Source organism: Mesoplodon mirus (genome assembly GCF_964341445.2).
Source record: "Mesoplodon mirus genome assembly, chromosome: 10".
Taxonomy (NCBI): Eukaryota; Metazoa; Chordata; class Mammalia; order Artiodactyla; family Ziphiidae; genus Mesoplodon; species Mesoplodon mirus.
Genome location: NC_138986.1, coordinates 50,537,083 through 51,102,829, shown reverse-complemented (window position 1 = coordinate 51,102,829; position 565,747 = coordinate 50,537,083). Strand labels below are relative to the sequence as shown.

At 40.8% G+C, this 565,747-nt stretch overlaps 4 protein-coding genes across 10 annotated transcripts; 3 read left to right on the top strand and 1 right to left on the bottom strand.

The window, feature by feature from the left end:
• Window positions 1–82,160: 82,160 nt before the first annotated feature.
• Window positions 82,161–98,074, top strand: NR2E1 (nuclear receptor subfamily 2 group E member 1; the record flags this gene model as incomplete). The annotated part of the gene is made up of 9 exons (XM_082633782.1): window positions 82,161–82,242; window positions 82,521–82,666; window positions 85,892–85,979; window positions 87,568–87,803; window positions 89,085–89,231; window positions 91,310–91,406; window positions 91,794–91,943; window positions 92,186–92,291; window positions 96,677–98,074. The coding sequence occupies 9 exons, from the start codon at window positions 82,161–82,163 to the stop codon at window positions 96,837–96,839; spliced, it is 1,215 nt and encodes a 404-aa protein (XP_082489908.1). The 3' UTR covers window positions 96,840–98,074.
• Window positions 98,075–114,403: 16,329 nt separating this feature from the next.
• Window positions 114,404–158,746, bottom strand: SNX3 (sorting nexin 3). The gene is made up of 4 exons (XM_082633950.1): window positions 158,460–158,746; window positions 123,142–123,237; window positions 116,536–116,660; window positions 114,404–115,167 (listed from the first exon to the last, which is right to left on the bottom strand). Exons 1-4 carry the CDS (start codon window positions 158,619–158,621, stop codon window positions 115,062–115,064), a joined length of 489 nt encoding a protein of 162 aa, XP_082490076.1. The 5' UTR covers window positions 158,622–158,746; the 3' UTR covers window positions 114,404–115,061.
• A 101-nt stretch (window positions 158,747–158,847) lies between these two features.
• Window positions 158,848–388,502, top strand: AFG1L (AFG1 like ATPase). Of its 4 annotated transcripts, none has more exons than XM_082633942.1 (13): window positions 158,848–159,003; window positions 224,556–224,779; window positions 241,961–242,012; window positions 251,229–251,330; window positions 252,252–252,382; window positions 264,313–264,412; window positions 281,167–281,225; window positions 320,170–320,252; window positions 343,188–343,258; window positions 343,515–343,615; window positions 379,185–379,325; window positions 383,532–383,645; window positions 385,561–388,502. In XM_082633942.1, the coding sequence occupies exons 2-13, from the start codon at window positions 224,582–224,584 to the stop codon at window positions 385,687–385,689; spliced, it is 1,281 nt and encodes a 426-aa protein (XP_082490068.1). In that variant the 5' UTR covers window positions 158,848–159,003; window positions 224,556–224,581; the 3' UTR covers window positions 385,690–388,502. The 4 variants fall into 4 exon arrangements, with proteins under 4 accessions (XP_082490068.1, XP_082490067.1, XP_082490066.1 ...); XM_082633941.1 differs by lacking the exon at window positions 158,848–159,003 and adding an exon at window positions 193,284–193,592; XM_082633940.1 differs by lacking the exon at window positions 158,848–159,003 and adding an exon at window positions 216,562–216,828.
• Window positions 388,503–442,259: 53,757 nt separating this feature from the next.
• FOXO3 (forkhead box O3) lies at window positions 442,260–565,334 on the top strand. Of its 4 annotated transcripts, none has more exons than XM_082633937.1 (4): window positions 442,260–442,437; window positions 445,230–445,982; window positions 544,060–545,495; window positions 560,416–560,503. In XM_082633937.1, the coding sequence occupies exons 2-3, from the start codon at window positions 445,365–445,367 to the stop codon at window positions 545,458–545,460; spliced, it is 2,019 nt and encodes a 672-aa protein (XP_082490063.1). In that variant the 5' UTR covers window positions 442,260–442,437; window positions 445,230–445,364; the 3' UTR covers window positions 545,461–545,495; window positions 560,416–560,503. The 4 variants fall into 4 exon arrangements, with proteins under 4 accessions (XP_082490063.1, XP_082490061.1, XP_082490064.1 ...); XM_082633935.1 differs by lacking the exon at window positions 442,260–442,437 and adding an exon at window positions 443,911–444,141; XM_082633936.1 differs by lacking the exon at window positions 442,260–442,437 and adding an exon at window positions 444,972–445,102.
• Window positions 565,335–565,747: the final 413 nt, after the last annotated feature.

Genomic DNA, 565,747 nt, shown 5'->3' with positions numbered 1-565,747 from the left:
GTGGGATTGCTGGATCATATGGTAGCTCTATTTTTAGTTTTTTAAGGAACCTCCATACTTTTTTCCATAGTGGCTGCACCAATTTACATTCCCACCAACAGTGTAAGAGGGTTCTCTTTTCTCCACACCCTCTCCAGCATTTATCATTTTTAGATTTTTTGATGGTAGCCATTCTGACCAGCGTGAGGTGATATCTCATTGTCCTTTTGATTCAGCAACTTTCAGTTGGTTCTGGAAAGAAATGATTTGTACTGTGCTTCCAACTTTTTTGTAAGCTTGAAATTGTTTCCAAATTTAAAATACATTGTAAAAAATTTAGGGTACAGCAATGCAATAGAATTCTGTGCATTTGACATCTTATGTACCCAATGTGGAACAATTGCCAACATAAATTAAATGGAAAAAAGGAAAGTGTCAAGAAAAAGAATTTTTAATGCTCATGCATACATATGCATAGACTGTCTCCAGAAGGGTACACTAAGTGTGGTCACTTTGATAGAAGAGGAATTGAATTGAGTAGTATGGGAACAGGGCTAGAAGAGAGACTGTTCATTGTAAACTTTATTACTTTTAAATTTTTGTTCCATGTGAATATTATTCTTACTCAAAAATTAATAGAAATGAAAAGATAGTTTCTTAACTTGTCAGCTATCAGTGAGTTCAGGGCATTTGTGAATCCTATGCAACTTTTTCATAGAATTTTGTACGTATGTATATCTTTCTGAGAAGAATGACATAATTTTCATCATAGGTTTTTTTTTTGCGGTACGCGGGCCTCTCACTGTTGTGGCCTCTCCCGTTGCGGAGCACAGGCTCCGGACCCGCAGGCTCAGCGGCCATGGCTCACGGGCCTAGCCGCTCCGTGGCATGTTGGATCCTCCCGGACCGGGGCACGAACCCGTGTCCCCTGCATCGGCAGGCGGACTCTTAAGCACTGCGCCACCAGGGAAGCCCTCATCATAGTTTTTAATAGAGGTCTGTGATCCAAAAGATTAAGAACCATAGATTTAAAGTAAACCCAAATAAAAATTCCTTCCTACAAGTTTAAGAATTACGTTAAATTGCTTTTTATCTCACTTATCTTAGAACATGTGACACAAAAAACAAAGCAAAACAAAGAAACAGTAATTTATTGTGGTATGCACTAGAATAAACAAAGATCACTAGAACACCATTGTGCTCACAAAGAAGAGGACATAAAATCAAATTGTGTACAATAAAGTTAAATATTAAAGGCGGTAATGTGGAGGTGTTTTAGGAGCATTTAATATTGAAATAACTGTGCCTAGGGGTTTGGAGAAGAGTCAGAAACCTTTTCAAAGAGGAGGTGATTTTCGAGTGAGGTTTTTTTTTTTTTTTTCTTTTTTTTGCAGTACACGGGCCTCTCACTGTTGTGGCCTCTCCCGTTGCGGAGCACAGGCTCCGGACGCGCAGGCTCAGCGGCCATGGCTCACGGGCCCAGCTGCTCCACGTCATGTGGGATCTTCCCGGACCGGGGCACGAACCCGTGTCCCCTGCATCGGCAGGCGGACGCTCAAACACTGCGCCACCAGGGAAGCCCTCGAGTGAGGTTTTATAGAATGAATAGGAATTCACCCAGTGGCAGCTCTAGAACATCTCTATCAGAGGAGTGAGGGGCAGCAGTCTAGATAGAAGGAAGGACTGGAGAGCTTGTCTTAAAGCAGAATCTGCATGGCACGCACACTATGTTTACTTAGAGCTTATGTTTATTAGGGTTACTGATGGAGATTATAGGGATGGTGCTAAAAGCAATCTGCCCACTTGGTACTTTCTATGCTAAAAAGCTTAAGTTTTATCCTGTAGGCAATGGGGAACTATTAAAAGATTTAAGCAGGACAATGATATAATCATGCAGGCATTTTAGGAAGAGAACACTCACAGCAGTGGAGATTTTTTTTTTTTTTTTACGGTACTAAGACTAAAGCCTAATTAAAGTAACTACATTAAAAGCCTAAAGGAGGCTGAGGTGGAAGTGGGAGAGAAGAGGGATTAGATTAAAGAGATAGTTATGATAGAGAAGAACGAGAACTGATGGTTATGTAGATATGGGCATGTGAACCAGTGATGACTCGAAGTTTACAAGTTTAGATAACTGGGTAAATGGTGGTGCCATGGACAGGAATAGAGTAGAAATATTGGAAGAGTGGAATACATTTGGACTGGAATAGAAACAATGAATTCAACTGGAATTGTCAGTTCAGGATGCTTCTGATAGAGATACCCAGGGAGCATTTTAAATTACAGATCTGGTATATAGTAGAGTGGCCTAGGTTAGAGATTTAGAATTGGGAATCATTGTGGTGGTTGAATCCCTGGAGGTAAAGTAAGTCAACCAGAGATTGAGACACTGATTAATTAATGATTGTTGAAGAAGATTATTTTCATAGATGATATACATAATAGCCCTGGAATATCAGAATGGGATCAAGAAAAGGTCTCGTTCTGAGTGTAAACCTAATAACCAAAGGAATGCCACTGCCTAAATGCAGGTACTTTGCATCTCTTACATACATTAGTGCAACAGCAAATGACAGAGATTAAAGAAAAAAGGCAAGAAACCCAGAGAAGAAGAGAAATTGACCTTAGTACCATCCCAGATTCCTCTAGTAAGTTAAAAATGTGAATCAAGACTATCTATGAGACTTTTAAAAAATTTGTCTTCATGGAAATTTTTAAAGAAAATTTACCCCAAATTTAGAAGTAAAGCAAAAGAGTCAGTACACTGGGGCAAGCAAGGATTACTTAATTTTCAAGTCTAGGAGAATGAACCTGTGTTTGGCTCTTTACTATTTAATTAGAGCTCAGACACCATGAAGTTACATGTTAATGTGTAGATTTCTCTCTGCTAGGAAAGATAACCCCAAAGATTATGGTTTGATTACCCTAAGGGACATTAGCACATTTTGCATCTAACCTAGCAATATTCTTTCTGTTTTTCAGTGCCTTTATTCAGTTTGAGAAACATTAATGAGCTAATAAATACTTGACACATTTTTATTCTATATTTGTATGAGAGTCATGTTTTTATCTTTTTGAAAATTGTATTTTGACAGTTCTTTCCTTCAAAATATGTAGAATGGAGGAAAACTAAGGATATAAGGCAAGAAGGTAGTCAAAGATGATCAGAAGAGCTCAGAGATCAAGGCCAATAACCAGTCTCCCTGCTAACAGTCTTTCTCCCCTGTGGTCTACTCAACCATTCAGGCAAAGTGATCCTTTCAAAGCCTCAGTTGGGTTATATCATCCCTTATGCTCTGACCACACCAGTGGCTATACATCTCACTCAAAGTTAAAGGCAAAGTCTTTACTATGTCCTAGAAGAATCTACATGATCTGCCACTCCCAACAACATGCTTTTTCCCCCAACTGGCTTTATTCTTCTCCATAGCCCTTAATACTATACAAAGTTCTATATATTTGTTTATTTTCTATCTCCTTCCACTGGATTTTTGTTGTTGTTGTTCCACTGCTCTATCTCTAGTACTTAGAATAGTGCTTGGCACTTAATAGATGCTCAATAAATATTTATTGAAAGATGATTTCATTTGGAGAGGGTGGAGTATAAGAAGCTCAAGGCTTGAAAAGAAGGTGAAATAATTGTTTTAGATAGTGAGAAAGTGAACATATTAGGTAAGTGTGACAAGATTGCCAGCCAATATTGAATGCCTATTTGAAATTTGTGGACACAATTTTAAGGTTTGACCAGTCGGCCTAATTATGTGTTCTCTTCAGCAATGGTCAGCTGTTCAGGTGAAAGCATAGAGCAGCATAAAGGCTGAGCTTAAAATTGTTGGGGCATTGCTTAATCCAGTACGATGAAAAGAGAGAGCACATACCACCTTATACATCTCCTCACCTGACCCAGTTTCCCATGGCTTCCCACCTTCCCAAATCATTCCACTGGGTCATTTGGAAGTCACAGTCTATCGTCCATAATCTCTCTTTCCCTCAATATTTTCTCTTCCTCTTTGCCCTAACAAAACCTGGGTATCCTTTGATGACTTCATTTCTACTATGCTTCATGACCTCTAAAGATTTCATGGAGTTTCCTCAAGAGTAGCCCTAGGTCGAGGGTAGGTGGAGATCAGGCAGTATTCCTATCCCCAAGCAGAGCAGTTTACTTTGATCTACTTTACATGTTGGAATTCCACATAAGATTTTTTTTTTAAAGTTCTACTAGGGGAAAAAATTAGTTTGGAAACCACTGTTTTATTACATTTTTGCAGTGGCCTACTGTCTGCTCTATGTCTCCATTCTTCCTATTTATAAGCTTATACTGATCCTGTTCTACCACCATGTATTGGTATATGAGGCCAGATAAGTTAGCTTTTTAGTTTGTAGGTCTCTGGACCCAGAAGAGCCACATTTGAACCTGCTATAGAGACTACCACATGTCACCCAAAGAAGTGAGTCTAGACTTAAACAAAGAGTCTAGACTTTGAGCTTTATAAAATGACAGCATGGGACTTTGGAGCTGTTTCCCTTGGAGGGGGAATGAGTATATTTTGCTTGCAGGAAGGAGAGTGAACCAGTTATTTAGGTGAGCTGTGGTAGTCATTAATATTTTTTACTAAATATTTCCAGTGTTTCTCCTGTGCCCATAATAGGATTGCATTTTGCTGTGCCTTTGAAGTTTGCCCTGACTTGAAGTTAGGTTAGCCATTTGACTTAATTTGGCCAGTAGAATGTGAACAAGAATGACAGGTGGAAGCTTTAGAGATGAGTGTATGATTCACCAGGGGTCCCACCCACCCGCCATCACAATGACTAACACTTTTCTAAATGATGGAAATTCTGTTGGCCTAAGTGAGAAAGCATGGAACAGAACTCCCAGCTGACTGACTTGTGATGGACGTGCAACTTGAATGAGAAATAAACCTTTGTTTTTATAATCTACTAAGATTTAGGGATTGCTTTTTACCCCAGGAAAACCTAGTCATCTTAATATATATTTATTTGCTGATTTTCTCCCCACTATTTTCTCTTTCTCTCTCTTTGGATCTCCTTTTATTTGGATGTTAGACTTTATCGAGGAAATTGCTCAATGTCCTTCAATATTCATCCTCTTCTTCCTTTTAATAACTCTCTCCTGAGTTTTGACAGCATAGGCAGGACTGATCATCCCCCAGCCTCCCTTGCAGCTAGATGTGAACAGAAGTGATACATGTACCTTATGAGTCATATCTTTAAGTTTTGACTTTTATTGACCTCCTTCCTGCTAGTTAGGGAATGTTAACAACTGAAACAGCAGCCCTGGCTACAGGGATGGATATGGATGTAACATGTTTGGCATGACAGAGCCAGCTGGTCATAAAGCAGAGCCATTTACCTACCCTAGGCTACAGAGAAATAAACTTCTTTGCTATTTAAGCCACTATATATTGGAGTCTCTTTGTTATAACAACTTAAGCTGCTTCCTAATATAGTCCCCCTAGGCTGTTACTTTAATTTTCTCATCTTCTATGTCGTCTCCTATTTTTCCATTTCTGTATCTTTTTACCCTACTTTCTGGAGATTTCATTACCTTTGTTTTCCAGTGCTGCTTCTAAGTTTTCATTTCTGCTGCTACATTTTTAATTTCCAGTAGTTCTTTTTTTGTAGATGCTATATGCTATGCTCTCTTTAAAGTTTTCTTCTTCCTCATAGCCTGGTTCCTCCAAGCTGCTTTTTTCTTCATTTTTCCTTGGATTTCTGGTGAACTTTGGCTCTTTCTGCTTATATTTAAGAGAGAGGCACTACAAAGCTGAATGGAAGCTCTTGGAAAGGGCTTTTTGACTGTAGGGATCACTATAGGCCAGTGGTTATCAACTGGGGACAATTTATCCTCCTCCACTGGGGACATTGGCAGTGTTTAGAGACATTTTTGGTTGTTACAACAGGGAGAGGGGTGTTGCTAGTATCTAGTGTGTAGAGACCAGGACTACTAAACATCTTACAATGCACAGAATGGTCACCCAAAACAAAGAACTGAAAACATAAATATTTTAGATCTTTTCTCTTGTGCAGATCACGCTCTTCAGAAAAGACTTGCCAATATGCTATCTGGCTGCCAGCATTCTGAGATCCTAGCAGTGGAAAAAGACTGTCAGTCTTTGCATTCTGTTAGTAAACCTTTATTTAATTGCCCTATTTTTAGTAAAACACTCCTGCCCTCAAATATGCTTGTGCCTCTTGGTCCAGACTTCCTCTGTTTCACTTTCTCCAGAGATCAGAACTTGAGGGCTATTCTGATGGCATCAGAGTGAGACAGAGTTGTAGGGAGGGTATTGTAAACAAACTTCCAAATAGCATCTTCTTTTTAGCTCCTCCACCTACGTTTTCAGAGATACCTGAGGACCCCCACTGCCTGGGTTATTTGAGAGTTCTATAATGTAATTCACTTGTTTTTTTTTTTCCCTCCCACTGCAGGCTTAGGATTCAATTTTCCTGGTTCTGCTAAGTCAGTTATCATTAGTCCATCTGCTTTCCAGCTTCCAATATTCTTATTTTGTTTTCTTCCCTCCTGTTGTCTATGTCCTTGTGTGTCTTTTAAAAAAAAAATCCTTTTACTGTCATTTTGGTGAGATTTCAGGAAGAAGCAGATCTAATCATGCATTCAACTTGCTATCTTAAATGGCAGTTTCCTCTGTTTTACCTCACTCTTCCTTAAAGTAACTAGAATGTGTCTCTTATTCACCACCCCCCACTCCCATGAGGTGATAACCTCATGGAGAATGTGAACTGTGTCCTGTTTATATTTGTATACTCAGAAGTACCTGGCCTTAATAGGTACTCAGTACATTTGCTACACTGAACTTATGTAATGCAAATACACATCTGCTTTAAATGCTTTTTCCATTAATATATCAGTGGAAACGTATACTTCTATTTTCCTAATTCTTTAATATGCAAAAAGCAATAAGTTAACTCCTAATGTCCGTAAACTTTGCATGCCTGACTAAAATGACCTGAACACATAAATCATGTTGTTCATTCATGACACTTAGCAGAGAGCCTCACGTACTCACTCTGGTGGCCAATCTCATTTCCAAATCTCCTACTCCTAAATAGAGTATTTTATAGCTTCTGCGTTAGAAGATTTTTTTTTTTTTTTTTTTGCGGTACGCGGGCCTCTCACTGTTGTGGCCTCTCCCGTTGGGGAGCACAGGCTCCGGACGCACAGGCTCAGCGGCCATGGCTCATGGGCCCAGCCACTCCGTGGCATGTGGGATCTTTCCGGACCAGGGCACAAACTGGTGTCCCCTGCATCGGCAGGCGGACTCTCAACCACTGTGCCACCAGGGAAGCCCAGAAGATATTTTTAAAACAGTGAAGTTTAATTACATTTACCTGACAGGCTATCTGATTGTAAATGTATATTTCTAACAGATGAATCTTATTAGGACTTCATGTTTGTATCAATATATTTTATTTATTTATTATTATTATTTTTTTTTGCGGTACGCAGGCCTCTCACTGTTGTGGCCTCTCCCGTTGGGGAGCACAGGCTCCGGACGCGCAGGCCCAGCGGCCATGGCTCACGGGCCCAGCCGCTCCGCGGCAATATGGGATCTTCCCAGACCGGGGCATGAATCCGTGTCCCCTGCATCGGCAGGCAGACTCTCAACCACTGCGCCACCAGGGAAGCCCCTCAATATATTTTAAATAAATATCTGCTCAATAAAGAAATGAATAGAGATACACATTAATATGTGTGTTCAGTATTTGTACATTATCAGTGACCAAATTCTGATTGCCGAATCCATGTCCTAATATAACAGGAAAATCTGGTTGTTAATTAGATACCTAATACATGATGCCATTTCTCCCATTGCTAGGATTCACAGGTCCAGGGCTCAAGGGGTAGAAATGGGGAGTGTCACCACTCACTATCACCCCTAGTGACTTAGTAGCAAAATTTTTGCTTCCTGTCCATGTGACCTTATGTTTTGCTAGCTTAGAGGTCTTAGTTCCAAAAGGTGGAATGCTTCCACCAGGAGACACAATGATTCCATTGAACTGGAAGTTAAAACTGCTGCCTGACCACACTGGGCTCCTCATGCTTTTTAATCAGTAAGCAAAGAAGGAAATGTCTGTGTTGGCTGGGGTGACTGATCCTGACTACCAAGGGGGACTTGGACTGCTGCTTCACAATGGAGGTAAGGAAGAGTATGTCTGGAATATAGGAGATCCCTTAGTATCACCATGCCCTGTGATTAAGGCCAATGGAAAATTACAACAGCCCAATCCAGGCAGGACTACTGATGACCCAGACCCTTCAGGAATGAAGATTTGGGTCACTCCACCAGGTAAAGAACCATGATCAGCTGAAGTGCTGAAGACAAAAGGAATACAAAATTGGTAGTGGAAGAAGGTAGTTATAAATACCAGCTATGAACACATAACTAGTTATAGAAATGAGGACGTAATTGTCATGAGTACTCTTCCTTATTTTGTTATGAGTATGTGTGTGCGTATCTCAAATATCTTTGTTTTTGTTTTCTTCCCTCTCTTATTCCTTTATCATATAAAATAAGATATATTGGCTTTATGTCATAGTATTTAAGTATCGTTAATTTTACATCATAGAATTTAAGTTATGGGATATCAAGGAAAAGAGTAAACACCATTCCAGGACATTACCTACTCTTCTGTGGAAGTGGTTAGTGTGTTTCTGGCCATATGCAGGATAGTTGTATCATGGTAGGTAGAATTATGACCTTGTTATTGTCTTTATTTAGAGATTAAGCTTGTTTTAAGGAGATGCACATGGGTGCCAAGTTTACAAGGGGTGGATTTGTGATGGTTAATTTTATGTGTCAATTTGACTGGGCCATGGGGTGTCCAGCATTTAGTCAAACATTATTCAGGTTGTGTCTGTGATGGTGTTTTTGGGTAAGCCAACATTTGAATGAGCACAGTGAGTAAAGCAGACTGCTCTCCCTAATGTGGGTAGCCTTATCCAATCAAGCAGAGACCTAAAGAGAACAAAAGGGTTGAGTATGAGGAAACTCCTCCTGCCTCACTGCTTTGAGCTAGGACCTTGACTTTTTTCCCTGCCTTTGGACTTTAACTGCAACATTAGCTCTTCTTGGGTCTTGAGCCTGCCAGCTTTCAGATTGGAAGTTACACCATCGACTCTCCTGGTTCTCAGGCCTTCAGACACAGACTGTAGCTATACATCAATAACTATACCCACTACAGATCTTAGGACTTCTCAGCCTCCATAATCATGTGAGGCAGTTTCTCATAATAAATATCCCTCCCTCCTCCCCATGTATATCTATATATCTATATCTGTATCTATATTATATCTCCTGTTGGTTCCATTTCTCTGGAGAACCCTGACTAATACAGATACCTAATTATAAATAGAAAGGTGATTGCACTATTTTAAAAATCTTGTTAATTATTCAATTCTTATTAATAACCACATACTATAGATTTTATGTATCTATTGGCAGTTTCAAAGTATGTTTTATTATTTATTGTTTGTTATCCATTATTAAATTTCCTGGGATACATAGATACTAGAGAAATAAATAAGGTGCTATTTCTATACAGTATGCCTTTTTAAATATCAAAATTTAAGTATTCTTTGAAAGTTAAGTCATATTCACTGTGTACATGGCAACAGAAGCAGGAGGAAGCAGATGTTACAAACAAGGTAAAATGTATGAATGTCCATGTCTCAGAGAAATAGATGTTTTTCAGTTTACCTATGACAGTATTTGGAGCAAGTACCACTTGTTGTCATCCCTTACTTGAAGACCCGGCCAATGTTAAATTGTTTGCTTTCCCTCTTTTGTAAACTATTTTATTTTCCTTCCAATTCTAATTCTGCCCAATTGCTCTATTCAAGTAAAGTCACTTAATCTCCCCTGTTCTGATTGACATTTTAATTATTCAGTTATTTCCAGCTGCGTCCACCTCAACTTTGTATGAAGAATGGAAAACTATGCTTTCTGTATTTGAATAATAAAACTGTGGACTGCGTCATTTTTTTTTCTCTCCAAAATTAGAGAAATAAATTACCCACACAAAAACAACTGTTCTGCTTTTCTGAGTACCATGGAGGAGATAGTTGCCTATCTGTTTTCCCTTTTGTTAGTCTGCTAACATTTTAAAGGGTATGGCAACTATTTAAAATAATTACTTGGTTTTACAGCAAATCAATCAATCAATCTTGGACATGTCAGATGTGAACTAAGATATCATTTTGACTCTCCTGGGTACCTGGCTTGTATTCCTAGATCTTCAGAGACAGAAATTCTCTGTGTATTTGAGAATAACTACTGGCTGATCTGATAGAGGCAATAATGTGACTGTGGGACTTGACAGTAGGCTTCCATCAAGACAGTCTGTCTGTTGGATCTCTTTAGATTTCAAGAAACAAAACCCATCTCAAGTTAACTCAAGCAAAAAGCGGAAAATATAAGGATCAAACCAAGGCCATGTCTCAGGATGGGACTGAAACTATGCACCAGACACTCTCTCTGTCCTTGCCCACTTTATGTATCTCTTTACCCAGTCTTCATGGTAGAAAATATGGCTGAACAAACTCCATTTTTTATATCTCATGCATTAAAGATTTCAACCTAGGCAAAGACCAGATCTTTTACTCCCAATTTGAAGTTTTCCAAGGATGAATCTCTGTTCAGCCCAAACTGTAGCCAGGACAAAAATTAGGGTTCATAATTTATACCCATGGCTGCTTGGAGGCTGTCCTGTAGATGAAAGGGAAAGGGAGAAGTTTGCAGAGAAGGGAGGCTGGATGGCACACTTAATAGGTATCTACTGCAAGGCCCTCCTCATGGAAAATTGATCTTAAACAGTAGCCTACTGGAGTCCATGCTGTGGAAAAGGAAGTGGATGGTATTAAGGTATGTTGGGTAAAAGGAGGAATTTTGAGGCAATTGGGCTTTTGGGGGTCACTTCAATATATACCATAAGTATGTTTTTTAAAAATATAGCTCATTATTTGAACGATTCTTACACAAAGAGCTTTAATTGACTGTAACAAATTTATTCCTGGATTTTGAGCCATCTTCAAATTCAAATGTATGTTAATTATCCAGGTCAGTTTTGCAGAGATTCAACTCAATTATCATAGTGTCTGAAATGACCATAATGGAGAAGCAGTGACTCAGTTGTTTTCGTCCTGTAAATCAGTGGGTTCCAGCCTGAGATCCCTAGACATCTAGGAGTCCGTAAGGGAAGAACTGAAGATACATAAGCTATTTGCACTATTTCATAAAGTCGAAAGGAAATCATATACTTACCTGACCCAAAGCTACCTAAAACATCAAATTTCTCTGTTTTAGAATGGAATTATATCAAGTTGGGGCAGCAAGTCTGTTTTTCCATGCTGATCTTAAGCTCTGGTTTAATGCATAGATACAGATATCAATATTGATATATACATATACAGTGATTGGTTAAATAAATTCTGGGTAAATGAATTCCGTCCTGGGAGAAATGTGATTTTAATAAATGTATATATGGCTGCTGTTATTCTGTTTATATTGTAAAGACTGTAGAAAGAGAAATTTAAAGCTCAGGATTACTAAAGTCATCTTTCCTGGAGATCTATAAACATGAGATAATTAGCCAGCTCTCTAAAATAATGATCTCTGGAAAATCCTTCTACTTACCTCTTAAAAGATATTAAAATATCATCTACCCCATTATTAGAAGATATATTGATTAGGATACTACCATGCCTTAATGACAGAGACCTGTGGGTAATAAGTTGTTTCCAGAAATGCTCTCCCTTTAGAACATGAATTCTAGATCATCTTGTGAATATCAAGACCTTGGATGTTTAGGATTTCCTGCAAGTCCTCATCTCCATAATGATCATAAGCACTTGGTTATTTCTCTGCTTCATCCCATGATTAGGTCCTCTGGACCCAGATTTAACAATAACATGGATAGGAAGAATTTCTAAGACACTAATTCTCTACTTGTAGCCCTTTAAGCCCTAGGCAGTTGTACATATAATTGCCCGAAATCCACTTTGGAACAAAGCCATTCCTCTTCCTATAGCCAAAACGTGTCAGTAGGGTATTTTCAGCAGCCTTGAACTCATCTCCCTCACCTCACCAAGACTCAAACCTCTACACTAAGTGGCTATTCCATTCTACCTTTCAGAAAATTAATTAATCCCAATTAAAATGAGAAAACCCATAATTGCAACATCATCTTTAAATGTACCCTCTACTTCAGTCTTAGAAATGATACATCTAAGTTTGAAAAGAAGTTAATGGGATTTAAAGCAGTATTGAAGACACAAATTCTAACAGGAAATATTAGTTTTCTAAACCATTGTTTTAAATATAAAGCTACAAAAAAAAATAAATATAAAGCTACATATTTATTCAAAACTGATTCATATATGATGGACAAATTACTTCCCAAATGTGCTTCTTTGTAAAGCTATGAAAAGCAGGGAGGAGAAGTAGGTAGGACATGCATTAGTGAGTGTAAAGTCTTCTCCTCACCCTTAAATACTTGTACAGGATGTTCTTTTTAAAACAAATGTAGTGAAAATTCCCCTTTTCTTCCTTAAAGCATCTGTGAGTCTTTCTTTAGATAAAATGAGCTTTTTTGGTGAGCATATGACAAGAAAGAGGTTCAGTGTAACAAGCAATCATGTTATTTTAAAAAGCTCCATCTCAAATTAAGTTTACATATGGCAGCTTTTTAGAGAGGCTGGGTTGCAACATGTGAACAATTTAAAAGTGTAACGTTTCATTTACAGGTTCAGAGTAGCTTTCAATTCCTGTACTAGTGTGCTTCTAATTAAATCTTAATTGTACCATTCATTATGAATTGAAAGAAACACTGATATACTAGATTTTCTACAAGAAGAACACAAGATGGCCCTCATAAAATGGCTGGCTAATCCAAAGAAAAGGAATAAAATGTGGAAATGATCCTTAAAAGTAAAGCCTAACATTTGAAGTTGCATGATTATTAAATTATCACAAATAATATCTTTTTTATAGTCCCATATGATTTAAATATATATGATTAGTTATAGTAAATCACCAGAATGCATGAGGAGCAGTGAGTAAGTAGCAAGTGTAATGAAAATGACACATCCATTAATTTAGTTGCCACTTTATCATATACCATTTAATATATCCTTGTGAAATAAACATTTTTAAAGTTGGTTTATCTTAAGGTCAGAAGAAGAAAGGACCAAAAATGTAAGTAGCCCAATGCTGCTTTCTCACGGAACAGGAGTTTTGTCTGAATTGTAGGATAATTACATTTGTCTCATTACACCTCTTTGGCATGTGCTTGGGTAATTTGAATTTTCAATGTAGCATGAAATAATTTTCAAAAATAAATCAATGCCCCTTCCATTTTTAATTCCTCCTGTCTATAGAGTCATCATTCCTGAAATCTGGTGATTTTGAATTTAGAATTTAAATGAGCTCACTCTCTTTTCCATTATCTCCTACAAACAGCCCTATAGAGAATAAATGAAGCAATAACTTTAAAAATACACCAAGAGAGGCTCCAACAACTTTGTGGAACTGAAGTTGAAAACAAAAGGTATATTTCTGATATCCAGAGAGCTGGAAGATAGCATCTCAGCCCTAGGTTTTTGTTTTTTGTTTTTTGTTTTTGTTTTTTTTTTGGCGGTGCAGGGGCCTCTCACTGTTGTGGCCTCTCCCGTTTCAGAGCACAGGCTCTGGACGCGCAGGCTCAGTGGCCATGGCTCACGGGCCCAGCAGCTCCACGGCATGTGGGATCTTCCCAGACCGGGGCACAAACCCGTGTCCCCTGCATCGGCAGGCGGACTCTCAACCACTGCGCCACCAGGGAAGCCCTGCCCTAGGTTTTTTGATAGTCTGGGATTGGCCATTTATTCGTTTTTGAGATATAAAGAAAATACAGAAAAACACAATAATGTACCAAACACCCATGTATCTACTACCCAGATTTTAACAAATAACATTTTGTAGTGTTTGTTTAAAGTCATTTTTGTAAAAGTAATTTTTTAAATTCTCCTTTATTTTTCCTCTAATCCCATTCCCTCCTACTCCTTCCTCCCCAGTCCAGGCTGTAACCCTTATAATTTGGTGTGAGTATTAGTATCTATTACTGCATAACAAATTACTCCAAAAGTTGGTGACTTAAAACAACACCATGTATTATCTCACAGTTTCTGTGTGTCAGGAATCCGTGTGGTTTAGCTGGATCCTCAGGCTCAGGATCTTTCACAAGGCCTCAGTCAAAGTGTCACCTGGAGCTGCAGTCATCTCCAGGTTCAACTGGGGCAGAATCCACCTCCAAATTTACTCAGTGGTTGTTGGCAGGATTCAGTTCCTTGAGGACTGTTGTAGTGAGGGCTTCAATTCCTTCCTGCCTCTTGGCTAGTGGCTGTCCTCAGTTCTTTGCCACAAGAGCAGCAAAGTTTCACAATATGAAACTTGCTTCGTCAAAGCTAGAAGAGCCAGAGCCAACAAAGGAGAAGTCACAGTTTTTTATACCTCATCTTGGAAGCGACCTCCCATCAGTCTTTTCATTACAAGCAAGTCACTAAGCCCAGGCCAAACTCAAGGGGAGGAAATTATAACAGAGCATAAAGTGTAGGAGGCAGGATTCATTGGGGGCCATCTTAGGGGCTAGCTAGTGTGTATCTTTCCAGCTAATTATTATATACTTTTGTATAAATATCTATCAATGAACATTTTATATATATAAATATGTACAATGTTACATATGTTTTCAATTTACAAAAATGGTTTCATAATGTGTGAATTATTATGCATCTTGCTTTTTTCAACTCAATATTTTTGACATCTATTCATATTGATCTATTTAGATCTGTTTAGTTCCTTTTAACCACTATTCAATATTCAACCTATGGATTACCACATTTTACTGAAAATTCTACTCATTCATTTTCCTATTAATGGACATTTGTTTCCTTTTTTTTTTTCTTTTTTGGTGTTACTAATGAAGTGACAATGAGTATCTTTGCATGTGTCTCTTTGAGTACATAAGCAAGAGTTTCTAAAAACCTAGAAGTTATTTAAATATTATTGCCTACTTCCAAATTGTTCTCCTAAAGTCATTATACCTGTTTATACTTATGCCAGTAGTTTAAGAGATTTATCTTTACTCAACTTGCATGCCAATCCTTAGTTGGTAATAATACATGAAATCTCATTATTATTTTACTTGTTTTTTCCTAATAACCGATAAGGTTGAGCATCTTTTCACATGTTAATAAATCATTTGGATTGCCTAGTCTCTTCATTCTCTGTTCATATACTATGGCCATCGTCCTATTGAGTTACTCGTGCTTTTTATTACACTTTGATTATATGTCTTCTGTCATACAAAAAAAAATTTTAATGTACCAAATTTTAGTTCCTTGCCTTTATGATTTATTGTTTTTGTTTTTAGTTTAAGACATTTTCTGTGACCCAAGATTCTAAAGATATTGCCTATATTTTCTTCAAGCAGTTTAAAAGTTTTGGTTTTTTACACTTGGAGCTTTCTTTAATCTATTTGAAATTTGCTTTTGTGTTTTGTGTGAAGTAGGGATCTTAATTTCTGTATGGAAAGTGAGTTGTTCCAATCTTATTTATTAACTCATCCATCCTTTCACCCCTGATTTAAATATCACTTGTTATAGATAAATATCTTTTAAAGGCACGAGTCTATTTCTGGAGTTTCTGTTTCACTCAGCTGATCTCTTTGAACACTCTTGAACCAGTACCAAACTATTTTAATTGCTAAAACTTTATAATTACTAAGTATTTTAAGGAGTAAGTCCCAGGCTTCCCTGGTGGCGCAGTGGTTAAGAATCCACCTGCCTGGGCAGGGGATGCAGTTTCAAGCCCTGGTCTGGGAAGATCCCACATGCTGCAGAGCAGCTAAGCCCGTGCACCACAGCTGCTGAGCCTGCGCTCTAGAGCCCGTGAGCCACAACTACTGAGCCCGCGCGCCTAGAGCCCATGCTCCAAAACAAAGAGAGGCCACCACAATGAGACACCCATGCACTGCAACGAAGAGTAGCCCCCGCTCGCCGCAACTAGAGAAAGCCCGCGCGCAGCAACAAAGACCCAACGCAGCCAAAAAATAAATTAAAAAAAAAAAAGTCCCACCTCCTTGTTCGTTTTTTTCAGAATTTGGGGGGATATTTTTCGATATTTACTCTTCCATTTGCATTTTAATCAATTTCTCAAGTTGCATAAAAATCCAGGTGGGATTTTTATTGGAATTATGTTAAATTTAGACATCAAATTTTTGGAAATTGACATATGCTGAAATTGAGTCTTCCCAAACAAGAACATAGTATGTGTCTCCATTTTTAACAAGCTTTCCTTATATCCTTCATAATATGCTATAGTTTTCTTCTTAAAAAATGTATACATCTTTTGTTAGATTTAGACCCAGGTACCTTATAGTATGTTTACTATAGTGAATAGTATCCGTTTTTCCTATTAGGTTTTTAATTTTTTATTGCTGATTTATAGCAATGCCATTGATTTTTATGTTATAAACTTCGTGAATTTTACAAGATTGCCTATAAAATACCTTAGATTTTCCATGTAGATTATTGTAGCATCTTCAAATAACAACAATTTTTACTTTTTCTTTCTGGGTGGACATTTGTCATTTGTTTTAGCCATCCGGCATCTGAACTCTTTTCTATGTTTAAGGAAATTTCCTGCTTTATGAGTCTGGTTGTAAGACTAAGACTTCTTCCTCTGTAGGAGCTTAAAATATTCCAGACTTCCCTCCCAGCCTTCCTTGCAGCTGAGGAGCAGGCATTTAATGATACTGTAGTGGTGACAGCAGTGAAGTAACAGTAGTGATAGAGCAGAGCTGGCATCACTATTAGCAGGGGTAGCAGTTGCAGTCAAGTTGCAGGAGCAGAAGTGACAGTGATCTAACAGTAACAGGGCTCAATGGTGGCAGCAAAGGATTCCTCGTCAGACTATTTCTACAGTGTGTTATGGGCACTTCTGGAAATTCAGCCTTAAGCCTGGTTTTTCAACTCTCCCAATGATTCTGTGAGCTGCCAAATATTCTTGTAACAAACTCTTTCTGCTTAATCAGCCAGAGTCAGCAGCATCTATTGCTCGTAACTAAGAAATGTAAAGCATATATTTTGGATCTTAAAACTCTTATTCTTTTTTAAAAAATCTCAGTGGATTTGCAAGGATCTCCAGTACAACACTGAATAATAGGAATGATAGTATTGAGTACTATCATGTTCCTAACTTTTTTTTTCAAATATTTATTTATTTATTTATTTATTTGGTTATGTGGGGTCTTAGTTGTGGCAGTCCAGTGCCTTAGTTGTGGCTCACGGGCTCCTTAGTTGCAGCAGGCAGGCTCCTTAGTTGTGGCTCCAGGGCTTCTCAGTTGTGGCTTGCCAGCTCCTTAGTTGCAGCACATGGGCTTCTTAGTTGTGGTATGCGAACTCTTAGTTGTGGTGTGCAAACTCTTAGTTGTGGCATACACGTGAGATCTAGTTCCCCGACCAGGGATCGAACCCGGGCCCCCTGCATTAGGAGCACAGAGTCCTATCCACTGCACCACCAGGGAAGTCCCTCATGTTCCTAACTTTAAAAGGCAATGTTTCTGAAGTTTAACCACTCAGCATACTGTTTGTGTATGTTTTTAGTGGATACCAAATAATCAGGTTAGGGAAATCCTCTTCTATTAATATTTTACTGAGAAGTTTTTTAAAATCATGAATGGGGACTGCATTTTATCAAATGCTTTTAAATGTATCTTTTGAGATAATCATACAGTATTTATACTTAATATGTTAATATGTGAATTAAATTAATAGTTTCCTAAAGTTATCATTTTTGCATTATTATAAATCTTATCTGATCTTTTTAATACAATGCTATATTCAATTTTTATTTAATATTTATTTATTTAATATTTATTTATTTATTTATTTATTTAATATTTATTTATAAGATTTATTTAATATTTTGCATATGTGTTCATGAGATTACTTAAAGTTTTATTTTCTTCTACTCTGCTTTGTGTGTCAAGGTTATTCCAGCTTCATAAAGTGAGTTTGGTAGCTTTCCCTCTTTCCTATTCTCTAGGACAGTTTGCAAAGATAGAATTTTTCTTTCTTCAAGGATTGGTAAAATTCACCTATACCTGTATATTAATCATGTTTTTTATTTTTGGTATTCTATGATGCCTTGACATCTTGGGGCCTTATGTACTTGAGGAGGGACTGCTCCTTCCTGGACTAGCTGTTCCTAGAGATAACAGATAATTTGCCTTTGAACATACCTTTGTTGTGCAAACCAACCAATACTGAGTCTATAACTTCCTCCTTTTATCAGAGTGCTGCAGTCTGGGACTTTTATCCCCCTGTGGTAAATCACCCTAGGGCCAGGTGCTAGACAACTAGGGACTACCCCTTTATAGCACAGAGCCTGCCAAAATTATTCAAACTATCCAATTCTAAATGTGCTCAGTTTGCCTGCCATGCCTCACCCATTGCTTCCCACCAAAAACCACAATAAAGAATCTGGGCATGCTTTCCCCCTTGCTTCTTCTGCCTCTTGATCATCCCTGGTGCTTTCCTCTGTGGCCTCCCTGCTTGGCATGCTGTACCTTCTATTTTTAGGGATCTGAAAGTATAAAAACTTCTTCCTTCATGACAGTAATTTTTGTGTCTTAATGTCTTACTACCTGATTAAGACAAATCCTGGGTACATTTTAAAACAGCCTTGTACCTTTTAGAGGAGTAAGAGTTTTTTTATGCCAATAAAATTTTCTTAACAGTTATTGCTCTATTAAGTTTTTCTGTTTCTTCTTCAATGAGTGTTGGTGATTTTTATTTTTCTAGAAAATTGAGTACTATATCTGTTTTCAGACATACTGGCAAAATTAATAAAATGTTCCTGATTTTAAAAATATTTACAACTTCCGTAGTTATGTTGCCTTTAAAATTTCTAATATTGTTCACTTAATGCCATTCTCTTGTTTTCTTGATTACCTGATGAAAGGTATGCCTATTTTATTGGTCTTTTCAAACAAACTGCTTTTGGTTTTATTAATCGTCTCTTATTTTTCTGTTTTCATTTTAATTTCTGATTTTATCTTTATTTTTTCTTTTATTCTACTTTCTATGGATTTTTTTGTAGCTTCTGGAGTTGAGTGCTTACTCCATTTATTTTTAGTTTTTCTTATTTTCAAATATGTTCTCCACTCCCCAAATTTTTTCCATGTTAAAAGAGCCCAATTAGTGTAATACTCCTGGCCTCTCTCCATCCCTTTACTTACTTCAGTGCAGAGCAAGTAAAGAGACTTATTTGATTGGTAAATTTTAGAAGAATTCTAAATTCTTCTAAGAACTAAGGACATTTGACCTAACTCTTCTTCCCTTCTTCTTGAAAGTTAATGATGAGGAAAGAGCATGAATTCTCCTCTGCTATTCCATGACGTAAGTCCCACCTAGGCAGGATCCAGTGTAGGCAAACCCACCCAGATCCAGTGTCCTTGTATATAAATTCTCAGTTCTGGACCTATGTTCCCATCTTCATGAGTCCTGGTTTGTTACTGTTTCTCCATGAAAGCTACCTATGCCCTTAAGATTACTGTCTTCCTTACTTTCCTATGTGTCTTACTGAATGAAAGCATATTCCTTAGAGTTAGTAAATTGTAGAGGCCATGTCAATGAAGTATATTTAATATTGTTTCAAGTTATAATTACTGTGAAAATCATATAAAGGTATTAAATGAATATTGGAAATGGGGAAAAAGTGGCTAGTAATTATTCAACATCATAGAGCAGCCATTCTCACTGTTCTTTGTATATTCTTTTGTCATGATATATATACATTTTTCATGTTTGTAATCATGCAACATATCTAGCATATATATTTCTTCATGTCTAGATTGTCTTCATACTTATAATTTTCAATGACAGCATATTTCATTGAGTAGACATTTCATAACATAACCATACCATATTACTTTCAGTTTTTATTTGTGAAATTAATACTGTAATAAACATTTTTACATATTTAATATTTTCCTATTTTTAAATTTTTCCTTGGGATTAATATTCATAATTGTTGAGTCAAAGAAAGTGATCATTTTTATGAATCTTAATGTGGGTTCCAGTTATATCCCAAATAACTGTGTTAGTTTATACTGCTTCCTATAATACATGAGTAGCCCAGTTACACCAAAACCTTGCCAAAATTGGATAATTAAAAAAAAATTTTAATATAAGTGTTTTTTTTGTTATTTTTTGTTATTAACTACTACATTTGAACATGTTTTGCTTTCTATAAAACCAGATTTCCTTCTCTTTTTTTTTTCAGGAATATCTGTTCATAATTTTTCCCAATTATTTTTTGAAGTTTTAATGTTTCCTTTCCAATTTGTGTGAGTTATTTATATGAGATATTAGTACTTTGGGGACTTCCCTGGTGGTCCAATGGTAGAGAATCCATCTTTCAATGTGGGGGACACAGTTTCCATCCCTGGTTGGGGGACTAAGATCCCATATGCCACGGGGCAACTAAGCCCACACGCCACAAGTGCTGAGCCTGTGTGCCTCAACGAGAGAGCCCATGTGCTCTGGAGCCCATGCGCCACAACTAGAGAGAGGAAACCCACACACCACAACTAGAGAGAAGCCCGAGCACCACAACTAGAGAAAAGCCTGTGTGCCACAAATAGAGAGAAGCCTGAGTGCCACAACGAAGAGACCGCGCACTGCAATAAAAGGTACCACATGCCTCAACGACCTGACGCAGCCAAAAAATAATATATATATACATATATTGATACTTTTGTAACACTTGCTGTAAATAATTTTCCCTGGTACTTAAGAATATTTGGGATAACACAAAAATATATATACACAAGCCTAAGATTAATACAAGAGTTTTTTAAAAGCTGGAAAAGAAAGGAAGAAGCAAGTATGCTAATCATAGGAGCTAGCAAATGACCTATTGTGAAATTTGGCCCAAAGCATAGTCTATCAACCTCAGTCTATCAACCTGAGGTTACCTATTTAACCTCATGAAGCCACAGTCTTCCCATCTGGTAGAAACCGTACAATTATCCTAAGGAGTAAAAAATATATATGTAGAATTCCTGGCACCTAAGTAGCTTTATTATTGGTAGTTATAAAATTCTCATTATCAGAAAAGGAAAAACATAATTATCCTTTATAGAGGACGAAGCTTTCCTGGTACTAAATTCTTAAAACTACCACCCACCACAAATATAGTTCCCCTCCTTTCTTTTCAAGGCATGGGTGGGCTTAGTAAACGTGTGGTTGGATAGAGCTATGTGACTAGTTCTGGCTAATGAATTTTGAGCAGATCTCTTCTGGGCTAGACCATTTGATTGTTAATACAAGACCTTTCAAAGCCCTCCTTCTATTGGCTGTGGCAACTGGCAGTATTGGAGAAGAAAGCATTAGCCTGAGTCCCAGAGTGGGAAAGCAAGGAACAGAAGCCTCCAGCCTCACTGTAATGGCTATGTAGCATGGGCAATAAATAAACCTTTGTTCTTATAAACCACTAAGATTTGAGGTTGTTACTAAAACATAGCTTAAACTCTCCTAACTGAAACAAGAAAATAACAGTTTCTTTGGTCCTACATGTTACTACTGTAGGGACTGCTATAGATGCATCAGGAAGTTACAGAATTGACTTGTGCTGCACCCCTACTTATTGATGGACCTACCTAGTCTACAGTAGCAACATACTGGTCAGGTCCTGTCTACTTGAGTACCACACTGTCCACAAAACAGCAGCTCCTTCTGGGAAAGGGATCAATACTACTACTCACTACCTTCCATTTATCTTTTATTTTGGTGAATGAAGGAATCCTTTTATGAAACAGTTTATGGACAGTGAGAGAACTGTTAAGTAGGCCAAGTGTGTAAAGGAAGTCCTAAACAGTTTGCTGTTTTCAAATTGTCAACTAGTTATCAGTATTACATTTATTGAGTAAACCTTCCCTCTTAATTTTTTGGTGATACCTCCTTATTCTACATTATTTTATATAATTATCTTTATCCAACCTATTCCAAATTTGTATAGGTTTTTATACCACTATATCAGTGTTTCAACCAATGTTATTAGTATTATTCATAATTGCCAAAATATTTGAAGCAACCAAAAGTGAATGGATAAACAAATTGTGGTATATCTATATGGTGGCATATTATTCAGGGATTTTTTTAAAAGATGAAGAAGAGAGGATGGCAGAGTAGAAAGACCCTGAGCTCACCTCCTCTCACAGGCACACCAAAAATCACAACTATCCACAGAACAACCATGAGTGAAAAACACTGAAACCTACCAAAAAAGATCTTCTACAACTAAAGACATAAAGAAGGAACCACAAAAAGATAGGTAGGAGGGCCGGACTCGCAGTATAGTCAAGTCCAATACTCCTGGGTGGGTGACCGACAAACTGAAGAATAATTACATTGCAAATTCTCCCAAATGAGTGAGAGGTCTGAGCCCCACATTGGGCTCCCAAGCATGGGGGTCTTGCACCAGGAAAACAAGCCCCTAGAGCCTTTGGCTTTGAAGGCCAGTGGGGCTTACTTTCGGAAGTCCCAGAGGGCCGAGGGAAATAGAGACTTCACTCTTAAAGGGCACGCACAAAATCTCACACACTCAGCAACCCAGAGCAGAAGCAATAATTTGAGAGGAGCCTGGGTCAGACCCACCTGCTGATCTTGGAGAGTCTTCTGGAGAGTCAGGAAGCAACTGCAGCTCACCCTGGGAATGTAGACACTGGCAGCGGACATTTTGGGGAGCTCCATCTACCATGTGGACACTGATGCTGGCCAGTGCCATTGTGGAGTCCTCCTTCTAGTTCATTAGAGCCAAGACCTGGCCCCACCCAATAGCCTATAGGCACTAGTGCTGGGACACCTCAAGCCAATCAACTAACTGGGTGGGGACACAGCTCCACTGATCAGCAGACAGGCTAGCTTAGATGCTTCCTGAGTCCTCAACTACTTTTGGTCACCACCCTGCCCACCATAGGGCCCAGGACACAGGCCCACCCAACAATCCCAGAATCCCTTGGCCCCTGGCTCTCCCCTCCAGGGAGCCTGCTCTAGACTTTAGACCAGCCTCATCCACCAGGGGGCAGACACCAGTCTCAAGAAAACCACAATCCCACAGCCTGCCCATCAGTAGGCCACACCTTGCCCTGGGACCAGCTGGTCCCTGTCCCTGCCCACTAGCAGGCCAACACAAGCTTTGGGACACCCCAGACCCTGTACCGAGCCATGTCAGGGGCCACACACCCCTCCCCCTCACCCCTCCAATCAGCAATCTGATGCCAGCTCTGGGACTCCTGGGTCCTGCAGCCAGACTCCAGGACCCAGCTCTGCCTGCCAATAGACCAGCACTAACCCCAGGACCTGGCATCACCCACCAAGGGTGGGTGGTCCAGAGTTTTCTGGACCCTGACTCTGCCCACCAGTGAGCCAGCATAAGCCCTGGAGCCCCTAGGGTTCAGCAGTCAGCTGCTTTGTGAGCCAGCCCCACCTACCAATGGCTGGAAGCCTCTGTAAAAAGGCAGTGTCTGGCAACAACCAGACCAGGGGCCAACCAAGCCTACCAGATGACCAACATAGTCAGCCTGCCACAACAGAAGGCCCATGCAGCCCTCATAGGGTGAACCCTTAGAGTATATAGCTTGGGTGATGAGAGGGGAGTGTGCTGCTGGGACACATAGGATGCCTCCTTCAAAAGGCACTTCTCCAAGGTCAGGAAACATAACTAACTAGATACATAAAAATAAAAACAGCAACCTGGGCAAAATGAGGTGACAGAGGAATGTGTTCCAGACAAAGGAACAAGATAAAACCCCAGAAGAAGAACTAAGTGAAGTAGAGATGGGCAGTCTACCTGAGAAGGAGTTCAGGGTAGTGATCATAAAGACGAACAAAGAACTGGGGAGAAGAATGGATACACACAGCCAGAAGTTAGATGTTTTAAACAAAGAGTTAGAACATATAAAGAAAAACCAAACAAGAAGAATACAATAACTGAATGAAAAATCCACTAGAAGGAATCAACAGTATACTAAATGATAGAGAGGAATGGATCAGCAAGCTGGAAGACAGACTAGTGGAAATCACTGGTCCTGAACAGAAAGAAAAAAAAAAAAGAAAAGAAATGATGGTTTAAGAGACCTCTGGGACAACATCAAGCACACTAATATTCACATTACAGGAGTCCCAGAAGGAGAAGAGAGAAATGGGCTGAGTACATACTCGAAGACATAATAACTGAAAACTTCCCTAACATGGGAAAGAAAACAGACATCCAAGTCCAGGAGGCACAGAGAGTCCCGTACAGGATTAACCCAAAGAGGAACACACCAAGACACATTGTAGTTAAAATGACAAAAATTAAAGATAAAGAGAGAATATTAAAAGCAGCAAGGGAAAAGCAACAAATAACATACAAGGGAACTCCCATAATGCTGTCAGCTGACTTTTCAGCAGAAATTCTACAGGCCAGAAAGGAGTGACACAATATATTTAAAGTGATGAAAGGGAAAACCTACAACCAAGAATACTCTACCCAGCAAGGCTCTTGTTCAGACCTGATGGAGAGATCAAAAGTTTTACAGACAGGCAAAAGCTAAAAGAGTTCAGGAACACCAAACCAGCTTTATAAGAAATGTTAAAGGAAGTTCTCTAAGTGAAAAAGAAAAGGCCACAACTAGCAACATGAAAATTACAAAGTGAAAAATTTCATTGGTAAAGGCAAACATATAGTAAAGGTCAGAATTCATCCACACGCAAAGCTAGTAGGAAGGTTAAAAGACAAAGGTAGTGAGCTTCATTGGTGGCGCAGTGGTTAAGAATCCGCCTGCCAATGCAGGGGACACGGGTTTGAGCCCTGGTCTGGGAAGATCCCACATGCCATGGAGCAACAATGCCCGTGCGCCACAACTACTGAGCCTGCGCTCTAGAGCCTGCGAGCCACAACTACTGAAGCCCACGTGCCTAGAGCCTGTGCTCTGCAGCAAGAGAAGCCACCGCAATGAGAAGCCCGCACACCGCAACGAAGAGTAGCCCCTGCTCGCTGCACCTAGAGAAAGCCCATGTGCAGCAATGAAGACCCAATGCAGCCAAAAATAAATTTAAAAATAAATAAATGTATATATTAAAAATAAAAAGACAAAGGTAGTAAAGTCATCTATATCCACAATAAGCAGTAAGGGATACACAAAACAATTAGATGTAAAATATAATATCAAAAACATTAATCATGAGGGGAGGAGAGCACAAATGAAGGGCTGCTAAAATGCATTTGAAAGTAAGAGATCAGCAACTTAAAACAATCATATATATATATATATATATATATATATAAACTTCATGGTCACCACAAACCACAAACCAAATAATAGATACACACATGAAAAAGAAAAAGGTATCTGAACATAGCACTAAAGACAGTCATCAAATCACAAAAGAAGAGAACAAAAGAAGAAGAAAGGAACAAAAAATACCTACAAAACAACCCCCAAACAATTAACAAAATGGCAATTAGAACATACGTATCAATAATTACTGTAAATGTAAACTGACTAAATGCTCCAATCAAAAGGCTGAATGGATACAAAAACAAGACCCGTATATACGCTGCTTACAAGAGACTCACTTTAGATCTAAAGACACACACAGACTGAAAGTGAGGGGATGGAAAGAGGTATTCCATGCAAATGGAAATCAAAGGAAAATTGGGGTAGCAATACTTATATCAGACAAAATAGACTTCAAAGACTGTTACAAGAGACAAAGGAGAACATTATATAATGATCAAGGGATGATTAATCCAAGAAGATAAACAATTGTAAATATAGATGCACCCAACATAGGAGCACCTAATACATAAAGTACATATTAACAGACATAAAGAGAGAAACTGACAGTAACACAATAGTAGTGGGGGACTTTAACACCCTGCTTATATCAATGGACAGATCATTCAGACAGAAAAATCAGTAAGGAAACAGTGGCCTTAAATGACACACAAGACCAGATGGACTTAATAGATAGATGCAGAACATTCCATCTGAAAGTAGCAGAATACACATTCTTTTCAAGTGCACATGGAACATTTTCCAGGATAGATCACACGCTGGGTCACAAAACAAGCCTTGGTAAATTTAAGAAAAATTGAAACCATATCAAGCATCCTTTGCGACCACAACGCTGTTGTGAGACTAGAAATCAACTATAAAAAAAAAAAAAACCTGCAAAAGACACAAACATGTAGAGGCTAAACAATATGCTACTAAACAAGCAATGGATCACTGAATCTAGTTTAATTTGGAACATGTACCATATATAATGTTCAAAATTATTCTGATCTGTAAAGCAAGTTGTATCAGGGTTCTCTAGAGAAACAGAACCAATAAGATACATATTGTAAATATGAAGTGATTCATTTACGGAATAAATAAAGGAACTGGCTCAAGCAGTTGTGGGGGCTGAGGAGTCTGAAATCTGTAGGTCAGGTAGGCAGGCTGGAAACTCAGGCAGCAGTTTGAGGCAGAATTCCTTGACTAGAAATCTGTTTTTGCTCATAAGGCCTTCATTGACTGGATAAGGCCCACCTACATTATTGAGGGTAATCTCCTTTACTTAAAGTCAACATAATATACTATAAAGTCAAAGCAATTTCAAACTATAATGTTCTATTGGTTCTATAATTTTTAAATGCAGTGATATTTTTTAAACATTATAAATCACTGCTGTTACACACAGCTTTTTTTGGGGGGGGGATTGTTTTTTGTTGTTGTTTCCACTCTGCTTAAGAATTCAGCTTCCATGGAGAGATCATCAAATCATGAAAATTTGGTCTCATCCCTGACCTTGGCCTGGGGGAGAGCAAGATCCTTGAGTTATAGTTCCACTGGATTGCATCCCATGGAAAAGAAACAATCCCTCCAAGACAAAAGTGGTGGTCTTTTTTTTTTTTAATTCAAGTATAGTTGATTTACAATATTGAGTTAGTTTCAGGTGTACAGCAAAGTGATTCGGTTATACATATATATATATATGTATCTGTATTCTATTTTTTCCATTATAGGTTATTATAAGATATTGAATATAGTTTCCTGTGCTATACAGTAAGTCCTTGTTTTTGCCTATTTTGTATATGGTAGTATGCATCTGTTAATCCCATACTCCCAATTTATCCCTTCCCCCTACTTACACACAGTGTTGATTATTTTCATACTATTTCACCTTTTTTCTTTTCTTGTTTTTTTATGTATTTTTACTTGTATGACCCTACATTTTTCATGCTTTGTTTTAACTTTGTCTAGAGACCTACCTGGTAGCAGAAAAATGGAAAAGTAGTAAGGCAGACAAAACATATATAACAGAGGTCCCAACATAAGCCTAACAGAGATGGGCTCTGGGATACACACATCTGAGCATGTTGGAGGCGGAGGAGGGGAGGCAGCCTGCCAGAGTCTGGATCTTGAGAAACCCAAGGGCTTGCTGAGAAATAATGGATTCCCAGGGTCAGGGACTTGACATTTGGTTCAAGGACAAAGGGAGGGGTAGAGGAGAGAAGTGATTTTGAGCATAGTAAGTCTGGCATGGACTCGCTTCCCAAGTCCAGCCCCTTAGAATCCTCTTCTGAGCAAAGGGGCTGAAAGAACTAAACCAGCAAGAACTAAATGACGTAGTTTTGTTTTTAAAATTATGCTGTCTGTGAAAAGCTGAGATCATGAGTCTCCAGAAACATCAATATTAGTGACTCCCCAGAAAGGATCTGGGACTTGTCTATGGCAGGAGAAGAGCCAGGAGTGTGCCCTAATGGTGGCATCCGGGGACTTGCACAGCCAGGCTGGTGCAGTGGTGAGTGGTGCCCCGTATTGGGACTTCAGCGGGATGCAATAGGACACATTGCCAGAGTGCATCAGAGGAAAAGGGGCAGTGTCCCAGGATGGCCACAGGACTAGTTCTAGGGACAACATGTGAGACTCCCAGGGGGTCTCAGAAGCAAAGGGCCTGGAGTTCCCACAAAGAAATACAGATGCACTCCTTACTACCTGTTTGGAAAACATGAGTTATATTTTTTGACCCTATAGTTACCCTTCTGCTCATTTCCACGTTTTGTAGTTTCCCCTCACTTCTCCTTCAAACAGTCCTTCTCCAGTCAGAGGAGCTAATATTGGCCCTTGTATGGACAGTGCCTTTCCACTGAACCCCCCTGCCCCCACCAGCCATGATTCTCTGTTCCTCAGTTGTGTATAAATGTTGGAGCTGTAGGGCTGATGTCTTGTATTCTGATGTGAAGGATATTCTGCTGGGGCTTGCAAGGGTCAGGGTCAGATCTCAATCTTATGAATACACCTCTCACCTGAAGAGGGAGGTCATTTTGGAGGGTCAGTCATGTGAGTGAGTTTGGAAAGTTCAGACAGGAAACTAGAAGTCTGGTCAGAATACAGGGAGGGAGACAGCCTCTCTCAATTTAGATTCCTAAACTAAGTGCATGCTTGGCTGATGGAGGTCAAAATGCCATCTACCAGGTGGAGGGAGGATAACCAAAGGATTTTTTTCCCTGGGTTTTCTGATTAATGGTATGAATCCTTAATCATGGATGCAATCTGTGTCTCAAAAACTGTGTTCATTTCCCTTTTATCATCCCTTTTGCTATTTAGCCTTGAGTAAAATCTTTTTTTAATGTTCTAACCAGATCTCTGCTGTGCTACTGGGAAACAAAAGGACTGATTGCCCACTTTTGGTCCCTAGGGTGAAGAATCTGAACTTTATTTAAATTAAATAAGAATGACATTATTTTACTTGAGGCTCTTTATATTTTTTTAAAATGTAAGTTTTTGAATTTTAACATTATTATAGATTTTTCCCACTGCTAAAGGAGTTTTCAAGCATTCAGAAATCATATGCAGCAGACATTTTTGGACAGAGGTAACTAGAAATCCTTCTACAGTGGAAACCTCCTGGTGTCTAGACTGCTTTCTGACTCATGGTACCCTGGCTTATTTTTTTTAATTGAAGTATAGTTGATTTACAATATTATGTTAGTTTCAGGTGTACAGCATAGTGATTCAGTATTTTTGCAGGTTATACTCCATTATAGGATATTACCTGGTAATGGGTATAATTCCTTATGCTATACCCATAGTATATGGGTATATCCTTGTTCCTTATCTATTTTATATACTTTGTATCTGTTAATCCCATACCCCTAATTTGTCCCTCCTCTCATCCCTCTCCCCTTTGGTAACTACAAGTTTGTTTTCCATATCTGTGAGTCTGATTCTGTTTTGCATATACATTCATTTTATTATTTTTTTTGATTCCACATATAAGTGATATCATACAGTATTTGTCTTTATCTGTCTGACTTATTCCACTAAGCATAATATCCTCTAGGTCCATCCACATTGCTGCAAATGGCAGTATTTCTTTTTTGTTTCTTTGTTTCTCAAGGGGAATTTTATTTTAATATGCTAAGGATTAGTTAAAACAGGCAAAAATTCTATCCTAAAGAAGAGATTTCCAACACAATTCAGTATATGCTTGTTTCTGTCCAATAGATAATATGGCTTACTATTATCAATTATGCCTTTCATGACCAATGGGTTTGGATTAAAACTGTTTCAAATTTAAGAGCAAAAAACAATTTCCATTTCCTTTAGAAAAGTATCTGAACCAGAACTCCCCATCTTTCTCTTTTTTTTTTGAGCCTTTATATATTTTTTAATTTTTTAATTTAATTTTATTTATTTTTTTATACAGCAGGTTCTTATTAGTCATCAGCTTTATACACATCAGTGTACACATGTCAATCCCAATCACCCAATTCATCACACCCCCACCCCCCTGTGGCTTTCCCCCCTTGGTGTCCTTATGTTTGGTCTCTACATCTGTGTCTCAATTTCTGCCCTGCAAACCGGTTCATCTGTACCATTTTTCTAGGTTCCACATATATGCATTAATATACGATATGTGTTTTACTCTTTCTGCCTTACTTCACTCTGTACACTCTCTAGATCCATCCACGTCTCAACAAATGACCCAGTTTCATTCTGTTTTATGGCTGAGTAATATTCCATTGTATCTATGTACCACATCTTCTTTACCCATTCGTCTGTCAATGGGCATTTCGGTTGCTTCCATGACCTGGCTATTGTAAATAGTGCTTCAGTGAACATTGGGGTGCATGTGTCTTTTTTTTTGGCTGTGTTGGGTCTTCAGTGCTGCACATGGGCTTTCTCTAGCTGTGGCAAGCAGGGGCTACTCTTCGTTGCAGTGCGTGGGCTTCTCACTGTGGTGGCTTCTCTTGTTGCGGAGCACGGGCTCTAGGTGTGCAGGCTTCAGTAGTTGTGGCACACAGGCTCAGGAGTTATGGCTCGCGGGCTCTAGAGCTCAGGCTCAGCAGTTGTGGTGCACGGGCTTAGTTGCTCCGCGGCATGTGGGATTTTCCCAGACCAGGGCTCGAACCCGTGTCCCCTGCCTTGGCAGGTGGATTGTTAACCACTGCGCCACCAGGGAAGCCCGCATGTGTCTTTTTGAATTATGGTTTTCTCTGGGTATATGCCCAGTAGTGAGATTGCTGGATCATATGGTAATTCTATTTTTAGTTTATTAAGGAACCTCCATACTGTTCTCCATAGTGGCTGTGTCAATTTACATTCCCACCAACAGTGCAAGAGGGTTCCCTTTTCTCCACACCCTCTCCAGCATTTGTTGTTCGCAAATCAAGTTTCTTGTATCTGGTAATCCAGACCAGAGTGATCCAAACTGATTAATTCTCAATTAAGATTTTTAAGTCAAAACACTGAATCTATGAGTCCAGTTTTTAAATACTCCTTTGATTCCAAATGGCAGGACACCAGGAAGCATTATTGTCTGTCATGTTTCTTGCCATACAAAAGGATTTGGAGTCAGGAATCAGAAGATTTGAATTTTGGTTATGTGTGTGCCCCAAAGTCACTGTGTGGCCCCCAAAGTGACTTCTCTGTTACTCCTCTATACAATAAGGAAAATGATATGTATCACTGGTAAAAAGAAATAATTTACTTGAAAATATGCTTTGAAAAGGATGATGTACTTCCCCTAATGAAATGCCTGATTCAAAGTCAGAGGGTGATGGGAACTTTATAATGAGGGAATGACATCACCTGAACCTGTTGATCAACCTGAGCTTCACTCAAACCAGAACAAGACACTGTGGGCCTCCTGATTCTGTGCAATATGAAATTCACCTCTAATGTATTCTTGCTCCGAAAATGGAAGAAAAAAAAGAACCTGAATTTATTCAAATTTTTAGATCTTATTTCTAGTTTTCAGGAAATGCAGAAGATAGAAAATCAAGTTAAACCTCTGCTTCATTGACATATGAAATTTCTGCTAAATGATACCATGAGGAAGCAAGCAGGCAAGTTCCGAATGTGGAACGTTCCTCAGGACAACTGACCTGGTTTCTTAAAAAAAAGTCAATGTCATGTGAAAAGAAAGCACAGGAGAAAGGAGAGACTATAGTAAAAGATTTCAAAAGACTCAAAAGCCATAACACAAACAAACCAAAAAACATTTTTAAAAGATTTAAGAGCTGTACAATCAAAGACAAGTGTACCTTCTTTGGATCCTGATTCAAATAAACTGACTATAAAAAATTTCTTATAGATGATTAGAGAAATTTTAATATGGACTAGATATTATATGATACTAGAGAATTATTATTTTTCATTAGGTGTGATATAGCCATTGTGACTATGATATGTCATTTTTTAAGTTATATAATGAAATATTTAAGGGTAGAATGACATTTAATATCTGGCATTCACTTCAAACTACCCTAGCCAAACCAAGAGGGAAATAGAAAACAAGAAGACAAGTGTGGAGCTTATTGGAGTTGGGTGATGGATTCATGGGGAATTACTGTACTCTACTTTTGTCTATAGTGGAAAATTTTCACAATAAAAGCTATGAAAAAAAGTGTGACATGCTATATGTGACATTTTATTCAAGTTTGCTATTTTCCACTGAATATTAATTTGTGGGTTTTTTAAATATAGACATAGTATAAGTAGATTTTCAGTTTTCACCAAAGGGATGATGGCGTCCCAACAAACCATTCAAGGTACTAAGTTCTTCTCACATACCCTGAGAATGCCCAAGAAGCTTCTTCTAAAGAGCAAGCTTGTATCTACAGAGAGCAAAGTAAAACAAAATCGTATGATCATCTGGTGACAGAGAGTGGACTACACAATTCAAATAATTCAGTCTTTAAGTGTATATTCTGACCTGAATTGTGCAGTTTGGCTGTCTCAAAACTTAAAGTGCTTTAATAATTGTACATTCTTCTCTTTGCTTCATACTGTTTAGACTCAGTCCAAGTAGGAAAAAAAATAAATCATCTTTGAAGTTAGCCAGAGCAGCCCTGAGACATTCTGGCTGTTTTCAGAACGGTAGCTCCAATACTAGGATGTGCTGAGTGTGTCATAGGCTCTAATGAACAGGATGCATCTGACAAGGATTCATGAAAGCCTTAACGAAGAGATGGGGTGGTCTGAGGAGGGTGCCCTCTTCCAAAGTGAGGTCACCACGACTCTACCTCTTGCTCCAAGGTGGCCACAGGAATTATGATTCATTTGTCAGGGCTCTCTTTGTTGACTTGACATCCCTTATCTCAAGCCTGAGTCATCGTTTGGGTCAGATTTGGGTCAAGGCTCAAGGCAGTGATGGCTCTACCAGGGAGGTAAAGTGGATAAACTGCAAAAGAAGCATATGCTGTCACTGACATGTTCTAATGAGAACATGTACTCACCTCTTATTAATATTTCCCTCAGCCTGTTTCTTTGGCAAATATGTGCTACAACTATTTCATTAATTTTTGTCAAGAGAGGCAATTTGCCCTCTGTCCAGGGGACCAAACTGATCCTCCTGACCTGCTTTTCTCAAAGCAGATTTCAGGACAACTGTGCTCTCTGTGTGTCTGCCTGCCCCCCCATCTCCCTCTCCCCCATGTTTAGCACTTGCATTGGAGAGTCATAGGCATACCATGTAGGTTTTTCTTCCTATTATACACTCAAAACAGCCTTTGACAGCATCTTCATCACACCGCTCAGCAAGGGTTTTTCTCAGTTGCCAAAGAGTGGTTGTGGTTCACGCCAGATTCCAGAAAGGCCAGCCCAGGGGCTTCCCTGGTGACGCAGTGGTTCAGAATCCACCTGCCAATGCAGGGGACACGGGTTCGAGCCCTGGTCTGGGAAGATCCCACATGCCACGGAGCAACTAAGCCCATGAACCACAACTACTGAGCCTGCACTCTAGAGCCTGCGAGCCACGACTACTGAAGCCCGCGTGCCACAACTACTGAAGCCCGCGAGCCTAGAGCCCACGCTCCGCAACAAGAGAAGCCACCGCAGTGAGAAGCCCGCGCACCACAATGAAGAGTGACCCCCGCTCGCCGCAACTAGAGAAAGCCCACGGTCAGCAACGAAGACCCAATGCAGCCAAAAATAAATAAATAAATTAATTAATTAAAAAAAGAAAAAGAAAGGCCAGTCCAGAACCACCCTGCTCCTAGGTCTGGTTTATAAGCCCAAACTCTGAATCTCAGAAGATAGTCAAAAATTCAACAAATATTTCCTGAGAATTCACCCAAAGCAAAGTTCTGGGTAAATGGATGATAGGGAGGCAGGATGGATTTTCGAGAGGAAAATGATTCTGAGATGTCATAGATGAAGGAGTGATAGGGTGTATGAAAGAAATCCCTTATAATATCAGGACACATAGAAGAGCATGGAAAATGAAGTAGAAAGATGAGGAGGAAGCAACACAGAGGCACATCTTGATAGCAGAATCCAGAAAGGCTTTATTTTAAAAGAACTCAAGAACACAGATGCAACCCTTTGCACTTCCTTAATCAACCTGAAGTGTTCACTCCAAGTAAACAATGACTTGCTCCTCGGTGGGATCTTTATCTTTGATGTCACCTTTTCTTTCTTCTAACTGGCCCTGGACATTGCAGAGGCTTTGGTACACTGATTCTCCCTTCACTGATTTGCTCTAGTACCTGAAATACCACCATCCCTTGGGCACAAACCTTGTGCCCTAGATGTTCCTCATTAAAATTCAGTGATAAAGAAATACCAGAGAGGAATGGGGCTTGCATTCTAAGCTATTATCCCCCTTGGATAGGTTGGATTTTTGCCTTAGTTACTATCACTTAGCTAAGACTGAGAGGTTAGGATAGTGGGAGGCAGAACTTTGTTTAGAGTAAAGAGAAGGAAGATTCTGGGACCTGAATGCTCTCTGAGACAGGCAGGCAGTGGCTGCCAGTGTCCAACAGAGACCTCCATCTGCCCTCTGTAACCGTAGAACTTCCAGACCTCCACTGGAGAGAGAGAGAAGAAACCAGTGTTCCTTGCCTGATGGGTGAGACTAGTCAGGCCACAAGCATTGAGGATGCATACTTGACCCAAGGGCACAAAAGGATTTTCTCTCTGGCTCATTCTTCCCAGTTCTCTCCACCTGAATTCCACCTGCTGCCATGTGATCTCTCCTGTTTTCTGCCTCTTCCAATTTTCTTTTTCCTTATTTATCCTTTCCCACTCTCTTTTCCTTCCTTTCCTCCCTCCCTCTCCCATGTACAGATGTTTGGGCAAGAGGCTCTCCCAAGCCTTCCTTATATTCTTAACTTTTATTTTCTTCCACCAGGGGTCGGCTTTGTTTCTTGTTTCTGAGGCTGACGCATCTCCCACAGGGCAGGAGATATTAGTCCAGAAACAGCCCTTTTTTTGGAGATGTTGGAGACTCGGTGGTCAGGCCACAGGCAAGGTATGCCCCTGTGCTGGAGTTACCCAAATAAGGAGGGAGCCTGCCAAGGTGGGAGGCTGGAGTCCAATCTGCCACCAAAATGCCGGTTCTCTGCCCCCTTTGAGGCATTTGAGTTAGATAAAGTCTTCTGGGTTGGGATTACCAGGAAGCCTTGGGGACCAGTGGCGTCAAGACACCAAGACTGCAGTGCAGATACCTGGGCGGTCCAATATCCTAACCGAAAAGGCTCGCAGGTTCTGCCCACTTTCCTTTTGGCCTGAGGAGCAGAGGGATTTAACCCCGTGGGTCTGAGCCCAGGAGGTGGAGCAGGGTGGGGGAGCCGAGGCTGAACACCTCAGCCCTGACAGCCAGGGCCAGGCCCAGGCCCAGGCCCAGGCCCAGGCAGCTGGCGGAAACTAGGCGAGGCCAAAGGCAGGCGCGCTGCTTCCAAGCTCTGTGCCTTCAAAGCTTCCCTCAGCTGGCCTGGGTAGCAAGCACGAGCGGCCAAAGCCCATTTCTCTTCGAACCCACTATGGGACGTTCATCTCCAAAAGCGCTTCTTGTTCTTCCTCCTGTTTCTTCCTTCTCGTTTGTATCCCTCTGGCTGCAAACCAAGAGCGGCGCCCAAATGTACAAGTCAAATCGAATTTTGAAAGCGTATGGCTTGTGCGCTCCAAGTCCCCCTCCCCCTCTTTAAATTGTGTTTCAAAACAACATGGTGACTTTTGGACAAGATTTTTCTGTTTCACGAATACCACAATAGAGATACAATGAATGCGGCTGGTGAAATGTTTGGTTGTGTCAAATTCAGTCCCGCAGGCTGGCTTGGGCCAGCACTGGGGCTCCGCTTTGTGTTATGTTCACGGAGAAGATATTAATTAAAAGAAATACATGATTAAAAAGTAATGAGTTGAATAAAAATTATCTCAGCTCATTTTCTGATTATGTTAATTGTTAAAAACCCTTCAATCACGCCGTTGCAGTCAATGGGCTTTAATGTGAAATTAGTGGGCTCTTGATAACTTACAGTCCAGAATAATCCTGGCGGTTTAGTCATCATCCCTAATAACAAGGATGTTGCTAAGAACAGAAATTTTACATGATTTTGATACATTCAGCCCTCCCCCCTCCCACGTGTCATTAAAAGAAAAAAAAAAAAAAAGGCTTAGCCTGCCGGCGGATTTCCAGCTTCTTGCACAGATCGACCGTGGCCTTGGAGGACCTGAGTTTGTGTTCCAGCCCCTTTCGCTTCCCGCGCGCCGCCCCTCGCTGAGCGTCCGCCGTTGCTGGTTGCTGGTTCCCAGCTCAATGGCCGGATGCGCCTTTGCGAGACTGAGCGCGCAGTTTCCCCTGCTGGCCGGGCCAGGGCGCGGTGCAGCGCAGCGCCTGGGGCTGTGCGGGGAATGGGGTAGGGGAGAGGACAGAATTCGCAGCTACGGGGGCTGGAGGGGCCGCGCAGCTACTTGGGGACCGGTCTCCCTGCGGCGGGCGAGTAGGGCTGTGCGTAAACGCGTCGGGACAGCGGTGCTGCGCCCTGCGGCGTTGCTGGGCAGGGGCAGGCCGAGTCTGTGGTGCGTGTGTGTTAGTGTGTGTGCCTACTGCTCGAGCGTTTTTGGAGCTTTGGATGACACCGATCTTGAGAACCCAACCAAAGCACGGAGGGGGAGGAGGGTCACGCGAGTTAGGCGAAGGTTCCCTGTGCCTCAGAACCTGAATCCCGCTCCTGACAAAGTAACTGGTGCAGAATAGGCTCTTAATGGGTTTGGGGGGATGTAAACGAAAGCTAGTAAATTTGTACATGATCTGATGAGTGATGACGGCTGGTGTTCTTAGCAGCCCCTTGTCCTCCTAGGACATCCCACCCAGGACCAAACTTAGAGCGGAGGTTTGGGAGTGAGGGGAGGGTTAATACGCGGGTCGAGGGTGAAGAGGGATGTTTCTCACATAACATAAACATTTTTTTTCACTCTCAATGAGTAGAAGAGTGCTGTGCAAATTGGGCCTGTGACGGGAGGTGCAACCGGGAGAGTCGTGGGGTCCTGGACCTTAGAGGGGTGTGGGCAATGGGCTGCTTGAGGCAGGAGAGATGCCTCAGCCCACCTGATGCTGGACATCTAGGAACCCAAAAACTTCCTATTCAAGGTGCTTTTGACACCTTGGCCAACCACCACCCGCCATCTAGCTGGAGTTAAAGGTATCGTCTGCAGACAGGAAGAGATGCAAGCCCCATTTTTCTCCCAAGAGAACTAAGTGGGGGAAATTGCATTTCCCCAGTTCTGTCTGAAGTCATACATACTTACATATACATAAGTTTATAGATATTGCTATGCAAAAGTCTGTGGGCGGGGCCAGTAAGTAGGGAGTGGGGGGAGGGAGAGAGAAAGATAACAGATTTGATTCATTCCCAGAGCATGAGGCTCTGTGTCTCAAAGTACCTTTTTCAAAGCTTCTAATTTAAAACTATCTGGATGAAGCGGCAAATCTGGTGTTTCTTAATTTGGTTTTTGTTTGTTTGTTTGTTTCTTTTGCGCCTCCAAAAGAACAATTTTCTTTTAGAGTTTTTTTTTTTTAATATGTTTCCATTTTCTCAAGCCCAAACAGCGATGACTCTTCCTGGGGAATAGGGGGCGAAGGTGTCAGAAACGACTGGGACTCCTCCCAAGGCTAATTCTTGTTCGCCTTTCTATTTGCATCCGCTGTTAGGCTGAGGATCATTTTAATAAATAACAATGAACGGGAATGGCATCTAGAGGGCTTGTCGGCAACATTTAAAAGCCAATAGAGTTTATAATTCTACTCTATCATTTCTTATTGATTAGAGTAATCAAGATAAAAAGCTAGCCTGCTCGGAGAACTTCAGCGGCATATCATTAAAGATAAGAGTCAGTTAATTCTGGAGCTGGGGTAATGTGGCTGAAATGAAGAGTTCATTTGCATGAGATGCTGAGCCCAGTAACAAGGGGACAAAAATCACTAATTAGGATTGTAGAATGTCGCCCTCTCTGCAAGCACCCTTTCCAGATCTCCGCCGAAGCAGGGATCCACGTTTATGTAAATCGGGGGCTGGGCAGAAGGCTCTCTCGCTCTCGCTGGCTTTACAGATGGAGATTATCACTACCTGCCCCCACCTCCTACGCCATCCTCCCCGGGGTGGTGGAGGGATGCCTGACCTGGGTGGGTGCGGGTCAGTCATGTCTGATCCCCTCCTTCCCTGTCCATCCCACTACCCAGCCCCACGGCCGGCCAGGCCACCGGGGGCCAGCTCGGCCACTCCCTTCAGGAGGCTCATGGGCATATGTCTGGTGCTGGAGTGAGTCCCGCTGTCCAGTGTTCGCCGCAGGCTCTGGCCTGATCGATGTGGCTGCCTGGAGAGGCCCCAGTTCCAGTGCAGTGCCTGTGAGGTGAAGGGTGTTAGCGCCTCACAGGCCCCGCGAGAAGCTGGGGGCACCTGCTGGGGTGAGGATCCCCAAAGGAGGCCCGGGTCTCAGGGCCAAAGTCCATGACCCTCCCGGATTGTTCCCTCTAGTCCCGGATGCCTGATCTGGCACTTCTGACGAAGCCAGTACGTGGGTGCCCAAGGGCACGTGCTTTTGGACTTCAAGAGTGGTGCAAGTTTGATGTGTGCCTGGGTATGCAGGAATGTGTGCATGTCTGTGTGATTACATGTATGCGGGTGAGTCCAGGTCTTGTGTAAATGTGATTATGTTTCGTAAGCTTTTTGCTGCCTGAACGTTTTTTTCCCTGCATTTGTGTACATATGTGATAACATAGGCGTAAACGGTATACAGTGTGTCATGTGTACACATGTAGTGTGTGATGTGTATGTGGTGCGGAGCAGGGAGTGACAGCCTGGAGAGGTTCCCCAGAGGCATAAGCGCAACAGGCTTCACAGGTTGGGAGCCCAGGCGCGGGGTGGGGGTGGGGGAGTTGCCAGGAACAGGAGCCGCGCGCGGGCCGTGCCTCTAAGGCTTGAGGGAGAAGGTGGCGAGAAAACACCTACATCCCACACTTGGTCCTTCCTCACCGCCCGCGAGCAACCAGGAGAAGCAGCTTAACCTCTCGGTCACGGGAGGTCCCCTCGACCCACCCGGGGAAAATGAAAGTAGCCAAAAGGCACCTTAGACCGGCTTTGTAACATAAGTGGACGCGGAAAGGCCGCTGGACTGTGCGTTCACACCCCGGCCCGGCCCTCTCTCTGCCCGAGGTATTTGGGATTCAGGTCCTCCAAACCCCGTGCTGGCCGTTGACCCCCGCGTCCGTGAGCAAGGGAGCAGTCCCAGCCCTGGAAGTTCCTTCCCGAAAGGAACAGAGAAAGAGGCGCGCAGCTGCTGGGTTACCCCTCTCGGAGACGCCGTAGCAGCGCCAGGAATCCCACCCCGCGTCCCGCTTTTCTTTGGCCTCTTTAGAACTAACTTTGCCCCTCACTTGGCTGCGGCATAAAGGAATCAAGGCCTATGTCAGATAATTGTAGGTGTCAGCGTGGAAAGTGGCTGTGTTTGCACACTCTCACAGGTCTCTCTGTGTCTGCTCCTGCGGTTCCCGGGCCTCTCACACCCCACCCCCAGCCCACAGCGCTATGGGCCGCAGCTTCCCCTCGGGAGACTGGAGGCTGCCGGAGCCGGTGGCCCACGGACCCCGTGCACGCACGCATCTGCTCTAGGACCCAGCCTCCGAGGCTGCGCACCCGCGGGGCTTCAGGGACCGTGGTCTGAGGGTTGAGGGGGCGCCCCAGGAGGCAGCGGGACCCGGGCAGGAGAGGCCCAGCGGCCCGAACAGGAGGTGCCCGAGAGGGCGCGTTTCTTTAGCATCAGCCCTCTGCCCCCCGCATCCCTCTCTCCACCGACCGTTTTGTATCCATGCACAGCTGGGGGCTCCCTCGCCACCCAGCCCTGGGCCTCCCCATACAGAATAAAGTCAGTCTGTATTTAATGGTTATGGCGGATATGAGAGGGATTTGGCAGAGGCAGAAGAGAGGCCTTTCGCTCTCAAATATCGCTCCTTACGTCGTGTGAGTCTTCCAACCCACCACGACCCCATATTCTTGTGTGGGTGTCTGACTCGAATGACAAGCGAGCTGATTTTTTCAGTACATAGCTGGGAAATGTAGTGTGTGATAATAGAGATTTCTCTTTCATTTTTTACGCTTGACTTGGTTATTGTTGCTTTTCTTTTCCCGTGATTCCTTCTGAGGATTAGCTCTGACTTCCCCACTATTGGCGGTCAAAGTGGCCCCGACTCGGGATGACAATTGACGGGGATCAAGGGATTGCCCATTCTGTGCCTGTAAGAACGGATTCGTGCCAGAGAAACTCATCAAGTGCAGGCGGAGAATAAAGACCGTTCGGGGGTAAATGTATTCATTGAGAAGGGTTCTCCCAAATTGCTTCTAAGTTTTTTTAATGAAAAGTAACGATTGCAGCAATCAGCGGCTTTTTGGCGGATTACAAATCTGGAGGGAGCTGTGGCGCTGCAGTGAAAAGCGCCCCCGCCTTCGCATGGGGCAGTCGGTTCACAGGAGCAGTGCGAAGGGCCGGGGTCCAGTCGCCAGACAAAGGCGGGAAGAGGCGAGCGGAGGAGGGTGCCTCTGCGCACCCAGGAACTGGATGAAGGGTCGTCCACTCCGGCACTTGTGCAGCCGGGAGCTCCCGAGGAAAGCGAGGGGCAGGGTGCAGGGGAGGGTGCCGAGAGAGATCCACCCCATCACCCCCACCGGGTAAATTCCGGGCATCTGGAACGAGGAAGGTGTGCTAGAGGGATGGAGCAGGTGACCGTGGAGGGCAGAGGAACAGAAGGTGCGACTTCATCCCCCACCTCCACCCTGGACCTGTGCACGCTAGTTCTTTTAGGGACGCATTATTTTGCAAACTGGATCCTAAGCGTGGAAATCCACTCGGTCTGGGTAGGATCTTACCCAGATGTTACAGGCAGGAGGAGGGAAAGGTGGGTCCCCTCCCTACCCTGGGCGGGGGCAGGACGCCCGACATCAGTACCCAGCTCAGCTGGACCCGCACCAGTGCGGATCTCTGCTCCCCTTTACATTGATATGGCTCACACCAGTCCCTTCTGCCACCGAGGAACCCGAATGCATGCCCTCACCCTCACAGAATCTTGGTGCGCAGTCTTCAGGCCTGTACGCACCCAGGCCCAGGCCGCAGTGTTCCCTGCCCCAGGATGCGGAGAGTGGCCTTAGAAAATGGGGGGAGGGGGAAACAAGAGGGCAGAGACAAAACACTATTCCCACAGAGGTTGAGATCAGCTGCAGCAGCCTAAGGCTGCCGCATTCATCCTGACTTTTTATACATTTATTTTTTTAATAGCATATCTTAGCAGGGGGGTGGGAGGTATGTTTTTTCACACCGACTTCTTTAGGGTTCTCTTAAGTAAATAAGGGGAGCAGAGAGACAAGGGTAGGGAAGAGAAGGAAAAGAAAGACTCTCCCCTCTCCTGACCCCCCCCCACCTTCTCAAGTTTAAAAAGAATAAATCCAGCAGGCAAGTCCATAGCCCTGAAGGTTTAACTTTTTTTCTTTGCAGCTTGTCAATGCGACCATTGCTTTGATGGGAGGCTCCTCAAGGTGACACATTTCTGAACTTCACCCCCTTTTCAAACTAACTCCCTACCTCCTTGTTAGTGGCCAGCTCTGAACTTCTGCAGAGTGTTTTTGTGTGAGTCAAGGCTCATTCACGGGCGCTTTTGTGGGCCTCTCCTCCTTTCAGGCCTCAGCGTGTTACACCAATTAAAGGGCGACGTGCTGTAAATGTAATGGGCCGCGCAGCGATTGTTTCTGACAAGCAACAAAACACATAGATCCACCCCTTAGATTAGGCCGTTGAAGGGGAGGGTGAGGCCGGTCAGTTTACTGAATAGTTTGTGAACTGTAATTCTGAGGACTCCTGTGAAAAAAAGTCTCTTCCCACCTCCCTGGCCTTGCTCCCCCTCTGCAAAAGTACCAAAAAAGAAAAGAGAGAGAGAGAAACAAGTGACATCTATGGCGTAGAATGGGGGTCACTAGAGAAAAAAACCTGGGTGGGGAGCTTGTCCTTTCATTTGGACTGTCCGAAAAACCCCTTTAGTTCTTTCCCCTCCTTCCTACTCTTTGAACCTGGCCCTCAGTTTTACTGGCCACAGCAGCCTTCTCCCCTGATGGCGAGCTTGGTCCCCCCCACACTGGACATCAGATCAGGGTAAGAGTAAGGAACAGTCAGGTTGCCTTAGAAAATTCCATTGATCTGGTTCTCTTGGGACATCAATGAGTCACAGGCTGCAGCTTCCCCTAGCAGGTCACTCAGCCCTGGCTTCCACTCCAGCCCCTAGTCCTTCACAGCCCTGCATGCTGTAAAGGTCTCTGATGCCAGCACTCTGCCTGGGCTCTCTATATCCTTCTGAGATTTCCTTTGCTTTTCCAGTGTCTTGGATCTTTCCTGGCTTCTGCAACTCTGTCACCACCCTAACGTTAAAGAGCACATTTCACCTGGAAAGAAGATGTTTAGAGATTACCTACTCACTCTATCTTCCTCACAAGTTCTGTGGCCAAGAAAAGAGAAGTGACTTGTCCAAGGTCACAAAGCAAGTAGCTGAGCTGTGACTGGAGTTCAGATCTCCCATCGCATCCCACCAAGCACCTACACTCCCACACCTCACCGCCCCACCTCCCCAGCCTGCCTCTTAGATGGTGCCTCTGCCCCACATCGTGCTCAGGTAATCCCAGCTCTAAGGCTTTGCTTATTTGGTCCTGCTCTCACTCTCCTACTCTCCCATCCTGCCACACTCTGCCCATCCCTAGCCTTCTCAACCCAACTCTGTTCAACAGGTAGTTATTGAATATCAGTTACATACAAAGAACATTTGCCTTTTCTATGAAACTTTCCCCAGCTACTCTTATTCACTAAGTCCCCTCCCCACTCAAATTCCTCTAACTGGAATCCCCCACCACCACCCCCATCACTTTCTGCCTGGAAATCTCCTATCTATTCTTCAGGACCCTGCTCAAAACATACTTCTGTGAAGCCATCCCAGGGTGCAAAGACTCCCAAGGGAAGGAAGGAGGTTTAGCCTGACTGAGGAACTTGATGAAGCCCAGTGTAGCTGGAGCAGAGTGAGGCTGGAGAGAGGAGCAAAGGTCAGATCTCCTAACAGCCTTGTGGGCCACGTCAAGGATTGGGATGTTACCTTGGAAGCAATGGGAAGCCATTGAACAGCTCTGAACAGTGAAAGTCCCTTGTCTAGACTGAACTTCTTGAGAATAGAGACTGGGTCCTTTTCATCTTTGTGTCCCTCTACTACTGTCCCAGTGTCTGGTACATAATGCTCAAAAACCATTTGGTTAGTGCATAAATGAACCAGTAACTCATTAAATGCATACCATCCAGACCTTCCTTATCTCTTAATTCTGGCTAACCAGGTTGTAAGTGCCAGGCTGGCAGGAACCAAGTCACAATGTCTTTAAATTCTTAACCTAATTGACATTAGTTCCGTGCTAGGGATACAGTACACACTTATCTATTGACTAAAGGTGTGTAAGGGAAAGAATTTAGAATCAGGACAAAGAAGGAGACTTCTTGTCTTTGCCAGTACTAACAGCCTTACCTTGGGGAACACATGACTTAAACCACTATGAAGCCTTGGTTTCTTCATTAATAAAATGGGGCCAGTGCCACTTAATTCATGGATTATGAGGACTAAGCACCATTTGTATGAGAATGACTTGATTGCAAAGTAATATGTTAATGAATGAAAATTAGTGCACTCCTCCGGGGCCAAGGTAAGACCAGTGGTGAAGGCACTACTTTAAAATGACAAAAGATGGTCCAGGAGCAATCAGGATCCTGGAAGAACTCCTCTGACTCACAGCAGCCTTCCCTTCTCTTGCTGTTGGCTCAGAGCCCAGCTGGTCCCACATCTTCCCCCAGGGCGTGTCACCGCTGCTGACACCCTTCACACTTGGCTCCCTCTGCTCTTGCTCTAAGAAGCCTGTTTCAAAGAAGCCCACATTCCCTTGTTGCACGTAGAAGGCTGCACTTGGAGACAGGACAACTAGATGCTGGGACATCATGCAGAAATCACACAGACTCTGATTCCTGCTAAACCAGGCTAAAGAACCACTCATGGCAGGAACAGACGGGGCCCACCAGCCCCCTGGCTGCTCACCAAACTCTACTGCCCAGTGACTGTGGTTCTTTTCCTGGAGGCCTGCACGTCCTTGGGGATGAAATGTGAGTAAGAGAGCAGAGACTGCGGTGGCTGGAATGAGCATGCTTGTGTGTGTGTGTGTGTGTGCGCGCGCGCGTGTGTGTTCATGTTCCAAAAGCACCTTAGCCTCTGACAGACATGGAAAAGAATCCTCAAAGAGGAAAGGGAATTTTTTGTTTAAGTTTCTATATCCAAATCAAATTTCTTTTTAAAAACTACTTCTTAACTTCCTTTCAAGAGCAGAGAGGAGAGAGACATGGGCTTTACCTTTCCCTGTTGTGCCTTCATTTGAACATTTTTTTAATGTCAAGGAGCAGGAGTAGAAGCTAATATCGTAAAACTCTGAAGCAAAGTCAGCCAGCCAACCTGCCAGGGAGAACTCCAGGAGCATGAGGGGGCATCCAGGCGGGTGATGGGAATCGTTTGACTAGTCACGTCCTCCCCCTCCCCGTGGAGATGGCTTTCGAGTCTGGGGGCTAAGTAGATGCCAAACCAGAGGCCTGCTGTGGGAACGAGTATGTCTTTAGAGACTTTTCACTCCAACCTGATGTGTGTGCTGCTAAATCCTCTCCCATGGGCCCCAAACAACAACAAAAGCTATCTTTCCTCCTTCTACTGATGCATGCATCCCTCAGCCACAAGGAATGCATGTTGCTTCAGCTTAGAGTCGGCTCTCGCAACCGTAAGTGATTTCAGTCAGATTCTAGACCTTTATTTGTATTTTCCTGCACCAGATTCCTCTCAGAGGATATTTTTCAGATGATCTCCTCCCCAGCTGATGGAGTTGTTCATTTTCATAGGATAACTTTTGGGGCTGGGAAGTGCAAGGCAGTGGAGGGGGCAGGTTACTGAGCATCACCGGGGAGGGGAGTGTATAGAGGAATTTCCCTGGGGTAGGAGAAGATAGGAGCTGTGGGAGAAAGGACTAAGAGCCTCCGGTACCTGGAGAAGAGACGTCCAAACATGGTTTATGACTGCGCCTGTGCCGCATGAGAGCAGAGTAGCGCTGCCCCTTACCCCTGGATGGAAGGTGGGGAGGCAGAAACCGAAATAAGTGAATTCAATTATATCTGAAAAAAGAATAGGCTAAATGAGGATTCAATCCTTGGGCCTGTCCCAGGAAATATTTGTGAGAAGTTGGTTGAAAGAATACCACTATCCAAATCCTAATTTCTCTATTATATAAAAGCCCCAATTTCTTTGCAGTTTCTGATTAGAAAATGTTTCCCTGGTTTTGTCTTTGCTACTGGTATGTGACCTCTTAATTTAATTTTGGTCTTTGCTTATACAAACCAATTGCCGTGGAAACTTTTTCCTGTGGTGCAGCAAAGACGGGGAAAGTAGAACATTAGTAATTATATATTGTGCTCCTAATTCATTTAATTAGTAGTTATCAAGCATCCTTAATGGTTCATAGCCACAAACTAGGTTTATGTCTGAGGGCATCAGCCTGCTTCAGAAATCTCTCATGTGTGTTGCTGTGATACAGAAAGAGGGAGAGTGTTTTTAGTGGACTGAAGTTAGAATCCAGCAGCCCGATGCCCCATCGCTTTTCTGCTGCCTTCTGGCTCTTCCTTGCCCCTAGCTGGGCCACTGAGGTTGCTGCCCAATCAGTGATGCCACTGCCCAATTTACCCAAATAGCCAGTCAGTGAGAGTGAAGATCCAAAACCTGATATCTTAACAAATTAATTTTTGACTTTTTAGTCACTTGCCTGAGCTGCTGAAGAAAATGCTCTGGGTTTCTCCAATTCCTCCTCTCAAGGAGTGCTGTGAACTCTTTGGGAGAACTCTCATGTCTCTGGGAAATATTATGCATTGGGGGAAAAGACTAAATTAGTAAGTACAGATTTAGAATACGTGGTACATTTTTTTGTCATAGGCCATTCCATGGTGGATGGAATTCAGAGATGTTGCATTTGATTGTATAGGTTGCACACTGCACAATGATAGAGGGAAATGTTCCATCAAACTATGAATGGAATTGGGTCTTCTGCTCATGGGGATGGGGGGTGAGAACAGAAGGGTCCCTCCTGTGCTAGTGATCTTTATTTCAGCAACTAAGAAAACTATGACAGACACTGAAAATAATGCATTTCTTTTGGATGAAATGACAAATTTTAAGCTCTGGACCAAGGCAACTTGGGTCTAAACTCTGCTTGTGCCATATACCAGCTGAGTCACCTTGGACAAATTGCTTAATCTCTCTGTGTCTCAATTCCTCATCTATAAAATAATAGATAAATAATGTTAAATAAAAAGAGTAACCGCTTCATAGGTTTATGAGGATTAAATGAATTCATACATATAACTAGATTAGAATAGTATCTGGCACATAGTAATTGCTCAATTAATATTAGCTGTTGTTATCACTATCATTTATTATGTTGAAAGATGTGTATTTTCCCCCCATTGTGGCAAGGGGTAGAAGCACAGGGTTCCCACTGTTCTGTTTAGAAAATAGTGAAGACCCTGCGTGGTTTGGCAGGAAGAGGGTATGTATTCAAGTAGGATAGAACAGGTTTAATTCTGTTGTAACCATCTATTGTGACCTTGGCTGTGTCCTCTACAGCTGCAGTCTCCTCATAAGCAAACTGAGGATGAGGAAAGTATCTATCTTGCAAGGTTGGTGTGAAGATTAAAGACAAAACATGGAAAGTGTCCAGCACAGTGCCTGACCCTGGATAGACTCTCAAAAAGTGTTAGCTATTGTCAGACTGGAATAAAGCCAAGACATGGCATTTGGGTACTGTTACATATACAGTCACTGAGCGTGTTCCAGCCTTGGTGAAAAAAAAACTTCTCCCCCACCTCAGCCAAGGACAATGATATAAAAATTGTTATGTGGGATTTATGTTCAGGCCCCAGCTCTCTTCTGAACTGCTGGACCTTGGGGTTTGTTCTGCTTCCCCTAACTCATTCTAGGCCCTGGTCAAAAGGGACTTTTGCAGAAACTGAGAAAACAGGTCAGGGGAGGTGGAGTATATCATTAGTGCCTTCTTGATGGGTGAGGGTGTTTCAAGTACCAGACTGTCAGCTCCATGAGGACAAGGATCATGTCTGTTTCTGTTCAACAACATGTCCCAGTGCCCTTGGTAAGTATTTGTTGAATAAGCTAAAAAAAAAAATGAATACACTATTAATAACTTTCTTGTACAGTAGCAACTCAGTTAAACCTGTATTCAATGAATGGACCCTCAATTTACATGTTTGTTTTCCTTCATCTCACTTTGTAAAAAAAGAAGCTAACAGAACCAGCTCCTATGAGGAATTTGGTATCCAAAAAAAAAAAAAAAAACCACTAACCTCAATTTTTCAGAATATGATCTAGAATTTGCCCAGATTCAGCCCAATTTCCTATCCTTGTATATGGAGACCGTTTGTACCATAGAAGTCATTCAACAAACATTTATAGAGCAAGTCCTATATACCAGGGACTGAGCTAATAACTTAAGCTTTCAATTTTTAAATTAATTTCACATATAAATTTAAAGTGATTACCACCAAGATAAAAAGAAAAAACAGGTATTACACCTTCATTTCCTCTTTCTCATATGAGGAAAGCAGGGCTCAGATAGGCTCAGTGACATGCTTGAGGTTCCTCTTATGATACAGCTGGGATAAAGGAAGTGTTCCAACTCCCTGAGCCCAGTACTGTTTCCACTTCTCCCTGGGATCTCTTCCATGGGAAATGCTATTAAAACTTAAGATTCACATGTCACCAAGAGAGAGCAATACTGTCACTGTCTTAAAAAGGGAGTAAAGTAAACATTTTAGAAACACTTAAGAGTGGAGTTGTTTTTAATAAAAGCATTTTGGGATTAACACAAAGGTTTTATCAGAAAATGAGTCAGAATACTTCACTCCTCAGTATGCCCATTAGTCCAAATTTAAATCTAATTATTTAGGATTTAAAATAGAAAAAATAAGGTATTTTTGGACATTTCTAACAATCTGAACAGAAATTTTCAGCATGAATTTCCTCAATAGATGCTTGATGACTTGCAACCCCTGCCAGGCCCATCCCACCTTGAGGTGGCTGAGAGAGCTATTGTACAGATAGGCTGGGTAGACCTGCCCAGGTGAACTAACAAAAGAAGCCACAGGGCCCGGTGGGAGGGAGCAGGGGTGGGGGAGGGAGGAGGAAATAGCTGTAGTTTCCCAAGAAGTCCAGCTATACTTCCACTGTATCCATCCACCCTCCCCTAATACATAAATAAGTTTGAATGGGTCTTTAATCCTTTCAATTAAATTTGCTTTGATTAGGACAATTATGACAAAGGCCACCTTCAGGATTAATTGGAGGGGAAGGGTGAAGAATCTGTATGATCAGAAGTCCCAGGGAAAACTGCAGTGCAAAGCACGTTTCTCTTGTGTCCTTCAATCTCCCCACCCTCACCTACTTCTTAGCCACTTCCCCCATAGGTGTCCCACACTCCCATTCTGACCTTTGCTTCTGAAAGATCCTAACTGCTACCCTTTTAAGCCTGTCCTTTTTGGAAAGTGCCTCAAGTTTCAAAATTACTGTTACAACAAGCTTTTCAGGTAGGTATTAAGGTATTAAGTTAAGTCACCCTAACATGAGTTATCCCTAGAGAATTAACAATTCAAAAGAAGATCTTATGAACTTAAATGAAACTCTAATCTGTGGGGTTTACGCCTGAAATGTTTCAGGGGCCCATCTCCTGGGTCAGGTGCTCACCCTGGCCAATAAGCTGAGGACACAGGAGCATGTACCCCAGGGGGCAGGTCAGGGTAGATTATTTTAGAAGGGGATATGGGTGGGGTCAGTGATTGGTATCTCCTTTATATGGTTCTTATATTAGTCTACTCAGGCTGCCATAACAAAATACTATAGATTGTGTAGCTTGAACAACAGAAATTTATTTTCTCATGGTTCTGGAAGCTGGGAAGCCCAAGGTCAAGGTGCTGGTCAATCTGGTTTCTGGTGACAACTCTCTTCCTAGCTTACAGATGGCTACCTTCTCTCTGTCCTCACATGAGGAAGAGAGGGCTCCAGTGTCTCTTCCTCTTCTTATAAGGGTGCCAGCCCTATTGATTAGGGCCCCACCCTTATGGCCTCATTAAACCCTTATCACCCCCCAATAAGCCCTATCTCCAAATATAGTCACATTGGGGGGTTAGGACTTCAACATATAAATTGGAGGGCACATTCAGTCCATAACATTCCACCCCAGGCCCCCCAAAATTCATGTCCTTTTCCCATGCAAATACATGTACTCCATCCCAGCAACCCCCAAAGTTTTAACTTATTCCAGCATCAACTCTAAAGTGTAAAGTCCAGAATCTCATCTAAATAGCATCTAAATCAGATATGGGTGAGATGCATCCTAAGGCAAAATTCCTCTCCAGATGTAAACCTGTGAAACCAGACAAGTTGTATGATTTCAAAGTGAGGCAGGCATAGAACAGACATTCTTATTCCAAAAGGAAGAGACAGGAAAGAAGGAAAGTATGACGGGTCCCAAGCAAGTCTAAAACCTAGCAAGGCAAATTCCATTAGATCTTAAAGGCTTGGGGAATAATCCTCTTTGGTTTGATGCACTGCCCTCCAGGGCCACTGCTAAGGGCCCCCACCATGGCTTTCTTCAAGAGCCTCACCCTCTGAAACCAGGGAGGAAACAGCCTTGCCCCCTGGGCCTGTGTTAGGCAGCCCTCTGAATCACCTTCAGGTCATTCTCTTTCCTTGAAGGATAACCCATGTTAGCATCCTTCCTTCATTCCGTCCCATTTTCTTGAAGCTGGCAGTGTTTCTGGTGCTATAATCTCTATTTCTGGCTTCTGCTGAGATGGCTGATTAGATCCATGGTTCACACTTAATCTCCTTATTAAAGGGTTGTTCAGCCACCCACACCCTTAGTGTTCTCAGAAAATCCTCCTCAGTTTTTGCAGTGTGGATAGGTGAGAATTTTCCAGTCTTTAAGTTCCACTTCGTTTTTGCTTCCTTCTTCAACTCATCTCTCTCCTCTTGTATTTTATTAAAAGCAGTAAGGAAGACTAAAGCCATACCTTCAGTACTTTGCTTAGAAGTCTCCTTTGCTAAGTGCCCAATTTCATTGCTGGCAAGTTTGTTCTATCACAAAATACAGTTCAGCCAAGTTCTTAGCCACTATATAATAAAGATCACCTTTCCTCCAGTTTCCAATAACCTATTCCTCATTTTTACTTGAGATCTCACCAGAATAGTCTTTAACATTCACATTTCTACAAACATTCTGCTAGTGATCATTTCAGTGTTCTCTAAGAAGATGGAGGATTTCTCTCCAGCTCTCCTTTTTTCTTTCTGAGGTCTCACCAGAATCACCTTTAACATCCATATTCCTACCACCAGTCCCTTAATGGCAATATAGACTTTTTCTAGCATGCACCTCAAAATTCCTCCAGCCTCCACCTATTTTCCAGTTCCAAAGCTGCTTCCATGTTTTTAGGTGTTTGTTACAGCAGCACCCCACTTCATGGTATCAAAATCTGTATTTGTCAGGGTTCTCTGGAGAATCAGAACCAATAGGATGTATATCTATATAGAAAGAGATTTGTTATAGGGAATTGGCTCACACAATTATGGAGGTTGACAAGCCCCAAGATCTGCAGTCAGCAAGCTGGACCCAGGAGAGTTAATGGTGTAGTTGCAGTCCCAGTTCAAAGGCCTGAGAACTAGGAGAGCCAGTGATGTACAGTTGACCCTTGAACAACATCAATTTGAACTTTACAGGTCCACTTATATGCAGATTTTTTTCACTAAATACTACACCATCCAAGTTTGGTTGAATTTGCAGATGCAGAACTGCAGATAGAGGGCTGACTGTAAAGTTATGCTTGGGTTTTTTACTGTATTGAGGGTCATTTCCCCAACCCTGGCATTGTTCAAGAGTCAACTGTAGTTCTAGTCCAAAGACTGGTGGGCTCAAGATCCAAGGAGAGGGCTTCCCTGGTGGCGCAGTGGTTAAGAATCTGCCTGCCAATGCAGGGGACACGGGTTTGAGCCCTGGTCCGGGAAGATCCCACATGCTGCGGAGCAACTAAGCCCGTGAGCCACAACTACTGAGCCTGTGCTCAAGAGCCCCCGAGCCACAACTACTGAAGCCCGTGCGCCTAGAGCCCGTGCTCTGCAACAAGAGAAGCCACAGCAATAAGAAGCCCACGCACTGCAACGAAGAGCAGCCCCTGCTCGCTGCAACTAGAGAAAGCCCGCAGGCAGCAACAAGACCCAACGCAGCCAAAAGAAAATAAATAAATAAGTAAATAAATAAATCTATTTTAAAAAAAAAGATCCAAGGAGAACCAATGTTTGATTTCAAGTGCAAAGGCAGGAAAAAACTGATATCCTGGCTCAAAGGCAGTCAAGCAGGAGGAGTTCCCTCTTACTCAGCCTTTTTGTTCTATTCAGGTCTTCAACTGATGGACGAGCCCCACCCACATTAGGGAGGCCAACCTGCTTTACTCAGTCTACTGATTCAAATGTTCACTTCATTCCAAAACACCCTCACAGACACATCCAGAATAATGTTTGACAAAATGTCTGGGCATCCCTTGGCCCATTCAAGTTGATACATAAAATTAACCATCACAGTTCTCAACCCCATAAATCACCTTAGATATATAAGTACACATTGGAATCCCCTGAGGAACTTTAAAAACATACCATTCTGTAGTCCCACCCTCAGAAATCCTTAAGTAATTGGTCTGAGGTGCATCTTAGAAATTTTCAAAACTCCTCTGGTGACTCTAATATGCAGTCAAGCTGGCCAGATGAAGTACCTCAGCAAGGAAACTTGGTGGAGCAGAGAAGTCACATATGGGAGCACTTTATGTGTGTGGCTCAGCCCAGAGCCACCACCAGCTAATCACTAAGAGTCTCTTAATTCAATTAGTTGAGGGTCCTTTATACACTGCTAGCTATAACGGCAAAGAAATATAAAGCAATAACAACACAGATGCTAAAGACACGCAACGATAAAACTGAAATCAAAGGTACAAAGCTTTTGGATAGGGAACGGTGGGGTCTTACTTTAAACTTTTGTGTTGGTGACATCTAGAGCTACGGCTTGTGTTTCATAATTTATGTATTTTTGATTCCATGCCTTTTTAATCATTTAGCTGATTTTTTGATAGTTACTACTTTTTCTTCTGGAAAGCTGGGGGCACTCACCCTCCCTCTTTTTCCCCAAGGCTGTGCCCTCAGCCAGGAAAGGAAGGATGACTAAAGGGGCTGCTGGCAGGGCCTGGCTCGAAGCTGCGGGTTCTAGGCCCTGGTCTGAGCCATGGAGTTTGGCCTCCTGTCGGGTGGGGAGGAGGGAGGAGCTAGGAGGATGACAGAGGAAAGGAACTCCTCTCCACCTTGCTGAGGAAGAGACAAGGGCCTGGGTAACTTTGTATGTATAGAATATAGTTCTGGTTCTTTCCACGGTGATGTTAAGAACTGAGAGTGACACTTCCCTCTTCTCTGAGCAACTCTTACCCTCTCTGCCGTGGGGTCATAAGGCAAACCAAAATGGCAGTGTACTTTCTGGGTAAGGTTTAGTACAGTATTTGCTCAATATCAATCCAGCGAGAGGCAAAGGTACATAGAAATGTTTTGCGTGGTGAACAAGGGCCACATTGTATTGTTCCCGCTTTTGCCATTGAAGGAGAACTATGCAAAAACTACTAACACCTTAAAAGATACTAATTCCTTAAGAGTTTACTGATAGCTTGGAAAACCATGGAACCAACCCTGCAAGGTAGTTTCAAAAATAAGTCTCACAGTGTAGACAGTTTCGGTTTGGGAAGATGGGTAGTGGTGATAGTTGCTCAACAATGTGAATGTACTTAATGCCACTGAACTGTACACTTAAAAATGGTTTAAGTGGTGTAAAAAGTTCCACATTAAAAAATAAAGGCATTTCTTGTTCAGAATTAACACCATTTTAAATACATAATACCAGAACGGAAACCCTGAAGGCTCTACTGTCTAAGTTACAAATTTCAGGTTCAAATAAGTATGAGAGGAGACAAGAAACGGGATGGCAGAGAGGTCGCGACTATGCAACCACCAGGCTTTCTATTCCCCTTGTGGTTCTCAAGATGGCAAAGATCTACTCAGACAAGTTTTTCTTTAGTTGAGCTGGTGTTTTGGTTGCAGAGAACAGGAGGGGAGAGAGACAGGGAGAAATCTTCCTCCTCAACCAAAAAAGTGCGGGCACCCACCAGCCAGGACCGAACAGCCGCGACCAGCCCGAGCCGCCCTCGTCCTCTAGGCGGCTGGAGCCGCAGTGCCGAAGCAGAGCCGGCGCTGCGGGCAGAGCGTCTGGCTGCGCGGCCCACCCCGGGGGAGAGCTCCTAACTCCCAGAGCCTCCTGTGGCTGCGAGGCGGGAGCAGCGGCTTCTCCCGCCTCCCTCGCGCTCCCTCGGCTTCCAGGTTCAATAAGGATTACATCATGGAGCAAGTATGCGGGGCAGCCTGAGAATCAAAGCCGTCACAATCAGCGGCTGGTTAACTGTACTGTTGCTGAAACACATCCTTCCCACCCCCTCCTCTCCCCTCTCCCACCCCAGCCCTCTGCTTTTCGTACTATTAAGGATAGCATTATTGGGGAGAGGAAAATCTGATCAAAACTGTCGACCGCCAACAGCAGATTTTCTATGGATTCTATAAAGGCCACCTTAACGATTTCCCTAATTAATGGATGACATCTTTGGCTGAGGGAGAGGCGATGGATTCGACTCTGTCTTCGCCTTTGTTAACCTTCTAATTAACTTTCGTAGGTCACCCAGGTCTCCCAAACCTAAAAAGTGAAGAGGCCCATTGTGCGAGGAGCAGTAAACTTACTTTTTCTGCTGGGATACTTAAAAGGGAGGACAATTATAGGCTGAGAAAAATAACTCCATTTAAAAGCTTTGTGGCTGCAGAGAATGCATAGGTCCCTCCCTTAGAAAATAATTGAAACACCTTTTATACCAATATTTCTATGCATAATAAAAACAAATTAGCAAAATGCATCTAAATTCAGCAGCACTTTCAAATTACCTTGTTTTTGGAATGTAAGCCTCTACAAGTCAACAGAAGGAGCGGGAGTTTAGAGAGGACATTGCAACTGCAGCAGCTATCAGCCTTTAGGCAGAGTGAGTGCAGCACTGGGCTGAGCTCAGATATCTGAGTCACCTGGAGGAAATGCTTCGAATTTAGTGCCCTTGCCCATGCTGGGTGTGAGATGCCAAGGGGACCCAAAGACTATTAGCAAGTGAGCAGGTCTTTGTCTGGATAGAGTGGCCTTTGGGGGTTCAGAAATATTTTAATGGTCTCAGTGAAAAACAGAAACCACCGTGGTGGAAGAGCTAGAAAGTTAGTGAAACCCCACTTCGATCAGTGAAATTGATAAGACAGAACAATTTTTTAAAATGTAAGACGTATTCCTGTTGGAAGTTTCATTCTGGTAGGTTTGACAGACTATGCAGACGTGTTGTAGTTTCTGCCCCAGCTCCTTGGCATCTGTGGCCAGAGGAGACACTGAGGGAAGAGTAGATGCTCAGCCTAAAATGGAACTGAGATGAAGACTCCTTTAAAGGAGGGCTTTGCTGAAAGGGAATGAGTTTCCTAACCCAAGGACAACAGTACTGTGACTTTAGTATTGTTTCCTGATTACAAACAGACCCAGAGCTAATTGTAGAAAAGTATAAAGACTTTAAATACTGTCAATATTTTAATCATATCTTTCCATTCTTTCTTCTATGTATCCCCAAATTTTTATACTGTTCATATTTGTATTCTTCGCTTTGTTCCTTTAACAAAAGAACATTTGGCATTATTTATAAAAATTACAAAAACATAAACATTCTTTGATGCAGCAATTCCTCTTTAGGAAGTTTCCCTAGAGGTATACTTGCACAAAATGACATATGTATAAAGTTATTCTTTGCAGCACTGTTCATAATAGATTGAAAGCTATCTAAATGTCCATTAATAGGGGACTGGTTATAGAAATACAGTACATCCATTGAGTGGAATATTACACAGCCATAAAAAATAGATGAGGATGCTCATTATATGCCATTTTGGAATGGTCTTCAAAATAGCCCATTAGGTAAAAAACAAACAGCAACAACAAAATGGAGCAGAACAGTGGTGTAAAGTATGCTACCATTTTAGAGAAAGGCATGGCTTGAATATTCATAAACATTTTCTTCTGGTGGCAGTTATCTTGGGAGAAGAGACCTGAGTGGCTGAGGAACAGCTGTGGGAGGGAGACTTCTCTATAACTTTTATATCTTTTGAATTTGTACTGTGTGAATATATTACCTATTCAAAAAATAAATACATAATTTAAAATTTTAAAAAAGAGAAGGGTTGCTATTTTCCAGTCTGCTCTGTGCATAGCTCTGCACAATTCAAGGGTAGCCTAGTCATAAAAGCGTCCTATTCATTTCCATATACTAAATAGCTTATTTTAGACTTTTCAGTCTGCCTAGATTAAAAGAACCCTAAAATGGAAGGTACACAGTCACTCTCTCTTTGAAATATTTAAATGTTTCTTAATGAAAACAGAATAATGGGGACTTCCCTGGTGGCGCAGTGGTTAAGAATCTGCCTGCCAATGCAGGGGACACGGGTTCGATCCCTGGTCTGGGAAGACCCCACATGCTGTGGAGCAACTAAGCCCATGAGCCACAACTACTGAGCCTGTGCTCTAGAGCCCACGAGCCACAACTACTGAGCCCACGTGCTCTAGGGCCTGAGTGCCACAACTACTGAGCCTGTGTGCTGCAACTACTGAACCCTGCATGCCCTAGAGCCAGTGCTGTGCAACAAGAGAAGCCACTGCAATAAGAAGCCTGCGCACCACAACGAAGAGTAGCCCCCACTCGCCGCAACTAAAGAAAGCCTGCGTGCAGCAACGAAGACCCAACACAGCCAAAAATAAATAAAATTTAAAAAAGAAAAGAAAAGAAATGCCTCCTCAACATCTTTCGTCATAAGGGAAATGCAAATTAACACCACAGTGAGATACCGCTTCACACCCACTAGAATGGCTATAATCAAAAAGATGGGCAATAACAAGTGTTAGTGATGATGTGCATTGCTGATGAAAATATAAAATAATGCAGCCACTTTGGAAAACAGTTTGGCAGTTCCCCCCAGAAGTTAAACATAGAGTTACCATATAACCCAGCAATTCTACTCCTAGATATATGTTCAAGAGAACTGAAAACATAACATCCTCACAAAAAGTATACAGGAATGTTCACAGCAGCATTATTCATAATAGCCAAACTGGAGAAACTACACAAATGTCTATCAACTAATGAATGGTTAATAAAATGTGGCATGTTCATACATAGAATATTATTTGGTAATAAAAAGAAATAACGTACTGATGCATGCTACAACAAGATGAATCTTGAAAACATTATGCTAAGTGAAAGAAGCCAGACACAGAAGGCCACGTAGTGTATGATTTCACTTATATGACATGTCCAGAATTGGCAAATCCATAGAAACAGAAAGTTTCAAAAATACATATGACCAATTTGTTAAAAAGAAAGACTATCTAATTAGAGCTGCATTTTTGCAGTCATTTAAGCAAAAATGAGTGAAAATTCTATCCCCCAGAAGACTGTAAACTTCATGAAAGCAGTGTCCCTGCCTGTGTCTTGGTGCCAGCACATCCAGCTGGACTACACACATTACAGACTATGTGAGTGAATGGATCTTGGTGCATTTTCTTCTGAACAATTCGCGGCTTAGTTCCTAAAATAGGCCTCTGTTTACTCATCTGCAAAATGGGGCTAGAGCAGTTAACAACCTTATAGGATGAATGTGAGGATTAAATGAGTTAAGGGAGCTCATTTAAACTTTGCAAAGTTCCTGGGACGTAATAAGAGTCAGCAAGAGGTAGTCATTGCTGTATTGTTTTATTATTGTTTTAAGTATTATTACTATTACTGTATTTGGGGACCTTATGCCCACTCATCACAAGGCGTAGAAATATCTTACCACCTGGCATGAGCAATTCTTGAGTGATTATTGTTTAAATATATATTTGCTCTTATAAAGTTGAAGAAGGGATTAGCAATTTTCAGATTCTGAAGGAAAAATAATTGGAAATTCAGATTCAGGATGCATAGGATTTTATAACAGTCTACAAGTACATGAAAAAAATCTACAAAAATATAATAGATTTGAATTTCTATAAATGATCTAGTCTGAAACATTTTTCTAAACTTCTACTATTTGTTTTGTTTTGTTTTTTTGCGGTATGTGTGTGCCTCTCACTGTTGTGGCCTCTCCCATTGTGGAGCACAGGCTCCGGACGCGCAGGCTCAGCAGCCATGGCTCACGGGCCCAGCTGCTCCGCGGCATGTGGTATCTTCCCGGACCAGGGCACGAACCTGTGTCCCCTGTATCGGCAGGCGGACTCTCAACCACTGTGCCACCAGGGAAGCCCTCTACTATTTTTTCATATACTCCATTAAGCTTAAAATACCAAACTCCTTAAGTTAACTTTAGGTCAGCTTTCAGCCTCTGTTATAAGTTTTTAGATTGTCTCCCTCATCCCCCACCCTCCCCACTTATCAATTTTTAACGTGCACCTTATTTGAGTGAAATATTTTTCACTTTACTTGAAGTTTAACATATACTCATAGGATACAGATTGAGTCAACCATTGTTTGGGGGTAGGTAGGGGTGTGCTGGAGGCGAAACTTTGGTCCTCCCATCTCACACAGGGAAAAGCTTAGGTAAGTGATTTATCTTGCATCACATAACTTGTTAATGGGATTTTGAAAGGAAAGTCCAGGACAAGGTGCTCTTTTTCCTGGTGCTACAACACGCCAGCCCCCTCCATCATACAACACATGGACGAACAATGGACAAGCAGCAAAACATTTCCCTAGCTGGGACATCAAATATTATGAGAAAGGACAAGCATAGGGAAAATGGAAAGTGCATGATTTTTAAGTGCATTCTTCCAGGTTTCAATCCAGATTTTGATCATTTATATGTTCACAAGTTTCCATTAGATAAATAGGCTTCATTAATCTTGTTTGCTCTTGTGAGAAAAATACAATGGCCAGGGAAAAGTGGGGAAGAGATGAGCAAGTAAGTGATTTGCTGGAGAGATTAGAAAATCTCTGTCAGAATCAATTCTATGTGTTCACACCAACCCTTAACTACCCCTCACCTCACCCCACAAAAAAGAGAACAGATAGTAGCAAAGAATAAGAAAGTCTTCTTATGCCAGGCAGTAATAGAGTTAGCTGTCATCAAACTGGGCCAGAAATAATGGATGACAGCCTCACTCTTGCACACCATTCCTAGTATCATTTCCTTTTCCTTTATTCTCATTACTAGCAAGACCCACCCACAAGGGGGAAGATTTCCGCCCAGTGTGAAGAAACTTCCTATCAAGTAAGTTGGAAGTTTTCTCTGCTGAAAGGTTACATCTTGTTTATGGACGGGCTTCTCTGTTTTAAAAGTCCATGGACAGAGGGGCCCTGTGGAGATGGATTATTCCTCATTCCCCCCAATTTAATCCCCTCATTCAATTCCCCCTTTCTGACTCCTCTCTTCCTTTCTCTTCTCTCTTCCTATTTTGCGCCTTCATTTTATTCCTCTCCACTGTCCTTCCCATCTCTTTGAACACATCAATCTTTAGTAGTATATTAATGTTGCTCACCAAAGTAACAAAGCCTTGATTCTGAAATTCTAAAGTCTTGATTCTGAATTTGCTTCTCTAAACAAAAGATAGGTTTAACATTAAGAACTACAGGTGGTCCAGCATCACTTTTTATATCCATCCCCAAACAAGGAGGCCATGTATTTATCTAGAGACATTTTGTATAACTTAATTCAGTATACATGCAATCTATGTATACATATACATTAAAGAATCTTTTGGATCTGTGTAAGGGCCTTTGAAGTCTCTTCTGCATGTTAATTTCTCTCCTAATCCAGATGCCACTGCTCTTTGTGACATTTCAGAGAGGTCACTGAGCACCATCCTTATAACCCTCCAAAGAAGAACAATGGAATGCAGAACTTTTTTTTTTATTACCTAACCTTTTAATATTCTTTTTTCCTTTTCAAGAAAATCCAGTTAAGTACTAGGAGGTCTTACCACTAATAGTAATTTCTCTCTAGCTCAGTCAGTACTTACCCTCTGCAGAGAAAATTATGAATGTATCTGTGTTCACAGATTTACACATTTCCTATTTTATGTGATTACTCCCCAGAAGGAACTACCTTGAGCCTCTGCCTAAACGGATCTTTCTGGCCTCCCCATGATTATGCAGTTCAAAGAATCACAGCTTTTACAAATGAACTTCCCTTCTGATTTGGAATTCTAAGAGCTCTAACTATTATTAACCTGTATATAAACTATAGGGATTTGAAAGAGGTAACAAATGTTAGAGACTGCAGCTTTTCAAGCTGTATATTTCACAAACAAAATGCCAGCTTAAATTAGAAGCTGGAAAAATATTTTAGTTTTAGCAAAGCAGATTTTTTAATCTGCTAATTAAAAATTCATAAATTCTGGAAGAATTAATCTAAAATATTAATACTTTCCATACAAATGTATCAAATGATCTTAATGTGTTACCATTTGGGGAGTTTTAATTCTGCTAGCATGAAAACAAATTTTTTGACACTGTAATATCTTATTTGAATACAGTTTTATACAGTGGAAAAGCTTAGTCTTATATACTGTGCATAAGGAAAACCCATTTGTGTTTAAAATAAAAATTCCTCAAGATATTTTAGGTTCTTGCTCTGTACAATGAATTTAAAGATAAATTATGTTCTGAGTAAAACGTTGTTTGTGTTTATGCAGAAGAATATAAAGAAGAAAATAATCGATAATTCCACCATCCAGACAACTACTATTCATATTTTCTTCCAGTCTTTTGACTAGGCATATATTTTGAAATTCCTTGTTTAGACTTTCACTGTTCTGTTTTAAGCAATAATGCTTCATGCTGAGGCATGGCTTGAGTTTTAGTGACAGGGAGAAAGAAAAAAGAGAGAAAGATCAAGAAAGAGGAACATGGAGGGCACAGGATTCTCTTGCATCCTTTCCTATTGACTGCTGACACTAGTCCCCCATACCTACTTCTGCTAGAGACATTCCCCAAAATCCTCAAATAGAACAACAACAATAAAAAAAACTTTTCCAAACCTGAAAAGCATTGTGAGTGAGCCTACTGATATTCACTGTGAAGAAAATGTCAACATTCTCTTTGTGGATAGCTAGGTAATTTGTGTATTTTTGCATTTCTATGGTCATCTCTTTCTAGGCTTCTAAGAAATCATGAATATCTTTTTTAAAAAAGAAAAAGTATGTTTTTAATCACCTGAAAACACCCTTTAGAGGCTAAAATGGGTATGACCATTATTCTGATCCCCCTGCAATGTAATAGTTACTCTCCTCAGTCTAGCTTGCTTTATATTTTTAGTATAAAATACATATTGAATTTTGGCAAGTTTGAGTAAATATCAATAATATAGCTTTCCAGGATAGCTTGCATCATTATGGCCTAGAACTTAAGGCAATTAAGTGTGTCTTCCTTTTCCTGTAATTTTGTATGCAGAACACATTTCCCACAACATACAGTTCTTATAGTAAGCACTATAGGCCTATAGTAAGCACTAGACTGTGAAAACAGAATAGTCCATCAGCCTCCTAAGAGAATGCTCAGTGTCTCCTTAGACCTATTTTCATTGAAGCCTCCAAGAATGGCATTACTGTATTGTGTGCTCCATGATTGTGGCTATCATTTCATCACCAGAAATTATAGCACTGGCTTCTGTTTCCAGCACTTGGGTGGGTTAGATGCTGCAAAGGTTAGTTTTACGTGTCAACTTGGCTAGGCTATGGTGCCCAGTGTTTGGTCAAACACTAGTCTAGGTATTGCTATGAAGGTATTTCATAGCAGTGTGGTGAAAGTAGATTTTTAAGTAAAGCAGATTACTCTCCGTGATGTAGGTGAGCCTCATCCACTCAGTTGAAGGCCTTAAGAGAAAAGACAGGTGCCCTGAAGATGAAGGAATTCTGCATCCAGACCTGCCTTTGGACTCAAAACTGTAACATCAACTCTTGCTGGAAAATCCAGCCTATCAGTCAGCCCTGTGGATTTTGGATTTGCCAGCCCCCACAATCTCATGGGCCAATACTTAAGAGTCTCTCTATAGATATAGATACATAATTTATATTGTAATATAATATCTCTTTCTTTGGAGCACCCTGATACAGATACCCTGAATGACAATCTCAGCTAAGATAGCTAAAACTCTTCATAAAATATTTTTTAAATGTCTTTTTAAATATATCACTGAGCTTGCACAAAAGGGAGGGATTTTTCAGATCCCCAAAAGTAAGTGAAAGCAGAAACCCTGGTAATTAAGCAAGTTCCAAAGCCAGCTTTCACCCTGAAAGTTTCTGTCAGACTCTGGAGACCCTGAATCTCAACTCTGAGATGAAGCTCAGGGATTGCCCAAGGTGGGGAACCTGCTAGGAGAATCCTTACATAAAGCTGAAAACACAAAGGGCTACATCCTCAGTGTAAAGACAAATTAAAAAAAATAAACCCTGTCCCAAAGAGGGGTGCTATTTCAAGGACGTTTGCCTATCTTAATGTTGATGCTGGGAGGACAGAAAGAAAGAAAAAAACTTCCCTAAGAATTTGGAAGCACAACTAGGTCCATCACAGGAGAGCTTTCTACCTGAATTCATACCACATATGTGGCTCCCCCAAATTTTAAACCATAAAATAGAGTGTTTCAATATAAAAGGATCCCAATGGTAGTACAACCAAGTAACTCAACCAGAAAGAGCAAGTGCAGATCTTCCCTGCACAAATTCATTTCCAACTTTGGCCTTTAAGAGTCCCCAGAGATAAAGTGCCAAGACAAATGAGACGACCACAGAAGAAAAATGTCATAAAACCTAGGAAGAAACATGGTACCATGAAGTGAAGACCAGAAGAAGCAAGCAGCAGACATCAAAAGTGGTCTTGCAAAGACATCAAATATTGACATTAGTGACCAAATACCAATTTTATATGATTAATAAAAGGGGAGCTTGAAAATATTAGCAAGGAACAGGAGACTGTAAGGGATATCCAAGCAGATCTGATAGGGAACCAAACAGTACTTCAGGAAATGAAACATAAAATAATTTTTTAAATGGAGGAGAGGGGCTTAAACAGCTGTTTAGACCCAATAAAAAAGAGAATCAGTGAACTAGAAAGTATATTTAAACATTTTCCAAAATACAATCCAGAAGACAAAGAGACAAAAAGCATAAAAGAGATGTTAAGAGTTTTATAACTCCTAATCAGAGTTCATGAAGGAACTAATAGAGGAGGGAGAAAGCACTTTCCAAAGAGATAAAGTGATAATAATAGAGGAGGATTTTCCAGTATTGTTAAAGACCACAGTGCTCAGATTGAGGAAGCCAAGTGAATCCCAAGCATGATAAATAAAAGAAATCTACATATAGAACTATGATTGTAAAAATGTAGAACTCCTAAAGGGAGGGAAAACTTTAAAAGTAGACAGGAAAGACAGAGCATCTGTAAATGTGCAGCCTTAGACCTAATACTGACTTTTCAACAAAAAACAACAGGAGCTGGGACTTCCCTGGTGGTCCAGTGGTAAAGAATCTGCCTTCTAATGCAGGGGACATGGGTTCGATTGCTGGTCAGGGAACTAAGATCCCACATGCCATGGGGCAACTAACCCCGTGTGCCACAACTACTGAGCTCATGCGCCTCAACTAGACAGCCTGAATGCCACAAACTACAGAGCCACATGCCCTGGAACCCGTGTGCCACAACTACAGAGCCCACACGCCCTGGAGCCTGTGTGCCACAACTAGAGAAGAGAAAAACCCGCATGCCATAACTAGAGAGAAGCCTGCACGCCGCAACAAAAGATCCTGCATGCCTCAACGAAGGTCTCATGTGCCGCAACAAGACCTGATGCAGCCATAAATAAATAAATAAATAAATAAATCTTTTTTTTAAAAAAGCAACAACAGGAGTGCGCACACACACACACAAAGACAGTACAGTCATATCAATGTGCTGAGAGAAAATAACTATGAATCAAGCATTATATCCCCAGTGAAATATCTTCCGAGGATGAGTGTAAAATATACTTTCAGTCAACCAAAAATTGAGAGACTTTAATATTTGGCAGACCCTCACCAAAGAAAAGTATAAAGGATGTACTTCAGAAAGAAGGAAATAATCAGAAAAGATGTAGGTAAATATGTGGGTAGATCTAAATAAATTTGATTGTATTAACAATAATATCTAATCTGTTGGGGGGAAAGGATTAAGCTAGAACTGGATTCCAGAACTAGAAAAGGATATGTTGAAAAGATTTCTAAGGTCCTCATATTGTTTCGGAGGAGGAAAGATGTTGATTAACCTTGTTAAGTGAAAACATTAAAACAGCGAGGCAACCCCTAAAAGAATAGACACACAAAGAATATAACTTCCAAACAAAAAACTCTCAGTGCAAAATAAGCAAAAAAGAAGGAGCAAAAAATAGAAATATAAAGCACCAAAAAGATGGCAGTAATAAATCCAAGTACATATATCAGTATTTATAATAATGTAAATGTACGAATATAAATGTCCAGTTAAATGTTGAGGATTATCAAAATGAATTTTTAAAAGAAAACAATTATAAACCAGTTTACAAGAGATTCTTAAAACATAAAGTTATAGAAAGGTTGAAAGTCAAAGGATGGAAAACCAAATATTAACAGAAGAAAGCTAGTGTGGCAAAATTAATATCAGAGAAAATAGACTATGGCCAAAGCATTACTAGATATGAAAACAGTTCCTACCTAATTCACCAAGAAGATATGTCAAGGGACTTCCCTGGTGGTCCGGTGGTTAAGACTCCATTTCCTGATTGGAGAACTAAGATCTCACTTGCTGTGTGGTAAGGCCAAAAAAAAAGAGAAGAAAATATGTCAAGTCTACACTCATATGCACCCACAATTATATACTTCCTTTTAGCATCAGAGAAAATGCAAAGTTACTGCCATTACCACTGCTATTCAATATTGTATTCAAAGTCCTAACCTGTATAAGTATGACAGAAGTGGAAAATAAGTTAAAGGTTTAGGGATTAAAAAAGAAAGATAAAAAAACTGTCATATTTACACATAATATTATTGGCCACATAGAAAACTCAAAGGAAACTATAGGTAAAAATTATTAGAATTAATAAGAGAGGTTTTGAATCAGTATACACTTTCATACAGCAAAACTATCAATAAGAAAATATAATTGTAAAAGAATGCCATTATATAGCAAAAATATAATAAATCTAGGTATAAATCTAACAAAAATTGTGTACATCATTTACACAGAAAAATTATATCTTATTGAAAAAAACATTAAAGAAGACTTAAATAAATAAATACCAAGTTGTTAGTAGTAAGCTTCAACACATGAAGGTGTCAATTCTCCCCATATTGATTAAATCCAATTCTGATGAAAATCCCAGAAATATTTTTTTGTGGAACTTGACAAACTAATTCTGAAATTAAAATGGAAGAACAGAGAGCCAAATATAGCCAAGTATTCCTAAGAAAAAGTACAAGGTAAGAAGAATTGCCCTCCCAGTTATCAAGACTTAGCATATAAGCCATAGTAAGTAAGACAATGGGATGCTGGCAAAGGGCTAGACAAAGGGGCCAAAGGAATATGATAGGGAACCTGGAAATAAATCAAGGCATATATAGAGACTTGCTTTTATAATATAGTAGGCACTAGAGATAAACAGAGAAAAGGTTCAATCAATGGTACCAAGAAAATTTATTAAACAACTGTGAAAAAAAAAAACTAAACTAAATTGGATCCCTACCTTACCCCATACACAAAAACTCATTCCAGTTGGATTAAAGACTTAGATGTGGAGAGGCGAAACTATAAAAGTTTTGGAAAATGATTTAGGAGAACACCATTACAACCTTGCAATAGGGAAATTCTAGCATATGTGTACAGGAGGCATGCACAAGAGATAGTCTGAGAGACAGAGAGAGAGAAAGGGAAGGGAAGAACCCAAATGTCCACTCCTGGTCGTGAGGAGCAATCACTTGTAGCCTGCTCACACAGTGGATTACTATACAACAATGAGAATGAGGAAACCACATTGTGTGAGTGTACCACAATTAATTTAATACCAACGTTAAACACGGTGGGAGAAAAATCACTGACAACTATGTTATATTATATATTATATAATATATATACGCTATATTATTTAGGGATACATACATAAGTAGTAAAATTATGAAGCAAGCAAATGAGTAAAACACAATTCAGGGTGGTGATTGTTTCTGGTGTGTTGGTAGGGAGGAGAGATGCAATCCAAGAGGGCACAAAGGAGTCTCCTTGCGGACACTACTGAGATTCTATTTTTTTTACTGTAGCTGCTGGGATAGAGCAGTCATTTTATTTTATTCTTTAAATCATACAGATGTATTCATATAGTATTTTAGATGTATGATACAATCACACTCAAGTGTTAGATATGTTATTTCTAAGATCTTGGCTTCATTCTCTTATTGATTTAAATCTAGTCCATCCCTGGATCAAGTGCTCCTTCTTTTTGGCTTATGAATATCGTATTCTAGATCTGGAGCTGTACTTGCACCTGCTCTACCATTATCAGAAGTCAGATTTCTGTACTTTTCTGGCAACCTAAGCCTGGGGGTACCAAGATCACCATCCTCCCTTTCCAGCAGTGTTTGCTCAGCCAGCAAGTGTAAGAGAAAAAAACAGAGTTTAATTATAATCAGGTCTTCAGGAGCTTCTTTCTTCTAATGATATTTGCATCAAGTGAATCCAGAATAATTCAAGAGAATAATTTAAGGCCTTGAAAGCTAACCAGAGTGAGTGATGGAAAGGCCTGATGCCAGTACGTTACCCCTTTCAGGGGTTGACCTTATTAAAATAACCTAGTGTTCCCCTCTCAGAAGACCTTCATCTGTAAAACAGAAATGATAAGCAACCGTGCTGGGTACTCTTAGAAGCTGTGGTCATAAGCTTTCTATTAACAGACAGTAGATCCTGTCATCAATTCTGTCTAAACCTACACATTGCTGTTAAATGATTCCTTCAATGTCGAAGTTTTATCACTCTGACTCATACTTCTATTTTCTTTTTTCTTCCTAATAATGTGACATCTCAGTCTTTACACCCTCACTCACCTTTTGCTGACATGAACACACTCAGCATAGTCATACTTGCCAATAAAGGTCAAATACTATATTTTTTGGTAGGTTTTAAGAACTTTCATAATAATAAGCAAAAGGTCCTGTCATTTATTTGATTTGAATTTGCAAAGGCATCAATAAACTAAAGGAAGACATACTGAGAATTGATGGGGGAAAAAAATGTTGATTCCCAAATTTATCTTCTGGAAATTCAAAATACACAATGGAGTAACAGCTGTTCTAGATTTCCACCAGAGATCAGCAGATAAGTTATTATTGAAATTCAAAGTTGTGACATCTTTATATAAATATTTGCCTTTGACTTTCATTCAAGAGAAATCTAGAAGGAATCACAGTCTGGCCCAGAGAAGATAATTTTAAATCTACAGTTTTAAACTGAGGTTGAAAAGGAGCCCAGGTTGGATTCTGCCAGCAGATCTGTCTGCTGCTATTGTTTTGTGTTGTCAGTGTCTAGGACTTTCTGTCTCCAGCCATGTTTCAGCCTATCCTCAAAGGTTTTCCTTACCCCTCTTATTGAGCCTGCCACAGATTCGGTACGTGCCATCAGAGCTCCTCTCTCACTGTGCCTCCCCTCTCACTGCGCCAATACCCTGACCTGATGCCTTTGGAGGGTCTCTATACTAAAGCCTAGCTATTGAAGACTTCAGTTAGCCAGCCTCAGAGCACACAAGTGCCTACAGGTCCAAGAGCAGAAGCATCCCCCATGAAATAAAAACATTGGGATAGCATCTGTTGGCACATGCCAGCCCTCCACCCAACAAATGGCTTCCCTTACACTAGCACGTAGTCCCTCCTCCCTGTTGATTCACTTGGGAAGCCGGTCCTCTAAGAAGAATGTGGCCTTTGCACTAACCACATGGACTGGGTTGTCTTGTATGCAACCACTGCCAATCCAGCTTACAACAGTGTCAGTTAAAGAGATTTCTGCACTCATTCTCCTATTTTGAAAGGAGAGAAACAAGAGATGAACTCCTGGTCCCTCCATATGTGCTTTTCAGACCAGTGACAATATTAATCCTACAATTTGGTTTATTAAAATTACTGTCATTTCTAACACTACCATGTATCTGCAAAGTAATTAGATATCTTGTCCCATATGTTACATGGGCAAGTCCACCTCATAACTTTACAGAGGGATGGTGACGCCCTCCTTTGGGGCCCCCATCCTGGCACCCCTTCTCCCCCACCTGCTTATTGATTTAGGAGTCAGCCTTCCCAAGTTGTGTGTAAATTGAGGGCAAACTCGTTTTAGTCTCCCTCCTATCAGGACCATAGTAGTTGTTCAGTAAATATCTGATGAACGGTCGCACCTCCCAAGGTCTTAGAATACCAAGGGTACGTCTCTTTCCCTTCCTCCTAAATCACCTGCCAGTACTTCCCCCAACCTGGTGCCCCCAGGCCTCACCACGGTCCTTGCCATCACCCCGTCCACGTTTTTCTGAAGCTGCTAGGCCTCAGGCAGGGATCTAGGGTCCTGCCTGGAAGGTGGGTGCAGCCAGGAGGTGGCAGCGGAGGGGGGGACAGGGATGCGGCAGCCACACCCGCTCCCCTCCCACTCCCGGGCTCCCCCACGCCCCTCTCCTTCCAGTCTCCCCCCACTACAACCCCACCCTCTGCAGCAAGGAGGCAAAGGAGCAAGAGGAGAATCTTGGCCGCAGCCCCCTCCGCCGCCTTATAAAAAAGAAATTGACTTTTGTTTGGAGTTTGTGAAAAGTGGGGCTCGGGACCCAGTCAATGGGGCGCCCCGCGGTGCGGGCTGAGTGGAGCTAGCGCGAATCGCTCAGCCGCGGCCCCAATTAATCCGCCCTTTGTGCGGCCCGCCCGGCCGCCCCCGCCGCAGCAGCACCAGCGGCCCATTGTTCGGCCTCGCCGGGCCGCGGGATTTACCCTTTTCAAACAGCCGGTTTTGTCCACGGCAGTTCGAGCGGAAGTTTCTCACTGACAATTTGCCCCAAATAGATAGATTTGTCAGAAGCGACCTTCGGGAAGGAAGCAAAAAGCCACCGGCCTGAAGGTTGGGGCCGACACTCGGCGTCCCACCCGCGGCCGCGCCGCCCTCCGCGCCCCTAGCCCGGCGGCCCGAAGCCCCTCGGGGATCCCCGATACCCGGCACCTGCTGAGCCAGACACTTCGTAGACCTGATCTCCATTTATCCGTCTGTAAAATGGAACAGTTTGTCGCTTGCAAGCCGTTAAGTCCAGCGCTTTGGGTCAATTAGCGTGGACAACGTTCATTTCCTCTCTCTCCTCCCACCTCCTTTTAAAAAAACTGTAAGGAAAAAAACAAAAACAAAAAAACCCTAGCAAGACCTCAGGGACGACGTGAAACATTCTTGAAGGTGGGTCTTGGTAACAAGTTCCCGATGGTGCACGTGTTTGTTTCTCTTCTGCCCTCCGGCTCCTCCTTAACAAAGATGTCAACCGTGCTAAATCACAGGTGGGGTCTTTGTAAGACCGGCTATTGTCTCCTCATAAGTCAAGATATAAAACGCTTTGTACTGAATGGCCCGTGATCTGTAGCTTTCAATTTGGGAGTCGGGCTGTTAGATTTTTTTTTCCCCACCCACCAGAGCCGCTCTTCCCCCAGATGACCTCACTTAAATAAGCAAAATCTAAATGGGGGGGAAAAATCCCAATATGCTGTTGATGAAAAGAATAGTTACTGATTTCTTCACACTTAATGGCAAGTATGTCTTTTAAAATACAGTCTCATACCAAACAGATCTGTGAATTTTAAGCAGAACTGAATTGTATTAATCAGTTGATGGGTTTGTTCATTTTCTATCACTAGAGGAGAAATACAAAGGTTGGGACTCCACAGCTTCTATTTCTACTGTACTCACTCAGTCTCTTTCTTTAGTCCAGAAAATTTCCTGCTAGTTGCACATGAGAGAAAAGTTAAAACAAAAAAATCTGTTTTTTTGTTTATCCATCAGGTGAATACACACTTCAGCATCATACAGAGGAAACCCTAGGTGGTCTTTAACAAGATTTCGGTGGTTAAGAGCTACAATTTAGAGAAGATGACAATACATACACAGTGTCAATAGTATTTAAACAAACATCCCAGACAACAGAATAATGGTTATTAACTATGATGCTTTGGGCTTCTGACTGATTTCCCATGCCTGTCTGCAGCCAAACAGCTGCAGGATTTCCACACACCCCGCTTTTAAACTGTTTATGTGCATCATTTTAAAAATTGCATTTAACAACCATATCCTTCAGAACAGTCCCTCCGTGTGGAACAGAAGTGAATGGTTTAGTAATAGTGACAAAGCCAGTAGCAAGAATGTATTTCATGACAAAAAGACTCTAGTTAGAAATCAGCGCCTTCAAAAGATTCTACATGTCTCGAAATGTGGACCACTGTCTGATTCTGTAAGTCCTGCAGCATGGGTTTACATGTCTAAATAAGTAGAGCTCTTTAACCCTACTCAACACTTGCAGTGTTTTCAAAAGTGATTAAATTGTATAACTGTCCTAAAGTGCCCACCCTCCTAGGGTTTGAAAATATTAAAGAACTTGAAAGAGAAGTTAAGATTATTTTGTGCAATTCCTTTCTCACTTCCAGACAAATATTAAGTTTTAAAAATTACTTTAGTGATCAGGACATTAAAATGAATACATTCCTTGTACACTCCAAACATGCAACTCCAATCATTATTTAGCTAATGCAACTGGAAAACATATATTTAGGGATCCAAATATGTGCTATTATGAGTGCTTGGGTAATTATACATTATTTTAGCTAATCATAAATGCATGGACTAAAGTTGAGTTACCTCCACTGTTTTCATTGTTGTTCAGCATTTGTTAAGCATCTGCTTTGCACTAAGATGGTCAAAACATCAGCCTTCAAAAAAGGCATCTAAATATTTGTATCTTATCTATAGAGAGATACATATATGTTATATGTGGTACATGTGGGCATTTCAAATATCTATTCAATGTCCTGATCTGAAAGAAACACTGGATTTCAAATGTTTCATCTATTCCAAAATCATGTCAGTTACACCTGAAATTTTAGAGACTTGGAGAAATGTCTACAACCTACCTCCTGAGCTGTGCACTGCTATACCTGAAAGCCTAAATCCTCCTTCTCCCAGCAGGCAATCATCTTATGCCCTGAAGCATGAGATCTGATTACCCCTATCATCATCTTAGCTTGCATAGATACAGATGTTATTAACGGCTGTAGTTTATCCAACCCTTTTTTAAAACGCAGCTGCAGCATTTGACTTGGGGACCTCCTGTGAATCCCACTGGTTGACTCCGTCTTGCACAAAACACGTGGGGTTTGGGGGAGGGAGAAGAGAGGGGGAGGTTTGTTTTGTTTTGGAGGTTTTTTTTTTTTTGAATCAGACTTCCCTAAATAGCCACTTGGCATCTTTGTAAGTGATGTGAATTCTGAAATTACTTACTAGAATAGGCGGACAACAGAGTACTGTGTGAACTAGATCATTTAGAAACAAAGCATACTAGAATGTATGATGCTTTTCACTGCATTGGCAGAGATCGAATATGTGGTCCTGATATACTTATTGACTGAATAAAGAATAGAATTGTAGTTTATTCTCCAATACGTTAGCCACATTTAAACTGGGCTATCCCGTTTTACATAACAATTGTTTCTACTAGTGTTGAAACAGTAATCTGGATAAAGCAGGTTCTAAACCTGCCATGGAGGGAATAGAGAGATGTTTTTAAAATCTGAAAGGCCCAGATTGGCAATCCACACTGATCAAATTCTGTGATTAATTGTTCAATCTAATTATTGACCTTTTTCTCAGCATCTACAATTAGTGTCTCTAAGTGATTCCTCTTGTAGCCTACATCATCCCCTCTACAAAACAGAAAGAGACCTCACACATCTTCTATCCATTTGGACACAGCAAATTTTAAGTACTTGCAGAGGGAGAATGTGAAGAAAAATCTGTGAAGTGGAAGAGTCTGAAGTTCCAGAAATACTGAACTATTGCTTCAAGAGGCACAAAACACTTTTCTTAATTCTGATTACTTCACTTGTGAATGAAATTGCCTTAATTGGAGCTTCTAGAAGCCCTTCTGGGAAATGGGAGGTAGCTCAATGCAGTGGAATTAATATTTCAAAGAGCATTAGACTCAGCATGAAGAGATCTGGGTTCTGGGGTTGGCCTTTGTCTCTAGATGAGTGACCTAGGACAAGCTTTGTCTCTAAGGGTCTCAGTTTCCTCATCTGTAAAATGATGAAATTAGATGAGTACTGATCTCTAAGGTCCTTTCTGGTTTGTGTGCTGTATAATTCTGGGCTAAATGGGAGCCAAGTTGGACTGTGCAATTCACAGGAAATTAAGAGGTTGAAGGAGGCTTGGTGGCCAATCCTTCCCTGGATGTAGTCTGCTTTCTTGTTTCTCTAGTCATTCTTTTGTTTTAGAAAACCAAAACTGACCTCTTCCCAAGGTTTGGGGGCCTAGAGGACCTGTGCCTACTCCCTGTCCTCCCCGTTGCTGGGGCAGAGCAAAGGCAAGTCCTCCACCTCAAGCCTCAGCTTTCCTTGTGAGTACCATCAGGCAGGGTCACTCATACATTCCACATGTATCAAGCACTGCTATGTGCCAGAGTGCTAGGGGCTGGCAACCCAAGATGAATCAGTCTGCTTCACGGAGCTCCCTGTCTAGTTGGAGAGCTGAGTATCCCTTATGTCTCCTCTAAACTTTTTACTCTTGCCATTAGGAAATAAGAAACAGGCAGCTTTGTCTCTGCTGACCTATCTTTCTGGGGGACACTATTTTCTTGTTCCTTTGCTCCTGGTACCATCTCTGGTTGTTTCTGTTTTAAATACACTTCAGGTGAGTCATCTTATAGGGAGGGAGCCCAGGTCTTAACTTAAAGCAATTTGACATGAGAGCCATAATAAATTCTTCCTGCAACAAGGCAGGATATAAACAATTAAAATATTGTATGTAGGAAATAAAGTAAAAGATGGGAGAAAGATGTTTCTATTTGATTGTTCCTGGGGCAAGATGAATATAAAAGTGTAGTGAGACTCCGTAAGCTTCTAATCCCCAGCCTGCCCCTAGACCTGAATTTCTTCTGCTGATATGGCCCTAAGAGAGTGTGTGAATAAATGCAGAGACACAATTTGTTATTTGTTAAGAAGAAGAAAAAAAGGAGCCCATCACACGTGGCCTTTTCTTATTGTTGCTGCTGTTAGCACCAATACTAGATTGTATGAGAGAGGCAGGGGTGCTGTTAGTAAGGAGTAACAGACAACTCTTAGCTCACAGAGTTCTAGAAAATGTCAAGGAAAAACTCCACGACTCAGCACCAGTTCAGTTCTAGAGCACCTGGGCCTCTTTTCTGGATTGTCCTCAATGTTTCTTTATGAGAAGAGTTAGATAGGAGCCAAACCACATCCACAGCAGACTTGGGAGCAAGCCTGGTGAGACTGTTTCTTGCATTCACTTAGTGAGCCCTCACTGAGCACCTACTTTGAGCTGGACACTCTGCTCTATGACCCACCTTCTCTCTCACTCCCCATCCACTGGGGAAGCAACAAGCAAGTATAGGTTGAATTATGACCTGGAAGCAAATGAAAATCAACTTTCTCCTTCATGTAAACAAACAAAACTTGTGTCAGGGTCTTTTGGAATCTGAACATCAAACCTCAGGCAACCTTAACTGGTAGGTTTTGCCAGACATTTTCCGGGTCTGGGTATTTCTCAACCCTGCTTGTCCTTGAGGTGAGGGGAATCTTAAAGGAATGAATCTCTAGAGATAGGATAGCCTCTGAGAGGGGGTTGATCACTGGTTGGGGAGGGGAGTCTCTGTTCCACACCAACTTTAGCTTTGCTTGCTGATGGGAAAGCTTTTCCTTTCTCCTGTACTGTTTTAATTTAGAATATTGGAGGGGGCAGTTAATGGAGAAAGTGGCACTGTTCTTTAGGGAAGCTAAGTGAATGGAGATCTAGAGGTCAGACCCAAATAATCTGATGCTAGAGGAGTGTCCTGCACCCCTGCCTCTCTCATGCAATCTGATTCACAGGACTCTACTTCCTGCCTTTTTTTGTGTTCTAAAACATTTATAAAATTAAGTATAGTTGATTTACAATGTTTCAGGTGTACAGCAAAGTGATTCAGCTATATATAATCTTTTTCAGATTCTTTTCCATTATAGGTTATTGCAAGATATTGAATATAGCTCCCTGTGCTATACAGTAGGTCCTTGTTGATTATCTATTTTATATATAGTGGTGTGTATCCATTAATCCCAAATTCCTAATTTATCCCTCCCCTTCCTTTCCCCTTTAGCAACCATAAGTTTGTTTTCTATGTCTGTGAGTCTCTTTCTGTTTTTTTACTTCCCTTTTTAGATGGATGAGAAGGAGAATTAGCAAGAGAGTGAGCTATACTAGAAGACAGTTTTCAGAGGCAGTAGACTCCCCTAACATATAACCAGTTTTCCAAGGGCATTGACAGCCTTCCCAACTCCACACTGGTTTAGGGTCCCTTGTATATTTTCCCAGAATGTCCTGTGTTTCAGTCCAGTCCAAAGCACTTATCACCTTTTATGAGTCTGCTCTCCCTGTAGACTCCTTGAGAAAGGGGTCATGTCATTAATCTCTGGCACATAGTGGGTGCTCAGTGTTTGATGAATGGGGTGGATTGCTGGATGGACAGAGACCCCTAGATTCCATCATCCTTCTGAAGGTCTTATTTCTTATCTCCTTGACCAAAATGTAAACATCCTGTGATAAAAGATGTCTTCCCTGTATTTTTTGCTTTGGTTTTGGTTGAGAACTCCATACTCACAAGAGGATAAAGACGATGCTAGAGGCTATGTTTGGACCTGGTCAGAAAGGCTTGAGAACCTCTGGGGTGTGGTCACGCCCTTTCCAAGCCAACTTTATAAACTCATCCTTGAACTTAATATCTTGTCTCTGTTAAAAGGTATTTCTGAGATACATGGCATTTGCCCCTTATCAATCACTTCTCTTTGTTGACTCACAGGAAAAATCTTTGAAAGTTAAGGTTGAACAGGACTTAATCATTTTACAGATAATTATCTGGAGCCCACAGAGGTCTAGTCACTTGCCCAAATTTACACAGCTAGTTGGGACAGAGCCTGAAGCCCCACCTCTTGGCTTCCAGTGATTAGCCTTGCTGTGCCTCCAGTGACTTCCTGGGAAATCTGCAGGCTACATTCACCTTCATTCATTTGCCCAATGTTTATGCAGCACCTACTATTATGAATCAGGCAGCGTGCTCGAGCCTATGGATAGGAAGATGAAAAGTAACAGTCCCTACCTTGCAGTCTTTTTTCTCTGAGCTGCAACCACAAGAGTCCCAAGTTTCTTACACCTTAGATCCGAGGTCCCTGTGTCCTGCAGCAGCTTCCAGTGAGTAGAAGCCAGCAGACACTGGTGCCAGGCTCCTTCTGGACTTGGTGGGCAGCTGGGCCCTAGCCCCTCCCACTTACCCTGGATCTTGTAGCTGCCGTTGCCACCGAACCAATCATGCCAGAAAGTCATCATGATGATTTCAGAACTGCATTGTGAGTTATGCAAAGCGCGCGCATAATTACAGCCAGGAGGGCAGAACATGCTGTGGGTGTGTATGCGCATGTTGTGTCTTTTGCCAGGGCTGGATGGTGTGTGTGTGTGTGTGTGTGTGTGTGTGTGTGTTTCTATTCAGTGGAATTCTTACCACCCTGCTTGATTCAAGACTGGTGGCGGGAGTAAGAAGGGATATTCCCATTTTGACTTTGAGACAGTTTGGTAAACCTCGGGAGTATTTTCCACAAGTTTTGGTGCCTACAACTGAGTCAGTAGGGCGAGAGTGTCTGGATTAGGGAAACTGGTGGTTTGGACCCTCTAGAACCATAGTCCTCCTACCTCCAAGCCCCGGCACCCGCACAGCGGCTTCCAGGTCTCCTAGCCACAGACTCCTAAACTTCTCCCCTGGAGACAGACCCGGGCCTAGTCTTCCATGCCGGCCTTCATCTTTGACCTTCATCTTAAATTATTTGGACTCTAAATTTCTTCAGCCTGAACCAAGCGCCCCCTTTGCATCCACGTGGCGGTGGTGATGGTGGTAGTGGTGGGGGTGGTGGCAAGTGTCTCTCTGGCGGAAGCCGGAGCCCCAGGCTCCAAAATGGCACAGTAACCGTATTTCTCAAACGCTTTTGGGAAATCATATACTTTTCTAGGTGCGGAGTTCGAGTTTGCACACGTCTCGGGCAGGGCTAGCTGAGCACAAGTCTGCCCAACTTCGTTGTCAACAATGTTGATTTATTATTGTCCTGTCTCCTAAAAATCCCCTCAGGTTTGTGGCTTTGTTCCACATTTCCCTGATCTCGTCCCACTTCGAAAAACCGAGGAGGGGATAACTTGGGAGGTAGTTGTCCCCTTTCTTGCTCTTTCCGAGTGTCCCCAGGCCCGAGTCCTGGTCGCTGCGCGGCACTAGCAAGGACGCGGGCTCTGGTGCGTGGCGTGCGCGGTCGGGGGCTCCAGGCCCAGCCCAGGCCGCTGCGGAAAGTTGCGGTCACGTGCTGCGGCCGCCAGCAGGAGCGCACAGCCTGCGCCCCTGAACCTCCGGGGCCGAGGAACTGCGGCGCCCTCCGAGGGTCCGGGGGACGCAAGCACTCACTTGCACACACATACTCTGATCGAAAGCCCCGGTTGACACCGAGTCTGGAGAAAGTGGGACCGGGAGCGGGCGGGTAGAATTGCGGAGTGCTAGTATCTGTTCACCTCCCCCAGAGCTTGAGTGGAGGGCGGGAGAGCAAGAGGTGTGACCCTTGACCTTTGGCCAAGCCCACGCCAGGAGGTGAGGCTGGCAAGCTCTTGTTCGACAAGTTCAAGCTGCTGGGAGAGCTTTAGTAAGAATTAATCTCTTAGAGATCGGGGATCACCGCTGTCTAGGCGTGCGCTCTCCCAGCGCGGTACAGGATCCAGGGCTGGAGAGAGCACAGGAATCGCGGGAAAGGCGGGCGGGAGGAGTAGGGGGCTAAGGCGGGGGAGGAAGCTCTCCAGAATCCCTGGACCCTGAATTGGGGCGGTGGGGGGGCAAGCGAAGCCCGCTGGGGACGGGCAGCGGGAGGGAAAGCTCTACCCTCCAGCCGCTCCAGTGCAGAAATAATGGAGGCGAAATAGCTTCGCCCTGCTCCGGATGGGCTTTACTTCGGTAAGCCGGCGGCACCCTCCCGGCGGCTGGTGCCCAAGTGGACAGCGCGAAGGCCACAGGGACGCGGAGCCTCCGGCAAACCCCATCCCAGGCCCCAAATACGCACACGGTATCCTCGCCTATAACGTTCCGTAGATAGTTGCAAAATGAATAATTACTCACCTTGGACCAGATCCAAGTTTTACCCAACAGAAGGGGCACGAGACCAAGAATGAACCAACTCACATGGCCATATCCGGCGCGCACAATCACACACAAACACACAGCCACCCAGTTCTTCCACGAATCTGTCTGGCGCTCTAGAGAGAAGGGGGAAAGCGTTCTGAGAAAGCTCCAGCTCCCCTCCTCTTCCCCCTTGCCATGAAATATAATAATTCATTTTTATTACGAGAGCAGCACCGTCCTCACCATCTCGCACGCACAGAGCCACACTCCCATATTCACACTCTTAACTCCTCAGCTCCGAGAGCGCCTGCATTTTCTTTGGGAGCCGCTTGGAGGTTCATTAATATCATTAGCATTTAACCCCCTCCCTCTTTCCATCCCCTCCCCGCACATGGCTGACGTCAGACCCCGCCAGGAGTTGGGGGAAAAGCTAAGTGGGCCAGGGACGCCCTATTCCCCTCCCCGTGGCTGCCTGTCAGAGCGCCTCTGGAGATATTACAGGGGACCCAGTCCGCAGCGACAGGCACAAAGTCACGGGGTAATGAACTTCGGGAACCCTTTGCCGCTGCGTGCTCGGCTCTCCCCGGAAACCGGGAGCTGGCCTCCTGTTCCCTCGGAAGACTTCCCAGCAATCTAGTTTTTCCCACTCCGCGCTCGAATTTGGGCAGCGCGGAGCCCATCTGCCTGAGACTGCGGTTGTGTGTTTCCCTTCTTTCCGTAAAAGAGCAGCGGTCTGTAGAGATCTGCCCACACTCTGCTTGCCTAATGTAGAGAGAGGAACTGAAGACTGAGAGACAGGAATGGGGAAAGAGAGGCATTTTGCCCTTTTTGCTCCGTAGAAAGACCATTTTCGTGTCTCCATCTCTGTTCTTCAATACCCTTCTCTTGCCTGTCCTTCCTTCTCCCTCGATTTGCCTGTCCGTCTCTCCATTTGTCTGTACATGCCTGTGTCCATACCAAGCAACATTCCCAGCAGCTGCGGTTTTGCAAGAGGCGGGAAGAAACTTAAGGATGCTTAATTTTCCACTGTGGAACGAATTCTGAGCGCCCAGAGAGCAGCGCAGCGCGCAACCGAAACCCACCTGTCCGGCCCCGGAGCCTCCCAGGCTGGAAGGCGGCTGGAGAGCGGCGGCGCCCGGCGGCGAAGCGGGCGTTGCCGGCCGGGACTCGGGCAGCGCCCACCAACCGCTCCGCCCCGGGACCGCCAGCATGAGCAAGCCGGCCGGATCAACAAGTGGGTACCTATCGGGCCGCCGCGGGGCTCAGGCGCGCAGGCTGGGACGGACGGGCGGGAGGGGTAGCCGGGGAGGTCCTGCTCCGATCTTCGAGCCTGGGAGAGGGACTCCAGCGGTGTGTGCGCTTTGGCCCAGCTCCTTGTAGACCATGAGTCAGTGCCTTTCGTGGTGAGGGAGGAACAATTTCGTTACCTCTGGATTGCTTGATTCTCCCCTTTCTCTGGTATGGTGGGAAGGTTGCGACCCAGGCCGCCCAGCAGTCCCGCGAGTTGCCTCCACTTAGCCGCCAGGTGCGGGGAAGAGGGGGAGGAGGCGGCGGGGGCGGGAACTAGGCCGCAGCCCCAGGCTGCAGCACAATAACACGCTCGCTCAAAACTCCGAGCTCCAGAGCGCAAAAGCAACTTTGCGCAAAGCGGATTTTGAATGGAATGCTTTGCACCCCTTTTCTAGCTATTTCAAATAATCCTGCAAATTGGGAAGCAGAAACAATTTAAAAGTCACATTTTCCTTAATCCTAAATCCGCGTAGGTCATAACTGGGGAATTTAAAGTATGGCGAACCGCTCTAGCAAAGAGAGGACCAAATCCCTAATCCCAAGGAGTTTTCGAGCGGGAGCTGGGCAGAGGCAAGAGAGTGCGGCCTGTTCCCCTCCGCGCGCTCCTCTCCTTCCTTAACCCTGCTTAGCTGGAGGCTCTCCCTTGGAACGCCAAGTCGTGGCTGATCTCTAACCGCCCCTAGACGCCGGAGTGCAGGGCTGAGTGTATGTGCGAGGGCTTTTGCGTGCACCTTGCCTGCGGACCCTGAGAATGTGCAGGCCAGGCCCGGCATGGCCGCAATGCCAGGGTCTCCATGGGGCATTTCAGTTCCCGCCTTCCGGTGGCCCGGGGCTGCGGTTTCCAGGGTCCAAGGCTGGGGGTGGTCGCTGCCGAAGTCCCCACATCCCGGAGTGCTCCCGCCGCCCTTGTCGTTTTCACTTATAGCATTTTTGGCGCTTGTGCTTTCCTCAAACACCCCCTCCCCTCACTCCCGCTCATTGTCCCGAGCCTTTGAAAGTTGGGAGAGTCCGAGATACTTCTGAGGACTGATAATGAAGTCCCACTTGAGTGGGATGCAATTCCTCCCCTCCCTCTCAAGAAGTGGGTTGTGTTTTTACTTTGTCCGTTTGTTTTGGTTTTGGGTGCTGCCATTTTAAAAATTAAAGTGAATGTGAACAAGAAGAAAAAAGGAGAAATGTTTGGAACTAAGGCGGAGGGAGGAGAGAAAGAATCTTAGCTGCCGCCCGAATCAGAGCCGACCCTGGCGGAGGACTGGAGTTTTCCAGTTAACCTCGGGCCTACCTGGCCCTCGCTGTTCGAATCTCTGGGAAAGCAGGCGAGCTCGCATATTTTTTGTGGCCCATGTTGTGGCGTGTGTGCGTCCTTCCCAGGAGGCGCAGAAGGAAAGCCTTCCTGGTGCATTCCGAGCCTCCACCGCAAAAACTGAAGCCGGCAGGCCTCGGCAGGCCTCGGTGCTTGCTTGCCCTGTGACAGGTCCTCGCCTCCTTCCCTGGAAGTAAGGAGCCTCAGACCCCTCGCCCACTTGGGGTGCGCAGTCGCCGGGGTTGAGGAGCCTTGAAAAGTGAGGCCTCGGAGGTGAGGGAAGGGGCGGGCACGAACTGGGTTCGCTGGGGACCGTGCCCGCGTGCTGTAGATGGACTAGGACGCAGGCGGACCGTTCGGACTTTTAGGAAAAAAGTCAGAATGACACTGGGTTAACTTTGGAGCTTTCCAGCTTCCCAAGAGCCTGAGTTGGGCCTCCTAAGCCTCGAGCCCGACGCAGGTCCGGACGCCTCCGCAGGGGTTTCTCAGGCCCGCAGAACAGCAGACACCGCCCGCGGCGCCGCGCCATCCAGGCCTTCTCCAGACTGGTGGCGGCAGCGGGGCCCAGGCCTGCGGCCCTCGGGCCCCGAGCAGCGAGGGGGTCGGCGCGCAGCGGGCGAGGTCAGGGCCGAGCCCGGCCGCGAGGTCTGCAACTCCCGCCTTGCTCGGATTCGCACAGCTGGAGAGCAGAGCGATGTCACCCGGGAGACCCGCCTGGGTGGTAACAAGACCCCGGCCAGTCACCCCTGCAGCCCAGACTAACTTCTTTCAACAGCCTCTGATGGTAATTACAGTAATCGAAGCTGCCATATATCTTTAGGCAATTATGATACACAAAAAGCCCCGAGGGGACCCCCTGGCGAGGGAAGTTAAGAACGGTTTTCCAGCCTCAGGAAACTCCCGCCTGCCTCACGTCGGAGCTCGCTCGACTTGCTAAATGAGGAGAGCTTTGCAACGGGGTCAACCAGCTTGTCTCGTGACCCAAGTCACCTTAACGTGGCTGGGTGGCGGAGTCTGAGGCGCACACCCGCTCTGCCCCGGAATTTTCGCGTCCTCCCCTCTGTGCCCCGCCCCAGGTGGGTACGCCTGTCTCTAATCTGCCCCGGGATCCTTGGCTCGGAGGTTTGCGCTGGGGCAGGGCCGACCTGCCGCCCTGGCGGCCCCGGGGGGCCGTTGGTCTAGGAGTCCCGCCCCTGGAGCCCGAGTAGCGTCGCCCGCCCCTAACTGGTCCTCCCTCCACCCCGTCGGGGTTCTCCAGAGATGCATGTCCCTGGCCTCCCGTCTGGATGGGGGGCGGGAAAGAGAACCCCCACCACTGCCCCTCCTACTAGCTCATCTTGGCATCATCAAAACTGCCACCGGGAAGAGGAGGACAGCTGGGACGACAGGATGGCTGGACCCCAAACACGGACCCCAGCTCAGCCAGAGCGTTATGCAGAGGAGAATGGTTGCAAAATATGGAAACCAAGTTTACTGCTTTCCAGAGCGAGGGCGGCTGCTGCGCGGCCGTTGAGTTCCCTTGGGCGCAGTGACAGGTCCGAGGGGGTGAGGGACAAAACCCGATGTCGCCTACCCTGGCTCTCTACAACCCCCTCCTTCCCCCAGCACAACCTCTCCTCCCACCCTGCGGGAGAGGGGGCGCCGAGGCGGTGGTCGCCGCGCCGCGCGCCTCCCCCGCCGGCCTTTGTCGCCATCCGAATTCCCATGCTACTTTTTTTGACGGGTCACTGGTGGCTCTATAGGCAGGTGCTACGGCGGGGTTGTAATTGCCCGGGCCGAGCCTGGTGGTTACCAAAGCCCCCTCCCCAACCCTGCCGCCCGCGTTCTCCCCGCCCCCACCCCCTGCTGCTCCTCGACGGCCGCGGTCAGGGGTGCGCGCCCGCCGGACGCCTCGGAATCCACCGGCGAGTTTCCACCCTGAGGCCTCGGGCCCTTCCTAAGCGGCGCCCTCGCCTCCCCTACTCCCCTGGCCCAGTCGTCCTCACCTTGCCTCCCATCACCCCAGCCTAATCGTGCTCCCTAACCTGAGCGCTCCGGGAACCAGGTGCCAGCTTCACAGAGGCCAAGCCGGAGGCCGCCCGGGCCCAGACTGGAGGCCTTCGGGCCGGTAGCAAAGGGAACATTAAATATAAAGAAGTTAATTATTAACTAGTATTGTTAAATATCATCATCATCATTATCAAAGTATTAATTAAGTTAACCCTTTATTTAATACTCCCTTTTTTTGCACGAGGAAGGATTTCAAAGTTCTTATGAACCACTTCAGGCTTGTTGGACCCTTGAACCTTATAGAAAAATAGTTCCCTCCCTTATAACTTTTCGAATTTTACCCTCTCCCTAACATTCCTCTAGGGTCCGCGGCCATCCCAGACTAGAGGGGATTCCAAGGCGATTTCTCTTAAGTCAGGCGACAGTTGAGGCCACGGTGGGTGGGGGCAGTTTAGGAAAACCAGTCAGATCTTTGAAAGAATCAACCTCAGACAGCGGTGGAAAAACAGAAAGCAAGGGACCCCCACAGGATCTAGTGTGAAAAGGTAGGGCTTTAAGGAGGAAGACGGTGGGGAGTCGGGGTGGAGGGGTGCCGTCCCACCCTAACCTGCCAGGGAATCGACATACTTACAACATTCTCTCCTACTTGCCTACCTCGGTGCTGGTTACTTTGGGGAGAAAAAATTTTTTTTCCTAAAAGAAATTATTTCTCAAAAGCGATCCATCAAGCATTATTTTAAATAGGTAAAGTGAAAGTTGGGCAATTACCACTACCCTTATTATCATTAATAATCCTAGTATTAGCATTACAATAATAATCCTAATAATAACAACCGCCCGGCAGCTCAGAGAAAACTCGATTGCCTTCCAGCTGCCATCCCTGGTTCCAGCCGTGTTTGTTTTTCTTCTTTTCCCTTTTACATTTCAAGTTTGTCTCCTCGCGCGCTCACTAACAACTTTCTCTGTTAAATGCAAGAGCAGGAGAGGGAGGCGGCCAAACTTTCCGCGGAGCAGAAAGGCAGCGGCAGCCGTGCTGCCGCCCTGGCCTGCTGTAATCTTTTATTCCAAAATGGGTTTCGGCGATTAGAGGAGACCCAAATACATGTAGCGGTGCATGAATAATGCTCATTGTAGGAAACTGACACTTGCTCAAGGAAAAAAAGTTTGGCTATAAAATCACTTCATTATTTGCTTTTACCGCAGCTTCGGTGCTAATCCCTTCAGAGGTCAGATTGCTTAGCATCTCTCTCTCCCTCTCCCCTTTCCTCCTTCTTCTCTGCCCTCCTCTCTCACCCCATCCCCCCTTCCCTGTCTTTCCTGCGATTTCAGGCCGTATTTTAGATATCCCCTGTAAAGTGTGTGGCGACCGCAGTTCGGGGAAACACTATGGGGTCTACGCCTGCGACGGCTGCTCGGGGTTTTTCAAACGAAGTATCCGAAGGAATAGGACGTATGTCTGCAAATCTGGAAACCAGGTACCTTAGCAGGGCTTCGCTGCCCGGCTCCCCTCTGCCGCTTCCCCTTCCTTTGTTTGTGCCAAGGCCTCCTCTGAGTTTCCAAGCTGCTGAGGAGAGAGACCAGGCCCTGACCTCTCCTTTCCTCTCCCCTCCTTCCTGCCTCAACTCTCAGTGGCCCTTTTGCTTGGGAAAGGCAGAAAGAGGCAAGGGAAGAGAGCTGAGTTTGAAGGAGGAAAGCTGAAGTCCCAGTGTCTCCTTACACCCCCTATCAATCCCCCCCCTTTTAAAATCCTCTGACAGATTTTGACACTGGGTAAGGCCCACACCCAGTGACTATAAAGCCAGCCCAGAGGATCTAAGGAACTTTAGAATCTAAACCACAAGTGCAGGCAGGTAAAAGGGCTATTTTATGTCACTGCCACCCCAGTTCCATTCCTAGCAGCACCTAAGTTCAGTGCTCTGACCCGGGTCTGTCCGGGCAGAAGTGAAAGGCACAGGGCATTTCAGTCAGCGAAGTGAGTGTTGGCCAGTTGGAACAGAGAGGATGTGCTGTATGAGGGGCTGTGCCTTCAACTTCAGAGAAGCAGGGCTGCTTGGTAGTGGGCAGTGGGGCTTCAGCACCCATGTGACTTTAGTTGGGCCTTGTCAGAAAAGGGCGGAGTGAGCAAGAAGAGAAGGTGCCCAAGGAAGGAAACTGGGAGCCTCTCCATGGTCCCCATATCTTCACTTTCTCTGCTCTGGCTGATTCTGTTTTGATCTTGAGCAGGCAGAACTGTGTAAAAGAGACAGAGGAGTAGGGGCATGGGTTGAGTGTGAGCCAGAGCTTCCAGAAAGAGTGAGCAGACCCCTCCCCCTGACTCAGTTTCCAGCTCAGTAGTAGGTTTATTTCAACCTAGGAGATCAGCCTTTTGGTCCCACACTTGGCCTTCTCCTTAGCCAGGCACACAGACCCTAAATACAGAGTGATGATCTCCTCTCCCAAGAAGATCCTGGAGAGTGCAGTAATCAGAAAACATCCTTTGGTAACCAAAATGTTAAAACGTTTTCACTAAGTAATATGTATGATACACATATATACATACACATATATTGTCTGGTGCTAGTGAATTGTGTATCTTTTTCTGAACCTATGTCTGCTCATACCAATTTCTGATAGATTTGGATTATCAACAAAAACAAGAACAAGAAGATGCTGCATTTGGATAAGTTATTTTGAACTCTCCAGCTCTATTACCTGTTTAATTGGGTCCATAGCTCTGTATCAGTTTCTTGCTTCACCATATGGACACATCACATTATATACACACCGGACTGTATCCTGGTAGCTCCACAAGAATATGGGATTACTGTGGGTCATCAGACTTGAGCAGGCCTCTACTTAAGTTATCTTTTACTTTTATGCAATGCACAGAACTGGGGAATCAAAACCTCAGATGTTATGCTTGATATTTTCAAAGGGGTTGGCTATCAATTCAAACATATTGATGTCAGTCCAAGTGCTTGTAAAGGAGTATTGATAGACTCATCAGGCATGGTGGTCCTCTTCTTACACAGAGAATAAATGGACCTAGCTGAGGTGCGCATCTTTCTCTCAGGCTCCAGATATTTACATACATTTGATCTGATTTGAAGACACTCTTAAGAACTAATGAAGACTTCTGTTATGCATTAGTATGTTTATCAGAATACTAGGTGGATAACATTTGAGGATAGGCATATGATTGCATTTAATAATAAGTTATTTAAACCTCTTTACATTGAGCTATTACACTGGCCAGCAAAGATGACCTGAAGAATTCAGTTAGGAAAAAAATTTATTTCCTTTCTCTCCTCTATTCTAAGCTTAGGTAAACAACATTCTAGTTTATTACTAACAGTAACGAGGATGTTTAGAAATTATTATGAACTTCTGCTCTACCTTTATTTTAAATAAATCAACGTCAGAGGGGTGTGATCTCATAAAACTGTGTGTTTGAGTGTATAATTTTTTCCTAAGGGATATTTCAGAAAATATGCTAACTCCAAATTCAGAGTATATGAATTTTGAGATTATGAAACAAAATAAAAATACATTTATTTTATTCTCTTTCTTCCCACTGTAAATGTAAAAGTAGCAAGTAGTATAAACAGAGCACCAAACTTCTTATGTATTTACTGTGTATAAAATACACATGTAGACATGACTCTTTATGAATCTATGTATATGTTCTCTCAGTAATAACACCTAACATTGAGTGAATTCCATTAGAAATTTTCTCTGTTTTCCTCTTTTAATGGCCAATATTTTTCCAGAAAATTGCATTGGATAAGACATTTATTTTCTCATGCATCTCAGATAAGTATTTCTAAGGCACAATTACCTCTTTTTTTTTCAGTTATCGTGCTAATATTCTCAGTCTATGTTATCATTTTGTCAGACAGTTCCTCACATTATCTTCCTGGTCATATTTACACGGTGGGCATTTCTAGAATTTGTCCAGGCCTTGGGCTCTTCCCTTCCCACTCTCACATCTGTAAGCCTTGCCCTCCTAATCACTCTGGCTTCTGCCTCACCTTCCAGAAATGGCTGTGTTTCTATGAATCTGGGCTAAGGCTAGTCTTTAAGACAACTCTCAACATGCTGGTCAGAAGCATGGCTTCGAGTACAAAGGCAAGAAAGGAAACAGGAGAGTGTAGAATAATGGGAAATATTTATCTGAGAGATAAATGGGCTCACCCAGAAATTGACAGAAGGAGGTAGACTCAAGACCTGAAAGTGGAAAGAATAGTCGGTGGGAGGGGGACGTGGCAGGGGTCCTGGCAGGCAAGCCTGCTCCTTGCAGAGCTCTAAGGCCTCCTCCTCCAGGGCAGGTCGCTGTCTTCGGTCCTGAAAAGTCTCGCCCCGCTCCAACCCCTCTGCGCCTGGCGGAAGTTCCCCTCGGGAGCTCCTCCCCACGCAGCGTAGTCCGGGCAAACCAGGAGCTCTGACCCTTCACCTGATTTGAGAAGGACTTTTTCACTTCTTGTCCGCTTTCATAGGGTCAGGGGCTGGTCCTTTTGAAGTAGCCCCGGGAATCCCAGCCCTTTCTCTTCCTGGCCCTGCTGGTGCCCAAGGCCCTCGCGTTTCGCGGACCCAGGCTTGCAGCTCCAGGGTCTGTTGCGGGGTCCGTACCCGCCTCCACGCCTTTTCCCCGACACGGCGCCGGCTTTGCGTCCCCAGTCTAAAGGTCCTGGGGGCCGCTGACCGCCTGCGCTCTGTTCCAGGGAGGCTGCCCGGTGGACAAGACACACAGAAACCAGTGCAGGGCGTGTCGGCTGAAGAAGTGTTTGGAAGTCAACATGAACAAAGATGGTAATCTATTTATTCTTAGTACATTTTTTTATCCTTATGTTGGTTGAATAGTAAGTAAATTATGTGTACAGAAAATAATGGCACTCCTATGCATGTAAATCATCTCCTGAGCATTTCTTTCCAGGTGCTGGGAATTGGCCTCCGGCTTTAGTCATCTCCCTGCATAAGCCCCACCCTCACCCCACTGAACTCCCCAGGGCAAGACCCATGCACACGTGGGACACTTGCGCCTCACAACCATCCCCACGAATCCAGCGTTCCTGGAGCCCCCACTCTGCTGGGGACCCACGTGTGACATTCCCGGCCTCCCATCCTGATTCCTCTTCTCACCTCTCCTTGCAGCCCTTTTGCGGCCAGACTTAAGCCTGTTAGCCTCCTGCAGGGTCTTGCTGTCTGTGTAGTCTCCTGGAGAGGATATCTTGGGGACTAGGAGACGGGTTGAAGGAGGAAGGGCAGAGACACGAACACGCGAAATGTCCACCCCTTGTTTGTAGACTCACCAAGATTACAAAATCAGGACGGCCGTTGTGGCGATCTGAGCTTTTTCAGGGCCTTCTCTTAGTTCTAAAGAAAGGGGCTGGAGGGGCAGAGTGACGCCAGTGGGTGCCTCGGACACCCAGCTCCCAGAAGGCTCTTAAAGGCGCGCAGCAAGAACTAGGTCGTCAGGATGCTTCTTGGGCTTAGAGTGCAATCCAAGCTCGTGCCCGGAGGTGGCCTGGCGAGGGCGCCCCAGGCCGGGACGTGGCAGGGGTCTTGGCTGGGAGGGAGGGATGGGGCCTCAGGACTGGGTGCGGAGTGGGCTTTGCCCGGACGGAGGCCTGGGCAGGGTGGCATCTCCACGAGGTACAGCGCCCATTGGGGAGAGTTCCTTCCTCCGCGGCACAGGAAGCAGGAGGGAGCGTCCAACCTGTTGAACTTGTGTATTGACAAGTTGTCAAGCTCGTCGAGCGGAAGATTGCCCTGAATTAATCTGTTTGTTTAAACTGTTGGTGGTAATTGTCACATCTCCCCTGCCTTCCTCCAGCACACTCTGAGAGGGCTTTCCCTCGTCCCATTCCCCAGCGGACCCGGGCTCGGGTCCTTTTCTCCTGGGGTCCTCGGAGGCCAAACAGGCATCTCCAAGTGGGGCGGGGATGGAGGTGGCGGGGGGGAGTGGTCGTCGAGCGGATTGGGAAAAGTGTGTGCAGAGACGCTGTGCCTGGCTGTGCGCAATGCTCCCTCTACCTTCGATTGCGGTCGAGACCTAGCTAATCCTGCCCAGAGGGTCTCTGGTTTCCCTGCTACCTTCCCTGGGTGCGGAGGAGCCCTCAACCGACAGAGAACATACCTAGTCTTGCCTGAGGCTCGGGTATTAGTGTGACACTTTGGGCCGGGCTGCTCTTCTCGGCTTCAGCTTCCTTGTGCAAACAGTGTAAGGGTTAAACGGTCTCAGAGCGCCCTCCACCCTCACATTCCTTCTCCCTCCTTCTCTTCACCTCCCGGGTGCCCTTGCCTGTCCAGACGCAGCTTTTGGCCCGAGAGCGCGGCAGCGTCTAAGTGTCACCGAGTCTCTGATCTCGGGCGTGCGCCGGTCTGTCTGTCTCTGTAGCCGTGCAGCATGAGCGGGGGCCTCGGACGTCCACCATCCGCAAGCAGGTGGCCCTATACTTCCGTGGACACAAGGAAGAGAACGGGGCGGCCGCGCACTTCCCCTCCGCAGCACTACCCGCGCCGGCATTCTTCACCGCGGTTACGCAGCTGGAGCCCCACGGCCTGGAACTGGCCGCCGTGTCCGCCACCCCTGAGCGGCAGACCCTCGTGAGCCTGGCTCAGCCCACGCCCAAGGTCAGTGACCTTGCTGGGCCCGAGACCTTTCCGAGTGGAGGGCGGAGAGGGGCGCGCCCATTCTTTCTCAGCTGGCATGGCTCAGGCAAAAGATGGAGAGAGAGAGACCTCACGGGGTGCTCGGTGCTTCGCCGAGCTCTGCGGGGAGGTCTAGACCTCCCTCTCTCCCCTGTTGAGCTAGCGGTGCTCAAATTCTAGTGTGCAGTAAAGTCACTCTCTAAGCTGACTACAAACGTGGCCACCTAGGCCCATCCCCCTTTCAGCAAATTTGAGGTGGTGCCCAGGAACCTGTATCTTTAGAAAACACCTAGTGCAAAGCCCTGGCTGAACTAAGAGGGCAGCCTAGGTGTTCCTGGAGGACAGAAGAGCAGAGTTTGTTTTTAGAAGAAAGAAGTTGGCTGCAGCTGGCAGAAGAGCCCCTGAATTGCAACTGCAGGGATCTAATCTCTTGGGCAAAGCCGTGGGTCCCTAATGCAAGAGAGAAATGTGGAGCTCACCTTGTTAGGAAAGTTTGAAGAAGCTGGCTTCATTTCCCACTCCCCGTACTCTCTTCTGAGCCGCATGAATTTACACAAGAATTGAGCCTCTACTAGCAGGGACACAGCCAGAACCACCTCAAAAGGCTGCCACCTAGGGACTACCTTCCAGGCTCCCAGTTGGTTACCTACCCAAAGACCCCACTCCAGGCCGAGAAGGGCTCCAGATCTCTCTCCCCAAGAGGAGGGCCAGCTGCAGCCCCACACTGCAGGGAAGCCAAACACCTGGGCACACACACACACACAATATTTAATATTGCTTTCTTATCCTTGATGTGTATAATAAGCTTGGGAAAGTAGTGTTATGAATATGTCGTCAGTTATGAATGGGAATGCTCTATAAATGATTAAGATGTCTAATTGAAATATTTCCATAATATACTAATCCTTTCTAAAAATACTCATATGCATATTTGTGTTTGGGATGCCTATTAATTTATACTTTCTCCACATCTATTTTTATTTACTCAAATGCAAGAAGCTCTTGTCTAAATTGGGAGACAGGCTTGGCACGTGGCTCATCCTGAGGAAAATTTGCTGCAGGGGATAGAAGAGCCAGATGCCCCTCTTGAAGGAACAGGCCGCCAAAGAGTGGAAATGAGCCTCTTCCATCAATTATTATTCCCCAAACTCTATAGATATTCCTATCTCCTTCACTGGTCTAATTAGAAAATTTAAAATTTGGCTCTTCTTGCAAAGCTGCAGCTTCCTTACTCCCTGGTGTTTCTCTTTCTTCCCCACGCAGTACCCCCATGAAGTGAATGGGACCCCAATGTATCTCTATGAAGTGGCCACAGAGTCAGTGTGTGAATCAGCTGCCAGGCTTCTATTTATGAGCATCAAGTGGGCTAAGAGTGTGCCAGCTTTCTCCACGCTATCTTTGCAAGACCAGGTATGACCAAGAGGGCACTGAGCTTTTGGGGGAAGGGGGTTGGGAAAGAAGCAACAGTAGTCAGTCTTATGAAACTAGAAGTTACCTGGATAAATCACCAAGGCCAGGCATCCGTTCTTAACAGCAGTAGGAAATGATTTTTCTTAGCTTCTTGCTATGGGTTCAAAATAGCTAGCTATGGAATCCTTACTAAGAAATGTAATTATGTTATTTCAGGAAAGTTGGATATGATCCAAAAAAACACAAATATACAAGACCATTATCTTTTTTTAGTTTAATTGAAACATCAAATTTAATCACAAATTTTTAAAATCTTAATGATTTTAAAAATTGTTAATAAAACAATATTTTCTTAAGAACACTAGAACTGAGAGACATAGAACGTGATGAGAGTATTCCCTTGTAAGATTTTGGGAACTAGTCTCATTATTTTATATTTGCAGCTTTATATTTTCCATTGTGATGCTCATAGTTTTGGCCACTGATTGATCAGCATGAAGGATTAAAGAGTGCATTGCACACCTCCCCTGATTCTTTAAGTGCTTTTAGAGTTTTTGTAAACAAATAGGTCTGGTGCATAATCCTGTGGTTGTAAATGACATTAAGAGGGAGAAAACAAAGTATGTGCCTTTAAAATTGCATCGTACTGAGAAACTCAGAAGTTTTGTTGTTAGGAATATCAGAAATGGCCTCTGCCAGAATTTTTCTGCCCTTAAGGGAAAGAAATAAAATGAAGTATTCACAAAAATTGGCTGTCACCAGCACATTCATGGAAATTAATGACAAATTTCCCAAAAGGCTAATAAGTAGCTCTAAAAGCAAAGGATTTGTTTCTTTAATTCATCTTATACCTAATTAAAGCATAATAGTGCCCCTTAATATGAAGTACATTTCCTACAGAGAGCCCTGGCAATGTGCTCAAAACATTTAATCTTCTAGCATGGGATGTTCTTTTTTTCATGGCCTGGACTTTCAGACATGGTCAGAATTAGACATTGTTTACCTTGCATTTTTAAAGTATTATTTTCTGTATTTAATGCAATAAAACTGAAAATAAAGCACTTTGAAAATTAAACCTTTTGGTCTAATTGTGATTTTGGTTACAAGCCTCCACAATTCAGCCCTTAGCTCTCAAAAGCAAATCCTCTCACATCCAGAACTGACTGGTTTTTGAGAGATTTTTCAAAAACAAATTTTTCAAGTTGGTTAGTTTCTATCTTTGACCAGCTTTACTGGTTGACTCTGACCATTTGCTGTGTGTGTGTGTGTGTGTGTGTGTGTGTGTGTAAGTTGGCTATTTTTTCTCAAAACAAGTATTTGTAGACTCTTTAATCCAAACAAAATTTACTTACTGTCTGCCACTTAGCCCTTCAGCAGAAACCCTTTAACAACAAGAAAACTGCAGTGAAGTGGAATCCAGTATATTAATTTCGAAAAGGAGCCAGATTTTCATTTTAAATATTCAGTAGCACATTTTAATAGAATGAAAATGACAAGCACCTTGATGCTGTCCACTTATGAGTCTCAGAAAAATCAGGCAGTGAGATGAGGTAAACTCAGCAAAACCCGATTAACATAATTACACCCTGATTTCCCTGCATGCCTCTTGGGAATTAGTGATCGCTCTCCCAGCCCAGCCCGCTCAACCCTCCAGGAAGATGGAGGCCCACATCTGCATGCTTAGTCTGGAATCCTCAACCCCGATAATATCAACATTTTCTATGAGGGAATCTGCCTGCTGTGCTGCTGGTGACATTTCATAGAGCCTGGGTCTCCTGAGAAGTTTCTAGGTGGTCAGGAACAAATGGATGCAAGAACAAGAAGGGTAAACCCTTTTCCAAGGGAAGCAAAATTTGGGGAATTGGAATGGCTGACTCTCAAATGCATGTGCTTAAGTATAGACACCTTTTAATAAAGGAAAATATGAGACAATAAGGGAAAGCTAGACTATTCAGAGGAAAAACTATCAGGACAGGCATTTAAAACACTTCTTAAAATGATGGAAATTTACATATTGAAATTGTTTATAAATTTATAAATTACACACTATATTATATTATACATCTATTGTATGACAGCTGATGCTTTTGGAAGATGCTTGGAGAGAACTGTTTGTTCTAGGAATAGCACAATGGGCCATTCCGGTTGATGCTAACACTCTACTGGCTGTATCTGGTAAGAATTGCACAATTTAATGACTTTGTTGTAGAAATTACCATAAAAATACATTACTGAAAAAAGAACAACATGTAAAGAATAACAAATTCCTGCTGAACAATAGAGTATACCTGTCATTTATAAATCTATATTTAAATGCAAATAATGTTGTTTTGTTGTATTCATGACTGCTTGCATTGTTATTTAAATGCAAATTACTGTGTTTGTTATCATCCAAGAGAAGATTTTATATTAACTTTCATACAATATAGCCAGTTTACATGGAATCAGATATCTTAGAGTGACAATTGAATAGATATTGATATGCAGGATTTTGTCAAAAATCAATATTAAATCATGAAAATGCCTTCATGTTAGAGCATTTATTGCATATTTTTATTCTAGGCATGAATGGTGACAACACAGATTCCCAGAAGCTGAACAAGATCATATCTGAAATACAGGCTTTACAAGAGGTGGTGGCTCGGTTTAGACAACTCCGGTTAGATGCTACTGAATTTGCCTGTCTAAAATGCATCGTCACTTTCAAAGCTGGTAAGCAGACACAAACTGTTGTCTCTTCTCCTTCCCCAGTTTTGCCATCTCACTAATTCAGCCACCTCCAAGTCCAAAAAAGAGGTGATGGTTTTCAAGAGAGCTGATACTCTTAGTCTGACTCCATTTTCAATAGCCATGGAACCTGCATGTTCTTCTGCTGGCCATCCACTTCCAGAGAGTGCTTTCCCCATCTGCATTTCCTCTGCTGCCTATCACAATTTCCTGGTCTTCATTTCTAGTTCCTACACACAGTGGTTCTGAACTGAGAAGTTTCCGGAATGCTGCCGCCATCGCAGCTCTTCAAGATGAGGCTCAGCTAACTCTCAACAGCTACATCCATACCAGGTGACCCTTGTTTGCCTTGAACGTGTACTTAAGAAAATTGCTTCCATTGTGAATGTGTGAGCAGACAGCAAAAAGCCAGTTCAAACATTGTGACTAATTATCCTGTTGCCAAGCCAGTTAATTTAATTAGAATCTATGTCCTCACGTATTTCAGAAGGGTAGGTGAGAGGAGCAAATCAAATTAGACTACAAAACTGAAAGCACTGCCAGACACCTTACACCTTTCCTGGATGAACAAGTTGATCCATCAGTATAGCTGAACACATTGAGGTGAATGGGCCCAGATATGAGAAAGGTGAAAAATGAAGGCTAAAGTGTTATGTTAGTTGATATATTAGAGTGGTCACATGATCCTTTAAAAAAGGCAAGCACCTTTCTTTGGGTGCCAATCCCAAATAGAAGGACCAGAGAACTTTCTAAAGAGGTCATCTTTAACCCCATCATGACTGCTGTCTGGCTTTGGTGATTGGTATCTGTTGACCTATTTTGAGTCATAGCGCCCATCATGTTACTTCTGGCCAAGCAAAGCCCACCGACAGAGGCTGTTCTTGGCTATTTGTAGAAACTCTCAGTCACTGGGGTTCCAGCAGTGCTCCTCCTGTCCCACCAAATGGGCAAATCCACCACGAGGTCTACAGACTTTCTGATTCTATTTTCAGATGAAAAAAGCAAGGCTTTTAAAGAGCAGTGAAACCTTGCTAGCTTCCTAAGTTAGGGCCGCAGTAGATCTAAGGTTAGAATAGAGTTGCTCTTCTTACTTATTCTCTAGATTGATCTTGAAGAGAAGCCCATGGAAACCAGTCTCTTATCATCTCAACATCACCCATAGACACTATGCTGGGAGAAACTAAATCAAATGGGTAGAGGCAGTTAATGCTTCCATTACTGAAGGGGTCAAAGAAACCCCAAGTCACCTGTATTCTTTTGGGATGATACCACTTCTGCAGGGATCTCCTTATTTCTTTTACAAATCCTCTTTTGAATACTAATGCGTAAAACTGTTCCCTGTCCCAGACTCATTGAATGTAGCTTTTCGGAATTCCTGTTCCTGAAAGCTTTAGGCTTCCCAGTAGATCTTCAATAGCCAATAGCAACCAATATCTATTGAGTGCTTACTGTGTGCCTTACAACCCAGCATATTATGATTTTCCCTAAAAGTAGGGGGAGTATACGAACAAGTAAATTTGTAAAATGTGAGTTTAACAACAACAAATTGTTCCCTGTCCATGGAATATCACTGAAACTGTGATAAGTGATAGAGCCTGTGTATGTTTTTCAAAATTAAAGTTCCGTGGTTTTAAATTTAAAATCCACATTAACTTTCAGAATGTATATAGTAAACACTTAACTTTGTTCAGAATTATAAAATGGAACAGTACATAATTTGGGCACTTTTTCCCCACTAAAAACTAAATTGTATATCATAACTGACCTCTGACATTTAGAGTCTTTAAGGTATAAAGAACATCACACCAGGAGAATATGATACTAGGTATTGATTCAGTCAAGCCTTTGCTGAGTACTCGCTTTGTGCAGGGTGGCTGGTGAGCATTGTGGAACACGAGAAAGGACAAGATACTACCCATTATCATTACAGGAAGTAGGCAGAAGTGTTACTCCAGCTCAGAGAAAAAGCAAAGTGGGGAGTGAGAGAGATAAATTCTCGTTGGAGGGAGTGAGAAAAAAATCTGCAAAGTCTGATGGATGGAGAAGACCTGTGAGCTAGTTCTCGGATTCCAGCAGGAGAGAAGGGGACCAACAGGAGGCAGAAGAGAGGCTGGTAGAGGTGCCATGGAAGGTGCCAGAGAGGGAGTAAGGAGAGTCTGAGAGAGCCTGACATTTCAGGAGCTGCTTCTAGGACGACCTGAGAGAGTTAAACCACAAATTAACAGAAGTCTATTTTAGAGAAATGACAAGTATACTACTTCTCTGTCACCCTCAAAACAAGGAAATTATTCATGGAAGGAACACATCTGCTTTGACATGAGCCTCTCATTTCATGATATCAGCTACAGCTAGAATTTAATATTAATATCTAGAGTCATACATGCGACAAAACTGACTATACCTTACTGCTTAGCTCCTTCAAATCAGCGAACATTCTCCTCTAGCACTTTCCTGTCTAGAAAAATAAAATCTGAAATTGAGAAGTTAATGTGGCAAACTGAGCTAATTGTGCATTAATTGTTAAAGCTGCAAACTGAGCTAATCGTTACAGCCCAGTAAGTGATTTCTCTAATTATCTAGGACATAAGGAGAGGGCTAGAAATTGGCATTTCAAACAAACTGTATATAACTACGTGTAACAACTATATATAACTATATATAATAATAAACAATTTAGTTATATATAATAAACTATATAACTGACAATCAAATACCTGAATCCGTGACAGACACAGAACACTTACACCTGGAAAGAAAACTTCCAGTTATGTATGCTGATGGATGAAGTCAAGGGCATAGATACTCTACAAAATAATTTTGAGCAGTCAGAGAGCCCCTCTCTTTCCTTCTCTCTCTGTCTCTGTCTCTCACACACACATACACATGGTTATTGTTTCTGGGTAGTAGAGTACTCCACATATAATAAACACTTAATTTGTGTTGACTGACTAACCAGCCCCTTCCTAACTAGAGAATAAAAGAAGTGGGTGAGGGGCTTCCCTGGTGGTGCAGTGGTTGAGAGTCCGCTTGCCAATGCTGGGGACACAGGTTCATGCCCCGGTCTGGGAGGATCCCACATACCATGGAGCGGCTAGGCTCATGAGCCATGGCTGCTGAACCTGCGCGTCCGGAGCCTGTGCTCCCCAACAGGAGAGCCCACAACAGTGAGAGGCCTGCGTATTGCAAAAAAAAAAGAAGTGGGTGTGTAGGTGAGTGGATAATATACTCACAGAAAATCAAGAGTTAATTGTCTATGGAGTCACCAAAATACGTCCTTTCTGAAAGTAATTATTTCCCACAGTGTTTTCTCACTGTGGGAAACTTCAGCATGTTGGGTGGATGCTGCAGACATGGTGGGGGCTTATCTAGGCAGCCACTGCTTCCCACCCACTGCAGGGGGCTTCTCTCCTCTGCCTGCCTGAGAAGGGAAACAGAGCTGTTGAAGAGAGTAAGTGGCCAAGGTGAAAGGGAGACGTGGGTCTTGGGATTACTTTCCAGGAAACGTAGATGTTTTTGGCAAGTAGAGTAAGCGGTGGGATTTATGTTTTTTTGGTGTTTTTTTTTTTGTATTTTTTTAAATGTAGAGAAGCTCCACCGTGTCTGTACCACATTATTAAAGGTGGTCTGGTGGTCCCTGTCCATTGGTGGTCATGAAGCTGGGCAGTGAAAGAGCCAAATGAGATCCTCAGAGGCCCAGAATGAATTATCAGCCTCATATCAGGTTGAAGAGAGGGACTCTCCTGTGCCCAAAGCTAAGAGACAAGCATGAAAGTTGTTCCCCTGGACTCTGCACGGTGGGGTTATTGGGCAGTTAAACTCAATGTTCAGCTACCTAACTCCTGTGTAGGAATTGATATATGTCAGTTTCTAGCACCTGTGGCCATGGATTGAACCTGGCTGAGTCACAGATAAGTGTCTCCAGAGGTCAGTCTTTTGGGTGGTTTGTGTCAGTGGAGGGAGACCTCCTGGTGGACTGTATTGACACCTGATTCCAAGCTATTGACTGAAGATGCATCAGGGCAGCAGTGAGGAGGTGGCTTATAGGCGTCTAAAGGCAGGAGGAAATTGAACTTGCACATCTGAGCACAGATGTAAATTGGACATCAAGAGAGGAAATTGTTCAGCAATTTCTCACATCTTTAATTATATGCCAATTTCATTGACATGAAATTTGGGTGGCACTGCCAGCCAACAGAACTTAGTCTTTAATTTGCAGTGTAATAAGGAGGGAATTATTCCTGAGAGTGACTAAGTATAGTGCCTGAATAATAATTTAGAGAATTGCTTAGAAAAGGAATCCATTTTATTTGAGGGAAATAGCCTCATGAAGGAGTCTTGAGAATCAGAAAATGTGGATGTGGTCACTAGTTTTGTCATCAATACCATTGGTTGGTTTCTACACTGGCAACCTTAAGTTTATTATTTGGTCTAAACTTAGTACCATGTTTCTTAAAATTATTTTTTCTCCAAAAAAATTGCAACCCCTGTGCTAACGAGGAGACAGTCACCGTGTGCTTTTGGCAGCGTCATTATGTTCTCCATGCCTCGATTATTCCACCTGCAAAACGGGGACAGTAGTGCCTGGCTAGGACTCTGTAGTATGTTATTAAAGAGGCTGAATCAGGAAACTAAGCTGAAGATGGTGTGTGTTCGAGGATGAGATATTAAGCCTGTTAGTGATGGATCTTACCTTGCTTTCATGGCTTCTCCTATTCCAGATATCCCACTCAACCCTGTCGCTTTGGAAAACTCCTGTTACTTTTGCCAGCTTTACGTTCTATTAGTCCATCAACCATAGAGGAAGTGTTTTTCAAAAAAACCATCGGCAATGTGCCAATTACAAGACTGCTTTCAGATATGTACAAATCCAGTGATATCTAAGCTCTCCAAGTCCCTACTTTTCAGGATGGGACAGTATCTGATGAACTTCTACCCATGGAGAACAAGCCTCAACTAACAAACCCTTCAGGAAGCATAAACCTGGGAATGTGTAGCCTTCAGGAAAAAATGTCAATTGACACAAAACAATTCCAGTAGCTCTGACCTGATGCCTCACCCAGGGTGGGGTGGCCTGGAAGGAAAGGGGGTGTAAGAGGACCGCCTGAGCAGAGAGGACTCACTGCTACCATGCCCTGGGAGGGGACCGAATTCGGGGTTGCCACAGGCCAGGCCATTCTGCCTCTTACCTGGAAGATCAGGCTGATCTATCAACAGCTGAAACATAAGTAGAACATTTTTTTTCCCCTTTTAGTGTATAAAGTTGGGTAACCAAATATAGTTCTGTGTATAACATCATACAGCAGCCTTCAGAACTATCTTATGTTGAAGAATTTATTTCAAAAATAATGGTTAGGTTTTAAATCGAAAGTTTTATCAAAAGTTTCCCTTCTATTGTACTACTTCATAAAGTGGCCTTCAGAACTGAGTTAATAAGTAAAAGGTAGCTTATGCTGTGAGATTTGCTTTTTCTCTCTCTTCTTTCTTTCTTCCTCTTCCTCCTCCTCCCCTTCCCCCTTCTCCTTCTCCCCCTCCCCCTCCTTCTTCTTCTTAATACCATAGGCCAGGCAACCTTGTCAAAGGAATTGGTGGACGAAAATGAGATTCTCACCAGGACTTCAGGTTGGATAACATCTAAAAATAGAAGAGCTTTACTAAAAGAACACAAGTCGAGGGAGGATGAATAAAAACAGCAAAACCAAATAAAGTGGAGATGAATGATGGAGTGAGGCAGACTGCTGTCCCATTAACATAGTGCTGAAACCAAAGGCAATGGGGGTCCAAACTCGTGTTTCAGCGAGTCACACCAGACAGTAAATGAACAGAGACATGAGACCAGAAGGAACTTCAAGGAGATGGATGCTAAAGGGCTTCTTGATCCAATGCTAACAGCCTGAGACTCTTCAATGCCTTTCAGAAAACCGGTTTCTAGTAAAGCTTTGAATGCCTGCACGTGCACACACACACTTCGTCCTACACTATAAGCTGCTCCTTTGGTATGAATCTCTACTTATGGAAATGTAGGAACAAACATTTAAAAATAGCTGCTGTACTTTTCACATTTTGATTTATTAGGTACTAGCACTGAGGAAAAATATTCAGCACTTGGACTATTATAGGATGAGTAAAACTTCCCTTGTATAAAGTGAATTAACTGATTTGTGAAGTTAAAAGGTTGTACTCATTGTATTTACAAAGAATAAAAAATATATTGAATTTAAATGAACTCTGCCTGATTTCTTAGCCTCCCTCCCTGGCTGGTTCTTATCCACCAGTTACAAGGCGGCGGCGGCAGCTGGTGTAAAAACTGAAGCTCAGAGCACTGCAGCCTGAAGAACTGAACCGCAAAGGCAATTTCCTTTTTACAGTGAATCCCATGTAAAATGATGAATAAAGAAATAAAACATAAGATTCCGTTCTCTGCAGCTCTCAAATGTAATTGCATCTGTTAGAAAAATTGCTGTGTGAGGAAGAAAGAGGCCGATGAACAGAGTCTTCATTCACTCACTCCTCTGTTTCTAACTCTCTTGCCAACATTTCAGTCCTGACCAGGAACTTAAAATTATTTAATGATCAAAAAGATGAAGTGTGAAGAACCATATTGGTGAGTGAGATGTGGAAAGAGCAGTAGAAAGTGCGTTGAGATGTTCCCAGCAAATCTCAGGGCACTGGTCCCACAGCCAGAAGCCGGTGGTGGAAATCAGAGTTGCCCGAGGCCATGGGCACTGTGCGTTCCTCCTGGGCAGCAGCTCCAGCAAGAGTCTGGAGCAAAGGCACTAGCATCTCTTGGCTAAACTGACTTGGCGGTAGCATGTGTGGGAGGTCAAGCAGCCATCCACTCCTAGTCCACTAATTCCACCGAGAAATAGAAGTTGGTCTCAGAGGAAAGCATGCACAAGAATGTTCTGTACAACACTGTTCATAGTTGAGAGCTAAAATGTCCACCGGCAGAGAACAGATAAATTGTGGTAAATACAGACAGTGTTACAGTAGTTCAAGTGAATGGACTAGGGCTGATGTAGAACATAGGTACATCTGGAATATGGTGTTGGGGGAAGTGAATCCCAGAGGATACATACAGATTGGTTTTAAGATAAAAGTTTGCAACCTACAGAACAATACTCCACCATGTTTATAGATACACAAATGTATAGCATATGTTTAAAACAAACATGAGTAGGGTAAACACTAACCATATGATAGCGGTTACCTTTGGGAATGGATGGGATTGCTGAAGGGTACCAAGAAGACCCTCCCTCAAATGTTTCTGAAAGGGTTGATTTCATAAGACAAAAGAGAATTGGAAACAAATATAAGTTCAATGACAAGATTTGGCAAAGATGAGCAATGGATTCAAGGCTTTTCCATATATTAGTCAAGTTTTACTTCAATAATGCTGAATTACAACCCCCAAGACTTTGAACAACGAACTTGTATTTCTTGCTCATGGGACTGCTGGGCTGGGCACCTGGCTGCAGTTTGGGTTCAAGTGGGCTCCAGTGTTGCCTCATTCTGGACTAGCATCTTCCTTAGAGCAACTTCTTTGCATGACAGAGTGCAGAAGTGCAAGGGGCTGAGCCAAACCATGCGAACACATTTAAAGCTGCTGCTCCTGACGTGTGTTCACTTTCCACCAGCCAAAGCCAAACACATGGCCAAACCCAACCTCATGGGGGCAGGGAGTGTACGCTTCTCGAGGAGGAGGAGGGGGGAATCACTGACATAATAAAAGGATAAAGAAGATGTGGCACATATATACAATGGAATATTAGCCATAAAAAGAAGGGAAATTGAGTTATTTGTAGTGAGGTGGACGGACCTAGAGTCTGTCATACAGAGTGAAGTAAGTCAGAAAGAGAAAAACAAATACCATATGCTAACACATATATATGGAATCTAAAAAAAAAAAAAAGTCATGAAGAACCTAGGGGCAAGACGGGAATAAAGACGCCGAATAAAGTCCATTCTCTACTAGAGAATGGACTTGAGGACACGGGGAGGGGGAAGGGTAAGCTGGGACAAAGTGAGAGAGTGGCATGGACATATACACTACAAACGTAAAATAGATAGCTAGTGGGAAGCAGCCGCATAGCACCGGGAGATCAGCTCGGTGCTTTGTGACCACCTAGAGGGGTGGGATAGGGAGGGTGGGAGGGAGGGAGACGCAAGAGGGAAGAGATATGGGGATATATGTATATGTATAACTGATTCACTTTGTTATAAAGCAGAAATTAACACACCATTGTAAAGCAATTATACTGCAATAAAGATGTTAAAAAATAGCTATCACAGTCATAATCTAATCTATTTGAAATACTCTCAGTAAAGTTAAAAGGGAGTAAGTTTCCTATGACATGCCACGGAATACTGATTTCCCACCGGAATTGCCTTTGTTTGGGGCATCTCTGCCATTACAAAGAAGAATCAAACCTGGCTTTCATAAATCAACTATAGTTTCAAAACAAAACAAAACAAAACCCTGGCTTTCAACATTTGAGAAAGCCCAGAATTAAAAACCCAGTAGCGCTCTCTTCTGCGATTCTGAAATCTCTGCTGTATGCAGCCTGGATACTTTAAGAACCTCACCGCTTGCTTAGATTTTAAGGCAGACATCCTCTAGGGCTGCTGTTGTGGGGAGGTGTCACTGCAGTCTTGGATACACAAATTCCAGATACACAGTTTCAAGTTCTGCAATTTGAATATACCAACAAGAGAAGGTGAACCCAGCCAAGTGATTACTGCAGTCAAAAACCAGTCTTCAGTGCTTCTCCTTTGACAAATGTCTTTTCTAAACCTGGGAGCGTCACCTTTTAAGAGTAGTAATTGTGTACGATGACAATTAGCTATGGAGTCTTACATTTGTGTTTGAATTACTTTTAGTTCTTTGATGCTAGGGAAGAGAAAGGACAGAGGATGAGTTCAGAAACTGAATTGAGATTCCCAAATTATTTCACTTGTAGTTCAAGATTTTCAGTTCAGTTTAGGAGCCCAAGAACTGAACCCACTGGCCAGAGACCTGCACTGTGGTTGCTGTCCTTAATCATTTATATAAAAATGGAAACCCTCTGTGACGATTGTTTCGTGATGTATAGAAATATCAAATCTATATCGAATCTATGTTGTGCACCTGTAACATAGTGTTATAGGTCAATTACACCTCAGTTTTAAAAGAAGAAAGGACATGTAATCACAGTATTCTAATAGGTCCTGCAGTTAACAATTTTTACATTGTTATAATAATACAAACACTAATTATTGGTATAATTAAAAGTATGATAAAATTTTTGGGAGAGGATGAGGGAGGAGAGGTGGAGGTACTAAATCTTCATCTCATACTATTTATACATTTAAAAATTGTCTTTTTATTGTATCTATGAGACGATAGATGTTAATCATTTCACAATATGTAACTCAAAGCGTCATGCTGTGCAAGTTAAACTTATACAGTGATGTATGTCAATTATTTCTTAATACAACGGGGGAAAAACAAACAAGGTAGAGAACAGGAAAAAAAAAAAAGGAAACCCTATACTTCTCTGAAGTTATCTGTGTATGTGTGGCTCTCTCTCCCAATGGTACATATGGCTGTACCTCATTTGTTTTACCATCTGCCTAGTACTTCACTGTATGGATGGACTACAGTTTACCCAACGAATTCCTTATTGGTGGACTTGGGTGGTTTGCAGTTTTTCACTGTAGTAAATTAAACTACAAAGAGCTCTCCTTCTATGTACACTTCTGTGGCCTTGTGGGGCATTTCTGTAGGATAAATTCTTAGAAGTGGCATTTCTGGGTCAAAAAGATTATATGCATTTTTAATTTTGATACATATAATCAAATGGCTCTCCAAAAGGGTTGTATCAATTTACCCTCCTGCGAAGAGGGTATGAGAGTGCCCATTTCATTGCTCAGAATTTAAAAGTGCTTAATCAGACACAGGCTTGATGAATACTTCAGAAGCTGTTAGAAAAATACAGAGAATACATATGTTTCAATAATGAATATGCCTCTGCTACTGGACTGGTGAAGTTGGTTTCACTTTTCACCCATGGTTAGAGCTTGGTTCCCTAAATTTTTCAATCCAGGCCACTTCTGTGAACTTTTGACAGTACACATATCACAATGAAGGTTGAGAGACAGTGGATAAATGAAAATATAGAAGGAGCTTGGCAGACACTTTCTGTTGCTAAGAAGCTGCTCTAAGAATCTCAAGTCACTCATTTTACAATAACATTTTTTATATTTGCTTATGGAGGGAGATCCCTGGTGGACTAGTGGTTAGGATTCCAGGCTTTCACTGCCATGCCCTGGATTCAATCCCTGGTTGGGGAACTGAGATCCCACAAGCCACATGGCATAGCCAAAAAAGAAAAAAAATTGCCAATGGAAATTGAAGAATAATAATAACTCCCTTTAACTGAATAGCTCCAGTGCCTTTACAACATATGGCTTATTTTTTAATGTAGTCTGTTTTTTAGATTTTTGAGGCTCATTTTGGAACATGAAGTTGTTTTTTTTCTCCACATATTGCTGACCTGCATATAGACCATTAGGGAGGGTTGTCAGAGCTTTTGACCACTGCTGAGCTGGGCTTGTTGGCAATGTACAGAGGGCAGTCTCTCTGATGAAGAAACCAGGATGTTGCCACATAGCCCGGGCATCTTTCTGACGTACCAAAGTATTGCAGTGTTTTGCTGGGAAACTGTGAGTAGGGTCAAGTATTGAGGAGGCCAGGGTCATAGGTTTGATCCTCAGGGGAGCCAGGTGGCCTTATTCTGTCTGTGGCCCTAGTATCTCTAATGTCCTTCAATGGTTATGTCCCAGGACACTGAGCAAGTGGCAGTGGAGGCCTGGGCTCCTCCACTGTGAAGGCTGGAGAACAGCTCCCAGCTCTTGTCCCACCATGTGTCATCCAGGGCATCTTCTTTGCATTGACCCAGCCACGAGCCTAGAAAAAGGAGTGCTGGCCAGGGTGAAGAGATTGGGGTTCTAGTTATGACCAGTGTGATCTCCGGCAAGTCAGTTAACCTCTCTGCACCTCAGTATTTTCATCTGTGCAAAGGAGCACTAGGCTTAGTGATGCCTAATTTCCCTTCTTCTGTTCTCATCATTCTCATCATTATCTTTTAGTTGGGGCCAGGAGACCACTGGAAGAAATTCTCCTTGGTGGCAAGAACCAATCAGATTGATCGGATTTCCAAACATGCTCAACCTTGACTACTTTCCTCCCAAATCCTTTCATTTCAAATTGTTCTCAATCTTGGCTGCACATAGCATCACTCCAGGAGCTTTCGAAATGCTCAGTGCCCAAACTGCATCCACACCAGAGCAATTACACCAGCATCTCTGAGGCAGGGCCCAGGCACCAGTATTTGAAAGCTCCCCGATGATTCCAGTGTGCGGCTAAGGATGAGAGGCACTGAGGTAGCCTTCCGTTGGGAGGCCTGGGACAGGGGTCATGTTCAGGCTCCGAGATCGTCTGTGTCTCTCATCCCTCGTGCCTGGTTGCTCTCCCTCTACTCACTGGTGACCTTTAAAAACGTTAATTCTTTCCCCTTTTTCCCTGCTCTGGCCTGTCATTGAGCTCACCCAGCTGATTGTGGCGCTTATGATTGAGAAGCTCTTCTGACCGCTTTCCTTTCCCCAGAAATTAACGTGATCATTAAGGCTTATAATTTCACTTACCAGTGCTATCAATCAAGGGGCTGCGAAACAGAGTTGAGTGCTTTTGTAATTGGCAGCAGCCTGTGATTCGGAGCAGGGCACCCAGGGGCTGTGAGGAGGCTGGAGGAGGGGAGAGTTGGTGTGCAGGGAGGGGCTGTGCCTCCTTGAACTGACTCCCTCAGCTCTTTGTGACTGGCTCCCAGAGGGGCCAGTAAGCTCTCAGTGTCATCTGCCCTGAATGTCAAAGCGAGGAAGCCAGTTCTTGCTGGCAGCGCTTCAGGCTAACCCTTGCCCACCCCAAGCTCTCTGCAACGGAAAGGAAGGTCTCTTTGGGTTCTGAAGAGAGCAATAGGAAAGATCAGTGGATTCTTTGTACGCTGGGCAACTCAAGTCTTGTCAGGGAGGGGCAGTGGGTCCAGATTATCTGTAGTTCAGAAGTGAGGTTAAGGCTGTCAAACCCAAGGGGGTGACAGATTCCTCCCTAAACCGCTTGCTTAGAGATACCTTGGAACCCCATAAATAGCAGTTGAGCATGGAGCAATGCATGCTCTGTGCCTCCCTCCTCCAGCCCAGAGTGACTCCAGGCTTCTTCCTGTATGCTGGGAGCTGGTGATCAGAGTGGCCCTGGGACTACAGCTGTTGTCCCTCCTGGGAGGACTGGGCTGGCTGATGGAGTTTCTCACAAACACAGTGCCTAGTGCAATATCTCATACATACATGGTAGGTGGATTATGGGCCAGAGGTGAAGGGGTAGTTATTTTTATTTCAAATAAAACATTACAACAATATTAAAAGTGACTTTCTTTTATTAGATTGTAATATAGGAAATTTGTAGGGGAAAATTATATATAATTCCACCTCCCTAACACTATTTTTATTTTTGCCTATTTTTTCTAGTTCTTACACATGTACCTATGTATTTTAACATAGTTGTAATCAGTGAACATATTTTCCATTCTGATACTATTAACATTCTATCACTAACATTTTTTACAGTATCTATGAAACTTCAGAATTCCTTTTGATGTTTTCATAATTCAGATACTTGGCATGTGCCATAATTTACCTCTCATTCAGTTTTGGATAATTATTAACCCAAATGTTTAATAAAGTAAGTTCACATTGTATGGAACAACACACATAAGACCTACCCATGTAAAATGTTAAAATGTAGTTTCCTGGTTCCTACCTCCTGAGATTGGGATTCAGCCAGTGTGAGGTGGGGCTGGGGCATCTGCATTCTGACAGTCCCGATGCAGGTGGTCCCAGCTCCATAGGCTCAGGCAGGTGAGTGACATCTCCAAGGTCACACAGCTGCTCTGAACCCAGAAGCTCCCCAGCTTCTACAACTGAATTTTGCGGTCCATATAAAAGACCAGTCCCCTGCTTCTCAATATGGAGTGTGTCTACTGAGTTAGTGCCTATATCAGGAGCTTACTTTTCTTCTCGCTTATCTCCCAGGGCTCCTTCCAAGTGCTTTCCCCTCAGCAGTACTGGGGCCCCAGGACTCAATGCACTTGAGTGCTCCCAAGAAGGGAAAAGAGTCTGGCCAGTGGTGTCATACTTCTTCATAAGAACTAGAGATCTAGTTCCCTGGTAGCCTAGTGGTTAGGATTCCAGGCTTTCACTGCCATGGCCCAGGTTCAATCCCTGATCAGGGAACTGATGTCCCACAGAGATCAAGGATGGAAAACACATTTTCTTTTCTCAACAAATTCTTAGAAATCGTGACTGCTCCCTTAAAGAAATGTTTTTTCTTTGGTCTTTTAAGCAAATTACTGACACATGCACAACATGGCTGAATCTTAAAACATTCTGTTGAACCAAAGAATCCAGACAAAAGGAGCACTGGCTCAAGGACACAGAGCTTGGGATTTGAACCCAAGTCTGGGTGACTTTAAAGCTTACCCCTTTCTACTAGTCCCCAGCCTGCCTCTTGGTTTCTAGTCTGGGCTGTGGGTCTGCTATTAGGGGAGGCCCTCAGCCAAGTCCCTTCCTGTGTTGGAAAAATGAGAGGCTTGTATTGAATTGCTTCTAAGATTCCTTACAGTTCTAATATCCTATGACTCTGTAAGTCTAGTTCATTTAAACCATTTACTTATTTTTGAATAGTCAACAGTCACATGATATAAAATTCAAAAAGTTCCATGGGGTATGTATACATGTCACAGAGCAGAGGAGACTAAAGAGACATGACAGCTAAATGCAATGTGGTGTCCTGGATGGGAGCCTGTGACAGAAAGAGGATATTAGTAGAAAAGCTGGTGAAAGTCAGTTTGGAGTTTAGTTAATAGTAATGTACCACGGCTGGTTTCTTAATTTTGACAAAAATACTGTGGTCATATAAGATGAGGGGAAACTGAGTGAGGGGGTACATAAGAACTGTTCGTATTATCTTTGCAACTTTTCTGTAAATCTAAAATTATTCCAAAATTAAAAGCTTTTTTTTTTAAGAGTTCATATACAGTGAAAGGTTTTCCTCTCAGCTCCATCCACTGGGCACCCAGTCCCCCCAGTCAGACAACCAGTGTTGCTTGTTTCTTACATAATCTTTCAGAGATATTCAATGAATAATCAGAGGAAATATCTATATTATATAAATATCATTTCTCAAAACAGAAAGTATGTGAGATAAATTCCTGGAAGTGGAATTCCTGGGCTTATAGTTGTTTTTTGTTTGTTTGTTTGTTTGTATTTTTGCGGTACGCGGGCCTCACCGTTGTGGCCTCTCCCGCTGCGGAGCACAGGCTCCGGATGCGCAGGCTCAGTGGCCACGGCTCACGGGCCCAGCCGCTCCATGGCACGTGGGATCCTCCCAGACCGGGGCACGAACCCGTGTCCCCTGCATCGGCAGGCGGACTCTCAACCACTGCGCCACCAGGGAAGCCCTGGGCATATAGTTTTGATAGTTATTGCCAAATTGCCTTCCATGGTGGCTGTGCCATTTATCCTCCTGCCAGACACTGTGTTTGAGGGCCTCTCATTTCACCAACACAGACTCTTGTCTGAGAGACCAGTTCACTTCAGTTTAAGTCATACTGTCAACTCCCAAAATATTCTTTTTTTTTTTTTTTTTTTTTTTTTTTTGCTGTACGTGGGCCTCTCACTGTTGTGGCCTCTCCCGTTGCGGAGCACAGGCTCCGGACGCGCAGGCTCAGCGGCCATGGCTCACGGGTCCAGCCGCTCCGCGGCATGTGGGATCTTCCCGGACCGGGGCACGAACCCGTGTCCCCTGCATCGGCAGGCGGACCCCCAAACACTGCGCCACCAGGGAAGCCCCCAAAATATTCATGAACAAACCTCTCTAGAATGCTGCCAACAGAACATGGGTCTATTCTGAAGCACGTAGCCAAGGCATGCAGGGCAGCTGCAACGGCCAGAGGCAGCAAGGCTATGAAGAAGTGTGAGCAAATGAATATCATTCCTAATTTCAGTCACTACTGTCCTCAGGAGAGGACATTCACAGAAGGCCATTGTCTCTGCTCCCCAGCACACAAAGGGTCAAGCCTCACAAATTTGCTCATAGTGGAGAAAAAAACCTCAGCAGGTCAAAGTGTTCAGATTACAGGTCCAGGAAAATCCCTTTGCAGAAAGAAGACAGCAAATCCCCAGTGCAGTTGAAAGGACAAAACTTTCTTCACCCTCAGAGACTCTTCAATGAATAAACCAGTTAAACGTGGTTTGGATTTACTGAACATGAAAACAACTGGATTAAAGTATAATCTGGCTAGAAAGGAAAGGAAATGTACCGAGAAAGCTAAGTAATGACAAAGCTGCAGTGTCTACGTGTGCCAAGCAGGGATGGCCATTCCAGTTTTATAACCAAATTATTCTTAAATGTTTAGCTTTCCTTTAGATCAAGATAATGAATCTCTGCTTCCATTGGCCTCTTTGATAACAACACTGGCATCAAGGCAACCGTGTGAGCACGAGGGACAGTGATGCCCAGGAGGCCGGAGGCCCTGGCTGTCAGGATGGATGTTTTGGCCTGGGCCCTGGCCTGACTGCCAACAGTCTGTGCAATCCATACAGAAGGCAGCGTTGCACAGGCACAGGCTTTAGAACCAGAAAGACCTGGGTTTGTATCCCAATGTCACTTCTTACTGGCTCTGTGACCTTGGACAAATTACGTAACACTGTCTCTTCTCTTGGTAAAATGAGGATAACACCCATCCAATAGAGTTGTTCTGAGAATTAAATGAGGTAATAATGTGAAAAGCTCAGGCTGAAACCTAAGTCCTCAGCTGATGGTCGGTCGGTCGTTTCCCAGTTTCCCTCTCATGCATGCACACCAGAACACTAATACCAAGTGAACCTACCCCACGCCACGCAGACTCAGGCACATCCAAATTACGTTCTATTACAGGAGGGTTCTGAATTTTTCACACTGTGGGTTCCTAACCCTTTCTGTGCCGAAGATCCCTACTCATGTTTATAAAAGCACAAAACACATAGGAATACAAAGGAAACCACACTCAGCCAATTTGTTGAAATACATTTATCCAAGTATTTTTTTTTAACTTGTAAAAAAATATGTGCTTTTTAAAAAACACGTTAAATGAGATCTTGGGGCGGGTCTGATCACTACAGTAATTTTCAGATAGTGAAAGTATTTCAAGATCTGCAGCACTAAATGTGATATTTGCATTTTTAAATTAATGACAGTCACAAGTTCTGCTTATACTACTACTTTGGTTTTCTACTACATTCATAATGAAAAAATGCTACATTTCAGTTACAGAATACTAAAGACACAACTTTTTTTTTCCCATCCAAATTGAGACACCAGGTTAATAACTCAGGTATTATAAAATATCACCACCTCTGGCCTCAAGATGACTGATAAAAGGCATTTAGGACTTCCCTGGTGGCGCAGTGGTTAAGAATCCGCCTGCCAACGCAGGGGACACGGGTTCAAGCCCTGGTTCAGGAAGATCCCACATGCTGCAGAGCAACTAAGCCCACGTGCCACAGCTACTGAAGCCTGCATGCCTAGAGCCCGTGCTCCACAACAAGAGAAGCCACCACAATGAGAAGCCTGCGCATCGCAATGAAGAGTACCCCTGCTCACCGCAAGTAGAGAAAGCCCACGCACAGCAACGAAGACCCAATGCATCCAAAAATTTAAAAATTAATTAATTAATTAATTATTTTAAAAAGGCATTTAAAAACTGTCAAACCAGCACTCCTTTATTTTACTCTTCCCCTCTGGCTTCTTTCAAGATTTTCTGTTGATCTTTGATTTTCTGCAGTTAGAATATGAAATGCCTGTGTTGTTTTGTTTTGAATTTATCTTGGTGTTCTCTCAGCTTCCTGGATCTGTGGTTTCTTGTCTTTAATTTTGGAAAGTTCTCAGCCATTAGAACTTCAAATATTTCTTTTGCTCTGTTCTTTTTTCTTTCTGGCATTCCAATTACACATGTGTTACACCTTTTGCCAAGATCTCAGTTTTTGGAAGTTCCATTGTTTTTTCTATTGTTTTCTCTTTGCATTTCAGTTTGGGAAGTTTCTACTGACCTATCTTCAGATGCACTGATTCCTCCCTGTTTTATGTTGAGCCTAGTGGTGAGCCCATGGAAGCCATTCCTCATTTCTATGACAGTGATTTTGATTTCTAGCATTTCCTTTCTTTTTTTAAAACTAAATTTATTTATTCATTTAATTTTTGGCTGCATTCGGTGTTCGCTGCTACACGCAGGTTTTCTCTAGTTGCTGGAAGCGGGGCCTACCCTTTGTCGTGGTGCACAGGCTTCTCATTGCGGTGGCTTCTCTTGTTGTGGAGCACGGGCTCTAGGCATGCGGGCTTCAGTAGTTGTGGCTCGCAGGCTCTAGAGCGCAGGCTCAGTAGTTGTGGTGCATGTGCTTAGTTGCTCCGTGGCATGTGGGATCTTCCCGGACCAGGGCTCAAACCCGTGTCCCTTGCATTGACAGGTGGATTCTTAACCACTGAACCACCAGGGAAGCCCTCCTTTGATTCTTAAAGTTTCCATTTCTCTAATTACATTATCTTTCCATTTTTACATGTTTTTTTTCCATTAAAACTTTTAACATATTAACCAGTTATTTATTTATTTATAAATTTATTTATTTATTTTTTGCTGCATTGGGTTTTCATCGCTGTGCGTGGGCTTTCTCTAGTTGCGGCAAGGGGGGGCTACTCTTCGTTGCCGTGCGTGGGCTTCTCACTGTGGTGGCTTCCCTTGTTGCAGAGCACGGGCTCTAGGCATGTGCAGGCTTCAGTAGTTGTAGCACATGGGCTCAGTAGTTGTGGCTCGTAGGCTCTAGAGAGCAGGCTCAGTAGTTGCTCTGAGGCATGTGGGATCTTCCCAGACCAGGGCTTGAACCCGTGTCCCCTGCATTGGCAGGCGGATTCTTAACCACTGCACCACCAGGGAAGCCCTTGTCTCTTTCTTAACTCTGGGTTTCTCTCCTCCTCAGGTCTGTCTTGCAGCTTTTGGCTGTAATCCACTATTATACTGGAGCCCTGGTGGTGTGGTGGTAAAGTGGGGGGCAAGGGCACATTCTGTAGTTTCCAGATTAAGTCCCAGTGTTTAGTTGGCCTGTGACCGTCACAGGTGTTTCCCAGGGGTATATCTTTACCCCCTGTGCCCCTTCCTCCCTTCTTTGGCTGCAGCATTTCCCTGAAGTCTTGACCCCTGTTGACTATGTTTTATTTTTCCTTTAGGTGAGATAGGAAGGCTAGAGGGGCTGGTGTGGGAAGAATGCCCTTCCCCCATCAGGGATAAGGCTCTGGAAGTCTTATCCTGGAGAGTAAGCCTTTGTAATAAAGAAGGTTCTGGTATTTCACACTGATTTTTCATCTCCTCTCCCTGCCAGAGACATAGGGGATCTTTCTTGATCTTCACCGTGGGAATCTTGTGGGATTCCTGGAGATAAAGCCCAGGTACATGTGGGGCCCCTCTAAGACTGTAGTCTCCAGGAGTTACTCCTGTGCTAGAGCACACTCAACCCCCAGCAATTCAGTATCAGTATTACCGTATGTGTGTTCCTTACCAGTTTATGGCTCTAGCAGTTCCTGCTCCAGGTAAACAGGTTTTGACTGAGTCTGGCTAGATAAGCCTCTCTCCAGATTTGGGGGTGGTGATTTGCTCTGCAACATCAATTCACTGATGGGTGGGTCTAAGAAAAGTCACTGATTTTCAGTTTGTCCAGCTTTTCCTTGTTGTAAGGACAAGGGTGCCAACTTTCAAGTTATTTACACGTTGGGGCTGAAACTCAAGTCCGATTTATTTTATTTGGAATGGCCTTTCCCCTCCCTCCACTTGAACTCCTGTGTCTCTTCCATCCTCACATTTGCCGTGTCTCCTGTCTGTACTGTGTGAGTCTTTTCATGACAGTGTCCTAACAAGACTGAGTTTCTTGAGAAAAGGGCCTTTGTTAACCTCTGGTCTATGTTAACACTGTGCTCATATAAAACGCTTAGTGTTGCTGTTTGATTTTACTGGGTCACTTCCATTTACGGCACTCATTCTAACAGTAAAAAGCATCTGTGGTGAGGCGTTGACCCAGCATCCTCTAAACTTCCTTTTGTGCTTTTAAATGACTTTTCCCGGTCTCAAGGTCCTATTTTCTTAGCAAAGTTGGAATAAGGCAAACTTGATTTACTGTAAATCAAGATTTACAAAAGTAATTTCTCAAGATCTGATAAGTCCTGACTTTTTCTCAATTTCCTCAATTTTCTTTTTGTAATGACTTAAGTAGCCAGGTTAAGATCAAATCTAACCAAATACCAGGAAATCAAAGGGCCTCCTAGCTAAGTGCCCAATCTTGGCTGTTTCAGAGTTACCTGGGAAGCTTTAAAAAAAAAAAAAAAATCCTGGACTCAGTCTTAGACAGTAATTGTGGTGCACAGCTAAGTTTAGGAAAATAAGATACTTCTGATCAGCTAGCTCTCCATGCCCCAAAGTGCTTTTTATACCCACACTTAAAATCAAACAAAACAAAATCAATTCACTCATTCACTCATGCTCAGCCTAAAGGACACTGGAAACGTTACTGGAAATTCACCCTTTCGTTCTATCAATAAATTTACTGAGCATTAAGGGCTGGGTAGGTGCCAAGTCACAGGCCTGGTCCACAAGAAGGAAGTGAACCAAGGTATGGCTTTTAGAGGCAGACATCCTTCCAGTCTAAATCCAGAGCCATCACATCCTAGGTAACCTTGGGCATATTACTTAAGCTTGCAGAGCTTCAGTCTTCTCATCTGTAAAGGATAATATTATTTACTTCATAGGGAAGTTCTGTGACAGAGATCACAAAGGAACTATCAAGGAAAACATACTCCATCCTCCTAAAACAGTTTCTAACTTGTTTCCCAGTCCAAACACTTTCATATTGTAATAATCACAGCTAGCACTTACGGAGCAGTTAACCTATAAACCAGGCAGTGTGCTAAGCTACCTGTTCATCCATACCTCAAACAAATTTTATCTGTAAAGGCTTAGAGGCCAACAGCCTCCTCCTTTCATTGGCTATATTCACCCAAAACAGGCAAAGCAAGCTGAAGCAACAGGAGTGGCCCTTAACAAGAGGGCTGAGTTAAAAAGATGCAGGATATAATAAAAAGGAGATGCTCCCTCATGTCCAGCCCAGAGGTCATCATGACTACTGAGGGTCATGACGGCAGAACCACTGAGCAGGAAACCAAATACCAGATAAACCTATCCAGGAACTGCCATGGGCTTAGTGGTACCATTTGCTGCTGCTACTGCCCCATCTGTGATTCCCACTGCCATTGGATAGCTATCATTAATTCTTTACATGTCTCAGGCACTGCTGTTCTGTGGATTTTACATTTGGTCCTCAACAACTATAAATTACTAAAGGCACCACTGCTGTTGACCCTTTACGTCTTGCAGGAGTTGGGACAAGGTGATAACTTACTGAGAGGACCCGGAGCCTGAGACTCTTGCTGCATAACTCACTGCCAATTTAACTTCTATTCTTTTAGGAAGACTTTTAAGGGCTTCTGGAACTTCCTCCTATATCATTAGAGTTAACAGCGCCTGCATTTTTACTTCACAGGGTTAAAGGTGTCGTTTTAATACAGTGGTGGTGGTGGTTTCAGTTCTCTAAGAGACAACACTGAGGAGTACCTCCTACATTAGGTAAAAACATGTTACCTAGAATAAACCACCTTTCATCTAACTTGAAACCTTCAAGTTTCTAAAAGCAGGCCTGCCCTTAGGAAATTGTAAAGACTAAAAGTAAGCAGGCCAGTACAACCCATCCTAAGCCACACTATTCCCTTGTCTATAAATGATCAAAAGCAAAAGAATTCCACAGTGAGTAGAAACCTTGGCACTGTTGACATTTTTCTGTTGTGGGAGATGGTCCCGAGTACAGTGTAGGCAGTTTAGCAGCATCTTTAACCTTCTGCCCACTAGATTCCAGTAGCATCCCCCAGTTGTGATAACCAAAAATGTCTTGCGAGGGGCTTCCCTGCTGGCGCAGTGGTTAAGAATCCACCTGCCAATGCAGGGGACACGGGTTCGAGCCCTGGTCCGGGAAGATCCCACATGCCGCAGAGCAACTGAGCCCGCGCGCCACAACTACTGAGCCCATGTGCCACAACTACTGAAGCCCGTGCGCCTAGAGCCCGTGCTCCACAACAAGAGGAGCCACTGCAGTGAGAAGCCTGCGCACCGCAACGAAGAATAGCCCCCGTTCACCACAACTAGAGAAACCCTGCGTGCAGCAACAGAGACCCAACACAGTCAAAAGTAAAAAAAAAAAAAAAAAAAAAAAGTCTTGCGACATTGCCAGATGTTCCCCAGGAGGCAAAATCATGTATGCTTTAGAGGAATTATTGAGTTTAGCAGAACTACCATTACTCTGTTCTGCATACCAAAAACTGACAACCTTTGATTTGACTGCTCTAGCTCACTGAAACACAATTCACAGTTGTTTAGCTCTGTACTTTTATAGAACTGTGGCATATTTAAGCAACAAAAGATATTACAGAGCAGCTCTGACTTCTTCCTATGATATCCATCTGCTTGGGCGACATCGTAGTTTGGTCAAGGCCTAAGCTGATTTCCTCTCAAACGGACTGACCTGTCTCTACATGAGACACTTCTGGAGTGCAAGGGCAAACTTTCCTTACCTTGGAGTTTAACTCTAGGTCACAACGGGTCCCCAAACCGCCAGATGTTGTGCAGATTCAAATCGGAGACCACATTCTGGCTGTAAAGGTCTGGCCGCAACACAAGTTAGGCAGCAAGGAGTCATGCATTTGCTGGTTTCTTATCAATAATACAAGTCAGCTAGAACACTGCCCTTCTCCCTTGGTTAAAGAGAAGAAAGCGTGCCACTATCCTAAACCAAACTAAAGAGAAAGCATGAACCTGCTGACTAAGAAAACGGTTATTACACCCTTGCTAAGTTTGTTTAAACAAGTCACTCAGATGAGCTAGGGAAAAAATTCTTCTGAAAAATAGGGGGCATGCTATTGACTTATTTTAAAAGGCCTTTTGAAAAGAATGACTTGAGATTATAGAGCATTTTCCAAATACACAAAGTGCTTCATAACAACTCAGTAAGCTTTAAGGAATGCTTTTCCTAGTACATCACTTTTTTTGTTGTGTAAAAGAAAATAGCCCCATTCAAAGGGTAGTAGCATATTTGATATCACCACTGCTTAAAGAGGAATGGAGTTACAGGAATGAGAAGTATATAATTAGTAAATAATCCCTCTCAACAAGTGAGTTAAGTAGGAAAGTCTTCTGAAGGGAGAAAAGAAAAGCCAGGAGCAACACAATCGGTGCATATCAGAAATGCATTTTTATTTTTATTTGAAAACAACTTAAATTTTTAGACAAATGATTTTAGTATATAAATTTGATTTTGTTTTTATACAGAATATAAAGATTTCCCTCACTGATCTTCCATGTGAAGGGGATTACAAGCCTAAGCCTGAAGGGAGATACTTTCTGCACACAAGTGTGTATCTTACGTGTCGGGTACTGGAAACCAATGTGTAGTGCTTCCACACATAAATTAGGTCAAGTGACACCACATATTAAAAAGGGGATAAGAGAAAAATTCTATTAATCAGATTCAAGAAGCAAACATGACACAAAAACTGCAGGTAAGACCAAATGAGTAACTTTAGTTAGGACACTGCAAGTTATACTAGAGTAACAGGTTTGTGAAGCTAGAGTGTGTACCACACATTAAAACAGCAAGAAAGAACTATTTATATAGAAAGGCTGGAATGAGGGATTTTTTTCACGAAAGCAAATTAACTTCTTGTAAACTGCCAAAACAAAACAGAACAAAACTGAGCATTATGAGTGTTAGTATACTGAAGGCATATTATACCAGTTTTTGTGCAGCATGCTAAAGTTAGTTAGAACTTCTTCACTGGTGCATATGAATCATTAATAGTCATGGAAAGTTTTTCTTGCTTCTTGCCAAATTTCAGGCATGTCTTATTTTAGATGGAGTATAGCTTTTATCTATAATTTCATCCTGTAAAAACATATGAAGACAACGTTCATTCTGTGCCAGAGGATGACCAGCGACCCTAGGAATAAAAGATACAAATTCAGTCCAGTATTTTATAAAAGTGGTGGAGGGGGACCAAACATATACATTTTAAGGTTAGGAAGCACAAACAACTTAGTAATAGTAAGTGTTATTCTGGACTGCCCATAAAGCTATGGTCTATCAACTAACAGTATATTTTCTTTCCTTCAGTTCATAAGGGTAATTTAGAAAACATTTAATCACTAGTTTTGCACTGCCTCTGGCGTATGTACCCAATTAACTTCTTTACATATTAGTTGGTATATTCGTAAGAAACCTAAATGAACTTTAATGTTAAAAGTGAAACAATGTCATTGATTCTAAGAATCCATTTTAAAGAAGGAAAAGATATAGGATTATAGTTAGAAATACACTGAAGTTCAATAAAAGCCCCAAAATACTAAGAAATAGGCACAAATGTTCAGGTTTTTTTGTTTTTGTTTTTTGCTTGCTTTTAAACGTTTCCATCAGACTAAACACAAGATCAGACTGGGCAACCAGACTTTATTTCAGAATTTAAAAACATGCAAGCTAGCACTGCCTTCTCCAAAAGGAAAGTATGTTCATAAGAAGACAATGAAGGTTGTGTGCTCTCAGATAACTAGAAGTTAAGGGCTTTGTATAACTTTCCCTCTGTTTACCACTCACAGATCTTCAAATTACTAGATAAAAATTAAAGTATTGCTAATAAATAAGCTCACACAACCGTATTCTCTAGGAGTTGACTTTATTTGGTCAAACTTAAGGGCAAATGCACAATTATAGTGAGCCCTTCCCAGGCATAACTCTTCCAAAAAAAAAAAAAAAAAAAGAGGCTATATTTCAAATAGGAATAAAATTAAAAGCTAGAGTTTGAGTTTATTAAGTTTCTAAAGTAAAAGATAAATGATACAGTCTCCTTACATTTTCAAAAGAATATATTTTGCCACAAAAATTTTAAATGTGCACCTTTACACAAGACATGCTGATGATACTTCCATCTGCAATCAAACAAAATGATTGCAAGTGTATTGAAGTTTTACTGTTCATGCTAGAACATACCTTAAATCAGAAAGAATCATAAATAAAACTATTTTTTAAATGCTGTAATTTTAAATGTAATTTGCATAAATTAACCAAGAAAAACAAATATAAAACTTAGGTCAACACAAAGATACTCGTATTACTCACTCAAGTGTGTTAATATTTATCACGGTATTCAACTTGTTATATATTTTCACTTTGTTTAAATGATACAAAAAGTTAGGAAATGACCAAAAAGAAAAAGCACCAGTTTAGTCTAATATCTAAATTAATAAACAGCAGTCACCTAAAGACATCTCAGAACACTATTCACTCTTAGACCCTAAGAACAGAAAGCACTTACTTGTTTATAAACTGCTCCAGCCCTTGCTTCCTTTCTTCAATAAAATTGTCATCAAATATTCCATCATCTCCTCTAAAAGGAAGCTGACGCAAAAATGCTTTCCCAGGGAGTGGGGGAACTACAACCTAAAACAAGATAAGGAAAGAAAGTTCTTGAACATGCTGGCTGAGTTGGGAAAATTTATAGAGCATAACACGAAGACAAAGTATATCTTCACTATGAGAACCATCCCATTGTTAAACTAGTTTAAATATACAGTAAAAGGGAATCAATAAAAATACACTGAAAAATGATTCAGTGTTTTGGAGGCAAGATAACCAAAATGCCAGAATAGTCCATCAGACCAAAGCTCCTCAATGGCAGGGCCCACAGCTTAATTTTCATTTTTCCTGGACTTATCAAAGCACAAGTATACAAAGTGAATAATCAATACTGAAGTAAAGGCTACCATGCCCCTCAGACAGTTTAGATGTCACTTGGGGAAGACAATGCTTTATTACAATGGTAACTGAAGAGATCAAACTCAACTCAATTAAATGAAGAAGTAAAATACTAACATTGTTCTTTCTGGCATGGGCAGCTAAGAATTCTGTGGTAAATTTCTTCCACCTCCTACCATCTGCATATAATCTTTCCTACCTGTGTTTGAGGTGATGACAAAATAATCAACTCTACTTGTTGCCACTCTTCCATTTCCTAGGCTAAGAAGCACGTCAACTTTCTCCCAAACCCATTATCCTATCTTTCCCCAAAGACCTGTCATTTCTTCCTTCCCACACTAGAGGAACATCCCAAATTTTCCCTGTCAAAGCCTAACTTTCCTCTAGGGACAATTTATGACTGATCTCCCTCTTCTGGGAATTATCTGGAGCTCAAATATTTGTTTGAATTATATAGCACCTAGCTATTTATTTCACAGGTTAGTTGGGTTCTCTATCTCAGGATTTCTCAACCATGGCACTATTAACATTTTGAACTAGATAATGTACAGCGGGGAGGGGTTTCTTGTACACCATAGAATACCTATTCAACAGCATCCCAGGCCTCTACCCACTAGACGCCGCCAGTAGGCACCCCACAGTTGTGACAATAACAGTGGTCTCCAGACACTGTCAAATGTCTCCTGGGGAACAAAACTGCCCCTGGTGGAGAACCACCAATCTACCCTATTAATGCTTTCAAATCAAGGACCCTTGTCTCAGGCTTTTTATGGTTATTTTAAGAAAAGCTGGGCATACAACAGAAGCTCAAATGTCTGTTAAATGACTAACCACTTAGGTGAATCCTTATCTCATGTTAAAACAGAGAAAAGGTGTGGGCAAACAAGTCAAACAAGGAGAAATATAAATAGTAAACACCAGTAATAAAATTATACATATTCTAAGAGGTAAAACCTAAAACCCTTGATGCAGAGTTTCTATCCTAAAACGATAATTCAACAAGGTAAAAAAGGGAAAGATCATACAACTTCTTACAGATCAGCAAAAAACAAAGAGCAAAAAAACACAAAACCAATGCCCAACATAAACTTTGTAATTCCTTCCTAGATCTACTCTCCCCAGATACCCAATGATTAAGACATCTAAAGATTTGTCTTCATAAGTTTGCTTTAACATTCTTAAATCTCTCTCCTATATTAGCATTTGTCAAGTTGAAGAGTTAAAACCTGCAGGGAACTTACAATTAAAAAATAGGGATCGGGGGCTTCCCGGTGGCGCAGTGGTTGAGAGTCTGCCTGCCGTTGCAGGGGACACGGGTTCGAGCCCCGATCCGGGAAGATCCCACATACCGCGGAGCGGCTGGGCCCGTGAGCCATGGCTGCTGAGCCTGCACGTCCGGAGCCTGTGCTTCACAACAGGAGAGGCCACAACAGTGAGAGGCCCGTGTACCGCAAAAAAACAAAACAAAACAGGGATCAGGCTTCCCTGGTGGTGCAGTGGTTGAGAGTCCGCCTGCCGATGCAGGGGACATGGGTTCATGCCCCGGTCTGGGAAGATCCCACATGCCGCGGAGCGGCTGGGCCCGTGAGTCATGGCCACTGAGCCTGCGTGTCTGGAGCCTGAGCTCTGCAACGGGAGAGGCCACAACAGTGAGAGGCCCGCATACCGCAAAAAACAAAACAAAACAAAAAAAACAGGGATCATGACCACTAGCTGAGCTCCAGAAGAATAGTTTATATGATGGGCAGGGAAAAACATCTGTATTTATAAAGCTATTATAAAAAAAAGGAATATAGAACCAGTGTGTTAAAGAAATGACCACCATTAATTCAGGGTAGAATTTAGCATGAAATTTAAGATTAAAGATTACTATGTATTATCATCCACAGAGATACGTTCTTACTAATACTCAAAATACTCATTGAAATGGATGGTAAGGTTGTAGGCAACAGGATTAATCACCTACAAAAATTATGAGTGGTTTGTCCAGCTAAGATCCCAAAGATCTTCAACATCAAATTATTTTTCCTTAAGCAGCCTGAAAAGATCTACTTAGAATTCTTACACCAATTTAAAAGTAATGAGTCTGATGATATGTGTGTGTATGTGGGGCAAGAAGTGGACAGAAGGATATCTGGTCAGCATAATATAGTGAAAGCACACTGAAATAAAAAAAGCTAAAAGATTGAACCATAATGACCAGTAAATACAATAAATGTCATCTACTTTCTAGTCTAGTACAACAGATCTTAATTAAAAGTACTAATATATAAATAAAACAATTTGATTAATTGTTCTTAGCAATACTAATGTAAGTACAACTTTCACACAGCTTAAATGCCCCAAATAATTATCTGGTCTAATGTTAAAAGTGAAGTACTGTGCGTCAAAGGACAACGTCAAGTGAAAACAATCCACAGAATGGGAGAAGATTTTTGCAAACTGTAAATCTGATAAGGGACTTGTAAGAGGTTTTTTGGTTTTTTAGTATATTCTATATATAACTAATAATAAAAGAAACTCAATTAAATGGGCAAAGGATCTGAAAAAAAATTTCTTCACAGAAGATATGTAAATGGCTGATAAGTACATGAAAAGATGATCAACATTATTAGCCATCAGGAAAATGAAAACCACGAGATACCACCTCACACACGCTAAGAAAGCTATAATAAAGAAATCAGATAATATTAAATGTTGGTGAGGATGTGGAAAAATGTGGAACCTTTATACATTGTTGGTGGAAATGTAAAAATGGTATAGCTGTTCTGGAAAAAATAGTCTGGGAGTTCCTCAAAAGATTAAACAGAGTTATCATATGGCTGTAAATCCATTCTTAGGTATATACCCAAGAGATACAAACACATTATGTCCATACAAAAACCTGTACATGAATGTTCACAGCAGCATTATTATTATTTTTTTAAATATTTATTTATTTGACTGCGTGGGTCTTAGTTGCGGCATGCGGGACCTAGTTCCCTGACCAGGGATTGAATCCGGGCCCCCTGCATTGGGAGCATAGTCTTAACCACTGGACCACCAGGGAAGTCCCACAGCAGCATTATTCTCAATAGTCAAAAAGCAGGAATGACCCAAATGTCTGCCAATGATAAATGGATAAATAAAATGTGGTTTATCCATACAAAAGAATATTTGGGGGAAATAAAAAGAAATGAAGTAGTGATTAACAATACAATAGGATGAACCTAGAAAACATGCTCAGTGAAAGAAGCCAGTTAAAGAAACCAGACACAAACGACTACACATTTTATGCTTCTATTTATATGAAATGCCCAGAACAGGCAAATCCATAGAGAAAGAAGATTAGTGGTTGTTTAGGGCTGGGTGAGGAGAAATTGGTAGTGATTACTAACGGGTATGGGGTTTCTCTTACGGAGTGATTACAATGTTCTAAAACTGACTATAGTAATGGTTGCACAACTTTGTGAATATAGTAAGAACCACTGAATTGTACACTTTAAATTGGTGAATTGTATGGCATGTGAATTCTTTCAATAAAGCTGTCATAAAAAAAAGTGATGTACACATTCATGAAATGCGTATTAAACACTCCAGTGTGCCAGGTGCTATGTTAAGCAAAGCCAAAAGCCTATCAAGACACTTCTTCCCATAATCAGACAGAAAAAGACAAATACTGTATGATCTCACTTATATGTGGAATCTAAAAGAGCTGAACTCACAGAAACAGAGAGTAGTAGATGGGTTGAGGGGTGGGGGAAATGGGGAGACATTGGTCAAATGGTACAACCTTTCAGTTAAAAGATGAGTAGGTTCTGGAATCTAATGTATAGCATGGTAACTATAGTTAACAGGATTGTATTGTACTCTTAAAAGTTGCTACGAGAAACAGATATTGAATGTTACTACCACTAACAATAAAACAAAACAAACAAAAACCCCTATGTGAAGTGACAGATGTATTAACTAATTTTATTATGGTAATCATTTCACAATATATACATATATCAAATCATTGTGTTATATAACTTAATGTTATTTGTCAATTCTATCTCAATAAAGGTGGGGTAAAAAAAGACACTTCTCCCTATGGTCATAAAAAATTTCTTTGTTACCCAAAACTTTCCTTACTTGTTTTGTACATTTAGATCTTCAAACCATCTGTAATTTATATACAGTGAGTTATAAATCTTTATTCCCGGGCTTCCCTGGTGGCGCAGTGGTTGAGGATCTGCCTGCCAATGCAGGGGACACGGGTTCGAGCCCTGGTCTGGGAAGATCCCACATGCCGCGGAGCAACTAGCCCCGTGAGCCACAATTACTGAGCCTGCGCGGCTGGAGCCTGTGCTCCGCAACAAGAGAGGCCGCGATAGCGAGAGGCCCGCGTACCGCGATGAGGAGTGGCCCCCACTTGCCACAACTAGAGAAAGCCCTTGCACAGAAACGAAGGGCCAACACAGCCATAAATAAACAAACAAACAAACAAATAAAAAGAGTTTGTTAAAAAAAAATTATTAAAAAAAAAATCTTTATTCCCAAATAGCCGAATGTTTCAACCCCATTTACTGAATATAAATTCCTTTCTGCACAAACTGACAATGTTATTTTTGTTATGAACTAAATTTCCAGTAAACACGTGGTCAGCTTCTAAATTCTCTGACATTCTGCTAATCTATTTGTCCATACCTAAAGCAATACTACATTGTTTTAATTACTATAGTCTTAACATATGCTCTGATGTCTGCAGGTGCTAAATTATTGGTAAAAATAACTTTTGGCCACTCTTGAGCTTTCCCTGATTCTAAAGCTCTATATAAATCTGCAGGTTTATAAAGAACTCCATTAAGATTTGTATTAGAATTTTACAAATTTATAAATAAGTTAGGAGATACTGCCTTATTTCTGTCAGGTCTACTGCTAAAATGCCACCTCTAAGAGAGGCCTTCCCTTGACTATCCTATACGACAGTAGCTCTCCTGGCACTCCCTATTTCCCTTAGTTTAATTTTGTTTTTTAGAGCATATTGCCATCTGACATATTATATATCTTACCATCTTTTTCTGGTCTCCCTTCACCACTACCCCAACTTACCCAATAAAGTGCCATAAAAGTAGAGACCCTTCATTTGTTCAGTTCTATCTGCAACTGACAGAACACACAGAATGAGCTCTCAAATGTTTATAGAGTAAATGAATCTTCAAAAGTGAATATTCCAAACCAGGGATGTAATATTTCTGTTTATTAAGGTCTTCTTTTGATCTTTCAATGATATTCTTTTGAGTAAAACTGTTTTTCCATTTTTGATGGAATGCTATGATTTGTATATGTTGCTCTTGTATCCAGCCACATTTTTCTGGTTAAGGACGTTTTCCTTCCTTTTCTACCTCAGTACGCTTCAGAAGCAAGAACGAGTTAGTCTTAACCTACTTCAGGGCTCCTACCATACCCACTTCTTATCCTACTACACTCTAGTCACAAGATAACTTTTCTTTATTCTGAGTGTACTTTTCATGACTCCATGCCATATATGTCATTCTGATACAGGGCTGAAATAAGAGACATTAGAATGAGACCTTGTTCTCTCTATTTTGCAGCCAAAGCCACCTAATTTCTTCTAAGAGAAGACAATTATTACCAGGATATATGACAGGTAGCAGCCCAACAGTAGATCATGGCCATCATTTAAAAAGCTAATCTGAGGAATATCAGTACCTGTCACACAGAGTAAGGTAAGTACTGGTTTATGAAACTTCTGTTATATGTAAATGTGTGATGATAAAAAAAAAAGTATGGAGTCAGTAAAAAAAAAAAATTGGAAATACACTGATATAGGAGATGTACTGAATAAAAGAAACTTAGCAAGGGGAGGAGAGGAAGGTGGGACAGGAAGATCACGGAAAGGAAGGAAGCAATAGCAAGAAAGTTCTAAGAAGAGTTATCTCAGTGTGAGTCAACAAAGGCCTCAACCGGGCCACTGAAGTAGACATGAGAAGGAAGAGTTCTAAGGAAAAACTGCACACTTCCCCCATCTCCTATGAAGTAAAATGAAATTGAACTATTTGAAAAAAAAAAAAAAAGAAATGTTTGCTTTTACTCACTTTATTCAAGATAATTCTCCTGAGAAGTCTTAAACATTAAAATTTGGAATGTTTTGTTTTACAGTCACATTACAAATAATTCTTACCTTGCTCTCTCTTTCTAATTCACTTCGCAGCCATTCAAAGTCACTGTATCTTCTTCTAACGGTAGATTCCTTCAGCTTGAAAATAGGCAGATTTGTCTGAAACAAACAGAAAATCACTTCTAAGTTGAAGCATGTTACAGGGACTTCAAAAAAGTGGGGGGTTGGGGGAGGACCTGTTTGTCAAATTGATAACATGGCAAGCCTAGTTATGTTAATATAAGAAAATCATAAAGTTATTAAAGATGACATTTTACCTTTAAATGTAAAAAAGTACATTTTTTACATGGCTGTTAAAAAGTATGTTATTTATTCTAGAATACAATTTTTATTTATTTATTTTTTTACATCTTTATTGGAGTATAATTGCTTAACAATGGTGTGTTAGTTTCTGCTTTATAACAAAGTGAGTCAGTTATACATATACATATGTTCCCATATCCCCTGCCTCTTGCGTCTCCCTCCCACCCTCCCTATCCCACCCCTCCAGGCAGTCACAAAGCACCGAGCTGATCTCCCTGTGCTATGCGGCTGCTTCCCACTAGCTATCTACCTTACGTTTGGTAGTGTATATATGTCCATGCCTCTCTCTCGCTTTGTCACAGCTTCCCCTTCCCCCTCCCCATATCCTCAAGTCCATTCTCTAGTAGAATACAACTTTTAAAATGCACGTTTGTACATACGCTTTTGGATGTCATTCTGCCTGAGGTCAGTTACATAAATATAGGTCAGTTTTTCTATTTCAGTAAGCTGTAAAAAATGTCAGGAGTGAGATGAAGCTAGCTCTGATTGCTATACAGTTTAGTATACAATGCTCATAGGGGAAACAGACCTTAACTACTTTGAAATGAAATACAAAATATTTTGTTATTATGACTAAATTAGATGTTTCATAGTGAAAGAAAAGAATACAGAATTATTCTTAATAGTCTTCTTAAAAATGCGAGAAAACATCAGGGAAAGAGTGCAATGCACTCTTACCACCAATAGGAAATTAGGAGTCCTACACATAAGGTCCATCTGTCCAGAGCTTACAGGCTGAGGGCAAGTTTAGGAACTGAAAACATAATGCCCAGTACCTTGAGGTTACATTGGAATGGAAGACTATTCTTTAAAATAAAGAATGCAAAGACTACTTTGGTCAAATTCTAAACTTAAAGTAATAAGAAAGATTTCTATTATCATTTACTGATCCTAAAGAGAAAATATACTACCAAATACAATTTAAAATGGTTTACGACTGAGGGCTATTAGCAGAAGCTGTATACCACTACAATTTTATAATCAAGAATAGATTTTAAAATGCACATAATATCACAAAGTTGGTAGGGACAGAAATGACCTAACACAATTAATGCCATACCATACTGAAAATGCTATTTAATACTATATACTCTCAGATTACATTTTGTCCTTTATTCAGTCTTTGCACTTGTAGAATGACAAACTGTTTTAAAGCTGAAAAGAAAAAGTGTCACCAGAAGGAAAGACTGGCTTCTTACAGGGACATCATCATCATGTAAAATTCACCCCTAAGAAAATTCCAATCATTTGTTAAACTTAATGCCACTAGTAAGTGTCATTCAGCAAAAGAAAAGCTTTTTATTCAGGACCTTAAACCCATTTTGCAGTGGTTTCAATTTTTTCCAATGTGTATTAACTTCTCTATGTAGTATACCTTATAGCTTGGAATCTTCTACAGATGCTATTGGGCATAACACTGTATAGTTTTCAAGCATGAAACCAAATCTCACAAGAGGTTTAAAAGCACTTGAATTTTCTTTCCCAGGTAACCACAACATTTGTTCATTGTATTAATGACTAAGAGCAAAATTGCACCTAACAAGACCCTTATTATACTAAAAGTCAAGCTTATATTTAGAGATTCTGGCTTGCTGTACAGAGGGGTATTCTCACTCCCCACAGGGAATAAAATTAGGTCCCCTGGAGAGCAGGATGATAATTCCCAGAAAGAAAGCACTGGATTATTTCTCTCTAATTTCACCCATTCGCTTTTAAACCAAGTTCACCCTTCCGCATTAAAATATTAAGTCTTTGTAAGTGTCTAAAGATAGAAAGGGCTTTACAGAATTGAGTGTTTTCTGCAGGTGAGACTTTACATTTTGAATTCCCTCCTCTCAAATTACTTTACAAAAGGGATTAGCTGCTCTCTTTATTCAATATGTTAAGATCAAGCTTGTGAAAAGAGTTCCCTAAGAATTTTCATACTTATGGGTACGGAAGTCTATAAAGTTAATCTCTGAAACAACATATCAAGCTTACAGGTACAATGTTGAGGGAAGAATGCCAATTCAGCTCATTTTACCTCCATTTTCCCTTTTGAACTTTTGACACAAGCATGATTATATCTGATTCACTTTAATAGACGGATAGTGGGAGGGAGAAAAAGTCCATTCCTTTCTATGATTAGCTAAGAGTTTGATAGATTATACATTAAAAAAGGATCATGGTTAGCTTAAGAAAATTTCATGGTTTTCTCAGCTGGTTATAATTTCTCTTTATATGAGGACCGATTTAGAGTTTTTTGTGTTTTTTAAACATCTTTATTGGAGTATAATTGCTTTACAATGGTGTGTTAGTTTCTGCTGTATAACAAAGTGATAATCAGCTATACATATACATACATCCCCATATCCCCTCCCTCTTATGTCTCCCTCCCGCCCTCCCTATCCCACCCCTCTAGGTGGACGCAAAGCACCGAGCTGATCTCCCTGTGCTATGCAGCTGCTTCCCACTAGCTATCTATTTTACATTTGGTAGTATATATATGTCCAGGCCACTCTCTCACTTCATCCCAGCTTCCCCTTCCCCGTGTCCTCAAGTCCATTCTCTATGTCTGCGTCTTTATTCCTGTCCTGCCACTAGGTTCTTTAGAACCTTTTTTTTTTTTAAGATTCCATATATATGTGTTAGCATACGGTATTTGTTTTTCTCTTTCTGACTTACTTCACTCTGTATGACAGTCTCTAGGTCCATCCACTTCACTACAAATAACACAGTTTCGTTCCTTTTTATGGCTGAGTAATATTCCATTGTATATATGTGCCACATCTTCTTTATCCATTCATCTGTCGATGGACACTTAGGTTGCTTCCATGTCCTGGCTACTGTAAACAGAGCTGCAATGAACATTGTGGTACATGTCTCTTTTTGAATTATGGTTTTCTCAGGGTATATGCCCAGTAGTGGGATTGCTGGGTCATATGGTTATTCTATTTTTAGTTTTTTAAGGAACCTCCATACTGTTCTCCATAGTGGCTGTATCAATTTACATTCCCACCAAGAGTGCAAGAGGGTTCCCTTTTCTCCACATCCTCTCCAGCATTTATTGTTTGTAGATTTTTTGATGATGGCTATTCTAACCGGTGTGAGGTGATATCTCATTGTGGTTTCGATTTGCATTTCTCTAATGATTAGTGATGTTGAGCATCCTTTCGTGTGTTTGTTTAGAGTTTTGATAAAGTCACATCAAGTAATTCTTAGTATTATTTGCCCATTATTTTTAGAGTGGTAAGTGTGCCTGTTAACTTCTCCCTGATCATCACAAGGACTTGCAATTCAACTTGATCAAAATACAAATGAAAGATGCTGATGTTTTTTGTTTAAGCCACTGGACTATCCCTGTTGATTTCAAACTCTCATGATCGGTCACTTTCAACTTATTTAACCCTTATAAAATATTCTATTTTGGTTTTCTAAAGAGAAAAGAGTAAGGATAATTTGTTTCCCCTACAGTTTTGGGAGGATGCAACTATTACTACAGTTTAAGAGCATCTATAAAAGGGCATAGTGCTAGATAAGATGAGGAATATAACAATGAGTAAGATGCAGTCCCGGCTCTTATGAAGCTATATTATAACGTTAGGTTACAAGATAAGCATATGAAAAGTTAAATTTCCATGGTTAAAAATACCATACACCTGGGCTTCCCTGGTGGCGCAATGGTTGAGAGTCCGCCTGCCGATGCAGGGGACATGGGTTCGTGCCCCAGTCTGGGAAGATCCCACATGCCGCGGAGCGGCTGGGCCCGTGAGCCATGGCCGCTGAGCCTGCACGTCCGGAGCCTGTGCTCCGCAACGGGAGAGGCCACAGCAGTGAGAGGCCCGCATACCACACACACACAAAAAAATACCATACACCATAAACAAAAAGTTGAAAGACCACAAAAAACTGTAGACAAATATATGCAATAAAAAACAAAGAAATAATTTAATTAAAATGTAAAGAACTTAAAAACTAATGAAAGATAAAGATGAATAACCTGACAAACAGAACAGGCAGAACACACAAAAATTATGTCAATAATGTTCAACTTCACTCACACAAGAAATGCCAGTCAAAACAGTAAGATCCCATTTTCATTTGTCAGACAGGCAGGTATTAAATTTTAATACCCAGTGATGGTGAAGATAGATAGGCATCTAAAAAACTTGCTGATAATAGTGAAAACTGGTACAACCTTTAAGGAGGGTGTTTTGGTGATATCTATCACTCTTTTAAATGCATTTATCTTTTTTTCTTAGTTTAATTAAAATTTTTTTCAATTTATTTATTTATTTTTGGCTGCGTTGGGTCTTTGTTGCTGCACGTGGGCTTTCTCTAGTTGCGTCGGGCAGAGGCTACTCTTTGTTGTGGTGTGTGGGCTTCTCATTGCAGTGGCTTCTCTTGTGGAGCACGGGCTCTAGGCGTGCAGGCTTCAGTAGTTGTGTCACATGGGCTCAGTAGTTGTGGCGCATGGGCTTAGTTGCTCCACGGCATGTGGGATCTTCCTGAACCAGGGTTCGAACCCGTGTCCCCTGCATTGGCAGGCGGATTCTCAACCACTGCGCCACCAGGGAAGCCCCAATGCATTTATCTTTTTTTTTTTTTTGCGGTACGCAGGCCTCTCACTGTTGTGGCCTCTCCCCCGTTGTGGAGCACAGGTTCCGGACGCGCAGGCTCAGTGGCCATGGCTCAGGGGCCCAGCCGCTCTGCGGCATGTGGTATCTTCCTGGACTGGGGCACGAACCCGTGGTCCCCTGCATTGGCAGGCAGACTCTCAACCACTGCGCCACCAGGGAAGCCCGCATTTATCTTTTGAGCCAACAATTCCACCAGGAATTAATCCTACAAATATTTCCACATATGCAGAAAGGTATCAGTGCATAGAAATTTACTTTAGCATTGTTTATATAATAGCAAAAAACAAAAAAAAACACCACACACACAAAACCCCAGAAAACTAAAAATCTTATTAAACTGTTACAAATATAAAATGAATTATTATACAGCTTTTAGAAAATATAACTCAGCCATAGACTGATCAGTCAGCCTGCCTGAGATGTGTAAAGTATAAGTTTCAAAACAGTATCTATCTACAGTATGATACCATTTGTATAAAGAAAAAGGAAAAAGCATAAAGGAACTGACGATTGGTTTGGTCAGTATTCCTTTAACACATGGAGTCAGCCATACTACAGGAAGACAGTTGAGAATGGTGAAAACATGCAAAGAAGGAAGAAGTATATTTAGGAAGTAATTCTTGTATATTCTAAACCATAGGAGATGATGGGAATTAAAACTGAAAAGCCTGAATGTCTGGCTAAGGTATCTCCGTGTGAGCACCAGCAGTTAACAAACATCTCTGAACAGGAAAATATCTTTAAATCAAAAAAGTATAACGGAGAAGTTACTATGAATTCAACAGATTAGCTACATGTACTACTAAGGGGCAGCATGAAAACAGATGGTTCTATTCTCACCACACACAAAAGCATTTTTTTGGTAACTATGTATGATTCTGGATATTAACTAGACTTATTGTGGTGATCATTTCACAATGTATACAAATATCAAATCATTATGTTGTACACCTGAAAGTCATATGTTATATGTCAGTTATTCCTTAAAAAAAAAGAAAAAGGTTGGTTCTAGCTAGTTTTAAGTTTTATCTGCTTGAAGAATATGGAAAAGAGACAGACAACTGAGGCAAATTATAGCAAAAAGTCTTTAAAGGTTTTCTTTTGGATATCATTTAAAATGCTTTTGACTTATCCAGAGACAAATAAAGTGCTGAATTCTGAAACTAAATGTAAATCAGACTTAACTATGGTTAAGATGACTAAAACTTCTGAAACTTAAAAGGCAAGATTTAGTATTTTCTCATCCTTATATTCATATTTTCCTCCTAATTTCAAGAAAAGTTGCTCTAGGGACTTCCCTAGTGGTCCAGTGGGTAAGACTCCATGCTCCCAATGCAGGGGACCCAGGTTTGATCCCTGGTAGGGGAACTAGATCCTGCATGCATGCTGCAACTAACAGTTCACATGCCGCAACTAAGAAGTCTGCATGCCGCAACTAAGAGCCCGCATGCTGCAGCGAAGATCCCATGTGCCACAACTAAGACCTGGAGCAGCATACATACATAAGTAAGAAAGAAACAAAGAAAAGCTGCTCTAGTTGCTCAAGCTGAGCATAAACTAGAAACCACTGTTTTCCTCTAGCTATGGTTCATTTTACCTAACAGGTAAAAGTGTCAAACTCAGCCATTTGTATGAAATAACAATAACTGAGGAACAGTGACCAGAGACAGGCAAGACCAGAGACAAGCAAAACTAAAGTTCATCATTAGGCAGGAACCATAAACTAAGACACAGCCGTCAGCTATTTGTGTAGGTATGTGTTATTAGTAAATGCTGAAGGTGAGCTTAAGTAACCTTGGCCTATTTTAGACTTTTCAGTTTCATTCATGGAGTTATGAACGTTCTGCAAAGCAAAGACAGAGGCTCCTATAAATATTTACATCAACTATTGTCATACGTATAAGAAACCTCAAATTAACCATAATTTAAAGCTACGTCAGAGCTATGGCCCAAACTAACACTTAAAAAGCAGAGAATTATAATCATCTGCCCCTCAAAAAGTTAAGTTGGTTGCCTGGAATCCATAAAGTCTATAAAAACTATTTTATTCCACATTGAAAATATGCTTTTAGTAATCATTATAAGCCAAATACTAGTTAAATGTCACCACTACTTAATAACATTTTTTTGGAAAACTATAAAATAGGTTACCTATATTAACAAGGGAGGCAAAATCTGAGAATACAACAAGAGTGATCAGATCTGGCACTGAAAGGAGCTTTTAAAGTCATATCTAAATATAGAACACAATATTAAAAAGTCAGAGGTAAAAAAGTCAATCCAAAATCTCTACTCCGTATCCTATTCCTACTACTGAAGTCAAAGAAGTCTTCTTCAACCTGGTTATGCTTCAGAATTACCTGAGTAGTTTAAAACAACTTCTTAAATGAAGAATAACACAAATAGAGAAAAGTACACAAATACGTTGAGAGTACAGCTCAGTAAGTTTTCTGGTGGTAGTAATCTGGGTAGTCCTAAAACAAAACAAAACAACAAAACAAAACATGGGGCATCCCTGGGGGCATAGTGGTTAAGAATCTGCCTGCCAATGCAGGGGACACAGGTTCGAGCCCTGTTCCGGGAAGATCCCACATGCCACTGAGCAACTAAGCCTGTGTGCCACAACTACTGAGCCTCTGCTCTAAAGCCCGTGAACCACAACTACTGAGCCCACGTGCCACAACTACTGAAGCCTGTGCTCCTCAACAACAGAAGCCACCTCAATGAGAAGCCTGCACACTGCAACAAAGAGTAGGCCCCACTCACCACAACTGGAGAAAGCCCACGTGCAGCAACGAAAATCCAATGCAGCCAAACATAAATAAATAAATAAATTTATTTAAAAAAAAGAATCAAGCACTGCCTCATTATTGCTCTTTTTTTTAATGTTTAAAGTTTTTACTGATGTGACACAAAACAAAAATAACATAAAATTCTTTACAAGATTCACACTGGTAACAAATTGGTTAAGAAATGTCAGTTCAGAGTATTTAAGCTTAATACTGTACAAAGAAAATTCAAAATGCCCATAAATATGACAATTCATAAAACGAAAGAAACTTGATAGAGACTTCCCTAAATTTGACAAGCCCCATAATCTACATGGCATTACAAATAATGATATATGACACTATTGTTTTCCTAAACTATCATTAGTAAAGAACAAAATTTTATTCTCCATGCTGGAGGAAGGAATGTAATTAAAAAATTTTTTTTTCTATGTAAAATATAATAAAATTGCTGTCATATGTGGAAGTGATCAACGAGTATACAGCAGCAAAAACCTCAAAAAAATATAGAATGGTGTTAGGCAGTTAGTAAAAGTATGTTAATTTCTGAATTTTGTGATGTCAGTAATATTCTGCAGTTTTCTTTTTTAATTGAAGTATAGTGGATTTTCAATATTAGTTTCAGGTGTACAACAGAGTGGCTCAAAATTTTTATAGATTATACTCCATTTGTTATTATAAAATATTGGCTATATTCCCTGTGCTGTACAATATATCTTCGTAGTTTATTTATATATGCCTTGTTATCTCTTTAGTCTCCTTCAATCTAGAGCAATCCTCTTGCCCTTTTGCCATTTAAGACATTGGCAATTTTAAAGAATGCAGGCCAGATATCTGAGATACATTATACACTGGGTTTGTCCTTTTCCTCATGACCAGTTTCGTGTCGTTCAGTTTTGTCAGGAATGTCCTTACAGAAGGAATGCTGACGCTTTCTCAGTGCCCGACATCAGAAAGCACGTGATGTCAGCTTGTCCTATTACTGGATCACTTGGTTAAGGTGAGGTCAGCTAGATTTCTCCCATGTAAAGATTTCTCCCATGTAAAGTTACCTTTTTTCCTCTTTATAGTGAGTTTTTTTTTTATTCTTGCACTTACCCTTCATAATAAAATTTAGTGCCATTTGGAATTTACCCAGCTAAATTTAAAACTTATAGAACTGGCAGAGCACAGAATGAATTCTTCTTGGAGAATTCACATTTTTAGGTGAAATTACTTGCCTAACTTTAACCATTAAGAGAGAGACTGGCTTACTGCAGGAAAGTCCTACTCTCTGCCAAATACAGTGTGAACACGCAGATGTGTAAGTACATTATGTTCACAATTTGTTAATTCAGAAAAATTAAGAAGACTTATAGTCTACTTGGCTAGAATGAAGCCATGGATATTTGTTACTTGTCCTATGCAAAATTCAGGGCAGTTCTCAAGCTTCTGTGTAGCTTATGAAAAGGTGATGGACTAATCACTATATAAGACACCTGGGGCACTCAGAAAACTAGAAAAGAACAAGACTAACAACTTGAGGAGAACTATTCAATATTATTTTATTGCTCTTTATTTTTCCTAATAATATATCAGAAACAAAACTGCAAAGGGATGAAATGTTATGAGAGATGCCTATATGCCTGATACTCTTAAAAGGCTATTTATATAAAAGAGAAACCAGTCATTTCCCACAAGGTATTTACTAATCACATAGGGTAAAATCATCAGGAATCCAAACAGACATTATATACTAAAGAACAGATTTTGAAACCATGGTATAGAGCTCTAAAACAAGTGCTCCCTTCATGTCCAAGCAGAGGAAATGGCCACATTATTGGTCTCCAAAAAGCTAGGTCTTACACACTTACACAGGCTGACCTATTAAAGTCAGCAGCTCACAGATACCCTATACGTAACCTGATTATCACTGATAGCCAAGCAGAAAACCAAGCCTCAAAACGTGGTCACCTGAATATAGCTTAACAATAGATATTAGAAAAATGTTTACTAGGTGTTTCTAGTATTTCTTCAGATAGTGTCATGTGTACATTTGAAAAAAGAGACTGGCAAAGACATCAAAAGTATACCCAATAGACCATACTCTATTCAACCAATCCTAAGAGATGTAAATGGATGCCTCACTACAGTTCTCATTAAAAGGTTGTATTTCTCCAAATATCTACATCTAGAGATAAAGGATAAGCTGAGAAGTGCTTAAGCTATTACCTCGCCCTTCAGTACTTTTGATACTTGTTTTACCCAAACTGGAACAGCATGAATAACTGGAGATATGGTTTATAACCTAGATGAACTCTAAATATGGCTGGGGAGAAGTCATTGAAGTGAAGAATAAGCTTTTAGTCTGGAGAACCTTTGAAATGTAGATTGTCATTAAGCCAAGGTATTTAGTTTAGTTTCTTTCTTTCTTTTTTTAAAAAAATAAGGACGTGGCCTTCCTATGATACAATTTCCCGTTATTTTAAAAGAAGTATCCTTTATGGTATAATTTCTGAAACAGTAGAGAAGAAATTATCTAGACTGGTTTAATGTATAAACTAAGTAATTCCAAATACTTTTCCTACTTTGTCCATATTCTTCATTTGTGAATGGCAACAAGATTCATTTGTGAGCTCATGCAAGGTTTTCAATGAACAACCTTTAATGGAATTGTGCAGTAATAATTCTACTGTAAAGGAAAATTTGTTCTTAATAGTTCATGAACACTTACATCATCCTACAGGCTTCTGCTGAAGAAAACCGCCTATTAACAGGGTAACCTTTTTTGAACAATTTTTGAAGTGCAAAACTACTTTCTACCTCTTTCCAACGTGCCTAATTGTAAGAATTGCCTCAAGAGGTTTTATTTTTTTTTAATTTAATTAATTAATTTATTTTTGGCTGCATTGGGTCTTCATTGCTGCACGCGGGCTTTCTCTAGTTATGGTGAGTGGGGGCTACTCTTTGTCGCGGTTCGCAGGCTTCTCATTGCGGTGGCTTCTCTTGTTGCGGAGCATGGGCTCTAGGGAACGTGGGCTTCAGCAGTTGTGGCACATGGGCTCAGTAGTTGTGGCCTGTGGGCTTAGTTGCTCTGCAGCATGTGGGATCTTCCCAGACCAGGGATCAAACCCATGTCCCCTGCATTGGCAGGTGGATTCTTAACTACTGCGACACCAGGGAAGCCCTGGACACTATCTTAATTCTTATATCTTATCATATATCATAAGATATACTACATCTTACCACCAGGGAAGTCCCTCAAGAGGTTTTAAACACACTCCCATCCCCACACACTCCAAGTGCCCTCATCTAGAGAATCTCATTCAAATTAGCATGGGTTGGAATCTGAACATCAGTATTTTTAGGTGATTCTAAGGTTCAATCAGGGTCAAGAACCACTGACCTAGACTTACTAAATGTGAAACAGGGTACAGGGGGACTCAGGAATCTGTATGCTCACCAGTGATTCTAGTTTAGCCAGGACAGATAAGGGCAATATTTTACCTCCACAAGGATAGTGATCTGGAACTAACACTATGAGAACACAACTGGAAACGGGATGCAAGGTCACTGTAAGTAAAACTATAATGTAGAAACCAGTGAAAGAATATTAGTTAAGAAGCTCTTTTCAGTAAGTGTATTTTAAACTTCAATATATGCATTACCAGGCACATATGGACTACAGAGATCTAAAAAAGACACCCTCCTTAAGAGATATTTACAGCATAAAACTGGGGGGTGGAGAGCAAAGTAGTCTTCCAAGATTTATTACCTTTAGCATAATTTACCTTTTATTATTTTTTTATTTTTATACCTTATACCTTTTATTTTTATACCTTAAATAAAAAGGTAATTTTTATTACCTTTTACCATTTATTTACCTTTACCATAATTAATCACAGGCTTACTGTTTAGATAAAAGTGTAGAAACCTGCACTAGAGTAATCAGCGTAGAAATGAAATAGACATAAAACATACACACATGAATATATTAGGTTAAGCCTGCATTGTAGGCTCATAAAAAGTATTCTTACCAAAAAAAAAAAAAAAAAACAATGGTACATGCTCATTTGCAGATATGTCATTTTGATACATTACTGACCCTTGAACAATGCTGGGGATTAGTGGCGCTGACCCTCCTGAGAGTTGAAAATCCAAGTATAATTTATAGTTGGCCCTCCAAATACACGGTTCCTCTGTATTTGCGGTTCTGCAAACATGGATCCTGTAGTACTGTAGTATTTACTATTGAAAAAAATCTGTGAATAGGTGGACCTATGCAGTTCAAACCTGTGCTGTTCAAGGACCAACTGTATATCCTTTCAGATTTCCATATATACAAATTTTATTCTTATTAAAAATATCAGCTTCTCATTTGATATTGTTAACATGATTGTATAGAGTCATCATCTACATGAGAGACAGTATAGTAAAATGGTTAAAGCATACAGCTCTGGAACCAGACAATCTGGTTTTAATCCCAACTCAGGCATTAATCAGCTATCTGACCCTGGGCAAAATGCTATGGATGAGAGCTAGATGAAGCCTTAATATAGATCCAGGGAACTGATATACTGTCCTCAGGACAAACCTCTAAAGGTAAAATTACTGGGCCAAAAGCTATGAATGTTAAGGCTTCAAAATGTCCTCCAGAGAGGCTACTTTGCTGTAGACTAAGGAGGTACACAACTGCAGTAGGCTAGTACTTTGGTGGCCTACAATAAACAATGCCTCTCGGTATCTTTCTTTCTGTATCCTCCATATCTTTCTGTATCCTCTCCCATATCAGCCTGGCCATGTAACTGCCTTTGATCAATGGTATATTAGCAAATATCTATTGATTACAATAGGGCTCGTCCTCTTGGAACGCTTCTTCATAAAGACATTGTCTCTTGGAATCCAGCCACCGTTATTCTATTAGAAATCTAACTATCCACATGGAGGAAAACTCAGGACCTAATCAATAGCCCCAGCTTATCTCCCAGATGGTAGCCAGCACCAACTTGCCAGCTAGCTATGTGACTGAGTCATCTTAGAAATAAATCCAGCCCCAATCAAGCTGCTCCAGTAGATATCAAGGAGAACAGAGATAAGCTGTCCCTTCTAAGATCTGACCAAACTGTAGAACTGTAATAAAGTGAAAGTAAATTGTTGTTTTGAGCCACCAACTTTTGGGAGTTTTGTTATACAGCAATAGATAACTGAATCAGTAACCTGACTTTGGTAGAATCATGCTAATAAACAAGAAGAGACTGAGAGGACAGTATTTCACATATAAAAATGTGATACCTAAAGAGCAAATAGACGTAAAAATTTTTTAAACTCTTTGCTGTTTACTTTTTTGCTTCCTTATCAGCTCTTGACTATTTTCTGAGTAGCTGAAGTTCCCAGAAAATCCAAAAGATTTTATTGATTCTGGATTATTCAGCAAAGGAAGTGTTCCTCCATAACTTAAGAAGCTGATCAAATGAGCTGAACCTGAAGATTTCCTACTCTGAACAAAGGCAAAGTTTTAAAATAATGGTTATAATTTAAGATTGAGTTGTTTTCTCTACAGTAACTTGATATATCTCTAGGAATAGATAGTATGAAATAGTTTGCCACCAATATTATAAAAGAATGAAGCTGATGTGTTTCTTCAAAGAATTACCTGGAAAACTATAAAAAACATCAAAGAGGGTATTTAATGAGTCTTAATTCTCTAAGACATGAGTGATCCCCATAGTAATAGACTCCTTTCTCTTCTAGTCAGAGTGATTAGCTATAGTAAGAGCAACTAGACAATGATATTAAACACTATATGCATGCATGATTTAAATTTACAAATTGACAGCAGTGCCATTACAATATTTTATTCCTTTCATAAAGCTGCACAAAGAATGATTATTGTTCTAGTAACCTGAAAGTACTCAAATCACTAATGCAAAATCTTATTATTAGAAATAGTAAGTAACTCTCTAAGAATCCTCATAATATACCATGACTAACAGCATAGGTCACAAGAGGACTTGTAACTTGTCATCAAAGGTGTCAATGTATTAATAATTAGGTCAGTATAATTTTAAAAAATGTCTGGCCAGCAGATCATCTTTAAGTGTTAGGTGTAATCAGTGTTTGAGGTAGGGCTGGAAAGCAAGGCATTCTGGTTCCTTCCCTTATAATTTAGGCTCATTTCAGAGTACTCTGTCTATAGCCTCTTTTCTTCTCATACTTTCCCTTCCGTGACCTCTCCTCCAAGCTGTGTTGTGAAGTTTGTAAGAAAAGGAAATCATTCCAGATCCTTCACCTTTAGCCCCCGAACCCTACTTGAAACCCTATAAATATTTAATATTTATAAATATTAATGATGAAGTCTCATAAGCCATTAAACTGATGTTAGAATGCTAATAAGTATACAGAATAAAAGGCATTTACTGAGACTCTACCATGAACGCTAAGTATATTGACATGGTCCCTGACTTAGATTTTATACAGACAAGGATAGGTTAGGGTTAGGAGGTAGACACGAAGGAGAGTGGAATACCATGGGGCAGTTTCTGTAAGATAGTACTCAATTTGGGGAGTACATTATGATAAAGACATGTATGTACAACCTGTCAAAGGTCTTAAAGCTAATAGAAAAATTTTCTAAGTATATTTTCATGGCTGCTTACATCATTATGTATCAAAAGTTTTCAAGTTTAGATGTGGATGAAAAGTTTAAAGTCCCCGTTTTTTCCATTCACTTAAGGTATTCAAGGTAACAGCCATTAAGTTTGTATCTCAGAGACAGACATAAGGTTTAAATAATTGTTGCAACACTTTTAGTGGTGGAAGTTCCTGACATGATACATTGTTGGGGGAACAAGATGCAAGCAAATATATATGAGTATATATACATTCATTCAGTATTTCCTTTCTATGATTGTAGACTTAGCATAATAGAAGCTAATCACAAATCTGTGACAATGATGTCTGATTCCTGGAAGCAGCAAACAAACAAACAAAAAACCAGATAAATTAATCAAGCAGACCTGGGCTCAAGCCCTTCTCTGGTACTAAACAGTATGACCCTGTCAAGTTACTTTCCCCCTCTATAACTGAGTTGCAGTATCTTTAAAATGAAGATACTGCCACTTAGCTCAATTAAATAGGAACTATTATTACTTCACACATATTATCACTTATTGGATACTTAGTGTAAAGGTTCACTTTATGGCTGAAGAAACTCAAAAAGAGGAGATATGAAACTTGTTCAAGGTCACATGTCTACTAATAGGCAAAGAGATAGAGAGGATTCTTACCTATGTTCAAGGTTCATGCTCTTAAGGAACACTATGGTTAGAGTACCTGACCCAAAACAGATGTTAAATAAAAAAGGTTAAAAACTCTACTAAAGGGACTTCCCTGGTGGTCCAGCGGTTAAGAATCCACCTTCTAATGTAGGGGACGTTGGTTTGATCCCTGGTTGCAGAACTAAGATCCCACATGCCGCGGGGAAACTAAGCCCGTGTGCCACAAGTAGAGAGCCCGTGTGCCTCAACTACAGAGCCCACGCACTCTGGAGCCCGTACGCCACAACTAGAGAGAAGCCCACATGCTGCAATGAAGAGCCTGTGCACTGCAACTAAGACCCGACATGGCCCAAAATAAATAATTTTTTTAAAATCTACTAAACAGTTCAACAACTACTATGTGCAAAGAGCTAAGTAATACTTGGTTAAGAGGCTTTTAAAAATATTTAAACATTGCATAAAAAGTGCTTCTGAGCATCCATAAATTAACATTAAAACATAATAATATGAACTAACACAACACTGTAAATCAACTATACTCCAATATAAAATAAAAGTTAAAAACTTTTATTGACATATATACACTAATATGTATAAAATGGATAACTAATAAGAACCTGCTGTATAAAAAAATAAATAAAATTCACACACAATAAAGAGTACTTAAAAAAAAAGTAAAAAAAAAAAATACCAAAAAAAAAAAAAAAAAAAGGAGGGCTTACCTGGTGGTGCAGTGGTTGGGAGTTTGCCAGCCAACGCAGGGTACACAGGTTCAATCCCTAGTCCGGGAGGATCCCACATGCCACGGAGCGGCTGGAACCGAGCGCCATAGCTGCTGAGCCCACACCCTAGAGCCTGTGAGCCACAACTACTGAAGCCCACGCACCACGACTACTGAGGCCTGTGTGCCTGGAGCCCATGCTCTGCAGCATGGGAGGCCACCGCGGTGGGAGGCCCGCGCCACGGCAGGGAGTGGCCCCCCTGCTCGCCACAGCTACAGAGGGCCCGTGTGCAGCAACGAGGACCCAACGGAGCCAAAAATAAAATTAATTAATTTAAAAAAAAAACCATAATGCGTAAAACCTTGTTTCTTTAGAATATGGAACCTAGAAGAAAGGTGTAATGTGTGGACTAAAAATGTCACCTGCCATATCAGAAGCAAAGGATGTTGAGGCCATCAAACCATCAGCCACTGCAGCCGGCCCTCCACTCCACCCCCCAACACTGTGCACCCTCAAGGGATTCAGGATGGAGAAAAACAGGATACTGGTCCTAGATAGTTAAGGTGCATATCAAAGGAATGATTTCAACGAGCCCAGACTCTTGCATCTTCCCATACATAAAAAGCGCTAAATTCATTAACTTGATGTCTGCTTGTCTTTAATTAATCTTTTGATGTTCCAACTACCTGGTATTTGTTGCAAAAACTCCTGTGTATCCTAGCTCCTCCCTTACCTCTTTGGAACAGTCCCTCAGAGCTATCTGAGAGGCTGCCTCCCGGGCTTAAGTCTTCAGCAAGTCTGCAGAATAAACCATAGTTCTCATCTTTCAGGTTGTGCTTTTTTTTTTTTTTTTCAGTCAACAAATGTAAAAAGATAAGGGTGGAACTGCTGGGATGGTGGGGTAAGGAGCTTGGTAAACTCTCTCCCTCCAAACAAATCAAAGACAAAACTAGTAGTTCTACCAGTGAGGCAAGCTGTGCAAACCAGCACCATTGCTGCTAGAGGGAGACAGATCACTGATCAAGAGTAGAACGCAGAAAAGTTCCATATACAGGGGTGTTGTTAACAATAGTGATCTTGGTGGCAAACAACTGGGGAAGGCCAATACTGCAGTAGCCCAAGGTTGCAGTACTGACTGGGGCAAGAAACAAATCAGCAGACTTGCCAGAATTTTAGCAGGGGTATCCTGAGAATGGCACAGCAATGACAGGCTTTGCTCTCACTTACCCGTGGTGGTCTGAAAGGCTATGTGCTTGCACAAAGTTGTATGCAAGCTCAGAAAAGAATGGTGAGGACCCTCATTATCCATACATCTGTAACGGAATATGAGGTCTTTCAGAGATACAAGAGAGATAAAGACATGAGAAGACTTGGCACAAAGTGAAAGCTGAAACAAACTTGTAACCTGGCTTATACTTTCAATTCCCCAACCTACATACAAATACACTAGCAAAGGGCAGAAGCCTTACTAGCTCAAGGTGTTTATGCAGAACCTCTGACCAGTCACTGTGTGACCACTAAAGCACTCCTGATCCAAGGGTGACCCTCTAGGAAGCCAGGCTTAAAACACACACACACACACACACACACACACACACACACACAGAGAGAGAGAGAGAGAGAGAGAGAGAGAGAGAGAGAGAAGAAAAATATCAGCAACTGCAAACTACAGACTTAGTGCAGGCAAGTCCTTAAAAAAAATAAAGATATAGCATCAGAGCTCCCCTGGGAGGAAAGCCAAGAGGTGATCTAGCTCAACAGTCTCTAAAATGTATCATCTAAAATGCTTGGTTTAACAACAAAATTATAAAACATGCAAAGAAACAAGAAAGTGTAACCCACATGGGGGTGAAAACAGTCAATAGAAACTTGTCTCTGAGGGTGTTCAGTTGTTGGACTAAGCTGACAAGGATTTCAAAGCAGCTATCACAAATATGTTCAAAGAACCAAAGGAAACCATACTTACAGAATTCAAAGTATGATGACAATGACTCAATGAACAGAGAATCTCAACAAAAAGAGATTGTAAAGAAGAACCAAATTGGAATTCTGGAGTTGAAAAGTACAATAACTGCAATGAAAAATTCACTGGAGGGGCTCAACAGCAGATCTGAACTGGCAGACAACAGAATCAACAAATCTGAAGACAGATCAACCAAATTTTCTATTCTGAAGAACATACAGGAAAAAACAAACAAACAAACAAAAGCAGTCTCAGAGACCCGTGAGACTCCACCAAGCATACCAACACAGGTGAAACAGGAGTCTCACAATGAGACAAAGAAAGAATAAATAATGACTGAAGACTTGCCAAATTTGACTAATATCTTTAATCTGCACATCCAAGAAGCTCAATGAATTCCAAGCAGGAGAAACATAAAAAGACTGTATACACATCATGGTCAAAATGTTTAAAGACAAAGACAAGCAGAAAATTTTGAAAGTAGCAAGAGAAAAATGACTCATCACATACCCCCCAATCCCCCACAATAAGATTAACAGCTGACTTCCCCCTGAAACAGTGGGGACCAGGAAGCAGTGGAATATTCAGAATGTTGAAAGAAAACACAACAACAAATAATTCTGTACCTAGCGTAGTAGACAGAATTCTGACATGGCCCCCCAAATTCCCACCCCATGGTGTACACACCTCCTTTTAAGTGTGGGTGAGTCCTATGGATGTCACTTCAATGATTAGATTACATTCTCTGACAAAGTGAAAGACTTTTGCAAATGGAATTAAAGTCCCTAATCATTTTGACTTTGAGTTCATCAAAAGGGAGATTTTTGGGGGATGGGTTTGACTTAAATCAGGTGAGTCCCTTAAAAGAGGGCTTTAGTTCCTCTTAGACCAAAGAGATAGTCTGACTAGCCTTGAAGAGGAAGGCTACTATAAAGTCTATAACCTCCAAGAAAATGAATTCTGCCAATTATGTGAGCCTGGAAAGAATCCTAAGCCTCACATGAGACCAAAACCTTGGCCAACCCCTGACTGTAGGCCTTGTAAGACCTGAGCAAAGGGCCGAGCTAAGCCACGCCCAGACCTCTGACTTACCGAAACTGTTAAGGTAATATTTTAAGGTACTGCATTTATGATAATTTTTTTTTTTTTCCAGTACACGGGTCTCTCACTGTTGTGGCCTCTCCTGTTGCAGAGCACAGGCTCCGGATGTGCAGGCTCAGTGGCCATGGCTCACGGGCCTAGCCGCTCCGTGGCATGTGGGATCTTCCCGGACGGGGGCACAAACCCACGTCCCATGCATTGGCAGGCGGACTCTCAACCACTGCGCCACCAGGGAAGCCCTATGATAATTTTTAATGCAGCAGTAGAAAACTAATATATCCAGCAAAACTATCCTTCAAAAATAAAGATTAAATAAGACATTCCCAGATGAACAAAGACTGTAAGAATTCATAGTAAGCACATCTACCTTACAAGAAATACTAAAGAAAGCACTTCAGGCTGAAAAGAAATGACACTAGATGGTAACTGGGATCCAGATGAAGAAATAAAAAGCAGCAATAAAGGCAATTACATATGTAAATCGATAATACAGTAAAAAATAATTTTTTCTCTTTTCTTAGCTGATTAAAAAGACAACTGCATAAAACAATTATAAAATTACTGCCATTATAACATAAAAATGTAACACATGACAATAATAGCATGAAGGAAGGGGGAGGTATATTGGACTAAGGTTCCTATTTCACTGGAATTAAGCTGGTATTAATCTGAAGTACATTGTGAAAAGCTGTGGCATACTGTAATTCCTAGATCAAACACTAATAATAATTTTTAAAAAGAAGTAAAAGGGTCTCAGGAATTTAAATGGTACAATAGAAAATATCTATTTAACACAAAAAGCAGTAAAGGAGGAACAGAAAAACAAAAATATGAGACATACAGAAAACAAGTATCTAATTGGCAGAATTAAACCCATCATACCAGTAATTTCATTAAAGATAAATGGATTAAGGGAGGAAATATTTGCAAATGAAATGACCAATAAGGGGTTAATCTCAAAAATATATAAACAGCTCATACAACTTGACAGCAAAAAAGCAAACAATCCAATTAAAAAATGGGAAGACCTGAACAGACATTTTTCCAAAGACACACAGACGGGCAACAGGCACGGGAAAAGCTGCTCAACACTGTTAATCATCAGAGTAACACAAATTAAAACCACAATGAGATATCACTTTACACCTGTCAGAATGGCTACTGTCAAAAAGACTACAAATAACAAATGCTGGGAAGGATGTGGAGAAAAGGGAACCCTCGTAAACTACTGTTGAGGATATAAATTGTTGCAGCCACTGTGAAAAAAAGTATGGAGGTTTCTCAAAAACTAAAAATAGAACTACCATAAGACCCAGCAACTCCACTCCTGGGTAAGTATCTGAAAAAAAAAGAAAAGTTATTTGGAAAGACGCACATACCCCAATGTTCACAGCAGCATTATTTACAGTTGCCACAATATGGAAGCAATGTAAGTGTCCATCAATGGATGGATAAAGAAGATGTGGTATATAAGAGTGTGTGTGTATTACAATGGATACTACTCAGCCATAAAAGAATGAAACTTTGCCATTTGCGACAACAATGGATGGACTTATTAGGCTAAGTGAAGTAAGTCAGAGGAAGACAAATACTGTATGATATCACTTATATGTGGAAGCTAAAAAATAAAACAAACTAATGAACAAAAAAGAAACAGACTCACAGACAGAGGACAAAGGAGTGGTTACCAGTGGGAAGAGAGAAGGAGGGAGGGGCAAAATAGGGATAGGGGATTAAGAGGTACAAACTACTATGTATAAAATAAATAAGCTACAAGGATATACTGTACAACACAGGGAATGCAGTCAATTTTTTTTAGTAACTATAAATGGACTATAACCTTTAAAAATTGTGAATCACTATGTTGTACACCTGAAACTTATATAATATTACACATGAACTATACCTCAATTAAAAAAACAAAACATAAATGGATTACATACTCCAATCAAAAGGTGGAGATTGAGACTGAATAAAAAACTTATATTCTGTCTACAAGAGACACACTTAATATTCAAAAACAAAAACAGGTTAAAAGTGGAAGGATGGGAAATTATATATAGCCTACAAATAACCATAAGAAAGATGGAGTAGCTATATTAGTATCAGATAAAACAGGCTTTAAGACAAAAAGAATTGAGATTCTTGGCAAAAGGTCTTGAAGAACTGCTTTCCTCCCTTGCTTTGGTAACTTGAGAGGAAAGATGATATAAAATTAAACAACCGCCCCTCCCCCATTATTCATTTCCATGTTTTTTTATGGTGGTAAAATGTACATAACATAAAAGTTACCATTTTAAGTGTACAAAGTGTGCAGTTTTAAGTGTACAGAGTTCTGTAGCATTAAGTACATTCACATTGTTGTGCAACCATCACTACCATCTACTACCGAATAATAATACATTCTATAAGAATGTTTAAAATAATACATTCTATAAGAGAACAAGTAATGGATTCTTAAAACTAATCATTTACTGAAATCAGCGCTTTCTTCTCTTTTTTGACAGTGCAATAAACAGAAAGCTGGAGCCAACTCTAAGATAATAACAGCAGCAGCTAATATTAAATAAACAAGGTAGTATTTAAAGTCTGTAACACACGTCATTTAATTCTCATGTACTTCTGAGGAAGATCCTAACACTCTCATCTTAGGATGGACAAAAAGTTCAGAGGGGTTAATTGCTCAAGGGCACTCAATTAGCAGGTAGGGCAAAACTGGGATATGAATTCATGTCCATAGTTCAAGTGTTAAACACTTAGAATTTGTTAAACGTTATCTCCCAAAGAACAAAAAACTTAGTAGAGACTCTAAAAGAATGGAAGTCTGTGGTACATAAGTACTCCAAGTTTTGTTCCTCTGCCCCCAACACACATAATACTAAGTCCGCCTCCAGTTCTCTTCCACCATCACTAAGTCGGGAAAGACTGCCCCAGAATGTTTAGATCAACTGGGAGAGAAGTCTAGCTTCCTTGAGAGGAAAACTTAAACACTATGATAGACCTATCAGTCAAAACCCAAAAAGAAAATGAGATATGCGTCAGGTCTTCTGTTGGTGGACTAACAACAGGGAGCCCTATAAAGGAATGGATGGAGAGTGAGAGAAACAAAATGTAACGTCAGGGCAAGTATAGGAAATAACAATAGTAAATAACAGCAACTAGGAATTAAAACAAAATTTCTCTGCAGACTCTGGCATAGAATATAGAATTTCTAGCAATACTGACATCAAAAAACTGCTAAGATGTGTCTGAAACCACATGATACTCAATTTCCTAATGTAATAAAATGATCCTATCAAGAAAATAAGTCGGACTTACCTGCTGGCAGTGGTTAAGATTCTGCCTGCTTGGGGGCTTCCCTGTTGGCGCAGTGGTTGAGAGTCCGCCGGCTGATGCAGGGGACATGGGTTCGTGCCCCGGTCCGGGAGGATCCCACATGCCACGGAGTGGCTGGGCCCGTGAGCCATGGCCGCTGAGCCTGCGCTCCGCAACGGGAGAGGCCACAACAGTGAGAGGCCCGCGTACCGCAAAAAAAAAAAAAAAAAAAAAAAAAAAGGATTCCGCCTGCCAATGCAGGGGACATGGGTTCAAGCCCTGGTCCGGGAAGATCCCACATGCCGCGGAGGAACTGAGCCTGTGCGCCACAACTACTGAGCCTGCGCTCTAGAGCCCACGAGCCACAACTACTGAAGCCTGCGCACCTAGAGCCTGTGCTCCACAAGAGAAGCCACTGCTATGAGAAGCCCGCACACTGCAATGAAGAGTAGCCCTGGCTTGCAGCAACTAGAGAAAGCCCGCGCGCAGCAACGAAGAGCCGATGCAGCCAAAAATAAATAAATAATTTTATTAAAAAGAAAAAGCCTTGCCTCTTGGGCAACTTAGAAAAAAAAAAAAGAAAAGAAGTCTCTAACCTTTGTTTGATTAAAAGAGAGAAATTAAGAAAATTTCTCTCTCTCAATCAGTAAAGAATGGGGTGTGTGTGCAGTCAGTCACACCTAGAGTTTGGCACAGGGGTTAACAGTGACCAAATTGTGAGTGACCACTGACCAGAAACACAGTGAGACAGGGCAAAAAGTTAAAAAGCAAAACACAACAAAACCTCAGGAGAAAAAGCCCTGTGTGCACTGGTCCCTTCATATATGAGCCATCCTGTGTATTTGAGGCCAATATCAATTATAGTCAACTAAAGACAAGTCAAACAAGTCAATCTGAATTCCAAGGAAACTGGACAAAGATATGACTGGTAGTTTGAGTCTAAAACTTTAAATAGCCCAATATAGCTAATGGCTACTGTATTAAAGCAGATTTAGACAAAGAATATCAAAAGTTCTAGAGAAAAGCAGATCAAAGAACATATTAGTTCTAAATAATCCACTGAAGTATATCCATAACTGATGTCCTACTTCAACCTATAAAGCTTTTCTTAATTTTATTAAAGTTTGATCAGATTCTATATAATTATAATCCTACAATGCTCTGTTAGCTTTGACATTCTTGAACCTTCTTCATAAAGAAGCTCTGGGTACCATACATATTTGATACATATTTTATATGCTTCATAATCTTTTAAGTTGGATTTTTAAAATCTATTCTGTCACAAATGGATGTGGGTGTTTTAAAAGATTGTTTTTGTTCATTTTGAATGACTGCCTCAAGTTAAGGTTCAGGTTTCTTCTCAAAATAGAAACATAAAAAATCATGTGACATCGGAAGAAATTAGTTAGTTATACATTCACTGTTTGAAATCCTTAAATATATTTTAGACTTTGAGACCTAGAATCACAAGTTGCAATAGTCAAAATACATTTCTCCTAAGGTGTGCAGTGAATGGAAGATACTTTTGCTTTAAGACTTTGCTTGGAATTATGGAGGGTGAAAGGCCTTACAATAAAGTATGAAATCTTTTCTAAGTTTTAATCAAGAGCCAATAACCTAAGGTATTCGTCACCTATTTTACACTTGTCTAGTCTCAGAAGTTAGCCCCCTCTCATACAAAGGCACTATTATCGCAACAGCAAGGGTAAACAACTGTATCAAAGATTAGGTGGTTCTTCCTCTTATACTCAATCCTTTTAAAAAAATGCACTGTTAATCTTGACCTACACTTGGACAGCCAAAGTGACGGTCTTTTAGTAATTTTCTCTATAGTTTGGAAAACTAATCCTCTACAAGCTATTAAGTAACACGCTTAACTTTTTCCATGAGAAAAAATATTTTTCTATGCCTTTGGCAAAACACCTTGGCAGACTAGAAGGCAAGGGATAATGAGAGCTGATGGTGCTAGATTCTGATGGAGAGAAGAAAGATATGGCTGTGTGGCCTATGGCCAAGGCTCAGAGTCAGGCTGAGCCCCAGTCCCCACTGACTCTCATTCTCTTGGAGTGAGTCTACAGTGTTTCCTTCTGTTGGAAATGATCTTTAGGACAGCGGCATGTCATTCTTACTAGTTTCCTATTGCTGCTTTATCAAATTACCACAAGCTTAGTAGCTTAAAACAACACAACTTTATTATCTCACAGTTTTGGTGGTCAGAAGCCCAAAATGAGTCTCAATGGGCTAAATCAAGATGTCACTAGGGCTGCATTCCTTCTGGAGGTTCTAGGAGAGAATTTGTTTCCTTGTCTTATCTAGTTTCTGGAGGCTACCTGCATTCTTCAGCTCATGGTCCTTTCTTCCATCTTCAAAGTCAGCAGTTAGATCACTCCAACCTCTGCTTCCATTGTCACATCATCTGTAACTGACTCTCCTGCCTGTTTCACTTATAAGGACCCTTGTGATTGTACTGGACCCACCCAGATAATCCAGGACAACCTATCCATCTCAAGATCCTTAATTTGATCATTATCTCCAAAGGTAACATATGTAAGGTAACATATTCACAGGTTCTAGTTATTAGGGAGTAGAAATCTTGGAGAAATTGTTATTCTGCTCCCACAATCACCCAAGCCACAGGTGCCACCAACTATGACATTTGGAGATCCCTAACAAGTAATGTGTGGTAAATAAATGTTGCCACAAATTCTTTGAAGCTCCTTCCATCTGAGAGGTGGAGTCTATTTGAATCTAGACTGGCTTTATGACTTGCTTTGACCAACAGAATGTAGTAGAAGTGACAAGCAAGTTTCAGAGCCTAAAACTCAAGAGGTCTTGCAACTTTCTATCTTCATTCTCTTGGAGTGCTATTCTAAGACTGCCACATAAGGAAGCCAGTATAGCCTACTGGAGAATAAGGCCGTATAGAAGAGAATGAGACACCCCAGGGGATAGCCAGACATGCCATCAAATGCCAGACATGCCAACTCTCCAGCTCAAAAGCTGGAGAGCACAGGCAAAAACTAGCAGAGAAACTGCCTAGCCAAACCACAGAATGGATGGAAATAAATCCCTGTTTTATATCATTAAGTTTTGGGGTGGTTTGTTATGCAACTGATACAATATTGGTTAGTGGGAAAACCAGCCTATACAATGTATATATATCTGGATGAGCTTTTGCAAGGAGGAATAAATAAGGTCATTTGGGTTAGGTTTGGGAGGAGGACAGCAAGTAAACTTTCTTGGCTATATCACAAATCATGATCAGGCTGATAAAGGAAATGACTACTGTTAAGTAAGAGTGACCCTGGTTTATTTCTATGATCTGTTGTAACTGAAAATAAGAGTCATTATAGTTTCTAAGAAGAGGCAGTCAGATAACTAAAAGTATATCAAAGAAAACACAGAAGAAAGTGCCTACCATACCACCTGAGATATAGCAATTGCCCAAGAGATGCTTAAAACAAAACAAACCATAAATAAAGAGGTAGAGAAATATGTATGAGCCAGGCAGTAACAAGGGGTCCCAGGGCATAAAGTGGTCAGAATCCAGTATTAATACTGTGTGACTTTGGCAGGTTATTGACATCAGATGTTGGCAGTGAAGGACGGAGAAGACTGCCTAGAACACTCCCGGCCCATTCTGCCCTCACACCCCCAGTCCCTCATGCAGGCTTGGGTTCCTACTGCACATTATGACTATCCTCACCAAGTAGTACCATTAAATTGAACTGAATTGAACTGAATGGAATTGACCTACCTCCCTACCTCCAGTCTATAAGTTTCTTGCCTTTAAGGGCAAGACATATGTTAGCACAGTGTCTGGGATGTAGTAGGTGGTTCATAAATGTTCATTTATTGGACACTTTTAGGGAAAACTGATAAAACGTCTAGTCCTGTTTCAGGTTGGTGTGAACTTGCTAAGTGCAGCAACCATGTCTTATTAAACTTAGCATTCCAAGTGCTCAATAAAACAACTGGCCCACAGGAGCTACTCAAATGTCAAGTTAAATCTAAAAAGAAATTTAGTTAGATTAGAATCTTGAGAGAATAAAACTGGGCAAATACACAGATTACAGATAAGAACAATATCCTAACATCTTAGTGAAAAGCTCTATAATTTATTTCAACTTAAGTGTATCAACATCATCTACCCTTTAAACTAAGATAAAAATTCTATGAATTTAGTATATTGTCCCGTTTTGAGAGCTAATATTACAGTTCCTCAATTTTCAACTTAACCCCTTTCTACAACTCAGACATTAAACTTACCCACATCAATAGTTCAACCAATACCAATTTAATCATTTAATAATGGTATACTGCCGTAATACGTAGAGAGTTACCATGTAAGAACACAAAACATTAAATGATATGGCATGAAAAATTAATTCTGAGCTGAAAAAGATCCAAACCCCAGTCCTGGCTAGAACTGACTATAGTTTTGTCAGGCACCATCTTCAGTTTCGCCACTGGTTTATTGACTGAACCTCAACCACCATGACCCAGCTGCTTAACAGTTTTTATCAGCACCAACTCTCTCTAAGTAGTTATTCAAAGGAGTTTATGAAAGGCTTCAAGTAAGAAAATTAATTTTATGAACTAAAAATCCTTGTGCTTGGCCTTAATATGAATAGTAGATGTAACCTAATAACTCACAAAGTTAGATTGTGTCTTTGCAAAAACAGGACCTTCAGAAGGAAAAAATGGCATCTAATATTTCCATTCAGCACCGAAGAATAGGACTATGCTTTAAAATCCTATTGGTATTTGATGAAATCTAAGGAAAAAAACCTAACTAGCAATGTTACATTTAACTACCATTTCCTCCATCATTTACTACTGGCATTCTAATTGAATGTTTTTTTCAAAGTCTCATGTTTTGAAAATAAGATTCTCCAAGTGCTTTTGATTTCCAATACTTCAATGCTACATAAAATTTAGACCAGGGATTGGCAGCCTTTTTCTCAGATGGCAAGACAGTAAATATTTTAGGCTGTTGCAACTACTAAACTCTGCCCTTTCAGTGCGAAAGTAGTCATAAATACTATGTAAACAGAACATTACAAGGTGTGCTGTGTTCTAATAAAACTTTACAAAAACAGGGAAGCCCACAGCTTGCTGATCCCTGCTCTAGAGTGATTAGTGTCTTAAGAATGTTCTCAGTTATATAATATGGGGGAAATATTTGAGTGTAAATTTAAACAAAGATCTGGTGATACACAGAAGTATGCCTAGCCAACAAGATTTTTATCTGCTTCTATTTCCACCTGAAGATGATCAATAATTTCATGGCAAGAGAGGAGGTACTGAGAACTAGACACGAGAAGGGGAGCTTTGAGGCTCCTTTGTTCCTCTCTGTGGATTAGAATGCCCAAACTTCCTACAGAACAGAGAAGCTCATACCACAAGGACAGGAATGGAAAAAACAGAAAGCAAACAAGCTATAGGTGGCAGGTATGGAATAATTTTAGGAAAGCCAAGGAAACAGAGATGCTACAGCATTGATAAAATCAAAGTCTAGAGAGCAAAGAATTTAGAAAGTGACCATTCCAATATTGTTAGGCACTAAGTAATTTTATTAAAATAATTTAAAGTCTTCCTATGATTCTCTGGTAAGAGACATTGACCTCACTTATTTAGGTGGCTCAAACAATATACTCCATCATTCAATGTCATCAGCTAAAACGCTGGTCCTAGGTAAAACCGCCTACAGTTTTAAAGTCACTGAGGGCCAAAAAATATTAATCATCTATTTTCAGTACCTCTAAACCAAACTCAACCCCATGATATACCTCTATCAATACGCCATGTCTTCATGCGTGCCTCCTTTCTCTACTCACCAAAATTTTCTCAGGAAGGAATGGAAACTTATTCACATTTAAGAATGTCAAAATGGGAGCTCAAATTTTATTCCTTACAAATCAAATGAACTTTCTCTAAACATTGAAATTTCAGTCATCAGCAAAGGAAGGAATCAAGAGACATGATCAGAATGTTGCTAGAGCCACACCCTAGAAGGCTGATCCCAATCACTTATTTGCCACCGTGGTGAAGCAGAGAACAGTGTCTGTTCCTCCTTTCTTCATATGGCTGCCCAGCTAGACTAAATTCCAGCTTCCTTTGTAGCCAGATGTGGCAATGGGGCAGGAATATGCCTTCCCCTTGGCTACAATGTGGATGTGATACTGGGAACTGATAGTCACAATACCAGCCCTGGACTGCTAGAGACTTCTTCACAAGAAAAAAATAAACTCATTTTTTGAGGTCTCTGTGAGATCAGTCCAAACTGTATCTTAATTGATACAAGCTTTCTGGCAAACTACAGCATATGTCACATTTTACTACCCTGTCTAATTTCCTAGATTCTAAGTTAAATATTTCTTTAAAAGAGGTAGAACTTTGGCTGAGAGCTTTAAGTCATTTAACTAAGGAATCAGTAGACAGCAGTACCAAGATTACAGTATTGCTTTTCTTGGACACCATCTTTCTTATCTAATACTCAAAAAATTGCTGGCTCTGCTTACATGGAAGCAGCATAATATGGTACAAACATAGAAGTATCTAAAAATAACAGTTCAATCCTTTTTTTTTTTTTGTAAGCATGATTGTGAAGGTGAGGAGATGAAAAATCTCTCATGGAATCACCAAAATAGCTAAATATTAAGCACTTGTAGATTTTCCACTTTAAAGGTATAGAGTGGGAATATTAATAAAATATAAAGATTATTTAAGTGGATATATATTGTCTCTTCCTGACTTCTGGCTTACTCTCATGATTATTACACAGGGATATAGACATGGATGGTGCAAGACAGGGGCAAAAAGATCTGGCTTGGCTGAATGTAGTCAATGCCTTCCCTTCTTCCCCCAAAGCTAAGCTGCTGGCATGCTTTCAGCTTAGTATCTAAACTGTCTCCCCTCTAAAAATAGTTTTCATCTTTGGCAAATATCACTGGTTTTCCTCTTTGCTGTAAGGATCTGCTTCTTTCTTTTTTTGCCCCCAGAATTTGCCTTTTTAAAAAACTCATCAAGGCTACCAACCATTGTGGCTCCATATTTTTTTTTTTCATACTTCTCTGCTACCTGTCATTTCTCAGAGACAGAAAGCATGGTGCCACCAGGGATAATCCTTGCTGCATATCAGTAAGGTGGCCTTGCTGGGGTGCTTTTTAAATTACCACTTCCCAAATCCCACCCCAACCCAATTAAAAGAGAATCTAAAGGGTTTCAGAAGTGCTCCAGGTGATCTGAATGTTCAGTGAGGGTGGAAGAAAAAGGGCTCTGAAGGTCAGAAAATATACATTCAAATCCCAGTTCTGCTATTTAATAGCTGTGATTTTGGACAAGTTACTTAACATCCCTAAACTGCATTTATTCCGAAGAATCCACTGCATGCCAAGCACAATGTCAGGTGTTGAGTAAGGGTTATCATGACAGTCCCTGTCCTCTAGGAGGTTATAGTCGAAGAAACAGGAACTAAAGGAAGCTGCAGACAAGCAAACAGACTTAATCCTAATAGGGCTACAAGGGCACCCAGGAAGGAAATCCAGTCTAGATTCCAGGGATCAGCAAAATCTCTAAAAAGGTAAAATCAAGGCTGAGTCCTGCAGGACAAGTAATGATAGATGAGGCTGCTAAAGGAAGACTTTTTAACAGAGGAGGAAGTGTGTGCAAAGGCCTGGATACCAGTCAGCTTCCTTGGGAGATACAAGTAGTTCAGCAGGACTGAAATAAGAATGAAGGAAGGACAAGAGATGAGGACCAAGAGTGACCTCAGCTTTCACATTTGAAAAACAAAGATATCATCTGCTCTGCTTGGTTACCACAAAGATCAAATTACACTATATATAGCAAAGTCCATTGAACAGAGCAGGTACTCAAGTGATAAATCCCCTCACTTTTCAGCTTTAACATAACATGAGAAAGCCAAGCAACAACACACTTTTTCTTCAGGTCATCTCATCATAGCACAGAATTCAACAGTAAGCTCTTTTAAGCTATTTATTTTTCTTTTTCCTGGGTGCATCTTAATCTACTGTGGATTACTGAAGAGTCAACTCTCAGGTCTCAAGGGTGCCAACAATGGGATTTCCTTCTAAAGGGTCAGACACTTGAGGGTTACCCAACACTAGGCAGTAGATAACAAAAGTTTTAATGCATTGTTTTAAATTCAGTTAACTGCAGCTGTGAAGCAATTCTGACCCAGGACCAGAATACTTCAAATCCAACCCTGGCTCTGACACTAGTTAGATAATTTACTTTGGGTTAGAGACAACTTTCTGTGCCTTGGTTCCCTTATTTGTCAAAATGAACAACATAGAACAGACTCCCTTAACACAATATAACAGGGCTACTTTTTAATTGCCACTGCCTCTCTCCCCCCATCTTAGGGGATGGGTTAGGTAAGATGAGACTCTTCAAAGCTAGCAAAATGCCTTTCCCTGATAGAGATCCTGGAGGTGAGCTGTAGCTGGCAGCAAATATGTATATCAGACAACATCTCATGGCCAACTGATAAAGCTACACAGATCCTGCAGATGTCCTTTGGCTCCAAAATGCCTTGATTCTTTAAAAATCTATTTTGGCCCTTTAACAACTGATTCTTATAAATCCTAAAAACAAGTCTAAAAATTAACTTATTTCTGATCAGGATATTAATGACTCTCAATTTAAAATGAGAGGACTCATCCAGAGAAGAATCACCAATACAGGTTTAGAATGGCAAATACTGTCAAGATGCGACTTTCACTATCTTTCTCATCACACTGTTTATTAGCAAACTTTACTATTCAGTGTTATGTTTTAATATGCCTCAATTTCAAAAAGCTTCTTTTAGAACTATGTGCAGTGATGAATATTAACTAAAATTATTGTGGTAATTGGACTTCCCTGGTGGCACAGTGGTTAAGAATCCGCCTGCTAATGCAGGAGACACGGGTTCAAGCCCTGGTCCGGGAAAATCCCACATGCCACGGAGCAACTAAGCCTGTGTGCCACAACTACTGAGCCCACGTGCTGCAACTACTGAAGCCTGTGCACCTGAGCCCGTGCTCCGCAACAAGAGAAGCCATCGCAATAAGAAGCCCACTCACCGCAACTAGAGAAAGCCCGCATACAGCAACGAAGACCCACTGCAGCCAAAAAGTTAGCAAATTAATAAATATATTTTAAAAATTATTGTGGTAATCATTTATATATGTATATAGCAAATCATTATGTTGTACACCCTAAACAAATACAATTTTATATGTCAATTATATCTCAAACTGGAAAAAAAAATACTAGTACAATCATAGGAAACATACTACCTTAAAATATGGAGTATTCTATTCATTATTTTTGTTCTTAAGTGTGAAATTTACTATGTTCTGAATGGCATCACAACTTCCCACATGGAATGCCACAAAACATATGTTTCTTGACAAGAAAATTCAATGATTTTAGTAGCTCAACTGCACATTAACATAGAAAATGTAGTTAGCTGATCAATGACTTTTTTTTTTCAGTATGCGGGCCTCTCACTGCTGTGGCCTCTCCCGTTGCGGAGCACAGGCTCCTGACGCACAGGCCCAGCGGCCATGGCTCACGGGCCCAGCTGCTCCGCAGCACATGGGATCCTCCCAGACCGGGGCACGGACCTGTGTCCCCTGCATTGGCAGGTGAACTCTCAACCACTGCGCCACCAGGGAAGCCCCTGACTTTTAATTTAGAAGTAGCTGTATTTAGAAAGAAGTAACTTTTGAGTGCCTATTATATACCAGTCACTGTGCTAAAGAGATTTATGTGCATTATGGCATTTAGCCCTATGAGGTAGGTACAGTCATCCCTCAGTATCCATGGGGGATTTGGTTCCAAGACACACACACCTCCATATTAAATTCTGCAGATGCTCAAGTTCCTTATATAAAATGGCTTAGTATTTGCATATAACCTACACACATCCTCCCTTTTACTTTTTTTTTAATAAATTTATTTATTTATTTTTGGCTGCATTGGGTCTTTGTTGCTGCACGCGGGCTTCCTCTAGTTGCAGTGAGCAGGGGTTACTCTTCATTGCGGTGCGTGGGCTCCCACATTGCAGTGGCTTCGCTTGTTGCAGAGCAGGGCTCTAGGCATGCGGGCTTCAGTAGTTGTGGCACACGGGCTCAGTACTTGTGGCTCACAGGCTCTAGAGCACAGGCTCAGTAGTTGTGGTGCGCAGACTCAGTAGTTGTGGTGCGCAGGCTCAGTAGTTGTGGCACATGGACTTAGTTGCTCTGTGTCATGTGGGATCTTCCCGGACTAGGGCTCGAACCTGTGTCCCCTGTATTGGCAGGCGGATTCTTAACCACTGTGCCACCAGGGAAGTCTTTCCCTTTTACTTTAAATCATCTCTACATTACTTATAATACTTAATATACAATGTGAATGTTTTATAAATAGTTGCTAGTGTGCAGCAAATTCAAGTTTTGCTTTTTGGAACTTTCTGGAATTTTTTTCTATTTTAGATCTGTGGTTGGTTGAATCCTCCTATGAGGAACCAGCAGATACAGAGGGCCAACTGTACTATTATTAGCATACCTATTTTACAGAGGGGAAGTGGAGCTTAGATTCTGCACCTTACTCTGCTAATAAATGATAAATCTATTCTTTGAACTCAGAGCTCAAGAAAGATCCTTAACTTCACTCCTGTTCAAAACTCTAGGTACAACAGACCTTAATTAACTTAAAATCTCCAGAAAATTAAAGTTACATTATAGCACAAACTTCATGAACAGTGACTGAATCTCACCTTTAGCCTTCTCTTTAATATGCCAAAATAATTCTAGACCCTGAGCTTTCAAAAACCTTTGATCATTTATGGTGCTCTCTGCTATATCTACCATTAGAAAAATTTTTAAAAACACTAACACTGTACCAATTATTTTCAAAAGCCCAGAGATATTAATCAAGTGATCCTAATAGTCTTAAACACTATCCTCAAACCAAAAGATAAATGGAGATTGGGAAACTTGCATTCTAAAGTGCCACCATCCAGATAAAATTACTCTGTGAATTAGAGTAATTTCAATCAGATCCTATAAAATGGAACATTTTTCTCAAGATTAGAATGAGAAAGTAACTATAAGATAGTTTAAGGGCCCAAACTTTGGAACATAAAATGGTTTGCCACACGTCCAATTGAACAGCAGAAGGCAAGCAGCAGGAGCTAGGGAGAGCAGGAAGAGTTTAGAAAAGTAGTAATAAAAAAAATGACAAAATGACTTACTTATTCATCTCCCTGGCAGTTCTACCTTCATTTCTCTCAAAAATCACATGCTGCTAAAATAAGTTCTAATATCTTACTATATGGTGTCCTGAGTTTTAAGTTAACACATTACATTATTAAGAGAATCCCCAATGGCATTTCATAAGCATTAGAAACTCAATTACATTTTCTTAGAGGGCACATGACTTATGACTTAACAGTCATTAACACAAAACAAACTGGTGTACATAATCTAACAAACCAGTGTAGATGTGTACTTTGTTAATTCCTTAACTCATTAATCACTCTTAAAAAGGATTTTAATCTCCAGAATACAAACGATCATACCATAAACACTATTTTTAAGTGTCACGTAAGTTATTTGGTAATAAAATACCAGATGAATTTTTAAAAATAATTATCATGCTAGAGTCCATTTAATATAATGCACTCAGCATGATAAACACAAAGTTATTAAGTGGAGGAAATGTAGGCAGGATATTCCACTTCAGTTGTGTGACAGGAAGTACTAGCTCTGGAAGCTTAGAAATAGGACCACCAAGCTCTGTTTTAGCACAAGAAATAAAGGAAAACATGCTAGTGAATAAAGGTAAAAGAGGAAGTTCTTTTTAGTGAACTATCTGCCATATATTTAAGACAATCCCAAACGTTAAAAAAAAGTGCCTCATTTTTTTCACTTGGCTTACGTGATAATGTACTTCCCTAGGTACACTGGAGCTCAAATTTTGCAGTTTCACTGTAACAAGACTGCTTGTGGCCCACACATCCTTAGGGAGACAACGATGGCTTGTAACATGAACCTGTTCGTTTCATATCTTAAAGTTTGACGATTGTTACATTTTTCTAGCAACACATGAAAAGTAAATCATTTTTTAAAGTAAGTTTCACAACAGTGAATAAACTGAACACTACTAAACTGTACAGTTAAAAATGGTTAAGATGTTAAATTTTGCTGTATTTTACCACACAAAAAAATGTGAGTTAATGAGAAATTACTCCACTTAAATGTTAATAGTAACTTGTTATGTAAATTTTGATTACTCTAAAACCAAATTCTTACGCTTAATTTTTAGTAATTTGTTGTTGTCATTAACAGCTGGATTCGTTTTACGTAACTAATTTTTAAGGATACTTCCATACATGAGGAAATTCTTTAATTCTGAACTAGAGAGTGAAAGTGAAGCACTATTCTCAATTAGCATCTTTCAAATCATCTGAATTACTTACTGCCAACAAATACTAGTTATGAAATTATAAATGTGTTTCTACTTCAGCTGATTCCTTCATTCAGTGAAGTGCAAATCTCGAAATTAGGAGAGCAAGATCCCTAAATGAACAGGCTTTTCTTAAAGCAGTGGTAGTTTTGATTGTGAGGTTGGCAACACTCCCCACTCCTCAGCCTTTAGCACGACGGTGGCCCAAAATACTAACGTCAATCATTTCCAATCACCGTTCTTGCCTGGCTCAGCCCTACCAAATTTGTCAGGCTTTTGTGAACTCCCATGAGGTTCTGTTCAGAAAAGCGTACAACCTAGGTGAGTTTGGTAGCTTGGGAAGGGCCTGAAGCAATCAGCTTGGCTTGGCCACCTAGGAGAAAAGTATCCAGGAAAAGAAAACCGGAAATACTTCAACTTTGCGCAAACCCCCTTTCTCAGTCACAGCTAGCTCCCTTCCCGATGAAGGGCTGTGTTCTCGAAAGATCTACCCCTTTCCAACTCAGATGTCATTGCCAGATCAGCTGCTTGAGGGGCAAGCGGCGCTCAACCCACGCCCTCTTCTTCGAGTACCTTCTTCAAGTGCCAGCGCTGGGCTCAGCTCACTCTGCCGCCCCCGTCCAAACGCTACACGAAGAAGGGCCCTGGCCCACAACCCCGCCCGCGGACAGCCGGGAGCCCCGGCCTAGGCGGCCTTGGCCGTTTGAGGGTTTGCGCTCCAGGGTCGGCTGGGGGCACCAGGGACCGCAGGAGGTGGGGGGTCTCTCCGTAGGGGGAGGGGACGGCCTCACCTTGACCCTGATTTCGTAGGTGGTGAACCGGCCCCGGCCGACTCCCACTGTCTGCGGGTTGCTCACATCGATCTCGAGGAAGTTGCTGGGAGGCCCGTAGGCGTCATTCAGGTTCTGCGGCTTGGTGATCAGCCGCCGGGTGTCCGCCACGGTCTCCGCCATTTCGCTGCTGCAGCCGCCGCCACCGCGGGCTCCGTCCACCCCCTCGGCGTTCCACCGACCCCGCTGCCGCCGCTGCTGCCCGCCGCGGGGACGCCGGGCTCGCGCGCAGCGGTCGCAGGGCGAACGAGCACGTAGGGTGGGTGTTCACTCCGCACGCGTAGCTCCTCCCCGCGCCCCTCCGGCTTCCGCCTCCTGTCCCCAAGAGGGGAACAGCTGACCCGCTGGAACGGTGCGTCCCGGGCAGGGAGTCCCAGCGGAAACCGCGGAGGGTGACTGCGCACCAGGCAGAGGAAGAAAAGCGCAGTCAGGTTACTTGTAGGTGTGAAGACGTTCCGGCCAGACTACAGCGCCCACAGTGCATCGGGCGAGCGCGCCGCCGCGTGTATGCGGCCCAGGTGCTGCGGGACCGGGGGTGCGAGGGCGGGCGCTTCCTGTGTTTCTGTGTCCGTTTTGGCCTGGACCAGTGGGGAGAACGCCGGAAACGGTCTTCGCGGTCTTGGGAGCCGCCGGGACAAAAGTTAAACGGCGAGGTAGGGGAGGTTTGCCCGCAATCCGAACAAAACTGCCTACGCTCAGTGCCAGCCTATCCACCGTCTCACTGTAAACCCCTGAAAATGCCTTTCTAGGTAACCTTGAATTGATGCCTCAAATGATTTTGATATCAACTTGAGAGTTTCACAGTACATGTGTCTGGCTTGGTGAACTGAACGTGGGAAAGTAGACTGGAATAAAACAGCGTCGCGAGATCATACCGTACGGTCGAACCGTTTGGGGAGACTGGTCGGCCCTCTAAAACAAGATAACAGATAATATATGGGCTGAAACCTGCTTTGACTTTCTGATGTTTGATCTGCAACTTTTTCCCTTCAGTTCCCACAAAGTTCCAGTAAAAAAAAAAAAAAAAAAAAAAAAAAGCGGTAAACGTATTGGTACAGCATTTGAAATGGAACTCAAAAAAGCCTTTATCAGAAATGAAAAAAAGACAAAACAGTTAAGTAGATCGCATTTAATCTCCAACAAATGCAGACTTTGAGCATTGAGGTGGAAGGATAGATGTCTATTCCTGCTTGGAGAGTTCTCTCCCTTGATGTTACAGTCTCACAACTCTTTCTGCATTTCTTTATATGTTGAGTTTCAGAAAACCCATTCACTTTAAATAATCTGATCTGTCCCATAAGATGAAAAATTGTCTGGATCATTAGCAACCATTCTTAATAAAAACAAGAAAAGTTGGTGTTAAAAAATTTACTTAAACATGATGTAGATTATTTTCAAGAAAACTGAGCATTCATTCATTAAACAAGTATTTATTGAAGGCCTACTAGGCGTTTTCAACTCTAGATACTAGAGGTAAAAGGGTGAGGAAGACATTGAAATTCCTTGGTTTCATCAGATTGTGTAGTATATGCTCTATCTTGGGGAGACAGATAATAAAGCAATAAATAACATCTGCCAATATGATTGGTGCTATAAAGAAAATAAAACTGGATAATGTGAGAGTGACCCAGACAAGCTCATTAGGGTGGTCAGACAAGTTCTCTCTGAGTATATCTCCCTGTCAAAGAGTAAGAGTAATATCAGAATAAGTACCCAGGCAGGACTCCCTGCTGGGCCTGTTGCAAGAGACCAAGTGGAAACTTGACTGCTATGATTAGGGCAGTGAGCTCAAAAATGTATATAAATGACTCTTTGAATTGGAATATATGAGAGCTAAGAGACCTAGAACCACCGTATTGTGTTGTCATCCATGACACCTGTACAAAGCAATCATGGGATATTCTCTTAGAAAGCTGTCTCATTGGAGGCCACTCAGTGCAGCCTTGGGCAGCAGCAACAATTGTCTGCAGTGGGGAAGCAGCTATAGAAAATAGCAGCACTGTCAAATGGCTAAAGAAGAGCTTCCCAGGATAAACATCAGGAAAAAAATTATCTTTATTTTTCAGGAGATACGATTGTATTCCTAGAAAAATCCATAAAGAAGAAGCTACTAGAATAAGCTACTAGAATTAACAAGAGAATTTAGTGACCAAGTGAAAGTAAAGAACTTAATTTATAATTTTCCTCTGTCTAGGCAATGTCTAGTTAGACTGGAGATGGAAAAAATACCCTATTCACATCAGTGACCAAAAGTAAAAAAAAAAAAAAAAAAAAGAAGGAAGACACAGGATCTATAAGAACAAAATTATGAAATTTTATTAAAGGATATAAACCAAAACCTAAATTAAAAAGACTCCATGTTCCTGAATAGGAGGACTTAATATCAGAAAAATATCACTTCATCTAGAATTAATAATGCAGGGGCTTCCCTGGTGGCGCAGTGGTTAAGAGTCCACCTGCCAATGCAGGGGACACGGGTTTGATCCATGGTCGGGGAGGATCCCACATACCGGGGAGGAACTAGGCCCATGTGCCACAACTACTGAGCCTGTACACCTAGATCGCAAGCTCCGCTATGAGAAGCCACTGCAATGGGAAGTCTGCGAACCGCTACAAAGAGTAGCCCCTGCTTGCTGCAACTAGAGAAAGCCCGCGTGCAGCAACGAAGATCCAACACAGCTGAAAATAAAAATAAATAAATAAAATAACTTAGGAGGTTCCTTAAAAAACTAAATAGAATTACCATATAAATAGAATTACCATATGACCCAGCAATCCCACTACTGGGCATATACCCAGAGAAAACCATAATTCAAAAAGACACATGCACCCCAGTGTTCATTGCAGCACTATTTACAATAGCCAGGACATGGAAGCAACCTAAATGCCCATGGACAGACAAATGGATAAAGAAGATGTGGTACATATATACAATGGAGTATTACTCAGCCATAAAAAGAAATGAAATTGTGTCATTTGTAGAGACGTGGGTGGATCTAGAGACTGTCATGCAGAGTGAAGTAAGTCAGAAAGAAAAAAATATCAGATATTAACACATATATGTGGAACCTCGAAAAATGGTACAGATGAACCGGTTTGCAGGGCAGAAATTGAGACACAGATGTAGAGAACAAACGTATGGACACCAAGCGGGGAAAGTGGCGGGGGGGTGGTGGTGGTGGTGGTGGGGGTGGGGGTGGGATGAACTGGGAGATTGGGATTGACATGTATACACTGATGTGTATAAAATGGATGACTAATAAGAACCTGCTGTATAAAAAAATTAATTAAAAAAATTTATCAGCATTCCTGATTATTTATGTATACGTCTGTTCCTCTGACTTCTCTGAACAATTGTAACATCTTATTCTCATTAATGATTTGATAAAATGTTTGACACATAAAAAATAAATAAAAAATAAAATTAATAATGCAAATATAATCAGAATCCCACTGTGATTGCTTTTAACCTCCTCTCTGCCTTGGATGCATTGGGTAGTACTGGACAAGATTTTTTTAAAGTTCAGATGTTGGAGATTAGCCAAGAAGATTATGAAAGTGAAAAAAATCAAAGTGGGATTTGCTTTACCAAATGTTAAAACTCACCGTAAAGCTAACTATAAACAAGAGTATGGGGAATTCCCTGGCCATCCAGTGGTCAGGACTCTGCACTTTCACTGCCGAGGGCCTGCGTTGGATCCCTGGTCGGGTAATCAAGATCCCACAAGCCGCGCAGCATGGCCAGAAAAAAAAAAACAAAACGAGTATGGTTTTGGCTCTCTATAAAATAGAGTGCAGAACAGATCCCAACAAAGAACATGATATACAACAAGGGGAGCATTTCAATTAATTGGGGAAATGTTGCTGACACAGTTGAGTGTCTAGGGAATAGGGAGACCACATAGCTAGTCCCCTGCATTATACCATGGAAAAATTCCAGATAGAATTTATTTATTTATTTTTGTTGTTGCGCTTTTTTTGGCCACACCACGTGGCTTGTGGGATTTTAGTTCCCAACCAGGGATTGAATCCAGGCCCTCAGCAGTGAGAGCACGGAGTCCCAACCACTGGACCACCACGGAATTCCAAGATAGAATTGAATTTTTTTTTTTTTAAAGAAGATGTTGGGGGTAGGAGTTTATTAATTAATTTACTTTTTGCTGTGTTGGGTCTTTGTTTCTGTGCGAGGGCTTTCTCTAGTTGTGGCAAGCGGGGGCCACTCTTTGTCGCCGTGCATGGGCCTCTCACCATCGCGGCCTCTCTTGTTGTGGAGCACAGGCTCCAGACGCACAGGCTCAGTAGCTGTGGCTCACGGGCCCAACTGCTCCGTGGCATGTGGGATCCTCCCAGATCAGGGCTCCAACCCGTGTCCCCTGCATTAGCAGGCAGATTCTCAATCACTGCGCCACCAGGGAAGCCCTGAAATATATATATTTTTTTAATGTTTAGAGAAAATGTAGGAGAAAAATTGTATAACCTTGAGTTAAAAAAGTGCTTCCTAAGCAATATGGGAAACAAGCTATAAAGAAAATATAGTCATTTAAGTACATAAATTTTTAATAAAAATTACTTATCAAAAGGCATTATAATAAAAAAATTGGGGGAAGTATATCTGTAACACGTAAGATAATGAATGGCTAATATTCCTAATATAAAAAGAACTCCCATAAATTGATAAGAAAAAGGCAATCCCATAGAAAAATGAGCAAAGAATATGGATAGGTACAGTTTTACATGTTTTTCAGATAATGAATTTGTCAGATCCTCCTAACAACCCTATAGGTGGGTACCATTACTGTCTCCATTTTAAAAATGGGAAAACTGAGGCACAAAGGCAAAATAACAAGTACAAAATGGCAAAACTAGCTCCAGAATTTATATACGTAACCACTATTTCATGCTGCCTCTTAGGAAAAGAAATTCAAATGGACAATAAGTGGGAAAAATATGCTCAACCTCACTAATCAAATAAATGTATCAATACATTAAAACAAATATGAAATACTGTTTTCTATCATATTGGCAAAAATAAAAAAAAACAGAAACATACAGTGTTAGGGAGACTGTAAGGAAACAGGCAATTTGCTCATATTTATCAAAATTAAAAATATTCAGGACACTTTCATCCCCAAATCCAGCTTCTGCTTCAAGAGACCATTGTACTTAAGGATGTAAGTCCAAGAATGTTTATTGCAGCTTTATTTGTAGTGGCAAAAACTGAAAACAGCCTGAATTAGAAATGCTTGGGGCTTCCCTGGTGGCGCAGTGGTTGAGAGTCCGCCTGCCGATGCAGGGATCACGGGTTCATGCACCGGTCTGGGAGGATCCCACATGCCATGGAGCGGCTGGGCCTGTGAGCCGTGGCCGCTGAGCCTGCGCGTCCGGAGCCTGTGCTCCACAACGGGAGAGGCCGCAACAGTGAGAGGCCCGCATACCGCAAAAAAAAAAAAAAAAAAAAAAAAGAAATGCTTGAATTATAGTATATTCAAACTAGGGAAATTATATAATATTTTATGTAATTTATATGTAATATATAAATTATATACTAGAGCAAATGAAATAATTCTATTTTTTTAAAGTTTATTTTTGGCTGTATTAGGTCTTTCGTTGCTGCATAGGCTTTCTCTAGTTACAGTGAGTGGGGGCTACTCTTATTTTTTTTGTTGGGAGGGCTACTCTTCGTCTTGGTGCATGGGCTTTTCATTGTTGTGGCTTCTCTTGTTGCGGAGCACGGGCTCTAGGCACTTGGGCTTCAGTAGCTGTGGCTCACGGGCTCTAGAGTGCAGGCTCAGTAGTTGTGGCTCACGGGCTTAGTTGCTCCGCGGAACGTGGGATCTTCTCGGACCAGGGCTTGAACCCGTGTCCCCGCATTGGCAGGCGGATTCTTAACTAATACACCACCAGAGAAGTCCCTATTTTTATGTCTTAAGATGTTAGAATATATCTATTTTTAGTTATTAGAATTAGAAGAGGAATATCCATGATGTTTTGGTAAGTAAGGATCAAAGAATAATCTGTGCAGTATGATCCCATTTGGGTAAACAAACAAAACCCTGTCATTGTATGTATGTACTTTTATATGTGCATATTTTTGTAGCAAAGGATATACACCAAAATGTTAACACTGGTAACACAAGGGTGGCAACTGAAGTGGGCTGTGGGGACGAGAAAATGCAACCCTATTCTAACCATGGGCTAAGACGATAGAAAACTATAACCAATTTTATGTTTTCCTAATGGTTCAGTTCTAGAAAAATAATTTGTCAATGTGCCTGAATTACTGTGAACACCTTGAGAGTTGTGTTCCTTGAGTAGTATATTAGATTATCCCAGCTAGGTAGTTCTAGTCATTAAGATCATCCATTCCTCTTTATTCAGAGACCACTGAACAGTCGGCTGATAGTAATTTCATTTTCTATGAGGACTTTAAAAAAAATTTTTTTAATTGAAATATAGTTGATTTACAATGTTGTGTTAGCTTCAGGTGTTAGCAAAGTGATTCAGTTATATATTACATATGTGTATATATACTTTTTCAGATTCTTTTTCATTATAGGTTATTATAAGATAATGAATGTAGTTCCCTGTGCTATATAGTAAATCCTTGTTGTTTATCTATTTTATATATAGTAGTGTGTATCTGTTAAAACTGTTATTTATCCCTCTCACCTGCCCTTTCCCCTTTGGTAACCATAAGTTTGTTTTCTGTGTATGTGAGTCTGTTTCTGTTTCATAAGTAAGTTCATTTGTATAATTTTTTTTTAGATTCCACATATAAGTGATATCATGTGGTGTTTGTCTTTCTGTCTGACTTCACTTAATATGATAATCTCTAGGTCTATCTATGTTGCTGCAAATGACAATATTTCATTCTTTTTTATGGTTGAGTAATACTCCATTTTATATATATATATATATACACCACATCTTCTTTATCCATTCATCTGTTGTTGGACACTTAGATTGCTTCCATGCCTTGGCTATTGTAAATAATGTTGCTATGAACATTGGGGTGTGTGTATTTCTTCAAGTTAGAGTTTTCATCTTTTCCTGATAAATACCCAGGAGTGGGATTGCTGGATCATATGGTAACTCTATTTTTAATTTCTAAAGGTACCTCCATACTGTTCTCCATAGTGGCTGCACCAGTTTACATTCCCACCAACAGTACAGAAGGGTTCCCTTTTCTCCATACCCTGTCCAGCATTTATTTGTAGACTTTTTTTTTTTTTTTTTCTTTTTGCGGTATGCGGGCCTCTCACTGTTGTGGCCTCTCCCGTTGCGGAGCACAGGCTCCGGACGCGCAGGCCCAGCGGCCATGGCTCACGGGCCCAGCCGCTCCGCGGCATATGGGATCCTCCCAGACCGGGGCACGAACCCGTATCCCCTGCATCGGCAGGCGGACTCTCAACCACTGCGCCACCAGGGAGGCCCTATTTGTAGACTTTTTGATGATGGTCATTCCGACTGTGTGAGGTGATACCTTATTGTAGTTTTGATTTGCATTTCTCTAATGATTAGTGATATTGAACATCTTTCCATGTACCTGTTGGCCATCTTGATGTCTTCTTAGGAGAAAGGTCTATTTAGGTCTTCTGCCCATTTTTTGATTGGGTTGTTTGCTTTTTGATATTGAGCTGTAGGAGCTGTTTGTATATTTTGGAAATTAAACCCTTGTCTGTTGCATTGTTTGCAAATATTTTCTCCCATTCTGTAGGTTGTCTTTTTGTTTTGTTTATCACTTCCTCTGATGTGCAAAAAGCTTGTAAGTTTGATTAGGTCCTGTTTGTTTATTTTTGCTTTTATTTCTTTTGCCTTGGGAGACTGATCTAAGAAAGTATTGCTACAGTTTATGTCAGAAAATGTTTTGCCTGTGTCCTCTTCTAGGAGTTTTATGGTGTCGTGTCTTATATTTAAGTCTCTAAGCCATTTTGAGTTTATATTTGTGTATGGTGTGAGGGTGTGTTCTAACTTCATTGATTTACATGCGGCTTTCCAGCTTCCCCAACACCACTTGCTGGAGAGACTGTCTTTTCTCCACTGTATATTCTTGCCTCCCTTGTCAGAGATTAATTGACCATAGGTGTGTGGGCTTGTTTCTGGCCTCTCTGTTCTGTTCCATTGATCCATATGTCTGTTCTTGTGCCAATACCTCTCTGTTTTGATTACTGTAGCTTTGAGGTATTGTTGAAGTCTGAGAGGGTTATGCCTCCAGGTTTGTTCTTTTTCCTCAGGATTGCTTTGGCAATTCTGGGTCTTTTGTGGTTCCATATACATTTTAGGATTATTTGTTATGAGGACTTTCTTGTAGGCAAAAGGAGATGCTGCCTTGTGGGACCAGCTAGTTTATATTTTCATTTTAAATTTGTAAATTGAGGTTCTGTCTTATCAATCAGTGTCTTGTGAACTTGACTAATGCATCACTTCCCCAGGCCTAATCACCTCTGAGGAAAATGGTAAAACCAAGTAGCTGGACCTCCAGAGTGTCAGACTCTGAAAATGTGACGAACCTAGTGAAGTCCTATAAACTTCTCAAGGGCCAGCCTGGCCACTCATATCATTTTTCTAATTCAGAGCTCACACCCTGACCTACCTCTAAACCCCTGCTCCCAGGCTGCTGTGATTTCATGAAGAAAATCCCAAACTAGCTGGCACCTTTATAAATTTATGGTTTCCAACCTCAGCTGACCCTTCAACACACCTCAGCATTCCCTTATTTTATCCTCTTCTTGTATTTCACACCCCTCTTCCTTACTCTCAGAATGTAACCTCACTTCATGCAGTACAAAGCAAAGAAACCCACAAAGCTCAGTATCTCCCTCCTCTCCACTGAAGACTGCTTACAACATGAGTCACCCTCAGAACCTCTGAGAGCTCAAGGTATGCCCAGGCTACTTCCAGCTTTTGAGAATGTGGGCATTTTCAGATTTGGTATTGAGGAAATTATTTATAAACACTGCGGCTTGTTTGTTAATTTTAAATAAGGCATTTACATGATTCAAAAGTCAAAATGCACCTAAGAGTATCCATTGATATATCTGCCTCCAGTCCCCGTCTGCAGCCATCTAGTTCCCCTTTGTATTGACAGCCACTGTTACCAGTTTCTTGCTGCGTATCTTTGTATCCTTCCAGAAATATTCTAGCATGTTTACATATATATATGTATATATAACAAAAATGGCATCATAGGATACACACACTTTTGCACCTTATTTTACTTAACAATATACCTTGGAGATAGATCCACACTTATACAGCAGCGAAGTATTTCATTACCTGATGTACCATAATTTATTTAACTTGTCCCTGAAGGGGAGCAGAATGTGTGACCCCAAAATATGCCAGTTTGGCATGTAGATTGTCTTGAACGGAGGGCAATCAAGATGCAGCAGACTCAAGAAAAACTTGTACTTCTCTCGCCACTACCTAAAAGAACGTAGATAGGGGGCCTGGCCTAGAGAGAGCTATTACCAGAGAGAACTTTTTTCTGAATGATATATTTCTGTGGCAGGGCAAACATCTAGTTACCAAACATCTGTTCCTCTTATTGTCCTGTGAATTACTGTCCTTCCCCTTGGAAGCCCCAGGCCCCTATCCCATTCCTTAGCTCAGGATGGTACCTAAGCTTCAACTGCCCAACTTGCTCTTTAGTCTCATGCTTCTCTGGGACTCCTGTACATACAAAATTAAATTTGTTTCTGTCCTGTTAACGTTTTATGTCAATTTGATTATTATCTACCCTAGAAGGGTAGAGGAAAAAAATTTTCTCCACTACATCCCCTACTGACGAATATCTTTGGTGACCTCAGTCTTTCACTATTACAGTACTACAGTGAATAACCTTGAATATGCCGTCATTACACACACATGGGACTATATTTGCAGGATAAGCTCCTGTATGGGCATACCTCAGAGATACTGTGGGTTCAGTTCCCAACTTCCACAGTAAAGCAAATACCACAAATAAGCAAGTCCACAGATTTTTTCATTTCCCAATGCATACAAAAGTTATGTTACACTACATTGTAGTCTGTTGTGCTACAGCATTATGTCTCAAAAAACAATGTGCATACCTTAGTTAAAAAATAATATTGTTGGAAAAATAGCGCCGATAGACTTGCTCCACTAAGAGTTGCCGCAAACCTTCAATTTGTAAAATTGCAATATCTGCAAAGCACAGTGAAATTTTCAGCCCCACCCCCTGACTCCTGGGAATGTGGCAGACAGGAGTGGGCAAGGAAGAGCCTTGCACACCTCCCCCATATTTTGCCCTGGACACCTCTTCCATTTGGCTATTCCTGAGTTGTTATCCTTTATACTAAACTGTTAAACATAAGTAAAGTGTTTTTTCTGAGTTCTGGGAGTCGAATTATCAAACCTGAGGGGGAAGGGGGTCATGAGAATCCTCAAATTTGTAACCAGCCAGGCAGGAGTGGGTAGCTCAGGCACCCTATTTAAGGCTGGTGTCTGAAGTGGGAGCAGTCTTGTGGGACTGAGTCTTTAACCTGCAGGGTCTGTGCTAAATCCAGGTATTTAGTGTCAGAATTGAATTGAATTGTTGGACGACCAGCTGGGGTTGGAGACTCAGGCTTTGGAGATGATGTTAAGCCCTTCTAGGAGCATATCAGATAGTCTCTATCCTTCCCTTAAAGGTTAAGTTCCACGGTCATGGAGGGGTCAGTGCTGGGTTGCTTCTTGGACTGTCTAAGAGTTTGGGATCTTGGAGAGGTTAATACTTTAGTTGAACACATCACACTGATTTTCCTTGTATATTTGTTCGCAGTTTCATTTAAAGAAGAGGCAGGGGACTTCCCTGGTGGTCCAGTGGTTAAGACTCTGTGCTTCCACTGTTGGGGGCATGGGTTCGATCCCTGGCTGGGGAACTAAGATCCTGAGGGAAAAAAAAAAAAAAGAAGAAGAATAAAGAAAAAAAGAAGAGGTAAGACCTGGAGCAAGCCACTCAGCAAAATAAGACTGGTAACGTGACTCACTCTCAGAAGGCAGGTTAGTGAGCATCTGTTGATCTGTTGTGTTTTAGGCATGCCCTTTGAGGGGTCTTACTCCGTACCCTGAGATCCTTCACAGAGTGTCTCTTCCAACGCACACTCAATTCTACATTTTGTTACTTTTTTTTTTTTTTTGCATGATTTAGTGTCTCTTCTGTATTGGTAAATCAGGCAGTGCCCAGCTGGTTGTATCAACATCGGAAACCCCCTCTCTTGCTTTTATCCAAGTTCTTCTCCACCAATTATGCCTTTTTCCCTATATCTTCTCTTAACCCTTTGTGGTAGCCATGAGAATGTGCCTCTCAGATCTCTAGCCTCAGGAAACATAATTAATCTATGGCCTCAGCTGCTGTGGCTGAAATTCGTTACTGCATTTGCTCTGAGTCCACATTTCCCATGGCTGCTCGCAGCCAAATGCTGAGCACACTAGCCAATGGCTGAGGACTGCTTAGACATCAGGACTGCTCAGACACTCCTGGGTGAGGAGGGACTCTCCTCTTAGAGATGACATTGGATCCAGTGTCTGGAAGAGTCAAAAGCAGCCATGACAATGAGCAATTTCTGTCCTTGCTCAAGTGGTTGACTTCTGGAGGGATAAAAAAAAAACACCACAGGATTCCTTTTGAAATTGAAGGCCCCTGACCTCATGCAGAGTGGTTGATTGCAACCATGTAAGGCCAGGCAAGGTTAGTGTAAACCTGAATCAGGGTGAAAATACACAATCCTGAGCTGTGGGAACAGTGGGAACCATGCATTTGTATTCCTTCTCTCAAGAAAATGGATTATGAACTTTCTAAGTAAAGAACCAACAATGTTATCTAGAGCAGGGTTTCTCAAACATTAATATGCATACAAGTCACCTGGAGATTGTGTAAAACTGCAGATTCTGATCCAGGAGTTCTAGGATGAGACCTGAGATTTTGCATTTCTGACAAGTTCCAGAAAATGCCATCGCTGCTGGTCTCCAGACCACACCAAATAGCAAGGATCTAGAGAATCTGAAGAATGCCATATATATTGTATTGATTAGTTGGTGGGGCAGGGAGAGGGTCATTTCCAGAACCAACAGCACCATGTGGTCTCCTTAGCTGAACAGATATGTCTCCCTTAGGACACTTAGAGCATTCTAGCCATTCATGTGACAAATATGTACTGAGCAGCTACAGTAAACCAAGTGCTGTGCTAGGTGCTAGGGCAGGAGGGAGCATGGAGAGGAGGGAAGGTGGAGAAAAAGATATGTTTTTCGTTTCCAGGATCTTTCAGTCTGGTCATAGGGACACGTCAGTAGAACGTGATGAGAGCCACATAACCCAGTCTCAAGGGTAGTAGGGAAAGAATTCCAGGAGGAAGCAACAAAACTGAGACATAAAGTTGGTGTTTGACGCGCAAAGTGCCTATGATTTGGGTGTGCCTGTGTGTGGGAGGTGCATTCCAGAGATAGAGATAAATACAGAGGCCCAGAGGAAAGCACTGCTGGGGAACTACACATAGTTTAGTACTACTGGAATGAAAGTGTAAAATGATAAGGACTAAGGCCAGAGGGACAAGGCCATGAGGCATTACAGTGTTTGTGGTTCTGACCTTATCTAAAGACATTCTAAAGGAAACCACTGAATGGGAGTGACTTGATTTTTAGTTTAGAAAGATCACTCTGGCACTCTGCTAAGATAGCAGCAGTGGGAATGTAGAGAAAAGAATGGACTTGAGAAATAGTTGCCCCTGTTTCTCTAGTTTGACCCAAAGAAGGTACTGCATTAAGCAGCTGAGGACTGCCCAGACTGGAAATCTATGAGATGCCAGGTCGGAAGAGAGTGCCAGGATGCAAACAGCGCCGTAACTCCTACTGGGAGGTGAAAGGCCTGGCAGATCTCTATGGATTGGTATCAGTGTTCTAGTGAAAGGCCTTAGCCACTAGGATATACACAGGCATACCAGCTTTGATTCCTAGTTGTGTTTGCAAAGGAAGTAAGCTCTCCTAACTACTCATTTGGGAACACATCTTCGCAGAAAGTGTATTTGGCCAGAACCTGTGGGCTGGTTTCAGTAGAGAGATTAACCAGGCCTGCTGCGACAAGGCTTGATCCACTCAGCTGTTTAATGCTCCCAAATCGATACTTACCTCAACTTGGAGTATGGGCATATTACTACAATGTTTGCCACCCCACAGCACACACTCACACAGGCACCCATGTGCTATTTCTGTTTGTTGTCCTATTGACTAACCAAACTCAGCATATCTGAAGTCACTCTCATTCCATTTACTCTCAAGCAATGCCCCCAATATTTATATCCTTTTTGCTGTAAGTATTATTTTTTGAATTGCTTGGGCTTTAGCTGTGCATCATCTTTTTCACCCCTTTCTCATCTGCCCTCACCCCCTTGCCATACCCTAGCTTGGTTAATGTTAGACCACAGAGATCTCCATGCTACCTTGCTTTCTCTAATCTCTTCTATCCATTAGGCACAATACTAGTGTGATTTACGTACTACCATTCTGATATGTTTTTATAGTATAAATATCTCTTGCCTAGAAATTTATATTTTACATAAATGTGTCTGACTTGAAGACAATACTATGAGCAAATCAATTATATTTAGTGAGGGTTTGGTAGAGGAAATGGGCAAAATCCTTAGTAGCCAAGTAACCCTAGAAAAGTTACTTTGCCTGACTGTTCCTCTGTTTCTTCATGTATAAAATGGGGACAAAAATAGTATCTACCTTACCAGGTGATTATGAGTACTGAGAGTTAATATTTATAAAGCATATAGAACAGTGCCGGACACATGGTAAGCCCTGAAATGCCTAGAATCTGTGAACAAGTCGATAAGAAATGGCCTTACCTAGAAAGAAAGAATGTAGTTGGAAATCATAGGATGAGGCCTTGAAGCCATGATTAGAAGTGACTGGTGGTGTGTGGCTAGGCCTGTGAGCAGAGACTATTCAATCAATGTTGTAACTAAATGAATCTAGTACTGGCAAGCTTGATGATCCTCTTGACCAGAAACCTGAGCTTAAATCTATTGACAGAGTGTTTCAAAGCCTTGATTTATTTACTGTCATTTTAGATTCAAAATATTAGTTTTCACAGGCATTTCTGTCTAAGGCAATGTCAATTAATTAGGTCCCAAGTAAAACATCTGCCATGGGAGATTTACATTACCATAGCCTGCATTTGAGAAAGTCAAAAATTTCAAAATATCGTTAGTTCCAAAGTATATTTTTGATAGACCAGCTTGAATACTGCATTGTGGATAACAAGGTTAAATAAAGGTTCTAATAAGACAAACAACGACAATTTAAATAAATCAGATGTTTTTGTCGAAGATTACTCTGTGATTTTCTCCAATTATTCATGACATTTCACCCATTCATATTGTGATCTGCTTTAATAGTGAAGGGAAAAAAACCCTCATCTCCTTGTTTATTCTTTGTTCTCAAGGAGATAAGCTGTTTATAAAGATACGTTATTTGTTATTTAAATCACTTTTACTGAAGTTGTTTATTTCCTTGTTTCAGTTTCTAAAAATATTTCAACAATTGTAATGCTTCTTAGAGATGTCTATTCAATTCAGAGTGATTTGTACTGAAATTCTTTGCTAAATCGGCACAGGTGCTATGTGTATAACATGCTAGAGTGAGTCAAAACTAATAAATGCTAAAAAGAAAAAAAAGCATAACGGGAATATACTTGTGTCAACTTTCAAAATCTGTGATTAAAAACATTTTAGACCTAACATCTCAGATATTTGTAAATGTCTAACTCTATACTTGCCACTTCAAAACTATTTAATAATAGTAATAATGATAAATTAGATAACACCAAAACTATAAGCAGAAAAACTGTATAATTTAAATCCAGAAATCTATTTCTTAGAAAATCCCCTTTAATCACTTTGTAGACTTTCAAGATCATTATTATTATATAAAAGTAATTACATTAAAAGATAATTTACCTTATAGGTACCTTATAGGTACCTTATAGTACCTTATAGGTACTGTTTTTCAGCTTTATCAAATTAAAGCTGAAAAACAGTACCTATAAGCAGAATTATATATTTTTTAAAATTGTTGAACAGCAAACACAGGAAGTTTTATCTCATGTTTTTCTCTTTGCTATGCCTAAAATCATCTCCAGAATAAATTTTAGTAATTTAATACTGTAAAGCTATGTAGTAGTATAGCATACAGCTCTAAAATTTACATCTTTTGCATATCAGTCTATAAACTCAAACTATGGCTTATCTTAGGTAATCAACAGGATTGATATGTGAAATAAAGCCAAGTGGATTTGATATTTTAAGGGGCAGTTGATTATTTCCAAAAACAAAAGCTTCAAAATCCAGCTGAGCTGGTTTGGACTAAAGAAATGAAGCCTGGTACCATGAATTATAGTATGTATTCCTGCTGAGTAAGCCCTGGATATGGCAAACTCAGATCTCTGGATGCACATCTCTCCCTTTGAAGTTGATGAGAATTACTTGGGCTAACTGAGATACATGCTGGGAAAATTGGGCCCTTATAATTGGTGTTTATAGACATTAGAGATCTCATGACACTTTCCTCATGTGGTCTCTTAGTTTTCTCCAGTCTTGTTTTGTCAGAAGACACCCTTCTTGAATTAGATATGTCCCATGACTAAAAGGTATTTAAGTTTTATCATCTAGAGACTCTAGATTGAGAACTTCTCTGCTATCAGTAAAGTTGGGTAATTACTTATCCAAGTAATCCTCCCAAGAGGTCCATTTGAAAACAAAACAAAACACCCAGCTGATTCCTTTGAAGTCTAGGCCAAATCATGGCTAATTCTGAGTTAGTCACCAGGTGCAAGTACTAATACTTATAAACAAATGAGTTCATATAGCTTTATGATTGCATCTGTGAGTTTTGATGAAGAGCTGCAATTTAATTTAATTTTAGTTCCTCTGAAGAATCAATCTATAGAACTGAAAAACACTGAGTCTGTTTGATTGCCTGGATATGCATTGCATCAAATTTAACCAAACAACAAAACTAGATTGGTCATGACCACCACTGCATGGCAATCAGGATTCTATATAGCATGGTATACTTTTTGTCTATATATATATCTAATTTAAGGGCCTTTTGAAGAACTATCTAATTGAATAAGCTTTCAGTCCCTCTTACTCTCAGGTAACTTCAAGAACGAGTGGTGCCTGTATTATCTTGGTTAAGTCACTTATCTCTAGGATCATTGAGTCTCAATATGTAAAATGGTTGGGTTAAAATCAGAAGATCTTTAAGGTACCTTGAAGATTTAAAAATAATTCTTCTCATAAGTCTGGATATCCATATACATGAAGTTTTTTTTTTTTGTAATGATGAATACTGAATACACATGCAGTATTAAACCTGGAACATTCTTGGAGTTGCCCTGGAAATACTGAAATTTGATTATTAGTTTTCATAATTCTATTTTTCTTTTTACTAACTGAAGTATAGTTGAACTATACTACTATTGTGTTAGTTTCTGGTGTACAGCAAAGTGATTCAGTTATACATATATATACATATTCTTTTTTCATATTCTTTTCCATTGTGGTTTATTATGGGATATTGAATATAGCTCCCTGTGCTACACAGTAGGACTTATTATTTATCTTTTTTTTTAAGAATCATTTTTTTAAATTTATTTATTTTTGGCTGCGTTGGGTCTTTGTTGCTGCACGTGGACTTTCTCTAGTTGTGGGGAGCGGGGGCTACTCTTCGTTGCAGTGCATGGGCTTCTCATTGCGGTGGCTTCTCTTGTTGTGGAGCATGGGCTCTAGAGTGCACAGGCTTCAGTAGTTGTGGCACACGGGCTCAGTAGTTGTGGCTCGCGGGCTCTAGAGCGCAGGCTCAGTAGTTGTGGTGCACGGGTTTAGTTGCTCCGCGGCATGTGGGATCTTCCCAGACCAGGGCTCGAACCCGTGTCCGCCACATTGGCAGGCGGATTCTTAACCACTGTGACACCAGGGAAGTCCCTATTTATCTATTTTATATATAATAGTTTATATCTGCTAGTCCCAGTAATTATTTTTTTCTAATTATTGAGTTGGCCAAAAGGTTCGTTCGGTTTTTTCTGTAAGATGGCTCTAGTAGCACTTAGTTGTCTTTAACTTCATTCAAAACAATTTTGTTATATTGTATGTGTCAGCTGTCATATCAGAGTGCATTAAAAAAAAGACTTATCTGGGCTTCCCTGGTGGCGCAGTGCTTTAGAATCTGCCTGCCAATGCAGGAGACACAGGTTCAAGCCCTGGTCTGGGAAGATTTCACATGCCATGGAGCAACTAAACCCGTGAGCCACAGCTACTGAAGCCAGCATACCTAGAGCCCGTGCTTCACAACGAGAGAAGCCACCGCAATGAGAAGCCCGCACACCGCAACAGAGTAGCCCCCGCTCACCTCAACTAGAGAAGGTCCGTGCGTAGAAACAAAGACCCAACACAGCCAAAAAAAAGGCATCCAAATTGGTGAATTTTTGTGTAGCCATTTTAATATTGAAGATGAAAGAAAAAAGCAACATGTTTGGCATATTATGCTTTATTATTTGAAGAAAGGTAAACACGCAACTGAAAAGCAAAAAATGATTTATGCAGTGTATGGAGAAGATGCTGTGACTGATCGAACATGTCAAAAGTGGTTTGCAAAGTTTCGTGCTGGAGATTTCTCGCTGGACGATGCTCCCCGATGGGGTAGACCAGTTGAAACTGATAGCAATCAAATCGAGACATTCATTGAGAACAATTAATGTTATACCACGCGGGAGATAGCCGACATACTCAGAATATCCAAATCAAGCATTGAAAATCATTTGAGCTTGGTTATGTTAATCTCTTTGATGTTTGGGTTCCACATAAGTTAAGCGAAAAAACCCTTCTTGACTGTATGTCCACATGCGATTCTCTACTTAAACGTAATGAAAACATTCCATTTTTAAAACAAATTGTGGCTGGCGATGAAAAGTGGATACTCTACAATAATGTGGAACGGAAGAGATTGTGGGGCACACGAAATAAACCACCACCAACCACACCAAAGGCCGGTCTTCATCCAAAGAAGGTGATGTTGTGTATATGATGGGATTGGAAGGTAGTCCTCCATTATGAGCTCCTTCAGGAAAACCAAACGATTAATTCCAAGTACTGCTCCCAATGAGACCGACTGAAAACATCACTCGATGAAAAGCGTCCAGAATTAGTCAACAGAAAATGCATAATCTTCCATCAGGATAACGCAAGACCACATGTTTCTTTGATGACCAGGGAAAAACGGTTACAGCTTGGCTGGGAAGTTCTGATTCATCCACCGAATTCGCCAGACATTACACCTTCGGATTTCTATTTATTTAGGTCTTTACAAAGTTCTCTTTTTTTCTTTTTTTCTTTTTCTTTTTTTTTTTTTTTTTTTTTGCGGTACGCGGGCCTCTCACTGTTGTGGCCTCTCCCGTTGCAGAGCACAGGCTCCGGATGCACAGGCTCAGTGGCCATGGTTCACAGGCCCAGCCGCTCCGTGGCATGTGGGATCTTCCCGGACCGTCCCCTGCATCGGCAGGCGGACTCTCAACCACTGCGCCACCAGGGAAGCCCCAAAGTTCTCTTAATGGAAAAAATGTCAATTCCCTGGAAGACTGTAAAAGGCACCTGGAACAGTTCTTTGCTCAAAAAGATAAGAAGTTTTGGGAAGATGGGATTATGAAGTTGCCTGAAAAATGGCAGAAGGTAGTGGAAAAAAAGGGTGACTGTGTTGTTCAATAAAGTTCTTGGTGAAAATGAAAAACGTGTCTTTTATTTTTACTTAAAAACCAAAGGCACTTTTTGCCCAACCCAATAAGAAAAGTATCAGAACGCATTTAGGAAATAAAGATGGGGGTAGGGCATGGGAAGATGAGATCAGTTTTCCAGTTTTTTGAGAATAGTATATATGGAGGTTCATGAAAACAAATGAGATACTTGGTAAATCACTGGGTTTCAGTCACTTATGAGAAGATGGTAAGGTAGGTTAGGAACCAGATCTTGATTTCCTAAAGGTCCATAATAAATTGTGTTTCATTCGGTAGACAGTAGGGAGGCATTGCAAGTTCAGAATCTGTGATGCAATGTGGTCAGATAGGTCACATTTTTGGAAACAAACCTGATAGCAAGATGGATCAGAGGAGAGAGGAGACAGAGCCAGTTAGGAGATGACTATATTACCCTCAGCAAGACAGGAGGAAGACCTAGTGGTAGTTGGTGGATTTATGCCATATGAAGATGATAGATTCAATTATATCTAATGAAAGATTGCATGTGAATCACGAGGAAGAGAAATTAATGGAAGGTGGCTCCCAGATTACAAATTTGCATGTGGATTTGGGGGAGGTTAGAAATGGCTGTGGGTTGCTTCTATTTTAAAAAGAAAGATGGCAGAGAGGGCATGTGGAGAAATTACATAAGAAAAGCCTCTCCTTCCCCCTTAAAATTTGGGTAAGGACTTCCGGGTAAGATGGCGGAAGAGTAAGACGCGGAGATCACCTTCCTCCCCACGGATACACCAGAAATACAGCTACACGTGGAACAACTCCTACAGAACACCTACTGAACGCTGGCAGAAGACCCCAGACCTCCCAAAAGGCAAGAAACTCCCCACATACCTGGGTAGGGCAAAGCGGAGAGATTCCCGCACAGAGGATCGGTGCCGAGTGGCACTCACCAGCCCGAGAGGCTTGTCTGCTCGCCCGCCGGGGGGGGCGGCGCTGGAAGCTGAGGCTCGGGCTTCGGTCAGAGCGCAGGGAGAGGACTGGGGCTGGCGGCGAGAACTCAGCCTGAAGGGGGCTAATGTGCCACAGCTAGCCGGCAGGGAGTCCGGGAAAACTCTGGAGCTGCCGAAGAGGCAAGAGACTTTTTCTGCCCTCTTGGTTTCCTGGTGCGCGAGGAGAGGGGATTAAGAGCGCTGCTTAAAGGGGCTCCACAGACGGGCGCGAGTCACGAGTGAAAGCGCGGAGCCCGGTGACGGGCGCGGGACGCTGGGGCTGCTGCTGCTGCCGCCAAGAAGCCTGTGTGCGAGCGCAGGTCACTGTCCACACCGCCCTTCCGGGAGCCTGTGCAGCCCGCCACTGCCGGGGTCCCGGGATCCAGGGGCGGCTTCCCTGGGAGAACGCATGGCGCGCCTCGGGCTGGTGCAACGTCACGCCGAACTCTGCCGCTGCAGGCTCGTCCCGCACTCCGTGCCCCTCCCTCCCGCCCAGCCTGAGTGAGCCAGAGTCCCCGAAGAGGCTGCTCCTTTAACGCTGTCCTGTCTGAGCGAAGAACAGACGCCCTCCGGCGACCTACACGCAGAGGCGGGGTCAGATTCAAAGCTGAGACCCAGGAGCTGTGAGAACAAAGAAGAGAAAGGGAAACCTCTCCCAGCAGCCTCAGAAGCAGCGGATTAAAGCTCCACAATCAACTTGATGTACCCTGCATTTGTGGAATACATGAATAGACAACAAATCATCCCAAATTGAGGAGCCAGGAGTCAGTGCTGTGCCTCTGAGGTGGGAGAGCCAACTTCAGGACACTGGTCCACAAGACACCTCCCAGCTCCACATAATATCAAACGGCGAAAATCTTCCAGAGATCTCCATCTCAACACCAGCACCCAGCTTCACTCAACGACCAGCAAGCTACAGTGCTGGACACCCTATGCCAAACAACTAGCAAGACAGGAACACAACGCCACCCATTAGCAGAGAGGTGGCCTAAAATCATAAAAAGTCCGCAGACACCCCAAAACACACCACCAGACGTGGACCTGCCCACCAGAAAGACAAGATCCAGCCTCATCCACCAGAACACAGGCACTAGTCCCCTCCACCAGGAAGCCTACACAACCCACTAAACCAACCTTAGCCACAGGGGACAGACACCAAAAACAACGGGAACTACGAATCTGCAGCCTGCAAAAAGGAGACCCCAAACACAGTAACATAAGCAAAATGAGAAGACAGAAAAACACACAGCAGGAGAAGGAGCAAGATAAAAACCCACCAGACCTAACAAATGAAGAGATAATAGGCAGTCTACCTGAAAAAGAATTCAGAATAATGATGGTAAAGATGATCCAAGATTCTATTTCCCAGATCCAAAATCTTGGAAATAGAATAGACAAAATGCAAGAAACAGTTAACAAGGACCTAGAAGAACTAAAGATGAATCAAGCATCGATTAAAAACACAATAAATGAAATAAAAAATACTCTAGATGGGATCAATAGCAGAATAACTGAGGCAGAAGAACGGATAAGTGAGGTGGAAGATAAAATAGTGGAAATGACTGCTGCAGAGCAAAATAAAGAAAAAAGAATGAAAAAAACAGAGGACAGTCTCAGAGACCTCTGGGACAACATTAAACGCACCAACATTCGAATTATAGGGGTTCCAGAAGAAGAAGAGAAAAAGAAAGGGACTGAGAAAATATTTGAAGAGATTATAGTTGAAAACTTCCCTAATATGGGAAAGGAAATAGTTAATCAAGTCCAGGAGGCACAGAGAGTCCCATACAGAATAAATCCAAGGAGAAATACGCCAAGACACATATTAATCAAACTGTCGAAAATTAAACACAAAGAAATCATATTAAAAGCAGCAAGGCAAAAACAACAAATAACACACAAGGGAATCCCCATCAGGATAACAGCTGATCTCTCAGCAGAAACTCTACAAGCCGGAAGGGAGTGGCAGGACATAATTAAAGTGATGAAGGAGAAAAACCTGCAACCAAGATTACTCTACCCAGCAAGGATCTCATTCAGATTTGATGGAGAAATTAAAACGTTTACAGACAAGCAAAAGCTGAGAGAGTTCAGCACCACCAAACCAGCTTTACAACAAATGCTAAAGGAACTTCTCTAGGCAAGAAACACAAGAGAAGGAAAAGACCTACAATAACGAACCCAAAACAATTAAGAAAATGGGAATAGGAACATACATATCGATAATTACCTTAAATGTAAATGGACTAAATGCTCCCACCAAAAGACACAGAGTGGCTGAATGGATACAAAAACAAGACCCATATATATGCTGTCTACAAGAGACCCACTTCAGACCTAGAGACACATACAGACTGAAAGTAAGGGGATGGAAAAAGATATTCCATGCAAATGGAAACCAAAAGAAAGCTGGAGTAGCAATTCTCATATCAGACAAAATAGACTTTAAAATAAAGACTACTAGAAGAGATAAAGAAGGACACTACATAATGATCAAGGGATCGATCCAAGAAGAAGATATAACAATTGTAAATATTTATGCACCCAACATAGGAGCACCTCAATACATAAGGCAAGTACTAACAGCCATAAAAGGAGAAATCGACAGTAACACACTCATAGTAGGGGACTTTAACACCCCACTTTCACCAATGGACAGATCATCCAAAATGAAAATAAATAAGGAAACACAAGCTTTAAATGATACATTAAACAAGATGGACTTAATTGATATTTATAGGACATTCCATCCAAAAACAACAGAATACACATTTTTCTCAAGTGCTCATGGAACATTCTCCAGGATAGATCATATCTTGGGTCACAAATCAAGCCTTGGTAAATTTAAGAAAATTGAAATTGTATCAAGTATCTTTTCCGACCACAATGCTATGAGACTAGATATCAATTACAGGAAAAGAGCTGTAAAAAATACAAACACATGGAGGCTAAACAATACACTACTTAATAACGAAGTGATCACTGAAGAAATCAAAGAGGAAATTAAAAAATACCTAGAAACAAATGACAATGGAGACACGACGACCCAAAACCTATGGGATGCAGCAAAAGCAGTTCTAAGAGGGAAGTTTATAGCAATACAATCCCACCTTAAGAAACAGGAAACATCTCGAATAAACAACCTAACCTTGCACCTAAAGCAATTAGAGAAAGAAGAACAAAAACATCCCAAAGTTAGCAGAAGGAAAGAAATCATAAAAATCAGATCAGAAATAAATGAAAAAGAAATGAAGGAAACGATAGCAAAGATCAATAAAACTAAAAGCTGGTTCTTTGAGAAGATAAACAAAATTGATAAACCATTAGCCAGACTCATCAAGAAAAAAAGGGAGAAGACTCAAATCAATAGAATTAGAAATGAAAAAGGAGAAGTAACAACTGACACTGCAGAAATACAAAAGATCATAAGAGATTACTATAAGCAACTCTATGCCAATAAAATGGACAACCTGGAAGAAATGGACAAATTCTTAGAAATGCACAACCTGCCAAGACTGAATCAGGAAGAAATAGAAAATATGAACAGACCAATCACAAGCACTGAAATTGAAACTGTGATAAAAAATCTTCCAACAAACAAAAGCCCAGGACCAGATGGCTTCACAGGCGAATTCTATCAAGCATTTAGAGAAGAGCTAACACCCATCCTTCTGAAACTCTTCCAAAATATAGCAGAGGGAGGAACACTCCCAAATTCATTCTACGAGGCCACCATCACCTTGATACCAAAACCAGACAAGGATGTCACAAAGAAAGAAAACTACAGGCCAATATCACTGATGAACATAGATGCAAAAATCCTCAACAAAATACTAGCAAACAGAATCCAACAGCACATTAAAAGGATCATACACCATGATCAAGTGGGGTTTATTCCAGGAATGCAAGGATTCTTCAATATACGCAAATCAATCAACGTGATACACCATATTAACAAATTGAAGGAGAAAAACCATATGATCATCTCAATAGATGCAGAGAAAGCTTTCGACAAAATTCAACACCCATTTATGATAAAAACCCTGCAGAAAGTAGGCATAGAGGGAACTTTCCTCAACATAATAAAGGCCATATATGACAAACCCACAGCCAGCATCGTCCTCAATGGTGAAAAACTGAAACCATTTCCACTAAGATCAGGAACAAGACAAGGTTGCCCACTCTCACCACTCTTATTCAACCTAGTTTTGGAAGTTTTAGCCACAGCAATCAGAGAAGAAAAGGAAATAAAAGGAATCCAAATTGGAAAAGAAGAAGTAAAGCTGTCACTATTTGCAGATGACATGATACTATACATAGAGAATCCTAAAGATGCTACCAGAAAACTACTAGAGTTAATCAATGAATTTGGTAAAGTTGCAGGATACAAAATTAATGCACAGAAATCTCTGGCATTCCTATATACTGATGATGAAAAATCTGAAAGTGAAATCAAGGAAACACTCCCATTTACCATTGCAACAAAAAGAATAAAATATCTAGGAATAAACCTACCTAAGGAGACAAAAGACCTGTATGCAGAAAATTATAAGACACTGATGAAAGAAATTAAAGATGATACAAATAGATGGAGAGATGTACCATGTTCTTGGATTGGAAGAATCAACATTGTGAAAATGACTCTACTACCCAAAGCAATCTACAGATTCAATGCAATCCCTATCAAACTACCACTGGCATTTTTCACAGAACTAGAACAAAAACTTTCACAATTTGTATGGAAACACAAAAGACCCCGAATAGCCAAAGCAATCTTGAGAACGAAAAATGGAGCTGGAGGAATCAGGCTCCCTGACTTCAGACTATACTACAAAGCTACAGTAATCAAGACAGTATGGTACTGGCACAAAAACAGAAAGATAGATCAATGGAACAGGATAGAAAGCCCAGAGTTAAACCCACGGACATATGGTCACCTTATCTTTGATAAAGGAGGCAGGAATGTACAGTGGAGAAAGGACAGTCTCTTCAATAAGTGGTGCTGGGAAAACTGGATAGGGACATGTAAAAGTATGAGATTAGATCACTCCCTAACACCATACACAAAAATAAGCTCAAAATGGATTAAAGACCTAAATGTAAGGCCAGACACTATCAAACTCTTAGAGGAAAACATAGGCAGAACACTCTATGACATAAATCACAGCAAGATCCTTTTTGACCCACCTCCTAGAGAAATGGAAATAAAGACAAAAATAAACAAATGGGACCTAATGAAACTTCAAAGCTTTTGCACAGCAAAGGAAACCATAAACAAGACCAAAAGACAACCCTCAGAATGGGAGAAAATATTTGCAAATGAAGCAACTGACAAAGGATTAATCTCCAAAATTTATAAGCAGCTCATGCAGCTCAATAACAAAAAAACAAACAACCCAATCCAAAAATGGGCAGAAGACCTAAATGGACATTTCTCCACAGAAGATATACAGACTGCCAACAAACACATGAAAGGATGCTCAACATCTTTACTCATTAGAGAAATGCAAATCAAAACTACCATGAGATATCATCTCACACCAGTCAGAATGGCCATCATCAAAAAATCTAGAAACAATAAATGCTGGAGAGGGTGTGGAAAAAAGGGAACACTCTTGCACTGCTGGTGGGAATGTGAATTGGTACAGCCGCTATGGAGAACGGTATGGAGGTTCCTTAAAAAACTACAAATAGAACTACCATATGACCCAGCAATCCCACTACTGGGCATATACCCTGAGGAAACCATAATTCAAAAAGAGACATGTACCAAAATGTTCATAGCAGCCCTATTTACAATAGCCCGGAGATGGAAACAACCTAAGTGTCCATCATCGGATGAATGGATAAAGAAGATGTGGCACATATATACAATGGAATATTACTCAGCCATAAAAAGAAATGAAATTGAGCTATTTGTAATGAGGTGGATAGACCTAGAGTCTGTCATACAGAGTGAAGTAAGTCAGAAAGAGAAAGACAAATACTGTATGCTAACACATATATATGGAATTTAAGAAAAAAAAATGTCATGAAGAACATAGGGGTAAGACAGGAATAAAGACACAGACCTACTAGAGAATGGACTTGAGGATATGGGGAGGGGGAAGGGTAAGCTGTGACAAAGTGAAAGAGCGGCATGGACATATATACACTACCAAACGTGAGGTAGATAGCTAGTGGGAAGCAGCCGCATAGCACAGGGAGATCAGCTCGATACTTTGTGACTGCCTGGAGGGGTGGGATAGGGAGGGTGGGAGGGAGACGCAAAAGGGAGGGGATATGGAAACATATGTATATGTATAACTGATTAAATTTGTTATAAAGCAAAAAAATAAAATAAAATAAAATAAAATAAAAAATAAAATAAAATACCAAGTTTCAAATGATCAAAAAAAAAAATAAAATAAATGGACTAAATGCTCCCACCAAAAGACACAGATTGGCTGAATGGATACAAAAACAAGACCCAGATATATGCTGTCTACAAGAGACCCACTTCAGACCTAGAGACACATACAGACTGAAAGTAAGGGGATGGAAAAAGATATTCCATGCAAATGGAAACCAAAAGAAAGCTGGAGTAGCAATTCTCATATCAGACAAAATAGACTTTAAAGTAAAGACTACTAGAAGAGACAAAGAAGGACACTACCTAATGATCAAGGGATCGATCCAAGAAGAAGATATAACAATTGTAAATATTTATGCACCCAACATAGGAGCACCTCAATACATAAGGCAAATACTAACAGCCATAAAAGGAGAAATCGACAGTAACACAATCATAGTAGGGGACTTTAACACCCCACTTTCACCAATGGACAGATCTTCCAAAATGAAAATAAATAAGGAAACACAAGCTTTAAATGATACATTAAACAAGATGGGCTTAATTGATATTTATAGGACATTCCATCCAAAAACAACAGAATACACATTTTTCTCAAGTGCTCATGGAACATTCTCCAGGATAGATCATATCTTGGGTCACAAATCAAGCCTTGGTAAATTTAAGAAAATTGAAATTGTATCAAGTATCTTTTCTGACCACAATGCTATGAGACTAGATATCAATTACAGGAAAAGAGCTGTAAAAAATACAAACACATGGAGGCTAAACAATACACTACTTAATAACGAAGTGATCACTGAAGAAATCAAAGAGGAAATTAAAAAATACCTAGAAACAAATGACAATGGAGACACGACGACCCAAAACCTATGGGATGCAGCAAAAGCAGTTCTAAGAGGGAAGTTTATAGCAATACAATCCCACCTTAAGAAACAGGAAACATCTCGAATAAACAACCTAACCTTGCACCTAAAGCAATTAGAGAAAGAAGAACAAAAACATCCTAAAGTTAGCAGAAGGAAAGAAATCATAAAAATCAGATCAGAAATAAATGAAAAAGAAATGAAGGAAACAATAGCAAAGATCAATAAAACTAAAAGCTGGTTCTTTGAGAAGATAAACAAAATTGATAAACCATTAGCAAGACTCATCAAGAAAAGAAGGGAGAAGACTCAAATCAATAGAATTAGAAATGAAAAAGGAGAAGTAACAACTGACACTGCAGAAATACAAAAGATCATGAGAGATTACTATAAGCAACTCTATGCCCATAAAATGGACAACCTGGAAGAGATGGACAAATTCTTAGAAATGCACAACCTGCCAAGACTGACTCAGGAAGAAATAGAAAATATGAATAGACCAATCACAAGCACTGAAATTGAAACTGTGATTAAAAATCTTCCATCAAACAAAAGCCCAGGACCAGATGGCTTCACAGGCGAATTCTATCAAACATTTAGGGAAGAGCTAACACCCATCCTTCTCAAACTCTTCCAAACAATATCAGAGGAAGGAACACTCCCAAATTCATTCTACGAGGCCACCATCACCTTGATACCAAAACCAGGCAAGGATGTCACAAAGAAAGAAAACTACAGGCCAATATCACTGATGAACATAGATGCAAAAATCCTCAACAAAATACTAGCAAACAGAATCCAACAGCACATTAAAAGGATCATACACCATGATCAAGTGGGGTTTATTCCAGGCATGCAAGGATTCTTCAATATACGTAAATCAATCAATGTGATACACCATATTAACAAGTTGAAAGAGAAAAACCATATGATCATCTCAATAGATGCAGAGAAAGCTTTCGACAAAATTCAACACCCATTTATGATAAAAACCCTGCAGAAAGTAGGCATAGAGGGAACTTTCCTCAACATAATAAAGGCCATATATGACAAACCCACAGCCAACATTGTCCTCAATGGTGAAAAACTGAAACCATTTCCACTAAGATCAGGAACAAGACAAGGCTGCCCACTCTCACCACTCTTATTCAACATAGTTTTGGAAGTTTTAGCCACAGCAATCAGAGAAGAAAAGGAAATAAAAGGAATCCAAATTGGAAAAGAAGAAGTACAGCTGTCACTGTTTGCAGATGACATGATACTATACATAGAGAATCCTAAAGATGCTACCAAAAACCTACTAGAGCTAATCAATGAATTTGGTAAAGTAGCAGGATACAAAATTAATGTACAGAAATCTCTGGCATTCCTGTACACTAATGATGAAAAATCTGAAAATGAAATCAAGAAAACACTCCCATTTACCATTGCAACAAAAAGAATAAAATATCTAGGAATAAACCTACCTAAGGAGACAAAAGACCTGTATGCAGAAAATTATAAGACACTGATGAAAGAAATTAAAGATGATACAAATAGATGGAGAGATATACCATGCTCCTGGATTGGAAGAATCAATATTGTGAAAATGACTCTACTACCCAAAGCAATCTACAGATTCAATGCAATCCCTATCAGACTACCACTGGCATTTTTCACAGAACTAGAACAAAAAATTTCAAAATTTGTTTGGAAAAACAAAAGACCCCGAATAGCCAAAGCAATCTTGAGAACGAAAAACGGAGCTGGAGGAATCAGGCTCCCTGACTTCAGACTATACTACAGAGCTACAGTAATCAAGACAGTGTGGTACTGGCATAAAAACAGAAAGATAGATCAGTGGATCAGGATAGAAAGCCCAGAGATAAACCCACGCACATATGGCCAACTTATCTTTGATAAAGGAGGCAGGAATGTACAGTGGAGAAAGGACAGCCTCTTCAATAAGTGGTGCTGGGAAAACTGGACAGGGACATGTAAAAGTTTGAGATTAGATCATTCCCTAACACCATACACAAAAATAAGCTCAAAATGGATTAAAGACTTAAATGTAAGGCCAGAAACTATCGAACTCTTAGAGGAAAACATAGGTAGAACACTCTATGACATAAATCACAGCAAGATCCTTTTGGACCCACCTCCTAGAGAAATGGAAATAAAAACAAAGATAAACAAATGGGACCTAATGAAACTTCAAAGCTTTTGCACAGCAAAGGAAACCATAAACAAGACCAAAAGACAACCCTCAGAATGGGAGAAAATATTTGCAAATGAAGCAACTGACAAAGGATTAATCTCCAAAATTTATAAGCAGCTCATGCAGCTCAATAGCAAAAAAACAAACAACCCAATCCAAAAATGGGCAGAAGACTTAAATAGGCATTTCTCCAAAGAAGATATACAGACTGCCAACAAACACGTGAAAGAATGCTCAACATCATTAATCATTAGAGAAATGCAAATCAAAACTACAATGAGATATCATCTCACACCAGTCAGAATGGCCATCATCAAGAAATCTAGAAACAATAAATGCTGGAGAGGGTGTGGAGAAAAGGGAACACTCTTGCACTGCTGGTGGGAATGTGAATTGGTACAGCCACTATGGAGAACAGTATGGAGGTTCCTTAAAAAACTACAAATAGAACTACCATATGACCCAGCAATCCCACTACTAGGCATATACCCTGAGAAAACCATAATTCCAAAAGAGACATGTACCAAAATGTTCATTGCAGCTCTATTCACAATAGCCCGGAGCTGGAAACAACCTAAGTGTCCATCATCAGATGAATGGATAAAGAAGATGTGGCACATATATACAATGGAATATTACTCAGCCATAAAAAGAAACAAAACTGAGCTATTTGTAATGAGGTGGATAGACCTAGAGTCTGTCATACAGAGTGAAGTAAGTCAGAAAGAGAAAGACAAATACCGTATGCTAACACATATATACGGAATTTAAAAAAAAAAAAACGTCATGAAGGACCTAGGGGTAAAACGGGAATAAAGACACAGACCTACTTGAGAATGGACTTGTGGATATGGGGAGGGGGAAGGGTAAGCTGTGACAAAGCGAAAGAGAGGCATGGACATATATACACTACCAAACGTAAGGTAGATAGATAGTGGGAAGCAACCGCAGAGCACAGGGAGATCAGCTCGGTGCTTTGTGACCGCCTGGAGGGGTGGGATGGGGAGGGTGGGAGGGAGGGAGATGCATGAGGGAAGGGATGTGGGAACAGATGTATATGTATGACTGATTCACTTTGTTATAAAGCAGAAACTAATAAAAAGAAAAAAAAATTTGGGTAAGAAACATTTAAGGAGGAAATATATAGGTAAATAGACAAATAGACATATTATCATGTGGTTCAAATAAAAAAAAGAATATCCTGATAAAGGATATTCAAAACTGAAAAACACTCATACAACTCAATATCAAAAAAACAAAAAATCAAAAAAAAACAAACAGCCCAATCCAAAAATGGGCAGATCTGAATAGACATTTCTCCAAGGAAGACATACAAACAGCTAATGGGCACGTGAAAAAATGCTTTACATTGCAAATTATTAGAGAAATGCAAATCAAAAGCACAATGAGGTATCATCTCACACCTGTCAGAATGGCCATCATCAAAAAGTCTACAGAAAACAAAACAAACTTTGGCAAGAATATGAAGAAAAGGTAACCCTTATACACTGTTGGTGGGAATGTAAATTGGTGCAGCCATTATGGAAAACAGTATGGAAGTTCCTCAAAAAACTAAAAATAGAACTACCATATGATCTAGAAATTTCATTACTGGGTATATATCTAGAAAATAAGAAAACATTAATTCAACAAGATACATGCACCCCAATGTTCATAGCAGCACTATTTACAATAGCTAAGATATGGAAGCAACCCAAATGTCCATGAACAGAGGGAATATATATACACACCATATACGTGTATGTGGTGTATATATGTGTTTATATATATATAGATGTGGTGTATATATATGTATATGTATATATATAAACAAATTATATATACAATGGAATATTACTCAGCCATAAAAAGAATGAAATTCTGCTATTTGCAGCAATATGGATGGACTTAGAGAATATTATCCTTAGTGAAATAAATCAGACAAAGACAAACACTGTATGATATCATTTATATGTGGAATCTAAAAAATAAAACAAACGAACATGATGCAAAACAGAAACAGAGATTTAGAAAACAAACTAGTGGTTACCAGTGGGGAGAGGGAAGGGGGGAGGGGCAAGGTAGGGGTATGGGATTAAGAGATACAAGCTATTATGTATAAAATAGATAAGAAACAAGGATATATTCTATAGCACAGGGAATTATAGCCGTTATTTTATAATATTAATAGCTTTTAATGGAGTATATTCTAAAAATACTGAATCACTATGCTGTACATCTGAAACTAATATAATATTGTAAATCTACTATATTTCAATAGAAAAACCTGAAAAACAAACTGAACCAGTTATTTTGAATCTGTTGTTGAAAATAAGTAGAAAGAAACTAAGTAAAGACTTGAGCACTGAACATGACTTCAAATATTTTGTCTTTGGCCAGTCTCTAGTTACAGATGAAATAGTGTTTCATTAAGGAAAAAAATGGTAGCTTTTGTTGGAAGTTCAGCAGATGTGTAATTCTTACTTATTAGAAGGAATGGACTGCTTGCCACATCTATACTTGATATAAATTTATATTACTGAGGTGGGTATATCTTGTTTAGAAATTTCCATAGGTAATAAGGCACTTAGGCATATTTATTTAGTTTGTTGAAATTAAGTAACCTAAATTATATTTTTGGCTAAGGATCTTTAATTACAAATATTGGAATTTAGAAGCTAGATATTTTGACTCTGACTCCAGAAAATGAGTTTTTATGGTTTAAATCATTCCTTATGTGTCTTCAAATGAACCACATTGTCTCTTGTAGCTAAAGTGTTTCTTTGTTAAATTAGAAGAACCTATAATTATGAGGAAACGTGTGATGATAAATAAATGAATGAATAAATAAGTGAAAAATAAGGGCTCTTTGGCTGTATTCCAATTACTTCTCCGATGTTGAATTTGATGGTGTTTTTTATTAATCTTCAAGTGGACTCAAAATATTAGGAGCATCACTGATTTCATGAAGCAGGTAGTCTGGTTTTTGCAGAAAGACTAAAATGATGATAAATTTTGTATTTGTACTAAGACAACTCATTCAGTCACTTAATACACATTTATGGAGTGTGTACTAACTTAGGCACTATTCTAGGCCCTGGGGATACAGCAGTGAACAAAAGAGACATTAATCCCAGTCCACATGGAGCTTAAACTCTAGGAAGAGCAGTAAGAGCAGATAATAAGCTAATAAATTAGTAAAGTATATATAGTGATGTTGGAGAAAATAAAGCTAGGAAGGAGGAAGTTAGGTAGTTAGGTGGTTAGGAAAGGCCTTCACTGGCAAGGTAGCATAAGGAACTAAGGACACAAGGAAGTGAACCAAGTAGATATCTTGGAGGAGAGCATTCCATGCAGAAGGCACAGGAAGTGTAAGAGCTTTGAGGTGGGAAACAGGTTTTTGAGTTCCAGGAACTCACATACCATAGTATGTTATCGACCAACCACTTTCTTTCCCATTTTTGTCATCATTTTTTTTTTTAATGATTGCACTGATTGATTGATGGCTGCGTTGGGTCTTCATTGCTGCACGCAGGCTTTCTCCAGTGCGGCGAGCAGAGGCTTCTCTTGTTGCGGAGCACGAGCTCTAGGCATGTGGGCTTCAGTAGTTGTGGCACATGGGCTCAGTCGTTGTGGCTCTCGGGCTGTAGAGCGCAGGCTCAGTTGTTGTGGTGCACAGGCTTAGTTTCTTCACAGCATGTGGGATCTTCCCAGACCAGGGCTCGAACCTGTGTCCCCTGCATTGGCAGTTGGATTCTTAAGCACAGTGCCACCAGGGAAGCCCTGGCCTGGTTTTGTCCCTGAGATTAGAGTCCAGAACTAATCGACACTTCTCTAGGGAGATTTTTTAGTAGGAAAAGATAATGCTTTGTGATTTTCTGATTTACTTTTTCTGATAATGTTCAAAATGCCTTTTAGGGCTTTTTGTTTTTGTTTTAGCAATTGCAGGAACAGCAGGAGTTTGGGATTGGTATTTTAATAAAATAGTTTACAGTGGCTACTTAATTAGTTTTCTGGTCATAATAAATTCTCTTGAATACAACAAATGTAATTTAAATTATTTCCAAGTTACCTCATACTTGTACACAATAAAGTTCATTTGCCATGTTTCTGTCCACTTGCACAGTCATGTGAAAATTTCCTGCAGATCTTCCTGCCAATTTGGCATTAAACTATCAATGAGTTCCTATTTCACTTCCATAATTATTAAGCCTTTGGAATCTCTACTAAGAGGTAATTTCATTGACTAAGACCACGACAAGCAGTTGTTTTCCCAGAGCAAACAAAATGATACCCAGACACTCTCTGAAAGTCTTGAGGGTAATGAATATGTAAGTCAAGGAAGAAACAGTCCAGTTTTTTCAAAAGGCCTTTCACAAAGTATCACACCAAAAATTAGTAACATTAAATGAAACAAACATGGAGGAATAGTTTGTCGTGTCAGACAATGAAATTAAAGATAGAAAAAAACGTGAAATGACATTTTGAAAGACATAATCAAAATAATTTTTCTATAAACGATTTGACAGAGTCAGTGTTGAAATCTCCAAAATATTATACCATGCTGTATGCTCTCCTTTTCCTGTTTCTTTGGAATCTTCTATTGTAGACCAACTACCTAACTTCCTGGAACTCTTTCTAGTGTAGTCTGAAACGTGGCTTTCTCCTTCCTGTAATCCAGTTTTTTTATTTTTTATTTTTTTGCCCCATCCGGCATCATAGCTCATAGCTCCCCCGACCAGGGATGGAAGCCGTGCCTGCTGCAGCAGAAGCGCAGTCTTAACCACTGGACTGCCAAGGAAGTCCCTAGTCCAGATTTTCTTGCCTGCCTGCCTTAGCTCACTCTATTCCCTGTTCTTGGAAGGTCTTCATTTCCTGTTAAAAGTAAAGCTTCTAGAAGGCCTTCCTGATTTCCCAGCCAAAGTGCTCTTTCACTGATTCCAGAACACCTACTAGAATCTTTGGTCGCTTTCTTTATCCTTCCTTACCGGATTGCCTGCCTCTTCTGGACAGCAGTTTGTATTCCCAATACAGTTATCATAGTGACTCAAAACATTTTTTGTTTAATCAAATTTGGGCAGATCACTTAGAAATTCCTCCTTAGATACACTGTCCCACAGCCACTCTATCTACTTGTCCATCTCGGGCCATTGGCTTTCCCACGTTACACAAATTTTCCATGTTCTTTCAAAACATTTGAGTGTATGCCACATTGAAAATGATTTATGCTCTTGAAATACAGAAAGAAAGTGGTAGGAGCACATTTCACGTACTCTGCCAAAGATGCGTTGGACGCTGGAGGCAAATAACTTGGGGATACCGTTTACGGAGGTAACAATATTTCGTTAAAATATGAAGGCCCACTGGATCACCTACACTTTATTTAGGTTTTGGAATCTCGTTCAGGTACGCTCACCGAAAAGGCTCAGGAGGGGTTACTTGAATACACGCCGCAAACACGTTCTAACTCTTTGAAAATGTTTTTAGATCCGCTGCAGCAGGCGCTGGGCGGACAACTGCCCCTCCCCCCAGCCTACAGCTGCCCTCAGCCGCGTCCCTTCGCCCGCCCCCCGCGCCGCCGCACTGCATGCTGGGAGTCGTAGTCCCGGTTTGCTTTGCCCGGAGGGATCGAAGGGCACGGGAGTCCAGCTTGCCCTCGCGCTACTAGAGGTCGCGTTCTTCCGCTGCTCCCTTTCGTTCTGTCGGGCGGAGCCTTCCGTGAGCACGGCTGGATTTGTCCGTGCTACCGTCTCTCTTCTGGGTTTCAATAAAGTTTTCCTCTTCCTTCCTCTGTACGGAGCTCAAGATGGCGGCCTCTTGGTCGCCCTTGGTTACCCTGCGCTTAGCGCCGAGCCGGCTGAGAGGAAGATGTGTCCGGTGCAGGGCTTGGGCCGCTGCTCTCCCCACTTCGGTCACCGCCCCTGGAAACCCCTTTTGTAAAGGTTAGTGACTGTATCTGGAGTAAGCCAAGACGACTGCTTATGACCGGGGAAGTCTCGGGGCAGTCACCCTCCCTCCTCGAGCTCCCCAAACTGCCTCCTTGGTTCACGGCTTTCGAGAGGTTTCTTCGAGAGGAGTTCCACCCTCTCTTGCACCGCTGCTACTGCCTGCTCATGAAGGAGCACTGAGGGAGGTGGCCCAGAGTGACTTTCATTTTGAGGGTTAGATGTCGACCCAGGGTTTGTTCCTTCCGGGCTGTTAGAGACCTGTAAACCCAGGTGTGGGGAGTACCTCGCTTGAAGGGATTTAAGTATGGGGTTGAGGCCTGGGAACTCTTCCAACCTGCCCCATCCCAAGCTCTCCAGGCTGGTGACCCGGGACTGTACCTCTGACATCTGCAGGCCCCGTGGGCTCTCTGGATTGCGGGAATGCAAGTGTACAGACATTCTCAGGTTGAGGGATCGATTCTTTGTGTTCTTTTCAAGTCCTAGAGGCTTCAGCGAGGCGTATTTTGTCACCAGGCTTGCATCATTCATTCATTCTTTCAAATTGTTATTCATGAATGAATGAACCTGTATTTTGAGTAACCAAGGCCACAGGAGCGCTAGTTTTACTATATTCATAGACTCCCACTAAATTGCGGGCTACTCAAAGGCAAGGACTGGGTGTCATTGTTTCCTCAGCATCTAGCACAGTGTTTGGCGCCTGATGGGCAGATATATTTTTTGAATGAATGAATGACGTTATTCTTGTTGCTCCCTCATCCACATACTTACGCTTTCCTTTTTTGAAAAAAAATCTCCAGGAACCCCACCCTTATACATCTTAATAAACTGATTCTCATTGGCAGTTTAGCTAAAACTCTATCAATCTTTGATTATTATCATAAATAGAGTTGAAATTAATACTAAAACTGTGATTAAGTCACCTTAGGTTTTACTGTAAAGTTTAGCATAATCCACTTACTGTATAATGGAATATTTTGGTAGCATGAGTTTTCGATCTTAATATAAACTATTTTTAAAAGTTTTTGGAATAGGCTATACAAGCAAATAACACAAAATTCAAAAGGTACAAGAAGGAATTCGGTAAAATGTTGACTTTCTTCCACTCCTGTCCCACAGCCATTTAGTTTTCCTTCCCAGAGGCAACTTCTCATACTTGTTTCTTATGTATTCTTCCAGAGACATTCTGTATATATCCACCATATATATTTATAAATACCTGAATTAAAGAAAAATAGAAGTGGTAATATACTATACACACTGTTCTGGTCCTTTCTTTTTTTTTTCATGTAGTATATCTTGGCGATCATTCCATATAAATACGTGTAGAACTGCCTCTTTTTTCTGGCTGCCACAAGGCATGTGGGATCTTAGTTCCCCAACCAGGGATTGAACAGGCCCTCCCTGCATTGGAAGCGCAGAGTCTTAACCACTGGACTGCCAGGGAAGTCCCTGTACCTCATGTTTTAAATGGTTAAAATAGAATTTCGTTCAATGCATGTACCATAATTTATGAAAATTAGGATGTAAGGAACATTAGCATAACAACATGAGCCTTAATGTTTGTTCTGGGTCATGCAATATGCTAAGTGCTTATCTTGTTTAATTCCCATTATCCTCATTTTGGGGATGAGGAACCCAAGATTGCAGAAGTTATTTGGCTAGTTAAGTGGCAGAATTTGTTTTGAATGTGGACATTTGATGAAAATGCAGTTAGAGGTCAATTTAATTGTAACTAAAGTTGCTCCTTCCCCCTCTTTAAGTAAAAGAAAAATTTAAGTTGAAACGTTATTCAGTATTTAGAGTCTGATTTAAGTTTGTTTTCTATCCTTTTCTTGATGTTTTGGGGGGGTTATTTACTGTTGACATTTGTTTTATCTCCTTTTTTTCATCTTTTCAAGCCTGCTGTTTACTGCAGTGTAATGTGAGGGAAGCACATTACACTTAATGTTAAACAAAAGAAGGAAGTAGATAAAGGAAAGGAATGAGAGGAAAGGAAGAGCATGTTCTTTGTTTTTATGCTTCATTTAAGCCTTCTTTCTTTTTTTTTTCCCTTAATTTATTTACTTATTTGGCTGCATGGGGTCTTGGTTGCAGCATGCGGGATCTAGTTCCCTGACCAGGGATCGAACCCGGGCCCCCTGCATTGGGAACGCAGAGTCTTAGCCACTGGACCACCAGGGAAGTCCCCATCTAAGCTTTAATGCCAGCCTTGGCTCTAAGACATTTTGGAAACTGGAAATGTGAAAACTTTAGAGGTCCTAAAATGGTGTTCATTCATATCACCTAACTTTAAATTCCTTAGGAAGTACAATTTATGAATCCCATTTTGCGATATATGTATTTCCATTAGTCAGATTATTAACCAATTGAAAGTATCAATAAAATTTGGTATCTTAAATGATTTAAGTATATATGTCAATTTTGATATTACTCCTTGTTTTCTTTTAGGTCTAAGTGTATCTTCATTTAATGTAACAGTTATTCAATCTCCAGATAGTTATGGGGAAACATTTTATTAGAAATCAGAGTGGTCATGGTGTGGGTAGAAAATGCCTCGAGATTGCTAATTCAGTTGAAGTCTTGCATTAAGTGTATGGAGGGGGAAAGTGAATGAAATTGGCTCCCAGGCCTTGAATAGCTTACAGTCTTGGGAGATGGAATTACAATAGCTAATGTTTTTTGAGCTCTTTCTGTGTTCCAGGCAGTCTGCTAGCCGTTTCTTTCTCTCATAATTTTATCTTCATAAAAACTCTATTATAAAGTTATTTTAAATTTTTTAAATTTTTTTATTTTTTAATGTTTCTTTTTAAAAATTTTATATTGGAGTATAGTTGATTTACATTGTTGTGTTAGTTTCAGGTGAAACTGAATCACTTTAGTGATTCAGTAATACATATACATATATCCATTCTTTTTCAGATTCTTTCCCTATATAGGTTATTACAGAGTATTGAGTAGAGTTCCCTGTGCTATCTATAAAGGTCTTGTCATCTCTATTTTATAAATGACTAAACAGGCATGGCCACTCAAGTGGTATTTGAGCCCAGGCATTTTCCCTCCAGAAGCACAAACTTAACCAACCACTGTGTTCTACTAGCTCTTTACCGTGGCAATGAACATTAACACCACCATAATCTAGGCCCATCTAAAGTGTTGTAGGACTACAGAGGAGAAAGCAGCTCTGCTTGGAGAGGGGAGGGCTTTTTAGCAAAAGTGTGGAAGTGAGCTGCACCTTGCCCTTATTGGTGTATGTATAGTCCCTCAGGGGGAGCAGCTAGAGATGCAGCTTGGCAGGTGGGCTGGATTCTGGTTAGAAGAGTCCTGTATAGTATGCAAAGATGTGTAGGCTCAGGGGGATACTGTTGAAGATTTCTTAAGAAGAGAAGTGATCAGGTCCATTTCAGCATGATTATTTATCCCTGTGGCTACCTGAAAAACAGGTCAGGAACGCCTGGATGGGGGACTACTGGAAGCTTGGTGATTATTTAGGAGGAAGTTGTAGTAGTTCAGGGAGAGTGATTTAGGCCCTGAATTACTGCTGTGGTAAAGATGGAGAGCAGGGCAGCAAAGGAGGGAATTCAGAGACCCTGCTTCAGTAAAATTGACAGGATCTGGGGGAGACAAGGAAAGAGAGGAGTTAAGGTCAATTTGGGTTTCCTAGTTTGGGTCATTTAATGGCATCAAATTCCATCTATCAAAGGAAACTAAACAAATGAAAAGTAAGGCCAGAGGCATTTTAGGGGGAGGTTCCATTTTGGATATGTTAAAGTTGAGGTGTTAGTGATAATTCCAGGTAAATAAGTCTAAGTAGTTGTAGGAAATACAGGATCTGAGTCTAAAAAAGGAAATATGAGGTGTTGAGAGCCATGAGAATGGAAGAACTAGCCTTGGAATATTTGTAGAATGAAAAGGAGAAAAGGCTAGGGATGAGTTCTTGAGGAAAACTGATGTTTTATGAGCAGAAGGTGACCTCATCAGAGAGCAGTTAGAGAGGTCATAGGGGAAATTGGAGAGAAGCCAAGGAAGAGAACGCTTCTAAGTTTTCTAAAACTTAAAATCAGTGTATCTATTTTACTTAAGCTAGCCTTAGAAATTAAGTTTCTTTCTGTTTTTTTTTTTTCTTACTTTTTGGCCACACTGCGTGGCATGTGGGATCTTAGTTCCCAGACCAGGGATGGAACCCCCGCCCCCTGCAGTGGAAGCGCAGAGTCTTAACTGCTGGACCACCAGGGAAGTCCCAGAAATTAAGTTCATTTCATAGAGGCAAGGTAATATGACAGTCACACCTTGTGATTTCTTATCATTGTAGTGTCCTTCTGTATCTCAGTGTTATATTTTTAGATCTCTCTATTAACTGAAGATTCGTATTTACCTTTAGTCACAATCTCTTTAGTACATGTACGTTGGAGATCTTGATTAGGTATTAATGTGAGTAGAACTCAGCCATATGAATTGGTATTATTTATTGGCTATATAGATTAGTGGTTAAGAAAATGGACTTTGGACTTGTATTACCCAATTAGATGAACACCCTGTGTGAAACTTCATGTTTCTTGGATTTCCATTAATGTTTATTATTATATTAGAAAAGAAGGGTCATGCCTGCTCCTGAGACTGATTAACTTCATGATAATGGTTTCTTTCAGTCAGTTTTTTTTTTTTTTTTTAAGCATAGCACAACTTATTACATGGCATAGCTAGTGCCCAGATGTAGTTCTGGGGTGGAGGGTGGGCAGATGAAATAGGGTGGGTTCAAGAGTAGAACCCATTAGAAAGGAACTGTAGAAGTCCAGAGATGGATTATTGATCTACTGTAGATTTGCACTGTGTTATACCTCAAGAGCTTCATTCTCTTTGTTTAAGTAAATGATGAATATTTAAATGGGTTTAACTATTTAAAAAAAATTAACTTTTTTTTTTTACTGCGTCGGGTCTTAGTTGCGCCAAGTGGGCTTCTCTCTATTTGCGGCGTGCGGGCTTAGTTGCCCTGCGGCATGTGGGATCTTAGTTGCCCGACCAGGCACCTAACCGGTGTCCCCTGAGTTGCAAGATGGATTCTTAACCACTTAAGTCCTGGTTTTACCTATTTTGGATTTGTCTTTTCACAAAAGTACCACAGAAATAATAGATGTCAAGGGCCCAGTGCAATAATACGCTCTATAAATTCTGACAGAAGGTCATGTAGCCTCAGCTTGACTATATCTAATACTGTTTCCCTAGGCCACTCATATTTTTTTCTTACTTGTGACTAAGATTTGTTCTAATTTCTCTTTTAAGAGCCTTTTGAATATGTCTGTTCTTCCTGCTGTGTTTTGTCTTCCTTGCCTAAGGTCCTCTGTTGAGGTCCCATTTTTCTGTGGACCCTGCTGGAGGTACCTCATACTTTAATCTCCAAAATCTTTTTTGATAACCTTCTTTCACTGTCCTACTTGTCCTTCTTATTTCTTCTCTCCATTCAGCTCATCCTAGAAGATACTTTTCAACACATTATCTATCCATATCCTTGACCAGGTGTGCCAGTTTTCAACAATTTTTAAAGCCTGAACATGTAGTTCTTAGTGTAGTTACTTCAAAGCTTCATAATGCAATTTATATCTTAAATGTAATTCCTGTAGATTCCATTTAAAAATTCTTATTTATATATTTGTGTAAAAAAATGTAAAATAAATGAACATAACAAATAGATGCTATTTTTCTTTATTGTTTGAAAGAAAATAGACCCCTTAGGTCTCATTATTAAATAGTGTTTGAAAAGGGTGAATATTAAGGAGTTACTCAGTATGCTAGGCCATGCCTGTAATTACTTCAGAATAGCTTTATTCAGATTTTTAGGCAGTATTTTACTGATTTGTTATGAAATTTAAGTACTGGTTTTTTTCCTTTTGTAAAGTTACACACATTGGCACATTTAAGATTAACTAGCTTCAAAAGGAAAAGAATGATAACTGGCAAGCATTTAGTTTTAATTTTCATAATTTTTCTATTTAAATCAAAAGCACCCTTTTAAAGCCCCTAAATCATCCTTTTATAAATAAAGTAAATGCATTCTTTGATGATGGCTTTTGTTGTTTTTTTAAAGAAAGAGTTTAATTAAGATTTGATTTTCTTCTATTCTGCACTTTGTTTATTCATCACTGAATCAAACATAGGTGTTTAATGTCACTGGTAAATCTGACTTTTTGGGTCATTGATGACCATTGCAGTTTTCGAGAAAAGCCGCTGAATATTTCTCTTTGGGGTATGAATAGAACATAATAGAGCATAAACGGGCTGCCTGTGACCTTAGCATGGGCTTCTGTCATTGTAGGAGAACATTTCTGGTCAGTGGCCACTGTTTACAGTTTGTTAAAATCAACACAAATGTACAAAACACTCATGAATAATTGTGAACACAGTATTTGAATGGATGTTTAATAAATATGCATTAAAAATATAATTACAGTAATGAAGTTACAGCTGAAATTTTAATCCAGCCCTTTAGAAATATTAAACGTGCTTTTCCTGATTGTGCATTTTTCTCACAGCAGTTGGGTAAACATTTTAAACTGGAATTCTAAATTCCTTATATAGTTTTGATTTCATTTAACTAAGCGTGTGTTCTTTTTTGGCAACAATCTTCTTTCTCTTTGTGAAGAAGTGAAGCTCATTTTATTCCATAACTGTTACTTAGAAGAATTTTGATCAGTTCTGTCGTAGGACTAATGAACATATGGGATACCAGATGAATAATAAAATGTGACCTGGAAAGACTAGATTGTGATTTTGGTTTCATCCTATGGTACTGGATCAATCATTTAATTTGGTATTTCCTTTTTCTCAACTGTAGAATGGGATTAGTCATCCTAACTCTGCCTTCCTCACATGTCATCTATGAGGCTCAGATAAGTTATTATATAATATGAGAAAGTCCTTTGAAAATGATAAGAAATGTTATATAAATGTAGGGCTATGCTGGGAGTAATTGAAATATTAATATCGAAATGCTAGAGGTGGTGGATTCCAGTCAGTGAATAGGAATGGGATGAACTCAACTCTATGTATAATTATTAAAACCATTCTGATTTTCGGGGAGACTCACTTATATTAACAATGGCAAAGGGCTCAGTCTGATTTCAGTGCTTTGAATGCCAGAAAATGAAGTTTTGATTTTTCTAAGATTGTGCAGAGGGCCTCTGTAGATAACCAGGGATGGTTGTTGTTATCCTGGACTTAACTACCTTTTCTCTGGATCTTCTGAATATCCAGAGGGTCTTAGAAAATATGAGCTACTGCTTTCGTCATGATGTTTCAAAGAAGGCTGTTGAAATTTGATTTATAGTATGCAGGTAAGTCACTAAGGTAAATTATCTTAATTTAGTAAGATACTGCTTATGAATACTGTTTTCAAAGGAACTCAAGTTGTTAATTATTTGCTGTGCAGCAAGATATGAAGATAACGTTTCATGGGATCATAGAATAATAGAGCTGAAGAGGACCTCTGGGTTATGTAGTTAAATGTCAGGTGGGAAGGTAGTTTCTGCCTTTATTCTTTCTTTTTGAGGCATCCTGTTCATTTTTGTATAGCCCTAATTGCTAGAAAATTCTTTAAGTAGAATTCTTCAAGTACAGCTTTTCTGTAACTTCTCCTCATTCATCTTGACTCTTTCCCCAGGCACAACTTATGTAACTCTAGTTCTCATTGCGCTTATGGCAGTTTTTAAAGTATATCTTATTCATTTATATAGTCATTTATTCATTTATCATATTATTGGTTGCCTCCTTGTCCCAATTCCATTTGACAACCTTTAAAACATTAAAGACATATTTCTACCATTCATCCGTTCATTCATTCCCCAAATATTTCTTGGTGCCATCTGTATGCTAGACACAGAGTGCTGGGATGTTGTTACTCTCTCCTCAGTGTCAACTGTCTCTTGTCTTATTAGTCAAATCTTATGACATGGTTTCTAGATCCTTGAACTACTTCCCTTCTTGAGATTACAGTCTGCTTTCTGAATGTCACTCTGAAAATGTGGCCCACATATCTCAATATATTCCTTCGGACATGTCTGGCCCGAGCAGTATTTTAGGTTACCTTTTCTGTTTCCTGTTGCATTAAGTTGGTGGCCAGGTCATATTCATGTCTCACCTTAAGACTCCTAGGGCTATTATAAGACAGGTCTCTTTTGTTTGTATTTGATTAGTTATTTTTTCTATTAAAAAATAAATTATTTTTATTATAAAAATACTATATGTGCATAGTAGAAAATACAGGAAAGATAATTACTGTTAACTTCATTTTTATTTTTAAAACATACTTATTGAAGTATAAGATTCATTTAGTAAAGTATGCAAGTGATAAGTGTAAAGCCTACTGAATTTTCATAAAGAGAATAGATTTGTGTAAATACAACCTAAATCAAGAAATAGAACATTTGTAGTACCCAGAGGCTCCCATTGTGTACCCTCCAAGTCACTAGCTTTTTACTCCCAATGGCAATCAACATCCTGATTTATGTTACTATTGATTTATCCTTTCATCTCTTCTTTTTTCTTTTTTTAAAAAAATTAATTAGTTAATTTATTTTTGGCTGTGTTGGGTCTTCGTGCTGCATGCAGGCTTTCTCTAGTTGTGGTGAGTGGGGACTACTCTTTGTTGCGGTGTGCGGGCTTCTCATTGTGGTGGCTTCTCTTGTTGTGGAGCTCTAGGTGCGTGGGCTTCAGTAGTTGTGGCATGTGGGCTCAGTAGTTGTGGCTTGCGGGCTCTAGAGCACAGGCTCAGTAGTTGTGGTGCATGGGCTTAGTTGCTCTGTTATCCTTTCATCTCTTGATGGACACTTAAGTTGTTTTCATGTCGTGGCTATTTAAATAATGCTGCAATGAACATGGGGGTGCAGATATTTTTCTGAGATAGTGATTTTGTTTCCTTCAGATAAATACTCATAGGTGAAATTGTTGGATTCTATTTCTTAATGAGTTATGCTAGATTTATAGATTGCAAATATTTTCTGTCATTCTGTGTGTTGTATTTTCACCTTCTTGATAATGTCCCTTTTTAAAAAAAATTTATTTATTTGGCTGTGCCAGATCTTAGTTGCAGCATGCGGGCTCCTAGTTGCAGCATGTGGGATCTAGTTCCCTGACCGGGGATTGAACCTAGGCCCCCTGCATTGGGAGCATGGAGTCTTAACCATTGGACCACTAGGGAAGTCCCGATAATGTCCTTTGATATACAAAAGTTTTAATTTTGATGAAGTCCAATTTATTTTTTCTTTGGCTGCTTTTGGTGTCATAGCTAAGAAATCATTGCCTAATCCAAGGTCATGAAGATTTACAATTATGTTTTCTTCTAAGCGTTTTAAAGTTTTAGCTCTTACAGTTATGTTTTTGATCCATTCCTGCTGGGGTTTAATTGGGAGTCCTTAAGTCTGAGTTTCACAGGCAATTGCGATGTCCAGACAGGATTGGATTTAGAAAGTCCACACCTGTTAAGAGAGATCAGGGATTGGCAACCTTTTTCTGTAAACATTCAGATAATACTTTTGTCCTTGCCTGCCACGGTCTCTGTTACAACTTTAGCTGACCCTCCATATTTGTGAGTTTGACATCCGCAGATATAGCGGGCCAACTGTTCATTGTACTGCACCATTTTATATAAGGGACTTGAGCATTTGTGGATTTTGGTATATGCAGGAGGTCCTGGAACCAATCCCCTGCAGATACTGAGGGACAACTGTACTCAACTCTGGTGTTGTAGTGTGTAAACAGCCAGAGATAGTAGACTAATGCACATGGCTGATTTGGCCTGCAGGCTGTAGTTTGCAGACCACTGGACTAGGTAAATATTCATGTATACTTTATTTTTTTGGTTTGAAATTTTTTATATATTTACATTTTTAAACCATCTGGAAAGTATTTTGGTATGCAGTATGAGGGGATAATCTAAATTAATTTTTCTATTGTCTTCCAGTTGTCCAGATGTCACTTGTTGAATGATTTCTTGGCTCCCATTGCTTAATTCATTTATTCAACAAATATTTATTGTGTGCCTATCATATGCCAGGCATTGTAGGTGCTAGGTATACAATGAATTAAATAGGCATGGTACCTTCCCTCTTGTGGCTTGCAGTCTAGTTGAGAGAGACAGACATAAAATAAATAACAAATAGATAATTACAAGTTGGGTGATAAAAGAAAAGAACAGTGATAATATTTGGTATGCCTCCCTCTTTTATTATGTATTAAATTATTCCATGAAGACTTCCTTTTAGAATGTCTATTCTATTCATTGATCTTGTTGCTCATAGTGTTTTATATTTATTTTCTCATCTGGTAGTCAAGATCCCCCTCATTACTTTGCATCTTCATGATTTTCTAAGGATTTTGGATTTGGATTTTGGTGGAACTGTATTTAATCTGCAAATTAATTTGTGAAGAACTGACAATGTTATAATGTTGTGCGTTTCTTTTCAATAACACTGTGTCCAGTCTCCCAAATTTTCATTTATGCCTTTGAGAAAGATTTTAGTTTTCTTCACATAGATCTTACGAATTGATTGTTACTATGACTCTTCTTTATTCTAGACTTTTTATCTTAATTGTAAGTGGGATCCGTTTTTTTTTTCCTATTGTATTTCCAACAGGTCATTGCTAATATGTCAGAAAGATAAAGCCATTAAAATGTTTTCCAGTATTCTCCTTTGCTTAAGAGGGGGTATAATTAAGCCACTGAGTTCTTTAAAATTCATAAGTGGCTTCCTGGAAACTTCAGGATTAAATTCAAACTGCTGATTGTTGTAAGGCCCTGTGTCACATGGTTCCTTTATATTTTTCTAGTAGCCCAACTCTTGCCCCCTCTGCCTTTCACTTTGTATCTCAATACTGATCTTGTTTCATTTTCTTTAGTGCACTATCCTCTCATATTTTAGAGCCTTCTCCCAGCTTAATGCCTTTCCTTCCCTTCCTTCCATTTTTCCCTGGCTAACTCCTGTTTGTCCTTTTGCTCTCAATTGAAACATCATTTCCTCTGAGTACCCTTGTCTCCTTAAGCTAGGTTACTAGCTTTGGCTCTGTGATCTCATAGCATCCTTCTCTTCCCTTTACTTCATACCACACTTTGTTAAAGTTGTTTATCCACTTGTTTACATCTCCCCCAGTGCCCTGTTGGTATTTTGAGTGCAGTTACAGTGTCTGTCTAGCTAGCTGTGTTTGAAGTTTTCAGTACAGAGCTTTACACTCTATAGCTGCTTTATAATTTGTGGAATTAGTTGTTGCTTATTCAGTTTTTCTATTTAATAGGTTTTCAAATGATTCTTTTCAGTATAATTAAGTTTTTGAACCTAATTGCACCTGTTGGTACTTTTATCCCATTGTGTAGCTCGGCAACATCATCTTGACTGTGATAACAGCACTGATTTGTCTCCTAACTTCGTGTCATCTTTGTATTTGAGGGCTAGGTCTGCATTTAGTGCCAGATTTTGTTCTCAAAGCTCAAAAAGGTGTACATAAATCTAATTAGTCAAAATTCTTCAAAGCCAGCTATGTGAAATGTAAGGGCTTTTAGATTTATATGGAAAGGAATTTCTTTCCTCTAACACTTCAACTTTGGGCTTTTAGTAAAAAAGCTGCTGACTCACAGACATAGAAAACAAACTTATGGTTACCAAAGGGGAAAGGCAGGAGGAGGGATAAATCAGGAGTTTGGGATTAACAGATACACACTACTATATATAAAATAAACAACAAGGACCTACTATATGGCACAGGGAACTGTATTCAATATCTTTTAATAGCCTATAATGGAAAAGAATATGTATATGTATAACTGAATCACTTTGCTGCACAGCCGAAACTAACACAGCGTTGTAAATCAACTATATTTCAATTTTTAAAAAATCTGCTGCTGCTGCTGCTGCTGCTACCGGGTTTTACAAGAGTGCCGTTTATTAGCAGAGGCAGGTTGAGCCCAGAGTGCAGGCAGGGCAGAGCTCTAGCTGGGCCTGAGCAGGATGGAGACCCAGGAGGAGTGGATTGTTGGTTGTTCCAGGAGGCTTGAGTACTTCAAATTAGAGGGCCTGAGAGAGGTTTGTGTTTTCTCTGTTGCCTGGCTATGATAAATGGGAGCACAATCTTCACTTGTCTGTAGTGTTATGGTGATTTTAATGAAGGCAATATCCTGGTGGTAGTTTGGGGTCACTTAGCTTGAGATCCTGTCTTGCCTATTCACTTAAATTTTCTAACATTTTGTGGTGTTTTAGTTTCCTCATTTGTAAGAAATAACAATATCTACCTTAGATTTTTTTTGGAGAAGATAATATATAGAATACCTTTCAGAATTCTATCACTCATAAATTTTCAAATGAATCCAAAGTCTGCAAAGAAACCTTAAAATGAACCTAAAGCATATAACTTTTCTGGGTTACATGGATACCTCTTGTAATGTGTTAATTTTGTATAACATCCTTAATTCTACTGAAGTAAACACATGTAATGCCTTGAAGTAGTCAAGACTCATCACAAATCGTATTGAAAATTTCTGAACATACAACCGTCTAGGAAGGAATAATGCAAACAGATAGTTTTCTTTACCTTGAAAACTCTTTAAATTTGTATGGTCATGTGTTATCTTGCGTATCTTCAATTCTTTCCTTTAATCATAGGATACTTTTGAGCTGAGAAATCTTTACAGAATGTTTTTGAGCTGAACCCCACTTTACTGACAAGTTGTATGTAAAACTTCTGCACATTAAACTACATCTCTACTGATTGTGAGTGTGAAGTTGGAGATGGATTCTCAAAAAGTATTTAACTTCAGGTATTAAAACAAAAAAACCTTAAGGGTGAAGCAAACCTTTAAAATAACATTTCTGAAAGGAAAATGCTTACTTTTTGTTGAAATAGTCTGGTCCACCATTTTGCTTAAGTCTCTAAAGAATATCTCTAAGACTTTCTTAACTAACTACCTTTGTGTAGAATTTGAAATTCCATTCCAATTTAAAGCACCAAAGAACACAGAGACCACACATCCCCTTTGTTGTTATTTCTCAGCTCTATGGAAACAGTGTCAACACAGTTAAGCTTTATGACATATGTTTTAGTCAGGGTTCTCCAGAGAGACAGAACCCATAAGATGTATATACATTTAGAAAGAGATTTATTATAAGGAATCAGCTCATGTAATTATGGAGGTTGACAAGTCCCAAGATCTACAGTCAGCAAGGTGGAGACCCAGAGACCCAGGAGAGTTGGTAGTGTAATTCCAGTCTGAGTCCTAAGGCCTGAGAACCAGGAGAGCCCATAGTGTAGTTCTAGTCCAAAGACTGGCAGGCTTAAGACCCATGAAGAACTGATGTTTCAGTTTGAGTCCAAAGGCAGGAGAAAACCTATGTTCCAGCTTAAAGGCAGTCAGGCGGAAGGAGTTCCCTCTTACTAAGGGGAAGGTCAGCCTTTTGTTCTGTTCAGGGCTTCAAGTGATTGGATGAGGCCCACCCACATAAGGGAGAACAGTCTACTCAGTCTTCTGTTTCAGGTGTTAACCTCATCAGAAATACCCTCACAGACACATCCAGAATAATGTTTGACTGAATGTATAGGCACTCGATGGCCCAGTCAAGTTGCCAAATAAAATTAACTTTCACAACATATGTCAAGATTACTGTTGTCCTCAGTGTGTGAGCAGCATTTCCCCTCATGTTCTTAAGGTACTTGCAGCAGTCCAGCCATCTTAATTTCACAGGTAAAAGTACAAAGGCAGGAAGGAATGAGTTTCTGTCCTGGTCTCCTTTTGAAGAGCATCAGGAGAAACTTTGGCAGAAGCTGACTTCCTCTTAGGCATCATTGGCTAGAATGGTGATCATGTGCCCAAGCTGCCATGATCCAGAGTCAAAATGGTGGAGTCAGGAGATAAATCTGGAGGGTATGACTCCAGAGCCCATGCTGCTTCCACTATAACGTCCTACCTCTCTGCTGGACCTGTAGGTACAAATGCTGGCTCTGTCACTACCTAGCTATGGGAACATGGACAGGTTACTTACTTAGTCCCTCTGTGCCTTAGTGTCTTCACCTTTAAGGTGGGAATATGTTAGTACCTACATCGTAGGGTGGTTGTGAAGATTAAATGAATGAAGGTATGTAAAGTACTTAGAAAAGTACCTGGCACTTCGTGAGTACCCACTAAAGGTTAGCAATTGTTCCTGCTGTTGTTATTAACTATATGATCTTGGTCAGTTTACTTGACCTGCAACTTGCAGTGCTAACTCTCTGGTCCAAATCATAGACATGTCTGAACTGTACTGTTGTTAAGAGTTTCCTAACCAGTCTCTCTGCTCCCACTTAAAAAAATTTACATATATATGTATTTTATATATATATATGTATAATAGTTTTATTGAATACCATACAATATAAAAACACATACATATATAAAAATATATGTATATTATATATAATATATAATAGCATTATTGAATATCATACTATTCCTCCATTTCTACTTTCCTTTTGCATTTCTATTATCTTATTTTCTACAAACAGATTAATCTTTTAAAAAACAAATTGTGACACACCCCTGATCAAAACCTTCTACTTGATCTTAATCCTATCAAATTCACACTATTTACTACGGCTTACAAGACCCTACATGATCTGGTCCTTCCTCTCCTTTCCAACTTCACCTTGTAACATACTCCACCTTGTTCATTTAAATCAGCCACGTAGACTTTCTTTTCTTTCTTTGAAAATGTGAAGCTTATTTCCATTTTCACTTTAGGGTTTTTGCCAGAGCTCTTCGCTCTGCCTGGGAAGTTCTCCCAGATCTTCCTCAGGGCTGACTCCTTTGGGCATTCAGGTGTCAACTTATGTCACTTCCACAGGAAAGCTTTTCCTCATAATCTATAGGAGTCCTCAATCATTCCCTAGCATAGTGCTTCTCAGTCTTCAGTGTGCATATGAAACACCTATGTTTTTTTTTTTGTTTTTTTGTTTTTTTGTTTTTTTGCGGTATGCGGGCCTCTCACTGTTGTGGCCTCTCCCATTGCGGAGCACAGGCTCCGGACGCACAGGCTCAGCGGCCATGGCTCACGGGCCCAGCCGCTCCGCGGCATGTGGGATCCTCCCGGACCAGGGCACGAACCCGCGTCCCCTGCATCGGCAGGCGGACTCTCAACCACTGCGCCACCTGGGAAGCCCAACACCTATGTATTTTGTTAAAAATGCAAATTTTGATTCAGATCCCTAGGGTAGGGCCTGAGATTCTGTACTTCTGTTGAGCTCCCTGGGGATGCCATGCTGTTGGTCAGAGGTCCTAGGATATCACTCTGTTTTATTTTCACCAGCATACTGATTATTATGTGATCTGTTGTTGCTCTTTATTTATTTTTTTGTCTCTCTTCCCCCTGACTGGAGGGAAGGCTCCATAAGGAAAAAAATTTGTTTTTAATTGTTGTTTCACCAGTGGCATGAATAGTGCCTGAGCTATAGTTGGTTCTCAAGAAACCTGAGTGAATGAATCAATGAACAGATTTATCCATGGATTTTTTTTTAATTATTATTTTTTTAACATCTTTATTGGAGTATAATTGCTTCACAATGGTGTGTTAGTTTCTGCTTTACAACAAAGTGAATCAGCCATATGCATACATATATCCCCATATCTCCTCCCTCTTGCGTCTCCCTCCCACCCTCCCTATCTCATCCCTCTAGGTGGTCACAAAGCACCGCACAGAGCTGATCTCCCTGTGCTATTCGGCTGCTTCCCACTAGCTATCTGTTTTACATTTGGTAGTATATATAAGTCCATATCCATGGATTTTTAAGTTATTTGTATAATAGGATTATTGTGAGGAGTAAAACAAGTAATTATGTTAAGTTACTTAACCTAGTCCCTGGCACACAGTAGGTGTTCAATAAATGTGAGCTGCTATTAATAGAATTTCCTTCTAAAACTATTTTGACAATTATTTTTAAAACAGTGGTTCTTAATCAGTTTTTGTTCACTTGTTTGAAAATCTGAAGGAATCTGTAGTATATTTAGAGATCTTACCTCAGAAGAAATGCACGAACATACACACATACACACACACAATTCTCTTTTAATTTCAGAGGGCTCTCAGACCATCCCCCCTATTCCCTGCCAGTTGACTTGTCATGGACCCCAAGTCAAGACCTTGTTTAAAAAAAACAACCTACGTGTATATAACAATTCTTGTTAGGGCTGTTAGTGACAATTTGCCTTTTTCTAATTTCTTTTATAATTGTTGCTGTTGAGTTGCCTCTTCTTTCTGTTATAGGTTACCATGTGCCATTAAGAAGAGCATAAATGTGGTTTATTATATTACTTATTATTTTTTTAAAATTATTTATTTATTTATTTGGCTGTGCCGGGTCTTAGCTGTGGCACACAGGATCTTCGTTGCAGCGTGTGAGATCTTTTAGTTGTGGCATGCAGGATCTTAGTTGCAGCATGTGGGATCTAGTTCCCTGAACAGGGATTGAACCTGGGCCCCCTGCATTGGGAGCAAGGAGTCTTAACTACTGGACCATCAGAGAAGTCCCTATTATATTACTTATTAATGCCATGAGATTGTTTAAATGGAACATATTAGCATAGACTGTAAGACTGCAGAACTTCAGAAGAATTTTTTTGTTCTAAACCTCTGTCTTCAGATGAAAAATTAAATATTGGGGGAAATCGCTTCTTCCCCTGCCGATAGCACCCCCACAAACAGACAAACATGGTGTATATCCCTGAAACTTGCCAACCTAACTGTAAGAAGCGTGCCAAGCATTAAACCCACAGAGTGACACAGGACAAGAAGGGCAAGGACTCTCTGAATGCCCAGGGAAAGCGGTCTTATGACAGGAAGCAGACTAAGCTGCTTTTCTGGAAAAAAGGCTAAAACTACAAATGGAGATTGTGCTGAGGCTTGAATGCATTGAGCCTAGAAAGTGCTGCAGAGTTAGAGAGTGCTGACTGTTAAGACCAGCAAGCATTTTGAACTGGGAGGAGATAAGAGAAAGGGCTAAGTACTCCAGTTCTAATCTTCATCTTTTGTTTTATTGTGAAGACAATAAAATCTGGAGGTTATGTTCACTTCAAAAAAAAAGTTGAAGCAGGGGGAATTGAAGTAATAACAAATACACTCAGAGCCTGGGGAAACTCATTTATTTTCCTTGGGGAGAAAAATTGAAGTAATTGTTAAAATACTGTCTAGAAAGTTATAATAGATTATTCAGATGCTAAGACATCATGATATTGACTAAATCTTATAACAAGTGGGCTGTGGAGTATAGTGGGATCTTCCTTAAACTTCGTTTAGGAGAAAGTAGTGAAATAAGGTACAAAATTGAGGTGTTAGAACAGCGCAGACTTTTTGTGCCTCTAAAATCTTCCACTTATGTTTGTAGATTAGTTTGTGGATCTTCAGAATGGCATTTTCCCACTGTCCATTTGGAGTACAATAAGACAAATTAATACAAATCAAAATAATATGTCAGCAGCATCACATAATTTGTGTACACTGATGCAGTAACAGATTTAATTCAGTGCAGCTTTTGAGAAGTCTTTTGTGATTCAATTTATACAGCTGCTGTCCAGGCCTAAGCTGGCCAATCTCTCAGCCTTGAGAGTCTTGCCTGACTGATTCTGTCTTTCGTTTTCTTTTTTAAAAGACTGATATTTTTTAGAGCAGTTTAGGTTCACAGCAAAATTCAGAGGAAGGTACAGAGATTTCCCATATACCTCCTGCCCCCCACATGTCCCCTGTTATCAATACTCCCCAATTTTCAACATCCCATACCAGAGAGGTACATTTGTTACAGTCGATGAACCTACATTGACACAGCATCATCATCCAAAGTCCATAGTTTACAATGGGGTTCTTGGTGTAGTACATTCTATGAATATGGACAAATGTACAATAACACATATGCACATTATAGTATATTTTAGGGTATTTTCACTACCCTAAAAATCCTCTGTGCTCTGCCTAGTCCCACCTTCTTCCTACCTACTCCCTCTGTTTACTACTGATCTTTTCACTGTCAATAGTTTTGCCTTTTCCAGAATGTCATATAATTAGAATATAGGACCTTACAGTATGTAGCTTTTTCAAATTGGTCTTTCACTTAGTTATGTGCGTTTAAGTTTTTTCCACGTGTTTTCATGGTTTGATAGACTCATTTCTTTTTAGTGCTGAATAATATTCCATTGTCTGGATGTACCGGTTTATTTATCCATTCTCCTACTGAAGGACATCTTTGTTGCTTCCAAGTTTTGACAATTATGAATAAAGCTGCTGTAAATATGTGTGTGCAGGTTTTTTTGTGGACATAAATTTCCAGCTTCTTTGGGTAAATACCAAGGATAATGATTGTTGGATTGTATGGTAAGAGTATGTTTAGTTTTTTAAGAAGCTGCCAAACTGTCTTCTAAAGTGGCTGTACCATTTTGCATGCTCACCAGGAAAGAGAGGTCCTATTATTCCACATACTGGGCAGCATTTGTCAGTGTTCTGGATTTTGGCCATTCTAATAAGTGTGTAGTGGTATCTAATTTTTTTTTTTTTGGCCACGTCACATAGCTTGCATTCCCTGACCAGGGATTGAACCTGGGCCCTGCAGTGAAAGTGCCAAGTCCTAACCGCTGACCACCAGGGAATTCCTTCTCATTGTTCTTTTAATTTGCATTTCCCTGGTGACATATGATGTGGAGATCTTTTCATATGCTTCTTTGTCATCTGTATATCTTCTTTGGTGTGGTTTCTGTTAAAGTCTTTGGCCCAGTTTTTTGTTTTTTTTTTTTTTTTTATTTTAGTTTTAGTTTTGGCTGCGTTGGGTCTTTGTTGCTGCGTGTGGGATTTCTTTAGTTGCAGCAAGCAGGGGCTACTGTTCGTTGCGGTGCGCGGGCTTCTCATTGCAGTGGCTTCTCTTGTTGTGGAGCACGGGCTCTAGGCGCGTGGGCTTCAGTAGTTGTGGCTCGTGGGCTGAGTTGCGGCTCGCAGGCTCTAGAGCACAGGTTCAGTAGTTGTGGCGCACGGGCTTAGTTGCTCCGTGGCATGTGGGATCTTCCCAGAGCAGGGCTCAAACCTGTGTCCCCTGCATTGGCAGGTGGATTCTTAACCACTGCGCCACCAGGGAAGTCCCATTTGGCCCAGTTTTTAATCAGATTGTTTGTTTTCTTGTTGTGAGTTTTTAGAGTTCTTTGTGTATTTTGGATGATAGTCCTTTATGAGATGGGTCTTTTGCAAATATTTTCTCCCAGTCTGTGGTTTGTCTTTTGAGATCATGGCATTGTCTTTTGCAGAACTGAAGTTTTTAATTTAATGAAGTCTAGCTTATCAATGATTTCTTTCATGGATTGTGCCTTCGGTGTTGTATCTAAAAAGTCAAAGCTATACCCAAGCTCATCTAGGTTTCTCCTATGTCTTCTGTATTTCTCCCATGTTATCTTCTAGGAATTTTATAGTTTTTTCTTTTACGTTTAGATCTATGATGCATTTTGAGTTAATTTTTGTGCAGGGTTTAAGGTCTGTGTCTAGATTCATTTTTTTTGCATGTGTTTGTCCAGTTGTCCCAGCATCATTTGTTGAAAAGACTTATCTTTGCTCCATTGTATTGCCCTTGCTCCTTTGTCAAAGATCAATTGGCTGTATTTATGTGGGCCTATTTCTGGACTCTATTATGTTCCATTGATCTATTTGTCTATTCTTTTGGCAATACCACACTGTCATGATTATTGTAGCTTTATAGTAGGTCTTAAAGTTGGGTAGTGTCAGTCCTCCAATTTTGTTTTTCTCCTTCAGTATTGTGTTGGTTATTCTGAGTCTTTTGCTTCTTCATTTAAACTTGAGAATTATTTTGTCAGTATCCACAAAATAACTTGCTAGGATTTTAATTGGGATTCCTTTGAATCTATAGATCAAGTTGGGAAGAACTGACATTTTGACAATATTGAGTCTTCCTATACGTGAACATGGAATATCTCTCCATTTTTAAGTTCTTTGATTTTGTTCATCAGAGTTTTGTAGTTTTGTTCATATAGATCTTGTACATATTTTGTTAGATTTATACCGAAGTATTTCATTTTTGGGGGGTGCTAACGTAAATGATATTGTGTTTTTTAAATAAATATTTATTTATTGATTGATTGATTTTGGTTGTGCCAGGTCTTAGTTGCAGCATGCAGGATCCTTTGTTGTGACATGTGGGATCTTTAGTTGTGGCATGCGAGCTCATAGTTGTGGCATGCAGGCTTCTTAGTTGCAGCATGCGGACTTCTTAGTTGCGGCATGCAGACTCTTAGTTGTGGCATGTGGACTTCTTAGTTGTGGCATGTGGACTTCTTAGTTGCGGCATGTGCACTCTTAGTTGCGGCATGCATGCAGGATCTAGTTTCCCTACAAGGGATCGAACCTGGGCCTCCTGTATTGGGAGCATGGAGTCTTACCCACTGGACCATCAGGGAAGTCCTGGTATTGTGTTTTTAATTTCACATTCCACTTGTTCATTGCAGGCATATATGAAAGCAGTTGACTTTTGTATATTAACCTTGTATCCTTACTATAATTACTTGTTAGTCCCAGGAGTTATTTTTTTTTTTTTTTTTTTTTTTTTTTTCTTTTTGCGGTATGCGGGCCTCTCACTGTTGTGGCCTCTCCCGTTGCGGAGCACAGGCTCCGGACGCGCAGGCCCAGCGGCCATGGCTCACGGGCCCAGCCGCTCCGCGGCATATGGGATCCTCCCAGACCAGGGCACGAACCCGTATCCCCTGCATCGGCAGGCGGACTCTCAACCACTGCGCCACCAGGGAGGCCCCAGGAGTTATTTTATTGATTTTTTTGTATTTTCTGTTTAGATGACCATGTCATTTGGGAACAGACCATTTTATATCTTCCTTCTCAATCTGTATACCTTTTATTTCCTTTTCTTGTCTTATGGATTTATCTAGTACTATGTTGATAAGGAGTGAGGAGAGGGGACATCCTTGCCTTGTTCTTGATCTTAGTGGGAAACATCTAGTTTCTTACCATTAAGTATGGTGTTCACTGTAGGTTTTTTGTAGGTATTCTTTATCAAGATGAGGAAGTTCCCTCTATTCCTAGTTTACTGAGAGTTTTTATCATAAATGTGTATAAGTTTTTGTCAGATGCTTTTTCTGCATTTATTGATCTGATCATGTGATTTTTCTTCTTTAGTCTGTTGATGTGATGGATTACGTTAATTCATTTTAAAATGTTGAACCAGGGACTTCCCTGGTGGTCCAGTGGTTAAGACTTCATGCTTCCACTGTAGAGGGCATGGATTCGATCCCTGGTCAGGGAACTAAGATCCTGCATGCCACGCAGCACAGCCAAAAAAAAAGGAAAAAAGAAAAAAGGTAGAACAAGCCTTGCATTCCTGGGATAATGCTCACTTGTTTATAGTGTGTAACTCTTTTTATACATTGTTGGATTTGATTTGGTAGTATTTTGTTAGGGATTTTTGCATCTGTGTTCACGAGAGATATTGGTGTAGTTTTCTTTTCTTGTAATGTCTTTGTCTTATTTTGGTATTAGGATAATGCTGGCCTCACAGAATGAGTTAGGAAGTATTCCTTCTGCTTCTAATCCTCTGAAAGAGGTTGTAGAGAATTAGTATAATTCTTTAAATGTTTGGTAGAATTCACCAGTGAACCCATCTGTGCTTGATGCTTTCTATTTTGGAAGACTATTAATTATTGATTCAGTTTCTTTAATAGATGCAGACCTATTTAGATTGTCTGTTTCTTCTTGTGTGAATTTTGGCTGATTGTGTCTTTCAAGGAATTTCAAGGAATTTGTCCATTTCACCTATTCCTTTATTTATGGGTTGAGTCGTTCATAGTATTCCTTTATTATCCTTTTAATGTCCATGGGATCTATAGTGATATCCCTCTTTCATTTCTGCTATTAGCGATTTGTGTCCTCTCTCCTTTTTCCTTGTTAGCCTGGCTAGAGGCTTATCAATTTTATTGATCTTTTCAAAGAGCCAGTGTTTGGTTTCATTGATTTTCTCTGTTGATTTCCTGTTTTCAATTCCACTGATTTCTGCTCTTATTTCTTTTCTTCTGCTTACTTTGGATTTAATGTTCTCTTTCTAGTTTCTTAAGGTGGAAACTTAGATGATTGATTTTAGATCTTTCTTCTTTCTAATATATGCATTCATTGCTATAAATTTCCCTTTAATCACTGCTTTTGATGCATCCCACAAATTTTGATAAATTGTGCTTCCATTTTCATTTGACTCGAATAATTTTTACATTTATCTTGAGGTTTCTTCATTGACCCATATGTTATTTAGAAGTGTGTTGTTTAGTCTCTGAATATTTTATTTTATTTTTAAATTAAAAAAAATTTTTTTCTGGCTGCGTTGGGTCTTCATTGCCACGCGTGGGCTTTCTCTAGTTGTGGCGAGCAGGGGCTACTCTTCGTTGAGGTGTGCAGGCTTCTCATTGCGGTGGCTTCTCTTGTTGCAGAGCACGGCCTCTAAGGCGTGCTGGCTTCAGTAGTTGTGGCTTGCAGGCTCTAGAGTGCAGGCTCAGTAGTTGTGGCGCACAGACTTAGTTGCTGTGTGGCACATGGGATCTTCCTGGACCAGGGATTGAACCTGTGTCCTCTGCATTGGCAGGCGGATTCTTTTTCTTTTTTTCTTTTTTTTTTTTTTTGCGGTACACGGGCCGCTCACTGCTGTGGCCTCTTCTGCTGTGGAGCACAGGCTCCCGAAGTGCAGGCTCAGCGGCCATGGCTCACGGGCCCAGCCGCTCTGCGGCATGTGGGATCCTCCTGGACTGGGGCACGAACCCGTGTCCCCTGCATCGGCAGGCGGACTCTCAATCACTGCACCACCAGGGAAGCCCAGCAGGCGGATTCTTAACCACTGTGCCACCAGTGAAGTCCCATAGTTTCTGCATCTTTTAGAATTTTCCATTTATCTTTCTGTTATTTATTTCTAGTTTAATTCCATTGTGGTCTGATGGCAGACATTGTATGATTTCTGTTCTTTTTTTTTTTTTTTTTTTTTTTTCAGTACGCGGGCCTCTCACTGTTGTGGCTTCTCCTGCCATGGAGCACAGGCTCCGGACGCGCAGGCTCAGCGGCCATGGCTCACAGGCCCAGCCGCTCCGCGGCACGTGGGATCCTCCCGGACCGGGGCACGAACCCACATCCCCTGCATCGGCAGGTGGACTCTCAACCACTGCGCCACCAGGGAAGCCCTGATTTCTATTCTTTTAACTTTGGTAAGGTGTGTTCTATGGCCCAGAATGTGATCTATCATGGTGAATGTTCTGTGTGAGCTTGAGAATAATGTGTATTGTGCTGTCGTTGGGTGAATTATTCTACAGATGTCAAGTTTAGCCAGTTGATTAATGGTGTTGTTGAGTTCAACTAAGTCCTTACTGATTTTCTGCCTACTGGATCTGTCCATTTCTGCTAGAGGGGTACTGAAGTCTCCAAGTATGATAGTGGATTCATCTATTTTTCCTTACAGTTCTATCAATTTTTACCTCATGTAGTTTAACTTGATGGTCTGTTGTTAGGTGCATATACATTAACGATTGTTATGTCTTCTGGGAGAATCAACTCTTTTATCTTTATGTAACGTCCTTCAGTATCTCTGATAACTTTCCTTGCTTTGAGGTCTGGTCTGTCTGTAATTAATATAGCTACTCTTGCTTTCTTTTGATTAGTGTTAGCATGGTGTATTTTTTTCCATCCATTTTTAAAAAATATCTTTATTGGATTATAATTGCTTTACAATGTTGTGTTAGTTTCTGCTCTATCCATCCATTTACTCTTCATATGTATGTGTCTTTGAATTTAAAGTGAGTTTATTTTAGTCAACCTGTAATTGAGTCTTGGGTTTTGATCCACTCTGACAATCTTTTAATTGGTTCATTTACACCAATCACTTTCTTTTCAATCTTGGGGGCAGCAGTTTGTCCTGTGTCCTTCCTTCTCTTATGGATCTGAGAAGATACATTGATTTTTCAGCTTTTTACTTGTTGTTGGTATAGAATGGAAACTTACAAGCTTCTTATATGCAGGACTAGATAACCCATGATTCTCTTTTTATGTCTGCTGATTGCCTGAAGTGATGCCTCATCTTCAGTGTAACTTGGTTTTCTTTTTTGAGAAATGTGAATGAAGTATAAACTACTCAATAAAGATGTTGGATTAGTAAAAATAAAAGTGGAAGTAAAGGACTTTAAGCCTCTTCAAAGCCAGATCCCAACAGAAACAATGTACTTTGCCCACAGTCCTGATGGTTCCTATGAATAACTTTAAAAATTAGATATTTTATAATTGTAAACAGGAATATGAAGACTGAGGAATAGCTACTGGATTTGGCAACAACAGGCATTGGGTAGGGACTTCCCTGGTAGTCCAGAGGTTAAGAATCTGCCTTCCAATGCAGGGGACGCGGGTTCTATCCCTGGTCGAGGGACTAGGATCCCCCATGCCACAGGGCAACTAAGCCTGCACGCCACAGTTAGCTGGTGCACTGCAACTACAGAGCCCACATGCTGCAACTGCTGAGCCCATGCACTCTGGAGCCCATGCGCTACAACTAGAGAGCCTGTGGGCTCTGGAGCTCACATGCCACAACTAGAGAGAAGCCCACATGCCGCAACGAAAGATCCTGCATGCCTCAATGAAGATCCTGCATGCTGCAGCTAAGACCCGACGCAGCCAAAAATAAATAATAAAAAAATAAATAATAAATATTAAAAAAAAAAGGCATTGGGTGAACTTGGCAGAAGTCATCTCAGTAGAAGCTTGATTATAGTGGGTTGAGAAATGAGCAGGATGTGGGGGGCAGCCAGAAAAAGTAAAGTCAACTCTTTCAAGTGGTTTGGCTATAAAGGGAAGGAGGGAGAGCAGGTGTCAAGTCAAGGAGGTTGTTTGTTGTTGTTGTTATTATTTTAAGAGGAGAGGGTTGAGCTGATATGAAAAAAACTAGTAGAGAGGGGAAGGGAGATGATATAGTACAGAGGTGATTAATGAAGAGAATGACATCTCTGAAAATGTAAGAAGGGAGGGGATTCAAGAAATATTTAATAAGCAACAATCATGTCAGGCACTGTTGCCCTCAAAGAGCATATGTTCTGATGGGGACAGAAAACAAAAAGGTAAATAAGTATCATATAAGGCATTTAGTATAACTAAATCTAGTGGTTCTTTAGATATAAATAATAAAAATATATGTGTATAAAATACCAGAGCATATCTTGCATAGAAAGATCCTTTTTTTCTTACTATTTCATATTTTTACTAATTAGTTATTACTTCATGAAACTTGTTTTTCAGTTATGTATATTTGTGTGTATATTGGGTCATGATTTTTTTTCCAAAAAATTGAAATCCACTGATTAGGGGATGAGTGAAGGCATTAATAGCCCTTGATGGAATGAGAAATAGCTCTTAAGCTGTAACTGCGGAAAGAAAAGAAAATGGGGTAGATACAGGTGAGTTTGGAAATCTGGTGGTAGGGAGCTGAGGGTGGGTTGAGATTTGTGGAGGGGAAATTAGGCTGGCAGAGGGTTGGTTGGAGGAGGAGGCTATCCAGTTGGGACCCTGTGTGAACAAAGGCATGGCTATGAAATGAAAGAATGGAAAATGTTTGAGATATGGTGAGCAATCCAGTTTGACTAGAAGGCAACCCACATTATTGAATCTACCTTTGTATTTTCCATTCTACCCCGCTTCCTAACATTTCTGCTGTTGCCATCCTAATTTGGACCTGTATTAGTCCCACTTAGAATAGTTTCATCACCAGTTTCTCTGTACCCAAATTCATTTTACTTGCTATTTCCAGTTGATCTTGATTCGTTACTGCTGCAATTTTTTTGTTCTTCCACCCGCACTTAAAACGAGTCAACTTTGATACTCCCTATTACCCATTACATGTGGTGGTACTCAGTCATTTCTTGTATCGAAAAAATAGATGCATTTTGGAGAGTAGAGGGGGAGTAGTCTGAAAATGCAGGCTGCGCCCCTATTACAGATTCCTTGAACCTCAGAATGAGGACACTATCTGTGTTGGGTATCCCCAAGACTACCCCCAGGTTTGGTGATTTACTAGGAAGACTCAGAGGACTCAGCATATGGTTATACTCACAGCTACGATTTATTACTGTGAAAGGATACAGAGCACAAGTAGCAAAGGGAAAATGCGTGTGGGACAACGTTCAGAGAAAATTAGGCACAAGCTTACAAGCCTCTTCTTCCAGGAGAGTCGAACAGAACATGCTTAATTCTTCCAGCAACTTACTGTGACAACAGGTGTGAAATGTTGTCTATTAGGGAAGCTCATTATAGGCTTAATGCCTAGAGTTGAGCCGTGGTTACGAAGGCACCCTCTGCCTAGCATATGCCAAAATTACAGACTTCTAGAAGGAAACTAGGTGTTCAGCATAAATCATGTTGTTTGTATACGATACAAACATTTAGGCACAGTGAGTCACTCTTACCATTTCTGGGAATGATGGGAACCCAAGTTCCAAGTCAAGGGCCCATTTTTGCAAGCAGGCATTGCTAAGGACGGTAGTCTCAGGCCTGCTGTGTTAACTCTTTTCTGCACACTATTCTTACTTGATGTGATCCTATAAGGTGGGGAAGTGGCCTTAGGGGCTGCTTTGGAAATGGGGTGGTATGGGCTTGGGAATGAGGGAAATGTGAAGAGGTCAGGACTTTGTTACCCCCTGTTCTTTTCTCTTAAATAAATTTGGGATCCGATGGAAAGTTTTGTATAGAAAAAGGTGCTGCTGTTAAAATTGCATTTGAAAACCACTCCTTTAGGGACTTCCCTGGTGGCCCAGTGGCTAAGACTCTGTGCTCCCAGTGCAGGGGGTCTGGGTTCAATCCCTGGTCAGGGAACTAGATCCCACATGCTGCAATTAAGAGTTCACATGCCGCAACTAAAGATCCCGCGTGCTGCAACTAAGACCTGGCACAGCCAAAAAAAAAAAAAAAAAACCGTTTCCCTTAAAAAAAAAAAGAAAAGAAAACCACGCCTTTAAACAATGAGATGAGTTTTAAGCAAAATATTGATAAAATCACATTGAGATTTTAGCAAGATCATCCCTGTAGTTGATGGAAGATATTTTTAGAGATTATGGTGTGGTTGTGGTAAATGTGAGGCAGGAGGCGATCAGAGGCAGGGAGGCCAAGCCAGAGACAATAAGAGGCCCAGCTGGAGTGGTTGTGTGAAGAGGGGAGGAGGGAATGGATTAGAGAGTATTTAGGATGTAAAATTGAGTAGCACTGATGATTGATTGGCTGAGGACCTGGTTGAGGACTGGGGAAAGGGTTTGTGGGATGGAGGAGAAGGAAATTAGCATTATCTTATGTTTCTTACTTGGTTGATTCCAGGGAGTGGAAAAGAGCATTTTCCCTGGTTGTGAGACTCTCAAATCCTCCAACACTAATGGATGTCTGTCAATTCATTTCTGGCACTATCTACCTGGAGGTAGCATCAGATCCCCCAAGTTAAAGGGCCAATCCCACAAAAGTGGCCCCACTTCAGAGGCCAGCTGCAAATGGGCTGCCCAAGCTACCCACACTTCCACATGTCTGACTACAAATTTAGGCGGTTGATACTTAGCTAAATTTGATAATTTACTAGTAATGGTCATGGAACTCAGAAAAAACACTTTACTTATGTTTATCAGTTTATTATAAAGGGTACATAGAACTCAGGAACAGACAAATGGAACAGATGCACAGGGCAAGGGATGAGAGCAGGGCTGTGGAGCTTCCGTGCCCTCTCTGGGTATGTCACCTTCCTGGCACCTTGATGTTTTCACCATCTTGGAAGCTCTCCATATCTTATTGTTCAAGAGTGTTTATAGAAGCATGTAAACATATAATTTTTTAAAATTACTTAAATAATTTATTTTTGGCTGAGTTGGCTCTTTGTTGCTGCGCGCAGGCTTTCTCTAGTTGTGGCGAGCGGGGGCTACTCTTTGTTGCGGTGCATGGGCTTCCCACTGCGGTGGCTTCTCTTGTTGCAGAACATGAGCTCTAGGCGTGAGGGCTTCACTAGTTGTGGCACGCATGCTTAATAGTTGTGGCTCATGGGTTCTAGAGCACAGGCTCAGTAGTTGTGGCGCATGGGCTTTGTTGCTCTGCAGCGTGTGGGATCTTCCCGGACCAGGGCTTGAACCCGTGTCCCCTTCGTTGGCAGGCAGATTCTTAACCACTGCGCTGCCAGGGAAGCCCTATAATTTTTAAAAGCTAACTTGTAAAACAGCATCTATAGCCCAAAGTTTCCCTTTTTCCTATGAAACCTTTATTGAAGTACAATTTATATACAAATAACATTCATTGATTTTAGGTGAACAATTCAATGTGTTATGACAAATGTATACAGTCATGTAACCACCATCATAATCATGATATAGAATATCTCCATCACCCCTAAAATTTGCTCCTACCCCTTTGCTACCAATCCCATAACCCTATTCCTGGGTTCTAGAAACCACTGATTTGCTTTCTTTCACTAGAAAAGTTTTCCTTTTTCTAGAACTTTGTATACTGTAATCATATAAAATTAAATTTTGCTTCTGGCTTTTTTCAATTAGCGTAATACTTTTAAGATTCATCTATATTGTTATATTTATCAGTAATTTTAATCTTTTTACTTCTGAGTAATATTCCATTGTGTGGATATACCATCGTTAACCCATTCATCAATTGATGGACATTTGGGTTCATTCCAGCTGTTAAATATTATAAATAAAGCTGCTGCTTTGAGTATTCAAATACAAAAAAAAATTATTTATAGAATTTAATCTCCAGCCTCCCCTGCCCTCCCAGGTTGGTGGGTGGGGCTGAAAGTTCCAACTTTCTAAACACTTGGTCTTTCTGGGGACCAGCTGTGTCCTGAGGTTATCTTGGGGCCCTACCCTGAGTTCATTAGCATATGTGGGATGGAAAGAGGCTCATTATGATAAACAGAAAACACTCTATCACTTAGGAAATTCCAAGGGTTTTTTTTTTTTTTTTGCGGTATGCGGGCCTCTCACTGTTGTGGCCTCCCCCGTTGCGGAGCACAGGCTCCGGATGCGCAGGCCCAGCGGCCATGGCTCACGGGCCCAGCCGCTCCGCGGCATATGGGATCCTCCCAGACCGGGGCACGAACCCGTATCCCCTGCATCGGCAGGCGGACTCTCAACCACTGCGCCACCAGGGAGGCCCCCAAGGGTTTTATGAGCTCTGTACTAGGGACTGTGGACCAAGGGCAAATATGTTTCTTATACCACTCTGGTAGACACCTCAAATTGCTGGAAACCTTTATGGAACTCTCAACCTATGCCTCCAGCTTCAACATGAACCCAAGCCTTGTTCTTGGTCCTATGAGGCCTAGGGTTCCAGGAGACCCTTAGTCCGGTTCTCTTTTGCAGGCTGTAAGCCCCCTGTATTAGTTAGGGTACAATTTAGGCCTCCGTAACAAAGAGACCCTAAAATACACTGCTTGAAAAGCAAGATAGACATTTATTTTACATAAAAATCCAGGCAGGTGGTCCAGAGCTAGTTTGGCAGCTCAGCATTGTTAGGGAACTTTGCTCTGCTTTGCTCAGCATTCTGTGCGCCTCTCCTTGCCAGGTTGGCTCTTCCAGCTGCAGTCATGGCACTTTCTTTCCAGTCAGAGGGAGGGAAGGGAAGGGGAGGAGTGGGATTCGCCCTTTCCCTTTAAGTGCTCCAGAGCGGAGCTGCACACATTTCAGCTTACATCCCATTGTTCACATGACCATCCTGGCTGCCAGAGAGGCCAGGATATGGAATATTTCACTCGGCAGCCTTGCACCCAGCTAAAACCTTTATTCAGAAAAAGGGAGAGCAGTTATTAGAGGATAGCTCTGCCTTATCCCCAACAGTCATGGTATATTTAAGGATTTTTTTCCCCCTTTTTTAGAAAATGATAGAAATAATGTTGTGACTGTTAATTTTTTTCCTAAATTAAGTAGTTTTCATATTATTGAAATAAAGAAAACATGGTCTTCAATGAAACAGGAGAAACAATGGCAAAATACCCTTGTAAAATCTTTGTCTAAAAATGTGCCAGTTTGCTGCTCACTGAACCTGCCCCAGATAAGGAATAGAGTTATAACTGGACCTTACCACAATCAGTTTTCTTCCCCAAGAAGCTAAAAAAAGGATTAACACACCTCCCTGCTTTGAAACAGACACTCTGTTGTGTCTCAAGTCTTTGTGTTCCACCTAAAGGTGATGGAAAAGGGAAGGAGTCTCGCAAGCAGTGGGCTGAATTCAGTGTGGTGACATCTGGATGCTGTGTTGTTTTAGACAGTGAATAAAGAGGCAGTAGAAAACCCTTTGTGACTAGTGTCTAAGTCTCTGTCTTCGCACTGAAGAACCAGATTTAGGCCTAATGCAAAGAAAGGTACCACCCCTGCTGTGAGGAAGGATGTGGTGAACCCAGGTGGCTCATTCATTGGAGTGGAGGCAAAGCAGACATTCCATTCTTCCTGGAAGGGGGGTTGTAGTGATAGCTTATGAGTTTGGGGTTTATTAAACGGAGACATTTATAAATATATTTATGTTACAAAATGTGTTTTATATTATTATTTTCATCAAAGTGATATTTACAACAACTGCTCAAATATAATTATAACTGGTTAAAAGTTTTAATGTGGCCATTAAGAAATAATGTAGAGGGGCTTCCCTGGTGGCACAGTGGTTGAGAGTCCGCCTGCCGATGCAGGGGATACGGGTTCGTGCCCCGGTCTGGGAAGATCCCACATGCCACGGAGCGGCTGGGCCCGTGAGCCATGGCCGCTGAGCCTGTGCGTCCGGAGTCTGTGCTGTGCAACGGGAGAGGCCACAACAGTGAGAGGCCCGCGTACCACAAAAAAAAAAAAAAAAAAAAAAGCAATAATACAGAACACTATGAAATATCTTCATTTCAGAAAGTCTAAAATTTTATATATATTTTTGTTTATAGCCTATACAGTGCAGACAGCCAAGAGTATGTCTCCAACTTCTGCTACAGAGGTTTATTCAAAAGCTTTAGCTGTTTGCCATGGACCACTGGACCACTATGACTTTCTGATCAAAGCTCGTGAGCTAAAGGACGATGAACATCAAAGAAGAGTCATACGGTGTTTGCAGGAATTACATGAGGACCTTAAAGGCTACAGTATAGAGGCAGAAGGCCTTTTTTCTAAGGTAAGGTTTGTGTGACATTAAAGATTGAACAGTTAAAAATGTAAGCATTTTAAAAATGGATTAAATGCAGTTGGGTAAAATGATGAAAGAGCTTGAAAATTTCCTACCAGTTCCTTTAAACAAGCTCTGTTGGATCCCCATTTCTGACCTCTTGATGTTTCATAGCTTTCTTTCACCTTCAGGGGGATTCAAATAGCTTCATATTGAGGCGTTAAAAAAAAAAAACCTAAATACCAGTCAAAGTGAAAACTTGTGTGCATTTCAAAGCTTCTCCCTCCCTCTAGGTTAGGCCTGGCCTAGGATCAGCAGCAGAGAAGAGGGAGTGACTTGTTCTTCTCTCTCTTCTCCTTTCTCTGCTAGCTTGGCTTCTCTAGGGTCGGAATGAGGGGGATAGAAGATTAGAGTGAAACAGCAGAGTCTTAAGTGACCAGCTAAGGGCCTTTTGTGTGGTAGATGCTGACATGCTAGCTTTCTGTGAGGGGCACTGGGTGGATTCTTTAGGACTCCCATGAGGACCTCCCTGCTGCTCCACTCTGTGACTGGCCTCTTAGGACTCTTAACGGAGCACCTCACACCACTACGTGGGGCTGAGACGGCCTTGCCCTTGCACTTAGCCTTCTTAGGGGGGTTCTTTCAGGACAGCACTAACTAGGTCACCTTTATGGTGTCTACTTAGGCCATGGGAAGTATAACATCTCATTTCTCCAACCCCTTCTGCATGGGCAGCTTCAGTCAGTCTCCTGCCCTTGGACTTCTGCAGATATAAGAAGCAAGCACCAGTGTCTGTCTTTGTCCTGTGCACCCCAATACTCTTGGGGACACGTGTCAAGTTATTCCATGAATTCTTTCACACCCTGCTTTGGTAGCTGTCTGTAGATTTTCTCACCTAAATGAGTATCCAGTCCATTTTTTCCTTAATGCTAATCTCCTTGGATGTTTCTCTTGGGGACCCCCTGCACTTGGCATGAGGTTCATCTGGGGGAAATGCCACAGAATTCTTTACCCAGCTAACAACTTTCTGCCTTGATTACTTTGGTTTTAGGGCTGTTTTTTGTTTGTTTGTTTGTTTGTTTGTTTTTTGTGGTACGCGGGCCTCTCACTGTTGTGGCCTCTCCCATTGCGGAGCACAGGCTCTGGACGCGCAGGCTCGGCAGCCATGGCTCACGGGCCCAGCTGCTCCGCGGCATGTGGTATCTTCCCGGACCGGGGCCCGAACCCGTGTCCCCTGCATCGGCAGCGGACTCTCAACCACTGCGCCACCAGGGAAGCCCTAGGGCTGTTTTTTGACTTTTTTTTTTTTCCTCTTTTTAAGTAATTCCTGCATGGATACAATTAGTGCCTCTCTTTAGCGTGTAGGGGGACCTGTCTCCCCTTGTCCTCAGCTTTGAGTTTTTGCTGAAATTCTGAGACACCAGGAAAACTCCCATTCCTTATCCTGCTGTAGAAGCCATTGTCATCAGTGGTGTCATCCTCAAATCGTGAGGGGTATTAATAGTTATAAGAGTTAGAATATTGTTCAACCTAAGAAACTACTTTTCCTTTAACTGACTGACCAAACCTCCTCCCCCCACCCCGCTACACAAATATTCTTTTATTATAAGATCTTTATAAGAAAGGTATTGTATAACAATATGTTAGTAGAACTTTATTTAAAAACTCTACTGAAAGTAATTTTACGTTTTAAAAAGCACTTCAGAATGTAATGAAACAGTTTTATTTTTATATAAGAAAAAGGCTGCCATTGTGTTAATGTCTTTTGGTTAAAAGGAATAGAGAATTATTTAGGTTTGAGAGAGAAATGGAGATGTAGAATAAGATTACATAAGAAAATAGCAATGAAGAGTATCTCCATCGCTCAGCCAGGCCTCACAGAGCCTGTGCCAGCTTTCAGCAGTATCAGCGGCTCTGAAAGCTTTGATGACTTGTAGTAGGAGGTACCCATTGATTCTCCAGAACCCTGCCATTCACATAACCTGCTTACTCTTTGTTCCTTTTCCCCATGCCCTTACCCGCTTCTGTTCATTCTACCAGCTTCTCAGTTCTTTTCCTGTATCCGTGGTTTAAATTCCTGAGTAAAAATCTGACAGTCCACCCAAACACTTCATCCCTGTTTGGGCAGAGCTTTCACACCAGTTATCCAGAGGCTGCTAGTCCACACAAAGATTGGATCTCTGTATAAGGTGCCATCCAGGGCTCCCGTGAGCAGGGCGGTTTCCCTCAGAAGTAGACTGTGAGTGTGGGAGCCAGAGTGTGTTAGCTAATCCAGAACAATGGTTATGGGAAATAATGATGAATTATCCCTTTTGATGGCCAACCTTTTCTCTTTTTCCTGTGTTTCCAAAAGTTGATGGGTGAGTCAAGAAGCAAAAAGTTTGGAAAATACAGATTGCTTAGGTACTGCATACCTAATTATAGTTTGCAATACCGGAGGTCTTCCAAATAAAATAACAACTTTGTTACGTGTCATAGCCAGGAAACAAGATGTTTTACTTACCAGATTTTTTTTTGTTATCTGAAAGTTAAATTTCTGTCATGACTGTTGTATCTTATTCCCTTTCTAGCCCTCTCCCTTTTGGAAATACAGTCCTTTTCCTCCTGCCCACTCTGTATCATCCCTAGGGCTCATCTTACAGGGGTTGGTGAACTTCCATTCCTTAATAAAATATTCCTTAAATTAACTTATCTGGTTGCCAATTCAACAACCTGGTTTTTTTCTTTAAAATTATTATTTGGCTCTTCTTAAGGGTATTTTCCCATACTTCCACCTTTGATTTATAAATTGGCTATGCTGGATTTGCCTAGTAAATAGATAGCTATTTAGCAGTAAGTAAATGCAGTACTTTCTATCTAGCGGCCCTGGTTTTATTGGGTAATTCTTATGTAAGGAGGAAATTTGACAAGTCAGGTAGTTTCACACGTGTCTAATGAAAGCTTATATTTGTTAAATCCCAATGCATATGTGAATGAATGTTTAGTAAATGGATTGACATCTCTTTATGATAGTATTTGTCCTGTAGTTTCTTAAGCCCACCAAATCATTGTTTTTCAATGTTTTTCAAACATTGAAAAAGGTCCAAATATCAAATGTAATTTGAATAAAACATATATGAAAGCTTTAGTTTTGAAGATTCTAAAGGTGCCACAGACCTACTTCTTCTAAAAATAAAGACTGATATGATGGGCTTCCCTGGTGGCGCAGTGGTTGAGAGTCCGCCTGCCGATTCAGGGGACACGGGTTCGTGCCCTGGCCCAGGAAGATCCCACATACCGTGGAGTGGCTGGGCCCGTGAGCCATGGCCGCTGAGCCTGCGCATCCGGAGCCTGTGCTGCGCAATGGGAGAGGCCACAACAGTTGAGAGGCCCACGTACCACAAAAAAAAAAAAAAAAAAAAGACTGATATGCTGATTATCAGAGAAGGAAGCTTTGGACTGTTAGGTTTTCCAGCAGTAGAACTTTGTTAGTATGTAGAGTTCTTGATTTTGGTAAATAGGGTTTATAATTTCATGGACATTTGATTTTTCCCCCAGCTTTATTGAGATATTATTGACAGATAACTTATGTAAGTTTAAGGTGTGCAATGTGATGATTTGATACCTGTATACATTGCAAAATGATTACCATAATAAAGTTAGTTAACACCTATATCCTGTTTCTCTTTGTGGTAAAAACATTTAAGATCTACTCTTTTAATGACTTTCAAGTATATAATACTGTATTATTAATTATAGTCACCATGATTCCCAGAACTTATTCATATTATAGCTCAGAGTTTGTACCCTTTGACCAGTATTTCACCATTTCCCCTACCCCACAGCCCATGGTAACCACCATCCTATGAATTACGCTTTTTTAAAATTCTGCGTGTAAGTGAGAACATACAGTATTGTCTTTGTCTGACTTATTTCAGTTAGCATATATGGGCATTTGATTTTGTTTTTGATGCAGATGTTTAAATATTCATTTTGGTGGACTTGTTAAAAAAAATTGTACTCCTAAGAAACTTTCTGTAAGGGTAAGCCATAATGTTAGAATAAAATGCATCTTCTTCACAAAATGCCAGAATTATTAGTCAGTGAGAAAAAATTGGTGGCAGACTATTAGGCTGCTTTCACCTACCTACATAAAAATGTTTTCTCTAGTAAAAATTTGAAAAAGTTATGAGCCGATGACTATGCTATATGAGCAACAAACTATGAAGAATAAGCATTTATGAACACTTTACTTTTGTTATCAAATAAAACATACAGCCAGGTTAATCTGACACATTTAATATATGCATAATTGTTATTGTGCTGTGAGGTAATTAGGCATAAATGGTAAGTAAGTAGTTCATGTAAATCAGTATAACTAGAATTAGTTTTACACAGCCAAATCAAGCATTTCTAGAGTCATGGAGGGAGAGAATTAAAGAGTGTGGAGCTACTCTGAAAATCTCTGTTTCCATTAATCAGGTGTATACAGGCAGCCAGGTTTTTTCATCTCTGGGGAGGAGAAACCATAGCCAGAGAGACCTGGGAATTGGGAAGAGGAGTCGGGAACAAAATTCCTTTTCCTTTTCTCCTGATCTTCACAAAATAATTTTGCTTTTCCCTGATGAGAAATTATTATTTCAAACTTCCTTTTACAACCTATGGTCTTTTATTTGGATACCTCTCCTCACTCTGCCAAGAACAATGCATATAGCAGGTAGAGACGACCTGCGCTGCCTTGAATCCAGCTAATCTAAGGTCTTGGTGCTTTCTGTGATCTGGCTTCTAGCATCTGGAGGCCATGAATAGGATACCTGGAATGCTGGGCTGTGGAATTTTCTCTCAGGAGATGCAGGAGGCCTATTATCTGGGTCCCTTCAGTTATTTATCCAAGACTAGGCAGTTTGCTGCCTTTTCCTCAGTTCCTCCCTTCTCTCCCCCAGCTAAGGAAGTGAGCACTTATACTCTCCGTTCCTCTTCTTAGAATTGGCATTTCCTATAGGTGAAGTAGGTTGAGCAATGTGATTTAGGTAAAGCCTCCCTGTTTCCTGGTAATTTATCCTTCAGAACATCATAAGCAACATTGAGTATGAAATAGACATCTATAGCTACAGCTTTATTAAAGACCAGAAATATTTTTAGATGAATATTTTCTTGTATCAAATTTTTATGAAAGCCGAAACAAAAGGTTACATCCTAACCCAATGACGACATTATTTGTAAGGAAGTGAGTCAAACTGCATTGTTTTTTGAGAACTAACACATGCCAACGGCTCATTTAAAGTCTGAAATTTGAGAGAGTGTAATGGTCCTGCTTCAGTCTCCAGAATAATTAACAAACGTATCCAATTACATTTTAAGTTTTGTCATGGTTCTGAAGGTAAAATTATGCCATCAATGTACATGAGAATGTCTTTTTTTTTGAGTTTTTTCTTCCAGTTTTATTTAGATATATTTGATATATAGCACTGTATAATTAAGGTATAGAGCATACTGATCTGACTTACATGCATCATGAAATGATTACCACATAAGTCCAGTGAATATCCATCATCTCCTGTAGATACAAAATAAAAGAGAAAGAAAAAAATACTTTTTTCTTGTGATGAGAACTCTTAGGATTCACTCTCCTAACAACTTTCACATATAACATGCATGAGTGTTAATTATATTAATCATGTTGTACATTACATCCCTGTTATTTATCTTATAACTAGAAGTTTGTACTTTTTGACCACCTTCATCCAGTTCTCCCCCCGCCACTTGCCAGATGAGAATGACTTTTATAAATTCCTTAAAATAAATTTAAAGAAAAGGGGTATAGCCCTATTTTATAATGTCTGAGATAGGAATTTTATCTGTCATTGTCTGCCAAAACTGACTACTTTGGTTATGGCAGCAGAATTATGTAGGCCATAACTAGGCATTAGAGCCACGGAATCTATGCTGAGATTTTGGTCAGGTTTCTAGATCAGGGGTTGGCAAATATTTTCTGTAAAGGACCATGTAGGAAATCTTTTAGGGTTAGGGGGGCATATGATCTCTGTCACAGCTATTCAGTTCTGCCATTGTAGTCAGAGTAGCCATGGATAGTTAAAAAATAAATGTATTCTGATAAATATTTATTTAGAAAAACAGATATTGGACTGGATTTAGCCTATAGGCCATAATTTGCCGACCCCTGCTGTAGATGGATGACTGCTTCCTGACTAGATTTGAGGGCTGATGGGAGACCATTAATAGTATTCAGGGCTCTCTTGGAACTGTACTTAGTCTAGCTTTCCAATCTGATTTTCCATTACTTCCCTTTATGTATACCTGCCTCTAGTCAACAGAACTATTCACTGATTTATTATATAGACAAACAGACAAATGGAACAAAACAGAAAGTCTAGAACATACATGGAGACTTGATGTACCATTGAGTTGACACTGAAAATCAGTGGGAAAAAGATGGTCTAGTCAGTAAACAGGGATGAGACAATTGATGATCTTTGTGAAAAGTAAAATAAAATTAGGTACCTACCTCTCTGAACATAAACATAAATTCCATAGAGTCAGTGTTCTAAGTTTAAAGTGAAATTTTAAAACTTCTTGAAGAAAATATAGAGGATTATCTTTGTGAACCTGGGGAAAGGAAGACTCTCTTATACAAGATATGAAAGTTTAAATTATAAAGGTAAAGTTGGAAACACTTGACTCTACTAAAATTTAAAACTTCTAGTCAACAGTAAGCACCATAGAAAGGTGAAAAGGCAGACCACAGACTGGGAGAAAATATTTGCATCAAAAATAATTGACTAATAGATTGACTATAATAATTGACTATATATATCTAGAATATATAAAGAACTCCTACCAAAAATAGAAAAAAAATCAAACAACTTAGTAGAAAAATGGACAAAGAAGAGTCTGTTTTGGGGTGATAACTAGCAGATGCCACAAAAATAGATAAGTAAATCAGAACATATTTTTAAAATGGAATGTTGAGATGATAAACTTCAAAATCAGGATTGTTAACTCTGAGCAAGAAGGGAACAAAGGGGGGGCTTCAACTCTATCTAATGTGTTATTAAATTTTGGAATAAATATTTCAAAATATAAAGATTTGATAAAGCTGAGTGGCAGGTAACCAGGTATTCAATATTTTCTCCAATTTAGCATGTTTATAATATTCCATAATAAAAGTATTTTTAAGTGTAACTGTGAGATATTTCAACAGGTTAGTTGATTTAAGAAAATAATTTTGAGGAAATTATAACTTTTCCTGATAATATAATTCTAGACTCTACTAGTTCAGCATTTGCTTCTTACAAATAGACTGAGTGAGGAAGGGGTATTATTAGCTCAAAAAGTACTCAGCAAGACATAGGGAATATCTTAGTAAGAGGTTTTTAGCGATGAAACTTCTTTCCACTTTCTGAAATCTCATGAGCTGAGTTTTCTTGGCCTTAAATCTTTTTCATGAATGCCACATGTTTCTGAGTTCTATGTACATTGGACTTAATCTTACTCCATGTTCAGCAGAGTTTGTCTTTTCCAGGTAATGTGTCCATTTTACATACCGGGGAAATAATTAGCCAAGTGTCTTCTTGTCCTTTAGGAGATTAATAAAAAATGAAAAAAAAAAGATTTGAATGAATAACAAAGCAATCACTGAAGATTCACAAAATAATTCTCTGCTGACTCTGAAGGCAGTTGTCCTGGTGGCCGTGAGCCTATCCATATGTCTGTGTGAGAGCATAGGTGTCTCTGTGAGTTTTTTTGTTTTTTTTTAAAAAATAATTAATTTATTTATTGGTTGCGTTGGGTCTTCGTTGCTGTGCACGGGCTTTCTCTAGTTGCGGTGAGCAGGGGCTACTCTTCGTTGCAGTGCGTGGGCTTCTCATTGTCGTGGCTTCTCTTGTTCTGGAGCATGGGCTTTAGGCACACAGGCTTCAGTAGTTGTGGCACATGGGCTCAGTAGTTGTGGCTTGCGGGCTCTAGAGCGCAGGCTCAGTAGTTGTGGCGCAGGGGCTTAGTTGCTCCACGGCATGTGGGATCTTCCCAGACCAGGGCTCACACCCGTGTCTCCTGCATTGGCAGGTGGATTCTTAACCACTGCACCACCAGGGAAGCCCTCTGTGAGTTTTTATATTCACTTGCTTCTCTGTGGACATGTTTGTGTTCTCATTTCCTCCATAGTGTCAGTTCTCTGAAAATCCAGGAGAAGCCTGAAAGGCCACTTTAATCCCTCAAATTCAGAACCTCAACTAGGTTCAGACTGAGGAATATTTTCCACATCCTTCTTTTGATAAACTCCAGGTAGGTTTGAGAATTATGCTTAAGTTCTGGACATCCCTCTGAAAAAGTGGTGGACTAGAGTAGGTTACACCTAGCTTATCTTCACCTAAGCTAGTCCAGAATTCGAATATCAGTTAGGAGTGAGTGAACTGGAAGGAATTGCCGAAGAAATTGCCTCCTGTCATTTGTCTCCCACTGACACGCATAGGCACTTAGAAATGCTTGTTGCTTGAATGCATGCAACATTAAAAAGTCATTTGCGTCTTCAAATTCTGTTATAATCAGAAATTGAGCCATTTCTTATGCTAGTTGTAGAGGTTTAAACTCTGCCCCCCACACTTGTTAGTTATTTAGGTACTTAAAAGGCTTAATTATACTAGTAAACTGAACAAATTGGTGTACTTTAGGTTACAAGGGTTCTTTTGCAAATCAGCTGATAGTATTTAAAAAAAGATTTTCATTTAAAGAGAATTTGTGGGTGCTAACATATAGTTCAGTTCTTTAGTTTTAATGATCTTCTTAGAAACCTGAAGTGATCTATTTTTATTAAACAGTGGTCTATGTTGAGAATGATATAATGCTTGTTTTTAAAAGATGTAATTATGCTCAGTATTCCAGCTGGAATCACTGTCTGTCATTTTAGGAGTTAGTAATGGAATGGTGAGGGGAGTAGGGAGAAACAGGAAAAGGAGTATTCCTGCATTTTAAACAAATTGAAACCAACTCTTTATTTTAAAGCATCACCCTTATTATCTAATTGTCCTAATGGAAATTATACTTGACCAACAGGTAGACAGTAACCCAGAAAGGTGGAGGACATGCTGTTTTAATTTATAACTTTGATGAGAATCACCTTGGATTTTTTTTTTTTTTTTTTTTTTTTTTTGCTGTACGCGGGCCTCTCACTGTTGTGGCCTCTCCCATTGAGGAGCACAGGCTCCGGATGTGCAGGCTCAGTGGCCATGGCTCACGGGCCTAGCCACTCCGCAGCATGTGGGATCTTCCCAGACCGGGGCACGAACCCGTGTCCCCTGCATCGGCAGGCGGACTCTCAACCACTGCGCCACCAGGGAAGCCCACCTTGGATTATTTTTAATGCTAGAATTTTAATATCATAAGGAACAAAGGATAAAGTTAGAATGATTAAATCAAAATATTTGGAATGATGGATGGCAAATGTTTACTTTGCAGAAGTTAAAGGAATAGTTTTGAAAGCAATTGTCTAAATGCAAATATGTAGATATTTTTAGAATAATTTTAGACTTAGTTCAAAAGTAAAAGTAATACAGTAATTAATCACCTTACCAAATTTTGTTTTGTTTTTCTCAACTTTTTATTTTGAAAAATTTCAACAGTACACTTAAAACCACTAATGGTTAACATTTTGCCACATTTTTTTTTCTCTCTCTCTCAAAATTTTTTCTTTAATCATCTGAAAGTAAGTTGTAATATCATAACACTTGACCTCTAAAAACATAATTATGTATCTCCTAACAAGGACCTTTTCCTGAATAACTATATTACCATTATCACACCCAAGAAACTTAACATTGATGTAATGATATCTAAAATAGGGCCACCCGATTTAGCAAACAAAAATACAGGATGTCCAGATAAACCTGAATTTCAGATAAATAATGAATAGTTTTTTAGTATATATATGTACCATGCAATATTTAGGACATACATGTACTAAAAAATTATTTGATATCAGTGTGAAATTCAAATTTAACTGGCATCCTGTATTTTATCTGGCAATCCTAAATATGAAGCCCATATTCAGATTTCTTCAGTTGTCCCCCAAATGTTCTTTTAACTGTGTGTGTGTTTGAATCCAGTAATCATGTTTTACATTTGACTTTGTCTAATAAAATTTTGATAGAATAATTATCACATATTTACTTTAAAAAATATAATCCTCACGTTCAAAAGATTCTCTGTGTGGAAGTGGGCTTTTATGTATATAAAATTCAAATAATAAATTTTTATTAAACTTAGTGGTTTGGAGTGCATCACTAAATGCATAACAACTAGGACCCCAAACACTTGTGACATCAGCACATTTCCTTATTGGACAATTGGCAATTTATTCATATCATTTAAAAAAATTTCATGACATTTTTCTGACATCTGCTTTTCTTATTATCCTCCCTTTTGATTTAGTATATAGTATTGTAATACTTATTATAGTAAGTCCCCTAAACTTGACATACTCTCTTGACTAGATACTTATGAGTTTAGTTTTTTTTTTTTTTAGATTCCACATATAAGTGAGTTCATACGTTGCCTTTCTCTGTCTGATTTATTTCTCATAGCATAATGTCCTCAGTATCCATCAATTTGTCACAAATGTGGATTTCTTTCTTTTTTAATGGTTGAATAATTTACATTGTGTGTGTGTATAACACTTAAGTTGTTTCCATGTTTTGGCTATTGTAAATGATGCTGCAATGAAAAAGGAGTTGCAGATATCTTTTTGAGCTAGTGTTTTCATTTGGATAAATTTCCAGAAGTGGAATTGCTAGATCATATGGTAGTTCTGTTTTTAACTTTTTTTTTTTTTTTTTTTTTGTGGTATGCGGGCCTCCCACTGTTGTGGCCTCTCCCATTGCGGAGCACAGGCTCCGGACACGCAGGCTCAGCGGCCATGGCTCACGGGCCCAGCCGCTCCGCGGCATGTGGGATCCTCCCAGACCAGAGCTCAAACCCGTGTCCCCTGCATCGGCAGGCGGACTCTCAACCACTGCGCCACCAGGGAAGCCCTGTTTTTAACTTTTTGAGGAACCTCCATACTGTTTTCCATAGTGGCTGCACCAATTTACATTCCTACCAACAGTGCATGAGGGTTCTCTTTCTCCACATCCTCACCAACACTTATTTCTTGTTTTTTTGGTAGTAGCCATTCTAACAGATGTGAGATGATATCTCGTGGTTTTGATTTAATTTTCTGATGATTACTGATGTTGAGCATCTTTTCACGTGCCTTTTAGCCATGTGTATGACTTCTTTGGAAAGAATGTCTGTTCAGATTTTCTGACCATCTTGGATTGTTTTCTTGCTGTTGAGTTGTATGAGTTCTTTGTGTATTTTAGATACTAACCCTTTATCACATATGATTTGAAAATATTTTTTCTCATTTGGTAGGTTGCCTTTTCATTTTGTTGATTGTTTTGCTTTTTAGCTTGATAAAGTCCCATTTGTTTATTTTTGCTCTTGTTGCCTTTGCTTTTGATATCAAATCCAAAAAGTCATTGCTAAGACCAGTGTCAAGCAGCTCACCACCTGTGTTTTCTTTTAGGAGTTTTATGGTTTCAGGTCTTATGTTCAAGTCTATAATCCATTTTGAGTTGGTTTTTGTGTATGATATAAGTAGTGGTCCAGTTTCTTTTTTTTTTTCATGTGGCTGTCCAGTTTTCCCAACACTGTTTATTGAAGAAACTATCCTTGAATCTTGGCTCCTTTATATACCCTTGGCTCCTTTGTATACCCTTGCCTCCTTTGATATAAATTAATTAATCATATATGTGTGGATTTATTTCTGGGCTCTCTGTTCTGTTCCATTGATCTGTGTGTCTGTTTTAATACCAGTACCATACTGTTTTGATTACTATAGCTCTCTCTTAAGAATAGATACTTTCAGATACTTTTATAAATACTTATATCAAACCATTAATATGGCCTAGTAAAATATATTATGACATCAGTTAGAATGCTTTCAGTTGCGAATAACAGAAAACCCAACTAAAACTAGGTTAAATAATACAAGTAATCATTGGCTTATGTAGAAGTCCAGGGTTAAGTATGCTTCAGCTGCAGTGTATTAGGCCCCTGACTCCATTACTTACTTGGAGATCTTCTTGATCTTGTCCTCTTGATTATTTTGGCTTTGTGTTCAGCTTGGCTTATCTCAAAGTAGCAAACTAGCATCACGTCTACACAGCATACTGCCCAGAAGACTAGAGCTTCTCTTTCACCTAGAGTTGAACAACAGAACTCTGCTTGACTGAACTTAGTCATAAGCTCACCCTTGAACCCCTCATCTGGTTGTGGAGGATAGAGCTGGGAGTGGGATCATTCTCACCTAAAGGACATGGCTACTGCACAGGTATAGAAGATTGTTGAGAACAACCTGAAAGCCCTGAGGCGTGTCCCTCCATTTTGTCAACAAATCTGTTTCGCTGGTTAGTTCACTCTTCTCTGTAACGATTCTCTAGAGCCTTCTTAGCTCCCTTCAAGCTGAACTACACTTCCCCTATCACTTTCAGCAAACGTCTACATCTTTATAAAGAGAAGGCATTGGGTTGGACCTCCTTCCACTTCCTATATGAAATTGCAATCCCAGAAGTCTGGGTGGACGTGAGGGAATGTGAGGGAAAGTCAATATCTTAGTATGAGATTTTTCTATTTTTAGCTATCCTTCCATCATTTATTTCTAATTTTATTCCATTTTGGTTGGAGTACAGTGATTCTTTGGAGTTTATTGAGGTTTCCTTTATGGCTTGGAATACGCACAGTATTTGAAAATGTGCTCCATGTTCTTGAATGTATTCCTGATTTGTTTGGTAGAGTTTGTATAGATATAAAATAGCTTAAGTGTACATTAATGTTGTTCAGATCTTTGAGAAGGGTGTGTCAAAGGGTGCGATGTTTCTTCTTCGTGGTCCATAGGTTTGAATAGAAGCAGGTATCAGTACATGAAGTTTACAGTCTTCAGCATGAGTGAGTGGGCCTTGTGATTAGGTGTGCAGAGGTGGGCAGTGAGTGGGAACTCCCCAGTGCTGTGTCCTGCACCCAACAGATAAGGAAATGGCTCGTTTTAGAGTTGATGTGGCTTACCCAGAGTCACATAGCTAATAAGTAGCCGAACCAGAATTTGTACCCAGATCTTTTGAGTTCAACTCTAATACTCTTTCCTTATATCTTTTATGCTTAGTGGAAGTAGGTGATAGCTTTCCACTGTCTTCCAACATCATCCTTAAGCTTACCATCTGCACAATCTGTAATACAGTATCACTGGATCCTTATCAAAAACACATTAGAGAAGGTGTCATCATCCTACTTCACAAATTCCCTAAGATATAAGTAACATGACAAATCTTACAACTGGTCACTAGAGAAACTTATTCATGTTCAGATCTTCAGGTCTTTGTCTAGTCAGTGTTAAGTGTGTGTATTTTAGAGGTTGGGCATATATCAGAGTGCTGTCAGGAAACTGTTCACAGCACTTTAAAGACTGAATCAAGAGATGACTTAGAGAGTCATGGGCAGGGCAAGCCTAAGGCAGCAAACAAAGGATGAAGGAGTGAAGGAGGAGCCTGCAGAGAGCTGTAGCTGTGGCATGAGGACCTAATGATTATGGAGGGATGCAGCTCTGCTAGAGACACAGCACTGAAGCAGGGAAGCAACGGGAGAGAATGACCCGGATTTCTCTCCACCCCCTCCCTCCTATCTCCTGCAAGTAGTGCCTCCCAGGGACTGAACCCAGCTAGCAGCCAGCCAGCCAGCAAGGTTGCCCCCTAGGGTAGAGAGCAGGATGAAGGAGGCTTGTGGAGGATGGGAGCACATGTAGAACCCCAGCACCCAGGAACTATGCCAGGGTGGGGTGCTCTGAGACATAGGAACACATTACAGGAAATTAAAACATTGGGAAAGGAAACTTAATGGACCTGAAAAATAGGGTAAATTGTGAGAAAATGTAAATTAGGAGCATGTAAATTATGTGGGTGCCTGTGTAGTTATTTTGAAGAAAACTGTGTGAACCTAACTCTCCCTGAATTGACCACTATGAATAAAGAATTAAAAAACTTCTTTAGAACCCATTTTACAGCCTTCTAAATAGTCTTACTGTTCTCCATTCAATCCTCTGATTTTCCTCTTAATATATAGATTTTTAAATCCTTTGAAATAATTTCAATAATTTTTGGAAGACTGAAATTTTATGGGGAGAAAACTAACCTGCCTCTCCAAGTGAAAATACTTGGAGTGTATATAACATAGTTTAGATAGATGATGTCTAACATTTATTGTGAGAGGATTATCCATTGTGTTTATCAATTTATTTGGAGTAAAATCTGCTTCTTAAGCAGTATTTATGCCATACGAGATATTTGTGATCTCAGATGTTTGAGAATCTTTTCCTTTGATTCTCTATAACCGTATCTCTTTATCATCTTCTAAATATTGCCATAAAATATAAAATAAATTATATATGTAATAGATAATGTACTGTAATATTTGCCAAAGTGCTCTTTCAAAAATACATTGAGTTTGGGTAAAACAGAAGATAGGCCCAAGTGATTTTTTTTTTTTTTTTAGCAGCATTGAGCTCTTCCCATGCCATCTTTTTCCCCCATCTTTGTTAAATTTTTGGCTTGAACTTCATTGATTCAGCATATGTTGATTATATCATGACTAGATCCTGGACTGTTTCTACAAAATGTGATGTGAAGAATTGCTATAACATTTCCAGTTACCTTATGCAAAAAGTTGCTTTCAAAAGATTTCTAATACATAGAATATACTTAGAGATTATTAGGTTGTATGTAAGTTTTCTAATTTGAAGCTGTTTTAAAATTATTGAGGAGCATGATGCTTTTTTTCTGGCAAATTGAAAATAGAATAACCAATGTACAAGACTGGTTCATATAAGATATTACAGCAAGACAAATTAAGAGGTTTTGGAAGGAGTGGCATCTGTTTTCAGTTGAGACTTAAGAATAGATGGAGAGTTAATGTGCAGAGGAACACAGGGAAGGCATCCACCTGGCAGAATCAAAGCAAAGAAGATCCTTTTGCCTAAACCATGGTGAAGATTCTTTTGGAAGGGGCGTGCTAGAGTCAGAGGCTGGATTTATAGAGAAAGCTGAGGGACAGGAAAGCGAGAGAGGTTTCTGAGGCATGCTGGAGTGAATCCACAGATTAAAAAACAAAAGCATTAGGTAGTGGATCCTGAAGTCTAGCTTTTGAAAACGTTCTCTGTCAAAATATTGATTGCTCTGGTTGGTGCTAAGTGGCATAACCTTCGCTTCTTTCTGCTTTTACCCTTTCTGAACTCTCTCAGCTCTGGCTCACCTTGGTTTTTGCACAGGTGTCTAGGAACTGTCATAGAATTTGACGGTTACTCTTCTAAGTGGATCAAAATTCAGGAAGGTAATTTGGGTTGATAATAATATCAGGCAAAGAGAAGTTCCATTTTGTTTCTTCCTTTGAGGCCTCCATCCTCCTGTTTTGCTCTGGACTTGATTGCTTTCTTGTCCTCCTTGTGCCACTGTGGTTCTAGAGTGCAGCCCTCCATCTTACCAGGACATTCTCCCCAGGATCCTCTGTGTTTCATGGAGCCTAGGTGTTCCTATTTCTGTTGGGGAGGGTTTTTTGAGACCCTGTATGTATGGAATATCAGTTTCCCATTTTCACACTTGATGGTTAGATTGGATGGATTAGATTGGAAATCACTGTCCCTCAAACTTTATTCAAGTTCTTATCGGTTGTTTGTGACCTGTCTCCAGCCCCCCGCCCCCCGCCACCTTTCCCCCTGAACGCTCACCCCACTGCCACCTTGGACGTTTGTAGGATTTCCTTTATATCCCTGGGTCTGAAATTTCAGGACTGTGACTTGGTATGGGTCTTATTTCCCTCATTATGTTGGACACTTATGTAATCTGTCCTCCCAATCTTGAAATTTCATCCTTCAGATCTGAGAAAAATCTTAGGTAATTTCCTCCTCTCTTTTTTCTCTGTTTTCTCTTTCTGGAATTCCTTTTGGTCAGATATTGGACCTCCTGAATTAATCCTGTAATTTTCTTATATTTTCCATCTTTCATTGTTATTGTTTATTTGTTGTATTTCTTTAACATTTCCTCAAGCCTATCTTCTAATCCCTTTTCTGGAATTTTGTTTCTGCTACCATTTGTTAAATTTCAAAGTACTCTCTTTTGTTCTTAATATTCCTTTTAAAAATTGCATTTTGTTCTTGCTTTATAGTTTTAATAACTTCTTTCATTTTCCTCAGCATATTAATTATATTGCTTACAGTTTTATTTTGAAGTTTCCTTTTGCTGTCTGTGTAGTCTCTGTTTCCTTGGAGTTTTTTTTTTTTTTTTTTTTTTTTTTTGCGGTACGCGGGCCTCTCATTGTTGTGACCTCTCCCGTTGCGGAGCACAGGCTCCAGACGCGCAGGCACAGCGGCCATGGCTCACGGGCCCAGCCGCTCCGCGGCATGTGGGATCTTTCCGGACTGGGGCACGAACCCGTGTCCCCTGCATCGGCAGGCGGACTCTCAACCACTGCGCCACCAGGGAAGCCCTCCTTGGAGTTTTTTGCCCCCTGTGTATTTGCTGTGGTCTCCAACTTTCATAATGGGAGTTTTTTTGGGTTTTTTTTCAAATTTCTGTTGATTCTTGGCTGTCAATTCGTTTTAGAGTCTTTTCAGATACTAATGAGCTGATTGAAGGCTCCATCTTAAGAGGTTTGTTGACTAGTATGCTTTACTGTAAGGTGATCTGATAGGGACCCAGTTCTTTCTTTGGGAGAAACCCACACTAGATGCCTTTGGGCCTTTATTTCTGGAAACCATTCACTTTCTTCAGAAAAAGTCTTCTGATCTCTTGTTTGCTGGGAATGAGCTAGGCTGTCGTTGTTTGGGGAGCCCATTTGGGAAAGAGGGGGAAGATTACATGGTTAGTAAATTGTGAAGTGGATGTAAACTTAAGTTGTGTGACTTCAGAGCGTTGCTCTGAGCTACTATGATTCTTGCCTCCTATATTAAAACCTAAGTGGGGCTTCATAGCCTTTTACATAAAGTTTTTTGTACTTATTGTGTGCAGTAGCCCATTTCAGTCCTGTATATATAGCACGGTTAGGAACACTATGTATATGATGATATTCGATTATTTCCATGTTGGAGATTTATAATTTGTTCTTAATTTGCAGCTTTTTTCAAGGAGCAAACCTCCAAGGGGCCTGTATGTTTATGGAGATGTTGGTAAGTGTGTTAAAATAAGTTTTAAGTGGCCCAAACAAAAAGTTTCCCAGCTTTCACTCAGGGGTAACTTCCATTTCTATCCCTCAGTACACTACCAGCAGGAACAGGATGAGGTGAGGTAAAATAGGAGAGAGGAGAGGAGTGCAGTTATCTTCGTTTTTACTTTTATTTCTCATAGGGTGACTGCAGTGGAAGGCAGGATTAGTTAGCATGTTAGGGTGCAAACATTATTTAATGTATAAAGTGAGTTGATCTCAGGGAAGGAAGTCATTTCTAGATAGGTTATTAGATAAACCAGAATCTCATTGCTCAGTGCTATTTGACTCAGGTTAATAACTTAAAAAAAATAAGCTGTTTGTTTTTACTTTTTTAAAAAATTAAATTTATCTACTTACTTATTTTGGCTGCGTTGGGTCTTTGTTGCTGTGCGCGGACTATCTCTAGTTGCGGCGAGCAGGGGCTACTCTTCGTTGTGGTGCGCAGGCTTCTCATTGCGGTGGCTTCTCTTGTTGAGGAGCACGGGCTCTAGGCGCATAGGCTTCAGTAGTTGTGGCGCTCGGGCTCAGTAGATGTGGCTCATGGGCTCTAGAGTACAGGCCCAGTAGTTGTGGTGCACGGGCTTAGTTGCTCTGCGGCATGTGGGATCTTCCTGGACCAGGGCTCGAACCCGTGTCCCCTGCATTGGCAGGCAGATTATTAACCACTGCGCCACCAGGGAAGTCCCTGAGTAGACGTTCTTAACGTATGAGTGGTAACATTTCCTTTGTCTCCCACTTCCATGCACTGGGCACAAAGACTCACATTTTCTTGGAAACCTTATGAGCTGTCACTTACTTTCTGGATTTTCCTAATCAGTTAACGTCTTGCTTCTTCCCTGACTTCATTCTTGCTGAAGTTGTCTGTCTCTGGTTTCTATTTCCTTCAATCAAATCTTTTTCTCCAGTTTTAAACCTCTCCCTGGTTACCCACCTTCACTGATGTCATGAAGGTGGCTCCTCCTTCCTCTGACCTTATGGCTTGTCATTCAGTTCTTTACATACTCAAAATACACATTTAATGTAACGAGATCAACAAATTTGCATTGTGAGGAAGTGGTGGCAGAGGTTCGTTATCTTAATAAGAATTTTAGGGTAAGAAAAATAATAGAAGTTAAATAAGTAGTTATACTGCCTTAAAGATCAAACTGTTCAGGGGCTTCCCTGGTGGCGCAGTGGTTGAGAGTCTGCCTGCCGATGCAGGGGACATGGGTTCGTGCCCCGGTCCGGGAGGATCCCACATGCTGCGGAGCAGCTGGGCCCATGAGCCATGGCCACTGAGCCTGCGCGTCCGGAGCCTGTGCTCCGCAACAGGAGAGGCCACAACAGTGAGAGGCCCGCATATCGCAAAAAAAAAAAAGATCAAACTGTTCTTTTCTGGGTCCTCCCTCTTCTTCTGATTTGTTTACTAATGCCTCTAAATGCCTGTTTTACATTTATAGATTTAGCAAATCTAATAAAAAGGGAATTAGTTAGTATTTAAAAAGCGAATGATAGAGATTCTTCAAACTTGCAGATTTTAAAAATGTGAAAGAAGCTCAAACTATTCTTTTTCTTAGTTCATTGGCTAATTGGTATTTTTGAGACTAATGTATGCTTCTTATTTAGAATCTAATTTATACCAGGTACTTGAGCAGTTTTATGTGTCTGCACCTTTGGGCACCGCTAGCAGATCTCATTCTGTTGTCATCTCTCATTTTTTGCCTCTTTGGAGAACGTTTACTTCCTATACCTTCACTTTCATGTTCTGTCATTGCTAAAATCAGCATCTTTGTTTCTCTTGTTACCTTAACCACTTAACCATAAATGGAGATGGTTAGTAAGGCACAACTGTTTCCACTTCTACAAAAGGACTTAAAAAAAAAAAAACTATGAAAGTTGTTGTATTTTTAGTTTGGAAAATACAGCCATATTCTAACAAATTGAAGGAGGTACAATAAACGTAATTTATCTGAATGTTTGAAGGGATTAGAAAAGATGTGTAACATGGGATATTCACATAGGCTGGATGTGTGGCAATCTTTAGCTAGGAACATCTTCATAATGTAGAGAGGGGAAGAGAAAGGAATTCTGAAATAGGAAGTGAGATGAACATTTTGGTGGCCATACTCAGTTTAGTTTAGAATACTTACAAAATAGGTAATAAAAGATGGGTCAAGGGGCTTCCCTGGTGGCGCAGTGGTTGAGAGTCCGCCTGCCGAAGCAGGGGACACGGGCTCGCGCCCCGGTCCGGGAGGATCCCGCGTGCCGCAGAGCGGCTGGGCGCTGAGCCTGCGCCGCAACGGGAGAGGCCACAACAGTGAGAGGCCCGCGTACCGCAAAAAAAAAAAAAAAAAAGATGGGTCAAATTCTCATTTTGGGGTCGCTCGCTGGCTGGGAGAATAGCCTCAGAATGCCTTCACAAGTTCTTATTCTTTATTATTTTTCTTTTTTAGACTTGGGAAACAGATATTAAATTTTAAAGAGACTTGGTGGAAAAGAGATGTCTGTTTCATAGCATCCCTTTCCCTCTCCTTATTCCTGCCCTTGGCTTGGACTCTGTCATGCCCACTTCACTCTACTCTATCTTCATAGGTATGTTGAGATGGTTGACTCAGATGGACCCTCAATACGGGAACCCCAGGAGCATTGATATCATCATGGTTCAATCTTGAAATGTTTTCATTAATAAAATGCTTATCATATCTCATGCAGAAGTCAAAAGTTGCAGTAGTAGTATTTTGTGGCTTCATTCTTACCCTACAGCTGGCTTTCTTATAAGGTTTCAGCTCTAAACTAGCAGAATGAGTGGTGATGGCAGGGTTAATGATTTCTCCCGTACATTAGAAGAGAATGTCAGTCCCTTTTTTGCTGTCTCCTGGTTTAACCTTACCTGTCTCACATTGATAATTTCACCAGTGGAAAGGTAGACTGTTTTTGAGGTTAGGAGTTGGAAAGCAAAATTCTTCTCGGGTGGGAGGCAGTGGTGGAGGATACCACTTCCAGCTCCTTCTGCAGGGGGTCAGCTGTGAAGAGGGCACCACTAGAGGGGGATCTCGAGTAGTCATTTTTTGGCTCCCAGCTATAGGCTTAAAAGTTAGACTTTAAAAGATTTTTAGGTTTTATAAATGACTCCCCTAGTAAGAATCTTATCCTGAGAAAATTACAAGGTTTTATTTAGGATTCTGTAGAGACCAAAGCAAAGTTATGAAGCAGGTGAAATTTAGTGCTGGTTTCTTCCCTACTTTTTTCCAGCATCTGTCCTCATTCTTCCAGTCACTTGACAAATGCTTGTTGAGCACTTGCCTTGTGCCAGGCAGTCTGTTGTTTCTGGAAATGTAATGGTGAATAAAACCAGACACAGCCTTTGCTCACCCAAAGCTTACAAACTGTGGCAATGGCTTTGAAACATTTTTGAAAATGACTCACAGTAAGTAATATATTTTACATCCTGAGGTAGTATATGCTTGGTTGTGTGCACACCACACACATATATATACATAGGTACTTATAAACATCTTTGTCCTGTAAGATTTCCTACAACTCGGATTTTGCTGATGCATGTCTGTGGTGTGATGTGAGTCTTCCAACTTTGTCTTTTTCAAGATTATTTTGGCAATTCTGTGGTCTTTGCATTTCCGTGTTCATTTTAGAATAAGCTTGTTCATTTCTTTAAAAAAAAATCCGGGGATTTTGATTGGGATTATGTTGAAGCTATAGAGCAATGTCTACAGAGAATTGATAACTTAAAATATTGAGTATTCCAATCTATGAGCATGGTATATTTCTTCATTTTAAAATATCTTATTTATTTATTTATTTATTTATTTATTTTTGGCTGCGTTAGGTCTCTGTTGCTGCGCGCGGGCTTCCTCTAGTTGCGGCGAGCGGGGGCAACTCTTCGCTGCAATACACGGGCTTCTCATTGCAGTGGCTTCTCTTGTTGCGGAGCATGGGCTCTAGGCATGTGGGCTGCAGTAGTTGTGGCACTCGGGCTCTAGAGCACAGGCTCAGTAGTTGTGGCGCACGGGCTTAGTTGCTCCGCGGCATGTGGGATCCTCCTGGACCAGGGCTCGAACCCGTGTCCCCTGCGTTAGCAGGCAGATTCTTAACCACTGCGCCACCAGGGAGGTCCCTAAAGTATCTTCTTTAATTTCTCTCAGTGGTGTTTTGTAGTTTGTAGTGCAGAGGTTTGCCGTATTTTTTGATAAATTTATTCCTGTGTAGTTTACTGCAAATGGTATTGATGTTAACATTTAAATTTCCAGTTGATCACTGCTAGTGTATAGAATCAATGGATTTTTTGGATGACCTTTCTGAATTCAATTATTAACTCTGATAATTCCTGGTTATTTGGTAGTTTCTTCAGGATTTTTTGTGAATGTAATCGTATCTGTGAATAAAGACAATTTAACTTTTTCCTTTACAATTCCTATGCCTTCTAGTTCTTTTTCTTGCCTCATTGCATTAGCTAGGATGCAGTACAATGTTGAATAGAAGTCATGAGAGTGGATGTCCTTGCCTTGTGTCAAATTTTAGGGGAGAAGTGTTCAGTCTTCCCTAGTTCAGTATGATGTTAACTGTAGGGTGGGTGTGTGTGTGTTTAATGTATTAGTTTCTTTTATTGTGGCAACATATATAATAAAATTTATCATTTTAACTGTACAGTCCAGTGGCATTAAGTACATTGACATTGTTATGCAAACATCACCACTATTCATCTCCAGAACATTTTTATCTTCCCAAACTGAAACTCTGTACCTATTAAACAATAACACCCATTCTATAACCCCCTCCTTCCCAGTCCCTGGCAACCACTGTTCTACTTCTGTCTCTATGAATTTGACGACTCTAGGGACCTCATGTAAGTGGGATCATATAATATTTATCCTTTTGTTTCTGGCTTATTTCACCTAGCATAGTATCTTCAGGATTCATCCATGTTGTAGCATATGTCAGAATTTCTTTCTTTTTTTTCTTTTTTTTTTCATTCTTTTTAAAGGCTGAATAATATTCCATTATATTGTATATACCAATTTTGTTTATCCCTTCATCTCTCGATGGATGTTTGGGTTGTTTCCATCTTCTGACTTCTGTGAATAATGCTGCTATAAACATTGATGAACAAATATTTGTTTGAATCCCAGCTTTCAGTTCTTTTGTGTATATCCAAAAGTGGAATTGCTGGATCATATGGTCATTCTGTGTTTAATTTTTTGAGGAACTGCCATACTGTTTTCCATAGCAGCTGCACAATTTTACATTCCCACCAGTAATATACAAGGGTCCCCATTTTTGCACACCCTTATCAATACATTATTTTTCTGTTTGTTGTTTTCATAATAGCTATCCTAATGGATGTGAAGTGGTATCTCATTGTAGTTTTGTTTTGCATTTTTCAAATAATTGGTGATATTGAGCATCTTTTCAGTGTAGGTTTTTTGGTATTTGTCCTTTATGAGGTCAAGGAAGTCTGCTTCTTTTCCTAGTTTGCTGAGAGTTTTTATCATGTATGTGTGTTGAATTTTGTCAAAATTTTTTTCAAAGGATTTTTTCAAAGGATTGTGAGGATTATATAATTTTTATATGTTGAATTTTATTTTGACAGGGAGTTAAATAAGTTACTTGCATGCCAGTTTGATTCATTTGAAGTATTTTTTTAATTGACAATTTCATTGAGATAATTACAGATTCACATACAGTTATAAGAAGTAATTCAGAGAGATCTGTATATGCTCATTTCCCCTCTAAGGCAACACTTTGCAAAACTATAGTAAAAATATCACAACCACGATATTGACATTGATACAATTCACCAATCCTGTTCAGATTTCTCCAGTTTTACTTGTATAGTCATCCCTTGGTATCCACAGGGGATTGGTTCTAGGGGTCCCCAAGGATATCAAAATTTGGTGATATTCAGGTCCCTTATATAAAATGGCCTAGTACAAGGAATACAGTCAGCACTCTGTATCCACGAGTTTCACATCAGCTGTGCTGTACTCATTTATGTGTGTATTTAGCTCTATACACTTTATCACCTCTGTAGGTTCATATATCCATCACCACAGTCAAGATACTGAACAACTGTATCACCACAAGAATCCCTTGTATTGCCCATAATTTTATAACCATACATATCCACCCTCCATTTCTGTATCCTGGCAGTCACTAATCTATTCTCCATTTCTAAAATTCTGTCATTTCAAAAATGTTATATAAATGAAAAAGTATGTAACTTTTTAAGATTAGCTTTGTTTTTCTTTTTCCACTCAGTGTAATTCATTGGAGAGTCATTCAAGTTGTTGTATGTATCAGTATCTCTGGAAATTGTTTATCACACAGTTTCCTAGGGGTTCATAACACAGCTTCCCTTGCCTCACATCATGAAGTATCACCCTACGCATGAGCAGCTATTATTCAACCAAAGACTCAAGAGTGTCCACCTGTTGGTTTCTGGAGCTCTTTCATTATATAGCTTCCTCCTCTCTGGCACATTGCCTTGCAAATTTCACCTGCGTTTTGGACTCCCATAATCCTGATCTCTCTTAACTCAACTCACTCAGACCTGGGTGTTTAACCTGGATTCACCTTCTCTGTGCAGCAATCTGGAAGGTGCCTCCAAGCTAAAAGTTGGAGTGACATAGGGTTCATCTTCTTAATCCAGTTGTCTGTTGATGGGCACTTGGGTTGCTTCCACATCTTGGCTATTGTAAATAGTGCTGCTGTGAACATTGGGACGCATGTATCTTTTCAAGTTGGTGTTTTCATTGTTTCCAGATATATACCCAAGAGTGGAATTGCTGGTTCATATGGTAGTTCTATTTTTAGTTTTTTAGGGAGTCTCCATAGTGTTTTCCATAGCAGCTGCACCAATTTACATTCCCACCAACAGTGTATGAGGAAAAGATATAAAGATATATAATGTTAAACTGCCAAGTTCCATGAGGACAGGGATTTTTGTTAGTTTTGTTCACTGCCATTTCCTAATAAGCACCTAGAATAGGTCCTCACACGTGGTAGGCATTCAATGAAAATATGTTGATTAAATAAATAAGAATATTTTATTTATGGTGATTTTGATATTCAGAAGTTTGATTTTTACATATTCTAGTCTATCAGTTTTTTCCTTTATGATTTCTTCTTTTTGCTTTTATTTTCAGAAACTTTTTATATGATGGTTTTTTTTTTTTTTTTTTTTGCGGTATGCGGGCCTCTCACTGTTGTGGCCTCTCCCATTGTGGAGCACAGGCTCCGGACGCGCAGGCTCAGCGGCCATGGCTCACAGGCCCAGCCGCTCCGCGGCATGTGGGATCTTCCCAGACTGGGGCACGAGCCCGTGTCCCCTGCATTGGCAGGCGGACTCTCAACCACTGCGCCACCAGGGAAGCCCCCTATATGATGGTTTTGTTACATTTTAAGCACATTTTTGAAGAAGAGCACAATGATTATGTTCAAATATATATTGTTCACATTTTTTGTTAGATAATTCATGACTTCTTTTCTGGATCTATAAGTATACTATGCTTCATGCAGCAGAATTTGAAACTTTATTAATTTACTTCTTTGTGTAAATGTAATGATATAAAATTTGCTGCCACTCACTATATCAAGAGACTTGTACTGAATATTTTTGCAAAAAATTACTTTTCAATCTAAATGGTCTTCTCATTAAAAATCTGTCCGGTGAATTGTATTTTTTTTTTAATTTTATTTAGTTATTTGGCTGTGCTGGGTCTGCATTGCAGCCTGCATGTGGGATCTAGTTCCCTGACCGGGGATCAAACCCGGGCCCCTAGCATTGGGAGCACGGAGTCTTAGACACCAGGGAAGTCCTGTGAATTGTATTTTCATATACAAAAAACTTTCTGACAATTCAAATGGCATGGCCCAAAGTCAGCTTATGGAATGGAGGAAAACTCAACAGATTTAAGACTCAAATCTTGCTTCCTGAGCTGCCTTTGAAGTTAGTATAATAATTGCAGCTCCTGCAAGGAGAGCCTGGACGCTTTGGTAAGGTGGTGGTGGAGGAAGCAGTGAGGATGAGAGACAAGACCAGCATCCCCTGGCCTGCCTGCTGGGGAATGCTGGGTGTGAACCAAACTTGACCACTGTCAGTGTCCCCAAAGCTCTGGGCCTTCTGTGAGGGAATAGGCTTCCTGTGCATGCCTTGTGAAATGCTCAGGCTATTGACTCTTCGATTACTACTAATGTGATCGTAGTGATTAACAGTTTGAGTGCTGAAAATCAGATAATTTAATTATAAGGGTTAACTGTATCTGAATTTCTTCAAGTAAGCCTCATTTTGAAAGCCAATATTCTTAGCTTTTAAAAAAAGTGTTATAGGACTTCCCTGGTGGCATAGTGGTTAAGAATCCCCCTGCCAGTGCAGGTGACACAGGTTTGAGCCCTGGTGGGGGAAGATCCCACAAGCCATGGAGCAACTAAGCCCATGCGCCACAACTACTGAGCCTGCACTCTAGAGCCCGCGAGCCACAACTACTGAGCCCGTGTGCCACAACTACTGAAGCCCATGCACCTAGAGCCCGTGCTCCACGACAAGAGAAGCCACCACAATGAGAAGCCTGCGCACTGCAAGGAAGAGTAGCCCCCGCTCCCCGCAACTGGAGAAAGCCTGCACTCAGCAACGAAGACCCAATGCAGCCAAAAATAAATAAACAAATAAATAAATTTTTTTAAAGTGTTATATAATTGGCAATTCTCCAGCTCTAACATCTATTATTTATTTTCAGTGTTTATGTTAGGTGCTAATCTGTATTTTCTTATTTTTCACTGGTAAATTTTCCTATAGTGCCTAAGACAGTTCCTCATCCTTTGTAATGGCCCAATAAATAATTAATTAATTAAAGTTATTTTATTTATACTGTGCCTTTTGGAAGAGAAACTGAAGAATGAATAATCTGTAAATCTTGCCAGTTTAAAAGCATAGTTCTCTGGAGGAAATAGTCCCTGGAGTGCTAACTAAATGTTGTATTTCCTAAAAACAGAATTTTAACAGAAAAGAATAATATCAACATTTTATTTTTAGGTAGTTTAGCATAAGAAATAAACACTGCTTTTAAAAAAGTTAACATAGTCTTAAGCTTTCCAGTAGCAGAGTGTGGTTTCATTATCCCAAAGTGAATGAACAATCATTAGAGCAATCAGTACATACTGTTTAATAGTTTGTTTTTTTTTTAAGGTACAGGGAAAACAATGGTGATGGACATGTTTTATGCTTATGTGGAAATGAAGAGGAAAAAACGGGTTCATTTTCATGGTTTCATGCTAGATGTTCACAAAAGTAAGTTAATGATCTGAAAGAAGTGATTTAAATGGACAAACATTACAAAATAATTTTCCTCACCTTAAAGTTCTTAATCTTTTAAAAAATTAGATTTTTGCTAAAAGTAAGATTTTATTTGGTTTCATTTGTTTTGTGCTATATTGAAGCAATTAGTAATGTGTCCAGAGTTGGTCCTAGAGACAAATTCATTACTTCCAAATCAGAGAACAGAGGTTACTCTATGAAGGTCAGGCATTTTCTCTTTCTACTAAGGATCAATAAGAAATGTTTAAGCCTCACCTGTTTCACAAAGTTATTCTTGATTAGGCCTTTTCCTCTGTGTCACCTTAGCATGTAGGCATTCAGTTTGTTCTTGTATGTATGCTTTATTTCTTTGTCAAGGGTATGTTATTTCATCCTTGCATTGTTTGTTTACTAGCTATACTGTAACCTTCTCAGAGCAGGAATATTGTACTTTTCTTAGAATACTTTCAGCATTTAGTAACATAGAGTGAACGAAGTGGGACTGGCTGGAAACAAGGGAACATCCTGATTAGATATGCTAGACATAGAGGGCAGGATCACCTCCTTTGCCTGCATCTCTGAAATCCTCAGGGCTAAGATCCATGTGTTGATCCATCAGTCACAATCTAATCATCTATTCTATCACTTTGTCATCTCTGAAGTGATTGAAGAGTGGAGATGGAATGACCACAAAGTGTCCTTACAACCATGGGAATATGGTAATATGTGAACAACTTATTTGAGGTAGAGAAACTGCAACCAACGTCAATAGTCATATTTGTTTGTATGTGAAATTTAAACTTCATTTTTATGTTCACACTATGTTTCATTTAGAGATTTTAAAAATATGTTTTAGTTATCTAAAATGTACTGTTAATACAATATTTGATTTGTGTTTAACTTCATCCATTTAAGGAATACACCGCCTTAAACAGAGTTTACCAAAAAGGAAACCAGGATTCATGGCTAAATCATACGATCCAGTAGCTCCTATAGCTGAAGAAATCAGTGAAGAAGCATGTCTCTTATGTTTCGATGAATTTCAGGTAAGGTAGAGATGTTTCATAGATGTAGAATAGTATACTGAAGGAAGTATGAGTATTTAAATTCTATTCCTGATTTTATCAGTTTTATAAATTGATTTAATACATTATCTCTTATGACTTTAATTTTATTATCTAGTCCAGGGGTCGGCAAACCACAGCTTGCACAGGGCAAATCTGGCCCATCTGCTTTTGTATGGCCAGTGAGAAGAGGAAGATTTTTATATTTGTAAAAGGTCATTAAAAAAAGAAAAAGAAAATGTAACACACCGTATATGGCTTGCAAAGCCTAAAATATTTACTATTCTGCCTTTTATAGGAAGTTTGCCTACCCCTATTTTCTAGTCAATGGATTCACATTTCCCCTACACCACGATGGAGATAATATAATTATTACAAAATAAAGTCTTTAAAGATGTTTGACTGTTTTGTAAAAGTGTTATTAAAAAGAAACAGGTGATTCACACATCTCATTTAAGCTTCACCACTTATCTGTGATGAAGGAAGAGAATCGCCCTAGTTGAAATTTCTTTTTCCCCCCTAGTTGAAATTTTAAAGTTTATTCTAGTTTTAGGATTCAAAATTGTGCATTTAAATTGGTAGTACATTATTTCCTGATCTTTATTTCTTATGAGAACAACGCATCAAAGCAAACACCATGTCTTATGCTTATTCTGTATCCTATGTCATGCCCAGTGTTATAATAGTAGTAATTAATAATATAACAGTAACAATAATAATAATAGAAGATACTCTGGGTTAAGAATTACTTTCTCTTTATTTGACTGCTCTTTTTAGTAGTTATGAAATGTAATAGTTGGTTTTTCTCAGATGCTTAGCATAAGAGCAATTGATTATTGGAATGAAAATAGAAGAATCCACAAGGACTGAATATAAGCTTAAAAACAGGGCATCACACCCAAAGCTTTTGAATAAATATTTCTGGGACTGAGTGCAGAAACTCCTGTCTCATTGCCTAGAAAGGCCCAGAGAACTTTCAGGAGTAGCAGACTAATATTTGTTGTATGCCTACCCTGAGGCAGGCCCTGAGTGATTCATACGTCTCATCTAAGCCTCACAGTGTATTAGTAATGAAGTGAGGAAGTTGCCCTAGTTGAATTTTAAAGTTTCTTCCAGTTTTAAGATTCTCTGAAATTATGCGTTTAAATTGGTAGTGAGTTATCTCCTGTTCTTCTGTGCTTAAAAACCTGGGTTAGTGGGAAGATGATGTGGCCAGGATGCCTTTATCCCAAATGAGGCATGTAGGTCTCCTCTAGCAACTCAATACTCATAGCTAACAGTGGTCTCGATTTATGATAGAGGAGAAAGGAGAATTTTTACCAGGAATGGTGTTATACTGAACCATCTGGGGAGGAGGAATTTTTATTTCTTTCTCCCTTCAATCATATTCAGACAGCCTGGCATTCGCACTTTGTATTGTAGAACTACAAAGGTCTTCAAAAGAAAGGCCTATGGAAAAGAGATGTTCCTCTGCTACTCTGAAGGTACACTAAGTACACTGGTGTACTGCAGAAAGAGAAGGGCCTCATTTAGTTCTAAAAATAGCACCAAGTTAGCAGTTATGTGGACTTCAACAACAAAAGTAAGTGTTGAATCAGTGAAGGCCATTTCTCTTGGTTTCTCATTATGAGTCTTTTAACCAAAATATCTCTAAACAAAATTGAATCGACACAGTTAAATTTTTTTTTCCATTTTAGAAACAGAAGTTTTATTGAAACAGGGAAACAAGTGATGTGAACAAAGCACTATTTCTATATGTTACTTGTATTGTGTCAACTTTTTAAAGCAAGATAAACTTATACATGACTCAGTACCTTCTCCTTTTGCCACAGTTATCAGGTATTTGTCACAGTTAATTTTTTTTTCATATGGTTTTTATTCTTCAATTTGTTAATATGGTGTATCACATTGATTTGCATATATTGAAGAATCCTTGCATCCCTGGGATAAATTCCACTTGAACATGGTGTATGATCCTTTTAATGTGTTGTTTGATTCTGTTTGCTAGTGTTTTGTTGAGGATTTTTGCATCTGTATTCATCAGTGATATTGTCTGTAATTTTCTTTTTTTGTAGTATCTTTGTCTGGTTTTGGTATCAGGGTGATGGTGGCCTCACAGAATGAGTTTGGGAGTGTTCCTTCCTCTGCAATTTTTTGGAAGAGTTTGAGAAGGATGGGTGTTAGCTCTTCTCTAAATGTTTGATAGAATTCACCTGTGAAGTTAATCTGGTCCTGGACTTTTGTTTGTTGGAAGAGTTTTAATCACAGTTTCAATTTCATTACTTATGATTGGTCTGTTCCTATTTTCTATTTCTTCCTGGTTCAGTCTTGGAAGGTTATACCTTTCTAAGCATTTGTCCATTTCTTCCAAGTTGTCCATTTTATTGGCATAGAGTTGCTTGTAGTAGTCTCTTATGATGCTTTGTATTTCTGTGGTGTCTGTTGTAACTTCTCCTTTTTCATTTCTAATTTTATTGATTTGAGTCCTCTCTTTTTGTTGATGAGTCTGGCTAATGGTTTATCAATTTTGTTTATCTTCTCAAAGAACCAGCTTTTAGTTTTATTGATCTTTGCTATTGTTTTCTTTGTTTCTATTTCATTTATTTCTGCTCTGATCTTTATGTTTTCTTTCCTTCTACTAACTTTGGGTTTTGTTTGTTCTTCTTTCTTTAGTTCCTTTAGGTGTAAGGGTAAATTGTTTATTTGAGATTTTTCTTGTTTCTTGAGGTAAGCTTGTATTGCTATAAACTTCCCTCTTAGGACTGCTTTTGCTGCATCCCATAGGTTTTGGATCATCGTGTTTTCGTTGTCATTTGTCTCTAGGTATTTTTTGATTTCTTCAGTGATCTCGTGGTTATTTAATAATGTATTGTTTAGCTTGCATGTGTTTGTGTTTTTTACATTTTTCCCCCTGTAATTGATACCTAGTCTCATAGTGTTGTGGTCAGAAAAGATGCTTGATATGATTTCAATTTTCTTAAATTTATTGAGGCTTGATTTGTAACCCAAGATGTGATCTATCCTGGAGAATGTTCCGTGCGCACTTGAGAAGAAAGTGTAATCTGCTGTTTTTGGATGGAATGTCCTATAAATGTCAATTAAATCTATCTGGTCTGGTGTGTCATTTAAAGCTTGTGTTTCCTTATTAATTTTCTGTTTGGATGATCTGTCCATTGGTATAAGTGAGGTGTTAAAGTCCCCCACTATTAATTGTGTTACTGTCAATTTCCTCTTTTATAGCTGTTAGCAGTTGCCTTATGTATTGAGGTGCTCCTATGTTGGGTACATATATATTTATAACTGTTATATCTTCTTCTTGGATTGATCCCTTGATCATTATGTAGTGTCCTTCCTTGTCTCTTGTAACATTCTTTATTTTAAAGTCTATTTTATCTGATATGAGTATTGCTACTTCAGCTTTCTTTTGATTTCCATTTGCATGGAATATCTTTTTCTATCCCCTCACTTTCAGTCTGTATGTGTCCCTAGGTCTGAAATTGGTCTCTTGTAGATAGCATATATAGGGCTCTTGTTTTTGTATCCATTCAGCAAGCCTGTCTTTTGGTTGGAGCATTTAATCCATTCACATTTAAGGTAATTATCGATATGTATGTTTCTATTACCATTTTCTTAATTATTATGGGTTTGTTTTTATAGGTTCTTTTCTTCTGTTATGTTTCCCACTTAGAGATGTTCCTTTAGCATTTGTTGTAGAGCTGGTTTGATGGTGCTGAATTCTCTTAGCTTTTGCTTGTCTGTAAAACTTTTGATTTCTCCGTCAAATCTGAATGAGATCCTTGCCGGATAGAGTAATCTTGGTTGTAGGTTCTTCCCTTTCATCACTTTAAATATATCATGCCACTCCCTTCTGGCTTGTAGAGTTCCTACTGAGAAATCAGTTGTTAACCTTATGGGAGTTCCCTTGTATGTTATTTGTCGTTTTTCCCTTGTTGCTTTCAATAATTTTTCCTTGCCTTTAATTTTTGCCAATTTGATTAGTATGTGTCTTGGCGTGTTTCTCCTTGGGTTTATCCTGGCTGAAACTCTCTGCGCTTCCTGAACTTGGGTGGCTATTTTCTTTTCCATGTTAGGGAAGTTTTCGACCATAATCTCTTCAAATATTTTCTTGGGTACTTTCTCTCTCTCTTCTCCTTCTGGGACTCCTATAATGTGAATGTTGTTGTGTTTAATGTTGTCCCAGAGGTCTGTTAGACTGTCTTCATTTCTTTTCATTCTTTTTTCTTTATTCTGTTCCGTGGCAGTGAATTCCACCATTCTGTCTTCCAGGTCACTTATCCGTTCTTCTGCCTCAGTTATTCTGCTATTGATTCCTTCTAGTGTATTTTTCATTTCAGTTATTGTATTGTTCATCTCTGTTTGTTTGTTCTTTATTTCTCCTAGGTCTTTGTTAAACATTTCTTGCATCTTCTCGATCTTTGCCTCCATTCTTTTTCCAAGGTCCTGGATCATCTTCACTATCATTTTTCTGGAAGGTTGCCTATCTCCACTTCATTTAGTTGTTTTTCTGGGGTTTTATCTTGTTCCTTCATCCATCACAGTTAAATTTTTGATTAAGGTATTGAAATTAAAATTTTAAAAGTATATTAATACCCAACCTTTGTAAACTAATTCATGGTTTACAAAGTGTTTTTACATCCTTACTTCATTTAATTCTATTAAATAGTTATTATTATTTCCATCATGTATATGAGGAATATAAAGGCATCAGAATTTCTTAGGTATCAGGTAAAACTCATTACCCTTAAATTAAAAAATGTAAATTTTAAAACATTCTGAGAAATATTGGCATGTTTCTGTGACATGAGGACCATTGGCAAGACTGTTTAAGAAGATTAGGAAAAGATAAAAGTATTGTTGTGCAAAGCAGATCCTGAGAAGATTTATGGCAAGCAGGGCCAAATTACCCATTAGGCACAATAGGTATGGTGCTGAGGGTCCATGATAGTTTTAGGGGCCCATGAAAATATTTTAATTTAAATTCTTTTAAAATTTGAAGAAGAAATGAATATGTCAATAATGAATTCAGCCTGTATCTGTCTGCATCTGTACTATATTTGTCTTATACCAACACTGTTATAAAATATAATTTATATATATATGTATATTTATATATTTTTTTTTAAGTAAAATTTTTTTTAATTGAGGAAGGGGCTTCTGAAGGTTAAAGGGCCCATGAAAGTCATAATGCCACCCTGATAGTGAGGTCCTAATAGAAACCTGTCTGGTTGCTCTGGGCATTCTCCATTGAGTTCAGATTTTAGAAGATTGATACATGGTTGGGAAGAAGGAAACAAAAGCAACTATCTATCAGGATGAACCAAATCTTGTAAAAGAAATGTAAGGCAACAAAAAGGATTTTTCAAATTATATATTAAGGATGTGTAAGGGAGATCAAGAGGGAGACAGACCCCTTACTTATAAAATGTTTCTTGCTAACGAAGAGAAGAAAGTGGATGTGATGTCTCTGTTTGTCATCTCCTGCCTTATCCAAAGTTGGTTTGATATTCATTCATTCACTTACTCATTCATCCCAGTTGTCTTAAAGACCTTATTCCATACTACAGAATCCTATCTGTCCCACAGTCAAATGGATCGTGTCTGGACATCTGATCTATGAGTAGCCAGTCCACAAGCTTGCCAACAACCTTGGACTTGTGTGGTGTGGCCTGGGGGTTGAGCCAGTCATATACTTTTTCTCATGTACTTGAACTAAAAGATGCAGAGGGAAGTGCCCACTTAGTAATGAGACAGGAACAAAGAGACATAGGAAGTAGCTGAATCACATTAGGGGGAGGAGTACCAGGGTGCTCCCTAGACAGCTGCAGACCTACCTGTAATTTCATGCCAATCTCCAGTTCCTGTTTCCAGGAGGTGCTTTCAGTGCTGTTCCATCCTGAGGTCTCAAGTATAAACCCCTTATGTTTAGCTGAATCTCCTGTGCCTGTTGCTTGCAAAGAGTCTTGATGAGAAAGGAACTATTCAATTCATGTTTTGCTCTTATCTTCTATGTAAAGAAGGATTTCCCTATGATCTAGAAAAGATAGAATAAATAGGAGTACTGTCAGGAAATCTCACCTTCCTTAATATAAAATCTGTTACCTCTAATGGAAGGAGGTTTACCTGATGAACCAAAGCCCAAGAAAAGCAAAGAGATGAGGTATCTACTAGGATGCTTTTGGCTGCAGGTAACAGAAAACCCAACTTAAAAGGGCTTAAACTTGAAGGTGGGATATATTATGCTATATAAGATGGTGTCATTACCCTTGCTCAAACCCCCCTGCTTCCTCTCTAACATTATCTCCTATACTTTCAGATTCACTCAATGCTCCCTACTTTTTCCAATCCTATTTTCTTCATAGATTAGGGAACCGTAGTTAATAGTGGGTGTTATACCAAATGCTTCTTTCTCAGAAGGGCGCTGAAGAAAATATGCACAGAGACAACAGAACAAGACTGAAAAACAAATTGATTGCTTTTATTTGCTCACAAATTTCAGTGTAGTGTTCTAGTATGTTAGAGTTGACCCTCTTCCCTTGAGCAAAGTTGGCCTAAATGTCCTAGAATGAAAAATGTTAATAATCTTGCTGTTTTGTTTCCCCTGAAGTACCAAACTTGAACCTTGGAGCTTACCACTGCATGCAAGAAAAGACCAATATTTGCATATACCCTTTGTGGAGAAGAGCCAGGGAAAGCGAGAATCTAAGGGCAAGAATGTGTCCCCTAAGGGCAGAGAGATCACTGAGCAGAGCCTAGATTTCCTAGTTTCAGTATCCTGGACTATCTTTCACTGGTCTTAGAGAAGCTCCTCTAGCACATCAAAACTGGATTAATTGCAAGTCCAGATCTCTACTTGTCCCCCTTTTCTAAAAATCAAAAGGGTAAAATGATACCCCAGAATATTGCTGTACCAGCACTCTGACCCCCAACATCTGTACAATTTAGAACAAATAAGCCAAGCCTTTGCACTTTCTGCATGGAATAACCTCCCCAACATGTCCATCAGGATAATTCTCTTACTTCTTCATATCTTTGCTCAGTTACTTCCTTAACAAGGCCTATACCCTGTTTAAAATTGCAATTTGCCATTGACCCCCACTCTTCTAATAACCCCTTTTTTTCATAACATATATTGCCTTCTGACATATATTTACTTATTTATTGTGTTTATTGCTTATTATCATTATTTCTCTACAGGAATGTAAACTTGAAGGCAGGAATCTTTGTTTTGCTAATTGACGTATCTGAAATGTCTAGAACAGTGCTTGAGAATGAATTAATGAACAATAATAATGAGTGAACGGATGAATGAATAAATCTTAGCACCAAATGATAACTATTGAAGTAGTCCCCCAACTAAGTCCCACTTCCCTTATACATAACAACCTGCATTTTTTCCTGTCAACATTCTAAATTATCTTCACATTTTTGTCTAATTTAATTGGTGAAAAATGGGATCTCATTGTTTTAATGTATATTTCTTTTTTTTTTTTTTTTTTTTGCTGTACGCGGGCCTCTCACTGCTGTGGCCTCTCCCGTTGCGGAGCACAGGCTCCGGACACACAGGCTCCGCGGCCATGGCTCGCGGGCCCAGCCGCTCCGCGGCATGTGGGATCTTCCGGGATCGGGGCACGAACCCGTGTCCCCTGCATCGGCAGGCAGACTCTCAACCACTGCGCCACCAGGGAAGCCCGATGTATATTTCTTTGAGTAATATTGTTGTTGATTTTTTTTTGTATCTATTTGCTTACTGTTAATATCCATCTTTTATGAACTGTTTGATTCAATGCCCGTTTATTTATTAGAAAGCTTTTATTTTATCTATTAGTGTATTCTGTAATAATATTACCTACTGTTTACTGAGTGCTTTCTGTGTTCCTAACTACTGTACTATGCTATGTATTATTCCATCTACAGCTAACATTCTGTATAGCTATATGTAAATAATATGGACTTAACCTAGCATACGTAACATATATAGGTAACAGTCATAATTAACATTTCTTGAGGATTTACTGTATGTATCGTAACGATTTTGCAGAGTAGTTATTATTACTGCCTTTATTGGATTGATGAGGGAATTAAAGGTCAGAGAGGTTAAGTGACTTTTCCAAGATCATACAGCTGGTAACTATGTTTGAATCCATCATCAGTGCTCTTATTCACTAGTAGTAAAAGCTATGTTATGTGTTCTCTTTGCTATGTCTTCTATTATGTGTTTAAATATACAGACCTAGAACTGGGTGGGCTTTTGGTAGGTGTTTTAATGATGGAACCTAAAAATTATCCTTAAGCCTATTAAGCCTAGTACGATACATTGCTGATTTACTAGCAAATAATTTTTTAGGCACTTTAATCTTAACGACAGTATGTCTGCAATCACCACTTCACTTTTCAAATTGAATCCTATTAGTGGTCTTGATTTTTAACTAGTTATTATTGGCCATTAGATGGTGTTAATTAGTATAATATTTATTTTACTAGGGGGATGAATGGGAATTGTTGCTGCTTAAAAACAAGAATATAGTCTTTTCTCTTGAATTTAGGGCATTTTTAAGATTATGTTTTCGTAGCATTCGGATTACATTTGCAGAAGGTATTCCTCATTAGCTTGGTCATCTTTACTAAGTGTAGCATTTCAGTTTTACGTGTGATAGATGCAGTATTCTTATCTTGTTTGAGAAATTTGTAGATAGGATGTTTTTATGTGTTTTAATTACTGAAATAAAAGAATAAAGTTTTCTTTAGGGTCTTCATTATATTCTCTGTGAATATTAACATTTCTTATTAAACCATTTGTGATTCTGAAGATAATCAGAATACTGAAGGAGAACAAATTTTTAAAAAATGTTATTTTTTCATGTCTCTTTTTAGGGACACTGGATAGATGTTTTACTAATATTGCCCCCCCCCAAAGAAAAAAAGAGTTCTGATGAGCAGAATATCATTCAAAATTCTCCTCTGTAAGCTATCAATATCATTTAAAAAATAGTTTTGACCGTTTTTATAAAACAGGAAAGCTATTAAAAACTGCTAATAAAAATAGATGCCTATTTCTGTGCTAATACTAATTACTAATAATGCATGCTTATGTTTGTCACTCATTACATGGCACTGTACCAATCAGTGGATGACTGAGACTCAAGCACTTACACATGTAAATTAACAGTTAGATTTTTTTTTTCCTTTTTTTACTTAAGTGAGTCATAATGGAAAGCAACTCTAGGTCATAAAAAATCTTCTCTCTTTAATGCTAATGAAATGTCTCCACTCTCTGTATTAGCAGACTACCCTTAGTGGTAATCTGTAGCCTTCTCTTTTGTTCCTGGTGGTAATGAAATGCTGGGTGCTGAAAAAGCTCGCTCTTCAAGAATGTGTGGCCAATTGTCTTCTGTTCACTTATACTGTAAAATTGCTGTTCCCCAGCAAATCTGAACAAGTGCAGGGACAAGATCAAAAGAGTATACATTGGCACTCGGCTACACCAAGTGACTCCTGCTTTATTAATTAGCCATAGCTTCTCCAAGTTAATTTACTCTGCTAGAGCAAAAACATTCTGTAATACAAAAACAACAAATTATAATTCACCCACAAGTCCTTATTTGCTTTCTTCAACTTTCAGTTTAAACGTTTGTACAGTGTTATAAGCTAAACATCCCTTCACTTTTCTGAACCTTAGGGCACAAAAGCTATTTTTATTTTTTTCAAGAACCTCAGCGAGATAGTCAAATGATCATTTTTATTCTCTAAAATTGGGTGATTTTAATTGATATCATTCTTTTTAAAAGTCAGTGCATTGGGAATCCAATTTAAAAGTGCAGTTGCTTCTAAAATTTGCAAGCTTGTTCTGTCCTCTCATCAGAAATGCCACTGGTGTTTAAGCATTTGAAAAGGGCCTTCTCTGTGAGTGTTTTGGCGGAAGCAAAATTTGACAGTGATCCTAAGCTCCACATTAAATAATATCAGTACCAGTTTCCTTTTCATTTTAATTACCACTTTGTAAGTTCCTGAAGTCTTTTTAATTTAAGGAATCTTCAGTAGTTTGTTAGTTAATGTTTTAAAGTTATAGCCTGAAACAGCAAAAAAAAAAAAAAAAAAAAAAGATCTGCACATTCCCATATCCTGGTTTGGTTTGGTTTGGTTCAGGTGGAAAGGAAATAATTAAACTTCTGAGTAAGATATCAGCTGAAAGAGAAAAGTGATTTAGACCTCTGTCACCCAGGTTGTTGTTGTTCATAGTGTTATAACCATTTAGTTGGCAACTTTTAGTATTATCATCTAATTTGAAAGAATTCCACTAGTTTCTATGTACTTTAACATGGTTTAAAAATAACAATGTGATATATATTGTGTGATATATTTTGTGAATATAAAATAAGTTTTATTGAGATTATCTTAAATGTGCTGTTAAAGGAAGATCAAAGCATTTTTATATTGGGAGTATCTAAAACCCATGTTATTATATTCTTAGGGGAAGGTGTAATGATTAACATCAATCTTCTCTATATATTTATTTTTTGAAGTCAACTTCATACCCTCCTTAATTTCTGTATTTTTGGGGATTTTTTTTTCCAGGAACTCTTTTTTTTTTTTTTTTTTCTTTTTGCGGTATGCGGGCCTCTCACTGTTGTGGCCTCTCCCGTTGCGGAGCACAGACTCCGGATGCGCAGGCCCAGCGGCCATGGCTCACGGGCCCAGCCGCTCCGCGGCATATGGGATCCTCCCAGACCGGGGCACGAACCCGCATCCCCTGCATCGGCAGGCGGACTCTCAACCACTGCGCCACCAGGGAGGCCCCAGGAACTCTTTTTTAAATTTTTATTTTAATTTTTTTTTCACATCTCTATTGGAATATAAATGCTTTACAATGTTGTGTTAGTTTCTGCTGTACAACAAAGTGAATCAGCTATATGCATACATATATCCCCATATCCCCTCCCTCTTGAGCCTCTCTCTATTTTCGGGGATTTTAAAAAGCTTTTCAAAAAGTTACCATTAAGCTTACTTGCTAATTGTGGATTTTTAAAAATAATTTTAGAAAAGATCAGTGGTTATGTGTATCTCTGTAACTTAGATGAAATAGCTTTATCTGCATTATGCATTTCTGGTTTTGTCAGAAGCTTTTTTTTTTTAAAGCACTGTGTTAACCATTCTTGTAAGGTTTTTTTTTTTTTTTGGTAGAAGGAATATTTGTGTTTGGGAAGGTTAGCAGAGGCTGGCTGTGCTGGAAGTGACTGCAGTGCCTTTTGATTATTCATGGACAGTAATAGAAGGCACTTAAAAAGAACAATGAAATTGCTTATTTTTGTGATGGGCCATCTGTTGAATTGTTTTGTGCAACAATTGCACAATAGTATCTATGTCATATCATTCTATTTTCAACAGCAGCTGATTATGTCTCACTGGCTACTTGTCCTTATTTCTAAAGTCCCATGACCATTTAAAGTCACCTTTTCAGGGACCTTTGCCAGAAAGGTATTAGAAATCTCAAATAGCCTGTGTATTTTTTTTTTCTTTTTTTCTCTCTCTTCTTTATTCGGAGAGGGAGGCTGTGATGGGAGTAGGAGGGGGGAGTTAGTCATGTTAGTTCTAATTAGTTAGACTTCCTAGATGTTTAGGACAATTATCTGTGCTTTCCACCCGTAGTTCTATAAAATAAGTTAACAGAATCATTTGATAATTTGCATAGAAATATTAGGCTTGCAAAAAAGAAGAGTCAAGTTTAAAGACTGCAGCCTTTCATGCTTTTAATTATCTACTCTTTTCTTCAAGATAATTAGAATTTTTCTCTTGGAATTCACTTCTATCTTTAAAAAAAAAAAAGGATGAGCCATTAGCAAATTTTTTAGAGCAGAAGTGAAATTAAAATAAAACAAATGTATTGCTGTCCATAGGTCACTGACATTGCTGATGCCATGATTCTGAAACAGCTTTTTGAAAATCTGTTCAAAAACGGGGTCGTCGTTGTGGCAACATCCAACAGGCCACCGGAAGGTAAAAACACTGTGCTGTAGCGCCTTATCCAATTAGGTAGAAACGAACAAGCTTTTAAAAATTCACAATTTTGGACTCATTTTATTGTGTTAATAAATCTGATTACTTTGCTTTATCCTAAGTTTTATAACTAACTTAATCTGAAAAATCAGTTGGTATTTGTATAATATTTGAAAAATCTTTCCTAAATCCACGCGATCTCCTGTGTTTGATGCACTTGCAGTTTTTCCCTGAGCATTAGGTATGCCATGTGTGCATATCAAAAAAATACAGGCCTCTGTAACTGCATTTTATGGGCCATAAAAGAAACTCAATGAAATGAAAGAAAAAGTTCCTAATTGAATCTTGGAAGAAGACTTAAAGCTTTCCTGCATACGTGGTTTCTGATACTTCATTTATCATTTCTGAAAAAGCACTTGTGGCTTATTAGGACATTATTTAAGAATTAAAATACAATAATATATAGATAAAAACAAGTTTAAATTTTGTGTCTTTCAGCCCATCATGTGGTCAGTTGAAGGCTGAAGGAACCAAAAATAATATTTTATGCATTCTTAATATTAACATCTGACTGGAATGCTATTCTGCCAGATACCTGCATGGCTAAGTTCTTACCTCTTTCAGGTCTTTGCTCAAAGGTTACTTTGCCAGTGAAGCCTAGACTCATCTCCCATTTAAATCTACAACCCATGCTCTTTTTTCCTGGCACCACTTCTTTTTACCTGCTCTATTTTTTTCACATAGCACTTATGGAGCCACCATGTAGTTTACTTATTTACTATATATATAGTTTATTATCTGTCCTCTGCCAGGATGCAAAAGCTTCAGGGGGGCAGCAACTTTTATCTCTTCTGTTCACAGATATACATATTTTAAGTACCTGAAACAGTGCCTTGCACAGGGATGGATCTCAGTAAATAGTCTTAGAATGAATGTTGAATAAATGTGTGCTCTTAAAGAATCTGTCTGGCTGCAGTACTGAGAATAGACTGTGGGGATGAGGTTTCAAGGTTGGAAGTAGGGAGACCATTTAGGAGATGACTGTAACAATCCCGAGGGGACATGATGGAGCAGTGCAGGTGGTAGCAGTGGTCAGATTTTGTAGACAGAGTCAAAAGGATTTACTGATGGACTGAATATGGGGTATGGAAATAAAAAAGATCAAGAATGACTCAAAGATTTTGGCCTGAGCAATTGGAAGGGTAAAATTGCTGTTTACTGAGATGGGGAAGACTATAGAAAAAGCTAATTTGGGTAGGGAAGTAGGGTTTCTACGATTATGAGGCTGATGATGCATTTAAGAGTTTGGATTTCAGTGGAAAGGTTTGGACTGGAGATATAAATTTGGGAGTCATCAGTCCTAAAGGAAGCTGGTAAGAGCAGCCAGTGAGTAGGAGGAGAGCCAAGAGAATGTCAAGCAAGGAAAAGGAAAGTGGTTCAAAAACGATGGATGATCACCTTTGTTAAATGCTGCTAGGAGGTGAAAAATGAGGTTGAGAATTGACCACTGGAATTGGTAACATGGAGTTTATAACTGAACCTGAAAAGAGCAATGTAATAGTGTGAGTTTTTACTTTTTAAATTAAGTCATGTCACATTAATGACTTATAATGAATTTGTAATCTACTAATATGCCCAGATATTACTATGTGAGCTGTTGTCAAACTAGGTCTCTCTCTTTCTCTCTCTCTCTATATATATATATATTTTGTGTGTGTGTGTGTGTGTGTGTGTGGTACGTGGGCCTCTCACTGTTGTGGCCTCTCCTGTTGTGGAGCACAGGCTCCGGACGTGCAGGCTCAGCGGCCGTGGCTCACGGGCTGAGCCGCTCCGTGGCATGTGGGATCCTCCCGGACCGGGGCACGAACCCGTATCCCCTGCATCGGCAGGCGGACTCTCAACCACTGCGCCACCAGGGAAGCCCTCTTTCTATATTTTTGTAGTTGATCTCTTTTTTCTTCCTATTACATTTCAGCTTATTAGTTTGTCTACATTGTTCCATATTATTGATTTATGTTGATATTTTTTGAAGTATGATTCTAATAAATTTTTTTTAACTACCCCTACTAGCTATGACATTTATAAACTTAGTAATCGTGCTTCTGTGTCTTTAGCCATTCATTAACTAAAATGTGTAAATAGGGTAGGGCCAAGTTTAGACTCCTGTAGTATACCATTAGAGGCCTTATTTTAGGGAGACATTAATTAGTTAATCAATACCTTAAGACCTAGTTATTCAAACAATTACAGTTATACCTAATCGGTTACACTATAAGAGAATTGTGAATGATTTTGTCAGATGCATTTATTAAAATCCTTATAATGTTATATATAGCATTCTTGTGATTTATTAGTGTAACAACTCTATGAGACAAGGCAGTGAGTTTTTCATGTTAGATCATCGATGGGGATGTGAGGCTTGACTCTCCTTCAGTTGACTGTTGACTTAACAGTATCTTCAGTATTACCTTTAGACATTCAATGATAAGCTATGTTCATAAACAGCAAAGTGCTAGAACAAGCTTGGAACGCCCGCTCCCCACCTCCGCCGGCCCCCCCAGCAAATACTGCCGGAAAGAAAATTGCAGTCAGCTGCTCAAGCTACTGCAGTGTGGTCCACTGAGGAAGGACAACCACAGGAGAGGTTAGGAACATTCTGGAGCTCATAGCTTTGTAGGACTAAGCAAAGTTACAGGCCCACCAAGGCAGCACACAGAAATCCAAGATGGAGCCATCCTTCTGGAGAAGACTGAAAGTCTAAGATGCAGAATCCAAAAATTGGGCATTAGCCACAAATTCAAAGAAAGCCTTTTCTAAATATGAACCTGGACAGGATGCTTAACATACACCAGGTTTTTTAGCCATGGCAGACAGTCATCATAAGTAGCTTAATATTTTAATATAAAAAGATGGTATGTATATATACCATCTCCTCATGGTGTGTGTATGTGTGTGTGTGTGTATATATATATATATATATATATAATTTCATGACTGAAGAAACAAGACTCAGAGAGATTAAGTATGAATCTCAGGAAAAGGAAAAAGTGTAGGACAAAGAATGGGTCAGTTGTTGCCAAGGGGTGGTGTGGGGAGGTGTTTGACTATGAAGGGCTAGCACCAGAGAATTTTGGGGGTTTTGGAACTGTTCTGTGTCCCGATTGTACTGGTGGTTACATGTTTAAACTCATAGAACTGGACAACAAAAAAGTTAATTTTCCTGTATGTAGATTAAAAACAAATCACATGGATAGTGAGTGATAGAACAGGGTCTAGAAAGTAGGTTTTGTGACTCTTTTGACACATTGTCCTCTATCTTTTCTCCTTGTTGGTCATCACTAATCTTTGTCTACTCTGTCCCAGATACAGTGTGTCCTCTTTTCCAGCCATCAGAATGCATTCAACTTTTTCTTTAGGTTACAGCTTTTAATCCACAGCCCCCAGATAGTTATTATTATTTTAAAAATAGCATCTACTTATTCTAAGAGTGTTATGAGAGGTAGGAGAAGAACCTTCCTGGCAGAGGGTTGAGGCAAAGCCCAATGGTTGGAGAGAGAATGACCCATTTGAGGAACTGAAAGGTAGCCAATGTGGCTAGAGTGCAGTGAAGTAGGGGAAGTAGGATACAGTGAGGTACAAGATGAATCTGGAGAAGTGAGAGCTAGGACTTTATAAAGCAGTAGTGAGGATTTTGGATTTTATTCTAAGAGAAATGGGTAGCCACTGTAGTGCTTTAGGCAGGGACTGATAAGATTGGATTTGGAATATCACTCTGGTTATCGTATGGACAATGGGTTACAGGATGGGATACAGTGATATGGTGGATTTAGGGAGACACACTAGGAAGCTATTGCAGTATACTGGGCAAGAAATGATAATAACTTGGTATAAGGCAGTGATTCTCAACTGGGGGGCTGTTTTGCAAACCAAGGGATATTTGGCAATGTTCGAGACATCTTTGGTTGTCACTAGACAGGATGGGGGGTTTGATGCTGCTACTGGTATCTAGTAGGTAGAAGCCAAGAATTCTGTCGAAACATCCTATAGTGTATAGGGATACTCTCCACAGCAAAGAACTATCTAGCCCAAAATATTAATAGTTCTGAGGTTGAGAAAACCTGATATAGTATATAGAGAGGATAGATTTGAAAGATAGTTAAGAAGTAAAATGGATAGCACCTTGTTATAGGTTGGATACTGAGGAAAAGGGAAAGGACAATTTCTAAATTTCTGGCCTGTACAACTGGGTGGGTAGTGGTGACTTCATTCAATAAAGACAGAATAATCTGGAGGTTAGAAGTCCAGAAGATGTTGCCCAGTGGACAAGAACACTGTCTTTTCTTCCCGTCTGTTAACTCTTTAGCTGCTGTGTTTAATTTTCTTCCACATTATTCATCTCATTCCTTCCATTTCTAGTTATAAATGCATCGATTTTCTGGACAAGAATAGGGGTTATTGTCGGTGGAGATTACAATCAAACGCTCATCTTTTCTCAGTTAATAACTTAATTGTCAATTTATAGACAAATAAATTATTAATTTTAATAGAAAATGATCTGAAACATTTAATAAATAATTAATAATTTTAATAGAAAACAATTGATAACCAAGTAAAAGCAACACCAGAATTTAGGAACTTAGCAGAGAAAATAGCTATGGAGGAGAGTGGTCTGGGAAAGTCCGGTAGAAGAAAAGAAAGGGAAGCAATACTTGAGGGGATGAAGGGAATAAGGTACCAAAGAGTGACTGCCTTTATGTCACTGTTTTTTTCTAGTCCTCACTTCTCAGTCCTGCCTTGCTTGGGTCCGAGGCCTCATCCTGTACACCGTGTAGTTGTTAAAATCTCAAACCAGTGTCAGTTCATGATTACAGCTTTAGCTTTTAGCTTCCTGTTTGTTTACTGCTCTGAGGGGTTTTCCTACTTTCTGGCCAGCTCACAATATGTTTCGTATACTTTACACATTTGCCACGCAGCACCTGTAGTGCTAGTTTATGTTTTCTAGGGTAAAACCTGGCTAAGATCCTTAAACGTGAAGCCAAGGAGATCCATAGGGGCAGGAAATTGCTGGGAAAGTTTTAGGTAAACTATATCTGGAGATCGTTTATATTCAAGTTTGGATTTTTATAAAATCTCAAGTAAATGATTTATTTAACATTTTTGTCATTTAGGTAAATACTTTTATATGGCTCATGTACAAATAGACATATTTTTACTTTTAGAAGATTGTACTGTCAGGTCATTAGAAGAGCCAGAAACAAAAATCCACAATTAAAATATCATATATATGCCACTCACTTTTTAGGTTCTGAAAAAAAATTGTTAATTTCATGATATTCTAGTAGGGAAGAGCAATGTTATAGATTTAAGTGCATGGAGACCCTAAGGACAGATCAATAATAGACTGGTAGATTAAGTTAATTAAATTGAAATTAATAATTAACCTTAAGGACTTATTCAGTCAGAAATAAGAATATATTTTTATGGGGAAAAAGAATATGTAACTTGAAATGACTATGCTTCTTTGACAGTAAAACACAAAGTGCTAAAGGAAAAAAGTCCCCTATTGACTGAAGAGTGCATTGTGGACTTTCTAGTTTTTAATTTGCTATTTATTATAATGAAAATGCTATAGATAGCATTAGAATGTCCAAGAATAAGTCTGCCTTAGATTATTAGGCAACGACACTGTGTGATTCTAACTCAAGCCAATGTATCTATAGTAAATAAAAGACGAGATATCACTAGAAAGCTGGTGCATGCACACACACACACACACTAATGTAATTTATCATATTAATATTTTTAGGGAGAAAAAAAATCTATTGATGTTCTCCATAAAAGCTTGAAAGAGCATTTGGCAAAATCCAACATCTTGATAGAATCACTCCATAACATGTAAATAGATGGAACGTTTCTTAATATGAAACCAAATATATGTATATCAGTTCAGAAGTCAGAAATATGCTTATTGGGGACACTGTGGTATATCTACTGCAAGAATGAACAAGGCAAGGATGTCAATTATCACTTTTTAACATTGAACTACATTACAGACAGTATAAGAACAACTAGGTGGATAGGGAAGGGAATCACCACATATCTTGATTAGAGGGGTTCTCCAAGATTAGTCATACCACTCCTTTTTCAAGGTTATGTGAATAGAAAATACCCTAATATGGGAACGATAAGTAGGAAAGAGAAGTAAGTAAGCATTAGCAGATTTCTGTTTTGTGTTCTTTAAAAATCAGGAAAACATAGACTCTGTGATATAGAAGATCTAAGCTGAGAGAAGACAAACAGATTAGTTGAAAACCTTTTTACTGAGAAATCAGATGAAATTAAAGAAAGCTACATGAAATAAAGGGGTTTAAATTAATTAAATCAATTAAAATCAGCATTTGAAGCACTGAAGTGTAGAATTAAAACTATAGAAAATGAAATCAGTGATAAGGGAAGCAACTTAAGAAGCTATGCCAATGTGTAGAAAGAGAATAAAGAATGAAATAAATTTTTAAGAAAATTAATTTATTTTATTTTTGGCTGCATCGGGTTTTTGTTGCTCCTTGCGGGCTTTCTCTAGTTGTGATGAGCAGGGGCTACTCTTCATTGCGGTGCACAGGCTTCTCATTGTGTGACTTCTCTTGTTGTGGAGCACGGGCTCTAGGTGCACGGGCTTCAGTAGTTGTGGCACGCGGGCTCAGTAGTTGTGGCTTGCGGGCTCTAAAGTGCAGGCTCAGTAGTTGTGGCACACGGGCTTAGTTGCTCCATGCCATGTGGGATCTTTCTGGACCAGGGCTCAAACCCATGTCCCCTGCATTGTCAGGTGGATTCTTAGCCACTGCAACATCAGGGAAGCCCAAGAATGAAATGATTTTTAAAAAATTAAATAAGTCCTCTGGAGGAAAGAGGTCTTAAAATGTGAACTTATTAAAAAGAAGTGGTTGAAATAAGAAAATTGATCATAACAATGAATTGAGTATAAGTGAATATTTGTAGTTACTGCTTGCTTATATATTTGTAAATTTTGCTCCCCTTGGAGAGAGGGTTTACAGATCCTGAGTGACAGTGTCATTATTTGTGGCACTGATAACTAGGGTAATATACAGTCAAGTATTTTAGAATTTAAGATACACCTTCTACTTTTCAAATTACTAGAAAAGACGAGGGATCAAAGTAAAAATATTTCTTAGAGCAAAAGCTAGAAAGCAGAAGAAACAGCAATAAATAAATAAATAAATAAATAAAAAGCATGAAACAAGATCAGGCATTCCTTGTCAATGACAGGAAATATAAATGGGTTGCATTCCTCTATTAAAAACTAAAACTTCTTCTGATGTGGCTGAGTAGGCTCCTAGTCAGATGACCTTCTTGCAAACAACAGTAATACATTCTGAACAAAATATGTAACACAACTATCTGAAGGTCCTAGAGAGTGAAAAAAAGTCAGAAAGATTATAGAGGGGAGACAAAACTTGGAAGAGTGTCCAAAATGGAGAGAATTTCCTGTTTTCTTAATTTTTTTTTTCTTTCTTTTTAAAAAATAGCTATCAGCTTTAGGACAGGTAAAGTTAGTGCTGCATTGGATGACTAAAATTCTGATAGAAAACCCACAGTCTTTCTGGCCAGAAGAACCAGATGGCAGAGTTTAGGGCAAGCATTACTGCTGGAAAATGAAAAATGAATCCACTGAGAATTAGATTGGTATAGCCCCAAGTTCTTAAGTTCTGTGTATAAATTCTGCCCAAATCTCTGACTGGCCTCTAAACCATACATTTGCAGAGCAAACCACAAACTTCCTAATGATAGGGTACTGAACTGAGATTCAAGTTTATAGTTTGAGTCCAACCAAGGTAATTTCCTGCTAAAACAAAAATATCAACACTCTTCAGAAACAAAATCCATAAGGTCCAGGATACCATCTCAAAGTGATGAATGAGGAAATATTGACCTATTCTCAAGAGAAAAAAACCATCAACAGATAGCAACCCCAGTATGCCCCAGCTGTTGGAATTAGCAGACAAGGGCTTTAAAACAAGAACTATAACTATAAGTTTGGGGGAAATGAGGTAAAGAAAATATGTTCATAATGAATGAAAGGATAAGGGATATCAGCAGAGAAATAGAAACCATAAAAAATGTACCATATTTAAATTCTAGAACTAAAAAAGACAGTATCTTAAATAAAAAAATTAACCTAAAGAGCTTAATAGCAGAATGGAGATAACAGAGCAAAGAGCCAGAGAACTTGAAATTATCCAAGGTGAAGAATAGAAAATGACAGAAGTAAAGAAACAGAGACTTAACAATTTGTAGAGCTATAACAAGCTTTCTAACATATTTCTAATTGGAATCCCAGAAGGCAAGGAGAGATAATGGGCAGAAAATCTTTTGAAGAAATAATGACTGAAAATTTCCCAATCTGGGGTGAAGATATAAATTTACAGATTCAAGAAGCTCAGTTAAATGCAAGCAGACTAAATACAAGAAAACACTGTTTAGGCACATTGTAGTCAAACTGCTAAAAACCTAAGCTAAAGAGGAAATCTAGAAGGCAGCCAGAGAAAAATGACATTAAATACAGGGGAACAATGATTAGCTTTTGATGATTTCCATTAGAAACTATGGAGGTCAGAGACAGTGGAACAATATCTTTAAAATGCTGGGGAAGAAATTGTCAACCTAGAATTTTATATCAAATAAAAATTTCCTTCAAGAATAAAGACAAAATAAAGACATTCTGATATGAAAGAAAACTAAACAAACTCGTCAGCATAAGATATGCACTACAAGATATTCTAAAAGAAGTTCTCCAGGTAGAAAGGAAATATTAACAGACACTTGGATCCTCAAGAAGAAATGAACATCAGAAATGGTAAATATTGGAGTAAATATCAGTAACTAGTTTTTCTTCTTAATTTCTTAAAAATAGAAATGATCATTTTATGAGAAATTATACCCTTGTCTTGTGGGGTTTATAATGTGTGTAGATGTGATCCATATGACACCTATATAGCATAAAGGGAGGTGTTTAGATGGACTTATATGGATGGAAGGTTTCTGCATTTTTGTGTGTGAAGTGGTATGATATTAATTCTAAGTAGAGTGTGAAAAGTTAAGGATATAGGCATACCTTTAAGATAGTGTGGAGATATCCAGACCACTGCAATACAGTGAATATTGCAATAAAGTGAGTGACACAAATTTTTTGGTTTCCTAGTGCATTTAAACATTATGTTTACACTATACTGTAGTCTATAAAGTGTGCAATAGCATTATGTCTAAAAAAGCAACTTACACACATTAAGTAAAAAATACTTTATTGCTAAAAAATGCAAACCATCATCTGAGTCTTCAATGAGTTGTAATCTTTTTGCAATAGTAATGTAACCGAACCCAGGTTTGGCTGCTTGCCATTCATAAGCCATTAATTTGAGAGGCAAGCGTCAGTAGAAAAGAAAGGTGCTTTAATCAGAAAAGCTGGCAATCTGTGAAGAAGGTGGACTTGTGTCCAGAGACCAACTCCAAAGATTCTCCTCAACCATGACAGTTTTTAAAGGGAAAAATGGAGGCGAAGAATCTCAGTGAATCATCAAGGCAGGAGGTTTGGTTCTGCATCATTCTCCATTGAGTGCAGACTGGCTGACTCTTTCTTCAGATGTTCTCTTGCCTGTGTGATCTGCCTGCAGGATTGCTAAGAAGGCTGTTGGGTGTAGAGAGCTAGTAATTTTTTAACTGCTTAATTCTTCATTCTTACTTTTTATCTAGGAAAATAATCAAGTTAGACAAGGTACGGTGTATATTCAAGAGAGCATAAGTCGGGAGTTAGTTTCAATTGCTTAATGATCTCATTCCTATAATTAGGTTCTTTTAAGGTTAGAGGGGAACAGAAATGGACAAAGAGGAAAGGGACAAAAGAGCTGCTTTCAATAACATCAGAAATCACTGGTTGTAGATCACCAAAACAAATATAATAATAATGGAAAAGTTTGAAATATTGCGAGAATTACCAAAATATGACACAGAGACATGAAGTGAGCAAATGATGTTGGAAAAATTGTGCTGGTGGACTTGCATGACACATGGTTACCACAAACCTTCAATTTGGAAAAATGCAGTATCAGCAAAGATCAATAAAGCAAAGCACAGTAAAATGAGGTATGCCTGTATATATTGTAACCCCTAGAACAACAGAAATAAAATAAAAGCCAGTTGACAAAAAGGAATTTTAAAATATATTCAAATAATTGAAAAAAGGCAAGAAAAGGTGAACAGAGGAAGAAAATGTAGAGAAGACAAAAAGAAAACAAATAATAAAATCATAGACCTAGGGACTTCCCTGGTGGTCCAGTGGGTAAGGCTCCATGCTCCCAGTGCAGGGGTCCTGGGTTCGATCCCTGGTTGGGGAACTAGATCCTGCATGCATGCCACAACTAAGAGTCCGCATGCTGCAACTAAAGATCCCGCACACGGCAACGAAGATCCTGCATGCCACAGCTAAGTCCTGGTGCAGCCCAAATAAATAAATAAATAAATATTTTAAAAAAATCATAGACCTAAATGTTAAATGAGCTAAACGTTCCAGTAAAAGGTAGAGGTTATCAGGATGGATTAAAAAATATCAAGAGATATACTTTAAATATAAATATAGATTGAAAGTAAATGGATGCAAAGAGCTATATTCTACAAACAGTAGTAATACGAAGCCTGGTGTGTGGGCTTATTAACGTCAGATTAAATTGACTGAGGCAGGCCCTGCCGGTCCCTTTGGCCCCACCAGAGGATGCTTGTGCTGGGCTCTGCCTCTCTGTCCTCAGTTCACGGCAGCAGGGGTCCTGCGCCCCTGACTCCCGGGCCTTGGTGCTGGAGTTTGTCCACTAGGGATTACAGTGGTGGGTAAATCAAGTATTGTGTGGCTGTTTGTGGAAAACAGTTTTGAGCCTAAGATCAGTTCAACAACAGGGCATCTTTTGTCTAGCACCAAAACGAGTGACATAAATTCCTAACCTGGGATACAGCTACGCAAGAATGATTTTCTGCTTTACCACCAATGTTCATTTATAATGATTTATGATGCCAAAAAGGAGAGGTATTTTCAACATTAAGGAATGAATTAAAAGATCTTTGACAGCAAGTCCCATCTAATTTTGTAGTTGATGTGGCAGGAAATAAGTGTGATATTATTGCAAAAGGTGAGTCATGGAGAGAGATGCTAAGGATTGCACTGACTCAGCCATACAATTTTGTAGAGATCAGTGCAAAAACCACAGTGAACTTAAAGGACTCTAAAGAAGTTACTCAAAGAATTCCATTCACTCACACCCCCCACCCCCGTTTGGTAGTAAGGGCTTCTGACTCCAAAGACAACCTTTAGAGTCAAAGTGAAAAAAAGTTGTTGTTGGCTGAACCTCAGCCTCTCACACTTGATAATGAAATAGTTGGTTCTAAAAGTTAACAGGGGACTTCGAATTTCTGCCACTACTTTTTGCCTGGCTGGTTTTGAGTCTTCTTTGTGCACAGGGGATTCCCCAAAATACCCAAGGTCTGTTTTCTCATTGAAGACTCCAGTCATGATATTTCTGTTCATTGAATTCTGTTATAAAAAGAAACTTTGGTGTGAAAAACTACTTCATTGATGTTTGACTTTACTGAAAATAAATACATAAGGTAGTATTTTTGCAGTGAAGGTTTTATGTAACATTTTATTAAGTTTCTCTTTCATGGTCCTTAAAAAAAAAAAGAGTCTGTGGAGCCTGTAATTTCCCTGGATCCCCATTATCACTGTTATAAAGGATTGCACCATTTAAAATGGCATAGGATATCTAAAATGGAGGCTGGCAATTATTATTTGAATCAAAAATGGATTCAATTTATAGGACTGTTCATGGGATTGATGGAGAGAATTTCATCTTCCTGCCATCTCTAAAGCAGTTTTCATTGAAAACATTAGCCAAGGATACACGTGGAAAATTAACATTGTCCAGTGTTCATATAAAGCTATGATGACCAGGTCTGGGATTACGGAAGGCCACTCTAAAAGTCTGTCCACGATACTGGATTCAAGGAAGGCTTGTTAGAAAGTGTGGGATTTGAGCAATAGATTGTATAGTATTAGAAAAGAAGGTAGAGGTAAAGTCATGATCTTGCGCTGACTCTTCTGCCTAGGATACGCTTCCTTCTTCTCTGCTTGGTGGCACCCCGCTTATTTTTCCAAGGTGCTCTAGTCCCATTGTTACCTGCAAAGCTGCCTTTGAACCCAGGTAAAATGAGTAGTTTGTGTTCTGAATATTATGTTTATACCTTGTATCCCTTTTTACCTTGTATCATGGTTATGATCTGGTTGTGTCTGTCGGCTGTGACAAGTCCATCTGGTCACAACATGGTTCTGAAAAAGCCTACTAGTTTTAGCTTCATTAAAGACCTTCCTCAAAAATTCTAGATATACCAATTACTGGCTGAGAATTCAGCAAATTATTTTAAAAACTTTGAGTATCAGTTTCTTTATCTGTAAAATGGAGGTCGAAATATTTACTATGCAGCATTATTGTAATTTGTGTACAGTGTCTAGCAAATTGCCTGGCTCCTAGTAGGTGTTCTCTAAATGCTAGTTCCTCCTTTTATTTATCTTTTGTCTTCAGCACTCATTTCAGTGCAGACAAATAATAGGAATTCATGAACGTATGTTGAATTGAATATAAAATTGTAATATACCGTCAAATGGGAACATTTAATTAGCTGTATTATCTATACATCTAGTAAAATACTGTTTGAACTCCAGTTAGATTTTTAAAAAGAAGCTAAGTAGCTCTTCCTGCTTACGTGGCCTAAAGGCGCCATTTTCTTTTAATCTATACTAAAATAAGAATCTCCTGGAAAGGTAAATCAGTTTGGTTCCATAGAGCCATATAATTATTTTGTGTTAATTTATAGGAAAACTCCTTTTAATTACCTATCTTAAAAGTTTTTCACTCTAAATCTGTATGTACTTATATAACTAAGTGGACATCCTGGTCGTTTTGACACTGGGTTTTTAAGGAAAAGATCTGCATATCCATGTGCATCTCCAAAGTATTTATGTAGATCCTTGTAATTACTTTATAAATCCTCTTTGCATGTACTTCATCTGTAAGTCTTGTTATAGTTATTCATTGTGGAGAATGTAGAGGTCCTTATACCATTCTCAAAAAATGAATGTCCTGGGACTTCCCTGGTGGCGCAGTGGTTAAGAATCTGCCTGCCAATGCAGGGGACGTGGGTCCAATCCCTGGTCCGGGAAGATTCCACATGCCACGGAGCAACTAAGCCCGTGCACCACACTACTGAGCCTGTGCTCTAGAGCCTGTGAGCCACAACTACTGAAGCTCGCACTCCACAACTACTGAAGCCTGCGCGCCTAGAGCCTGTCTGCACACAACAAGAGAAGCCACTGCAATGAGAAGCCTGTGCACTGCAACAAAGAGTAGCCCCCGCTCACCGCAACAAGAGAAAGCCCGCCACAGCAACGAAGACCCAACACAGCCAAAAATAAATGAATGAAAAATAAAATAGGGCTTCCCTGGTGGCGCAGTGGTTGAGAGTCCATCTGCCGATGCAGGGGACATGGGTTCGTGCCCCGGTCCGGGAAGATCCGACATGCCGCGGAGCGGCTAGGCCCGTGAGCCATGGCCGCTGAGCCTGCGCGTCCGGAGCCTGTGCTCCTCAATGGGAGAGGCCACAACAGTGAGAGGCCCGTGTACCGCAAAAAAATAATAATAATAATAAAAATAAATAAATAAATTTATAAAAAAGAGAATGTCCCATAATTCCAGTACTCTGTCTTATATGGCCAAGTGCTCATTTAGCTCTGTTTAGAGATCATTAAAAAATAATAGGCAAGAACTTCTGTTGAATTTTAAAATAATATTTAGTAAATAATGACAAATGTTGATATAAATGTACTATAAAATCTTCATGTCTAAGAAAAATAATATTAAACAACTAATATTAAAAATTTTGGTAGCTAAATAACATTTCAGGAGATGGATCTATTGTATTGATAATTTGCCTAATATTTGAATTGCAAAAACTCTTCAATTTAATGAGTACAGTCCTTTTTCACTTAAGTGTCCTGTAAAAACCTAAAGGTTTTCAAGCCAAATGAATTCTGTTTAGAATTTTGTTCAGAAAATACTTCCCAGAGCATAAAGTTTGAATTATATATCCTTGTAAAGGCTGATTTTTTTTTTAAGTTAACCCTTTAAAAATTAAATCTCAAAGACTTAAAGGCATTGTTATTCTACTTTAATTTTGCTGAGTGGAAATCTTTTAATCAAGAATATTACAAGTGGGCCTTTACATTTCTCATTGTCGTTAACCTACTGAACGGTTCATGCCTGTTAAACTACATGTCAGGGCCTGCCTTATATGTCCATAAAAAAAGATATTCCGTGAGTAAGACCAAAATGTTACCTTAACATAAACTTTCATTACTGTAATATTTTAGTTTTAATTCTGTAACATTTCATTTTTTGATATTCACTAGTGTTGTGTATTTTTCTCTAATAAATTTTCAAAGAGCTTATTGAGGCATAATTGACATACAATAAATGACACATATTTAAAGGATACAATTTTAAAAATACTGACATACATATACATCTGTGAAATCACCACCCCAACAATATAATTAACATTTCCATCTCACCCCAAATTTCCTCCTCCCCTTTTTCATCTCTCCCTGCCATCCCTGTCCTAATCCCTCCCTTTCCCAGGCAACTGATTTCTTTAGATTATTATAGATTAGTTGGCTTTTCCTACAGTTTTGTATATATGGAATCACACAGTATGGAACTCTTTTTTTTGAGGGGTAGGAGGGTTTTGCCTCTTTTACCCCATATAATTATTTTGAGATTCATCTATTTTTTTGTGTGTATGAATAGTTTATCTTTTTTATTGCTGAGTAGTATTTCATTATATAGATATACCACAGTTTATCCATTCACCTAATGATGGACATTTGGATTGCTTCTAGTTTTTGGCTGTTACAGATAAAGCTACAATTTTAGCTATTATGATAAAGCTACTATAAACATTGAGTGTATTTAAAAAATTATTTCATTTTTGATTTTTACCACTTACTGGCAATCATGGCTGTCAACTCTTTTCGTATAGCAATGTTTTTATGCACCTTCCCCAGCAACTTTGTAATTAGGGAAGACTATGAAAATACCTAACTTTAAACCCATTTCCTGCATTTTACCCATTTTACTCATTCGAGCTATTGATTATAGGAAAAAAAGATCTCATTTTGAAGAGATCCTGGCTAGCATTATCTTACCTTTTATAATATCTGGCTAGCATTATCTCACCTTTTATAATATCACTAAATAAAAATTTCAAATGTAACTGAATTTAAAGCCTGCATTATCTTACCTTTTATAATATCACTAAATAAAAATTTTAAGTGTAATTGAATTTAAAGCCTGTAGTCCTTATTAACCAAAGAGCTTATGCAAATACTTTCTTCACTATAATGATGTTATGATGAATATTTTTCTAAAGAGAATAAATGTTTCCTAATGACCATATTTTATATCCATAAGTAAATGTGGCTATTGAAATCTTAGTTATCAAATTTTCTTTAAACAAGGAAATATAGAAAGGATCCCATGATGCAATACTTAAAAAGAAAAATTGAGACACAAACTAACTTGTGATTTTTATAATTTGGAAAACTTTTTACTGTTCTCATTTTTATACTTTTTTATTTTTTAAATCTCATTACTTTATAGAGTTGACTTTTAAAAGGAATATTTAATTTATTTATTTATTTATTTATTTAGTCTGTGCCACACGGCTTGTGAGATCTTAGTTCCCCGACCACAGATTGAACCTGGACCTTTGGCAGTGAGAGCATAGAGTCCTAAACTGCTGAACTGCCAGGGAGTTCCTTAAAAGGAATGTTTTATATGCAATAAAAATTCAACCTCCTGAAAAGAATATTCCAAGTCTCCATTATTAATAAAAAGTATGCAAAGCTTAAAATTTGTTTCCCCTTTCCATTTATTTATTCTTAACGATATGTGTGTTTATGTGTGTGTATATGCGTATGAATATACATACACGATGGCACATATACATATATATAAAAAACACCATTATAAGGCAACAAAAACTATCTGTTTATGATATATAATTACATTAACTTTACAGTCTATTAAGAATGGAGTTTTAATGTTTAGGTAGTTTCTTGGAAAGTGGCCTTAATGTTATTTACTTTAATGGAAATATATCAACTTGATATAAATACATGCACAGTTCTGTCTGTTGATGTGTTTTCTTAAATGGCAAACTGTGTTACACAGTCTTCTGTACTGAGAACTTTTATTATAGATGAGAAAAAGAAAATATAATTTGTTTCCCAGTAGAATCTGTATGTTCAAATATTAAATACTTTTAAATAGATCTTTTTATGTTGAATTATTGATTTAGGATCATTCGTGATATCTTCCAAATTCTTTTCTTGCTTTTTATTATAGTTTAAAGCTAATTTGATTGAATGCCTTTTGATATTCTTTCTGTGATTGTTAATTTTTTCTGTTATTAAGAATATAATAAATTTTGTATAGTACCGGAATAGAGATCAGTTTTGGTTATTTTTCTTCTCTTTTGCTTCTTTATCTTTTTCATCAGTAGAAAGCTTTATTTGCCAGGCTAAAATATAAGCTAACATTATGATTTAGGTGAAGTGAAAAACTAATACTAATTTTTTCTTTCAGATCTCTATAAAAATGGACTCCAAAGAGCTAACTTTGTACCATTCATAGCTGTCCTGAAGGTAAGGAAAATCAGTTACTTATGTTCACTGACTAATATCATATTGATTAATAATCAAGGGCTTTTATAGGATTGCTATGGTCTTGCATTCAAGCAGAATTTATTTTGTTATTCGATGGTAATAGTTAAAGACTCTAAAGGAGAAAAGAGTCTTTTTTATATAGTATTCATCAATATGTACACAGGAAAAATTACAAAATATAGTCTAAATTATTGTCCAGCTGCAGCATTTGATAGTTTGCATTTTATAAATTTTAATTTGAGGTTTGATTGTAAATATTATAGTGGAATGTTTCAACTTATACATTGATTTCTGAAAAAATGTTTAATGTTCCTTGTTTCCTTCAGGTTAATGGCCATTAACATGTTTTCCCAGCTATTAAAGTTGCTATTTTAGAGTAGCATTATTACAAAAATATTGTAATATATTTAAATGTGATTGCCATCAAGTTATCATGAAATTATGTCAAGTTGAGGTACATAAATAGTTTAAATATTTGTGTGTATCATCACTGCATAGAGTTTAAAATAGGCTTCATTACAATATGATGAAGAATAAAGTAGCCTTCTTTTTCACTGTTAATTTTAGTAATTTTTTACATGATTATTCAATAATTCTACATTCTACCAATATTTATTGGGAACCTACTATGTGCAAAGTGCTACATTAGGCATAATGGATAATATAATCATTAAGTAGGTTGTGTTTCTTGCTTGCAAGTCATTTATAATCTGGTTGGGCATATACTGTGTACACAGATACCTAAAAAGCAAAATGTTTTTGGTAATTACCAAAAAGAAGCATATATGCCAAAATATAATTCCTGTAATTCTCAGGCACATTTTTCCCTGTCCATAACAACATATCTAAAGAAAGGATAGAATTGTATTTTTTTTAAAGACCTAAAACCTCAAAAATTCTTACCAAGAAGGAGGAGTAAAAACATTTTATATTCACATATTCTGAAGATGCAGTCAGACAATCTTTTTGAAATATACTTTAGTTGGAGCTATTGTTAGTGCCAAACTTTATTCCCTGTGCTATCCAAACATCTGTTTCCTTGACCAATTTTAGGTTCCCAGAAGATTTTAGTTTCTCTGAGATGGTTTCAGATGGAGGAAAAAGTACTTTTTGAAGATTTATGCTGTTAGTAATTTTTTCCCCTTTGTATTCATGTTTTACATTTGAGGAGAAGGTAGATTTGCAATGTCTTCTCCACGCCAGGAATCCAAAGTAATGTGGTGTATGTAGATACCAAAATATAAACAGGGAAGCTAAGAAAAATAGATGCTAAAAATAGTTTCTTCATGTAGCATAAAATACACAAAATATAAAGAGATGGCTCACAAATGAAACAAGCTAAAAGATTCTCAGGGAACTTTGTAGTTGTACTTTTTTTAACCCCAAACCTTATTTTTTGGTCAGTTATTTGTCATACTTTAACATATAATAGCATTACTAATAAACAACTAAATTGACCAGATTGAATTTAATTTCCTTTCCCTTTCCCACCCTTAATTTTTTGTTAAAGAGGAAGAAAAACCAAAGAGATGAATAATCTGATTTGAGATCCAACAAGAACTGAGATAATACACAATTTGAAATTAAATATGAACTGAAATTTCCAGGAAACTAAATACCAGATTGGATGAGAAAATATCTAAAATGTCTCATTTATTTAAAAGACTTTTCACATGTAACAAAACATCAGTCTGATGAAATGTACACTAGAGCTGGTTTCCCTGGAGCTTTTTTGGTGGGCATACGAAGTTTCCCTTGTAAGGCAAAGTTGCTTCGTATTCATTTTACCTATTCACACATGCTAGTGTTACTCTTTCATTTTGGCCCAGCTGAGAGACATGTATAGTAGAAGTGGAAATACTAAATATCAAAACTTTGTTTTAAGATAGACTTAAAACAAATAGAGGATCTTAGTTTAATAAAAAGAGATTATAAACAAGATAGAAATTTATTTTGGGGAAAAGTACAGTGTAAAATCCTTTTTCTGCCTTACATTTTCCTCTGTAAACTGAGTGATAACAAGTTTGTAATTCACCACAAGAATTTGTGATTTGTTGCTTGGAGTATTGCAAAATGACCAAAAACTTATGTAAGCTATTAATGAACAGTATTTTCATAAGATAGTAAGAATGATGAGGAGGACTAATATGTTATTAAAAGCCATAGGTCTTGGACTTCCCTGGTGGTCCAGTGGTTAAGAGTCCGCCTTCCAATGCAGGGGACACAGGTTCAATCCCTGGTCGGGGAACTAAGATCCCACATGCTGCGGGGCAACTAAGCCCGCACGCTTTAGAGCCCAGGCGCCACAACTAGAGAGAAGCCTGCACACCACAATGAAGATCCTGCGTGCTGCAACTAAGACCTGATGCAGCCAAATAAATAAATAAATAAATATTAAAAATAATACAAGCCATAGGTCCATCAACAGATGAATAAACAAAATATAATATATTCATATAATGAAATATTGTTCTGACATAAAAAGGAGTGAAATTCTGATGTGATACTTTATGGATAAACCTTGAAAACATGTTAGGTGAGATAAGCCAGGCACAAAAGGACAAATATTATATGATTCCACTTATATGAGGTACCTAGGAAAGGCAAATTGATAGAGACAGAAAGTAAAATAGAGGTTACCAGGGGCTGGGAGGAAAGAGGAATAGGGAGTTATTGTTTCATGGGTGCAGAGTCTCTGTTTAGGATGATGAAAAGTTCTGGAAACGGATAATGGTGATGGTTGCATAACATTGTGAATGTACTTAATGCCATTGAATTATACACTTAAAAATGGTTAAAATGATAAATTTTATGTTATGTGTATTTTACCACAATTTATAAAAAAAGAAAAGAAGCCATAGGACTAGAACGGATATAGGAAACGATCAGGTACATTTCCTCTAGAAACCGCTTGTAGAAAGCAAAGGAAAACAAAACAGAAAACTCTTACATGTACTTTTTACTGCCTTTTAAGTAGGGAGTTTCCTGTTTTTTTCTTGTACTTTCTTTGAGTTTATTTTGCTGTTCTTTTTAAAAATTTACTGAGATTAATTTTTATCTCATTTTAACCTTCTTTCTTAAATGCAGTTAAGGCTATTTATTTCCCTCTGAATAGCTGCATCCATGAAGTTTTGATATTTAGTATTTCTACTCTCAAGTTCAAAGTGTTTTCTAATTTCCATTGTGATTTCTTCTTTAACCCATGAATTATCTAGAAGTCTAGTTCTTTTTTTTTTTTTTTTTTTTCTGTACACGGGCCTCTCACTGCTGTGGCCTCTCCCGTTGCGGAGCACAGGCTCCGCAGCCATGGCTCGCGGGCCCAGCCGCTCTGCGGCATGTGGGATCTTCCGGGATCGGGGCACGAACCCGTGTCCCCTGCATCGGCAGGCGGACTCTCAACCACTGCGCCACCAGGGAAGCCCCTAGAAGTCTAGTTCTTAATTTTCAAACATATGAGAATTTTCTAGTTATCCTTTTGTTACTGTTTTCTTAATAAATGCTTAATTGCATTGTGGTCAGAGAATGTGCCCTTTGTGACTTCAGTTCTTTCAAATTTGTTGAAACTTGCTTTATGGCCCAATATGTGCATAATTTTTGTAAATATTCTCAGCATTCTTGAAAATAATGAGTACTCTCCAGTTATTGTGTGATACATATAATACCCATTAAGTTATCAATAGGTTTGTTGATTATGCTGTTCAAATCATTATTCTTATATATTTTTCACATCAGTTATTGAGAGGCTTATGGAAAACATCTCCCACTATAACTGTGAATTTATCCATTTCTCTTATAATTCTGTCATTGACCTTACATATTTGGAGGCTCTATTGTAAGTTGCATACAGATTTAAAATGATTCAATATTGCTTCTGAATGGAACTTTTAAAAGTTATTTTTTATTATGAAGGAGTAATTCTCCTTGTTTCAAGCATAGTCATTATTTCCTGATAAGCATTTTTATCATGTCTGCTTTCAAATCTTTTTTTAAAATATATTTATTTATTTATTTATTTATTTATTTATTTATTTATTTAGGCTGCGTTGGGTCTTTGTTGCTGTGCACGGGCTTCCTCTAGTTGTGGTGAGCAAGGGCTACTCTTCTGTTGCGGTGTGCGGGCTTCTCATTGCAGTGGCTTCTCTTGTTGTGGAGCATGGGCTCTAGGCACACGGGTTCAGTAGCTGTGGCACGTGGGCTCAGTAGTTGTGGCTTGCGGGCCCTAGAGCTCAGGCTCAGTAGTTGTGGCACACAGGCTTAGTTGCTCCGTGGCACGTGGGATCTTCCCGGACCAGGGCTTGAACCCATGTCCCCTGCATTGGCAGGCGGATTCTTAACCACTGTGCCACCGGGGAAACCCTGCTTTCCAATGTTTATCAGATAATTCTAACATCTCTGTCATCTTGATGTTGGCATTTGATTGTCTTTTTATATTCTGTTTGAGTTCTTTGTGGTTTTTGGTATGAGTGATTTTCAACTGAAACTTGGACAATTTAATAATATGTCATGAGACTTTGAACCTTATATTTGTTAATTGATATTTTATTGTGGTAAAATATGCATAACATAAGATTTACCACTTTAACCATTTTAAATGTACAGTTCAGTGGCATTAAGTACATTCACATTGTTGAGCAACCATCACCACCATGCATCTCTGGAACTTTTTCATCTTCCCAAACTGAAACCCTGTACTCTTTAAATAATCACTCCCTACTCTTCCCCTCCCCCAGATCCTGGTAACCACCTTTCTACTTTCTGTCCCTGTGAATTTGTCATTTCTAGGTACCTTATATAAGTAGAATCATATAATATTTGTCCTTTTTTGTCTGGCCTATTTCATTTAGCATAAGGACTTCAAGATTCATCCAATGGGCCTCCCTGGTGGCGCAGTGGTTGAGAGTCCGCCTGCCGATGCAGGGGATACGGGTTCGTGCCCCGGTCTGGGAGGATCCCATATGCCGCGGAGCGGCTGGGCCCGTGAGCCATGGCCGCTGGGCCTGCGCGTCCGGAGCCTGTGCTCCGCAACGGGAGAGGCCACAACAGTGAGAGGCCCGCGTACCGCAAAAAAAAAAAAAAAAAAAAAAGACTACCTCCATTCGGGCCTCCCTGGTGGCGCAGTGGTTGAGAGTCCGCCTGCCGATGCAGGGGATACGGGTTCGTGCCCCGGTCTGGGAGGATCCCATATGCCGCGGAGCGGCTGGGCCCGTGAGCCATGGCCGCTGGGCCTGCGCGTCCGGAGCCTGTGCTCCGCAACGGGAGAGGCCACAACAGTGAGAGGCCCGCATACCGCAAAAAAAAAAAAAAAAAAAAAAAAAAAAAGATTCATCCACACTGTAGCAAGAGTTAGAACTCCATTCCCTTTTAAGGCTAATATTCCATTATATGTTTATACCAATTTTGTTTATCCGTTCATCTGTTGGCTTCAGTAGTTGTGGTGCGTGGGCTGAGTAGTTGCGGTGCGTGGGCTCTAGGGTGCACGAGCTTCAGTAGTTGTGGCGTGCAGGTTCAGTAGTTGCGGCTCACAGGCTCTAGAGCACAGGCTCACTAGTTGTGGTACATGTGCTTAGTTGCTCCGCAGCATGTGGGATCTTCCCGGACCAGGGCTTGAACCCGTGTCCCCTGCATTGGCAGGCGGATTCTTAACCACTGCGCCATCAGGTAAGTCCCCTTCATTGTGTTTTGATTTGCATTTCTTAAATGATTAGTGATATCGAGCATCTTTTCCTGTGCTTCTTGGCCATTTGTATATCTTCTTTGTGGATCTTATTTAAACTTTCTGTTTCAACTGGCTATTTGGACACTCTTCTGGAAGGAGGAGAGGCACTGCCTTGTTACTGCCAGACATAGGTAGACGTCTGGGTTCCCTATTCAGCCTATTGACACCGGAGGCAAGGGTACTCCATGTTACTGCTGATGGAGGGGTTTAATTTCCACTGACATTGTGGGGATGGAGAGGATGCTCATTATTGACTGGCAGGGATGAAAGTTCCAGCTCCCTACGTGGCCTTCCATCTCTTTTTTTTTTTTTTTTTTTTGCCTCATCGCGTGGCATATGTGGGACCTAAGTTCCCCAACAAGGGATTGAACCCGCATCCCCTGCACTGGAAGTGCAAAGTCTGAACCACTGGACCTCCAGGGAAGTCCCTGGCCTTCCTTCTTTGACATTAGCCTGGCAGGAGTGTTCGTGGGCCTCATTACATCCTTGTGAGATTTTAATTCAAGGCTCCCTTCAGCCTTTGCTAGAATGGGTGGAGGTGGCACCACAGTTTTCTGTGGTGTTTGCTGCAGTAGAACTGTTATCGTCTAAAAGTTTTCTTTCTTGTTACACTGCCATTTTCCTAGTCCTTTGGCTAAAGAGAGCAGGCTTTTGTTGGAGCCTCATTTGTCTGTGTCAGTTGGCACTTCTGGGTCGCCGGCTTCTTCACTTCTAAGTCTGAGATATATGAGTCAAAAGAAGACTAGAGAACTCACCATTCTATTGTTATTCAGGTCTTGAGGTCCTTCACTGTTTTTCTTTCTTTCTACTATTCAGTGTTTTCTTATGTTTGTTTTATATATAATTTCCAGGATTTTAAAATGTACATAGCAGGAGGAACAGGGAAATGTCCAGCTACTCTGTCTTCCCAAAAGCAGAAGTCAGTTTATTAAAAGTTCTTGTCTGCTAATTCTATCATCTCTTGTCATTTCTGATTTTGTTTCTATGGTCTGATTTTTTTTTTTCCTGGTTGTGGGTCCTATTTTCCTGCTTCTTTGCAAGTTTAGTAATTTGTGATGGGATGATGGACATTGTGATTATTGCACTGAGTCTCTGTTATTTCCTTTAAGACTGTTGACTTTTATTGGCAAGTGGTTTTTTCTTGCAGGTCATCCTGATCCTTCTGAGGCTTGTTTTTAAAATTTGTTATCGTGTCTAGTGTAACCTTTACTCTAGGACTATATTTTAACCCTTCATCTGGATGTGACCCTTATAGGTTCTCTACTGAATCCCCCCTCTTAGTGTTCACTGAAGTCTCTCTACTCTGGCTGTTCAGAATGCTTACATCTCCCAGCTTTGTGTGGATTGTTCTCCGCCCAGTCTTGTCAAGTTTCATCATATACATGTGCGATTTTACATTCAACTAAAGATTACAGACCTTTTCTATGTAGATTATCTGCAGCTCTTTCTCTGTATAACTTCCTCCTTACTGAACTGTACCATACAAATTGCAACTGCCTCAGCTTTCCAAAACCCTGATATTGTCTCCTCAGCTCATTTAGACTGCTGTGCTGAAGTCTAGAAATTGCCTCTAGATGGAAAGTCAGGGGAAATATAATACTTGCTTGCCTAATTTACTTCCCACATCTCAGGGATTGCTGTCCTTTGCTACCCATTGTGTTATGTCTGACATCAGATGTTTCACATGTTTTATCCAGTGTTTTAGTGATTTATGGCAGGAGGGCAAAAATGAGTTTCAGCTACCCTGCCTTGGTCAAAAGCATTAGTCTCTTTCTTAGTTTTTAGTTGTAAAGAAGAATAATGCAGGATTTTTTTTTGTTTTTTGTAATTTGGGAGCTCAGGGCCATATTTTTCCATAGATACAAAAATATAAATAGGTTAACTATAAAAAAGAAAAGCAGTGATGGGCATGTCTTTCTCTCCCATGTTTAGAGGATTTGTTAAGTAAAAGATGGTGTAGTCACATGAGGGGATATGCTAGTTATTTAGAATGACATTTTCAAAACACGTGATAATGTAGAATAATGTTCATGGATAATATGAGTGAAAAAAATACGATGTAGGAGTATATTACTCTCTCAACTATGGAAGTAATATACATACATGGAAAATAGTGGAAATAAATATCCCAAAACGTAAAGAGAACTTATTTCTGAATAATAAGATTATAGATGATTTAAATTATCTCTTTTAGACCTTTCAAAGATTTCTGGAATGATACTGTATTATTTTTATAATAAAAAACATTTTTAAGTAGGTAAATTTTTCCCCACCCTTCCTAGAAAATCAGCAGACCTGGATAAGACTATCCATATTCAAAACTGAGAAATCAGCAAAAAGCAAAATGGACTGAACATGGGTCCCATGTATAGAGACTGTTAAAAAGATGAAATGGCAGGCATAAGAAGGAAGCATCAGGAGCAGATGGGAGAGGTAGGCATGAACCCACAAGTAAAAGCACTTGAAGAATATGCTTTAGAAGAAGAATTATCTCAGGAAATGGGAGATTTTTTTTCAGATAACACTTTGTTATATTTTAAAAGAAATTAGGGACTTTCCTGGTGGTCCAGTGGTAAAGAATCCACCTTACAGTACAGGGGACGCAGGTTCCATCCCTGGTCGGGGAACTAAGATCCCACATGCCATAGGGCAACTAAGCCCACTCACCACAACTACTGAGCTCATGTGCCTCAACTAGAGAGCCTGCATGCCGCAAACTACAGAGCCCACACACTCTGGAACCTGCGCACCACAAGTAGAGTCTACGCGCCTTGGAGCCTGCACGCCACAACTAGAGAAGAGAAAACCTGCACGCCACAACTAGAGAGAAGCCCGCGCACCACAACGAAGAGCCTGCATGCTGCAACGAAAGATCCAATGCAACCAAAACAAAAAAATAATAATAATAAATCTTTTTTTTTTTAAAGGAGAGTGAAAATACAATAGGACTAGTTAAAAGAAAAAGAAATTAAAGTTATGGTACTGATGAAATAAGAGATCAGAGATGAAAAAATGTAAAATCAGATGAAAAATGAGCTGGCAGAGCTTAAAATAAAACCCATCTTAGCTGAAGGTGGACCCATTAAAAAAGTGAAAAGTGTTTTAGCAAAAGTAAGTTAAAGAATCAACACTGCTGAAAATAAAATCAGCTATACAGAGATCAGAGTTAAGAAAAGAATCACACTAAATGAAGTCAGAATAGTCAGAGATAAAAACTATTACAGAGAAGGTGCTAGTATGGAAAATAGACAACAGAGATCAAATATTCACATAATTAGTATTTCTAGAAAAGAACATAAAGATAAAAGAATAATGTATTTTTCTGGTGCAAAACTGCACTTCAGGGATAAAGAGAGAATCCTACAATTACATAGAAGAAGAACCAATGGGAAAAAAATCAAGCTGAACTGAGACTTTTCCACCACAAGCTGATACTGCAATAGAATAGAATAGTTTTTACTATATTAAAAAAGAAAAGATGTGTCCTCTTGTCAGCTAGGCTGTTATGAAAATCCAAGCCCACAGATGTATATTTTTGGATATATGGTAACTGAAGAATTACAGCCCTCATGAAGCTTCCTGAAGAACTTACTTTAAGATTTTGTACTACCAGTCAAAGCTAATAACTTATTAATGGAGATAGTATGGTAAGAAAACGTTGGTGGTAGGACATTGAATTTGATTAAATAGTGTCTTACTTTGGTCTGTAAATCAGACAATAAAATTTTTTTCATATCATGTGTGAACTTCTGTAGTTGAGTTAACTACAGAATGCAAACAGTATAAAAAAGGGGCCTCAACCCACACTAGCAGTTTGAGTAGAGAAGATGGCACATGTAAGGAGTATTTCCTAAGAGCAGATTAGGTTTAAATTAAGACCTAAATGACAAATTAAAGTTACCAGGCAAAGTGAGAAAGGGCATTCATCATGGAAGAAAAAGCACATGGGAAAGACAGAAGCATGAGAATTACAGATTAAAAATGTTGTGATTAGTACTTAGCTCATTGAGTTTTCATAAAATAACTATTACTATTCTTCTGTTTCCTTGAGGCTTGGGAATTTATTTAAAACTCAGATTTCCCCCCGCCCAACATAAAATCAGAATATGTTTTGTATTGTATGTAAGTGGAAAAAAAAACATTCTGGTAGTTAACATTCCCTTATTTATATAAAAAAGATGGTTAGTATTATGATTATTGTGCCTGCTTCAAACTTGAAACTTCATTATGACTTGATGTCCTGATTTTGCTGATTTACTCTTGAAGAATCTTTGTTGTGATTTTAGTAAAACTTAGGTAATTCTTCTGAAGTATGCAAACATATAGTTTTGGAAGCATTTGTTGGTATCTACGTAGCACCAATTTATAAAATTAAATACATCTGTCTCAGTCTCTGCAGTGAAGTATTTTAAAGCAGACTGATAATCTATACCAGGGGTTAATAAACTACAGCCAGTGGCCAAATCTGGCCTGCCACCTGTTTTTGTAAATAAAGTTTTATTGAAAAACTTAATGCTCATTTGTTTATGTATTTTCTATGTCTGTTTTCACACTACTATAGTTGCAGAGTTGCGTAGTTATGGCAGAGAACTGTGGTCTTTAAAGCCTGAAGTATTTACTGTCTGGCTCTTTAAAGAAAAGGTTTTCTTACCCCTGATCTATGCAACATACAAAGGACAGAGTGACAAACAACTGTTAAAAATAAAATGTAAATAACACTTGTTTTCCATAAACTATGAGTTGTTTTATTTGATGGAAATTATGTGTCAGCATAGATTCATTAGTAGGTCTTGGAGAAGGCAGCATTTCAAGAGCTTGCTGGATAAATGGTTGATTGAAAGGAGGATGCTTGGTGAACTAAAGGCAAGAGGGTGGTCTAGTATCAGTTTCAAATAATTTGGTAACTTGAGAAATATCAGCTTTGCTAGGATCAGCTTTCTTAGAATGTCTTCAATTATATACATTTTAAAAGAATAATATCTTAAATGTACATGCATTGAATAATACTTGAACATAATCTCACTGCATTGTAAACATTATTTAAAACTATTGTGGTTAAAAGAAAAAGGGAACCAACTGATATTTTGATCAGAATAGTTTCTTAGGTTAATTTCAACTGGACTGCTATTATTAGCCTTCTTGATAAATGAATTGCCTGGCAAGCATTGCTCTTCCCATGTGGTCAAATCTTGCACTCCATATTTTGGAGGGTGTTTTATATTTAGGTAAAAAAATCTCTCTGTTCACTCCATCACTTACACCTACATCAACCATTTTGTTTGATTAATTCTGTAATGAGCCCTGAAAGAGATAAATGCTATACATAATTTTTAGAGTTAAAAAAAATTCGCCATGTGAATTTCATTAACTTTCTTTTTATGATTTTCTTATTTGGTTTAACAGTATGGACAAATCTAAAATAATCCCCTTGTGGGAAATGTTCCAGTGCAATATCGTATGTAGTATTTTTGCCACAAAACGCTAGAATCTGTTATCAATAATACAGCACTTTAACTCTCGTTGACACTAACATTTTAGCAAGCTAATCCTTAAATTTTTTATTTCTGTTTAAAATTAAGTGAGTTAGGTGATTAATAGATTACTGAAATGATAACTGTAAGCTGGTCAAAAATAACCAGCAAGGAATTCTATAGTATAATTTTCTCTTTGATGAGTGTCAGATGACGAAATTGGAGAAAAATAAGATACTAGCATTAACATTTATAAATACGAATTTTCCTTTTCCTGATAAAAGAGTTGCCCACTTGGAAAGCATCATAATCTGATTTGGTTTAACATTTGTTGAGTGTAAATATGCAACACGTAAAAATACTTTGTAATCTAAGGTAGTAATAGTTTTGTTATTATTACTATTTTTATAATATTAGTTTAATGTCAAGCAATGACTTCATTTCTTCTACTTGGTTGTTAATGTTTCTTAGCTGTTATGTATCCTTTATCTAAAGCTTGAAAAAAAATAAATTAAGCTATGTATTGGCCTTTATGTTTTTGTTTCCTGCGGATTTTTTTCTGAGGGATCTTATATCTATAGTGAACTTTTTTTTTTTTCTATACTGAACTCTTTGAGACTATTACGATGGTGTGCTCTCTAGCTATAAACTTTAGCAAAATTGTGTATAACCCTTATATAAAATTCTTCAGTGTTCACCCTTTGTCCAGCCACCTGTATAAGGATTTATAGACTTGCTAAGTGTATTTTTGCTGTTTTTTCTGGCCACAATTTTCATTTCATTTGGTGAAATTGATTTGTCAGTTTGTTCATTATAACTTTCAATACTAGAGCTTTCACAGGGCTAAATAATCAGAATCAGCCTTTGAGGTCAGTGTCAGCCCCACTGACCTCCACTGTGTTGTCACCTGAGTCAGCCTAGCAGGGATTAATCCTTTGTTAGTGTGATAATGTCTTTACTTATGAGTTGGCTTTTTAATACTTAAGATTGAAAGAAACAAAAGACACAACAAAAGTAGTAAATTGAAATCCTGAATTGAAAAGAGTTTTGGCTTTCCCCCGCAAACCACTAAAGTGTTCATTTGAATTTTAGTATTTAATATTTTAAGATACAAAAATTACTGTTTGACTTGCAAAACATTCCTATAATTAGCAAGTTTTAGGCAGATAAATTAAGTAAATTACCTAAGATGTTTTCATAAATCTATTTTATATACGTTTGAGAAAATATATTTTAAAAAATTGGCTATAGTACAGGCATTAAACTTTATTTGTAATAGTGTTTTTGTGCTGTGTCCATGAAATTAATAAGTATCTAGAATAAAAATTGTTGTGATATGGATTTAAAATGTAATTTTGTCCATCTTCATACCAGAATGTACACCTTCTATTAGTCAGAGCTTACCTATGAAATAGTAATTTTGGGTGTATGCCTTTTAAAATACTATTTTCCATCAATATCTTATACAAAATGAGAATAACTATTTCCCATGAAATATATAAATATATATTTGTATTTGTATAATTATATATAAAATATATAGCTACATATTTATATCAAACTGGAATACAGCAAGCTATTGCTTATATGTAAAACACGTACTGTTTAAGTCTTGAATTCTCTTCTCTTAGAATATAAATAGTTATTTTTGGTTAAATTACAAGAAATCAATTCTTTGATGACGAAAATGGTTTAAGGGAAGTGTGTCTTAAATATGAATTAGCTGTTTCTTTGACTCATGAGACAAATTAGTTTAATTACATGTGGCAATTTTCTTGACTAGTGATGTAATGTGAAATAAAATTCTCCCTTTCCCCTCCCTGAAAACTCAAGCCAATTAATAGAACTTTTAAGCTCTTTGTCATAGGCCACCATGGAGGTCTGCAGAGAAGAACTTTAATCCAATCAACATTTCATTTAGATCATGAAAAGAAAGCATGAGGAGAAGCTCCTGTAAGAGAGGGTGTTACTATGATTCCAACCATGAAGAGATGTGAGGAATTTGTCAAATTAACCAAGAGGTCCTCATATTTAACGCATAAATGTGTCAAAACTAACAGAATAATTATTTAATTGCTTGAACTCTATATTGAGAAAACTCTAAAAAGCCACAACTGTTTTCTTCAAAGCCTTCACTGTTAGGCTGGATGGACAGGGCAAAGGGAGGTTGTGAGAAATCCAGATAGCAAATAACACTGGTCGGAGCTGGTCAGAAAAGGGAATAGATAATTAGACGTAATTAGCGTGTATGAATTGTTGTCTCTCTGCCCTTAGCTTGAATAAATTTTGAAGAAAAAACCCTAGTGGTGAAAATCCTTTGATGTAGGAAGAGTCATTGTGGTTTGGCAGCATAAAGGCAGTGTTTTATACTTCTTACATAATGGTGGTGATACAGAAAGAGTGAATGGATCCGCTTCCCCCCCCTGCCCGCCCCCGCTTTTGCTTTATAGCAAGGACTTTTGGATTCTCTTGAAACAAAATGCATCACAAGTTTTCAGTTGTTAGTAACGAGGTAGCAGACCTCATCAGTGCTCAGAGGAAGCCATCTTTAGCTTTTGTTTAAATCTTAATCACAGTTTTTTTTCTTTCTGGGAAATCTGTTTTCTTAAATCAGCACTTCTTTTCCCTTCTTTGCTTGCACCTCCAATAAGAGAAAGGAATAATGATCAAGAAAACTAAATAGAGGAGTTAAAAATTATCACATAAAAGACTTAATACTTTTCTGTTTTTAATTCCATATGAAAAAGATGCTTACTATATTCCTTTTTGCCTCAGATTGGTAACATTCTAGTGAGGTTGTTTTATAATAAAATGTATAAGAAAACGTATAGAGGATGATTTTAGATTGGTTTTTAAAAGAACCTATTTTTCAAATTGAAATTACACAAAGTAAAGTGGTAACTGTGTTTCTATTTCACTGTAGTTAAGTTCTTAAATGGAAATCAGTTTGGTTTCAAAATGTTACTCAGTAACTTTACTGTACTTACTTGAGGGACTTAGTGGAAATACAGGTTTGGGAACCTGGCTCTGTGTGGATATTCTGTGTATACTACTGGGAACACAAGAAATATTCTTGAGAAAGAATTGCATTTATTTTCAAATTTTCTGAGACCTGAAATGATAAATCATCTAAAATGTAGTAACAATTTATTCTGGTAGCTGAACTATGTTCACTTTGACTATCTAAAATATTTTTTAAAATTAGCCCTCAGCAAAAAGAGAAATTAGCTATTTCAAAACTCTAATGTAAATCATGTATTTGGTGGGGGTGGCTAAAACAGTTTACACTTTAATATCAGAATAGTTTATCTCTAAGTTTATATTTCTGATAAATTTTTACCCTCTTCCATCAGCTATTTTGGAATTACATTTTTTAAAAAATCTATGCTTCAGTTACTTAAATGTTCAGATTTCCTTCTAATTAATATTCTTTTAACATATTTTATTTATAAGATTTTCTGCAGTAGTCATCAGTGATCCATTTCTTTTTTAAAAATATTTATTTATTTATTTTTGGCTGTGTTGGGTCTTTGTTGCTGTGCACGGGCTTTCTCTAGTTGTGGCGAGCAGGGGCTACTCTTCGTTGCGGTGAGTGGGCTTCTCATTGCGGTGGCTTCTCTTGTTGCAGAGCACGGGCTCTAGGTGCTCGGGCTTCAGTAGTTGCGGCGCACAGGCTTAGTTGCTCCATGGCTTGTGGGATCTTCCCGGACCAGGGCTCAAACCCGTGTCCCATGCATTGGGAGGCGGATTCTTAACCACTGCACCACCAGGGAAGCCCCTATGTGATCCATTTCTTAGTGTGTAATCTGTGAATCTATTTTTATAAGTACTGCTTTGCTTTAGTGTATTTTTGTTCTGACATTTTGATTCTGGATAGACTTCTTTCAAGCCACAATGCTCTGAGATGCTTTTGGCTACTTAACCCATTTCGCATATTGTGCCATTTGTAGAATAAAGTAGGCTTTTATACTTGAAGTTGATTTGAACTCTGAAAGGCAACACCTGAACATCTCACAAAACTGGATAATTATGGCTGATTGTGTTTTTCAGGTATAGGTCACAGGAAATTCATTTGGGGTAAAGTATGTACAAAGCTAAGAAATATGCAGATTTTCTGTTGTAGGATTGTGTAAAAATTATTTACAGTTAATACTTGCATAAAGGTTAGAAAGGTTGATGAAGTGATATTTAGTTTTGCTTTACTATTCACTGCATGTCAGAATGTAATTATGACTGATTCATGAAACTGTCTTAGAAACGAACCATCTTTATTAAAATGCTGATCAAGATAAGAGCTGACAGTAATAAAGAATAGAACATTTTAGTCTTGTTGCTTTTGAATGATTGCTAATTACCCCAGAGGTCATGTATAGTGCTTGGTAGGATTCATTGACATTATTTCTCTTAAGTCTGCTGTTTCAACAACATCTGAGCATGAAGACACAAACTGTGTGCACACTGAACAATAGTTTGGCCAAGTTTTTGAGGCTTCAAGATATCCAAGAAATCTTTTCCTGCTATAGTAAATTTAGCTTTTCTCTCTCAAAATTATAGTATATTAGGGGTGCTTGGTCCAAAACACTTTATATATTTACTTACTACTGGCTGTATTTATACTTTCCATTTTTAAGTTGGTGTTAAATAGTATATGTAGGTTATTGAGACAATGACCACTCTGAATAGTCACACAAATATATAAAATTAGTAAGAACAAAGTGTAGATTGGCACTTAAATTAGACTTAATAAAAAGACTTCTTGATGTATAATCAGAATGTACTGTTACTATCTGTAGTCAGTATTCAACTTGTTTTTGTTGTTATTAAATGTGAACTTTGTAATTTGTCTCTGAAGACATGTGGAAGCTCTTTTAGTGTATTCCTCAGCCAATAATGAATGAATAATAATTGCTAGGATTCATAGATTAGAAAAATATAGTTCATTAACTGAATAAACTCTGGCATAATGTCTAAAATAACTTAAATCTTTAAAATTCTTAACAACTGAAAACAGAAGAAACCACCCAGTCATGTCACATATTTATGTGGTTTCCATCATATAGCAGAAAAAACAATGGGTTAAGAAGGCAGTCTGTTTTGAAACTGGCTCTGTTATTGACTTTGGGCAAGTCTCTTGAATCCGTTTGATTTTACTTTTTTTTTCCTCTGTAAATGATGGGATTGGACTACAAGACTGCCAAGGCCCTTATCATGCTACGAATTTTCAAAAAGATTGTTTCAGAAGTTTACTTGTTAAGTTATTTCTTTTGAACTATGATAGATTTCTCCCCCAAACATTGTCCTAAATGTGGTGTTTAAGTCCTGGGCTAGCTAGTCCACAAAAGCCTAATTGCCCAAGTAGCTCAAATATTATACCTTTCTAAGATAAAATAGAAGAAAACAATATTCAGATTTTAGCATGCATTTATTAAGTGCTTAGTCACTGGGGTTACAGTGATGAATATTGTCCTGAGGTGAATTCTTCCATCAAGGAAATCAGGATGTTCTAATCAAGGAATTAGACACACCAACAAATAATTATAATACAGTATAGGAAAAATACTCTGCTACGATACAGAATGAGTGAGGAGTGATTAACTGAGTGTTGGGAGATTGTAATGCTAACAGTTATATAAAACAGCAATATATTAAAGTAAAATCACAAATTTCAAATAAGTTGTTGTTTTTTTTTTTTTTTTTTTTTTTTTTTTTTTTTTTTTTTCGGTATGCGGGCCTCTCACTGTTGTGGCCTCTCCCGTTGCTGAGCACAGGCTCCGGACGCACAGGCTCCGGACGCGCAGGCTCAGCGGCCATGGCTCACGGGCCCAGCAGCTCCGCAGCATGTGGGATCCTCCCAGACCGGGGCACGAACCCGCGTCCCCTGCATCGGCAGGCGGACCCCCAACCACTGCGCCACCAGGGAAGCCCCAAATAAGTTTTTTTACCTTCTGTAATGCTGATAATTATAGAGGATGAGTGGATGAAATGGAAATTTTTATGAATTTTGAATGGACTCCTGTATGTGTCTACAAATTTTAGAGGTTGATGAAACTGGACCTTTGTTTTGCCTTTAAATTTTAAATTTATTTATTTATTTGTTTGTTTGTTTGTTTATTTTGGCTGTGCCAGGCCTTAGCTGCGGCATGTGTGTATCTTTGTTGCGGCATGTGGACTTCTTAGTTGGGGTATGCAGACTCTTAGTTGTGGCATGCATGAGGGATCTAGATCCTTGACCAGGGATCGAACCCGGGCCCCCTGCATTGGGCACGTGGAGTCTTACCCATTGGACCACAGGGAAGTCCCTAAAAATTTTTTTTTTTTAGTTTGTTTTGCCTTTTTTTTCTTCTGTGTGTGTGTGTTTTGCCTTTTAATTTCTTTATTTAGATGTATCGCTGCCATCATTCTTAGTTTAATAGTCATGCTTACGATTTTGTTTTGCTCTAATTGGAATGAAGTAGAGGCTTTCTTGAGAAAACTGGACAAGGCTTAGAAGGGAGAAGGTGAAGGCAGAGGAAGAAAGCTAAAAAATAGTTTCAGTGTATGTGGGAAGTTACCTGACATAGAACTAAATAAGATATGAATAGTGAGAGCTGAGAAATACAGAACACCAAATGTGTAGAAACTCTTTTTGAGGGGGGAAATGGTAGTAGGAAAGGGGTTGTACTCTAAGTTACAACTGGAGGTTAAGAGAGCCTATTTGACTTTGGAATATCCTCATTGTGGTTGGAAAAGGCAGACTGCAAGCACAGGGCTATACACATGTTAGACATTTTGTAATTTGGGGGTGGCTGTAAATAGGATGATAATTCAAACTGTTTAACAACTGGTACAGCATTGACAGACCAATCAGAATGGGTGCTGGGCTGTGAACATTAGTCATGCCATAGTGGTATAGGCTAGTGAGTACAGCCTTGCCTGTAAATAAAAGTAAGTGTGTGTGTGTGTGTTTGTGTGTACACGCATACTCACAGGGTGTCAGAGTTTGAAGGAACCTTAGAAACATTTATCCTACCACCTTGTTGTGGAGTGGAGATAACTGACTCATGCCTAAGATCATCTTACCTAAGATTGCCCAGCTACTGGCAGAGCCAGGTCTGGAACCCAGATTTCCTGCTTTTTACTGAGAGTTCTTTCTTCCAAACCATGTTGCACAGTGTGTGTGTGTATTAACATTATATATTCACTGTTTTTATATATTATAATCTTATTGTCTTTGGGTAGAATTAATTCTCAATTGCTTTTATCAATAAGAATATTGATAAAATATTTATCAATCTTTATATTTTTTTATAAAAGTATAATTTACCTTATTAACCTACCTTTAGTCATGTGCAGTGATAAGTTAAATATAGTGATATCCAAATCTTGTTTTAGCTAGTAGCTTAAAATTTACTCTTCAGATCTTTTATCAGAGATAAGAATAAGCTGAAAGATTGAATTTGTTTTCTTTCTCTTTCTCTTTTCATCTTCAGATATAAGTGCTAATGAATAGTGAAATGACAAAAAGCTGAGCAAATACAATGAAGAAATAGCAGAACCAGAGTTTAGAGAATTTATAATGCTACCCTGGATACTAGAAGTCTTAATAATGAACCCTCTGAAAATAGACAGAAACATATTATTGAGACTTAGTTTTTCTTATTACTCTGAAAGTTGTGATTATAGTGTAAATGAGTCATATGCATTATGGACTTTGTGTATTTATAATATGGTTACATATTTTGAGATTGAAAAGTTATTATTTACCTCTGATTATTTGTACAGAAGTAGGAAAAATCTTGTGGGTAAATTGACTAGATTTGAAAAAATAGAGTTTGCAAAGCTGCATGTATAGTGGGAAGTTCCTATTCGCCTGGAAATGTATTACACAGTTCCTTTTTGTGGGAGAAAATGAAACTTACAGGAGCTGCAGTTATGCATTTGGTAGCATGCTAATAAAAAAGATTCTCGGGACTTCCCTGGTGGCGCAGGGGTTAAGAATCCACCTGCCAATGCAGGAGACATGGGTTCGAGCCCTGGTCCGGGAAGATACCACATGCCGTGGAGCAACTAAGCCCGTGAGCCACAGCTGCTGAGCCTGTGTGCTGCAACTACTGAAGCCCGTGCACCTAGAGCCCATGGTTCACAACAGGAGAAGCCACTGCAATGAGAAGCCTGCACACCGCAGTGAAGAGTAGCCCCCACTCACCACAACTAGAGAAAGCCCATGTGCAGCAACGAAGACCCAACGCAGCCAAAAAGAAATTAATTAATTAATTAAAAAAAAAAGATTCTTAAAAGGTACATGCATCAACTGCTTTCCAGTCTATGTCATTCTTATGTTTTTCTTTTTTTACCTCCAGAATGAGAACTCTGGTTTTCTTGGATAAAGTAAACAGCGGAAGAAGAATGGAATATTAATTAAAATTCTGTTTGTTATGACAGAGCTAGAAATGTATAATAGCTGTGATTTCAGTAAGATAGCTACCAGCTTTTTCCGAGCACCACTATTTGGGCACAATACATGGAGTTCTCTAAGATCTTTCCTTTTATATAATTTCATGAGAGATATATGAATGTGTGCTAGGTTAAAAAATCCAAACATCATATTAATGTATATATATTGCATATTGAAAGTTCCCCCTTCACTACTCCCCACATTCTCTCCCCGTTACCTTCCACCTTCCACCCCAACCTCATTACTACTTTCCTCTTCAGGAGTAACCACTGTTAAAAATTGAATGTGGAGGAGTAACATCAGCATCTTGGCTGAATAAGATACGTCTTGTTCATGTTTCCCCCTCCACCACCAACAGTTTGGCATCCATCCACAGACCTTTGTGAGAACTGTCAGATTCAGCACCATACACCAAGGGACCTGGGAGGAGGCTTGCCCACCCAAGTGTCAGTCAACACATACAGACCTCGGTCCTTTCTATGGACCCTGCAGTGGCCCATGAACCAGCTCCAGCCATCCTGACCATGGTCTGGGAGCCCCTGGAAACACTATCTTAAACAATCACTCAAGGACTAGGGAGAGCCTTTGTGGATGTCCAGATTTCTAGTGGAGAGGTTCCACCACACTGTTGGAGCAAAAAACAAATACGAATTTGGATGCATTGGAGAGGATAAGAGCAATATTTTGACTTTATCCATATCACTGTCCCCCCAAGGCAGCACAGCTTGGGACCAAGAGGGATCTTGGCCTGTGAGTTCTCCTGCAGGGGAAAGAGCACGTGAATGATCTTCCAGCTTCCCCAGCTATGCAGATGCTTCCAAAGAGGCTCATTTATTTTTTGCCCCATCCAGAGTACTGAATCTGGAGGTACATGACTGGAGGGTGGGAAGAGGCTGGGAGAGCAGCAGATAGGACTCTCGGAGGACATTAAAGGGAGGTGGATCCTACTGACTGCTTCATGGACACCATCAAGAAGCCTGCCTACCAGCCCCTGGGACACCTTGCCCACAGATTCCCCCCCCCACCAACTGGTCCAAGTCATTCCCAGTGCTTTATGTACTCTCCCCCCCCAACCCCCCACTCTGGGGCTGGTGCCCTGTGTGTGCTCCTAAGAGCGAGCTTTAGCAGATGATTTGTGAGCATGTTCAGAAAGTCAACCTGAATATGCGGATCAGGGAGAGACCACAAACTTGAGCTTTAGTGCCACCTTTGGGAAAGCAAAAGGGAGGCTGTCAGCGCTCAGCTTGGTGTGTTGCAGGATCCAGAGAAGGCATACAAGCTTAAAAATTCTTCCACAAGAGGGAGCAAGAATTATCAAGTAGGCGTATCCTTAGAAGAAGCGGTCCCCAACCTTTTTGGTGCCAGGGAGTGGTTTCCATGGATGGGGAGGGGAGATGGTTCAGGCAGTAATGCAAGCGATGGGGAGTGGCAGATGAAGCCTCACTCACTCGCCGACTGCTCACCTCCTGTTGTGTGGCCCGGTTCCTAAGAGCCCGTGGACCGGTACTGGTCCGTGGCCTGGGGGTTGGGGACCGCTGCTTAGAAGGTCTGAGAAAGCCTCAAAATCCCTAGTAGGGCTGATGGAAGGTATTTCTGTCCTGAAAGCACTTAGTAAAGGCTAGAGGAGTGACTGTTACTTCAAATGTGAAGACAACACAAAACATCAAGGAACACAAAAAATCAAGGAAACGTGACACCACCAAAGGATCACAATAATCTTCCAATAACTGATCCCAAAGACACGGAGATACGGGATTTACACCATAAGGAATTCAAAATAGCTGTTTTAAGGAAACTCAGTGGCTTTAAGAAAACACATGAAGACAATTCAACAAAATCAGGAAAACAATACACAAAGCAAGAAGTTTAACAAATAGAAATCATAAAAAAGAACCAAAAAGAAATTGTGAGGCTGAAGAACACAATGAATGAAATGAAAAAAAAAAAAGCAATAGAGAGCATCCAGTATCACACCTCATCAAGGAGAAGAAAGAATCAGTGAGAATGAAGACAGGGACTTTAAAATTATCCAATCGGAGGAGAACAAAGAAAACAGAATAAAGAAAGACTACATAATCTATGGGATACCATCAAAAGAAACAATCTGTGAATTATTGGGGTTCCAGAAGGAGAAGAGAGGGAAAGGGGATAGAAAGTTTATTTAAAGAAATAATGGCAGAAAACTTCCCAATTCTGGAGAGAAATTTGGATATCCAGGTTCATGAAGCTTATAGGTCATCAAACAAACTCAACTTAAAGAATCCTCTCCAAGACACATTATAATAAAACTGTCTGAGGCTTCCCTGGTGGCTCAGTGGTTGAGAATCCGCCTGCTGGTGCAGGGGACATGGGTTCGATCCCTGGTCCGGGAAGATCCCACATGCCGTGGAGCAACTAAGCCCATGTGCCGCAACTACTGAGCCTGTGCTCTAGAGCCCGAGAGCCACAACTACTGAGCCCACATTACTGCAGATACTGAAGCCCAAGTGCCTAGAGCCCATGCTCCAGAACAAGAGAAGCCACCACAATGAGAAGCCCATGCACCACAACGAAGAGTAGCCCCCGCTCGCCACAACTAGAGAAAGCCCACATGCAGCAACGAAGACCCAATGCAGCCAAAAATAAATAAATAAAATAAATAAATTTATTTAAAAAACTGTCAGAAATCAAAGACAGAATCTTAAAAGCTTCAAGAGATAAGAAACTTGTAACTTATAGGGGAACCTCTGTAAGGCTAGCAGCAGATTTTTCAGTAGAAACCTTACAGGCCAGGAGAGAGTGGGATGTGTTTTATTTCAAAGTGCTGAAATTAAAAAAATTTGTCAACCAAGAATTGCTCTTTTGAAGTAAAGTATAGATAACAACTTTCTCAGACAAACAGAAGCTGAGGAAGTTTATTACCACTAGAACTGCCTGACAAGAAATGCTGAAAGGAGTTCTTCAAACTGAAATGAAAGGACAGTAATTAGTAACATGAAAACATATGAAAATATACAACACACTGGTAAAGGTAAGTACATAGTCAAGTTCAGAATACCCTAATCCTGTAATACGGTGGTGTGTTAGCCACTTAACTCTAGTATAAAGCTTAAAGGACAAGAGTATTAAAAATAACTATATAGCAACAATAATTTGTTAATGAGTATGCAATACAAAATCGGTAAACTGTGACATCAAAACCAAAAAAGATCAGGTAGTAAAATGGTAGAGTTTTTGCCTGTGATTGAAGTTAAGTTGTTATCAGTGTAAGATAGACTGTTGTATCTGTAATATATTTTATGTAAGCCTCACAGTAACCACAAAACAAAAATTCACAGAAGATACAGAGAAGGGAGTCATAGCATACCACTAGGAAAATTATCTTTTCACAAAGGAAGGCAGCAAGAGAGGAACAAGGGAACTATAAAACAGCCATAGAACAATTAACAAGATGGCATTAGTAAGTCCTTACCTATCAATAATTACTCTAAATGTAAATGGGTTAACTCTCTAGTCAAAAGATATTGAGTAGCTGGATGGATTAAAAAAAAAAAAAAGACCAAACTATATGCTGCCTACAAGAGACTCACTTGAGTTTTAAGGACACCTAGGCTCAAAGTGAAGGGATGAAAAAAGATACTAAATGCAAGTGGAAACCAAAAGAGAGCAGGGATAGCTATACTTACATCAGACAAAATAGACTTTAAATTAAAAACTGCAATAAGAGGCAAAGAAGATCATTATAATGATAAAATGATCAATTCATCAAGAAGATATAACAGTCATAAATACATATGCATGCAACATTGAAGCACCTAGGTATATTAAGCAAATACTAACAGATCTGCAGGGAGATCTAGACAACATTACACTGGTAATAGGGTACTTCAGAAAATGGGCAGAAGAACTGAATAGACATTTTTCCAAAGAAGACATACAAATGGCCAGTAGATACATGGAAAGAAGCTCATCATCAATAATCACATCAGGGAAATGCAAATCAAAACCACAATGAGATATCACCTCACATTTATTAAAATGGCTGCTCTCAAAAGGATAAGAGATATTTATTGGGGAGAATATGGAGAAAAGGAAACCCTTGGGGCTTTACAGATGGGGCTGTAAATTGGTGCAGCCACTATGGAAAACAGTATGGAAGTTCCTCACATAATTAAAAAAAGAGCTAGTATATCACACAGCAGTCCCACTTCTGGGTATTTATTCAAAGGAGATGAAATCACTATCTTGAAGAGATACCTGCATTCCCATGTTCCTTGCAGCATTATTCACAGTAGCCAACATGTGGAAACAACCTAACTGTCAATCAATGGGTGAATGGATAAAAAAGATGTGGCACACAGACACACACACACACACACACACACACACACACACACAGGAATATTTTTCAGCCAAGAGAAAGAAGGAAATCCTGCCACTTGTGACAAAATAGATGAACCTTGAGGGCATTCTGCTAAGAGAAGTAAGTCAGACAAGAGAAAGACAAATACTGGATGATATCACTCATATGTGGAATCTAAAAAAGCTGAACTGATAGAAACAGAGAGTAGATTGGTGGTCACCAGAGGCTTGGGAGTGGGGGAAATGAGGAAATGTTGGTTAAAGGTTACAAACTTTTCGGTTACGAGATGACCAATGTACAATATGGTGATTATAGTTAAGGATACTGTATTATATACTTGAAAGTTGCTAAGAGAGTAGATCTTAAATATTCTTACCACACAAAAAAAGGTAATTATGTAAGATGATGGAGGTGTTAACCAGTGCTACTGTGGTAATCATTTTGCAATATACCAAGTGTATCAGTTAAACAACTTAAACTTACACAATGTGATATGTCAATTATATCTCAGTAAAGCTGGAAAAAAGTTAGTGTATATTTTCAAGCATTTATATGCATACATGTCTCTGTATATGCCTAAACATACAGTTTTGTTTTGTTGTAAATCAGTGGGGTAATAGTTACATCTTAATCTGACTTGTGCTTTTATCCCTTGGAGGTATCCTAGAGATCTTTTGATCTCAAATATGACTCTATCTCATTCTTTTAAATGGCTGCTTTGTATTTCACATTATAGCTGCACTATCATTTTTATAACCTGCTATTTTATACTTAGGTTTATTCTAGTTTTTTTGCTTTTTAAATAATGCTTTAAAAGCCTGTTTACAAATGTATTTTTAGTTGCATGAGTCAATGTTTTCTGTAGGTTAGATTCCTATAAATGGAATTTCTAAGTCAAAGTTTCTATGCAATTAAGCTTTGGTTGGTTTTGTCAAATTACTCTTTATTTGACACTGATAATTAAATGGCAAAATTGAATTTACAAATGGTAAGATGCCATATTTTTAAGAAGCCACATTAACCCTTGTATGACACAGTAGGATATAAATAAATGACAAGAAATCATGTGGAGTTGAGGTAATATGCTCTGGGAACTTTGTTAGAAGTTGCTTCTACATACTGAGTCAGCAACAGGTTATTGCAAAATCATAATTACCAAAATATTTAAGGGTGGTGGAATTTTTGAACTTTTGTTTTGTTCTATGTCTTATTCTGAACGTAGGAGGTATGTGTAATGGTGAAGAGCACATGGTCTGCAGACTTGAGTTCAGGTCTTCTGCCCCCTATGAGCTAAATAACTCCAGACAAGTAGAGATCAGAATATTTGATCTTTTTAAATTTCCAGTACTGCATTGGTGAATTGAGGCCAATAATTCTATCTTTATAGGTTGTTGTAAAATTAACTACCAATAAATGGTAGCTGTTGTAATTTTTATTCTTCTGTGGCAGTTTTACAAAGATAACCAATTAAATATTTATTTTCTTGATTAAATGGCCTTGGGGCATCCTCTGTATAACAAATAGAAAACATGTAACCTCTCTGTAGCATCCCTTGGCTCAAAGATTACCACTTTTCTGATGAACAGAAACAGTCTCTTCTTACAAACATTAGGATTATTTGTTTTGTTTTCCATTTCTGTGCCAAAACAATATGATAGGACACGACTTCATCAATTCTGTTGCTCACCATCCTGCCACATAGCTATTTGGGATGCACACTGATATCTTAGATCATCCAAATTAATTAAGTCTTATCAGGAAACTGATAAGCTAACACTCAAAGTCTTGACCAGGTTGACAGTCAGTACAGATTTTTGCTTTCCACAATTTCCTATTTCCTGATAGCTTAAAGATGATAAATACCATACTTTACTAGAGTCCACATATTTTCTAGCAATCAGTATGTCTAAGGTAAAGCATATGGAAGCGAAAGTAAGTCACTGACATTTTGAACAAGACCTCTGGTTCACAGCAGCAGTTGCCGCATCCAGCTGTTTCACCTTTCCTTTTAGAGGTGGTAAGAGTGGTGGTGTGACTGAAGGACCATGGTTCCATCTCAAAGTTCCAAACACTGGCAGGAAGACCCCACAACTGTTGTGCTGGCCTTAGTGCTACACTTGCTGAGCTTGATGAGGTGTGCCACCAGACGCTGCTGCTTTGCCTCCTTTTTTTTTTTTTTAATTTTTTTGTCATTAGTTACTTTGAAAATATGTTTAGTGACATATTCAGAAACTTATTATTTCAAAGGAATATTGAGATGTTCCAAATCATGGTGGTGTTCAAAAAGATAAAGATGTCACCTCATTTACAATGGGAGATGTGAGTTCAAAACTTATGGTCATCTGTAAACTTATGGTCATTGTGTTTGAGATGTTGCAATCCTTTGCTGGACTCAGTTGTAGTATCTTTACCACCAGGTCTCCTTCTACCCTTTCTGTACATTCCCATAGTTTTTTTTCTAGGCAAATTGGTTCCAAACCCTTTTCATCTACTCAAACTACTCCAGCTTTAGAACATTTCTTTAGCCCACATTAAGTTTTATCAATCCTTTGCTTCCTTGTTATTTTATTTTTTTTCCTTTGTTCATTCAAATAGTGCTTGACAACACATAGGCTTTTTTTTTTTTTTTTTTTTTTTTTTTTTTTTTTTGCGGTACGCAGGCCTCTCACTGTTGTGGCCTTTCCCATTGCGGAGCACAGGCTCTGGACACACAGGCTCAGCGGCCATGGCTCACGGGCCCAGCCGCTCTGCGGCACGTGGGATCTTCCTGGACTGGGGCACGAACCCGCATCCCCTGCATCGGCAGGCGGACTCTCAACCACTGCGCCACCAGGGAATCCCCACATAGGCTTTTATGTCCATTACCCCCATTGCAGAGTAATGCTGATTTCCTTTTCACCTCACTTTATCCAAACATAAACAGGAAGGGTATCAATGCTACCAATCTCTGGCTCTGTGAGTCTAGGATCATAAACAGCAACCCTCCATCATCCTGTGGCTTTAGTTACCACCTGTGGTGGACATTGTGGTTATTTCCCCCCAACCCATTTCATCTTTCCGCTTTTGTGTAGTAGCCATTTGATTTGGATGGAACTGATCAGAGGTGGGGCCCGATTAGGCTGAGCCAATGATTCTCAGCCTTGGCTGCCCATTAGAATCGCTGAAGGAGCTTCAAACAAGAGACAAATTCAGCCAACCAAATCCTCCCCCACAAAGATGCCTGGGAGTGGAACAGCACTTTCTAAATAATTCCCAGCTAAAGCTAACATGCAGCCAGTGTTGAGAACCACTGGTCTACTCACCAGGGTATTTCCATCTTCCCTGCCACTTGCATTGATTTAAGAAACTCAAACCTAAACCAGTTAGCTTGTGCCATTCCCCAAGCTACATGAATTGGTTGTGGTGGGTATAATCAGCCTAATCAGCATAGCCCGGGACTTTTGTTTTATGGTTGTGGAAATATTTTCTGTTTTATCTCTTTGGTGTGAGGAAATCCTGCTTTGGGATGGAACTCTTACTTGGAGGAGACAGAACTTCTTGGCTGAGTTTCCTGTCTCAGCTGAGTTTTAACAAAGACTTTCCTGGACCATACTTTAGTTAGCCTCCTCTGACCCCTATTTTCTACTCGGCTTCAACTTTGGCCTACAATGTCTGTGTCCATCCGTGCTGAGTCCAGTTTTAGCAAGAATCTTGCTAAGTCAATTCCCATAAAAGTTCAGAGGACTGTACTGGTTGGCTTCTTTCTATAGTTCCTAACATACTAACTTATACCTAAGCATTGCACATAGATGAGTTTGCTAATGATCCGTTCAGTTAATAGTATCTACCAAGCATTTACTATGTACTGGATGCTGTGCTAGGTACTGGGGACACAATAATAAACAACATAGATATGATCCTTGTCTCATAGAACTTAACAGGCTTGAAACCCAAATCTGTTTCTGTTATATTAATCATTGTAGGAAAACTTCCAGTTTGTTATGTGTGGTATAATATAGCTGGACAGAGTCTCTAAAACGCTGCCCTGTATCATTTTTGTATGGAGCTAGGTTGTATATAAATAAACAAATCTGTTCATTGCAATATAGCTGCTTCTCCAGATAATCGTCAAGACTAGATGCCTTACTTGGTTAGAATATGAGCAACAGAAGTAGGACTTTCCCCAGCAGGCTAACAGAGTACTGCAAGAACTTCCCAATAAGCTCACATGAATTTTGGGGTTTTTTAATCATTTTATTTTTATTTTATTTTATTTTATTTTTAAACATCTTTATTGCAGTATAATTGCTTTACAATGGTGTGTTAGTTTCTGCTTTATAACAAAGTGAATCAGTTATACCTGTACATATGTCCCCATATCTCTTCCCTCTTGTGTCTCCCTCCCTCCCACCCTCCCTACCCCACCCCTCTAGGTGGTCACGAAGCACCGAGCTGATCTCCCTGTGCTATGCGGCTGCTTCCCACTAACTATCTACCTTACGTTTGGTAGTGTATATATGTCCATGCCACTCTCTCACTTTGTCCCAGCTTACCCCTCTCCCTCCCCATATCCTCAAGTCTATTCTCTAGTAGGTCTGTGTCTTTATTCCCATCTTTCCCCTAGGTTCTTCATGACCATTTTTTTCCCTTAGATTCCATATATATGTGTTAGCTTACGGTATTTGTTTTTCTCTTTCTGACTTACTTCACTCTGTATGACAGACTCTAGGTCCATCCACCTCACTACAAATAACTCAATTTCATTTCTTTTTATGGCTGAGTAAATATTCCATTGTATATATGTGCCACATCTTCTTTATCCATTCATCTGTTGATGGACACTTAGGTTGCTTCCATGTTCTGGCTATTGTAAATAGAGCTGCAATGAACATTTTGGTACATGACTCTTTTTGAATTTGGTTTTCTCAGGGTATATGCCCAGTAGTGGGATTGCTGGGTCATATGGTAGTTCTATTTTTAGTTTTTTAAGGAACCTCCATACTGTTCTCCATAGTGGCTGTATCAATTTACATTCCCACCAAGAGTGCAAGACGGTACCCTTTTCTCCACATGCTCTCCAGCATTTACTGTTTGTAGATTTTTTTTTCTTTTGCGGTACGCGGGCCTCTCACTGTTGTGGCCTCTCCCGTTGCGGAGCACAGGCTCCGGATGCGCAGGCTCAGCGGCCATGGCTCACGGACCTAGCCGCTCCGCGGCATGTGGGACCGGGGCATGAACCCGTGTCCCTTGCATCAGCAGGCGGACTCTCAACCGCTGCGCCACCAGGGAAGCCCCTGTTTGTAGATTTTTTGATGAAGGCCATTCTGACTGATGTGAGGTGACACCTCATTGTAGTTTTGATTTGCAATTCTCTAATGATTAATGATTTTGAGCATTCTTTCATGTGTTTGTTGGCAATCTGTATATCTTCTTTGGAGAAATGTCTATTTAGGTCTTCTGCCCATTTTTGGATTGGGTTGTTTCTTTTTTTGATATTGAGCTGCATGAGCTGCTTGTAAATTTTGGAGATTAATCCTTTGTCAGTTGCTTCATTTGCAAATATTTTCCCCCATTCTGAGAGTCGTCTTCTCATCTTGTTTATGGTTTCCTTTGCTGTGCAAAAGCTTTTCAGTTTCATTAGGTCCCATTTGTTTATTTTTGTTTTTATTTCCATTTCTCTAGGAGGCGGGTCAAGAAGGATCTTGCTGTGATTTATGTCATAGAATGTTCTGCCTATGTTTTCCTCTAAGAGTTTGATGGTATCTGGCCTTACATTTAGGTCTTTAATCCATTTTGAGTTTATTTTTGTGTATGGGTGTTAGGGAGTGTTCTAATTTCATTCTTTTACATGTAGCTGTCCAGTTTTCCCAGCACCACTTATTGAAGAGGCTGTCTTTTCTCCACTGTATATTCTTGCCTCCTTTATCAAAGGTAAGGTGACCATAAGCCCACATGAATTTTGCACTGCTTTGTATATCCAAGCAAGAGCCCTGGTTGCTTGAACATATCCTGGGGTAGCAACATGGCAAAGTAGTTAAGATATGAACACTGTAACCAAAATGCTTGGGTTTGAATCCTGAGTCCACCACTTTTGTGCTCTTTGACAATGGGCAAGTTTCATAACTTCTCTGTGCTTTATTTCCTTATTCATCTGTAAAATGAGAATATTAATAATAATGCCTACCTTTTAGAGTGGTTAAGAGGAATATAAAGAGCTTAGAATGGTTTCTGGCACGAGGTACGCCCGTATATCACTGTGCTCTTTGATGATGTTGATGATAAAGATAGACCCACTTATTTACATCTCAAATTCTCTTACTGGTTTTATGGCCGTCTTATTATGAGATCTTTTAAAATATGAGCAGAATCTTCATGTGTAGTTTGCAGAAGAGGGTAATCATCAGAGATTAGTTTGTACTTTCCTTTTTCTACTCATGAGAGAGGGGAGATCATCATCATCACTGGACTCCAGTCCTGCTTTGTGGGCCCATGAGTATATGGTGCTGTGCCCCTAGTTAAGCAGGCAGCCCCTGCTGCCTTGGAGTTTACCTTCCAAGACTGACAACATCAGTTTAGATGATCAAGTAAAGGTCATAAAAACAGTGAACTGTGAGTTGGCCTGACACTTTAAACATAGAAAATGTCCTATATAATGGAAGTTTACTGTAATACAACCCATTAAAGTGTAGATTTAGTATAGGTGCATATATCTCATATACAGTTTTGGACTAAATACCTGAAGGAAATCATAACAGAATCATACAGTATGGGGACTTCCTGGTGGTCCAGTGGCCAAGACTCCGCGCTCCCAATGCAGGGGGCCCAGGTTCAATCCCTGGTCGGGGAACTAGAACCCACATGTCGCAACTAAGAGTTCACATGCTGCAACTAAAGATCCTGCATGCCACAATGAAGATCCCGCATGCAGCAACGAAGATCCTGTGTGCCTCAACTAAGACCTGGCACAGCCAAATAAATAAATAAATAAATTTTTAAAAATTGCATCATACAGCATGGATCTCCAGAAGAGCAATTAGCATATTTATACTGGGCAGAGGTAATTACTTTGGGACAGGTATGGAGGATGGAGGAGTTGGGGAGCAAAATTTAATCCCGTAAATTGTATAAGGTGAAAGAAAAATGAACCTGTGGCTACTGCTTAATAAAGCAGTGTGACTTGGTGGGAAAACCATGGATTTGGGGGCAAGAATGATCTGGGCAAATCATGCTCAGCTACCTACAAACTATGTGGCCTCTCTGGAGCTCTATGAATGCAAAGGAAAACTGTTTTCCCTTCCAACTGTAGCTGCAGAAAGGGTAAGATTTGTGGCACAGCTTAGAAGCAAGTATATATAGGTGTGGTTTTTAGCTTCAGTCCTGGCTTTTTTTTTTTTTAATCTCACAACTATTATTTCCTTTTTTACTGTTTTTTAAAAAATGCCTTCCTGTATGCTTATTAATGGAACAAGAGTATTAGTGATTGTATTGGTTCACTAGGGCTACCATAACAAAATACCACAGCCTGGGTGGCTCAAGCAACAGAAATGTATTTTCTCACAGTTCTGGAGGCTAGAAGTCCAAGATCAAGGTGTTGATGGGGTTGATTTTCTCTGAGGCCTCTCTCCTTGACTTGTAGATGGCTCTCTTCTCCCTCCATCTTCACATGGTCCTTCCTTTGTGCACACACGTCTGTGCCACCAGTTATATTGGATTAGGGCCCACATAAACACCTCATTTTTTTTTTCATCTTTTTTATTTATTTTTTGCTTTATAACAAATTTAATCAGTTATACATATACATATGTTCCCATATCCCCTCCCTTTTGTGTCTCCCTCCCACTGTCCCTATCCCACCCCTCCAGGCGGTCACAAAGCACCGAGCTGATCTCCCTGTGCTATGCGGCTGCTTCCCACTAGCTATCTGCCTTACGTTTGGTAGTGTATATGTGTCCATGCCGCTCTTTCACTTTGTCACAGCTTACCCTTCCCCCTCCCCATATCCTCAAGTCCATTCTCTAGTAGGTCTGTGTCTTTATTCCTGTCTTACCCCTATGTTCTTCATGACTTTTTTTTTTCTTAAATTCCATATATATGTGTCAGCATACAGTATTTGTCTTTCTCTTTCTGACTTACTTCACTCTGTATGACAGGCTCTAGGTCCATCCACCTCATTACAAATAGCTCAATTTCGTTTCTTTTTATGGCTGAGTAATATTCCATTGTATATATGTGCCACATCTTCTTTACCCATTCATCCAATGATGGACACTTAGGTTGTTTCCATCTCCGGGCTATTGTAAATAGGGCTGCTATGAACATTTTGGTACATGTCTCTTTTTGAATTATGGTTTTCTCAGGGTATATGCCCAGTAGTGGGATTGCTGGGTCATATGGTAGTTCTATTTGTAGTTTTTTAAGGAACCTCCATACCGTTCTCCATAGTGGCTGTACCAATTCACATTCCCACCAGCAGTGCAAGAGTGTTCCCTTTTCTCCACACCCTCTCCAGCATTTATTGTTTCTAGATTTTTTGATGATGGCCATTCTGACTGGTAAACACCTCATTTTAATGCAGTCACCTTTCAAAGGCTCTTATCTACAAATACTGTCACATTCTGAGGTACTAGGATTAGGCCTTCAACATATGAATTTGCAGGGGACACAATTCAACCCATGGCAGTGATTTAAAAAAAAATAGTAATAACCTCCCTCATACATTTCTTTAACTGTAAAATAGGGATATAAAAATGATTACTTTTTTCTTTGTATGATTATTGTGAGGATTATAATGAGAAATTCACCTCAGTTGACTGGCACAGTTGAGTCACATAATAGGTACTTCACAATTGTTAAATATCTTCCTTTCCTGCCTTTGGCAGGGGAGAGAAATTCTGAAATTGCTTGATTAAAAAAAAGAGACACAGACCTTACCTGCTACAGTCGTAGGGTGTGGGTGTTTTTTTTTTTTGTTTTTGTTTTTTGCGGTACGCGGGCCTCTCACTGTTGTGGCCTCTCCCGCTGCGGAGCACAGGCTCCGGACGTGCAGGCTCAGCGGCCACGGCCCACGGGCCCAGCCGCTCCGCGGCACGTGGGATCCTCCCGGACCAGGGCACGAACCCACGTGCCCTGCATCGGCAGGCGGACTCTCAACCACTGCGCCACCAGGGAAGCCCCGGGTGTGGATGTTTTAAGTGTCAGAGACAACTGGGGTAGCCAGGGAAGGAGGAGTGGGGCAGTGGAGAAAAAAAAAATGTTTTTATTTACTTTGGAGCATGAGATGATCGAGAAAGCAAAGGAGCTGAGGTGGCTTGAGGTAGACTCCAAAATTCAAAAAGCCCAAAGAAGAATTTAGCCCTGAAGTGAGAGAACTTCAGCAATAATGTTAAGACTTTTAGACTGAAAGGCATCATGATTCAATTCCTTTATTTTATGGAGGAGAAAACTGACATCCAGAGAGGTTAAGTAACAGGCTAAGATCACATAGCTAAGCAATTGGTGTTAGACTAATCAACTCTGAAAAATTAAGTCTATGATTGGGAGGAGCAGAATATGATAACTTGAGGAAAATATCTGAATTCTACCAGACTGTCAGAGCTAAAGCTGTATCTTATTCATTATTATATCTCCAGTTACCAGGGATGTGCCCAGCATATAGTATTCAATGATGATTGTTAGGATGATTCAAAATAAATACTGAATTTGCAGGGGACTTGTTAAACCATAGGTGTACATTTTTGTGAATAAAACAATGCAGCATACTTATGAAATATATGGAACATCTTTAGTATCATCCTGGAGATCAGTATACAAAAAATTACATTAATAAGTGAGTTTCTAAGACTGCTGGATCTAAGGGCACTATTCAAAAATCAATTGTATTTCTTTATACCAGTAGCTAATACATACTAACGAATGCACATACACTACTGGTGGGAGTGTAGGTTGCACAATCACCTTGGAAAACTGACAGTATTCACTAAAGCTGAGTATACTCGTATCCTATGATCAAGCAGTTACTCTTCTAGGCAGTATATATCCAGCAAGAGCATGTGCACATATGTACCAAAAATCATGTGCAAGAATGTTTGTGCCTGCATTATTTGAAAGAGCTAATAACTAGAAACAACCCAAATGTCCATCAACAGTAGAATGAATCAATAAATTGTGGCATATTCACATTGTAGGTATGATACAGCAATCAATAAGCTACAACTACGCAAAACATGTGGATGGATGAATCTTGTAAACCATAAAGGAGCCCATTCACAAAAGGATACATACTATATAATTCTACTTATATAAAGCTCCAGAAACAGGCAAAATTCTATGATGCTAGAATCTGGATACTGGTTACCTTTGGAAAGGTAAAAGAGGATACTAAGGGGGCTTCAGAGGTGCTAGTAATGTTCTATTTCTTGATTGAACTGGACACTTATTTGTATACTTTTCTGTATTTGTTATACTTAAATTATAAAAGGCTTAAAAGTATGTATTGAATTTTTATATATCATTGATATCTTAGAAGTAGTAATCACATGATCATTTTAAATGAGACTGAAGCAGCTGTCAGAATGTACAGCTGCTTCAGTATGTATATTTGAATGTATAACTGCCTCAAAAAATAAATAGAATTTAAAAAGACATCCCCACCCAGTCTCCCACCCTTTCTTTGGTTCAGTATTTTTTTTTTGTACTCTTACTTGTTGCTTACTTATGGAATTGTCTTTTTAACAAACAAAATAGTACAGTATGCAGTATAGCTTTTCAGTATTTAAATAGTTATTTCTCTCAGAAATTTTAAGGTATCAAAAAGGATTAAGCTTAGAACTGTGTGTAATATGATCTCAATTTCTCTTTCTGTCTGTCATCATTTCTAGGTGTAAAGGAAAAACTTGGAAGGATATAAGCGATAAGCAAACTTTTTTATGAGAAGGGGGTAAACTTTCTATTTTTATATGTTTGATATTTGAATTTTTTACAATAAGCATGTGTCTCTTTTTTTAGTTTAAAAAGGTACACTTTTTAATAATTAAGCAAAAAGGTAGATCTTAGCTATTAAAATATTTTATATTCTAGAACTAGAAAAAGTCTCAACCTTTTTTCCTTTTATGCTTACTTATTAAAAATGTATAAAACCTAACAGTTGAATACTGTCAAGAAAAACACCAATAATTTAGATCTTTAAATTCCTATTTAATGTCATCACTTAGGTAAAACATAAAACTTTGACTTATGTGGTTGGTTTTTTGTTTTTTCTGTTTTTCCAAATTTTCTAGAGTAAGCAATATTGCTTTTATAATAGAAGTATTTAAGGGAGGCAAATCTGTATTATTTCAGTCTTTGCTGACGAGGTTAATATGTTGTACTTTTAAAGGATTTTTCTCCACTATATTTATTGTTCTTTTGTTCCAACTGGGAAGGGAAAAGCCAGGCTGGAAGCTATAAAAAGTTATTTTGTGAGATGCTATTTTTCTAATGGTATTATTAAGAATTGCTAAAAATACACACAATAGATCTTGAGGAAAATGCAAACTGTTGGAATACAGTTCGTTTAATGGCATATTTTTCTTTTCAAAGTCAAAAGCCTTTGACTCATGAATATGCTCCCAAGGGTGCATTAACCTCCCTCCTTTTCCTCCTCAAGTTTCCTAATTGCATTTTTAGCTTGTGTAATTGTATTTGTCCTTTGTATACATAAATATACAAACCATTTTAAAATAAATTCAGTTTGCTGGCTGATTAGTTTTATGCATTTGAATTGGACGGTGGTAAGAGGTCACAGGTCTTGTAAATATCCCTGGAAATTAGGGAATTACTTAAGAGATCAGGCCCTTTTGACTAGATTCATCCTTAACTTGGAAATAAAGTTAGTTTTCACCTTCCTCCACCCTTCTGCACAGTGGTTTGAAGACTCTAGCTTAAGTGAATAAGATCAGAAATTTTGAGGTTTATTTTTCTTTAAAAATATAAACTGAGTGTGAGTATTTTTCAGACAATTAAGGGCTAACATCTAAGGGCTTCAGTTATAGTTCTTATGCTGCTGATTAGGTATTCCTTGGTGGTGATTAGTGAATGTACAAATGCAATCATTCGGTAGGGTTTAATCACTCATATGAGAGAGAAGTTCGTTACCCAGAAGAAGAAATTGAAGCTTGTATAACTTTCATTAGCCTTATTTTTTTAATAGCAAAAAAATAAAGAAGAATAATTTTTGACTAAATTGGAATATTGAGTAATATAAGATAAATTGTTGTTTAAAAGAAATAGAGAACCTGGAGAAATACACTTACGTGAATATACTTTTCCACCGTATAGTATATTGTCTGTATTATAGGTAGCTTATGAATAGTTGGCCCTTACCAAACCAGGACAGATTTCCCTCAGAGAGAGAGAAGGAAGTGCTACCTGAACAAATGCATCTCCTTTCTTTGCACTGGGTGTCTGAGCCCCACAGTTATAGCAGGGGTCAGGGGAGGAAATGTCTCCTTTCCCAGGTTTCCTACATTAACTCAGAGTTGAGAAGAAGAGAGATATATGGCTATACCTTTTTTTCTTTTTTTTGCGGTACGCGGGCCTCTCACCACTGCGGCCCCTCCCGTTGCGGAGCACAGGCTCCGGACGCGCAGGGTCAGCGGCCATGGCTCACGGGCCCAGCCGCTCCGCGGCACGCGGGATCCTCCCGGACCGGGGCACGAACCCGCGTCCCCCGCATCGGCAGGCTGACTCTCAACCGCTGTGCCACCAGGGAAGCCCTCCCCCTCCCCCCCCCTTTTTTTACAGGTCTCTGAGGCAATGGGGGAGTGGAATGCATGTATTTGGGCAATGCTGTATTTCTTTCTGGTGAGATGAGTTAAGGGCCTGAGCCCTGAGGGTGGGTTTGAGCCACTTGGGATGATGAGCTAGGGAGGTGTGGGTGGCTGCTTAGGCCAAGCATTGCACAGTGGCGTGAGTCTGTTAGCTTCAGGGGTGGTTCTTCAAATGTGTAGTCAAAAAGCTTAGCTTTGTAGGCTCCCCAGGGGAGCGGCCTCTTCTTGGGGATTATTTTATTCCAACCTAATTCACAATTGCTAATATATAAATCAAAATGCCGTAGCTTTTCTAGCCTTCCAGGCCAGTTGGTCTTCACTCCGAGGGTGACCACCTATCCCAGTGTGCCCAGGACTCTCGTGGTATTAGCACCGAAAGTGCTGCTTTCAGGAAAAAACCCTCAGTCTTGGGGAAACTCTCAGTCTCAGAGGGATGGTTGATCATTCTACTTTACTTCCCTGAGCCCTTAACAGCTGTAGCATAGGAGGAGGGGAAATGCATTCTCGCTGCCACTGTGTACAATCTCTTCCCTGTAGTACAGATGATGAAGAGCTCTTGCATAACAGTACAACCCAGGATGTAATTTCAGGGAGGAAGAATGTTGCTACATCCCAAGTGTGCCCAGATAGTGCTCTTCTGATTGTCTATTGCTGCATAACAAATGACCACAAAATTTAGAGGCTTAAAATAACATTATTATCCCTTCTGGTTTCTGTGGTTCTGGGACTTGAGAAAATCTCAGCTGGCAGTTCTGGCTCCCTCACTGTGACAGTGGCTACAACTGGAACAGCTGCAGACCAGTCCAATACCTCTGTCTTCATGTCATCTCAAGGCCTCTCTATGGGCTACTTCAAGCTCTCCTGGTTGCTTCCAGACAGGTGATGCTTACCTGGCAGTTTAGGGTTCTGGAGCAAGTATTCTAGCCAACAGGAAAGAAGCTGCCTCAAATGTCACATCACATATTATTGTATAGCATCATTTCCACCATAGCCACAGGATTCAAGTGGGGAGCACAGACCCTGCTTCTTCTTCTTTTTTTTTAATATTTATTTATTTGGCTGTGCCAGGTCTTAGTTGCAGCACGCGGGATCTTTAGTCATGGCATGCGAACTCTTAGTTGCAGCATGCGGCATCTTGTTCCTTGACCAGGGATCGAACCTGGGCCCCCCTGCATTGGAAGCTCTGAGTCTTAGCCACTGGACCACTAAGGAAGTCCCTAGACCCTATTTCATGATGGTTAGCAGGTCAACGTCACAACCTGTTGAGATGGAGACATTATTGCAGCCATCTTTGGAAAATATAATCCACCACAATTACCTTAGCTTCCAAATGTTTTTCATTAATAAAAGTAGTAAAGTTGTTAAAATATGGTTTTTCCTCATGAATTTTCTTAATGCGATTTTTATTTCGAATGAAAACAAAAAGGTCAGCCTGTAAATGTTACTTGAATTGTTCTGAGAACTCTTGCTTACCACTGTTCTACTGGAATGAGTGTGTGTGTGTGTTTGTGTGTGTGTGGGGGGGGGGGGTAAGTTTCCATGCATACATGCACCCCAGAGGACGGAAAGGAAAGAGTAATTGGGAGGAGACGAGGACAGCAGTGGCACAGGCCCATTCAGGTTGAACGGAAGCATTCATAGCAGGAAAGAACTCTGAAGACATTGATGGCTGGAGAGGGAGCTAAGGAACAAGGGCAGTGGCTATCATTTAGAAGTGAAGGGCAGGTATACCTATAGCATCACTTTAGTATGATCATTCAGTTTGAAATGTGGATGCTAATGTTCTGATGCAGCTTTCTTAGACTGTCTCCCATTGTGTAAGACCCATGAGTTATTTTTTCTGATAGCCTCCAGCTTCTCACTTCAGAGTAATGGAAATTGGAATTTTAAAAAATCTAATGCGGTTATTTGGGGAATTTGCTGACAGCACAGTTTTAGCAAAGTTTGAGGAAGGCATGCTACACATCTTAATTTTATTAAACTGATATTTTTTGGCTTAATAAATGTTTAATATTGCAACATTTATGATTCTTACATGAGTTCTATTGTTTTGTCCTAAACTCATTATTTTTTTGAGGAAAATTTCAAAAATTAAAAAAAAAATAGGGTAGCAGAAAGATTATAATTCTAAGCTACCATTTGTTTAAAAAGATATTTTATGTGTTTGGATTGTAGGAATACTGTAATACGGTCCAGCTAGATTCTGGGATAGATTATCGGAAAAGGGAACTTCCTGCTGCAGGAGAACTCTACTACCTGTAAGTTTTTTTTTAATTTTAATTTTCTAAGTTTAATATCTAATAATTAATCAGGAAAAGATGAGAAAAATAAGCAGGGTAATTATTAGAAAATGAAAGCCTAGTTCTAAAGCCTGTGATTTTTAAAATACAAAATGTTATAATGTTAACTTCTTTAAACTGTGTTTTTTGCCATCCACATTTGCATGATTTATAATGTGTGATTGGAGGAAACCCTAATTAGTTTTTTGGGGAAGAGTGATGACAGATGGTTAGAAAGTAATGAGTATCCTTTTTAAGAAACTCTAGTATTAAGAGAATATCTTTATTGTGCTCAAGTAATTAATTATTTGTGGACATCTTCTGACAAATGTGTCATTTCTGCTCTCTGAAAATTGTGTTTTATTTTGTCAGTCTGTTTGTATTTATCATTGTTGATTGACTTCCATACATAACTATGTAAAATATATATACACAAGTACAACTGGATATATTTTGTCTTTTAAAAGCTCAGACTCAGGCCTCCCTGGTGGCACAGTGATTAAGAATCCTCCTGGCAATGCAGGGTACATGGGTTCGATCCCTGGCCCGGGAAGATCCCACATGCTATGGAGCAACTAAGCCCGTGCACCACAACTACGGAGCCTGCTCTCTAGAGCCCGTGAGCCACAACTACTGAGCCCACGTGCCACAACTATTGAATCCCGTGTGCCTAGAGCCCATGCTCTGCAACAAGAGAAGCCACCGCAATGAGAAGCCTGCGCACTGCAATGAAGAGTAGCCCCTGCTCACCACAGATAGAGAAAGCCCACACAGAGCAATGAAGACCCAACACAGCCAAACAAAAAATTAATTAATTAATTAGTTAATTTTAAAAAAGCTCAGACACTCCTGAGTAGGAGCAATTTATAATCATAGATGTGTTCAGCATGTGTAGTTAATGCTGAAAAACATTTTAAATGTTTTTTAAATTGTCATTTAAACTTTTTTTTTTTCTTTTTTTTTTTTTTTTCCTCTTTGTGCAGTACGCGGGCCTCTCACTGTTGTGGCCTCTCCCGTTGCGGAGCACAGTCTCTGGACGCACAGGCCCAGCGGCCATGGCTCACGGGCCCAGCCGCTCCGCGGCGTGTGGGATCCCCCCAACCGGGGGACGAACCCGCCTCCCCTGCATCGGCAGGCGGACTCTGAACCACTGCGCCACCAGGGAGGCCCTCATTTAAACATTTTAAAATGTCATTTGTGAGAACCTGAAAAGGAAAAAGTGCTTTACAAATGCAAAGTGTTGTTTAGTGTATGCTGCTAGTGTTGGGCACCTAGTGGGTTCTCAGTAAATAGGTCTGTCTAAGGGCTAATTGTGATTTAACTCAAAGGCATGTTTCTGCTAATTTAAATTTTGATGACAACGTGCATGTGAGAGGTTCAGAAAAGTTCTTGTCTCTGCCACCTTGTAAGCAGAAGTACTTTACTGTTTTTGAAGCAGAAATTAGCTAGAAAAATCACATAATTAAAATTGCATACTTTACAGTGTACCAGGGGGACTGTTTCAGTTTATTATTCAGATTCTGATGATTATTATAGGAGGTTCTTCATCTGCCCTTAAGTACTTTGTCTTTAAATACTTTATAATTTTGAAAAATTCTTAGAACACTTTTTTTTCTGCTTTAACTTGGACTTTTTCCTCTCCATTTCTTTTATGTTTGTGCTTTCTGGTCTTTTTATTTTTCTGGTATTCACAAGATTTCCCTGAAGCTTTGTTACCTATTTCTTGATGTGCCAGATGTATGGTACTTAGAAATTAATTTATTATTATTCCTTTTATTCTTTTTCAATAAATCCTTGTTCCTTGTTTTCCCACAAAGTATATCCTTATGTGGAAGAAGTAAAACATTTTCTTAAAGGGAAGTTCCTTCAATAAAGATGGTTGCCTGACTCTAAGTCATGAAATTTGTTTACGGGTGCTAGAGAGGTCTCGGTGGAATTTACAGGAGTTGGAAAGGCTGCTTTTGCTTCAGCAGAGCCACTTTCTCTCTGACCTACTCTGTGTTGCCTCTTCGTCTTCCTGAAAAATGTAATACAGTTCTAACACATCGAAATTCAGGTTTGTACTTTAAACAAATACTGGGGGAAATCAGAATCTAACAACGTCCTAGAGTCCAGAAAACTAGAATCTACAAAGGCTACTGTGAAACTCTAGAATGGCTTTCTTAAAAATATGTAAATTCTTTAACCTTCAAGGAAAGTAGATTTATTTTTTTTATTTTTAATTTTTATCTTATTTATTTATTTATTTTTGGCTGTGTTGGGTCTTTGTTGCTGCGCGCAGGCTTTCTCTAGTTGCGGCGAGCAGGGGCTACTTTTCGTTGTAGTGCACGGGCTTCTCATGGTGGCTTCTCTTGTTGTGGAGCATGGGCTCTAGGAACGTGGGCTTCAGTTGTTGCGGCACGCGGGCTTCAGTAGTTGTGGCTCGCAGGTTCTAGAGCACAGGCTCAGTAGTTGTGGTGCACAGGCTTAGTTGCTCCGTGGCATGTGGGATCTTCCCAGACCAGCGCTCAAGCCCGTGTCCCCTGCATTGAAAGCGGATTCTTAACCACTTTGCCACCAGGGAAGTCCTAGGAAAAGTAGATTTATTTATGAATTTAACATCAAAAGAGCTTTATCATAGTCTGATAATCAAGAATATAGAGCCTGGGGGCACACCTCAGAGGGAAGGCAAATACGTGTGCCTGAGGAGAATTAGGAACTAAAGTCATCTCAGAAGTGGGAAAATAGTATTAGATACCCAGATGGGATGCTAGGGATGTCATTTATATTGTTTCACATGAGCCCTTGGGTAGAACTTCTTTCATGAAAGAGTAAAAGAAAAGTTCCTGGGGTCATGTTAACATTTCTGATTTAATTAGGTTTCGTTTTATCTTGTTCCTATAGGAAAACATTACTTTCCCCTCTATAACAGATTTTATTGTGACATGCTATATATTGCCCAATTAAAGCATGTATTTCTCTTTATTACCTTCTGCCTAAACATCTGGAATTGGTTCCTGAATATACAAGTCCTGACTACTCCCTTTGTCAATCTCACTGGCACCCCAACTAAAAAAAAAAAAAAAGCGAAATTCTAGCTTCCCTCTAGGGGAACATCACACATTATCTCAGAATTTCATATATGCAGAATCCCATATATGATCTTTAATTAAATAGAAATAGTCATTAATTCAGTATTTTATTAGTCTAACTTTCCAAAAGCCAATCTAAAATGTCCCAAAACATAATTCATATAATATCAAGAATTACCAGAGATTTAAAAAACTGCTCCAAAATTTTACATGGAACAATTTCTATAGTTCATAATATTGTCTGAGTTACACAAGAACTAATTCATACAAGCCATTGTATGTTTGTATGTAATCTATTTCAGTCGTAGTTTTATATCACATTACATTGAGAAATCCTAGAGTACCTTTATAAATAAGTTCCAGTTGCTTTTGGCTCATCCCAAGAAGTTTTTAATCTCACATAAAACTAACTCAAAAGAGAATTTAAATTTAGCATGTTGTAAGCCACAGAGCTTGAGTGCAAAAATCCAAACTTTTGCATATATTAAAACATCTGTGTTTCTCCAGTTTTTCATTCTGTGGTAACTGATCTCCCCAGAGGTGAGCACAAAGTCATTTTCTTACTGGTTTCTTGGTGGATTGGGCTCAGTAAGATTCCCCATGAGTGGACTATGGTTTGCCAAAATCCATACAGGTCAACCAAACACTGGGCTTCTTGTTTGCACTTGGGTGGAGACTTGGACCAGTAAATTTATTTTGAATTACCTGGTGTTTGCCAAAGGAGGCCCCATCCAGTGCCTTCCAGAGAATTTAACTGCTTCAGATTAGCTCTCTACTATGGGGCTGGTGACACTAGAGGTTATCATTTTTTATATGCAACAATGAGCATCTCTTTTCTGACAGGAAGCACCACTGCTGAGGGGTCCGTGGGATGCTGCCCCAGCCCATTTTGCTGTAAATTCTGTGAAGGGTTATGTTTTCCTGGAGAGACGAAGTCAGGTCACCTTGGACTCACCCTCACTCTCTGTCTCTTTTCCTTTTTCATTCAGGAGCTGAGTAGTGCAGGTTCTTTTTATCTACTAAAAAGAAGAAAGGAAGGAAGTTGAGGAGAGGTTTCCTATTCAAACACCATATCTCCACCATACTCACATACAAACACCCTACCTCCAACATAGAAGCCATGGCCTCAGTGGAATATTTTAAACTGAACCAAAAGGGGTAGAGGGAGGTGTTGGGCCTTGGATTTGATTTTACCCTACTTGTGAAGTAATAGCTTTGCCTTTATTGTTTCATGAATGCTGGCAGAAGACACAAGAAACCTGGGTCAGAGACAAAGGATTTTATTACTCAAGGCACAGATAGCATGTTGAGTCAGTTCCCTCCTTGCTCCCTAGTCCCGTTAGGGAAGGGAAGAGGAGTTTTGCTGAGGGCACGGATGGATGCCTGCATAGGCAGTGAGTTGTGTTACAGGAGAGGAACTCTGAGTTTGGGGAATGTACCAATTTATAGTCAGAAGTAAGCAAGCCTGCTTTTTTCCCAAGGGAGACGTTGCCTCATCCCTCAAGGTTTCTCGATGCAAATACACCTTAAGAAATGGTTAGGGCCTTGCATTCTTGGCATACTTAGCAAGAATGTGGGTGAGTGAGAGACCCAGGGATAACTGTCTCTCCTCACAGGGGACATTTATCAGACTTTTAATCTTAAAGAAGCCAGACTTTCCCCCTTTATTTCATTTGGCTCCTATCCACCAAAGTCATCCACCACTTCGACAAAATTATATGTGAATGGGTTATTCAGTTATTTAATCCCTCAATTAAATTGTCTCAAGACCATTTCAATTCCATGTATATGGGGACTATGGATCATACTGAAAGGATGAAAAATATATGTTACAACTTTTCAGACACAGCCCAAATAGTCACATATTCTTACCTGGCTAACAGTACATGTATTCATCCATCTTTTGAACAGTTTTAAGGAATTTCTTCTTAAATACTTTTACCAATGGAAACTTCATGTCTCAAGTACTCTTAATTTTCCACTTGGGAAACATCTATTCCAAATAGGAAATTACTTCTAAGAATATATCTTTGAACACCATTTAAAAAAAAAAAAGTTTGCTGGCTAAAAACACACAGCTTCAAGGTACAGCTCTGTTATAGAAGAAATGTCTGTGAAAACAAAGGCTGGAACTCATGCATGTTACAACTTACTTCCCCACAATTAAAAATTTCTTGTTGGGCTTCCCTGGTGGCGCAGTGGTTGAGAGTCCACCTGCCGATGCAGGGGACACGGGTTCGTGCCCCAGTCCGGGAAGATCCCACATGCCGCGGAGTGGCTGGGCCCGTGAGCCATGGCCGCTGAGCCTGCGCATCCGGAGCTTGCGCTCCGCAATGGGAGAGGCCACAACAGTGAGAGGCCCGCGTACTGCAAAAAAAAAAAAAAAATTTCTTGTTTTTTGCCTGTGATATTCCCTACATATACTCCCCTGCCCCCAACTGGGACAACCATTGATGAAAATTTAAAACATTTCTTAGCTTGTTTGTCATATCTTCTCATCCCTAAAACTTTGACAGAGATCTGTCTTCTGCCTGGAACGTTACCACCTTCTGGTTCAGCAGAGTCTCTAGAGCATCTTGGGACCTTCTCATCCCCCATCATTACCATTCCAGGTGTTTCTGCCCCAGACATTGGAATCTGCAGTTTCAATCTTAGTTTTTCTCACCAGAGTACCAGCCCAGTCATTTCCTATTTCAGTTCCCACTGAAGAACCTCTGAAACAACCTGCCAATAGAAGCAACTTGAAAATTGTTAAGTCTGGCTCCCATCCTTTTATTTTCAAAATTTTTATTTATGTGTGTGTGTGTGTATGTACGGCTGTGCTGGGTCTTCGTTGCTGCCCGTGGGCTTTCTCTAGTTGTGGTGAGCGGGGGCTACTCTTCGTTGTGGTGCGTGGGCTTCTCATTGCGGTGGCTCCTCTTGTTGCGGATCACGGGCTCTAAGCACACAGGCTTCAGTAGTTGTGGCACACGGGCTTAGTTGCTCCGCGGCATGTGGGATCTTCCTGGACCAGGGCTCAAACCCATGTTCCCTGCATAGGCAGGCGGATTATTAACCACTCTGCCACCAAGGAAGTCCCCCCTTCCTTTTAGACTGTGATTTGTTTCAGTTCCATGGACTAGGCTGCCCAGGGTCCCTGCATAGGTTAGGCTGTGTGCATAACCCCATTGAAACAGTCGATCTCTGGTCACCTACACCAAAGTTTTTATGGACAGATGCCAAACGTGGGCCTGCTATACTTTCCCTTCAGTTCCCTGAATTCTCTCATGTATCTGTTAGAGTCTTCTCCATTCATATCAGTCCTACTTCTGACACTAGTGCATGGTGTCACAGTGGAGCCATGATGGTATTGAAGAGAAGATACCATACAGGTAAACAATATGAAATTTATTTGGCAGCAAAAGATACAGAAACGTATCCATATGGAGACAGTTGAGTAAAACAGAGGACAACATAGCATATTCTCATTGGAAGTTTAAGTTTTTCTGGCCTGTGAAGCTGACATTCAGCACCTGATCAGGACGAGGATCCCAACAGGTCATGTTTATCGTTCTTGGGTGAGTGGTTTAGAGAGACTCTGGCTATGTGCCTGCCTGCTCACCAGGTACAATTACCAGGTACAAACCCCAGGACATGCCTGAATGTTCACTGTCAATCAGTGTGAATCAAAGGTCAGTTTCCCATTCTTCAACAAGACCAGACTAGACCTTCCTGAAGTCTGTTCCTCAGAGGGCAGGGAACGGGATTTCTGCCTCTGGCAATTAGAGAAACTATCTAGTTTCATGAGGTTCAGACTGTTGATCTGGTTAATTCTTAAGTCTGGGGAAGGGAAGAAGACCGTTGGGGACATTTTTGACATTTACAGATTAAATTTTATTCTTAGCATCATGACACGGAACATATAGGTTTATCTACTTAGTCATAAGCATAGTCAAAAACTAAAATATTTACAGATAAAATAATACAGTGTATGGGATGTGCTTTAAAATAATCCAGGGTGGAAGAATTAAGGGGAGGTATAGTTGAAGCAAGATTGGCCATGTATTGAGTGGGTGATTGTTACATTAGGTTTATTATACTATTGTCTTTACATGTATATATGTGTGAAATTTTCCACAATAAAAAGTTTTTTTTTTTTAAAGGTACAAATCTCTATTTTTTTTTCTGATTATGCTAGCGAGAGTTTTATTAGTTCTATTCATCTTCTCAAAGAAACAGCTTTGTTTTATTCTCTCTGTTGCTTTATGTTTTATATTTTATTGATTTCTTTTCATTTTGTCAATAGTTTCCTTTGCTGTGGAAAAGCTTTTAAATCTAATTAGATCCCATTTGTTTATTTTTACTTTTATTTCCTTTGCTTTAGAGAACAGATCCAAAAAAATATTGACAAGATTTATGTCAAAGTGTGTTTGGCCTAGTTTTCTTCTAGGAGTTTTATGGTTTCTGGTCTTACATTTAGGTCTTTAATCCATTTTGAGTTTATTTTTATGTATGACATAAGAAAATGTTCTAATTTCGTTCTTTTACATACTTTGCCTATTTTTAAATTGGGTCATTTGTCTTTTTATTGTTGAATTTTAAGTGTTCTTTATGTATTCTAGATACAAGTTCCATGTCAGATATATGATTTGCAAAAATATTCTCACATTCTTTTTTTTTTATTTTGTTGATGATGTCCTTTGAAGCACAAAATTTTTTAATTTTAATGAGGTCCAATTTATTTTTTCTTTTGTTGCTTATGCTTTTGGTGTCACATTTGAGAAACTATTGCCTAATCCAAGGTCACAATGATTTATGCCTATGTTTTCTTCTAAGAGTTTTATAGTTTTAGCTCTTATATTTAGGTATTTGGTTAATTTCAAGTTATTTTTATATGTGGTTGAGGTAGTGGTCTGTCTTCTTTCTTTTGCATGTGGATATCTAGCTGCCTCAGCACTATTTGTTGAAAAGAGTATTCTTGCCCTACTGAATTGTATTGACCCCCCTTTTTGAAAATCAACTGACTGTAAATGTAAAGGGTTGTTTCTGGTCTCTCAATTATTATATTCCATTGATCTATTTGTCTAACTTTATGTCAATACCACACTGTCTTGATTGCCATAACTTTGTTCTAAGTTTTGAAATTAGGAAGTGTGAGTCCTCCAACTTGGTTTTGTTTTGTTGTGTGTTCAAGATTGTTTTGGCTATCCTGGGTCCTTTGAATTTCCGTATGAATTTTAGGATCACCTTGTCAAGTTCTACAAAGAAGCCATCTGGAGTTTTGATGGGGATTGTGTTGAATTTGTAAATCACATTGGGGACTACAATATGAAGTCTTCAGATCCATGAACATGTAATATTTTAATTTGTTTTCTAGGGCTGCCATACAAAGTACTGCTAACTGATATCTTAGAAAGCAAAAATTTATTCTCTCATTCTGGAGGCTAGAAGTCTGAAATCAAAGTGTTGGCAGTTTGGTTCTTCTGGGCAGTATGGACAGTCTGCTCCATGCTGCTGGTGGAGTTCTTTGGCTTGTAGGTGCACTGTTCTAGTCTCTGCCTTTAGCTTCATATGCTCTTTTCCTTGTGTGTGTGTGTGTGTGTGTGTGTGTGTTTCCAAATTTCCTCTTCATATAAGGACACCAGTTATCATGTTAGGGACAACTCTAATCCAGTATGACCGCATCTAAGCTTAATTACATTTGCAAAGACCCTATTTCAAAATAAGGTCACATTCACAGGTATTGGGAGCTAGTACTTTAACATCTTTTTGGAGGACACAATTCAACTCATAACAGCTGTCTTTCCATTTATTTTGGTCTTCTTTAATTCCTTTCAACATGTTTTATAGTTTTCAATGTATAAAATTTGCAATTCTTTTGTTAAATTGATTCATAAACATTTTATTCTGTTTTAAACTAGTGTAAATGGGATTGTTTTCCTAATTTTCTTTTTGGTTTGTTCATTGCTACTGTATAGCAATATAATTGATTTTTTTAAACATCTTTATTGGCTTTACAATGGTGATTATAATTGATTTTTGTGTATTGATCTCATAACCTGAAACCTTGCTAAACTTGTTTATTAGTTCTAATAGTTTCTAGTAGATTTCTTAGGATTTTCTAAATATAAGATCATATCATCTGGAAATAGAGATAGTTTACTTCCCCCTTTTCAATCTGAATGCCTTTTATTTATTTTTCTTGCCTAAATTTCCTATCTAGAACCTTCAGTGAAATGTTCAATAGAAGTGGTATATTCTGTCATAGAGAGTGGACACTCTTGACTTATTCCTGAGCTTGGGGGAAAGACTTCAGTCTTTCACCATTAATTATGATGTTAGCTCTGGGTTTTTCTTAGATGCCCTTTATTAGATTAAGGACATTCCCTCCTATTCCTAGTTTTTGAGTATTTTTATCATGAAACGGTGTTGGATTTTGTCAAATGCATTTTCTGTTTCTATTGAGATGATCGTGTGGTTTTTGTCCATTATCCTATTGATTGATATGGTGTATTTTATTTATTGATCTTTGGATTTTAAATCAATCTTGCATTTCTGGGATAAATCTCTCTTGGTTGTGTTGTATAATACTTTTTATATATTGCTGGACTCAGTTTGCTAGCATTTTGTTGAGGATTTTTGTGTTTATACTCATGAGAGGTATTGGTCAGTAGTTTTCTTTTTGGTGGTGTCTTTGTCTGATTTTGCTATCAAGGTAATACTGGCCTCATAGAATGAGTTTTGAAGAGATCCCTCCTCTTCTGTTCAGATTTTATCTTTTTTCTTGAGTTGGCTTCAGTGGTTTGTGTCCTTCTAGGAATTTGCCCATTTTATCCAAGTTATCTAATTTGTTGGTACACAGTTGTTAATAGTATTCCCTTATAATTCTTTTTATTTCTATAAGGTTGGTAGTAATGTCCTCTCTTTCATCCCTGATTTTAGTAATTTTAGTTTTCTCTCTTTTTCTTAGTCCATTTAGCTAAATGTTTGTCCATTTTATTCAATTTTTCAAAGAACTAACTTTTGGTTTTATTGATTTGCTATATTATTTTTCTATTCTTTATTTCATGAATTTCCACTCTAATCCTTATTACTTCCTTCCTTCCACTTGTTTTAGGTTAATTTTATCTTTGTCCGCAGTCTTATGATAGACGTTAGGTTGTTGGTTTGAGATTTTTCTTCTCTTTTAATGTAGGCATTTATAACTATAGATTTCCCTGTAAGCACTACTTTTGCTGCATCTCATGAGTTTTGGTATGTTATGTCTTCATTTTCATTGTCTCAAAGTATTTTCTAATTTTCCTTTAGATTTCTTTTTTTGACCCATTGGTTATTTAGGAGTGTGCTGTTTAATTTCCACATATTTGTGAATTTCCCAAATAACTGTCTGTCACCAATTTCTAATTTCACTCTACTGTGATTAGAGAACATTCTTTGTATAATTTCAATTCTTTTAAATTTATTTAGGCCTGTTTTATGGCCTAGGGAGTGTTCCATGTGCATTTGAGAAAATATATATTCTGTGGTTATTGAGTGGAGTGTTTATATAGATGTCTGTTAGTCTAATTTATGTATAGTGTAGTTCAAGTCTTATTATTTCCTGTTGATCTTCTCCCTAGTTGTTCTATCTATTATTGAAAGTTAGATATTGGAGTCTCCAACTATTACTGTTGCATTGTCTGTTTCTCCCTTAAGTTATGTCAGTTTTTGCTTCATGAATTTTGAGGGCTGTGTTTCTAGGCACATATATGTTTGTAATTGTTATATCATCCTGATGGATTGATACTTTTATCATTATAAAATATTCCTTTTAGTCTCTAATCACATTTTTATTGTTGTTTTAAAGTCTGTTTTGTCTGATATTAGTAGTGGTTGCTTTTCTCATGATGTATCTTTTTTTCATCCTTTTACTTTCAACCTATTTGTATCTTTGAACCTAAAGCATATCTCCTGTAGATAGCATATAGTTGGAACTTTTTTATCCAGTATACCAATCTCTGCCTTTTGATTAAATTGTTTAATTCATTCACAAATTATGTTATTATTGATATAATTGGATTTACATCTGCTCTTTTATTTTTCATTTTCTTTATGTTTCATGACTTCTTGTGTCTCTGTTCTTCCTTTACTGATTTCTTTTACATTAAGTAAATATTTTTAGTGTAATATTTTCATCCTTTTAATGATTGTTTTCCATTATATTTTTTGTCATTTTTTAGTGAAGAACTTTTATCTCTATGAGAAATATAAAGTTTCATTCAAACTGAAATGTCTCAAATTCAAAATGAAGCATTGCATGTTGCTATATGTTTTGATAATTAAAATATCAGTAATGGTAATGAATCTTTACCCTAAGACCACCTGTAGGGTAAAAGGTCTCTATGGTGGGAAAATATAGTTGATTCTCAAAAGTAGATACACAGTAGTATCTTTGTCATAAGAACTGTTGATATTTTATCAATGAGTAAGGCTCTGTGACATTTCAGTCTTACAACTGGATATTAGTAAAATACAACAGTAAGAGTTTTCTGCTTTATGTACTGTAGGGCATAGTCAGGTGGGCCATTTATTATGTCTCTTAAAAATCACAAAATTGTCCTATTTGACATAATTTAGATGTACATTTAAATATTAATTAATCTTATATTAACACAAGGACTGCTGAATTAAAAATTAATTTCAAGGATTTGAAACACCACCTAAAAAGTGGGAAAGCAGCGAAAGAAGTCCATCTTGTATATATTTTGGTATCAGTTTCCATCAGTCAGCTCAGCACACCTTTTATCTTCTATTCCTTTATTGAACTGTAATTTGACAATATCATGTTACCGTGTTTGTTTTCCAGCAGGCCAGACAGAACCAGAATAGAGCTGGCTCACCATTTCCAGCTAAACACATTGACAAAGTATTCAATTATATGACTGTACTCATCTAGTAAAGTATAAATAAGCTATATATACAACATGTACATGAGTAGATAATATATATACTTATACATATAAAAGTACAGAAGAAAGTTGCTATATTTCCTTAGAATTCTTGTCTTGTTATTTCATCTTCAAATATATCACATTTATAACTAAAAATCTTCAACATAAATAAAGCTGATCTGGCAGAAGTCCTATATCTTTAGTTAGTTTTGCTGTGTACCTTTATTATACCTATTAAAATTACCTGGCCTCTCTTTCTGAGGTGGATGTGACTATCTTCTTCACCTAAAGAGGAGTTAGAGATTCTTACTCTCCAGCTTCTTCTTCATTTTTATTGTTAAAAATATTTAATCATTATAGCCTTTCTGAAATTTTATGAAAAATAATTATTTTTAGATCTACCAAGTTGCAATTTTACATGTTACACCACTGATTTATTTGGGGGAATGCAATATATAAATTTAGTAGAAATTTTATGTAGAGTTCGGGGCTGAGAAAGGGGGAGGTGATTAAGGTCTGGAATTTGAGAGCTAAAGGTGCTAGATCCTGCTTGCTGCATTATGCATAGGTCAAGATTAATGGAACCAGTTAAGTTACTCTCCAGGTGATTGAGAAGGGTGGGAAATTTAGAGACTGAAATGGATCTCTGAACAGTCAATTAAGCCTTTGAGTGATTGAGAAGAAGATAAATACTAGGACAAAATCCATCCTAACAACTGGTTCTGTTATGTAAAACAAACCTACAGTATTTGAAATGCAACCAAGTCCGTTTTATATTAAGGCGAGTATAAACCAACTTAATCTTAGACCTGCCTCCAGCCCCAGATTATGTTTGGTATGAGCACAAAGAGCTGTACAGCATGAATGCACAAGGAATCAGTAGAGTGAGAAGGCTCACTGCCAGGCAAGTTTGGCACAAGAACTCTAAGAGGAAGGGGAAATTTCTCCCTCGTTGAATCAACTTTGGCTCTCTGGAATAGAGAACATGGAGAGAGAGGGACCAAGGAAAGCCAACCCTATTCTACTTGTTGATACCTTAACAAGCTGTTGATTTTTAAAAGGGGATAAAGGGGTAAAGTGTGGGTAGCATTCTGTTCCTCTGAGTCAATCCTAATGAAGTAGGAGGTTCTTGAAGAAATTAATTTCCATTTAAATTCATGTGTGACCCTCTTCTAGAAACCTCCACTTGTTTTGGAATTTTTGTAGAGAATTTCAAATGATTCAGCAACAATAAGGTCTTTTTTGACATATTCTATTTCTTGAGTGTAATTCTTATGTTGAATGCCTTATTTCAGCTATAGAAATTTTCTCAAAATTGAAATGACTGATTACTTTCCTCTCCATTTACTAATTTATTATGGAATAATAAATCATGATTCTCATACTTCCGAAGCAGTCAGGCTTTTAATCCAGGGTACTGTACTCCAGGATTCCTATGCCAAATTTCCTGGCAACGAAACAGTGGTCGATTCCAGGGCTTTTCTGACTTAAAGACAGAGTAGTTCTACTCAACAGAAAATGGAAACTTGCCCCTCCAGTGCAGTTTCTGAGCTTAACAAAAGGTGACAGAAGCAATGAAATGGGTGGATTTTACCCAGAGCATTTAGAACAAAGGAAAAAGTCTGTGCTCTGCTTGGGCCCCTCACACTCTGCCCCCCAACAAAAAGCATTTGAAAAGAGTGATTCTGCTTCTTCTTCAGAATGACTTTTAATTCTCTTACCATGGTCACCTTTTGATTATCTGTGAGCAGATTTTTTTCTTTTTTTTTTTTATTGGAGTATAGTTGCTTTACAATGTTGTGTTAGTTTCTACTGTACCGCAAAGTGAATCAGCTATACGTATACATATATCCCCTCTTTTTTGGATTTCCTTCTCACTTAGGTCACCACAGAGCATTGAGTAGAGTTCCCTGTGCTATGCAGTATGTTCTCTTTAGTTATCTATTTTATACATAGTATCAATAGTGTTTATATGTCAATCCCAATCTCCCAATTCATCATCCGGTATTCATGGATACCGGTCCCCTTGGTATCCATATGTTTGTTCTCTACATCTCTGTCTCTTTTTCTGCTTTGTAAATAAGATCGTCTATACCAGTTTTTTCAGATTCCACATATATGCATTAATATATGATATTTGTGTTTTATTTTGCTTCTTATCTGCTCTACACAGCATCCAACTGATGGGGCAGTTACCCAGAATTAAAGTCCCTTAAATTCTTTATCCCTACTCACTTGTAGGAGCTTATGTTTCTGTCTCCCCTCATGAGATAAAAGGGGATACAATTCAAAGCATCTAAGCTTAATTCCTGTATTTTCTCCTGATCATTTTGATGCTACTCAAGGCACTCTTCCTTAAGATATGCCTCTGTGGTTAAAATTGAACTACACAAAGCTGAGCAGAACATGTTCTTCCATCCATGTGACATGATATTCTTGTAGCCCCAGAAGAAAACTCTGAATTTATCTCCCCTTTTACATTAAAAAATCATGTTTAATTTAGTGCCCTCTTTAGGCTGTAGCTTTTCCATGCAACTGCTTTTGACTACCAGGCTTTATCCCCCCTCAGTTTTATCGGTTAGGCTGAAATATTTTTCAAGTATGTTTATAATTTTCAATTATGTTTATAATTATAATGTGATCATTTTAATCACTGTATTTTTGTATAGTCTATATCCTCGTGTGGTTTTTGTACATTCATTTTCTGAATATACCTGTTGCCAACCTTGGGTTGTATGTTCCAAACTTGATTTTTTTTTTTTGAAACTAGCTGACCCTCATCCTTTTTTAGAGTCTCACAGACATGGTTGTATTTCTGGGTATAGATTTTTAGTGTACGGTCATGCTGCTGTCTTTTTAAATAGTTTCACTGGAGAACTGACAAGAGAGCCCTGGCGTTGCAGACTCACTGCTGTCACTCTAGGTTTTCTCCATTATAAGTGAATCACCACCACCACCACCAGCCCCATTTTGAAGTTAAAGGCATTTTCTCTGGCTGAAATTTTTACAATAAAGTTGCATTCTTGAAATTTCCTACTTAAAGAAGTCCAGCGATCTTAGGTGTTTTTAAGAATAGATTTACAAATGTTCATGTATATCATAGTGACATTTCACCAAGAAAATGCTTCTGGATTAACTTGCATTGATCGTGTTTTTATTCCATTTCCAAAAATGATGTGCAGCAACTTAGATTAAAATTATTTATCATACCTTCACCATAATCACTAAAATGGAAGAGATGGAAAATACCAAGTATTGGCAAGGATGTGGAACAAGTAGAATTTCTTGTACACTGCAAGTGAGAGAGTAAATTGCTACAACTCCTTTGGAAAACTGCTTGGCAGTATCTACTAAGCTGAATGTAGATATACCCTATGAATAACAATTCTGCTCCTAGTTATATACCCAGCAAACCTGTATACATGAGTTTACCAAAAAGCATGTACTAGAATGTTCACAGTAGAACTATTCACAGTGGCCCCAAACTATAAACTACACACATGTTCATTGTTAGGGACTGAATTGTGTTCCCCCAAAGTTCATAGGTGAAGCCCCAACCCCCAGTGGGACTGTATTTGGGGATAGGGCCTTTAAGGAGGTAATTAATTAAATGGGGTCATATGGTTGGAACCCTAATCGCATAGGACTGGTGTCCTTATAAGAAGAGGAAGAGGGCCTCCCTGGTGGCGCAAGTGGTTGAGAGTCCGCCTGCCGATGCAGGGGATACGGGTTCGTGCCCCGGTCTGGGAGGATCCCATATGCCGCGGAGCGGCTGGGCCCGTGAGCCATGGCCGCTGGGCCTGCGCATCCGGAGCCTGTGCTCCGCAACGGGGGAGGCCACAACAGTGAGAGGCCCGCATACCGCAAAAAGAAAAAAAAAAAAAAAAAAAAAAGAAGAGGAAGAGACACTAGAGGAAAGACCATGTGAGGACACAGCAATAAGATGGCTACCTGCAAGCCAAGGAGATAAATCTCAAAAGAAATCAAACCTGCCGACACCTTGATCTTAAGACTTCCAGTCTCCAGAACTGTGATAAAATAAATTTTTGTTGCTTAAGCCACCAGTTTGTGATATTCATTTGTGGCAGCCCTAGCAGACTAATACACTTATCAACAGTAGAATGATAATAAACTGTGGTATTTTCATACAATAGAATATTACTGTACAGAAACAAAAATAAACAAACTACTTCTAGATACATGGATGAATCTCACATAATATTGAGTAAACAAAGCCAGACACTTGCTAATAAAGGAAATGAGTTTATATGAAGCAATATGTACCCTAATATCCAATTTGAAAATGATTTAGGACACACTGTCATTGATTTGATCAATGTCAGTACAAAATGAAAGACACTTTCCTATGTCTGGAATATTTGTTAACCAGCAAAGGTCAGGACTATCAGATTCGGTAATTAATACTTCGTGTTTTAAAAACCTTTAAGAAATAATAAAAATAAAAACCTTAAAAATGGTGACTTTCACATGTTAAACTTCTGATGTATTTAAATTTTAAAATAATTTTATTTAGCATTTGTTTTGTGTTAATGTTTCCTTCTAATGTTTTCTACTATCATAAGTCTTTATCAGGTAGAGATCATTCTAACATGTTATTGAAATACATAATCTTGTCATAGTATATTGACTTATATTAGTGATAAGCCATGAATTTGTTATTATTATGGAGTTTTTTGGACAGAAAACTGCTGAAACTTTTAGTATAATCCTATAATAGAAAAATGGATCACTGTTTATTATTATTATGGGCACATTATTTGAGAACACATAAAGTATTGTGGTAAATACAGAATTACTTAGGATTTCAGGAATTTTCCAGATTAATATCTTTTGGGAATTTGGAAACACTTTTTCTGGAATCCCCTGAGTTTCCAGCTGTGTGATTACCTGCAACTCTCCTCTGGTTCTTCATGCCATAAGGACTGTAGGTTTTCTGTTGGAATTTTAGTTCCCCTGAGCAGTACTGATTTTATTGTCTTTAGTCTGAAAAAACTGTAAAAATGAGTAACACTTCTCCCAAGTGTCAGCTTCTTCTAGAATCTGCCTGCTTCTGTTCACTTTCCAGTGCCCTCAGGTTACCTGTTTCTGAACTTTGTGCAGAGTTTACAGCTGCCATCAGCAGGAGAGTCAGCTAGGGCAGAGCTTAGTTTGCCCTACTAGAAGCATAACTCTTCTCCCTGTTCTGATAGAGCACAATATCTACTATCTTCTTGAGAAGACTGCATGGGAAATACATTTTTTGAGGGCTCATCTGTCCAAAAATGTCCTTATTTTACTTGATTAATAGTTTGACTGGGCATGGATAGTTTGACAATAACGTTCCCTTCAAAACTTTTAGGCACTATGCCATTATCTTCACGTTTCCATTATTGCTGTTGCAAAGTTCGATGTGAAAGTTTCTTGATCTTTTGTATTTGACCTGTTTTTCCCTTCTGAAGTTGTTAGGATATTCTTTCTTTATTTCTAGTTTCCTGAAACTTCATAATAATGTGCCTTAGAATGGAGCTTTCCCCCATTCTTTGTGCTGGGACTCTTTCAATTTAGAAAATTCATGTCCTTCAGTTCTAAGAAATTTAATTTTCTTTTTTTCTTTGATAATCCCCCCCACACACCCCTCCCCCCCTCACCCCTCCCCTCCCGCACCCCCCTCCCTCCACCCCGCCAATAGTCTTTAGAACGCCTCCTGGTTAGATATTGAACCTTTTGGATTTATCTTCTAATTCTTTTATTTTCTCTTTTACTTTCCATCTTTTTGTCTTTCTGCTCTATTTTCTGAAAGATTACTTCAACCTTTTTCCCTAAATTTTTTATTTAGCAGTCATATTCAAAGTTCTTTCTTATGCCCAAATTGTCCTTTTTGTTTATAGCATTTATGCAGTGCAATATGCCTATATAATAATTGGCATATTAGAGTGTATTTTTCCCCTTTTGGTCTCTGTATTTTTTTCTTTCCTTCCTCCAAGATCCTTTTCTCTACTTCTTTATTGTGATCTTTATCTTTTATCCTAGAGGATTTCCTTAAATGCCTAGAAATACTTGTTGTCCATTCACAAGAACGAAGCACTGAAAAGCCAATTAGAAGTTCTGTGTGCATAGATAGGGTTTTATTGATTGGTGGGCTTCACTATATAAGGTGGCAGGTCAGGTTTTCCAATGAAGAACCCCCAAATGTCAGTATCTGCAGGTTTTTTTTTTTTTGTCTATTGAGTTTCCTCCAATTTTTCTTTCTACTTCTTGGGATGGAAGCTTCCTGGACTGGTAGGGTTCTGGATGCTGAAGAGGTAAGTAAGGACTGTTGGTTTCACTGTTTACTTTGTAGAATTGTAGTACAGTGTCTCTCACCCTTTCTCAGTGTTAAAAGTGTCCCAGACAGTAAACTTACCAGTTTCAGCTGGAGTGGAGGAATTATAGGAGTCTGGCTGTCCAGGTGAAAGGAGAGAATCTAAGGAACTGCCTTTGTCTTATTTTCAAACAATGCCTGTGTTTCCAGCCTGACCCCTCACCTGCATTTTTGACTATATCTAGTAGTGCCAAACCTTTGGGGAGTTTGTGGTGAGGACTGGATTGCTTCATCTTGGCTCAGTACCCCACCTCCCACCTTCTGATTTCTCAATCTACTAAGGTCCTGCTCATCCAACTAAGGAAAGCAATGCCAGTCTTTTCTTCTTCCAGGCTTCTCTAATCTTTCCAAGTGCTTCTCTAAGAATCACTTTCCCTCATCACTTGTTTTTTGGGTAGGGTAAATCACCCTCTTCTTTCCTAAGGGTAAGGGAGGGAAAAGGTTCTTATCACAAATACTAGACACAAAAGCCAGTGATTCCTGATCCTCTTTCCCCTCCTTAGAAAGACACTGTGGTGTGGGGAATAGGGGGGATTGTGGAGGAGGGTGGCATTTGGAATAGGGCTGGTTCTTCTCATTATTTAACCACAGGGGCAGGAGTCTGGATCCAGTTATTGGTGGCTTATTGGTGGTTCTCTTTAGAAATCTGAGTGTACTCAGCACTTCTGTCCATCAACTCTGAGCCTTAATTACAATTCCAGGACAAGAGGGAAACATTGCACAATGCAAAAACTGCATAATGATCCATTGTATGGGTGTATCCAAATGTACTTCAAATTCACCATTATTGGACATTTAGGTTCTTTTTCACTTTTTTGATGTTAGCAGTGTCACAGTGAACATCCTTGTAGTCGTTAAACGCTATTATTTCCATAAGTGAGATTCCTATGGGTGGAATAGCTGGGTGATATGATATGCATGTTTTTAATGCTCTTATTACATATTATCTGGTTATCTTGAACTGTTGTAACCAGTTTTACATTCCTCTCCATGGTACATAAGAGGGTTCTTTTTCCCCTTACCTATGCTTGCTCCAGCTATTTTATCTTTTTCCTTATCTCTGCCAGTTTGGATAAAAGTATGGCCTCTCATGATTTTACATTGCATTTTTATCACTAGTAAGAATGAAACACTTTACACATGCTTTTTGCCTACTGAGCTGTTTTTTTTTATGCAATTTGCCTGTTCAGGTCCTTTCACAGCTTTTCTATTGGGGTATTCAATTTTTTATATGTTGGAGTTTTTAATACATTGAAAATATTAGTTGTATGACATAAGTGTTGCCACTATGTTTCCCAATTTGATGTGTACATTTTATTTGTAATACTTTCTGTTATAAAGAAAATTTAAATTTTTATGTATTCAGATCTTAGATAAAATGACTTAATTCTGAGTTTCAGTTTTCTCTTCAGTAAAAACATGATAATACATACTACATGGTAAGGTGGATATGGTTTAGGTAAATTAACTGCTACATAATAGTTGCTCAACAAATGATAGCTTTTTTTAATTCCCTGTGTGACACATTGAAAAAGTTCAGAATCATCCAAATTTTTTACTAGAATTAAAAAACATAGTCAAAGGTGTTTAAACCAGATATGAACCTGAATATTAAGTAAAACTCTGTATCTTTTAGGCCAGTATAGACATGTAACTTTTAATTTCTCTTTTTCACTAGTCTAATTTTTATTCTTAAAAAAATTAGGGCTTCCCTGGTGACGCAGTGGTTGAGAGACTGCCTGCCGATGCAGGGGACATGGGTTCGTGCCCCGGTCCGGGAAGATCCCACATGCCGCGGAGCAGCTGGGCCCGTGAGCCATGGCCGCTGAGCCTGCGCATCCGGAGCCTGTGCTCTGCAACGGGAGAGGCCACAGCAGTGAGAGGCCCGCGTACCGCAAAAAAAAAAAAAAAAAAAAATTAGCTCTGATTGATGGATTCTCTTAAGTAGGGAAATCTGAAGTCTGAGTGGAGTGTGAGAAGACTAGTGTTTTCTTCTAAGTTATTTTTAAGGGATTATGAATATATTCATTTCTGGTAATGATTTCTTTCATAGCATCATTATTTATTTTATATCAATATAGATACATCTGATAAAACCAAAATAACACACTAGCCCCTCCTGCTTTTAAGACAATATGCAAATAAGGTTTCTGTCCCCCAGCAGGTCAGTAGAGCTTCTTACTCCCTGAGGTCAAGTGCAAGTTGGCTTAGATAGATAGCATTCTGTTCGGTTGCGAGCTACATAAAATGCTTTAATGAATGTTTATTTTTAGACCACTTTACACCAATAAAATTTTTTATTTTACATGTTGTAACTTCTGAGTAACTTTTTTTTTAATTAATTGATTAATTAATTTATTTATTTATTTTTGGTTGCGTTGGGTCTTGTTGGGTCTTCGTTGCTGCTTGCGGGTTTTCCCTAGTTGTGGCGAGCCAGGGCTACTCTTCTTTGCAGTGCGCGGACTTCTCATTGCAGTGGCTCCTCTTGTTGCAGAGCACAGGCTCTAGGCACGTGGACTCAGTAGTTGGGGCTCGCAGGCTCTAGAGCGCAGGCTCAGTAGTTGTGGCACACAGGATTAGTTGCTCTGCAGCATGTGGGATCTTCCCGGACCAGGGCTGAAACCCGTGTCCCCTGCATTGGAAGGCGGATTCTTAACCACTGCTATACCAGGGAAGTCCCTGAGTAACTTTTTATGATAATATAATAGAATTCTTATAAGGTACTATTATAATAAAAATAATTGTATCATTTCACATATAATTTCACTATAAATGAAATCACATATAGCAATTTCATAGATGTGGCCTAACTAAAGTCTAGTGAGCCATATTTTAATATTATAGTATATTTGAGCACAGAGTAACAAAGAAATCACCACTGAAGAAGTTTATAAGCAATTGTTTGTTAACCAAATATGCTTTGAGAAACGTGACTGTCTTCTATTTTAGTTATTTTTCAGAATTCAGTTCTCCCCCTCTATTAGGTAACATGCCTAACCTAAGGACAGGTTAACTTTCTGAAAGCCAGCAGATGTCCTGGGTGGCTGACATTGCTTTCTTCTCTATATATCCCTTAAAAAGTAGCTACCTTCTCCATCAGCTGTATGTGTGTACATCTCCATTGCAAGGTGGAGATGATTCCAAATGAATTCCTATGAATGATGTTGGCAAAGCCATCTAAACATACATGTGCTTGGTGTGGGCATTGACATTTACATTGGCTTGTATGATTTCTTTGTACCTTTAAAATTGTTTAGTCTCTATAATCACTCTTTCTGTAGTGTAATTTTATTACTTTAATACAGCTCTATTCAAATATCATACAAGCCTTTATATAAGTCAAATAGCATTCCCCTGCAAAGCCAACCATTGCAAATGATATTTTTAAGATCCTTGAGGTGGAGTGGTTATTCCTTGAAATGTGACAGTTCCAAACCCTTCATAATGACTGTGTGCTTTTACTCTAGAACATTTGAAGAATTAGGTGCTTATGTGTTAAATGCTTGCCACCTGATAATTATATCAAGGGAGAAATTATTTTGGTTTAGTTTAAGCTTAATCTAAAGAAAAAATAATTTATCATATTAGTTTTCAATAAGACTTTATTAAGACGGATGTCCAGAATGGAGGTTAATTTCTTCCACTCCTAGATAAGAGTGATTTGTGTGTCAAAATTAAGCATATTGGCAGGTCATCCTGTATAAGTTTGTATATAGAGTTGAAGTAAACTTATATTTTAACTTGAAGGTTTTTTTTTAACAACGCTTATTTCATCTGCCAGTTATTTTTATTCTACTGACTGTTAATTTATGAGTCCTTTATTAAAAAAAAAGTGAGAGGTAAAAAAGCCATAGTATTATCACATTTGTATATGTGGGTTCCCTAAACCATATGGTGATTTCTAATTAGATTACAAAGGATTCTTTGTCGAGACTAACTTCATAGTAGCTGCAGTGGTGGGCATCACAGAAGGAGAGAGTTTTCTTGAGTTTCCGACAAGGACACTTTTGAGAGAAACTGTGTGGTCTATAATCGTCCTTATACTCAAAGTCTGATAAAGTTATTGAGGTGCAGATCAAGTTGGTATTTTGAAGCTGGTAATTTAATTCTGCATGTTTGATCCTCTCAGTCAGTGGCTTGGCTTGATTTTTTTAAAAGGCAGATTCAGTATTTAATTTCACATGTACCCTCGCAGTAGAGATTTCAAAGGATACTTTGCTGGATGCTTGACTGCCTTGTCTATTTGCTCTTGTTTTGCATGCAAGAGAGAGCCAGAAGCCTTTCTTCTCATTGTGTACACATAGTATTAATGGATTTACTCTGCCTGTATCGTCTCATTACTGAAAACAGCCAGAAGCACAGAAGTCTTTCAGTGTATGCAAATAAGGCAGAATCATCTACCTGAGAGTTAATATTCTCTGCTTTTAAGTGTATTCTAAATCTGATGTTTGTATTTAGAGCATAACATCCTGTTCTTTTTTTTATGGGCAAAAAGCTAAGCAGGCTCAGGCAGCTGTTTGATGTTGGCTTCAAGTGTTATTAATTTCATATTCTATTATTCTTTTCACTGTAGCACAAGTGAAGCTGATGTGGAGGCTGTCATGGATAAGTTGTTTGATGAGCTGGCTCAGAAACAAAATGATTGTACGTAAGTTAATTTCTCTTGAAAGAGAATACATTTAGAACACAATGCCCAATCTCCACTGACCAATTAATAAGTTCCATTGCTGTATATGGGTTGATGCCACACTCAAGTGGCAGTCATTGTATCAGCATTTTGTCTAATTTATGTGTTGAATCATGTGCTATTATTCATCAAGCTATGCATTTCCTATCTGTAAGAGATGAATTTTATAGTAATTATCCAGACAAGATTGAGTCTTTGTTCATGTTCCCATAGTAACTAGACCAAGGATTCTAAAAGTGCAAGGCAGAGAGCTGCGGCTGAATAAAGCCTGTGGAACCATTGCCGACTGCACATTTGAAGAGCTATGTGAGAGAGTGAGTATCCAGACACGTTCAGACTCATTGGCCTTTTCACATGTTAAAATACTTCATATTTCCCTCTCTTCCTGTTTCAGATTTTAAAATACAATTCACAGAGTCAGAACTGGTTTAAAAGTCTCATTAAGAGAAATACTCATGTGTATATACCCATGTGCTTTTTATAGATACTGGCACGAAATTTACTCTTAGAAGGGCTCTAAAACAAAATTAGAAACAGAGAGAACTGTCAGCTATTGCTGGAAGCAAAACTAATATCAGCTTTAGGGATATTTTGTAAAAGTCAAACATAAGAAATTTTTTTTAAAAAATGAGGTGAGGTTAGTACCAGGGGAAAGGAAGATGAAGTAATAATACCATGATTCAAGGAGGTATGACATAAAAGAATTTCCATTCCTTGTTCTTATGGCTCATCTGTTATTGTCATAATATCTGACCTATTTGGGCCAAGGTCAAAGAAAGTGAATTTTTATAACTGTGACATCTATATTATATAACAATATATCCAACAGAGAAAAAATATGTACATATATATTCATATAAATGAGAAAGATGTTGATTACAGATTAATTATAGATATGAATTCTGTCTTTTAAAAGCTCTGGGAATTCTCAGTACTCGATGAGTATTCAATTGACTGTAAATCTTGAGAAAAACAAAGCCAGTTACATATATCTTTAAGCATAATACCTCAATTATGTATAAATTATCATTCCAACTAGTCTCTCTGATTTATCTTGAATTTTAGGTAGCTAAAAAAGAATTGTTTTTCAGGGGGAAGAGAAAGTATTTTTTATACCTGCTAGCCATTTTATGACTACTTTTCTTAAAAACTAGTGACTTCATTACTTCTAAATTTTTAATTTTCAAACCAGAGAGAGAATCCAATCTACAAATGTTATCACAGAAATAAAGCACTTCAAGACCAATAAGGATTAGGATGAATTAGAATCCTCTGACAAGGTGATAACGTCAGTCTCTGGTTGTGAGGGTTGTTCTGTGTGATACGGACGCTTCACACTTCTATTGCATCAATCTCATCAAGGTCCTAATAACCTAATATCTTCAGACATAATTTTATTAAGGCTTCCATTTAAGTTCTACTTACTTTGCCTCTTGAGAAAAATCTTATATATCTGAGAAGCTCCCCCCACTTCCATAGAAGGGGACCTAGTGAGGAAAGGGGAAGGACAAACCTGTTGTGTCTTGAGGTAGTAAGGCAAAGGTGGCCTCTTGGAGCAGCTACTGAGTATTTATCTCTATTTTTTATGTGCTCATTATTTCAGGAGACTTAGTACCAGGAAAAAGCCACTAATCAGAGACCAACATCTTCATAGTCTACTGTATCGGGGTGGTGAGGAAGAAGATTGATTGGGACTTTATCTTGAAAAATTACGATAACACTTATAAAAATAGATATTTTTATCTTATCTGACAAAACTATGGACTATAATAACAACTAAGAACTAAATTCCTAAAATAAACAGTGAACAAGTTACTATTTATTTTTGGCATAACTTTCTTGACAAAAGTTTAGGATGATAAACTAGTATATCCTACACTTCATGATTGGTTGTTCGAGTACATGGAAAATCATGTTTATAAAAACTTTTAAGGACATCATCGGTTTTTTCAAAGTCCTGTTTTAATTCATGAATATTTCAGTTACTTTCTTTTAAAGTTTTTTTTTCTTTTAAAGTTTTTATGTTGTCATTATCCTTGTTGAGTTTTTTGTTCTTCAAGTTAGCCAGATCTTCATTTCTCAGTGGCTTTGCATGGATAGGTTTGCTTTATATTCATATTGTAATTGTAGGATATTTACTACGTCAGACTAAATGACTGACATTAGACATTGATATGATAGGTTGGATCAAGTACTAGTATTAAGCTGTGATGGAAGTTTGAGGAAGGGTTACATTTTAAAAATTGAGGTATAATTGACCTATAACATTATATTAGTTTCAGGTGTACAACATAATGATTCAGTATTTGTATACATTGCATAATGATCACCACAGTAAATCTAGTTAACATCAGTCACCTTATATAATTGCAAAAAATTTTTTCTTGTGATGAGAACTTTTAAGATCTATCTTCTAAGCAATTTTCAAATCTGCAATACAATATTATTAATTATAGCTACCATGCTATACATTATACCCCCATGACCTATTTATTTTATAACTAAAAGTTTGTACCTTTTGACCCCTTTCACCCATTTCTCCCATCCCCCAACCCCCACCTCTGGCAACTACCAATCTGCTCTCTGTATGTATGAGCTTGGTTTTTTGTTTTTTTGTTTTTGTTTTTTTAGATTCCACATATAAGTGAGACCATACAGTATTTGTCTTTCTCTCTCTGACTTATTTCATTTAGCATAACGCCCTCAAGGTCCATTCATGTTGTTGCAAGTGGCAAGATTTCTTTTTTTTTTATGGCTGAATAATATTACAGTATATAGATATACCACACTTGCTTTCATCCATTGATGGATACTTAACTTGTTTCCATGTCTTGGCTATTGTAAATAATGCTGCAGTGAACATGTGGCGCATATATCTCTTCAAGTTAGTGTTTTTGTTTTCTTTAGATAAATACTCAGAAGTGGAATTGCTAGGTCATATCTATTTTTAATTTTTTGAGGAACCTCCATACTATTCTCCATAGTGTCTGTACCAATTTACATTCCTACCAACAGCACACAAGGGTTCCCTTTTCTCCACATCCTTACCAACGCTTGTTATTTCTTGTCTTTTTGATAATAGCCATTCTAAATGGTGTGAGGTGATATCTCACTGTGGATTTGGATTGCATTTCCCTGAGGATTAGTGATGTTAAACATCTCTTCATGTATCTGTTGGGCGTCTGTGTTTTCTTTGGAAAAATATCTATTCAGATCATCCGCCCATTTTTATGTTTAATTAATTAATTTTTGGCTGCATTGGGTCTTCATTGCTGCACATGGGCTTTCTCTAGTTGCGGCGAGGGTGCTACTCTTCGTTGTGGTGCGCGGGCTTCTCATTGCAGTGACTTCTCTTTTCTGTGGAGCACGGGCTCTAGGCGTGCGGGCTTCAGTAGTTGTGGCTCACAGGCTCTAGAGCACAGGCTCAGTAGTTGTGGCACACGGACTTAGTTGCTCTGCGGCGTGTGGGATCTTTCCGCACCAGGGCTCGAACTCTTGTCCCCTGCATTGGCAGGCGAATTCTTAATCACTGCGCCACCAGGGAAGTCCCATCTGCCCATTTCTAATTGGATTTTTTTTTTGCTATTAAATTGGATGAGTTCTTCATATGTTTTGGATATTAACCCCTTATCGGATATATGATTTGCAGATATTTTCTTCCATTCAATAGGTTGCCTTTTCATTCTGTTGATGGTTTCCTTTGCTGGGCAGAAGCTTTTTAGTCTGATGTATTCCCACTTTATTTTTGCTTTTGTTGCCTTTGTTTTTGGTGTCAGATTCAAAAAGTCATCACCAAGGCCTAGGTCAAGGAGCTTACTGCCTGTGTTTTCTTCTAAGAGTTTTATGGTTTCAGGTCTTATGTTCAGTTTTTAATCCATTTTGAGTTAATTTTTGTGTATGGTGTAAGATAGTGATCGAGTTTCATTCTTTTGCATATGGCTGTCCAGTTTTCACACCACCATTTATTGAAGAGACTGTCCTTTCCCCACTGTATATTCTTGGCTCCTTTGTCATAAATTAATTGACCATATATATGGATTCATTTCTGGGTTCTCTGTTCTGTTCTATTGATCTATGCATCTGTTTTTATGCCAATACCATGCTGTTTTGGTTACTATAGCTTTCTAATATAGTTTGAAATCAGGGAGCATGATGCCTCCAGGCCTGTTCTTTCTCAGTATTCCTTTGGCTATTCAGGATCTTCTGTGGTTCCATATAAATTTTAGGATTGTTTGTTCTATTTTTGTGAAAAATAACACTGGAATTTTGATAGGGATTGCATTGAATCTATAATTGCTTTGGGTTGTATGGACATTTTAACAATATTCTTCTAATCCATGAGCATGGACTATCCTTTCATTTATTTGTATCTTTAATTTCTTTCATTAACCTCTTGTAGTTTTCAGTATATAGGTGTTTCACTTCCTTAGTTAAATTTATTCTCAGGCATTTTATTCTTTTTGATGCAATTGTAAATGGGATTGTTTTCTTAATTTCTCTTTCTGATAGTTGGTTGTTAGTGTATAGAAACACAACAAATTTTGTATATGATTTTGTATTCTGTGACTTTACTGAATTCTTTTTATTAGTTCTAATAGTTTTTTTGGTGGAGTCTTTAGGGTATTCTACATATAATATCATGTCATCTGCAAACAGTGACAGTCTTCTTCTTCCCTTCAATTTGGATGCATTTTATTTCTTCTTCTTACCTAATTGCTCTGTCTAGGGCTTCCAATACTATGTTGTATGAAAGTGCTGAGAGTGGGCATCTTTGTATTGTTCTTGATCTGAGAGGAGAAGCTTTTAGCTTTTTACTGTAGAGTCTGATGTTAGCTGTGGGCTTGTTACATATGGCCTTTATTATGTTGAGGTACATTACCTCTGTATCTACTTTGTTTAAAGTTTTTATCATAAATGATGTTGAATTTTGTCAAATGCTTTTTCTGCATCTATTGAAATGATTAAATGATTTTTATCCTTCATTTTGTTAATGTGATGTGTCAGATTGATTTTCATATGTTGAACCATCCTTGTATCACTGGAATAAATCCCATTTTAATATTGCGTGTGATCCTTTTAATGTATTGTTGAACTTGGTTTGCTAATATTTTGTTGGGGATTTTTGCATCTATGTTCATCAAGGATATTGGGATGTAATTTTCTTTTCTTGTGGTATCCTTGTCTGGTTTTGGTAGGGTAATGCTGGACTCATAAAATGTATTTGGAAGTGTTACTGCTTCTGTTTTTTAGGAGAGTTTGGGAAGTATTGGTATTAATTCTTCTTTGAATGTTTGGTAGAATTCACCAGTGAAGCTGTCTGGTCCTGGACTTTTGTTTGTTGGGAGGTTTTTGATTATTTATTCAATTTCACTGCTAAATTTTCTATTTTTTCACAATTCAGTCTTGGTATATTGTATGCTTCTAGGAATTTATCCATTTCTTCCAGGTTGTCAAATTTGTGGGTATATAATTGTTCATGAGTCTCTTTTTTTAAATTTAATTTTTTAATTGAAATATAGTTGATTAACGATGTTGTGCCAATCTCTGCTGTACAGCAGAGTGACTCAGTTATGCACATACAGACATTTTTTTCTTTCTTTTTTTTTTTTTTTTGTGGTACGCGGGCCTCTCACTGTTGTGGCCTCTCCCGTTGCAGAGCACAGGCTCTGGACGCGCAGGCTCAGCAGCCATGGCTCACGGGCCCAGCTGCTCCGTGTCATGTGGGATCTTCCCGGACCGGGGCGCGAACCCGCGTCCCCTGCATCGGCAGGCGGACTCTCAACCACTGTGCCACCAGGGAAGCCCCATTCTTTTTTTTAATATTCTTTTCTACTGTGGTTTATCACAGGATATTGAATATAGTTCCCTGTGCTATACAGTAGGACCTTGTTGTTTTTCCATCCTATATATAATAGTTTACATCTGCTATTCCCACACTCCCAGTCCTTCCAGCCCCCACCCCCTCCCCCTTGGCAACCACAAGTCTGTTCTTTATGTCTGTGAGTCTGTTTCTATTTTGTAGATATGTTCATTTGTGCCATATTTTAGATTCCACATATAAGTGATATCATATGGTATTTGTGTTTCTCTTTCTGACTTACTTCACTTAGTATGATAATCTCTAGTTGCATCCATGTTGCTGCAAGTGGCATTATTTCATTCCTTTTTATGGCTGAGTAATGTTCACTCCATTGTATATATGTACCACATCATCTTTATCCATTCATCTGTCGATGGACATTTAGGTTGTTTCTATGTTTTGGCTATTGTGAATAGTACTATTATGAACACATAATAGTCTCTTTTATCCTTTGTATTTCTGTGGAATCAATTGTAACATCTCCTCTTTAATTTCTGACTTTATTTATTTGAGTCCTCTCTCTTTTTCTCTTGGTGAATCTAGCTAAAGGTCTGTCAATTTTATGTTTTCAAAGAACCGACCCTTAGTTTTATTGATCTTTTCTATTGTCTTTGTAGTCTCTATTTTATTATTTCCACTCTGATCTTTGTTATTTCTGGAAGCGCTACATTTTTAAGTGGTCAGTTTATTTGTAACTATTTTCTTGTTATGATGATTTTGCATTTCTTTGCAACCTTATAACTATGGCAATTCAGATATAGAACACTTTGCATGAAGAGGACTCTTAAAATCATTGTACTTTCAGATGTAGCCTAAAACTCTTAATTAGTTATAATGATATTATGAGCCAGGCTAAATAGTTGCCACAAACCATTCAGTAAAGAAGAAAGCACATCCAGCTCAAGGTAAAGAAGCAGGCATCTAGTGTGTCTGAGACAGTCCCAGCATTGGATTGCCCTTCTAGATTTCTGGGAGGCTCTTGAAGTCTGAGACTCACCCAACCACCCATCCTGACACTATCATGAAAAACACCTTCAGCAAGGAGTGGATGGGTTGATAGCCTATAACCATTATTTTTGAACCATGGCCCTTTCCAAGAAAAAATACTATATTTATAGACATATATATTAGGTAGAAACTTATCTATTAGTATCTTAATAGGTTAAAGGAGGTTTAAACTCTAAACCCTTGACATATGCCATAAGTAAAACTAAAAAGGCCTGGGCTATTACCCTCTTCTCACACCTGTACCCCTCCCAGCACCAAGCACAGTTCCTCAGATCTGGAATCCTGCAGGTTAACATCTAACCTTTTGTTATCTATGGGATTCTTATTCTCTGCAAATCAACAATTCAACACTGTCATGCTCAGAGAAGCAGTCTCAATTAGGAGACCCTATAGCACCTGCATAGTAATAACAGCAAATATTACCATGTATCAGGCATCGTTCTAAGTACTTTATATGTATTAATTCATTTTATACTTACAAGAGGTAGGTACTATTATTGTCCCCATTTATAGGTGGAGAAATTGAGGCACCAAGATGTTAAGTTACTTTCCCAAGATCACATAGCTAATAAGTGGCAGAGCCAGGACTTGAACTCCTTGGTAGTCTAGGAGTCAGATTCTGTGCTCTTAATCACTACAGTATATCTGAAAATGTTCTGGAAAAGTTCTACATCAAACCTTTAATATAATTCTGGTTCTACCATGAAGTACAATCAGATACTTTGTGAATTCCCACATCTGAGCTAAGCTTTGAGCCCTTTATAAAGCATGAAGCTGTCTGGGGAACAAGATATCCTCCAGTCTGAGAGACCCGCCTCTCTGCTAGAACCTTAGTGCAGAACTGTCCAACTCATATGCCTTGGCATGCCCACTGGGAATGGGCCCAGCTACTGACCCCTCCATCCTCCTGAAGGCAATATAGGGCCTGTGCCTCCAGGACAGGGACCTCGAGCCTTAGGCAGCCTCATTCCTTTACCCCTTAGTGAAAATATTATCATTTTTTTCTCCTGGCCATGATATTAAAAAGGTTGGGAAGCCCTGCTTTAGAGAACTATGGAAGGGTAAAAGAGAATATGTTTGGGTGGTCTTTGTTCCCTGTCATTACCTCCATATCAGAGGCATCGTAAAGGAAAATGAGGCAGATTCACTTCTCCAGACATGACATGAGCTTTAGGGATTCCCTTCCTTTCCTTGACATAGTTACTTGGCTCAATCAGAGGGTAATGGAGAAGTCAGAAATGTCATCACTTAAGTCAGTGGTTTTTGAAGTGTGGTTCTTAGGCATCTAGGGATCCTGAAACCCTTTCAGAGGTCCTGGAGGTCAAAACTCTCTATAGTAATACTAGGATACTGTTTGCCTTTTCCACTGTGGTGACATTTGCAGTAATGGTGCAAAAGCAGTGGTGGATAAAACTGCTGGTACTTTAGCATGAATCAAGGCAATGGCACCAAACCATGTTATATTCTTCATTGCCCATGAAGAATACTTACAGTTCCACTTTAAAATGTCCTTGAAGAAGCAGTAGTTAAAAATGATTAATACTGTTAATTCTCAACCTTTGAGAACATGTCTTTTAAAAAATATTAATTAATTAATTAATTTATTTATTTATTTATTGGCTGCGTTGGGTCTTCGCTCCTGCGCGTGGGCTTTCTCTAGTTGCTGCAAGCGGGGGCTATGCTTCGTTGTGGTGTGCGGGCTTCTCATTGCAGTGGCATCTCTTGTTGCAGAGCACAGGCTCTAGGCGCACGGGCTTCAGTAGTTGTGGCTTGCGGACTCTAGAGTGTAGGCTCAGTAGTTGTGGCGCGCGGGCTTAGTTGCTCCACAGCTTGTGGGATCTTCCCAGACCAGGTCTCGAACCCTTGTCCCCTGCATTGGCAGTCGGATTCTTAATCACTGTGCCACCAGGGAAGCCCTGAGAACATGTCTTTTTAATACTCACTGTCATGAAAGAAGTACACATAAAGTTCTTCTGCTACGTACCAAATACAATGGTTATCTTTAGGAAAAGCACTTGTGCAATTGTTTGAGTTGCTAGTCACTTTTTTCTTGGAACACCATTTTCACTTGGAAGAATAAATGACAGATAGACTACAGTTATTCAGGTTTGGCAGACAATTTCTCATAGTGTTTGACAGACATTTTCTTAAAAATGAACAAAGTATCAATAAAACTGTCACTTTAAGAAAACAACTACAAGTATTTGTTGCCAATGATAAAATTTGAGCAAACAAGTAAAAAATAGAATTTTGGAAAACTTGTTGCTGCCACCATGAACTTGGCACCTCTTCCCACTTCTTAAGTATTTTTTTCTGATGAGATTGATGGTGATATTAACAAATGCTAAGTTTTGGTATTGTGTAATTAAATGTTTCAACATTTAGAAGATATGCATTACTCTTTGAATGAATATTTTCCAATAACCAATGCATACTCTTACAAAATCATGCATGACGAAGGTCCATTTAAAATGCAAGAAAGACTAATGGATTTTAATATAACAGAATTTTTAAAATACACTAATATTGTTTCAGACTCTACATTGCAACTATCATTTAAAAAATTACTTCTTGTCAAGTTTTTAAAAAATTTTAAATAGACTATATTTTAGAAGTTTTAAGCTTACAGAAAAATTGAGAAGGTAATCCAGAGAGTTTCCATATACTCCCAAATCCAACTTCCCCTATTATTAACATCTTACATTAGTATGGTATATTCGTTACAATTAATGAACCAATATTGGTATGATTAACTAAAGTCCATATATTATTCACACTTTCTTAGTTTTTACCCAGTATCCTTTTTCTGTTCCAGGATCCCATCCAGGATACCACATTACCTTTAGTTATCATGCCTCCTTAGATTCCTCTTGGTCGTGACAGTTTCTCAGACTTGCCTTGTTTTTGATGACCTTGACAGTTTTGAGGAATACTGGTCATTTATTTTGTAGATTGTCCCTCAAATGGGATTTGTCTGATGTTTTTCTCATGATTTGACTGGAACTGTGGGCTTTGGGAGGAAGACCACAGAGGTCAAGTGCTATTTTCATCAGATCATATCAAGGGTACATATTATCAACATGACTTATCACTGTTGATGTTAACCTTGATCACACTTGTCTGAGGTAGTGTTTGTCTCCACTATAAAGTTACTCTTTTCCCCCTCTTTCCATAGTGAGCTCTTTGGAAGGAAGTTCTTGTTGAATTTTCATGTAGCAACAAAGAAGAAAATCCACAATTATCTAACAAAGCTGTTAAAATACTTTTCCCTGGGCTTCCCTGGTGGCGCAGTGGTTGAGAGTCCACCTGCCGATGCAGGGAACACGGGTTCGTGCCCTGGTCCGGGAAGATCCCACATGCCGCAGAGCGGCTGGGCCCGTGGGCCATGGCTGCTGGGCCTGCGTGTCCGGAGTCTGTGCTCCGCAACGGGAGGGGCCGCGGCAGTGAGAGGCCCGTGTACTGCAAAAAAACCCCAAAAAACCCCAAAAACTTTTCCCTTTTCCAACTACATATTTGTGTGCGGCTAGATTTTCTTATATGATTCAACCAAAGCAACATATCACAATAGTTTGACTGTAGAAGCAGGTATGAGAATTCTACTATCTTCTATTATGCTAGACATTAAAGAGATTTGCCAAAAGTATAAAACAATGCTACTCTTCTTACTATTTTCATTTTAGAAATATAATTATTTTCATAAAAATGTTATTTCTGTTAATTTTATGGGTTGAATATAATGGTTTTATCATTGTTATTTTAAATAAGTTAATAAATATTTTTAAATTTTCTCAGTTTTTATTTCGAATACAGTAACTATTGGGAGATATAACCCACATAAGCAAAAGCTCATGGGTTCCTCAGTAATTTTTAAGAGTGCTAGGGGGTCCTGAAACCAAAAAGTTTGAGAACTACTTTCTTTAGAGTTAAATTTCTGTGGACCTAAAACGAAAGTACCCTATTCAAAGAAAGCAGGCCAAAACTAAATTCTAAAGGCTTAATGAGTAAACTGACTATACCTAAATTTTTCTTATTGAGAAATGTAATTTTTACACCTGCAGAAAATTGTTTCCTCAACTGATAACTGTGCTCACAAGTAACTGTTTGCAAGAGTAGTTTGTTATTTGTGTCTTAAAAATAATGACAGGTGGCCAGGTGTGTTTGTAAAAAGTCTGAGCAGAAAAATATATCAGTTGATGCATATGCATGGGTGTATACATTGTTCATTATCAACTTTTTGTTCATTAGCTTTCTTCTTTGGTTCTTAGTATTCAAGGAATGGAGATCCATCAGATATGTGTTTTGGCTTTCAACTGTCTATTAGTCTTTATTATATCATATTAGTTTGTATATTGTTAGACCTATCGAACTGTATCGAATAGAATCCTTGGAGGAGTTGCTAAAAGACGTTTCCCTTCTCTTTCTCTGTTCTGTCTCTATTTCATTTCATGTATTCCAAATGAAACCACTGATTGGGAACTACTTCTGGTTTGTGTACTTGGTACACTCTCAGTAAATACTAAAGGATGAATAGCTTTTATCTCTACTGTTTGGCTAAGAGTCAAGGCTGATGGTGTTTGGATGCCAATGGTGGTGATTAACATCAGGGAGTAAGGGCATTAATCACCAGAGCTGAGGCAGCCCAGGAATCTCCTTGGCCCTTTACCTTCCCAGCAGCAAAACCGTTCTGGTAGCATTGCTGATCCATGTGTGTCCTTTTCCCAAATATTCTGACCTCTGGAAATACCATGTGCAAATAAGGCAGTCTGCTAGCCTGGCTAAAGCATAGGGAACAGGTAGGGCAGAAGTGAGATGACAAAGAGCTTAGTAGAGAATGGGTCAGATTCTTGAAGGGTAGAATGTGAATCCAATGTCAAAAATGAGTTCTAAGTCTTTCTGTCCTTTGTCTTTCCCTGCCCTCATTCCTAGTCAGCCCTTAAGCTAAAGAGTCATGGTCTTGGTGTAGAAAGGCACCTTGGGCCTCCCTGGTGGCGCAGTGGTTGAGAGTCCGCCTGCCGATGCAGGGGATACGGGTTCGTGCCCCGGTCTGGGAGGATCCCATATGCCGCGGAGCGGCTGGGCCCGTGGGCCATGGCCGCTGGGCCTGCGCGTCCGGAGCCTGTGCTCCACAACGGGAGAGGCCACAACAGTGAGAGGCCCGCATACCGCAAAAAGAAAAAAAAAAAAAGAAAGGCACCTTGAAAGCCATCTTATCTAACCATTCAACTAATCCTGAATCCTCCCTGCAAACCCATGCTTACCTTGCTCTGCCAGTTTGAGGGGTACAGTTAAATGTGTGAGAAGGAATATAGGACATATGCATAAGATGTCAAATTTCAACATACATCTTGGAGCCAACTGTTTCATGTTGGCCCTCCGAATTATAAAAAAGTTTTTTGGAATAAAACATCATAATTGACCTATACCATAATTTGATTTAAAAAGTTAAGGTGTATACAAGTAACTTTTGACCCGAATTTACATAATTATCCTGAAATTCTGTAAATGAAAGAAAAAGAATTCTCTATAAGGTTGGAAGTAAGACTAAAGGATCAGTTTTTACTAACTGTTGATGATGATTTGTCTCTTCCAGGGAAATAACTATATATTGGGTTAAATTGTTATGTTTTTTGTGTTTTATTATTTTAAAGGAAAAAGGACTTTAAGAGAAATGCCCATTAAGAAGGGGCTAGATTAGGACTTCCCTGGTGGCTAAGTGGTTAAGGATCCACCTGCCAATGCAGGGGACACGGGTTCGAGCCCTGGTCTGGGAAGATCCCACATGCCGCGGAGCAACTAAGCCCGTGTGCCACAACTACTGAGCCACAACTACTGAGCCTGTGCTCTAGAGCCCGCAAGCCACAACTACTGAAGCCTGTGTGCCTAGAAGCCCGTGTTCTGCAACAAGAGAAGCCATTGCAACGAGAAGCCCGCACACGGCAACGAAGAGTAGCCCCTGCTCGCCGCAACTAGAGAAAGCCCGCGCTCAGCAACGAAGACCCAACGCAACCAATAAATAAATAAATAAATAAATTTTATATTTTAAAAAAGGGACTAGATTAGAAGTTAGAAAACTGTGGCCACTTAAAATAATTGTGGTCATTTCCATGATAAAAAGGGAGGTAAGAAGAATCTGAAGGAATGGAGAAAAACTGGGTGGAGAGAGTGCCTTCCAAGTTTCTTCACATGGGAATTTTCTGTTGCAGGACTCATTGTGAGTCTGAGTAGTCTTGCTCAGCTTCTGTTCCCAAACTGGGGTAAGAACAGCTCCTTAGCTGATGCAGCGAATATGGCAACAAAAATTTTAAGCTCTGCAGGCTATGGACTTCTCAGACTCAGTTGCCTGAAGCTTCTCTAAGGGAGAAAATTTGCTTTCATTTTCTTGAATATATTTATGTTTTGCTGCTAACTGAAACGATTTAAAAATGTATTTGTCATACAGAGTGAAGTAAGTCAGAAAGAGAAAAACAACTATCATGTAATGTTGCTTATATGTGGAATCTAGAAAAATGGTACAGATGAACTTATTTGCAAAGCAGAAATAGAGACACAGAAGCAGAAGTAGAGAACAAACTTATGGATACCAAGGCGGGGAAGGGGGGTGGGTGGGATGAATTGGGAGACTGGGATTGACATATATACACTACTATGTATAAAACAGATAACTAATGAGAACCTTTGGTATAGCACAGGGAACTCTACTCAATGCTCTGTAGTGACCTAAATGGGAAAGAAATCTAAAAAAGAGGGAATATATGTATACGTATAGCTGATTCACTTTGCTGTACAGCAGAAACTAACACAACATTGTAAAGCAACTATACTCCAATAATTAAAAAAAAAAAAAAAGTATCCAGTCCCTGTAGTGGGGAGAAGTTGCCTCAGAATTCCCAGGGGACCTCAAGGGAGGAATCAGTGTGCTAAGAACTGTATACCTTCAACATGTCCTCTTTCTTAGGAATAAAATTATTTTGAGAATCAGAGCTAGTAGTGGGCGCAACTCCTCATATTCCTCTCAAGACCTCTTCTACTCTAGGAAGGCATGACAAACTAATATTTAATATTTGCTTTGGTCTTTGGGAGGAATGTGTCTGTCTGCTCAGACAATGATTAAGAAGTGTGAATTAAAACTTTAAAAATTAAAGTGGTCATTGGACTTCCCTGGTGGTGCAGTGGTTAAGAATCCACCTGCCAATACAAGGAACACAGGTTCGAGCCCTGGTCTGGGAAGATCCCACATGCCGTGGAGCAACTAAGCCCATGCACCACAACTACTGAAGCTGCACTCTAGAGCCTGCAAGCCACAACTACTGAGCCCACGTGTCACAACTACTGAAGCCCGCGCACTTAGAGCCCGTGCTCTGCCACAAGAGGAGCCACCACAATGAGAAGATGGCGCACTGCAATGAAGAGTAGCCCCTGCTCGCCACAACTGGAGAAAGCCCAAGGGCGGCAACGGAGACCCAACACAGCCAAAAAAAAAAAAAAATTAAAGTGGTCATTAACTTTGTAAAATGAGAGTTTTAAAAAAGAATTTAAAGTACGTGATCTCACTTGGCTTTTAATAATACATGTATCACAGCCCTAAATAATTATTGGGAATAGTTCTTTAAACAGAAGAGCTATACAATGAGATGATGGGTAAAGTGTTGAGAAAATCTAGGTCAATCAATTTAACATGACTATAAAACACTTTAAAAGTACTTGCTTGATTTTTAAAAGAGCTTTAACACTGATGGCTTTTCTAATGCTAACTTCCAACTGGCTTGATTTATTTTTTATTTATTTATTTTTTTGCGGTACGCGGGCCTCTCACCGCTGTGGCCTCTCCCGCTGCGGAGCACAGGCTCCGGACTGCAGGCCCAGCGGCCATGGCTCACGGGCCTAGCTGCTCCGTGGCATGCGGGATCCTCCCGGACCGGGGCACGAACCCGTGTCCCCTGCATCGGCAGGCGGACTCTCAACCACTGCGCCACCAGGGAAGCCCTTGATTTTTTTTAATAGAAAAATGTTTTAATCAAGTAATTGTTTGATTTGTAATTTTTAAGTTTTTCTGTTTCTCATTATAAAGTACATGATTTGATATACTCCAGAGTACCTTCCCCTAGATTAGATCAGTTAACTCAGAATTAGTAATTACTTACTACATTGCTAGTTAGAATATTCAGTAAGGTACATCTCACTAGACATATTATTACTTTGAGATGTATTTTATAGAAAATTTTTGAGAATTATTAGAATATACTGTTTTGTTTCTTAAAATAACTTGTGAAGATACTGTGGAGTCAGGCAAAAGATTTTGAGAAAAAAACTAGAAGTGAGGTATAGTATTAAGAAATCATAAGATTTCCACGTATTTTAGGGTGTGGACTAGAAAAAAAAGCACAAATGAGAACTGTGAGTTCAGTTTTATTTGGGGACTTACTGAGGACTATAGCCCAGGAGACAACCTCTCAGATAGCTCTGAGGAACTGCTCCAAAGAGGTAAGGGGTAGATCAGTATATATATGATTTTGGCAAAGAGGATACATGCAATTAAGCGTACATCAAGGTTGCTGCTAGTCATGAGAAGCACATGTTGCCATTAATGATTTTAATGCTTTTCTAAGTATGAGAAGATGCAAGAAATTGACTAAAATCTGTCTGAAAATACCTATGTGCAGGCCTGTTCTGCCAGTTTTCCCAGAGCATAGAGTGCCTCCTTCCTGATCTCCACCCTGAACTCCTTTCAGGGTGTGTTAAAGGTCACTGACTACTGTGGCTAGTGACTTCATTCTTGTAGAACCAGATGGTGAGCAACATTATTTGTTGTCAAGGGTCAAGTATTACTTAACTCTTTTATCTTTTATTGTTAATCAAGAAATATATGTTATGTAAGATTTCCCTCCCAAGACTGCTACAATGATTCAGTGGTCAGCAACTCTTTTAAGTGCTTCCATATCTGTATGCCACTATGTTATGAAGAATATAAAAGGAATGGAAGAAGTTTTTTCAAAGAGTTTACAATTTAGTAAACGAAATAACATGAACCAAATACCAAACAATGCAGTAGAGTGGAAAGAGGCCCAATTGAATCAAGAAATAGGAATCCAAATCGTTACTCAGATACTGTGTAGCTGAATGGCCTTAGACAGGTCACTTAACCTCTCTGGGTCCAAGTACCTCATCTGTAAAATGCATGATGTGATCAGCTAATTTCTGTCACTCCTTTCAGCTGTTACGGTATTTTAAAGAGCCATGCTCACTAGTTAAATACATTATTATGAGTGTATCAGGAGTTAAAGGTAAGGATAATAAGGATTGGGAAGGCTCTGAGGAGACATGAGATTTAAGGAGGAAAATGATCTTGACCTTGAAAGGTGAGTAGAATTTAGACAAGCAGAGTGAAGGTATTTCAGCCATGATCTGAAGCCAAGCACCAAATGTTTCAGGAGGAAGAGAAGAAACTTGCCTAATAAGAGCAGAGTGCATGTTGGAGAGAAAAGGGAAGTAAGAATGAAAATCCTAGACAGATTCACCATAAAATCAGGCAGCAAAGTATAGACTTCTTACCCTGATCCACAGGGTACATCTACAGAGGTTTTGAGCAGGAACATGGTACATAAAGTAATGTTTTAGGAAAATTAGTGGGGCAGTAAACTCTAGGAAAGGTTGTAACTTTCACCAGCATGTTCTAGTGGGTCAGCAAATAATATCTCCTCTTGGGAATGTCATCCTTTCAGGAAGGAAACTTGCTAAATAAATAAACCAACATGCTAGATATTTGTTTAAGTAACCTTTAAAGCAGGATAACAGGGACTTCCCTGGCGGTGCAGTGGTTAAGACTCCATGCTTCCACTGCAGGGGGTGTGGTTTTGATCCCTGGTCTGGGAAGTAAGATGCCACATGCCCCCTTGTCAAGGAAGGGAGGGAGGGAGGGTAACAGAGAGAGCCCTACCCATTTTATATTTTATGTCCCTTTTCCCCAGTCATTCAGTAGATGTTTACTGAGTACAGTAGTCCCTCTTTATCTGTGGTGGATACCTGAAACCATGGATACTATTAAGCCTATATATACTATTGTTTTTCCTACATACATAACTACGATAAAGTTTAACTTACAAATTAAGCATAGTAAGAAATTAACAATAACTAATAATAAAATAGCTTAATTATAACAATATACTATAATAAAAGTTATGTGAATATGGTCTCTCAAAGTACCTTATTGTACAAATTTAATTCCTTTTCCATCTTAACTAGGTACTTATCATGCACTGTGGCTGTAACTTTTGCAGTTTGAGGTGCAACAGCAAAGTTAGCAGGAATTTCTTTTTCCTTCACAATATTCCAGATAGAAGATTCATTCTTACTGTAGATCTTAGCAACCTCAGCATACGATTTTTTTCTTTCCTTATTAAGTCAAGAACTTTTACCTTTTCACTTAAAGGAAGCACTTTGCGGTTTCTCTTTGGCATATCTGAATTGCCAGCATTACTCCTTTTGCACTTTGGGGCCATTATTAAGTAAAATAGGGGTTACTTCAACATAAGCACTGGGATACCAAGAGAGTCGATCTCATACCTGAGATGGCTACTAAGTGACTAATGGTGGGATACCCTGGACAAAGGGGAGAGTCACATTCTGAACGGGACCGTGCAAGATTTCATCACACTGCTCATGTGTGCAATTTAGAATTTTACAAATTGTTTATTTCTGGAATTTTCCATTTAAAATTTTCTGACCAGGGTTCACCACAGGTAACTGAAACCATGGAAGTGAGACCTACTGTACTTAATGGAGAGCTGGCATAGTTCTAGGTGCTATGGGGGGTAACAAGATGAATTAATAGTCCGTCACCATAGTTAGTCTTAATTTAGAGGAGAAAACGTGACTAGTATATAGATCACCAGAATGTGAGACAGATTATAATTAGTACCACAGGATCTGTATGACCAGAATGCGGTGGGTAGTAAAGAGGAAGTGAGCCTTGAAGGCTGGATGGTTGGAGACTCGGCTGGTGCAGGGGAGGAGGAAGAGCACATGAGGGGTGGTTGTTTGGTTGTTCCTAAGGGTAAGGGATCATGAGGGCAACTTTTGTGACCTCTTCCTCCTTTGAGGTTTTATGTTTCTATGAAAAACACAGAGGTAGGAAATTGCAGAGTATGTTTAGGGACTTGAAGACTCTGGAGGATCCTACTTCCATTAATGACAGAGTAGCTCCTATTTGACCAACCTACCTATAGATCACAATTGCAACTCTGGACAAATCTAAAAAATAATTATCTGGAAGGCATTATTGAGCAACCAGAAGCAGGGAGAAAGTGGAACACTATCCACACATGGAAGAAGAGATTGATACCAATGAATTCTTATTTTTGTAGGTTTTTGCCTGAGAGCAGATCACAGTTGGCTTCTTACGGGATATTTAAAAATAGTTGGAAACCTGCAGTATTTCTGACTTGAAGAATCAGAGGAGAGTGACCATAACAGCTAGAGAATAAGAGGAGAAATTATAGAAAGCAGAGAAACACAGAGAAAGAGCCCAACATTCTTCATGTAAACTCTGCCTAAATCTTGGGCTAAACTGTATATGTGCAACTAAGGCTAAAAAAAAATTGAACAGAGATTTCAGTCGCTGCCCATCACAGAGGAGACAGAGTTTGGAGTTCGAGACTAGCCAGGTTAATTACCTGCTAAAATAGCAACAACAACAAAATCAATATACTTTGGTGGAATATAAAAGAATCCCAAGTCTCTGCAACATATCATTCACAATATCCAGAATACCATCCGAAATTCCTAGATGTGGGCAGACACAGGAAAATCTGACCCATTTTAAAAGAGGAAAAGGTAATTAACAGAAACTGACCTTGAAATGACACAGATGTTGGAATTAGAGGCAAAGATTTTAAAGTAGCTTTTATATCTATACTCAGGGATATGAAGGAAATATGTACTGGAATTGAATGAACAAATAGGAAATCTTAGCAGAGGAATTGAAACTATAAAACAGGACCAAATGGAAATTCTAACACTAAAAATTAAAAATTCTAGACTTAAAAAATTTTAAGTTCACTATATGTACTTAACTCTAGATTGCAGATGATTGGAAAGTTAGTGCACTTAAAGATAGATAATAGAAATTATGCCATCCGAAAAAAGAAAATAAAAAAAATTAACAAAGTCACAGAACTTAAGAAACTTTATCAAAAGGTTTAACTCATGTGTCATGGAGTCCCAGAAGGAAAAGGAAGAAAGAGTGGGACAGAAAAAAAATTTTTGAAGAAAATGGCTGAAATTTAGTAAAAGATGTAATTTTACAGATTCTAGAAGCTCAAAAAACTTCTAGCAGATACAAAGAAAGTCAATCCTAGGCACATCATGGTCAAACTGTTGAAAACCAAAGATAAAAAAAATTTCAAAGCAGCTAGAGGAACAACGATATCATTAAGGACTGACTTCTCATTGGAAGCGATAGAGACCTGAAAACAGTACAACAACATCTTTAAAGTGCTGAAAGGAGAAAACTGACAATCCAGAATTCTCTATGTAGAGGACTTAAGAGTCATGGCTGGAACTTCAGTTATGTGTGGGAGAGTGGTGTGTACTCAGGCAGGATAGAAGGGTTGAAGTCAGTGTAAAGGGGTTTGCATATCAGGTAGTAGAGTTTGGATTAGAACCTTCATCAGCATAAAACAAACTAGTCATTATTTTTTAACAGATCTGTATTGGATAATCTGGCAAGATTGGCACTGCTGCTACCATATGTGGAGCCTTGTGTGCATTAGATAAAGCCACCTGTGAAGATGGGCATGGACCTAAGTGAGCAAGTCATGCCTGTATGTGGAAAAAAGTGTGCCCCTTCCTCTAGGTAGATGCTGCCCCTCATCAGGGTGCATGGCTTAGCAAACAGCATGGACTGGATTTCAGTTCCTAACTGCCCCCTCAACCAGGGACATAAGCCAAATTTACATGATTGGAAAGAACAGATGGATATGAGAGAAATCTATGGGATTGGATGTAGAGGGGTCTCAGGTTCAAGGCAAGTCACTGAGAGCTCTGACATTTTCAGTTTGGATGACCAGAGGAACAGCAGAACCCTTAACAGAAATACCAGAGGTAAGAGAAGAGCTCTTACAAACAATTGGAAGTCTAGTACAGAAGATATAGACCTGGAAGATATTTATAGAGATGTGTTAGCTTGGAGCCTAAAGGGGTCAGTGAAGTCACCTGAACTGACATAGAAAAAGGGAGAGATGATGGGTAGGGGTGGGGTTGGAAAATGTGTTATCATGAGTCAGTAGAAGGAAACAGAGCCAACGTACTACCATAGATGAATCAAAGGTACAGTAGGAGCAATAAAATTTCCCACCATTTTATTGAATTTTTTTAAATGGAAGTAATTTACTAGATTGGTAACATTTTAGGATTTGGATGTTACTTTGTAGAAGGTCTTAACAGGAGTATATAACAAGCAACCTAATCTTACTGCTTTCAGCTTTAATGTATGTAAAAAACTCTGTAAACAGCAAATTATTATATTCTCAGCTTCTTTCCTGAACTTTCTGCATTTTCCTATCATGTCGTAATACAAATCCGAATTGTTAAATACTCACATCATTCTGGATTGCTGCAGCCCTTGCAATACATTTTCTAATCTCCCCCTTCAGTGCTTTACTAAAGCCAGTGATGGTTTGCTTTTCTCAGACTTCTTCTGTCTTCACCAAATTCCATTTAATTCCATGTTTATGAAATAGATTTCTACTTTCCTACACTGGGCAAATTCCTTCTGCATTGAAAACCCACCTTCTCTAAGAATACTGCTCTCTACATTTAGTACTGTGTAACTGATAGGTATTCAGTGCATAATTGTTAACTAGCAAAATTAAGAGGCACTGCTGTTTATTATCTGAAGTTCTTACTGACATGTTATTTCCCTGATTCTGCTTTACCGCCTATCTAAAGGAAACTAAGTAACAAAATAAGCTTTAAAAAGAATTAGAAAAAGTTAATTTTAGTGTATATTTATTTATACCTTACCTGATTCCAAAAAGCATTTTGTATGTATGTGTACCCATATGTATACAAAGACACCCACATATATATACAAATAGAATTAAATACTTTTTAAAAAATTAGAGCAAAGGGAAAACAGAAAAGTTGAAAAACAAGAAAAGTTAATATACATCAATCCATATCATAAACTTCTACAAAGTTCTTAAAATTGAAAAATTAAATCAACACTTAGCCTCCCTCCAGCCAAAGAGGGGAAAGATAGCCTCCCTCCAGCCAAAGAGGGGAAAGGATACTTAGTAAGTTAGAAGATAGAAGCAATTTAGCTACTCAGAAGAAGTGAAGATTTTGCCGGGGGGTGGAGGGGGTGGGGGGGGTGGAGCGGGGAGCGGGACTTGTACCTTTCATAAAGGGACGTCTGAAAGATGCCAGTGGACAATTTTCTTAGCACCATTCCTGCTGCTAATAATACAAGTTTGTATTGTACAGATTCTTATATATAAGCTGGGGGCACAATGACAAAGTACAGTTCAATGAAACTAGGGCTATAGAGGTCAAAAAAGTACTTTGCAACTAAGCTCTTCTCTTTATTATTTGACTTGATCCAGAGAAATAGTTTTAAATGTTTAGAGATTGGATAGACTCACTTTCAAGCCTTTCACGAATGTTGTATCTTTTAATAAAATTTGGGTAGCAGATAATTCAAAGTTGTCTCTTTGACAAGAAGATGGAGTGAAGAATTCTATTGGTCTTAATAAGTTTCAAGGAGTTGGCCCTTTGTGTATGCAGCGGTACAGAGAGGCATTCAACCTTGCTCTGTTTCATGTTTTAATATCTTTAGAGTATGAATTTAGCATTTTTCACTGAGTATTTCCATGATTTGGAAAGCAGAAGAGTGTGAGGAAGGATAACTCTTTAATATCTACTTTTCCAACTCTGCTTAGGCTTTTCTAATATCCACCTCTAAGAGGATTCAGTTTCTTCCCAATGACTGCTCACAAAGAAAGCAAAACAAAAACAATAAAATCTCTTCATTTGTTAGATTTTAACATGTTCAGAAACCATCATTCTCAAATTTAAAATAATTTCTTTGCTATTCTAAAGTTCTTTACAAAGTTACTTTTTAGTTTCCTAAATGTAATTTTTCATGCCCCTGAAATCCAGAGGGAAGAGTTAACATTGATCGACCTTTCATTTCATATGCACATGTAGAACCAGTAGCAAAGGGTATAGAACCTCATGTTGCACCATATGGGGGTAATCTTTCAAATTTCTTCCAGATAGATCTCAAAGCCAGACGAATTTATAACATTGCCTTTCCTCCCATGAGATGTAGCAAATACTGCCCTCTACTGAGGGATGCTCACGATGGCTCAATTATGTTCACCATCAAGTGCTAATCTTCTATCAGTTACTGATTTCAATGATTTTGGTAGTATTGTTACTAATTACTTCATCATTATCATGTACATTCTTATTAAAATCATTAAATTAAAAATAGAAAATGAAAAAGATGGAAACATGTATCAGCCTTGGCCACGTACATTTAATACCTTCTGTAGTCTATACAATCAGATATCATAATGTCTGAGGCTTTAACAATAATGTTTAAATTTCCATTTGTTTTGAATGCGCCAAGAAAATCCCTTTTTCAGTGGGAAATTAGAAGGGGGTTTTTATAGCATTATTTTAATAAATGATTTTGTGAAATGATTCTAGCAACCATTGGGCTATTTTTCTTCCCCCTGCCAATATTTTTTTCAATGTCTGCTGGATTGCTAATATCTAGGTTAATCATTTCAAAGAACTAGCTGTTTGTGCAGCTAAAATAAAATTTCCTCATTGTTTATGATTTTAAAAGATTGATTATACATGGTTACTTAACAGTAGAGGACCACATTAAACTAAACCTTCCAATCAGAAACTTAAATCAAAAACTAGGACTTCCTTGGTGGCGCAGTGGTTAAGAATCTGCCTGCCAATGCAGGGGACATGGGTTCGAGCCCTGGTCTGGGAAGATCCCACATGCCGCGGAGCAACTAAGCCTGTGTGCCACAACTACTGAGCCTGCACTCTAAAGCCTGCGAGCCACAACTACTGAGCCCACGTGCCACAACTACTGAAGCCCGCACCCCTGGACCCCATGCACCACAACGAAGAGTAGCCCCCGTTTGCTGCAGCTAGAGAAAGCCTGCGTGCAGCAACGAAGACCCAACGCAGGCAAAGAAAAAAAATCTTTAATTAGTGAAATACTTATTCACATACACACACATTGTATACGGCATGTTTTTGAAAACTGTCCTGCTGCCTGTGTTCCTGGACATGGAGAATATGGGTTCTCTTATTAGGCTAAATGCTCAGTATAATGCCTTGTTCAGCTCACTTGTGTTGTTCCCATTTTTCTAGAATCTGGTTAGAATTGGCTTAAAGCTTAAACAAATTTTGGGAGTCATTATAAACAAAACCTAGTAATTCAAAGTATCCCCATGGCTTTTTGTTTGTTTGTTTTTTTGGCTGTTCTGCACTGCATGAGGAACTTCCTGCCTGACCAGGGATCAAACCCATGCCCCCTGCATTGGAAGCACGGATTCTTTACCACTAGACCGCTAGGGAAGTCCCCCTGCTCCCCCCCGCCCCCATGGCTTCTTATAAAATCTAAAGCATAACCCTCTCATTACCTTAATTCAGAAACTTTAGATACCCTGAGAACTAACAAGAGAGTCTAGCCAGGTTGAATAATCCCATGGTGAGGGTAGATTCTAGGACATGGTTAGCCAAGGTCTGTGAAGGAGGCTGTGAAGGCTCATTTCTCTCAGACTTAAAAACCAAAGAAGCAGTCCTGTTTTGTATAGACTCTAGGCTGCTTTCTGACTATCATGCATAGTTAAATTGAAAGCTTAAACTGAATAAATTACCTGGGCAGGACTTTCTAATTCCAGAAGTATTTAGGGTCTTTCTGAATAGAGGGTTCTAAGCTACACTAACTCATTCATGATGTTAATTTTTTTGGCATAATCAAACCCAGTTATCTCATTTCCTAAAGGGGCAACTATTGACAGTCCTCGAATTTTAGATGTCTGTTAAACAATTGGACATTCCAGTCTGATGCCAGCTAATTGCTTAACAAATTATGGTCTCTACTTACTCAATCCCAGGTGGTTAGTATAATCCATTTCAGTATTTCTTACCATCTCATGGAGATTCTTTGGTGGTTTTAATGTATTGCCTTAGAGTGGTATTGATGCTTATACTCAGTGGTGCTTATTAATAATAATGATTACGCTAATGACTTCCTACTTCTTCATGTTCTTTTAATGTTGTGTTTTTAACCTATCTCCATATTTTTCATTTTGTTTTTCTATGCTGCAGGCTATAAGTCAAATGGGTTTTCCACTCCCCAGTCGAACTAGAAGAATTCCTAGAAATAAACCTGGCACAGTGCTTTTCACATAGTAGGCACTCAGTAGATCTGATATGATGCGGTTTGTGTTTCGAGAAAGTTTTCAGTTCCAGAATCTCCAGAATTAGACATATCCAGGATTTGGAGATCTATTAGATATGCAGAGCTAGTTGCATCAGGGTGGGGAAAGGGTACAATTGCCTCTGGTTTGCCACATTGATTTTTTGTTGTTGTTGAGTCATTGTTTCTACAAATTCTCTTAAAATAAAAATATGATGCCCACCCCCCAATAGAATACTATATTAACCATTGTTATTTGGCCATAGAGGGGATAGAGTGTTAGGCAAAGATCTGGCAGATCTAGGTAGAACTAGCCTCCTGCCATTGCGACTGTATAAATCAAGTATTAAGACTTTTCCTCAGCACAGAAAGAACATCTGAAGTAGAATGTGTAAGAGTTGATAGTATTTTCTGGAATGGCGAGATATTTCCCAGCTGGATGTTATGGTCTTCGTATTAATGAGATTTCTCATATTAAGGTGCCATATGACCAACCTTGGGAAATTATTTGCACACATTTCAGTGCTCTTTTTCTAATTATTATCTTTATTAGTTTGGTGCACATAGTTGTTTTAACGTCAATTCTTTTTATTATTTTGTTTGTTTTGAAAAGGACACATTCATCTGAATTCCATTCAAGCATTTTTTTTCCTATTAAAAGGCACTTCTCTTTAAGATCTGAGATATTGTCATTTCTGTGTAAACAAAGCAAGGTGCCACACATACTTGTTTAATTAGGAGCTATCAGGGCATCACTACAAGGAATTTATAAAGAGGAGTCTATACAGATAAAGAGTAACCCTTAGGACAGTATAATCTAGACAGCGCTTGAAATAATAATCGTCCTACTTGAGCTGAAATAACGGTGGCAGAACAAGCATTAGCCAGGCAGAGAAAAAAGAAACTCAAGCTGGCAGCTCATTCGTGTCACTGAAGTGGATCAACTGCTCATTGCAGGGCAGAAGGCAGGCTGGTGGTAATGCTCGTGCCTTTCACATTGGTGTGGCATTGAGAAAATCCTCACTCCCGGCCTCAGGGTCAAACCAAAACAGACAGCTGTGCCGTTTCTCATACAGGAGAAAGAAGACAGCAGGCAAGCTCTTTATTCCTAAAAGTTTGTTACAGAAACTGTGCTACATGTAATCCAGCTGTATATTCTTGGTAATTAAGGAAAACAAATGCCCTTAGCAAACTCATTATAGATTTAAAGTTCTTTAAGTTTTCATCAGGTTTCCACAGAAACAAGGAGTTTGAAACAATAGTCGAGAATGCATAAACCATTGAATAAGTGGATTTTAATTGTTCTTGTTTAGAAAATTATTCAGATAACCAGCCACATCAAAGACAAACTTTTTAATTGCTCAGGTAGAAAGATGGAGACTGTCATCCTTATCTATCATAAGAAGAATCTGCATTTGGTAATACTACTTGAATTTTGAGCTAAAATAATATACTTAAGGATGCTACTAACTGGGGTGCCATTTAGTACTCAAAAATAATCATATGCTTTAGTTATTCACAGGACACAATGCATGAATTTATAATACTAATTATGATTTCAAACAGTGTCTTATGCTATGGTTTACTTACATAGGCAGATCAACTAATGCAAAATGTAACTATAAATATTTGCAGCTGCCATAGGTATCATGTGCATGCAATTTAGTGGTATGTTAGTGAAGTCAAAAAAGTAGAAAAATGTGTCTTCTCTGTGTTTTGCAAAGTCCTTGTAGGATTTAGTACAATACCTTGTATTTATTAAACATTCGGTAAATATAATTGATTTTGAAGAAGAATTGGTGACTGTATTCATTTATTCACCAATCTTGTATTATGCAAGACTCTGTTCCCTGGTCTGTGCAAGGTTCTAGGGACACTGAGGTGAATAAATAGTGCAGTTGATCCTTGAACTATGCAGGATTAGAGGTGCTGGTCCTACACGCAGTTGATGATCCATGTATAATTTATAGTTGGCCCTCTGTATACTCTGTTCCTCTACGTCCGAGGTTCCGCACCCTTGGATTCAACCAACCATGGATCATGTAGCACTGCAGTATTTACTACCAAAAAAATTCTGCATGTAAGTGGACCCACACAGTTCAAACCGTATTTTTTAAGAGTCATCAGAAAAATCTTAAAGTAGATCATAAAAATACCTCTATCACTCAGACCACTTAGAGACAGCAATTGTTAGTATTTTTTAAATATTTACTTAGCCTTTGTCCTACATATATGTTTTGAATACAATTATAAATTTTCATTATCCTTTTTTCACTTAACTTTTTACCATAAGCATGTTTCCATATCATAAAATATTTTTCATAAACACCATTATTTGTTGGCAACATATTATTGCATTATATTAATGTGCCTTATTGAGCCATTCCTCTGTTTGTTATGCTTTAAAGTTGCTTTTGGGTTCTTGTAGTCGTAAATAATCCTGTGTATAGCCTTTGGTTGAATTTCTGATTATTTCCTATAGATTGATTTCTAGAAGCAGAATGACTGGGTCAAGTTTATGACTTCTTTTAGGGCTCTTAATACAACCCAACAGTTTTTTTTCTGCAACAGCTGAACTGCTTTACTTGTCCAGCAGCAATGGATGTCTCATTATATGCTTTCCAGCATTGAGTAGTGTAATTTATTTTTCTTTACAGAATTGCAATATGAAAAATGATACATCATTCGTATTTTGTCTTACTTTGGTTACTACTGAGCTTGACTATATTTTTTGTTTGCTTATTAGCCCCTTTTAATTTTTACAATTTTTGTTCCATGAATTGTCTGTTCAAATTCATTATTTTTCTATTGGAATGCTCTTACAATTTTAATTTTATTGCAGTCAGTCCTTGTCTCCCCCAATTCCTTTTTCATATCAACTTGCTTTCTCTCTATGGCTTTCTGTTTTCATTGAGTTGGGTCCATGTCATCTTGTACTCTAAATAAGGATGTCACATAATTTTCTGGCTTTTTTTCTTCTAGTTCTTATATACAGTAAATCATGTTTTATTTTTGGAAATAAGTTTTATACTGTACCATAAAAATTCCAAAATTGATTACAAAAGTAAATAAACATAAAATAAGTGATACTATATGTGCTTACATGTATTTGTTAATTATGTAAAACCAATCTTTTTTTTAACATCTTTATTGGAGTATAATTGCTTTACAATGTTGTGTTAGTTTCTGCTGTATAACAAAGTGAATCACCTATATGTTTACATATGTCCCTATATCCCCTCCCTCTTGCGTCTCCCTCCCATCCTCCCTATCCCACCCCTCTAGGTGGTCACAAAGCACCGAGCTGATCTCCTTGTGCTATGTGGCTGCTTCCCACTAGCTATATAATTTACATTTGGTAGTGTGTATATGTCCATGCTACTCTCTCACTTCGTTCCAGCTAACCCTTCTCCCTCTTCATGTCCTCAAGTCCATTCTCTACGTCTGCATCTTTATTCCTGTCCTGCCCCTAGGTTCGTCAGAACGATTTTTTATTTTTATTTTTAGATTCCATATATATGTGTTAGCATATGGTATTTGTTTTTCTCTTTCTGACTTACTTCACTCTGTATGACAGACTCTAGGTCCATCCACCTCACTACAAATAACTCAATTTTGTTTCTTTTTATGGCTGAGTAATATTCCATTGTATATATGTGCCACATCTTCTTTATCCATTTATCTGTCGATGGACACTTAGGTTGCTTCCATGTCCTGGCTATTGTAAATAGAGCTGCAATGAACATTTTGGTACATGACTCTTTTTGAATTATGGTTTTCTCAGGGTATATGCCCAGTAGTGCGATTGCTGGGTCATATGGTAGTTCTATTTTTAGTGTAAAACCAATCTTTTGCTATAAAAGCTAGGTCATATTTTTTCTACATGTGCTGGACTTGCTAATGACTTCTAAAACATGGGCTTTTCTTAGTAAATCTCTCTGTAGCAAGTATAGTATTTCAGCAAATCACCCCAAATTCAGTGGCTTAAAAAAATAAGCATTTATTATCGCTCTCTAGTCAGCTAGGAAGTTGGGAAGTCAGCTGGGAAATTGTTTTGATCTATTTTGGGCTCACTTGTGCATCAGCACTCAGCCTTGCTGATCTTGGTTGGGCTCTCTCATCTGTTTGGGGGGCTGGCTGGCTGTAGGCTGGCCTGAGATACTTTCTCAGCTTAGACAATTGGCTCTCCTTCTGTCCCTTCCTCTTCTAGCAGGCCAGCCTAGGTGCTGCAACAGAGTGAGCAGAAGCAGGCCAAGCCTCTTGAGACCTAAGCTCACAACTGGAAATTTGTCACTTTTGCCCCATTCTATTGGCTGTGATTAATTACAAGTCCAGCCCAGATTGAAGAGTTGTGCAGATAGACTCCATGTCTTCATGCTACAGCTGGAAAGTCACAGTCCAAAGGGTGTGGACAAGGAGGCAAGAATAATTGGAGCCATAATTGTAATCAGACTACCCCACGTAGACATTCTTCATTTCTCCAAAAATATTTTAAATGAATTTTAAATTATCATAATCTTACAGAGAATTTTTTAGTTAATACATTTGAATGCCCTAGACACCTTTAAATACTGAATGCTACTGAAAGTGAGGGGGTGAGTGGTCCTGTGGAAGCATTAGTATCAGCTTCTTGGTCATAGTGATCAAGATGTCACACGTCAAAAATGATACCATTGGTGATACCATGGCACACTGGGCTATATAATATGATTTGGCAGCATCTATATGTGGTTTGGTGAAAACATTTATTATATTTCTGTATATTATATAATCATGAGAAGAAAACTGAATTTACAAAGATGTTTTAAGTATGTCAAACACTGAATTTGAACAAAACTGTCACATAAAATCTTTTCAAATTTGTAATGAGAAAAGTTATCTCTATGAATATAGCTTTTTAAGAATCACATTTGATGTTGGAAATGGCTAAATGCAGTTCCTGATTTTAAAAATTTTAACGATAATCTGAAGAAAGTTTGAAGAGAAACTTTTGACAGTTACCATCTTATGTGAATAAGAACCCTTGTTCGGGCTTCCCTGGTGGTACAGTGGTTGAGAGTCCGCCTGCCGATGCAGGGGACGTGGGTTCGTGCCCCGGTCCGGGAAGATCCCACATACCGCGGAGCGGCTGGGCCCGTGAGCCATGGCCGCTGAGCCTGCGCGTCCAGAGCCTGTGCTCTGCAATGGGAGAGGCCACAACAGTGAGAGGCCCGCGTATGGCAAAAAAAAAAAAAAAAGAATCCTTGTTCATACAGGAAGTGTTAGGAAGCCATCCACTTACAATAATTGTGGACTCTTTGTCAGTAATTTGCACCAACCTTGTAGTTAGGACAATGAAAGAAGTTGGATGAATTAAGTATTAGGATAGGCTAACTTTGGAAACAGACAACCCCCAAATCTCAGAGGCTTAACAAATAAACATGTGTTTCTTGCTCATATCACCATCCAGTGCAGGTTGGCCAGGAAACTGCTCCATGTGGTCCCTCGTGGATCCAGGCTTCATCCCTGTTGTGCCTCCACCCTCCTTTAAGTCCTCAGAGCCCTCTCTTTTCAACCAGGAGATGAATAAAGGAAGTGAGCAGTCTGTGTGGGCGGTATTTATGGGCCAGATCTAGAAGTGATGCATATCACCTTCTGTTGCATTCCACTGGCCTGAATTTGATCACACGGCCACACCTAAACGTAATCTAGCTGTGTGCCCAGGAAAATGAAGAAAACATAGATATTGGTGAGCACTAGCAATCTTCTTTTAAAAAACAAGTTGAGCTGAACTGAACTTGCTTTTGGCAGCCTAGTTGGGTAGTGAGACAAAAAGCAGAGACTAGGGCCAACCAAAGGTGGGGGACCTAGTAAACTGCTCTCCACTTTGGTCGGAGCCCTAAAGGACTGCACTCTAGGAATAAGAGTGAGCCCGAAGTAAACCAGCTCTCTGTGGACTTCAGTCAAACTTTGTGTGAGCCAAGTAGCTCAGAATACTTTCAAGCCTTGAACTTGAAATTCTTTCTACAAGTGTTTTTTTTCCAAAGAAAAAATACAGTACACAAAGTTAACCAAACATATGAGGAGACAAGACAATAAAATTAAAACACCAGATATTGGAATTATGAGTTCATATTTTAAACAACTAAGCTTACGTATTCAAAGAGATTTAAAAAGAAAGATAGGCTTGGAAATTTAAGTGTAGGAATCTAGAAAATATAAAAAGAGAGATATCAACTTTGAAAAAGAACCAGTAGAATTTCCAGAACTGTAAAGTGTATAACCAAAGTTAAGAACTCAATGGATGAGTTTAAGAGCAGATAAAACACAGCTAGGGAGAAAAATGGTGGAGTAGAATATGGGTCAGAGGAAATTATCCAAAATGAATCATGAAGAAGTGAAAAAAAGAAAATATAAAAAAGGATAAAAGAAATGGAGATGATGAAGTTTAACTTAGGTTCATTTAGAGTAGCAGAAGGGGAAGAGAGAGAGAGAGAAAACAGAGCAGAGGTAATAAACACGTGCAGATGGACTGGATATTGTCTGACAGTCATGGAAAAAGAAACACAATGCGCTGGTCATCAAGCTCACGTGGAGAAAAATTGCTCAGATTAAGACACAATATCAATGGGAGCATATCAACCTGGGCTAACAAGCTGTAAATATTGTATACTATTGATTTTTAATTTTATATAAGCAATTTTTTATTTCCAATTCATGTACAGATCTCATTGTGTATATAGCATAATTTCCTGGAGAAAACAAATTTTGCAGTGAATTTTAATTATTTTAATTGTGGTAAGCGTCATCAGGTTTAATTGTGTTAAGCATAGAAATGTCAATCTTTATTTTAAATTATTTTTCACCACTCATTTTCTTCAAAGGGTAGCAATAAATATATGCAAGTTATTTTTTATTATAGAAAGTTGGTCTGCAAAGACGAATCTAGATTCCAATTCATTGCTTTAAAGAAAAGATGCACAATTAACATCATCCACTGTCTAATCTCAGGACCATTTCTGAGGTCCATATGTGTCTCACCTCTTTGTAATATACAAGGTGAACTCTTTACTGATACACACAAAACAACAACTGTTAAAGGCAAAGACTTGCCTTTTGACATTACTAGACCTTTGATCTGGGGACTCTGGTGCTCGGCCATGAGGGCTGAAAATGAACTATTGGTGAATGCTGCCATTCATCCCATCCCCTCCCTCCCCCTTGTCTCCCTGGTGTGAAGCCATTCATCCCATCCCCTCCCTCCCCCTTGTCTCCCTGGTGTGAAGAATCATTAGCTGAATGTAACTATACAACCAAAGTCAGATTTCACCCCAAATATCAAATCCGTTTTCCTTTGTCAAACTTTAAAGGAGAACACACGCATTCAGCTTATGATTTCTTTTTTTAAATGTCCCTGAAAAAAATCCTACTTCTATAGATTAAGAAAGCTTAGGGATAAAAAGAGAAATGTCCATGACAAAACCGATACTATGATCTCACACAGGTGAGGCATAAATGATAAGATGCCCACTATAAAAATGATCTCCAAAAAAAAGCATTATTGTTTTTGCTATTCAAAAGTAACACAAGTTCACTGGGGGAAAAAAGTCCAAAAAGTATAACAAAGAAACAAAATTAATCTTTCATTCCACTATCCAAAGATAACCATTGTTAACATTATGATCTATATCTTTTCTAGAATGTTCCTACATGTGTTTTCTAGGATATACAACAAAGGCTTACCTGGGGAGTGAGGAATTTGGGCCAACTAAGAAAAAGTGGGATTTTTTGGTAGGTGTTTCAATTAATTTGGTGACAAATGGGTATAAAAGAAGGAGTAGGCCTGCTCCCCAGGCTATGTTGTGTTTTATTCATACATTCACTAATGCATTCAATAAATATTAAGCACTTCCTATGTGACATGTACTGGGTTAGGGGCTGTTCATTATGTGGGCCTGGGGCTTTACCACACACAGGTGCTCGTGTTATTACCACAAGACGTGTGGGAAGGAGGACCTGAGACATATGCTATTTTTGTCATCTACATGTGACTTCATGGAGGGCTGAGGTGCCAGGAGGGCAGATATTTTGGTGGACCACAGACAGGAAGGACCAGAGGGAGTGGCTCTTACCTCCTGAGTGCAAAGGCAGAGTCAGACTGTTGAACTGTTCACTTGCCTGGCTTTGTGAGCTGAGGAAAAGGTTATTTAATAGTTAATAAAAGAATAGCTATTATTTATTAAGTGTTGTATGCCAAACAGCATACTATGCATAAATCATTTTAGTTACTTCTCACATGAACTCTGTAAGTTAAGAACTAACACTTATTGATCACTTACTGTGTAACCACCACTGTTGTAAGATTTTACGTGCAATCAATGCATCAAATCCTTGGAACAAACCTATGGGACAGGTTATGATCCCTCTTTTACAGATGAGGAAATGGAAGTTCAGAAAGACTTGCTCAAGGTCACATACTAGACGTGACAGACCATAATTCCAAAGTCCTTATGGTATTTTCTCTCACAACTATTTAACTTATTTAATTAATGAAAAATAGTGTTTCTAACTAATAAGAAACCCCCATCTCTCCCCAGATTCAATCCTGGGGAAGTTTGTTGAGTGTCACTTCTTAGACACTTCAACATCGAAGCCAGGATAAGAAAACAGACTCTTTAAATATATATTTTTTAAAATTTTATGTTTTAAATTAATCTTTTTGGAACTGATTTCTTTGGGGAAAAGACTTCCTTCTTTGATTAATACATTTCATTCTTTTCATATTTTTAAAGAAAAAGGTGATATTACTCTCTTCTTAGCCTAAATTGGGATTTCTTTGGCAATTAATAAGCTCTCCTTTATTTAATGACTATTTTTTAATTGTGGTAAAATAATATATAACATAAAACTTACCACTTTAATCATTTTTAAAGCGTACATGTCAATGGCATTAATTATACTCACATGCTGTGCAACCATCACAACTCTCCATCTCTAGAACTTTCTCATCATCCCAAACTGAAATTCTGCACCCATTAAACAACTTCCCCCAATGACTATTGTTCTTAAAGGAGATAGATAACTATATTAAGCTTAGTTTTCTTTACATGAATGAGCACATAATTGTATGAGGGATATGAAGGAAAGGGATATTTGCCAGTATAATGTTAAATGCAGAGCCTACTGACAAAGGTATATAATTTGTAAAAATAGCTGAGTGAGCAGAATTCTGATTTTCAGCTGCCCTAGGCACTTCAGTGCACTTCTGATAATGATTTTCCTTGGGCATGTAGTTATACTGATAGAAATCATATCCATGCATAAATAGTGAGCTTAATTATACATAACTACATACCTAAGATGAGGTTTTACATTTTTTTTTTTACATATAATTTCTGATTTACAAAAGATGAGACACTAAATTCTAACTGATCTCAGAAAAGTAGTGTGGGTCACCCTCAGAGCATGAGTGTCTTATTGTATGAGTTCTCCTTTTTACAGGAAGACACTGTATATTACCTTCCCCCTCCCCCTTTCGGGAATTGTTTTCATTACATGGGATTCCACAGTCTCATCTGGTCCCTGCTGTGACTCTGCGGACAGGCAAATGCACAAAGGCTGATTTTTAGGGTTTAGGATGTAGTCGGGGGTAGAGCAACGCTACCTGGTCCTATTGAGAATGACACTTCTTCACACCTTCAACTCATTCGTACTGAGCCTAATCATTTGAGCTCAAAATAATAAAGATAAAAAGCAGCTAAAGTAGGTTGAGTGGTAATGTATGTTCCAGGCACTGTGTAAAGTGCTTTGCATGCATTATTTTGTTTAATCCTCACAACGCTGTGAGATAGGAAACAATTCTCATTTTACAGATGGGAAAACTAAGGAACAGAAAGATTAGGTTACTTGCCGAAGACACACCATTCATAAGTTACAGACTGAGGATTCAAACCCAGGCTGTCTAGAGCCCTTGTTCTGAGCTGCTCTGTTAACACACCCTCCTGGTCCACATCAACCTTGACAGCAGTGTTTCCTCATAGCAGAGTCAAGGTTAGACCAAAATAAACCACACGCACATTCGAGCCCCTATGGCTGAGGTGGGCAGGGAGTCTCAGCTAAGGTCAGGCACTGGGTCTGGAGGTAGAGGCTGTCCAGCCAGGGAAGGGAAATGGAAAAGGCAATGTTTTCTCTTTTCTGGCCCCACTTGTTATTTGGTTGGTGAGAGGAGATGGGGGGAAGGGGCCTCTCTAAGCAGATTTCAAAGGCATCATGTCATTCTTTGTGCTCTCTCTCTGGTGTTGTGCCCCTTCGCCCTAGGCTGGTAGTTACTGCATCCTTCTTAGAACTGCTGTTCTTGAGGGAACCACCTCCCCAGAGCTTCACTCTCCGATTCACTCTAACCTCCCCACACCTCCACTAGAAGTTTTCTGAATATAACTGATTTTAGCTGGTCATTAGGATAGTGGTGGCCTTAAATGGATGGACTCTAAGGTGAGAATGACCCTCCCCTTCCTTGCAACTCCCTGATTCTCCCAGGAACATAGCCCGTCTACATTTCTGAAAGCAGGAGTTTTAATGCAAATTACCACCCTAGTGAGGGAGACATTTTTGAACAGGGAGGAGTGTTAATGAATTCTGCCAGAAATTGAGGAGGCTTAGCCATCTGTGTCCCAGGGATCAGTTGTTGGGATCCAAGAGCTTCCAGAGGCACCTGAGAGCAGCTCCTGGCCTGCTAGTCTCCTCCACATTCTTGCAGGGCCAGAAACACTCTCCTGGCCCTGCTCATGGTTCCTGCTCACAGGGCACAGTCATCCACACACAACTTAAAATGAGAAGTGACTCTCCTGGGAGCGTTCCTAACCCCAAAGAGTGTTCGCAAGTCGTTTTCATAACTGTCGTGAGTTAACTTCCCGTTTCAGGAGCAAGCACTTTACATCTGTAGGTGGCACCTTTGTGAATGGTTTTGTGGACCCTGAGTGCTGCATCCTCCTCGTGTGTAGAGGTAGCAGCTGCACCACGTTATGCTTGAGGTCTTGGTCTACTTCTGGTCATGAAAACCCTCTGGTATTCCTTACAGAGATTAGCAGTGTTTACTACATTGTACTTGAGTAATTGTACCTCAAATTAAACAAAAAAATATTTTCTGATGCTTTTCATGCTGGAGCATAGTCTTTATTTCAAAATGGTGACAAAATATTCAGCTGCCATGATAAGACAGCTCTATTTACCAGTAGTGACAGTTTGCAGTTGAGTCGTAGGAAGGGTTTGTTAGGATGTGTTTAAAGTCATGTTGTATAAATAAAAAGAGTAAAGACCGGGTTTAGGATGGGGGCCTACAAGATACCAGCGGAGGCAGCCAGTTATTCTTTCACTTCCCATCAAGGTCTTGCCTTCTCTCTTACTTGTTTACAGCACTGTTACAGTATAGTGAACTCTGTCCTCAGCCTACTCTGAAAACACTGCCCTGTTTGGTCAAGTTACCCCAAAGCTACCACCTAGATCACACCATGACAAGAAAAAGAGATGTCTTCAACCAGAATTGGCTTATTTCAATTTTCTTTTCTTTATTTCATTTTAATTATAGCCACTTGGAGCCAGTGACTATTTGGAACTGTCAAAGAATTTTGATACAGTATTTTTACGAAACATTCCACAATTTACCCTGGCAAAGAGGACCCAAGCTCGGAGATTCATAACTCTCATTGATAACTTTTATGATTTCAAGGTAAGGATGTGGTACATTTTCTCAACACTAAACATTTTGGACTGTGGAGCGAAATTATCTGGGCTGGAATCCTGGTCTACCACTTACTTCACTTCTCTGCACCTGTTTCTTCATCTGCAAATTGGAGATAATAATAGTATTTACTTCAGAGAACTGTTGTGAGGACAAAATAAACTAATACAGGTGAACCATTTAAAACACGACCTGGCACAAGCTGAATGCTGTATAAGTACTATTGGTAGTAGCAGTAATAGTAAAAGTACTGTATTAAAAATCCCATCATAAGGCAGTCTGCTATATTACCAAATCCTTCATTCAACCAGACATATCATATGCTGTCTATGAGGATGCACAGCACAATGCCTTACCTAGATCGAGTGCTCGATAAATACTTGTTGCATGAATAAATTATTGGACTGACAAAATGATGAATGAACAAAATGAATGAATGAATGACTAAAGTGCCCTCCTCAGTATTAGAGTTTTCTCTCCCTCTGACCCAGAAATCCCAGTACCTGTCATCTCTCTAAAAAAAAAAAAAAATCCGGGTGTTTTAGCATGAATTGCAGAGCCTTTGTCCCTTCATCAGAGTCAGTATTGCCTAGTGGTTAAGGAGTGGGCCCTGGGACCAGGCTGAATACCTTGAAGACCAGCTTAACCTCTTGAACTTGAATTGCCTTCTTTAGCAAAAGAAGGCAATAATGGTATTTACCTCATAAGATTGTTGTGAGATACATGAGCATGTAAAGTACTTAGAACATCGTGTGGCGTACAGTAAGCTTTCAATGAAGGTGAGCCACGATTAATAGTATATACCTATAAATATATATTTACAGTAAAGTATAAGTACCACTTCAAATTAGAGTAAAATATTGTTTCACTGTTAGATACAGTTTTTCCTCCTTATTCCTTGCACAGAAAGAGATAGAGCAGTGATTCTAAAATTGAAGGGACTTTGAGGGGAGGAGAAAGTACCAGAATCTGCTGGGAGGGAGAGGTGAGATTTTTAATGTTTCCTTTATTCATTTATTCAACAACATTTATCATGCCAAGCACACTGCTAATTCAATGACAAGCAAAGCCAGACATGGTGCCTGCCTTCATGGAGCTGATAGTCTAGTGCTGAAAAAACACTAATGAAACGTGCACAGAGCTGAGTGTAGAGTCCTCACTGGATGTTCTCTTGGAAAGAGAGGGTAGTTGGTGCTGTGAGAGTACAGGGGAGGAGTAAACTGATCTTTGTGTGGGACGTGGGGGTGGGCATGGAAAGTCCTGCTGAGGACCAGCTGCACCAGAATCATCTGAGCTACTTAAGATCCGGATTCCAGAGCCCACCCCATCCCCACCAGCAAATGAGGACCAAGGGTGGGGCCTGGAGCCTGCTTGTTCTCCAGCTCCTCAAGTGCTGCTCACAAACTCCGAGATATGATGGCCAAGCTCAAAGTGCAGAGTGAAAAGCCCTCACCAGGGTGGCGAGTTTGCAGCAGAGGCCCTGTGATGGGCCTGAGCACGAAGGGCAGCCAGCGTGGCTCTGGTGCCACGCCGAGGGCAGCCTGCCTTAGTGAGCATGATCCAAATCTGCTGCATGCTTCCAGGGGGTGTGCGAGCAGGGAGTCAGCAGAGGCAGGAAGCTGAGAACACCAGAGCTTAGGGGTCAAGTCCTGTCACTTGTCTCCTTCTGGGTCACTCACCCAGAGACTCTGCTCTGAAATAATCGCGTGGAGTCCAGAATAAATCGCCTGGAGGTGGCACTCTGTTTTTAGAGGGCAGTGCTTCAAGAAGAAAGTGAGAGAAGGGCATTGGTAGGTGGTTCTTAGACTGGAGGATTGATAAACTCTTATTTTTTTTTTTATCTTTGGCTAGGAATACCTTAAAGAAAGCTTATGGTCCCCACCCCTTAGTCCCACCCCCTGATCCTACCTCCCCCAACTGTTTCACTTCTTCGTTAGACAAAAAGATTTATCTGGCAATATGATGAAATATCAGAACTATTCTCCTAACATTTGCTTTAACTAAATCATGCATTTGGAGTTTATACTCTTTTTTAAAGCATAGTTGAAATTATCTTATTTCAGAAATTGGGAGCATTAAACAGACATTGTTCTAGAATGTATTCTAGATGTATCTGTGAAATAAGGGCATTCCCTTCTGAGTAATGAAAAAGTGTCATTTGTGATTTAAATAATTTATAAGAGGAGGTAGAAGGCTATTTGGATATAGAAATACTAGTCCCAAACATCAATACATTATTTTGAAGTATCAGCATATTTACTTAAATAATGATTTTAAAAGGATGGCTGTGAATCCTGAAAACAAATTCAGGTCTCCTTAAACATCAAGAAGAGTATGTTTTGTATATAAACTAGTGGAAATAAAATTTATAAAGATAAAAAAGCTGTTTCTGATATATGATCACATGTACACTCAAACACTATGTAATCAAGAAATATTAATGTCAAGCTTAGTCTTTTTGAAGGATGTCTGGCAGGATGCTGAAATAAATGTAGGTTCTGGAAACTCAGAGTATAAGTAGAGTAGCAGTGCATCTGGAAACTCAGGGTATAAGTAGAGTAGCAATGCACTGAACTTAGCAGTCTCACCTATGCAGCGAAGTGGTAATGGTGCATATGGGGAGCATCTTTGATGCACACAGAGATGGGCTCCAAACAGTTAGGTAAAAATGTCAACCTCAGTTGTAATGGAAAAACTACTGAACTTAGAACTGGAAGATCTGGGCTGGTATCACAAGTTGAGACCTCTACAGGCCCCAGTTGCCCAATAAAACCTTTGTTCCCTACTTCAGAGGGTGATATAAGCTGTGTGGAAATATTTGTAAAGTACTATGCAGATTAAAAATATCACTTTAGGGCTTCCCTGGTGGCGCAGTGGTTGAGAGTCCGCCTGCCGATGCAGGGGACACGGGTTCGTGCCCTGGTCCGGGAAGATCCCACATGCTGCAGAGCGGCTGGGCCCGTGAGCCATGGCCACTGAGCCTGCGCGTCCGGAGCCTGTGCTCCGCAACGGGAGAGGCCACAACAGTGAGAGGCCCACGTACCGCAAAAAAAATTTAAAAATTAAAAAAATATATATATATCACTTTAAAGAGACTCAAACTATAAGAAAAAATATGGACATGGTCAAAAGGCTTTTTAAAAAAGTATTTTGTTTCAAAAATACATTTGGAAACATCTGTGATCCTAGGCTATCTGAATATGGGTTATGTGGTTTGTCTATTTACATTTCAGAGCTATTCCAGAAATAGGAAAAAAGTTTCCAAATATTGAAATCCACCTTAAAGAAATGCTGAGGCTTCCCTGGTGGTGCAGCGGTTAAGAATCCACCTGCCAATGCAGGGGACACGGCTTCGAGCCCTGGTCCGGGAAGAGCCCACATGCCACAGAGCAACTAAGCCCGTGTGCCATAATGAGAAGCCACCACAATGAGAAGTCCGTGCACCACAACGAAGAGTAACCCCCACTCGCCGCAACTAGAGAAAGCCCGCGTGCAGCAAGGAAGACCTAACACAGCCAAAAATAAACAAAAATAAATTTTAAAAAAGATTTCCATATAATAATTTTTTTAAAAAGGAATGCTGTATTCACTTATTTATGCAAGATTTTTATTCATGAAGAAGATACAGTGTAAATGGGTCCTGCCAGTTTTGAAACTTTGACAACCACATTTTGCTGATGCTTTTTTGTAGACGTTTTAAGCATGGAGATTAATGAAATTTTTAGTAGCTTTAGGATAATTTAGGATAACTTCAGGATAATTAGCTAAAATCTCTAATTAGAAAAGCAGATTAATGAAATAGGAAAAAAGTCATAGATTGAAGCTTTAAAATATTTTTTTTTCCAAAATAAAGATAGGACTTGGAGAAAATGTGTAGAAGTCGAAATAAAGTTAAGACTGTTACTTGGATTGAAAGAGAGGAGTTCAAGGCATTGTTCTTTTGTAAATACGCATTCTATAAACTCATAAGAGTGTATTTTCACCAAGTACCAGTTTTGCTGCATATGTTTAGAACCATTTAAAAATATATATCACTTTAAAGAGACTCAAACTGTTAGAACAAATATGAACATTTTAAAAGCAAAAATCCAAGCTCCCTGTTATGACAAACAGATTTTTATGAGAAATTTGTTTTTACCTTCAACTTGTGAAAGGTAAGGAGTAACACCATTTACTCGTTTTCCTCTGTTTCAGGTGCGCATAATTTGCTCTGCATCAACTCCCATATCAAGCTTATTTTTGTATGAACATCATGACAGTGAGTTGGAGCAAAGCAGAATACTGATGGATGATTTGGGGCTGAGCCAGGTAGGCGATATTAACATAATCTCTTTTTATTATAAAACAGCTTAATTGTTTTTGGTTTGATGCATGGCTACATTTTGAAGAAGGAATGCAGTATGTATTTAACCACTGATTTGCTGCTCTCTTCTAAAGCCAGTATAGCAGGCATATCCTCAGCATCACTAAATGTAGGGAATTACAGCTTTAAAGTGGAAGGAATCTTCGTGATCATTTTTGCATATAATAGAAACAAAATCCAGGGAGGTGGACTTAATGGGCCTGAGGTTACACCACTGACTAATGGCAGGCCAGAGCTGGATCCAGGCACCGTCTTTGGTTCTGGGCTCATTCTGCATTCTGCTACACCATGCTGCCTTTTCTGGATATCCTTCTTCATGTCTGCTGGATTTGTAGAGTGCATGATACAGTATCCAACCATGTGAACTGGCTATTCCAGGACTATAAAGTGCCTGGCAAGGCCCTTGCTTTAAAAGAAATCCATGCTTCATCTCCTAACCCCCATTCTGTAGACATTTGTGGAACACCTGTGGGTGCTAGGATCTGGGGACACTCTGTTGGGAACCAGCCTATGCTGGCCTAGTTCTCTTGGAGCTTGGGGTCTGGTGCTTCACCCCAAGCCAAGCAGAAGTGACTTTGCATTTCCTTCTTCCGTATGAATGTTACAGGGTATATTTCTCAACGGTAGGCAATTGAAATATTAGTCAAAAATTTAAAACTATAAACATTCACCCCCAGAATGAGGCCAGCCCCATTCTTTCAACCCCAGTGGTGAAAGGCTATTTGGAATGAGGAGACAGTTCCTTATTGACCTGAGTAGAAATTATGCATTCTCAGGAGTCTGGGAAAATTAGGCCAATTATTCTTTTTGAAAGTAAACTTTCAAAATATGATTATTTAAATCTACATGTAGAAATAAATAGCTGCTTATGATCCCATTTCTCTAAGAGTGCTACATCCAAATAAAGTCTTCAACAATTTGGAAGAATACACTTAAGGGGCTACATGATCTCAGTTCCTAAAGTCCTTTAAATCATTGGCTTTAAAATTTTTCTTCTGATCAGGTTCGGATACAGGGCAAAGTAAGCTAAGCACTTGGGGCTAATAATCATGAAGAAATCAGGGCACCTGACCGTAGGGTGATGCAGTTTTACAGTAGGTCAGTAACTTGGACTTAGGAGTCCAGAACTTTTCTCTGAAAGAGTGTAATAGCAAACCCCTAAGGAAAGAGACAAAAATTCAACGTTCACTTCTGGCTACAGGCTGGTGTTGGAATCACCAGTCCCAGGATGTTTACTGGCCTCACAGGGGGTTCCCGCTACATGGGAGGATCAAGCGTCCCAGCAGCTCAAGACCAAAAGCAGCTCTGGCCTTCCCGAAGTAAGCTCCCAGGCACGATCTCCAGGCCCACAGGAGACCTCTCAGTTACCCAGTTTGGAAAAGGCTCTTCAGGTTCATCTTCAGGCCTCCCCTCAGGAATATGGCCCTGTCTGTGGAGCTTCAGGAGAGGGTCTCAGCCTCGTCCTGACATACCAGAACTTCTTGGTTTTTCTGTTACTTATTTCTGGTGTGCACTTTTTGAGAAAAAATTCCTTTTCTGTCTGGAATGTCCTTCCATTGGATTTTGTAGAGAACTTGCATCTGAGCAAAAATTTTCTTATTTGGATTTTGGGGTGTTGTTTCAGCTTTAATTATTCATCTAATGTTTTCTCCCTGGTAATTTGTTCTGTTTATTGATTATTGGTTTAAATTAGCTGATTCTCTAGTTTAAGAAATTGTATATGAAAAAAATTTATAGAATATTTTGTAGTATAAACCCAAAAAGTATTTTTTAAAGCCTGTACTTAGTTCTTTAAATTTTTAGTTGTGGGGGTTTTAATTGGTGCTAGGTTGTTGTTTTGTTTTGTTTTTTGGTAACCAGGACTCAGCAGAAGGACTCGCTATGTTTACTGGAGAAGAGGAAATCTTTGCATTTCAGCGCACAATTTCCCGACTCACAGAAATGCAGACTGAACAATACTGGAATGAAGGGGACAGAAGCAAGAAGTAGCCGTCACTTTTGCATGAATAAAACTCTGGACAAATCATTACGCAGGGAGAACTCTTTATTATGGGACTTGAAGGAATCATTTTCTCATCATTAATTAAGCACTTTGTCCTCTGGACCATTTTTATCTAACATTGCTGTCAAAGATGTAGTGGATTAGTAAGTTAAAGCCATTTTTAGGGGCTTCCCTGGTGACGCAGTGGTTGAGAGTCCTCCTGCCAATGCAAGGCACACGGGTTCGAGCCCTGGTCTGGGAAGATCCCACATGCCACGGAGCAGCTGGCCCCGTGAGCCACAATTACTGAACCTGCGCATCTGGAGCCTGTGCTCCGCAACGAGAGGCCGCGATAGTGAGAGGCCTGCGTACCGCGATGAGGAGTGGCCCCCACTTGCCACAACTAGAGAAAGCCCTCGCACAGAAACGAAGACCCAACACAGCCATAAATAAATAAATAAAATTAAAAAAAAAAGAGCCGGTGACACGTACGTGCACCAAGACAGCACGAATTGGAGAAAAAAAAAAAACACTTTTAGGTCTACTTTTTGCCTATTTATTTGGCCTTATTTCTGCACCACAAAATTAAAATCAGCACTCCTGAAGTTAAATGTAGGACTAGGCATTTTGGTTTCATATTAAGCCACCTGAATGAATCTTGAACACACACACACACGGTAAATGCAGGGTGTCGAGACATCTCTAAGCTTTGGCTACATGGTAGCCGCACAATAGAAACACATCTTTATGAGAGGGAAAGAAAAAACTCTACATTTCAATTCAAAACAAGGAAAGCTTTATGATCTTATTTCTTTTGTTTTTCCCCCATTGTACCTTATATGACCCTGGCTTTTTTTTTTTTTTTTTTTTGTAAACATCTTTATTGGAGTATAATTGCTTTACAATATTGTGTTAGTTTCTGCTGTATGACAAAGTGAATCAGCTATATGTATACATATATCCCCTTATCTCCTCCCTCTTGCATCTCCTTCCCACCCTCCACATCCCAGCCCTCTAGGTGGACACAAAGCACCGAGCTGATCTCCCTTTGCTATGTGGCTGCTTCCTACTAGCTATCTGTTTTACATTTGGTAGTGTATATATGTCCATGCCACTCTCTTACTTGGTCCCAGCTTACCGTTCCTCTGCCCCGTGTTCTCAAGTCCATTCTCTACATCTGCATCTTTATTCCTGTCCGGCCCCTAGGTTCATCAGAACCTTTTTTTTTTCTTTTTTTTTTTAGATTCCATATATATGTGTTAGCATACGGTATTTGTTTTTCTCTTTCTGACTTACTTCACTCTGTATGAAAGCCTCTAGGTCCATCCATCTACCTCACTTCAAATAACTCTATTTCATTCCTTTTTATGGCTGAGTAATATTCCATTGTATATATTTCGCACACCTTCTTTATCCATTCATCTGTCGATGGACACTTAGGTTGCTTCCATGTCCTGGCTATTGTAAATAGAGCTGCAGTGATCATTTTGGTACATGACTCGTTCTCAATGGTGAAAAACTGAAAAAAATTTGAATTACGGTTTTCTCAGGGTATATGCCCAGTAGTGGGATTGCAGGGTCGTATGGGTAGTTCTATTTTTAGTTTTTTAAGGAAACTCCATACAGTTCTCCATAGTGGCTGTATCAATTTACATTCCCACCAACAGTGCAAGACGGTTCCTTTTTCTCCACCCCTTCTCCAGCATTTATTGTTTGTAGATTTTTTGATGGTGGCCATTCTGACCAGTGTGAGGTGATACCTCATTGTAGTTTTGATTTGCATTTCTCTAATGATTACTGATATTGAGCATCCTTTCATGTCTTTATTGGCAATCTGTATATCTACTTTGGAGAAATGTCTATTTAGGTCTTCTGCCCATTTTTGGATGAGGTTGTTTGTTGTTGGGTTTTTTTTTTTTTGCGTTACACAGGCCTCTCACTGTTGCGGCCTCTCCCGTTGCGGAGCACAGGCTCTGGACGCGCAGGTTCAGCGGCCATGGCTCACGGGCCCAGCTGCTCTGCGGCATGTGGGACCTTCCCGGAGCGGGGCACAAACCTGTGTCCCCTGCATTGGCAGGCAGACTCTCAACCACTGCACCACCAGGGAAACCCATAGGTTGTTTGTTTTTTTGATATTGAGCTGCATGAGCTGCTTATATATTTTGGAGATTAATCCTTTGTCAGTTGCTTCATTTGCAAATATTTTCTCCCGTTCTGAGGGTTGTCTTTTCGTCTTGTTTATGGTTTCCTTTGCTGAGCAAAAGCTTTTCAGTTTCATTAGGTCCCATTTGTTTATTTTTTTATTTCCATTTCTCTAGGAGGTGGGTCAAAAAGGATCTTGCTGTGATTTATGTCAAAGAGCGTTCTTCTGATGTTTTCCTCTAAGAGTTTTATAGTGTCTGGCCTTACATTTAGGTCTTTAAACCATTTTGAGTTTATTTTTGTGTATGGTGTTAGGAAGTGTTCTAATTTCATTTTTTTACAGGTAGCTGTCCAGTTTTCCCAGCACCACTTATTGAAGAGGCTGACTTTTCTCCATTGTATATTCTTGGCTCCTTTATCAAAGATAAGGTGACCAGATGTGTGTGGGTTTGTCTCTGTGCTTTCTATCCTGTTCTGTTGATGTATATTTCTGTTTTTGTGCCAGTACCATACTGTCTTGATTACTATAGCTTTGTAGTATAGTCTGAAGTCAGGGAGCCTGATTCCTCCAGCTCCATTTTTCTTTCTCAAGATTGCTTTGGCTGTTTGGGGTCTTTTGTGTTTCCATACAAATTGTGAAATTTTTTGTTCTAGTTCTGTGAAAAATGCCATTGGTGGTTTGATAGGGATTGCACTGAATCTGTAGATTGCTTTGGGTAGTGGAGTCATTTTCACAATGTTGATTCTTCCAATCCAAGAACATGGTATACTTCTCCATCTGTTTGTATCATCTTTAATTTCTTTCATCAGTGTCTTATAGTTTTCTGCATACAGGTCTTTTGTCTCCTTAGGTAGGTTTATTCCTAGGTATTTTATTCTTTTCATTGCAGTGGTAAATGGGAGTGTTTCCTTAATTCCTCTTTCAGATTTTTCATCATTAGTGTATAGGAATGCAAGAGATTTCTGTACATTAATTTCATATCCTGCCGCTTTACCAGATACACTGATTAGCTCTAGTAGTTTTCTGGTAGCATCTTTAGGATTCTTTATGTATAGTATCATGTCATCTGCAAACAGTGACAATTTTACTTCTTTTCTCATTTGGATTCCTTTTATTTCTTTTTCTTCTATGATTGCTGTGGCTAAAATTTCTGAAACTGTGTTTTATAATAGTGGTGAGAGTGGGCAACCTTGTCTTTTTCCTGATTTTAGAGGAAATGGTTTCAGTTTTTCACCATTGAGAACGATGTTGGCTGTGGGTCTGTCATATATGGCCTTTATTATGTTGAGGTAAGTTCCCTCTATGTCTACATTCTGGAGGGTTTTTATCATAAATGGGTGTTGAATTTTGTTGAAACCTTTTTCTGCATCTATTGAGATGATCATATGATTTTCTCCTTCAATTTGTTAATGTGGTGTATCACATTGATTGATTTATGTATATCAAAGAATCCTTGCATTCCTGGGATAAACCCCACTTGTTCGTGGTGTATGATCCTTTTAATGTGCTGTTGGATTCTGTTTGCTAGTATTTTGTTGAGGATTTTTGCATCTATGTTCATCAGTGATATTGGCCTGTAGTTTTCCTTTTTTGTGACATCTTTGTCTGGTTTTGGTATCAGGGTGATGGTGGCCTCATAGAATGAGTTTGGGAGTGTTCCTCTCTCTGCTATATTTTGGAAGAGTTTGAGAAGGATGGGTGTTAGCTCTTCTCTAAATGTTTGATAGAATTTGCCTGTGAAGCCATCTGGTCCTGGGCTTTTGTTGTTGGAAGATTTTTAATCACAGATTCAACTTCAGTGCTTTTGATTGGTCTGCTTATATTTTTTGTTTCTTCCTGGTTCAGTCTCGTAAGGTTGTGCTTTTCTAAGAATTTGTCCATTTCTTCCAGGTTGTCCATTTTATTGGCATATAGTTGCTTGCAGAAGTCTCTCATGATCCTTTGTATTTCTGCAGTGTCAGTTGTTACTTCTCCTTTTTCATTTCTAATTCTGTTGACTTGAATCTTCTCCCTTTTTTTCTTGTTGAGCCTCACTAATGGTTTATCAATTTAGTTTATCTTCTCAAAGAACCAGCTTTTAGTTTTATTGATCTTTGCTATTGTTTCCTTCATTTCTTTTTCATTTATTTCTGATCTAATCCTTATGATTTCTTTCCTTCTGCTAACTTTGCGGGTTTTTTGTTCTACTTCCTCTAATTGCTTTAGGTGTAAGTTTAGGTTGTTTATTTGAGATGTTTCTTCTTTCTTGAGGTAGGATTGTATTGCTATAAACTACCCTCTTAGAACTGGTTTTGCTGCATCCCATAGGTGTTGGGCCATCGTGTTTTCATTGTCATTTGTTTCTCGGTTTTAAACAATTTCTTCTTTGATTTCTTCAGTGATCTCTTGGTTATTTAGTAGCATATTGTTTAGCCTCCATGTGTTTGTATTTTTTACATTTTTTTTTGTATAATTGGTATCTAATATCATAACATTGTGCTCAGAAAAGAGACTTGATAGATTTCAATTTTCTTAAATTTACTGAGGCTTGATTTGTGACCCAAGATATGATCTATCCTGGAGAATGTTCCATGAACACTTGAGAAGAAATTGTATTCTGTTGTTTTTGGATTGAATGTCCTGTAAATATCAGTTAAGTCCATCTTGTTTAATGTGTCATTTACAGCTTGTGTTTCCTTATTTATTTTCATTTTGGATGATCTGTCCATTGGTGAAAGTGGGGTGTTAAAGTTCCCTACTATGATTGTGTTACTGTCGATTTCGCCTTTTATGGCTGTTAGCCTTTGCCTTATGTATTGAGGTGCTCCTATGTTGCATGCATAAATATTTACAATTGTTATATCTTCTTTTTGGATTGATCCCTTGATCATTATGTTGTGTGCTTCTTTGTCTCTTGTAACATTCTTTATTTTCAAGCCTATTTTGTCTGATATGAGAATTGCTACTCCAGCTTTCTTTTGATTTCCATTTGCATGGAATATCTTTTTCTATACCCTCACTTTCAGACTGTATGTGTTCCTGGGTCTGAAATGAGTCTTTTGTAGACAACATATATATGGGTCTTGTTTCTATATCCATTCAGCCAGTCAGTATCTTTTGGTTGGAGCATATAATCCATTTACGTTTAAGGTAATTATTGATATGTATGTTCCTATTACCATTTTCTTAATTGTTTTGGGTTTGTTTTGTAGATCCTTTTCTTCTCTTGTGTTTCCTGCCTAGAGAAGTTCCTTTAGCATTTGTTGTAGAGCTGTTTTGGTGGTACTGAATTCTCTTAGCTTTTGCTTGCCTGTAAAGGTTTTAATTTCTCCATCGAATCTGAATCCTTTTCTTCTCTTGTGTTTCCTGCCTAGAGAAGTTCCTTTAGCATTTGTTGTAGAGCTGTTTTGGTGGTACTGAATTCTCTTAGCTTTTGCTTGCCTGTAAAGGTTTTAATTTCTCCATCGAATCTGAATGAGATCCTTGCTGGGTAGAGTAATCTTGGTTGTAGGTTTTTCCCTTTCATCACTTTAAATATGTCCTGACACACCCTTCTAGCTTGCAGAGTTTCTGCTGAGAAATCAGCTGTTAACCTTATGGGAATTCCCTTGTTTTTTGTTTTTCCCTTGCTACTTTTAATATTTTTTCTTTGTATTTAATTTTTGATAGTTTGATTAATATGTGTCTTGGCGTGTTTCTCCTTGGATTTATCCTGCCTGGGACTCTCTGTGCTTCTTGGACTTGACTGTTTCCTTTCCCATATTAGGGAAGTTTTCAACTATAATCTCTTCAAATATTTTCTCAGTCCCTTTCTTTTTCTCTTCTTCTTCTGGGACCCCTATAATTCGTATGTTGGTGTTTTTAATGTTGTCCAAGAGGCCTCTGAGACTGTCCTCAATTCTTTTCATTCTTTTTTCTTTATTCTACTCTGTGGTAGTTATTTCCACTATTTTATCTTCCAGGTAACTTGTCCATTCTTCTGCCTCAGTTATTCTGCTATTGATTCCTTCTAGAGAATTTTTAATTTCATTTATTGTGTTGTTCATCCTTGTTTGTTTGCTCTTTAGTTCTTCTAGGTCCTTGTTAATTGTTTCTTGTATTTTCTCCATTCTATTTCCAAGATTTTGGATCATCTTTACTATCATTACTCTGAATTCTTTTTCAGGTAGACTGCCTATTTCCTCTTCATTTGTTTGGTCTGGTGGGTTTTTACCTTGCTCCTTCCTCTGCTGTGTATTCCTCTGTCTTCTCATGTTGCTTAACTTACTGCATTTGGGGTCTCCTTTTCGCAGGCTGCAGGTTTGTGGTTCCTGTTGTTTTTGGTGTCTACCCCCAGTGGGTAAGGTTGGTTCAGTGGGTTGTGTAGGCTTCCTGGTGGAGGGGACTGGTGCCTGTGTTCTGGTGGATGAGGCTGGTTCTTGTCTTTCTGGTGGGCAGGGCCGCGTCCAGTGGCGTGGTTTGGAGTATCTGTGAACTTAGTATGATTTTAGGCAGTCTCTCTGCTAATGGGTGGGGTTGTGTTCCTGTCTTGCTAGTTGTTTGGTATGGGATGTTTAGCACCGGAGCTTGCTGGTCGTTGGGTGGAGCTGGGTCTTAGCATTGAGACAGAGATCCTTGTGAGAGCTTTCCCCAATTGATATCACGTGGGGCTGGGAAGTCTCTGATGGTCCAGTGTCCTGAGCTCAGCTCTCCCACCTCAGATGCTCTGGCCTGACACCAGGCTGGAGCACCAAGACCCTGTCAGCCACACAGCGCAGAATAAAAGGGAGAAGAAAAGAAAGAAAAAAATGGTAATAAATTTAAGAAGTTATAAAATAAATTATTAAAGTAAAAAAAATAAAATAGTAATAATAATAAAAAAAGAAGAGCACAACCAAACCTGTAAACAAATCCACCAGTGATAACAAGCACTAAAAACTATACTAAGATAAACATAAAAATCAGAAACAAGTCAGTCACAGACAGCAAACCCGAAGTCTACAGTTGCTCCCAAAGTCCACCTCCTCAATTTGGGATGATTCATTGTCTATTCAGGTATTCCACAGATGCAGGGTACATCAAGTTGATTGTGGAGATTTAATCTGCTGCTCCTGAGGCTGCTAGGAGAGATTTCCCTTTCTCTTCTTTGTTCGCACACCTCCTGGGGTTCAGCTTTGGATTTGGCCCGGCCTCTGCATGTAGGTCGCCCTCAAGCATCTGTTCCCTGCCCAGACAGGACGGAGTTAAAGCAGCAGTTAAAGCAGCGGCTGATTAAGGATCTCTGGCTCACTCAGGCCAGGGGAGGGTGGGGTATAATTGGAATGCGGGGCGGGCCTGCAGCGGCAGAGGCCAGCATGATGTTGCAACAGTCTGAGGCATGCTGTGTGTTCTCCCAGGGAGGTTGCCCCTGGATCATGGGACCCTGGTAGTGATGGGCTGCACAGGCTCTGCAGGGATGGGGGGTTTGGATAGTGACCTGTGCTTGCACACAGGATTTTTGGTGGCTGCAGCAGGAGCATTGGCGTTTCATGCCATCTCTCGTGTCTGAGCTGATAGCTGTGGCTTGCGCCCATCTCTGGAGCTCGCTTAGATGGTGCTCTGCCTTCTGTAGGCAGACAGGGAAGGAATCCCCTCTCCTCACGCACCCCGAAACAATGGTCTCTTGACTCTTAGGCATGTCCAGACTTTTTCTGGGCTCCCTCTGGCTAGCTGTGGCGCACTAGCCCCCTTCAGGCTGTGTTCACGCAGCCAACCCCAGTCCTCTCCCTGCGCTCTGACCAAAGCCCGAGCCTCAGCTCCCAGCCCCGCCCGCCCCAGCGGTGAGCAGACAAGCCTTCGGGCTGGTGAGTGCTGGTCGGCAGCGATCCTCTGTGCAGGAATCTCTCCGCTTTGCCCTCTGCACCCCTGTTGATGTGCTCTCCTCCGTGGCTCTGAAGCTTCCCCCACTGCCCACCCCCCATCTCCACCCGTGGAGGGGCTTCCTAGTGTGTAGAAACTTTCCTTCTTCACAGCTCCCTCCCAGAGGGGCAGGTCCCGTCCCTATTCTTTTGTCTCTGTTTTTTCTTTTTTCTTTTGCCCTACCCAGGTATGTGGGGGAGCTTCTTACCTTTTGGGAAGTCTGAGGTCTTCTGCCAGCGTTCACTAGGTGTTCTGTAGGAGTTGTTCCACATGTAGACGTATTTTTGATGTAGTTTTGGGGAGCAAGATGATCTCCATGTCTTACTCCTCTGCCATCTTGAAGGCCCCCCTTCTCTGATCTTATTTTAAACTGAAGTCAATAACATTTTAGAATATGGACTTTTCCATGTGATTGTTGGGGGCTATAAATTACTCTAAATCTCCCAGGCCTCCAGACTTCCTTACAACAGAGTGTATGTTTTCTACCCTGAGTTCAAGCTTGGCAAGCAGGACCTGATCTCCAGTGGACACAGAGTTGCCTGAAAAAAATCGAGGATTATGATACTGTAGAAAAAGGAGCAACGTGTCAAATTCCAACCGACAGGTAGATCCCCCAACTCTGACAGCCAGGAGGAGGACAGACACCAGGAACGGGTACCAGTGAGAGAGTGTTGAGAGGGGCAGAGTCCTGGACACGCTAAGCAGGAGAATGGGCTCTGCTCACCTGAGGCCATAGGACCCTGTGGACCGCGGCTCCTTCCCACTGCTCACATGCATTTGCTCTGGTCACAGGATGTCACTGCCACCCTTGCCTCTGCTTCTGCTGTAAAACGAGCCTAACAGTAAATGGGAAAGAGCGCTTGACGAACCTACTTAAATGAAGTCCAATTTGTCCTCCACTGAGGTTATTCCTTGACTCATTCAAGTACAACCTGACTTTGCTAACTGTTGTCACAGAAGGACTTGGTTGAGGCTGTTACAAGAGCCTAAATCCCTATTCAAGAGAAAAGAAAACAGTGTGAAATCCACAAAGTCTTCTGAAAATCAAATATTTTGGGGGAGTAGGCACAGGTGAGTCAGTTTAAATAAATGATTACAATTAACATAAGTAAGCTCTTTGAACCTATGTATTAATAATTTATAAGTTAATAACCTATCCATATTAGTCTATTTTGGACATTAACCTAAGTCAATCAGATGGATAGATAAGGTACCCAAGAATAGAGAAACATTTAAATCAAGCCTTCTGAAAATTAAATATGATTTGAAAATATTTTTATGGAAGTGAAACAGTGAGTTCAAAAAGAGGTTAAACAGGATATAAGGGAGAAAGGACAGGAAATAACCACTGTGTGCCAGATTTATTGCTAGACATTTCTAAAGCTCACATAAAAAATAATCCTAGAGAGACATTATAATCATCCCTGTTGATAGACAAGAAAACTGAGGCTTAGAAAAGTAGCTTGACCTGAGATTCATAGTTTACAGCTACAACAGTCATGTACTATGTTTTATACCACACCACCTCTATAAAAACGAGATCATTTTTAATAGTGATTCTTTTTTGTTTAACTCAGGGAAGATGAACTTACAATAGAACCATTGCTTTGAACTCAAAAAGTATAAAATGTTTAACTTTAGTCTTTCAATCTTAGCTTTTTGTTTTCACATTTCTTTGCCAGTTATGCTATTCTTTAATAAAAAGACAGTGTGAATGGCTAGACAGACTGGTGGACAGCCTGATCGATAGAAACAGGAACGGTCCCTGAGTGTGTGGGTGTATGTGAAATAGTCCCCCACTCAAGTTCTGTTGCAAAAGTTCATTTGAGGTCAGATATTTGAAACAAGAATTTCATTTTTCCATAGAAACAATAATGTGATATTAGAGCCTTGGCTCAATGCACAGAAGCCTATGGAGTTCTCAGTATAAATGCCCTATAATTTTGGTACTAAAGAACTTAAACTCCTTTTAAAATACAGTTTTTGTCAGTTTACCTAGGCCCTGTAGTTCGGGCCTAGGTACCAGGAAGGCAGAGGAGGGCTTATCAGGAGGTAGCTGGAGATGGTACATTTTTATCCCCATCTCCTCTCCACAGAGTCTGTTTCATAAAACAGGCTGCAAGAAAAAGAAACCAAAGACTTAAAGAAAACCTCCTACCAGGAAACAATATGGTAGTTCTACTAAAAAGGAAATTAATGCTAAAGTGAAACATGAAAATGACCCCTAGATTGGAAAGCAACATTTCAATTCATGTGTTTTTTCTTCCAAGTCCTGTTCCAGTTACCCTCTCAGCATTCTAGTCTTTCTCCCTGGGATTGCATGAAATCTCTCAGAGCAAATATGCTCTCTCTTTTTTAAAAAATGCTTTAAATTCATACTTTGAAGATGGAGGTTTGAGCTGAGTATTGCTGTGGAACACTCCCTCTCACCTAGGAGGTGACCAAGGGTCACACTGAGGGTCCTTATAGTTGGGAAAATGCCAAGAGTACCCTCCAAAATGACCACTAATCTCCAAATTTAGAAGAAGTCAAGTGGAGAAAAAGGAACACTTTTCTTTAAAAAAAGAAAAAAAAATCTGATCACTGCATTATTCTTGTATTTCTTTAGACAGTTGATAGGCTTATTTGTCAACATCAGTAATAATGATATAATAGACGTAAAGAATTTTTAACCTATTTCTGATGTTTACAAGGCATCAAAGACTATAGTACTGTTCTAATCAAATCTGTGCATTTTCAGTGGGATTTCAAATTTTAGTCATAGGCAATATTTTAATCTCCCTGAATATATATATTCCTTGTACCTACAAGTGTGCAAATAACATAATTTTTAAATTACTTGGAATTTTGAAAAAAATTAAAATTTTATTTATAAAATATGTAAATGGCTATACTCATATCCATTTATTTATTTAACATTATTTAAGAAACACATCGTGCTTACTGTGTGCTGGGCATGGTTCTAAGTGCTTTATAAATAAACTATTTTTATCCTTATAATAATTCAATGAGATACATACTGTTATATCATTTGCAGACAGGGAAGCTGAAGTACAGAAAACGGGTCCAACAACTGCTAAGATGTACACTGGAGTCAGTAAAATGATCAAAATACTAATTTAATAAACTTCCATGTAACTGCATCTGTCCTGAAAACATTGTTCCTACTCCAAGTAACTTGAACCTACACTTGCAGCCCCTTCATCTGGGGTAAAAACACCCAGAGGGATTGGGCTCCTGGGTCCTGACATTTGGGTTCCTGATCAATTGTGGGGCTCCGTCTGGTAGTAGGTCTGTGATCTTGTAAATGACCTTCCTCAGATCCATTAGCCTCATAAGACATCACTTGCTAGTAGAAAAGGATTTTCTTTGGAAATGAATTTATAACTTTTTCTTTAAGGCAGATTCATTTTACCCACTGGCACAGCAGTTCATTTTCCTGGTACAGAAAATTTAAAATAATACAATCTGTCCTCTTGTTGAGTGTCTGCTGCCTTATACAGCTTTGCACTAAAAACTTCACATACGTCACCTCATCTCGTCTCGACTCCACCCAGTCAAATGTGTCACCTACTGACCTGTTTGTCATCTGTGATAGTGTGAAATTCCAGAAGGACATCTGTCCATCTTCCAAGCTCGCTCAGGAAGTCTTCCAGAGGTCATCCTGAGAAGTTTCCTCTCTCAGGGCTGTACTTGTCGGAGCCCCATCAGTTGAGAGCTGATCTCTCTGATGCACCTGCTCTTATCCGAGTACAGAGGGAAGGGCCCTGGATCTGGTTCTGCCAACTTCTGCTTTGTGACCTTGAGCTAGTGCTTTGAGCCTTTGTTTTCTCATCTAGAAATGAGAACAGCAATTTCCATTTCATAAAGTTATTCTGAGGATAGTTGGTAAAGAGCACTTTGCAAATGGCAAAAGATTAAATACATATTATTTGTTATTGATAGCGATGATTATGATCAGAAAGCAACAGTAAATGCCTCCTCTGCTTTGCATCGTAGCCCCTTGAAGAATGCAAAACAAGAGATGACCTATCCCAACTCAATACGGTTTCTAGCAGAAGGGAAAAGATGCACATTACATGGCTAGACACCAAGGGCACAGAATTCTGGCTTAATGAGTTGCTGTGAAGATTGTTAATTTCAAACCCATTCTTTCAGGATTAATAGAGAAAATGGATTATTGTCAAACATCAAAGATTTCCTAGAAAGAGAGCACCATCTTGTGGTCAGTGAGAAGAACTGACAAAAGTCTAAGAATCACGGAGTTGGAGAGCCAAGGTTGTCAAAATTGTAGTTCCCAGGCCTACTCCGGAGAGTCAGATGCAGTTGGTGAGATGTGGGACCCCAGGTAGGTACTTGGTAGAGCTCCCCGTGGGATTCTCCCCAGGGGATTCTAATGTGCAGCCAGGGTTGATAACCGCCAATCAGGAGGTCTTTCCCCTGACCACACAGAGTTGGGCCCATGTGGGACTCCTGACTCCTCACCAGGGCACTTCCCAGAGAGTAGAGGCTGCTGCTGTGATGCACACCAAGGCCTCTTAAGGGCCTCCCTGCCGCCTCCGAGAGCCTGTTCCTCTTCTTCCTTCCTCTGCTTCTCCTTCCCTAGACTCTCCTGCCTTCTCCACCCCTACTACAGCAGACTAGCTAACCCACCAGTGCTTCCTACTTTGCAAAGCACTCGCTTCTACCCTATCATTTCATCCACAGCAATTCTCTGAAGGTGTGATTATCTTTACTTCCTAAGAGCAAATGGAGGCTCAAGGTGACACAGCCCGGAAACATGTCTTCTAGACCCAAATCTTGTGCTAATGGCCTTGTCTGCCACAGCTGTACTAATAATAGCCCCCATTTATTTTTTATTGTATTTATTTATTTATTTTTGCGGTACGCGGGCCTCTCACTGTTGTGGCCTCTTCCGTTGCGGAGCACAGGCTCGGGACGCGCAGGCTCAGCGGCCATGGCTCACGGGCCCAGCTGCTCCGCGGCATGTGGGATCTTCCCGGACCGGGGCACGAACCCGCGTCCCCTGCATCGGCAGGCGGACTCTCAACCACTGCACCACCAGGGAAGCCCAATAGCCTCCATTTATTGAGCCATTGTGGACCTTGAGGGCTGGGATAGGAAAGATGTGGGTGTAGGGGCATGGACAAGGGGATTGCTCCTTAGAGCACCATATGGGATGGCAAAGAACTGGAACATGGTAGTTGGCAAAACTTTGAAGTATCAATCAGCATGATCATTATGTAAAAGGAGGTATTATCACCACTAGTGTTTTTGTCTGATGAGAAAACTGAGTGTCAGAAAGATGGGCTAACTGGAGGCCACTGGGTATCTATCACTAGGGGAATGAATGGCTAAGGAAGGTGGACTCTGCCCTCAAGGAAATCCTCTGCAGGGTCAAAGCAACGAACCGTGTTTATGTATGGCATCATGGACAAGGCTCACATACCACTGAGGGAAAATTAGAGTTAGTACCATTAACATAAGTTTGGAAACCCACATGCAAAATTACACTAAATATTTTTCTAGGGCACACAAAATCTCTATATACTTATGGAAATAGATTAAAGAGAAACAGCATACACTGGAGTGGATGCTTATGGGAGGAAGGAAATGAGATTGAATATGGTGGATGAGAGAGGAAAATTAAAACGGCTGCCTCCCATGGGCAAATGATGTCAGTGTATCATAAACTGAGGCATATGATCAACATAATTTGATGCACCAGAGGTCCCTCAAAAGAGAGAAGAATGGAAAATATTTGGGGCAGAATCATGGGAAATTCTCCAGCATACTGGGACTCCAGGGAGGTACGAAGACAGCAGACATTTTTGGGATTGGCGATGAGGGTTTGTAGAAAGTCTATTCGGAGTGGGACAAATGGGACCTAATTAAAATTAAAAGCGTTTGCATAGCAAAGGAAACCATCCACAAAACGAAAAGACAACCTACAGACTGGGAGAAAATATTTGCAAATGATGCGCCCGACAAGGACTTAATTACCAAAATATACAAACAGCTCATATAGCCAGTATCAAAAAAAACAAAAACCCAGTCAGAAAGTGGGCTGAAGACCTAAATAGACATTTCCCCAAAGAAGATAAACAGATGGCCAACAGGCATAAAATCAAGTAGCACTAGCTCGAGCACATGCTTATCCTGACTCATAAGGAATCCAGACACTTCGCTCATCCAGTGGGGTAGGGATCCAGAGGCAACCTGACAGAAGGGCCAGCGGGGCAACAACAGAGCACTGGTTAGGAGTCAGGAGTGTATTTGAGACCTTGTATTGCTATAGCTTACATAACCTTGGACAAGTCACTTAACATTATTCTTTGGGCCTCATCTACGAAGTTTTTCTCTGTGAAGTTCTGATATTTATAATTTGAATAGTGTACAGATATAAGTGGCCAATAAAAACATGAAAAAATATATTCCATATATTGAGCAAAAATGTTCAATACCTCATTAGGGAAATGCAAATCAAAACCACAATGAGCTACCACTTCACACCGCTAGGATGGCTAGAATCAGAGAGACAGGTAAAACAAGTATTGGCAAGGAGGAAGGGAAACTGGAACCCTCATACATTGCTGATGAAAATGTAAAATGGTGCAGCTTTGGAAAGTAGCTTGGCAGTTCCACAAAATGTTACACATTTAAAGTTACTGTATAATCCAGCAATTCCACTCCTAGGTATTTACCCAACTTAAATGAAAATATGTGTCCCCACAAATACTTGTACGTGAATGTACATAGACAGCATTATCCATATTAGCCCCATAGTGAAACAACCCAAATATCCACCAACTGATGAATTGATACACATGATGTGGTATACCCATACAATGGGTAATTATTCAGCATTTGAAAGATGAAGTACCAATACATACTACAACATGGACGGACCTGGAGCACATTATGTTAAATGAAAGAAGCCAGTCACAGAGGCTGCATACTGTATGATTCTATGTATGTGAAATGTCCAAAGTAGGCAAATCCATAGAGACAGAAAGTAGGGCCTAGAGGTGGTGGCAGGAGTGAGGAATAATTGCTGATGGGTGCAGGGTTTTTTCTAGGGGTAGTTTCAGGAGGTCTGAAATTAGATTGTGGTCATGATTGCACAATTCTGAGAATATACTGAAAACTACTGAACTGTACACTTCGAATGGTAGGATTTTAGGATATGTGAATTATATCTCAATAAAGCTGTTAAAAAGTTGTGTACAGATACTCACTAATCATTCATTCATTCATCCATCATTTACTTGCTGTCTACTCTGTGCCAGGAGCTAGGCACACCGAGGTGAATGAGACAAACTCCTTCGCTGTGATGGGCTCCTGATCTTTTGGGGACAACAAATGGACATAATGTAGTAAGTGCCAAGAGAGCAGCTTGCCCAGGTGTCCTGGGAACAGAGAGCACTTAAGTCAGCCAGGAAGTTTAGTAAAAGGCAGAGAAAGGACAGAGCAACAGATGTTGTATGCTGGGGGAGAGGTGCAGGGTGACAAGACCCATCCCTCCTGCCCAGGAGATGAACTGAGTGTGGATACACAGCGCTGATACACAGGGCAGAGTGCGATAAATACTATGAGAAATTACTAAGTGGAAGTTCTGGAAATTCAGAAGAGGGAGATATAATGACTTGAATGTTATTCTTCTGAATGGTCAGAGAGAACTGGGCTGTAATGTGGTCCTCCCAGACTTAACAGTCCATCTTTAGAACCCAAAATTCAGGGTACATGGTGTGAAAACTGCTGATGTCATCAAAACGTGCCCCTTGTTTTGCACTAATAACCTATCATATTTTTACGAAATTCTGTAACATGAAGAATATTAAATTCAATTGCTAAAGAAGCATCAGTTGATTTCTGTTGATTAGAGTAATATAGTCTACAGAATTAAAAATAATTGCTTATACCTTTGTGGTACTGACATAATTTAACAGCACAAAGGTAATCCTCAAAGCATGATGAGGTAACATTCAGTTTGGGGCAAAATAGACACCGAGCGTATGGGTGAGCTACACCCTCATGGTGGGATCCCTGCAGTGTAACCCACGCTGTGAAGAGGAAGAGAAGAAGCTGCTGGGAGATGGCGGGAGAGGAGCCCTTCAGAGGGCAGAGGAGAGGGGCATGACAGTGATACCCAGAGCTGGGGTCAGAGCACCAGATAGAGGGTTCCAGGGTGGCTTTCTGATGCCAGCTGAGAGCAGGTCCTTCTTCCTGCTGGAACTGGTGTGGCAGCTCCTAGTGAGGCCCAGAGCCCAGCTCCTCATTCGGGGCTGAACTGGGTCTGCAGCCTGGGTGTGGCCTCTAGGCTCACCTTGACAACTGGCTCCGGAAGAGCTTTCTCCTCCAGGGCTCCAGGCCATCCCCAGATTGTGCCCCTGAGTTTTAGCCCCTTCAATTCTGCCTCAAGGCAGAAACTGTGCCCCGGGGTTTCGAGGCTGGGGAGAGGGTGTCCTCACACCTGTTCTCTCCCTGCATTCACAGCATGCCTCCGCCTGCTTGTCCTCTGCAGAGCACAGCTTCCGGTTCCTGCTTTCCTTCCTCCTCTTGCCAAGCTCCGTGGGAGGTAGGACGGTCCGGGCCGGGACCAGGAGACGCCGGCTGACTTGAGTCCCAGCAAAGCCCAGTGCCTACGGACCTTGGTTTTTCTCACTCATCCAAGGGGGCTAGCTTGCTGTTTGGAGTCAGACAGACCTGGGGTTAAGTGCCTGCTCTGCCTGTCAACGGCCGCGTGACCCTGGTATGTTCCTAACCGGGAAAGGACACCTATCTCGCAGGTGTTCTGGGGACGAGCACGTGACACAGCCGGCATCCGTCTGATGGTAACTCGTCTATGATGGTCTTTCTGAGAGCTGTGCTGGGTCACAGGGATGCCCATTCCTCCCCATTTTTCAGACTGACACTTTAGTTCCCTCTGAAGAATGAGAGAGGCGACCTGAGGAACCTGCCCATGAACTTGGAGGCCCAGATGGTAGCTGTTGTCACCCCTGCACTCCTGCCCCCAGACCCTGGCTGGGGCAGCTCACTTCCACCTTCAGGCTTCCTCCTGCAGATCGCTGCCCCGAGTGTTTGTGTTTGTGCTTCTTCTGCAGCAGCATAAGGAGGGCCCCGAGTCCCTCCCCAGCACAAACCTCCCCCTGTTGGGTGGGGCTGCCAAGGAGTGCGGCCAGTTGGCCCTGTGATGCTGTGAAGAAACGGCCTCCTTCTCTAAGCTGAGTCGTGGGCTCCACTGAGAACCTAGGATGAATGCTCAGAAACCTCTTCTCAAGGTAACGGAAACGTGGCCAAGTTCTGCACACAGACCCTCAAGGCCATTGCATGGATTCTTGTGGGGCCCATGGACACCACATTAAGAACCTGTCAGTCATGGTCACTCCATGTATGTGTGCAGCAGCCTCTTCCAGGAAGGGAAGGGTTCAGAGTGCTTCCGGCTCTCTGGAAGGTAACAGGTTCAGGGTGCCCCCAGCCCAGGCACGGCTGCTGGTGATGCTGAGGGTGCGGAAGAGACTGAGATCCTGCACTGCTCTCCTCCCAGGGCGGCCAAAGGCCCTCGGCCACCCAAGAGGCCCCCTGAGGTGTCCTGCACGTTCAGGGAGAGTCTGGCCTAGTGTCCACATTATAATCAGCAAATTGTAAGTAAAATCTTACATTTCTTTAACACTATTTTCCTTACAGAACTTTCAAGTAGTAGAATGAACCATTGATGTTGTTTTCTAGATGATGGTATAGGATCATTTATATATTGTTCCCCAAAACTGTTCAACCAGCAGAATCACCTGGGAAGCTTAATGCAGATTGTTGGACCCCACCCTAAACTTGATGAATTTGAATCTTCAGTGGATGGGCCTAGAAATCTGTCTTTCAAAGAAGTGCTCTCAGAGAAACTGTGATTAACTAAAATTGAGAAACAAAGACAATACTTTTATTGTTCCTGGAGAAATCAAATACTCAAAAGTTACATACCCCAAATATTTTAAATGTATTGATTAGTTCTACCACATTTTTCTATAACCTAAGGCACCTTTGAGAGGTGCATAAAACACAGTAAGATTATTTAACCGAAGTAAGAGAAAATAATTAATTAGATTTAAATAGGAGTTAAACTCAATTTGCCTGGTAACCTTGTACATCAGATTTCACTGGAGCAGTTCCCACTCTCTTATATTCCTCTGTCTCTGTCTCTCTCTGTCTCCCTCCCCCTCTCTTTTTTCCCATAAGTGGATTTGGGGTAATCTTAAGTTGGACCATTTCATCAAAATGACCTTATAATAAGTATTTTAAGAGGACCTGGGTGAAGTCACTCACTCAATACTTGTGCTGGGTGAGCACAGCAGCCCTGACCCTTATATTTGTATGTGGGGGAGTGGGGGAAGTGTGGAGGGAACAGTAGTTAACAAATGACTATAAAAATAAACAAGAAAACATCAGGGTCTTAAGTGCTGAGACAAAAAAGAAGGGTGATGTGATGGAGAGTGCCTGCGCTCTCCCCTCAGTTGGGGGGTCAGAGAAGCCCTCTGAGGAGGCAGCATCTGAGTGGAGCCCCAGATGACACGGGGACAATCTGTGTGACCCTCTGGGGAGGGCATCCTAGACAGAGGGAAGCTATTGCCTCCCTAAGGTAGGACCATATTACTGATGTGGGAGGAAGAGGAAGAATATCTGTGAGCCCACATCTAATGACTTTTTTTACCCATTAGGCAAACACTTTTATTAAAACTCCAATGTATCTGGAATTCGGAGGAGATGCTACTATAATGTCCCAGCCCACCACCCGTGGAATTTTTTAGTCTGTCCTTGAGAGTGATATGGTGAGCTCTCCCTCCTCCACCTATACTTTCTCCCAACAGGCCCTCCTCCTTGATGACATCTCCTAAAGGCCACTTCATCCTCTTCTCTCTATCCTTTCCCCTTGTTTCAATGGTACAAAAAACTATACCACTGAACAAAATGCCACCTCCCCCAGGAAGCCTTTTGCAATCCTTCTAAGGAGAATGAATGAGAACCAACAGTCTTACTCCATTCTCCCACAACCCTTCTTGCATTGTGGGTTGTATGACATCTCATGTTTATACATCCCTCACCCCAGTACATGAGGAAGGCTCAAGAATAGGGCCTGGGGGCTTCCCTGGTGGTGCAATGGCTAAGAGTCTGCCTGCCAATGCAGGGAACACGGGTTCAAGCTCTGCCAGGAAGATCCCACATGCCCCGGAGCAACTAAGCCCGTGTGCCACAACTACTGAGCCTGCAGTCTAGAGCTAGTGAGCCACAATTACTGAGCCCACTTGCCTCATCTATTGAAGCCCATGCGCTCTAGAGCCCGTGCTCCGCAACAAGAGAAGCCACCACATTGAGAAGCCTGTGCACACAAACGAAGAGTAGCCCCCGCTCACCGCAACTAGAGAAAGCCCATGCGCAGCAACAAAGACCCAACACAGCCAAAAAATCATAAGCAAAAATAAATTAAAAAAAAAAAAAGAATAGGGCCTGGGATTTATTCATCTCTGAGCCTTACCCCAGCTGGGTCTGCACGGGCATCTGCACAACCTAGGACCCCTGGCTGGCAGAATGCAGTCATCCATCAATCCAGCGTCACAGAGCAGCTGAGCTTTGCTCTCCCTGTGCTGGGTTCTCTGGAGGGATGGGAAGGACCAGGCACAGCCCCTGCTCCTAAGAAGCTTAGAAGTCCATGGTTGGGGCGGGACAGGCACGACCAGCATCCTGAAAGTACTACCAAGGGGCAGTGGTCTCCAAACTGGGGGGAGTGCACACCACAGGAGCACATGACAATCCTGAGATGCATGAAGAAAGCACAGAAGTTCTCTTTTATTGTATTGCTTATTTAAAATTTAGAAATAAACTAAAAACTTAGAAATAAAAATTGTTTTACTTGTTTTCGCAATCTGGCTTTCCCTTAGCACCTCTCTAGGTCCACTGGCAGGCAGCCAGAGTCACGTGACTTGTCCTTAGGGGGAGGTGGCAACCACAATGTTGAGACCTGACAATGGCTCCCTCAACTTGTCCATTTGCCAGCAATGAATCACCTCTCGCTACAGTTTAGTGTTACAGGTTGTCATTGACATGGCTACTTTTATAAAAACAAGACCTTTCAGTAAGAGGATCTTTATAGTATTTTGTAAATGAAATGGTGGAGGATAGACATGGCCATGAAAAACTTTTGTACCACATAGAGGTTTTTGAATTGCTTATGTCAAAGTGCTTAAAAGAAATTTTTGGACTTAAAGATGAGTTATGCATTTTTCTTTGACAAAGAAAAGAAAAAAACCTTAATTGTTATAAATTTGCCAACTTTTCCTGTGATAAGTAGTTTAGTAGTATGCTACTAATGAATATTTTTAAAATCAGTACCTTGAAAGAATGGGTGATATTTTAAAAATAAGAGTGAGAAAGAAGCAGCTTTACAACAACTGTAACTGCTGCTATAAAGAGAACAATTTGAACATGTCTGGGAATATTGCATCAAGATGTGATTTGTGACCAAAAATGACATCATCTATAAAAATTCCCATGCCTGCACACTTAAAAACATAAAGTCTTATGATCTTCCAAATTAAGGGTTCATTTGTATAAAAAAAAACCTTTTGGTATCAAGGAGATGGAAAAAAAACAACTGTGTAAATGGTGGGGAGAACTGAAAAACTAGTATCAAGAATTAGGAAGTGCAGCCATTAAGATAATTATATAATTTTCCTAATTTGAATCTACATATCAGTATCTCATTTTTCTATAAAAGCCATTAAGACCAAGTATAGATATAAACTGAAGACTAGGACTTTGGTGTGGCAAAGCAGCCGGACAGAATGTTGTCAAAGTATTTTACGGTGGGACATGAAAGTGAGTGTTGAAATACAAATAACTCCAAATTTGGGGATGTTTTTTCAGTAGTGAGATTTCAGTGTTAAATAAGTATAAACTTCACTAATTCAGAAAGCCCTAACATGAAAATTTAATTGAAAGAACAGCTGGTTTGTGAGACAAACAAAAGTAAAAACAAGGTTTGAAAGGGACAACTTGCACCACTCAAGTGGCAGAGGGGTGCAGAAGGGCAGGAGTTGGGTTTGAAATCTCAGGGCGTCGGCAGGACTGAGTCAAGGTTTTGTGGGACTTGGAGATTATATAACTTGGGGGAACCACTTAAGATTCCAAATGTAAAATTAAGTATGAAAGTGAATATTTACTTAGAATGAGAAAATTACTGTATAAATTATTATAACACATTAATAAATTTATTTTATAATTAAGTCATAAGAAATTTTCAAAGGCTGAGAAATGCCACAAACATCCAAAATCCAGAAAAAAACCTTTTATTAACTACCTGACATACTTCTATAAACTTACTTCCTTAAATTTTTGTTAAAATGGCCATCTTCAAAAAATCTATAAATAATAAATGCTGAAGAGGGAGTGGAGAAAAAGGAACCCTCTTATACTGTTGGTGGGAATGTAACTTGATACAGCTACTATGGAGAACAGTATGGATATTCCTTAAAAGACTAAAAATAGAGTTACCATATGATCCAGTGATTCCACTCCTGGGCATATATCCAGAGAGAACTGTAGTTTGAAAAAATACATGCACCCCAATGCTCATTGCAGCACTATTTACAATAGCCAAGACATGGAAGCAATCTAAATGCCCATCGACAGATGAATGGATACAGAAGATGTGTATGTACACAGAATGGAATATTACCCAACCATAAAAAGAATGAAATAACGCCATTTGCAGCAACATGAATGGACCTAGAGATTATCATACTAAGTGAAGTAAGAGAAAGACAAATATCATATGATATTGCTTATATGTGGAATCTGAAAAAAATTACAAGTGAACTTATTTACAAAACAGAAATAGACCCACAGACATAGTAAACAAACTTATGGTTACCAAAGGGGAAGGGATGGGGAGGGATAAATTGGGAGTTTGGGATTAACATACACACACTGCTATATATAGAATAAATAACCAACAAGGACCTACTGTACAGCACAGGGAACTTATACTGAATATTTTGTAATAACCTATAAGAGAAAAGAAGCTGAAAAAGAATATATATGTTATATATATAAGAATATATATATATAACCAAATCACTGTGCTGTACACTTGAAACTAACAAAACATTGTAAATCAACTATACATCAATTAAAAAAAAATTTTTTTTAAAGGCTAGGGCTGGGCTTCCCTGGTGGCGCAGTGGTTGAGAGTCCGCCTGCTGACGCAGGGGACACGGGTTCGTGCCCCGGTCTGGGAAGATCCCACATGCCGTGGAGCAGCTGGGCCCGTGAGCCATGGCCGCTGAGCCTGCGCGTCTGGAGCCTGTGCTCTGCAACGGGAGAGGCCACAACAGTGAGAGGCCCGCGTACCACAAAACAAACAAACAAACAAAAGGCTAGGGCTTTGAGTCATAAAGTATTAAGCTAAGATTTTAAAAAAGAGAATAAAGTATTTCCAATCACAGTCTTGATGGCAAAGAGCTTTTGAACCCTGTTAATAAATAAAATAACATAAAACAACTATTTACAATTTTTATTTCAGCCTTTAAAATATATTTTTGTTTTATAATGTACACATATATTGCTACATTAGTGGTAGCTACATTGGTAGCAAAATATGCATCATGTTTATTTATTATAAATTTATGTATTTTATTTATTTATTTTTGGCTGTGTTTGGTCTTCGTTGCTGTGCGCAGACTTTCTCTAGTTGCGTCGAGCGGGCGCTGCTCTTCATCCCGGTGCGTGGGCTTCTCATTGCAGTGGCTTCTCTTGTTGCGGAACACAGGCTCTAGGCACGCGGGCTCAGTAGTTGTGGCTCACAGGCTCTAGAGTGCAGGCTCAGTAGTTGTGGTGCACGGGCTTAGTTGCTCTGCGGCATGTGGGATCTTCCCAGACCAGGACTCGAACCCGTGCCCCCTGCACTGGTAGGAAGATTCTTAACCACTGCACCACCAGGGAAGCCCCTGCATCATGTTTATTGACTGAGGTATATGATGAAAAACACTGGAGACCACAGTTAGTGTAGTACACTTGTATGGGCTACCTCCCTGGCATCTATTCCTTTGCTTCCATCAAAATTCAGAAAATCACCCATTTTCTTTGGCAATGCCCCACCTTGTTTTGTGGCAGCCAAGGGTGCTGCATGAGACTGATCCCACTCCAACTCCAGGAGTGGCCCCTGTTTGGTTTACACCAGTCAGAGGATCCCATTCCCCTTGGGCATTGTGATTGACTTAGGGGTGAGCACAGGACCCAGCCTGGTCCTCACAAAAAGGGGGAAATATTTACCACAGACTTCTGACCAGGAAGCTTCCTGGATCTTCTGGGCACTACTAGAAGAGAGATCCTATCTTTCTTTGGACCATGTAGCCTGAAGATATGAGGCCTCCCCTGGCAGTGCTAACAGTGAGTTCTGCAGCCCGGGGTTGATGTCAACATTCAGTGGAGATCAGAGTAGAAAGAATCACAGAGACTTGGACCCAGAGCCTAATACAACATGAACTTCTGGATCAATCTGTGCCTGGGTTTCCCCCCACTTTGTTTTTTTTTCAGTTATAGGAGCCAAGAAATTCCTTTGATTTGGTTGATATTTGCTGTTACTTAAAACATGAACAGTCCCAATTTAAACAATGAGAGAATAGTAAATGTAGCTGAACTATGCAACAGAGGCATCATAAATGTTCTGGAATATCACTAACAGGCTGGCTGCATTGCTGGTTAAATTAAGACTTGTTTGTAGAATCTGTCCTGAATCCTAGTTAGTTTTGATTCAGAACAAAGTTGAGTTAATGAGAGGGCCCCGATTCTCAGGGCACCTCAGCTACCCAATTTCAGCAAAAGATCAACTTGCTAAAAGTTGGCATCTGATGTTTTCCGCCTCCCTTTTGGTAACTTTACCATGTCCCCAGACAATCAGTTTCTTTTCACTTGTTTCATTCTAAGGAGTAAATAAATTATGGGTCCAGTGGATTCTCCCTTCCAGGGTGTGGATTGCGAGGGACAGAGACTGATAATTCAGAGCAAGGGAAATGATCAGAATTCACATGCATGCTCAGCTCTCGGCCACAAGATGGCAGGAGGAGATCAGTAAAAACAGGCAAAGACCTGCGTCTTCTGGGCTGCACAGAAGGCGGCCCTGGGGACGCTTGCTCCACTTAGGAAAACCACAACCTGCCAGTGCCTGGCCAGCTCCCCCTTTGGGGTAAGTTAGTAAGGAGAGAAATCACTTTCTTTTTTTCTGTAAAACAATAAGAGGTGCCAACCCAAACAAGTGGATGCTGTGAAGTTTGATAGTGAATGCAACCACAAGGGACGGATACATGTTTCTGCTTCTTCCTCTTGCCCTCTGCCTCTCTTTCTCCATCTGCAAAGTGGGGGTCCTGGTTGTGGCCTACCTCACTGTGATAAATCAGATAAGAGAAGTGCCCTGAGTGTCGCAGGTGAAAGGTGTTTTTCTGGGAAGATTTGCGTCAGGGCACCACGTGTGTCCGACCTTCCCGGAACCTCCGGGAAGAGTGAAGTGCCCTGGGATTCAGGTGGCTGTGGTCCCTGGAATGATCCCTAAATTCTGACATCATTCTCTACTTGAGGAAGACAGTGACATCAACTGAGTTACAAACGCTCACCAGAAAGAGGCGCCTCTTGACAAGTGCCAGAGGTAGTGGAGAAAGACATTTTCTTTGTCAGGGGGATTCTGGGGAGGATGGATTTGGAGACAGGTGCTGTGGCTGAGACCCCAGTCTTGTTGTGACCCCACCTAATTGTCTCAGCCTCAACTCCCTGCACCTGAAGGCAACGCCTGTCTCATGAACCCTCACGGGCTCAGCTGAGATGACGAGAAACATGAATTCTGGTCTGAACAAACTTCGTACGTAACTGTGTGTGGCAGTTAGAGACTGTCTCTTCCTGGTCCTTCGTGTTCACTTTCTCTCTTTTCTCAGGGTATCTGATAGTCCTCACCAGGGAAACGTGGAGTCTCTGTGCTTAGAGAAGCCTCATGAGGTTAGAGGTGGGGGGAGGGTGCGGCCTCTGGCCAGCTGCTCCGCCAGCTTGGGCTACTCCTTCTGGTGAGTAACTTCATCCTGTCTCATACACATCGCTGTGTTTCTTGGCATCGTAGGCTGGGAGAGAAGCAACATAACTGCGGTCACTGTGTATTTTCATTTTAATCAGGAGATTCTTCTTGAAACTTTACCGAAGTTCTTTCTGTTCCCATCCTGACCCTCTGAATGCCTTACACATGGCAGCTGGGAGGTTAAAATTAAAACGAACTGAAGACTCCAGAGTTACTAGGATGAAGGCCCTAGAGGAGTAGGCAGGGCGCTCGGGCCTTGATGAGTAGGGTGTCTCAAGGCGTCTGGCCTTCTCCAAATGTAGTCACGGAGCAGACTCTGACTGGCTTCTGGGGGACCCGGAAAGCCTGGCCTAAGAATGAATCTTTCTTCAGTTGGCATATTTTCTGGATTGGGCATCGGGAGAAAGTCTGGTGGTTCAGAAGAAAGGAACTTGAGAAATAGAATTAAAGTGGAGATGTGTCATTGGTACAAAACGACTTTGGAACGAGGAGGCATTGGTGGGGTCATGCACTGGGAGCTTGGAGAAGCCTGTAATCTAGTGCTCGGACAGCTGCCGTTCCCTGAGCACAGCCTGATGGGCCCTGCGGTGTGACTGAGTGAGCTCAGGGGTGCCCTGCCACTGGCCATTTTGCAGGGATCCAGGGTACCTGGCAGCCAGTGGCAGCAAGAGCAGGGAGCCCACAGCAAGGAGGTTAATGACAATCCACAGTGACCCCTGCAGAGAGACTGATGGCAAACAGCATTTCATGCATGGCAACAAGGATGGCAACAGCAAAGGTGTCAGGAGCACTGGGATGACATTTGGCTCAGGACACATAATGGACCTGGGTTCACGCAGGCAAAACAGTGACACAAATACTGACTGGGGCCCCAAATACTGATTTGGCAAGCCCAAGTTTTACCTCCCAAGATTGTTCTGAAAAACAACCCTTTCAGGAGAAAAATGCTGCAAGCTTGGGTCTCATCCCTGAGGTGATTGATTCACTTTTCAGCAACTATTTAATGTTTTTAAGATATGCAAGATTAGAGCCTTGCTGAGCGTCAGAAAAGTGACCTAATACAGCCAATCTGCAAGGACTGGAAAGTGAATTACAACAGGAGAAAATCAGACTTCTATGCAGTGGATGCTTGATGCATTTTTAGAAGCCTAAGACGTGTGGCTGACAGGGTCTTGGTGCTCCGGCCGGGTGTCAGGCCTGAGCCTCTAAGGTGGGAGAGCCGAGTGCACGACATTGGTCCAACAGACACCTCCCAGCCACTCGTAATATCAATCGGCAAGAGCTCTACCAAAGATCTCTGTCTCAACGCTAAGACCCAGCTCCACCCAACAACCAGAAAGCTCCAGTTCTGGACACCCCATGCCAAACAACTATCAAGACAGGAACAAAATGCCACCCATTAGCAGAAAGTCTGCCTAAAATCATATTAAGTTCACAGACACCCCAAAACACAGCACTGGACACAGTCCGGCCCGCCAGAAAGACAAGGTCCAGCCTCATCCACCGGAACACAGGCACCAGTCTCCTCCACCAGAGAGCCTACACAACCCACTGAACCAACCTTACCCACTGGGGGCAGACACCAAAAACAACAGGAATTATGAAACTGCAGCCTGAGAAAAGGAGACCCCAAATGCAGTAAGTTAAGCAACATGAGAAGACAGAGAAATACACAGCAGATTTAGGAGCAAAGTAAAAACCCACCAGGCCAAACAAATGAAGGAGAAATAGGCAGTCTACCTGAGAAAGAATTCAGAGTAATGATAGTCAAGATGATCCAAAATCTTGGAAATAGAATGGAGAAAATACAAGAAACGTTTAACAAGGACCTAGAACTAAAGAGCAAACAAACAATGATAAACAACACAATAAATGAAATTTTAAATTCTCAGACTTCTCTGGTGGCGCAGCGGTTGAGAGTCCACCTGCCGATGCAGGGGACACAGTTTCATGCCCTGGTCCGGGAAGATCCCACATGCCATGGAGTGGCTGGGCCCGTGAGCCATGGCCGCTGAGCCTGCATGTCTGGAGCCTGTGCTCCGCAACGGAAGAGGCCACAACAGTGAGAGGCCCACGTACCGAAAAAAAAAAAAAGAAATTAAAAATTCTCTACAAGGAATCAATCGCAGAATAACTCAGGCAGAAGAATGGATAAGTGACCTGGAAGATAAAATAGTGGAAATAACTACTGCAGAGCAGAATAAAGAAAAAAGAAGAAGAGAATCGAGGACAGTCTCAGAGACCTCTGGGACAACATTAAACACACCAACATTCGAATTATAGGGGTCCCAGAAGAAGAGAAAAAGAAAGGAACTGAGAAAATATTTGAAGAGATTATATTTGAAAACTTCCCTAATATGGGAAAGGAAATAGTCAAGTCCAGGAAGTGCAGAGAGTCGCAGGCAGGTTAAATCCAAGGAGAAACACACCAAGACACATATTAATCAAACTATCAAAAACTAAATACAAAGAAAAAATATTAAAAGCAGCAAGGGAAAAGCCACAAATAATATACAAGGGAATCCCCATAAGGTTAACAGCTGATTTCTCAGCAGAAACTCTGCAAGCCGGAAGGGTGTGTCAGGACATATTTAAAGTGATGAAAGGGAAAAACCTACAACCAAGAGTACTCTACCCAGCAAGGATCTCATTCAGATTTGATGGAGAAATTAAAACCTTTACAGGCAAGCAAAAGCTAAGAGAATTCAGTACCACCAAACCAGCTTCACAACAAATGCTAAAGGATCTTCTCTAGGCAGGAAACACAAGAGAAGGAAAGGACCTACAAAAACAAACCAAAAAACAACTAAGAAAATGGTAATAGGAACATACATATCCATAATTACCTTAAATGTAAATGGATTAAATGCTCCAACCAAAAGACACAGACTGGCTGAATGGATACAAAACAAGATCCATATATATGCTGTCTACAAGAGACCCACTTCTGACCTAGGGACACATACAGACTGAAAGTGAGGGGATGGAAATGGAAATCAAAAGAAAGCTGCAGTAGCAATTCTCATATCAGACAAACTAGGCTTTAAAATAAAGAATGTTACAAGAGACAAAGAAGCACACAACATAATGATCAAGGGATCAATCCAGGAAAAAGATATAACAATTGTAAATATTTATGCATGCAGCATAGGAGCACCTCAATACATAAGGCAAATGCTAACAGCCATAAAACGGGAAATCGACAGTAACACAGTAATAGTAGGGGACTTTAACACCCCACTTTCACCAATGGACAGATCATCCAAAATGAAAATAAACAGGGAAACACAACCTTTAAATGACACATTAAACAAGATGGACTTAATTGACATTTATAGGACATTCCATCCAAAAACAAGAGAATACACTTTCTTCTCAAGTGCTCATGGAACATTATCCAGAATAGATCATATCTTGGGTCACAAATCAAGCCTCAGTAAATTTAAGAAAATTAAAATCATATCAAGTATCTTCTCCGACCACAATGTTATGAGATTAGATCCCAATTATAGGAAAAAACTGTAAAAAATACACACACGGAGGCTAAACAATATGCTACAAATAACCAAGAGATCAATGAAGAAATCAAAGAGGAAATCAAAAAATACCTAGAAACAGGGCTTCCCTGGTGGTGCAGTGGTTGGGAGTCCGCCTGCCAATGCGGGAGACATGGGTTCATGCCCCGGTCTGGGAGGATCCCACGTGCCGCAGAGTGGCTGGGCCCGTGAGCCATGGCCATTGGGCCTGCGCGTCCGGAGCACAGGGAGAGGCCACAGCAGTAAGAGGCCCGTGTACCGCAAAAAAACAACAACAACAAAAAAACCCTAGAAACAAATGACAATGAAAACACGATAACCCAGAACCTATTGGATGCAGCAAAACAGTTCTAAGAGGGAAGCTTATAGCAATACAATACTACCTCAAGAAACAAGAAACCTTTCTCAAATAAACAACCTAACCTCACACCTAAAGCAATTAGAGAAAGATGAACAAAAAAAACCCCAAAGTTAGCAGATGGAAAGAAACCATAAAGATCAGATCAGAAATAAATGAAAAAGAAATGATGGAAATGATAACAAAGATCAATAAAACTAAAAATTGGTTCTTTGAGAAGATAAACAAAAGTGATAAACCATTAACCAGACTCAACAGAAAAAAAGGGAAAAGACTCAAATCAACAGAATTAGAAATGAAAAAGGAGAAGTAACAACTGACACTGCAGAAATGCAAAGGATCATGAGAGATTACTACAAGCAAGTATATGCCAATAAAATGGACAACCTGGAAGAAATGGACAAATTCTTAGAAAAGCACAACCTTCTGAGAGTGAACCATGAAGAAATAGAAAATTTAAGCAGACCAATCAAAAGCACTGAAATTGAAACTGTGATTAAAAATCTTCCAACAAACAAAAGCCCAGGACCAGATGGCTTCACAGGCATATTCCATCAAACATTTAGAGAAGAGCTAACACCTGTCCTTCTCAAACTCTTCCAAAATATAGCAGAGGGAGGAATACTCCCAAACTCATTCTACGAGGCAACCATCACCCTGATACCAAAACCAGACAAAGATGTCACAAAAAAGAAAACTACAGGCCAATATCACTGATGAACATAGATGCAAAACTCTTCAATAAAATACTAGCAAACAGAATCCAACAGCATGTTAAAAGGATCATATACCATGATCAAGTGGGGTTTATCCCAGGAATGCAAGGATTCTTCAATATACACAAATCAATCAATGTGATAAACCATTCTTAACAAATTGAAGGAGAACAACCATACGATCATCTCAATAGATGCAGAAAAAGCTTTTGACAAAATTCAAAACCCATTTATGGTAAAAACCCTCCTGAAAGTAGGCATAGTGGGAACTTACCTCAACATAATAAAGGCCATATATGTCAAACCCACAGCCAACATCGGTCTCAATGTTGAAAAACTGAAATCATTTCCACAAAGATCAGGAGCAAGACAAGGTTGCCCACTCTCACCACTATTATTCAACATAGTTTTGGAAGTTTTAGCCACAGCAATCAGAGAATAAAAAGAAATAAAAGGAAACCAAACTGGAAAAGAAGAAGTAAAACTGTCACTGTTTGCAGATGACATGATACTATACATAGAGAATCCTAAAGATGCTACCAGAAAACTACTAGAGCTAATCAATGAATTTGGTAAAGTAGCAGGATACAAAATTAATGCACAGAAATCTCTTGCATTCCTATACACTAATGATGGAAAATCTGAAAGAGAAATTAAGGAAACATTCCCATTTACCACTGCAATGTAAAGAATAATATACCTAGGAATAAACCTACCTAAAGAGACAAAAGACCTGTGTGCAGAAAACTATAAGACTGATGAAAGAACTTAAAGATGATACAAACTGATGGAGAGATGTACCATGTTCTAGGATTAGAAGAATCAACATTATGAAAATGACTATACTACCCAAAGCAATCTACAGATTCAGTGCAATTCCTACCAACTACCAATGACATTTTTCACAGAACTAGAACAAAAAATTTCACAATTTGTATGGAAACACAAAAAACCCTGAGCAGCCAAAGCAATCTTGAAAAAGAAAAACAGAGCTGGAGGAATCAGGCTCCTGGACTTTAGACTATCCTACAAAGCTACAGTAATCAAGACAATTTGGTACTGGCACAAAAACAGAAATATAGATCAGTGGAACAGGATAGAAAGCCCAGAGGTAAACCCACACACATCTGGTCACCTTATCTTTGATAAAGGAGGCAAGAATATACAGTGGAGAAAAGACAGCCTCTTCAATAAGTGGTGCTGGGAAAACTGGACAGCTACATGTAAAAGAATGAAATTAGAACACTTCCTAACACCATACACAAAAATAAACTCAAAATGGTTTAAAGACCTAAATGTAAGGCCAGACACTATAAAACTCTTAGAGGAAAACATAGGCAGAACACTCTATGACATAAATCACAGCAAGATCCTTTTTGACCCACCTCCTAGGGAAATGGAAATAAAAACAAAAATAAACAAAAAAGACCTAATGAAACTTAAAAACTTTTGCACAGCAAAGGAAACCATAAAGAAGACGAAAAGAGAACCCTCAGAATTGGAGAAAATATTTGCAAACAAAGCAACAGACAAGGATTAATCTCCAAAATATACAAGCAGCTCATGCAGCTCAGTATCAAAAAACCAAACAACCCAATCCAAAAATGGGCAGAAGACCTAAATAGACATTTCTCCAAAGTAGCTATACAGATTGCCAACAAAGACATGAAAGGTTGCTCAACATCACTAATCATTAGAGAAATGCAAATCAAAACTACAATGAGGTATCACCTCACACCAGTTAGCATGGGCATCATCAGAAAATCTACAAACAATAAATGCTGGAGAGGGTGTGGAGAAAAGGGAACCCTCTTGCACTATTGGTGGGAATGTAAATTGATACAGCCACTATGGAGAACAGTATGGAGGTTCCTTAAAAAACTAAAAACAGAACTACCATATGACCCAGCAATCCCACTACTGGGCATATACTGTGAGAAAACCATAATTCAAAATGAGTCATGTACCACAATGTTCATTGCAGCTCTATTTACAATAGCCAGGACATGGAAGCAACCTAAGTGTCCATCGACAGATGAATGGATAAAGAAGGTGTGCCACATATATACAATGGAATATTACTCAGCCATAAAAAGGAACGAAATAGAGTTATTTGAAGTGAGGTGGATGGACCTAGAGTCTTTCATACGGAGTGAAGTAAGTCAGAAAGAGAAAAACAAATACTGGATGCTAACACGTAAAATATGGAATCTAAAACAAAAAAGATTCTGAAGAACCTAGGGACAGGACAGGAATAAAGACGCAGACGTAGAGAATGGACTTGAGGACACGGGGAGGGGGAAGGGTAAGCTGGGATGAAGTGAGAGAGTGGCATGGACATATATACGCTACCAAACGTAAAATAGATAGCTAGTGGGAAGCAGCCTCATAGCAAAGGGAGGTCAGCTCAGTGCTTTGTGACCACCTAGAGGGGTGGGATAGGGAGGGTGGGAGGGAGATGCAAGAGGGAGGAGATATGGGGATATATGTATACAGATAGCTGATTCACTTTGTGATACAGCAGAAACTAACACACAATTGTAAAGCAATTATACTCCAATAAAGATGTTTAAAAAAAAAAAAAAGAACCAGACATGCTGGCACCCTAATCTTAGACTTCTGGCCTCTAGAACTGTGAAAAATGTCTGTTTAAAAAAAAAAAAAAAGATATGCAAGATTAGAATGTGGGTAGTGGTTGTGGTTATAAAACCCGGAATAGATGTTAAGGGCTTTATTAGTTGCTCATCTCTTTTTAAAAAGGGGTATTTCCCGCCAAGGTGAATCTTTCCTATGACAACAGTTGCAGGTCAACTAAGGCAGAAGTGCAAAGACATCAAGCCCATCACCTTATAACGCAGAACCCCCTTGTCCATGAGAGAGTGTTGTCATCTTTCCTTAGCATCATCACAAAAGAATAGGAAGCCAGGGATCTGGGAATGGGGATACTCAGCAGTCAGACAGGTAAAAACATCCATCGATATCTTTTGCCCAACCTTTCTGTATATGAGGGCCCTCTTCTAATGTCAAAAGGAGCCAAGGCCTCTCCCATGATTGTGGCTCTACTTTATTATCGATGAATTGAGAAAAATTCATAATAAGTGTTTACAATGGTACCTAAATACCATTCAAAAATAGTAATGCGTGGATGTGTGAGATACTGTTTTTCAATCTCAGACAATGTTTGGAGGATATTGGCAGAGCCATTTTAACAGGTCCTATAAACCCAGGAGGGGAAAAAGGCTGAGATGTATCCCTACCCTTAAGAAATCTATCATCTAGTTTTAAAAAATGGGCCCACAGAAGTTTTGACCTCAGAGCCTTGGCATTAGCACAGCACTGGGAGGCTGAGAGCTTTGGGACAAACAGGCAAGGACGTGGCACTTGACGTCGGACCCTCCACCCCCAAGGTTCTGTTGCTGAATAACTGGGGACTTTGAGGGTGGGGAGAGGAGGTAGAAAGGGACGGTGGGGAGGGGAGAAGGGGAGGAGGGATGGTACCATAATCAACTCGGGCCCGACACACAGCATCTGCTGTGATGTGCTCCAGGGGAGCCAAAAGGGGCAAGAGTACGATGGTCATGTCTGTTTCCCACCAGTTCCCCTACTCCAGGACCTTAACTCCTGATTGGCATAGCCTGGTATAGAGCTGAGACAGTTCTCTCTGCGGTCCCCACTGAAACAGGGTCTTCCCTCAGAACCTCTCCAAGGGCTGGCTGGCTTGAGAAAGGCAAACCTTGTAGAGAGAAACTTAGGCTGAAGGCAGTCTCTATTACAGGCTCATTCCAGTGCTTTAAAAAAGAATTCACCCTTCCACCTAGAGATTAGTCCTCCTCCCCTGGATACCTTAGAGCTAAGTGATAAAGAAAAAATAAATCAGCAGCCTGATTAATGCTCCAAAACCAGCCAGTGGTTAGACTTTGGGGAGTGGGGTGGGGGGCTGGTGTTGGCAAGTCTATCCCTCCCCCCACCTTCTCCCATTCCCCCTCCCCACTCCAGGTCCAGAAGTCCATAGGTTTCTTTTTCCAAGGGCCAGGGGTTGTCACATGAGTGCAGGAGGGCACCCTGGCTAAGCACGGGAAAACACGGTTGAGCAAACAAGAATTTTGTATTTTACACTTGAGTTAGGGACATGGTGGCAACTTTGGAAGCAAGTGTAATTGGGACATATTCATAGTAAATCACGGGTCACCAGGAAGTTGGCAGGGCCCAGAGCTGGACCCAGGTAAAGAAAATTAGACCTTCCTAAAGAGCATCTCTAAAACATACTAACGCAAATGAACAGAAAGCAGGCTGTTTTACAGTAATGGCCAATTCAGCAGAAATAAGGATCCTCCAGGGCAGATTTTCTATGGTTAGGAGCCAAATGAGCCTGGTACCTTTACTATAATATTTTTCTCTTCTCCTTTGCACTCAGGAGCACTTGGCATCCTTTATCAAGGCCATGATTACATTAGGTACCTGCAAAAGGCTTCAATAAAAGTAATGTAATTTTGTATAGCTCTGATGATTTGCTGATACAGTAAAAGGTCAGAGCTTGCTACCAATGGCAGCTCCGTGAGCAGGGAGAGTAGTTTAACTAGCGACTATCTGCGCTCAGTGATATCATAAGTATAGGAAGATTCCAAAGATCTGTCCTCCCTTCCTTCCTCCTGTCCTTCCTTCCTTCTTCCCTTCTCCATTTGTTGAGTGCCTCCTATGTGCTGAAGAGACAAAGACAAGCTAGACACAATCCCTGGCCTCACAATCAATTGGGGAAACAGCAAAGATGGCCTTTGATTAAAAAAGAACTAAATCTAAAGGTTAGAAATAGGTAAACCATGAAGAAATAACAAACACCCAAGAACATGAAACAAGGGAAAACAAAACAGCTCCGTGGCATTTTACCTGAGTATCAATGACATGGACCAGAAGTTTTGTTTGTAAAAGGGTAGAAACAGAAGATGTTAGATAAGTGCTTGTTGAAATTAACACAGTCACAGATGCTAGCGCTGGAAAGTGCCTCTGAGATTCTCTTGTCAGCCCTTTCATTTTTATAGAAGAGGAAATTGAGACTGGGGAAGGTCAAAAGGCCTGAGTGACTCGAGGATGGAGTAGAGAACGGGAGCCACATCTCCTGGTCCCTGTGTTCTTTCTCCCACGTTGATCTCTGACCTGGGCATTCAACTTATCATTTATTTTATTCTATTTTAACCATTTTTTGAGGTATGACCAAAAAAAGCTGTACATATTTAACATACAACTTGATGAGTTTGAAGATAAGTATACACGCATGAGACCATCACCTCCAAAAATTTATTTACACCCTATTTCTTTCTATCTTTTCGGGTTGTTGTTTTTTAAATTAGATTTTTTTCTTTCATAATAGAGCACTTAACAGAAGATCTACCCTCTTAGCAAAATTTTAATTGTATAATACAGTATTGTTAATTATAGGCTACATGTTGTACAGACCTCCAGAATTTATTCACCTTGCATAAATGAAACTTTGTACCTTTTGACTGACACCGCCCCAAACATGATTCTATTTATTTATTTATTTATTTATTTATTTATTTGGCTGCTGCGTTGGGTCTTCTTTGCTGTGCACGGGCTTTCTCTAGTTGTGGCGAGCAGGGGCTACTCTTCGTTGCAGTGCGTGGGCCACTTTTCTCATTGCAGTGGCTTCTCTTGTGGAGCACAGGCTCTAGGTGCATGGGCTTCAGTAGTTGTGGCACGCGGGCTCAGTAGTTGTGGCTCATAGGCTCTAGAGCACAGGCTCAGTAGTTGTGGCCCATGGGCTTAGTTGTTCCGCAGCATGTGGGATCTTCCCAGACCAGGGCTCAAACCTGTGTCCCCTGCATTGGCTGGCAGATTCTTAACCACTGTGCCACCAGGGAAGTCCCCATGATTTTTTAAAAACGGGATCAAGACACAGTCTTTGCCCTCAAGTAGCTCAGTCTGGAAGGGAAAAATCCCATTGCAAAAGGACTAAGGCTGAAGCTGAAAGAGATGAGTGGGTTTCTGGGCATTAAATGAAACAGAATAAGCATTAAAGAGCATTTAAGAGGAATCCTTTATAACAAGAGAAATGTGGTTCTGCCAGGTTAGTGCAGCGGAAACCTCCTGTAATGTCTCCTTTGGGTGGTGAGATCTGTCATCTGGATTTGGGCATGTGTGAGGTCAGAGCCAGGGCCCAGGCCCCAGGCCCCAGCAAAGGCCTTAGGTGGGCCATAGGAGGCACTCCAACCCAGTCAGCCGTCTTCCAGATGATGACGAGGGGAGACTGCGTGATAATGTGGAGAGACCATGCTCTTTACAGTGAACCAGACCTGGGTTCAAGTCCCAGCTCTGTCAGGGCCTCAGCTGGGAAACTCCTGGCTGTGGCTTCAGTTTCCTTAGTTCTGAAATGGGGAGAACATCATCTCTTTTATAGGGCTATTGTGATTAATGATGATTAAATATATACAGAAACTCCTAGTCCAGACACTGCTTCTTAACAGTTGCCCAATTAATCTTAATTACATCTAAATTGTTTAAATCCATCATCACTAAAAGAAGAAAATTAAAAATTTAAACAGTCCAACGATTCCAAGTGCTAGTGAGAGAGTGGATGAGGCGCACATTCATGCTGTGTTGGTGAGAGTGTAAACTGTACAACCACTTTGGAGAACTGTCTGGCATTCAGTGAATTGGAAGATGCATGTGGCATTGACCTGGAAATGCCTTTATTAAGTATATACTAAACTCATGCACACATGCCTAGGAATGTTCAGAAAAACAATGGTCACAATTGCCTTAAACTGGAAGGAACCCAATTAGCCATCAATATTACAAAAGATAAATTTAGATATCTCTATACAGGTTATGGATAGATAGATAACTCTTCATACAACAGAGTACCATATGGCCACGAAAATGAGTGACGTACAGCAGCACACAGCAACATGGGTGAACCTTACAAACATAATATCAAGAGGGAGAAGCAAGACACAAAAGAATATATGCGGTGTGATTCCATTCATATGAAGATCAAAACCAGGCAAAACTAAATGATAGTGTTTAGGGATGCAAACATAGGTGGAAAGCTATGAAGAATAGCAAAGAAATGATTACCACAAAAGTTAGGAGTGATTACTTTGAGGGGGAGAGAGGAGGGTTTTGATGGGGAAGGGCACCCCAGGAATTTGTAAGGTGCTAGTAATATTCTATTTCTTGACCCAGGTGTTACTTATATGGGTGTTCTCACTCTCTCTCTCTCTCTTTTAATATGGGTGTTCTCTTGGTAACCACTCATTAAACTGTGCACTGTTACATAAACTGTTCTGTGATTTTCTGAAAGCAGGTTAGATTTCTCGATAAAAAGTGGAAAAAAAAGTATATGCTGAGGGAGATGGGACATCCACTCTCAGAGATATAGGACAAGTAAAAAATGTAAGTATTTTTAAAAACATTTTAAGTGCCTGTGATTCATATTGGATAAGTTGAGACATTCAAGGTTAATAAATTTTTATATCTGACAGAATGAAGTAGCATTAGTAGACAACATTAAGGACTTCCAGAAGGAATTTTTCCAAGCCATCTAACATTCTCATCTTCTGAGTTTTTTTTGTTTTTTTTTTTTTTTGTGGTATGTGGGCTGGACGCGCAGTCTCAGCGGCCATGGCTCATGGGCCCAGCTGCTCCGAAGCATGTGGGATCTTCGCGGACTGGGGCATGAACCCATGTCCCCTGCATCAGCAGGCAGACTCTCAACCACTGCGCCACCAGGGAAGCCCTGAGTATTTCTTGAATTCAGAAGTTAAGAAACAACGACAGATGAATTTTGACCTGGCCTAATTTCAGTATTAATGTGCAGCAACTGTGAAAAAGTGGAGGGGAATAACTTAAAACCTATATAGACAAACAAGTGTTATAATCCTGAGAAAGGAATGCAACTCTAATTGTTCACTTGGGGATCAGTTAGTTTGAGAATAACGATTTATTGATAACATTGCATTTTTAGGGGGGAAATGGGTCAAAATGGCCACCTCTTTTAGTCTGGGCCTCATGGAATTCTTTTGCCTATGGTTTCCCCAGATCAGGCCTGATTCTCTACTCAGCAGATAAAGAAACTTAATTTTGCCACTTAACCCAGAGAGTCATCAGGTCTGGGGGCCTGCTGACAATGGTTTCTGAGGCCACTGACCTTCCCTTAGCTTTTGGGCCCTCCTCTCCACTGCCTGTCCACTGGAGAAAGGCCGCCTGTGCAGCCCACAGTCTCTCCCATCTTAAGGCTCCATGTCACTCACAACCCTTCCAGTCAGTTGTCATGACAGCCCATTCACTCTTCAACAACATTGTTAAAAAAATTTTTTGTTGGAGTGTAGTTGATTTACAATGTTGTGTCAGTTTCAAGTGTACAGCAAAAAAAATCAAGTTATACATATACATATAGCCACTCTTTTTTAGATTCTTTTCCCATATAGGTCATTACAGAGTATTGAGTAGAGTTCCCTGTGCTATACAGTAGCTCCTTACTAATTATCTGTTTTATACATAGTAGTGTGTATATATCAATCCCAATCTCCCAATTTATCCCTCCCCCCCATTACCCACTGGTAACCATAAGTTTGTTTTCTACCTCTGTGACTCTATTTCTGTTTTGTAGGTAAGTTCATTTGTACCTTTTTCTTAGATTTCACATATAAGCCATATCATATGATATTTGTCTTTCTCTGTCTGACTTACTTCACTCAGTATGACAGTCTCTAGGTCCATCCATGACTTACTTCACTCAGTATGACAGTCTCTAGGTCCATCCATGTCAACAGCATATTTTTGTGGCAAAAAAAGTGGGGAAAAAAAGGCCCAGCTCAAACCTCATCCTTTTATTGGTTGGCAAAATCTCCACAAACTCCAAAGGGAGTTTCATAGAGAATAGGAAAGCCTGACCAAAAGTACCTGGGTTTGGTCAGTTCCCCAAACAGGACAGGTACCCCAGGGATTATGATGGTTTTTTTTTTTAATTGAAATAAAGTTGACATATAATATTATGTTAGTTTCAGGTATACTATATAATGATTTGACATTTGCATATATTATGAAATGGGGGATTGTGTTCTTTTATGGAATTATTCACTTGGCTTAGTTATTTGTTTCCCAAATACAGATTTTATGAAAGTCATTTTAAGTGTAAAAAAAAAAGCCTTCAAATTATACATTTGAGAAATGAGATAACAAAAGGACTCAAAATGCTGTGCAAATGTGTGAGGTTTAGATTTAATGCTGGAGGCCTAGACACTTCCTCCTCACGTATGTCTCACTTAGCGATTTTGTCACCTATTTTGGCGGCATCAGGTATCCTTCCAGAAATGAGCTTAAGTAGCCCTTAAGAGGGCACAGAAATGTGTTAAAGGAATATGAACTACTCCAGGGAGAGGGAAAAGAGTGAAGGTGAGCCTTCCCCAACATGAGGAGAAGAGCCACCTTCTGAGAAGAGGGGATTTAACCACGGACCAGAATTTCTTCTCTGGCGAGAACCCGGGTGCTCTTAGGTTATACGCCTTGAACTCCACCCCCTGGAGTGGGCCAAGCAGGCTCACAAAGCACGTCCCATGAACACCCTCCTCTGATAGGCCACCAAAAAGAACCAGACTCAGAGAAAAGTTCTTTCAGTGAAGGAGAACTTTCTCCTAAGATGTTTGAACCATCGTTAATGAATAGCATTCAAGCTCAAATACACTATCCTGACAGCGACTGCGGTAGTAGCTTTATGTGGTATTTTCTGTGTTACAGCCAGGGTTCACTGTAACATAAGCACAGGCCTCATACTTTGCTAGCTTGAGAATTTCAAATCATACTTGCAAACTTTGTCAAACTGTAAAATTTTTTCTCTGTCATCTTCCTGTTTCACAGGTTTGCTCCATTTCCAGGTGTGGATTTGGGAGAGGCAAAAATCAGATCTGATGTCCCCTGAGCCCTAAATCATACCCTGTGTGGGCTTTAGTATCAGACTATTCCAGAAAACTTCACACATTAGTGGACATGCCACATTGCACCAGGGAGATGCCATACATTCTGAAGAGTAATGAATGGTTCCATATGGCCTTGATTTCTTTAAGTACCACATCAATGTTTTATAGTAATTTGTATTTAAAATTCCAATCACTAGGCATTTAAAATAGACTTTCTGGGGCTTCCCTGGTGGTGCAGTGGTTGAGAGTCTGCCTGCCAATGCAGGGGACACGGGTTCGTGCCCCGGTCCGGGAAGATCCCACATGCCGCAGAGCAGCCCGTGAGCCATGGCCGCTGAGCCTGCGCGTCAGGAGCCTGTGTTCCGCAACGGGAGAGGCCACAACAGTGAGAGGCCCGCATACCACAAAAAAATAAATAAATAAATAAAAATTAAAAAATAAATAGATTTTCTACTAAGTGGACATGGACACATCCTCACTTCACAAGTTTTCCCAAGATGAGAAGTGGAGTAGATGGACCACTTACCAAGCCCAATGCCATCTGCTGCAGGCCAGTCACTGGCAGCATTGCACTAAGTCTGCTTTCATGTCTTCCTTTCCCTTAGAAGTGATTTGTTGGATCTTACAATAGAATATTGAAAAAGTAATCACAAACTGAGTTCTTATTGCTGACTTTCAAAAGCAGAGTTGAGTACTACTTTCCTTCATTCGGCAAGCAATAACCTATGAAGTGTTCAGCCAGGACCCTGTGTCTTCAAGGGGTTTGTGTCTCAAAATCTAGTTGGGGAGAAAAAATTAAAAATAAGAAAGAAGTACTTTGATTTCAAATCCACTCAGCTTTTTAAACTTTTAACCTAAATTGCAATACTCAGGTTCTTTTTTTAGTAGACTCTTTTTCCTTGTTTATATTTTCAATCTTCTCTTTTATTTCTTGAAATACATTAAGCACACTTATTTTCTGCATCTGCTTATTCCCAATACCCCAAATCTTCGTGTGTCTGACCCTACTTTTTGTTTCTGTCTGCTCTTATGGGGGCTTGCTTTCATGTGTGTTTTGTGTTTTCTGATTGTGAGCTTTTGTTCCTGCAACTTTATCTGCATCCTTAGCAGTGTAGGTTCAAGATATCCCTTCAGAGAGGTGTTGCGTTTGCTTCTGCCTGTTGTTTGGAGCACCCAAAACTTGAACTCATTAAGATTTTTAAATTCTGTGGTATCATGAATTTGGGTCACAATCTTACATGTAGACCACACCATAGTTATGAACTCTCAAGGAAGATTTAGACATCTTTTCTAAATTCACCCAGCACCAGGATCAAGGCAACCAAACTGTAGGGGGTCCTCTTCTGCATAGCAGGTCAGTTTCACATTCATCTTTACTTTGGCTCTTTGGAGTCCCAGTTTTATGGCGAGTTTCTTTTTTTAATACATACATTTTTAGTTTGTATGAAATTATTATTTTTTCCCAGCTTTACTACATATAATTGACATATAAGATTGTGTAAGTTTAAGGTATATATGATTTGATATACATATATATTGTGAAATGATTGCCACAATAAGGTTGATTAACATATACGTTACCTCACATAGTTACTTGTTTTTTGTATGTGGTGAGAATATTTAAGATCTACTCTCTTAGCAACTTTCACGTATACAACAGTATTGTTAACTATAGTCACCAAAACTTATTCATTTTATAACTAAAAGTTTATACCCTTTGACCAACGTCTTCCCATTTCCCCCATTCTCCAGCCTATGGCAACCACCAATCTACTTTCTGTTTCTGTGAGTTTGGCTTTTTTAGTTTACACTTGTAAATGAGATCATACAGCCTTTTTCTGTCTAACTTATTTCACTTAGCATGATACCCTCAAGGTACATCCATGTTTTCACAAATGGCAGGATTTCCTTTTTTATGGCTGAGGAATATTCCCTTACCATATATACACCACATTTTCTTTTCCCATGCATCTGTTGACAGATACTTAGGTTGTTTCCATGTCTTGGCTATTATGAATTGATGTGGGGTACAGATATCTTTTTGAGATGATTTCATTTCTCTTAGATATATACCCAGAAGTGAGATTGCTGGATCATATGGTAATTCTGTTTTTAATTTTTTGAGGAACTTCCATACTCTTTTCCATAGTGGTAGTGTCAGTTTACATTGGGACAGATTCTTATTTTGCTCATGATCTTGTGCAGGCGTGAGGCTTTATCTTCTGTCTCTCAGCCCCTGCACCTTGGCAATGTGAAAACTCATGATACCATTGTTTGACAGATTTTCTAGGAGCTTGCTCACTTCCCAGGGGTCCCACTTTAACTTTGTTTTTGGTTTCCGTGGTTTTCTTGCCAGCTCAATGATTCATTTAAAAAAATATTTTAAAATCTTATCCAGCTTTAGTTTTCATCAAGAGGTTTGTTCTGGGTATCTACCCACCATGTCAAATTGAAGTACTATAAAAACAAGGCTAGAAATGTATAATCAATTGCTAAGCAGAGCTGAGGTTCAGTTTCTCAAGTGTTTCTGTTGTCTTCACTTTTTATTCAGAACCCATCTCTGTCCTCAGAATACTTGACAGTGGCTGAGAAGAGTAGAGATAATGGTGTGCTGGCAAACTGGCTCTCATAAAGAAAAACAGAAGACTTGGTTATTAGCATTTGCCATTTCTGGGGGTTGAATATTTCCACAGCAGTCTACTTCAAGCTACCAGTTTGATTCACTAAACAAAGAGTTGGGAAGAGATGTACACAGTTGTTTCTCACACACTGGAATGAACCAACTCTAGCAGAGGTAGAAGATGCAAGACAGGGTGGCTGAATCAAGTGCCTAGAGATCAGTCAGGATGCATAAGTGAGGGAGGAGGGCCTGATGAGGAAGAGGGGAACTGGAGAGCATGTACCAGCTCATTGTTGCCCTGTGAGTATGGTGCCAGTGTTACCAGATCTGATTTTTCAAGGAGAGTTAGAAATCTAGCATTTAGGTGATATCTCCTTTCTAAATGTTGGCACTTGACTCAGAAACTTTAAAAACATATGAGAGAGCCCAAAAACAACCTGAGCGGGGCAGGTTTGGCCAGATAACCACCAGCTATTGTCTGCTTGGGTTAGTGCTTGGGGTTATGCTTGCTTATCTAGTTCTATCCTCATTTCTCTAGGCCAAATGGCCCACATAAAGAACTGCTGTTGGAGAGGCAGTGCAGGGTTGGGGGAAGAGCACATGCCATGGATTCAGACAGACCTCAGTTCAAATCCTGGGCCTGCCGCTTACTGTGTGATCTCAGGGAAAATCCTGTAAAATGAGGGGGATGGTCCCTGCTTGAGTAGGTTGTTCTAAAGATAAACTGAGATGTTACATCTAGGGAACCTACCCACTGTGTGTAGTTAGTTAATGGCTCTGTCATCATTCTTAAGCAGAAGCCAATTAGTCATAGCTGAGGGCAAACACTGGCGTGTTCAGAAGAAAGACCTCTAGCTCGCTCTTCTCAACCTTCCCTGCCTTGGAATCACATGGCAAACATTTAAAAAAATATCAGTGCTAGATCCTACTCTTAAAGATTCTAATTTGGTTGGTCCAAGAAGGAGCCTGGGCATCATTATTTTTAAAAGTGCCCCCTCTTCCTCAGATTCTAATCCTAAATGCTTTAGAGTCATAATCTCATTTCACCCAACCCTTCCAACAATCCTAGATGGTATTCTTCTCATTTTATGAATGAGGAACTGAGGCTCAATGGTTAAATAACAGCCCAAGGTCATATAGCTGGTAGGTGAGGGGATCAGACTTAACCTCAGAGCTTGAATTCTTAAACCCCATGCCATTTAGCACTACTCTACCTATTACATATGGTCTTTGTGAGGATTAAATTAAACACTGCCAATAATACGCTTAGTTCAGGACCTGGAGCATATTAAGTGACAAAGGTTAGCTGTCATCATTACCTCATGACACCGAAACAATTCTCAGGTAAATCTTCACCCGTTTTTGGATCCTCCACCTTTTTTTCTACCTGAAAACACACATACTTGCCCTCCAGATGAACCACAGGACAGTCACTGTAATGACCTGGGGGAGGCTCTGCCAGGGTATGTCACATCTGAAGGGGGAAAAGGGAGGGGGAGAGGACAGGAGCTCCAGACTCTTGGAAAGGGTGGTGATGAAACCTGCCTGGGTTGATGCCCCAGAGGACAAGACAAAGCTCAAGCTCTTTGGTACAGTGTTCAATAAATATGTTTTCCAGGGGAGTAGTTTGCTGAGGAGCGGGGAAGCAGAGGAAGGTCTAATGAGGGTGTCAGACAAAGGATGGGGAGCAGCTATAGACCTGAATATTGAGGATCCTTCTTTCCTTTCAGCTGGGTCATATATTTGCTTGGAGGCTATATTGTGTTTGTGTTTCCTGTCTTCATTATTGAGATGGACATAGAAGCCAATCCAAGAGGGAAGTGAGCACCTTGCTCACAGGCAGTGTGCTCAGTCCCTGGTGTTTGGGCTGGGTCAGAGGGAGTATCCAGCTGACCTAGGTGCAAGGAGGACTGTGCAAGGACCCAGGTGCTAGTGGTGACCCCTCAGAGGAGAGCCCTGGCATCTACCACCAATACCACCACAATTAGATGTTTGAAATGGTGACTTTACTTAGCTTATTTTTTTTTGAATTTTATTTTATTTTTATACAGCAGGTTCTTATTAGTCATCTATTTTATACATATTAGTGTATACATGTCACCCAATCTCCCAATTCATCCCACCACCTGCCCCCCCCACCAGCTTTCCCCCCTTGGTGTCCATACATTTGTTCTCTACATCTGTGTCTCTATTTCTGCCTTGTAAATTGGTTCATCTATACCATTTTTCGAGATTCCACACACGTGTTAATATATGATATTTCTTTTTCTCTTTCTGACTTACTTCACTCTGTATGACAGTCTCTAGGTTCATCCACATCTCTACAAATGACCTAATACCGTTCCTTTTTATGGCTGGGTATATTCCATTGTATATATGTACCATATCTTCTTTTTCAATTCATCTGTCGATGGGCATTTAGGTTGCTTCCATGACCTGACTATTGTAAATAGTGCTGCAGTGAACGTTGGGTGCAGTGTCTTTTTGAATTATGGTTTTCTCTAGATATATGCCCAGTAGTGGTATTACTGGGTCATATGGTAGTTCTGTTTTTAGTTTTTTAAGGAACCTCCATACTGCTCTCCATAGTGGCTGTAGCAATTTACATTCCCACCAACAGTGCAAGAGGGTTCCCTTTTCTCCACACCCTCTCCAGCATTTATTGTTTGTAGATTTTCTGATGATGCCCATTGTAACCAGTGTGAGGTGATACCTCATTGTAGTTTTGATTTGCATTTCTCTAATGATTAATTATGTTGAGCATTCTTCCATGTGTTTTGGCAATCTCTATATCTTCTTTGGAGAAATGTCTATTTAGGTCTTCCGCCCATTTTTGGATTGGGTTGTTTGTTTTTTTGATATGGAGCTGCATGAACTGCTTGTAAATCTTGGAGATTAATCCTTTATCAGTTGCTTCATTTGCAAATATTTTCTCCCATTCTGAGGGTTCTCTTTTCATCACATTTATGGTTTCCTTTGCTGTGCAAGAGCTTTTGAGTTTCATTAGGTCCCATTTGTTTATTTTTGTTTTTATTTCCATTTCTCTAGGAGGTAGATCAAAAAAGATCTTGCTGTGATGTATGTCATAGAGTGTTCTGCCTATGTTTTCCTCTAAGAGTTTTATAGTGTCTGGCCTTACATTTAGGTCTTTAATCCATTTTGAATTTATTTTTGTGTATGGTGTTAGGAAGTGTTCTAATTTCATTCTTCTACATGTAGCTATCCAGTTTTCCTAGCACCACTTATTGAAGAGGCTGTCTTTTCTCCATTGTATATTCTTGCCTCCTTTATCAAAGATAAGGTGACCATATGTGTGTGGGTTTATCTCTGGGCTTTCTATCCTGTTCCATTGATCTATATTTCTGTTTTTGTGCCAATACCACATTGTCTTGATTACTGTAGCTTTGTAATATAGTCTGAAGTCAGGGAGCCTGATTCCTCCAGCTCCGTTTTTCTTTCTCAAGATTGCTATGGCTATTCGGGGTCTTTTGTGTTTCCATACAAATTGTGAAATTTTTTGTTCTAGTTCTGTGAAAAATGCCATTGGTAGTTTGGTAGGGATTGCATTGAATCTGTAGATTGAGGGCTTCCCTGGTGGCACAGTGATTGAGAGTCCGCCTGCTGATGCAGGGGACCCAGGTTCGTGCCCTGGTCCGGGAAGATCCCACATGCCATGGAGCGGCTAGGCCCTTGAGCCATGGCCGCTGAGCCTGCGTGTCCGAAGCCTGTGCTCTGCAACGGGAGAGGCCACAACAGTGAGAGGCCCGCGTACCACAAAAAAAAAAAACAAAAAAAAAAAACAAGATTCAGAACAATCTGTAGATTGCTCTGGGTAGTATAGTCGTTTTCACAATGTTGATTCTTCCAATCCAAGAACATGGTATATCTCTCCATCAGTTTGTATCATCTTTAATTTCTTTCTTCAGTGTCTTATAGTTGTCTGCATACAGGTCTTTTGTCTCCTTAGGTAGGTTTATTCCTAGGTATTTTATTCTTTTCGTTGCAGTGGTAAATGGGAGTGTTTCCTTAATTTCTCTTTCAGATTTTTCATCATTAGTGTATAGGAATGCAAGAGATTTCTGTGCATTAATTTGTATCCTGCTACTTTACCAAATTCACTGACTAGTTCTAGTAGTTTTCTGGTGGCATCTTTAGGATTGTCTATGTATAGTATCATGTCATCTGCAAACAGTGACAGTTTTACATCTTCTTTTCTGATTTGGATTTCTTTTACTTCTTTTTCTTCTTTGATTCCTGTGGCTAAAACTTCCAAAACTATGTTGAATAATAGTGGTGAGAGTGGGCAACCTTGTCTTTTTCCTGACCTTAGTGGAAATGGTTTCAGTTTTTCACCATTGAGACTGATGCTGGCTGTGGGTTTGACATATATGGCCTTTAATATGTTGAGGTAAGTTCCCTCTATGCCCACATTCTGGAGGGTTTTTATCATAAATGGATGTTGAATTTTGTCAAAAGCTTTTTCTGCATCTACTGAGATGATTGTATGGTTTTTCTCCTTCAATTTGTTAAGAATGGTTTATCACATTGATTGATTTGCATATATTGAAGAATCCTTGCATTCCTGGGATAAACCCCACTTGATCGTGGTGTATGATCCTTTTAATGTACTGTTAGATTCTGTTTGCTAGCATTTTGTTGAGGATTTTTGCATCTATGCTCATCAGTGATATTGCCCTGCAGTTTTCTTTTTTTGTGACATATTTGTCTGGTTTTGGTATCAGGGTGATGGTGGCCTCATAGAATAAGTTTGGGAGTGTTCCTCCCTTTGCTATATTTTGGAAGAGTTTGAGAGGATAGGTGTTAGCTCTTCTCTAAATGTTTGATGGAATTAGCCTGTGAAGCCATCTGGTCCTGGGCTTTTTGTTTGTTGGAAGATTTTTTATCACAGTTTCAATTTCAGTGCTTGTGATTGGTCTCTTTATATTTTCTGTTCCTTCCTGGTTCAGTCTTAGAAGGTTGTGCTTTCCTAAGAATTTGTCCATTTCTTCCAGGTTGTCCATTTTATTGGCATATACTTGCTTGTAGTAATCTCTCATGATCCTTTGCATTTCTGCAGTGTCAGTTGTTACTTCTCCTTTTTCATTTCTAATTCTATTGATTTGAGTCTTTTCCCTTTTTTTCCTGTTGAGTCTGGCTAATGGTTTATCACTTTTGTTTATCTTCTCAAAGAACCAGCTTTTAATTTTATTGATCTTTGCTACTGTTTCCTTCATTTCTTTTTCATTTATTTCTGATCTGATCTTTATGATTTCTTTCCATCTGCTAACTTTGGGGTTTTTTGTTCTTCCTTCTCTAATTGCTTTAGGTGTAAGGTTAGGTTGTTTCTTTGAGATGTTTCTTGTTTCTTGAGGTAGGATTGTATTGCTATAAACTTCCCTCTTAGAACAGGTTTTGCTGCATCCTATAGGTTTTGGGTTATTGTGTTTTCATTGTCATTTGTTTCTAGGTATTTTTTGATTTCCTCTTTGATTTCTTCAGTGATCTCTTGGTTATTTAGTAGTATATTGTCTAGCCTCCGTGTGTGTATTTTTTACAGTTTTTTTTCCTGTAATTGATATCTAGTCTCATTGCATGGTTGTTGGAAAAGATACATGATACAATTTCATTGTTCTTAAATTTACCAAGGCTTGATTTGTGACTCAAGATATGATCTATCCTGGCGAATGTTCCATGAACACTTGAGAAGAAAGTGTATTCTGTTGTTTTTCGATGGAATGTCCAATAAATATCAATTAAGTGCGTATTGTTTAATGTATCATTTAAAGCTTGTGTTTTCTTATTTATTTTCATTTCGGACGATCTGCCCATTGGTGAAAGTGGGGTGTTAAAGTCCCCTACTATTATTGTATTACTGTTGATTTCCCCTTTTATGGCTCTTAGTATTTGCCTTATGTATTGAAGTGCTCCTATGTTGCATGCATAAATATTTAGAACTGTTATATCTTCTTCTTGGATTGATCCCTTGATCTGTATGTAGTGTCCTTCTTTGCCTCTTGTAACATTATTTATTTTAAAGTCTATATTGTCTGATATGAGAATTGCTACTCCCGCTTTCTTTTGATTTCCATTAGCATGGAATATCTTTTTCCATCCCCTCACTTTCAGTCTGTATGTGTCCCTAGGTCAGAAGTGGGTCTCTTGTAGACAGCATATATACGCATCTTGTTTTGTATCCATTCAGCCAGTCTGTGTTCTTTTGGTTGGAGCATTTAATCCATTTACATTTAAGGTAATTATGGATATGTATGTTCCTTTTACCATTTTCTTAGTTGTTTTGGGTTTGTTTTTGTAGGTCATTTCCTTCTCTTGTGTTTCCTGCCTAGAGAAGTTCCTTTAGCATTTGTTGTGAAGCTGGTTTGGTGGTACTGAATTCTCTTAGCTTTTGCTTGCCTGTAAAGGTTTTAATTTCTCCATCAAATCTGAATGAGATCCTTGCTGGGTAGAGTACTCTTGGTTGTAGGTTTTTCCCTTTCATCACTTTAAATATGTCCTGACACACCCTTTTGGCTTGCAGAGTTTCTGCTGAGAAATCAGCTGTTAACCTTATGGGGATTCCCTTGTATGTTATTTGTGGCTTTTCCCTTGCTGCTTTTAATATTTTTTCTTTCTATTTAATTTTTGATAGTTTGATTAATATGTGTCTTGGTGTGTTTCATGTTGGATTTATCCTGCCTGGGACTCTGTGCACTTCTTGTACTTCACTATTTCCTTTCTCATATGAGGGAAATTTTCAACTATAATCTCTTCAAATATTTTTTCAGTCCCTTTTTTCTCTTCTTCTTCTGGGACCCCTATAATTTAAATGTTGGTCTGTTTAATGTTGTCCCAGAGGTCCCTGAGACTGTCCTCAATTCTTTTCATTCTTTTTTCTTTATTCTGCTCTGTGGTAGTTATTTCCACTATTTTATCTTCCACGTCACTTATCCATTCTTCTGCCTCAGTTATTCTGCTATTGATTCCTTCTAGAGAACTTTTAGTTTCATTTATTGTGTTGTTCATCACTGTTTGTTTGCTCTTTTGTTCTTCTAGGTCCTTGTTAAATATTTCTTGTATTTTCGTCATTCTATTTCCTAGATTTTGGATCATCTTTATTATCATTACTCTGAATTCTTTTTCAGGTAGACTGCCTATTTCCTCTTCATTTGTTTGGTCTGGTGGGTTTTTATTTTGCTCTGAAATCTGCTGTGTATTTCTCTGGCTTCTCATGTTGCTTAACTTACTGCGTTTGGTGTCTCCTCTTCACAGGCTGCAGTTTTATAGTTCCTGTTGTTTTTGGTGTCTGCCCCCAGTGGGTAAGGTTGGTTCAGTGGGTTGTTTAGGCTTCCTGGTGGAGGGGACTGGTGCCTGTATTCTGGTGGATGAGGCTGGATCTTGTCTTTCTGGTGGGCAGGGCTGCGTCTGGTGGTGTGTTTTTGGGTGTCTGTGAACTTAGTATGATTTTAGGCAGCCTCTCTGCTAATGGGTGATGTTGTGTTACTGTCTTGCTAGTTGTTTGACATGGGGTGTCCAGCACTGGAGCTTCCTTGTAGTTGAGTTGAGCTGGCTCTTAGCATTGAGACAGAGGTCTCTGGGAGGGCTCTGCCGATTGATATTACGTGGGCTTGGGAGGTCTCTGGTGGACCAATGTTCTGAACTCAGCTCTCCCACCTAAGAGGCTCAGGTGTGATGCCTGGCCAGAGCACCAAGACCCTTTCAGCCACACAGCTCAGAAGAAAAGGGAGAAAAAGAAAGAAAGAAAGAATAATATTATTAAAATAAAAAATTTAAAAATATATTATTAAAAATAAAAGTAATTAGAAACAAGAAAGAAAGAAGAGAGCAACCAAACGAATAAACAAATCCACCAATGATATCAAGTGCTAAAAACTATACTAAAAAAAAATAATAAAAATAAAAAACAACCAACAGATAGAACCCTAGGACAAATGGTGAAAGCAAAGCTATACAGACAAAGTCACACAAAGAAGCATACACATACACACTCACAAAAAGAGAAAAAGGGGGAAAAATTATATATATATATATATATATATACACACAAAGGAAGAGAGCCACCAAATCAATAAACAAGAGAGCCACCAAATCAATAAACAAATCTACCAATGATAATAAGCTGTAAATACTAAACTAGGATAAACATAAAACCATAAACAAATTAGATGCAGAAAGTATACCCCAAGTCTACAGTTGCTCCCAAAGTCCACCACCTCAATTTTGGGATGATTCATTGTCTATTCAGGTATTCCAAAGATGCAGGGTACATCAACTTGATTGTGGAGATTTAATCCACTGCTCCTGAGGCTGCTGGGAGAAATTTCCATTTCTCTTCTTTGTTCACACAGCTCCTGGGGTTCAGCTTTGGATTTGGCCCTTCCTCTGTGTGTAGGTCACCTGAGGGCATCTGTTCCCTGCCCAGACATGACAGGGTTAAAGTAGCAGCTGATTAGGGGGCTCTGGCTCACTTAAGCCGGAGGAAGGGAGGGGTACAGAATGTCGGGCGAGCCTGCGGCATGACATTGCAAGAGCCTGAGGTGCGCCGTGTGTTCTCTCTGGGAAGTTGTCCCTGGGTCATGGGACCCTGGCAGTGGTGGGCTGCACAGGCTCCCGGGAGGGGAGGTGTGGATAGTGACCTGTGCTTGCACACAGGATTCTTGGTGGTTGCAGCAGAAGCCTTAGCGTTTCATGCCCATCTCTGGGGTCTGCACTGATAGCCGTGGCTCACGCCCATCTCTGGAGCTTGTTTAGGCGGTGCTCTGAATCCCCTCTCCTCATGCACCCTGAAACAATGATCTCTTGCCTCTTAGGTAGTTCTAGACTTTTTCCTGGACTCCCTCCCGGCTAGCTGTGGTACACTACCCGCCTTTAGGCTGTCTTCATGCAGCCAACCCCAGTCCTTTTCCTGGGATCTGACCTCCAGTGCCCGAGCCTCAGCTCCCAGCCCCCAACTGCCCTGATGGGTGAGCAGACCAGCCACCCAGGCTGGTGAGTGCTGGTCGGCATCAATCCTCTGTGTGGGAATCTCTCCACTTTGCCTTCTGCACACCTGTTGCTGGCACTCTCCTCTGTGGCTCCAAAGCTTCCCCCCTGCCCACCCACCATCTCCACCAGTGAAGGGGATTCCTAGTTTGTGGAAACTTTTCCTCCTTCACAGCTCCCTCCCAGAGGTGCAGGTCCCATCCCTATTCTTTTGTCTCTGTTTTTTCTTTTTTCTTTTGCCCTACCCAGGTATGTGGGGATTTTCCTGCCTTTTGGGAAGTCTGAGGTCTTCTGCCAGCGTTCAGTAGGTGTTCTGTAGGAGTTGTTTCACATGTAGATGTATTTTTGATGTATTTGTGGGAGGAAGGTGATCTCCACGTCTTACTCCTCTGCCATCTTGAAGGTCCTACGAGTTAGGTAGCATTGTAATTTCATTCTTTTACATGTAGCTGTCCAGTTTTCCAAGCAGCACTTATTGAAGAGCCTGTATTTTCTCCATTGTATATTCTTGCCTCCTTTGTTGTAAATTAGGTGCCAGTATGTGTGTGGGTTTATCTTTGGGCATTCTATCCTGTACCATTGATCTATATTTCTGTTTTTGTGCCAGTATCATACTGTCTTGATTACTGTAGCTTTGTGGTATAGTTTGAGGTTGGGGAGCCTGATTCCTCCCGTTCCATTTTTCTTTCTCAAGATTGCTTTGGCTATTCGTGGTCTTTTGTGTTTCCATACGAATTGTAAAATTTTTTGTTCTAATTCTATGAAGAATGCCACTGGTAGTTTGATAGGGATTGCATTGAATGTGTAGATTTCTTTGGGTAGTATAGTTATTTTCACAATGTTGATTGTGAAAAATGTTGAGCATTTTATCCATTTACATTTAAGGTAATTATCAATATGTATGTTCTTATTACCATTTTCTTAATTTTGGGGGTTTGTTTTTGTAGGTCCTTTTCTTCTCTTGTGTTTCCCACTTAGAGAAGTTCCTTTAGCATTTGTTGTAGAGCTGGTTTGGTGGTGCTAGATCCTCTTAGCTTTTGCTTGTCTGTAAAACTTTTGATTTTTCCGTTGAATCTGAATGAAATCCTTGCCGCATAGAGTAATCTTGGTTGTAGGTTCTTCCTTTTCATCACTTTAAATATATCATGGCACTCCCTTGTGGCTTGTAGAGTTTCTGCTGAGAAATCATCTGTTAACCTTATGGGAGTTCCCTTGTATGTTATTTGTCATTTTTCCCTTGTTGCTTTTAATAATTTTTCTTTGTCTTGAATTTTTGTCAGTTTGATTACTATGTGTCTCGGCCTGTTTCTCCTTGGGTTTATCCTGCCTGAGACTCTCTGCACTTCCTGGATTTGGGTGGCTAATTCCTTTCCCATGTTAGGGAAGTTTTAGACTATAATCTCTTCAAATATTTTCCTTGGGTTATTTCTCTCTCTCTTCTCCTTGTGGGACCCCTATAATGCGAATGTTGGTGCATTTAATGTTGTCTCAGAGGTCTCTTAGGCTGTCTTCATTTCTTTTCATTCTTTTTTCTTTGTTCTGTTCCATGGCAGTGAATTCCACCATTCTGTCATCCAGGTCACTTATCTGTTCTTCTGCCTCAGTTATTCTGGTATTGATTCCTTCTAGTGTAGTTTTCATTTCAGTTATTGTATGGTTCATCTCTGTTTGTTTGTTCTTTAATTCTTCTAGGTCTTTGTTTTTTTTTTTTTAAAGGAGGAGGCCATTTATTTATTTATTTATTTTTGGCTTTGTTGGGTCTTCGTTGCTGTGTGCTGGTTTTGTCTAGTTGCGACGAGCAGGGGCTACTCTTTGTTGAGGTGCGTGGGCTTCTCATTGTGGTGCCTTCTTTTGTTGTGGAGCATAGGCTCTAGGTACAAGGGCTTCTGTAGTTGTGGTGTGCGGGCTCAGTAGTTATGGCACATGGGCTTTGTTGCTCCATGACTTACGGGATCTTCCTGGACCAAGGCGCGAACCCGTGTCCCCTGCATTGGCAGGCAGATTCTTAACTACTGCACCACCAGGGAAGCCCCTAGGTCTTTGTTAAACATATCTTGCATCTTCTCAAACTCTGCCTCCATTCTTTTTCCAAGGTCCTGGATCATCTTCACTATCATTATTCTGAATTCTCTTTCTGGAAGGTTGCCTATCTCCCCTTCATTTAGTTGCTTTTCTGGGGTTTTAGCTTGTTCCTTCACCTGGTGCATAGTCCTCTACCTTTTCATTTTGTCTATCTTTCTGTGAATGTGGGTTTCGTTCCACAGGCTGCAGGATTGTAGTTTTTCTTTTTCTGCTGTCTGCCCTCTGGTGGATGAAGCTCTCTAAGAGGCTTGTGCAAGCTTCTGGATGGGAGGGACTGGTGGTGGGTAGAGCTGGGTGTTGCTCTGGTGGGCAGAGCTCAGTAAAACTTTAATGTTTGTCTGCTGATGGGTGGGGCTGAGTTCCCTCCAGTTGGTTGTTTGGCCTGAGGCGACCCAGCACTGGAGGCTACAGGCTCTTTGGTGGGGCTAATGGCAGACTCCAAGAGGACTCACACCAAGGGGTACTTCCCAGAACTTCTGCTGCCAGTGTTGTTGTCCCCGCAGTGAGCCACAGCCACCACCCACCTCTGCAGGAGACCCTCCAACACTAGCAGGTAGGCCTGGTTCAGTCTCCTACAGGGTCACTGCTCCTTCTCCCTGGGTCCTGATGAGCACACTACTTTGTGTGTGCCCTCCAAGAGTGGAGTCTCTGTTTCCCCCAGTCCTGTCTGTTTCCCCCAGTCCTGTCTGTTTCCCCCAGTCCTGTCAAAGTCCTGCAATCAAATCCCGCTAGCCTTCAAAGTCTGATTCTCTGGGATTCCTCCTCCTGTTGCCAGACCCCCAGGTTGGGAAGCCTGACATGGGGCTCAGAACCTTCACTCCAGTGGGTGGACTCCTGTGCTATAAGTGTTCTCCAGTTTGTGAGTCACCCACCCAGCGGTTATGGGATTTGATTTTATTGTGATTGTTTCCCTCCTGCTGTCTCATTGCAGCTTCTCCTTTGTCTTTGGATGTTGGGTATCTTTTTTTGGTGAGTTCTAGTGTCTTCCTGTCAATGATTGTTCAGCATTTAGTTGTGATTCCAGTGCTCTAACATGGCACTGCTTCTGATCAAAGAAATAATTTCACGTTCCAGAGGCTGGGAAGTCCAAGATCAAGTTTCCAATAGGATTTGCTTTCTGGTGAGAGCTCTTTTCCTGGCTTGCAGATAGCCACCTTCTCACTGTGTCCTCACATAGTGGAGACAGAGATATCTAATGTCTCTTCCTGTTTTATAAGGATAACAGTTTTAGCAGATTACTTAGCTTATTCAGGTAAATTTTTTTTTTTTTTTTTTTTTTTTTCAGTATGTGGGCCTCTCATTGTTGTGGCCTTTCCCGTTGCAAAGCACAGGCTCCGGACGCGCAGGCCCAGCAGCCATGGCTCACGGGCCCAGCCGCTCCGCGGCACGTGGGATCCTCCCAGACCGGGGCACAAACCCGTGTCCCCTGCATCGGCAGGCGGACTCTCAACCACTGCGCCACCAGGGAAGCCCAAGGTAAAATTTTTTTAAAAAATGTTTGTTCCTCCAGTGATTGAATTTACAAAATGGAGTGGACAGTTACCACCTTAAATCATTGTAGAAATAAACACGGTATGATAAGTAGGGAAAATTTTGATAAAAAATTCTACTGCAAAGGTAATGCTCGCACTCTTTCCTAATCAACAACCATAACTTATTCAGCTTTCCTATACTAAACACTTGGGTGAAGAAATGAAGGACCAAGGAAGCCTTCAAGAAGAAAGCAAAGGTCAAAGCAATTTCAGGCTAAAAGGGAACAATCACTCTGAGTTTTCAAAGGCTTGCCTGTAGGGACACATTACAAGTGTTAATTCTTTGGGTAAGATTCACATTTACCAGACTGAATGTTTATAGTCACTGCCATTTGAAGTTTTGATCCTCAACTCATTGAAAAATTGCCCAACACTTGTATTTGTCTTGTACTGCTTTTAAGCTCTTGAAATACTGAACTTTTAAACGTTTCATCCCCCTAAGACTGTAAAGCTTTTTGAGGGAAAGAGCTTTATTATGTCCCTACCCCTGTTAATCACCAAGAGGGTCACAATGAGCTCAATTAATCTACTGAATCATTTAACTTTCATTTTTTTTGGAATGCCCTTGGGATATGCATTTTGTAAATGGACACTCAACATGTTTATAGTGAAAATATAATGGCTGAGAGCCTGGCCAGTGTAAACACATTCTTTCTACGTCTTAATGACAAAGGATTGCTTAGATTTAGAGAAGAAAAAGGGTGATTTCTTTTACAGTGTGTTAAAGTATTAAAAAGAAGCAACTGAAAGTTCTTTGGATTTTATGCTCTACCACAGTGCAAAGCCCTGGGTAATCTGGCCTCCTGGTTCTTCGTGCAAAGCAGAAAATCAGACTCATGGTAATGAATTCTACCCAGCCTTGGGCACTTGAAGCTGAGAGCTGTGATCGTACATCATCTTCCACACTGACAGCTTATAAACGAAATGCAAACTCTGGGCTTCTCAGTGGGGCAGGCACACAACGAGAGGAGAGGGGCCGCACGCAGAGGGGTCAAGCCCAGGAAGCAATCAGAGACCTCTACCCCAGACCTCCCCCTCCGCAGACAACCCGAAGTAGAAGCGCGGATGTACGTGGGCAGAGATGTGTGCCCAAGAGACGGGCACAGATGGACCGGGGACATTCGGAGCAAGGGAGCAAGGACACAAACCACGAAGGGTGATAAGAATCCACCTCGTGGACGGTATTTTGTGCCAGTGAGTGTGTGAACGTGTAAAATCTACTCCGGAACGGGTGGCCGCGGAGCCCGGCCTGGCGCGGCCTCCAGGGAGAAAAGAAAGAGGTGGCTTTGTTCCCGGGATGTGAATGAGGGAGCCGAGGCCGAGCTTACAAAAGGCAGCGTTCCGCGGCGAGAACACTTGTCTCGGTAGGGGTTTGGACAGCGAGCGAAACTCGCAATCAGGCTCCCAGCCGGAGCGGCCGGCTGCATAAATGCCCGCAGTGGGGACAGCCTTGTTGGCCCCTGAGCTTCGCTCGTAGAGGCCGTGGCGCGGGCCCCGCCGCGTCCCCCAGCTGGCGCGGGCGGCCCCACGCGCCCGCCACTCCGCTGAGCTGCCAGCACAACATTCCGTTTAAAAATAACACCCACGTGCGCTGGTAAACAAGCGCGCGCTGCTGCTGGTGCCGCGCGCCCAGGGCGAGCCTGTGAAGCGCGCCCGCGCGCGCGTCCGCCCTCCTCCCGCACGTGTCTGCCGGCTCCGCCCGAGCTGCGCTAGCGCGGCCCAGTCTCCGCCCCTTCGGAGGGCCGCTCACCGCCCAGGAGCCCCGAGATCGGCCGCTGCCGGGCCCTAGCGCCCCCCGTATTACCAGGCGTGCCCCGCAGAATGCTCTCCAACTTTCCTCCCCTGATGCCACCTCATCGCGGCTGGACACATCGTCTCAGGTTTGCTCCTTCCCTCCCCTCCCCGGTCTTCTCACGTCCCTCGCCTTTTAACTCCCCCTCCCATCAGCGCGCGGAGGATTGGCTCCTAGTTCGCCCTCTCTACCCTCTCCTCCTTCCTTCCTTCGAATTTTACTCGATTGTTTATTATTTGTTGGGGGGCGGAGAAGGGGGGCGGAGAGGGGCGTCTGGGGCCTGGTGACGGGTGGCCGCGGCCAGTCAGCGCGCGGCGTGGCTTGACGAGTAAGCGGCGCGGCTTGACGAGTAAGCGGCGCAGCGAATGGCGACGCGGCGCAGAGATCCCGGGTCACGCGCTTGTGGATACAATGACATCATCTGTTTGTACGCGTCGAACTAGCTTGGTGCAGGGGCGGGGCCGCGCGTCACTTGAGTGACGGGTCCTGCGCAAAGCCCGGAGCCTGGAGTCGGCCGGGTGGGCGGATTCCTGGGTACTCTGGGTTGGACCTTTTTGTGTACGGGGTTGTTGCGGAGTCCGCTTTGGACTCCAAGATATTTCTAGTGACTTGGAAGGATTTGGGGAGTCGGGGCGGGGAAAGATATTTATAAACCAAAGCGGATAGAATTTTGGTGTGCGTGTCGCATGTATTGCATTCTTAGTGCACAAATGAACGACTTTGGGTACTGATCGTAGGATAAGGACTTGTGAAGATATTTTTCTAAATCTAAAGGAGCATCTTTCTTTTAAAAAGTAAAAAATGCACAATTAGGTGTTTTGCCGTCATTTAAAAATTAGACTCATTATTTCCCATTCACAGTTGTTCAAAATTTGTTCTTGCATTTAGGAATGTGGAATAATCTGCTTTTCTCCCGAGTTACACTTCTCCCCTCGTTTGCCGTGAAATTCACGAAAAGTGAAACACGATTGCGGTCAAGCGTCCTAGGTTAGTGCAAACCTCTTGGTGCCTGATCAAATCTGAGGGCATCGGTTTATCGAAGTCCTGAGGGCACGAACATCTTCGCTTGCCAGTATTTTCACGCTGAGGTAACCCTTGCCATCTGCGGTCAGCATCTTATCTCGGGTGTTACCTGGTGTCGGGTTCTAATGGGGAACCGGACACCAGGGCGGGCGCAGAGCCTGGCGGAGGGACGCGCTAGCTGGGGACCCCCCGGTGCCAGGCGCCCTGCTCCGAGTCAGGGAGGCCACGCGACTGCGCTGGTGGAGGGTTTGGGGCTCTGCGGGCCCCCCCTCCCTCTTCTCCTGGGCCAGCGCCGCGCTTTGTTGTCGTTGAGGCTCGCAGGAGAGAGGAGAAGCCCGGCGGGTACCGCTGCTGGAGCCTGCGGAGTCCCGGCCCCCGGCGCGCGGCCTCACACCCAAGCCCGCGGCTCCGCGGGGCCGGGTCGCGCAGGCGCGCGCGCGCGCACACACACGCACACCAGCACACCCGGGCCCGCTGCCCAGCCCTCCCCCTGGGCGGGGACCCGCCCGCCCGCCGTCAGCTTAGGTTGAGGCACCCTGCGTGTGTCTATAACTTTGTGCTGCTGCCGCGGCCGCCCTGCTCGTGGAAGGGAGGAGAAGGAATGTGGAAGGCAGCAGCGCGCAGGCTGACAGGCGGTTCTTCAGGCGGGCTGCGGCGGCGGCTGGAGCGCCTCTTCTTGGCCGAGGTTGCGCGCCCCCTCCTCGCCCTGCCCCGGCCCCGCGCGGGATTGTGAGTCCTCCCCCCTCGTCCCTGAAGAGAAGGAACCCAGGTAGGCGCCGGAGCTGTGCAGCGGGTCGGCCGCCTTCCCGGTGACTCCGGATCTGCTTCTGAGCTGGGCCAGGCGCTTCCCTTTTCCCTCCCCGTGACTCGGTGTGCGCGCCGCTCTTCTCTCCCGCTAGTGTTTTTAAAGGACTTGAGTGAAGGGGGGAAACTGTCAAGATGGCAGCAGCGGGAGCCAGGAGGTGATGAACGTGCTGGTCCGGGTTTTCTGGCGGCCCGGGAGACTTGGTGCTTCCCGACCTGTTGGAAGATTGACGTTCCGACTTGCCCCCTCCTCTCGCTCTTACTGGGAAGGGGGTGGAGTACACGACGCCCGCGGGAAAATAAACCACACAAACCCCCAAAGTGGCCGTGCTGCTCGGCTCGACCCCTTGCTAATACCTGCCGAGCTGCTTGCCTCCCTTCTTCCCTCTTTCCTTTTTTTCTGGAAGTGACAAGGGCCCGTTTGCTCTCGGACCCACGTTCACCCTCTCAGCCCGCGGGCGAAGAGGGGAGAAGGGAGCTGCCCGCGCCTTCCCCGGGCTTGGGCCCTCCGTTAGGAGGGGGGGTGGCAGGGGGGCGCGGAGGCGGCAGGGCCAGGAACTGGGAGAAGAGCCGAAGACGCCACAGACTTTGGCGGCGTCGCCGCGGGAAGCACTTGAGCGGGCCGGAGCGAAACATAAACAAACGCACGCCCGCCCAGACTCGGGCTCCGAACACGGATGGGCTGCGCCAGCTCGGGCTGCTGCCCGCTTTAAAGGCGCGGCCCGCGCCCCTCCCCCTTCTTCCCCGCCCCTCCCCCTTCTTCCCCGCCCCGCCACCTAGCCCAGGAGAGACCTGCAGCTTCCGCGGCGGCGGCGGGGGGAGTGGGGAGTGCCCCGTGAGAGCCCGTCCATTCGCTCCAGTCTCCCCAGCGGCCTGGTAGGGGGCCCGCGTCTGCTGCGCCAGGTCCGCGGGACGCACGTCTCCAGGTCTGCCTGCTCCTGGGAGGCGGGCGCGGTGCGATCGGGAAGCGGTGGCCGCGGCGGCGGCGGGCGAGGACTGGTCTCCAGCCCGGGATAACCAACTCTCCTTCTCTCTTCTCTCGTGCTTCCCCAGGCGGCGGCAGTAGCGGCGACGGCGGCGCCCGGGAGCCCGAGCCTTCGCGGCGCCCCCGTCCCTCCCCCGCCGCACCCCGCCCCGGCGCGAGAGGAGAGCGCGAGAGCCCGAGCCGCGGGCGGGCGGGCGGCGAAGATGGCAGAGGCGCCGGCCTCCCCGGCCCCGCTCTCTCCGCTCGAAGTGGAGCTGGACCCGGAGTTCGAGCCCCAAAGCCGGCCGCGCTCCTGTACGTGGCCCCTGCAGAGGCCGGAGCTCCAGGGGAGCCCGGCCAAGCCCTCGGGGGAGGCGGCCGCTGACTCCATGATCCCCGAGGAGGAGGATGATGAAGACGACGAGGACGGCGGCGGTAGGGCCGGCTCGGCCATGGCGATCGGCGGCGGCGCGGGCGGCCCCCTGGGCTCTGGGCTGCTCCTGGAGGACTCGGCTCGGCTGCTAGCTCCGGGAGGGCAGGACCCCGGGTCCGGGCCAGCCCCCGCGGCGGGCGCGCTGAGCGGGGGGACGCAGACGCCGCTGCAGCCTCAGCAGACACTGCCACCGCCGCAGCCGGGGGCGGCTGGGGGCTCCGGGCAGCCGAGGAAATGCTCGTCGCGGCGGAACGCCTGGGGGAACCTGTCATACGCCGACCTGATCACTCGCGCCATCGAGAGCTCCCCAGATAAACGTCTCACTCTGTCCCAGATCTACGAGTGGATGGTGCGCTGCGTGCCCTACTTCAAGGATAAGGGCGACAGCAACAGCTCTGCCGGCTGGAAGGTGCGTACTCACCTGGGGCCGGCGGCCAGACCCGCCGGGCCTCCTGCGCATTGCGAGATGTGCCTTCGATTCGTCGGAGCGCGCCTGCGGGCGCCGGGGAGAGGGGTTGGCAGGGAGAGCATCCGCTGTGAGGCTTTGGGGGTTCTTTGTGACCCCGGAGGAGGGGAACCCGGGGATGGCCGCGCAGGCGGCGGGACGGGGAGAGGAGGCTCCTGGGGAAGCCTCGGGCATGGCCAGGTTAGGAGAGGGCGCGAGGGACGCTGGCGAGGGAAGGACAGACGGACAGGAGTGCATTTGCCGGGTTCCTGGGTCATCGCAGAGGAGGTAGGTCCTCGGCCAACTTTGGAGTCGATTTCCCGGTAGTGGGTGCACGCGAGGCCGCTGCGGGTGGAGTGAGGGGACGTGTTTGGGAGTCGGTGCCCGGAGGTGAGGTTGGATGTGTGGTTTCCAGTAGGTCTCAGGAGCATGGTGTGTTGTGACTAGCTGGATGAGAACCCTGTGTCCAAGTTTCGGGCTTGTGGGTGTTAATTAATTCCCACAGGCACATCGATCCCATGACAAAAAGCAGTGGTTGTAAAGCTTTTCTTGGCCAGTTCTCTTTCCTTGCCTGTGTTGACACCTTTATTCCTCAGAGATGTCTCAACAGCAAACCCGCCTCGGAGTAGCCTCTGAGATGATTTGGGACCTGGAACGGGCCAGCCCTGCCACCTCGACAGGGACTAGCCGCACCTGCTGCTTCCCCGCTGAGGCCTGGACTCTGGCCCTGTCTGAGGCAGGGGGTCCAAGTGTGGAGGACCAGGGCCTGGCTCTTCACCTAAGCCTTTGGGAGGGAGGTTTGCTGGCAGGGCTGGACTGTAATGGCTTCTACCTATTATTATAAGTGAACCCGAAGAGAGGCTCTCTACGGCTCCTTTTCTGCCTCTTGGGGCACTGGACACGTGGTAGGGAGAGAGGTGTGGAAAGGCCTATGATGTAATGACTTCCTGCAGTTGGGCATCCAGAGAGATTAACTCCTGTCCCCCTGCTGGGCTGCTGATACCCAGCTGCTTTGCTCTTGCACCTCATCCTCCTGGTCCCATCTCCTAAGATATGAATGTGTACCAGGCAAAAGAGAGCCCTGTGCCTTGTGCAGCTGGAGATGCATATCGTTTGTCAGTTGCTTCTATTAACAAGTTAGCCTTTTTTTTTTTTTCTTTTAATTAAAGAGGTAGTTGCTTTCTCTTTCTGTCCTTTCCTTCGTTGTCTTTGGGGAGCCCTGTACTTCCTGGATTCCAGTGGGTGTGTAAAATAAGAATAATTTGACCTTAGGCGGAGAACTGAAACACTGTAGAAGAGTCAGTGTATGAAAAAGCTAAAGAATTTAGTGTTATTGACTTTTAATTTGCTTTTAAAAAATCTTGCAAAGTGCCTTCAAAAATTTTTTTTAGTATTGGGAAGGGCTTGTTTAGATACTTTAAAAGCAAAACGTGTGCTTTGATATTATTCCACAGATCTGGCTCATCCTTGAACAAATGCTGATATTATGAATCTTACATTTGATTTAATTTTATTGCTTTGCAAAAGAATATGAGTTGTGTGATATGAGAGATATTTATGAAACAGATGAGAGTTCCGTTTCAAAACAGTGCTAATGTGATACCTTTAAAAATTGAGTTTCCAGGGCTTTCTTGGTGGCACAGTGGTTGAGCGTTCGCCTGCCGATGCAGGGGACACGGGTTCGTGCCCCGGTCCGGGAAGATTCCACATGCCGTGGAGCAGCTGGGCCAGGGAGCCATGGCCGCTGAGCCTGCGCGTCCGGAGCCTGTGCTCTGCAACGGGAGAGGCCACAACACTGAGAGGCCCGCGTACCGCAAAAAAATAAAATAAAATTGAGTTTCCAAGTGGATAGTAAGGGTTAATCTCGAGGTTCATTGTTAGGAAGGGGTGAATTTATGGGATCTAAGAAGACGGATTTTGGGGGGTGGTGGGATATTTTCCAAATTTCTCACACTTGAAATTTAGTCCTGCATATTTTGAATTTGGCAGAAAATCTGTTAGTTAACAGTTAGCTTTAAGTTAGTTAAAAAGTTAACATAAGAAGGGTTTTTACTTTTCTTATTATTTTTAAGATTATGAAAGTAATTTAAACTCCACAAATACTGTTGTTTGCATCGTATTTATAGTTATAGATAATATTTATAGTTAAAGATAATACCAGTTTATAGTATTTGAATTTTTTATAGTATCTGAATTTAAGATTTATGTGAGAAAGTGGTATTACCAAAAGTAGCCATGAGTTGAGACTGGATTAATTATTTTTTCATGGAGCTTGCAGGATTTGCAATAGAGATTTTGGACCTAGTCATAAACTTTGTGGTTTTATGTCCTAACTATTTTTGGTCTCATGGTTTCTTTTTTCCTTCTCTGTTGTCGCATCTTTCTTTAACTAAAATCCTGTTAAATATTGTGAATTGAAACTTCCCAGCCCTAATATGTTTAATACAGGGCACATATTCTATGAGTATTTTTACTTGAAAATTTTACACCAATTCTGTTTCTGAGTATCACACAAAAACTAATCCTTGAAGACTATAGGGATATAATTTAGTTGAAGAATTTTTGTAAGATGACCTTTATCAAAAGATGCAGCCATGCAGGAACTTCCAAATCTTTGATGATGGAGAATGCCCTTTGAAACTGGGGCTGCTGGTTTCACATTCCGATTATGACTAATAGCCAAGCTTTTTTGTGCTTGTGGTTTAGTGGGGGGTGGAAGAAGAGGGACAAGGGAGAGGTCAGGAGCTAATTGTGACCCATTTCCATGCATCCGAGTTTCAGGAGTTGATTTCTATCATGATTAGTCATTTTGGAAGCATGCATGTGCATTTAAACCACACTACTTTCATTCTGAGTTATGCATGCAGGTTTTTAACTTCTAAAAATGTCTAGAATTCAGGTTAACCTCTCCTAGTCATGTGTGCACCTAGGCATAATAGGCACGGTCTAGACCTTACTTCTTTTGTAGCTTTTTGGACTATTGTATTATGAGATATTGTAACCAGAATTATCTCTCTAAGATCGTAGACTGAATTAGAAAAGAGGCCTTAGAGATCAGAATTGAGACCAGTGGCTCAAAACCCTGGTTGCATGTTAGAATTACCTGGGAGCTTTTAAAAAATACCAGTGCCCAGAGAACCTGATTCAACTGGGCTGTGTGGGCATTGGTTGGTGGGGTTGTTTTAGTTTTATTTTGAAGTTTCTCAGGTGATTTTAATGTACAGCCAGGATGAGGTTTGCAGATCTTCAACTCCCTTATTTTATAGGTGAAGAACCTGATTCTTCAAGTTAATGACTTTTCTAAGGTCACACAGGTAGTTAATACAGAGGCAGTTAGTAGCCGTGGTTCTAGAGATCTTTTTCACACTGTTTTTCTCTTTAAATTGATCCTTTTTAAAGGTTATTTATTAAATACTGAGTAGTCTTATGTAAGTAGAAGTTGTTTTCCTGAAAAGCATATTTGCCTCTCAATCTAAAATATCTTGGTTATTGTTTCAGCATCAGACGATGGATGATTATTGATGGAGGCTGAGTGAGTGCACAGTGTTTTTAAAGCTGTCTGGTGCCTATCAGGATGGGTACTTAGGAACTATGAAGTGACGAAGGAGGCAAAAAAGAGAGCATTTTAGCAAAAGGAGGAAGCTCTTGGTTAACTGAAGTTTGTCGGATGCAAACTGTGCTAGGGAGAAAGGTGATGGCTATCTTGCAGGTTCCCTTACCTCGGGCATGAAAGTAGAAATGAATAATCAGATGTGGTTAAGAGGGGAAAAGGTTACATTTCCCTTAATTCAGATTCAGCTTACTTGCATGGCACCTGTAACTGAGCTGGTGAGTTGTCTGTTTCCACCTGTCTCAGGCAGACCTCTAGGACTCCAGGGTTTACCTGGTAAGGCCCATTTATTACTGATTCTCCTATACACGTCCACACATCTGTGGTTCCCATGGGTCAGGGCACAGTCACGTTAGGCAGCCATGAGTTTCTGTGGTGGTTCCTACAATTTCATAAATATAAGATACTGTGTGAGGACTTCTGCTGCCGCTGCAGAGGATGGTTCTTCAAGAGACCGAGTCTTCCCTCATGTGAGAATGTGTCCTCTCACCAGTTCTTCCCAAGGTTGAAAGATGAGGGCTGACCCGCCACATAAAGCTTGCTCACATCCTCACTGTTCTAGCTTTTTAGATGAACGCACCCAGTTCCTTTTCAACGTACTGTGTTTAAAAAATGTTATTTTAACTGCAACTTTAATGTTTAAAAATATTTTTAACAATTTCAAAATGACAAACTCATAATAATTCCATTTTGGCCTCTAATTTTGACCTCAGTCACCTTTTGGAGTAAAGGGCCAGTTACGGTCATGCCATGTATGAGGAATCTGTCTTCAGCTTGGCCCCTGTTGCTAAAATGCTGTTTTGTAATTTCCTTTGGCAGTACTGTCTTCGTCAGTGATTCTCAACTAACATACTTCCTCTTTCTACAGCAGCAGTACACCAGGGGGACTGTTTTTCTTCTTTTTCAAAGCTGTGTCATCGACCTGTGAGGTGAAGAAATTGGCCCTTTTAGACTTTGATCGGTGAGCCCCGTGTAGCAGAGAGACTCTTTTAAAAAGAAGCTGTTTGTTTTGATATGTTTATCTCCTTCTTCGAAAATGAAATGAAACTATGCAGACTTATTTTTAGGAGTTTTTAGGAGGGTTCTATTTTAAGAGAATGACACCATAGAAGAACATCTTGTAGTTAAACTTTTTAATACTCGTGATGCTTACTTAAAACCTGCAAGGTATTTTTATTTGGAAAATTAATGAAGAAGCCTTGTCCCACTAAAAAATCATTTACTTGGTTTGCATAAAGTTTAGCAGATACAGTTCATCCAAAGATCTTTATAAAAATGCAAAGATAAGACTTTCTAGGCCAGTGCCTTCTGGGGAGGTACCCAAATTACCCATTGCTGATCAGATTCCAGATTCCCTGGGCTGGAGAGAATATGGAATTTGTTTTGTTTTCATGCTCATTCATCTTGTCTGTGAGGAACAGACTTGCTCCTATTTTTGACTCCTCATTTTTCTCCTTACCGTTTCCTGTATCACAAATGGAGAAGCCCTGAAGACCACTTTGGCTTTTTGCTGCTATAGAAGGAGCTGGGGATGACACATATGTAGGTGGGTTAGTATCAGTGGATGATACAGCTGGCGTACAGTAAGTGAGTAAAAGATTGGAAAGAGAAAACCTTTTTACCCGTTTGCATTTCATGCCATTGGATTCATTCAGCAAGTATGTATCAACGGCATACAGTGTGCAGGGCGTTCTGCCCGGCCCAGGGGTGTAGTGGTAGCACAAGGCAGATAAGGTTCCAGTTCATAGGAGTTTGTGTTCTCTTGGGGGAAGACAGAAAATAACCATGCAAATCTGTGCTCTGTAGACTTGTCCCTTCTCTTTGCCTTTTTTCCCCTCTGTACTTCTACTTTCCTTAGTGCTTCGGCTCTCTGCAGAGAAGTTACCAGCAAACTGAAAAGTCGAAGTTGAGCTCTGGCTTGGAGCTGGCTTTTAACTCTCTGCAGATCATCTTCAGCTTGCTTTGGAGATGCAAGACCGCTGTCACATGGCTCCTGCAGTTTGGGTCTGTTTGGGAGAAGCTGGGACCTTCCCAGGCCCACCTGGATTAGAGCATGCCTGTGGCCCTGGACTAATCTGGGGTCCCCAATTCTGTTTCCTGGGGCTGTGGTATAGGACCGGCCTCTCGGAGTGGATGTGGAGCCTTGATGCAGTCGAATCATCTGTATTGCTTCTTGCCTCAAATTCAGAACTAAACGAAGTCTTAAAAATCATCTAACTACTTCATTTTGCAAGTGAGGAAACAGGCCAGGAGCACGTGAGGGACTACCTCAGGGACCCACAGCTAGCAGGGGTGGAGTTAAGAGTGTCTGTGTGAACTGAACCCAGGGCACTAGTGTTCTGTAATATCTGTTGCTAACCATTGTGGTTTCACAGCTGTTCGAGTCATCTCCATTTCTGCAAACTCTTACTTCATTTTCTCTCCTCTGCTTCCCCTCCCCCATCCTTTAGGCTGGCTGGCAGGACAGTAGCTGTGTTTCTCTTTTTGCATTCTGCATCAGCACTCTCCGCTCACCTTGCTGGAAAAACCTACTCTCTCAACCCCACCCGACCCTGCCCACCCTCTGACTCCTGTCTGTTCCTTTTGCCATTTTTCTGTGACTCCTGTATATTCTCAACTACAGTGTAAAAGCCTTGAAAGCAAGGAAGGTGTCTAACAGACAAAAGCATTTCTGATGCTGGGATCTGCTCTTGGGATCATTACGTCCTCAGCCCATGAGCCTAGCCTTGTTCTGGGACAGTAACACTGAAAGGGGATGACGTGACTCAGGAGTGGGGTGACGTCATGTGTAGAATCTTTTGGATACTTGTAGCTATGAAGGTGGCCCAGACCTCCTAGTGTTGGTGTTGATATGATATAGTGTAATTATGAAATGATGCTCTGCTATCTAAGGCATGTCTTGTAGTGTCTTATTTCTGCAGTTCTAGTGTAGAGGTCCTTGAAAACTTCATCAGTGCCCGTCACTATCCATCACAGAAACTGAGGGAAACCTGATCTTCGGATGACTTTTCCTTAAGAGAAGGTTGACATCAAGTCTTCCCTCTGTGTGTGGACCCCACTTTATGCAGCATCAATATGACCGTCTAGAAAGAGTCACCATGGCATTGTTCAGCCTAAAACGTACAGACTTACCCACGACCGGAGCACAGCTGTGGTGTCAAACTAAGTTGTCTATAATGTTCTGCATTTGGGGCATAAATCCTAGATGTACTTGAAGTTTTTTATTTATGGATTGGAAAATAGAAGTCACATATGAAGGAAGAAGAGATAGCGAGCCGTCTGAGCTGGACCTTTCCAGGGCTAGTCTGCAGCTCTTCTGAAGTAGTTTTCTGAATAGGTGGTTCAGATAGTGATTATCATAGAAGATCCCAATTCTGATCGCATCACTGCCCAGACAGGCTCAGCATCTAACCATTTTATTCTTGACTGAACAACTTTCATTTCTCAGTATTGCAGTTTCCCCAGTTGGAAAAAGAAGTATAATAGCAAGCACCTGTAGACTATTGTGATGTATCACTCCTTCCTGGTGAAACACAAATGTATAATAAGAGTATGTTTCAAGCTGGGCTTTTTTTTTTTTTACCCAAGAGTGTGCATTTTCACTTGGACCTTTTTTTGTGGTTTTAATCTTGAGGCTTTCTCTCTGGAGTGTGTTAGTCCCTACTATGGGATAACATTACAAAGTGAAGTAGACTAAGTTCTCTGGTGGCCTGTGGTACCTGCACTAATTTGCTACTTCTATAATGTGTCTGTGGTGAAGAAGCCAAGTTATCTTCTGGGGGCTCACCATGCCTGGGTGTCCAGATGCACTGCTGGCCTGCAGTGGAGAGGTGAGCTTAGAGCAAGGAAAGCTGTGGCACACTTGTGGGGCAAAGCCAAGGTAGGAAGTGGCCCCTGCCACACGCAGATAAGCGAATGCATTAGCTTTTCTCTGGAGTGAACCCATAATAAAGCCAACAGATGCCTTTGGCAGTTTTCAGTATGTGTTTTGTAATTTCTTATTTACTTCTTCGAAGACTTTGTGTGTATATGTGTGGGAGAATCCACATCATATTTTTCCTTGTGTTTTGGATGTCTAGTGAAATTAATAACGTGGCTCCTGAAACCACTGAGAATTTTCTTTAAATTTAGAGCCAGCAGAGGGAGTACCCAAGTCTTTAAACTGATCTCAAGGTTTTTTTCCCCACATAGCTAAAATAATACCTTGGTTAAAAACAACAAAAAAAAGAACTCTAAAGTGCTACCGTGTAGGCTTATGTCATTGTTAGAAAAGGGTAATTTGGAGGAGGGAGTGTTTAAAAACCCAAGGTAACTTTTTTAAAAGGAAACTTTGGTCTTCTAAGACCCATGGTCCAATTCCCATCCCCAAATAGTTAAATGAAAGCGTTTTTAACTGAAAAATGTCTTCCCCTGGCTTACATCTTTTTGCTGCTCCACTCTTGATAATATATGTGAATGTTCATCTATACCTGATACCGAACTTCACAGTATGTCAAGTGTCTGGGTCAGTGGATGGTTCTGTGTTTTAGTGCTCTTTTGATTGAGACTTTTGATATTTTCCAAGATTTCATTTTCCTGTGGGTGAGAGAAAGGCAAAAGCTACATTATTCCCAATTCAGATTTAGTAGTTATGGATCCACTGGAGATGATAAGTTTGACATTTTTATCATCTAAAGTTCTGTAGTTCTGTGAAGCTGTAATTTGTCATCTCCCTCCACTTTGCCCCATATTTTGGTGGTGGTGGTTTATTTTCATTTGGCAGCTGTACGGGGTTGAATAGTATCCCCCCCAAATTCATGTCCACCTGGAACCTCAGAATGTAACCTTGTTTGGAAATAGCATCTTTCCGGGGGTAGTTAGTTAATTTAAGATGAGGTCATATTGGATTAGTGTGGGCCCTAAATCCAATGACTTGTATCCTTATGAGGAGAAGAGAGGACATGGTAGATGCAGAGAAGGCTGCATGAAGGCTGAGGCAAAGGTTGGAGCAATGCAGTTACAAGCCAGGGAGCATCAGACTGCTGGGAGATAGCAGAAGCTAGGCAGAGGCCAGGAAGGATCCTCCCCTGAAGCCTTCAGAGGGAGCATGGTGCTGCCCATGCCTTGATTTTGGACTTCTAACCTCCAGCACTGTGAGAGAATAAGTTTTTGTTGTTTGAAGCCCCTAAGTTTGTGGTAATTTGTTATGGTAGCTCTAGGAAACAAACACAGGAGCACAGGGGTGGAAGAGAGGGACAGGAAGGGCTGTAGATAGAAGAATAAAAAGGTTTTATTTTATTTTTTTTAAATTGAGATATAACTGACACACAATATTATTAGTGTCAGGTGTACAACATAATGATTTGGTATTTATATGTGTTGCAAAATGATCATCACCGTAAGTCTAGTTAACATTTCTTTTTCTTGTAATGAAAACTTTTAAGATTTACTATCTTAGCAACTTTCAGATATACAAATATTAACTACAGTCACCATGCTGTATATTACATCCCCAGGACTTACTTATTTTATAACTGGAAATTTGTATCTTTTGACCCGCTTCACATATTTTGCCCCCCCAAAAAAAAGGTTTTATTGAGATTAAAATTAAAATGTTAATCATTGATAGGCTACTTTCTGGTAGTTTAAATTTCTTCTTTCTTCATCCTGCTTTGAGGCACAGAAGGGAGGCATGAATTCCCCTGATTTCCCAGTGAGAACTGCTACAACTCGTCCCTCCCTCCCTCCCGCTTAGCCTGTACTCTGGGCTCCCTCCCTAACCCTCCCACTCTCCTTACTCAATTTCTACTTTTTGGCCGCTTTCGTGAAGCTGGTGGAATGGAGTGTGGACTTGAGGTTTACTCTAAGGCCATGAGGTCTGGCTGAGCGATTTGGTCTAGGACCGCCGGTCTTTAAGGACAGGGAGCAGCCTGGGTCCTCAGCGAAAGGAGAGTGAGTTTTGAAGAATTCTCTCTTCCCTGTCCCAGTCAGGCTTGAGAAGATGGAGCCCCATCAGTTTCACTGCCATCCATGGTGGCAGTAAGGCTAATCCAGAATCCCTCTGGAGTCCCCTCAGCTCCTCCTGTGCTTGCTTCAAGGCGTTTCAGAGTCTCAACACACTTGAGCCTTCAGGCTCCCGTCCCCTCTGTATACTTATGTCCACAAAACCCAACAGTTCCAATGGAGCATAGAACAGAGAGTGGTTGTCCTCATCCAAGTAGCAGCAGGTATTTTCTAGGTACCTCGTAGGTGTTTGGGCTGAATTATTCAGAAGTATTTAAGAATCAGAATTGCATCTGTTTTTTTTTTCTCATATTTCAAAACGATATTTTTGGGAAAGGGAGCCAGGGTTATAAGTCATCTGGAAGCACAGTTCTGTTTTTACAATAAAAAGAGGAGTTGACACAAGATATTCTGAAGCCTAGTTATAATAATAATAGTAGTAGTAACTATGATTTATTGAACACTTACTGTGTGCCAATCAGCTAGGTTTTTTACATTTAATATTGATCCTACGTGATAGGCATTTAAATATAAATCCCAATTGAAAGGCAAGAAAATGGTTCAGAGAGGTTTCAGTAAATTGCTTGGGATTCAAGCCCAGGTTTCTTGGAACTTGTGCCTTTTCTAGTATGTTCTGCTCCCTCCGGAGTGCGGAGGGACTGTCGGTAGGGGTGGAACAGTAAAGTTAAATAGCTCCCAGTTTGTAAGTCGCTACCGTGTGCCACATTCTTTATATATATTACCATCAATCCCATTATTAATCTTTCAGAATACTGTCTTGAATGTTTATCTTCCAAACGGTGGCTGACTCAGGGTAACTAGCACATCTCTGTGTTGTTGGGGGAGTGGACGGAGACCCATGATTTAGGCTCCTGCCTCTGATTTTGCATGAGCTAATAATTTTAAGAATCCAGACAGTGCCTGGGCTTTTAGTGGGGGAGTTTGATTTGGGGATTCTCATTTCTGTTTGGACACTGCCTGTGTAACCATGGTTTACTGTGGGTCAGATAAATAGTGTATTAGTATTGAGAACTAATAGAGCGAGCGATACATGGTGTGTGGAAATCCTTTGGGTTGGGCTTTTGTCTCTGAGAAATTTCTGCCTTGGTAGAACAGAATATCTCTGTTTCTGTAGGCTTCGGGTAGGTAGATGGATGGAGATAATACCACCAAGAAAAACGGATTTCAGGGGTAAAAAAACACAACAACATTTATAAGAAGTTTCTGGCCGAAGTGTGGTTGCTGAGTCAGATCTCATAATTAAAGGTATTAAGCATATTTTGTGAGGTGGTCGACCCTTTGCAATGCAGTTACTAACGGGTTTAAAGGCAGGTACTAAGACAGAAACAGAAAATGTTGCATAATGCAAGTGGCTGGCCAGGTTAAAGTGTTTATCTTACTAAGGAGCTTACTGCTTTTGTCTTCAAGGTAAAATATGTATGAGTAGGACCTAAAATGATGCTTTTAATTGGCCATAGGAATGTAGCACCCATGCCCCCTGAGATAAAATATGGCTTGCAGAACACTAATCCCATGTGTGTGTTGGAAAAAATTTTAGAACTCTCAGTTTCACAGTAAAGATAGGTGAGTAGTGTCTGGAGAGTGTCCAGAAGATAGAATGAAACCCCGTGATAAACGTGGAGCAGGCAGAATGGCTCTGCCTGATAGCTGAACACAGCCAGGGTGTGGGGGAGGGTGACGAGGCCAGAGGCAGCTGCGAAGAAGGCGGCCTTGGCCTCTGTGGACTTTTAAAGGCACAGCTCTGGGTGTAGGCCTGAAGTTGAGGCAGAGCATAAAGTTATATCCAGTACAGCTGGTTAGATGTCTCCTGGAAGACTGGCACTACATTAAAAAGATCAAGTGGAGAGTTAAGCCATTGACTCGCAGAATTCAAATCTCAAAACTGCCTTTTTTCCTAAAGTGTCCTAATAATTAATTTCAAAAAGGATAGTTCTTTCATCATAAATTATCTAGATAATTGCCTCGGTTCCATATTTCACATTAAGCTTGTCTGAGTGATGTTTAAAGCCTCCTGCTCACCTTCCTGTCCTTTCTCTTTTATATTTTCATTTTTAGTTTACTTAATATTTTTTTTTAAAAACAGTATAGTTTTTCTTCTAATGCTGTAAGGGTTTCGTTAAGTAAAAACACTTTCTCTAGATCTCTCCATTAGAACTTCTTGTTGGTAAATTCCTTAAAAAAATTCTACCTATGGGGATATATGTATATGTATAGCTGATTCGCTTTGTTATAAAGCAGAAACTAACACACCATTGTAAAGCAATTAGACTCCAGTAAAGATGTTAAAAAAATTCTACCTAATTTAGAACTCCGTTTTGCTGCATATTTCTTCTAGAATTTTTACCTTATATGATAGCTGTTCTGGGGCTTCGTGGCAGCCTTCATTTCCAAATCAAGGACTTGTTAATCGCACCCTTCATACTTTTTGTTTTTCTTCTTCTTTCCCCAGGCGGTAGGATGAGAAGGGACATACCATTATTCACTAGTCATTTGTCAGAATAGTCCCATTGACAGCATCAATTTGCCATTAATGAATATACCTATCATGTAAATAAACAATGGCCCGTAGACTACATTTTAAGCAAGGTAATTTTTTTTTAAAAAGTAAAAAATTGAAACTCTGAGTCCAAGCATTCTCCTGAATTTCTTTAAAAGAACAATGATCAGATATATACACAACTATGTATAAAATAGCTAACTAATGAGAACCTGCTGTATAGCACAGGGAATTATACTCAATGCTCTGTGGTGACCTAAATGGGAAGGAAATCCAAAAAAGAGAGGATATATGTATACATATAACTGATTCACTTTGCTGTACAGCAGAAACTAACACAACATTGTAAAGCAACTATACTCCAATAAAAATTAATTAATTAAAAAAAAAAAGAACAGGGCTTCCCTGGTGGTGCAGTGGTTGAGAGTCCGCCTGCCGATGCAGGGGAAACGGGTTCGTGCCCCGGTCTGGGAAGATCCCACATGCCGTGGAGCGGCTGGGCCCATGAGCCATGGCCGCTGAGCCTGTGCGTCCGGAGCCTGTGCTCCGCAACGGGAGAGGCCACAGCAGTGAGAGGCCCACATACCGCAAAAAAAAAAAAAGAACAATGATCAGTTATTTGGGGTGCATCATTTGTGTAACCCTGAGAAACCCGGAGTGTGCCTTGGAAATGTTGTGGGCCTGATTCTTTTAAAGTTGTCTTCCAGCTGACATGGGTGTGAGCATGCTTGCTTTAGCACACTTGGGCTCTTAAGCTCCTGACAGATAGCTTCCTAGGTGAGCTAGTGTACTGTTTCTTGAAATTAGTGACCTCGATCAGGCCTTCTATCTACAACCCTGTCCAATACAGATAAGCTTACAGCCTTCTGTTTGAATAGATGCATGTCCTCTGCTGAACTGAATTATCTAAATCAGTCCTGTTTAGTCCCCTTCCTTTCCAAGAATGATCCTTTTTTTCAGGCTGAAAGTCTAGGTGATCTGGGCCATATGTTAGGCTTTACCACATTCAACCTTCATGTTAGTTGTCAAGGTGAAATTTAGCATCGGATGTATTTTGGCCGCGCTACATGGCTTGCTGGATCTTAGTTCCCCAACCAGGGATTGAACCCGGGCCCTCAGCAGTGAAAGCGTGGAGTCCTAATAACCATTGGACTGCCAGGGGAATTCCCTGGCATCTGATTGTAGGCATCTTTTAGTAGGTGTTCCTTGGGAGGAGGGAGCGGTTTATTCTGATAGTCTCATAAAATCAGGGAATGCTTCAAGTTAATTTGTGGGCAGTCAGTACTGAATTAAGTGAAGTACCATGTGTCAAATTAGGAAAGCTAACTTAAGGTGTTAGTGAAAGCTACCGTCTTCCAAATTGATTTTAACATAATGACTTAACAAGTGAATGTTTTTATCAAAAATTACTATTCTCATTTTTAAGATGCAGATTTTCCCACATCTTGGTTTTCTGATCACATCAAAGGGCTTAAATTGATGGATAGTTTTAACTGTTAGCGCAGTGGGATAACATCTGGTTTTTCTCTCTGGGCTCCCAGTGTTTGTCCTGTTGTGAGCAAAGATAATTTTCACCTGACGTCTGTCTGCGTTACCTGCCCTGAGATTCCCTGATCTGTCCACTGACCACCAACACTGCATTCTTCTAACTGGTCTGTTTTGTGTTCATCATTCTGCCTTAAACAGGATCATAAAGCTTTCAGATATCTTTTCTGGCGTGTTACCTCATGCATCTGTGCTTAGTCAAGAAGGAAGAGAAGAAAATAACTCTATCTTGGTTTTATCATCTGCATCACATGATTTTACAACTTTGAAAACTCACTTGTCAGTGTGGTTACTGGGGAGATAAGTTCAATTACCAAGGGCTCTGAGAGTTACTGCTGCAGGCTCTTCCCTCTGGCCTCCCCTTTAGAAAAGAAAGACGTTTAACTTTGCTCAAGGATACATTTTATTGTTTTTTCGGAGCATGATTTCAAAGTTGAACGTTTAGAGGATTTATTTGTGAGACATTAAAAGCTCTTTGCCTCAAGTTCCTAGTTATTAACTCTTCTGAAAAAAATAGTACCGTTTTAAAAAAGGTTTCCTGATACGTCCTTTGGACTGTTGCCACGTCTTTGGCAGTTGAGGGTACTTCCTTGATTATCTAGCTGTTTCTGATGTTTGAACCTAAGACTGCCAGTGTTGGGTTGATCCTTAGATAGTCTCAGAATCTAAGAGCCTCAGTTTTACTTGTCCTAGTCGTTCCCAGCTACTTTCCCATTCTTTCTTGTTTTGTGTCATTAGACATTATCTAAACAGGTCTTACTGTCCTTCTTCTCTCTTTCCCATCACCCATTATTTCTCTGTGACCTTCCTCCTGCATCAGTGGTTTTCAATCTTGGCCATATTTGAGAATCACGGGGACGCTTTGGAAAACACCAGTGTCGAGGTCCCATCCGAAACCAATTAGGTCAGAACCTCTAGGTATGGAGCCTGGGCATCTATATTTTTTAAAGCTGCCACGTAGTTACAATGTACAGTTAGGCTTGAGAACACTGTCTTAGACAAATGAGAGATTTTGGCTGTGGAAGTTATCAACCAATGTAATGACTTTTAGGCCTATTTCCACCCTATTCTCCATGGGGAGATGACAAGGTAGAGTTTGCTCCCTGGAAGCTCCATATAAAAAGGAAGGAGCACTATCAAATTGGGATCTAAGAGAACAGTTGGCTTCTAAGACAAGGGCATCGTTATTTAATAAACTGTGTTTAACTAGGATTTCCTCTCTACTTTCTTTTGTGTAAATGAATGTGCTGTCTTTAAAATTTTCCAGCCCCCACTCATTTTTCTAGTCTCCACTGGACCTTAGTTAACTAATTTTGAAGTTTTCAGGCATTTGTAAGGAGAGACAGTGCTATTTCTAGTCATTGTATGTTTCTTGAAATCTGAGACACAGAAACTCACTCTTTTGTGCAACCTAATCTGATATACTAGAGGGTTCTACCATGTTCTGATTCATTAAGCTAGTGCTTCTCAAAGCATGGTCTCCACACCAGCAGCATCACCTAGGAACCTGTTGGAAATTCAGATTCTTGGGCTCACCCCAAACATATTGAATCAGAAAGTCTGGACCCAGCAATCTGTGCTGTCACAAGGTGTCCGGGTAATTCTGCTGCAAGCTGAAGTTTGAGAACCACTGCTTTTAGTCATGTGCTAAGTCCAGAATTCTTCTGGATACAGATTAGGAGTCAAAAATCAAATTTTTCATGCCGTCTTGACTTCAGAGGCCTGATAAGAGTAGGAAAAGATGAACAGAGAGCTTGCAGTGGTATCTGTGGAGATGTAACAGATGTAACAGAGTTCTCAGCCCTAGAATAGACTTTGCACAGATCCTTGTTGCTGTTTAGCTTTCTGTTTGGTCAAGGGCACCAACCTCCCCCCACCCCCAGACAACAGTAATAGACGATGCACTCAGGTGCACAGAGGAAGCCACGTGTTCATCCTAGTGTGTGTACTGTGTTCAGAGGACTCGTGTTTAGGTTGGATTCTTATTGTTTTGTGATCTTTTCCCCGTACTTGTTTGTTTTGGTCTTTGGGGAATGTTCCTAGTTTAAGACCAGCGTCGGACAGGGGGAGTAGTCAGTCGCCTGACTCATCCACAGACGGACGTGGGACATGTGGGAGAGAGATAAGATTAAAATGTGCTGGGTGTAATCAGTGTGAGAGGGCGAGTGAAGTGAAGGGGAAGGTGATGCTGCTTTCGTGCTGAGGTCGAGGCGAGGCATTGGTGAGGAGGTGGCACGCGCATCTTGGCCCAGAGTCCTGCAGGACACACGGCCTCTCCCACCACGAGGTGAAGCCAGGTAAAGAGCAAAAAACAAGTTACTGTTGCTTGTCAGTATCCCTGGATTCTGGAGTCCATTAAACAGGGCCTCATGATCAGCCATATCAAACACAGCTGATGGCTTTAGGAATATAAATAGTGCAAAGAACAGTCAGTTGGCCGGGTCTTGGAAGTTCATTTCAGGACCTCCTAGCAGCTGCTTCAGAATGTTGCCTGAGATTCATAAATACTCTTATATCTGACACTTAAAAAAACCCAACAAACCAGGATTAGTTTGGATTACAAATTCTTCTGCTGTTAGTAGCGTACCTTTTCCTCCATGAAGCTCTATCCGAGATGACGTGGCTTGGGTGTTGAACTTCAGAGGGACAGTAATCTGGGTTTTCTTCGTGGGAATGGGGAGGGCAGGCAAGTTAGTCTCCTCAGATTCACCAAGAATCTTGGGAAGGAGCAAGAAGGCAGGTCCAGGTGCTGGAACATCAGAAGGTTCGCGCAGTGGTGGGGAAAGCTGCATTGGGAGACTTAACGTCTGGAGCCAGAGTTTGGAGGAGAGTCCGAAATATGGTGACCTTAACACTGTGAGCACAGTTCAAAACTGGGCTCCAGGAGCGCACAGGCCTTTCAAAGAAGTCAGAGGTCAGTCAGCTGGTGGGAACTTCAGCGCTTGTGACAGTGGGATGCTTCCCAAAACGGCCACTGCTCACAGAGGAAATGAACACATGTTAGTTCACTTCCATTTTGGTTTTCCTAAAGGATGGACTGCTGCTTGCATGTTTGGGGGATGGGGTGGTGGTGGTGTATGTTGGAAAAAATTCTGACATTAAGGATGCATTTACAGAGGAGTAAAGTGCCTTAAGGAACAATCTGGCTCATAAGAAAAAGCTTGCCTGGCAGCCGTGTAGAAGGCTTGGCTCCCAGCCCAAGGATCAGAGGGATCCGAGTCCTCAGCTCCTATGGCCCAGAACTGAAGATGGAAATCAGGGACATCAATCTGCTCGACCTCTCTTCAGAAATCCCCTCTGGGAGGCTGTAGAGGAGGCCTTTGGTTTTGAGGATAAGGTCCCTGAGCCCTGACTTCTACGGGGAAGGTTGTAGTTGAAGTTAGAAAGAAAGCTTTTATCCCCTCCCCACAAAAAGGGCAAAAGCAGTTGTACGTTAAAGCTGCATTGGTGCGAATGGGTGTGATGAGTGCAGTCACAACCTCAGGTTGACCTATCATTTTCATGGCTGTAACTAAAAGCTACTCCTAATTGAACAGTTATTATGGGCCACACACTGCTGTGGGCTTTATGCTTATCAGCTGTTCTTTACAGATGGGGAGACTGAGGTATGGGGTGGCTTTGTAACTTAGCCAAGGCCATACACTCGGTAAGTGATAGAGATGGGATACCTCTATCAGCATGCCTCTACTTTGACTAAATAAACTCCAAAATCAATAATTAATCCCAGCTTTAGGGAGTTTGATTTCATAAAACTGCCTGAGACCTCACTGGGCTCTTCTTTCCTACCGTATCTCTTATTTTGGTTTAAGAGAGGAAGGAGGGGAGTTTGCATGATCTCTGTTAAAGGTGAGGCAGTTGTGTTACACCTGGCTGGTCGCTCTTTCGGAGCCCGGGAAGAACAGACTTGAGTGTGTGGTTGTAGACAAGCACCCACAGTGAATGCAGAAGCCTTTTAAGACTTGCACTCCTGTGAAGTATAATTATTCTTCGGGATGGGACTCTCCGAACTGCCTGTTCTCTCCAGGCTGCAAAGCAGATGTGATGTTCCTTGCACTCTTCACCCCCAGAGGAAAAAGGAGATACCGCCTTTCTTTGTTGGTTTGGCATAGGCCATTTATTCACTAGCCACGGAAGCAAGTGCCTACCAGCTTCATTTAGATTAAATATAGGGCTTATCCTAAACACCTTGTTTTCCAGATGTGAGGGGCAGGCCCAGCAGGCTGTGACGTGTCCTGGTAAGTGGAAGTGATGGGGAAGCATGTGCTAAGAAGGCCACAGCACCCAGCCCCGTGTGCTGGTGGGAGATACTTTTTCATCCCAGAAGTCATGTGGAAGTCTTTGTATCTAGTTGGAAGAACTCAGAAACATCTCTTTTCTTAGTCGTTTGACTAGTAATATTTTTGAAAGGGGTTGGAATTTTTAAAAATGAAAAATTTGCATTCTGCATGTACACAGAGATGTCCTAAGAGACCTAAAAGAAAATACATGAGGTGTTCGTAAGATAACGCATTTATCCTATTTAACTTCATACCTTCCAGTTCGGTTTTTGTTGTGCAGTTGATGAGTGACTCCTTCAGAAGATGTTAAGGAGTGGGGTTCTTTCTTTTCTGCAGAGACAGTTTTCAGGGCAGACTTTTGATATTCTGTTTTTCCCTTCTTCCTGGATATTAAGATAGGAAAGCCACCTCTGACCCCCAAAAAGCAGTGCAGTAGATCAAACCACCCCTCGATCTGTTATTCACCACCTGTGTGAGGTGTATCTGCCAGCCCAGTACTCCTGACCCTCAGTAGCTAGCCCACCCTTCTCGGCAGCCCCACTGTAGGTACCCAACATTCCCCCGTTCATCTCACCCGGGCCCTGGTTCCTTAGGGATTTTCTAGGGGAGGACTAATCTGAGAAGCAAATTAATGCTGAATTGATGATGGAACCTCTGAGTTCCGGAACTGAATGCCTTGGATGTTGTCTGACTTATCCCTTTATTTTCTGGGTGAGGAAATTGAGGATGAGAGATGTGAAGCACACAGGGAGGCCACCCTTCGTCACGCGCTGCCTCAGTAGTCACCACAGTCACTTTTCCAGAGGACAGCCCTCTGCACCGTCTCACGAGGGTCCGTGCACCTGCCGGTACCTGCCTGGACAGGTTCCTCAGTTCAGACAGCCCTGCATTATTCTCTAGGGAGGAACAAGGTGTTTCATTTCGCTGTGGCCAGTGTGGAGGCATTCTGTGGAAATGCACCTGTGGGAGACCCGCAGGCAGCCAAAATGCTGCCTTATAAACCTCCGGACCTTGAAGAATGACTGCCTGGTGGCAGCCCTGTAATCAGGAGTTATGGGGCCTGAGTTTTCTTAAGCGGTTGTAACTTGGAGGCCTGTGACTTTGGGAGAGAGTTACACTGCAAGCAATGTTTCCAAGAATTAGTTCCTTTGTGCCAGAGGAGTGGGCACAGTTAGCTGGGTCAGTGGCTTTAACTGGCAGTGGTTTGCTGCAAGGGAGGCTCACGGTTCCATCAGTCTTAATGCTGAGCGGCCCATATGTTGCATACTATTGAGTAGACTTGGATATCTTTTATTGAGAATTAAGTCCCCAAAGCAGCTTTCTGTAACTATTACAGTCTGATGGATAATGCTAAGCTCTATTGTAGGCATTGGAGAAATTTGGTCGTCTTTGGAACAAGCAGTTTCTTTGACTTTGGACTTGAAAGCAAAAGTGCCACTTCTAGTCACTTTTAATGTTACCAGGAACTTTCCGACTCAGTACTGATTATTGACAGGTTTGTAGCAAATGGGCTTTCTAATGTGGTGGTGAATTAATCTATATGTGCCTTAAAGGTGAACTAAAAATACAGCAAATTATCTGAATAAAACTTAGGTGAACATAATTTTTTTTAGTCACACAAATTGTTGGAAGCTTCTGTAGCTTGGGCCAGGGTCTGGGTCTTACCCCAGGGCTCACGTGACATGGTCATTTAGGGACAGGACAATGGGCATGTGCTGCCTGGGTCACAGCCACGATTACTCATCCGCTTTCACTCAGCCAACGTGGTGATGCTTGGAAGACCAAGAAGTGGGCATTGCCTTTATGAGTATACAGTGTACTGAATGATAGGGATGTGCACAGAATGTTGCCCCTTCTCTTCGGAGGCTGCACCGAGGAAGCCCCCTGTGGGCCCAGCGTCCGTCTCGCCTGGAAAGAAGGGAAGTGTTGCTGAGCTGTGCATCCTGGCATGTATTCCTGCCCATCCTTCATTATTTTCACCTCTGATAACGACACTTCTGGCGGTACACTGTATTGCTGGAGTTGACTTTCTTTTGTTGATGAAAGTTTTATAGTAATCAAAGAATGCCTTGCAGAACTTTTGCAGCCCTCAAGGAAAAGTGATAAAACACAGACCCCGCTTGATAGATTGCAGGGTACGGGGAGGAGGGAGTTGTCCTTCCTCTCATTTTGGCTTGGCTGTTTGTGTAGCTGTGAAAAAACACTGAGTCTGCTTTTTGTAAAGGAGATAGCTTGGCTCATCCCTAACATGCAGAGTGTTGGGTGAATTAATGAGTGGAAGGCACATAATAATATGTGGCCCTTATGCAGTCTTTTGATGATTTCACCTAGAATCCTGCCATCTGGAAACTTGCATTTACTAGGACGCAGAGCCAATTTTGGCTGATACTGAGTCCAATGTGTACTTAAAAGTGGTTTAGATTTTCATTTGGCTAAAACCTAGGAGGTTGTAGACTAATAGAATAATAATAATGATAGCTTTTCCTAAGAAGCCCTGAATAGCTTCAGAAGCACTCTAATGGGAGGTAAAAGGCAGGAATCTTATTCTGTTTCATAGCAAGGAAATAGAAACTTGGTAGCCTGCACAGGGTCATGGAACTGTCCCTTTTGAAATGAGAAGTTGAATTCACGATCCCTGTGGCTTTGACTCTTGGCTTTGCCCCCAAGCACTGCTGTCTCCAGAGTTTCCAGACCATGAAGAATCTTTGCCGTTTTATTTCCCAGTCCTCTGGAGTAGAGGTTTCCCACCTGATAGATCTCAAAGTGGGTTGGGGTTCACGGGTCACTTGGCCTGGGGACCAGCTGCTGACAGTTGAGTTTGGAGCCCAGCTGGCAGTGCATCCATGACTCCCTCACTCTCCGGGAGGGCCCTCTGCAATTCTCAGCACTTCAGCAGGGTGTGGCTGCGCTCTTTTTCCCAAGACAGCTGAGAGCCTCTGCAAGGTGTGCCACCTGTTCTCCCCCGATTTAGAGATGCCTTTCCCCTCCCATTAGAGTGCTTCTAAGGGCGACTTAGGAAAAGCTGTCGTTATTATTTATTATTCTGTTAGTCTACAGTCTCCTCGGTTTTAGCCAAATGAAAATCTAAACTGCTTTAAATACGCATTGGATTTGGTATCATCCCGTGTAGGCTTGCACAGAGTGATGGAGTATGCTGCCCAGGCATCCGTGTCCCTTATTCTGGCTGCTGCACTCATGCATCCTTTAGGGGTACGTGGGAGAGAAGTGAGGGGCACAGGCCTAAGTGTGCTTCCACCTCATTCCCATCCCACAGTCTCAGCAGGCTCCTTGCCTTATTACTGTCGGTCTAAAAACCAAGATAGATCTGCCATTTCCCAGGTGGACTCAAGCCTACGGAAAAGCAAATGCCACATTTCCCTAAAGGTGTTAATTTCAAATTTAAGTTTGTTTATGCTCCTCTTATACCACAGTGGCAACTTAGAAAGACATATGCAGTGTGAAAGGATGAAACCTGAGGGCAGAGGACGATATAGTAGTTGACAGGTGCCGAAGTTAGGCCACACATTCGGCTCTTGAATTTCACAGCAGCTGAAAAGAAAAGGGACTTAAGATCAGCTTCCAGATTTGTAATTGCCTTTAAATAAAAACAGATCCGTTTCACAGAAGAAGCATGGCTTTTTCTGTTACTGAGGAACTTTTCCCCTAAGGACGTCATAAAGAGAACACTGATCTAATAGGTGACATTCTCCTATTTGAAACTTAGTTCTCAAAGGTAATGAGCCAGTCCGCTTGTTTGAGTGTTCTCTCCTCACTGGTGTATTTGTGTGTCTGTCTGTCTAGCCTGGTAAATCCATTTCTGACATACCAGGAGTTTGGTTGGGTGTGTGTGGCTCCAGACTTCGGGAGTGACTAGGCCTTACAGACGAAGCCGTATGGATCAGGTTCTTTGGGAAAGTCCTTGGAGTAGCCCAGGACAGGAAGCTGAGGCTGGTGGCAAGACTGAGGAATGAGAAGAGGCGGCTGAAGGCAGATGTCTCAGTATAGGGAATTGCCTCGACCAAGAAGAAGTCCAGGGACTTAGCAGAAGGGGAACGCCAGGGAACAGTTGGTGTCCACCTCAGCGCGTTGGTGGAGTCTAGCCTCCGGCAGGACCTGGGCTGTGAGACCAGCCCGGTTGTCAGGACGCAGCCCTCAGGGAAGGGACCAGGGGATCAGCAAGGGAAGCGTGTTCAAGTTTATTGAGGACTGTCCTCGTGATGAACCCAACGAGAAGATGATTCCTTTTTTGGTTGCTGAAGAAACTGAAGCTCAGAGCTAGGCCTGGCCCCAGATTTGTTCACTGGGCGTTTGGTGCACCCAGTCTGGCTCCTGAGCGGCAGGGAGTGCAGGCCCAGTCTGCCCGCTCCTCCTCCTGGCTCCCCCTTCTCTATCAGAGGTCCCTGTTATTTAGAACAGTTGCTCAGGGCTGGAATAAGCCTCCGGGTGACAGATGAAGGGATCCTGAGACTGCTTCTCTCTGGGCAAAGTTGGTCCCAGAACTGCTCAAGGGAGTGAGGTAGTTCCATGGAAAGGCGGCAGATACAGGGGTTGAGGGGGGTGGGGCGCCAGGCGGCACCCGGGGCTTTGTCTGCCCACTGGTGGTGCACGTATCGTGCTGATTCTTTCAAAAAGGTATACGTGTGTACACACAGACACACACACGCAAGTTCCGCAGCTTGCCTTTGAAGTGAAAGCTGGGGCTCAGCGCTGTCCTTGTTTTTTCTCCCCTCCATTTTAGGCCAATCCATGTTCCTGCGAACAGACAAGGCATTGTTTAAAGTACAGTGTGCTGTCCTGCTTTTGCATTGTCATCAGAAACCCTTGACGAAACGTTTAATTTCTCTCTGAGGTTATCTGAACTTAGTCCACTTGCCTGATGGTACATTGGGTTCTGGAACCTGGAACTTTTTTTGCCCACCCCTGTTGCGTTAAGTCAGTCATAGAACACAGAGATATTTTCATAGAAAATTAAGGATTCCTGCACTTGGAGATGACTCAGACCAGTGTTTCCAAACTAGTAACATTAACTGGGATACATGCTGGAGAAGGGCTTCGCCTTCTCTTTCCTGCTCTAGCTTTTCACTGGTCTAGCTGTCTGTCCTGTTACCGTTTGCAGTAGGGCCAAAGGGACCTGTCTCCTAAGTGTAAGGTTCCATTTAAAAGTGAAGATACTTTTTAAGGCTACTTTGACAGAGTTAAAAGCTTTTAAGTTCTTGTGACAATCTGCTAACCAGCTGCATTCCCTGTGACCTCATTTAAGAACGTTTTGTGTCATCATCTTTTGATAAACTCAACAAAGGTAGAGATGATAGGTGTGAGTTAAGTAGTTAAATTGCTTTTGAACTGTACATTAAAAAAAAATTCCATTCACTTTTTCCCCTCATTTGGGCTTACTCTTTTTGCAAGTGGGCTGATTCATTGGCATGGACCATGGACTGGATATCATAGTATTTTTTAAGCTGGACTGTATGAAAACTTAAGATTTACAAAAAACAAACAAACCATAAAAACCCCACATAACTGAGGTTGTTGTACAATTACATTTATTTAATCAGCTGTTATATTTTTAAAAAATCAGATTTCAGAAATGCAGTTAGAGTCAACTTTACAAGAATGCATTTGGTGTACAAAATGAGATGTGCATGCACAGACCCAGACCCAGTTTTCCCTTCTTCCCTGTGGTCAGTACTGCTGCTGCTTTATATCCCCCAGCCTCCCGCTTTCTCCCGCCCTAAGAGGCAGAGGCGAAGAAGAGACTAGAACGTCAGGGCACACGGAGACTGCCCTTGTGGTGGGTGGAGATGAAGCGTCCTGCTGGCGGGGAGGCAGCGGTCTGGGCTGGGGAAACAAGCCAGCTCCGTGGCGCCTTGTGTTTGCGCTGGAAGCCTCCGCGGGGTGCTTTCTGCCCGGCTGGGGTGATTTTCTGCACCTAGGAGGAAGAAAGAAAGGGAGTTTGCTCTGGTGTGACTGGAAAATGGAAAAGCTTGAAGGGATGCTGACAGTTTTTGATGGGAAGTCATGACAATATCTTAGTTCCTTAACATTTTTTAGGTAAACAGTGTTGTAGGTTCCGCAGTAGAATAGTTAAAACTTGAAATCCCTGAGGATCATTCCTAAGACAAAACAGCCAACGCTGTTTTTGGTCCCGTGGGGTGGGGTGGTTTGATCGGGGCGTGTTTTGAGGAGAAGAAGGGGGTGGCACCGTGCGCAGTGCCTGGCACCGTTCCTGTGGGCCACTCCACATGTAGCCGCTTGCCATGTTCCCGCTTTGCTGAACTTCTTCAGAAAATTACTGTTTTTGAAGAAAGAAAATCTAAGTGGTGGAGAGAAATATAGGCTGTATTTAAGCTGGCCTTTGTAATTTTTCCTGGGCACACACAGCCCATATTTTGGAGCTCCGTGACGTCAGCGCCCCTGCCTGGGGGTCGGGAGTCTTGACCAGTCAGGCCTTGGCCGCCCTGGGCCACAGAGACGCATGCCTGAGCCGGGTCCTTGTTTACTTCCTCTTGGTGCTGGGACATGGAGTACTAAGAAGGACCGCATGCCTGCACAAAAGCTCCTGCCAGCACGCTCAGCCCTGCCATTCCTGACTGTCTTGGAAAGCGCTCCATCCTCGAGGCAGGCTTTTGTTCTTCGAGTGCAGGCTTTTTTCCCCAGCTACATACCCTTTTCCAGATTCCAGAGTAGACCCCACACCCACTCCCCTGCAGTCTAGCCCCCGAGCAGGATCCTCAGCTTCAGCGGCTGTGAACTTTCAGATCAGGAGGAGGACAGGGTAATAACTTTCTCAGTGCTCTGTGGTGACCTAAATGGGAAAGAAATCCAAAAAAAGAGGGGATACTTGTATACGTATAGCTGAGTCACTTTGCTGTACAGTAGAAACTAACACAACATTGTAAAGCAGCTATACTCCAATAAAAATTTTTTTTAAATACTTTAATTAGAGGAAAGGAAAGAGGTAATGGGTAGACAAAAGTACTTATTTACAGACTATATTGGCCAAGGATTATGGATAGAGAATTGAGGCTGATGTTTCTGTCAAAATTTTGGATGCCACGTTCACAAATTCTATCATGGTTCAAAAAATGTGCAGCCTTTCTCATTTTACTCTTGGCATCATTTTGGCTCTTTTATGAGACTCATATCACTGCTTTCAGACTGGAGAGAGTATTAGCGCTCATTCTAGGCCGGCCTCCTCATTCGGTAGAATAAACTGAGGCCTACGACTTGGGGTGGGCTCAGAGCACCCAGCTAGTGGGTTAGGCAGAGCTGGCAGGAAACTGAATTCTCACTCCAGGCCTTTCCTTTAGAATACGTTGCTGCTTGCCTTTGTGACTGTTATAAAGACCTACCTGGGGCATGGGTAGGGACTGGGGCCTGGGGGCACGGAGAGTTCCTTTTGCCTCTGGAGCATTTAGAGTTTCTCATTCACAGCCCAGGTGTAGCTGGGACTCACTGGGAGCTCTTTCAGAACCTCTATGTTTCTATTTAACTTTGCACCTAGTAGTGGGGGGCGAAGGGTGGTCCATTTACATTCAGGATAACCATACCCATTACAGCTGGGCAGCCCACGTGAGGGATGTTCTTTATATCTGTTAGAACAGTGTTTCCCAAACTGTATTCCCCTGAAAATAGTAGTAGGCTTCATGATTTGGGCAGTTAGGTTGAACAAAATTTAAGGGATATGTTTTATTTTTTTTCCTCGTAGGACTTCTTGAGGCAGTCTCATCACACCCTTTTGGTGGCAAAGTCACTCAGGAGTCAGCTTGAAACCCCAAATTCTGAGTAATCAGGAGGATGAGAACCAAATTTAATGCAGCCCTGAAGTTCACTTTTGGGTCAGGCATTCAGGAAGCAGCACATAAAAATTTGCTTGGATACAGTTTCCTTGTAGTTCTTTCCTCATAGTTCTTCAGCAGCTTGAAATGACATCTTGCGGTGGCAGTGAACACAACTCTCAGGTTATCATTTCTCTTTCCATCTGATTGAACAGGTTACTGTTGTAGGGAGGCGAAACAAAACAAAACTTCGTGTTCCTGAAGCCGAGATCTGCATTTCAGTTACTTATACGTTCCAGTTACTTTGAAAGAAAGAAATAGTGGTATTCTTAAAATGTTATGTACATGTTTTAAAGTTCACCATTGCTGCCTTTCTATTTAGAAAAAAGTTTGGAAAATTGTGGTATCTTGATTCAAAGGAAATACTGCTCAGCAATAAAAAGGAACAGCCACTGATACAAAACATGGATGACTCTCAAACATGCAGAAGGACATGCTGTTTGATTTCATTTATATGAAGTTCTAGAAAAGGCAAAACTAACCCATGGTGACAGAAAGCAGATGAGTGATTACCAGGGGCCATGGGGGTAGAGGACTGACTGCAAAAAGGGCATAAGGGAACTTTCTAGGGACATGAAAACGTTCTGTATAGTTATGGTGGTGGTCACATTGGTGTATACATTTGCCACAATTCGTCTATCTAGCTGTGTGCTGAAAATGGGTGCATTTTTTGGTGTGTCAATTATATGTCAGTAAAGTTGATTTAAAAAGAAGAGGAAGTTTAGAAAGACTATGATTGGAATTTGTGTAGCTCGAAGAACAAATTGTGCATTTCGGCCAGTTTTTCAGCACTGTAATGTAAGCCTGGCCCTTTGCTTTCACATGTCTTCAGTTATTCCTGTGTTCAAGAGGCTGCCCATCTCTTCTGCTTTCCCACTCTTTTTGTGATTTGAGCTTTAGAAATTCTTTCCTTTCAGGAACTTACAGTCCTTGTTAGTAGTCAGCAAAAATGCGTTTTAAATTCACCTGAAATTATTTTTCACCTAGGAGGTCATGTAAGCATTAGTGGTTTTCTGGAATGGAGGTGTGGTGGAAGCATGAGTGTTTGTGTGTGGGAGGAGGGTGTGTGTCCTTAGATAATTGTGCCATGGTTCCTCACACCTGTCTAAGCTTCTGTGTGAATAGCAAAAGAAGGTGTCATGAATTTTGCTTCTGGCATTTGTCTGCCACAGCTGGGGCCTAGGGTTGCACATTTGTTGTGGTTTCTGAGTCTCTGAGAAGCCATTTGTTGAGAATGGTCGTGCGGCTGGTAATTCAGCGGGTAAGGGGTGAAGGATGGTTCTCAGCGCTTTCATCATTCTCCAGTCTTTAATCTCAATCCCATTAGAAATTAGGGCATTTTTCTAGTGTGTTCACAGAGAAGTGGATGCATGCTTAGGAATGTATGACTTAGTGGGTAATTTGAACATCTAGGTATCAGGAATACTGTTGAGTGTTTTTAAAGTTCAAGTCCTCCATGTATAATCAAAGCGGGCTCTAAGAAAGAATGAACTTGTTCTTAATGGATCATGTTAGCTGGATTTGGTTCAAGTGTTTTTTCTTAGAAGGGAGGATTACGCATTATAGTAACAAGATGTTCTTTTTATTTCCTAGTTTATCAAAAGGTGTTAATTGTGAAATAGGGTGTGCAGATAATTTAGATCTTACTGTTTTTAAAATAGATGAGTTCAAAAGAGCGAGAAAATGTTGTGTCAGAAGGTGAACTGTGCCAGAGGAGAACTAAGTAATTGGGGTTGGGGGAGGGAAAAGTAAATATTCTTTTCCCTTGTTGTGTATTTCTCTTGGACATCTTTTGGTTGTGTGCTTGTGTTGTGTTTTTGTTAACTGGCTTTCTTAAGACTGGAGAGTGGAGAGGGGGTGCAGAGCTGGATGCAGATGTTCTTCCCTCTTTCTGGTTTTTCCCTCCCCAAAAAGTTGTTGGCAAATTAATTTCAAGGGAGCGGGGAGGGAAGTGGGCCACTTGAGCTTTTTAGATTGGTTTGGGCTGTATATTTGTTTACAAAATGAAAGCAGGTGAAGTTTGTGCAACTTTAGGGAAGAAAGGAGAGTCCCCTTTCTCCTCCTTCCCCTTCTCAGGAGAGTTGTTAGAAAATCGAAAGCTGATTTTACGCCCCTGTGGTTCAGAAGCCAAATAAAGAAAACTGCAAGCGAATGAGTGGAGTTTTGGCTTCTTATTAATAGAATCAAGATGTGAACCGGCCTCCTGACCCCCGGCAGCGCCGTGCAGGTTCTTGGGGTTCCTGTAAGGTGAGCGGCCTCAGCCCCATTTCTCTCCGTGGGCTCGCCGCGCTCTCACGGCCCTTCTTCCCTGGGCTTGGCCCGGCTGATTTCGTACTCCTGCCCCAGACTGTAAGAATGTGCATGGCAGACCGGGGCTCTGCGTCCCTGGTGGTGGCCCCGGGAGCCTCAGGGCCTGGCTGTCCTGTCGCAGTGACCGGGTGGGGGTAGTTCAGCACAGCCAGGCCTCGTCCCGAATCTGGCTTTGTTGGCGCTGGCAGAGACCCAGCTCTTTCTCAACCACCTCCTGCCTCCCTTGTGCTGCGAGATAAAAACTAAGAACGGGCTTCACCTGAGCGGTTTTGTGCTTGTAGAAACCATTTCAGAACATGGGTTAGTGGTCTGCAGTGTCAGGGAAAGTGTGTGATTTTGGTGGAGACATTTGTGATCCAGAGTATTTTCATGGTGGTTTCCCAAACAACACTAGCAAGAACTAAGAGTTCAGTTTATCCTCTTGGTATTTTAATGTTGTTCTCGAGAGGTTTTTTTTTTTTTTTTTTTTTTGAGGCGTGACTTCCATCCTTCCCGCTCCCCTCTGCCCCAAGCAGCTGGGTTTTGCAAACCTTTGTCAAGCCACACGTTGTTGAGGTCAAAAGCCTGCTGCTTATTTTTGCTGAATTTATGAGGGGTGTGAGCATGTAGTGTTTTTAGGTAGTGCTGTGGAATGCAAATTGAGTTGTCAAGAATACTGGAAGTATTTCTGAAGAAGGAGATAGGGTGAAAATACTTTTCATTATAACTGTCACCTCTCTAACTCTTCAACTTGAGCTGAATTTAACAATTTAGAAAACCTTTGGTGCTTATTATATTGAATTCATTTCCTAAGCACTGTCATTGTTTTATATAAAACACAGCATAAGTTTCATTATTAAAAAACTCAACAAATGCTATTGGGTACAGGGGATGCTTTTGCCTTTTCATTATTTGATGTTTTCTCTGTCTCAGAAACATGTCTTTCTAGAGGGGAGGGCAAGTTTGTTAATGCAATTCCCCAAAATTGGCCGTTTACTCTAGGACAGAAAGGCATAGTGAGAGCAGAAACGTCATAGAATCTGCCTTCTTATGTTCCCTGTTCCTAGGACTTTAGGGTAAAACCTGCTTTTATGTTTACAGTAACTGCTGTCTAAGGGAGTTTTTGTACACATGTGAAATCATAATGACCTCTGTAAGACCACGTGTTATGAGTGCCTTGCTGGTGTTATCATGCCAAGCTGCCATTTTATCTTGTTAGTGATAAGCTTCATAGTTCTGCTGGAAATTGATTTTGTGTTAAGGCAAAATATAGGGTCAAGTATAGGATATTTCAAGATTCCAGTAAAATAAATATTTTATTTTACTTTTTAAATTTTTATTTATTTTTTGCCCGTGCTGCGTGGCTTGCGGGATCTTCGTTCCCCGACCAGGGCTTGAACCCGGGCCATGGCAGTGAAAGCGCCAAGTCCTAACCACTGGACCACCAGGGAACTCCCTAAAATAAATATTTTAATGGTGGCAGCCTGGTTCTCTGTCATTCTGTCAGACCCTGCCGAAACCCTGGTTCCTTCCTCCTGTCCTTTTTGTTTAAGCTTACCTTTTCGTTTTTTTCCCCCTGCAATGTTCTCTTTTTTTAGAATGCTCCCCAAACTTATAATCTGTCAGTATGTATTATTTTACTGTAAAGGTCAAATGCTTTATATTTTCTACATGTCTCCTCTCCATTCCATTATCCCATAGCATTGAAAACATTTTTATAATACCACTTTTGCTATTATTTATGTATTATTAACAGACCCCTTTGAGAAAGTTGTACTGCCTACTCCAGAAAAATGTGGTTACATAAGACATTTTGCATGCAATTTGCATGTAATTTCAGGTGTTTATGAATGCTCTAAGTCCCATCTGTGGACTTCTGGTTAATACCCTAATTTAAAAAAATATATTGCTCAAAGTAAAAGTAGGATTGTGGACTTGGAGATATAGGGGAAAAAAACCATGTTCAGATTACTTGAAGAGTTATGGGTTGATGAACAATGAACATCTCAAGTAATGTTTTGTAAGCAGGGAAGCAAAATGTTTGTTTGTGAAGAGGTGGGAAAATTTAAGCAGGAAATGGAAATCTCGGATAGGAGCACTGAGCAGGGCCATTCAGGGGAAAGAGGAGGTCACTGTGCACCTATCCAGAGGCAAAATTATAGGGTGTTTGGGAGAATCTAGGACCCTAGCCTAATCACACATTTTATTTTTTAAAGGATTTGTGGTTAGATGAGTTTGGAAAATAATACACTATCACCCTTCAGGGTCTTCAAGATGCATATCAGCAGGTTGAAGTCCCTGAGGACTCCTGCAGTAAAGAACCCTGTTTTACCTGGTTTAATCCACCACCTCCCAGACAGTTTTAGGTCCAGGGGATGCTTTCTGCAGAAAACAGTTATCAGCAGAACACACGTTGGGAAGTGAAATACCGGACTAGATAAACTTGTCCTTTCTAAGTTTCAGAGTCTGAGGTGTGGATGGTATCCTGAACCGCAATAAGCAGAGAAAATCCCAAAAGATTAGAGAGAAAGTGTCACTGTGGAGGTGGCAGCAGCTAAGTGAGAACATAACTAGGCCACGCGGTTGTCTCTTCACATTGGTCCAAAGGGGACGTGCTAGACTGTGGGTGATGCCGTCGGACTGTGCTGAGAGGCACACAGCCCAGAGGTTGTGCGAGTTCCCACCGTGGCTCCGTGAGAAAGGGAGAGCAGACCTGAGCGTGTCCAGTTCCTTGAGAAACGATGTCACCCACTAAATCCAGAGTCCACCAGGCTGAGACTAGGTAATACACTTAGGTAGAAGAAAATTGCTTGTGACTCTGAGTGTAAAAGGCATTTTTCTTTTCAGCTGTGTGGATGCTCACGTAAGAGACGTTGCTTTCTTATTAAACAAAATGATTGTGCTGTGTTTAACGGGATCAGGACATCTCCATGCTGCCTTGTGGAGTTCATACTATTCTGGATAATGATTATGTGAAATTATGGATTCCGTGGGCTAACTTTAAGCCAGCAGTACAGGACAAAGGGGTGCTTTGATTCTACTATGCATTGTTATCAGTCTCCTGGTTAGGTAACCCACGTTTTAATATGTTTCAAGGATTTTTTTTTAATACAGATATTCTGCAGTATTAATAGGCTTTGGTGGCTCATACTGTACACCTGTATGTGGCTGAGTTCAGCCATACCATGTGTGGTAGCTGGAGAGCTATTTTGGGAACAAACCTCATGTTTCCTCTAATTTTTAATAAGCACATAGGTCTGCCTGGCTCTTGAGATGTGTCAGAGTCCATCACATGCCACCTACTACAGTTCTAAAGAGGTACTAAAATTAGAATTCATGCTTCTTTTTTTTTTTAAGTTAGTGATTCTTCTTCCTTTGCTGAAACTACTCCTAGTCAGCAGTATTTGTTAAATAACCTCTTCTAAACCCATAAATTCCGAGCTAGAGTTTGTGAACCTTCAAACTAAAGCAAGAAAGAAAAAACTTAATACAAAAAATAGAAACCTAATTCCTCTCGTAGAGTTTTGAGGTTCCCAATTATTTGGTGAGGCTTGTGTTTTCCTTTAAGGATCTGGTTCCCAAGCAGTTCATAATAATTCAGTATTGTGGGTTCTCTCTGCTTTAATTCTTGCCTTCCTCTGGATCCTCCTTTCTTCTATCTCCCCCAATTTAGTGAGGGACCCCCCCACACCTTGCTTCTCTCAGTTTGAAGCAGTCTTTTCGCCCCAGAATTGTGTTCTTCAGTGGATTCTTCATCTTTACTTGATGTGACTCTAATCTTAGTCCAGAGGAGGAAGGGATTGGCTGAATTCTGCTGACTCTTTGCTCCCCAACTCTGTTGATACGGACACTCGTAGGGTGGGGATGACAGGGGATTGCCAAGCAGTTGCTGAGTGATAAACTGAAACTGAGGCAACCACAAGCAGGATGTGCAAAAAGGAGCCCCTGAGACACACTGACCCATTGCTCTGAACCAGCTCTCTGCGCTGGGCCTGCTGGGAAACAGGAGGAAAAATCTAGAGCTTTCTCTTGAGCAAAATTGTTAAGTACAACATGAGTCAGAAGCGTAATTCCAAAAGGTTTGGGGCCATCTGGATTTGGGGGTGGGGTGGGGGAGGAGTGTTACACATTTTCTGGCGACTGACTTACTGGAAATTCACCATCATGGAAACAGAAATTTAGGGAAGGAATTCTGAATATTTTCTGGGAAGGCTCCCATTCATGGAGTTGGTTTGGCAGGCAAATGGCTTCCAGGAATGCCAACCAGATTTATATAGCAAGATGAAGATGGTTGATAGTATCTTTTCCTTTTATTGCAACCTGATGGTGGCTGGAAACCTCCAACCTAGGACAAGGGCCCTCTCTCTCCACACGTGAACCTCCACTTCTTTTATTCTTGGCTTTTCACTATGGCCAGGGAGAGATTTCTCAGAGTCTCATCTGTGCACATTCTTTTTAGATGCAATTAATAGAAGGATTACTAACAGTTATTATATAAGAAACTTGAGATGTAGACTCGAGATGTAATAAACTTTAATAAATTTGAGTTTATTAGAAAAATTGAATGAGACCTGTTTGCATATTCCTAGATCAGAATAACTTTGCAAGAGTAGGTTGTTTTTTATTTCCTGTCCACCATCTTCCTTTTACCCTGCTATTATTCCAGTTAATAAGTAAATGACCCTTCTGAACTGCAACAGGTTTGGGAATGTTCTTTAAAAGCATAACCTTTTTAAATGGGGATTTTCTTTTAAACAAGGCAGTTTTATATAAAAAGTATAATCCTGCTAGGTACTAACTTTATTGCTTATCTTAGGACCCCCAAATGTTTAATTTGTACATATCTGTATGCTCTCAGCTATGTCTAGAATTGTGTGTGTGTGTGTGTGTGTGTGTACATATCACAACTAGAGTTTGTGGATTTAAGTTTTGAATTCAATTATTTTTCCTTTTTTGAATGGTGTTTACTATTTTGTTTAGGAAGTAGCATAAATATTTTAAGATTATAGGCTTTTCATAATGCTTCTCATAATGATCTTTTACGCAGTATGTGCCTTGCCCTGGAACTCAATGGGAATTTTGTGTTTCTACAAAGATGCTTCTGACCTTTTCTCTTGGTGATCTGGAACAGAAGGCTTTCCCAAGTTTAATACATTTTTGACTGCATTTCAGTGGGTTTAGTTTTGTAAAACCCTTCTCCCACCCTCGAAAAGAAAAAAAACCCAACAAAGTTTAGTCCATTAAAATCTGATTTACAAACTTAGAAATGTTTAGAGTAAGTATCTGGGAAGCAAGCTCGCTCCACATCCGCCATATGAATTGTTTCTGTTAAGGGCTATCCCATTTCTTCAGACAGATTCCATCCTCTTCTTTCATCCCATTTATTCTTGACTGTGGCTGTGGATTGTCCCATTTCAAGTTTCCTTTCAGAGTGTAGCCACATTCCAGCAAGAAGATGTTGGGTAGCTGGTTCTTTCCTGCAAGACCCACCTGGCTATACCAGCCCTCTGGGCAAAAGATTGAGTTGCTGCCCAGCACCACTTGCCCCTAGATATAGCTGTCTTTTCAGGCTTCTGAGGGGTAAGCCGTTTACTTACTTACTTAATTTTTCTTTCTTTCTTTCTTTCTTTCTTTCTTTCTTTCTTTCTTTCTTATTGAGATATAATGGACATATAACATTGCATTAGTTTTAGGTGTACAACATAATGATCTGATATATGTATATCATTTTGAAGTACTACCACAATAAGTTTAGTTAACTTCCATCACCATACATAGTTGCACTTTTTTTTTTAAGCCATTCACTTACTTAAGAGACTACTGAAAAAACCTTATGTGTTACCTGTTAACACAAATTGGTACTGCAAAGATGTAAGCCTTTTAAAAGTTTATTCTCTTTCATTATTAAAATATATGTGTTCGTTGAAGAAAATGTGAAAGCTATAGATTGCAAAAATGAAGAAAATAAAAATCACCTGTAATACTGCAGTTTATTGTTAACATTTTAGTGTACTTATTTTCTGGTTGTTTGGTTGGCTAGTATTACGTATTATACCTATGGCCTTGAAACCTGGTTTTTCCTGCAAGCCTCAGGAACTTTGTGGTTTCATGTCTTGGTTAATTTTCATAAAAGGGGTGGGATTATTGATACTTTTCCGTGTCATTAACAATCATTAATGACTTCATTTAAAAAATTAAACATCTTATTTTGAGATAATTGTAGACTCACATGCCGTTGTAAGAAATAATACAGAGAGGTCCCATGTGCCATTCTTAGATTCCCCAATGGCAATGTCTTGCAAAACTGTAGTGCACACAGCCAAGTTAGTGACATTGATAAGTCAAGCTATAGAACATTTCTATCACAAGGATTCCTCCTGTTACTCTTTTATAGCCATTCCCATCTACTTTTATCGTCTCCATCCTGACCCCTGGCAACGACTCATCTGTTCTCCCTTTTTATAATTTAGTCATTTCAAGAATGTTATATTAGTGTATATAAGAACATATGTGTGAACATAAATATTCATTTTTCTGGGCTAACTGTCCAATGACTTCATTTTAATGATAGCATAATATTTCATTATCTCACATTGTTTTTCATTGTATGTTTTCATTTAGCATAATACCCTCCGAATCTATCCATTTTGCTGCAAATGGCAAAATTTCGTTCTTTTTTTATGGCTGAGTAGTATTCCATTGTGTGTATATACCACATCTTCTTTATCCACTCATCTGTTGATGGACACTTAGGTTATTTCCATATCTTGGAAATTGTAAATAATGCTGCTGTTAACATTGGGGTGCAAGTATCTTTTAGAGTTATAGTTAAGTCTTTATGCACATCTCCTTTTATTTCTAAAAGTGGGATTGATGCATCAGACTATGCATAATTTTAAAGCTTTGCTTTTTTTACCCTAGTATCTCTCTTTTTTTCTTTCATAAAAACCTGCTAGACTGTTACCAGCAATGCCCATTTCTCATGCCCTTGCCAACATGGAGCATTAGTACTTTAAAAAGTCTTTGTAAATTTCTACCTTACCCCGATAGCAGCATAAACACAGCTTGACTGTTGGTTTTCCAGTCCCACTTGCCTAAGAAAGTCTTTTAGAATAACCAAGTTGCCACCAAGACCTTGTTTTGTATGAGGTTTGGGAATCAGCTAAAGTGGTTTTGGAAAGCCTCAGAAGACTTGGTCTAAGATAGGTACAAAGAATTATAAGAAATCACTCTGAGTCCACCTGTTTCTATATGTTGTCTTCTGTTGTACCTCATATTCACCCAGAAGAACTAGACAGGACCTTAAGAAAAGAAAAACCTTTGAGATGTGAAGCACTGTTTATAAAAGCTGATAAACAATATAGGAGTATGTGTGTGTGTCTATGTGTGTTATGCCCATTTGAAGCTCTTAGGGATGAGATGAGATTTAAGTATAGACTTTTAATGGAGCTGTTAAGTATATAGAGAGGTGGGATGCTTTTCTTTCTCCTTCTTACACTCAAGTATTTTCGTGTTTCAGTGTGACTAAGCAGTGATTTTCAGGGAATAAGATAAGGTTAAGAATATATATCTACTAAAACCCAGGAAGTGTATTTGTGTCTTACTGAGATAAATGACATCTTTGGTTTGAAGATTACTTTCTGGTTGGAATGTGGCAAACTGACGTTCCTTCCAGTGTAAAACTTTTTTCCTTTTTGTGTTTCAAGCTCTATAGTTATTTGTTTTCTTCTTTACCTGTGGTACCATATTTAAGATGAATCAGACTGATTTCAGTAAAAATTGTTTTACTCTTAGAATGGCAGATCACTCTTACAGAAGGTTGGATGATTTCAGAAGAGATTGTGCCCACTAACTCATTTGGTGCTAAATTAATGTGATGAAGACAGACCGCATTCTTACAAATAAATGAATAAAGGAGGCTGGCAGAATCTGCCATTTCTCTTTTTAAAGTTATAAGAAGTTCTTATTCATTTTGCCATTTAAATACCTTATACAGATTCATAGCTGAAGACTAGTAACGAGTGTAACAAAATGAGTAGATCAAGTAAAGTGACATCCATGAAAACTATTCACTTTTTCAGGGATGATAAAGAAAATTTTCTCTTTTCTTGTCATATTTTTCCAATTTATCATGATTCTTACAGCATTGGTGATCTTAAAATTAAGTATCTAGAACATTCACATGCATTTTGGCCTAGGAAAGAAAATATAGTATTGAACATCATGTGGTTTATTCTTATCTCTAGGTATATATAACCTGAGAATGCAGGAAGGGGGCTCTGCTTAATGGGGGAGAGAGGGGTGATCCCTTGGGGAGTTTTGGGTAAAGTACAGCCTTTCCCAAATTGAGCGTGTATCATCATTTTCCTTCACGGCAGTAGGAGGAATCTGGAATCTATCAACTTAATTGAAGCTCAGAGCTTAGTTCTATTTTTTTTTTTTTTTCAGTATGTGGGCCTCTCACTGTTGTGGCCTGTCCTGTTGTGGAGCACAGGCTCCAGACGCGCAGGCTCAACGGCCATGGCTCATGGGCCCAGCCGCTCCGCGGCATGTGGGATCTTCCCAGACCGGGGCACGAACCCGTGTCTCCTGCATCGGCAGGCAGACTCTCAACCACTGCGCCACCAGGGAAGCCCCTTAGTTCTATTTTTGAAATTAAAATTTTTCTCTACATGGTGCATTATGGGCAATTTTTAAATTTTAACAGAAGTATTTTTGTAATGATCACGAAAATATCTACAGGTCTGAGAACTCCTAGAAGAATCTTTGACTATGAAATTGACTAGAAATGGTGACTTAAGCTACCCTGAAAGAGTATGATTTGCTTTTGATCAAATGCAAACAGCAGTATCAGACTCTCAGACCATTTTGACTAAAATGATGATGTTTGATTCTAATCTGAGTGGTTATTAGGAGATGATTCAGTGTCATGCAGAATTAGTTTATTGAGGAGGTCAGAAGGTGCTAGAGGAGATGTATTATATAGATATTTCAGGAAAGTTTTGCTTATGAAAATCTAGAATTATGGTGGATGTAATGAGTAATAAAGAGGAACAGAAAGACAGCAGTACATATCTTGGTGACTAAATGAGGTGAAAACTTTTGGTTTCCTTTGACCTCTTCATGAGAGGTTAAATTTTTGTGGATTTTTGTACCTTTGGATGACTATGTGGAAGACTTCCTGACTTTTTTTTTTTTTTGCGGTACGCGGGCCTCTCACTATTGTGGCCTCTCCCGTTGCGGAGCACAGGCTCCGGACACGCAGACTCAGCGGCCATGGCTCACGGGCCCAGCCGCTCCGAGGCATGTGGGATCTTCCCGGACTGGGGCACGAACCCGTGTCCACTGCATCGGCAGGCGGACTCTCAACCACTGCACCACCAGGGAAGCCCCTGACATATTTTTTTGTTCTTGAATTTAGAGAACAGTTAACAGCATCGTGCCTTTGCCTGAAGTGAGTGAATGAATAGTACTGTTTTAAAACTGTATTGGAGTGTGGAGGTTTCACATGATTTATTAGTGCATCATGTTTGACATTGACCTATTTGTGAACAAGGAATATTCAGTTCACATTCATTATTCATTATTGTGTTCGAACAACAAATAAATGTTACAGTTTTAGGGTCTGTGCTTGAACTGAAGTTGAAAAACAGCCTGCGACTTCAGCCAGAGAAAATAGTATGTGGCATGAGGTTGAGGTAACACAGAAAATTATGTTCAAAGGAGAAGTCACAAGATGCAATTATTTTGTAAAATGTGGTACTTTCATGTCACTCAAAAGACCGGAGGACTTCCCTGGTGGTGCAGTGGCTAAGAATCTGCCTGCCAATGCAGGAGACACGGGTTCGAGCCCAGGTCCGGGAAGATCCCACATGCCGCGGAGCAACTAAGCCCGTGTGCCACAATTACTGAGCCTGCGCTCTAGAGCCCGCGAGCCACAACTACGGAGCCCACGTGCCACAACTACTGAAGCCCACGCGCCTAGAGCCCATGCTCTGTAACAAGAGAAGCCACCGCAATGAGAAGCCCACGCACCGCAACAGAGTAGCCCCCGCTCTCCTCAACTAGAGACAAGTCCGTGCGCAGCAACAAAGACCCAATGCAGCCAAAAAAAAGACTAGAAAAAAAGGTTTCTTTTTAATCTTATAATGTGAACATGTGATACTTGATAATTAATTTGCTTTGCAGATCGTCTTTGGTAAAATGTTTTGGATTTTTTAAATATAAGAATTACAAGTAAATTAAGACAGTTTGTGTCTTAACAAACTTTGGTCCAAGCAATTTTGGTCTGAAACGGAACAATATAAATTTAAGAGAGGTGGGGCAGGATGGGAACACAGCTAATTTGGTATTAAGGGTTTGAGGACCAGAATTCTGTGATCAGAGCCTCTTTCTTGGTTGTCAGTGATGTTCTTCTCAGTTAAAGACTAATTGCTGCTCTTGCCTAGAAATCCAGAAACTCTGGAGATGAGGAATTCTTTCTGAAACTAATTCCAAGTACATCACCCCTTTTGTTCACTGCCATGGACTGTACCCTGGCTTCTCTTCCCAAGGGCAGTTTGTTGTTGGCACGTCTGTCTGGGAGGGTGGTGTTTTCTGCATAGTAATCAGGCTTCTGCAATTGTGACCTTCCTCTCCCCCACCTTAAACTCTTTGGGTTCTTGACACACACCTTATAAACTCGTCTGTTCTTGCCACGGGTAGAACAAAAATCGAAAGGAGAACAGGAGAAAAAAAGGTTTCTCAAATTTGATGTGTCTGCATAGTTCTGCCATGCTGTGATTAAGGAAACCCCATTAAAAACTTTCTTCTCGGGCTTCCCAGGAAGCAGCCTTGTGAACAGGAAGGTTCAGAAAGCCAGGGAGCCAAAACTTTTTCCAGTGCTTTTACCAGCCAGTCCTACTTCTACCAAGGGTTTAGTGATCAGTCTGCATGTTTTAAGTAGTTAAAATGTGTATTTTGATCACCGTTAGTTAGCACCTGCTGATTTGCACAGCTGGCTATTTGGCCACTGCTGTGTGTGTTTTCATTTTTGTTACCCTCTGTGACACCAGGGGGTCAGGATGAGGGTCCCATAAAGATAGCTCAACAGGAGTATATTGAAGAGGCAATGGTAATTCAACCAGCAAGTGTTCATGTTGGGCTTTGTTTTTTGTTTTGTTATGTTTAAAAAACAAATGAACCCCACCCCCTCAAGATACTAGAATATTGAGGGGCAAGGTATTGTCACCGGTTTTCAGACTCATGGAATTTAGAACTGGACTTTTTAATTTATTGTATGTTTTGTCTTTCATACCCAAAAGGACGTACTTAGGAGATGAAAGGTTTGTTGTTTTTTTTTTTTTTTAATCACTAGTTGAAATACTGTAGAAGAATAATATTTCCTACATTCCTTTATCAGAACCTTGTTTCGCTAATACCATGTTTTCTGATCCTGGTAAGGTTTTATGTCTTGAAGATTGGATTGTAAGACGCTTTTGTTTCAAACCCTGTTTGTCTTGCTCTATTCAGATGCCCAGGTGACTGTGGATGAATTCTGCTCAGTCTCCAAAGCCTAAGGGAGGCTCCATATTCTTGTTTGTCTGCCATCCTGACATGTAGTAATATATAAGCATCCTTTAACGGCTCACAGATTAAGTTCTCTGGATGCTTTACTTCAGCTGTTAAGGGAGAAACTTATTCATTCACTCAATAAATGTTTATTGATGCCTACTATGTGGCAGGCACTGAAATGTGTATTCTTTAACAGTGGGTTATCCTGGAAGAACTAATCTTGATCATTACCAGTGTCTTGGTTCATCACAACAGCAGTTTGAGAGTTGATGGCAGGTCTGGCCTTCAGTACTGTTTATCCTATTTGCTGCCATTTTCCAAGGACCTTGGTATCATAGAATGTCAGAGTTGAAAGATATGTAGAAATTCTAATCTAGTTCCCTCATTTTATTCATCAGGGGTAATGTAGAATTTCATATGTGTGGTCCCAGTTGGCCTCAAGATCACCTCAAGTTTCTCTGTTTTAAGCATGTCTCCTTTATACTCAGAATCATCCTTAAAATGCTTCAGTTGAGTGAAATCTCTAGTTCAGCCTCTTGGAAAACTTGATGCGTTGATAAATGGGCACTCCTACTTAAACATGATTGAGAATTGGCTATCACAGACCTATTTTCTGGTATTACAAGTAGTTCTACCAAAGAGGCTTATTCTAACTGGGAATTATCTTTTTTCCTCCAGAGGGAAATGGAACATGGACTGGATTAGGAACACAGTCTGAACAAAGTAGGAGGCTACTCAAAGAACTTTTCAGAACTTGGGTAAAGAAAAGAAACGGCAGCCATTTTCTGATGCTTCTGCAGTTCTCCATCAAAAACACAATCCAGAAACAAAAATACCCTGACAGAAATCAGGAAACCAAATATCCTACCTGCTAGCCAACTCTAGAGGTTCTGAACAGAGTGTACCATTGAGGATCCCTTTTAGCTGTCTTTGGGTTTATTTGAAAACCACTCCAGTGTGTGTTTATAAGAGGAAAACAATTTAAAAGCTCTTCTTTTGGCCTTGATACTTTTATAGGGTTTAGCATTGCTAATCGTCAGTTCTTCAACGTTTGAAGAGAAGCATGCTATTCTCAGAGCAAAAAAAATAAAATAAGAAGCTTAACTTTTTCTTTACTTCTATCCTCCCAGGGTCAGAAAACTGGCCCTGAATTCCCTGGACAGATTTGTTTCAACCTCAGGATAGTAGCTTCGGCAGTTAATGCTCAGCAGCATAGTGTGTTTCCTTTTGTTAACACTGAAGTAGCCTGAGTGCTTCCTCCAGCTGTGAGTGTCTGTTCGCTGGACCTCAAGATTTTGCCTTAATCCAAATGGACAGTTACCAGAGGACATGATGCAGAAGGGGTTATTGCAGGTTTGTTCTTAAATGTCTTTAAGATCGGCCTACCGTAATTCATATTCAGTAAAGCGGTGGTTTATAACTGGTAAGCTGAGTAAATGGATTATCTCTGAGCCTTATTATTTTTAGCTTTTCCCCCAAAATGAGTTGTGAATCATCATGTCACTTCCAAAAGGTTTTGTTTCAGCGAGGGCTTAGAGACAAGACAGGTCCCTGGAGTTGTTCTGGAAGAAGGTGATGGGTAGGATTGGTTGTGCTGACTGGGGGTAGTGTCCACCATTCATGGAGAGTACCCCGGTGTCCACGGGGCTGGGTTCTAGGCCAGGCACAGCTGCTTGGTAGCTGAATGATCTCGGGCAGAGTTGTAAAGCGCTGGGTCTTGATCTCTTTAGGTTTTTTTTAGGTTTTTTTGGGTAATTTTATTTATTTATTTATTGGTTGCATTGGGTCTGTTGCTGCACGCGGCTTTCTCTCTAGTTGCAGCGAGTGGGGGCTGCTCTTGGTTGCAGTGCGTGGGCTTCTCATTGCAGTGCCTTCTCTTGTTGCGGAGCACGGGCTCTAGGCACACGGGCTTCAGTAGTTGTAGCACGCAGGCTCAGTAGTTGTGGCGCACAGGCTTAGTTGCTCCACGGCATGTGGGATCTTCCTGGACCAGGGATCAAACCCACATCCCCTGCACTGGCAGGCGGATTCTTAACCACTGTGCCACCAGGGAAGTCCCTCTTTAGTTTTAACATTAGCCCAAACACTGTCTGTCCTGTCTACTTCTTTCAAGGTGGTGACGAGCATAGCGTATTGAGTTGAAGGTGGTTTTGTTAAGGGAAGCAGAGGTACCAGATAGGCAAGTGAATTTGTTCTCACTGTATCTCTCTTTAAATAACTTTATGGATCACCTTTAGGGTGGAGGTATTTGTGTTTCTGGGTCAGCCACATGGACCAACGAAGTGACCTCTTAATTTGGAAGCAGTGTTGTTCTCACCTGTTTCTTCATGTCACACCCCTTTAGCAGTACACATCATCGCAGGTCCTTCAGTTGTAGCTTAGGGCTGACAACATACGTACACGCCGGTAACATGCCTAGAGGACTTGACTGTTGACCACAGGGATGCTTGTTGCCTAGGCTAGTCCTTTCGTTAAGCTCAGGAAACGTGCACCTTGGATTTAAAAAATACACGCACAGTCAGAGAAAGACAAATACTGTATGATATAATATATGGAATCTAAAAAATAAAACAAACTAGTGAATATAACAAAAAGGAAACAGATTCACAGATATAGAGAACAAACTAGTGGTTACCAGTGGAGAGAGGGATGGGAATCTGAGGGGGGGGGAGGGGATTAAGAGGTACAAACTACTATGTATAAAAAAAAAAGAAAAAATATATACACACATATGTACTGTACACTTTTGAGAAGAAAAATGTTGGGGTGGGGAACCTTTCATAACCCTCTTATTTTATGTGAGTTCCTTGCAGATTTGATCATATGCATATTAAATATTTACTTAGCTACATGAAGAGAGTTTGCTCTTTGTTTTATGTGTTTTGTTTTTATCCGTACATGGGCATCATAATGACTATTTTAAATTATTACTTTAAGAGGACAAGGATTGGATGGATTTATAATTTTTTTAAACTATTTCCCTGTTGGAGAGCCCTCGTTTTTTCCCCTTTATTTTAGTATTCGTTAATATTATAGTTATTGTTTTTTGTAATTTTAAAATAAAAGGACTGCATCTAAGAGTCTTGTAAATTGCTAAGTTTCTAACTTGGGACTCCTGATCAGGAACTCACAGCACATTAGCTGCAGGGCAATTTGCCCCACAAGAAACGCAGTAGAATTAAGAGAGGAGGATTCAGTGTTAAGTCTGTACAGATGAGAGTCATGAGACTGAACCTCTCAGCCTAACAGGCTGAGCCTCTTCACCTTTGTGCTCTGAGTCAAAGAGGAAAAGAGAATAGATAAAGGACTGGTGGGGGCGGGGTAGGGGTAGGGGGTTGGTTTTTGAAAGAGAGAAATACCTTCCCGTTCTGTGTCCTTTACAAGTAGATATAAGGGATGGGGGTAGGGGGTGGGCATGTAAGAGCAGTTCAAACAGTTGCGAGAACAAGCCCCACATTTTTCTCGCATTCATGTTTTTTGTTCCTGTTCCCTAACGCCACTCTCCACTCGCACCTACACCAATTTGTGACCCAAGGAGGATAAAGATTTTTTCCCTACCATCCTGCTGTTTGAAGTATTTGGATAATTTTACACTGAAATAAAATTCTCTCTTAAAAAAAAAAAAAAACTATGGTGATTTATTTTGAAATTCACCCATGGAAAAAATTTATCAGATGTATTGAGTTGTATAATTTGAATACATTAAAACTTTAACAATTTAAGTGTAAAATTTGAGTTTTAATAAATGTGTACAGTTGTGTAACTAACATCACAATCGTGATGTAAAATATTTCAAACATTTTTATGAACCCCCAAAAGTCCCCTCACGCTCCTCCTTTTCATTGAGCCCCCTGCCCCTACTCCTGGCCCTTAGCAACATCTGAGCCTGCTTTTTGCCTTTTCTAGAATCTTATATAAACAGTCATACTGTATATAGCCTTTTGTGTTAGCTCCTTTCACTTAGCATAGTGCATTTGAGATTCATTCCTGTCTTTCTTTTATCAGTGGTTCATTCCTTGTAATTGCTAAGAAGTATTCCATTGTGTGAATATTCCATTATATAAATACAGCATAATATTTTATCCATTTACCAGTAGATGGACATTGGACATTTGAGTTGTTTCCAGTGTTTTTGTTTTTGTTTTTTTTTTTACTATTATAAATAAAGCTGCTAGGAATATTCATGTTCAAATCTTTTTGAGGTACATGTTTTCATTTATTTGGGGTAAATAACTAGGGAATATGATTATGTATAGTGTATGCACCTTTATGAGAAACTGCCAAACTGCCAGACCACCAAACCAGCAAAGTTTGAGAATTCTAGTTATTCCCCATCCTTTCCATCATTTGTAATTGTCAGTTATTTTACTTTTATCCATTGTAGAATGTACTAAGTGTGTAATGGTAGATATCCCATGGTTTTAATTTGCATTTGCTTAATTAATAATGTTAAGCATCTTTTCATGTGTTTATTTGTAATTTGTATTTCTTCTTTGCTCAAGTGTCTGATGAGATCTTTGGCCATTTTTAGAACTAGGAATATTTGTGTTCATACTATTCAGTTATAAGAGTTCCTTATATTTTTTAATACAATTTTTTTTTTCAGAAATAAAATTTGCAGTTTTTTTTCCTGTCTCTGATTGCTTGCTCATTTTCCTAACAGTGTCTTTTGAAGAACAAGTTTTTAATTTTGGTCAAGTCCAGTTTGTGCATTTTCTGTCGTAAGAAATTTTTGTCTAATCATGATGGTTTTTCTCTCTGTGTTTTTTTCAACAAGCTACATAGTTTTAGCTGTTAATTTTAAGTCTCTGATCCATTTGGAGTTAGTTTTAATGTATTGTTAATTTATCCATTGAGCTACCTTGTCACCTTAGTGTATTTCTGGACTCTTTTTTTCTGTTTTATTGATGTACATATCTTATACCAATACCATACTGTCTTTATTATTGTGGCTTTATAATAAGTCTTGAAATCAGACAGTATAAGCCTTCCAACTTAGTTCTTTTTCAGAATTGTTTGGCTTTATTACTAGTTTTTTGAGTATTTTTTTTCTTTTTTAAAATCATGATTGGATATTGAATTTTATCTGATGCTTTTCCCACATTTATTGAGATGATTTTATGGTTTTTCCTTTTTAGTCTTTTAATATGATACAATACATTGATTTTCAATGTTAAACCAACCTTGTATTCCTGGGGTAAATCCCACTTGGTCATGATATGTTATCTTTTGTGTTGCTAGAGTCTCTAGCAACACAAATTGCTAAAATTTTGTTAAGAATTTTTGTCTCTGTTATGATGAGAGATATTGATCTGTAAGTTTCTTATACTATCTTTGTCTGATTTTGGTATCAGGGTAATGGTAATCTCGTACAATGAGTTGGAAATTGTTCCCTCTTCTGCTTTCTGGTAGAATATTATCTTTTTTTTTTTTTTTAAAGAAGATGTTGGGGGTAGGAGTTTTATTAATTAATTAATTTATTTTTGGCTGTGTTGGGTCTTCGTTTCTGTGTGAGGGCTTTCTCCAGTTGTGGCGAGCGGGGGCCACTCTTCATTGTGGTGTGCGGACCTCTCACTGTCGTGGCCTCTCCTGTTGTGGAGCACAGGCTCCAGACGCGCAGGCTCAGCATTTGTGGCTCACGGGCCCAGTTGCTCCGCGGCATGTGGGATCCTCCCTGACCAGGGCTTGAACCCGTGTCCCCTGCATTAGCAGGCAGACTCTCAACCACTGCGCCACCAGGGAAGCCCCTGTCTTTTACTAAAATGTTTGGTGGAATTCACCAGTGGATCCTTCAGAGCCTGGAGTTTTCTTTGTGAGGTTTTTAACTACTAATTTAATTTATCTAATAGACAGAGTTGCTATTATTGGCTTTTCTCTTTTTTCTTGAGTGAGTTTTGATAGTTTGTGTCTTTTCATAAATTTGTCCATTTCATCTAAGTTGTCAAATTTTTTAGCATAAAGGTGTTTATATTATTCCCTTATTATCCTTTTAATACATGTATGATCTATAGTGTTTTTGTTTTCATTCCTGGTGTTGATAATTTGTCTCATCTTTCTCTTTTTATTAGTCTGGGCAGAGTCATATGATATTATTGGTCTTCTCAAAGAATCAACATTTGGTATCACTGATTTTTCTCTCTTGCTTTTATGTTTTTAGTTCCATACTTTCTGCTCTTTATTATTTGTTTCCTTTTGCTTGTAGGTTTAATTTGCTCTTTTTCTGATAACTTAAGATGGAAGTTTGGATCATTTATTTGAGACTTTTTTCTTTCCTAATATAAACATTAAAAGATAATAAATTTCCTGCTAACACCTGCTTTAGCTGTATCCAACAATGTCTGTTTGTTTTTACACTCAGTTCAAACTATATTCTGATTTACCTTGTGATTTCTTCTTTGACCTATATAGTTTATTTAGAAGTGAATTTTTAAATTTCCAAGTGTTTGGAGGATTTTCCAGATATCGTTCTATTATTGTTTTCTTACTTAATCCTTTTGTGGTCAGAGAAACTACCTGGTATGATTTTAGTCCTTTTAAAATTTATGGCGAGTTGTTTTATGGCCTAGAATACGATCTCTCTTGGTGAATGTTTAATGTGTGCTTGAAAAGAATGTTATATGCTATTTTGGCTGGTGTGTTCTATAATTGCCAATTAGATCAAGACAGTCAGCTTCATTTTGGACCTCTTGTTCTGTCAATTCCTGTGAAAAAATTTTTGAAATATCCAACTGTAGTTGTGGACTTGTCTCCTCTTTTCAGGTCTATCTGTTTTTGCTTCATGTATTTTGAAATTCTATTACTGGCAAATAAACACTTAAGGTTATTATATCTTCTTGAAACGTTGACTCCTTTGTTATTATGGAATGTCCCTCTTCATCCTCACAATATATATTTAAAAAAATTTTTTTATTGGAGTATAGTTGCTTTACAATGTTGTGTTAGTTTCTACTGTACAACAAAGTGAATCAGCTATACGTATACATATATCCCCTTTGTTGGATTTCCTTCCCATTTAGGTTACCACAGAGCATTAATTAGAGTTCCCTATGCTATATACAGTAGGTTCTCATTAGTTATCTATTTTATACATAGTATCAATAGTATATATATGTCAATCCCAATCTCCCAATTCATCCCACCCCAATATTTTTTGAGCTGGTATTAATACAGTTACTTCAGCTGTCTTTTGATTAGTGTTTGTGTGATATATCTTTTTTCACTCCTTATACTTTTAGCCTATCTGTGTCTTTGTATTTAATCTTTCTATAGGTATGTAGATAGCATGTAGTTGGGTCTTGTTTTTGTTGTTGCTGTTATTTGATCCAATCTGACAATCTTTGCCTTTTATTTGGAGATTTTTTTAAAAAGACCATTTCATATAACATAATTATGACTTGTCTGGGTTTAAAGCTACCACGTTGTAATTAGTTTTCTATTTTCCTATATGTTCTTTGTGTCCTTTCCCTTCTTGCCTGCCTTCTTTGGAGTTAAGTTGTTGTTGTTGTTTAAATGAATCCCTATTATCTCTACTCTTGGCTTTTTAGCTGTACCTCATTGTTATTTTATAACGGTTGCTGTAGGGTTTGTACATCTTTTTTTTTTTTTTTTTTTTAAAGATGTTGGGGGTAGGAGTTTATTAATTAATTAATTTATTTTTGCTGTGTTGAGTCTTTGTTTCTGTGCGAGGGCTATCTCTAGTTGTGGCAAGCGGGGGCCACTCTTCATCGTGGTGCGTGGGCCTCTCACTATCGCGGCCTCTCTTGTTGAGTAGCACAGGCTCCAGACGCGCAGGCTCAGTAGTTGTGGCTCACGGGCCTAGTTGCTCCGCGGCATGTGGGATCCTCCCAGACCAGAGCTTGAACCCATGTCCCCTGCATTAGCAGGCAGATTCTCAACCACTGCGCCACCAGGGAAGCCCGAGTTTGTACATCTTTAACTGATTACAGTCAATCTTCAAATATACCACTTTACAGAGTGTAAGATCCTTGAAACAATAAAGTGCCTTTCTCCCTTCCTGTTTAGTCCTGCTTTACTTCTATGTATGTTGTAAACCCCATAATATATTATTGTTATTTTGCTTTAAATAGTCATTACCTTTTAAAAAGATTGAAAATGAGAAAAAAAATCCTTTATATTTACCCAAGTATTGATAATTTTTGCCTCTTCATTCCTTTGTTTAAATTCAAATGTCCACCTATATGATGTCATTTTCTTTTTGCTTGATGAACTTTCTTTTAACATTTCTTACAGTGCAGCTCTGCTGGCAGTGAACTCTCCCAGCTTCTGTTTGTCTGAATAAGTCTTATATCATCTTCATTTTTACTAGATACAGAATTCTAGGATGATAGCTTTTCTCCCTCCTTTGTTAAGGATGTTCATTCATTGTCTCCTGTCTTAAAATAGTTTCTGAAAAGCAGTTTGCTCTTGTTCTTTCTTTATTCTTTTTAATATGTCTTTTTTTCTGACTGTTTTAAATTTTTTTCTTTATTGCTAGTTCTGATATGGTGTACTTTTGTGTGGTTTTCCTTATATTTATTCTATTTAGGGTTTGTTAAATTTTCTTGGATCTGTGGGATTCTAGTTTTTAATCAAAATTTTAAAAAAATTCGCCATTATTTTAAAATTATTTTTCCTGTTCTTTCCCTATCTCCTCTTTTTGACCCCGATTTCATGTATCTACAGCTTAATATTGTCCCACAGGTCACTGATACTCTGTTAATTTGTTTTTCAGTCTTTTTCTCTCTCTCCGCTTCATTTTGGATAGTTTCTATTGTTGTGTCTTAAAGTTTACTGATCTTCTGCAATGTCTGATCTGCTATTAATCCCAACCAGTATATTTTTTATTTTAGATCTTATATTTTTCTTCACTGGAAGTGCCACTGGATTTGTTTGCTTTGTATCTATCATTTCTCCACTTCCTTTTGCTCTGCCTTCCTACTACATGGAGTATGTTTATAATAACTTTTTAATAGCTTTGTTGAGGCATAATGCACACTGGTGTATAATTTATCCACTTAAAGTGTAGAAATCAATGGATTTTAGTATATAAACAGAGTTGTGCAACCATTGCCACAATCTAGTTTTAGAAAATTTTCATCACCCCGCAGAGAAATTCTATACCCATTAGCAGTCCCTCCCCATGTTGTCCTACTCCTCTCCGGTCAACCACTAATCTACATTTCTGCCTCTGTACATTTGATTATTCAGGACACTTCATATAAATGGAGTCATATAATATATGGTCTTTTATGACTGTTTTCTTTCACTTAGCATAATGGTTTCAAGGTTCATCCATGTTGTAGCATGTATCAGTACTTCATTCTTTTTACTGCTGAATAATATTCCATTGTATGAATAATTCCACATTTTACTCATTCATCAGTTAATGGACATTCGGATTGTTTCTGCTTTTTAACTATTATTTATAATGCTGCTATGAACACTTGTATACAAGTTTTTGTGTGGACATACATTTTTATTTCTCTTGAGTATATGCCTAGGAGTGGAATTGCTGGGTCATATTGTAACTCTATGTTTAACCTTTTAAGAAACTGCCAAACTATTTTCTAAAGAAGCTATGCCAGTATAATAACTTGTTTAATGCTCTTATCTGCTAATTCCATCATCTCCTGTCATTTCTGGGTCTGTTTCTATTGACTGATTTTTGTGCTGGTTATGGGTCATAATTTCTTCTTCCTTTGCCTGCCTGATGGTTTTTGCTTGGATATCAGACATATATTGTTTGGGTGATAGATTTTGTTGTACTTCTTTAAGTAGTGCTGGACTTTATTCTGGCATGCAGTTAAGTTACTGGGACTTAGTTGTATCATTTTGAAGCCATCTTTTAGGCTTCGTTAGGTGGGTCTGGAGCAGTTGTTAGATTAGGGATGATTTAGCTCCAGTACTAAAGTGATACTCTAATGAGGATTTTTTCTGATGCCATGTGTATTATTAATGAATTATTGCCATTTTTGTTGGTGGAAACATGAACTATCCCTAACCCTATAGAGCTCTGGGACTTCTTAGACCAACTGCTTTCTGGTGCTTCTCTTCCCAACTTCAGGTAGTCTGCTGTCACACAGATCAGAGCTCAACCTGACTCTCGGGGACCTCTGTGCTGCCCCCTCCTCCCAGGTGTGCTGCCCCTTCCCCCCAGGTGTGCTGCCCCAACAAATCTAGCCATCTTGGCCTCCCTGAATACTGACCTCTACCCTTTGACTCAATGTGACTACCATCTTCTGAGTTCCCCCTTCTCTGTGCTGTGGCTTGGAAACTGCCTCCTAGCAATAAGTTCAGGCAATCATAGGGCTTGCCTCACTTGTTTCAGTCTTCTCAGGAATTAACTTCTGTGCTGCCTGTTGTCCAGTGTCTGAAAACAGTTGTTTCATATATTCTGTCTGGTTTTCTAGGTTACTCCCTCATGGCTGGAATCCATGATAAATGCGCTGTCTGTGCCAAAATCTTTTACTACATTAACTGTTCAGAGCAGAGCCTGTTATAGGGAATAAAAAAGGAGTCAGTATCACTGTGGGCCCAAGGCAGAAAGCATTCCACCTATATACAGAAGTGGTACCTTCGCTTTCCAACTTAGGGCATTTGTGATTTAAAGAAGAGATACCTGGATCTTCAGTGTGCTAGTCATTGTTTGAGTAATTGCCCCTTTTAGTCATCCAAGTAATATTTATTAAATACCCACTGAGTACTTGGTGCTCTGCTAGGCATTACTTCTCATTATTCCTACTTCTTAACAGTTAGAGTATAGCAAACAAATGAAATAAAAATAATTTTCCTATTCTGGTTACCAGTTGTATTCTTGGATTTATCTCTCAAGCTTTGACATTCAGAAACTGGAAGTGGAATATAGTTCATTCTCAGCTGTAAAACTGATCTTATTTCTTCACTGGCCATCTGTTTATTTCTGTTCAAGAATAGCAAAATTTTCATAGCCACATCTTTACTATTTAATTACTTAAAACAATGAATGGGCTGGACCATGCTTGCCCCATTTTTGAAACAGTTCCTCCTTTAGGCTGTTGAAGTGGGATGCTAATACCTCTGATGAAGAATAAAGACCAGACCTACATAAGCATATGTTGTATGGCTGTATCTGAAGTCATGAGGGTGTGATTAATGGTCCTTAAGAGGTTTTTTTTGTTTGTTTGTTTTGTTTTTTTCTCTTCAGTTCCTTTTTAAAAAATTTTTTTAAATTTCTTTATTTTTTTTAACATCTTTATTGGAGTATAATTGCTTTACAATGGTGTGTTAGTTTCTGCTTTATAACAAAGTGACTTAAGAGTTTTACTTTGACATGTCTTACTCTTAAATCTCACTTAGGCTTGGTTGCAAAGCCTGACAAATGAGTCTTCCATACATGCCAAGCTAAGACATGCCACTGCCTTCTTGGGATCCCATTTCCCTAAACCCGCCTGGGTTTCTCACAGGTTAAATTTTAGGACCAAACTTGCACGGAGTCATAGGGAATCTCCACAGATCATTCTTAGGGCAGAATAGTTAAATAACATTCTTTGCACGAGAGCACGGTTTATTTCCCAAACCAATTCTAACAGTGTCCTCTGTTAGATCTCTAAGTTAATTAAATCCTTTCATTACATTTTTGAGTTAGAAAACAGACCATGCTTGTATTCAGGAGCCCAGAGATACACAGCCTCATTGACTGATTCCTGTCTTAGAAGTCTTGCATGGTTTCATGTTGCCTTTTTTATTTGTTTTTGTGTGTGAAACATTTTCCTTAACACATTTAACAGTACTTATTTTTTTTGCCTGTCCTTTTCCTTAAGTAGGAGGAAAATATTTGATGGTAAGTAGCCTCAGTTTATTCCATCTGGAATCTAGATGTTTCCCGTAGAAACTAAACTTACCTGCTTTTTGCAGACAGGGCCCCTGTATTTCTTTACAGATGGAAGTACTTTATAGTGTTTTATAGGCGGAAGGGGCTGTGTGTGTTTGAAGGCATGATACTTTTCTGGTGGAGCTGGAATCATTTGTATTATGAAGCCATATTTCTGAGTCTGAGGATGAGAACACCAAGTTATTTATCTTGGACAGAACCAATAATTTGTTTATAGTAAGAGTCTTTTATTTTTCAATAGCAGCTGTTGTTGGCAGCTTATTACTAAAGATTTCAAGTTGTAGTCTTTAATTTGGGGTTGGATGGAGTAGGAGAGAACAAAATTAAAATTATTCATGTTTTTACTTGATAAAAGTTGTTTTATTTGATACAGGGCCTAGCTGGTGTCTTTGTCACATAGCGTTTTATTACTGACACTCAGCAAATGATTCTGTCTGTGCCTGTGACCTGCCCCAGTATCCCAGATGTAGGCACTTCTTAAATGTTTGAATGAATGATACAACCAAAACTATTAAAATGCTTATTAAAATCATGTCTTATTTATATCTCCACTTCCAAAGAAAATTTTGGGGATAACTAGTATTACAGTTGTTCACTTAGGATAATTTTGTTTGGATGGAGAATCTACGTTCTTATGAAATCGGAGTTTATGAAATAAGATTGGGAAGAAATAGAGTGTATAGCTGGGCACATCCTGTACCACTTAGTGAATCGCCAGACTGGTGTAATCGCCATTAAGCATTTTGGAATCCGGGCTTGTGTGTCCTTGCTCTGCCTGAGTAGCTAGGAAGTTACCCATGAGGAGCAGCAGTTCATCCAGGAGGTAGTTATCAGGGTGACGGAGTGGAGCTTCTGTTCATGTAAGCAAGCGGCTGCCTTACTCACTAACTGCTTGTGTGAGTCCCAAAGACATCAGATGCCATCAAAACCAAATCGGGGCCCTTCCTTGGTCATTTTTAAGGCCATGTCAGGAGTCACATTCAAAATACAATTTGCTAGGCAACACCCAGAAGAAAGAATTATGTATATGTGTAGTGCATGATATACCTCAGCTACTACAGGGAAAAAATCACTGGAATGAATCTCTCACCACATTGGCCAAATTTAGTCCAGAACAGACCCGCTTTGGAAGGAGTAGATGGATCATTAGGAAGAAAATGCCTGAAAAAAGTGGAATCCAAACCTGGGGCCAAATTAGGTATTCATACCCTCCTGCCCTTGTAAAGTGTAAAGCCTTTTAAGTGTTCTTAAATGGTATGCAGAAGACTGTGTATATGGACGTTTTTCTGGGAAGTGGTGGTGTAGCATTCACCAGACTCTCAGAAGAGTCCATAACTCCACAGGATGAGGATCCACTGACCTAGAGCAATGGTGTGGTTGTGAGAAGAAAGTTAAAGCTTTGAGCCCGTCAGAAAATTTTGATTTCTTCCATTTATCCCTGGAAGAAAAACCAGCATTTATTGGCCTTCAGCTGTGCCTGCCTGCAGAAGCCCCTCATTCCAGCCTCTAAATCCTTTGAAGGAAAGACTTTGATTTCCCTTGTGGGCAGTAACTTTTCCAATAGCTGATCAGGCTGCTGTGAGACAGGGAGCTAATTTTTAAAGAACTTTTTGCTTTGGAAGCACTTTTTCTTCTCCTTTGCCAACCCCAATTCTTGGCTTTCCTTGAGAATCTTGGCAGTCTGCCAGTCCTCAGCACTCTGGCCCTTTTGCACTCCTGCAGAGTTGTGGACTTTAGCACAGCATTCATTGTACATTGGTTACATATGAGTCTGGAATTAAAGGGATCCATATTCAAAACTCAGCTCCATCACTTATCAGCTCTGTGACTTTGGGCAGGTAGTCACTTTGAACCTCAAGTTTTCAGCTGTAGAATGGAGATAGTAATACTCCCTATATTATAGGGATGTTTTAAGGATTGAAAGAGATAATGGACATAAAGTGACTTGCATAGAGCTTGGGATTATAAGCTTCCAATAAACTTTAGCTGTTGCTGTTAGATGGTGATGATGATGAATGTGTAATTACCCTTTTCTTTTCTCAACTTGATTGTCAGCAACTTGAGGGCAGGAACCATGTTTTATCCTTTTGGATATCATGTAGAACTCCTAGAATAAATTGCTTGTTGCTTATTCAGTGTGATTTTGCATCCCTGTGAGTCCACCATCAGAGTCATTCCACATTGTAGGCTTGTGTCTCACCTGTTCCAGTTTTCTATGTGGGCACCAGACGCTTGTCCAGGGCTCCTAGAGACAGTCCTCAGGCAGAATGTTGGAATTGTTGGCTTCGTTTCATTGGCCAGGTCCAGTTTCACCCTTTGGTCATGGATGTTTGGTGAGGTTCAGACTTCCTCTAGTCCTGGAGCTTCTTACAGTGCCAAGCCTGTATTCCTTGGGTAAGACAGAGAGGTGGATTCCGTTCTGTTCCCTTATAAATAGGGGGATAGGGAGAGTGGGAGGGAGGGAGACACGAGAGGGAAGAGATATGGAGATATATGTATATGTATAGCTGATTCACTTTGTTACAAAGCAGAAACTAACACACCATTGTAAAGCAATTATACTCCAATGAAGATGTTAAAAAAATTTTTTAAAATAAAAAATATCAGAAAACCCAATTAAAAGTTGATAAACTCACATAACAAAAAGCTGAGAAAGGCAACCTGGGATTACTTACAATAAATGAATGAATGAATGAATGGAAAGCAGCTTCAAGTCCCTGCTACAAATGGGGAGTCAGCTGTTTCTTTCTTTTTTTTTTTTTTTAATTTTTTTTATTTATTTATGGCCGTGTTGGGTCTTCGTTTCTGTGCGAGGGCTTTCTCTAGTTGTGGCAAGTGGGGTCCACTCTTCATCGTGGTGTGCGGGCCTCTCACCATCGCGGCCTCTCTTGTTGCGGAGCATAGGCTCCAGACGCGCAGGCTCAGTAATTGTGGCTCACGGGCTTAGTTGCTCCACGGCATGTGGGATCTTCCCAGACCAGGGCTCGAACCCGTGTCCCCTGAATTGGCAGGCAGATTCTCAACCACTGCGCCACCAGGGAAGCCCAGCTGTTTCTTTTTGTACTGTGTTTCCTACTGGTGGCATCTCCATTCCCACCTCCCCCCCGCAGCCCTGCCACAAAGGCCGAGCCCTCAGTGTAATCATGTCTTTGTCAGGCTGTACTCCTCTCAACAAAGATTAATTCACACTGAAGTCTTAGTCACTTGTAGCAGTTCATGTCTTACTTCTCCCCCTAAGAAAACAGGAATTTACAAAGAGAACACGCAGAAGTGATGTCTTAAGCCAGTAGTTCTCAGCATGAGCAGGGGACCTGTGTGTGTTTGTCAGGGGAAGAGGTTTACCCCCAGGGGACATTTAGACACCTTTGATTGTCACAACTGAGGGACTGCTCCTGGAGTCTGTGGGTAGAGGCCAGGGGGGCCGCTAAACACACTCCAGTGCACAGGACTGCACCCTCACAGCAGAGAATCCTCCAGCTCGAAATGTCAGTAGTGCCAAGGCTGAGAAACCTTGCCTTACACCTGACAGGGGTCCAGGCTCTTTCACAACTTGTGGGGGAGAAAATTGGAGGCGAGAGGGCTTCAGCTCCCCACAGTCAGGCCACTCAGTGCTTGCCAGCCAGGCGATGCCTAAAGGCAGGGCGTGCGAGGAGACCTTCTCCTGAATTTGGCTTCAGGCTCGTGCAGTCAGGTTTATATGACATTAGGGATGGTCGTGGGCCTGATGCCACTGAGGAGTAAATCGCAAGTTCTGTCTGCAGAGTTGGGAAGAAGGAAGCAGAGGCATCTGAAGCTTTGAGGAGTGGTCGGGGCAGCTCTCCTTAACTTCCTCTTGGAGAGCAGGAGAGCTGGGGAGAGTGGAAACTTTCTGTCTTGAGGTTTGCTCTGTTCCTGAGAGTCCACTTGAGTCAGCCAGGAGAAGGGAGAGGAAAGAAGAAGGAAGATGGATCTTGTCCAGTGTAATTTCTGCTTGGGATCAAATCAGAGGAAAGAGTCCCTGCCCCTTGGAGAGTTATGAGAATATGGTTGAGATTATTTTCCCCACTAATATTTTTTTTTGGTGTTTTTTATTTTTCAGTATCTCTCTCTCCTTCCCTTTCCTGGTATTTCCCCTGTTCCCCCTTCTCCCCACAAGTACACAGACATTGAGGGGAGCCTTTCTGCCCCTCTGGGGAAGGAACCAGCATGTGTGGAAGCAGCAGGCATTCTTCCTGGACCACTCCTTCCCCGTTGCTGTGGTGATCACACATCCAGTTTCCACGGATGCTGTGTGGGTCCATTTGCCTTACTCGTTTACTCGGAGCAGGGGTGTCAGCAGCAGACGTAGATGAAGCGACTCACTTTGCAGATGTCTGTGGGAGAGCTGGGGCCTCCCGTGTGCCGTGTCTCCCATTCAGACATTCTTTCAGAAACGTGCTTCTCTGGAGTCCTAGACTCACGCGGGCCTTAAACTGGAAGTGTTTCCCCTTCCGGAGCGGCAGTGAAGGCAGCAGGAGCATTGGCCGCTTCCCAGGTTGGGGAGGCCACAGAAGGAGTCTGAGATGGGCAGGTACCACAGGCCCGCCTCTGCTCTGTGGCGTGGTTCCCTTTCTCATTGTGGGCCCATCATAGGGCCGAAGCATGCCTCAGAAGCCTACCAGAATCTGCGGATGCTTTCCACTGTCCAGTCTGGGGAGGATTCTGTGTGCTTCTGGGCTAGCCCTCAGGAGGGGTCAGGGCAGACATCCTGAGCCCTAGATGTCTCTGGAGTCTTCCTGATGAGCTTATAAGCTGTTTCTTGTCATGGTTTCTGGGTCACTGGTGAGTGTGGGTACGAGTTGTAGGACATCCTGTGGGTGAGTAGAAGATCCCTGTGGTAAGTAGGTTTGCGTGAACCCACCTGCACATGCAAAGCTTTCCTTAATGTCTCTCCTCCTCACTTTGGGTGGAGACACTTGCTTACCTCCAGGTTCCTCCCTAAGGACAACTCAGCCCTGTCTCAGGCTCCGAACTGACAGACACTGGCTCAGCCCCATTGTGGCCGCCGGGCCTGGCCCTTCAGTTGTGGAAAAGCCTGTTTTTACCCTGGGTAGGCCTTGTCAGACTTCTTGCTCCTGGGTATTTGCTTTTTTGATGTCATTAACAATAAGAAATCACAAAACCTTTTTCCAGGAAGGCAAAGGAATACACCCCTGTCAATCTTCTGACCTTTGTAGAAAACACAGTTGTAACAAATCAGGTATTTATATGAGATCATGCTGATTCATTAAGGAGTAAAGAATATTGGCTAATAAAATTCAGATCTTAGGCTGTGGGTTCCTATACTGGTCTTAACAAGAAAAGTCTTCCTCCTTTCATGATATTGACTCTTCTTAATGTTTCCTCTTTGGGGATCAGTTGATACAAGAGTTTCCCCCTTTCACCAAAAAAAAAAAGAGAGAGAGAGAGAGAGAGAGAACGACCTGCAAGTTGCATTGGTTCGTTTGTGAAGTGAATTTTGAAGTAATGGAGACATCTGTATTCCTCAGTGAAGATAGGTACCAAGTTAATGGGTAGGTAGGAGCCATCATGCCACCAAGGTTTTGACATCCGGATTGCATACAAATGACAAAGACATCAGAGGCTAGTTAGTGTTGGAGCAGGGAAATTTCCTTCTTCCAGTGAGAACCTGTTTGGTATTTTGGGAATGTTCTGGGGGAAAGTTCTCTCACTTGCTTGGAGAGCAAGGTCCAGATCAGATTGTACCCGTGCTTCTCAGGCACTTGTGTCTGAGCTTGGAAGCCCATGGATGATGGAATTTAGGGTGTGTACCTCCTTTCCTTGTTTTGAAGAGACATTTTTTTAGGGTGGACTAATGGTAAAAAAAAAAATCTCTTGGTTTACTCTAGAAAGATTTACAGCTCTTTGGGCACAAATCCAAGGATGTTCAAGTAAAAGGGTTAGGTTTTATAATTATATTTCAAGATGTGAAGGGGGAAATTATCAAGTTTTTCAGACCAGTAGGTTGCTTGCTTAATAAATAGTGGCAAGAATGAAGCTGTGGGTCTAGGATGAGTGCACTTTTTAGGAAAGCTTTGTAGTTGCAGGGTAAATACTGTATGTAGACTTGGAAAGTAGAATTTACATTGCCACTTTATTTTGGCAGGAAATAATCAAAATGTAAAAAGTTAAAGTTGGTGTTGCATTTTGGTAAAGCTTTAGTTGTGTTTTGATTTCTTAAAAAATTTTTTTTCTTTGTGTAAAAGTGAGGATCAAAGAAATCACAAGTGCATCCTCAACTGAGTGGAAATGGGTGCTGGTGTTTCTCATGTTTATCATACTTTTTGCAGTTACTTAACATTTTTATAAGACCCCGACTAAAGAGTATTAACTGAACACATGCCGTGTGTAGAGGATTAAATATTTTATCTGGTATTTGTTACAATTTAAGCAAGAGTATTGATAAAACTATCTATAATGAACTGGCATGTATGTGCAGTTATGCTTTTCTTAATATTTAGTTTCCTGCGAAAAATTTAATTTCTAAATATTTTCATGCTTCTTGGTGAGTTTGCGCAATCTTAAAATAATGATTGAAGTAATAATTTTGTTAGGTGAGTGGTCTCCCTTTTTGTATAGTCATAAGAATTAGTTTCTTCCTTTCGGTTTATTGATGAAAACTATAGTGAAGATCCTAGGTTGCTCACAGCACCCCAGTTAAAGGTGCATTCTTGTGTCTGGTCTGAGATACTTGTCTTCACTGTATTAATCATTGGTACTAGCCAATAAATTTTAACTTCTAAAAGATACAACGATAGGGCTTCCCTGGTGGCGCAGTGGTTGAGAGTCCGCCTGCCGATGCAGGGGACTCGGGTTCGTGCCCCGATCCGGGAAGATCCCACATGCCGCGGAGCGGCTGGGCCCGTGAGCCACGGCCGCTGAGCCTGCGCGTCCGGAGCCTGTGCTCCACAACGGGAGAGGCCACAGCAGTGAGAGGCCCGCGTACCACAAAAAAAAAAAAAAAAAAAAAAAAAGATACAACGATAAAAGGAATTCTTTCTCTAAAACTAAAGAAATCCTTACTCTGGGAGGTTGTGGTGAGAAGACTTCGAAGGTCTACAGCCTTTGTCAGAATCTTCCGGTGAGATCATCACTCCCCCGTGACTCACCTTTGGTGTAATAGAGGGGTGATGTGACTTGGAGTCAGAGCTGGGACCCAGCCCCACCCTGCCACCTACCAGCTGTGAGAGCTGGGGTGAGCTACCCACTTTGCCAGGACTCATTCATCTTCTCTCTAAAGTAGAATAGTACTGCTATGTGCTGGGTTGTTTAAATGGGGTTATGGAACGCTGAGACGGTGCCTCCCCTGCATGGGCGCTTCGTACGTGATGGCTTCTTTCCCTGCCTCTTGCCTCCTTGTAAGGGAGATCAGAGCAGGTTGACTTAGAACTGTGTCCAGATTCAGCCGGTGTGTTGCATAAGCTTAGTTATCTGCTTTTCCTTTCAGTTCTTCCTAGGTAGACAGCTGGTGCGGGGGAGGTTGGCGGTGGGGGGAGGAAGCCGCTTGAAGCAGGCTCTGAGGAGGGGACATAGTCTGAGGCTGTTTAGTATAGGTGCACACTTCAGTATGACCCTAGACATCCAGAAAGTGTTAATTTATGTCCAGTACACTCTCTTAAATTGGCTAACATTTTAATGTTTTGGCATTGAGAAGTAAACGTTAGTTTATGAAAATTTCACTTATGCGTAATCCCTGTATTTTCCTGTGGTATGAGATAGGTAAGGTATATCAGTTGACCTGGGTAGAGTTTAAATCACTGTTAACTCCAAGGAGGTGATCTCTGAGGATGCTAGCTTTCTTTCCTGGGGTGTCAGAACTCATTGGTCACGTTGCCAGCTCAGATACCTGTGGCACCTTGTCCTCCTAGCAAGTGGTCGCTGTTTTCTGGAACATCTGTCACTACCTTAAGGCACAAGCCCCATTATTTTAATCCATGTTCCTAGATTACTTAATGACCTGAGCACATATAACAGAGATGCACAGGCAGGCCACTGATTTTTTTTTTCTAATTAATTAATTTAATTATTTATTTTTGGCTGTGTTAGGTCTTCGTTTCTATGCGAGGGCTTTCTCCAGTTGCGGCAAGCGGGGGCCACTCTTCATCGTGGTGCGCGGGCCTCTCACTGTCACAGCCTCTCCCGTTGCGGAGCGCAGGCTCCAGACGCGCAGGCTCAGTAGTTGTGGCTCACGGGCCTAGTTGCTCCGCGGCATGTGGGATCTTCCCAGACCAGAGCTCGAACCCGTGTCCCCTGCACTGGCAGGCAGATTCTCAACCACTGCGCCACCAGGGAAGTCCCGAGCCTTGAGTTTGTTTAGGTGAAGAGGATGGATAAGCTCCGTGAGGGCAAAGACTTTGTGTCTGTATTTCCAGCCCCTTACAGACAGCCTAGTGTATGGTGGGTGCTCCAGAAACAGTTTTCAAGGAGTAACAACCACAGACAAGTGGGAAGAAAGGGAACAGGTCCGCCCAAAGGTCAGGACAAAGGGTGTGCTTTTTATGCTGTAGGGCAGGAATGGTCAGTAGATGCCCTCTTGCATGCTGACCTGCTGATTAATGGTGGCTTCTGAGGTCACTCCTGGACCTGGCGGGAGGGAGGGCTTCGAGCCCTTGTGGACCTTGGGTGGGGGATGGAGCGGGGGAGCAGATGTCCAGTTGCTGTGCATTGCTCCCCAGTGGATTAGAAACGGGGAGTAAAGGAATCTGACCTTTATGTTAGGCCACTTTCAGTCTGTACCAGTCATCCTTCGCCTGTCCCCAGAATGGGCCCAGGCAGGTCAGGAGGCTTTGGGGACTGCTGCGGTGGGAGGAGCTAGAGGCCTGGACCCAGGCAGTGGAGCCGAGTGAGGCACTCTCTGCAGTCAGATCCATCCCTCTGTTGCACCAGAGTCGATTACAGTTGACCCTTGAACAAGGCGGGCTTGCACTGCATGGGTCCACTTATATGCAGATATTTTTCGACAGTAAATATTGCAGTACTTTGTGGTCTGTGGTTGGTTGAATCCGAGAATTTGGAGGAACCATGGATTCAGAGAGCCAACTGTAAATTATACATGGATTAAACCACCCACCCCGCACGTTGTTCAAGGGTCAACTGTATTTACTGATGACTCTGCCTTAACCGGTTCGTAATACTGATTGCTGAGTAGGATATGAAGAGTGGTCCCTGTTCTCCAAGAGTCTGCAGTCTCATTGGAGAAATAACAGCAAAAAAAGAAAAAAGAAACGTAAAACAAAAACCCAGGTAGTATGTTTTGCAGTATAGCTCAGCAACGAGAGCACAGATGGTGGAGCCCTGAGTGCCTGGGTTTAAATCCTTTTATTTATCAGCCGTATAACCTTGGTCAAGTGACTCCCTCAGTAAGTTTGCTCATCTCTTAATAGTGTCACCTACTCCTTTAATCCTTACAGCAGGATTAAAGGAGTCAGTATATGCATATTTAAAGTGCCTGGCACACAGTAAGTGCTGTATAATTATGTTGGCGGTAGAGTCCCTAAGCCTCAGTTTCCTTTCTATAATAAGAACTTCACAGGGTTATGAAGGTTGAGTGAAAAATTGTCTATAAAGCATCTGGCACAGAGCTTGCAAGAGACCGAGCACTCAGTCACCAGTAACCATTATCAGTCTTTGACACTTGCCCCTTGGTCCAAGTTTGTTTGGTTCTTCCTCCACAGAGATATGGGAAGATGCCATGTAGTTTAGTTCTCTGTTTTTGCTTTCGGTTTCAGAATCTACCTTTCAGTACAAAATATGTGGCTTCGTGCTAAGAAAAACGACAAGATTACCCCTGTGTACTCCTTTCCCCTCCTCCAAAAGCCCTGTATGAACTTGAAGTCTCTGACTTGCATATTTAAGCATTAACTAAGATAAAGCATGAGCTCAGCAGGAGCTTTCTAATGGCTAATCCACAGTAACTCATTTCCTCAGTCTTTTTCTCCTATACAAGAGAAGCGCTAGTGGGGGAGAGGACATTTGTGTGGTCCTTTGAAAAGAATGTTGCTCAAAGGGCTTGGGTGGGAGGAAGTGTGGCACTTCACCATGGAGTTTTGTCACTTGGTACATGACTCTTCTCTGGTCCATTTGATTCATCCAGGACATGAAGTGGGGCAGGGAGGAGGAAGGAGGCTCCATCAAAGTTCTAAGTAGGTGCCATGGCGTTGAAAGCATTTAAACCCACACTCTCCGCCAGCTGTAATTAGGAAGAGGTGGGACAGTCCTCTATCCTGGGATGGGGTGGGGAAGATGCCTCCTTCCTCCCACACTGGGCATGGCAGGCAGAGGCAGAAGGTGGGAGGACCCTTGGGTGGGTGAAAAAGTTTTCACACAATGAGTCTTCTGATCTTTAGGGGGCTTGGAACTCCTGCAGTTGGGATGGGTTCTTGGAGGATCCTTTTTGCCTAAGGTTGTGTCATGGTTTAGATTTTGGGCTTTAGGACATGCCTGGGTTCCAGTCTGAACTCCTTGACTTGCTGGTAAGACCCTGAGCAAGTTCTATAACCTCTCTGTTCCCCCATTTCTCATAGCTAAAACCCCAGTGGAGGATTACATTCAGGCTGTGCATATTAAGTGCTTAGCAAAGGTCCTAGGAAAAAGTCATTCTTTACTCTTGGTGGTGAATATTAGTAATCACCAACAGCAGTCAGAGGTGCCAAGGAGGGCAGATAGATCAGAAGAATCAAACAGCATTTTCAAGGATGAGGGATCAGAGTTACCCTCTATCTAGATTGTGAAGGGCCCCTCTAAGACCTTCTCCCAGTTCAGTTCTGTAGGAAAGGCCAAGTAAGGTTGAGGATGAGGGTTGTGTAATTTTCTGGCGCCATCTTACTGTGGTGTCTTCAGATCCGAGACACAGTGGAGTCATGTGGTAAAGTGGTGACGGGGTGGGGGGCTTGCAGGGGAGGACTGCCCATAGGTAGAGGTTTGCGGTATCAGTTTACAGGGAGGTTTTTTGTTTATTTCTCTCCTTTTACCGCCTTACCAGCGTATTGTACTTTGATGGCATCGCGAAGTCAAAGGATGATAATGTCATAAGCAAATATTCTGTCTTTTCAGAAGGGATTAGGAGAAGGTAGAATATTTGCTTCATAGTAAAACCTCTCTTTCAGCGGTATTATCTGTGATCTTAAACAACACCTATTTTTTTTTCTAGCAGATGTTAAGTAAGTGAGGTAACTGCTCTTTTTGTGCTTTTCTCAGGCTTCCTTATGAATAAAGTAGCACTTGTCTTTAAGCACCTTTGAACAGAATTTATCAATAGATAATAAACCAGTGAAGAGAGATCTTTTCATCTATAAATCCCTGTGGCCTTGATGGTGAACCCGTGATAAATGGGTTAGAAATGCAGACCAGGAGATTAATTTGGGTACATTTGCCTGGTTATATAAATTCTGCACTTCAGGCCCTAAAATTGGAAAAGCCCATCTGAACCTTTGGGGCCTTCTTACTACATCCAGGTTATCCTTGAAGATGTTTAAAACAATCTTTTTTTTGTAAAGATGTTGGGGGTAGGAGTTTATTAATTTATTTAATTTTATTTTTGCTGTGTTGGGTCTTTGTTTCTTTTTTTTAAATTTATTTTTATTTATTTATTTTATTTATTTATTTTTTTAATTAGTTTCTGCTTTATAACAAAGTGAATCAGTCATACATATACATCTGTTCCCACATCCCTTCCTTCATGCATCTCCCTCCCTCCCACCCTCGCCATCCCACCCCTGGGTCTTTGTTTCTGTGCGAGGGCTTTCTCTAGTTGTGGCAAGCAGGGGCCACTCTTCATCGCGGTACGCGGGCCTCTCACTATCGCAGCCTCTCTTGTTGCGGAGCACAGGCTCCGGACGCGCAGGTTCAGTAGTTGTGGCTCACGGGCCCAGCTGCTCCGCGGCATGTGGGATCCTCCCAGACCAGGGCTCGAACCTGTGTCCCCTGCATTAGCAGGCAGATTCTTAACCACTGCGCCACCAGGGAAGCCCCTAAAACAATCTTTAACGTGACCAATTTTTAAATATTATATTGGTTTAAACCTCATGTTGGCCCTTTCTAGGAGAAGATTGTTTCCTCTGGTTTAGTCAGATGACAAGTGGCTTCAGAACTGGCTTCTAGGTATAGAATGGAGAAGAGGGGGAAGTGGTAGGGACAGAAAGTTCAAGTGGGAAACAGGAGTAGGAACCATTGTAACACAAAGCATGAGAAAGGTATGAAGAGGAGGGGACAGAGAAGAGGGGAGGAGAGGAGAGCAGGTTGGAAGGGAAAGGGAGAAAGAGGGCAAAATGGTGAAAATAGGCAATACTGAACAACCCTGAGAGGATGGCCAGAGATGAGGTTGAGACGAAAGGGGTAGAGGTAGATAAATGCGGGGCGGGGGCGGGGAGGAGGAGAATGTGTTAGATTTGAGGGAGATGGAGCCTGAGGGATGCCTTTGTGGCTGTGAGAGTTTCAAGAGAATTTGAACATTTGCGGGGGGGGCATGGTGACATTCAGAACCTGGTTGAACTAGGAAGTGGTGGGGCCTTTGTGTCTGATGGTATCACCTGCACTGCGCTTTGGAGTGGGGAGGAAACAGTAGAAGGCAGCTCTGCCTATCCTTTTATGTTAATTTTCTTGTGATCTTGTGACTCAGGCCTATCTTGTTGGGTCAGCTAGCTCTACATTTCCACCTCCTAAGTTAGATCAATTTGTACATAGGTCTTGCCACTTTTCTCTCTAACTCTTGCTGACTTGTTTCACTTTAAAAAGAAGAAAAAGCTTTATTAGACTTTCTCAAACTCTGCTATTCTTCCTTCTTTCTCACCTGTTACTATCAAGGAACTATTCCTCATATTCCTTCTCAGGGAGGCATTACAAAAAGACTGCATTTGTTAATTAATTGATTTGAATGCATAAAATAATCATGAGCTTTAGGATCTTTTATTGCTTTTCATTGGATAGAGGTTTTTGTATGTGTGTGTTTTAAAAGTAGGTATAAGTGCCTAAGCCCAATTATTTTATACATTTTCATAGTCTTTCTAAAATATATTAAATTGTACAGCTTTCTTAAACTAAATCTGTGGAACTTAGTTTATCATCACGGTCATCAATATTTTCTAAGTCTTCTGGTTTTGAGAGGACAGAAGACGGAGGTAATTCGGACTGTAGCTATATTGACTCACATTCCTTTGGGTGTGTTGTCTGCTGAGCACCTGGGGATATGTTGGTGAGTCTGTAAATTCTGAATGATGATGCAGACCAGTAAGGATGGAAACTGTCGGTTTTACTTGTTAGGCTGTCTCCAGATAAATGGGGTATTTCTCTTTTTAGGGACGTGACTTACACATGTGGTCATTTCCACCTCTCTTCTGCAAACATCTAGCCTAGCTGACTTTCACATACCTGTACTCCCACTTTCTCCTTCCCTGAAGTCTTAGGGGTGAGGATCTATGAACAGTATGCCAGTTTAAGCTACTTCACTGATAGGCATGAAGATGAGGTCAGAGAGGTTTGGAAATATTTGCTTCATTTAGGCATAAAATTTTAACTTACTGCTTTTGAGCCTCCTTAGTTTAAAAATCATGAAAAAGTTCAAACATGTTAAAAAATGTGGAATATATATGCAACAGTTATCAAGATTTTGCCTCATTTGCTTAATCTACCCTTTTTCTTTTTTCCTTTCTTGAGAATTTTAAAGCAGCTCCTAGGCCAGTTGTTTCACATCTACATACTTCAGGGTGCCTCTTGGAAACAGACAGGCATTCTTACATAGCCACAGTGCCATTATCACAGTTATATTTATTGTATTATTTGGTATCATCTAATGCCCAGTTTATAAAAAAAAAATTTTGTGTGTGTTAAAAAAACGTTTTTTTGGGTTTTTTTCCTTTCTTTTTCTTTCTTTCTTTTTTTACAGTTATTTTGTTAGACTCAGAATTCAAACAAGGTCCGTACATGGCATTTGGATGTTATGTCTCATAATCAAGACAGCCTCCACCTCCCCGCCCCCTTTCTTTTTTCAGGCCGTTGACTTGTTGCAGAAACTGGGTCAGTTGTCCTGCACAGTGTCCCACATTTTGGATATATCAGTTTTCTTGTGGTGTCATTATCTTGTTCCTCTATCGCCTGAACTTCCTGAAATTGGAAATTAGCTCTTGCTCTAGAGGCTGGATTCAGGTTCAACCTTCTTAGTAGTGCTGTGTCCTTCATGTTGCTTCACACCAGGGAAAGCCTCCTTAATTTAATTAAAGATAAATTTTTATTAGTGAGCCCTGAGTTTGGTTTAGACACAGTACTAGGCACTCTGGGGGCTGCAGAGATGCCTCACATATTTTTCTGGAAGCAGACCCTGACCAGCAGCATGACACAGGATAAGTAAAGTGTAGCCAGGGACCAGGAAGTCAAGAGTTAGACAGACGGTGAAACCTTGTATCAAGAGAAGCCTTAGAAGCCTTTGAAATTTTAGCACTCTGAAACAGTTAATACAGAAACGTAATACTTTCTCCCATACAATAGCACCTACACTCTTTTCTACTGCTAGTTTTATTCCCTGTAAGTCTTTCTGAAGTAACTTTTATCTCTCCCTAACCCACTGTGTATTGCATTATTCAAGGTACTGTAACTTTGCTGTAGCTGCCTTTTAGTGCATCTGGGACAGGCATCCCTATAACTTTGCATTCTGGTCAGTGAGACACACAAAAGGCAAGTGAAGTTCACAGTAAAAGAGAAAGCTGGTGCCATGTTTTTTGGGTTTTTTTTTTTTTGTGTGGTACGCGGACCTCTCACTGCTGTGGCCTCTCCCGTTGCGGAGCGCAGGCTCAGCGGCCATGGCTCACGGGCCCAGCCGCTCCGTGGCATGTGGGATCCTCCCGGACCGGGGCACGAACCCGTGTCCCCTGCATCGGCAGGTGTACTCTCAACCACTGCGCCACCAGGGAAGCCCGTGGTGCCATGTTTGAACTGGAGATCCACCGGTGTCAACTGGCTCTGTTTCTCCACCTCGTTCTGCCCGACCCATGTAAATTCAGAGCACAGAAGCAGTACAGCGTAAAAAACTTCCAACTTTCTAGTGAACACCCTCGTATTTCTTTTCCTTCTTTCCCTTTTTTTGGAGGGATATTATGGAGAGGCTTACACTTTATCAAGAATGAAGCTGGAGGGGACTTCCCTGGCGGTCCAGTGGTTGAGACTTAACCTTCCAACGCAGGGGGTGCGGGTTTGATCCCTGGTCGGGGAGCTGTCCCATATGCCTCGTGGCCAAAAAACCAAAGCATAAGACAGAAGCAATGTTGTAACAAATCCAGTAAAGACTTTAAAAAATGGTCCACATCAAAAGAAAAAAAAAAAACCTTAAAAAAAAAAGAATGAAGCTAGGGCTTTGAAACTGTTTATGTGGCCTTTATAGAACTGTTCTTTTAAACCCTATGGAAAAGTATCTCTTACCATATTATGATCTTTTTACCTGTCTCCACCCAATCCCCACCTCTTGTAAATTTTTCTTTCCCATGAGAAAGTAATATTTCAACTGGAAGATGTCCTCTCAACTGAGGCTTCGTAAGTCATGAACTTAAGCAAAAGAGCAAATTTCTCTATATGTTCAAATTAAAAGCTCTCAAGGAGTATCTTGTTCACTGCTGTATTTCAGCATTTAACATAGCGGTCAATAAATGTTCATTGAATAAATAAAATGAGACATTGGGACAGTAGTGTTTACTCTTGTTTAGAAATTGCAAGTAAACAATATGACCACAGTGAAAAATCCTAGTCCATTTTGGATAAGGGACTTTGGCTTGGACACTAGGGGGTGGATAGGGAGGAGTGAGTGAGTGTGTGTGTGTGTGTGTGTGTGTGTGTGTGTGTGTGTTTTGCATTGGCAAATAGAAGGATTTATCTTATCTGCTAACTGATTTTTTAAAAAAGATTGTATGTTTATGAACAACGCAGCATTATATATACATATACATATACATATACATATACATATACATATATAAAAGCAGAAGCAATATTGTAACAAATTTTATGTTCCTAAAAAGCTGCTGAGTGAAATTCTGGATTTTGTTCTTAAAAGAAAAATGGCATTTCTCCCTTACAAACCAATTTCTGTTATGAATGACCAAAAATTGTTAGGGACCAAGCTTGATGCATTTACTACATGAAGGTCAAGTACTTAGATCATTATAATTCTGCCCCCTTTTGTGCCTGCAATACAGTGAGCTCTTTGATATGGCGATGCCCCATTCTCAAGATGAAGAAGGTCACGTGTTCTCAGGCATTAAGAGCATGATCTACTCTTTTTTCAGTTCCCTGTTAAAAGTGGCTGTTGAGGGTAAAGTTGAAGGGGGAAGCTGGCCTCATGAATGGCTTTTGTCTACCTATGTACTGTTTTTTAGTTTTCTTTCACAGAAGTCAATTTGATTGCAACCTCTTAAAAGAAAAAGTTGAGTGTTGTGGAGCTGAGAAGTCCACAGATAGCCTTCAGTCTGGCTCAGTTACTCCAGTTTTTATCACATACTTGCTAGTGGAGTTTTGATTGCCTCCAAATGTTCAAGCATGTGGCTTCTTTATACTGCACTGGGAACTGGTCCTTCTGCTAAGGAGGCCATGGGGGTTGTTACATGGCCCCTGGAGCCAGTCCGCCTCGGTTCAATACATGGCTCCACTTGTTAGCTATTTGGCCATGGGGAGATTATTTAACTCCTCTGCTCACAGTTTTCTCATCTGTAAAATGGGTTTAGTGCAACCTCAGGCATGAAAAAAATGCCTGGCACAAAGAAAGCACTTGGTAAACGCTAACAGCTATTGTTACATGTGTATGTGTAAATTTATTTAGAGATGCAGTTCAGACATTGAGCATGAGAAGGAGGGTGAGGATGGGGTTTCTCTCTAGGTGACAAGAGGATACTATCTTGAGCAGTTCAAGTATTGAGAGATAAGACTGAGCTGGGGTTGAAGGCAGTAGCACTGGAAAGGTTCAGGGATGACCTTCTCCCAACCTCACAGCCAATGGGAAGGGAGAAGCTTAGGCTTTGACTGCTGGGCATTCTTTCTTGCCCTGTCAGATGCATTTGCTAATGATTTAAGCTATACAGTTGTCCCTCGGAATCCATGGGGGATAGGTTCCAGGACCCCCGCAGATTCCAAAATCCACGGTTCCCAAAATCTGTGGATGCTCAAGTTCCTCATCTAAAATGGCGTGCTATTTGCATATAACTGTGGCACATCCTCCTGTAAACTTTAAATCATCTCTAGATTACTTATAATACCTAATACCATGTAAATGCTATATAAATAGTTGTAAATACAATGTAAACCTTGTATAAATAGATGCTGGTGTGCAACAAATACAAGTTTTGCTTTTTGGAACTTTCTGGAATTTTTTACTCCAAATATTTTTGATCCAAGGTTAGTTGAATCTGTAGATGCAGAATGCACAGGTAGGGAGGGTTGACTATAATGCCTAGAGTGGTTGAAACCAGGTTGTGTATTTGGATTTTTTTCCCCTTCTGCTTTGGCTTCTCTTTGGAACAAAAGCCAGCTCCAATAGAAACTAGACCGTTAAAAGTTTTGCATGTATGGGATTTGTTTCAGAGTAATTGGGGGTGGAAGAAGGGGGATTGAGTGGGTAGGGGATAGATATAATATATATATATATAGTATAATAAGATTGCTCATGAGGCTGAATGATGAGTAGGTAGGGGTTTATCATAACATTCTTTCTACTTTTGCATATGTTTGAAACTTTCCATAAGAGTTTTTTTTTTTTTTTTTTTTTTTTTTTTTTTTTTTTCTTTTTGCGGTATGCGGGCCTCTCACTGCTGTGGCCTCTCCTGCCGCGGAGCACAGGCTCCGGACGCGCAGGCCCAGCGGCCATGGCTCACGGGCCCAGCCGCTCCGCGGCATATGGGATCCTCCCAGACCGGGGCACGAACCCGTATCCCCTGCACCGGCAGGCGGACTCCCAACCACTGCGCCACCAGGGAGGCCCAAGAGTTTTTTTAAAAATTGAGCAAAAAATTCAAGTTGCATAACAATATAGACAGTGAGATACCATTTATTTGAAGTTTTAAAATATGCAAAGAATATTATGTAATATTTATACATATATACTTATATAGTAAAAATTTAAACTTTTATAAAAAATAGTAAATACTAACTTTAGGATAGTGGTTAGCTCCAAGGAAGGTGGAAGAGAAGTGAAATGAGCAGGGGATACATGGTGTTTCACCTGTATCTGTAATGTTTTATTTATTTTTTAAAAAAAGTTATTTGAAGCAAGTATGGCAAAATATTAAGATTTGTTAAACTTGAGAAGTGGGTACATGGGTGTTTGTTATATTCTATGTAGCTTTTTTTTCCTGTTGAAAATATATCACAATAAAAAGAATAATAATGCTATGATTCTATATCAAGAAGTGTTCTTAGACATGTCAGGAACCAAGCTTCAACGGGGCTGAGCGGCGCTTTTCTTTCTATTAGAGACACACGGCCTGACACAGCACTTCACCTTGTGGCGGACATGGCCCCTCATATGGCCGCACAGGGCAGAAGCCCTCATGAGTCAGGAGAGACGGAGGTAGGGGATCAGAGTGAAAGGCGGTTAGCTATGGCACTGTTTTCTGGAACATGCTGACTTGTTGCCTTCATCAGAAAGTTTGGGCCAAGTCATGGGGGATGAGTGAGTTACAATGACTTGAGTGTTTAGAAGCAACAAAGAAAAGGGAGATTTTTTAAAAAAGCATATCTTTTGTGTATAATTTAATAACTGGTTCCCTTGATAAGACTTCTCAGTAAAAAAGAAAGCTGGTTCTACTACTGATTGGTTGTCTGAGTGGTAATCTTGTCAGCCTTTCCACACAAGGCAGGATTAAGCTGTGTCACTCCCTTGGCCTGGCAGGCAAGCCCTCCGTTTGGAGAGTGAGAAGATAGACTGTTCTGAGGCCTGGGTTCATGGCCTACTTCCAAAATGTGACCCGCACCTCCATGCCTCCCCACCTGCTTCTGGGAAGGAAGGCTCGGAGATGGGAGCGATCTCTGTGCCCAGGTCTCATTCTGTGTGTGACTTAATATATTTGTAGATGTTGGGGGTAGTGAGTGTGCAGTGTACACACGTAAAATGTTAACTTGGTCTCGAGGGGAATACAGATGTAAGATGTTAGTTGCTGTGGTATTTTTGTTCACTAAACCTATGAATAGGAGATCACTTGTTTCCTATGCTCAAAAGAGAGGAAAGGATAAACCCAACATGCCGTACAGGTTAAACTTTCTGCTAATAGAGCAAATGCTGTTTTGAGCCTGCATGGAGGTGGGGAAGGGGTGTGTAGTCAGGGGACCAAGCATCTCAGAGACCCTGCTTTGAGCCCTGTGGGCTGGTATCCTGGAGTCTGAGGAAGAAGGTGACGAGAAGACCAGAGCAGCCCTTCACCACACGTCTCAGGGAATAGCCTCCTCTAAATAGAGATGGAGGTCTCTAGTGTGTGTTCTGGAAGTTTGTGAGGATGAACATAGATGTGAAGGGACCTCCCTTTGGTGTATTCCTGGTGAGAAAGCACAGGAAGCAAAGACCACCGGACTAGCAGCCACTGATGAGATCTGTGTTCCCAGAGAGGACTCACTTTACGTGCTATACCCATGCAGGCTTATTTGCATTCCCTGGAAGAATTTGAGAGGTTATGAGACCCAGGTGACACGGGCAGCTCTGCAACTTGCTCCCAGTCAGACCCATCGACCTGCCTCTGTTTAAGTCCCAGCTGTTCCAAACGAACAGCCCTGTGGATGGATCTGAAGATCTGATGAGCAGGAATGGATGGGGGAGAGGTGTAGACTTCTGCAGAGTGAGGGGCTTCCTTAGTGCTGGGCAGGGCTCTGCCACACTGCCTTTGTCCTTTATTTTAGTTTCCAACTTTGTTGTCCTTTAATAAAGTTTTCCTCAAAGCTGGCAAAAAATAAAATAAAATAAATTGCAGTATTAAAAGAACATACATATAATTGAGAGGTTATTTTGTGTTACCTATTTTTGTGTTCTGTAACTGTTTGGCCAGTAGTTGAGCACCACTTGGGAAAAAAATATATTTAAGTTTGATGAGTCCATGTGAGCATGCGAATCAGTAGCTTCTTGAGGTGCTGCTGGGTCCAGTGGCAACATCTAGAACACAGTTAGAAAGCCAGAAACCGCCTAGAACGAGGCAGAGGGCTTTGTCTTAGAGTCCTGCTCCTCTTGTACCTTGTTATGGATTTTAAAGTGTCTAAATCCAGCTGTTGGTTCTCTTCCAGAATAGTGGGGGCCATAACAGAATGGTGTAATTCACCTCTGAGTGTTTTCAGGGATGTATAAAAGTGGTATTAGGGCCTCCCTGGTGGCGCAGTGGTTGAGAGTCCGCCTGCCGATGCAGGGGATACGGGTTCGTGCCCCGGTCTGGGAGGATCCCATATGCCGCGGAGCGGCTGGGCCCGTGAGCCATGGCCGCTGGGCCTGCGCATCCGGAGCCTGTGCTCCGTCCGCAACGGGAGAGGCCACAACAGTGAGAGGCCCGCATACCGCAAAAAAAAAAAAAAAAAAAAAAAAAAAAAAAAGTGGTATTAGATGAGTTAAGCCTGTATGGGTTTACTATACATATCAGACTCTCAGTAAAGTTGGAAATAGTTCATTTTCCTGGAGGTACGGTTCTCTAAGGCTGCCTTTCCACCAAGACTTTCCTAGTGCCGCTCTTTCTTTCCTGCTGAGTTTTTCTGTGAAAGTCGGCAGTGTGTCCTGTCCTCCAGTCCTCGTCTTTTCCGCGTCCTCTTCAGTAACTTTTTGGTCATCCGCTCCTTAGCTAATATTATCTCTGTTAAAAAATATTTTTTCCTCACTTCAGTTGAATGATTATAATGTCCAAGTTTTCTGACATATTTCCAAAGGTAGGCACTTATCAAAAACATTCTGAAATTCTCATGTGTTCATAAAAATTTAATTTGTTAAGCAAATATATGTCCAATGCCAAGTCAGTAAAACAGGACAGAAAATTATGTTTTCAAATTTGTAAAGCAAATATACGTAGAAGAAAACAATGAAAATAAAATATGTCGAACTGTCAGCAGTTAGCGTGGTTGGACTATGAGTAACCTACTTCCCCTGTTTTCTGCATGTTCAGGAGTCTCGTTATTTGTGTGCTTATATTTGCCACCAGTCCGTCTGGCATTTTCCCGTGTGTGGGACAGTGGAGTGTAAGAGCAGTCTTTTTCAAATGCAGTCCCAGGCGACCCCAGGGCTCCTCAGAGGGGCTGCAGGCCCGGAGAGAAGGTCGGGGTTGTGGGTAGGGCCTCGGGTCTTCCAGCCCCACTTTATCCAGAGGGTTGCCACTTCGATTTGCTCTGTGAATCAAGGTTTGCCTAAGATTTCATTTGGGGAAAGGAGTCTAGTGCTGAACATAAGGTTGAAAACGACTGCTGTAGAGAGAAGAGCAAACCCCTGGCATCAGAGCCAGGAACCCTGGGTGTGGGCCCTGGCCAGCTCTTAACCAGCAGCGGGTGGCCTTGTGTGTCCCTTCAGTTCTCTTCACTCTGGTGTTCCCATCTCTGAGTTGAGGCGTTAGGGTGAGGTGGTGTCTGGAAGTCCCTTATGGCTCTGGCACCTCGGGACATTCCACGCAGGTGATGTAAAAAAGGAAAAGGGAGGGCTTCCCTGGTGGCGCAGTGGTTGAGAGTCCGCCTGCCGATGCAGGGGACACGGGTTCATGCCCCGGTCCGGGCAGATCCCACATGCCGCGGAGCGGCTGGGCCCGTGAGCCATGGCCGCTGAGCCTGCGCGTCCGGAGCCTGTGCTCCGCAATGGGAGACGCCACAACAGTGAGAGGCCCGCATACCGCAAAAAAAAAAGAAGGAAAAGGGAAAGAGAGCCGTGATTCCCAGTGTCCTCCTGCTGCCCACACCTGGAGGACCAGAGACCCCTTTAGCAAGCCCCACGTTTGGGAGTTTGGGTTTTAGCTTGTAATTTGTTTTCTAATAGGAGTGTGTGGCTAAGACGAGGGACAAGAGGAGCCAGCACAGTGATGTGCGTTGCTGTTTTTAGATTAGAGGTCTGGGCTCTTTAGAGAAAGTGGATGGTGATTACTCTCAGCTTAAAGTTACTCCAAATTGACAGTAGGAAAAGGCCAGAAACATGTGCCTTGTCCTGGCTGACTGGTCTGGGGTGTTCATTTTCAGAATTCCTTCCTGCTGCTGTGTCCATACTATCTAGATGGTCTCAGATGGGTGTGAGGAAGCTACACTCCCTCTGACATGTGGGCTGTGACAGGAGACCTTTCACATTAATGGACCAAGAGGAAAGGTCACCTCAGGATCTGTCCTTTCTTGCTGGAGAGGCCTGGAGCCCTGGCACCAGTTTGCTCCTCTGACCTGAAGATAGGGCGTCCTCCTTCAGACCACCTCTCACAGCCACCTCAGGTGAGGCCCAGACCCTGCTTCCTTTTGCAGGCAAAGCATAATCTCTTCACCAGGAGCCCTCTGGGGAAGGAAGAAGGAACTCCATTGGTGGCTACGCTACTTATGCATTAGCTTTTTGACTTTTGGGAAAGCTTTCATCTCCATGTACGTAAAGTATATGGTGTTGTAAATAAAATCTAAAGTTCAGCTTGTTGGTCAGAAGTGCATTGGACTGAAATGTGAGAAAGCCAGATGAGGCTGCCTTGTTTCTTACTGTACTGTGCTCAGAAAGCATTCCGTGGGACAGAAAACCCTACTTAAGCGTGGGTGCAGCGACCCCCGGTGACAGCAATGACAGGGGCCCTTCAGAAAGGAGCAAGTGAACCTGGACCCTGTTTCACGCAGGTTTGGGTTTGCTCCCAGGTTAATTAACACTCCCTCCTATCCCTATCCCATCCCCCCAAAAATCCATCCTCTGCAATTACCTAGGCACCGTTGCAAACAATTTAATTTGAATAAATTAAGTATGGACTAACTGTCCCCAAAAAGTACAATGAATTTTAAGAGGACAAAACTTGGATCATCAATGCATTGTAGTCTCCGTCCTATAGCACAGTATTTTACTGTTTGTTTCCTTTCTAAATATTGCTCAAACACCACACTGCATTCATCAAGCCATTGTCAGTCACTCTGCGGTACAGGAAGAGTAGAACACTCACTTCTTGGCTCTCGGAGTTTCCAAGCTACTCGAAGAGGCAACAGCGAACCGAAAACCGTAGTTCCAACCTGCAGAGCAGTGAGTCTAAGACAGGTGCACTTGTAAACAGGGAGTCGCTGTCCCGCAGGCCCACAGCAGTGATCTGAATGGGGCGGAGCCAGCCTTGCTGCGGGCAGTGAGCTCGGAGCTGGAACCTGAAGGAAGGATGAGTGTGAGGGGCAGGCGAGGCAGTGCTCTTGGAGAGATTTGTGGAAGGAAGCAAGCAGATTGCTTTCATTGCAGGAGGAAGGGAGAGGTGAGGTTGTGTGTTAATAGAAAAGGTTGAGGGTTTGAAAACATGTGCACAACGGCTGAAAAGCTGAGCTGCACCACAGTAGACATTATGGTCATCTTTGGCAGGAGAATGTTTCAGGTGCCGTCATTTGGGCAGCAATACATATAGGCTGAGCTGAAATGGAGATACCCCTTGCCCCCCAGGTTGGCCATGTGCTTCCCCATGTAGGCCTCTTATGTCAGATCACCAAGTGCTTTAATAGCAACACACTGTACTTTTATGAACCTTCAGCACATATTAAATAAATTCACAAAGATATGCTTCATCAGTCACAAAAAATGACAGAATTTCCTGTGGATGTAGTTCCATTTATCCTGATGTTTAATTTTTTTCTATCATTTTCAGCTGTGTGAACTTCTTAGCATCCACTGTGTAGCCTGTTTAAGATATTTAATCAATTTGAGTTTTTTGATCCTTCACAATTTCATACGTACAATTAGTAGATATGAAATTAGTTATTGATCGTACAGCTCATGAATGCCTTCCAGACTTCCTTCCTACTTACTGCCTTGAATGATTTTACTCTTACGTGTTTGGTTTTTCTACAGAGTTGATGGATCCCATTCATTCATAAAAGTTCATCCAACAAATATCTATTTGGCCCTACTATGTGCTGAGCACTGCTCTAGGTATTGAGCTCCCAGTTATTACTGATTAGAAACAAAACTCAGTATTTCAGTGTGATAGGATTGTTTTAGCTCATGTTGGTTTCCTTATGATGCCTTTGAATTTAAGCTATTGATTTATTTTGAAATATTTCATCAATAGCAAAAAACAAACAGTCTTACTAATGCTATTAAAACATTTTTGAAAATGCTTTAGAAAGTAATCAGTTTTGGTAAATTCGCCACATTGAGTGTTGGCGGGTTGGTCTGCTTCTCCCACCTAAGGCCCTAAAGAACCAGAACCTCCACGAACCCACTAAGCAGTTTGGACACAACTGGGTTAGCTGATCTCTGAAGTCCCTTCCCATTCTAAAATTCCATCTTAACTTCTTGGTGCCATTTTTCTCCTGGATAGGAATAACATTTAACTTACCAAGTAGACAGAGTTGTGATGACTACTTGATACAGACGTAAGGCGTCATTCCCCCTAATCCATTTTGGGGTCTTCTCCTCCCTGTAGTGGCTTGGTTGCCCCCATAGCGGCAGGATGGGACCTGAGGACTGGGGAGTGCAGAAGCAGCCGTGGAAACACGAGGATGTGGGGTGGAGGACATGCTCAGGTGTGCTGTGTGCGGTGGGTCTAGAGATGTCCCCCAAAAGACAGAACAAGTAGTACCCTACAACCAAAATCCCTCATGTGCTTTGCTTGTAAAGGATAAACTTTTCATTATACCTTGAATACAGATGCCATTCCTTGTATTAAGACCTGTCTGGTGCTTCCCTGGTGACGCAGTGGATAAGAATCTGCCTGCCAATGCAGGGGACACAGGTTCGATCCCTGGTCCGGGAAGATCCCACATGCCGCGGAGCAACTAAGCCCACACACCACAACTACTGAGCCTGCGCTCTAGAGACCGGGAGCCACACTAGTGAGCCCACGGGCCTAGAGCCCGTGCTCCGCAACAAGAGAAACCACCGCAATGAGAAGCCCATGCACCGCAACGAAGAGTAGCCCCCGCTCGCCCGCAACTAGAGAAAGCCTGCGCGCAGCAACGAAGACCCAATGCAACCAAAAAAAAAACACCGACCTGTCTATACAAGTGGGCCAAGTGGAAAAGCATCCTGCATGCTTATGTTCTGCATCCTGCATGGAATTTGGGAAGAAGAATGCAAGAGTATATGAAACTTGAAATAAAAAGCCTTAATAATTCAGACCTTGAGAGCAGTACCCAAACTCAATAATGAATAATACAGGTCATTGAAGTTTTAAGAAATACATTTAAGAGGGCTTATTGACAAGAGGCCCTACTTATTATAAATATAACATCAATTTGGGGAAAACGTCAGGGTAGCGTGCAGGATGTTCACATTCATATAAACAAAAACTATAGAAAATAATAACATCTACAAAGGTTGTGTCTGGAGGGCCGATTATGAGATTTTTTTTCTCTGCTTCACACTTTTCTAATCTTCTTAGTTTTTTAGAATAAGCATATATGACTCTGGTAATCAAAGAAAAGTTGAAGACAAAACAGAAAGGCTCAACAGCTAGCAAATAACCAAGATCTTGGAAAATTAGAATCATTTGCATATGGCAGGAGTTGCACTCTAAGTTACTTTAGTCCTTTCTCTGAGCCTAGAATTTTAACTCTTAACTTGCCTCGTTTGGGACAATTGCTGCAAGAGTCACAGGTAGGATTGTCTGATCCCTGTCTGAGTAGCAGGAAGTCCAGTTACTGGTCCCACAGCTCATTCATCTCCAACTAATGCAACTTCAGTCTTCATTATTGTTGCAGGCTGTTTTTAGTCCTTTGCATACGGGTGGAGCTTATTTGTAAGACTCCAGGACATAATGCATGTTTCACATGATCCAATAAGTGCATCTAAACTTCCTAACTTAAAAATTTCTACATGTTCTTCACTTCCTGATCTAGAGACTAACTCATACAATGTTAAATAGGCTTCCAGACTCTCGTTTCCCCACCCTTTGGTAATCTCTACAAAAACTTTACTGTAGGAGGAATTTTATTTCACCTCGGTTCTTGTGTAGTGCTATTCCACAGAGGATGACTTCATTTTTCTTTCATTCTTGTCATTTTACTGTGTAAACAACAAGTACCTTCTTTATCCAGGGCCAGCTTGATGTTTTCAGACTTAGTCTACATTAAACTGTCTGAGGGCAGAAAGGACCAGGACGGGGCAAAGGGACAGGAAGGCTTGGGGAGGCCACCCAAGGACCCTAACTTATTTAAATTACTGTTTTTGACCATTTAGGTCGCCTCAGAACTAGCACGCACCCTCCCAAGTACCTAAAGATGGTGCTAGGTGGAGGTAAAGGCAGTGGGAATGCCAGGTCCTGAAAACAAGATGAGCAGACCTCAGAAGAAATCCACAGCTGCTCTATTTTGCTTATGTCCGTATGTTTATTTTCCTGGTTATGGATTGAAAGGGCTGCTCAACAGCAGTCCAACAGTTTCTCCTCGTTGCTCAACTTTCCTTTCTGGCTAACCTGTAGGGGAGAGGATACATCCAGTGTGCTCTGCTTTGCTTTGCCCCTGCCCAGCCTGTGGCGGTGGGGCCCATTGATGGAAAGCGTGTGGTCCAGAGCTGAGGTGCTGAGTTATGGTGTGGAGCAGGGGCAGTAAGGCCTGACTTCAGCATGGACTCCAGCTCTGTTTGCCCCTCAGGGCATCTCTAAGTGGAAATACTTGCCAGGGGTCTCACGGATGAATAGTGGAAAAGCAAGTGGGAAATTGCAAAGTACTTACTCTGGGATATACCCTTCCTTAGATAGTCATTATTTTCCCAAGGTGGAAGGATGGTCCTGTGCCCACTGTACCCAGTAGAGCCTGCCCAGCCATGTCCTCTGCTGGGAAAGGCCTGCATGAGACTCAAGGGCCAGGACTGTGCCAGCCTCTGCCCACAGGCCCTGGGTCTTGTTCCCTCTCACCTCTTCGATGCATAGTGTTTGGACTCGAGCCAGACCCCTTGAGATCTGATCTTGGACCCTCCATGCACAGCATGCAGTCTTGAGCAGATTTCCTCAGGCTTCAGTTTTCTCATTTGCAAAATGGGGGATAATATGACTGCCATTGTTAGAACAGTGCTTAGTACATAATGAGCACTCGGTAACTGTTACCTCTTTAATTATGAGTATGACTTGTGATTGTGATTTATTATCTATTATCCCTTGCTGGCATCTTCCCTAGCTTCTTCCCCTAGCACTCCCAGTACAGCTGTTACCAAGGCCACCAGGGATACCTCTTTCTTGCCAGCGCTCATGGACAGTCTCCACCTCCTCCTCTTTCTGCATCTTTCAGCGGTGCCTGCTCTCTCCTTCTGGAAGATTCTCACAGTCATGACCACCACACTCCCTCCTGTCTGGTGGCTCCTGTTCATTTGGGTCCTCATTCTCTACCTGACCTCATGTTGCATGACTTCAAGGAGAACATCTCAGATTCTTTCTTCCTTTTTCTCTCTAGGTAAACGCATCCACCCTGATGACTTTCACTGCTTGGTTGCTCATCCTCCAGTTCATAGGTCTTTCTTGACTTTTCAGTCTAAATCTTAGGTCCATCCAACCCACCCCATTATTTCCTCTCATGGTACCCTGTTGCTTTCCTTCAGAGCACTTTTCACAGTTTGTAATTATGTATGTATTTGTTTTAATTACTATCCCTTGTCTCCCCCTCACCCCACAAAATTGTAAAATCCATGAATGAGACCAGGGACTGTCTTGTTCACCTGGTACATGGAAGGACCTCGGTAAATACCTGTTTGAATGACTGTGTGTTATGTGAGGCCCCTCTATTTCTTCCTCCACTGTTCCAGCCCGGACAATTCAGATGAGGCTGGTGGGAGAGGCTGCCCCTTTGTTGTTATTCCTTCCACTCCCTGCCACCCTAGATCCGCCCTCTGTGTCAGGGGGAGTCTTATGGGATTGTGCCTTTTCCCTTTTACCTCTAGCCACGGTCATCCTCAAAGTTAACCATCAGAAGACTAACATCAGCACCAGTGACTAGTGCTGGGGAAGCCATCAGGGTGGAACGTCCTGGGGGGTTTGCTCAAATCCCTAAGCAAAAGGAAATTGGGCCGATGTAGGACATTCATACCTAAGGACAAAATGTTAGTAAACTAAAATCACTTTCCAAAACAGCTGTTAGTCCATTAAACATTTATTGTGATTTGGAGGGGGTTTTCTTCCCTTTTAAAATCAGGGTGGTTGCAGTTTAATGACAAAGAGTGCCCAGCCCTGTGCTAGGAGTTTCAAGGGAGACACCAGAGAAGTTGGTGGTCCTGGCCCAATGGCCTTGCCCTCTAGTGGGATATTGATGCCACAAACCGCCCTTCCAGAGCCAAGACTTCATGAGTTTGTTCATGAAGTGCCAGGAATGAACTCAATAGCATATCACGAAGAGGTTAAAAGATGTTGAAAGGGACAGTTTAAACTCTGAAATAACTCTTTACATCCCACATAGGCTTGGAGAGTAACTATGTAGTATTTATCAGTGAAATGTATGTAAGATGTCAGTTACTAAGTAAGCTCCTTTCCTCTGAGTAAATCACCCATCTTTTCTTCTCCTGGGGATGGCTCCCTTTTCACCAGCAGGCAAAGACTACCAACCATAGTGCGTACCTAACTGGGAATATTCAAGACTCTTGCCCCAGCATGTTTTTTCTCACATATTGGTGAAATTAGGCAGCATAATTAAACATTTGTAATGCTGCCCTGTCTATTAGGCCTTCATAGATGCAATTTTTAATATCCAGCCTTTAGACATGAAAAATTGAGACAGTCATGTGGTATCTTAATGCAGTAAAGTTCCTATTCTTGTGTAGCATTCATTAGTCAGAATATTGGAATCGCTTTGTGACAGATTTCTTCATTCACTCAGTCCCTGGTTTTTAAAATTTCATTTTAGGGATAACTGACCACAATTTGGTTCAGTGGGAATAGAGATTTGTTGTTGTTGTTTTAATACTCGTACTGGATGCTATCCCACACTGTCCAGATATGAGATTGTTGGTTTTTTTATTAGATAGCATTTTTACTTTTTGGATTTAATGCTCTGGGCTTAAGTGGAGATTGGTGTATCACTGTGTCTGCCTTACTTTCCACTCATTTCATGTTGCTCCAAAGTCAGGAGAGCAAGCCTTTGTCCAAGTGAGAACATTTTGGCATGTTGTAGATATTCTTTGCTTACTGGCTGTTGACGTTATTTCTGATAGGTTTGTAAAAATCACTGCTAAGGTGTGACCCTGCATAATTCCCACAATTGGTAGCAATAGCTTTATATATCACTGTGAAAGTAATTCCTAGAAGCTAAGACCATATGTCTCTCTGAGCCATAATTCCCACAATTCATTTTTATGTCTTGAAACTGCAAAAGTGCTCTTTCTCTTGAAATACAGGTGTATCCAAAACAAGAAGTGTTAAGAGCCTCACCATAATACAGCCTCCTCACTTGCAAATGTGCTGAGTTCCTCTCCTTAGTGGCCTCCGTATCAGAACTTCTAAAACTTTAGAAGAGGCCGCGAGGTTTACTGTTTGCCCTGCCAGCCTTGTACCACTGAGGGATGACGGTGTCCCGCATGTACACAGTCATTCACGGAAAAGCACTTTCAAAGTGCCTGATGACACGTACATCAAGGTGGATGGGAGACAGGCACAAAATGGCCTTTCTTGCTAGGTGTTTCTGTTGCATTGTTTACCTGATGTGATTAGAAACCTCTCATTACCATTATTAATAATTGTAATTTTGTAATCAACTATTTTTTGTTATCAATCTAATAAAATATGCAAAAGTTGAGGGAGAGAGAGAGAGTGTGTGTGTAGAAGGGTGTATCAATAAGATTAATTCTTAAAAGTAGAGTTTCTGGGTCTATCAGTTAGGATTAGGTTTGCCTATGTATAATAGGAAACCCAAAATTAATAGTGAACTATTTTCATGTAAAAGAAGTCTAGGGGTGATATGGTCACTCTAAGAACTGACTGACGATCAGTCTCCTCTTATATCCTGTCCCACCTTAGCAGGTGGTTTTCATCCTCAAGGTTCCCCCTATGGTCGGTCCATCTAGATGTAGGCCAACAGGAATAAGAAAGGCAGAACAGGGGCTTCCCTGGTGGCGCAGTGGTTGAGAGTCTGCCTGCCGATGCAGGGGACGCGGGTTCGTGCCCCGGTCCGGGAAGGTCCCACATGCCCAGGGCGACTGGGCCGGTGAGCCTGCGCGTCTGGAGCCTGTGCTCCACAACGGGAGAGGCCGTGATAGTGAGAGGCCCGCGCACCGCGATGAAGAGTGGCCCCCGCTCGCCACAACTAGAGAGGGCCCTCGCACAGAAACGAAGACCCAACACAGCAAAAATAAATAAGTTAATTAATAAACTCCTACCCCCAACGTCTTCAAAAAAAAAAAAAAAAAGAAAAAGAAAAAAAGAAAGGCAGAACAAAAGGGTCTCTCATCTGAGTCAGCTGCTTTTAATCTTGCTGGAAGTTCCACAGAACTCCTACTTCCATATCGTCACCCAGAACTAAGTCACATGACCACATCTAACTTCAAGGAAGGCTGGAGGTTTTCGTCTCTTTTTTTTCTGGGCAGCCATGTGCTTAGCTAAAAATCAGTGTTCTGTGGTGAGGAAGAAGAGGAGAATGGAGTGGTCTGTTCTACTAAGTCAAAGGTTATTTACATTTTTAATATCAATAGATACTGATTTTTAAAGTTTTGTACCCACTTAATACTTTTGCCAATCAGTCCAAAGGTTTATTTTCCCAGTTACCAAAAAAAAAAAAAAATCCGTGAATCTTAATTAAAAACAAAATGTTCTCTCCTACTATATTTGAATTGTGCAGTTCACTTGAAGCATGAGTATGATTTCTAATAAAATGAATAATATCCACGTTTTGAATTTCTAAGTGCTTCTGAAGTTTACGGCAGATGTCTTAACTTTATTTAAATCTGATACTTTATTTACTGTGATTTTCAATGCTAAAGGTAGACTCCCTTGGAGATGGAGAACCTGGGAAAAGAGTGTCTACCTCTGTAATCCTGGACTTCCTGGATTGTTTTACAGATGCTAACCTTACTCAGCCTGGTTTACTTCAAAAGAGAAAATAAAGGGGGAGTTCATTTATCCTTTCAAGAAGATGTATTGATGGTCTTCCATGCGTCAGGATAGAAAAAGGGACGTAGTTGTGCTTTCTTTTGCTATTTAACGCTTCCCAGTTTTTCTTCTATTAAAAACGTATGTAAAAAAAAAAACAAAAAAACAAACAAAAAAAAACGTATGTAACTTCTTCATATTTTTATGGACCTTTTCCCCCCAAGAAATATTTTAATAATTATCACCAAACATAGTGCCACATAAGAGAGAGCTGTCAGGAGGAAGGACAGAAAAGCTATAGGACTTTTTAAATGTCCAAGTGGTATCTAAATCTTAAACCGTGGGCTTCCCTAGTGGCGCAGTGGTTGAGAATCTGCCTGCTAATGCAGGGGACACAGGTTCGAGCCCTGGTCTGGGAGGATCCCACATGCCACAGAGCGACTAGGCCCGTGAGCCACAACTACTGAGCCTGCGCGTCTGGAGCCTGTGCTCCGCAACAACAGAGGCCGTGATAGTGAGAGGCCCGCACACCGCGATGAAGAGTGGCCCCCGCTTGCCACAACTAGAGAAAGCCCTCGCACAGAAACGAAGACCCAACACGGCAAAAATAAATAAATAAATAAAATCTCAAACCGTTATTTTTAAAATATTTTTAGACCTCCTATATGGATTTAGAGAGACAAAATAAAACCTATTTCCTATGGTAAGAATACCTTACTGTAGCTTCAATTGGTGTTCTTAAAATGGTGGGTTTTGCCATATTCTTTTGGCAGCTACTCTAGACTGAAAAGCACTAAAAAATTGATTACTTGCAAGTTGTTGCTAATAGTCCCTTATTTGTGTAGCCCTTGCCGGAGCCCAGGTTGGGGGCCCGGTATAATGTTAGTATCTGGAGTGTCTGTGTGGGAACCTGCTGCCCAAGTGGAGTGAGTTGACTCTAATTTACTCCTGGATGTCGCATTCTTTCCACATAGGTCCACAGATAGCGTCAGAGCACACTAACATAATTTTCTGATTGATGTAAAGAGAACCAAAGAAAGCTTGTTGTGTTCGGTAGCCAAACTACTACACAGTGTGAGCAGAGTAGAACTGCTGGCCCACTTTATAGCACTCTAACTGATAAGTATTTCTCAAAGGGCACATTATTTGGCCGGTTGGCAACAATCCACCCGGCACTGGACATGTAGGTGCATGTGGACACTATAGTAAGTATACGCCTCCTTTTGCCAAGAATGGAAGTAGGCTATCCAAGAGGAAAGGGAAGGGAAAAGAAAATACCAATTTCGTACGTACCAGAACATGTCTGGCTTAAATCAGTAGTTGAAAACTGTAGAGCATGAAATCTTGTAAGGTTTTTATGTTTCATAGTAGAGGCTTCTGGTTCATAGTTAATAAGCTAGAAAACGAACTCTCTTTTGAAAACTTGGAGTGTATAAACGTGCGTGTGCGTGTGTTTGCTCTTGGTTCAGGGGAACTGCCTAGTCCGTCTTCCTTTCCACAGGTCTGAAGCTGCTAAATACTGTCTGAAGAATGAAGAAAATGCATGTGGGAGAGCTAGCATGGAAGGAGGAGGGAACCCTGGTCTTCTGCCTACGTGACAGGTGGCAACAACAGTCACTGGGGCAAGGAGAAAGACCTTGAAAGCATTTCCATCAGGATTAGATTTGGGGCAGTCCATAGACAAGTCAAGGGGAGGAGGGAGAAATTCTTCCCTCTGAGAATGGCCCAGGGCTCCCTGATGGAGATCGGGCCCCTGCAGAAACTCAGCAGACGTTCCCTGGAGGACATAAATGTGGCTTGCTCTTGTGTTTGGTAGAGGAGGAAGGCAGAAGCGACAAACCCAAACCTGCGGCTCGCTCCGCTCTGCTCTTAAAAGCAAACCGCAGCATTGAGCAACCACTGAAAAAGATGGTGACGGATGCAGACAAAACACTGCAGAGTGACTATATCAGGAGCTTCTCTGTTCCCCCTGCCCCTCTCCCTTTTATTAGTGGTTTGCTTTCATAAAGCCTGTGGGTCCTCAGCAGAGCCAGGTCAGAACATTCAAAATGCTGGAGCCATGTGCCTCTGCCTCTTACTTGTGACCTCATTTTCCTCCATCCCATTGTCTTGTGTTCTTTCTTATTCATGTAGGGGTAGAGAAGAGGGTTAGCTAGAGATGAATCGCCCAGTTTTCTCTGGTGCAGTTAAGGAAGTGTCAGCAGTTCATAAACTGAAGCAGTAGACTGTCAGGAACTGGAAGGATCTGAGATTTGACCCTACCAGCCATGAGGCTCTTGGGTTGGAGGCAAAGGAATTTATTACTCACTGGTGACCCAGCAAGCAGCATGAGCAGCCTATTTTCCATCAGGTCCATCCTTGCTCCCGCGTGTCGCATGGGAATGAGTGACACAGATGAGCCTAGGTTGATGCCTGCACACATAGTGTGTTCTGTTAATGGGGGAGGAACCCTGAGTTTGGGGATCCTAAGTCTCTTGCAGTGAGCAGTCAGCACATCTCCCCTTTGCTCTGGAGGCTGATGCTGTTGCTGTCTTTCAAGGCTGTTTACTGTGCAAATACAGACATCCTTGAAAGATAATCCAGCACTAAAGGCCATTAGTACTTTGCTTGCAAGGTGTGCAGACACGCCGTAGAATTGTCTCCCAACTTGAATTCGTTAACCTTATAAGAAGCTTAATGTGACTTCCTGTTCTATCCACAAATTAACATCAGGACTTGGCTATCTTTTTCACTTGGGGAGACTGCTGAGGTCATGGCTGTTTGAAAGAACCTAATGAACTTGTTCCTGGAGAAACAGGTATATTGGGTGGTATTATTCCACGTAATGCCACAGAGAGTCTGAAGTGCATTACTTGAAGCTACCTTTGAACCTACAACTGGCTCAGCAACATCTGTTCTTGGGTGTTTTTCCTCCCTTGTCTGGATGTGAGGGGATTAGCTTCAGTGGGCCCCGTACGCACGACCGTTTGTTAAGTCTTCGGGAAAGACCTAGGACCTGGTTGTGCCATGCGTTCACACACACTTCTTACTAGCAAATGAACAACCTAAGGGGGAAGAGTTAGAAACGTCCGGAAGTCCAGATGGTGAGCCCCAGGAAGTTGGGGGAGAGAATCTGAGGGCTAAACCTGCCAAGTCACACTCCACCAGGGAGGCAGTTGTAGAAGCCAGGGGTCCTGAATCCTCACAAGTGGCTTTGGAATCACTGACAGTGAGTGTAGGGGAGCCAGGAGCCCTGGAGCACTCTGACACCCGCTGGGTGAGGCGTGGGCTCACCCCCCAACTCTCCGCCACACACTTAGAGTCTCATGTCTTACAGACTCTTAGTCTCCTGTGTGACTGTCCTTGCCAGTGAATATTATCCCTCCTGCCCTTTGGGTGATAGATTAATATCACCACTGATGCTAGTGCTTCCAGTTTCCTAAGTGCTTTCAAGCTTACCTAGCAGTGTACATGAAGAAGATTATAGCCTGGTACATAGTAGTATTGAAATACTGCATTCTTGTCACGGTTTTTAGAAACACTGAGATTTATCCCATGCATATTCAACCCACTTCATCGTAATTTGGGGGATAGTGCTAATATTAACTTGCACATTTGAGGACATCCTAGATTATAAATTAAAATGTATCCTAGATTATAAATTAAAATACAAATGGCTCAATCAATGTTTACTTCAGAAAAATGGAATGAATTCCTGGCTCTTTGGTGAGTGGAAATGTCCTCTCCTTTCTTTATTTGATCATTTCATGTGGAATTTCAAGCTGGCTGGTGCTCATCTGTGCATGTAATTGGCACCCAGGAGTGTCCTGGAATAAATGGTTGATTCACTCAGCATTTAGCAACATCATTATATTGGTCATCAGTCACTTTTGCATCGTGTGGTTTTAAACAAGAAGAAATCTTGCAAAACCAGTACAGTGAAATGCTGCACATGCAGGTGAGGTTTTCAGGTAGAGGGAGCAGTTCCTTAGGAGACTCCTTGTTAACTGAATTTCCCTGGGGTGTGGAGCGGAAAGAGGGTACTGTAGGCCGGAGTCATTTTGCAGAATTGACTGTTGTACTCTTTATTCCCATAAAGAAAAAGTCCATCAGTGGTGTGTTTGCAGGAGCCAACATGAGATACTCTGTTATGTGGCATTTATTTTCTTTTTCTGCTTATTTCACCAGTAACACCTTGATTTTTGATGACTACTAGAATAATTAACACTGACACTTGGAAGGTAGCCTGCTTCCAGATGCATATACACTTGTCTGTTTTGTAAATACTAGCCCCTACTTTTTCCTGCCCTAGCTGAAAAATATGCCTCCACCCCTACCAGTCTTTCCAGGGTGTGGGCCCATGTGTAACTGTGTGACTGTGCCCACACACTGGCATATATTTCAGAGCTACCAAAAAGAGACTCATTGCTCTTGAAATAACAAGACAAAAAAGAACCATTTTTTCTGAACCATAACATCTGAAGAGCTGGAAACAGTCAGTGTTTGTATGTGTGACGCTAAAGCCAGTGAATTCCATGTGAAGGGAGGGATTGTAAACTAAGAACAGAAAGGCAGTTTTCCTGGATTTCAGATGTCAAACTCTCAAGCTGTTTAACTCACCCACTCAGCACTTCCACATCCACCCTTTTAATGTGCTTGCATTTTCAATGATTTCTGTTTCTGCAGGATTTGATGCCAGAAGACAAATAATAAAATAGCATGCATATGAAGCCTTAAAGCAGTTTGCTACCAGAGTTTTTGACTGAGGCTAAACAGAAGTAACCTGATTGTGCTGTCAGTTGGCAGGCAAAAGGCATCGTATTTTAAAATTCACATAGTTTGAAAGCAAGCTAATCTTTTCTGGCTCAGTAATAAACTAATTACATGTTTTAAATAGCATAGAGCTGAGTCCCTGTTTCACATTAAGCCTTGAAATAGCAAGGTCCAGGGCAAAGCAGACATTTGCCTGATGTCTCTGGCTTCAGGACCTGTAGCAGGGTGCCAGCTATTGGGGGCTTGCATAGGCCTGCCAGGGACAACCAGGTAGACTGGCTTGACTCAGTTATGGGGTGATGGTCCCTGAGCACAGAGGCCACCAGATGTGCCTCTGAGGAAGGCCTGGACACTCAAAAGTTTAGGGCCGTGATCTTGTTTGGTCATTCCCTAAAATAGTGATCCCAGGTCAAGGTAGGACATGTCCATAGTGTCCCTTTTGGGGAGTGTCTGAGAAGAAAAGGCTCATTTCTAAAAATGATCCAGTTCCAACAAGGCTTGTTTCATAGTTAGTGCTTTTTCCACCTTCCACCCGCCACCCCCCCCCTTTCATAGTCCTAGGGACCACGTACAGAAACTGAGAGCTGGGAACACTTAATTCAATGGCTGGTTTGTGTATTTCTTGAAAGCTTCATGTTCCTTGGTCACTTGTGAATGGTGCCTCTCTCCTTGGGCATTTCAGTGACTTTAGAGGGACACACAATGCAGTGGTGAGAGCTTTGCTGTAGGAGTTAGCCTTGGGCTTGATTTCCGGCACCACCGCCTATAGACAGTTACTGTTTTGCCCCTCAGTTTCCTCCTGACAGGCTTGCCATGAAAGTAAAATGAGATTAGATTTGTCAAGCACAGAGTTTTGGCTCTGGTTGGCACCAAACACAGTAAGTTCCTTCAGATTGCAGGTGAAGTAGACTCTATTTTGGATTTCTCTTGTTGCCCCTTTGCCTGCTTGGAGGAGACTTAGAACCAGATGTGTTATCTTTGGTTTCAAGGATGCCTCTGAGCGCTCTGGGCCCACCGCATTACCAAGTAATGGGGGCTCCATAACATCCTGAGACAGGTGGAGAGTCATCTCTACAGCCTGGACAGACCTGAGACCATTCTGTCGAGCCCTTGCTCCCCCAAGTAGCCCACTTACCATCCTTCTGCCCATCTGTATAATATTATTACAGAGAACCTTAAGCCTACTTACTAGACTGTATCATCTTGGTTTTAGAGATTCAGTTGTATAATTGAAGTTAATACCTAAGGCTGAGACTTGTCAACTTTAGAACAACCTAGATGCTATTTCACATTTTACAGTGGAAGCTTACTTCCATCTTTTCATGTTGAGGATCATTCATTGGTGTCATGTTTTATAACATTTCATTTTAAAGTATAATTCAGGCCTATTTTGTGGCTGCCGCCCCCTTCCCATTAATTCATTGATTAGAGAAATATTTTTGAGCACCTACTATGTGCCAGCCCCATGCTAGGTGGTAAAGCTATGATAAGACATGGCGTCTGGTTGTCAAGAGTTCAGTATGTGTTAGAGGAGACAGACTTCTATTCCTCAAGTTGTAAAGCAAGGCGGACTGAAGTTGGATGGATGGATGGATGGATGGATGGGTGGGTGGGTGGCTGGATGGTAGATCTTAACCATCCTCTGTGCTCCCTGCACTTCACCACTTCAGTTGTCATGGTAATCCAGACACTGGGACTAATGCTGTTTCTGGGTTGTACTACTATAACACGTCAAGGCCAGGAGATCTGAGTTGTCTCAGCTTGGCTGTCACATCCTAGCTGATTGAATTCGGGTATGCCTTGTATCTCTTTGGTCTTCAGTTTCTTTCACTGTAAAGTTAAGGCTGCTTGTTACTAGACGGGTTTCACAGCCCTCTCCATTTTCCACAGCATTAACTTTTTACTGAACTTCCTGCCCTGATGATCACTTATATAATGCCATGAAAGTGATTAGACTCTAATGTATTCCTGAATTCTGGATGTGTATTCCCAGTGCCCTTTTATTCTCTCCATTTCCACCCACAGTACAGTTTCAAACTGGAAAAACTTGGCAGCTTTATTTTTTTTAATCTAAGTGAAAAGTATGTTAATAATAAAACTATTTCTGTTCCACTTTGTTCTACTTTGCAGAGTCAGTTTCAAGAAGGTGCTGAAACTTCTTGGTTTTTAACCCTTTGACACATACATTTTGTGTGTCTAGTCCTGCATGGTCTTAAAGGGGAGTTTAAGGTGTGTGTTTGCCGAGCTCCTTGTGGGAAGGGGAAAGGATTCCGTCGCATCAGGATTCAGGCCTGGAGCAAGAGGGCAGGGGTGGCCAAATGCTGCAGCCTTGACCTGCGTTCTGGAGACTGTCTTTCTGTTGACTGCACGCCCTTAGTTGCTGCTTCCTCGGGTGGTGGGGAGGAGGACACGGGTCTGGAAGCAGGGGGTTCGGGTGGGGGGGAGGGTGCTGCGGGGAGTGGGTGTGGGCAGAGGGCGCAAGGCTGCCAGGGTTCTCTGTGTGCCGGAAGTGCAGGTTTGGCTGGGAGGAATGGAATGTTCCCTCTTGCCCTCCAAGAGCAGAAACAGCTGTGGAAGGGCTTGAAAAGATCGCTAAATGAAAAAAATTGAAAAGTTAATATGAAAATAAAACCCACCCTGGAAAACCCAGCAAAACTGTCTGTAATAGTGCGGTAGCTCTTTAAGAGAACTTTCTTCCCATCTAGGATTTCTTTTTCAATTGGGGACAGAACAGATTGTCTGCCTAGCCCTTCCTCCCCTAAGAAAGCTTCATGTATCTTGGCTTGGGTAGGAAATGGGTTCATTTTGTTGATCACCAGGTTATTATTATTTTATTCCTCCAAATGAGGGGCCAGAACCTGCTGCTTACTGCACGAAAACGTGAAACAACTGTGAGTTTTCCAAGGAGACCTCTGCGGGTAGAGGATAGTTGTCAGCAAATTGAACAGAAATCTTGTTTCTAGCTGGAAATTTAATCCTTCAGGCAAATTCCCGACATTATTTATTTTAGAACGTCATATTTTTAAATAAGTCCCTTAATGGTTTGAACTTTTAGTGTTTTAGACAAAAGTAAGACTGGAGCTAGCCTGGACCTTGTCTTACACATCAGGGTTGATTGTGCAATCCTGTATGTGAATGTTTAAGTTTTCTTCTCTGTCTGAAGACACGGAAGCTGGGATTCCATATAGTCGGAAATAGGAACTCACAAGTCTGTTTTATGCTATCATACTTGGCATACTTGCTTTCGAACAAGTTAGCCCCAGAGTAGATAAAGTGTAGTAGAAGAGGATAAGCCAGCTAAATGTCTAATGTCTAATAAGAAGGACCAGCCCTGCACACTTCTCCCTCGGATGGTGGCACTACCTGGCCCTTTGCAGTATTCCCTCCCCCACCCAGGGTCTTTGCAGTGAGTGCGGTGATGTAGCGTTTTGTACAGTCGAGGAAGGAGAAACTGTGTGATTGTTACTGAGGCGATCTGCATATGTACTTTGCTTCTCAGGGAAGTTCATTAAGTAATACTTTGCTGTATTCTTAACAATGGAAGCTAATAAGTACCTCAGGATTGGGGTCTGGCTTTTTCAGTGGTTATTTTTATGCAGTCTATCTTTTTGGCATTTTGTTTGAAGGACAGTCTGTTATAAAAGAGATTATGTGAGGTTTCATGGTAATTTGGGGAAGATTCTGAAAATTACAGGGATCAATTATGGTCCCAGCCCATTCCTTCTTCAGCCTATATCATCAGTTCCTACTTTTGGAAAGTCCACTTACCCTCTTTTCTGTCCATGTCTATCCATGCTGGGTAGAGAAGTGGCACAGAGCAGAATGGGTGACCATCGACAAGGCAGTGCAAGGTCAAGGACCCTTCCCCCCCCCTTTTTTTTAATGAAAAAAGATATCTGGACCCCAGTTATTTGATAAATTACTCTAATTCTCCGTTTTACTCTGTACATATAAACACAACTTAAATCTGTGAGCCCGATTCTCATCCTTATCTTCTGAATGGTGGAAACTTGGACTTACAGAACATCTGCTGTGCACCAGACCTGGGAAGACTGGGAATCATTATCTTAGAGTCTCAGCCGGTAGAAATGTGAGGGGGAAATTCCAGTGATTCTTAGCTCTAATTGCACATTAGAATAATCTGGGGAGCTTTAATGAGGTACCTCCCCAGGCCTTACCCACACCAGTCTTTATGAGTGAGTACTTAAAGTCTCCCCAAGTGATTGGAAGAGGCAGCCAGGACGGAAAACTGATGTGTAAGAGAAATCAGGGCATCATCCAGAGAACTGCCTTTGAAAGGGCCTGTCATTATAAATCAGAGGCATCTTCCCAGGCCCTCTCCTGAAGCTGTGTCTCTGTGTTGTTCTGCTGTGGCACACAGTCCCCTGGGTCTCCCCAGGACTCGTGGTTTCCATTGGGCTTTTCACGTGACCTTTATCATCTCCTGTTCAGCAGTTGCATATATTAGGATTCATGCCTTTGGCAGCCTCATTTTGAACTGTTGGTGCCAACAAGTCAAAGCAAGGAGACCTACCTGAAATGCTGGTCCTGTGTGCAAGGTAGATGAGTACTGGATTTAAAAGCAGTGCCTTATAGATGGTCCCCACTGAAATCCCTCGTGAGGACCAGGGCAATGCCTGCAATCTGCTTGGTGGGAAGCAATGGGTCTGGCTTGGGAGTTGACAACCATAATTCATTTTGAGACAGCAAAAAGAGAGAGAGGGAAAGGTAGAGGCCTTTAAGAGTTAAATTACACAACTCCCTTTTTATTTTTAAAGTCAGTGGATTCCTTGTTGCCGTTGCTGAGAAAGATAAATTGATACCACATGTTGCTTCCAGACAAAACCCTCTCTGTGTTCCAGGGGAAGCACATGCAGCTGGTGTCTGGGTTAGTGGGCAGTCTTTACAAGGTAAACATGGGTTGGAAGGGGCTGGAGCGGACACAGGGTAGCAATAGTTGGGAAATTACCAGCTACTCCTGAGTGGCACAGCACCTTTGAAATACTTTTAAGAGTTTGAAATCTCTTCCTGGAAGGAGCCGCCCTCTCACCTTCTGGCTTCAAGTATATGATGCACGGAAAACAGTAAGTGAACATTTGTGATGTCACTGCTTCCGTACGTGGGATCTGACAGTTGAGAGCCTCTTTTGTGCTTGGCACTCGATGAGTAATTTGCATGCGTACTTTCATTTAATCTTCCCAAAGATCCTAGAGTTAGACAGAGAGGGTGTTTTATCCCCGTTTTATGAAAGGGGCAACTGAGGTTAAGTCAATTGCCCAGGGTCACAGGACACATGCCAGGGCCACGACTCCAGCTCCGACCTGGCTGACATTGAAGCCTGCCTCCCTCCACTGGCCACATTAAACTGCATGTGTGAATTACCCACTTTGTAAATATTGGTGGAATACTTATTCATTTCAGGCAGCTTCTCTCCGACACCTAATCTAATCTAATCTGTTTGGGGTCCATCTGTCTTCACAACCAGTTGGCATAACTGTAGAGACTGTGCACTTTAGCATTAGGGATAAAGGTATCTTGCATTAGGAGACTGTCTTCATTTTAGCAAGAAAAAGAATTAGCGGATTCTGATGAAGACAGTCATCTTTTATGCTGATTTCTTCAAGGAGGGCCAAGCAAAGGGATCTCCAGGCTCTGGCCCACACGGCCGCAGTCAGCCCAACTGTGAAACGTGAGTTCCAGCAGGCGGCCTCCTTCACGTACCTGCACATCCCTCCTCGGAGGATTAGGCCACTAATGGCAGCTGCAGTCACACAGGACAGGTTTGCCACCTCTGTTACTAATTACACTTAATGTGTTTACTGCCCCAGTGCAGGCCTTGCTTCAGTGTAAATCTTTTTGTAAAAGAGAAGATTGACATAAGAATACTCTGCGTCTCATTTTTATCTCTGCTCTCTCTTCAGAGACATTGTGTTACAGTTGCTTTCGGGGTTTTCTGCATCTTTGGGCCCAAGTTGGAAAAAAACTGGCATATTTGTCTCTGACAAAAGTTTCTTCCTAGAGATGTTTGGTTTGCTGTAATTCATCAATCTCTGGATTTCCTAGTAGTGGATTTAAATAACCAGAACTATTTACAGGGTTTTGGGTTGGGGTTAGAGTAATTTATTGGCTCCTTTAGTAACCAAATGTGATGACAGAATGGCCTGAGCTCTAGCAATGGGAGTCTTGGTTGGTTATATTTACCTTATCACCTTAGCCTTAAGGAAAGCACACCCGGCCAATTAACAATGGTCTGCCTCACAATGTATTTCAAAATGTGTATTTAGCTGTGATTAGAAAAATCACTCTAGTCCTATCAAAACATTCCTCCTTTACTGTCAGCTCTCAACCCCCAAACTAATGTTACATCTTACAAACTTAGACTATTTGGTATGACAGATGAATTAGTGGAAAACCATAGAATATTTTTGATGGTAGTTTTATAGTTTAAAATGCACACAGTACATTGGAAACTAATTTAGAGCCACCAGTGAAGAGGTCTTTAGAGAACTTAAACTACAGATCATAAGAAGATTTTATAATTGGCTTGTCTCGTTTTATAAATTCCATGTCTTCATTCCTGGGATTGAGGTGAGGGAGGGGCGGTTTGAAATCTTACAGAAATCATATCACCATTAACTTCTGTTATCAGGGAAGGTGCTGGGGAAACGTTGTAGTTCTGATATTTTCTCTGGCATTTATTCACCTTCTCCTGTTTCACCGAAATTTAGTTAGAGAACCTGGTAATTAGAATCATGACCTATGAGGCAAAAAGGCAGAATACATTTCTGGTACCTGACCATATTAGAGTGAGGGGCATTTGAGCTAGAAATAGACAGAGGGGCCATATTGACTGGCCTTTGTCAATGCCCCCCCTCCCCTTCAGATTATGGATTTTATAAACGGAAGGCTGGGGACTGTGAGGATGGTGGTGACACAGGTTTTTGTTTGCGTCGTCTTAGTAATGGAACTGGAAAAACCTGTCCGAGTGTTGGGTTGTAGGTAATATGCCTTAGGGAGATGTATTCTGCCACTAGTAACCTCTAAAACAAGAATTGAGCCAAGATTGAACACTGAAGCTAATCACCCATTTAATAAGTTGGGTTTTGTTTCAGAATCTAAGGGTAGTTTATATTGGTTTGTATGGTAACCACTGTCCTCTCTTTAGGATGAATGCTACGATGGCCACCTTGGTAAAGAAACAAATGTGGGCTATAGGATGAGCCTTTTCTTTCAGGCTTGCTCTTCTAAAGACTTTCTTTTAAAAACATTTTTAGGAAAGACCTACCAAATTATTACCCTTAACTATTTCACAAACAAAATTATAGTCATAGGATTGTGCCTTTGTATCCTTCTTTCTTGAATGTTTCTTTTCTTTTTTTTTTTTTTTTTTTTTTTTTTGTGGTACACGGGCCTCTCACTGCTGTGGCCTCTCCCGTTGCGGAGCACAGGCTCCGGACGCGCAGGCTCAGCGGCCATGGCTCACGGACCCGGCCGCTCCGCGGCATGTGGGATCCTCCCGGACCGGGGCACGAACCCATGTCCCCTGCATCAGCAGGCGGACTCTCAACCATTGCGCCACCAGGGAAGCCCGAATGTTTCTTTTCTTAGATGTCAGCACAGATAGCATGATGACTTCTGTCTAATTTGGTGACAGACCTGGGAAAGGTTGCAGAGGAAGCATTGGAGTGGAGTTGGGAAAACAAGTTTCAGTTTTGGTTGTTATAGACACTAGCTGTGTGACCTTCTGTAAGTTATTTAATTTCTCTCAGTCTGAGCCTTCATATATATGATGAGGGCACCAACTTTGTGCAAGTTTACTAGGAGGATTAGAGATGAGGAATCTAAAACCCCTGGCCCAGTAACTGACGGTGCTGTAGTCAGGCAGGCTCTCACTCTTCCCTCTTGCAATTAGGGACCTGGGCCCTGACAGGCTGTGGTTCTGGTCCTCCGTGTGGGTATTCCAGCCCCTTTACCACAAACCCCTACAGAAGCTTAATTTCTCTCTCCAAATTCTAACCAATGGTAGCTTGTAATTTTATAAAATTACACACATACATTGTTGGGGTTTAGAGTTGTAGAAATAGATGACCATTAGAAAATCCATAGAGAACATTTTGGAGGTCTCTAAAGTGTTTCATTTTCTTTCTTACTTGGTTTGGAATTGTGAGACTAAAAATGCATTAAAAAAAATCTCCAAATGCTTTTTAAAGCAGGGGGGATAACTGGGTACTTATGATTGGTCATTGTTAATTCTGGATGTTGGTATGAACTCTTTCCAAAATCTAGAGCAAAGGGGGCTGGCCAGGGGAGGGGTAATTCGGCTAGTGTCTACATTGCCCCCACAGAGCTTCAGGACCACCCTGTTTTTTCAATAAGAAGCTTGAGTTTAAGTTTTTAGTTAATATATCTAGTTGTCTGAGTACTCAGTAATAGAACCACCTTACACTTGCCTGCTTTTTGAACCCTGCAGAGTGAGTTTTAAGAGCATGCTTCATATCTTTATTGAGAAGGTGTTTTACTTTTTAAAGAAATGTGATTTCTGAACCATTCATAGAGATGCCATTATTCTTTTAAAAACCATAAGAGTAAAAGGGAAGCAGGATATATAGTCTCAGGGGCAACATTTGTCTCATCAGATACTCAGCACGTTGCCTGTTTTCTTCTCTCAAACGCGTCTTTGCAGCTGTCGTAGAAATGCCGAATTATGACCCATGGTTGCTAATGCTCATTGCCCAGCCGGAGCCGTTGGGCATCCTTGCATGGGAACATGTACATGGGAAACACTCTATTTTGGGTTATTTACGTATGGTGAAATCCTGCTCACTTTCTATGTTTAAAAACATTCTGGTAGAACACATGTATTTGTATCTTCTACATAAATACAGTTGGTGATTGCCAATTTTTTTTTAAACTACCGTAGCTTTTAGAATGGTTTGTGTTTAATAGACAGCAGCAGGCAATATCTTCTGTCTTTTTAACTTGCAAATAAAAACTTATCTGGCCTGCAGGTGCTATTCCAGGTGTGGCAAATGCCATCAACTCTTCTCTTTTACTGCACATGAGGCATTTTCAGATTAGAATGAGCCCTCCCCAGGCAATGACCCTGTGCTTTATAATAGCAGTAAGAGTGCCCTGACTTGGTAGTGTGACTGGCTCCTGAAGTATATTATCATATATCATCCTTACGTCATCCCTATCAGGGAGGGATGGTTTGGATGTTATGGCTGTAGTGGAGAAGAACTGAAGTTGTTGCAGACAGATTAAACGATTTGCTCAGGTCACATGGTTGATCGGTGGCAGAGATAGGACTGGATCTGGCTCATCCCTGTTAACTGGGCTTATCTACCAAGCCAGGAGGATTCTTGCAAGATGGGTGCAGTTGTGAGGTTTTCGAGGATATTTTGCCCTTTTTCTTTTCTTTTTTTAAATAAACCTTTCAGTATAGAATAGTTTTAGATTTACAGAAAAGTTACAAACCTAGTACAGAGAGTTCTTGATGTTGGGTATCCACATCAAGTTTCCCCTGTTGTTAACATCCAATATTAGTTTGGTACATTTGTCACAACTAATAAACCAATGTCGATACATTATTATGATTAACTAAGATCTGTGCTTTATTCAGATTTCCTTAGTTTTTGCCTAGTATCCGTTTTCTGTTCCAGCATCCCATCCAGGATACCACATTATATGTAGTCATCATGCTTCCTTAGGCTCCCTGTGGATCTACTGGACAGGCATTTAAAAATATTCCTTATTTGGGATTTGTCTGCAGTTTTTCTCATGATTAGACTGGCATGATGGGTTTTGGAAGGAAGACCACTGAGGAAGGTGCTGTTTTCATCACATTATATCAAGTGCCTGTTATCAACCTGACTTTGCCCTGTTGATGTTGATCTTGATCACCTGGCTGAGATGTCAGGTTTCTTCACTGGAAAGTTACTCTCCCCCACCTCCTCTTTCTATACTGTACTCTTTGAAAGGAAGTTATTGTGCTCAGACCGCATTGCCTTGAGGAGGGAGTGTCTGTATAAATTATCTGGAATTTTTTTGAATGGGAAACTTGCCTACTTCTGTCGACTCAGCAAATCCTACTTTACCATTTTTTTCTTATGCTTGTGAGACAGGTGTGAAATTGTGGCAGGAGGAGATGGAGTCGTAGAAAGGATAGGTGACAATTCACACCAGTTCTGGGTTCATAGAAGTGGTTAAGAAAAGGTAGATGATGCCTCTGTACTAGAGGAGGAGGGGACCAAAATAGAATAAAATAGCCCCCTAAGTGATTAATTATCCTTAGAGAGCCAGGGAGGTTTATTGCAAAGTGCAGGGAGAAATGGTGTGGTAATACATTACAAGTGTGAACTTCAGTATAGGAAGTACAATTGCAGAAAGGACAATGAAACTTGGGAATTTAAGAAAAACAATGCCAGTGAGCTCCTACATCCCCAGCATTTCCTGGATATGAAACCATCTCCCACCCTCTAAATATGGAGCTTGCCATTTTCAATATTGTCATTTAATTCCAAACCAAGGAGGGTCATGCAAAGCCTTTTTTTTTTTTTCTTAGCCTCTGAAGTTGCTTTAAAAAATGAATCTGATTAGTAACCGTTTCTTCTGGGTGCTCAGTTTGGACCATTCTGGCTCATCTGCATTGTCCCTTCTCTCTCTGCAGAACTCTATCCGGCACAACCTGTCGCTGCACAGCCGGTTCATGCGGGTTCAGAATGAGGGGACCGGCAAGAGCTCATGGTGGATCATCAACCCCGACGGGGGGAAGAGCGGGAAGGCGCCCCGGCGGCGGGCCGTCTCCATGGACAACAGCAACAAGTACACCAAGAGCCGGGGCCGTGCAGCCAAGAAGAAGGCAGCCCTGCAGACCGCCACCGAGTCAGCAGACGACAGTCCCTCCCAGCTCTCCAAGTGGCCCGGCAGCCCCACGTCTCGCAGCAGTGATGAGCTGGACGCGTGGACCGACTTCCGCTCACGCACCAATTCCAATGCCAGCACAGTCAGTGGCCGCCTGTCCCCTATCCTGGCTAGCACGGAGTTGGACGACGTTCAGGACGATGACGCGCCGCTCTCCCCCATGCTCTACAGCAGCTCGGCCAGCCTGTCCCCCTCCGTCAGCAAGCCGTGCACCGTGGAGCTGCCCCGGCTGACCGACATGGCGGGCACCATGAATCTGAACGACGGGCTGGCCGACAACCTCATGGACGACCTGCTGGACAACATCGCGCTCCCTGCATCCCAGCCGTCGCCCCCCGGGGGGCTCATGCAGCGCAGCTCCAGCTTCCCATACACCACCAAGGGCTCCGGCCTGGGCTCCCCCACCAGCTCTTTCAGCAGCACGGTGTTTGGCCCCTCGTCTCTGAACTCCCTGCGTCAGTCTCCCATGCAGACCATCCAAGAGAACAAGCCAGCCACCTTCTCTTCCATGTCACACTATGGCAACCAGACACTCCAGGACCTGCTCACGTCGGACTCACTCAGCCACAGCGATGTCATGATGACCCAGTCGGACCCCTTGATGTCTCAGGCCAGCACCGCTGTGTCCGCCCAGAACTCCCGCCGGAACGTGATGCTTCGCAGTGACCCAATGATGTCCTTTGCCGCCCAGCCTAACCAGGGGAGCTTGGTCACTCAGAACTTGCTCCACCACCAGCACCAAACCCAGGGCGCTCTCGGTGGCGGCCGTGCCTTGTCACGTTCCGTCAGCAACATGGGCGTGAGCGGTTCCAGCAGCCTCGGGTCAGCCAAACACCAGCAGCAGTCTCCTGTCAGCCAGTCTATGCAAACCCTCTCGGACTCTCTCTCAGGCTCCTCCTTGTACTCAGCTAGTGCACACCTTCCCGTCATGGGCCACGAGAAGTTCCCCAGCGACTTGGACCTGGACATGTTCAATGGGAGCTTGGAATGTGACATGGAGTCCATCATCCGTAGCGAACTCATGGATGCTGATGGGTTGGATTTTAACTTTGATTCCCTCATCTCCACACAGAACGTTGTTGGTTTGAACGTGGGGAGCTTCACTGGTGCTAAGCAGGCCTCATCTCAGAGCTGGGTGCCAGGCTGAAGGCTCACTGAGGAAAGGGGAAGTGGGCAGAGCAGGTCAGTGCCCAGTGCTATGGCATAGTAATAACAGGGGCAGTGGGGGACAATGGCTTTCATTTACGTGGTGCACAGTAACCTGGCTCCCAACCAGTTCATTCTGAGTTGTACCAGCAAAACAAATAGGGCTGTCAGGTGCCCCTCCCCACAGTTTGCTGACAGCTCAGGAGTTTTACCGCCAGTAAAAAGAATACACATTCAGAGGTTTCATTTTTCTTTGTATCCAGTCACCCTCGCTGACCTATGACACAGGACCCCCTACTGGATGGATGGATGAGGATAGAAGGGATGGGAGGAAGGGGACCTTAGGCCACACAAACATCAAGGTTAAGGACGTGGCCAAAGGACTTTCTTAGGCTCTCAGGTCCAGCACTGCCATTGTCCATCTTCGATGCTACGGTTTCTATATCTTTTTTTTTCCAGCAAAGTAACAATTTTTAGGTGCTTCTAATTTGACTGTAGACTATGCTTTCTGGACTCTTTCATACAGGAGTATTTCCACCAGAAGCAAGATCTGTTAGATTCTTCACCATTAGTACTAAGCATCTTTATTAGCACTCAGCATCTAAGCATTTAAAAGAGCAAAAAGAATTAAATTGAAAACAGAAGTTTTTAATGTGAGAGAGCACTTACTCATGTGCTTCTTTTTCCCAACGTATAAATGGTGTCAGGTTCCAAACGGTGACAAGCGTTGTGAATGGCGACAGAGATTTTTTAAATTGTGGCATTTTAATTCTGTTGGAACCAGAGAGATCATGCAACATTATGTGGCAAGAAAAGAGAAACATTTGACTGGAATTGGAAGTTGAGGGTTCAGTTCCACTTCTACTGCTTTCTGGTTGCTATTGGGAGTGTGTCACTTAGCCTCTGAACCTCAATTTCCAGTTATATAAAATGAGGATAATAGCCCCTGTTACTCCACAGGGTTATTGCAAGAATCAAATGCACTGAAGTGTGTGATCATGCTCTGTAAAACTGCAGTGGGCTGAAGTATGTGTGGTGTTATTAGGTACACATACTGACTGACACATGAGTAAGCAGGGAGCCCAGAGAGGTTAAGTGGTCTGCCCAGGGTCACACAGCTGGACCCAGAATCCCTATTTCTAGAATGGCTTGAACCATAATCGTTCTTCCTGATTATCTCTAGATGGTAAAAATGAGAAATGCTCTGAACCAGAGCCAGAATAGTAGGTAACACACAAGCTTGCCCCAGAGCTCTCCTCTTCAAGTAGTAAGATGAGCACTGGGGTCTTCTGCTATAACACATTTGTACCCCAGACCCTCCCATGTTCAGGGGCTCTTTTTATGCCCCAGTTCCTTTTTTTTTTTTTTTTTAATATCAGCAAGCTACTTACAGTCTTCTTTAAGTGGTGTGAAAGAGAAATGGGAATCAAAGCCATAAAAAGCTGAGCCTTGTTTAACCCTCTGCCCTGGTGAAGGAGTTATAAGGGTCTCCTGTGATGAGCTCATCCCGTTCATGGGTAGTTGTCGAAAGTGGAATGTCGAGAGTGTTGTGATGCTCAGCTTCTCGGCTTTCCCAGGCAGAAGCAGGTCCCTGATGGCACTCAGACATCTGTTTCGAGTCATTTAATAGCCCTTGAGATGGTAAAAAGACTGCAGCAGAAGCTAAGAAGGGTGACACACTTCCATACTGCCAGAACTCGGACTGGTGGAGACTTGCCTTGAGAAATTTAGATATTTGGCTTTTAGAAGAACAGTTTGTCTTCCTTTAAGAAGAGGAATATGATTGTGGCTTCTGAAGACACAAGTAGGTTTTAATTTTGGTTTGGTTGTAAGGAGTCCACTTTCTAGTTCATTGAAAAGAGTAAGAGAAGAAAATGTGCTATCAATTTTTGTCTTATTTTTCAAGTGTAGGTTTTCCTTTTAATTGAATAGTAGACTTTTCTTGTGTGTGTGTGTAATTCTAAATGACGGTATAAAAATATTTTAAGGGAGGGCTTCCCTGTGGCGCAGTGGTTGAGAGTCCGCCTGATGATGCAGGGGACACGGGTTCGTGCCCCGGTCCGGGAAGATCCCACGTGCCGTGGAGCGGCTGGGCCCGTGAGCCATGGCCACTGAGCCTGCGCCTCCGGAGCCTGTGCTCCACAACGGGAGAGGCCACAACAGTGAGAGGCCTGCGTACCGCAAAAAAAAAAAAAATATATATATATATATATTTTTTTTTTTAAGGGGGATTTAAATACTTATGTTTAAAAATATATATTTAGTGAATTATTATTTTGATAATAAATAACTGCTTTTAAGATTACACATTTTATCATTATGCCTTTTTGGAATCTTAGGGTCATTTAGTCACCTTTTTCTCAAAATATTTTGGGTGAAGTGTTTTTGAGGAGATATTTCTTAAGTAAAAAAATATGAAAAGTCACCAAATTTTCCTGAAAGTAAACCAGCTCAGTATGACCAGAGCAAGAGAAAGAAACATCCTGAAGACCGTGAAGGGCTTTGTGGGAGTCTGGCTTCTGGCTTTAGGATTTCCATTTTGCTTTGGAATAAACTGCTCCACTAAATAGCCAGGAGCATGTGTGGCCTAATGTACATTCTTTACTTTTACAGTAAACTTGTGGCTATTGCTTTATTGAAGATTCTCCTGAATTCACAAAACAGGCCTCGGGTCACAGTCTCAGAATTCACTTCTCCCAAATTAAGCACCTCAGCTTCCCAAGAGTTGTTCTATAATGACTTTCTTGGTTTGACTTTTTTTTTTTAAGCCAGTAGTTGTGGTATTCTCTAGACTCATTTACTGCCTTGCTAACTGAGGGTCATGTGACCCCGAGTGGGCGCCGGAGCCGTTCTGTCCAGTTGACAGACAGTCTTGCTGGAGAGCTGTGGTGAGATGCTTTTCTGGAGGGGTGGGTGTTTCACACATGTCATTCATTTTAGACCACGTGTGAAATCCTTTGACCTATGGGTCTATCTGGAAAAGGAAAGAATAACTGTACCTCTTTGTGAGTGCCAGCTACTGGGGTATGAAGGGCACTGGCTTCTCTCAGGCACTGGGGAAGCTTGGTGTGCATGTGTACAGATTGGCAGCAGGCATGGCTGTGAGCAAGTGTGGTGGTTTCAGGGCTGTGCCTCCAGTAAGCCCTCCTGAGTTGACATGTGTCTGTTCTGGCAGGAAAGCAGCGTCAGTTTCACTGTAGTTTTGATGTCCGAAGATGCCTAAGTTCACATGCTTTTTCGTTCATCTTCATCTTTTGGCATTTGGAGACCCCATTAGGGAGCAGCCCCATAGTTAGTTGCGTTTTAAACAACTTGATGATTAGGATTGGAAAATGCTAACTAGGAAAAGCCCAGGTGGAGAGGAGAGAGGTAGTTCTCTTCCTGTCTGTGCCACTGGCCACGTCACTGATGAATCTGTTAGAATAGTAGGTTTCTCATCTGTCAAAAGAGGACAGAATCAGAGAGTTGTTTTTTGTTTGTTTGTTTTTGGGGTTTTTTTGTTCGTTTAACCAATAAGATTTATTTTGTTTTTTAAATTGAAGTGTAGTTGCCATACAATATAGTGATTCCCAATTTTTAAAGGTTATACTCCATTTCTATTTATTATAAAATAGTGGCTTTATTCCCTGTGTTGTATAACATATCCTTGTAGCTTTTTTTTTTTTTTTTTTTTTTTTTTTTTTTGCGGTACGCGGGCCTCCCACTGTCGCGGCCTCTCCCGTTGCGGAGCACAGGCTCCGGACGCGCAGGCCCAGCGGCCATGGCCCATGGACCCAGCCGCTCCGCGGCACGTGGGATCCCCCCGGACCGGGGCACGAACCCGCGTCCCCCGCATCGGCAGGCGGACTCTCAACCACTGCGCCACCAGGGAAGGCCCCCTTGTAGCTTATTTTATACCTAATAGTTTGTAACTCTTAATGGCCTACCTCCATCTGGCCCCTCCCCTCTTCCTTCTCCCCACTGGTAACCACTAGCTGTGAGCCTGCTTCTTTTTTATTATATTCACTAGTTGTTGTATTTTTTAGCAAAACCATAGAATTCTCGGCGTACGTAGTATGTATCATTTTACAGCTGAAACCTAACGCCCTGTCTGTGAAGTTGCCACCATAAGGGATATGTGCTGATGTGGAAGTGTGAAGGGACGGTGGCGTACTAGTGTGGCAACAGCAGGTCCCGGTGTTGGAGGCCGTTGAGAAGTTAAATTTAGGCTACTTCCCAAAAGGAACAAGTCTTTGGTACTTGTTGGACTGATGGTTAAATGCTGTGATTCCATTATGTCTCTAAATATTCATGTTGGGGGATAGGACTCATTCTAACCAAATACAGACAATATTATAGGCTACTCATGTGATGTCTTTTCTTGATGTACTGATAGATATTTCCATTAGGGAATATAACGTGCGGTACGTACTGCGTGGAGAACGTACTCTGTTACTTGCACTTGTGAACTGTTGTCTAGTCTTTGGTTATAGTGTGCTAGCCTTAAGAATTCTGTACCTGCAGGGATCTTTATTCTTACTTTTTAAAAAACCCGAAGTCTGAACTGTCATTCACGGAGAGAATGGCTGTCTGGATGTTTCTAGTGTTGACAACAGTGAAAGAAAATTGACAAGAGCCCTGAAAAGACGTTTTCTGTGCAGAGGCTGGTACACTCCTTACATACACCCCTTTCCCTGGAAAGCAGTGACATCCAGCACTAAGGCTGCTCTTCCTGGGTCTGTCAGGTTTTTAATGCACCTTTGCTCACCACTGGCCAGCCTGCTAAGCATGGGGACAGAGCCTGAGTGACTGTTGCTCTTCATGCAGTAGCATTTGTAGATGGCTTTCTGGAAGGTCTCTTTTGGCCACAGAGCTTGTGTGGAACATAAATAAGTGGAATGAAAATCACCAGAATTACTACTGGAACTTCGTGTACACTTTAAGCTCCCATTAAATGCTTCTTTTCAGAGTGTTCATAATGCTCAATATTCAGCATCTTATAAATAATGTTTTCTGTAAGTAGAGTCTTCCCCCAGGGGCCTGCTTCTCATAGGCATACCTTTCTGTATAGAGATGGGAGAAGGGGGCTTGTTGGGACCTGCCTCTGTGCCATGGCCAGAGAGGTTGGCCTGTCAGAGGTCCCCCATGGCCCTGGGGCAGGTAGAAGGATGTTTGTTCACTGCTTTCTCTTCCCGACTTGGAGACACGTGTCTTAATGCTGGATTTTCATTCCAAGATGGAGATTCCGCACCTTGCAAGAGACTTCACCATGGTTTTGTTGGTATGTTCATTTAATTTGAAAATACTGCTTTCCCCCATCCTCCAAATTGTTTTGAAGTTTAAAATTTTAAAAACTAAAATGAATTAAAATTTTGTATTGTGAACTAGTGACAGACACTTCAGATATTTAGAGGTCCCATGGGTCAGTGTTTCTCAAAGTATTTCACAGAATACTCAATCCTCAGGATATTCATGGCTATTAAGCGGAAAGTAGATTCTGTGGTCAAATGTCTGAGGAGCGCCATGTTAAATAAAGTTGAATAGGGTTATTTCCTGCAGGACTTCTCAGAGCCTTAGAAGTTAATATATGTTATGAACCTTCTAGGATCAGATTGCAGTGTCTCCTAAGTTTATCTGACATCTCGAATCAAATCCTTCTTTTCCCAGAAACCATAGGACCAGTGTCCTAAGGAACCCCCTAAAGAAATCCTGAAAGAGGTCAGCAACCTCTTGAGAACTAGGGATTCTTTGCCCTTTTTCCTCTTGATTCTTACTGGAGCTTTTTGTACGACCTTGTCATACGTCCAGCTTTTCTCAGCCACAGAGTGGGTTCTACTCTTGGATGAGCTAGCTGCCTGGCAAAACGGTAGGTCCCACGTTGGTAGAAGTGCTCAGGAAAAGTCTGAATTTATTAAACAAAATTTGTTTATTGAGTACCTGCAGTGTGCTGGGCACAGGGGATAGAGGAAGATAAAATAGGGTCTCACCCTCAAGGTGTGCATGGCCTGGCTGGGGATGGGGTGCAGTGGTGGTGGTGACCATTGTCCCCGAGGAAAAGACTGCTTTCCATGCAGGGGTGGAGCAAAGGACCCATGGGGCAGTGGCAACCTTGCATGCTTGGTTTTCTGGGACAACCCTGCTTTTTCAGATGTCCTGTTCCGTTATCACGTGGTCTGTTCCACCTGTCTTTGAGGGATAAAAACATAGGCTCCATGCTGATAGGGCAGAGTTCAGACTAAATCCAGATGCTGGTTCATGTTAAAAGCCCTGCAGGAGACTTGCTTTTATGTTTGATTTCTAGAACTGGTTCATCATCACAGTTGAACGTGAGCCAGCCACCCACTCCAGGATCACTGTCCCTGGGGCTCTGCTCTGAGGGGAGATGTGGATTTAAAAAGTCTCCCCTGCAGCCCACCCCAAGTTAAATAATGTCTTTGTGGTACAGCAGAGGACCTATGAATCTGTAGCAGAAGGCTGCCATTTTTATGGCTATGTGTCATTGAGTCAAGCCACTCCATTTCTCTGAGTCTCAGTTCGCTTGTCTGTAAAATGGGGCTAAAACAAAAACCTACCCCACAGAGCTCTTGTAAGGACTATCTCTGATATGACCTAATGTCCTTTGTCAACTTTTTAAAAAGTTACTTAATGTTTATTGTTATTTAAAATGGTTCCAGAGGTTAATGCAGAATTAAGGAAAGCACCAAGCCGGTCTTACATTGTTGTCACAAAGAGCAATTGCTTTCCTCAATAAACTAGAATCAATTAGGTTTCTTTTCATTAAAAAGGTATAGCACTTGCCTGTTGTGTGAAACCTTTGATGTCCCCTAGAAGTCCTGCCTGCCACTTTAGGGGTACCCAGGACAGGGGCTATATTTTCTTCCACAGACAGATTGGGGAGGTTCATATATGGTACCCAGGGTGTTCCATTAATATCTTTAAAGGATTGCCTGAGAAAGCCTAGCTGTATGGCCTTCGCTTTCTTTCCTTAGGGAGGCTGTCATATCCACTCTGTGCTGAGGGGGGGAGCCTCGCCCTGCCCCGTTTCTGCTTCCTCAGAGTGGAGCCTCTTCCTGTTGGGAGGGAGCCTGGAAATCTGATCTTCCCTCTCCACTGCCAGGCCACCGTGGCCACACGGAGAAATAAAAAGCTGCTCCAGTTCTCCTAGGACTTCTTGGGAGCAGAATGATTGCCACACAACAAATGTCAGGATGCTGGCAGTGGTCTGGCCATGGACTCCACCTCCCCAAGAGCTGGTGGTTTACCCCCCCTCCCCGTTACTGGCTAACGTGACACAATTTGGAGTTCAGAAAATATGGTCACTGTATCTTTAAGATCTGCCAACTAAGTTCAGTGAAAACCCAGAGAAACTGGGCTGTTCTTCTCCAGGAGCTTTCCTCCCAGAGAAGCAAGACCAAGCCTGGAGCTGAAACACACCACCCAGAAGAGCTACTGCCCACTTGGTTGCAGGTGTTTTGTTTTGTTTCTCTTCCCAATAACAGATGTGAACCTTACTCTGTAATTCTAGACTTTCCTGTTTTTTAATAACCTCTTTTTTTGCTAAAGTCTATGACATTCATTTGTTAAAGGATGAGAATTACTTAGTCATGAAGCCCTCAGAGCATAATTCCAGTGTTTCTAAGGATAAAACTTTAACTGCCAGTCCTGGTTTGATTGACGGTTTGCATATCAGTATGTTCTCTCTGTCTGTCTCCCTCCCTCCGTCTCCCCCTTCCCCTCCCCTTTCCTCTCTCCTCTGCCTTTCTCTCTGTTGAAAGACGTCCGGATCATAAGATTTTTTGTTTTAAGTATTCATGTCTGTGTAGAGTGTTCAGTTTGACTCCTTAGTGGAAATGAATGGCCAAGAAGAGGCCGGGAGTTCTGAGGTTGAACTTATAAATTAATTTCCACTGGGCTTCTATTTGTGTACATGCCACTGTAATTAATTGGAACTTCCATTGATCACTTGTGTCTTCAGAAATGATTGGAAAGCAATAGAGCCCAACATAAGTAATCAGAAAATGTGTGCTGACTGATAGACCTGTTAGAAGGTATCCCTTAGTTGGTAGTGTCCCTACCGCCTGAATGCACTCGCTGCCCAGCCCCGGTCAACTCAGGTTGTCCTGCTGGCTGAGGTCGGGGTGGGGGGTGGAGAGCCGAGGTGGGGAGCTCCCAGCACGTACCGCCACCCACCATGTGGATCCACCTCGCTCCTGGGTCTGCACTCCCACCGGACTGCCGCCCTCAGGACAGACGGGCCTTTGTCTCTGTCGATCTTGGAGCCACCCTTGAGACCCTCCTTTCAGTTCCTTCTTGGTTTCCTTCCTCTGTTGCACTGGTGTGGTTGCTGCCTCTTGGCTGCCATCTGTGTTACCTGCATGTCCTGGTCATACCTCACAGGTGGATGAGTGGTTTGGACTATTTGTGGAACTAAAATAGCTGATGTTGTATTTTCGATTTCAGAATCACTTTTGGAAAATTTAGATGGTCTTCAAAACCCTGCATATCTAAAGCAGGAAAAAGAAGACTTTGGAGACCCCCCTCTTTTGTGCTTGGTAGCCGGACCCTTAGATGGGCTGGAGCATTACAGCCACACTTTCACTCAGTCCCAAGGGAGGTAGGGCATCCCAGCCCAAAGGGGTAGCTGCACACTCCCAATTGTCCCCATACCTCCTCTAGCCAGTAAGTGCAGTGAGGAGTCACACAGGATGGGGCCACACCCAGTAAACATAAACATTGTGATATTCAGGTCATGGTTTATGGCTCTAAGTATTTCCTCCTGGAAATACTTATTTCCTCTAAGTATTTCCCTTGTGTTTCTAAATGGTGAATCACTTTAGCAGTGACAGCAATTTGAGAGTTAGAATAGCGTGACTCTTAATTCGGGGAGCTGGTAATAAAGAATGGGTTTGGTAGGATGGCAGAAGGTAAATTCTTTATTAAATACTATTTAAAATTTTATTTTAAAAATAAAATTATTTGGATGTTAAAACTATGCCTTGTATTGGTCCTTAGGAGGTTTCATCTTATACGAAGTATGAGTTTTTTCTCATATTCTTCTGAATAAAAACTTCATCAGAAGCCATCCTCCTCCCAAAAGGGGATCATTAAAATTCTAGGTCTTGTCCCAGAAGCAGTAGGTACTGCTTGGACTCAAATAAGATTAACTCTTAGCAAATGGAGTCGGTTTAAAATGCTTTGTGGAAGCTGTAAGGCTTAAAAGGGTGTTAAGCATTTGAATTGGCAGAGGGGAAGAGAGGGCTGTTCCAGGAGTTGTCTCATTCATTTATTCAGCCAACATTTATTGTGTGCCTCTTCTCTGTTTCAACTTTCCAGGCTACTTGGGACATCAAGAAAATGTGTCCCTGCTGGAATGTGCACTTCTTGTGGGTAAATACCATGTCTAAGACAGTGCTCTTGAAATAGTAGATGCTCCGTAAGTGTTTGGTTTGATTTGAAGGCTTTGCTCTGCCCTCAATATATTGGGACTTCAACGTGTATGGAAAAGTAACCATTCTGGGCACTATGTGATGAGGTGCCAGAAGTGGCTTAGGAGTTTAGCAGAGGACAGCCTGGGGCGGGTGAGGCTGGAAGAGCCATCTGGATGTTTGGATGGGGAGAGCAAACCAGGCAGAGGCACTGAACCTGACCCATCGGATCAGCAGGAGTGGGTGTTAAAGCCGGGGTAAGGACAGCGGAGCCAGACCCCCAGGACTCTGCCAGCCAGGGTTTTGGAGTATTATAATTAAGGCTAAGTAACCATGCATCCAGAAAGGATCCAAAAGCCCCTTAAAGTCTTTTGCCTTAAAAACAGTTCTTTAAAAGATTGTAATCCAGAACTTTGCAAGTTGTTCCGTGTGGTTTGAAAATCTAAGAATCTTAAGAAAATAGGAAATCTCTGCGACTTTGCTCTTGACAGTAAATTAATAAGTATCATATTTCTGCTATTGCAGTCACCATATTTGACTCTGGATACACAAAGAATATTGGTCACCATAATCTCTGCCCCAGAATAAAGACAGAGACAGGACATTCTTAAACTTGTATTAATCATCATTAATCCCTACAGTCTGAGCAGCAGGAAGTCTGCGTCTCTGTGCAGGTCACTCCTGCTCTGTGTCCCTCAGCTGTGAAGTGCCAGGGTGGCAGCTTCTCTTCCTGTGTTTATCAGCACAGCACACAGGCTGGCTGGAAGGACAGTCCACACTGGATCCAGGTCCTGAAGCGTCCTGGAGGCGACAGCTCTTCAGTGGCCTGTCGCCAGCCTTCACGGACAGGCTTCAGCTGCCACCTTGAGAAGCCCAGCAATTACAGGAGGTAGCTGAAAGCAGTGCTTACACAGGTCAGGCTTTTACACAAACTAAGTCTAGCTGAGTGTCTTTCCAGTATCTTCCTGAGTGTCACCTTTGCCATGAAAAGTTTATTTTAAGCTTCCCTGTAACATCCCACGTTCTCCATAAGTACTTACTTGCCCCTTAGACAGCCTGTGAGCCGCCCTTCCTAGGAATCTGATTTTCCTTCAGGGAGGCTCCTCAGCTGTGTACACATTTGGCCAGAATTTCCATACCTGTTTTCTTTCCCCTCGTAAACTATTCAGCTTCTAAAATGGCAAGTTGACAGCATTTGCTAAAATGGATTTTTATAGAGCTGCACCTCCTAATTCCCCTTCTTGGGCAGTCTTGGAGGATGGCTCTGTTCGGCCAGCCTTGCAGGCAGAAGGCTGCATTTTAATCAGCAAGGCCCCTGCAGTCCCTGAACCCCAGGTTGGTTTTCATGCACTTCCCTAAGTCCTCGTTATCACCCATTCCAACCCAGAAGATTTTGAAAAATTAACCAAATTAAGCCAAAGTGTCGTGCCCATTAGGTGTTTCTTGAGCTGCTTCGTGTTTAGGCCATGAAGATGAGCTCCGAGGGAATTGCTGCCATTTTGGCTCTCCAACATTGGCCGTGCCTGCCTTACCCAAGCCCTGCAGAAATGCTGTTTTTCCTGGGGTGACACCAACAGAAGCTTTGGATGCTGGCAGTTGGTTGTGGCCTGTGATGGACTGGGTGTCCCTCAGACCCCTCTGGGGGGAAGTAGAGATGCTGGCAGGCAGGCATTTCTTTGCCCTCTACTCGGGTAGAAACATTCATACTCTGAAACCCACACCTGTTCTCTGAACTCCACCTGAAGTTTCCCTGTCAGATCAAGCGAATATCAATTCATTTCCTTTTCTATCCTAAACGTTCCATATTTTTTTTTTTTTTTTTTTTTTTTGCTGTACGCGGGCCTCTCACTGTTGTGGCCTCTCCCGCTGCGGAGCACAGGCTCCGGACGCGCAGGCTCAGCGGCCATGGCTCACGGGCCCAGCCGCTCCGCGGCACATGGGATCCTCCCAGACCGGGGCACGAACCCGCGTCCCCTGCATCGGCAGGCGGACTCTCAACCACTGCGCCACCAGGGAGGCCCCTAAACGTTCCATATTTAGTTCCCAGCTTGCCTCAGGGGTTGCAAGTTTGGCTTAAATTACATTTAAAGAGTGAGGAAAGTGATATTTCACTTTAATTTTGAGTTTCACGCAGACTTTCTTCCAAAGTTCTTTCAGTTTTAGCCAGGAAAACAGTGGATAACCTGTATGGATTTGCAGATAGGAGAGTTTCATCCCTGTGGCTCTTTTTCCTTCCCTGTCATATTTGGTATTGGGGTCCTGTTCCTTTCCTCTCTGCCAGGAAGATGAAAACACTGCTGAGAAATCCAGATTTGTCACAGTGGCGTTGAGCTGTGGGAGGACAGCAGTAGGAACATTCATGTTTTATTTCCAGTTTAAAGTTGATGGGGGTTGTTACGTTTTGTGTACAGTTTCTTGGAGGTGTTGCCCTTTCTTAGGACATCATGTGAGTTAGTGGTGATAATTAGGCAGAAACTTGTCTTCTCTACAGATACCAAGATTATAGAAGGACTTACTCTCACCAGAGACCAGATGACTGCATCTACAGGTATTTTTAGGATGGGCCTCATCATCTGGTTTCCCCATTTCATTTTCCCTGCATCAGCCTGATTTCAAACTCAAGTGTTGGGCAGGGAGAGAGAGGGAAGAGATTTTTCTCCCTGTTAATGAAAGTCGCTGATGGGACGGGACAATGTTTTCCTATTTATTGTTAGTTGGCCCATTGCCTAGTAACTGTGAAGTGATAGCTGTAATTCCCGTCAGCTGTAGGCTTCTTTTTCCTTCCAAAAGTTTTGCTTAATCTGATGTTTTTAGACTCATAAGGGCATCAACCTACACACGTAAACTTCACAGTTAACTAAAGCGTCTTACTTGAAAGAATGTCAGAGTGGTGAGAGCACCATTCAAAAGCAGGGAACTTGTATCCAAATTAAGTATCCTTAAATCCCATTACTTAATGTGCTCCCTCAATTTTTTCAGTCCTTGATGGAATCAGATAAACATGTGCAAACACTGAGCCATCAAAGAGAGGTTAAAAGTCTAAGGCAGTCTAAGGCAGATGAGGGGCCGCTTTCCTTGTGACGATTTTTAATCGTAAGGTCTTCCTAGTGAATGGTGAATCTGGTGTTCCTCTTAGAAGGGTGATTGCATTTCCTTTCTGTTTTCACAATATTTTACAAACAAACTGTTTGCCTTCTATCACAGAGAAGCAAGTTGCCTTTCTGTCCTGTGGAGTGGGGGTTTCTCTGTTAATAACAATTTGTCCTCTGTGACAAATTTAAACCTCTAAACCTGGGCCTGGCGTCTCCCAGTTGAACCGCCAGGCACAGGCCATTTCCCGTGAGATCTCGGGGGAGCTCAGGATGTAGTGCTGCGAGGGGCCCCAAGCCCATTCTGCAAAGAAGGAAAGAGTGACGATCAGTGCATTCCTTCCTTAGTGATGACGTTCCCTGAAGATTCTGGACCTTTGGATGAGACTGTGATGGTTGTTGCTCTAGACTGCCCACTCTGGCCTCCTGCCCCTGGTTTCAGGGCCGATGCCCTATTCTGCTTAGAACGATGCCACGTTGGGGGTTGTAGGCGCCCTCTGCCTTCTGCCCTCCTGTGCTGACCCGGCGCCAGCATGAGAGCAAGCTGCGTGTTCTGCCTCTGTACTTGGAGAATGAAGTGTGCCGCCTTCCCAGCATGCACTGGTTTCTGTGGCTGAATAATGAACACCAGAGGGAACCGGGGGATGGGGTCTGGATTAGGTAATACTTTACACCTTCTCTCTTGGCACTTACAGTTAAGTCAGGATCGGGACTTGGGGACCATAGTCACCTGATGACTAATTGCCTGGTGATCATAGGTGGTGGTTTATTAAGTGTTACTGTGAAGGAAGGAACCAAATCTCCTCCCAAAGAACCGTGTCTGCACCCTTGTTTCTTCATGCCTCAGGGGTCCCAGGGAGAGTAGCTAGAATAGCACTGGCTCTGGCAGGTTAAATACCTCACAGATGCTGAGATCTGATATCTGTTTCATTACCTTTTCTCCATCTGAAATCAACAAGCCATTGTTTTATAGTCTAGGACAATATTGTCTAGTATCATTACAAAGCAAAGAATACCTTCAAAAAAAGCCATCAGCCAGGGAAACGAAATACTTGGGGAAGGGGTGGGAAGAAGGGGCCTTTTCCTGTTTTACTGTCTCTACCTCCAGTAAAACAACCTAAGTGCTTCTATTTGGAGCTATAGCAAGGGTAATTATGACCGTAGGTATGTAATATTACGAGTACCAAGTCCTGCTGTCTTTCTGAATATTGGTGGTGAGAGGTAAGATTGCCAAACAGTCCAGCCACAGAACAGAATTGTACACTTGTGAAACCTCCAGGTGAATTTAAGATAATATCTTTTTTAAAGGAGAGAGAAGCAGATGTGCGTAACGTGTGTGTGTGTGTGAGAGAGAGAGAGAGAGAGAAAGCTTATTGATGCATTTTTCATTACTTGTTCACCTTATCTGGTGAGAAGATCCTGAGTTCATGTTGCTTCCCTACCACTTTTCCATTTCTTGGCCTAGAGCCATTTTTTTCCTACTCTGACAGCTGACACTGTCTCCATAAACAAAAGGTCTTGAGGCCTGTCATGTCAGTTCTTTTAGCTACATCTCTATGAGTATATATATATATATATATATATTTTTTTTTTTTTTAATTCTCTAACTTTTCCGGGCTCAGTGGTCACAAGAAGTCTGATAAGATTTGTGTAAATTCAGATGCTTTGAGAGGATTTACCGTTTGAAGGTGGCTGAGTGCATAATAATAATACCAACAATAATAGTGTTGTTAATTTTTAAAGGGATGTTTTGTGCGAGGTTTTTGGGGCCATATGTATGCGTGATATAATTGTTTTTCCTCTGCAGATTTTTAATATAAAAAGCAAATTCCTAGGACACCCCACTTAGAGATTACTTCTCCTTTTATAGTGAGGGAAGTCAAGATTACCCCAACCCAGCAGTGCAGACCGATGAAGCCTTTGTGGAAAGTGGCCATTTCCACTCCCCTGATGTTGGGATATCAATGGGAAGGGTGGCAAGCAAGATCACTTAGTCCTCATAGCCGGGGGAGGGGGAACCAGAAGAGCATAGCTGGTTTGCTTGGGGTGACCAGCTCCCCTGGTTTTAGCATGCAAGTCTCGTGTCCCAGGAAGCCCCTCAATCCACATATCTAGAGTAAAACCCCATCTGCATCCCAGGCCTCCCTAACTTGGAAGGGCCGGCTGAGGCACCCCGATTTGCCTCGCTTTGTTAACCTCCGCAAGTGAATGGCCCCGTTTCCTCGAGGCTTTTTAACTTGAGGGCGTTTTGTTATCAAGCACAGAAATAAGGTAAGTGATCTCCAGGCTTTGTCCTTAGGTTTTCAGCCCTTTGAAGCTAGTGCAGCAGAACAGCTTGACTTGCAGCACCCCTGGCCCAGAGGCGGGTGAGGGACGGGAGGCTGAGGAGACGTGACCTGGAGGGCCCACTGCTGCTGTTTGAATGTCCTTAACCGTCTCTGGTTTTCTTCTCTCCTCCTTTAGACCCTCAAACTGACACAAGACCTACAGAGAAAACCCTTTGCCAAATCTGCTCTCAGCAAGTGGACAGTGATACCGTTTACAGCTTAACACCTTTGTGAGCCCCTGCCGTTTCCTACCCCAGCAGAGACTGTTATCGGCCCCTTAATCCGGGTGAAGCACTTAACCCTCGCACAGGACTCTCTCTATAAAGTATGCAAAACCTTCCTTGTACGGGGTGACAGCCACCTGCCAGCGAAGGACAGCACCCTGCCAGCACCGCCCACCCTGTTCAGAGCACACCGTGAGCCCGCGGGCCATTCTGTGGTGTTTTAATATCGTGATGGTTTATGGGATGTTTTAAGTGTTGTTTTTGTGTTTGTTTTCCTTTGACTTTGAGTTTCTCACATGCATTAACTTGCAGTCTTTTTATGTTAAAATATTAATCATGCTTCCCCTAGCAAGTTTAAAAACAGAAGGAAAATGTTATACCAGCTACTGTGCTGGCTTTGGGTGTCACAAGCATTCGAGCCCATAAAACTCCCCAAAGTAACACATTACATAAACTAGAGGGGGGTTTTCTTTCTTCTTTCGTTTGGTAGAAAACTATCCTTTTCTAAAAACTGAACAGTGGCACAAGTGTTTTCTGTGTGCACTGGCCCAAGACAGAGCCCTGCATCGGCACGTGGTTTGGTTCTGAGTCAGGGTGGTTGGGGGATGAGACCCCGGCACCTGGTCTGCAGTTGCCAGATCAGTAGGGCCTGTGGTCTCCTATCAGTATCCTCAGCTAACACAGTCAACTGTGATGGTATGTTGGTTAGAAATTAGAATTTTTCAAGGAAGAAGTCAGCTCAGCTGTCCGCTCATTGCCAAATGCCACTAACAGGTTTAGTTTTAAGGAGAAAAGAAAAGAAAAAAAAAAAGTAGTCGTGTTTTTCTTTGCAGAAGAAGTGAACTTACAGGTGAACATTAAGCCCGCAGTGAGAAATGTGTGGAGAGTACAAACCCGAGTCACTATTTTTCTAAATGCGCACCCTTGATTATTTTCAGTCTTGCTCTGTATAATCTGATCTAGTAGACGTGTATGAGTGACAAGCAATAGCATACAAACTGATTTCTTTTTAATATAAATAAGCTTAGATTGTAATTGTACAAGTGTCACAATGGAAGTACAAGATAGGGCACTTTTGACCTCCCCCCACACACTTTTCCTGCTTCTATGGATTTCATTTTTTTCTTTTCAAAAAGTTATGGTGCTGTATAGGTGCTTTCTGTTTAACCTGAAAAGTGTGATTATATTAGTTACCCTCTTTGGTAGACAGAATAGTTGGGAACACCTTTGGTACATACGAAACTGGTGTAATGATGCTCTGATTAGCACAGCATACGCATACTTCTCCAAAGTGATATATGAAGACTCTTTTCGTTGCATAAAAAGCATTAGGCATAGAAACGTATAAATATATTTTATCATGTACAGTACAAAAATGGAACAGTCTGCATGGATGTTAGGGATACAGGCTAGTATTTCAGCACAGACCTCCCTGCATGAGTTCTCGCTGATGCTTGCACCGTGCAGTGGGCACTGATTCCCTTCCACCAACACAGACGTGCCACCCGACCCCCTGCACCCATCACCAGCCACCAGGGGCCCCTTTGTGCACCTTTGCTTCCTGATTCCTCTGGGGGTGATATTGGTGGTGATAACAGCTCCTCGCATAATGAACGTTCCATTTGGTGTTGCCACGTGTCTCTCCCGCCTCGCTTGGGCTGTCATGTTTGAGCGGTGGCCCTGTTGATTTCACCCAGCTCTCTACTGAGTCTGTAAACTGTTGTGCAATTTGTGGTTATAGTAGACCTGTAGCATATCACCTTTTCTAAACTGCTACAAGTTTATAATCTTCATTTTGAAAGTATGTATAATTTTTAAAAACATGTATTCTATTCACGTGGTCTGCTTGTCAGTGAGACAGACTGTTGCTTACTGTATTCTTCTGTACTAAAGCTAGCCACTTCCTTGACTCTTTGGTAGTCTGCTGTACACAAGAACTGTCAAGTGTCAGCACGAGAGGGCTGCCTCTCCGGGTTCCTAAGTGATGCCGCCCCCTGGGTGGAGACGTAGTTCAGAGACACTGGCAGCAGCTAAGGGACGGGGGGGTGGCAGAGGGGTGTTGGACATGGGGGAGAATCCGAGTGCTTCCAGCACGAGGGCCCTGAGAGCTTCTCTCCTGAGCGCACAGAAACAAGAAAACTAACAAAATAGCTACTTGCCTTTGCAGTTTTATAGATCGTGGGAATACTTTGGGAGTAAGAAAGGCAACCCTCAAATGTGTTTTGACTTTTAAAGTGTTGAATTCCTTTCAGACATGTGGCATCTCATTTATTCTTTTTTTTTCCCCCAATGTTTGTTAGATTTCAGGCAGAATGTTTTACAGAATGTCCTAGAACCAGATTCTAATTTAATCTAAAACAGCTGAGGGAGGGACAGAGAGGTATGAGAGCAGGATAGCCACAGAGCAGATCAGGAAAACGGAGAGGGAGGGGTGCTTGGAATTTTTTTCTTTTCCTTTTTTTTTTTTTTCTTTTTTTAAGTAAGTCAGCATCTGCATGTAGAGTGTCGCGGACAGCTGAGATCAGGGCGACGTCTAGCGCCAGCATCAGTCCTAGAAAGGGTCAGGCAAGAATGGAATAGTTAAGCCTGTCCAGGATCACAGCAGCCCCACTCTCACCCTTGGCCGCCCACCCAGAGGCCAGGATCCCTTAGACTAACTGAGTCCGAAGGCGGTCAGACAGGGCAGAGGTGCCACCTAAGCCCTCTCCCTCTTGTATTTGAAGACCCTGCTTTCAGGAGGGGCCTACCGATGGCCACCATGTGGAGTTCTGAGTGCCAGGGGCCCTCACGGGAAGACTTCTGACCTGGAGTATCTCAGTGGAATACTCGGTAGTCTCCGCGATTCTGGCGGTTGTAATGTTTGCATCCTGATAAGAACTTTTGGAGTCTACACTCAGCCTCTGAATAAGCTAGGGAGCCTTCCACTTTTTGATGGGAAATTTAGAAAGAAGAGTAACAATGTTGAAAACATGACCCGAACTCTGGGGTTCTATTGTTCTCTTCAGGGCTTCAGAACCAGATACCTTTTACCAAAGTTAGAAAAGAGCTTTATCACAAGCCTTCACTGTCCTGGCGTGAGTGAGGCCTGACCGCCAGGTTCAGAGTATCCCATTAACTGTGAATGAATCTGAGGTCGATTTCCTTTATTGCATCCCCTGCAATGTAATGACTGCCGAAACATTTTTTTAAATTTCAGAAGTTTGGCTCTCCTGTTAACGGGAAGAGCGTGCACACACGTGTAGTACTGGTGGACTCTGTGTGTGTGTGTGTGTGTGTGTGTGTGTGTGTGTGTGGTGGTGAGTTTTGCCCTTGTGTGTGTCGTTCTCCCACCCTGAGGAGAAGACCTCTTGGCTCACTGGTCAGGACAGGTACGCCCAGTCTCAGGGTGTCATTTCAGGCGGCTTCTGAAATTGTTAAAGATAGTAGGGAGTCTATCTAATGAACCCCACTTAAAGAATAAGGAATATTTGAATCTCTTGGAAAGACCGTCAAGAGGAAAGCAGTCAAACACCCAGGCCCATTTTTCATGCTGATGCCAAGGGCTGGTGAGGGGAAATTAAAAAGTTACCCTTTCTCTCTGAAAGCAGAAATAAAATCCTGACAGCTCCAAACTCTGATTTCTTCTTTCTCGGTGTATTTGGGGAACATTGTACGATTAGGTATAATGTATTCTTTTTTAATTAAGACAAGCAAAAAATTTTGTAGAAATACAATCACTGGCAAAGAGGTATGAAAAAGCCAGCCTCTCCTGGAGACCAGGGGCGGCAGGGCACAGCGAGGGGAGAGTGAAGTCCTTGTGAAATCACGTCTGTCAGACAAGATCTTAACGCAGATGCCCAAGTAATTGAAAAGAGTACAGTTGGCCCTCCGCATACACGGGCTCAGCATCCTCTGATTCAACCAACCACGGATCCGTAGGGCCGACTGTACTACACCATTTTATATAAGGGACTTCGGCATCCACAGATTTTGGTATCTGTGGAGGTCCTGCAGCCAATCCCCCGTGGATACCAAGGGGTGACTGTGTATTATATTTGATCTAGATCTTTAGTGGGTAACATTTTATGCAGTTTGAATGAATGAAATACTTTCCTCTTGTTTAGTTTTATTTGTATGTATTTTTCTTTGTTGAATGATTGGTTCCGAGGCCTCTGCCACACTCCAGAAATATTTGTGCGGCTGCTTTAAAAAAAAAACAAAAAACAAACGACATGTCTGGTCACTTATTTCTCTAAACTTATCTCATTGCCTGGCAATCAATCTTCTCTCAATACACTTGTCCTAGCACATTATGCACATGCAAACTGTAAACAGATGCGAAGGAGACCGGAAAAATTAGTTAAGATTAAAAAATGTACATTTTGGCTTCACATGTTTAACTTTTTTTTTAAGAAAAAAAGTTGCATGAATGGAAAAAAAATCTGTATACAGTATCTGTAAAACTGTCTTACCTGTTTCAATTTCTTGCTCATAACCCATGCAAACTAGAACTCATTGTGGTGCCTGGCCATATTCAAACACCTAAGAGTCATGCAGTTGATACTTTGGTTTGAAGCACCTCATCCTTTCTTTCAAAGCGAACACTGTCATATTGCATTCTTACTGAGGATTTTGTCTATCCATATGTTGCCATGAATTATCTCTACCACCTTTCCTCTCAAGAATCAAAACCAGTTTGATTTGGGAATCTTCTCCTTTCCAAATGAAATAGAGATGCAGTACTTTACTTTCCTTGGTGTTTGTAGATATTGCCTGGTGTATTCCATTTAAAACCGTAATCTAGTTTGTAAAAGAGATGGTGACGCATGTAAATAAAGCATCAATGACACTATCTTACTCCAAGAAGTTTTTTGTTCTCCTTCCCCCTTCCTTTCTTTAACCCGAGGAGTGAAATAGCTGAGTTTATCTCAAGGTCTTCCTGTGGAAGAGGCACAAAGCTGGGAGACTCTATCCTGAGATCTCTAAACTAAATGAATCCTGCAGACTTTTTCTCTGACCCACTTTTGACCTTCACAGGCAACCGGACAATTTAATAAAGCAGATTTACGGCATTGTTCATGGTGGCTGATAGCCACTTTTGGCCTGCCCTGAGTCAGGTTGCCCTGGAGGAGCTTTTACATAGGGAGGTGGGATTTAAGCTCTGTTTTCCTTGGGTGTCAGAGGTTTTGACCTGTCACAGTTTTGGCCCTAAGGAGGTCCTGCTCACGTGAGTCCAGCAGATGAATGTCGGTCATCACGGTGCCT

Excerpts from the sequence above, each read along its gene's own strand:
- SNX3 (XM_082633950.1), bottom strand. The coding sequence starts at position 158,621 with ATGGCGGAGACCGTGGCGGACACCCGGCGGCTGATCACCAAGCCGCAG. Across the intron at positions 116,661-123,141 it reads AATTAGAAAGAGAGAGCAAG|GTTGTAGTTCCCCCACTCCC; the intron begins GTAAGAATTATT and ends ATCTTGTTTTAG. Across the intron at positions 115,168-116,535 it reads CTGGAGCAGTTTATAAACAA|GGTCGCTGGTCATCCTCTGG; the intron begins GTAAGTGCTTTC and ends TTTTATTCCTAG.
- AFG1L (XM_082633940.1), top strand. The coding sequence starts at position 216,690 with ATGGCTCACAGGCCCAGCCGCTCCGCGGCACGTGGGATCCTCCCGGAC. Across the intron at positions 252,383-264,312 it reads TATGTTTCGATGAATTTCAG|GTCACTGACATTGCTGATGC; the intron begins GTAAGGTAGAGA and ends TGCTGTCCATAG. Across the intron at positions 379,326-383,531 it reads ATAACTTTTATGATTTCAAG|GTGCGCATAATTTGCTCTGC; the intron begins GTAAGGATGTGG and ends CCTCTGTTTCAG.
- FOXO3 (XM_082633937.1), top strand. The coding sequence starts at position 445,365 with ATGGCAGAGGCGCCGGCCTCCCCGGCCCCGCTCTCTCCGCTCGAAGTG. Across the intron at positions 445,983-544,059 it reads ACAGCTCTGCCGGCTGGAAG|AACTCTATCCGGCACAACCT; the intron begins GTGCGTACTCAC and ends CTCTCTCTGCAG.